Genomic DNA, 576,716 nt, shown 5'->3' on the forward strand with positions numbered 1-576,716 from the left:
GGCCATTCTTCCCTTTCCTACGGATAGAAGCCTGGACCTTTTTACATTGTCTTCTCAGCTCAGTGAGTTGAGTCCATGCCAACACAAAGTTCAGCTCATATCTCTCTGTCCTCCCAAAAAACTGATTATTTCCTACTTCTTCAATCTTCACCCCTCATTTTCTCTAGCCATGGCTACCCCCACAGAAGGCAGGTATAGCAAATAATAACAATATTGATAATGATTCACATCTTCATTCAAGTCTTCATTTGAAATAAATACTCCAAAGGCCCACCTCTGAGGAGAGTGTGTTCTTGCCTAAGACTTAGAAAGATTCATATCAAGTGGCTTTGGTTTGCTTGACATATGATTTAAAGTAGACCCCTCTGCTCTGCACTGACAGTTCAGAAACTGCTTGGGATTCTCTCTCTCCCTCTCTCTCTCTCTGCCCCTCCCTCACTTGTGCTTTCTCTGTCTCTCTCAAAATAAATAAACTTTTAAAATAAATAAATAAATAAGTAACAAAGTAACGCCCTCTGCAAAGTAATTTAGAGTATAAAGAAACCGAGCTTAGCAAAAATGTCATGTCAGGATATATTGTATAAGATTTAAAAATTTGTGAATAAAATCTGAGTCTATTAGGCTGGCCAAAGATTATATTACCCTAGTAATCTGAGAAACAAGCAATAAATAATTATTTGAGATGGGAAAAGATGAGCACCAGGTTTTGCAATGGATCCAGGTTCTTGAACAACATTATTACAGTAGCTACTCTTCCTTTGCACTTGACTCACAATCCTGGTACAAATTACCCATGGCCTCAAAGTAGCTAACAACAACAACAATGCATAGAACCACAGGTATCCAAAGCCATCATAATTCTGCAAAGATACAGCTAATGGCTGCTGAGTCAAACACCAAAGTCCACTATGACCCTGTCCAGTTCTCATTACCATGTTGACCTCACCTGAAAATCCTCCAAAAATATTCATCCCATAGGTACCTCTTCAGAGATTTATAATTACCATGAAACACCGTAATTCATACAATTAATGGTTTATTCCAGACATTCAGCTACTGCTGATTTCCACTGTTTGCCTGGATTAAAGGCTGCCTGTTACCAAGAGACTTCGCAGCAATCCCTCCAGTTAATTAATGTTTTCACGCACTTGTCTAGAAGACAACAACAAAAGTTGCTATGTAATTGCCATTGTTTACCACAAATTTCAAGGTACCATGGTTACTTCATCCTTGTCACTGTGATCACTATTATCATCATCATCATTATCAATATACATTGCAACTGATTTTTACATTTTTTATGTTTATTTATTTTTTGAGAGAAAGAGTGTGAGCAGGGGAGGGGCATAGAGAGAGAGAGAGAGAGAGAGAGAGAGAGACAGAATCTGAAGCAGGATCCAGGCCAGAGCCTGTCAGCACAGAGCCTGGTGCAGGGCTTGAACCCACGAACTATGAGATCATGACCTGAGCCAAAGTTGGATGCTTTACCAACTGAGCCACCCAGGCACCCTTTTTGCAACTGATTTCAACATGGCTGGATCTCTCAGCACAGCAGCCAAGAGACCTGGGTTCTAGGTCTTAGCTGTATGATCTAAAGCAAGTAATTTCTCTTTATTACATCTCAATTTCTTTATTGTAACATGAGAAGCTTGAACAAGAGTCACACTTCAGTTCTAATTACTCTACTGAGGTCTGGTTGAAAGCCCTCCTCAGATTCTGAGGTTAGGAGCTAAATACGGCAATCCTGGGAAAAGCCAAACAAGACTTAGAGCTTCATATCTCTGAAAACAACTTATCTTTCTATTACTTCTTCCAGTAACTGCTCCTACATTGTATAGAAAAGAGAAAACTAGAAACTTCTCAAGCACAAAAGATCTTGCAGTATGCCTGGATTCTATAAGCTAGCTCTTTGGATATTTATTGTTTGCCTAATCTTTCTTCTATTGAAGATTCACCTTTTCCCAATCTATAATAACCTTGTTCAGTCTATGCACTTGCAGTTCAAATGCAAGTAACTACACCCCATAATGGACACATGATATAAGCCTTACACTTGCAGGATTCTTAATTCTCACAGCAGTATTGTGAGAGGGACAGGATAGGTATAACTCTTCTTCCCATTATAAATGTAAGAAAACAAAATTGATTAGGCTTCTTGACTTGATTAAAATTATACATATAGGAACTGCTATGACACAAACCCTAGGGTTTTTTTGCATTTCAAATCTGGTCTTCTTTTCATTTCACCACAAGATTATGAACCTTATGACATTGCCATTATATCCCCTGTACATAAAAAGACAGAGAGCCTACGCAAGATTCTGCGAATAAGATTAATATAACCAACCAATGTAAAAGAATAGAGCAGACATTAGCAGAAGTCATTACAAAGATGCAGAATGTCTACCAGGTTAAAGGTAGGACTGTAACCTAATAATAGTGATTTAAGAGACAGAAATGTCACAAAAGAGGGTTTTTACATAAAAATATTTTAAAGGGTTCAAGAGGAAAAATATGATAATGCTTATCCAATAATGTCTATGTGAAAGAAACATGCAATCAGGGGAACAAAAGAATTTTAGTCAGTAGAAAGATAGTCTATGATGAGGGGCAAGGTTGGCTCATCAAAATTCACGCTAGCCTAATAAAAAATATTTCCCAAGGTCATCCTTTTCACTTTACTCAGTATCTGTGTACTAATCCATGACATTCAATACCTAATCACATTAATTTTTTTAGTTCAACAAATATGTTTTGAGTGTCTTCTGTGTACCAGACATTGTACCAGGAACTGGTAATAAAAAGATGAGTAAGAAATAGTCCCTATATTCAAGAAGACAGGTGAACAAGAGAAAGGAGTTGAAAAAGATCCCTGAGATTCTGACTTGGGCAACTGTATGGATACCATTAACTGGGGAATATAAGAAGAGGAACAGGATGGGAGAGGAGACGAGACAGAAGGAGTTTGTTTGGTTATTTTTTTTAAGTTTATTTATTTTGAGAGAGTGCACAGCAGGGGTGGGGGGTGTACAGAGAGAGAGGCAGAGAGAGAATCCCAAGTAGGCTCTGAGCTGTCAGCACAGAGCCCCACACAGGGCTCAAACTCAGGAACCGTAAGATCAAAATCAAGACCAAAATCAAGAACCTGAGCCAAAATCAAGAGTCAGACGCTTGGCCGACTGAGCCATCCAGGTGCCCCAAGGAGTTTGGTTTGAGATAGCAGGTCAGTTAAGAATGCCTTCGGCTATAAGAAACAACCTCAACCAGCAGAATTTAAGTAATAGACATTTAATTACCACAACATGAAATCTGGAAAAATGCAGTCCAGGCCAGTGCAGTGTTTCAACAATACCATCAAGGATGCAGGCTCATTCCATCTCTTATTCCACCATTCTTGGCATGTGGGCATTTTGTCCTTGTGCTTGTTACCTCCTGTTATTCCAGGATATATGTCAGCTATTTTATTAAAATGTCATTTGTCATCCCTCTTTAATCACTGTAATGAGTCTCCTAAATCTCAGTCTAACAAAAATCAACAATTCTATGAAATGCGTTAATCCAACGAGGAAGGTAAGTACCAAAAATATATAAGGCCATTCTCCCTTCAATCTCCATCCAGCTATTACAGAGGTTAGGAAAAAGAATAAAAATACAGTGTTGATTGCTAGCTGGATGTAAATCATTTCTTAATTCTAGAAAATCAAGCAAACAGTCATTAAACATGTTAAAAAATCTAAAAACTAATTTGTAAATGGCATTTTCTTTAGAAGCCATGGGTGGTCCAGGAAGCAGTAAAGGAATGGCATTCTACAGATTATCTCCACTGTATCTTTCACATCCATTAGAGTCATGGTTCACCTGTTGAATGTAAATTGCTTTATGAACAGCTGGTCCTTCCCCCAAAGTAAACAGGCTAGATATTGAAACAGCCATCTAGTCTGGGGCTTGCTGATATCACAGCATCCTGATTTCCCCAGATGAAAGATATTTTATTTATGCGTATTAAATGTAAGAGAGTGGGGTTTTTCCTAGATAACAAGGTTACCCCTTAAATGTTTCCCACCATCCCCTGTAAATCCAGGAATGAGATTTGAATATTTATTATTAATGATTCATTAACATTCAACCCCCTGAAGAAATTACTATATTAATGTACATAAATGTTCATTGGGATGTGTAAACAAGTTGAGAAACCTGACTCCTCTCATTCCAGGAAGTTATTATTCTCGTTATCAAAGTTAAGAATTTCAAGAGCAGTATTTCTGTTTGAGGTAGGAAGGCAAGAAGCAATAAAATAAAATACATCTTCCATAGGCCAGAATGTTTAGTCCTCTGAAAAGGACACCATACTCCAGAGACAGTAACATGGTTTTTAAACGGCCCTGACTGCATCCCACCATCCTTTTTTGGCACCTGCTTACTCAAAGGGCATGCAAACACACACACGTACATGCACACATGTACACACACACACACATTCCAACATTCTCTGGGCAGCCTTTTTTGGATAAACCCCTGTTCCCAAAAAATCAACTTACTTTCATTTACCATTTCTTCTAAACTCTTAGTGTCCTCAGAATCTGATCTATCCAGAAGCCAGGAAAAAAAGCTAATTATACTATTTACACCTTCCCCAAGGGGTAGTTGCACTTTAAAATTATGCCAGACATATGGAAATCTATTAGTAGACCTTCAGGCAAAATACGCTGTATCGGAGGGCCTTTCTGGTCTCTAATCATAGCTTTCTCTACTTATTAAAAAAAAAAAAAAAAAAAAAAAGAGCTTTGTCAAATGTTTTTACTGTTCTCTAACTAAGGCACTTGACCAAAACAAAAACATTCCACAATGCATCCCGAAAATGTCATAAGCCCAAAACAAAATAGAGATTTTTTTTCCTTAACTGCTGCGCAAAATCAGTTAATGCCTGCATGAACTTTGACAGCTCTCCCTGGTGTGTAACTTTGTAAGGCCTATGCTATGAAAGGATCATAAAACTAAATGGAACTTTCAAATACCCCTAGTAGATCCTCAAAAAGAAAGTGCCTGTGGGTTTGCCCTTTGGAAACAGGACGTACGAAGAAGCTAATTTGGGGAATTCTTGACTAACCCATCCATTAGAGAAGAGCATCAGAGTAGATACATTGAAACTATGAAGCCAGAGGGGCACCTGGGGGACTCAGTCAGTTAAGAGTCTGACTTTGGCTCAGGTCATGATATCAAGGTTCGTGGGTTCAAGCCCCAAGTCAGGCTCTCTGTTGTCAGTGATTCTCTGTCTCCCTCTCTCTCTGCCCCTCCCCCATCACTCTCTCAAAAATAAAGTAAGCATTAAAAAGAAAGAAACTGTGAAGCCAGACATCCGGTTGGTTTAGGAATGAGGTCCCTGTATAGATCTGGTAAAGCTTTCTAAGAAGAGAAGACAACAGTGAATATGCTTCACACTGCGTATGAGTTTGACTTCTCATCAAACTCATACAACAAAAAGAAGATTAATGGACAGACAAGGAAAGAGCAAGATGGAAAGTTATGGGTGAGGAAATAAGAGTGCTAGAAAATAGCCAGAAAATGCAGACTCTACAAGCTGATCACCTAACATCTAGAGTTCTCAGAACCCAACATGCAAAATAATCAGTCAAGATCCTCTTAAGAAACCAGAAACCGCTCTGGATCTTAAAAATACAGGGAACTGAATTTGACTAAAGTTGAAGGAATGAGTAAACAGGTAATTGAAGAGCCCAGAAAGCAAAGAAAATATGGCGAGGCCACAGCAGGAATTCACTGCCACCTGGGGCAGGAGGAATTGGACAAGGAAGTGGCATCATCAGTGTCCAGAAACATAGGACGTTAGAAGAGTTAGGACCAGGGCAGGGGCCCCCATGCAGAAGCTGGGCATTGTGAAGAAATCTGTCTCATGAGAGAGGAGTCTTACCCTAGACAGAGCAAAAGACAAAGAAATACAGATTTCTCCTGCTAGAGCATTCCTACCAAATCTTTCATAAGTCAAATGCTGTAAAGAAGCAATTCCCATCACTTTCTACAGAAAAATTTGTGAGTATTCCCAGACCCGAAAAATAACCTCTCTTGGGCTTTTCTGATACCTTAGGGACACATGTTGCTAATGGATGCACAAAACAAATCCAGTTAAAGCCCAGATGCTCATAGACACAGTTCACAGCTATGGTGGCTGGATGCTGAGAAGGTGAGATGCTTCCCAGAGAAGGAACTTGGCAGGGCCCCTCTCCCTGCTTGGGGTGTTCTGTCTCTATAATAGCTTGCTGCAAAACAAATGTTGAATGCTATTTTCACTTCCTTTTCTTCATAACAGTGAAAATTCTCTTTAGATTTCCTTCAGTTAGCAAAAAAACTTCAGTTAGCTTTCCTTCAGAAAGCAAAAGTTTGCTTTCATAAAAGCAAAGTGGCATAATGCGAAATTTTGAAAAGCAGGTAAATACCTGAACACGACTTCCCCCCTCTTCCTGTCCTGCAATCTTCTGCCAGTGCCTTCCACTGGCCAAACCTGCCTAGAATGCAACTGGTCAAACCTACCTAGAAATATAATTCCCTGTGATATAGAGCAGAGCAAGGGAAGGGTGCAAATTACATCTGAGAGAAAACAGGTAAATGGCGGGCATATAGGTCAACTCTAAGAGGAATAGGAAATTCCCCCTGCCTCCATCTAGTCTAGCCATGCAATTCTCCAGCAAGTTGTGGTTGGTTTGTTTGTTTGTTTGTCTATCTGATTCCATCTGTGTGGACATACGACTCCGGGACACAACCAGAGGGCAGGGTCCCTAACTGTTGTCACTGTGATGGATTTTTCGTAGAAGCTACAAGTCTCTTCTAGAACCAGACATCAACTAATTCTTATTGATGGAGATGATAGTGATTGCAGATTTGGAAGGAAGTCAAACTTCAAAACAAGTCTACCCAACACCCAAACAAATGTTGGGAATTTTCTAAATTCATTAAATGCACCAATTGGTTCTTTTAATCTCATAATATCAAACTAATTTCATTGTTCTTCAGTGACAGCATTATCATCCAGTTAATTTAGCCAGAAACTTGGGAGGGTGGGGGGTCATACTTGACTCTTCTTTCTCTTTTCCTCCAACCAATCCCCCTGATGGCCCAGCCCTCAAAAGATATTCCAAATCCACACATCCTTCATCCAAACTCCTCTCCATCTCCACCCCTAGTCCTACTCACTTTCATCTCTCCCCCAAACCACAACAAATGGCCTCTTAACCCCTGACCTGTTCCCATCCTCCCATCTACCCCTCACTCCCAGCCTCCTCTCCCCACAAGGCTTATATGGCAACTCTTTTTTCTTTTTTATGTTTGTCTATTTTTTAAGTGAGAGAGAAAGAGAGAGAACGAGCGGGGGAGGGGCAGAGAGAGGGAGACAGAATCTGAAGCAGACTCCAGGCTCTGAGCTGTCAGCGCAGAGCCTGACATGGGGCTCGAACTCAAGAACTGTGAGATCATGACCTGAGCCGAACTCCGAGGCTTAACCAACTGAGCCACCCAGGTGCCCCATGGCAGCTCTTTCATTATCTATCTCTCAGTGCCAATGGTGTGTCCTCAGAGAGCCTTTCCTGGCCACCATTGAAAACTAGCTCCTGGGGTGCCTGGATGGCTCAGTCAGTTAAGCATCCACTTTGGCTCAGGTCATGATCTTGCGGTCTGTGAGTTCAAGCCCTGTGTTGGGCTCTGTGCTGGCAGCTCAGAGCCTGGAGCCTGTTTCTGATTCTGTGTCTCCCTCTCTCTCTGACCCTCCCCTGTTCATGCTCTGTCTCTCTCTGTCTCAAAAATAAATAACGTTAAAAAAAAAAAAAAAAACTAGCTCCTACCCCTGCCATGTGACCCAGTTTTACTGTTTTCATGGTATTTGCAGTGCCTGAAATTCCCTTGTTCTTGTCTTTTTCTTCTTACCTTCTCCATTAGGAAGTAAGCTACATGGGGGCAGTGGCTAGTCTGTCCTAGTCACCACTGAAACTCCAGCACTATAAAAAATGCCTAGCATTAAACAGGCACTTGATAAATATTTATCAAATAAATGAAAGAATTCATTCTTCTACTCTCTCCATGAGATTGCTTGACTTGGTCAACAATTTAGACAGCAGAGAGGCTCATTACCTAAAATAAATTTATATTTAGAGTTCTGCATAAGTTTTGAGAGGGTTTTGAAAAGTGAAGGTTACCCTAAGAAATATTTTAAGCCAACTGATCTGTCTTAGTCTGCTTGAGCTACCCTAACAAAATACCATCAGCTATTTGGCTTAAAAAAACAGAAATTTATTTTCTCACAATTCTGGAGGCTGGAAGTCTGAAATCAGGTTACCAACATGGTTGGTTTCTGGCAAGAGCTCTCTCTTCCTGACTTTTGGATGATTGCCTTCTCACTGTATCCTCACACGGAAAAGGACAATGTCCCTCTCTCTCTCTCTTTCTCTCTTCCTTCCCTTTATTATAAGGGCACTAATATCATTATCATGGCTCCACCTTCATGACCTCATCTAATCCTAATTGCATCCCAAAAATCTATTTCCAAATATCATTACATTGGGTCGGGGGTTATGGCTTCAATATATAAATTTTGGGGGGAACACAGCATGACCATTATAATAAAATTCACATACATCAACATGATACTAAGAAAGGGTTGTCCCTCAGCCATGTCCACAATTTTCCCGGATTTCAACCAAACCATACTCTCTAAAAAATGACAAGCTTTTTCCATACCTCTGCCTTTCCAAATTTCCTTCCTTCTGCCTGGAACATTGTTCTCTTTTTGTCTCCCTGATACCCTTCAAGATTCAGCTCAAGAATCCCCTTCTCCTAGAAGTTCCCCTCCCCTCCCCACCCACTCCATCTTAGATGGAGTTAGGCATTTCTCTCCCTCTCCCTCTCTCTTTGGCATTTCTTTTTTTATACTCTTAGGGTATTTTGCCCAGACCTTTACCCTAGGCTTACCTAGATTTGCATACCTCATCACTATTATTAATGCACGTATCTGTCTCTTCAAGTGGATTGTATGCTCTTTAAGGTCAGAAGTCATATTATATTCACCTCTGCATTCCTGGCACCCAGCTTTTAGATGCTTAACCAGTGTTCGGTGAACAAACAAATAAATGAGCCCTAGATTTGGGGCTCTGAATTCTGTGTTCTAATATCCAGAAAGTGGGTATATCAAGACTATGGTGTTTAAAACACCTGGAATCATAAGAGAACATTGTCACGTACACCTCTCAACCCTGAATATCAGTTACAAACCTAAGGAAATTCCTTTTTAAGAAAATTCCCTTTCTTCAGTGCTCTTCTGTGATGGGCTGTTTTTCATCACCATATCCAGCTATACAGATTTTTATTTATTATATGAGGAAGACACTGCAGAATCTTTTTTTTTTTTTTACATAAAACTCTCAAATTGTAGGCCTGTCACCATGCTATGCATTTGCTCTTCTGTTGGCTTTTGTAAGTGGATTCTCTGATGAAATGTCCATGGGGAAAATTTTCTTTGCCTTGGACAGTCAGAGGGAAAGAAAGCAAAAGCAACTTTGTGAGAGTGATGTTTCCCAGGACCCGCATCTCCATCTCCTTCTTAATAAGTCAGTAGCCATGACAACCTCCAGGGAGCCTCAGACAGCTTGGAGGCTACCTGTATGTGCCATCTGCTTTGCTCCATGGGCCTCCACACAGAGGATTCAGGTCTGTATCTGGCTGAGCCACAGGCAAGAATACAAGCGTTTCCTGAAGCCAATCTTTCCTCAACATGGTCACTCTTACTCAGAGACTACCATGGCTGCTACAGATTTGTCTTTGACCCAGGTTTGTCAGGCTTATCGGCTTCTATTTCTTCTTTGGCTTCTGACTATGGCTCCCACTTGCCCTTCATTGTTCTCTGACTTCACACTAAGCCCTTACCCAGAATGCCCTATCCTAGGTTCCCAGGGTCTGCCATGATACTCTTGGTCCTGGCTCCAGCCTACCTCCTCTGACTTATGGCTGCCCAGGCCATTTTGCCCATATCCCTCTCACCCTCAACTCCCTCCATCCCCCATTCATTCCTTGCCTCTGCCAATTACCTACTTCTGCTAGGGCCATGATAATGGGTGAGTGAAGAAGTTCACACCACCCCATGGATGGAATAAGTATGCTGCTGAGATATTTCCCTCAGCTGAGATTAGATTTGGCCAACCTTATCAAGTATGCAAATACATATGTGCTTGGTTCTAGACTTGATTCTAGACTTTTGGAGATAACCCTTGGTAAATGACAATAAAATGTATGACTAAAAAGATGCTTGATCTCATAATTCCTTCAGTGAAGTTTTCTCTGCTTTATTAATGGATGATTATTTAAAGCTTAAGATTTTAAGAAAGACTGATTATCACTCATTTTTGTCTTTCTAAAAATGGCATATTTCCAGGCACACATTGAGCACCAAATATTTTAAGGGAGAGGGGAGGGAAGGAGGAAGGGAGGGAGGGAGGAAGGAAGGAAGGAATGAAGGAAGGAAGGAAGGAGGAATGGGAGAGGAAGGGAAGGAAGGAAGTAGGGAGGGATGGGGGAGGAAGGGAAGGAAGGAAGGAAGGAAGGAAGGAAGGAAGGAAGGAAGGAAGGGGGAGGGAGGAAGGAAGGAAAGGGATGGAGGAAGGGAGATTAGTTCCTACAAAGGCAGATTTTTGGCACATAATAGAATCAGGTGGAGGTAGAGGTAGCACTGTAGAAGTGAAAAATCACTGAACTAGGAGTCAGGAAGCAGGAACTATAAACCTGACTCCACCACCAACTTGCCACATGACTTTAAGACATTCTGGGACACCTGGGTGGCTCAGTTGGTTAAGTGTCCAACTCTTGATTTCAGCTCAGGTCATGATCTCAGTTTGTGAATTTGAGCCCCAGGTCGGGCTCCACACTGATGGTGCACAGCCTGCTTGGGCTTCTCTCTCCCTCTCTCTCTGCACTTCCCCTTTGTTCTCTCTAAATAAATAAATAAATAAATAAATAAATAAATGTTAAAAAAAAAAAAAAAAAGACATTCTGCCCCAAGTCTCTTAGTAGATCTCAAGGTCTGAGAAATGGAATCCAGATTTCATCAGGGTCAGCTGGACCCTCTTGTCTTATGAGTTTTCTAGAGCTTAACTGATTTTAGATAATGGTTTTTTTCTCTCTGGACAGATCTGTGTCGATCAACTCCAGAGTATCCCTGAGATTTGGGGCTTCTACCCAAGCTTTCCTATAGCACCTGTGTCTCAGAAATGTAACCCCAACTTGCCAAAGGCCAGTCAAATCTCCTTGCCAGCTCCTTGCCAAAAGAATCTAGCTCCTTATTCAGATACCCTTCTGTCCCCCTAGTATCCCAGAGGGTTTTGAAAAACAACCCTAGAAACCTCAAAATAGATGGCCTCAGACCTGAATAAAAGGAAATATCAGCTTCTGGGATTTGGGCTCCTATTCTCTAAACTGCCAAAAGATCTATAATTTCCATATATATATATATATATGTGTGTGTGTGTGTGTGTGTATTAATCTATTTTAGAAAGAGAGAGGAAGAGCAAGTATGAGTAGGGGAGAGGGACCGAGGGAGAGAGAGAATCTCAAGTAGGCTCCACAGCCAACATAAAGCTGGCTACAGGGCTTGATCCCAGAACCCTGGTATCATGACCTGAGCAGAAATCAAGAGTCAGATGCTTCATCACCTGAACCACCCAGGCACCCCTATAATTTCCCTTTAAATTTAAACTTCTATTTAGTGTTTTCTCATCTTATGTTAAAATGACCTATTGGTTTTGGGGGTTCTCTCCACAGCTTGATGTAAGTCACAGGCAGCAGGAGGGATAAAAAACTCACTAAGAGTAGCTTGAGCCCATCGCAGTGGCGTGAGGTTGTATTTCAGATATTCACGTTTTCACCTATCCCAGAGCTTTTCATGTTGGGCCTCAGTGGAGGATCTGCTTTTTGAACACATTTTCAAAAGGAAATAATTCATAAACCTTAAGTACAAAGAAAACAATAATTCTTAAGCTTTTGTTTCTCCTCATTCAACCATTTTTGCCATCTCTGGCTATCCTAGGCAATGACCCTCCCAGGCACACAACAGGGTGGGCAGTACTAACTTTTTTACTTAGCAGCAAGCGTTCCCCTTACCCTCAGCCTTGGAAGAAGTCATTGAGTGTGAATGACTTTAGGCTGTAAGATTCTTGGTTGCTCCACAGCACTAGGACCCACAGAGTCCTCAGAAAAATATGAAAAAGAAAAAGTGCCAAAAGACTAAAATCCCAATGGCACAGGCATATATGGTATACAATGAGTGGTGCACATGTTTACTTGAACTATTCAGGATTTTTAAATTAAGTTTTAGGAAGATAAATTACTTTGAATCCTTGTCAAAAGTAGTTCTGAAGCCCATCTTTGATAAGATCCCCATTCTCAATGAGATAGAGAAACAGGGTGCAACAGACCCATGGTATAGGCACCCAAGGCTGTTAACTCACATCGTGTTCAAGATCCCAAGCAAAACTCTAGGGTAAGAAGCTCAACCCCCATCCCTCCAAAGCCATGGTCTTCTCCAGACCCCCTGGGCCCTTGCATCTCCCTCTCTGCCCACAATCAAGACCACAGGACCCCATAAAGCCTTTCTCTTTATATCTCAAAATCTAGCTTCTGCCTCTGTCCCCACTTTCAGACCCTAGTCCAGTCTTGTCTGACTTCAGCTGAAGACCCTTTGCTACAGACTCTGCCCTTGATTCATTGCCAACTCTATTTAGACTCTGAATTCTGGACAGTTCCTGTGGACCTTGGACTGTCCTTCACCCAAGACATGATCTCCATTCCCTTTTGCTCCCCAACTGCTACCATGTATCAGTCCCACTTCACATCCACACCCAGCTCCAGAATACCCATCTGCACCAGAACCCCAGAACTCCCTACCAGCTGCACAGGAATGTTCACACTGGCTATGCCCAGACACCAAATGTGTCATGTTACTTCTCAGGACCTGGAGGCTATTGGACAAATCCTATGGGCTTGGGATTCAAGGAAAACATGCTCTCCAACCCATGGTCAAACTGGAATCCTCAGAACTCCAGGGATGCCAAAATGGTCCCACAGTGGTCACTCCAGACTCAAGGAAGGGTGACAAATAAGATGGGCCCTGGTCCATCTAGCCTCCCTTCACCCAGAGCAGCTCCTATTTGATCTGTCTTGCATGTTTGCTATTCCCATATGATTTTACTTAAAGGAAAGTTTCCATTTTTTTGGTTTCCAATCCACTGCTTAAACTTCTCCATGTAAATAATTACAACCAATTTGAATTCAGTTTTTTTTTAACTCTATGGTTGCTTTTTATTCTTTTTAATAGCTCAAAACTACTACTAAGTGAACTTGGGTGGAATCTTCTTCTACACACCTCGAGTGCAAAACCAGTTGTTTGAAACTATTTCTGAGTAGGATCAGTCACCCCTATTTTCTCCTCATTATGAGAAAAAAAAAGCCCATTTTTCCTCAGCAGGATCTCTTTAGAGTGTCCATATTTATAACAACATAATTATAACCCGTTTGAGAGAAATAAAAATGTTAATGGCTATTTTTCCTGAGAAACTGAAAGTCACTCAATGTTTGTGAATAAAATGCTATGGAAATGATCTAAAAAAATGCATTTAAATTTGGCATTGACCTTTGTAGCAGCCAGCCCTAGCTTTCTCTCATCTGGGAACAGTATGCATAGATATCTACAGCTTTCAACAGCAAATCTGTAAACCTCCTTCATTATGTGCTGCCCCTCAGCTGCCAGTATAATCCTCATAAAAAGAAGCCACCTCCTCCTCCTCGCTAGTTAACACATCTTCACAGAAGCAAGTAATAGAAATGAATGTTCTTTTTTTTTCCCCCTCTACAAACACAATAGACATGCTTCTCTGAAGGAGACTCGGTGGGAAAGAACAGGCCCTGTTTCCCCAGAGTTGACAGCTGGAAGGAAGGCTAAGAAATTCTTCAATCCTCCAGGCTACCTTGCCTCTGTCCCGTGTTTCCCAGACCACACACCTCATCAAGGGCCATTGTGAGGTAAAGGATTACAACTCTACACCATTGCATGTTGGTTCACTTTATGAAGTTCACGGTACATGATACAGAGTGACCTACTTACAAGAAACTAGGACCCCTTTTCATTACATATAAGTCCACAAAAACAAGCTTAGGCCTAGCTTGGCTTTATTCGCTGCAGCTGCCCACAAAGCCTTCCTCAGCATGGGAAGAGTGGCTTCTCTCCTTTCTGCCCAGTGTCCTGGCTGATCTCCTCCCAGTTCTTTTCCAAATCTGCCACCTCTACAAACAGCTGACTCTCTGAGCCCGCTGAGTGTATAGACCCCTTTAGTGGCTGCAGTTCCTTTTGATAAGGCAAAAATAACAAAATTTTCTCATTGTACTTATCTTTACCAAAGCATCAAATGCATATAAGATAATCCTTGCCTTCTAGCCTATGTCCTCCCTCTTCTGGGATTCTTCAAGGGATAGTGTTATAATTCACCTCATCTTCCAGCAACCACAACAAAAGCCCTAATAGTTTTTTCTAGAAGTCATCTTTTTTAATGTCATCTTGGACCATAGGATTATGACTTTATCCTTTAGGTGTTCAAACTATATTTCTCAGAGTCCTAGGATTCTGCAGAGTGGTTGGGTGGGGATATGGCGGTGTCTTCCATTCCCACACCAAAGCAGCCCTACTTTTCTCTGTGTAATGCACTGGGTTTATGTAGCTATGCCCTTATTTACTGGAAGGCAATGAGGTACAACCACTTCTAAATTCCCAAACAGAATCCATACTATTAGATAATCACTCACACACTAAGACTCAGGCTGGGCAAAAACAGCTCTTTAGTTATGCCATGAATCCTAAGCCCACCAAAGGGTGGGTGTCAGAGAACCCAGCCTCTCTGGTCTTCCCCCTTAATCTTCTTCTCCCCTCACTGCCCGCCTCCATCTATCTCTTCAACCCTCTACTTAGAATTGTTCAACTTCCCTCTACTTAGAAGTCTACCTCTTCTTCTCCTCACCTCTGGAGAAATGGGTGGGGGTGTGAAGGGGGCATTGCACATCCAGTCCTTCTGGAGATAGAGCATAGGAAGAGCAAAGCACTCTATGCTTCCAGACTCCAAGTGAAATGTCCACAAGATAAACCTTGTTCTGCAAGAGTTATTCACTTCTATAGCAAAAATAAAGGCAGTATTCTGCCAACAGGGGCTCTAAATCTTTTCACCTTTGGCAAATACCCTTTTCCATTATCCTAACCTGATATAGGCCAATGTTGCAGTATGAAGATCTCAAAAGAAAAGAAGATAAAAGAAGAGAACTGTGCCCTACCACACTTTAGACAAAGAGTTTTATTCCAAAGAGAAAAAAAAAGAGTAAGTTTGAGGTTCTTTTCTCTCTGCCAAAAGAAAGGCTATTCCTTCAGCCTGGAAGCCAGAATGAAGACACTTGAACAGACTCACAGAGCTGCCTTTGACCCAGAGCTGGCATACTGGCACAGCTAGTATGTAGCAAGAACTAGAGATTTGCTGTTGTAACCCACAAGACATGGGGGTTGTTTCCACTGTAGTATAACTTAGAAAAGGCTGACAAATAGATAGGAATGATGAAAAACTTAAACTATGTGGCATTTTCTTTGAGTGGAAAGAAAATATTTTTGAAGTGATATGTGCCACCTCTAAGTAGAAACTATAAAGTCATTGCATGGATTCATCTATCATTGCTTTTTTTCCTCCACCACAAGACCAAGATTGGAGCAGCTCTTCAGCCTAGATTCCAGAACGAGGAAGACACATGGGACCAACCACAGAGCCATGGCCATGACATGGACTGAGGAATGCACATTTGTTGTTTTAGGTACCCCAAAAAAAGTTTGAAATGATACATTTATACATCTTCATATCTGCAGGAGAAAAGGAGGAAGGGAGAGAGAGGAAGAGAGGGCAAGAGGAAAAACATATTCCGAATGTCAAGGACAAGAGAAATTTTAAAAGAAGAAGGATGTTTGGCACATTGTCTGTCACCAATCAGACTCAAACAAGACCTAGATGAAGTGAGAAAATGCAAGAATTTCAATAGAAACAAGCAGCTGCTGCCCCAAGCCCAATTGGTTATAGTTCTGAAGGAGACATCCAGTGAACAAGTGAAAAATCATCACACTTACAAGCCTTTTGTCAGCAATACCCCCAAGCAACCTCTTCCCTCCCCTTGCCACACCACCAAAAGCTCACCCTAATAATCTGTATGTCAGCATAAAGACTCTCTAGAAAACTTGATTCTTTTCCCATAGCATAAATGCATTACGAAAACCTTTCTAAATGTGAAATCCTTGGGAACAGTGGCATTAAAAAGTGTCACGGTACACCAGAAAACCAGAATACCTCTTTGTATATAGCCACGATGATAAATGACAAAGATTTGTACACCATCATCACAATAGGTGTCGGGGTGGGGGGGGGGGGGAGGGGAGCAGAACAAAGCCCAATGAAGGGGATGCATGTAAGATTATTTGTTCAGCCAATAGAGGCCAGTAGCTCTGAGAAACAAGTAGAATTGGACAACCCCAGATGAGAAAAGACAGAAAAGTCATTCTTGATCCTTCTTTCCTGTTAAGGCCTTATATTCAATCAGTTACTAATTTCTACTAATTTAACTCCACAGCATTCATTTCTAATGCCTCTTCATTTCCCTGATGCTACCGAGTATAGCAATAGCTCTATCTGGACCATTGCAATATTTACAAGCCATGTCCCTGCTCCCCCACCCTCGCCCATCCACTCTACACGATGCCAATGGATTAATCTTCCTAAAACACTGCTGTGATATCACTCACCTACTCCCTTATGCAATGGACTAAAGTCCCAAATCCCCACCTTAGCGTTGAGACTCCTCCCCAATCTGGCCCACTGTTCCCTTCAGACACTTAGAACTCTGACCAAAATAAAGGATTCATTCTTTTACACAACTACCATTTCTTCCTTTCTGTACCTTGTTTGAGCTGTTGCCTTCTCCCTTTATTTCCAACGTTTCAATCTTACAAATCCTTCGAATGAGCCTCTTTGCCACGTCCTCCTTGAAGCTCTCCACAACTCTTCCAATGCACAATCATTGCTCCTCACTTTGAACTCACAGGTCCCATTAAGTGAGTCTCCGATACTTACTACTCCCGGTTGGGGTCATTTGTGTGTATGCCTCTCTCCCTCTTACAGCTTACCTCAATGCAAGATTTGTCTTCTTCCTTACACTATGGAAGGAAGGAAGGAGGCGAGCAAGAGAGGGAAAGAAGGAGCTTTGCTAGTAACCTGACCTGACAGCTAAACAGCCCAAATGCCCTGAGTAGTCCTCCCGACAAATTTAGTTCCTGCTTTACTGCCTCCCTAGACTTTCCTCATCTTTCTAAAATGTGGCGCAGTTATGTTCTCTACTTTCTTCTTCTCCCCTGATTAACTACCTAAAAACCTTCCCAGATTAGGTTGCCAGATCCCTGAGCCTTCAGCAGAGGGCCTACAATTTCTTGGTGGCCAGGAAGGGGAAGCCAGGAACAGGGCAGAACATTTAGGAGGAGTCAAGCCAGTCTGGGGAAGGGAGGGGGAAGTCTCACCACAGAGAGTGCTGTGCAGAACTGTGAAGTAGAGGCATCAAATCAATTCACACGGCTGCCTCTGAGCTACGACCTCAAATGCAAAACAACCAGGTGTCCCAACACCTTCTGGGGACAGCAGCACACGGCTCTGAAGCAAAGAGTCATCCCATAACTCGACAGGCATGCTGTCCTAGGAGCATCCATAGGGAATGAAAACAGTTTGCTATGTTCCAGGCCCTCTGCCAAGTGCTGCACATGAATGATTTAATTTAGTCCTCAAAATACCTGCCATTTTATAGGGGAAGAAGCTGGGGCTCTGCTCTGTGGCCCTCTCACAGAGATCCGGTTAGCTGGAGTTGCCCATTCCACTCCTGCAGCTTTGATGTGATGTGTAAACAGCTCAGATGGCAGGAGGGCCCCCTGCCTCCCACCACCACCACCACCACCCCCTTCTCATGTTTCCCTGGGAGGGTCCTCCTGGGAGGTGACTCTGTTTCAGCAAGCCACTTGCATGCAATCTTTTATTCCATCACCTGTTGTGCTCTGCCAACCAGCGCTTCCAAAGCCCCAGAACTGATTGTAAAGCCCCTGTGTGACTTAATACGTTTGATTAGTTTTGAGTGTGGGGACAATAGATGCTGCCTATCTCCCATCAGATGTCATCTTTTCTTCTGGACCCACAACCTTCCTGAAACAGCAGTGGTAACTTCAGTCAGCGAGAATAGTCAGCGAGTTCGGTGCTGGCTTTGGGCAGCCGTCATTCCATGAGGGCTGTCCTTTAAACCAAAGTCTGAGTCCAGCTGGCCACACCATCCCAGAAGAAGTCTTTCTTTCCTCCCAGAGCCAGGGTCTCTCCACTCTCCACTCACTTTTCATCCAGTTCCCAAATGCATCTTACTCGATAACTTTCAGTGGCTCCTCATTGTCTCAATCATTACGGAAAAGGGTTCTTGTCTCACATTTACAGACCTTCTTATTCTGCTCCAAGCAGTTTTCCAGCCTCATCTCCAGCCCTCAAGACCAGCTGAGTCCACTCCTCCAGACCTGAAATGCTGGCAGTGTTTTCCTTCTCCATTTCTGTACACAGAAGTTCCAACACCACCTCAGGACTCAGCTCAAAGGCTGAATCTTTTCAGAACTGCCTTCATGAATTCTCTCCTGATTCCCCATCCTGGACAAGATTTTTCCAATTGCTGTGACTCCATGCACAACAGAGGTTGTGCCTCTGTTACTGCCCTCGTAGCATTCACAGCACTAGAGTCACCTATGCTGTCTTCTGACTTCCTTTATTAACACTCAGTTCAAAGTCAGCTTTTCCTGCATGTTCTTCCCCCCCACCCCCATCCCACCCACCACCCACCACCACCACAACAGCAAGCAGGGCTTCTCACATCCTCTATATTGAGCTACATTATAATGTAGGTAACTGCGTTGACAGAGTCATTGGGCTTACTCCTTTATCCTGGGGTTTTATCTTGAGATTTGTCGCCTTCCTTTTCCTCATTGTTCATGCTATCAAGTGGTGATTGTCCATTTTAATCTGGTAACAACCCAGAAGTTTTCTAAATATCACTTATGAACAAGTGATCTGAATACACTAGGAAATTCTCCATGTTGTGAGGATAAAATGGGAAGGATACTGAGAAATGTTTTGGGTTTTTCCCCCCTGCCGTGTCCCTTCCCAGCCTAGAAGACCTATGCCAAGCACCAGCCTGGGATGATTTTTATCCCACAGTTTGTCCTATAGGTTTTACACTTTTCCTGAGTTAAAAAAAAATGATTAAGTATTTTTTGGTTTAAAAGCTTGACTCTAGACTCCAAGGGTAGAAAAATATACTAAAAAAAGATGAAACCAAGGACATTAAGACCTATTCTGCTTAATTATACCATTAAGAACTGGAAAATACAGGACATCATCAAGTGAAAAGTCAACACACAAAATGGGAGAAAATATTTGCAAATCATATATCTATCTGATAAGGAATGTGTATCCAGAATATATAAAGAATCCTTACAACTCAATAATAAAAAATACAAATATCTCAATTTTTAAATGGACAAGTGGTCTGAATAGACATTTCTCTAAGGAAGAGATACAAATATCCAGTAAGCACATGAAAAAATGCTCAACATCCTAGTCATTAAAAAAAATGCAAATCAAAACCACAGTGAAATACCACTTCATACCTACTAGAATAGCTAGAATCAAAAAAAGTCAGATAACAATGAGTATTGGAAAGCATGTGGAGTAATGAAAACTCATACACTGCAAGATAAGAATGTAAAATGATGCAGCCATTTGGAAAACAATCGGGCTAGCATTTACTCAAATGATTAGATTTAGAATTACCACATGAAGCAGTAATTCCTCTCTAAGGTGCACACCTATGAGAAATGAAAACATATGTCAAGCAAAAACCTGGTAAACAAATATCTATGGCAGCATTATTCATAGTAGCCAAAAGGTGGAAACAACCCAAATATCCATCAACACATGAATGGGCAAATAAAATGTGCTATATCCATACCACAGAATATTATTCAGTTATGAAAAGGAATGAAGTACTGATACACGCTACAACATGGATGAACCTTGAAAATATTTTGCTAAGTGAAAGGAGTGAGTCACAAAAGACCACATACTGTATGGTTCCTTTCATATAAAAGTCCAGAATAAGGAAATCTGTAGACAAAAAGTAGATTAGTAGGTTGCTTAGGGCTGAGGAGGGGAATAAGAGACATGAGCGATGATATGTAAAGAAGTTTCTTTCTGAGGTGATTAAAATGCTCTAAAATTGATTATAGTGATAGTTGCATGTATCTGTGAATACTAAAAATCATTTATACTTTAATAGGTGAATTGTATGGTATATGAATTATAACTCGATAAAGCTATTTTTAAAAGAGAAAAAGACCTCCTTTGCTTCATTCTGCTAATAAAACTGGAAAAAAATATATACCCTTAACTCAGAGTTCTTTCCATTGTGAATTACAGAAACTAAATTCAAATGGCTTAAGACAAAAAAGGGAAAACATTCGTCCACAGAATGAGGAAGAATAGGGTTGGCTCTGGGCCTCAGACTCATCTGGGCCCAGGGATTCAAATGAGATTGTCAAAACTCTCTTCCTTTTCCTTCCCTTCCCATCCCTTCCCTTCCTTTCCCTTCATTTCCCTCCTCTCCCCTGCGAGCCCCCCCCCCCACACACACACACACACTCTATCGATCAAGAGTAAATGCCACGGAGAGTCTTTATCAGTTTGCCAGAGACATTGTTGCCAACACTCTAGACCCTGTGAAGCTCATGGTCCAAGAGCAGAGAGAGAGCATGTGTTCATCAATCCTACTTTCATGGATGAAATTCCTAGTTCCTGGGAAAGACTTTGGTTGGCCTGGCCTAAATACATGTCCATCTTGGACAAACCTCCATGGCCAGAGAATGAAGTGTTATGTGTGGTTGGCCGGACCCGGGTTACATGCCAAGGGGGTGTGGACGCTAAAGGGACTAAAATAGCAAATGTTCATATACTGGACTTAAGGAATGTTAGGGAAATTTTTTTACTCATCAGAAAATGTCATCTAGGTCTGTTCCGTAAACGAGTCAATGCACTTATTTGAACAGAACAGAATTAAGGAGACTGATTTGAGGGGAAATAATGTTAGAAAACTAACAGCATTCCAGGAAAACCAGAGAATAAGGCTCAGAACCAAAGCTGACGTCATGCAATAAAGCCATTGCCAAATGCTGAATACTATAGCTGGTGTTTCTGCACTGGACCCTGAATGTCGCCACTGTTGCCACTGGCACTCTGTGCCCAGAAACTGGATGGCTCAATTGCCAACCCACTAGAAAAAGTCTTCCTGGTGGCCATGTGTTCAGCTGAAAAGTGAGGACTCTACTCCTAAGAATGAGGAAAGAGTGAACTTGGAATAATCTGACTGGTTGGCCTGGAATTCTCCCAGGCGGTGTCCATTGCCCATTAGTTCTTGTGTTCCTAACACTTTAATATTTGGCCTGGATTTTCATTTTCATGAAATTTAATTATCAAATGTATTAAAATAAGCTGGGAAGGGTTTGGTAGACCTGCACTTTTCATTTCTGTGCTATGGACCTGTCTGGTAATGTGTGAGAAACACATGAAGTCTCACATAAACACATCGTAAAACCCAGAAGACAACTAGCAATCATAACACTTCTCTCTTTTCTTCACCTTTCCAGATGCAACAGAGCTAACACCTCTCTGTAAGTGTCTAGATACAGGGAACTCAGTGATAACACACAGTGTGTTCAGACAAAAGCAGCTCTGACAACCAACTCCTCTTGGTCTTGGGTGATGTGGGCAAAATATTTGGTGATGCTGTCCCTGCCAGGCACTTGGTGGATCAACCAGTTGTGTTGTGACCTGTGCCATAGGCCACCAGTCAGTGGAGTCCATAGAAAACGATAGAATGGATGCACATGAAATAAATGTGCAGAAATAGAGGCTGAGCGGTTTTGATGTGGGCTATACCACTTCCTATAGCCGTTTTGTCATTTAATGTCTGGGGTAAATATGCAACTATTGATTTTATCATTTGGTAATGATTTTTTTGTTTTGAATTAATTGTAATTGCACAGGCTAATTGTTTTGAGAATTCCCTTTCACCCTCAGAAGTGTCCCAGCTTAGACTATAAATGATATAGGCCCTGTAACAATGGGAGGAAACTAGCAATATCTGTCAGTCTGCCCTTCACCATCCAAATTTCTAGGAGTACTGAGCACCTCAAAGGAGATAACCACAAAATCTAACTGAGTTATCATCCAGCTCAAACTCCAGGATCTCTGAATGCTATGCAATCTTCTCAATCATATTTAAATGGTCTGGCAACCTCCAAACCAGAAATCAAGTTAGCTACTTCCAACGTGCCCAGTGCACAGTGTTGGAGAATGAGACAGCAATTGTTATCCCTGCCCTGGAGGTGGCGTGATGTCCTTGGTTAGTGTGATGGGTAATTTTACGTCAGCTTGACTGGACTAAGGGATCCCTGGATAACTGGGAAAACATTACTTGTGGATGTGTCCATGAGGGTGTTTCTGGAAGAGATTAGCATTTGAATGGGTAGACTGCATAAAGAAGATCCTTCTTACCAATGCAAGTGGGCATCGCTCTCTCTGATGAGATCCTGAATAGAACAAAAAGATGAAGGAAAGGTGAGTTTACTCTCTGCTTGAGCTGGACATCCATCTTCTCCTGCCCTTAGACAATGGTGCTCCTGATCCTCAAACCTTCGGACTCAGGCTGATTCTTTAAATATCCCTGCTACTGGGTTTTTGGACTTGGACTGGAACTTTGGCCATTGGCTTCCCTAGTTCTCAGGTCTTTGAGTTTGGACTGGAACTGTACCACCAGCTTTCCTGGGCCTCCAGCTTGTAGATGACAAATTGTGGGACTTCTCAGGATCCATAACTCCATGAGCCAATCCTTCAATAATAAATCTCTTTCTATATATCTATATCTATCCTATAGGTTCTGTTTCTCTGGAGAGCCCTGACACCTGACGGTTCATCTAGTCTAGCAGTCCTCTTGCTCTGCTCTCTGAAAATAATGTTCTGGTCTACTGTCCTCAATGCTACTGGCTTTATGTTCTCGGAGAGTTTTCTTTGTCCATGATCGTCCACAGAGACATCTAAGGTGGGTATTAAAAAGTATAAAATAGAACTGCCCGGGTGGCTCAGTCAGTTAAGCATCTGACATTGGCTCAGGTCATGATCTCACAGTTTGTGAGCTCAAGCCCTGTGTCGGGCTCTGTGCTGACAGCTCAAAGCCTGGAGCCTGATTCTGTGTCTCCTCTCTCTCTGCCCCTCCCCCACTCATGCTCTGTCTCTCTCTCTCTCTCTCTCAAAAATAAACATTAAAAAAAATTTTTTAAGTAAAAAATAGGCAGTGAAGTGTGATATAGAAAGGGAAGGCCTGATATGGGCAATTTAAAGTCTCCTGTAATTTCCAGGCAGCCTGGAAGATGTACAGATGATTCCATACGCTCCATGGAGGGTAGCACTGGTGGGTGCCAACTGGCCAGGCTTCCAAAGAGGTTACTATGACAAAGGCAGAGTGATCCTGGCCTGAGGGCTACCGGGCAAATGGTTTGAGCCAGGTACTGGGTAGGACTCATAGCTGGGAGGACCTCTGGTCCCAACAAAGCTGATACCGACAAATGAATGACATCAGAAGCAGAAATTGGCAGGATGCCCAGAGATGGGATAGGGCCCACCAGCCAGAGCACAGCAAGGACCACCCTGAGTCACCAACATGAGGAAATCACCTTAGCTTCCATCTTGGAGAGGAACAGGTAGATGAAGAAAATCTGAAAGCCTGAATCATCCATAGAGACCGAGCTAATTTAAAGAGACTGTTTCTGTTATAAGATCAGCCTGACTGTACCCTATTGACCTAAAATTTTGTTTTCACCCTCTACCCAATAGGGTGGAGAACTGATGAGAGCCATCAGATCAGTTCTTTGTTTACTTTACACACATCTGTAGTGTAAACGAATTTCCAACCACATTACAAGAAAAAGTTTCTATGTTTATAGGCATTTTATCATTATAGTTTCATTTACAGTGAATTTTTAAAAATGCAAACAGCTGTAGCAGTGTTTGCAGGAGTAAAGTTCATCATTATGCCATATCAAAGATACATTCTAGCAGCAGGGAAATGGGAAATTCTGAGAAAGTAAAATCTGGAGTGTCATATAAACTACAAAGTGTGTGTGCATGTGTGATGTGCACACACACACTCACACACATGCACACACACCATTCGTTGAGAAGAGAACTATTGCCAGAAACTACATCTTGTGAGATAGAGAAGATAGCTGGAAGAGAGATCAGGAGCAGGGCAGGGGGATGGGGGGAGCCTGTGAAGTTGTGCTAACCTGTTAGGGCTCCTTGAAGCTGATGCTCCTAGTGCCCATGCATTCCCCGGGGGCCTACCCTGGAGGTTACCTGCACCTTCATGGTGAGTTCCTGAGCACTCTCCTGCTGGCTCCCTTCCTCAAACACCTCCACCTCTCTGCCTGAAGTTTTTCTCTGGAAATGTGCTCAGCATACGTGCTGGGCAGGCAAGAAAGTGGAGAGTTAACACCCCCAGACCCAACTCTTAACAGTGAGTGATGGGAGCTGGTGGATAAACATCTCATCTTCCTCTCTTTCCGGTTCTGAGGCATGCTCTACATGGTCTTAGAGCGCCCCTGTGGGATTAAACCCTGGTTGTCTGCTGTAGCAACCCACTCCTTAACGCGGCTTCCCTCTCATGCCCGCCTCACGTCTCCACCCTCTCACTGCTTCCTGGGGTAACCTCCCAAATAAAATCAAACACAGAGCCATGATGCAGGGTCTGCTTTGGGGGAAACTCAGACAAGTCAGCTAGGCAGTGAGTGGACGGCAACAGGACTGATAAGCTCTAGCAACGAGCACATTATGGAAAAGACAGAAACCTCTATTTATAAGATAACTTATAAAGGTTTGTGTATCTCTAACATATAAACTTGTCAAGTCACTATGCTGTACACTGAAACAAATATAACACTGTGCCAACTAGACTTCAACTTGTTAAAGAAGGTTTATGTATTTCTTTGCTCTTTTAAACCTTTTAATAAGTTCCAGACTACCTTGGCCATGCTGGGGGAAACCAAGGGAAGGAACTTTTGCTTAGGTCTGAATGAGACCCTAAAAGCTGACCCAGAACTGCTGCAGAGACAGGTCTCTGCTGCATGGTGTGACACTGGGAGCCTTTCAGAGGCAGAAAGAGGTTTACTTGATCCAGTCGCCTCCTGACAAGCAAATAATCTATTGGGGGCTAAATCTTAAGCCCCCATATATAAAGGTGGGTTTTACCTTTATAATGGAGACATCTCCCAGATGTTGTTTCCCCTAACCCACAACTTTCCTTCTTCTCGGGCTATCGGAGTCATAAAATGTATACACAACAAGGTTGAGTGCAATTTAGTTTTTGAGTTGACAGAAATGCTTAAAATGATAAGATAGGATACAGCTATAGGATGAAAAATGTTTCTTCTGCTGTGAACATATATTTAATCCAGCTGCTTCTGTATTCTTTAGTACTTTGTTCCAACAGCGTTGGGCACCCACTGAGAATGTTGTGCTAATACAACATTCTTCTGAGACGGTTTACTGTGGCATTAATATTTTAGCTCACTTGTTGCAGCTTTCCTGTTGAGCCAAAATGGGCGTGCAACTGACAGGTTGTGTTGTTATTGTTCACCTTTCTTCAGATAATTATTCACCTTGAGAATGGCCAGCTCTGCTTTCCTGCTGGGTTCAGTCATGTCTAATGCTTTGATCCACTTCTTCCATTGATGTTGCCCTTTCTTAAAACACTCACTAATTGAATTTAGATCAGTGCCTACAGTATCTCTGAAGAAAAGAGCTCAGGGGAAGACTTAAGAAGATAATCATATTTTTCTCCCCACGTGGCATTCATTATGGTGTTCTCAATGACTTGCCAACTTCACAGAGACATTAGCTTGTAAGGCCTGGGTCTGGGTGTAGGGCCTCAGGAGCGCAGCAAGATTTGGTGAGTTGTTTATCCAGAAAACAATGGCCAAAAACAATGTCATTAAGAATACAAAGTAAAAATTGTGATCAAGAAGAAAACTAGAAACCAGAGCTGGACAGGCAGTTGTAAGCCTTAAGTTTTAGGGGAGATACAACTCTGAGGATGTAAATAAGTTAAGAGTCAAAAGTTGAGGCTATCAGAAACAGGTCTACGGGCTCCTGGGTGGCTCAGTTGGTTAAGTGTCCAAATTCAGCTCAGGTCATGATCTCAGGATTCGTGGGTTCAGGTCCCACATCAGGCTATGCGCTGACAGTTCAGAACCTGGAGCCTGCTTCGGATTGTGTCTCCCTCTCACCCTGACCCTTCCCTGCCCTCTCTCTCTCTCTCAAAAATAAATAAACATTAAAAATTAAAAAAAAAAAAACAGGTCTAGAAGCAGATTGTTAGGTTGGGTGAGGTCTTTTGGACTAAGGCCACGAATAATACAAAGGTGAAAGGGACTCATTTCATGATAGACTAGATTCATGGCTATCGTTAATAATTATTTCACCAATTATATGCCGATTACTTCTAGGTTTCCTTATTCCTGGGAATAGTGCTGTATTGGACTTCCTGCCTCTCTTATGGTTGGATAGAGCCATTTTACTGGTTCCGGGCCCTGAGTTTTAAGCAAATGCCATAGTTTCCTTTCCAGGTCAAAGCATTTAATTGCCATTGCAAGACTCACCAGAGCTCTCTTTTTCCTCCGGAATGAGGGTTGGCAACCTTCAAGACGGTGATTGCAACATCAGCCTGGTTCCTCAGGTAAGAAACTATGGAGCATGTTGCAATAGTAATGGGATAGATGGCAGCTACACTTGCAGCGAACATAGCATAATGTATAAGCTTTTCTAATCACAAAGTTGTACACCTGAAACTAATGTAACATTGTGTGTCAACAACATTGAAAAAAGAAAAGGAAGGAAAGGAAAAGAAAGGAAAGGAAAGGAAAAGTGGAGCAAAGCACCTAGATGACCTGTAATAGATATGTAATAGCAAGAAATAAACCTTTATTTTGTAAGGCCATTGAGATTTTGGAGTTATTTGTTATCATAGGGGAATCTTACCTAACCTGTCTAATACAGTGACAAACAGGTAATTCTGCTGGGTTCAAAGAGATGAATTTGCTGAATAGTACCTACATTTACACAAGTATCATGATGTAGTGAAAAGAACACTGGACTAGGACGGTTGGATGTGAGAATAGGTGGATGGATGGATACAAAGATATACAAGATAGGTACTGATGGTCGTAGCACAGAACTAGGGATTCTGGCTTTAATCTGTTCTGTTAGCTGTATGCTCTTGAACACCAGTTCATTTAACCTCTCTCATAGAACATTAGTGTCTCCATCTGTACAACAGAGGAAAGAACATCTCCCCAGCCTTCTCAAGGACTATGTTGACAACTGTGGCCAACAGACTCCAGGTAGCCCATTATGATCCCTACTTCTGGTGCCAAATCCCCTCCCCTTGAGTGTGGGCAGGACAAGTGACTTACTTCTAACCCATAGAATATGGTGAAAGTTACAACTCATTCTATGATTATGTTGTTTTGTGTAAGACTCTATCTTGCTAGTGGACTCTCTCTAGAAACTTTTTGCCAGACTTATTAGAATTCAGTGTGCAAGCTGAGAAAGCCCACATACCAAGAAATAATAGGCAGGCTCCAGGAGCTAATAGTGGCCTCCAGGAGCTGAGTGTCCAGTAGCTGAGGATCCAGCAAAAAACCAGAGTTCTCAGTCGTACAACCACACGAAGTTAATTCTTCCAATAACTTAAATGATCTTGAAAGCAGATTCCCTTCCAGCTGGTCCTCTAGGTGGGAACGCAGCCTAGCTGATGCCTTAATCACAGCCTTGTAAGACTCTAAGCAGAGGACCCAGCTAAACTGTGCCCAGACTTGTGACCCACAGAAACCATGAGAAAATAAATGTGTGCTGTTTAAGCTGTTACATTTGTAGTAATTTATTATGCAGCAATAGAAAGTGAATACAATATGGTGCTTGGGTGGCTCAGTCTTTAAGCATCTGACTTTGGCTCAGGTCATGATCTCATGGTTTGTGAGTTTGAGTTCCACATCAGATGAGCTGGAGCCTGCTTAGGGTGAGCTGGAGCTCTGCATCAGATGAGCTCATGCCCCGCTTCAGGTGAGCCCCGCTTTCTTTCTCTGTCCTTCCTGGGATTCTCTCTCTCCCTGCCCCTCACTCACTTGCACCCTCTTTCTGTCTCAAGAAAGAAAGAAAGAAAGAAAGAGAAGAGAAAGAGAAAAGAAAAGAAAAAGAAAATGAACACAATAATCAACGGAGTTATGTCAAAGCATTTATAATAAACTGACAAGTGCTAACTATCTGTTAGGTAGTAGCCTCAAAGTTCACCAAAAACTTCATGAACACTCTACATGACACAAAAGTTTAAAAAGTTACTCATAGATCAGGAACACGACAGGGATACCCACTCTCACTGCTGTTGTTTAATATAGTGTTGGAAGTTCTAGCATCAGCAATCAGGCAACAAAAGGAAATCAAAGGCATCAAAATTGGCAAAGATGAAGTCAAGCTTTCGCTTTTTGCAGATGACATGATGTTATACATCGAAAATCCGATAGACTCCACCAAAAGTCTGCTAGAACTGATACATGAATTCAGCAAAGTTGCAGGATACAAAATCAATGTACAGAAATCAGTTGCATTCTTATACACTAACAATGAAGCAACAGAAAGACAAATAAAGAAACTGATCCCATTCACAATTGCACCAAGAAGCATAAAATATCTAGGGATAAATCTAACCAAAGATGTAAAAGATCTGTATGCTGAAAACTATAGAAAGCTTAGGAAGGAAATTGAAGAAGATATAAAGAAATGGAAAGACATTCCCTGCTCATGGATTGGAAGAATAAATATTGTCAAAATGTCAATACTACCCAAAGCTATCTACACATTCAATGCAATCCCAATCAAAATTGCACCAGCATTCTTCTCGAAACTAAAACAAGCAATCCTAAAATTCGTATGGAACCACAAAAGGCCCCGAATAGCCAAAGTAATTTTGAAGAAGAAGACCAAAGCAGGAGGCATCACAATCCCAGACTTTAGCCTCTACTACAAAGCTGTCATCATCAAGACAGCATGGTATTGGCACAAAAACAGACACATAGACCAATGGAATAGAATAGAAACCCCAGAACTAGACCCACAAACGTATGGCCAACTCATCTTTGACAAAGCAGGAAAGAACATCCAATGGAAAAAAGACAGTCTCTTTAACAAATGGTGCTGGGAGAACTGGACAGCAACATGCAGAAGGTTGAAACTAGACCACTTTCTCACACCATTCACAAAAATAAACTCAAAATGGAGAAAGGACCTGAATGTGAGACAGGAAACCATCAAAACCCTAGAGGAGAAAGCAGGAAAAGACCTCTCTGACCTCAGCCGTAGCAATCTCTTACTCGACACATCCCCAAAGGCAAGGGAATTAAAAGCAAAAGTGAATTACTGAGACCTTATGAAGATAAAAAGCTTCTGCACAGCAAAGGAAACAACCAACAAAACTAAAAGGCAACCAACGGAATGGGAAAAGATATTTGCAAATGACATATCGGACAAAGGGCTAGTATCCAAAATCTATAAAGAGCTCACCAAACTCCACACCCGAAAAACAAATAACCCAGTGAAGAAATGGGCAGAAAACATGAATAGACACTTCTCTAAAGAAGACATCCAGATGGCCAACAGGCACATAAAAAGATGTTCAACGTCGCTCCTTATCAGGGAAATACAAATCAAAACCACACTCAGATATCACCTCACGCCAGTCAGAGTGGCCAAAATGAACAAATCGGGAGACTATAGATGCTGGAGAGGATGTGGAGAAACGGGAACCCTCTTGCACTGTTGGTGGGAATGCAAATTGGTGCAGCCACTCTGGAAAGCAGTGTGGAGGTTCCTCAGAAAATTAAAAATAGACCTACCCTATGACCCAGCAATAGCACTGCTAAGAATTTACCCAAGGGATACAGGAGTACTGATGCATCGGGGCACTTGTACCCCAATGTTTATAGCAGTACTCTCAACAATAGCCAAATTATGGAAAGAGCCTAAATGTCCATCAACTGATGAATGGATAAAGAAATTGTGGTTTATATACACAATGGAATACTATGTGGCAATGAGAAAAAATGAAATATGGCCTTTTGTAGCAACGTGGATGGAACTGGAGAGTGTGATGCTAAGTGAAATAAGCCATACAGAGAAAGACAGATACCATATGGTTTCACTCTTATGTGGATCCTGAGAAACTTAACAGAAACCCATGGGGGAGGGGAAGGAAAAAAAAAAAAAAAAGAGGTTAGAGTGGGAGAGAGCCAAAGCATAAGAGACTGTTAAAAACTGAGAACAAACTAAGGGTTGATGGGGGGTGGGAGGGAGGGGAGGGTGGGGGATGGGTATTGAGGAGGGCACCTTTTGGGATGAGCACTGGGTGTTGTATGGAAACCAATTTGACAATAAATTTCATATATTGGAAAAAAATAAAAATAAATAAATAAATAAATAAATAAATAAATAAAAAATAAAAAGTTACTCATATGTTTAGGGATGAGGGGGTCCATAGGTCATTTTTTAACCAAGTCTTCACATAAATGTTTCCAATTTTCCTTAAAATTACAGCATCTTTTATTCTGACCTTGAAGTTCTGACAACTGTGTCGCTAATCACTTTCGGTCTGAACTTCTATTACTGTCAATAGTGACAAAATCTGGGATTTAACTGTTCCTCCTCAGAGAACTATGAAAGCCCAGGCTATTTTAACTACGGATCCCATTTAATAGGTATGCATCAGCCCACATTTCAGTGGAATTGCCACTTTCATCATTTTTACTATGACCCTACTTGTTGCCGTGAGTATTAAGAGCATCAAAAGTGCTTATACTTTGTGTCTAAGTTTTCCTTCCGGAGACTTTTAAAATGGATGTTGGGGGGACATTGTCCATGTCGATATGTCAAATTTCATCACAATTACAGGGGTATAAATGATATGCCATCAATCTCTGTTACCAGTAATAACATTCCTTGCCTTCTGTGGCAAATCTCCTTCCAAGAACCCCTGACCCATGTATAAGCAGCTCTGTGGCTCTGGGAGAGGACAACACAGAGCTTTTCCCCCTAATCATTCCAAATCTGCAGTACAATGATTATAATAATGCCCAAGAAGAGTATCCACTGTCAGGCTGTTTGCAAACATCTTATCTAATTCTAAAACGACCCTGCAAAGTAAGTATTTTCATTTCCATTTTATAGATCTGGAAACTCTGACTTAGGAGGAATAATTTCCCAAGCTGAGGTCACAAATCCATAAGTCACTCAACCAAGATTTTAAATCAGGTATGTAAGATTATACCCCACCTCCTTTCCTCCACATCCTAACAACCCCTCTAACACTGAAAATTAAGAACACATCACAGCACTGATTTAAGAGTATTTCCCAGTCTTCTTCCATTCATTCACATTCTTTTAACGTTCTAGCCCTTTTTGCGGTATTTATCTAATCACCAGTTTATAAATAGAATGATGCCTAACTCTGTAAAGGGATCTTATATTAGTTAGAAGTACACTTGGCTGTGAGTGATAAAAAATGTAAAATAACATTTGCTTAAACAAAATATTAGTTTACTTCTCTTTCAGTAGGCCCTGTATGGATTTGGACATGATTAAATCCAGGACCCGGCCCGCAGGAAATTTACAATCTAAAGGAAAAAATAAACAACTGCTGATAATGTGAAACAGAATGCACACTTTGCTATAATAAAAATTGGAGGAAAGGGCTGAGGAGCAAAGAGGAAGTTCGTTCTAATTGGTAAATCCAAGAAGATTCCTTTGAGGAAGTAACATTGAATTAAGCTTTGAAGATGAGAAAATTTTCAGTAGACAACAAAGGAGTCAGGGAAATATTTAAGATGCAAGGGGGAAAAAAGGACATTCTGTACTGAATAAATAACATGAATAAAAGCAAAGGGTCATAAAAGTGCTAGTCCATTTCCCATTTATAGAGAGGGGCTTACGTCTGGAAAAGGCTCCTTTTTTTGTTGTTGTTCCCCCAATATCCATCCTTCCTTTCTTCTATAGAAATAGAACCTTTAGAGGCACCTGGGTGGTTCCATCAGTTAAGTGTCAGACTTTGACTTGGGTTATGATCTTGCAGTTCATGAGTTTGAGCCCCACGTCCGGAGCCTGCTTCGGATTCTGTGTCTCCCTCTCTTTCTGACCCTCTCCCGCTCACACTATGTCTCTCTCTCTCTCTCTCTCTCTCTCTCTCCCAAAAATAAAATAAAAACTACCAAAAAAAATTATTTAACAAAAATAGAATCTTTAGCAAAGGACATGGCCACTCAAAATAAAGACTACATTTCCAGACTCCCATATAGCTAGTCTGACCACATGACTAAATTCTGAATGATGGGATGTATACACATGTATCATGAAATAGCAACTGAGAGGCACCTGGGTGGCTCAGTCAGTTAAGCAACCAACTCTTGGTTCTGGCTCAGGTCATGATCTCATGGTTTGTGGATTCGAGCCCCATGTCAGGGTCTGTGCTGATAGCATGGAGCCTGCTTGGGATTCTCTCTCTCTCTCTCTCTCTCTCTCTCTCTCTCTCTCTCTCTCTCTTCTCTCTGCCCCTCCCCTGCTCACTCTCTCTCTCTCTCTCAAAATAAATAAATAAACTTAAAAATTTTTTTTAAAGAAATAGCAACTGAGAATCATCTTCTTTTTAATTTTTTTAAGTTTATGTATTTATTTTTTAAAGAAAGACAGAATGATCAGAGAAGGGGTGGGAGAGGGGAGGGAGACAGAGGATCCAAAGTGGGCTCCTTGCTGACAGCAGAGAGCCCTTGCAGGGCTTGAACTCATGAACCATGAGGTCATGACCTGAGCCTAAGTCAGAAATCCAACTGAATGAGCCACCCAGGTGCCTTGCAACTGAGAATCATCCTTAAGAAACCAGTCAGAAATGTCCCTGGCCTCTTCCACTTTCCTTTGCTTCCTTCCTGCATGTAGGAACGTGAGGTAGTAGGGAACTCTTGAGCAGCCATCTTGAAATTTGAGATGAGCTTAGGCATCATGTTGGAGGTTCCAACATCCTATAATTTCCATAGAAACTTCTCACTGGTCTAGATTGGCTCCTCAATTGGGAATGGGGTCAGTAGAGAGAATACTATGCCTGCTCCTTGAGATCTGCAATGAGACTGTGCCCTACCGAACGATGTTGAAGAGAGACATGGGCCACCAAACAGACATCAATTCTAGATTAACACATATTCTTAGCTGTGTTTTTTGAATACCTGAAAGGGATGGGTACCTGCTCACAGCAACATGTGTTTAAATCCTCCTTCCCCTCATATCTACTGCCCTCCCTACACTTTTTCTCTCTTTCAATCTCTAAATTTCCCTGAAAATTTCCTTCAAACAGCTCCTCCAGTAACTTTAGCTATGCCATTTCTCCTTGTATCCCTCTGAAGACCCCAGGCACGCAGCAGTATGGCAGGGACACATGCCATCACATGGGAGCTGAGATCCAGACAGGAAAACTTCCATTGCATGAGGAACCCAAACAGCAAGACACATAACTTGTCTCACAAAATATTTTCATCCTTCTGCAGAATCTATTAAAAGGTAATGTTTCCAATGCTAGTCTTTGATTCTAACCCCCAATGTGTCTCTCTTTCAATAAGCAAAACCTCTAAAGAAACAATAGAAAATATGTGCAGATCAGGAAACATTGCTTGCCCTCCCAAAAGCCATTTCCCTTTTGTCCTTACTAATAAACACTTATTTTGTTCAGATTTGAGGAAGCAATGTGCTCAAGGAAGTTTGGACTCTACCCCAGCCCTAGAAGATTAAACATAATTAGCCAAGCCAGCCATGCTGATTCCATTTCCTTTACCAATGATTGGTGTGAGTGTGGGCGTATGACCCACTTCTGTTCAAAAGGGCCTGAGAGGAGCTTACTAGGAACTTCTCGGAATGACTTTTCTCCATGATGAAGAAGGAGAAGGGGGGGATGGGGGATGAGAGGGAGGGGGAGCAGGATGAGAAGGAGAAGGGAGAAGAAGGTGGAGGACGAAGGGGGGAAGAAGGAGAAGCAGCAGCAGCATAAAGGAAGCACTCTCCTTCCTGTTTGAGTTCAGTTATGTGAGGACATGATGCTTGGAGCTATGACAGTCATTTTGTGACCATGAAATGAAAACCAGAAGAATCACAGAGAAGCTGATCCAGAACGCAGATATCAACTGTGCTGCTGAATTAACAAACCTTGGAACCACTTATTTCCAGATTTCTGTTATGTAAACAATAAACTTTTATTTTTAGGCTCTATTCAACATCCCATCTCTTATAGCAAAAAGCATCCTGATAAAATATTCATGAATGACATCCATTTGCTTCCCTTTCATTCAATATTTCAAGGTTATTGAAGTTATTATAAATAAAATTATTGAATATTATTATAAATAGAATCTTCACTTTTAGTTAGGCATAACTATAAATTAGACATAATTCATAATCATATTAATAATATTTGACAGATGTAATCAGACCTTGCAGACACATGAACCTGAATCTTTATGAAGGTCATCACAGCCAGGTCATTTTGCAATGTCTTTACCATCTCATTTTCATGACTTTATCTGACTGGTTGAACCCATTGGCTGCCCAGCCAAAGAGGTTGATAGCCATGGGGTACGCTCATTGTGTATGAACCACACTTTTGGGGCTTGACCTGAGAGTGGGGTTAGAGATGCCCCAAAGCCTCTCAGCAGAATGAAAAGCCAAGTGGTCAAACTGGAAGATCTGCGTGGAGAGCGAAGGTTTTCCTAATACCCTTGTTGAAATGTTTCAACTTGTACCTTGGAAAATTTGTGAGAAACTAACAACGAGTCTGAACTGCTTTTTCCCAGCTAATGTAGAGTTCTTCTGAGTGCCCTAGGACATAGCATATATTTATATGCAGCCTTCTTCACAGTCATTTTTCATTATCATTGGATCTGGAATATCATGTACCCAGCTGTGTAATGTACCTGCCCTAATGTGCAACACATTTATTTTAAAATGCCATTTGTAGATTCTCTCAAGCCTGCAAAGGACATAATGAGATAATGTGGTGGAAAGCACTCAGTAATCGGTGAGGTACTATAAAAATGTTGCTATTTTTATTACAACTCTAGATTTTTTTTTAATTTTAAAATGTTAAAGGGAGCAATGGCTTTATAAAAACTCTCTCTTGATCCCAGATTGCTGCTTTTAAGACACTGGGACACATACCTACAGGTAGATCTGTGCTAATGGTTTCTACCATTTTTCCAGGCTAAAATTCTGTCCAAGAGACAGAAATCGTTCAGGAATCCCACCTTTCTTTGTTTCTTAAAACAAATAGATATGTAGTGAGAACTTCCAATCCTGAACAATTAAAGCCGGTGGGAAAATGTGTGAAGGAAACCTAACTCAAATTAGAGTGGAGACGCCACGAAAGGAGGGCTCTCACACACATACCGCTGCTTGTGGCTCGCATGGTCCAGCAGGAAGAAGGAAGATTTCCTCCCCCAGGGGCAACAGCAAGCTGCCGTCACCTGCAGCCACTGAGAAGCCACCACCTCCAGCTCCTCATTTTTCTCTTGTCACCGGTGAGACCCCCCTGAACTAGGAAAACTCCTAGAAGCCTCTATTAGTTTTGTCTTTTAGAAACAAACCAAAAGGGGTACCTGGGTTAAGCTTCCAACTTCAGCTCAGGTCACGATCTCCCGGTTTCCGAGTTCGAGCCCCCACATCAGGCTCTGTGCTGACAGCTTAGAGCCTGGAGCCTGTTTCAGATTGTATGTCTCCTCTCTCTGCCCCTCCCCTGCTCGTGCTCTGTCTCTCTCTCTCGGAAATAAATAAACATTAAAAAAACTTTAGAAATGAACTGATGAATTGCTGGAACAAGAAAAGACACATCGTGAGTATGGCCTCCGCAGATAAATCATAAATTGTCAACAGTCACTTCAGCTTCATTATAATGTTTCATTAGCACAATTTTCATTAGCATAACATACAGTGTGTACCTAGGAATATTTTCTGAGTGCACATGCACAAGTTTATGCATGCCTATTCAGAGGCCTCCCCCTCTGAATATTCATCTCACACCCTAATAAAAGGAGCCTGCTTACCCCGGTTGGGGGAGTCACGGCTTTGAAAATTATTCCCCAAGATCTCCTTATTTGCACAAATAAAGATCACTCTTGTGGGGTAACTCCACCTGGTATAGTCTCTGTCTATAACTCACCAAGGAGCGGACCCACTTTGGTCCAGTATCACTCCAATGAACTAAGTTCGAAACATCAGCCCCCCAACTTCCTCCTGTCTTCTATAAAAGGACGCTGTCCTCTTTTGTTCTCCAGACTTGCCTGTAGCTCAGATTGTTTGTTTGTCCCAAATTGCAATTCCTCCACTATTCCTGGAAAAAAAAAAAAAAAAAGGATTTTGCCGGCTGAACTGCCTTACCTTTTTCTTTTCGAAGGTTGACACAGGACAGACCCTGAGATCATCTGCAAAGTGGACGCAACAACTTTTCCCTACGTTCTCACTATTCCCTATGTTGAGCACAGTGTCCAGCTCAGCAGGTATCCTATAAATACGTGTTGAACTGAGCTGAATGCATGAAACACTGTGGAACTCTTTCTATTCGAAGTCTAGGCCATAGACTAGCTATGTTGGCATCACAGGGAACAGAAATAAGGAACCTTGGGCCCCACTCCAGACCTACCCACCAAATGAGAATCTTGCTTTGAACAAGACCCTCAGATGTTTGGTGTTCACCTTGAAGTGTGAGAGTTCTGCTATAGTAGACACTATCTCTGCTGCACTCATGTACCATGAGTCCGCTCAGGAGGTGACTTGAGACATTCTTGCGCACACCTTGCCGCACATCTCTCTCTGACGGCACTCTCAGACCCAGGAAACCCGTGGTTAGGCTGGCATGTTTCAGATCAGCCAAAAGTGCTGTGAACTTAACGCCGACATGGGGACAGTGAGTTGGTATATGAGCATCACAGTTTTCCCGACCTCTGATAGGAAAATTCTGAGGCATATTCCACACAGTTTTTCAGAGGGTCCCCAGGGATGTTGAACTCCAGTCACCCGCAATGATAACCCATATTGCCTTTCCTATATTCCACTCTCACGCCCTCACACTCTCAGAATTGCTTCCTGAAATCACCTCCCGAGCAAATCATGTTCACACATCCCTGTCTCGGGGTCTGCTTTTGGAAGAACTCAAACTAATACAAGTTGTCTCTTCCACTCTTTATAGCCTTTGTTTCTATTCCAGCTCTTTGTATTAGTCTGCTGCCATAACAAAAATACCATAGACGGGGTGGCTTAAACAACAGACTTTTATTTTCTTGCAGGTTTAGAGGCTGGAATTGCCAAGACCAGGGTGCCAGCCTTTCTGGTGAGAGTTCTCTCCCTGCTTGCGAACAGCTGCCTTCTTGCCATGTCCTCACAAGTTCAGTAAATACCCAACAGGTCAATGAGATCATGTAGATCAGAGCAAAGAGGAAATTCAGCCAGCTGGCTTCTAATTCTGGTTCTACCAGTAAGCTCTGTTTGTTCAACTGAAGAATCAAGGTGTCAGGCAAGGTGATCACCAAGGTACCGCAAGGCTGAGTCTCTGGCTAGAGAGCAGGTGAAAGAACCATGATTTCCAGACTCCAAGTTCAGGGCTTCTTCAAACACACCAAACTCCTTCTCCTAACAATGTTGTGAGGAGCTCAAAGGGCAAGAAGACCCAACAAGTTATCACATTAAACTAAAATAATGTACCTCACTCTCTGCTTCTCGAGCCTAAATCACTTTGATTACAACCAATTCATGACAATTCACACCAATGAAAGGAAGCGCTTCCATGAATAATTCAGAAACTCACTAATAATTGGTCCAGCTGTAAGACAATCCTGCCAAGAGCAGCATCCCAGGAGGCCTCCCTGGCTGGGTAGGTGGCAGGCCGGCTCCCCATGCATGCAGATGGTCTGTGGTATAGGAACAGCCTGCTGCCAGCTGCAAGATCCGGTTTAGGAAAGCACTTTCAGACCCTCTAGTGGTGGGGATTGAGGAGACCTTTAGTATATGTGGCCAAGAGGCTAAGAGAGCCGCTGTGGGTTTTCAAGAGCTGATATGACACAGAAGTCTGTACAAGGATTCTGTCGGCTTCTTTATTTATTTGTTCCAAGTTTTTATTTAAACTCGAGCTAATGAACATATAGGGTGATATTGGTTTCAGGAGTAGAATTTAGTGATTCATCACTTACGTATAACACCCAGTGCTCATCACAAGTGCCCTTCTCAAGGCCCATCAACCATTTAGCCCATCCTCCCACCACCTTCCCTCCAGCAACCCTGTTTGTTCTCTATATTTAAGAGCCTCTTATGGTTTGCCTCCCTCTCTCTTTTTCCCCTTCCCATCTGTTTTGTTTCTTATATTCCCCATACAAGTGAAATCATATGGTATTTGTCTTTCTCTGACTAACTTATTTCATTTCGCATAATACACTCTAGCTCCACCCCCGTCATTGCAAATGGCAAGAGTTCGTTCTTTTTGATTCTGCTGGCTTCTCCATCAAATTGCATCACTTCTTTGTTCTGGGAGCTCTGTCCACAGCCACCCTCACTCCACATGACCCCTCCTGGCCTTGGATATTGCTGTAGGAACCTGATGGAGCACAGTGGGAAAGATGCCAACAATCCCATGAAACTCCAATGAACCACTGAGTAGTGAACTCACTTCAATATTCTCAAAGGAAAATGGGTTGGTAGTGTTAGAGAATCACCTGTTGACCATCTCCAAGCAACATATATTCTCCCTCTCCGTCCCCTTCCCACTCCCCCCTGCCAAGGCCATGATATTGTGGGGAAGTCTTCCCAAGCAGATCTGATTGAATTCACTCCCATCATTGGAGCCATACATATTTGCTCCCACAACTCATAAATTAAGTCTATTTCCACTTTCCCTGACCCACAGAAGAGTGCCTGTTATGCTACCACAGTCCTCAGAAAACATCAGCAACTACATGGGTCTTACACCAAAAATATATCCACGTATGTGGCACTAGCCAGAAATGTCATTAAGCATTTGTTTAGAAAAAGCACTGGAGGGACGCCTGGGTGGCTCAGTCGGTTGAGTGGCCAACTTTGGCTCGGGTCATGATCTCATAGTTCACTAGTTCGAGCCCCACGTTGGGACTGACAGCTCAGAGCCTGGAGCCTCCTTTGGAGTCTGCATCTCCCTCTCTCTCTGTCCCTCCCCTGTCCACAGTTTGTCTGTCTGTCTGTCTCTCTCTCTCTCTCTCTCAAAAATAAATAAAAACATTATAAAAAAGTCTTAATTAAAAAAAAAAAAAGAAAAAGCGCTGGATATTTGTGCTCAGTATGACCTCAAGTCTGTACCCCAACATCTGTGAATGCTTGATGAGAGGGACTGAAGAGGACTGGAGCACCCCAACCAAACAAGGTCAGTAATGCCCCATATATGGTGAAATTTGAGAGTGACTAATCCAGACTTTAAGAAATGTCCTATTGTGTGACTATTATGTGATGATTTGTTGGAGGCACAGAACAAGATCGTATCTGGATTTTACACCTCTAATGCCCCAGTTTACATCCTCTCAGCCCATGTTTTGATTCATCATTACTGATACAATCAACTGTACTCATATGTAACCTGACCACACATTATGTCAACTGCTGCAAATATACCGCCCAGGCTTCTCTGTCAAACCATGTGAGATACCTGCAGACCAACCATTCCAATCACACAGACAGCTAAAAGTGGGAGGAAGTTAACACCAGGGAGCAACCGTTGGCCAATGGGGGATGAGAAGCAGTAGATATAGTCTCTCCTGTCTGACCCTCACATTTTACACAGCCCCTCAAAGCATCCCTGGGAGCATCAAGCTCTGGTGTCCCATACTGGAGACCATAATGCACCTTGGATTGGCTTTCTCCTCTTCCCACTTTTCATGCTTCCCAATATCAACATCTGGAAAGCAAGACCTTGTCTCAGGCACTGCTTTCAGGAGGAACTGAGGTCAAAATAGCTGTCAGCAAAAGTGTCCCTAGAAAACAGACCCTCTGGATGGGATTCTGGATCTGAGTCCCTTGTGGTCAAAGATAAGGACAACATACGTGTTGGTATTTCAGGAGGTAATGACCCCAGGGTGGAGCGACATCACAAACACCAAGATGTTCCTGTGGTGGACTGTAGAAAGGAGCAAAGGAAAGCGAAGCATTGAAGTATGTGGCACTTGAACAGTATGCCCAGTATGAGAACTATAATGACTGGGAAGCTGTCCACTTCTATTTAATGGATTTAGAAACCTTGACAAAAGACAGGCTCAGGTGGGCTAATTAGCAATTGAAGACACACTGTGAAAGTCATAGTCTCCCTGGCAGAGTTTAAAGAGACCCTTAATCCCGTGGTCTGTGCTGAAAACCAGAGCTAGGGTTGAACTGCAAGTGTAACAGAGCTACAAAGAAAACTGAATGCACAAACTCAACAGGTCTCCTCTCCTGAAGTCAGGGCCCTGATGGGGGGGCGGGGGGGGGGGGGGATGGAGGGGGTGGTCTCCAGGTGTGGTAGAGACTCTGCATGGGGACCTGGCAGGACGTGGTGCAGAAGGACCTGTGGGCCCCTTGCTGTTCCTGAGGACACATGAGACAGCCCCAGGGCACTCAGAACTAGCCTGGGGAGACCATGGCCTTGGCCATGAAGCCAGCAGAGACTCCTATCACTGTAATTCGAGTTATATTTTATAAATATATCATTATCTTCATCATATCCAAAGAAAATTACTCTCAGGCTTTGTTATATACATAAATATATTATATCTCTGTATTTCAATATTTAAAGGATTTACAAAGAAAAGGGGCTGAAGAAGTGGAAAGGGGGCAATTTAGGAGACTAGAAAGAGCAGAGGCTTTCAAACCATATAGATGGGAGTTCAAATACCAGCTATGCTACTTACAAACTGGTAGCCTTGGACATATTGGTCTCTTCATCTGTAAAACGGGACGATCTTGTGAGTTGTTGAATGTTAGACAGTATAAAGTATATTAAGCTCCTCACTCATAGGAAACATTCAATACATGTTATCTAGATTATTTTTTTTCACCAGGTAAACAACCGAGCCGAGTCTTTCAACATAAAATGAGTGCTGGCAATTATCAATATTGTGTGTTTGGTATAAAGCAGGAAAACAATTCAGTTTACTGGTCTAGAGGGACATTTCCTCATTTTGAGGACAAAATAAGCCAATTTCTCATAATACTATAGCAATCCCCACCTGGTTAATTTATATATAATAAGCGAATCAGTTAAACTCATTCTTTAATAACAAAGCTTAGCATAGAAAAATTATATTAGAAACCCTTGACTGAAGGTTTGGCTTAATTTTTGTGGCATTAAACTGCTAGAGAATTTGGACTGTTAACAGTTTTTAATAATTACTGTCAAGGTTTCAAAGCTCCAAAATTGGCAGGGGTGTTATTTTACTCTTGAGCTTTAGTTCCATAGCATTGTATGGAGCAGAGATTTGGCTACTGTTCAGGGAATCTGACCCTATAGACGGCTAAAATAAGCCAAAAACACCCACTTCTGTAGCTAACCCTATGGCAGCAGACTTTGAATTGGCCACTTCATTCTGAATTTTTCTGGGCAATTTTCATGCCCAGGAACATGGCTGAGAAGGCTTAGAGTAGCCAGGTCAGACAGTGAGAGATGGCTGCATAATTCGGTTCAGAAATCTTCACAAGACAGAGATCTACAGGGGACTGCATCAGTATTCTCTAGTTTGGCGGCTCCCTTCAGAGAAACCATTTGTAAAGCATTTCTGTAGAGGTGATCCCTACTGAGAAAAGTCCTTCCAGAGGAAATGTGCAATTCAACTGCCAAGTCTCATCAGTCACGTGAATGAGTTTTGGGTATTTAAAAATCACCTTAAGTGACTATTTTCCCCTTCTAAGAAAGTCCAAAGCACAACTTATTTAAAAAGCTATACCGGTAGGTTAGAAAGGGTCTCGCAACAAGTGCTAATGGATTATAAAAATACAAAACCTTTCTTTTTGTTTGTTTGTGTGGAAAAGGCAATGTTAGCCATTCTTTCGTTCAACACGTGTTTATGGAAAGTGTATCATGCACCAGCATTAGGAAGGTAGAGACAAGCAAAACATACTCCTTGCCTTTCAGAACCTCAGGGTCCACTCTGTCTCAAGTCAAACTGATAAAACATTATAAAACTATATACGTAAACATATATAGGAGTATTGGAGTAGTGGGAAAATAGAACGAAACTATGGAGTCTAATCAAGTTTTATACACAAAAGATGGGAACGGGCCCCTGGGTGGCTCAGTCAGTTAAGCCTTCCACTCTTGATTTAGGCTCAGGTCATGATCTCAAGTTTCATGGGGATCGAGCCCTGCCTTGGGCTCTGTACTGACAGCATGGAGCCTGCTTGGGACTCTCTCTTTCTCTCTCTCTCTCTCTCTCTCTCTGCCCCTCCCCCACTCTCTCTTGCACTCTCTCTCTCTCTAAACAAATAAATAAACATTAAAAATAAAAAAGAGTTGGACACTTAACCAACTGAGCTACCCAGGAGCCCCAACCAGGGTGAGAGATTGGTTACAAATAATCTCTGACTGCAACACATTCCTCCAGCAAGACTGACCTGTAAACTAACCTCAAAATGCCATTGGCGTTTCTAACAAATGTAAATTTCTACTATCCTTTCAGAGTCCCACACTACTCAAGTCTCTTGCACTCAGTAAAGTCTTCTTCCATCACTGTAGCTAACATGCCTCAATACCTTTGAGATGAACTCCTAGGAAATCAAGACTGGAAATGTAGTTTTAAGTTTTACTTCACTCTGCACCATCTCCCAAATGTACCAGTGTGAAGGGTCTTTGAAATCCAATATGCATTATATCGTAATTCCAACTAGCCATATTTCGAGTGCTCAGTCATGACATTTGGCTTGTAGCCATCATATCGGCCAGTGTGGCTCTACAGTTTGAATCCAGGCTCTACCATTTCCCTATTGCGCGACACTGGATAGATTACTTAACCTCCCTAGGATCCGTGAAGTTGTTTTTGCATATTCAGTGATATATTACCTGCAAATTCCTTTAGCAGAGTGTCTGGCACATAGAAATCTCTCAAATTTTAACCACTAATATTATCACAAAATACAAGGGTAAACAGAAGGGATAATCAGAGAAAATGTATACTTTGGTGGCACTCAGTAAAATAATTTAGAATGAAGTATCAAATGAACAAAAATTCTATCTTGACTATTAGAATTTCTGTGTGTATTGTAGGGCTTATGAGCTAGCTTGAGATTCCAATCCTAGCCCTTTCACTTACTAGATGCATGAAATTGGGAAATTTATTTAACCACTTGATTCTACCTTGCCTTCATCTGGAAAATGTGAAGAGTGATGGCATCTACCGCATATCATTATCATCACCATCATTTTTATCATCATCACTATTGCTATTGTCATTCTACCATCCTGGACAGTTAATAAATAGCATTGTAATCACTGCGTCTCTGGTCCTCAGCTTTCACTAAATACATGCTGACTTTTAGTTAACCCCAAATCAAACAATCTGTTGTGCATATAATCACGAATTTTCTCTGTTCAATGTATACAGTCACACAAGGGCAAAAGCATAATTATAACAGACCAGTTAGAAATATCTGGCTTGCAAATATCACAATCCAATTCATAATTACAAGTGGTGTGAAATAAAAGTAGGATGCTGGGGATTGGGCATATAAAATGAACGATAATCTGATATTGTCTACTGGCCCTGCATACTCTTCCATCCCCTTCTCTGTTCTCTTGTATATCACGAGGGCTGAAGGAAGCCTGAGAACTAAATGTTCACCTACCCAATTGCCCGCAGGAAACTGGGTAGGGTTTAATCTAGAACACAGAGATAGACTCATGCAAGACTCTGCTAGCATCAGCAGATAGGTGGGTTTTACAAAAGGGGGATTGATAATAGCTTCCATGTTCCCTTGAAATTCACTTCCTTGGGCTTCAAGGATCTACATAGGCTAGCTGTGGTTTCCTACCAGTTTCTGACCTGTGAGTGGCATCAGAATCTCTCTGCCTCCTTGGATGGACCATGGCTGTTACTGTCCTCTTGACTTTTGCTCCTTCAGTCTTCTCAGTGATTTTTGTAGGTACTTCACTGCCCATATTGAATTTGGTTACCTAGAGTGTTTGAGATACCTAGAGTGATTTCTGTTTTCCTGCTGGAACCCGGACTGATATTGTGGCTTTTCTCTGAAAATTGATTTTGACTCCCAAATCTAGCTGATGCCCCTCAGAAATGCAGGCAGTAAAATGTCAGGAATTAAATTTAGAAATTCTAATTCATTGGCAAATTTTAATTTCAACAAGAGTAACAATAATAACAAAAAGCAAAAGCCATTGCCATTTCTAAATGGCAGAATAAATAACTCTTTACAATAAAACAGACTTCTTTTTTATGACTCTTTTCCTGCCTTAAAATTCAACCTAAAACCACCTGGTATAGATTGAATGTTTGTTCCGCCTCCTCCTAAAAATTCATATAGTGAAGCTCTAGTCCTCAATATGATGATATTTGGATGTGGGACATTTGGGTGGTAATTAGGCTGAGATGAAGTCATGAGGATGTATTCCTCATGATGGGATTTATAAGAAGAGGAAGAGACCAGAGCTCACTCATTCTCTTCCATGTGAGAATATGGCAAGAAGGGACCATCTGCAAACCAAGAAGAGAGCCCTCATCAAACACCACATCTGCCCACACCTTGATCTTGGACTTCCTGGCCTCCAGAACTGTGGGAAATAAATGTTTGTTGTTTACAACCCAGTCTGTAGTATTTTGTTATAGATTCCCTCATGAAGATTAAATGTAATACTAAAGCCCATGCTCTTAACCAGGAAATTGTACCTACTAAATTGCATGTAATTGAGAACCATTGTCACCCTCTAGGGAGTTAACCTTGGGCCACATTAATACTTATGCTCACACTGTAGCATCAGTGGCATCACCATGAGAGATACCCATATCCTATAAAAACTCTATTTAAAATCTTGCTTCCTTGACCGCAGAAGACATTAACCATGAGTTAACATAATCATTCCCATTTCTGGAAACAGAGAGGTAAATGCTGAAAGAATCTACAATTTCTTTTTTTTTTTAATTTTTTAAATCTTTATTTATTTTTGAGAGAGAGAGAGCAGGGGAGGGACACAGAGAGAGGAAGGCACAGAATCTGAAGCAGGCTCCAGGTTCTGAGCTACAGAGCCTGACGTGGGGCTCGAACTCACAAGCTGTGAGATCATGACCTGAGCCAAAGTCTGACGCCCAATTGAGACACCCAGGCGCCCCTGAAAGAATCTAATTTCAAAATAAGTCTGAAACTAAGGTAGACCCACCTGATCTTAATTGTAATAAATATGTAGTAAGTGCAATTCCCAGCAGTCGTTTTGAAAACGATGCAGCACAAGATTTTGTTTCCACCTAATTTAGCAAACCTTACCTAAAAATACCCCAAGATTCCCACTCACCCAGGAAAAAGTCCAGAGGTGCGGCCCTTCTCTAGAGAACTAGATTGAACAGAGATGTGGTCAAAGCCTCTTGTCTTGTTAGGCTCCTTCTCTAATGAGACCCAAAGCAGATGGATAAAGCAGCTGGGATTAGAACAGAGTGTTCTTTGAGGTTTCAGACTCTGTGTTTCCACAGCAACATCATACCTGGAGGGAAGCAGCCTTGTGATGAAGCCCAGCACGTCTGTCTCCATAACGACAAGATCATGGCAACATGGCCATGACTCCTCCCTCTTCCTCCTCAGCAGTGACTACAGTAACTATGCTATACACCCTCAAGTTCCAGATAGGCAACTGAACTTCTTTGATGCATTTCTTAGCCAGCTTTCCCAGATGCAGGCCTTGAGATGAGGATTTGTGTGTAAGTGATTTATTAAAGAAATGCTAGAAAGAAAGAAAGAAAGAAAGAAAGAAAGAAAGAAAGAAAGAAAGAAAGAAAAAAGAAAGAAAGAAAAAGAAAACAGGAAGAAATATCACCATTTTGGAAAACAGTTTGGTGGTTTCTTACAAAACTAAACATCCTCTTACCATGTGATCCAGCAATCACATTCCTTGGTATTTATCCAAAGGAGTTGAAAACATGGCCACAGAACAAGCTGCACACAATTTATGGCAGCATTATTCACTATTGCCAGTATTTGAAAGCAACCAAGATATCCTTCCATAGGTGAATGGATAAACTATGGTACATCCAGACAGTGGAATATTATTTAGTGCTAAAACAGAAATGAGTTATCAAGCCATGAAAAGACATGGAAGAGATTTAAATGTTTATTATAAAGTGAAATAAGCCAACCTGAAAAAATATTATGTGAATCCAGCTATAGGACATTCTGGAAAAAGCAAAACTATGGTAACAGTAAAGAGATCAATGGTTGTCTCGAGTTAAGCGGGGAGGAAGGATGAATAGGTGGAGCACATAATATACCCTTCTGTAATCTAATCATGGGAGGGACCCCATGGAATCATGGAAGGGCAATGACTACTGGCTATTTATCCAAAATATTCAAGTACCAAAAATATTCAGGAACACTAATTCAAAGGGATAATCCTATGATTATAGCAGCGTTGTTTACAGTAGCCAAATTACAGAAGCAGCCCAAGTGTCCATTAATGCATGAATGGATAAAGAAGATGTGGTGTGTGTGTGTGTGTGTGTGTGTGTGTGTGTGTATATATATATATATATATATATATATATATATATGCATATATATATATAATGAAATATTACTCAGCCTTAAAAAGGAATGAAATCTTGCCATTTACAACAACATGATTAGAGCTAGAGAATATAATGCTAAGTGAAATAAGTCAGAGAAAGACAATATCATATAATTTCACTCATATGTGGAATTTAAGAAACAAAACAACGGAGCAAGGGAATTAAAAAAAGAGATAAATCAAGAAAGAGACTCTTAACTATAGAGAACAAACAGAGGGTTACCAGAGGGGAGGAGGTTGGAGGGATAGGTGAAATGGGTGATGGGGATTAAGGAGTACACTTATCATGATGAGCACTGAGTAATGTATACAATTGTTGAATCAATTTATACACCTGAAACCAATATAACGATGTATGTTAACTATATTGGAATTTTTTTTAAACTTAACCAAAAATTAATTATAAATAAATAAAGAAATGAAATGAGTTTGTAGATTTAAAGAAAGAAAGAAAGAAAAGAAAGAGCCACCAGAGTTAGTTCTGTGACCTTATGTGCTGCATAAATGCTGGGAAGAGATGTGACTGTCTCCCGGAGTGGGGAGGGTGTGAAATTTAGGGCAATGAAACTATTCTGTATGATACCACAATTGGAGATACATATCATTATAAATTTGTCTAAACTCATAGAATCTATAGCACATGAATGAACCCTAGTGTAAACTATGGGCTCTAAATGATGATTATGTGTCAATGAAGCTTTATCAATTGTAAAAAGCCTCTGGTGGGAGATGTCAATAATGGGGGAGGCTATGCATATGTGAGGCAGGGGGTATATGAGAAATCTCTGTACCTTCTGTACAATATTTCTATGAACTCAAAACTTCTCTTAAAAATAAAGCCTAATTTTAAATTAATGAAGTCTATTTTTTTTTAATTTTTTAACGTTTTATTTATTTTTGAGACAGAGAGAGAGACAGAGCATGAATGGGGGGGGGGGGGGCAGAGAGAGAGGGAGACACAGAATCGGAAGTAGGCTCCAGGCTCCAAGCCATCTGCCCAGAGCCCGACGCGGGGCTCGAACTCACAGACCCCGAGATCGTGACCTGAGCTGAAGTCGGACGCTTAACCGACAGAGCCACCCAGGCGCCCCATGAAGTCTATTTTTAAAAAAACAAAACAGATGGGTTCACTAGAGAATTCTACCAAATTTTAAAGAAAAAGTAACACCAACTCCATACAATTTCTTCTGGAATATAGAAGAAAGGGCAATACTTCCCAATTCATTTTGGTGTTATGTTAATACCAACACCAGACAAAGACAGAACAAAAAAAGAACACCAGACACTAATTTTGCTCATGAATATAGAGATAAAACTCTTAATAAAATATTAGCGTTTAGAATTAAGAAATATGTAAAAAGAATTATATACCATGGTTAAGTGGATTTTATTCCAGATAATGTGACATTTGTTCAACATTCAAAAATCATTTAATGTAGACCAGCAGACTAACAAGCTAAGGAAGGAAAATCATATGATTAATCATATTGATCCATGCATAAAGGTATTTGACAAAATTCAATACTCATTCATGATTAAAAAAACTCTCAGAAAAACAGAAATAGAGGGAAACTTCCTTAACTTGATAAAAAAATAATAATAACAAACAGAAAACACCTAACAAAACCCACACTAACCTTATATTCAATAGTATCAGATTGAATGCTTTTACCTAAGATTAGAAGCAAGGCAAGAACGTCTATGTATACCACTTTTATTCATCATAGTTATGAAAGTTCTAACCACTGCAATAAGGTAAGAAAAGAAAATCAAAGGCACACAGACTGAAAAAGAGGAAATAAAACTGTCCCCTATTTGAACATGACATAATTGTCTATATAGAAAATCTCAAGGAATCTAGAAAGAAAGAAAGAGAGAAAGAAAGGAAGAAAAAGAAAGAAAGAAAGAAAAATGAAAAAAATCTCTCAGAATTAATAAATTATTTCATCAAGGTCACAGAATACAGAATAAACATACAAAAATCAATTTTATTTCTATAGTCTAACATGAACACACATGGCGACACCAAAATTTAAACATACGATATCACTTACAGTCACTCAATTAAACATTTAGGTATAAATATAGGAAACCATGTCTGGGAATTATATGTTGAAAACTATACAACACTAATGAAAGAAAGCAGAGTAGACACAAAGAAATGTAGAGACATACTGTGTTCATAGATTGGAAGACTCAACATGGTAAACATGTCAATTTTCCACAAATAGATAGTAAAATTGAATACTATTCTTATCAAAATCTCAGAAAGATCTATACACAAGATTATTAAAAAATTATATGTAAAGGTAGAGAAAGTGGAACAGCTGAAGCAATTTGAAAAAGAAGAAGGAGGGGCGCCTGGGTGGCTCAGTTGGTTAAGCCGCCGATTTCGGCTCAGGTCATGATCTCGCGGTCCGTGAGTTCAAGTCCCGCGTCAGGCTCTGTGCTGACAGCTCAGAGCCTGGAGCCTGCTTCGGATTCTGTGTCTCCCTCTCTCACTGCCTCTCCCCCACTCACACTGTATCTCTCTCTCACATTTAAAAAATTAAAATAAAATAATAAAAATAAACACAGTTGCCCGCTTAGTAAGACAGTTGAGTATTGTTTAAGAAACCCATTATAGGGGCACCTGGGTGGCTCAGTCGGTTAAGCGGTAGACTTTGGCTCAGGTCATGATCTCGCGGTCCGTGAGTTCGAGCCCCACGTTGGGCTCTGTGCTGACAGCTCAGAGCCTGGAGCCTGTTTCAGATTCTGTGTCTCCCTCTCTCTGACCCTCCCCCGTTCATGCTCAGTCTCTCTCTGTCTCAAAAATAAATAAACGTTAAAAAAAATTTTTTTAAATAAAAAAAAATAAAAAAAGAAGAAGGAAGTGGGAGAAATCAGTCTACCCAATTTCAAGATTTATTATATAGCTACATTAATCAGGACTATGGTATTAGCAAAGGAATAGGCACATCGATCGATGGAACCGAATACAGAATCCAGCAATAGACTCAAACAAATACATCTCATTGAGTTTTTATAAAGGCAAAAAAAGCAATTTAATATGGTAAGATAGCCTTTTGACCAAATGGCACTGGAGAAATTAGACATTCATAGGCAAAACATAAATCATGACCTACTTTTCGCAACTTACACAAAATTAACCTAAATAGATGAGACATGAAACTTATAAGTTATACTTACAGGAAAAATTAGGAGAAATCCTTGGAATCTAGGATTAGGCAACAAATTCTTAGACCTGACACCAAAAGCACAGTCCATAAAAGAAAAAATTGATAACCTATACTTTATCAAAGTCTAAAATTGTTGCTCTATGAAAGGCCCACCTAAGAAGATAAAAAGATAAGCTACAAACTGGGAGAAAATATTTGAAAATCACATATCTGACAAAAGACAAGTACCTAGGATATACAAAGAAGACACAAAACTCAACAATAAAAAAAACTATCTAGTTGGAACATGGGAAAAAAGACATGAAGAGATATTTTACCAAAGAAGATACACAAATGGCAAATAAACAAATGAAAAGATGTTTAATATAATTAGCCGTTAAGAAAATATAAACTGAGGGGTGCCTGGGTGGCTCAGTCAATTGAGCATCTGACTTTTGGTTTTGGCTCAGGTCATGATCCCAGGGTCATAGGATTGAGCCCCATGTTGGGCTTGCACTGAGTGTGGAGCCTGCTTGAGGTTCTCTCCCTCTCTCCCTTTGCCTTTCTCCCCCACCCCTCTCAATCTCTCTCTTTCTAAAATTAAAAAAAGAAAGAAAATATAAACTAAAAGCGCAATCAGATATCGCTACATACTTACCAAAAAGAGTAAAATTAAAAATAGCAAAAACAGGACACAAAATAGCAACAATAAATTGTAAATAACACTAATTATAACAAAGGTAAATCAAACTCTTGGTTTGGATGATGAAAACAAACAAACAAAAAAAATATCCAACAACTGTTGTTTACAAAAGCCAAACTTAAAATGATGTGGATGATTGAAAATAAAGTGATTATGTGTGCAGCAGAGGTGATAGATAGATAGATAGATAGATAGATAGATAGATAGATAGATATAAAGAGATAAGAACAAAATAAAATTCTCTCGTCAAGTTGAACATTTGCATAGTCTATGCTTTAGCAATTCCACTCTTATGTGTATTCCCAAAGAAACTCTTGCCCATGAGCGCCAGGAAACATACAGGAATGTTCATGGCAGCACTGTTTGTAATAGCAAAAAAGTTAAAATCCTTTGATAGAATGATATATTCAAACGGTGAAATACTTTACAGAGGTAAAAATGAACAAACTGCGAGAACACAGAACATGGATGAATACAAGTAGCATAAGGTTAAGTGATAAAAGCAAGTCCCAAAACACTTAGGCACAGCATGTACACTCTTTTTAAAGTTTAAAAGCAGCCAATGAAAAACAATATTTTGTTTACATATAGTTGAGACATATATGTGTGTGTGTATAGATACAGATATAGATATAGATATAGATATAGATACACAATAAAACAATTTTTTAAAGCAGGGCAATGAAATATACAAAATTTAGGTTAGCTATTACCTTTGAGAAAAACAGGCAAATGGTGGGGGAGGGGTGGCAGAAACAGAAGCACATAGGTTGATGTCATTGTTACTGTTTGAGTTCTTGAGTCAGGCTGTGGGTTAAAAAATATTTTTTTTAATCTATTTTTTAAAGGGATGAAAAAAGACAAAACTAATTAGATATAAACCAGAAGAAATCAGTATAGCCATTTTAAGACTAGACAAAAAAAAGGATATTTAAAATGAAAAACATCATATGGGATAAATAGGACTATTTTATACAGGCATTAGGAAGAGGAAATGAAGAAGATTTGATGATCATGAACATATATATTTAATAATGTAAGCTTTAAAATATATGGAATAACTGACAGGACCATGAAATAAATTAATCTTCTACTTGGAAATGTTTAAGTTACCATTTTCAGAAACTGATAACCTAAGTAGAAAAAGAAAGAGCAAAAGTGTCGCACATTTCATTCCCAAACTCAAACTAAAAAGCATGTTACTAAAAATACGTGCAAAATGTATGTGACCCATTCCAGGCAAAACTCTGGGCTTTTCAGAGCTGCCTCTTTTTCGTTTCATATATTTTAACATTTGGCCTTGAAAACCTAGAGACTGTTCTAACTCTGGTGAAAAGTCTTTGCAAGATAAGAAGCAAATATTTCCACTTCCTCCTGGAGCTGCCAGAAAAGTGCAAAATATTCTGCATCATAAAACTGACCTGACAACGTTAATTCTAACAAAGATTTGTAAGACATCCAGATTTCAGAAACTGTTGTTATATCCTGGGGAAAGAATTCCTCATCTCTAAGAGGCTTATAATGCTGATTGGCTGTTTTACAATGTGTTGCCCTGGTGATAATATTTAAAATGGCATCTTAAAGATATACTTGTTGACTTTCTTTGTTAAGCCAGAAAGAGATCATTGGCACTTAAAATGCCTAGAGAAAACAAGTAAAATGGCTTTTAGATTTCCATTTTAGAGTTTGATTGAAAGTCTCATTGAAATAAATGAATAATGCTTGGGTTAAACAGAAAATCATGAGGGAAATTATAAGCTACTTAGAACTGAATGACAATGAAAGTACTATATATTAAAATCTGTGAGATGTACCTAAATAATACTTAGAGGGAAATTTATATCTTTGAATATATTGAAAGAAGATTAAAACAAGTTAACTATTTCTCTTCTTCCTCTTCCTTTCCCTTCCATTCTTTTTCCTGCCTTCCTCTCCTGAACAATTCAGTCCTAGATGAGCCCACTTCTAAGATATGTAGGCATCTACACCATAGGAAGGGGAGATGGTAAGCCATGGCAGCCAAGAGCTTAGAGTTGTCATCTGAGAAAGGTAATAAAGATGTCCACAAAGGGCAGCGGACCAACATAGCCAAGCCAGGTAAGAGGTCACCTCCACCCAGATGACACAGGGAGTCAGAGCCCGAACAGGGTGAGCACATCATCCCTGTGGGAGGGAGAGCTGGCATGGGAGTTTGAAAGGATGGGCACAGTGAGGAGGGTACCACACAGGGAAGGGTATGGTGGCAGGGATGAGAAACTGATTATACACAGGGGACTAATCGAATAAGTAAATAAAGGGTGTCCCAAAAGTCTTCCTGCAATTTTAAGCTTTAATAACTTCAGAACCATAAATCCTACAAGCATGGCAAATTTTTTTAAGCTTATTTATTTATTTTGAGAGAGAGAGAGAGGGAGAGAGAGCATGCATGTGAGAGGGAGAGGGGCGGAGAGAGAATCCCAAGCAGGCTCCACGCTCTGAGTGCAGAGCCTGTCATGGGGCTGAATCCCACTAACCGTGAGACCATGACCTGAGCCAAAATCAAGAGGTTGCTTAATGGTCTGAGCCACCCAGGTACCACCAAACATAACAAATTAATTTGAATGCTAGATATTTAAATTTCTTCTATACTTACTTAGATGTGAGTGATAAATATTTCATATAAAATTTTGTTTCAGTCTCTCTGATTGAAGGTGGCAAGTGTTGACTGAAACAGGATAAAATGTAAAACGTATTATTGACCCTTCACAAAAATAAACAAGTGTAAAAGGAATTTAAGTAATTAAACTCTCAAATGATGATGGAAAGGGGGGAGAAAACTAGATTATACCTGGGAGGTGAGATTGCAAATGAAGACATTGATGCAAAATCATGGTTTTTAACTTATAAGTTCAGATATTAATAGATGTGTGTGTGTGAGAGAGAGAGAGAGAGAGAGAGCAAAAAATACAAATATTCTGGGGCGCCTGAGTGGCTCAGTCGGTTAAGCGTCCGACTTCGGCCCAGGTCATGATCTTGCGGTCCGTAGGTTCGAGCCCCACATCGGGCTCTGTGCTGACAGCTCAGAGCCTGGAGCCTGCTTCACATTCTGTGTCTCCCTCTCTCTCTGCCCCTTACCTGCTCATGCCGTGTTTCTCTCTGTCTCAAAAATAAATAAACATTAAAAAAAAAAGTTTTTTTTAAATACAAATATTCCCTCTAACAGTGTCCATTAACTAGGCTAGAAGCAGTGGTACCCCCAAATCAATGGGCACACCTAGTACTCAGATGACACCATTCTCCAGTAAAAGAAACTGGGTCTTTTTGGAGAAATGGCTAATTCAGGCTGGGACAAGATAAATATAAAGTTGACCCTAGATCATATTGTTGTACCAGAAAGTAAGTAAGTCCTCAAAAAATGATGGGAATATGTTGAAAGAACACATGTGCTATCTTGAGAGGGCTCCCCCTGGCCACTTGGGCTTGGAACATTGAACTAAACAATGACGGAGAAAATTCTATCTCAACAACTAGGCAACATTACTGCATACAGATTTAAGAGCGTAAATAAGCTGAAAGGTTGATGGAAAATGGAATGTTTGCGTAGCTTCAGTATCTCCAACAGATATTTATCGAATACAATGGGAGGAAGAATAAATTCACAGTGAACAAGTGCGGCAGACACCGGATTAATCTCGCAATCAAAATTCACAAAATGAGTATCACGACAAATATCAGTCATGTGCCACCTGGTAAGATCCAAAGGAGAACACAACGCCAGTGCAGTGGTGTTCCTGCCAAAGGTGCATAACCTGAATGTAATCATGAAGAAACATCATGTAAATCCAAACCGAAGGACGTTCTACAAAAATAACCAAAAAACAACAACAACAAAAACCTGGCCTGTAATCTCAAGAAGTGCCGGGAATATGAAAGTCAAGGAGAAACTAAGGAACTGTTCAAGACTATAGCTGACCCTTGAATGATGCAAATTTAAACTGTGCTGGTCCATTCATACGTGGATTTATTTTTTAATAAAAACAGTATAGTATTGTAAATGTGTTTTCCTTATGATTTTCTCAACAATATTTCTTTTCTCTAGCTGATCTCATTGTAATAATACAGTACATAATACATATAACATGGAAAATACATGTTGGTTGACTATTTTTGTTACCGGTAAAGCTATTAGGAGTTAAGTTTGGGGGGAGTCCAAAGTTATACATGGATTTTCCACTGCACAGGGGTCGGCATGCCTAACCCCTGTTTTATTTAAGGGTCAACTATAAAGAGACAAGACCATTGAATGCAGCACATGATTACACACAGGACCCTTTTATCATAAAAGCATGTTATTGGGACAGTTTGTGAAACTTGAATGGAGTCTGTGGATGGACGGGGTAGTCATATGGCAATGTTATTTTCATGAATTGGATAGCTGTGTTGTGGGTACCTTGGAGAATTTCCTTGTTCTTTGAAAATAAATAGTATGTAAAACTGCTGAGTTCCCTGCATCCCTGTCAGTAATAGGTGTTATTGACTTCACTTTTTATATTTGCAGTATGATAGATATTAAGTGATATCTCGCCGTTACTTTAATTTGCATCTCCTGAGTCCTTGTGAGTTCCACCATCTTTCATAAGATCGTGGCCATTTGAGAAAAACACACACACACACATACACATATACAATATAACTTTTGGATTCCCAGTCCTACTGGAGATATTTTCCATCCCTAGATTATTTTCCTGCAATTCTCTTGCAGAATTTTCATTGCAGTTTCTTTTCTTCATTTACATTATTAAATGCTCTTAAGGTTATATTTGTATGTGGTATAATATGGGGGCCAAATATTCTAGATCTCTTATAGATTTGGTATTTATTAAATACTTCTACCTTCTCCCAACATAGTGAAATATCAGTTTCTTGCATTTTAAATTCTTTTAGATGTCAAAATCTATTTCTGTACTCCCCTTTGACCCATTTGTCCATTTCTCTATTCCTATGCCACTGCCATATTTTTTTTTACTTGAATGGCTTTGTAGTATATTCTAATAACTGATAAGAAAGTCCTTCCTTTGCTAGTCTACGTCTTCAAAGTTTTCTTGACTATTTATTAGTCACCTATTCTTACTCTTAAATAATTATACTCAGTCCCAAAAAGATTTTTTTTAAAGTTCCTATTGTTCTAATCTAAATGTCATCAAATTTATATTAATTCAGGGGAAATTGACATTTTTATTATATTGTCTTCTCGCTTGAAAACATTTTCTTACCATTTGATCAAATCTTGTTTTATGTCATATAGTAAGATTTGTGGTTTTCTTCATATGGTTCTGTGTTTTTGTTTTAAGTTTATTTATTTATTTTGAGAGAGACAGGGATAGTGCGAGTGGGAGAGGGGCAGAGAGAGGAAGAGGGGCAGACAGAGAGGGAGAGAGAGAATCCCAGGCGCCAAGGATCAAACTCACAAAACTGCGAGATCATGACCTGAGCCGAAACCAAGAGTCAAATGCTTAACCAGCTGAGCCATCCAGGCGCCCCTGTGCTTTAATTTATTTTAAAAATTATTTCTAAGTGCTATACTTTATAGCGTTTGTCACCTATGTAAATGCTACTTTTACACAATGTTTATTATTAAAATAGAGGAAATGACTCATTCTTGTACAAGAATCTTGTAAGCAGTCGCGTAACCAAATTTTCTTACTGTAATTTAAAAAAAATGTTTTTAATGTTTATTTATTTTTGAGAAAGAGAGAGAGAGAGAGAGTGAGCAGGGAAAGGGCAGAGAGAGATCGGGAGACACAGACTCTGAAGCAGGCTCCAGGGTCCGAGCTGTCAGCACAGAACTCTATGCCGGGCTCGAACTCACAAACCACAAGATCATGACCTGAACTGAGGTCAGATGCTTAACCAACTGAGCCACCCAGGTGCCCCCCCCAAATTTTCTTACTAATCTTTGTCCATTTTAATTTATTGGTATCTTGGTTTTTCTAAATATAAAATCATATCATCAGCAAAAAGTGACAGTTTTCATTCTTTTCCAATATTTACATTAATTACTGTGTTTTGTTGGTTTACTACATCACTAATACCTCCCAGTCAGTATTAAATAATAATGGTGATAGTGGACATCCCGATTAGTCCCCAATTTTAGGATTTTAGGATAATATTTACTGTCAGGGTTTCATACCTAGCCTTTATTTTAATTAATTTTGTAGTAGAACTGGAAATCACCAACCATACTGAGAATTAGTGTGTAAACAAAGACAGGCCTACGGGGAGGAGTCAGTCATCAGGTTAGCCTGCCTTTATCCCTGTGACCGTTACACAGTTTTCTACTGTCAAGTAAACAACGGTGGTCTCATAACTTCTCGTATCTATCACAGGAATTAGGAGGATGTCATGAGCATTTTGTAACATAAAGGAATTTGGGGATTAATTTAAGGAAAATCTGTCTAGCTAGCTAGTTCTCTGGAAACGTACGAGGTTAGCTGGACAGTTGTTCGCAGTGAGCTGGTTAGAAAGTTCAGAATATTTATATTTTATCACACAGGTAACAAAGTTTACTTTTTAAAATAATGGGACAGGGGTGCCTGGGTGGCTCAGTCAGTTAAGCATCTGACTCCTGATGTCAGCTCAGGTCATGATCTCACGATTCATGAGATTGATCCCCATGTCGGGCTCTGTGCTGACAGGGCAGAATCTGCTTGGGATTCTCTCTCTCCCTCTCTCTCTGCACCCCGCCCCTGCTCACTCATGTACTCTCAAAATAAATAAAAAACATTTAAAACTAATAGGGGCGACTGGGTGGCTCAGTCGGTTGAGCGTCCGATTTCAGCTCAGGTCATGATCTCAAAGTTTGTGAGTTCAAGCCCCACGTGGGGCTCTGTGTTGACAGCTCAGAGCCTGGAGCCTGCTTCGGATTCTGTGTCTCCTTCTCTCTCTCTGCCCCTCCCCTGCCCCTGCTTACACACACTCTCCCTCTTTCTCTCAAAAATAAACATTAAAAAAAATAATAATAAAATAAAATAAATAAAGGGACAAATAACGGTTGTCACATAAAATGTACCACCCCAAAGAATTCCCTTCTGCTATTTTATTTAGAATTTAATTGGGAATGGATGTTAACCTTTATCAAATATTCCTTCACGTCTATTGAAATGATCACATGATTTGCTATATAATAAAGTATGTTACTAGATTTCTTATTATTGATTATCCTTAAATTTCTAAAATAAAAATACTTGATCAAATGTATGATTCTTTTGATTCATTGCCAGATTATTTTTACTGATACTTTATAATTTTTTGCATCTATATTCATAAATGAGATTTGTCTCTATTTTTTCCCTATCTCAGGCTTTAGTATTAAAGTATTATCATTAGTATGATAATCTCATAAACTCATTTGGAGACATAGCTGTGTTTTTACATGGCCTGGAATCCTTTGAAAAACATTAGAATTATTCATTTTTTAAAGATTAGATGATCGTTCTGAACACATCTGTTCCTGGGTGTTTCTAACAGATCTGGCATCACCTTTCCATACTTGTCAATAATTTTCCATGTGTTCTCTGTTCAACTGTGATTATTTATACTTTCCTGGGAAATAAACATTCCCTCTAGCCTTTCAAAATTTTTCACATGCAATCATATGATCATGAGTTAAAGCGAGAGTAAGCCTCAGAAATGAGAGACAAATGAAAGGAAATGGGAAACTAAAGGAGAGCCAGCCTCAGATAACCGGTAGCGCCTTCCATTGTAAGCACTGTTCTTCTCCATCATCCGTGTGAGTTCCCACAGGTTGCTGCCCTGACCTGGTGGGGGAACGGGTCGGGACATAAGCGAGTTTCCACCTACCACTTCCTGGCCATGTGACTCTCTGCTACCACCCCCAATTCAAGCCACTCTAATCTCATCCCTGGCCTGCAACAGCCTCTTAACTGGTCTCCCCGTGTCTTGCCCCATTACAGTTTATCCTTCATGCAACAATGAGAACATTCTTTAAAACTATACACTAGAGGAAGTATCTTACCTGAAACGTTCCAAAGTTTCCCAGAAATATCTGCACTTCTTACCACCGCACTCAGAGCCCTACATGACGTGGCCACCCTTTAAACCCACAGACACATGTCACACTACCCATAGCCCAGCCCCCATGCTCCAACCACTCTGCCCTTTTTCTCTCTGAAGATGCCAGACTTGCTTCTGTCTTGGGCCCTTTGCATCTGCCATTCCTCCTGTTGGCATGCGTTTCCTCCTTCCCGTTTTTCAGTTCTCACCTCAAATGTCGCCACCTAAGAAAGAGTCCTTCACCATACTCTGTTTTTTCTTCATAACACTTATCACTACATACTTCTGTGTTTATTATTTATCTTCCCCACAGAATATAAGCCTCTTAAAAGTAGGGGCCACCTCTGACTACTATGTTCTTAGTGCCTAGAACGGTGCCTGCCCACAGTAAATACCTGATAAATAGGTGTGACCGATTACCTGTCACTTTCTAGGCAAAATTCAAACTTATGCCAACCAAGGAAAATCTTTCTTGACGAGAGCAATGTGACACCACAAGTGTACCGATCAATGTAGAGAAAATACCTGGCCTTCTAACTGTCCTAAGACACTGCTAATTTGCTATGGAAATTTTACACACACATTTTAGTTCTCCAACTAGATTATTGGCTTTCTCCAAAGACAAGAACCACCTGTAGTCCTTTGTTTCATCCCTCCTTCCTTCATTTTTCTGGAGACCCCAATCTGGACTCCATTGGAGTCCTCAATGCCTTGAGTATAGCATTCTGCATGCAGTGGAAAATCAATAAGTGCTTACTGAACAGTTAAAGGAAGAGATGAGTGTCTGGGGTTCATGGGGTTGAAGGGGGTGACAGGTGGGTGGTGGATGGCAAGGAAAGGTTGATGCCTCCTTCTGCAAAATCCAAATATCTCCATAGAGGTAGTCCAAGGACCCATCCAAGGCCAGAGTCAGAATCAAGAATTACACTTTGACCATAGAGGAAGAGGCATGGAAAATCTTTCTTGACAAGAGCAATGTGACTCCACAAGTGTACCCATCGATGTAGAGAAAATACCTGGCCTTCTAACTGGAGCTACTGCATGCTTTCAGCACAGATAGATAATTTGCAAGCACCAGAGCAGAAAACACTTAACATAATGAGGAACTGAGACTCACAATTATCTCCCTCTCCTTGCACTCCACTGCAAGCAGGAAAATGGCTGCCAGGGTCAGCGGTAAGCGTGAGGTGGCACTGAACAGCGGCCGGAGGGAACCTGCCAATTTCAATATATTCTATGGGAATGCATTCCCAGAGCATCTGACAGGTGATGCTAAGTGTCTGGGAACAGCAGGCCGAGGAGGACAGCCCGCCCATCAGCTCCTGGTCTGCTTTAGCGTACGAGCAGCACTTTCCTTTGGGCCTGTCAAGGGCACTTGTGTCTCCATAAATGAAAGGCAAGTGTTTCAAAAGCAAAAGGCCTTTATTCTGTTTTTGTTTTTTTGTTTAAAAGCCAAAAGCATATTCTCAATGTAAAAGTGAGGGGAGGAGAGGGAAGAAAAAATTCTTGCTTTAAAAATGGGGAGGAACTCATTCTGTGATCGACTATGTGCGTTCAGCCAAAAGGGTTTCGCTTGAGTGAAATGGTCCTGTGCCCATGCTCCTAAATCTTTCACTTCACGGAGGTCACCCACCCTCCATCCCTGGTGCCAACTCCAGGTGCTAAATCCATCCCTACAGCACAAGATACGAGAAATATGAAGTGAAGTTGGGTATGAGATGGAATCATCCAAGCTCCAAGACAGCAGTGATGTTACCAAAATGGAATTCCTCGTCAAATAATTAACTCAACGGGTAGCAACTAGCAGTTTTGAAATGAGATAATGAAAAGAATAGAAGACATCTGAGTAAGGCTAACCTATGAAGGGTCTTGTGTCACGAAAACATTTTTTTCAGTCGTATATGCATACTGGATTGTGATGTAAATTGCATTGTGCACTGAGTGGTTGCAAGTCACAAAACTTTAAACGGGATGGTCAGAAGGACAAAGGTGCTTAAATCACCCCAAAGTGACTGCTAACTCCTGGTCCAAAAAACACTGGGGTTTCATCTGAAAGCTTAGAAACTTCCTTTCTACAAACGTAATCGTTCTTTACACAGCAAATAAACATTCACTATGGGTCCTTTCCATAGTGAATTGTTCAGGCCCAAAACATTTTTAAAACACTTTTACAAAGCATTTTTAAAAATTTGTTAATGTTTATTTATTTTTGAGAGAGAGAGAAACAGCGTGTGAGCTGGGGAAGGGGCAGAGAGAGGGAGACACAGAATCTGAAGCAGGCTCCAGGCTCTGAGCCGTCTGCACAGAGCCTGACGTGGGGCTTGAACTCATGAACCATGAGATCATGACCCGAGCTGAAGTCAGACACTTAGCCAACTGAGCCACCCAGGCGCCCCATTTGCAAAGCATTTTAAAATACACGTTTTAGGGGCGCCTGGGTGGCTCAGTCGGTTGAGCGTCCGACCTCGGCTCAGGTCATGATCTCACGGTCTGTGAGCTCGAGCCCCGCATCCGGCTCTGTGCTGATGGCTCAGAGCCTGGAGCCTGCTTCCAATTCTGTGTCTCCCTCTCTCTCTGCCCCTTCCCTGCTCATGCTCCATCTCTCTCTGTCTCAAAAATAAATAAAAACATTAAGAAAAAAAAAATTAAAAAAAAAAATACACGTTTTAAAGTCTCCTGTTCTATCCCTGGGGGAAATCAAAGCATGTCCACGCCTCCCAGAATACCCTTTTTGGGCTGGCTGTTGGATGTGTAGGCTATCCATGCATCTCAGTTAATAAGCATTTGCACAGAAAACAGAACTTGAGGAAGTGTGAGAAACTGCATAAACAGCATCAGGGTCTAGAAAGTGTGCTGCTTTGCCCTGGCAGTAATGCCAAGGTAATAAAGACCATGGATTAAAAACATCAAGTGCAAAAATATCTGCATTTATAGCTGAAGATTTCTCTCTCTGCTCACTAATGCAGTAAGAGGTTCACTGCTGAAAAAAGACAGCCTTCTCATCTGTGAGGGCAAATAAAGAGTCTCTCGCTCTTTCCCTTCCCCCTGCCTTCTTTTTAAACGAAAAGGTGAACACACATAATGCTTACCAAGTATCAGACAGTGTTCTCACCACTTTATGAATATTAACTCATTTAATCCTTGCAACATGCCTATGAAATGGGTGCTTTATGCCTCCACTTTATAGATGAGAAAGCTGAGGTATGAAGAAGTTACATGGCTTGCCCAGGGTCACCCAGCAAAGCCAGGATTCAAAATACGTAGACTGCTTCCAGAAGCCAGGCTGTTCACCAGGCCATTCTGACTCTCATGGTTATGACTTACTAATAACTGCCAGAACCAAAGTTCTTCAAACAAACTAACAAAAAATGCATTGTTAATGTTTATTATGGAAAATATCAGACATATAAAAAATAAGTAGTGTAATGAAACCCCTTGCACCCATATCTCAGCTTCAACAATTATCAAATCATTTCTAATCTTGTTTCATCTGGAACCTTAGCCCAATAATGGATTATTCTGAAGCAAATTCCAGGCATCACATCATTCCATCTGAGTTGAATAATTTCTTGAGTGCAGTGCTAACAGATCTTTTTTTAATAACAGCTTTATTGAGATATAACTCACATATCATAAAGTTTACTCACTTTAAGTATACAATTCATGGGGCGCCTGGATGGCTCAGTCGGTCAAGCGTCCGACTTTGGCTCAGGTCATGATCTCACGGTCTGTGAGTTCAAGCCCCGCATCGGGCTCTGTGCTGACAGCTCAGAGCCTGGAACCTGCTTCGGATTCTGTGTCTCCCTCTCTCTCTGACCCTCCCCCATTCATGCTGTATCTCTCTCTGTCTCAAAAATAAATAAACATTAAAAAAAATAAGTATACAATTCAATGGTTTTTAGAATAATCACACCATTGCACAATTATTACCACAATCAATTCTAGAGCATTTTTATCACTCCGAAAGAAGCCTCATCACCATTAACAATCATTGCCCATCCTCCCTCCCCTTGCCTCCCCCAGCCATCAATCTCTATGGATTTGCCTGCTCTGGATATTTCATATAAATGGAATCACATGATATGTGGTCCTCTGTGACTGGCTTCTTTCACCAGCATAATGTTTTTAAGGTCCATTCGTGTTGTAGCAGATATTAGTACTCCAGTCCTTTCATGGCTGCATAATATTCCATTATGTTCATCCCTTCACCAGTTGACAGACATTTAAGATGTTTTCACTTTGTGGCTAATCTAATAATGATGCTGTGAACGTTCATGTTCAACTTTTTATATGGATCTGTTTCCATTTCTCTTGGGTATTTACCCAAGAGTCAGATTTCTGGATAGCATAGTAACTCTATGCTTAGTCTTTTCAGGAATTGCCACACTGTTTTCCAAAGTGACACCATACATATTCCCACCATCGATGTATATGAGTGTTCTAATATCTTCACATGCTCACCAACACTTGCTATTATCTGTCTTTGGACGGTAGCCATCCTAGTGAGTGCAAAGTGGTACCACATTGTGCTTTTGATTCTCATTTCCCTGGTAGCTAATGATGCTGACCGTCTTTTTTACGTGGCTAGCAGATAGAAACCTGCAGGCTCTGTCACTTGGGGATTCTCTCTGGAACACCTCTTTTAATTCTAAAATGTTTGTTCTCTTTCCTTTTACCAATGAAATGTTCATCCACTTTGGTGCCTTATTTTCTCTTTCACCCCTGTTCCCCATAATTCCAAATTCCAAACTTAGTATCTAGCCAGAGACCCCCCCACAAATAACTACTTTTTCTACGTAGCTGCTCCACGTTTTACAGTCTTTGTAGTACTTCTCACCATCTCTAATAATCTTGCTTACCTCTTTATTGCCTGTCTTCCCATACACACACTAAAATATAAGCCCCATGGGGATAGAGACCCTGTCTATTTGTTTACCACCATATCCCCAGTGCCTAGAAAAGAATCATAGAAGAAATTCAATAAATATTTGGTGACTGAGTGAATAGTTCCTAGATTGTAGAGTTCTTACTTAATTTTGTTATGCTACGTTATGTATGCATTGCACACTAACATTTCATAGCTCTTTAAAACAAAGTGCATTTCCTTACAAATCAAAACTGCAATGAGACATCACTTCACGCCAGTCAGAATGGATAACATTAGCAACTCAGGCAATGACAGGTGTTGGTGAAAATGCGAAGAGGAACCCTTTTGCACTGCTGGTGGGAATGCAAACTGGTGCAGCCACGGTGGAAAACAGTATGGAGGTTCCTCAAAAAATTAAAAACAGAACTACCCTACGACCCAGCAACTGCAGGATAAAGGATAATGTATCCTTTATCCAAAGGATACATTTGTTCTGTTTTGAAGGGGCACATGCACCCCCATGTTTATAGCAGCACTATCAACAATAGCCAAAGTCTGGAAAGAGCCCAAATGTCCATCGACGGATGAAGGATAAAGATGTGGTATATACATACAATGCAGTATTACTCAGCAATCAAAAAGAATGAAATCTTGCCATTTGCAGCTATGTGGATGGACCTAGAGTGTATGATGCTAAGTGAAATTAGTCAGTCAGAGAAAGACAAATATCATGTGACGTCACTCATATGTGGAATTCAAGACACAAAACAGATGAACATATGGGGAGGGAAGCAAAAATAATATAAAAACAGGGCGGGAGGAAAAACATAAGAGACTCGTAAATGTAGAGGACAAATTGAGGGTTGCTGAAGAGGTTGTGGGTGGGGAGATGGGCTAAATGGGCAAGGGGCATTAAGGAGGACACTCGTTTGTTAGGATGAGCACTGGGTGTTATATGTAAGGGATTAAGCACTGGATTCTACTCCTGAAATCATTATTGCACTAGATGCTAGCTAACTTGGATATAGATTTTAAAAATAAATAAATAATAAAAAATTAAATTCAAAATTAAATAGAATAAAATAAGGTGCATTTCCTTCTGAAATACAAAAGAGCCAAATACATCACTCTTCATCATAGTGCATTTATAAATGAAAAGGTATCAGTAACACTAAACCCTTGACATCTATGATTGAAATGTTATGCAAGACAGTTAAATGGTGTTTGCATACAGACCATAGTTTTACAGGGATGTGCTTGCTCTATTATATGAAAAAGAGCAAGACACAATTGTGTGTCTGTTACATCATGGTCACAAATGGGTTTTTTTTTTCTTTTAATATAATTTATTGTCAAGTTAGCTAACATACAGCAAGTGAGCTCTTGGCTTTGGGAGTAGATTCCCATGACTCATCACTTACATACAACACCCAGTGCTCATCCTAACAAGTGTCCTCCTCGATGCCCATCACCCAATTCTCCTCTCCCCTGGCCCCCCCCCATCAACTCTTAGTTTGTTCTCCATATTTAAGAGTCTCTTATGGTTTGCCTCCCTCCCTCTCTGTTTGAAACTATTTTTCCCCCTCTCCTTCCCCCATGGTCTTCTGTTAAGTTTCTCAAGTTCCACATATGAGTGAAAACCTGTGATATCTGTCTGTCTCTGACTGACTTATTTCACTTAGCATAATACCCTCCAGTTCCATCCACATTGTTGCAAATGGCAAGATTTCATTCTTTCTCATTGTCAAGTAGTATCTCATTATGTATATAAACCACATCTTCTTTATCCATTCATCAGTTGATGGACACTTAAGCTCTTTCCATAATTTGGCTATTGTTGAAAGCACTGCTATAAACATTGGGGTACATGTGTCCCTATGAATCAGCACTCCTGTATACTTTGGATAAATTCCTAGTATTACAATTGCCAGGTCATAGGGTAGATCTATTTTTTTAATTTTTTGAGGAACCTCCACACTGTCTTCCAGAGTGGCTGCACCAGTTTGCATTCCCACCAAAAGTGCTAGAGGATTCCCCTTTCTCCACATCTTCACCAACATCTGTTGTTTCCTGAGTCGTTAATTTTAACAAATCTCACTGTGTGAGATGGTATCTCATTGTGGTTTTGATTTGTATTTCCTTGATGATGAGCAATGTTGAGCCTCTTTTCATGTGTCTGTTGGCCATCTGGATGTCTTCTTTGGAAAACCGTCTATTCATGTCTTCTTCCCATTTCTTCACTGGATTATTTGTTTTTCAGGTGTTGAGTTTGGTAAATTCTTTACACATTTTGGATACTAATACTTTATCTGATATGTCAACAAATAGGTTTTTTTTTTCTTTTTAATGCTTAAAGAAGAGATGGGAGGAAATAAATTAAAATGTTTACAGGGTTGTGTTTTGGTGGTACTATTAAGGGCCACTGTTTTTTCTCTCTCCTTCTTTCTAAATGCAAGCCCTTGAATGCAAGCCCTGAAACTATAAAATGTCTAGAGGCAGTAAGCTCTTTGACATCAGTCAGCAATATTTTTTTGCACAAGTCTCCTCCTTTACATCAAACTAAAAAGGCCTTGCATAGCCCAGAAAGCCATCAACAAAACAAAAGGAGATATTTGAATGCCATATAACCAATAAGAGATTAACATCCAAAATATTAACTTACATAATATTAAGAAACCCAATTTTAAAATGGGCAGAGCACTTGAATAGACATTTTTCTAAGGAAGACATACAGATTGGCAATAGCCACTTGAAAAGATGCTCAACATCACTCATCGTCAGGAAGTACAAATCAAAACCACAATGTGATATCACCTCACACTGGTCAGATTGGCTGTTATCAAAAAGACAAAAACATAACAAGTGTTGGTGAGAATGTGGAGGAAAAGGAACCCTTGTGCACTGCTAATGAGACTGTAAATTGGTGCAGCCACTGTGGAAAACAGTCCGGGGGTTTCTCAAAAAATTAAAACTAGAACTACCCTACAATCCAGCAATTCCACTTCTGGGTGTTTATCCAAAGAAAACAAAAGCACCAATTTGCACTCCTATATTTGTTGCAGCATTATTCACAATAGCCAAGATATGGAAGAAACTAAGTGTCCATCAGTAGATGAATGGATAAAGAAAATGTATATATATATGAAACATTACTCAGCCACAAAAAAAAAAAAAAAAAAGAATGAAACCTTGTCGTTCGGGACAACATGGATGGACCTAGGGAGTATTACGCTAAGTGAAATAAGTCAGAAAGAGAAAGGCAAATACCATATGATTTCATTTATATGTGGAATCTAAAAAGCAAAACAAACAAACAAAACAAAACAGAACAGAAACAGACTCAGATACAGGGAACAAAATGTTGGTTACCGGAGAAGGGAGGGGTTGAGGGAAGGGGCGAAATAGGTGAAAGGGATTATGAAGTACAAACTTCCAGTTATAAAATAAGTAAGCCATGGGGATATAATTTATAGCATATGGAATATAGTCAATAATATTGTAAGTTATTACAATGTGCACAGTGACACATGGTAACTAGATTTATCATGGGGATCAGCATATATCGTAATACATAAAAATATCAAATTGCTATCATGTACACCTGAAAGGAATAAGATGTTGTAAGTCAATTATACATCAATAAAAGAAAAATTGAGGTGTGTAAAATATATACCAGATTTCAAATAGTTAATATGAAAAGAATGTAAATATTTAAATATTTTATCCTGATAAATGTTGAAATGATAATGGTAATATTTTTGATATATTAAATAAAACATTAAATCTTTTACTTTTACTTTTTAAATTAGCATTAAAAATCCATACATAGGTTACATTATATTTCTATGATAGTCTGGCATTATTGATATTATTCAGATTCTGATTTAAGCACAAAAGTTATTATATAAATATATAATTGTTCATTGCTCATTGCTTTAGGTGCGATTGTGGCTCTGTTTTTTTTTTTTTTTTTTAATGGTCCTTATTTGTTAGAACTATATCTGAAGTATGTAGGGACAATATGACATTATGACTGGAAATTGCCTCAAAGTAATGTGAAGGGGGAAAACGAGTAAGGGTATAGATATGTAAGGTTGGCCATGAATTGGTCATGTTGAAACTGGGCAATGAATATGGGGTTCAGTGCCTTAGTGTCTCCACTTCTGCATATATTTGACATTTTCCATGATACAAAAAGAAGGGGGCAAGCTCGGGGTGAAGCTACAACTGTGGGCTTACTTTTAAGAAGAGCAAGTTAGTGAGTAGGATGCCATGTCACAGAACCCCAGCTAGTCATGCTTCCTTAGAGACTCCCTTAGTGGCTAACCCATCCTTGATCTTGAATCCTTCTTCGGTGCCCCGACTCCTTTCTGCTATTTAGTTTTTACTCTGGAAATATATCCTTGACTTAACTCTCTTACCACAGATCCTTTTCTTAGTGGACCTTAATTTTGTATTCCAGTTGCCATTGCTGGGTACAAATCACCCCAAAACTTGGTGGGTTGAAACAACAACAATCACTTTCTTATTATCTCTCAGGGATCAACGAAGTTGAGCTGGGAAGTTCTCAGTCTATCCATCTACTTAGGAGATGATTGAAGCTACAGCCATTTGAGATTTCCTCTCTTAGGTCTGGCAATCAAGGTTGACTGCTGGTTGGGATGTCAGCTGAGGCTGTCAGCCAGAACACCTACACGTGGGCTCTCCAAGTCATCTGGGTTTCCTCATAGCATTGTGGCAAGGTTCCGAGAGCCGGCATCCCAATAGTATCCCAGGCAGCAAGTCTATAAACTTTATGACTGAGTGTAGTCGGTCATAAAGTAGTTTGTGACTACTGTGAAGTCACAGCTATAGTCACCAGCCACCCACATTGAAGGGGACAGGAGTAGGTCCCACCTCTTGCTGGAAGCAGCGTCAATGTCACATTAGAAGATGAGCATGTGAGATGGAGATCTTGTCACAGCCGTCTTAGAAAACTCAGTCAGCCCTACTTTAGATCCCCCTATGTACATTTTGTTCCTCTGGTGCTGACCAGCTTCCAATTATCAGCAAGCCAAAGAGCATTTTTCTGCTTAGGACTATCACTCACCTGGTCCCACTTGGTTTGCAAATTCCCCATGGCGCCACCAAAACCAGCATCATTCCAGTATGGGTGCTGCCTGCTCCCAAACTTCTGCCTCTACCCCTGAGCCCTCACCGTTCCTCCATCCACTCAAGCCCATTTCAAAATGTATAAGTACAAAACTGCATATAACACTGCTCACATACTCTAGAAAATACTCCACCTTTACAAACCCCATCCAAGAAATGCAAACAGGCAGATATGAAATATGGTGGTAATAGACATGCTTAATTAAATTTCAAAACTATTCAATGACATGTTTATGTCATTATTATATAATGGACAATAAAAGTCCTCAATGTCAGTAATCCTAAAAAAGCTCTTACTTCTAAGTACCAGGTAGGGGAAAAAAAAAAAAAAAAAAGCATCCTGCACAGAAGATTCCTATCACCAGAAACATTGTGGCACCCTCTGCTGTCAGGAAACAGAGTTTAAAATTACCCTAGGTTCATTTTCCTTGAAGGATTCTCCAGCATCCTTATACCATAGGCTGTCAACCATCTTATCCAGATGTAAAAGCTTAAATCAGAGACTGGGGGAAAGTTAGGGGACTTAATTCAGGCAAGACAGTAAAGAGTGAAAATCTAATCAGTGTGCAAAACTGAATGGTAATAAGCAGGAAAGGAAAAATGGAGCTTGGAAGAGAATCTCAAGAGGTAGCAGATATCAGAGACACCACAGGATAGCTATCTTTGTCTGATTTTACATAACCTTATCTCGGCAAATTACCCATGAAACACAGAAAGGTTAAATAAGTTGCCCAAGGTCACACAGCGAGTGAATGGTAGAGCTAAGATACAAACCCCAGCAATCTGTCTCCAGAGCCTGTGACCTTGATCACTCTTTTCTACTGCTTAATAAACAAGTATGGCTATTAATGGGGAGGGACTTTCTTTAAATGTATCAAGAATTATCATTATCATTATTGCTCTTACCTAAAAGAAAACTGCGAGGAAAATTATTTGCCCCTTGGGGCGCCTGGGTGGCTCAGTCGGTTAAGCGTCCGACTTCGGCTCAGGTCACAATCTCGCGGTCCGTGAGTTCCAGCCCCGCGTCAGGCTCTGGGCTGATGGCTCAGAGCCTGGAGCCTGTTTCCGATTCTGTGTCTCCCTCTCTCTCTGCTCCTCCCCCGTTCATGCTCTGTCTCTCTCTGTCTCAAAAATAAATAAACGTTAAAAAAAAAAAAATTAAAAAAAAAATTATTTGCCCCTTAATAAGAGAAATTAGGAAGTAATCCAAGTCTCCCATTCACAATTAAGCCATTCTAAAGTTTGGAAGATTCTTTTCCCTTCTAAATTTAGGAACAAATTTGTTCTTTTGAGAAAGCAAAATGTATTACAATGACCCCCAAGCTAATGTCCCTCATCACAATCTCATGAAATCTGTCAGCTGGTTTTAGGAAAATGAGGTCCTCCTACAACAAGCTCAAGGCTTATACATCTGGACTGATTCATCCACCAAACAACCAGGCAGCTGAGCAGATCATCACGCAGATACAAAGACTGGTTCACTTGCCAGGTGAAACCTTTGTGGAGGCAGGAGAGAAAAGGCCTTTCCCCATAAAGGACAGAACAATCAATTCCTATCCTCTATCATGAAAAAATAAGTCAAGCAGATCCGGGTCAGGATGAAAAGTATGTCCAAGGGGTTGGAGAGCTCTGGGCTGCGGGCTGAATAAAACAGGACTGCGTTAGAAGAACCTCATAGTTCAGTCAGCCCCCAGATGGTAATGGTAGAGCCTAGACCCTATTCCAGTGTTGGAGACTTGGGGACACTGGTACAATTCACTGGGAGCACAGGCTGTAGATCACCTAAATGCTGCCAACAGGAAGATTATGAGCCTAATGCCTACTGAGGGCTCAGTGTGCACCGGGCACTATCCTTAGTGCTTTATCTTATGTAAACTTCACAACACAAACCTTATGAAACTGCTACTACTATCCTTATTTTACAGAGTAAAAGGTGGTTAAGAGCTGACCCAAGGTCGCACGCCAATATGTGTTAGATTGGAAGAATTTGAACTTCTGTCTCTCTGCTTCCAAAGCCCATGCTATTTCTATTATATCAAGCAGACCATGCAACAAACAATTCATGACATTGAGTAACTCTGAGAATTGTTTATGGCCCTCCCCTGAAATTTTGGACTAGACTAGAAGCCCAAATGTCGGGATCTACAAATACACCTAGATTGTGATACCCAGCTGTGACACTGGGCAGTACATCTTGGAGGAGACACCTCTTCTGTTTACTCCTCCATGTTTTACCTTCTTCTCCCCTAGTCCTCATGTCTCCCTTCCCCCAACCCAGGTCCTCTCTCTTGATCTTTATGTCTTGGATGGGTATTTGTCAAAAGAGACAATCCTATTTATTCCAGCATATATTTAGCCCAACACATATTTAGTGAGTCACAGAGGAGATACTGGTGCAGAAAATCAAGAGAAAGTCTTCCTTTGCAGGCCTCTGTAGAAAGCCTGGGCAAGGAAATTTCAGTTCGCTGGGCTTCAGTTTGTACAAGCAAAACCAGAGTGGGTTGGACTATACAGTCTTCTAGCTCTAAAGTCTGTAATTCCGTTACTTTAAACAAATTTGTTATTCTTCACAAATGAAATGGCCCCAACGAAATACATTAACTTGCAAAGAAAAAGGTCAAAAGAAAGGGATAGATTCATTCTAACAAATTCTGTGCTTTGCCCGGACAACATGATTTGATTTAAAAAAAAAAAAAAAAAAAAACAAAAGAAAGTGCACAGACTTACACCAGCCAGTGCTGCTTCCGTCTCAAAATGACAGAGTGGAAGGTGGGTCTTGCCTGGTGCCACGGTTCACCATCCCTGAAGGTCAGGCCAATTTTAGAGTCTGTACCAGAGATTATTTACCTCATCCTCTGCAAATTACATTCAGCCCACAGGGGCTCACCTGATTCAGATTACCTCCCATCCAAATACCAGGAAATAGGGCTGCCTCGGGGTCTTTGAAGGAGGATTTCTCTATATTCTTGCCTCAGCTAATCAATCCTGCCCCCTTTTAGAAGTACTGGGAAGAAAAACTTCCATCCCTCCTTCCATGGGTTCTCCATTCAACCCACGCCACCAGAGGAGAGTTACAGGATGGTGGTGAGATTTGAGAAAAAGCCACTGCACAGGTGTGGTCTAAGCCCTTTCTAGGGCTCTAGCCTCGCCCCAGGCAGCTGCAGTATTTATAATTCACTGCTCCTCTGCCGAGAACAGAGCCTCCCCTGTAAAAGGGAGGCCTGTAGCCTGTGACCTTATGGGTAAACTCAACTGAGAGCAAGAAAGAACAAACTCAATCTGGCTTTAGGTCCAAGCCACAATCCCCTTTCCAGCTTTAGCAGCAATATTTGACTCCCATATTTACTTCCCAATTGATTTAAAACTTGATTCAGAACTCTGGAGAAATATAATCCTTTAAAACTTTAAGAAAGCGCAGATCATATTAAGTTCAAAGTCACACGCTGTAGTAGTTGCTCTAAAGGAAATTAGAATTTAACAAGGGACATTAACATATGCACAATCTAAGCAAGGCAGACTGGAACAAATGCCAACTAGAGATTTCAAGCAAATGCTGTCATGATGCCAAGTGGGAGGTGGGGAGAAGGGGGTGGTGACAACAGTCCAGGGCATTCAGGGCTGGGTTTCAGAAAATCTTTTGGTGCTGTGACCAGGCCCTGAAAGAAGACCCAGAACCGTCCTTTCCTTTCAGGGTTCTCCAAGCTCCATCAGGCAGGCTTAGTACCTCAGGGTCCCCAAACACATGAGGATTGAGGAGCCAATGCCAAGCCTCACCTAAATCCACTCTACTGGCAATGGCTGGATTTACAGGCGCTTCTAGACAGGCTAAGAAGTCTCTTTACCACACTTAGCTCACTCTGAACTCGGACTCCAGAAAAACAGAATATGTAAGACAAGGAAAAGAACAAAGAGTGAAAATGGGACAGAACAGTTCGTTGGAAGCAAGTTGGTGATTAAGAAAAGTTTTGACTCCAGGGCACCTGGGTGACTGTCCGTGAGGCGTCTGACTCTTGATTTCAGCTCAGGCCATGATCTCACGGTCATGAGATGGAGCCCCATTTTGGACCCCGGACTCCAGGCTCCTGTGCTCCAGGGCATGGAGCCTGCTTAAGATTCTCTCTCTCCCTCTCTCTCTACCCCTCCCACCTGCCTCCCCCTTCCACCCACCCCCACACACAGGCACTTGCTCTCGATCAAAAAAAAAAAAAAAAAAAAAGTTTTGACTCTGAATATATGTTGTTTGTGTCTATGGGCAGGGGGAAGTACAGTCAGTCTGAAGCTTTGATCTTGATCAGAGGTTTACAAGAGTAGATGCTTGGCATTCCTAGGCAACATTATCTGGGCAAAAGCAATCCTTAATGAACTGAGAAATGGCAGGTGCTCCACCAGGGACCCAGTGTATCACGTATCACAGACTGGGCCTCTGTTAATTGACATCCATAGGAATCTAAGCTTAACTTCTTATTCTAAAAGAGAGAGCATACAAGTCACAGGCTTACATATCTCCCAAAGACCATATTTTTGTGGTCCTTGTGTGACAGAACTAAGCCAAAAAGTTGTCCTGAAGAGGCTGTTTCTAAGGACATCTTCCTTATTGAGCCACTTAACACTAAGGTTAGAATTCAGCCAAATTCAGCCAAATTCCTTCAGCACTTTCTGTTGGCCACACACCCACCTCTCCCAGCCAGGAATGATTTGAGGTCACTTACTGTCATACTCACTTTTTTATAACCCAGCTCTACATACTGTGTCTGGCACAAAACCAGTGCAAAGTAAGTATTTGTTAAATGCGATAAATGAATAGATAAACCGAACGACCAGATTCCAGCATGACTTGTCTTCTAGTTTGAGAAAGGTATGATTCCATCATATTTCAATATGTTCTAGTGTTAAACACTTGGGGGGGGGGGGTGTCTTCAACCAATTTTTGTATAGTATGTGTGCACACGCTTCTATCAGATTCTTACATATGATAGAAATTCAACAAATTCTTTTTTTTCATTTATTTTGAGAGATGGAGAGAGCAGGGGACGGGCAGAGAGAGAATCCCAAGCAGGCTTTGCACTGATGCAGGGCTTGAACTCACCAACCATGAAATCATGATCTGAGCCAAAATCAAGAGTCACCCAGGAGCCTCTGAATTCAACAAATTCTTATGAGTAAGATAGGAGATGAAAAGCTCCATCACTGTCCTCAAAATGTCTTAGGCTTTCTCTCACCCTGATCCTGATCAGTTAGTTACCTCCTGTGTTTTGCCTTTCATGAGTCAACTCCTAGAAAGCTTTCAGTAGTTTTAGTCGTACCCCCAACTCAGACACAGCTTTGTCTACAAGAAGCTTTATATACTGTTTGATGTGCAATGTTGAAATGAGGGGAAAAGCAAAAATTGAACTATAATAAATGAAGTGCTAAATCTTTTAAAACTGGTACAAAGTGTTTATAGTTTAGAAGAGGGAGAGGGGCGCGTGGTGGCTCAGTCAGTTAAGCATCTGACTCTTGATGTCATGATCTCGCGGTTTCTGAATTGAAGCCCTGCATCGGGCTCTGCACTGACAGCATGGAGCCTGCTTGGGTTTCTGTCTACGTCACTCTCTGCTCCTCCTCCGCTTGCTCTCTCTCTCACAAAAAAAAAAAAAGGGGGGGGGGGAGAGAGAGAGAGAAATTACAGAATAATTTTGGATATTAATTAGCATCCATGGAAAAGGTAAACTTTAAGCTGGACTATGAGGAAGTGGCATTTTCTAAAAATGATTGTTCCATGAAGGAACCATGTGCACAAAGGAGCAAAAATTCATAGGTAGTGTGTTATAAAAATATATGTGAAAGAAGAACGTAAAATAAAACTGAAAAGATACAATGGGAACAATATTGTAAAGATTTCAAAGTAAGGAATCTGGGCTTAATCGAATAAACATTAGTATACCTGTACATTATTTTGACCAAGACTGCAATGAGTCTAAGCTTAGGAAAAGTAACCTGGCGGGATGGATATAAGGGGAGACAAACTGAAATCACATGTAAGACCATCAGCTAGGTGTAAGATTATTATGAGAATGAAAAGGGATATGTAAAAACAAACAAACAAAAAAGCAGACCTGCCCAAAGGTGGCATTTAATCCAAAGGATTAACTGGACAAGCACAAGGAAAAGTCCACATGAAAATGACAGTAAGGGGGCGCCTGGGTGGCTCAGTCAGTTAAGCGTCCGACTTCAGCTCAGGTCACGATCTCACGGTCCGTGAGTTCGAGCCCCGCATCAGGCTCTGTGCTGACTGCTCAGAGCCTGGAGCCTGTTTCAGATTCTGTGTCTCCCTCTCTCTCTGACCCTCCCCCGTTCATGCTCTGTCTCTGTCTCAAAAATAAATAAATGTTAAAAAAAAATTAAAAAAAATAAAAAAAAATAAAAAAGAAAATGACAGTAAGAAACAACTCCACTTAAAATTCAGTGAATATAAGGCAAACAGCAAAAAACCTTGAAGAGAATTTCAGCAGAGACGATGAAAGAAATGGCATAAAGAATGACATCCCTCACTTCAAATTATGCACTACTGATCACCTATTAAGTGACAAGCACTTATAAAATAGGATCTTGGCTCCATAGTACTCACATTCACTTTGATTCATGACCAAAACTTCAACAAATTAAAAGAAAATTAAACATGTACACATTATAAAAATGTTTAGTGGGGGAAAAAATCTTGGTTTTAAAATCTACGATGCCACAAACATACTACTACTTCGAACACAAGCTAGTTAGTATCCTACAGAGCTCCATTTACTAGTTAAGAAGGCTCTGAAAGCTACATTTAAAAAAAAAAAAAAAAAAACTTCATGCACACTCTTTGATGATAAAACAATGAGTTTCTGTACACCCTGATATTCATAAACATACTGAATTACTGGCTTTTGAAATAAGAACATAATAGATATGAATTCTGTGGCAAGGCAACCTTATTTTAAGGACAATTCTTTCATGGACAATTCTACCATACTTAAAATCAGACTAAGCATTTAACATTTCTCTAAGCTTTCTTAAAGTCTCTGAGCAGAAAAAGAAAAAAAAAAATGTCAAAATGTAAACTATTTACCTCTGGAAGATGAGATTGTTTTTCACCTTTTCTTACATATTTCCTACAATAGATATTTTTGAACATTGAATTCACATGTCATGGACATATCTTTGAAGAAACCCTGGGTGCTACAGCCTAGACTTCAAGAGCATGAGAAAAATGCTTCTAGCACATGACTGCATGTCAACACGTGGTAATACATTCATTCTGCATTATTTTGGACAAATTTGGATCCTCAAAGATCTAAGTAATCAGGTTTTGAATTAAAACATCTAAAAATGGACAGTCTATCAAATCATGAGCTCCTCCATGATAGAGGACTTAGCTATTATGTAGGTAGTTTAGCAAAATAGAAGTTTGAGTCAAAGGCAGTGTGGTGTGGTGTGTTTGGGGTCATAGACCTAATTGAATTCCCAGCTCCCAACATTTAATAGCTATCATTTACTCAAGCATATCATTTAACCTCTGAACCTCAGCTTTCTCATCTATAAAATGAAGACAACACCTACCCTACAGAATTATCATGCCAATCAATGCTAATGCATAAGCCTGGCATGCAGTAGGTGCTCGAAACACAAAGTTTTGTTACTTTTCTATACTCACTCCTACTCAAGATCCAATGATCCTGTGATTAAAAGCAGTATGCTTTTAATTAGCTTAGGGTGACATAACAGAACCAAAAAGTATTACTAACAGAGAGGCATCCGACTCTTGATTTCAGCTCAGGTTGTGATCCCAGGGTCATGGGATGGAGCCCCGCATCAGGTTCCACGCTGAGCATGGAGCCTGCTTAAGATTCTCTCTCTCCCCCTCTGTCCCTCTCCTCCACTCGTGCTCTCTGAAACAAATCTGAGGGGTGTCTGGGTGATGCAGTTGATTAAGTGTCCAACTCTTGATTTCAGCTCAGATCATGGTATCACAGTTCTTGAGTTCGAGCCCTAGGTCCAGCTCTGCACTGTCAGCTTGGGATTCTGTCTCCCTCTCTCTCTGTCCCTCCCCTACCTGCTCTCTAATTATATAAAAAATAAACTTTAAAAAATAAAAAAATTTTTTAATTAAAAACAGAAGTATTACAACTAGAAAATTAGTCTTTCCTTAATCTGTATATTGATTGGCAACACCTGGGAAGATATCTCATTCCTTCCCCAAATCAAGATCAGCACTACTGCTCTGCCTAAGCCAAGGAAACTAACACAGGAAGGGAAAAAGAGCAGAACACAGAAGACAGGAAGGCGGGAGAGAATAAAGATCTGGGCTCAAAACTAGAAATCAATACTTTTGCCTTTATCCAGGTAATGAGATTTCTACAGAATAAATAAATGTACCAGAAATGTTAGGATTTCTAGTTGTAAGCCAACCTTCAACCTTGTTTTTTTGCAGGAGATTCAACTAGCTCAAATTAGAAAAATGGTATTCAATAAATACCCATGAACTAATATGTACACATTTTATTTCCTAACCGAAAGGTTTTTATAAATAGGCTATGTTAGAAACTGGAATACTACTGTATAAGTTGTAGGATCATCAAATAATCTTTTGTGTATTTTGTTCCTGAATTAAGAGGTGTGTTTAATTCCATTACATAACCCAAAAAGGCACTATAAAATCAGATCTTGCCAGGAATATTCCATGCCCCTTCTATTCATTCACACCTACTTTCAAGCACTTCGAGAAGAAACAATCAATTTACAACAAAGACAACCACCTCATGCATTAAAAACAAAAAAAAACAAAAAAACAAAAAAACAAAAAAACAAAAAACAAGGGAAAAGCTAGTCATGAGGCACCACCACAAGGGCAGGGACTTTTGTCTTGCTCACTGTTGTCTCCACAACCATCTAGAACCTTACCCAGCGCATAGTAGTTGGTCACTAACTACTTGCTGACTGAATGGATTAATCACTCTTCGAAGAAATAATTCCGGGAAACCAAAACAAAATTATTTTCAATGTTAATGGTTTTTCTTAAGGCTTGGAAGAGTTCTACTGTTTTATATTTTTTCCAACTACTCTAATGGAAGAGTACTTCAAAAGAAAGAAAAGAGGTTTTCTACAGAAATATATAATACATATATGTGTATGCATATTTGTATTTATAGACATAATTATATATAAGACTATATTGCCCAAACTAAGCCAAAAATAGATAAACCTGGAAAAAACTTTCTATAAAACACTGTTTCAATATAATTTTATTAGCAGTTATTACATCAAAATTCACATTTATAGGATCCAAAGGACTGTCTTAGAAAATTCTAAAGTATATGTAGTAAGATCTCAACAGTAAGATACAACATATTCTCATTATAGCACAGCCCTTAAAAAGTCAAGAATACTGAGAAGTAAGTGCAGTTCTATCAAGAACTAGAAATGAATTCTGCGTGCAGAGTGTCACTTAAAGCGAAGTTCCATGAAAGTATAACATACTTCTATGGATGTGAATTTCAGTGGCAAACATCATTGGCTTCCAAACTGACACTAAAGGAATTTCCAATCAAAACACAAGCACAGTGGCTTTCATCCAATATAGAGCTATGACAATTCTACAAAGAGACCCTGAATCCTTAAGTACTTGTAGTATGATTTTTTGCTGTGACACTAGTACAAAACACATCAACTCTAATGCATAGATTCTGACACATTATGACAACAAAATACTAAAGATAGCCTTTTCCTAGATCAGAAAATGCTGAGTTTTCCAGTGTAATAAACGCTGGTCATTGCTGATCTAGTGAAATTCTACATCCTCCAGCTTGAGCAGTATTGTAAGATTCACAAATATTACATTTCATGCCTAATATATGGAACTGGACAGTAGATCTCCCATTGCAATCATTGCAGAGAATCTGAAAAGTGAAGAGAATTCAAATTAAGTATATTAAACCTTATAGATACAAAGTGGCACTGTCTGCCCAAAACAATTCCTCAAAAATCATACTGAAGAACTGAAACACATATAGATAAGTCTAAATATTTCCCCAAATAGAAATGTCTTTTATTTATTTTCTGAAAATTCTAAGAGGGCTACTAAGGTAGCTTTGAATTTAGAAAATGAAAGTGTAAATTTGAGTCAAGAAGTCTTATTTTAAAACTGTTCCCAAATAGTATATAAATAGTACTGGGCATAAAATTTAACATAGGCATTATCAGATTGACACCTATATTTACAGTTCAAAACAACATGCATGATTTCATTATTCTTCCTTGACACTTGCAAAATTATCTTAGTTAATAAAATCTTTACACACTTATAATATCTTTTTGCTTATTCTTTAGGTTTAATATACTAAGTTGTCAATCTTCTATGCCTCAAAAATAAAGTCCAAAGAAGCAGTTCTTAAAATTTAGTTAAAAAATAAAAGGTTTTGGCTCATCCCTAAAATGACAGTAAGAGGGGCACCCGGGTGGCTCAGTAGGTTGAGCAGCCGACTTTGGCTCAGGTCAAGATCTCACAGCTCGAAGGCTTGTGAGTTCAAGCCCCATATCAGGCTCTGTGCTGACAGCTCAGCGCTTGGAGCCTGCTTCAGATTCTGTGTCTCCCTCTCACTCTGCCCTCCCCTGCTCATGCTCTGTCTCTCTCTCAAAATAAGTAAATAAACAAACAAACAAATAAATGACAGTAAGATATCACTTGAGAATTAATCTCTTCTAACACAAAGATCCAAAAAAATAAAAAAGGTGTTAACCTGAAAACAGATCAACGCATTAGTATGTAAGAAAAGCATTAGCTTTAGAATACTCATACCTGTTTTCTTAAATTCCACATGAGTGAAATCATACAGTATTTGTCTTTCTCTGACTGACCTATTTCACTCAGCATAATACATTCTAGTTCCACCCACATCTTTGCAAATGGCAAGATTGCATTCTTTTTGATGACTGAGTAATATATGTGGAATTTAAGAAACAGAACAGATGAACATATAGGAAGGGGTGGGGGGGATGGAGAAGAAAGGGAAACAAAGCACAAGAGACCCTTAACAACGGAGAACAAACCGAGCGTTGATGGAGGGACATGGGTGGGGGATGGACTAGATGGGTGATAGGTACTAAAAAGGGCACTTGTGGAGAGCATTGGGTGTTGTATTTAAGTGATAAATCACTGAATTCTACTCTTGAAACCATTGCGTGATATGTTTACTAAAATTTAAAAATAAATAAGATTAAAAAAATAGAATAGTCATACCATAGTAAATAGAAAACTTCCAAGTTTGTTCAAAATTATAATTTGGAATACAATCTGAATGTAGAAAGATTAGTGGTTGCCTAGAGCTAGGGGATTGGGGAATGACTGCTAAAGGGTATGGGATTTCTTTGGGGGGCAATATCCTAAAATTGACGGTGGCTGATGTTTGTACGACTCCAAGAATATACTAAAAAGCACTGAATTGCACACTTTAAATGGATAAGTTACATGGCATATAAATTATATCTCAATAAAGCTGTTATTTGAAAAAATGACCTACATGGAACAAAGCACACTGAAGCCTCTAGTAAAACATCACGTAATTACCAGTTAGTATTCCAAAAGCAATCCTTCATTTACCTTACTAACAATTCAATTATCCACATGAATAAAAAGGGTAACGAACATTAAAAAACAAAAAGTAATCTTCTTCAGAAATCAACAAATACGTATGCCTGAAATAAAATTTAAAATAATTAGAAATAAAGCATCATTAAAAACATCAGACCAGTAATTCACCTCCACACCATTACATGACTGACTGGCTCTGACAAGTAATACATAAATAATTCAGAATAAAGTTTCTGCCTGCCATCTAGTGTTGGGAAGAATTGCATAAAGGTATTCTTAGAATTTTTTGGTCTGGTCCTTTGAATTTAAAATTTATATTTTGTCCTTCCCATTAATCATCACATTGGTGTTTCTGCCAAAGCAGTATTTTTTAGACAGATTTGAGCAAAAAGGCAAAAATAAACAAGAACATCAACTAGGAACCTGAAAAGTTTTAGGCATTGATCGTACTCACATCCACAGTCATGTTCTGATATTCTGATGGCATAGGAGTCTGTGCTACCTCATCATCCAGCTGTCTCCAGTACCTAGTCATATCTAAAGCAGAGTGCATACATAATGGACATCTGTAGCCTCTAGAAGAAACAGAGAGGTTATTTTCCAAACATTTAACAAGGAGTATATCAACTCAGGTATACAAGAGGATGCATGCTAATTGGTACATAAACCATCCAAAACAGAGCATTATTCTGAATTTTAAGATGATCGGTGGATCCATGGCATTTTTTAAACCTACTCTTTTTCCTCAGCTCTCTAAAATTAGAAGGAATCAGCCCGTATTCTTTGTAGAATATATTCAATATATTTTAAAAGCCAATTAAGCTACTTTCTAACTAAATGACCTCAATTCCTTAATATATTCAGGCAACTTAGATCATATTATTTTCTCTCTAAACATTCTGAAAAAGTTCCCTTCTATCTGGCTCTTATATTAAATTAAAATTTCTGCTTATGAAAATACATTTACACAGTCTTTTCTATCCTAACTACTCTCATCTCATTGTAACATCCTTTCCCCATAATAAAGTTTCTGCTTTAGATAATCTTGTTACCAGCTTTCTTTGCAGATGATTATCCTGGGCCAATATACTGACCTAACAGGATTCTGAGTGACAATACCTCAGCAATCTTACAATGCTATCGATTGCCTCTGGTAGAGCCCATGCCTCCTGTTAAGCAAGGCCAGAAAATAAGAGTCTCTTGAAATGAGGGATGAGATAAGGCATACTGCAGACATGGGGGAAAAGGTGCAGTCCTACATACACAAGACGCTTTGCCCAGTTTACCACTGTGCATTTACCCTGCCCATCTCAACATAAATATGTCACGCCCGACACAGTGTGAGGAACAGAGCTGACCCACTTCCACATCCCCGAAAAAATAATAAATCAGCATCTTACAATAATTAATTTTTAAAAATCCCATCAAACACTCACTCTTTCAACATTTCTTCATAACACGTTCTGAAAAAAATATATAACATTGTTTCAGTAAAACAAAAACTATCTGCACTATTTTCAATTTTGAGAGAAAAAACACAAAATTCCTTTACCTATGTAAAAGATGTCCACACGGCAAGACATGAGCAACAACACGGGATGTGTGAATGTCCTGTAAAGGAAATAAATGTCAGTGCCTGCATGAAGACAATATAAACATCCACATATCTTAAATTCAACAGGGAATATTTCCAAAGCAAATGATATTTTAAGCTTACCTCCAAACATATTGGACAATTCTGCCGGGAAACATTTTCAATACACTGTTTAAAAGAAAAACTCAAATTACTAAAAACTTAACTAAATGGAAATGACAAACAGATTTACTAATAAAAACAATAAAGGAAACAACACTACTAACTTACTAAAGATAATAATTAAAAATACATGTTTCTTATATGTCAGATAAGAACTGAACAGCTAACTCACATAACTATTTCAGGCTTTGCACATTACCTGAAACAATGAAATTGCTCAGTATATCTTAATTGTTCAAATTATCTTCGTTTTACGCATAAGGAAAATCAGTGAATCAAGATTTACCAAAGATGCAGAGAAAATAACGTTTGGAATCTATTTTATATGTGTTTTGCTCCAAAGTAAACTACTTAATAATATCGATAATGGTAAGAGTTCATATTCTTGAAATTTACTACATGTCATATACTAAGTACATTACCTGTATTAGCTCAGTTAAGTCCCACAACTCTAAATGAAACAGGTACATTACCCCCATTTTACAGATGAGGTATCTGAGGCCTAGAGAAGCTAAATAACTTCCAAAGTCATTTGCCAATAAGAAGTGGAACGGTTTTTGAACTCCAACAGGCAGCCTCCAGTGTCAGAGTTCCTAACTTGACAAGACAGTGTATGATTAAATGGGGGAAGGTAAGGGAAAGCGCCACGCCATGGATGATGCCCAGGTTTTTTAAGTAAGCACCTGAGCACATGATAGGACCATTTACTAAAATACAGACAATAAGAAATAACTGAGAAACAAGACAAAGATACCACAAGAGAAAATGTGTATATAGTTTTTGAAAGATAACACGGCTATCACCCCAACTCAAATCTGTAAAACCAAACTCAATCTTTTATCTCCAGCAAATTTACAATCTATTTATCCAGTACCTTAAAAGCAAGGGCTAAAAACCTTGGGAGTCTTTACTCAGCCCCATTCTTTTTCCCTTATTCACTGTCACCATATCCCAAATGTTCATTATTCATCTCAATTTATCTTAATACTTGACTATTTTAGGCCAGTTATTATCTAGTACCTATTTTTAAAAAACCCTCATTAATGTTAACTATACTGGAATTAAAATTTTTTTAATTTTAAAAATTAGTCTCTCTGTTCTCTGATGTTTATTAGATTTTTTTTCTAAATAATGAAAAATAATCTTAAAGGAACTGGTATCATGATATAATTACTATATCCAAATTAAAAATATTTCTAACTATGAAAGAAAACCCAAAAATATTTTCTGAATTTTCTTGGAATGCTGTTACATTGCTATTTCTTCTGTAATGTGCATTTTCACTTATTCTTAAAACCAGTATCAATGAGAAGAATCCATTACTAACTTACTTAGAAGTTGTCAACAGTATGCTAATAACTGATATAAGTATTCATACACACTATGAAGAAGAAAAAGAACTGTAGATCAGATATTCTGAGGCATAGATCTGAGGACACCTACTTAATACTGCTTAAGAATAAAAACCAACAGAGTTGTACTTGGTAATATCTGAAATTAGCATGCTTCCAAACATATTAGGATTTAAGCTAGTTTTCAAACACAATACAATATTTTTTAAATTACACAAACTTAGTTATATACCTTGTGCTTTCCTTGGAGATTCATAGCTAGACATAAGTTACATTTCAAACAATGGAAAAAATCTTCCTTTGGACCAATCCTAAAAATACATGTGAAAGTCAAAAGATTAGATTCATTTTTACAGAATGGTATCTATCCAAGTCTTTTTTCCTACAAAAATCTACACACACACACACACACACACACCCTTTGGGCTTTATTTTTTACATAAATGGATTCTTTCTCTATTTCCTGTTCTGTGACTTTTTCTTCACTTAACAACATATCCTGAAGATTATTCTATGTCTGTCTATATAGAACCACTTCATTCCTCTTCATAATTACATAGTATTACATAGTATGGATAGACCATATTTTTTAAAGTATCCCCTTATATAATTTACTATCTTTAGTTAATACGATGATATAAAATAACTATCTTTATACAAACATCACTTAGCCTATCTGTTGATAATCTTTTATAAGATTTCTAAAAGTTAAACTATGGGTACTGAGGGTACTGCACCACTGGTTTTGATACTGACAAAACGACCTCCAAAAAGACAATACTAAATTATACCCGCACTAACAATGTATGACAGCACCTGCATTCCCTGCACCCTAGTGAACACTGGTTACCTATATGATAGACAAATACAAGATGTCATTTTAATTTGCGTTTCTCAGATTATGAGACAAGAAATATATTTTAATGTTTATGAACCATGTGGATTTCTACTGTAGATTGCCTGTCCATGTGCTCTTTTCATTCTTCTGCTAGAGTATTTGTCTTTTACCATTTTAAAGCAGCTGTTTATATATCCTGAATATTAACCTTTTTCATTTGTATACTTACAATTTTCTGGTGTGTGACCAAGATTATCTTGATTTACATATTTTGTCATACAGCCATTTTAATTCTATGTATTAAAAAGCCATTGATATTTTCTTTTATGGCTTATGCTTCTATCTCTTATTTAGGAAAGACTTTTGAAACCTCTAGGTCATAAATATATGTATACCTCTAATACTTATGGCTTTTAATTTTTATATTTTTCTTTTATCCATTTGAAATGTAAAGAGATATGATAAAGAGAAATTGCTAGTTGTCCCCAAATTTTTATTTTCCCCTTCTTACACAACAAGAGAACACACAGGCACAGGGCTGTCCTGAATAAAGACTACTTGCAACTTCTCTGGAGGTTGTGAACAGAAGAGATAAATGAAAATTCTGTGTTATGTCCTTAAAAGGAAAGCTCAACAAACCCTAAACACAAGCAACATGAAAAAAAACTCTATCATGGATCATCATAATCAAACTGCTCAAAACCAAAGATAAAATCTTAAAAGCAGCCGGGGGGCGGGGGGGAGACTTTATAGTGGAACAAAAAGAGGATGACACCAGATGTCTCACTGGGAACAATGCAGAATGTATATCCACAAAATACGGCAGAGCAACATTCGGTCAGCCTAGAATTCTATATCCGACAAAAGTATCTTTCAAAAATGAAAGTAAAATGAAGATGTTTCAAACATACAAAAACCAGGAGACTCTGTTTAAACAAAAACAGTCAACTTGGCATCAGTACATAGTCACAGTTAGAGGTGACCTGGTAGACTCTGCAGCAGTGTCTCTCAAACTTCACCTCAACACAAAGTAAGTATTTTTACATCTTGACCCAGTTCTCCCTTCATTTACACATATACACACACACTCAAAATGCTAATGAAAGTTCCACATAACAGTACTTATCCTTACCATGTATTTATCTCTTTTTTATGCTTTTTTTAAAAACGGTGGCGGGGACTAACTAGATTTGCTTCCGTTTAAAATAACTACTCTAAATAATATAACCTCTTCACTTCCATCCTCAACTCCAGTCTCTATCTGTCCCACCCCCTCACTCCATCCTTTCACTGCCTTTTCTTAGGCTTGGCTATTTATTTATTTCTACCCAGACCATTCTGATCTATTCAGCCTCGGCCTATCTCTGTTAAAACTTTACTGAAACATTCCTAAAATTAAGACCACTCCAATCCCTATAATCGGACAAACTCTCTAGCAGTGATTGCTTATTAAGCCCATTCTTCCACAAACAGAATAGAAATTTAAGAACAAGAATCATGCCTTCTATACTCTAGTGCTCTACACATGACAAAGATTGGTCTGATGCTTATTTAATAATTTGCAGAAATGTGAAAACGCACATCCTTCTCTTACAGCATCATCTTATTAGATGTTATATTTCCCCAAATGTAGTTACAAACTTGTATCTTCTTAAACTTTAAAAGTAATCCTCATTGTTTAAAACATATAAAACCCAGAAGAACATGAACCAACAAATATACCAACAAATACCTAAAATCACTCATGATCACAGCACTCATGGATAACTATTGCTAATATTTTGGTATGTATAATATCCTGACAGATAATTTTTATGAATCATTTTCCCAATCCCTAAATATCATTTAAGAATATTACTTTTGATATGGGCTTGCAAATTAACAATCTCCCACACAGGTTGTTTTTCATTTTTCACCATTATACTTATTGGTACAAGACTTATACTACACAGAAATCTTGGTACATATCTCTATTTCCTTGGGATAATCTCCTAAAAATGGAATTATATAGTCAAAGGGATGAAACATTTTTTTAGATCAGAAATCAGAACACCAAAACCACATCTGTTATATCATACTCTCATGGTAAGTATCATGGTGCTTATCTAATAACACTAAGAAATTTTATTGCCCCATTTATTAAAAAAAAAAAAAAAAAAGCTCATTCTAGTACATTTCAGTAAGGATATATGTACCTTCTGCCAAAAAATTCAGTATTGGATGTCTGCCCCTAATTAAAGAAAAACTGAAATCCTATCTTTTTAGGGCATATCACTCTTTAAGAGAATTACCGCCACACTCAAAAGATTACCTAACTATCATGAAGCTATTTTAAAATATAAAATCAGGAATAACATATCACTAACTCTAAGCAGTACTGATTTCCTTACAGTGATTACTACCTAAAGACAATAATCGTCAAGCTCATACCTCCAGACCAGAGCCAAGCCTAGAGGTGCCTTAAGCGCCAAGCACAAGAAATCAGATCACCCTTGCCTTGCAGCTTTGTTTAATAAACTAAAAGCAATAACTAAATTTCATAATATACTGAAGACAAAAAATACTTGTCTTTAATATCCAAAAGAGGACTCACTGTAAAAGATTATCAAAGAAGGTTAGCTACAAAGTGAAAAGATTGATATTTATGCAAATATATAAGAACTCATACATTCAAATGACATGATTTTTTTTAATGTTACCATGAGAGGGTAGAGTTTCCAAAAACACTGCTATTGCAAAAACATTTTTTAACCTGTCTTTTGATATTTTTGTTGTTTAAAAAAATAGTCATTATCTGATGGTCATATGTCATTTCTGACTACACACAGTATATGCCAATCTTATTTAATAGAGTTTGCTCCCAGTATCTTTTAACAATCTGAAAAAAATGAAGATGAACAGCTCTGAAAATCCCCAAGGGGGGGGTTGAATTTTCAGTGTGCCACTGGCACTCTGAAAGAACTGTACAAAGATGTTTCAAAGAGGGGTGGGCGCCTGAGTGGCTCATTCAGTTTAGCCTCAGACTTCAGCTCAGGTCATGATATTGCAGTTTACAAAGTTCAAGCCCTATGTCGGACTCTGTGCTGACAGCTCAGAGACTGGAGCCTGCTTCAGACTGTGTCTCCCTCTCTCTCTCCCCAACTCACACACTCTGTTTCTCTCAAAAATAAATATTTTTTGTTTCAAAGATTTTGAAATGTTTCAAAGATTTTTGAGATTTTTGAGATGTTTCAAAGATTTTTGAGCAATGACAAAAGACATAATGCCACCTAAAATACCTACTTGAAGTGATAACAATCCTTTAAAACACATACCATAGATGAATGGCCTCACTCAAAAAAAATGAACAATGTATTTCAAATGAAAAAAAAAACAAACATGGATTCTTCATCTAGTCATTCAACAAGGACTTCAATTCACAGTATTTTGTTACATGAACCTAAACGATCCCATTTTGCTAAAAAGATGTGTGACAGCGTTCTTCCATCTTTTATTATGTTCGTACACCAAAATTTACTCAGTATGGCTGAGTAAAATGGACAAATGTTGAAGTATGTGCATAAAGCATTTGGAAGAGAATAGACAATGTAAAAATTGAAAAAATTCACAGGACTGACATTCTAGTAGGGATTTATAAATCTAAAAATAAAAAATATTTTGTTATATTGGAACTAAAATGATGGCCACCTTTAAATACAAGGTTTCAAAAACACTGAATTTGGCAATGCATAGACACAAGTAAGGATAAGCCAGAATCTTACTAGTGATGTATCTGAGATCTGGAATCAATATTACATTTTGATGGTACAAGTGCAAGAAGAACCAAAAGTAATTACAAGCTAGAACCTATCAGAACTATATCTAAAACCTAGAATCAGTTATTAACAAGATAGACATGTGCCAGATTCATGACAAGTGACCAGTGAATAGTTACAGTCAAGGGATATTGTCAAATTTAGTACATATCTTTTCAAAACTAGAAAAATATGGAATCAAAATTTGGATTTACAATGCTTAAATTCTTATTAAAATTTCCAATGAAGTTGTTTTTCACCGCCTTTATTCTTACTTCTATCATTCATAATAATATATATAACAAAATATTTATTCTGTTATTTTAAAAGGTTTTAAAAACATACTTAGACGGTAAATGTTGATGACAAATTTTCCTCACATACAGAAAGGAATCATAACACCAAAAACATTCTGCTTAAGATGCACAGCCTACACATTATGAGCACACACTGTGTACATGGTACTCTCAGGTATAAAAATTTAAACTTTTGAAAATACCTTGATCTCATGAAGCTTAATATTACCAGGTATAGGAATTTAAAATTTAAAAATATCTTAACTTCACAAAGCTTAATGTATACAGGGCAGTATGAGATATGTATCCTGCAGTCTCAACAACTTGAGTCAACAAATTAACTATAAAATGTATTGATTCCTTTATTGTAAAGTGGTAATTAAAAGCTGTGTGCAGATCTGACATACAAAGTAACTCTGTACAACAGTGAAAATCAATTGGAGCTCATGAATCAAATAGGAGAAACCCTAGAAACAAGGCTCTATTTCAAAAAAAAAAAAAAAGCCACAGAAAAATAAACACAGCATGAGTTAAAAAAAATAAGCAAAACTAAACATATATTGTAAACTTCCACTCTACAATGGATAAAATAGCTTGTACAGGACCAAAGCTCCCACTGAGAACTACAAAGTCTGGATTCAAAGAAAACAAGCAATTTAAAAGCAGTAAAAAAAAAAAAAAAAAAAAAAAAAAAAATTTAAAAAAAATCAACAAAGGGCTTAAAGGGTCAATATTCCAGACAGAAGGGAAATACACTGAGAAAAATCCAACAGTCCCTGCTTCATCCTCCTTGGGGGACTTGCAGATCCTAAACTATACTGTCAGAAGCAAACAAGCTAAGCAGCAAACAGCAGGTAAGAGGATATGAAACCATGCAAACCCTCTGGCAATTTCTCGACTAGGGAGGCAAAAAACTGGGAGCCCAGATCCCATTACAAGAGTTGCCCTGATAAACTTTAAATCAAGACCCCTGAGGAAACATGTGCTAGGAGCCTGTGTTAGGGAAAACAAAAAAGAACAGGAATATAAATAAAACTTGGCCTCTAATCTTCTCAGTCTTTACTTATTTATTTTTTAATGTTTATTTATTTTTGAGAGAGATAGAGTACAAGCAGGGGAGGGGCAGAGAGGAAGACACAGAATCCAAAGCAGGTTCCAGGCTCTGAGCTGTCAGCACAGGGCCCAATGCGGGGCTCGAATTCACGAACCATGAGATCATGACCTGAGCAAGTCAGGACACTTAACCAACTGAGCCACCCAGGCACCCCATAATCATCTCAATCTTTAACTGGATTAGTAGGATCTGGCTCTACATGAACTGCTTGCCAAAAGAAAATTCTCTTTGGAGAATAATAAATAGCATTCAATTTTGTCCAACAACCAACTAAAAACAATATCAAGCATGCCAAAAGGCAGAACTAAAGAACCAAACACCAAAGGAGGAAAAACAGAAAACAGAACTGACCCACAAATAATCAACATATTGGAGTTATCAGACCCTGCCTTTAAATGACCAGTGATTAATATGTTGAAAGAAGAAAAAAAAATTTTTTTCACCTGAAAAAATTAAAACTACAAAGGATGGGGGGGGGGGGGGTGGGAAATTCAACGTAAATTCTATAATTTTAAGAAAAAAAAACCTAAAATTAAAAACTCAATAGGTTAAATAGCAGATTCAACACAGTATGACAGACACATCAGTAGGAACTAGCCAATTTAAGCATGAGGGGACAAGAGATAAATACAGAAAAAAAGAAAAATGTAAGAGACATATGGGACAGTGAAAAGGTCTACACCTAAAGTCCCAGAAGGGGCCAAGAGCAAGAGGCAGAAACATTATCTGAAGAAACACTGGCCAAGAATATTTCAAAACTAACAGAAGACATCAAGCCATAGATTCAAGAAATTCTACAAACTGCCAGCCAGATAAGTATCTCACACACCTGGACACATCATGGAAAAACTAAAAACCAACAACCTGAGGGGGGCACCTGGGTGGTTCAGTCGGTTGAGCGTCCAACTTCGGCTCAGGTCATGATGTCATCGTTCGTGGGTTTGAGCCCCGCATCAGGCTCTGTGGTGACAGCTCAGAGCCTGAAGCCTGTTTACGATTCTGTATACCTCTTTCTCTGTCCCTCCCCTACTCGTTCACGCAGGCTCTCTCTCTCAAAAATAAATAAACGTTAAAAAAAAAAAACCTGAAAACATTAAGAGGGGGATAAAAGATTGCCCTCAAAGAGGCACTAATAATCCTGACAGGCTATTTCTGAAACAGAAACCATGGCACCAGAATATCTTTAAAGTGCAAAAAGAAATTAATTCTATACTCAGCAAAGACAAAATTTTAAAATGAAAATAAAGACATTTTCAGAGAGACGAAAAACTGACAGAATCTGTCACCAGCAGAGCCTCACTGGAAGTATTAATAAAAAGAATTCCTGAAGCCAAAGGAAAATAATCCTGAAGATGAAAGAAATGCAGAAAGGCAAGAAGAGCAACAGAAATGGTAAATATGTAGGTAAATGTAAGAGAATACTGTTTGAAACAATGTCTTACAGAGTTTAAAATATCGTAGATTAAAAGACATGACAAGTACACGTAAAGCCTCTTAGTTAAGGTTCTTACACTGTCCAGAAATGATAAATGCATTACTCTAGTAAGCCAAGGATGTATAATTTCTAAGATAACTACCAAGAGAATAATGGAAGAATATATCTCTAATAAGTTTATAGAGAACAAAAATGAAACTTAAAACACGGACCAGGGGCGCCTGGGTGGCTCAGTCGGTTAAGCGTCCGACTTCGGCTCAGGTCACGATCTCGCGGTATGTGAGTTTGAGCCCCGCATCGGGCTCTGTGCTGACTGCTCAGAGCCTGGAGCCTGTTTCAGATTCTGTGTCTCCCTCTCTCTGACCCTCCCCCGTTCATGCTCTGTCTCTCTCTGTCTCAAAAATAAATAAATGTTAAAAAAAAATTAAAAAAAAAAAAAAAAAAAAAAAAAAAACACGGACCATCTGGGTGGCTCAGTCGGTTAAGTGGCCAACTCTTGATTTCAGCTCAGGACATGATCTCATGGTTTGAGGGTTCAAGCCCACATCATGCTCTGCACTGACAGTGCAGAGCCTGCTTGGGATATTCTCTCTCTCTCTCTCTCTCTCTCTCTCTTCCTCCCTCCCTCCCTCCCTGCTCTACCCCTGCTCACATTCTCCCTCAAAATAAAATAAACTTTAAAAAATATTTAAAAAATAAAGTAAAATAGAAAAATTGCCGATTAATCCATAAGAAGGCAAGCGAGGAGACGGAAAAAAAGACAGATAAATACTAAGGGGATAGAAAATACTAAACTTGTCGACTGAACTGTAAAATTGTACATTTAAAATTTATATATACAATTATATTAATAAGACTAAATATGCTAATTAAAACACAGCTTTCATTAAACTGAATAAAAAATAAAATTCAACTACATTCTGCATACAAGCTACATGCCTTAAATGTAAGCATACAAAATGTTTGGGATAAAAAAATAAAAAGGGGGGCACCTGAGTGGCTCAGTCAGTTAAGTGTCCAACTTCAGCTCGAGTCATGATCTCCTGGTTTGTGACTCTGATCCCCGCATCGGGCTCTCTGTTGTCTGCAAGAGCCCACTTTGGATCCTGTCTCCCTCTTTCTGCCCCTCCCCCACTCTCCCTTGGTCTCTCAAGAATGAATGAATGAATGAAAAGAGACATACATGCAAAAACTAATCAAAAGAAAGCTGATATAGATACAGCTCTTAAGGCAGAAAATATAACTAAAGATAAAAAGAGACAATGATAAATCAATCACAAAGGAAAACAGAACAATTCTATATAAATACCTAAAATACATAACGCCTTAAAATATATAAAACAAAACACAAAAGAGCATTTACTATAGGATCCCCAAAGCTCAAGAGAGTAGTTACCTTCAGAGGAGTGTATTTATTGACTTGTAGGGGGCATGAGAGAGGCTACTACAGTGCTATGAACATTCCACTTTTTGATCTGGGTAGTGATTAAAAAAATGTTTTCATAAGTAAATTCATAAGATTGTTTATGACTTCTACATCTTTTGGTATGTTTGTTATCCTTCCTTAAAAACAAACTACATAAAAACAAGTGATTTAAAATATTCTAGACAGTAGTTATGGAAAAAGACTGATATGGAACACCTGGAGCTTCTACATTATTGGTAACAGTTTTCTTTTGTTAAGTAGGCTTCTTGCCCAGCACAGAACCCCAATTCGGGGCTTGAACTCACCACGAGATCAAGACCTGAGCTGAGATAAAGAGTCAAGATGCTTAACCAACTGAGCCACCCAAGAGATCAAGACCTGAGCTGAGATAGTCAAGACGCTTAACCAACTGAGCCACCCAGGTGCCCTGGAAACATTCTATTTCTTAAATTGAGTGGCTGAGTTATTGTATTAGTACAGTTTACAACAGGGGTGCCTGGGAGGCTCAGACGGTTAAGGATCTGACTCTTGAGTTCAGCACAGGTCAAGGTCTTATGGTTTGTGGGATCAAGCCCCACATTGGGCCCGGCACTGACGGTGCTGAGCTTGCTTGGGATTCTCTCCCTTTCTCTTTGCCCCTCCCCTGCATATGCACGCTTCTCTCAAAATAAACGTTTTTTTAGAAAGTATAGTTTATAATGTACACAACGTTACATATATGTTTTTGTATGTAATGCTCAAAAATTTTTGGAAAGAAAAAATTCCTATATGACAACATGTCTGTAGTAGCTTGTCAGTGGGAGACTGGACTGTAGCTTATTTTTATTCTTTCTACTTTCTCATATTTTCCAATTTTTATAAAATCATCCTATACTTTCTGATAATGTTTTTAAAAACTAATTGTAAAAAAAAAAAAAGAAAACTCTACCCTAATTTTCTATTTCAGCTGCCCACAAAACACATTATATAAAAACATATTTTACATCCAAAAGTTACAATTTAAATAGCCACACAATAGTTGATGGGCTAATTAAATGATTACTACAAAAGAGGCATGAAAATATTTTTCAGAATAATGGAAATGTTTTTTTATCCTGACTGTATTAGTAACACAGCTATATATATTTGTCAAACTTACTAGACATTTAAATTGAAGGCATTTTAGGGGCGCCTGGGTGGCTCAGTTGGTTAAGCGTCTGACTTCAGCTCGGGTCACGATCTCGCAGTCCGCGAGTTCGAGCCCCGCTTCGGGCTCTGGGCTGATGGCTCAGAGCCTGGATCCTGCTTCCGATTCTGTGTCTCCCTCTCTCTCTGCCCCTCCCCCATTCATGCTCTGTCTCTCTGTCTCAAAAATAAATAAACGGTAAAAAAAATTTTAAAAAAAATTAAAAATAAATTGAAGGCATTTTATTAGATTCAAGTTATATCCCAATAAAGATTTTAAAAACTATTATTGCCCAGGTACATTAGAATAGGAAAAGAACATTTTACATACAGTACCTACAAATTCCACAGTTTTCACAATGATACTGCTTCTTGTCTTTGTCAAAAAGATGGCATATACTGCAATAATATTCTCCAAACAATGTGCTACATTCTTCACAAGTCTGTTGGGCCTAAAACAGATACATGTAATTAAAAGTTGGACTAAATTTATCAAAACATTTTGTATTATCATTTAAATATCCAGTTTGTTACAGTAAATGCAGATTTTTACAAGGTTTTAAACATTTAAATCAAAGATATTGCTTAGAATTAAAGAAGTCACTTGCAATACCAATTTTTTTTAAGCCACCTTAACATTATTTAAAAAGAAAATAGAAATGTGGTAAAATCTTACGTGTTGGATTTTTTCACAGTTTATGCACTGCACTTCCTTTACTTTAAAGCGATCTAGCTGATGATCTTCATTGTTATCATGACACAACCGACAAGTATAAAGTTTGTCACAACAAGGTGCCTAATGCCCAAGGGGGAAAAAAAGTTATAAAAAGAGAAAAACAAGTTTGCAATACAAAAAAAAAAAAAAAAAAAAAAAAAAAAATTTCTTCCTCCTCCTCCTGGAACAAGGTCAAAGAATACAACCAATGGATTCGTTTGTAAACTAATCCTAAACATAACTTTTCACTGTTTCTTAGCATATTTTAATTATTCCCTTCAACATCTATGTCTGTATTAAGTTGAACATAATCTGGTCCTTAAAGATAGAGGAATCATGAAGAATGGAAATCTCTGGACCGAAGCACTAATCTCACAATACCCTAAACTCATTCTCAGCCTTAAAAGCAGGCAGGCAATTTCTTCTTAGACATTTCCAGATAAATTCAATTACCTACTTAACCCCTTAAACATTAAATATCATAAAGATTATATATATATTTTAATTTGCTTGTGTTTATTAATCATCAACTATATGCTTGATGTTTTAGAGGATGCAATAAATGTAAGAGATAGTCGTTGTTTTCAAGAGTGGCAGACTAGCAAAATCTATTCTCTCCTTCCCAGACACAATTGCCCAGCTTTATTACAGTTCCCAGCTTTCTTTGATTTCAGCTGTGGCCAAATGACTAAGTTCTTACCAAAAGAATACAAGCAGAAATCAGTGTCACTCTTGGGCCTGAGTATTATGAAACTGGGCATGCCTCCTCCTCCACACTCCCTTTCTCCTTTCCATCAGATGAAACCTGGACATAGCAGCAACCCACCTGCTGACTGTATGCCCTAAAGCAGGGCAAAATACAGTGGGGAGAACTTGTCCCTGAAGTGATCATGTGGAACAGTCTTATTACCAAACTGGATAATTAACCTTGAAATTGTTAGGTGGGAAGAAATAAATTCTATTCTTTAACCTACATTACTGTTGGGCCTTTTTGTTACCATTAGTAACTTAGCTTTATCCTAAATAGTATAGTACGTCAAAAAAAGTTTCCAAGCCAGTAAGTTCACCCCATAGTTTCCAGTATACTGTGACCTTCCAGATCCACTCATTTCTGAAGATCTTACACCATAATTTACCACAATACAGTTCATTCCTTAAAGATTTTAACACTTAACTGGTACCCTTTCTCTCCCCACTACTCTTGTCCTACATCTTAGTGATCTGCACATCCACCACTATAATCCTTCCAATACCATGAACTCTCAATTCCTTGACTTTCTTACTTCCAATGACCTTATCCTCCAACCCTCCTCAGCCACATATTCTCAAGGTCATACCAAAGAACAGTGGTTCTCAAATGTTTTGGTCTCAGGACCTCTTACACTCTTAAAAATTATTGAGGATCGGGGTGTCTGGGTGGCTCTGTCTGTTAAGCATCTATCTGACTCTTGGTTTCAGCTCAGGTCACGATCTCACGGTTTTGTGAGTTCGAGCACCCTACCACCCCTACTTTGGGTCGCTGATAGTGTGGAGCCTGCTTGGGATTTTCTGTCTCCCTCCCTCTCTGCCACTCCCCCACTCATGCTCAGTCTCTCGAAATAAACTTTAAAAAAATTACTGATGATCTCAAAGAGCTTTTGATTATGTGAATTATATCTGACACCATATTATAAAATTGAAAGGTTTTTTAAATATTCATTACTTCTTTTAAAAATAATAGTAATGAACCCATTACATGTTAACATAAATAACATTATTTTAATGAAATAACTACTTTCTCCCAAAATAACTGAATTCTCATTTCTGCTTCTGTATTCGGTTTAAGTATATGAAGAAACTTTGGCCTTCCACAGATATGTAGTTGGAAAAAGGAGTATTTTAACAGCCTTTGCAAGAATACTCATCTCTGATACTACAACAAAACTCAACAATTCATAAATCATTAGTTGTAACACGGACTCTGAAATTGTATGTGAACTTTTCTCCGTTACATCAAAATCCATTGATCTATCTTGCACTCTGAATGGATCTTCTACGCACGCATTGGTCATTTGGAAAATATCAGTTCACTGAGTTCTATAGCTCTTTCAAATGTTCACAAATTTTCCATGCAAGATAAAAAAAAAAAAAAATTGTGCTTGTTAATATCATTACCGATCTCATCAGAAAAGTCTTTAGGTACTGGGACACTTTCAAGCTTACAGAGAATAATCCAAGTTTTCCAAAATTCTAATTATGGGGCACCTGGGTGGCTCAGTCTGTTAAGTATCCAACTTAGGCTCAGGTAATGATCTTGCGGTCCATTAGTTTGAGCCCCGCGTCGGTCTATGTGCTGACAGCTCAGATCCGGGAGCCTGCTTTGGATTCTGTGTCTCCCTCTCTCTCTCTCTGCCCCTCCCCCCCTCACACTCTGTGTCTCTCTCTCTCAAAACAAACATTTAAAAAAAGTTTTAGGGGCGCCTGGGTGGCTCAGTCGGTTGAGAGTCCAACTTCAGCTCAGGTCATGATCTCGTGGTTTGTGAGTTCAAGCCCCACGTAAGGCTTTGTGCTGACAGCTCAGAGCCTGGAGCCTGCTTCAGATTCTGTGTGTGTGTGTGTCTCTCTCTGTCTGCCCCTCCCCCACTCATACTCTGTCTCTCTCCTTCAAAAATAAATAAACATTAAAAAAATTTTTTTTAATTTTAATTCTAATTTTTACATGACAGCTTGAATTTTATTACTGTCAATGATCTTCCTTGCAATGAGTTTCACTTCTCTCCTTTTCAAAAAAATGTCCACCAAATACTCAAATTTGAAAAGCCAGATTTCAAGTAAGAAATGTTCCACAAGAAAGCTACTAGTTCAGTGCACAATCCAATTGCATAAGAACTTTCCTCACAATGACCATCTTAGTTTGCAGAAGTTCTTGATGAAAACATCCCATTTCATCAAACATGTATAAAACATGTAAAAAGACATGTATTCAAGAGCTGAGATTTTATAGAATTTTATCAATGACATTCTTAAGTGAAACTGGTTTGTTTTTTTTTTTTTTTTAATTATAGGTGTAGCACAGGTCAGTGCCACTGTCTTCATTTTGCTAGGGTGCCAGCAATTTTAATCACCACTTTTGCATACACTGAAAAAGAATACATCTTAGTATTAGAAAGTAGTTTTGACCTAAAAGGGCCTCAGGAATCACAGGGTGGAGGGTCCATTCACCACACTTTGAGAACCACTGCTCTAAACAACTGAATCTTGTTTCTATCTTAATTTCAAGCATGCAATTCTCTAATCACTACTTCCTCTCTTCCCAACTCACTTCAATTCTTCCCTTGCACATACTCTAGTTCCTTCCTTCTCTCTTCCTCTACATACCTAACCAAAACCCCAAGTCTGGTTAAATCCAATTCTCTCCTGTATAGGAACAGCTAGAGACAGCTGAAGAAAAGGGACCACTGGTCTCACTTCTAAGTCAAAATCACTAATAAAATATGAGTTTTTACTATACTTCCCTAGTTGACTCCCTCATTCTTCTACAATCTAGGACCTAAAATCTGGGTGATTATTTCACATCTCTTTCTTTACAGCTTTTCCTCCACCCTTACACTCTGCTGATACCTTGCTTACTTCACTACGAAAATAGAAATAATCAAAAGAAAACATCCTACCACAAACTCTATCAACCAACCTACTTGCAAATGTACCTAATACTCTGTCCTCTGTTCCATGTTTTTACGTAAGGCCAACTCCTCCACTTGTGCACTGGATCCCATCTTTTCTTTGATTACTCAAGGGCAGTAAGTGCTCCTACAGTTTTCTCTTTCCCTCCTGCATTAAAAATGTTCTCACTTTACTGAGTCATTTCCAAGAGTACAAAAACATGCTGCAATACCTCCCATTTTAAAGATTAAAAAAAAAAAAATCTCATGATTCTAAATCTCACAGCAACCAGAGTTGTTGTTTTTGGATTTTGTTTTTTTTTTTTTTTTTTTGGTGGTGGTTTGTTTTTTTGCGCTCTTTCGCAACAAAACTCTAAGAATTGTCTATAAAAACTATTCCCAGGGGCACCTGGGTGGCTCAGTCAGTTGAGCGACCAACTTCGGCTCAGGTCATGATCTCACGGTTTGTGGGTTTGAGCCAGGCATTGGGCTCTGTGCTGACAGCTCGGAGCCTGGAGCCTGCTTCTGATTCTGTCTCCCTCTCTCTCTGCTCCTCCCCCACTCATGCTCTGTCTCTGTCTCAGAAATAAATAAACATTTAAAAAAAATTTAAGATTTCCAGTTTAACTACTCTCTCTCTCTCACCCACTCCAATCAGGCTCTGTCCCAATCTCTCCACTGAAACTTCTCTTGTCAAGATCACCAGGGACCTCCTCATCCAATCTAAAGTTCAATTTTCAGTTCTTATCTTACTTAAACAACAGCATTTGATTTAGTTGATTACTTCCTCCTTAAAACTCTTCACTTGGCTTCTAGTATTTAAGGAAGGAGCAAGAGCGGGCAAAAAGTATTTGATACTCAGGGTCAAGTACGTAAACTCTATGAAACTCAGACATATTTATGTAGTTTCTTGGGGGAAAGGGCCAAAATGTTGAATTCAGTTCTAATCATCAAGTTTCAAACAGTAACAACGTATCAGTGAGTGGAAATGGAATCATAAGGACAGCCTTCAATTTGTTTACACAACACCTGGTGAATGACTTTGAAAAAGCTTCATCCAGTGCTGTGGAGGAACTTCACCAAGCCTGGCCTAAAAGAAGGCTTTAAGTGGTCTTTACAGGCCTCATACTTTTTTATGAAACAGTAACTCTATCAGCCCTACTGTACAAATGGAGCACCTGCTCAAAAGCACTGAGCTATCAAGGGGCAGCGCTATGACTTGTGGGTAGGGCTGTGAGACTCCAAAGCTCACGCTTTCTTAAGTAAAATCTTCAAACTGCTTCTTGCAACAACAAAATCAGGAAACTCTGAGCGGGTGCCAATTTAAAAAGTTCTAGAGTAACCAGCAATTTTCCTCAAAGTAAACGGCAAAAACAAGAATATATGTATAGTAGGCACTTTCCTACACGTAATCTCCTATTTAGTGGCAATCACACGGCTGGCTTTCCATGTCACAAAAGCATTTTCTCCTCGGCAGCCTTAGGTTCACTCCCTGACTCTAAAATGAAGCTGGCGAGCGGTAAAACTGTTACTACAGGAGCTGAAATCGTATTCCGATTCTCCACTCGCTTACTCCTCTTTCATTACTTCATCACACACCTGAAAGTCATCCTGGGGAAAAGCCGGCCCAGGCCCGACGCTGCCTCAGTCTACTTCCAGTAGCAAAAGACTAAACCCATTGACACAGCGACTGATGTGCAAGCCTCGGCTCTTCCCAAGCAAAAAGGACTTTGCATACAAAGTAAGACAAGAGTACGGGTGCGGCCTGTGGTCGCCCTGCCAAAACGTTCTCTACAGCGGGAACCCAGTTCGAGGTGGAGGAGGGATCCTGACAAACAGCTTAGCCTCTAACTTCAGCCCAAGCCTAATCGCCTGGCCCACTCCGCCCCCACCCGACCCGGCGGCAGCCTGTATGGGAAGAGCCCATTGAAGTCATCACCTTCAGGAGACATCCTCTGTCATAGTGTTTGCAGCCCCGCCGCCCTTGCTTTTGGCCGCGGGCGCCATCTTCCCGCGCCGAGGCCGCCATCTCCTCCATCTCCCCTCAAACTCCACGGACCCTTCCCCCAGGATGAAAACCACGCCCAGAGAAGTAGCGTCACTAGCGCACCCCCTCTCGGTCACAGCAGCCAGCCGAGCTGATATGGCGGCTCAGCACGTGACCCGGGGCAGCCGGATTTCCGGTTCCCGGGGCGACGGGGCGGAAGTGAAGGAAAACGCAATCTCTGCTGTCGACGTCAGTTGCTGACTTCGCTGCTAACGGTAATAACTTAGGTTGCCTCTTCTTTCCACCCCCCCAGTCCCCATCGCTACTCGCCCAAGCCCTGGGCGTGGTTCGGGGCGAGATGGACCGCAGCGGCGCGGAGACGCCGGGTGGCCCCTGAGAAAGGGACGCTCTCCGGCCGCATCCGCACTTGTGACAGGGCGGCCCCTCCCTCTCCCGTTGCAGCGGCCTGGTGCCTCGAGAAAGGGGCGGAGCTCCGCCAGGCCTCCGGGCTCAGAGCGGGTACGGGCGCGCTCTGCTTCTGCAGCTGCTGCTTTTAGTCGCTCTTCATTCCTTCAAAATATGCATTGACGTTTCCTGTATGCCAGTCACCAGCTAATCATGGGGACAAAAAGTGAGAAAAAGTACACTCCCCACCATGCCCTCTTGGATCTCACAGACTGGCAAAGGAGGAAGACATTGATCACAGAATGAATCACTGACATAAATTAAGATTACAGCTTTGAGAAGTGCTAGGAAGAAGTGTGTGTTCTATGAGAGTTAATGCTGGAGGGGATCGGATTAATCTGGGTGCCAAGGAAGGTTTCCCTGGGGAAGCAACACGTGAGCTAAAAAGATGAGAAGGAGTTCGTGTGCAAAGGCCTTGTGGCATGGTGCCTGTAAAAAGGCGGAAGGGAAATGTACAAGCCTGCAAGACTGGGTCAGACGCTTCGGGGTCCGCAGTGAAAAAATGATTGGCCTTCTGAAGAGGCAAGCCCCTGGAAAATTTTTAGAGCTGTTAGTGTTGGAAGAAAATATTTGCCTTTGGCTTTCTAGCATGATTTCACGTCACCCAAAACACGCTGGGAAAAGTAAACATGTTCTCCTTAGCTTTGAAATTGCTAACTCTTACCGTTTTAATTTTCTTTCAGTTCTGTTATGAGTTGCTAAAATCATGGTGAAATGTTGCTCGGCCATTGGATGTGCTTCCCGCTGTTTGCCAAATTCCAAGTTAAAAGGACTGACGTTTCACGTGTAAGATTTTGCCATAGTTAAGCCAAGTACTTCTGTTAAAAAAGCCAAAGACAGTTATACTTAATTTTTCAGTTTTGACCTTTAGTTCCCAAAGCTTTTTTTAAATAAATAGCTTTTTAAGTGAATTTGAAGTGATACATTTACGTTTTTATAACTTAGTTTAAAAGTTTAAGATTCCTGTCAAGGTATCAAAGGCTAGTAAACAAAAATATCAAGCTCATTTTTGTTAATATTGTTACTTTGTGTTTTAACATAGCTTCAAAGAAATTGTTTTGTTTATATGGAGTTTACAATCTGAAGGAAGGATCTTTGCCCAAATATATTGTCCTTTCTATTTAGAAATAGATCAAACTTATGCTGTAGAGAAAAAATGTAAATTACAAGTTCAGACCAAGGGTTCTTTAACAGTATTACAGGTAAGTCAAGATGATCTTAATTTTAATAATTATTCATTTGCTAGAAGTTTATTTTGCTGCTTTTGTGCCAGGCACTGTGCTATGTGCTAGAGAAAGATCTGATAAGTACTTTGCTAGGTATGAGGAAATAAAAAATGAGTATGTATACCCCACCTTATTCCAAAAAAAAAAGATTTGAATCAGCTTGGAAAATTACAGAAGATGTGGTTATTGGTTTCCAGATCTCTCAAAACAGTTCTTTTCTCTAGAACCCCAAACTCTGCAGCTGTTGTCTGCCTTCATTCACTAAGCATTTATAGACCTGTTGTGTGTTAAATGCTGTACAAAGCAACTTTCTGATGCTGCCAGAAGAATGAAAGTATGAGGTACTCTGTTCATCTGGGATCAGTTCTGGGTATGGCTTCACATAGGAAAAGTCCCAAATGGTATTATCGTAGATAGATGAAGGAAAACCCCCCAGTTGTGAATCTTAATGTAAGGTTGAAGTATCCCTTGAAACTTTTCTTCTTTATGATATGAGAAAAATTGAAATGAGGGCCGTATGTTTGCAGCGTGACTGGTGGAAAAATCTATTAAAACTGAAAGTTCTGAAAGCTTGATTCATGATGGCTTCCTGAATAGTCCATTTCCCAAGAGTAGTAACAAACTTCTCAGTGAACCAATTTAGTCACAACCTTAGTTCAAGTATATATTGACAGTGCTTAATATTAGGATACTGTTTGTATGTTTTTTTCTAGATTCCCCACAGATGAAAACGTCAAAAGAAAATGGGTATTAGCCATGAAAAGACTTGATGTGAATGCTGCAGGCATCTGGGAGCCTAAAAAAGGAGACGTGTTGTGTTCAAGGCACTTTAAGAAGACAGATTTTGACAGAAGTGCTCCAAATATTAAACTGAAACCTGGAGTCATACCTTCTATCTTTGATCCCTCATCTCACTTACAGGTTTGTATACGAGACACTGCTTAGCATCGTTACTCATTTTTTATGGTACTGCTGAAGAACCGTCACCATTCAGGCTAACATTGTGATTGTTTGCTTATTCGTTTGAAGTCCATTTTTTGAGTTTCTAAATTTGGAAGTGACTGCTTCAGGTTTTATAATATGTAGTAGGAGTATTTTACCAGTATCCACTCAGAAATATTGACATATTACAAATATTTGGTGAAGGGGACTGATTTTAGGAGTTGACATAACTCAGGATTTATATCTAAAAAAGGAGGAAAATAAGAGGGTTGAATTGAAGTTCCAAGTTGCCAGTCCTCTTCACACTGGAGCAAAAGTCAAGAGGAGAGCCAAAGTATAGAGCCAAAGTAATAGGACCAAAGTATACTTTTAGAGCCACATACATTCAAGCTTAAAGCCTAGGTAAAACTAAAAGGAAGAAAAGCAAAAGAGAGGAGAACGGGAGAATGAAAGGAGAGAAGAGGTAAGAAAAAGAAAATAAAAAGATTGTATAAATAAAGTCTAGTTGAATTTTGTGTTTTTTTCTCAGTGATATTAGTGCCACGGGTTGACTGCCTCACCCTCAGTATCTCTCTTGAGTTAAAATATGGCAAAGTGTTTCTAGACACCATAGAGTAACTGATTCCAGTGTAGAAAATTCAGGGAGAACCTTTCAGTTCCCAGAACAATAGTAATGAACCTCCATTGAAAGATATCTCCTTCCTGACAGTTGGAAACAAGGGAAATACAGATGGCCTTTGACTTCTGATTTTTCAACTTTACAACAGTGCGAAAGCAATACACATTCAATAGAAACCATACTTTGAATTTTTAAGTTTCATCTTTTCCTAGGCTAGCGATACGTAATACAGCGCGCATGGGAGTATGCAATACCATATTCCCGTGATGCTGGGCAGTGGGAGTAAGCTGCAGCCACATGGTCACGAGGGTGAACAACTGATACACTGACAATCATTCTGTACCCACACAACCAGTCTGTTTTTCGGTTTCAGAACAGTACTTAATAAATTACATGAGATATCAACACTCCGTTATAAAATAGGCTTTGCGTTAAATGACTTTGCCTAACTATCGGCTAATGTAAGTGTTCTGAGTATGTTTAAGGTAGGGTAGTCTAAACCATTATGTTCAGTTGGTTGGGTGTATCAAATGCCTTTTCAACTTACAATATTCTCAATTTATATAACCGTATCATAAGACAAGGAAGATATGTAATCTGGAAGTGTACCTGCTTCGAGATGGTCTTGGTCATTTTCCAGTGCCTGAGTGAGCAAGTAGAGACTGCCTCACTCTCTCCCATGTTAATAAATTTATAATATCTTGTGCAATTGGTTATAAAGGATTTCTTTCCTTATAGCAAGGTCTCATCCAGCATTAATGTTGAGAACCTTAAGAAATGTGGGCATAATAAAATCAAACCATAAGTTACTAACTTTCAAAAACTCTATCCTATAACAAAAGAAATTTTTCATTATAGGAAATTAGATGACACAAGCAAAAAGAAAATAAAAATTATCAATAATCACATAATCCAGAGATAATACTTTTAACACTTCAATGTGTATTTTTCCAGTCATTTGTATGTGTATGTTTGTATATATATTCACCTATATTTATATATTCTTACAAAATTATAATTACACTGTACATTTGATCCTTGAAAACAGAATTTGAATGCATGGGTCTACTTATATACAGATATTTTTTAATAAATATACAGCACAGTACTTTAAATGTATTTTCTCTTCCTTAGGATTTTAATAATATTTTCTCTAGTTTATTGTAAGAATATGGTATATAATACATGTACAAAATATGTGTTAATCAACTGTGTTAACGGTAAGGCTTCCAATCAACAAACATTAGGCTATTGGCAGTTAAGTTTTGGGAGAGTCAAAAGTTATACACAGATTTTCAACTGTGCAGGGAGGTTGGTGTCCCTAACCCTGCATTGTTCACGGATCACCTGTATATCCTTTTCTTAATTTGCTTCCATCTCATTCCCTTCCACCCTCCCCATTCATTTCATCTCAACATTTATATAGTGTTTACTATGTGCCAGGCACTATTCTGGGCACTTTGCATATAAACTCATTTAATCCTCATAACACCCACGTGAAAAAAATACTATTGTTATTCTCATTTTACTACTTGAGGACACCTAGGTCCAGAGAGCTGGAATATCTTCCTCGTTGTCACACAGCTGTTCAATGGCAGAGGCTGGATTTGAGCCCAGGCATTTTGGCTTCAGAGTCCACTGTTTTTTGTTTTTGTTTTTGTTTTGTTTTTTAGAGAGAGAGTGCATGAGCAAGGGGAGGGACAGAGGGAGAGAGAGAGAATCTTAAGTAGATGCCATGCCCAGCACAGAGCCCGATGTAGGGCTCAATCCCACGACTAGGAGAAGATCACGACCTGAACCAAAATCAAGAGTCAGACTCTTAACTGACTGAAGCCACCCAGGTGCTCCTAGAGTCCACTGTTAACTACTACTTTCCATGATGCTAAATATTTTTCCACAACAATGGCTCTCAAACTTTAGCCTATGTAAGAATTATCCAGGGAGCTTGTTTAAAATGGAGAATCATGTGGCCCAGAGAATTTGACTCACTGAGTTTGTGCTGGAGTCCAGAAACCTGCACTTTTTTTTTAAGTTTATTTATTTTGAGACACAGAGAAAGCACAAGCGGGGAAAGGGCAGAGAGGGAGAGAGACAAGAGAATCCCAAGCAGGTTCCACATTGTCAGTGTGGTACCCAATGCGGGGCTCGAACTCACTAACCACATGATCATACACTGAGCCAAAATCAAGAGTTGGATGCTTAAACAACTGAGCCATCCAGGAGCCCCTAAGAAGGCTGCATTTTTTAACAGGCACCCCACACAATTGTCTTGCAGATCTATGGATCATATTTTTAAGAGAAACCTGTGTAGAACATCAATTTTTTAAACTAAATTTACTGTGGGGCGCCTGGGTGGCTTGGTCGGTTAAGTGTCCGATTTCGGCTCAGGTCATGATCTCACGGTCCGTGAGTTCGAGCCCCACGTCGGGCTCTGTGCTGACAGCTCAGAGCCTGGAGCCTGCTTCCGATTCTGTGTCTCCCTCTCTCTCTGACCCTCCCCCATTCATGGTCTGTCTCTCTCTGTCTCAAAAATAAATAAACGTTAAAAATTTAAAAAATTTAAAAAAATAAACTAAATTTACTGAAATATAGTATCTATATGGAAAAGCGCACACATCGTAAGCGTACTGAGCAATAAGTTGTCATAAAGTGAATATACTCATGTAACTCTCTTCATACCAAGATATAAAATAGTATCAGCACCCAGAAACCTCTTCATACTCTTTGGCAGTCACTACAGCCCCAAAGGTAACCACTATCCTGACTTCTGTCACTATCAGTTATATAAATGAACTCAGACAGTATGTACTCTGAACTTGTTTAGCTCAGCATTTTGTTTGTGTGATTCATCCATGTTGTAGTATGTGATAATAGTCCATTCATTTTCTCTGCAATATAGTATTCTATTGTTTAAATAAACTTTCACCATTCTACTGTTGACAAACATTTAGGTTGTTTTCACTTTGGAGCTATTATGAATGGTGCAACTATGAATGTTTTTGTCCATGTCTTTTGGTGCACTTAGGTTCACATTTCTGCAGAGTATATGTAAAGTTCTCTTAAAAGTGGAACTACTGGGTCCTAGGGATGTGTGTGTTCAGCTTGAGCTGATACTGCTGTAGTTTTTCCAAAGTGGTTTTGCCAATTTGTAGTCTCACCATCTGCATGTAAGTGTTCCTCTGGTTCTATATCCTTGTCAGTACCTGGTGGTATTGGTTTTATGGAACATTTTAGTGACCATGTAGCAATTGATTTTATGTATGAACAGTGGTTTATGTAACCCAATCACTATTGTATATAGGTTATCATCTTTTACTATTTTAAATTAACACTGTGATGAACATAATTCTAGCCAAATCTTTGTACTTAACCTTATTTCCTCAAACCAAATTCCTGGAAATAAAATTGTTAGATCAAAGATTATACACGTTTTTAAAGCCTTTGCTTTTGAATCAGATCCCCAAAGCCCCACCAGAAAGCTTGTACCAATCTTCTTCCCAGTAGCTATGCATGAAAGTGTCCATCCACCCTAATCCTCAGTGTAAGTTGTGTTTTTAAACCTTTGTTAAAATTGATAGGCAAAAGTGGTATTTCATTGTTTTATTTTTGAATATTGGTGAGTCTCCACATTTTTCCATATGTTTATTAGACGTTTGTATTTTTTGTGAGTTACTTATTTGGGTCCTCTGCTATTTTCATCTTTTTTTTTTTTTTTATTTTTTTAACGTTTATTTATTTTTGAGACAGAGAGAGACAGAGCATGAACGGGGGAGGGTCACAGAGAGAGGGAGACACAGAATCTGAAACAGGCTCCAGGCTCTGAGCTGTCAGCTCATAGCCCGACGCAGGGCTCGAACCCACGGACCGTGAGATCATGACCTGAGCTGAAGTCGGACGCTTAACCGACCGAGCCACCCAGGCGCCCCTCATCTTTTTTAAACTACATGTAAAAACACTGTACATTGAAGATACGAATCATTTAACTGCCATCTGTGTTGCAGTTATTTTTTTTTTTATAATTTTATTTATTTTTTAATGTTTGTTTTTGAGAGAGAAAGTGTGTGTGAGCAGGGGAGGGGCAGAGAGAGGGAGACACGAATCCAAAGCAGGCTCCGGGCTCTGAACCATTAGCACAGAGCCTGATGCAGGGCTTGAACTCACGAACCACAAGATCATGACCTGAGCTGGTCAGACACTTAACCGACTGAGCCACCCAGGTGCCCCATGTGTTATAGTTACTTTTTGTCATTTGTCTTTAGTTTAATTATCACATTGGTTTGGTATTTTTTGTTTTGTTTGAAGTTCAGATTTCTTTTTTAAATAGTATGTTGTATATTTTTTATTGAATTGTCTGACTTTAGCCTTCCCCACCTTAAGATTATATAAATATTCCCTGATTTTTTCTAGTTCCTAAGGGTTTTCATTTGTACATAAATTTTCAGTACTAAACTTTCATCATGATTTATTATATATAAAGGATGTAACTATTTTTATTAATTCATTTTTACCTGATTTATAGCCTTTTTCCACTTATTTAGAATGCCATTTTTTATCCTAACACCTTTTATACACTTGATCTATTTACAGATTTTTCTGTCTCATCTTAGGAGAGTAGCACACTATTTTAACTGTTGTTATTGGGTAATATATCTTTAACAAGTGGTAGAACGTATTCTTTCTCAATACCACTCTCTTTTTTTTTTTAGGAAAATTTGTGTTTCTAGATGAACGTCAGAGTTATTTTCAGGAAGTTCCTTTAATCTCAGAGAAATTTAAAATTTACCGAGTTTTTAAAGCAATTTCATGAAATATTAATTCCACTACACAAAGTATAGAAGGAATAAAAATGTAAGAAAGGACAGAAGTATCTACAATGATTTTTATTAACTCTTCTTAACAGGGGAAAAAAGAAAAACTTCATTCTAGAAAAAACTTCACCCTCAAAACCCTTCCAGTCACAAACCACAATCACCAGCTTGTTGGTGCTTCCTCATGTACTGAAGAATTCCAATCTCAGTTCACTTTTGTAAGTAAAATTACTTACTGAACTAATGTTGATATTTTTAAGGTAATACGTCTTCTCAATTAGGATTAAACTAGAGGTTTAGGCGTTTGAGGGTTTTTTTAAGTTTACTTATTTTGAGAGAGAGCCTACCCAAGTGGGCACGTACACGTGCATGAACGGGGGAGGGGCAGAGAGAGGGAGGGAGAGAATCCCAAGCAGATGCCATGCTGTCAGTGTGGAGCTAGAAGTGGGGCTCAGCCCCACAAACCATGAGATCATGACCTAAGCTTAACTAACTATGCCACCCAGGTGCCCTGACATTAATATATATATGTTATATATATATTATATATGTATTATGTTATATATACATAATTATATAGATTATATATTATGTTATATATTACATATACTTAATTATATGTACGTACATGTATATATGTGTATATGTATTTGTGTATATATATGTTATAGAAATATATAAAATGCCCAAAAATAGTGTTTTCCAGGGCCATTATAATTTTTATATATGGGATACTAATATACAGGTAGTTAATCCTTTGGTTGCATATTTAGTTCAAAGAGTGCTTTCATAGAGCTATTTTTTACCAAGAAAATGCAATAATCCCTTTGAGTACTATATTTTCTACATGGAAACATCTAATAAAAAATATAGTCACATCTTTAGGTTTTCTTAAAGAACAGTCATACATACAGAGTTTTCAAGCTTGCATTATTTATTCATCTCATTGCATACTCATATTAGAGCCACACCTAGAATCCAGGTCTGTTTTACTTTCTTGATTACCATCGCTTCATAGTAATACTTGAAATAGGGCAGTGTTTGTCTTCCAACTTTGTTAATTTTCAAAGTTGTTTTGAATATTCTAGATCTTTTGCATTTTCATATGAATTTTTAGAATCTTTTCTTTTTTTAATGTTTATTTATTTTTGAGAAAGACAGAGTGCAAGCAGGGGAGGGGCAGAGAGAGAGAGGCAGACACAGAATCCGAAGCAGGCTCCAGGCTCTGAGCTTTCAGCACAGAGCCCGACACAGGGCTTGAACTCATGAACTGCAAGATCATGACCAGTCATGATCAAGATCAGTCAGCCGCTTAACTGACTGAGCCACCCAGGTGCCCCTAGAATCATTTTGTAACAATTTCTGCAAAAATGCCTACTGGAATTTTAGCTGGGTTGTGTTGTATGTACAGATACATTTGAGAAGAATTGACATCTTAATGAAACTGTTTTAAGTCTTTGAACCTGTGAACTCATTATATCTCTGCATTTATTCAGGTCTTTAACTTCTCTCAACAATGTTTTGTAGTTTTCAGTGTATAGGTCTTTCATTTTGTCAGATTTATCCCTAAGTATTATATGTGTTTGGATGCTATTACAAATGGTGTTGTTTTGTTTGGCTTACTGATAGTATATGGAAGTTGATTTTTGTATGCTGATTTTGTACTTGGCAAACTTGTAAACTCATATATTAATTATGCTTTTTTGTAAAGGCTGTTATATTTTCTACATAATCATGTTGTCTGTTATTAAAGATAGTTTTAATTTTTCCTTTCTAATATGGATGCCTCATTTCTTTCCTGCAATATTTATTGGACTGCTTTGAACCTCCAGGGCTTTGCTGAATAGAGAACACTGAGAGCTGATCTCCATGCTTTGCTCCTGATTTTAGGAAGAAGACATTCAGTCTTTCACCACTGAATATAATGTTAACTGTAGGTTTTTCATAAATGCTTTTATCAGGTTGAGGAAGTGCCTTTCTGTTCCTAGTTTGCTGAAAGTTTTTTATCAGAAATGAATGTTGGTTTTGTCAAACACTTTTTCTGTGTCTATTGAGGTTTTCTATGGTTTTTCTTTTTTAGTTTGGGAAAAATGATTAGTTATATCAATTGATGTTTGAATATTAAACCAACCTCAGAATAAACTCAACTTCTTCATGGTGTGTTATCCTCTTATATATTGTTGAATTGGATTTATTAAAATTTTGTGTAGAATCTTTTCTTGTATGTTCAGTAGGGATATTGACCTGTAGTTTTCTTTCCTTGTAATATTTTTGTCTGGTTTAGAATCAGAATAATGCTGACCTTAATGAAAAAGTTGGAAAATATTGCCTCCTTTTTTGATTTTCTGAAAGAGTTTGTATAGATTTGATGTTATTTCTTCCATAAGTATTTGGTAGAATACTCCAGTTAAACTATCAGGGTGTGTGATTTTGTAGGTAAGGTTTTTTTTTGGTAGCTTGTATCTTCCAAAGGATTTGTCCCATTTTATCTCAGTTGTCAAGTTTAACAGCTTAAAATTGTTCATAATATTGGCTTACTGTCCTTTTTAATATATGTAGAATTTGTAGTGATATCATCTCTCCCATTTCTGATATTGGCAATTTGTTTCTGTTCTTTTTTATTGCTGATCAGTCTACCTAGAGATTTGTCAATTTTATTGATCTTGTTAACTAGCTTCCATTGATTTTCTCACTTTTTTTGTTTTTGTTTTCTACCTCAGTGATTCCATTCATCTTTACTATTTGCTTTTTCTTTTTATTCCAGTAAAATTTGCTCTTTTTCTAGTTTCTTAAAATGAAAGCTAAGGTCATTGACTTGAGACATTCCTTTATAATGTAGGCATTTAGTGGTATTAATTTCTCCCTAGGTATTGCTTTAGCAACACTCCATAAATGTTTTCATTTTCATTTAGTTCAGAAAACTTTCAAATTCCATTGTTATTTGTTCTTTGACCCATGAGTTATTTAGAAGTGTGTGTGTGCCATGTAGTTTCCAAATACTGGGGAATTTTCCAGATGTCTTTCTATTAATGTGTCTAATTTAATTCTGTGGTAGTCAGAGAATATACATTGTATGGCTTGAAATTGCTTGAGATGTTTTTAAATTTATTGAGATTTATAGTCTCTAATATAGCCTGTCTTGCCAAATGTTCTGTGTGCATTTGCAAAGAATGTGCATTCTGCTGATGTTACCTAGAATGTTTTAGAAATATCAAGACTGTTGTTCAAGATTTTATCCTTACTAAATTTCTGTCTACTTGTTCTGTCTGTTATTGAGAGAGGAGTTTAATTTTCTGGTGTAACTATGTATTTGTCTAATTCTCCTTGAAGTTGTCAGTTTTTACTCATTACATTTTGCAGCATTGTGATTGAGTGCTAATATCTAGGATTGTTTTGTCTTGTTAATTTAACCCCTTTATTATTAGGAAATGACCTTCCCTGGTAATGTTCTTTAGTCTGAAATCTATTTTTCTGATAGCAGTATACCCACTCTAGTTTCCTTTTTCTTTAGTGTTATATGGGTGTACAGATGGCCCCCAACTTATGATGATTCAACTCATGATTTTTCAGCTTTCCAATAGTGCAAAATGAATAAGGCATTCAGTAGAAGCCATATTTTAAGTTTCTAATTTTCGTCTTTTCCTGGGCCAGCGATATGGAGTACTATACTCTTTTGTGATGCTGGACAGTAGCAGCAAGCCACAGCTCCCAGTCAGCCATGCAGTCACAAGGGTGAACAACCAACACACTTGCAACCATTCTATGCCCATACAACCATTGTATTTTTCACTTCCAATACAGTATTCAATAAATGACATGAGATATTCAATACTTTATTATAAAATAGGTCTTGTGAGACCCATCATAAGTGGAGGAAGATCTGTATCTTTTTCTACTCTTTTACTTTAAACCTATTTGGGACTTTTTGAAGTACATGTTTTTTTTAGGGAGCTTATACTGTTGGGTCTTGATTTTTTAATCTTATCTGGTCATTTCAGCCTTTTAAATGGGTTATTTAGACCATTTACACTTAGTGTATTGATCCTGTTTGGTTTCCTATGTGTTCCATTTGTTCTTTGTTTTTTAACAATAAATTATCTATTTTTTAACAATAAATTATCTTTTAAAGAGATATAAATAATAAGAAAAAATCTGTATACATTACCTGTGTAGTGGCCATTGCCAGGGTTTTTCATTCCTTTGCATAAGTCCATATTTCCATCTGGCATCATTCTGTCTGAAGCATTTTAACATTTCTTATAAAGCAGCTTTGCTGGGGATGAATTCTTTCAGCTTTTATATTTCTGAAAGAAGTCATTATTTAGTCTTCGTGTTTGAAAGATTTTTTCATTGGGTATCAAATCCTAGATTGATAGTTTTGGAGATTTTTTTATTTGTTTTTAGTTCTTCAGAGATGTTGTTCCACTGTATTCTCATAGGCTGCGTTTCTAATGAAAAATCTGTCATCTATATCCTCTATACATTCTGTATCCTCTAACATGTCTTTTTTTTTTTTTTTTTTGGCTTTTAAGAATTTTTCTTTCCCAGTGGTTTGAATAATTCAATTATGATATATATAGTTCAGTTTTCATATTTCTCATGCTTGGGATTTTTGAGCTTCTTTATCGGTGGGTTTATAGTTTTCATCAAATTTGGAAAGATTTTGAAGACTCATGGAGTCTTCAGATATTTCATTCTACCTCAACTTTTCTTTCCATTGCTTCACGGATCCTGATTACATGTATATTAGGCTAGCTGAGTCATGCTACCACTCACTGATGCTCTGCTAATTTTTTGTTTTTTTCTGGGTTTGTTTTTCAATACTCCCTTTTCTCTCTGTAGTCTGTTCTGGATGGTTCATATTGCTGTATCTTCACTTTCACTAATATGCTATTCCCCCCAATGTATTTTTCACCTCAACACGTTGTAAATTTTACCTCTAGGTGTTCTGTTTGATTCTTTTTTATATCTTTAGTTCTCTCCCTAACTTCTTGAACATATAGAATATTATTTTAATAACCTTAATTCTTTTATCTGGTAATTCCATCTTTTGTATAAATTCTTGATTATTTTCCATTGACTGGTTTATGGTTCATGTTGTCCTACTTCTTTGCATACTAGATGCAAAGTATGGTAGATGTTGTGTGCCACACATTGTGAATTTTACTTTGCTGGATGCTAGATATTTCTGTGTCTTGTATTTTTGAGCTTTATTCTGGGGTACCACAAAATTATTTGGAAACAGTTTGATCATTTCAGGTTTTATTAGGCAGGACTAGGAGAATGTTCAGTTTAGGGCTATTTGTTCTCCACTGCTGGAGCAAGACCCTTTTGTATGCTCTCCTCAATGCCCCATGAATCTTGAAATTTTCTGATTTGGAAGGGGTGGGAAAAGTGGCTATGCCATCTGAGCACAGGGCACTCCTGGTTTTCTCTGGTCATTCTTTCTTCAGCCTTGAGCAGTTTCCTGCCTGTGTGCACTGAATACTAGAAGGGGAACCTCTAAGGATCTTCAGAGTTCTCTCTTGGTCTTCCTGGATGCTTCACACAATCTTCTCAATCTACTAAGCTCTGCCTGGGTTTCCCCTCCATGCACTGAGGCATACACACTCTCCCAAGACAGTAAGCTGGGGCAGTCGGTCATAGGGTTCACCTCTTAGTTTGCATGTCTCCAGGATTGCTGCCTTCCCTGCCTGATCTCTGTTATCTTCATAACGTTTTTTATGTCTTTTGGCCCTATGTCGGTTTTTTTAGAAAGGAATCAATTCAGTTTCTGTCATACTGGCTAGAAGCAAAAGTTCTCTTTACTAATTTTAATAGTGAGTAACAGCTTTTCAAAATTATTTTATAGTGCCTTTTTAAGATCTGTTAGTGTTACTTTCCCTATTTTCAATTGAAAAAAAGTATACCCAACAAACTTAAGCATAACCATAATAAATATTGAAAGAGCTTAAATTCTGTCTCTAAAAACCCAAAACCAAGGTCCTCGCTAAATAAAAACACTCAACCTGAGGACCTGCTCCAGTGCGCCTTTTTTGTCATCACCTTTAAAATGAGATATTTATCAAAATAAAATAAAATTGTTAAAAGTAAGTTTAACAACATAAGATTTTTGGGTAGGTAAAACTTAAACTTAGCAGCACCACGCCTAGGGAACAAAAGCTGGATAGTCATTACAAGTGTCATGTTCATAGCAAATACTTACCCCAATAAGCAGTGCTTCCCATCAATAGATATTGTACCCCTCATGTTATTCCTAGCCTTAGATAAAGGGGGAAGTCTCTGGGCACCCAAAATACTGCTTCCACCCCCATCCTCTTCCTGTGTTCTTTAAACCTCTAAGTATCACCAACTTAAAGATACCTAAGCATCGTAAGAAACAGCTGAGGCCTAGCTAAAAACTTTTATCTAACTACTTGTCTCTCCAGTTTAATAACTTGGTGTTTATGTTTTTAGGAACATAGCTACAGTGTAATGGACAGTCCAAAGAAACTTAAGCATAAATTAGATCATGTGATCAGCGAGCTAGAGGATACCAAGAAAAGTCTGCGGAATGTTTTAGACCGAGAAAAACGTTTCCAAAAATCATTGAGGAAGACAATCAGGGAATTAAAAGATGAATGTCTCATCAGCCAAGAAACAGCAAATAGACTGGAAGCTTTCTGTTGGGAGTGTTGTCAGGAGAGCATAGAAAGAGACTATATTTCATGAAATAATTCCATGTTATATTCTACCTAAAATTAACATTGGTACAGGTTTTTAGAAAATAATTCTTGTTTACCATCATTAAATATCCATCATTTAGAGTGCTTCTTTGGGTCTTCTGTAGCATTATACATTTAGTTGTTATTCAAAGACTTTGTTTTAAAGACTTGCAGAAATTTGTGCTAGTTATCATGTTTTTGTGTGATATGTGACAATTATGTTTTTATAGACCTAAACTAGTGCCAGTTCAGTATTGTAAGATGTTAAAAGCTTAAAAAAATTCCACAGGACTTAGGAAATGAGGTCAAATTAGTCTCATTCAACAATGGTAGTAGGAATTGGACACTGCTTCGACAGCATCAGATTTTTGGCTCAAAGGAGTACCTTTACTTGTGTGTACTTTATGGTAAGTACAATGAATTATACTTTAAATGTACTTTACTATAAAGCAGAATTCATTTATAACACATGTCCACCTTGGATCCAATCCAGGGTGCTTTTGTTATCAATAATAACAAAAGATTACACGGCATCCCATAGTACTGACCCTGAGAATAGCATATGGTACAGATCTGTTGGCTTTTAAAGTTGTTCAGAGCCAAGTTGAGAAGACCTCTGATGAGGTCGCAGTTTTCAGTACGGTACATCATTCCTCCTCCGTCTTCTTGGCTAGGAGCACTTTCATATAAACCAGCAGAGGTTGAAAAAGCAAACCAAAAAAAAAGGGGGGGTCATAAATCTGATTTTTAAATGGTTGGTTGCTGACAGTTGTTCTGAACATTTTGTTTCATTATAAAGGAATCCTTTCAAAACCTAAATGCTAGTACTAGCCGAGTATTTTTAATTTTTTTTTTTCAACGTTTTTCATTTATTTTTTTGGGGACAGAGAGAGACAGACAGAGCATGAACGGGGGAGGGGCAGAGAGAGGGAGACACAGAATTGGAAACAGGCTCCAGGCTCTGAGCCATCAGCCCAGAGCCTGACGCGGGGCTCGAACTCACGGACCGCGAGATCGTGACCTGGCTGAAGTCGGACGCTTAACCGACTGCGCCACCCAGGCGCCCCATAGCCGAGTATTTTTAAAGTTGCTTTGTATTTTACAGAAAGTAATGTTGCCGCATTTCTAAAATACAAAATGTTGGTGAAATCATTACAAAATTGTGACTCTTCCAGTTGTAATAGGAATTGGAGAAAGGGTTAGAATATTTTCCTGTAATTAGGAGAGTAGATTACTGCCCAAAGGCTTTTATTTAAAGAAATAGCTAAGTAAAGCAGCAGCTTTAGAATAGCTTCTTACTGAATATACACAAGAATGACTCTTAGCTATTTTCTGATCAGAAATTTAGTGTCAGAAATTTAGCTTTTTTCCTAATTTCGTATTAAAAACAACTGAAATTTAGAGTCATAAATTGTGAATTAGAATAAAAATTACTAGCTCAAAACCAAACTCTACTTTGAAGCACGTGTACATATTCAAACCACATTCAGATGTGTATGCTCTAGTAGTTAGAATTTGAGTATCGCTTCTTTCCATGTGTTAACTAGAAATGAATCGCAGTTTGTGCTAAAATGTTCATGGAAATTTTATTTGTGTTATATTGTCCGCAAGGATATGGTCACTTGAATTTCCTTTGTATTCAAGAATATTCTATGTGTTGATGTGTATTTTTATGTAGCTTTCCAAACCTTCCTCTGAATTGGAATCTTCCCACATTTGAGAGGTCAGCATTATGCTAAGAAGAAACACTGAGGTCATATCTTTTTACTTCCTAAAAAAAAAATCTCATTAGCTACCCGTTATTTATTTTAGTTATTTAATTTTGAATTCATAATGGACATTCTAATGGAAAGTTTGGGTACAATCTTAGATTTTATGGAGGTACTATGATAGAGATGGAAACTATTTCCGAGTGTAAAAATTAAAGTCAGTGGACAATAGAGAAAAGTAGAATAGATCCAAACACAGTATGTCTACATTCAAGCTCTCTACCGGCTGCTTAGAAGAATTCAAGCCTGGGAGACCTTTCCAAGAATCCAATCCCAATCTGTGCCACAATCACGGTTGTCACGGTCACTTTTGCTCACCGTGAACTCAGCCCTTGTCTTCTTTGTCATTGGTCTTAGTATCACTGAGAGATAAGTAACTGAGAGCAAAATCTTGGTATCATCAAGCACCCGGAGCTACCCATTTGCTCTTTATTCTTACAGAGAAATGATTACCAACAGAAATCTGACATAAGAAATAGGGTTCTCCCCACCTGCCACCCAGAACAAATGCCTGGATGCAGCAAATACCTCAGTCCTCTCTTCCAGATATTCCAGCCTAGCTCAGTGAGAAACTGTCCTGTGCAGAGCAAACCAGTGACCCCATCCAGAGGTTCCTCAAGCAGCTGAGACCAGCCTAAGGGTTTCGCTTTGCTTTAAAGTTTGGAGTAGCCTCTGGATCCTGGAACAAACCAATACCCCAGTTCAACCTCAGCGCCAAATAAGGTACAAAGGACTTAACGTGGCATTTTTCTCCATATCAAGTTTAAATCTCTGAAAATAGACTTTGGTTGCTAAAGATAATCACAATTATACCACAGCCTTTGAGAAAAGATGAAATGTATTAAAATATGTAGTTTTAATAAAAAGGTAAAATATTACAGACATAATTGAGTGTAGAATACATTATACATTTGAAAAATAAAATATTTTCTCCAGTAATGTGCTGTATGTGGTTTTTATACAGTTATCCAATAAAATGAGCAGAGAAAAATGAAGAGTATATATATATATACTGTGGTTTTGCTTTAATCTCTCCTGCATTGTTTTCCCTCCACAATAACTCCAAAATCATAGAGTCTGCTAGGTTAAGTGATCCAAGTGACAGGCCTGCTTTTAGCACAATGTGGATGTTCCATAGAGCCCTTTCCTGCTTGTGCCTCACTCAAAACTGGCAGCTTTTCATGTCACCAAGTATAACAGCTGAGAGCAGTATTTTTAGGTGTGAAATGTGCTCCCTTCGAAATCCAAAACGGCCTGTTAGGCATTGTGCTTCCTTCCTCACAGTGGGAGATGCAAGCCGTAATAATTTGTCTTTTACTTCAGAGGGGATGTCCTAGCATGCCCGTGCTCGCTGGATACTCCTCCCCCCAAATTTTACTGATCTGTCATACACATTGTCAAATTCAGTGCTTCTAGAGGGAAGCTCAAAGGTATAATTGGCTCCTCCATTTGGATCAATGGGAAGGCCATGATAGTCAGTGGGTCTGCTGGAGGCAAGCTGGATGGGGCGTGAGCTGTCTGCACCAGTGACTGCCTTCTCCTTGGGCCACATGGTCTTCCTTTCATATCGCTTCCTCATACCTCACTTCTCCGTGCTTCTAACAATTGTCTCATCTCTCACTGTCCTCTCTGCTGTGCATCTGGTCATAGACCGGGGCCTGATGCAAAGCAGGAGCTGGCCGGGATAAAAAAGGAAGAAAAAAAATATTGGATCAGGACCAGGAAATCCAAGAGCAGAAGAAGATGCACTTTGTGATCTAAGAACCGTGTGGGAGTTAACAGCACAAGGAACAGCCGTTTAAGAACAAGTGCTGAGCACATTCATTAATTCTACACGTTTTTCAAGTACCAGGAACTGTATGCCAGGGCATGTGCCAGGCACTGGGGAAACAGACTCTGTTCCTGTCCTCAAGGAGGTTACAGAGTAGTAACGGGCAGCAAGGAGTGCATCTCAGGAGAATGGGCTGCCCGATGCCTTTCTCCGCACTGCGTTATAGGATTACACACATGCTCAGATTCATATCACACCTTAAAGCTTAAGTGCCTGAGTCTCACTCGGTCTCATTCATCTAATATTTATCTTAGGCACATGAAGAAGTTTACAGACTAACATTCAGTGTAACAACCCATCCATCACGTGTCCTCCTTTTAAAGCCCCATACCCTCTTGTGAGGGATGCAAAAATGAGATGAAGGCATCCACAACCTACAGGGACACAAAGTATCTAACAAATCTGGAGAAGTGGGCGACGACGTAGCAGAACTTAGGCAATTAAAGAAGGTGCCGAGACTGGGAGAGTAATGGAATCTTAAAGTTCCAAAATGGAACTTGCATGTGTCAGTGTGGGCACTTTCCAAGTCCTGTCCCAGGATCTGGATTTCTCTTAGCACCCCCTCGGGTATGAGAGTAGCAGACCAACCCCCCCTGGGAGAGAACCAAACAGACCTAGAGTCAAGGCCCAAGCCGGCCACTTTATCACATGTAGGACCCGGACCAAGTTCCTGAATTTCTCTGAGCATTTACAAAGTAGACAGTAATGCTTTCCTAACCCAGTTGTGGTGAGAGTTGTATTCCATTGTGTGTGAAACATAAAACAATGAGCTTTCCGTATATATTTTCTTTCTTTAAATTCCATGCCAGAAGCATGGAAAAAGGAGAGAAGAACAGGAAGGAGGGCAAAAACAAGAGAGGAAAATGCATTTAGTGGGGAAGGGTAGTGGTACAGGCAATGGTGTGCCTTAAATAACTTCCCTCTCTGTGAGAGCTCAAAAGCAGGTAAAGAACACTGCCCCACTGAGAGAGAAAACAATTCATCCTTCTCTCCATCCTCCCACCTCAACCCTGAAAAGCCATTTAATCCAGATTAGATATGCTTCATTTATTCATTTGTTCGTTCAACTTCATAAAGCATCCTAGTGCTACTTAAAATGTGGTTCACAGACCAGCGGACAGACTAAGGAGTTTGCAAGGAATGCAAATCAACTATGCCACGAAGCACACTGTAGTTTTAATAAAAAGGTAAAATATTACGTAAATAATTGTGGAATGTAGAATCCATTATACGTTTGAAAACTAAAATTTTTTCATGGCGTTTTTTTCACGGCAAGACTTTTTTCTGTGAATGGAACAGTTGTAATGGTTGACATTCTGGAACAACCAGAACGTTGCCGTATCTCATTCTGGACTAGTAAAAAAAAAGTTCACAGGCTCACGACTTTGAGTAACACTGTCTCAGATATCAAGTCACTAAACAGACAGTCTTTGAACTAATCTTAGCTCCTTTGTGGTCGTTGGCAGCAAGGGAGCTCCTGACACATTTGTGTCATGTAATAAATTTCCCAAATCCTTGTGGTAGAGCTTGTGCACTTGAAAGATAATATCACATCTGACTCAGCGGATCTGGCCTCATGCTTTTTAAAATAGAAGTGTCTCATTAAACAAAGATAGTGAAGTATACAGGCTGTGCAGGATGCCAACCACAAATACGGATGACGAGCACCTTGTGGAGACGGGCATTCAGCTATAGACTTGCCAGCAAAGCGCACTCAACAGACCAATTAAATTGAATGGTACTGGTGCTTCTGAAAGAGGTCGATTTTCTAATGGTACAAAGTGTTGCCAGGCTACACACCCGAAGGAAATTACCTGAAATCCTTAGGATTTCAAAAAAGGTTTTGGCTGCCGTTCTCACGATGCCACTTGTAGATGGGTCTTAAGAGTAGAGTGTCTTATTGAGATACACCTTTCACCTTTCTGTGGCCATCACCATTATTTGGCCATATTTTGTTGAAAAGATGGGAAATGGTTTTAACCAACAATAAGATAGGGCTACCCAAAGGTTCACACTCACCAAGGCCCCATAAGGACTGGGAAAGATTCGAGGGAAATGAAAATGTATTCTGTAATATAAATCTCAAAACAGTTTCAGCAAGTTATTTTTAAACGTGCCTTACATGGCAAAGAGGTTCTGCGTGTGCCCAAAGAGGGCTATGAGAATTTTTCAAGGGCGAAAAAATGGAAAGGAAATAAAATTCCATCAAGTGGTGACAAACTATGGTGTACCTACATAATGCAATAAGAAGCAACAATTGAAAAGAAAGAGATCGGTCCATCTATTTCCATGTATTGGCATGGAAAGAAAAGACTCACTTTCAGTGAAAAGAAATAAATGGCAACTCAAAATATTATCCCACTTACGTACAAATTTCGGAGACCCTCCTACAAAACAGTTTCTAAGTGTGTGTAAACATACAGAAAAAGAAATCAAAAGATATATGGCACACTGTTAAAAGTGGTTACTTCTGGAGAGGGGAATATAGACTTCCTGTGAAACACAGAGAGAAAGGAGGAAGAGGAGGGGAAAAAGGAAGGGAAAGAGAATTATAACAACAGCATTCTACAAATGGAAATCAACACCATTTCCTCTCTGAAAACCTAGGGGTTGGTTGTTACCAACCCTCATCGTCTCCTGGAGACATTGGCTAAAGTTGAACCCAAGTCTTGAATTACTACCACTTCCCGTGCTACCTGAGCATTTCAAAGAACTCTCTCGAACCCCTACCAGCTTAACTACTGAGATTTACGGAAACCACTGTCTGGGTAGGTGTGGTTACAAGATTTTAGTTAGCCTGCCTATGACTGGTCCCTAGCAGAACCCTAAAACAAACATACAATGCCTTCATCCCCTGTAAGAAACTTCCAGACAAGCTTTCCAACAGACTCGGTATCTCAGAAAACTAAAACACAAGACTTCAGAGTCCGATATCTGAGAAGTATTGCACACTCTCACAGAGCTTTTCACAATTTTCATAAATCCTCGTATTTTTGCCTTTTCTTTGTCTTGTTTCAGATCTCCAGGTTCTAGAGGAAATGTTTGTCCGAGGCAGAAAATTGTTATTTTGCAGTAATAATGATAGCTAACATAAGGTGCCAATTTCTTTTCAAAGTGCTTAAAAGTCATTAACTTATTTAACCTTACAACAAGCCTATGAGGTAGGTACTATTATTTTCATTTTATTTTATTTACTTTTATTTTAGGGAGAGAGAGAGAAGCGGGGGAGAGAGGGGAGGGAGAGAGAGAGAGAGAGAGAGAGAGAGAGAGAGAGAGAGAGAGAGAGAATCTCAAGCAGGCTCCACGCTCAGCCTGGAGCCCAACCCAGGCCTCAATCCACAACCCTGGGATCATGACCTAAGTTGAGATCAAGAGTCAGTTGCTCAGCCGAATGAGGCACCCAGGTGCCCCTATTCTCACTTTACAGGTGAGGAAATTAAACAGAAAACTTAGATACCTTGCCCAAGCTCTCACAGCTGGTATGATACATATTCTCATCACTATACAAAGATACATATTGTCAACCCTGACCTATAACACCAAGCCCAGAGATTCCGATTCACTGAATGTTGAATTACTGTCGAACATTCACAGCACCTGCAGGCTAGGCTTCAATCATTCTGTTCACAAGCTCCAACTGGGGTATTGAGAGGCTGAAAGATAAAATGTGAACTCATCCTGTGTCTGAAGCTGGGGAAAGCCCAGAGTTACTCATCACCACAATCTGGATATGTCTGATGCTACAGCCAAGCATAAACAAGGCAGCGGAGCACTCAGGGTGAAGTCACCTCATCACACACGTCGGCAAGACATTCAAGCAGCGTTTCACCTGCTCAGGAGTCTGTCTAGTCCCCTGGTTTCTCTCAACTCTCAGGAAGAATGCATAGGATGTTTAATACATTGGTCCTGATCTCTGCCAGTGCCTTACCCAACTACTACAACAGAGAAACTTTTCTACTCTGCGTCTGCATCTATGGTTGGTTAATATCTCTTCTTTCCCAGCAACACTAGGCTTATAAGAGAATCTTTATTCCATATGTGCTTTGCTACTATGAGATTGTGTTGGTTATATTTCAGGATTTTAGCAAACCACATGCAGTATACTGTATGGCCTCAGGTACAGCTGGACCCAGGGGTTCAAAAGATGTTGTCATAATCTGACATCTCTCCACTCTGCTTTATCAAGCAGGCTCTCCCTTCAGGTAGGCGTATCTGTTCCCAACTTCAGGTTCAAGGATGGTGTGTCTTTTCTAGTCACACTCATACAAAAGTCCCAGGATTAGTTTCGACTGGGCCCGGTTGATTTGGCTCGAGTCAAATGCCCATTCCAAAATAAATGCTGTGGCCATAGGAATGCTATACGGTGATTGGCAGGCATAGGTTACAGACAATCCTGGAGACAGAAGAGTAATGGCAGTTCCTCAGAGCGAACTCAGAAGAATTGGGATGATTCTGGGCTGAGCACACAAAACAAGGCAATAGAGCTCAGAACAGAGTATGGGCTCTGAGAGGTGTAGTGGTGGGGACATCCCTTCAGAGTGAAGATTTTTGTGTTAGTAAATCTCTTTGTGGACAGGTGTCCACCAGGACAAATGGGAATGCTGTATAAGTATTTTGGTCCTTATTATGACTGTGGTAGATAAAGCTCCCCTTAAATATACAATTTGGCGAGGCGCCTGGGTGGCTCAGTTAGTTGAGCATCCGACTTCGGCTCGGGTCATGATCTAAGCCCCACGTCGGGCTCTGTGCTCAGAGCTCAGAGCCTGGAGCCTGCTTCGGATTCTGTGTCTTCCTCTCTCTCTGCCCTCTCTCTCTCCCCCCTCTCTCTCAAAAATAAACACTTTTTTAAAATACACAATTTGGCTAAATGGGAAACAAAGAATCATTTTATCATTATATTTGGCCCCGAGATTAGATTCTTTTTTCTGCTCTCGTGACAGAATCATTCTCTTCCTATACACCAGTCATTCACATTCATTCATTCATATGCACATGTATTCATGCGGCCCAGAAGAATCTTCTATCTGCCAGGTGGAAAGGACCCAGGATCACCCTCAAATAAGTGACCCCTTGGAAGGTGAATCCTCTAAGCAGATCCTAATTGTTCTCTCCCTAGGTACTGTCCTTCTTCCCACTAGTCCTGTGAAGTAGGTCCACGGTGCTTTCAACATTTCTGAGAAATACAACAAAAATTTAAACAGGGTGATTTTCTTTAACTTTATAATGGAAAGTGCCAAACAAAAGCAGAGTATAATGAACTCAAATGCATTTGTCATCCAGCTTCCATGATTATTAAACATGGACAATCTTATTCTATTTCCCCACTCACTTCCCAACCTCTCGATTATTTGGAAGCAAATCTCAGACAGCATCTAATCTGTAACTACATCAGCATCTATCTCTACAAGGTAAGGATTCTATTTTTTTGGGAGGGGGAAGGGGGACAAAGTCATTTATCATTATCACACCTTCATTAATCCCTTAATATCATCAAATACGCAGTCCACATTTCCCCAATTGTCTTTTTTTTAATTTGCATATTTGAAACAGGACCCAAATAAAGTCCCAACATTGTAATTGGTTGGTATGTCTCTTAAATCTTTTAACCTGTAGAGTCCCTTCTACCTCTGTTTATTTATTCATTTTGCCTTGAAAAGCAACTGTTTTAACAAACAAGTCTTTGTCCGACACTACACAGGTGAATTTCAAGGATACTGTTACAAAGCTTTCACATCAATAAGTGGACGGCCAGGGTGTCAGAGCACACTTAGCCCAGGGATTAGGACAAGAGCTCTAGGGGCGCCTGGGTGGCTCCGGCGGTTAGGCGTCTGACTTCAGCTCAGGTCATGATCTCACGGTCCGTGGTTTTGAGCCCCGTGTCGGGATCTGTGCGGACAGCTCAGAGCCTGGAGCCTGCTTTGGATTCTGTGTCTGCCTCTCTCTGCCCCACCCCCATTCGTGCTCTGTCTCTCTCTGTCTCTCAAAAATAAATAGACATTAAAAAAAATTGTTTTTAATTAAAAAAAAGAACAAGAGCTCTGGAGCCTGGCTTGCTCTCTTGACTCTGCCCTTATTAGTCACATGACTTAACCTTTCCGTGCCTCGGTTTTCTCATCTTTAAAGTGGGGGTGACGACAGTACCTATCTCACTGGATTGATTTTAGGATTCAATGACTTGAGGTATGTACGATGATTAGAATAGTGATGCTTAGAATACAGTAAATGATAGACAGATGAGGAAATTGAGGGTCACTGAGGCTGAGAGTCCAAGTTCTTGCAACTAAATGGTGGCGGGGCAGGGACTAGAATGCAGGTTTATCCCACTGGTTTAATACTGTTTCAAACCGCTAATAAACAGGGTCTCTGTCACGTAGCGGGCATCACTCTGCCCACTGACCAGGATGTTATTGCCATTCTGTTGTTAAATCACCGGGATGACTTCAGGAAACCTGTCCGGGACTGTCTCCTGCTCTGCAAAATGGAGGAGCTGGAGATATGCCTGAAACCCCTCTCAGGAGCAATCCCAGCAGAAGACCCCCAAGCCAGGTGGGCGGGGGAGCCATGTAGGCCGCCACAGAGGGGCACCTTCACGTCAGTGCCACAGAGCCTTGAGATTCCCCACAGAGCAACTGCCCCGCTCCTGACAGAGAAGCCCGAGCCACCCCAGGCCTCTGGGAGAGAATCCTCACAGCTACTCCCTCAGACGATGTAGGAGGCAGGCCCAGTACCCGCCATGCCTCATGCTCCCTGACACACGTAATCCTGACTGCGCTGCCCTCCTCATGGCTGCTTCCTGGACTACTCACCAGGCTGTGCGAGGGGAAGGCCTCTCCCAGACAGCATCAGCGGTCTCTGCCGTGGGAGACTAGCCTCCCTGCCCATAACAGGAACTTGCCTTTGCTTCTCCAAGTCTGCACGGTAAAACAGGCCCGTTAACACCACAGGACTGCAGAGGCGAGCGAGATCAGATGCCACAGACCCACTCCCCAGGCAGACGTCCTGCTGGATCCTTGAAAAGGTCCTAAGCGCCGCAGATGGTCGACTAGAACAGTCCAGCCTTCTGAACACTGCTGGGTCCAAACTGCTGTTGATGTATTTTTTTTTCCCCTCTCAGAATGCTGGCTTCCATTTCAGTGAATATAGAAGGATGGAAGGATGGTTTATACTGTCTCAATTTGAGCATCTAAAACTGAAAACTGGGGCACCTAGGTGACTCAGTCTGTTAAGCGTATGTCTTTGGCGCAGGTCATGATCTCACGGTTTGTGAGTTCGAGCCCCACATCAGGCTCCGTGCTGACAGCTCAGAGCCTGGAGCCTGCTTACGATTCTATCTCCATCTCTCTGCCCCTCCCCTGCTTCCACAATCTCTCTCTCTCTCTCTCTCTCAAATATAAAATAAAGCATAAAAAAAATTTTAAACCAAAAACCACTTTTGTGGTATCCAAACCCATATCTTCAGAGTTGGAGCTCCTCGAAATTCTAAACACGTTTTTAAACCACCAAAGGAGGGCAAAGGAGACAGTGGAGAGCAAAGCAGGGTGGTCACCACTTTGGGACTCTCCCCCCAAATAGTTTCAGCCCCAGTTAAAAGAAAGGCTGTCCTGAGCCAGGAAGGGGCTGCTCTCCTCATGGGCATCTCTCTGAAGTACCCGAGTTAGAAGCAGTGCGACACTCACAGACCAGCCGCAAGTTCCTAAAGTCATGCCACACATCTCTGCTCAAGGAGCACTTGGCTCGGCCTTTCATTATCCACAAACACCAAGGTTCTTTGTAAGAGCGTTTGATGTCAGTCTCCTCCTGTGGGCTTGGCCCCTCACCCTGACGGGGCAGCATGTATACACATGACAGTGAAAGACAGAGAGAATATGGGTGTGTTTGTATAGAGGGGAAGGTTTCTTTTGAGGAGCTGGCGCACGTAATCATGGAGGCAAGCCCAAATTCTGCAGGGCGGACGGCCAGGCTGACCTAGGGAAAGAGCCGATGCTGCCGTCTAAGTCCCAAGGCCATCTGCTGCAAGACTCCCTCTTGCTCTTGCTCAGGGGCGGTCAGTCTTTTGCGCAGGCCTCCACCGTTTGCGTGAGGCTCATTCACAGCAGCGGGGCAATCTGCTTTACTCAAAATGCATCCATTTAAATGTCAGTGTCATCCACAACCATCCTCACAGAATGGTCGTTATTTGAGCAAACAGCCGGACACCATGTCCTAGCTAGGTTGACACATAAAAGTACCACCACCTCTCAGGGTGCGAGTGGGAGGAAAAAGGAGATTAAATTCCCCTGAGCTCAGATCCAAAAAGCAGGCCATGGCAGACAGCTCGAGACCCTGGACAAAGCCACCCTCCCGCCCTCCCACCCTCCCCCGACAGGGACTTGCCAGACAACAAGGTGCATGAACCCCGGTACACAAGCAGAGGCCCTGCTCCCCAGACGTCTGTCTGTGGTGTATTCCAAAATAGTTTACTGAGTGCTCACTATACACAGGCACTGTGGCTCCGAATGTAATCAAGGCTCAGTTCTTCTGCATACCTAAAAACGGTTAAAATGCTGGAGCACCTGGGTGGCCCAGTCGGGTAAGCCTCCGACTCTTGATTTCAACTCAGGTCATAATCTCACGGTTCATGAGCTCAAGCCCCGCACCATTCTCTGCACTGGGGGTACGGAGCCTGCTTGGAACCCTCTCTTTCTGCCCTTCCCCGGCTTGCTCTCTCTCTCTCTCAAAATGAATAAATACACGTTTTGAAAATGGTTAAGATGGTCATTTTTATGTTGTCTATTTTATCACAATTAAAAAAAAAAAAAAAGACCAAGTTCTTGCCATCAAGGTTCTCAAAGTCCAGAGAAAGACAGAGAGAGAGAGGACAGATACAAAGCACAATTTCAGTGTGGGGGGTTACCCGTGGTAAGACAGGGCAGCCGGAGAAGCCAGACCCCACACAGGAACAGAAATGGCGGCTCGCTCATCTGCCCACCCTGTCCTTTCGCTCCTCCTTGAGCACAGCTGCTTTGGACACACGGCCAGTCAGGCCGCAAGGCAGATCCCTCTTAGTACCCAAACCTGAAGATCTCACTTCTCCAGTCCTGCAGCTTCGAGGTGCCACTCCACACGCTATAACTTGTCTTACGTTAGGTACTCGCTAAAGTACAAACGTGCTTTTTATTCACCTGATTTTTTTCATTATGGAGGAAGCAATATTATAATAACTTTATACAATGCAATTACAGTCTCACCACCTGATCATACCCAACCTCAGCTGTCAAACGCTCAGACCAAAACTAGGGTGTTACCTAGGACTCTGGTGTCTCTCACAACCTCCTTCCAACCCTTCCTCTCCCGACAGGAAATCCTGTCAAGTCCACCTTCAAAACATGTCCAGAATCTCCTTATTTTGTTCGTCTCCACTGCTGCCACCCCAATCTGTGTCACCATCGTCTCCTTCCTACACTTCTGCTAGTTAGCTCTCCATCGCCCCACAATAGTCTCCCCTCCACGCAGTGGCCAGAGCTGTCCTTTCAAATGTAAGTAAGGTCATGTCATACCTCTATGCGCAATCTTCCAGTGACTTCCCATTTCCCTCAGGGAAATGATCTGGCTCCATCACTCCTTGAGCTCATCCCCTAGTCTATCCCAGCTACAACGGCCTCCTTGCGGTTGTATATTACATGCCATGCCTACCTCTGTCTCAGGGCCTTTGCACTGAATTTTGACAGAATTTTGAAGTCAGGAAAGTTCCTGTTCCAAATCTCAACCTTACCACTTGGTATCTTTTGAGTCTTTGAGAAAGAAATGTAACTCCTCTTGAGTCCTACATCACCTCCTCATAAAGTTATAGGAAACAAACAAACAAACAAACAACAAACAAAACCACCTAACACAAACCAGCTACATGGGCCCTTCTCCTTAACTCAGTGTGTTACAGAACCCTGAAATCCGATTCATGTTCCCAAAGCACAGTGAGTCAATCTCTGAATCACCAGGTTTAATTCACAGAAAGCTTTATTATCAGAAGGGCAGCCCAACCAGCAGTCAGGAAATCAGTCCCAAGTCTGCCTTGCCCTGTTAAGCTTAGGAACAGTTTATGTATGATTAGCAAATTATGTGGGGGTTAGGGCAGGAACTGGATGGGCCTCGAAACTTCTCTAGGAGGCTTGAAACTTCTCCAGGTAACACACTGTCCTCGGCGTCCTGGCACCATCCAGGGGTCCTAGTTCCTTACCTGTTGACCTCACATCTGATACCGGTTCAGCAAGACAGACATTATCAACCTGCATCCCATCCCTGGTCCCTGTAATTAACCTCAGGAAAAAGAACAAAAGGACAAGGTTAATAATTCTTACAAGGTGGTGAAGGAATGTACCCACGTGCAGTGTGTGAAGTTACCATGGAGGGAGAAACTAGTAAAGATTTAAGTGAAAAAACATACCTGGGTGCATCAACAAGAGTGACCCAAAGCCATAATAGCTTTCTTGACATTGAGAATGTGGACATCAGAATCTCACTGATTAGCCTTCAACTAAATGAGAAAGTGATCATCTGTGGATTTTTAAAGTATATGACGGCGAAGATTATCACTAAAATTACTGCGTTTGAAATAAGCTTCAGAAATATTTCCTTTTTGGGGGTCCCTGGGTGGCTCAGTCGGCTGAACATCCAACTCTTGATTTCGCCTCAGGTCATGACCTCAGGGTCATGAGATCAAGCCCCAGGTAAGGCTCTGCACTAGACGTGGAGCTTCTTTAAGATTCTCTCTCTCTCTCTCTCTCTCTCTCTCACCCTCTACCCTTCTCCACTCCCTACCCCCTCTAAAAAAAAAAAAAGAAAGAAATATTTCCTTTTTTAAGGTAAATAAAGATTTTTTGCAAGTTAATCTAACCTCACAACAGCTTCACTGATTTTATGTGTTGTTGAACACTTGATTCCCCTCAATATATATATATATCATACAAATAAATAAGATATGGCAAGACAGTAACTCCATACATCACCAATGAAGAAGTAAGGTAGAATTTTCTGTCAAATAAGAATTCAATGAGATTTTTAAAAATTCTGTTCCTTTTGATCTGTCAGCTGTTGGCACTATCAGAGATCTTGTTAAGGTCCTTAATGTGGCCTCCTGACCCGGTAGTTTTAGTCTTTAAGCAACAGGACTGGAGGCTTGCCCCATCCTCCTAGGTCTCCATTAAAGCATGTCTATTTTAGTATTGGGTGCAGAAAAGCTTGAAAAAGTAAACTGGTGAGGAAAGGCAGAGCCCATACCTTTCAACCCTACTTCAGCTACCTGTGTTTTAGGATGACCCATCTTAGTTGTATCAAGCAGAAGGTGTTACCTGGCTTCTTGTGAATATACTCATTTCTAGTTCTCCAATTCGCTTTGACCTACGGGAGAAAATTGGCTTTGCAGCTTGGCAAGAGTGCGACTGATTTTGCAACTGATTTGATCACCCAGTGGGGACAAAAATTCTTCCTCTTAGTACATCTATGTTTCCATTCCAGTGTTCTCTTTATCCCGAAACTTGTTCCTCCTTTTTAGCAAATTCCTAAAGGCTCGAAGAAATGATCAACACACTTCACACGAGGTTGCTCTAAACGTTATTTTTTTTTAACAGCAGCACTATTGGCATTTGGGGCCAGAGATGACTTCACTGTGGGGGACTGTGACAACAAAAAACGTCTCTAAACATTGCCAAATGTCCTCTGGGAGAGGGGGGGAGCAAAATCCCCTCCGGTTGAGAACCACTGACCCCATACAGATATTTGCATTCCTTCCTTCCTTGGAAGAGCAAGACAAAGTTGAGAGTTAGAAGCAGAGAGCTATGCCTGGGGTTGGGATCTAAGCTAGAGATTGATGGGAGATGGAATAAAACCATTGATCAAAACAGATCAGTAATACAATTTTGAATATTCACCTACGGAATTTGGGTTTTGTTTTTTAGGCAATGGAGTATCATCAAAGGATCTTTAGAAAGTGATATAATTAGAGTTTCTTTTTAAGAACATTTTCTTGATCTTAGAATGAGAGGGGATTGAAAAGACAATAGCTGTCACAAAACTCGGACATGATGACTATGTGAGATAAAGCCTACAAGGTGGAAAGGAAGTGCCAGCCCTGCGTGCCGAGCCCACTGGCATGGAGGCTCTAAGGACAGATAATGCTCACTTCCCATGTTTGCTTTCAGCTGATCTTCAGTTTCCGTATCAACATCATCATGTGCGGCTTCCCTTGCAGGTTACTGTCTCAGAATATTTTCACCTTATACATCCCGAGTTTTTTTGGTTTTTAGTCGTATTTGCCACCGGTGCTAGCAGGTACCATTCCCCTTCTTTGCCTGTTTCCTCTACACATGGGTTTACACTTTCAAAGGAACATCAGGGAATCTGATCCGCTACCCCCAGGGCAGACCTATGCGGGGAGCTTAGCCCCATTTGCATGAGTATTTTTTGAGTCTCCCAGAAAAATAATAAAAGAAATTTGGGGTCTGGTGGTTAGGTTCCATGCAGTCAGAATGAATGTCTTCTCGAAGAGAGAGGGGCAGAGTCGAAAGCTTATGTCAACCTCTCCGCAGGGTGTTCCTGGTGGGCAGGAAACCCATCCAAAGGGAAGAGTAGTCTATAGTGTAGAGCACTACCTGAGACACCAGTTGATTGTCTCATAGACAAATTTACATTTTGGCTTCTTCTCTCACACCCCGTCTCTTTCATTTTGTTTTATATCATCAACAGAGCAAAGTTTTGTTTGTTAACATACTTGAAAAAATCGTTTTCCTCCTTTGGAAGCTTCACTCCTTTATTTTATAAATTTCAGGACAATAGATGCAAACAGAAAAAACAATTACACCATTTGGCTTTTGTTATTTATTTCATCAACATTTATTTTTTTTTTAACGTTTATTTTATTTTTGAGACAGAGAGAGACACAGCATGAACGGGGGAGGGTCAGAGAGAGAGGGAGACACAGAATCTGAAACAGGCTCCAGGCTCTGAGCCATCAGCACAGAGCCTGATGCGGGGCTTGAACTCACGGACCGCGAGATCATGACCTGAGCCGAAGTCGGACGCTTAACCGACTGAGCCACCCAGGCGCCCAATTTCATCAACATTTAAACTGAAGGCTTGTCAGAAATCCAATAGAGAAAACAAAGAGGATCAGAAAAAATGATACAAACTTCCATCAACTAAAAGTTTGCTTCAATAATTTACAGTAAATCCACAAAGAGGAACATTGGGCAGTAGAGATTACATGGATCGAATTTTATTGGCATGGTAATGTGTTTTCAATGCAGGGGGCAAAGTAGTATATCATGTGGGGCTGCAACTGAATGGTCAAGAAAGATTTCTTGAGCTGTTTTTGGTGTAAAAATGTACTTTTATTTATTTATGTTTATTATTTATTTAATTTATTTTTAATATAATTTATTGTCAAATTGGCTTCCATACAACACCCAGTGCTCATCCCAGCAGGTGCCCTCCTCAATGCCCATCACCCACTTCCCCTCCCCCACCCCCCATCAACCCTCAGTTTGTTCTCAGTATTTAAGAGTCTCTAATGGTTTGCCTCCCTTCCTCTCTGTAACTCTTTTTCCCCCCTTCCCCTCCCCCATGGTCTACTGTTAAGTTTCTCAGGATCCACATATGAGTGAAAACATATGGTATCTGTCTTTTTCTCACTGACTTATTTCACTTAGCATAATACCCTCCAGTTCCATCCACGTTGCTGCAAATAGCAGGATTTTATTCTTTCTCATCGCTTTCAACAATAGCCAAATTATGGAAAGAGCCAGAAAGGTACTTTTATTACAGCACGGGGATAGGACCCATGGGCCAAAAGTGCTACACTTTCTGCTGCTTAGTGCTCAAGGGGGAGGGGACGTGCAGGGAGTATTAGATCATAAATGTCTTCTTCAAATTTCTACACGTAAAACTACTTTCACAAGATTTCTCTGGTGCTTATCCTTCAACTCGATATTAACTATCAGTGAGATGTACAAGCAGTCATGAGACCCTTTAAGACTGTAGCAAAGGGCATGTATTTGATCCTTATCGGAACAATGCAGGCTGTCAGTCAGCCTTCTGGGCTAAAGGTGAACATTTTTCTGCTTCAGTCTCTCATCAGTATATGTAATACCTCACCCAGTGACATAAAATTACAGATTTCTCTGCCTCCAGTACTCCTCTCTCTTGATACTCAAGACCCTTTATTGTTATTCTTAGTATTTAATGTCCTTGCACGACCATAAGCTCCATGAGAGCAGAACCCTAAGTTTTAGTCCCAGCACCTAGACCAGTGTGTGGCACATGATACATGACCAACAGAGAGCTGCCCAATCAGTGGGTAATGCCTTGTTCTCCATGATCCCTGCTTCCTTTCCAAACTGCTGACAAATTGTCCGTTTAATCATCTGTCCTAGAATTTTGCCTAGGATCCTCATCAGGCCTGTGGAATCTGCCATTTTCTAGTTTGTGAGTATTTGCATTCTTCTTCAGTTTGGTCCTCAGCTTGCATGGTCTCCCCCGATACATTGTTAGCCCTTGGAAGCCAGGGACTGTGCTCTGTTTTGTTCTTTCTGCAATGCCCAGGAAAATGTTCTCAAAGTGGAGGCCTGTGGAGTGACTGAATGAGTAGACAACTATTAGCTCCTAAGAGAACAAGTTAACAACTGGAGTCATTATAATTCACTGACAACCCTAACCACTCCCTTTCATGGGCCAGGCCTTGTGGTTGGGGCTTCAGGTCAGTTACCTCTTCTATATCCATCACCACTCCAAGGGAAATACGACAAGGCCCATTTTACACAAGAGACGCCTCCGAGTCTCAGGGATTCACCTAGACAGGAAGAGAAGGTATCAAGATTGAAGCCAGTTTTCCCAATTCAAGATCCATGCTCTTTTTCATGGTGGGCATCCCCTCCCATCTCTCCTAGACAAACCGAATTCTCTCAGGAAACAAACCAGGCACACCATGTCCATCATAGGGACAATATGATGAATCAGAAGGAGCCCTGGAAACACAACTCACTGAGTTCATCTACCAAATGGCCACGTTTGAGGGCACCTGGGTGGCTCGGTCAGTTAAGCATCCGACTTTGGCTCAGGTCATGATCTCACGGTTTGTGAGTTTGAGCCCGGCGTCAGGCTCTGTGCTGACAGCTCAGAGCCTGGAGCCTGCTTCACATTCTGTGTCTCCCTCTCTCTCTGCCCCTCCCCTGCTCACGCTGTTTCTCTCACACAAAATAAATAAACATTAAATTAAAAAAAAAATAGCCATGTTTGTGTGGACAGCGACCGTGATGGCTACTAGAGAAGATAGTTTTGTGACGCTGCTGCCTTTGGCTCCTGGACAAAAGCAGAGAAGAGAAGAAAAAGCCGTAATCTCTGACCCAAGGCCTGTGAACAGCCTCTTCAAACCACCTGGGTCAGGAAGACTTTGGACAATGCCCTCCCCATCCTGCTTGGCTTTTTAAAGTAAGTCAACCACACAGAGGGAAGCACTGTTGAGTATCCCCTAAACAGATTCTTTCTCTTGCCCAGGGAGACCCATAGAACAAGTAAACAGAGGGCACTACGGGCAGAGAAGATTGGAGGGAATTAAAAGGGTAGTGAGGGTGTGGTTGTCCACAATCTGACTCCAAAGGATAGATGAATGCCGTTTGGCTGTCATTCCAAGAAACTTCTGGTTGATAAACACTGTCTGGTATTTCCTTGCTGATTTCTTACCCTCATACCGCAGGCCCTGATTCCTGTGGTCCACTGAGCAAATGCAAATTACCTGAATCAGGCTGCCGGTGACTCACCGGCTCCCCTTTAAAGCAACTTGGGCTCGGGGCAGTGACTGCTCAGGGTGGAAAGCCATGGCTCACCAACTCCGCTTCGCCTGCCGGCTATTGGTCTGCTGGGTGGTGGTAACCGTGGCAGAAGGTAAGGCTTTGGCTCTTATTCTACTGTGGGTCCCTAATTAATAACTTGTGTGAAAAGACAACTATATGTATCCATGAACCGGACATAATTTTGTCAGCTTCCATCAGCCTGTGTGGTTGAGGAGAAAGAAGCTAAATTTTGTCATCTGAAGACCTTAGTCCTCGTCTCAGCCCTAACTATGTGACTTCAGACATACTTAACCTTTCTCACATCAGTCTCCTCATATGTGAGGTGACAGTATTAATAATTATTATGGGGGTTATAAGGACAAAATGAGCTATCTTGCAAGAAAAGCTCTTCCAGCTCAAAACACTATCCAATACCAGTTGTTATTATTGTAAAGCTAACAGTTTCCACCCTGAATTACGGCAGGGTCCACCTCTTGCTATCCCCAGCAGCACAGTAATTTGCACATGGTGGCTGTTTAATCTCTGTTTGTTAATTGCTTTAATTAATCACATCTAGGCAGCTGCGTCTTGGGGCTACCGAAGTGAACATAGCTTTCTCTAGGATTATATTACATTCTGCTTCTCCACTGCTCCTATTCTCTTTCCTTTCCCCCATCACAAGGTTTCCTGGGTGGCCTGAGCTTTAAAATTGGTTTGCACACCCCTGGAGGAAAGAGAGAAAAGGCTAGGGAAGAGGGGAGAAAGGGAAAGGAGAGAAAGAGATGCTGGGGGATCTGGGTCTAATGTTGTTTCTTTCACAAGTCACCTTCGTTCCAGCACTAGATACTGTTCAGGGAGGTGAGACCCAGGATCAAACCAACTACCCTGGGGTCTCTGCAGGGGCTCAGCCAGACCCTAGTCATCTCCCCTCCCCCAAAGCTCACATACAGAGGAGAGGGGCAGAGACCCGGAGGCTGGGGGCGAGACCACCAGAGGTCACTTTGCCCAACCTCTGCATGAACTCTGGCAATCAGAAGGGGAGGAGATATTACAAATGACACCTGCCCCGTTCCCAAAACCAGACCCCCAAGCACCACCTGCTGAACGTGACATCTAAAACAGACATTGTAAAACACAACCAGCCACCTACCTGACATCTTCTTTCCAGAAAGTGAACCACTCTTCGGGAAACTTTGTAAATACATAGCTGAACAAGCTATAATGAGGTCATAGGTGTATCCACATCTGAAAAAACACCAATTAAAATGTGAGATATGACTTCTGAATTTGGCTCATGCTTCCCCACTGTCCCTCAGGCTGGCATCGAAACTCCTTCAAATGTAGCTTCGCTCTATCCATGCAGCCCTGGTTCCAGCTCGTCACTCGCCTATCTGTGCCGTGTCTGGTCGTGTGTGGGTGTCCAAACTCACCCTGCCCTCCCCTGTTTATTGCAATTCTGCTTCACCTGATGACACTTAAATGCAGCTACAGGATTGCTCCGCAAAGATTTTTTTTAAGGTACATAATTGAAAGGGGCGCCGGGGTGGCTCAATAGGTTAAGTGTCCCACTCTTGGTTTCAGCTCAGGTCATGATCTCCTGGTTCATGAGGTTGAGCCCCATGTCGGGTTCTGTGCGGACAGCGCAGAACCTGCTTGGGATTCTGTCTCTCTGTCTTTCTGTCTTTCCCCCTCCCCTGCTGGCATGCATGTGCGTGCGCGCTCTCTCTCTCTCTCAAAAATAAATACACTTAAAACAAAAGAAACACATAATTTAAAAATTGCTACCTCTCTCTCTGACATCTCGGAATTATAGCAATTTGTACATCATCCGTGACACGTGCCTCTTTCTGCTCTGTAGTACAGATCCATGTATTCGTAGCACTTCCCAAGTGCAGGCCCGTGTCTTTATTATCTCCGAGTTGGCCAGAACACCTAACACAGTAACTGCACACAGTGGAAATGACTGGCTTTATAGCACAGAATTGAAAGAGGCCTTTGGGACACTTTCTGGGCTCCAAATGCTTTCCCTGTAGGCTTAGAGATTTGACCAAAAGAGCCAGTCATTCTGTGAGTCTACAAAATGACCTGAGTTGCAGTTGTCGTGAGTAAATTCATCACAGAACTTCTATTCCTTTCTGGTTCAACTCTGAAAGCACATGAGAATTTTCTATGACTCCATGGGCCTTATAAGGGGAGAACTGCGTACTTAAACATTATGTATGAGTTTACTTCTCTTAAAAATCAGTACAGTTCATTACAAACCAGCTATCGTCTGCCCAAATAACCACAGACTACAGGTAATTGTTCTGTTGGGGTTTTTTTTCTTTTTTTAAAGAAAAGGGACTTCTCATCCTTACTTAAAAAAAAAAAAAGTACTAGTTGTTGATATGCTATGAATTTCATGTCTAGACTATAATAAACCCGCTCAAAATTGATATCCAAACTTCAAGTGATACTTTGGCTTGATTTTTTATTATAGTCTAATTTTAAATGTAAGTTATTGCAAATTTTCTGGGACTGAAATTAAATACTCATGAGCTTCACAAAATCTACAGAGAAAACCCCTCAACATCTGCCTGACCATTCATTCAATTTATTGACTATGTAGTGGACCCCCCTCTAAGCCAGGTATATTGTAGGTGCTAAGGACAGAGCCATGACCAACAGAATCTCTGTTTTCATCAAGGTCCCGTTCTAATAGCATCTGTACCCTTTAGTCCTATCAGTAGCACACATATTTTATACCTAAAGTGGAACCAGATGGGCCCAAGAAAATGGGCCTTTGTGCTGATAGAATCTTTCTTCCACGACATTCAAGATTAATAATAACAGTAGCTAATGCCTACTAAGTGCATACTGTGTATAAGACATGTTCTGGACACTTTACGTGTCTTAATTCAGATAATGCAACAAGCCAACAAGGTAGGTAGTATTTTTTTTTCCATTTTACAAATAAGGAAAAGGAGACTCAGAAAAGTTAAGGAACCTGTCAATGGTCATACAGTTATTAAGTGGCAGAGCTCAGCGATCCTCGTTCTAGAGTCTATGCTTTAAACACTATCGTCTTCTGTCTTATAAATGTTTTTAATCTATATTTATTTTTATAATGTTTATTAATTTATCTTTTAGAGAGAGAGAGAGTGGGGGAGGGACAAAGAGAGAGGGAGACAGAGTATCCCAAGCAGGCTCTGTGCTATCAGCACAGAGCCCCATGCGGGACTTGAACCCAGAACTGTGAGATCATGACCTGAGTCTAAACCTCAGACGCTTAACCGACTGAGCCACCCAGGCACCTCTCAATCTGTATTCAAATATTTGACCTACTTTGGTCTGATTAATGTCACAGAAGGGCTCTCATCTTTGACATTCAGTGCCTTTGGGGGCATATCTGTGTGTTAAATATTGAAAACCATCTATTTATAATGATCACATCATCTCTGAGAGGTGGGGAGATGGTAACTTTGGCAATTATAGAAACAGAGATTTCTCTCAATCAATTCAATTCCACTGCAGGCACTGTGGCAGGGCTAAGGAGATGTGGTCTACAGGGTGGTCATGTGGATGTTCCAGTGGAGAAATACAACCACTGAATAGTAATCACATGACTGATGAGTATTCTGAAAGTGGACTCCCAGAGTGGTATGGAAGCATAGCGCCAAGGGCTTTAAGCCAGCCTCAGGGTAGGAAAGACCTCACTGAGGAAATGAGGCATGAAATATGCATAGGAGTAAGCCAGGCAAAGAGGACAGGAAATGGTGCTTGGGTATCTGGAACCAGTTTGTTAAAAGCCCAGGACCAGTAATGACTTTTGCCAAAGTAGGTTTTCTTGAGTAGAGAAAGCACAGTCAGGTTCCAGTAGATTAAATATGGGGGGGCCATAGGGGGCGCATGTAGATGACTGTGTAGATATCTCTCTGAAGTGAGAGAGACAAGAACCAAAGAAGTTCATGGCAGATCACTGAAGTTTTCTTTCTGAAATATGCAGCTAAGTAGTCTACTTACAAAGGTAGAGAGACTTTTGAAGAAAATTCTTCAAATGAATGACAAAGAATGAGAATTTTGAAGGGGCTTTGAGAAGAGTGTCAAAGATTCAGAAGCCAGTGGGAATGGAGCAGAACAAGGAGAAACAAAAGAATTGGTGAGCAGTGTTAACTCAGCCAAAGTTGGAGACCATGAATGGCATGAATGTCCTCACCCAAATGTGTGGCCTTAACCTGTACAGTTTCCCACATCAATCCCTCTGGTTCCCACATTTTAGAGCCCTTGTGCTAGTCAACCAGTGCCCTGCAATAGTCATCATGTGTCTAGTTTGCTGGAAGAATATGGTTTTACGTGGTCCTGCCCACATTCTTGGGCTGGTTACTAGGACAAGCTTGTATCTTGATATAGAGCTCTTGGAAATCCCCGGGAGAGAGCAGTGAACACTGCTGGACATCCCAGAATCAGAGAAAAGCTACCTAGCAGGCTCTAACACCCCAGAGTCAGCAGGAAGATTTGGTTGAATAGCCTCAGGTTTGAGAAATGAGATGAGCACAGGGGTAGGTGGTTGATTTGTTGTTAATGGCTGGAATACAGTGTACTGAGAGGCAGAGCTCAGGCCTAGCTAAGTCTGATCTAATAACAAAATGTCAAGATGGAGTTTAAGAAGAAAGTTAGTTTCTGGTACCTGGGTGGCTCAGTTGGTTGAGTGTCTGACTCTTGATTTCAGCTCAGGTCATGATCCCAGGGTCATGCTTAAGATTCTGTCTCTCTCTCCCTCTGCCCTTCTCCCTGGCTCACATGCATGCATTCTCTCTCTTTCTCTCTCTCTCTCTCTCTCTCTCTCAAAAATAAAATAAATATTATTTAAAAAATTTTTTTATCTTTATTTTTGAGATAGAGACAGAGCTCAAGCAGAGCAAGGGAAGAGTGAGAGGGAGACACAGAATCTGAAGCAGGCTCCAGGCTCTGACCTGTCAGCACAGAGCCTGATGCAGGGCTCAAGCCCATGAACTGTGAGATCATGAGCTGAGCTGAAGTCAGGGGCTTAACCAACTGAGCCACCCAGGTGCCCCTAAAATAAATTTTTAAAGAAGGAAGAAGGAAGAAGAAGGAGGAGGAGGAGGAGGGAGAAGAGGAGGAGGGGAGGAGGAGGAGGGGGAGGAGAAGAAGGAGAAGGAGAACAAGAAGGAGAAAGAGATGGAGAAGGAGAAGAAAGAAGAAGAAAGCTAGCTTCTCCACACTGACTGGATTCTCTGCAGAAAGCTTTCATGTTACAACAGTTCAGGAACAGACACCCACTCAAGCCAGCTTAAGAAGAGAATAAAGTAGGGGCACCTCAGTGGCTCAGTCGGTTGAGCATCTGCCTCTTGATTTTTGGCTCAGGTCATGAGCTAACCATCATGAGATCAAGCTCTGCTTAGGAATCTCTCTCTCTCTCTCTCTTTCCCTCTCTGCCCCTCCCACAAGCACACACACACACACACACACACGCACACACGCTCTGCCTCCCTCTCTCTCAAAATAAATAAATTTTAAAAAGGAGGCACCTGGGTGGCTCAGTCGGTTGACTTCAACTCAGGTTATGATCTCACACCTGGTGAGTTTGAGTCCCAGGTCGGGCTCTGTACTGACAGCTCAGAGCCTGGAGCCTGCTTCGGGTTCTGTGTCTCCCTCTCCCTCTGCCCCTCCCCTGCTCATGCTTTGCCTCTCTCTCTCAAAAATAAACATTAAAAAAAATTTTTTTAAAGAGTAGGTGGAGTGATTATTATAAGGATATTTCTAAGACCCTTGTGCACAGCCAGGCTTCAGAGGGATCAGCCCTAAAGAGTCAAGAACCAAGGCTACTCTTACCACCACTCTGTTACCACATGGTCGCTTGTCTCTCTTTCTCTGAAAGGCCTTACCATTTTATGGCATCTATGGAAAGACTGGCTTCTCTGCTTACTCATCATTCAACTGGCCAAACAAAACCTAACACTCCAGTCCCTGCCCTACACCTTCCACTAACATCTTCCACTGTGTCTCTTTGTTGAAATCCTTAAATGAGAATCTGATTGGTCACTGACCAACCAATGAATGAGGTGAGTGTCTATCAGCAGGCCAAACAGCCATAGTCAAAGATACGTAGGACTGACCTTTCCAGGGGTTGTGGGTAAAGCAGAATCTCCAGAAGGGGCTATAAACACAAGCAGGAAATAGGTATGTCCTACACAACCAAGAAATCTGAATTCAGTTGTTCTACAGGGGAGGGGAATCCAGTTCTTTCAAGTGCCTCAGTACTTTCAACTTTCTGTGGGGAATTTGTTTTTCCATCATTTACATATAGCATCCCCTTCCAGGCCTGTGTTGGTAAGTTTGTAAAAACGTGAAAGAATAATTTTCTGAAGGGCTTACTTTTTCATAGCCAATTCCATTGGATGATACAGAGAAGAGTGTTCTCTATAGAGAAGACCTTGACACTTGAGCTTGACCCAAATTTCTTCTCAGAAACTAATTTCATCCTGGTTTTTAGTACTTGCTCCCCTCCTGTGTGTAGATGCCCCCCCCACCCCCCACCCCCACTTCCCTCTTTAGGGAATGATTTCAGTGCTAGGGGAAGTGAAGCAGACCCCTTGGATGAATAGCCTTCATAGGGAGGGGCAGTTATTCTTATTTTCTTAACATTAATTCTTTTCCTCCACTGAATTTTCTTTTTTTTTAAATTTTTTTTAGTGTTTATTTTTGAGACAGAGAGACACAGAGCATGAATGGGGGAGGATCAGAGAGAGGGAGACACAGAATCTGAAACAGGCTCCAGGCTCTGAGCTGTCAGCACAGAGCCTGATGTGGGGCTCGAATTCACAGACTGTGAGATCATGACCTGAGCCAAAGTCGGATGCTTAACCAACTGAGCCACCCAGGCGCCCCTGAACTTTCATTATTTGGTTATAACTTATGAACAATAAAATATACAAATCTTAGAGGTACAGACTAATCACATTTTACATATACACATATATGTATGTCTGTATGTATATAAACATGTGTGTACATGTATGTATGTGTAAATATAAATGTGTGTGTGTGTCTCCATACCCATATAACAACCACCTGAAACAAGATCTAAAGAATTCTACCTTAAAAAAAGATAAAAATAAATAAAAAATAAAGAATTCTTTTTCCACAAAATAACACCTACCCTAACCCTAAATTAATTACTTAAGAATTTTTTGTAACCATAGATGGGTTTTCCTTGTTCTTGAACTTTATATAAGTGGAATCTTACAGTATGCACTTTTTTGTGTCTAGCTCCTTTTGCTCAATATAATATCTGTGGGATGCCTCTATGTTGTCATATTAGTAAGTCTTCCTTTGTTTGTTGCCCCCTTTTCATTGTATATACACGGTTTGTTTAACCTTTCTCCTATTGATGGACACTTATACTGTTTCCAAGCTTAAGAGCTAATATGAATAAGGCTTAAGAAGGGTGGGGGCGGGCAGCCAAAAGCCTCAATGGGAAGAGCATCTGACTCTCGATCCCAAAGTCCTGAGTTCAAGCCCCGTGTTGGGCATGGAGCCTACTTAAAAAATAATAATATGAATATGAACAAGGCTGCTATGAACATTCGTGAAGTAGTCTTTTGAAGACATATGCATTCATTTCTCTTGGATAAATTCTCAGAGTAGGACTGCTGGGTCATGAGGTGTGTTCATGTTTCATTCTGTTGGACCTTGGCAGTTTTTTCAAACTTGTTTTGAGACTTCTCTATTTCTCTCTCCCAATCTTTCTGCCCTACTGCCATCTAAAGTATCTCCCTTCTGCTTCTGTTATCAGGCCTTTTTGCTGACTTGCACCTTTCTCCCCGCAGGACAAAAAGCAGTAGCCACCCCTCTTAGAGGCTCACAAGATGATGGAGGCCCTACAGACTGCGAGATCTTTACACTCACCCCTCCACCCACCATAAGGAACCCGGTGACGAGGATTCAGCTCGTCCCAAGGACACCCAAGTGTCCCTTTCATTTTTTTCCACAAGGGCCTAGAGTCCACATTAGGTTTCCAAACAGACCTTTCCTTCCTCGGAAGTGCAATCGTCGTTTTCAGTTTCGTCCGTTCTTTTGGCCACACAGTCGCCTCACTCCTCATTATAGATACTTCCCCAGAAGAAAACTGTGGAGAGGAAGCTCCTCTGAAGAAAGCAGAGAGAAAAGAGAAGCCCCAAACATGCTGATGTGAAAGAGGCCAATACCTCCGAAAAGAGATTAAAAAGATTCCTGCTTTCTTTTTCCAAACTAAAATGATTGGAGTTGAACATGAAGTATCTTAAACACCACAGACTAGAAATTGTTCTTCATGTCTGCATGGACGATATTGGCTTACAGGATATTCATGTTTGCCAGATAGGAGCGATAACTACATTACTCTTATCCCCAACTTTTTAAGATCTCAAGATATTCATGCAAATAAAATCCTAAAATGGGTGGTTCCAAGAATTCCTGTACAGACTGCAATGCCAGGAGACTCAGCTCTCTCTTCTAAATTAAAGTGAAAGCATTTAAACAAATCGATATAAACCAAATGAAGACATTAATGACACCCTGTGTACTCACTGGAAAATTTACAGAGCAAAGCGCATTTACAAAGTGAACTGTAAAGGAAATTATAGAAAACTGAAAGTTTAATGTTATTCTTATTTTATTCTCTGTTTGGCCATGGTGTAGATAGTGGCTACTTATTCATTTATCTTTTACCGAGGTGTAATTGACATGACATTATATTAGTTTCAGATGTACAATGTAATGATTCCATATTTGTATATATTGCAAAAAATCACAATAAGTCCAGTTAATAACCATTACCATATAAGTTACGTTTTTTTTTTTTCTTATGATGAGAACTTTCAGGATCCACTCAGTTTTCTAATGACAACGACAAAAGAATTATAATCATTAAAGCAAAACAAAGTTATGGGGCATCTAAGATAATACCTTGAAGATATCATAAACTAAATTACCTAACTTAAAAAACTATTTTTTAACTGTAATATCTAAAGTTACTTTTATGTTGACTTTTTAAGCAACCAGTGCAAATTAGTTTGATAAGTATCTCACTGTTTCTCACCTTATCATCATATGGATACTAGCTTAGATTGCTTATTATTTATTTCCCCTAGAACTTTCAGTAAGGTTCCAGACTCAAAGTCTGATTAAAAGTTTACATGGATGATTTCACTCATATGTGGAATTTAAGAAACACAGCAGATGAACATAGGGGAAGAGAAGGAAAAATATGATAAAAACAGAGAGGGAGGCAAACCATAAGAGACTCCTAAATACAGAGAACAAACTGAGGGCTGCTGGAGGGGTGTTGGGTGGGGGTATGGGCTACATGAGTGATGGACATTAAGGAGGGCACTTATTGGGATGAACACTGGGTGTTGCATCCAAGAAATGAATCACTAAATTCTCCTGAAACCATTATTACACTATATGTTAACTTGGATTTAAATAAAATTTTTAAAAAAATTTGTTTTAAGTTTACATGGATGTTCTTGTAACTCTAGAGCTCCAAAGACATAAGTTGAGTCAACTATAGGAAGCTGAGCGTGCAACAGGAGTTAACAAATCCCACCGATTGCATTCATTGGGCATTACTGTAGCCATTCTATAAATACTGCCTCCTGTCTGTGCCACTCACCTTGCCTGTAACATAGGAACTTGACTTTTGCATATGTGGTCAAGGGCTTACACCTGTTCCTCCCAAGAAGTGCGTGCAAAAGTTGCTGCTGCTGCCACTGCTTTTACAAAGGAAAAAAAAAAAGAACATAAAGACATGAGGTCGCTGGGAGTGTTGCCTGGGAAAGGAAGAGACAGAGAAAGTCATCATACTGTTCTTCTTTGCTATGTGAAAAGATAAAAAGGAAAAAAAAATTCCTTCACTCACTTCCTAGCAAATTTTCTTATAAGAACAGATATTTGCTTCAAAATTATGAGCTTAAATAAAAACTGTATTTGAAATCCTAAGAAACTCTGTATTTTGTAATAAACTGGCTGTCTCGTTTGCTTTCTTTTTGATTCATGGGGCATAATCAGAAAAGGGCCAAAGTCGGGCAAACCTGAAGACAGGTAAATGTTTGTGTTTGAATCTCACCTCCCTTTCTGGACCCCCTCCGCTATTACAGCACTCTTCCTGCTCCCCACTCCCCACTCCAGAGTCTTCCATGGCTCACAGGAATCCCAAACTCAATTGCTCTGAAATCTAGTCCATGGAGACCTTGCTGGGTGACATACAAACCTCAGAAAAACTAAGACAAACTAAAGCATCACCGCTTCAATGCCTCAGTCACTGCATCTGTTATAGAAAGCAGGCTGTTTCTGCAGTGTTTCATAGTGGGTACCTTTTCCAGAATAACTCTGGGTATAATTGCAACATTCCTCCCCCTTGAACATGCATAGAGTTGCCCATATGAAAAGTAGCCTACACCTGTAATTTAAAACGTATGATTTAAATGATTTTTTAAAAATCATGATTAAAAAAATTTGTATCCTTTTGTCTAATAAATTTTTCTTTAAAAATACAGTGATGCCTAGCAGGTTTGTTGCCTCAGGGAGATAGTTTTCATCACTAACACCTCAAAGTGAATTTATGTATCAAATGTGTTCCTCTTAGCATGTAAGTGGGCTTTGTTGCTTTTAAAGCGATGGAAGGGTGTGATAACTCTTGTGCTTTGTGGCATGAACAACCTATGCATGTCTAAAGTTCTGATTATGCTAGAAAGGCATAGCCTGAATCTAATCATCAGACAAACCCAGACTGAGGGACATTTACAAAACACCTGCTGTGTAATCTTCAAAAATGTAGATGTCGTGGTAGGCAAAGGTTAAAGGAGATCAAAGAGACATGATAATTAAATGTAACATGTGGTCCTGGAGGTGGGAAGGAGAGGGAGAGATTACCAGAAAGAATAGTATTGGGATGACTGGCAAAATTTTAATGTGGCCATGTGTTACATAATAGCCTTATGTCAGTGTTAATTTTTTTGAATTTGATGATTATGTAAGAGAACATCCTTACATAATAAGATGAAGTATTTGAAGGTAAAGGAGTATGATTTCTTCTCAAAACCATTTCATCTCAAACCATGCAGGGGGCAGCCAAACCAGGAGAGGAGGGACATGCAGGCTGCATGGGGTTGGCTACTAAATGATTGGTTTGTGGCCCATTTAAACCCTGGGGTTTGCTACGCCCCTGATTAGACATGAAAAATTAAGAAAGAGCTGACTTATTTTATAGATGTTACCGTATGGCATTTGGAAAATCATTTGAAACCAATCAAATGTTAGTTTGCTGGGACTGCTATAATGAAAATGCCACAGCCTGGGACGCTTAAACAGTGCAAATTCACTTTCTCACAGTTCTGGAAGCTCGAAGTGCAAAGTCAAGGTGTCAAGAGGGTGGGCTTCCTCTGAGGCCTCTCCCCTTGGCTTGCAGATGGCTGCCCTCATGCTGCCTCTTCACGGGGTCTTTCTTCTGTGCACGTGTGTGCCGGTGTCTTTCCTGTGCGTGCAATTTTTCTCTTCTTAATAAGGATATCTGTCAGATTGGATATCTCCAAATATAGTCACTCTCTGACGTATTGGGGATTAGCACTCCAACATACGAATGTCAGGATAAATTCAGCCCATAACACGAGGTATCCAATTTTGAAAGCAATGAACTACAAACTCCTAGAACAGCTGCATAATCTAGAGAAAGCTGGCTTTGATTCTAAAGAACACAGTGGGACAATGCTCAGGTGCTTCCATGGAGGAAGGAAGGAAGGAAGGAAGGAAGGAAGGAAGGAAGGAAGGAAGAGGTTCAGCATTTTCCTTTTTTAAGCACAGAGCATATCTGACTTATTTGTATAATAAAATGTAAGTAACTTTCAAGCTCCTACTGGAACCTCCAGGCTTGTTCTGAACAGCAGAGGAACAAAGGCATCAAGGATGGGAGGTGCAAACGAGTAGGCGCAGCTGAAACCATGCACTGGGGCGGTCAGTTCTATATACCTCAGCACTTCCTAGGGTCAGCACCACATAGAACCACTGAGTCATCATGAAATAGCTCTTACCTGGAAACACAAAGTCCATCAACAGTAGAAAGGATGACTAAATTGTTATTGTGTCGTACAGTGGAATACCACACAGTAAGGCAAAACCGTGGATGACGGCTTCACATCACAGCATAAATGAACCTCACTTCATGTTGAGTGAAAGATGTCAAATACAAAAGAATACATACAATAAGATTTCATGTATATTAAATTCAGGGGCAGGCAAAACTAATCCATGGTGACAGAGGTCAGAATAGTGATGACATTTAAGGGGTGGTTGGCTGAGTAAGGGCAAGAGGGAGACTGCTAGGAGCTAGAAATATTCCATAACTGGGGGCACCTGGGTGGCTCAGTTGGTTAAGTATCTGACTTCGGCTCAGGTCATGATCTCACAGTTCGTGAGCTCCGCATTGGGTTGTCTGCTGTCAACGCAGAGCCTGCTTCAGATCCTCTCTCCCCATCTCTCTCTGCGCCCCCCTCAAAAATAGATGAACATTTAAAAAAAAAAAAGAAAGAATTATTCCATAACTGGATCTGGATGGTGGTCACACAGGTGTGTGAATTTATAAAAATTCATCAAACTATATACTTGAGATTTATGTATCTTACTATATGTAAGTTATCAGTTAAAAATTTTTAATGCTGTAGGGGCGACTGGGTGGCTCAGTCAGCTAAGCATTCGGCTTCAGCTCAGATCATGATCTTGTGGTTCATGGGTTTGAGCCCTGCATCTGGCTCTGTGCTGACAGCTCAGAGCCTGGAGCCTGCTTCAGATTCTATGTCTCCCTCTCTCGCCCCTCCCCAACCCATGCTCTGTCTCTGTCTCTCAAAAATAAACAAACATTAAAATTTTTTTAATATGTTTAATGCTGTAGTATAAAAGAAATCAGTAAATATATGCTAATTATAATTATAGATTTGTTTATCGAACAAGCATTCAAATATTCTATTTTCTGGTAGATACCAAGGTTGTATAAAGTAATACTTCACTGATAATAAATCAGACCAAGAAAGGCAAATACTGTATTATATCACTTATATGTGGAATCTAAAAAAGCCAATCACCGAGACAGGGAGAGCAGAGTGGTGGTCACCAGGGGCTGAGGGGTGGGGAAATGGGGAAATGATGGTCAAAGAGCATAAACTTCCAGTCATAAGATTAACATGTTCTGGGAATCTAACATACAGTGTGGTGATTATAGTTAATAACACTGTATTATAGACTTGAAAATTGCCAAGAGAGTAGACCTTAAATATTCTCACCACAAAAACAGAGATCGTAATCATGTGACAGGATGGAGATGTTAGCTAACACTACTGTGGTAATCATACCGCAATATATGTGTGTCAAATCACCATGTTGTACACCTTAAACTTATACAATGATCAATGTCAATTATCTCTCAATAAATGGCAGGGGAGCAACATTTCACTGGAGAAATATTTCACTGAAACATCACCTCCTGACAGTAAGCAGAAGACTGCATATTTTTTAGTATATGGCAATAAGCATTTGTCTTTCCCAGCGAAGGCAAATTTCAACCGGAGTAGTCTGAACAGCCTTAAATATAACCCTATACTTCATACAGTTGGTTAGCCAAAGAACCACAGAAAGAGATTAACACGCATGCCAAACAGAAAATCTCTCCTACAATTTCAACATGGGAAATTTATGATAAGCCTGAATTGGACAGTAGTGGTTCAATGATTTGTATAGAAGGGACCGTGACAAAGTATGACATCTGAAACCTCCTGACACAGATGTCCAAGTCCTTACGGTGGCCTGCATGACCTGGACTCCCACTCCGGGTCCCCAACCTCTTCCTCTCTGACCTTATCTCCTACCTGTCTCTTCCTTTTTCACTCCACTTGGACACACTACCTGCCTCACTGTTCCTCAAATAAACCAAGCATATACCTGTTAGTGAACTTTTAAACTTCCTGACATTTAACCCTAGATGATTCCAAATCAGCTTCCACATACCAGGGGTAACCTCAGGATTTTAAAATCTTCTCCAGAAAAGGGGCACCTGGGTGGCTCAGTTGGTTAAGCACTCTTGATTTCAGCTCAGGTCATGATCTCATGGTTTGTGAATTGAAGCCCTGACAGGGCGGGGCCTGCTTGAGATTCTCTCTCTTCCTCTCTCTCCGGCCCTCTCCCGCTCATGCATGCACACTCCCTCTCTCTCTCTTTCTCTCAGAAATAAATAAGCATTAAAAAATAAAATAGGGGCACTGGGTGGCTCAGTCCATTGAGCAACTGACTTCAGCTAGGGTCATGATCTCGCAGTTTACGAGTTGGAGCCCGTGCCAAGGTCTGTGCTGACAGCTCAGAGCTTGGAGGCGGCTTTGGATTCTGTGCCACCTTCTCTCTCTGCCCCTCCCCCACTTACATTCTGTCTCTCTCTCTCTCAAAAATAAATATGCACTAAAAATTTTTTAAAAATAAAATAAAATAAAAAATAACACCTTAAATCAAATTAAATTAAATTTCCCCAGAAAAAATAACTTATTGAGGAGATACATACATCCCTCTCAAAAAATAGTTACTGCCACCTATGCATGCTTTCCACCTTCTTTTAGGAATTTTAACGTGAATATCCCTCCGTTTTAGTGCAGGTAAATCTCTCTCTTTTGGGAATTTGTTAGAGAACTGGTCGTAATAGTAACCAGAGATAGAGAATCCGCCAATCATAATCACTCACTCATTTTGTAATTTCGTCAGGCTTTCATTAGCAACATCTATCACTTAAAAAAAAAAAAAAAATCTGAGTCCAGTCCTCTTTGTCAAGTTTTCTTCCAGGCCAAGGGAAGACATACAGGTTTCCTAGGAAGGCTAATCATCTGAGATGCCTCCTCAAACTGTTAGTCTTTAAATATCTGTTCACCAGTCGGGAGAAACTGATTTTCTGACAACAAAATTAATAACACACTTAGGTTCATGTTCTAAACAGAAGGGTTATTACATGTTTAGTACATAGTAAACCTTTTACTTTCTTTAGAAATATCTTTCAAAAATAAAAAAAAATTAATTAAAAAAAAGAAATACATTTCAAAATTTTATTCTCTTGGAGAATTAGATGCCCACCCTTATTCAAAACAGAGGTAGATTTCATACGATCATTGTGATCATTTATGATCATTATACGATCATAAAATTGTGTTTGAAATCTGTTTTAAAGTTCTCCATGTTGGCAAAGCATTTCTCATTTTCTGTAGTCCCTTTTCAGTTTTCCTTGGTGGTGCTTTCCTCAAATCAACATGTTGAGAAGTACATTAAGGACTTACGTTTTAGACACAAAATAGGTCTCTCATTTCCCCTAAACAAGATGTTCTACAGTATTTCAAATTCCGAGTTCTTGTGGACTGACGGCTGACTTACACATACCAGCTGGCTGACATCAAGGTTGGAAGTGTGTCTGGGGCTGTACCAGGCAAACTCCCCATGAGGCATGCCAACAGAACTAGCCAGTGTGGACTCCCCAAATCCCATTCATTGTGAGCATTGGCTTACATTTTGCTGCTTGTACAGAAACCACACTTGAAGACCATGCTTCCAGTGAATCACAAAATGTCCTGAGCCCTCTTTGGATTAGCACTATTGGAAGTGGCCTGGTTGGCCCTCCTTGCCACTCTGCCTTTGCCCTTCTGCTCACATTTCATCGCTGTGAGGCAAATTTACTTTCATAATTCTCCAACTTCTTTTTCTTTTACTCAGGATTTCCAGCAAAGTCCACAGCGCTGCCCTACCACCCCCATACTCCCATCGGCCTAGCCCTCCTCCAGCCACTGCTTCTGCCTTCTGAGCTCTGAGTCACCAGCCACCTGCTGACATCAGGGGAGGGCTGACACTGTCCCAAAGACAGAGGCATATGCATTGGTCTCTTCTCCCATTGTGCTTCATAAACCCCTGGGACTGGACTACTGGAGTGTTTAACTGTCAACGTCCACCAGAGGGCGCCACAACACTGCCGGTACCATGTGATGGCCATGGATCACACCTACCGTTCAAATAGATTAAGAACTCGTCAATATTGGGCCCTTAAAAATGGAAAAAGAAGACCTTTTCTTGCATAGACAAAAGGAATGGATAAATACCCCTCAGGTAACGTTCATCACGGATTTAGCATTTTTGCCCTTGTAAAGGACAGGATAAGACTTACAGTGAGCCTTGAGTACAGTGAGTGGGGCTTTACTGCCACCTCCTGGAACATGGCTTGGCAGCACTGGGCAATCCTGGGCAGAGCCAACGGAGTAGGAAGGGTGTCATCTTAGCAAAATGGATTTAAGGCCAACTGCAAGCAAACCCTGAGCTCAGAACTTTCATAATTACCCTGAAATAATTCGTCTGCCCAAACAGAACCGACTTCTTCAGCCTCTACCCTGGAAGGTAGGAGTGCTTATCTCTTACTTCTCTCAGGACCCAACAGAAGAATGGGAACCTGACAACCTTACTTAAAAAGCCAAGTGATTTTAAAGTACATTTTGCTGGCTGGTACTGCGGAAGACAGTATGGAGGTTTCTCAAAAAATTAAAAATTGATCCAGTAATCCATATGATCCATATGATCCAGTAATTCCACTACTGGGTATTTATCCAAAGAAAACGAAAATCCGCATTTGAAGGGATACGTGCACCCCTATGTGTATTGCAGCATTATTCCAATAGCCAAATTATGGAAGCAACCTAAGTGTCCATTGGAAAATGAATGAAGAAGATATGGTGTGCATATATATGATGGAATATTATTCAGCCACAAAAAAACAAATGAAATCTTGCCATTTGCAACAACATGGGTGGATCTAGAGAGTATAATGCTAAGCAAAATATGCCAGTCAGAGAAACACAAATACCATATGATTTCACTCATGTGGAATTTAAAAAACAAAACAAAGGGGGGAGAAGAGAAAGACAGACCAAAAAACAGACCCTTAAATAGACAACCAACAGAGGGTTACTAGAAGGGTGATGGGTAGGCAAATGGGTGAAATAGATAGATACAGGGGGTTAAGGGTACACTTATCAGGGCGCCTGGGTGGCTTAGTCAGTTAAGCCTCCAACTTCAGCTCAGGTCATGATCGCACCTTTGGTGAGTTTGAGCTCCACATTGGGCTCTGTGCTGACAGCTCAGAGAGTGAAGCCTCCTTCAGATTCTGTGTCTCCCTCTCTCTCAAAAATGAAAAAATGTTTAAAAAAAATTTTTTTAAAAGAGTACACTTATCTTAATGAGCAATGAGTAATACGTGGAATTAATGAATCACTATATTCTACACCTGAAATGAATGTAACACTGTATGTTAACTATACTGGAATTAAAATAAAAGTTTAAAAATAAATAAATAAATTCTACTGGCTGGGTTGCATTTCCCGATACAAAATATTTTTTTTAATGTTTAATTTATTTTTGAGAGAGAGTGTGAGTGGGGTAGGAGCAGAAAGAGAGGGGGACAGGATCCGAAGCCGGCTTTATGCTGACAGCAGCAAGCCCGATGCAGGGCTCAAACTCATGAACCACAAGATCATGACCCGAACAGAAGTCAGACCCTCAACAAACTGAGCCACTCAGGCACCCCTCAGATCAAAATAATTTTGATCTAAAATATACCTTGAGCCAAACTATATGATCTTAATCTGGAATCTGGCTTTGTTTTCAGGAGGTAGGAAAAACATTTACAAAGGAAAATCTCCAAAACTCAAGCTACAATCTACCTTTTTTTAAGACTTTTAAGATCTTTTTAATTTTTTTAACGTTTTATTTATTTTTGAGACAGGGAGAGACAGAGCATGAACAGGGGAGGGTCAGAGAGAAGGACACACAGAATCAGAAACAGGCTCCAGGCTCTGAGCTGTCAGCACAGAGCCCGACGCGGGGCTCGAACTCACAGACGGCGAGATCATGACCTGAGCCGAAGTCGGCCGCTTAACCGACTGAGCCACCCAGGCACCCCATAAGATCTTTAATATCTTTTATTCACAGAAGAAGGAAACCAAATGACTGATAAACATACGAAAAGAATAATTATATAAAAATATGTGTAACCTCAGTAGTAAACAAGAAAATATAAACTAAAGAGATGAGTTCCACCCATCAGACTGGTCAAAATGGAAATTATTAGTAATATCTAATATGCTCTGGGTGTGAGGAAATACTTTCTCATACACTGTTGGTGGGAAACAGTACAGCATTTTTTGGAGTACAGTTTGGCAGAACCAGTCAAAATCTAAAATGAAGCCTACCTTTTGCAGCTCCAAATATCCATCTCTGCTGAGCTTTGTGACTGTTTCTCCAGTATCCATTCTATGTATATTCTCCAAGCTGGGTGGTTCCACAGGTAAACTGACATTGGCCTAAACCAATCAGAAGAATCCTGTTTCCTTTTGCTCCTGTCATTATTAATTCAGATAAAGGAATTTAACAGAGGCTCAAGCCAATAGGTGCATGCCATTCCCCTGGCTACAGTGCTCGATTCACAGTGAGTAATATCCAAATTTGGCTTAGAGTGAAGTGAAGTTTTGTCTGGTGGCTAGAGAAACGCACTTCCTCCTCCATAAGTGAATGACGAAGCATGTGACTCCAGGAGTCTAATCTCCCAAAGTTTATATTATCTAAACAAAAAAGTTTACATTCATTCCAGTTCTAAATAACCATACCCATATATTTATTTCAACAAACACACACTGCTCTACCATTGACTGAGCGGGGCTGAGTAAATTCCTTAAGCCTTTTAAGCCTAGTAACTTGCCTATAAAATACGGCTTATATTCCTTCCTTCATAGGATTATTCCTATTGTCACATGGAAATCACTGTGTGAGATGGTGTGGAACAAAAATAGATAAATAGGATGTTCCCTAATCCTATTCTTTAGAATAGTTCCCATCTTTAGAGACACAGAAAATTTAATGGGGTGATGACCCTGGATTATTGTTCTTGCATATGGACCTCAGAATCAGGCCCTGACTCTTCTGGAGAGTCTAGGAACAACTTAATAAACAACTTTTCTACACACACACACACACACACACACACACACACACAGTATCTTCTATATATCTACTACCTATATATCTACATATCTATATCTACATATCTATATCTATATCTACATATCTATATCTGTATCTATATACCTATATATAAATATAGATATAGATATAAATATCTATATATCTATATATAAATATAGATATATAGAGATATGTAGATATATACATATACATATACATATACATATACATATACATATACATATACATATAGTTGGGGGGAAAGACAGTAGGTATACATGTAAGCAAAAGGAATGATGGGGCTAAAAACAAGTTGGGGAGGAAAGTAGCCACTTGGAACACTGTTGTCATGGGGAGGAGGGATAGTTTTAAATTCTAGCAGCTATGTTAATAGAGATCACTTTCCATATCTAGAAGCAAGGAGATAGCTGAATGGGTATAAACTGACAAAAAAACCCTATTCTCGTGACTGATAGGAGATACTCCCATTGACTAGAGACAGAAATATACTGAATGGAGATATTTTAGTTTCAATTCCCTGATTCTTTCTTATTTTAAATTCATGTTAACCAATGATACATTTTCTAAAATTTTGCTAGAATCTTTCTCACTTCTACAGATGATCCTGCATGCCAAAGTAGAACGAGAAAGGATTGAATAAGGCTATGTAATGGGGAGAAATAAAATTTCACTGAAAACAAAGGAAAATAACATTTTGTGGGTGGATTTTTTTAAGAGAAAATTTCTCAGTGTATAGTACATCCAACATCAGATATCCACAAACATCTATAAACACAAAGCTCTAAATCACAAGTTACTTACAAGTGATGAGAAGTGATGTCAAGGTTTGTGGTAAGGTACTTCTCAGAAGGCCATGTTAAGAAACAAATACACTGTATGTTAATTACAGTTGCAAATTTTCTCATGTCTGAAGTTAAACAGAAAAAATAAGGCCTTATAAAAGCAGTGAATGGAAAACGTAATTTTTCATTCACATAGAGGCATGTTAAGAGTCCATTACCAATGTAAGAACACATCACAAAACAATAAAGAAAAATTCATTTAGTCCAATTCACAAGAACCAGCCTTAAAGCCTTAGGAGCAGTGACCCTTGCTGTTTCTAATTCCCTGCCAGTGGTTCAGTTTTATATAGGAAGGCTTAGAAAACAAGTTAATCACATTTTTCAGTCTAGTCTGACTCAGAGTTTAGTGCAGATCGAAAGTTCTATTGTAGCACAACTCAGATAAAAGAACAAATAATGAGAGAGTCACATAAGGAAACATGACTTCTTTGTTCCCATTTCAATAGGAAGTCAGCTATTCTAACTGAGCAAAGGATTCTCAATCAGGAGACCCAAACTCTAAGCCTCGGTCTGTTACAGCTTTGACCAAGCAGTCTTTACAAGACATGTTACTTTATGACTAGGCAGCTTGTATCATGTGCTGTATAAAAAAACTAACTTGCCAACACCCAAAAAATAAAAAGTCCAATTAAAAATGGGCAGAAGACATGAACAGACATCTCTCCAAAAAAGATATACACGTGGCCAACAGAAACATGAAAAGATTCTCAACCTCACTCACCATCAGGAAAATACAAATCAAAACTACCATGAGATATCACCTCAAACCTGTCAGAATTACCAAAATCAAAAACATAAGAAACAGCAAGTGTTGGCAAGGATGTGGAAGAAAAGGAACCCTCACGCACTGTTGGTGAGAATGCAAACTGGTGCAGCCACTGTGGAAAACAGTATGGAGGTTCCTCACAAAATTAAAATTAGGGCTACCATATGATTCAGTAATGTCCACTACTAGGTATTTACCCAAGAATATGAAAATACTAATTCCAAAGGATATATGCACCCCTATGTTTATTGCAGCATTATTTGCGATAGCCAAATTATGGAAGCAGCCCAGTGTCCATCGATCCATGAATGGATAAAAAATATATATATTCTTTATATATATAAAGAATCTTAATATGGGATATATATATATGTGGAATATTATTCGGCCATAAAAAAAGAATGAAATCTTGTCATTCACAACAACATGGATGGATCCGGAGAGTAGAATGTTAAGCAAAATAGGTCAGGCTGAGGAAGACAAATATCATATGACTGCACTCATACGTGGAATTTAAGAAACAAAACAAAGGAGGCGGGGAGAGACAAACCAAAAAGCAGACCCTTAGAGAACAAACAGAGGGTTACCAGAGGGGAGGTGGGTGGGGGAACGGGTGAAATAGGTGAAGGGGATTATGGGTACACTTATCTAGATGAGCACTGAGTAATGTATAGAATTGCTGAATCACTATATTGTATGCCTGAAACTAATATAACACTATATGTTAACCATACTGGAATTAAAATTTAAAATAATTTAAAAAAGATAACTTGCCACCTCTATATCAAAGTTTCCCCCCAAAAAAATTAACAGATAATTTAAAATTTATCTAAGTACCATACAGTGCTATACACATTATTTGTATTCTCTTCATTAAATAAATGCAAATAAAGCCATCTATGGAGCTCAGTAAGGTATAATATTTATTCATTTTAAAACATACATCCACACAGCAAGCCCATTTCTCCCCACCAATACGTATACATATTTCCTATTAGGCTTAACCATATTCTTCTAAGGAGAGCAAAGTAATCTTAAGCTGAAAGAAAGAATTACTTTGGTTCAGTATCTATAGGCCCAGTTTGCAAAATCTTCTTTTTCAAGTAGTTCTGCCAAGGTTCTAACCAGATATGATCTTTGAATCTCAACTTGCACTTACAGTAAATTATTTTTAGTTCCTTAATTCTAAAGTTCACAAAATGTGTCAATAGGCAAAATACACCAAAAGCAAATACAGAGACAAAAAGGTAATTGATCTTAGATCCTCAGTCATTGAGGTGATATGTTTACACTGATCTTTAAATAAAAATAACATTGAAATAAGCTGGAAAGCCACTTGACTTTGAAATATTGTCTTCTTTCCATACTGTACAGTCTATTGGCAATATTTTTTAAGTAAAAATGAAACAATATCTTAATGTGAAGCCTATTAATGTCTATACATTAACTGTCTTTAGCATATTAGCCATACCAATGTAGTCAAACACCTGGTCAGAGGTTAAAAATAGAGTTTCAAAATCAAGACCAAATTTTAATTGAACCACCTATAGACTTCTACATTGGAATCTCTCATTTTGCCTCCTCCTGAATGTCCTGCTTTTTTGAGGACAAAGTATCTAAGGTCAGAATTTTACTATTAAGCTCCTCAGAGTAATAGAAAAGAGTATTAGTTAAATTCTTGGGCTAAGTTTTAGTCAATGCCTTTTGGAAAAAACAACACATTGTTAACTGGTTAAGGCAAAAAAAACCACACAAATTCTGGTCCCCTTAACAGCCATTCTCTAAAATAAATTCAGAGTGTGACCAGCAACCTAGAAGCCAAAAACCTACAGCCAAATTGGCTTAAACTTCCCACCTGGAAGTCATGGACTGGGGCATGAGAAACGGTGTGTGGACTGTATGTAGGTAGATATTTTTGCATGTTCGTGAAGAGCTTTTGGGAAGGCCTATGTGTTTGAGGAAATGAGAAGACAGGAGCATCTCTGGGTTCTGTCTGATATCACCTTCAAACTATCAGTGGACAGGAGTGAGGTCCATAACAGTGGACACTTCCTCCCCAAAGCCTCTTCAGCTGGGGAGTTCAACAGTAACTGGCCTAGAGAAAAGTAACCAGTCCTAGTCAATCAGTAACACTGCTTCCCATCTCCTGGTTTTGTATGTATATACTTCCCCTTTCAAGGAGAAGCATAGTCCTCAACTCCAAGGTATACCTACAAAATTCTCCTTCACTATTCTCATTCCATAATCATGTTCCCGCACGCAGGAACACTGGCTCCAGAATCTCACAATACAGAGGACTACCCGATGTCAGAGTCATACTAAGTCATGAGAAAGAAAAGGCTTCTTTGAGAAATTTGGATCAGTGTGGTTCATAGAAGATCAGCAGAGAGGCCAGATTCCCATAGTACAATGATCAAACATCAATCACGATAATCACAGAAACCAAAGATATACATCTATCCATAGAGAGCAGTTACATATCTCCTTAAAGCCTAGAAACAAGCAAGCTTTTTAAAAGTATATTAATAGGTAAGTTATGGTAAAGGAAACATTTTCTCTTACTGATCCTAGTTTTTTCATTTCTTCAAATGATCCTAGTTTTTATCACCTACCACCACCAAACCCATTCCTAAGTAAATGTAAACATTTATACAGATAACACAGAGTTCAATGCATAAATAACATAACCATTATAATGTTTCTCTCTCCCTTTTTAAACTCATTTTTAATCTTGGGTAATTTTAAATCACAATCTACTAACAGTAAATACACATTCGTGGAACAAGAACCATATCACTATTCTTCCATTGAATATATCTTGAAATAGCAACAGTGGACTTGAAAGGTGATGGGATAGCAGTTGGGGAGGGGCACTTGTTCAATCTTCCTTCAAAACACTTGGAAGTCTTTGTCTTTTTTCTTCTACAAGGCCTTTCCCAGAAAATGCAGGCAGTTCAAAAGCAAATGACCAAAACCACAAATCTCTCTTTGTAGGATATCAGCACTTTGGTCACAAGAAGATGTCATCTCAAGGGCTAGAGTAGCATCTAAAAGCACAGGGGGATACAGGCAACCAAACAGTTTACATAAAAATCTTTCTAGAAAGTGATTTATATCTTACTTGCTTTCTCACATTGAATATATTTATAATATTGTAAGTATTACACAGTCTAAGAAAACTTAAGACCGTATATAACAAAAACAAGATTTTAAAGAAAACCTTTAGGATAATTATCAACCAAAACTGTCATGTGTAGCACACCATCTCCTTTTATGTAAATAATGATCAGTTTTGACAAAATAGATCCAAGTTTTATAGAGGCTACAGTTTATATAGTACGTATAACGAATGCATTGCAAAGACGTCTCCCAGCGCCTGGAAAGGGCCCTGTACCAATGAGGAATTAAAACTTAAGATTTGTTCACTTCATAGTAAATTCATATTTGATGTCACAGACGTTCAAAATGCTTTGTGGAGAATGAGATACCACCTCACAGCTGTCAGAATGACTAACAGTAACAACTCAGGCAACAACAGATGTTGGCAAGGATGCGGAGAAAGAGGATCTCTTTTGCACTGCTGGTGGGAATGCAAAGTGGTGCAGCCATTCTGGAAAGCAGTATGGAGGTTCCTCAAAAAATTAAAAATAGAACTGCCCTACGACCCGCAATTGCACGACTAGGTATTTATCCAAGGGATACAGGTATGCTGTTTTGAAGGGGCACATGCACCCCAATGTTTATTGCAGCACTATCAACAGTAGCCAAAGTATGGAAAGAGCCCAAATGTCCATCAATGGATGAGTGGATAAAGGAGATATATGTATATATATATGTATATATATATATGTATATGTATATATATATGTATATGTATATGTATATATATATGTATATGTATATATATATGTATACACACACACACAATAGAGTATTACTCGGCAATCAAAAAGAATGAAATATTGCCATTTGCAACTACATGGATAGAACTAGAGGGTATTATGCTAAGTGAAATTAGTCAGAGAAAGACAAAAATCATATGACTTCACCCATATGAGGACTTTAAGAGACAAAACAGATGAACATAAGGGAAGGGAAGCAAAAATAATATAAAAACAGAAGAGACTCTTAAATATGGAGAACAAACAGATGGTTACTGGAGGGGATATGGGAGCGGGGATGGGCTAAATAGGTAAGGGCATTAGGAAATCTACTCCTGAAATCATTGTTGCACTATATGCTAACTAACTTATGTAAATTTAAAAAAAATAAATTAAATTAAATAAATGCTTTGTGGAGGTTAACAGATTAATTCCAACAGTACATTTATGAGAGTGTGGGATTTTATTACCATCATATTTTACAGAGTTAATAAGATATTAAACATTAGGTGACTGGTCTGAGGTCACATACCAAATTGCCACTCAAAAGGTCTGATCTTTGGTTTTCATTTTTTTAGTACTAAACAGTTATATTTAAAAGGAAGGCTATCCTGTTACCATTTAAAATTGACACTTAATTTTTCAAATCACTGTTGGTGCCTAATCAAGTGAGTTTTTAATTTACTCTGTTTTCCTTTTTAAAAAAATTTGTAACATATTTCTCCTGGGGGTAGGTCCCCGGTGGGGTGGGAACGTGTGCCAGTGGGTCCTGTTCTTGCTGTGCAGACACATGGTGCAGGCCTGGAGCTTGTAGCTCCCTTTTTACCGTGGTGGAGTAGCAGGACAATAATAAAGTTCATCAGAAACAAATATAAAAAATAAAATATAAAAATAAAAAGGAAGGCAATCATCTAGAATAGTGCTGATCCCTCTTTATTGGGAAAAAGATTACCAAGCGATCATTTCATCTTTCTTGCTTTACGAGCCCAAAGGGCAAATGACTGATAAGGGAGATAAGTATATATCCTTCCACTGCACTCATCACCCTGAATTCACCTTACTGTATCCAGTAAAACACAGGAGATTAGTTTAAGGGCAAGAGCTGTAAGTTCCATGGAAAGGGATTTCATCCCAAAGACAAATACTACTTTTTTTTTTTTTAAGTGGCACAATTCTTTCTCTACCAGGTGTTCTCACAGAATCAATCACTAGAGAATGCTTAACGGCAGAATTTGGCCTTTAGCAAGCTACAAAATATTTTCCATGGAAGGTTTTCTTTGCATTAAGTATGAGAAACCAGACATACCCAGTTCAGAACCAAAATGACTCTCAGTGCTGGTGTTCCATTCGAGGCAAATCAGCCTCCGAATCATCTAACAGGGGAGATCCTGAGACCTAGAAGTTAATAATCAAGCATTAAAGATTCTCAAAAATTGTAAAAGTCTCACTCCCCCCCTGAAAATCCCAATTCTTGTTGTTCAAGTATCAGGTGTTTATAATTAACCATTCATAGCGCAAGCTGCTTGCACAGAAGACGATGATGAAGTAAGAGGCTGTTATTCTTTGACCTCTTTGGTGATACGTGTGTTAAAAAGATGCTTCTGATGTGCCAAGGTAGTGTAAACCCACTACAACCCATCTCTCCTACTTATTACAAACAAACAAACAAACAAACAAAAAACCCTTTAGGAAAAATATGAAAAACAACTGGAGATTAAGGAGAGGGGTCAAAAGTTGGAAATGTGATCCTTCACATGGGGGGTAGGTTTCCAATTTTGTTTATTTTTTGCTCCTGTGACTTTGCCCAAAAGGCAGGCCCTAGTCTCAGAGTAGTGAAGAAGTACAAAAAGCTAAAAGTCTGAAAGAAACTCCCTTGTTCTCCCAGAGAAACCCTGCAAGCCACAAAGTATGGGGGTGGGTTGGTCCTGGAGCAAACAGAACTAGAGCAAGGGACTCCCTAATTCTGTGTATAGACTGATGGGAGTCTGAGCCCAGCTCCTGACACATGCATGCATGCAGCAGCTCCAAACCCAGAGCAGCAACAGCTTGGCGAACTGAGCTGAGATTTGAACTACCTGCACAAGTCTCCAGCTAACCCCTGAGCCACACAAGCACAGGACAGATGCAAACTACGATATCAAAGACTTAGAGAACTGAGATTTGAAACATTTCTCACAAGAGATAAGGCAGAATTTGCAGTGAGAACAAAACTTCAATGACTGCCTGCTAAAATAAAACGTCCACATTCTCCAGAGGATTATAACAGGACCTGGAGGCTACACAACCTAATACTAACAGTTTCCAAGATACAATCAAAGTTATTGGCCATAAAAAGATCCAGGAATGTGTCATCAATTCTCAATGGAAATGGCAATCAACAGATGCAGAAATATATATGCTATACAGGCATATATAACTTAATTAAGTTTATAAAGTCCCAATATTTGGGTCATCTCGGGATCGATATGAATGAAGAAACAGGAATTCTTAGCAGAGAAATATAAGCCCTAAAAAAGAACCAAGTGGACATTTTAGGACTTAAAAATACAGTATCTGGGGGCGCCTAGGTGGCTCAGTCAGTTAAACATCCAACTCTTGGTTTCAGCTCAGGTCATGATCTCACGGTTTGTGGGATCTAGCCCTGCATTGGGCTCTGTGCTGTCAGGGCAGAGCCTGTTTGGGATTCTCTCTCTCCCCCTCTCTCTGCCCCTCCCCGCTCATATACTCTCTAAATACATACATACATACATACATAAAACAGCATCTGAAATTTAAATATCTCCCTGGATGGGCTTAATAGCAGAAGGGAAACAACAAGGTAAAGAATCGAAGAACTTAAAGATAAATCAATAGGAATTACCTAATGTGAAGAGCCAAGATAAAAAAAGAAAAAAAAAAGATTAAAGAAAGCAGAGTCTCAGGAACTTGTAGAAAATACCAAAAAGTCTAATATCTATGTCACTGGACTCTCAGAAAAAAAAAAGAGAGAGAAATTATGGCAGAAAAAAATTTTTGAAGAAATAATGACCAAAAACTTCCAAATTTGGCAAAAGAAGTAGGTTTTCAAATCAAGAAGTTCAGCAAATGCCAAACAGGATACAAAGAAAACTATGCTTAGACACATCTTATTAAAACTAATGAACACAAAACGATGAGGATAAAATCTTGAAAAGAGCTAGAGAAAAATGAAACATTACATACAGATGAACAATTCAAATGCCTAAGAATGTCCCACATTCTGATAGAAATCAGAGAGATCAGAAGACAGAGGAATGATGTCCTTATAGTCCTGGGAGAAAAAAGTTTTTAAAAACCTACCAACTCATATTCTATATCCATTGAAAATATATTTAAGGGATGAAGGCAAAATAAAGTCATTCTCAAATGAAGGAAAACTAAGAGTTTGTCACCCATCAGACTTGCTCTGGAAGAAATGCTAAAGGAAGTTTTTCAAGCTGAAGAAAAATGATACCAAAGAATAAAAGTATAATCTTTAAGAAAGAAAGGAAGAACAACAGAAACAGCAGGTAGTTAGGTAAATATAGAAGACTATTTATTTCCATAAATTGCTTAAAATATCTATGACTATTTAGAGCAAAATATATGACAATGTAGTGGGGTTTTCAGTGTATGTAAATAAGACAAAGAATTCTAACATAAAGTCCAGGTTGAAGTAAAAGGACATATGCTTACCACTACATTTTACAAGTGGTACAATATTTACTCTAAGTAGACTGTGGAAGGTTAGTTAATATATATTGCAATCCCTAGAGTAATCACTAAAAAAAATAATACCAAGAAATATACCCAAAAGCCAATCCTAAAAATATTCAAATACAAAAGAAGACTAAAAAGGGAAAACAAAGGAATAAACAAACAACAACAAATATATATATATATTTGTTATATATATATGTATTTGTTATATATATGTATATATTTGTTATATACACATACATATAAACATAGAGCTCGATCCAGATATATCAATAATCACATTCAATGTTAATGGCCTAAGTATTTACTAGCAGGCAGAATTCTAAAGATATCAGCTGGTTAGTCAATCAAACTATTGTAGCTACTGCTGTGAAGCAACTTTGCACGTGGAATTAATGTTACTAATCAGGTGACTCTAAGATAGAAAGATTATCCTGGCAGGTGCAATGTAGGCCTGCAAGGCCAATCACATCCCTCTTAAAAGCAGAAGAGGAAGTCAGAGATGAGGCAGAAGGGGAGGTAAGGGAGGGTCAAAGAGTAAGAAGGATTTGATCACTATTACTAGCTTTGTAGATGGCAGAACTAGACCATGAGCCAAGGAATGTGGTCAGCCTCTAGAAGCTGACAGCATCCCCCAGGTGTCAGCCAGAAAAGAAACAGGGACCTCAGTCCCACAACCTCATGAAACTCAATTCTGCTGACAATCTGAGCGGGCCTGGAAATAGATTCTCCCCTAGAGTCTCCAGAAAGAAATGCAGTCCCGCTGACATCTTGATTTGGGGTCTGTGAGACTCAAAGGGAGAAGAAGCTATTCCTAGGCTTCTGACCCATGGAAATTGTGAGACAGTAAATATTTTAAGTTGGTAGAAGTTTACTAGCTGTAATAGGAAACACATTCCAATGAACAGAATTGGAATTGACAGAATGGATACAAAAGAAAGACCCTACTTCTATGAAATGTTGTACATTAAAACAACAACAACAACAACAAGAAACAGATAGTATAAAAGTAAAAAGATAAACCATGGAGACAAATAAGTAGGCTTGAGTGGCTATTTTAATCTCAAATAAAATTGGTTTCATGGCACAGAGCACCACAAGTGATAAAGAGAGGCATTTTCTAATGATAAAAGTGATAATATATCAGGAAGACAAAAACTATTATAAGTGTGTATGTACCTAATAATAGAGATTTAAAATACAGGAAACAAAAATAAACAGATATAAGAGAAAAGTAAATAATTCCACAGTCAGTGAAAGATTTTGACAGCACTCTTTCAAGAACTGATAGAACCAAACAAAAAAATCATTAAGGATATAGAAGATCTGAAGAATACTACCAACCACCTTAATCTAATTTCGCATTTGTAGTAGGCTATGTCTAACGACTGAAGAATATACATTATTTTCAAGGAAACAAGGTTCATTCGCCATGATAGACCATCTGCTGAGCCATAAAACATATCTCAATGAATCTAAAATAATCAAAATCATACACAGTATATTCTCTGACCATATGGAATTAAATTACAAATCAATAATAATAAAATATCTAAGGAAACGCTAAATAACTACTAAACAACATGTTTCTAAATAATTCCTGGGTTAAAGAAGAAATTACAAGGGAACTAAGAAAATGTTTGGACTGAGCAATAATGAAAAACACAACACATCAAAATTTGTGAGATGATGCTTAAACACCACTTAGAGAAAAAATATGTAGATACATACACATAGAAGTATATAATGTGTGTAAGTGTGCAGGAGGTGGACAAGTGGAGACAGAGTCCACGGGTTATGCAATACTTTACTTACAAAAACCTATCTTACGGGTGTTCCAGAAGGTACATAATAGACTTTTATAAATGTGAAAATGTTTGTGTTATGCACGGAAACAAAATGAAGCTCAACGTATTGATCCATACCATAACGTAAGAGTGCAAGGCAAGTCACAGCTTCTGCCAGAAAGCCTTTTGCTTTCAGTCTCTCGCTGTTTCTCTTCCCACTGACATCTTCCACATATAAACTCATGTTATTTTGGTGTTGATTTGTGTTTTTCACTACACCTACTTTCTCCTTTATTGTATTTTAAATACAACTGGGAAATGAACAAATAAACTTAAGAGTAAAAATGCAGAACAAGTTTATAAATATCAAAGGAATAGTTCAAATCAACCAAATAAAAATACTGACGTATGAAGGCTGCCAAAGCCTTTCTTCTATTTCATGAGACAAGATTTGGTTATGTGAACCCTGAAAAGTGGTTTTGAACAATAGTACCCTCACAGACAGCAAGTGAAAAATCCTGCACCTTTAAAATCCACATTAAATTTTAGACATGTACAAGGAATTTATTGAGATACTATAGTTCCTAAAAGTAAAATTTGTGATGGTAATTAATCTTCATGCAACAGGAATTTATTTAGCTTTGATTATATTGCTGCAGAAATTGTTAACAAGAGATAAGGCAAAGTAATAGCAGTCAAAAAACCTTTTTCTCAGGGTCACTGTGTAACTGCCTCTGTAATTTGTTGCCCTCAACAACATAATTTCCCTTGTTGATTGAGTTCTACCAAACTATTTAAGGCGCAGTAGTAGAAAAAAACATCCACATAGATATGGAGGCAATACTTAAATGAGGATGGAGACTTAAATTCCAAAACAAAAGTTGCCTAGCATCAAGGAGAGGTGAGAAATCTGTAAGTACAATGATGCATATCCAAAGTTTATACCCAGTTATGGTTGGCTCAGGGAATTTAAAAGTTTGCGAGTTTTCTTAATGTAAAAATGAGTGATAGGACTGTTATTAAAGCAGCAGAAACATAAATATTCTGTAGAATTAAGAGAGAGAAATTATAGAAAAATAATTATATATAGAATAGCAAGTCTTTAACATGCACAAAGTAGATAGTCTTGGGGAAACGTGTTAAATAGAGGATACATTTTAAAAGGATACAGGCAATTCAAAGAGTGGAAGATAGGTTATAGCTTTGGGGTTAACTCAGTGAAATACTATGAGTTACCACAAAAGTTATATAAAAGCCATAGCTAGGCTACACACACACACACACACACACACACACATAATTTTAATCTATAAAAAACTGATGACGGTAAGCTGGAAAATGTCTATATAAGTATACATGTAATAAAGGTACTAAGTGCAATGAACAGTAAGAAAAACTTTGACAAACAAAATTGTATGGATCCCACCAATAAACCTGCCCAATCCTTAAGAGTGAGCTTTCCCTAAGATACTTTAATAAGGACATGAGACCCAAATTCTATCTAACCTATAAAGTATTTCTGTACCTGATGTAATCCAATACTGGGGGCGTGCAAGTCAATAGTGGCCAGAGAAGGAATTCGAGATTCTGAGAGATTTTTGTTCTCTTTCCTTATTAACCTGGAATTTCGAGCTAGATAAAAATAACCACAAACACATTTAAAAATTAGACATTTGTATTAGTTTTCCACATTCTATAGCTGTCCCTCAGTATATACTTAGTGTACATATTTACATACATAAGTCTGTAAATATTTACATATGGAAATACATAAAGTTACTACAATTTTTTACTTTTAATATTTTTTTAGTTTACTTAACATACATTTTATTTATTTTTTAAGATTTTATTTTTAAGTAATCTCTACACTTAACATAGGACTCAAACTTACAACCCTGAGATCAAGAGTCACATGCTCCACTGACTGAGCCAGCAGGTATTCCAATGTAACATAAATTTTAAATAATATAAACAAAAAGGCTGAAAAGTATTATACATACCTATGCCTTCCAAGGCTCTTAGTTCAGGGAGATGATTATAGTTCAGTTCAGGCAAACGGACATCTGTCTTTGAGTATTCCCTTCTTTTCTTATTTGCCTGAAGTAGGCTCTTTTCACTTGGGACCTAAGATCAGAATGATTAACACAAGTGAATTAGCCTTCAGGTAAGCTGGGCTTGCCTCTTTTGTAACTACTATATTGATATCCTAAAATTTAGGAATTCAAGAATAACACAAAACTTCAGAAGTCCTGTAATGAGATTTTGAGTTTCTTTATTTGGAATTTTCTGCTTGTTCTTTTAATAGAGTAAGTGCTAAGACTCTTGGTTCAAATTAGTTATAAAATAATTAGTTTAAAAAAACCTATCTGCATGTCCAAAAAATAGTAAGTTCAGACCTCAGGTTGGTCTTCAACCTACGTGTTGTAGAAAGTTTAGGCAAAGTTCTGCCTCCAATAATTTTCATTAAGACTCAAGTGTGTCTTCTTCCCATTAATCTCTACCTCTTTTTTTGACGGCCTCTTAAAAATAAGGATAAACAGAAATAAGATCTAAAACTGACAGCCAGTTTTGATTATGCAATGCCTGAAAGAAGGCTGATATCAATTCCAGCAAAGTGCTTTTGAGCCAGCTACTCTGAAAGCCTTGCTGATCAAAGTAATCCTCCAAAGCAGATCAAGAATGTAAAACACAAAAATATCTACAAAGAAATCAGTAGGGTATTAAAAAAAGGAAAGTACTGTGGATACAGAAATCGTGGGCCAAGAATAATTAAAAGAAAAGCAAATGTAATGCCCAAATCATGAGAGACATGAAAAGAAGGCTACTCTTGTTCAGCTCTGAGGATAACGAGAAGGGTAGACAAGGGAAATTTGAGAGAAAAATACTCTTTGGGAATACATCCACACCTCCATTCCCTGGCACAAGAGTTCATTCACCACAATCTGTAAGCATTTTCTATGGTGCTAGACATGTTCTAGGTGTGGGGTAGAGCTGTAAGGAAAACAGAGCACATATTCCTACCTTGGAAATGTACATTCTAGTTCGGGAGACAGACAATATATAAATAAGCAAATATAGAGGCTGGTAGGTGTATGTAATGGAAAAAAATTAAGCCAGGAGAGAGAAAAGAGAGTAATGCGAGACAAAATGAGTTCTAATACTAGGGAAGACCTCATAATAAGGCTTCATGTAAGCCAAGGAGGAGAAGAAGCAAATTCTTTGGATTATCTGGGGGAAGGAATGTTCTAAAGCACAGGAAATAAGTGCAAAAGCCCAAATATAGGAGCATGTCTGGCCAGGTTCAAGGAATATAAGGAAATCAGTGGGTTGCAATAGATTGACCAAGAGTAAGAGAGGCCAGGGGCACCTGGGTGGCTTAGGCAGTTAAGCATCTGACTCTTGATTTCTGCTTGGGTCATGATCTCACATGATCCCAATGTGAGATGGAGTCCCACATTGGGCTCTGCACGAGAGACTGCTTGGGATTATGTCTCTCCCCCCCTCTCTCTCTGCCCCTCCCCTGCTCACGTTCTTACTCTCTCTCTCTCAAAATAAATAAATAAACATTAAAAACAAGTAAAATTTCAAAAAAAAAAAAAAAGAGAGAGAGAGAGAGAGAGAGAGAGTAGCCAGGGGTGGAATAAGAGGGATGGGGACCTGGGTCAATCAGGGACTTATAAGCCCTGTTAGGATTTTGGTCTTGACTCAGAGATGACCAGTCAATGGAAAAGTGATGATGATTTAAGTTAACTTTAAAAAGAAGCATTCTGGCAGTTACGTTAAGCAAAGTAACACTCCTCTGAACCTTCAGAAAACCTCTGAGCCTTGTACATGCTGCCATTCTTATAATCTGACACTGTTTTAATTTGTTGATCTTCTACTAGACCATGAGCTCCTTGAAGAGAGAGATTGATTGATTCATCTCCAGTGTCTCATAATAAGTTATCAATAAATATTTATTAAATGAATAAATAGAATACTTTCTTTTTTTAAAAAAATGTTTATTTATATATTTTGAGAGAGAGATAGAGCATGAGCAAGGGAGGGGCAGAGAGAAAGGGAGGGAGAGAGAGAATCCCAAGCAGGCTCTGACTGTCAGTGCCCAGTGCAGGGCTTGAACCCACAAACCATGAGACCATAACCTGAGCCGAAATCAAGAGTCAGACACTTAACTGACTGAGCCACCCAGGCACCCCTAGAATACTTTCACCAAAAATCTTATGTGAGATACAACAATTTATCTTGTCACCTACTCCAAAAGAGAACTGATCACCAAGTATTAAGTTAAGAAAATTTACTGTTACTAAAAAAATTAAAACATGTCATTTAAATAATATATTTAAACATCTAGACTTACAAAACTTACTTAAACTTTAAGACTTTCACATTTATGATTGTGACAGGTTGGGATGATACACGTACAATTAAGGTTCCACTTTATGATATGTCTCCAAATAAGATTCCCAGTTCTTCACTATTATATTTAACATTAATAGAAGTCTAGAAATGACTAATGCTTGCTCTTCTATCATGGGAGTAAGAGTTCACTTACTGATGTGGTCACATTAATATTATAAATGCCTGATGGAGAATGTTTATGTGGTTTCACAAATGGAATGCAATACTTCTTGGTTTTCTCATCCACTCTGCAACAACAACAACAACAACAACAACAACAACAACAAATTTAAGTTAGAACCAGCAGTAACTATTTTTTTCAAGCACAAAACCAAAACCAAATGACACAAAACTAAGTGACATGCAGTTTAATCAGCATTTAATGCCTATTCATAATCATACAATGCACGTAATTCTGGTGAAACGTTCTGTCCTTTACCACTACCCTCATGCCTCCCACCTCGCTCCCAAGTCCAAACAAATAAATTACTTTTCTTTCAGCAAAATTCCCCAAATGAGCTTCTTTGTACCACCAAATACCCACAGCCATACCATGTAGCAGCAGACGCCCAAAACCAATTATTTCTTTTATTATGATAACCTCCTTTCACATTTTTAGAATAAATAGTTATAGACCCTCTTCACTTTACAGAGTACAATCCACTTTCTTAAGACTCAGGTGAATGTTTTTTTTTTTTTTTTTATCAAATGCTAATAACTTTCATTACATAGGCCAAAAGCATTTTGAAACAGAACGCTTACAAGAATGAAAGGCACCCAGAAGCCCGAAAGTAGAATGTGGCTGAATCGATTAACACTCGCAATTTGCAGACATACCCTGAAACAACATTTTGTTCTTATTTTTCTCATTCATACCTGTGACTCTGAACTCCTGGGATATTCACCATTCCAGAATTAACACCGGGAGCCACCGTGGAAAGATTGTGCGCAAGTGGGGGAATTGCCACGCCTAGATTTCTGGTGTGATCCACGCTTCCGTTGCTGCAATCTCTGAGGCTTGTAGAAGGCACGGTTGTGATGCGGCTCATCCCACTATCAGGGAGACAGCTCGCATTTGAAGCTCGACTGACTTTTTCAACTTTTTCTCCATCCGGTTTTGGCCCTTTTATTTTAAATACTTTAGAATCTTTAATTTTGGGATCAGCATTGGTATCCTGACCATTAATAAAAATGTTAACAACATTAATGATCTGAGGAGAATGAAAAATTACCTCTTCCTGTAAAGAACTCGTCAACTACTGCAGAAATCCATAAATATCACCTTCTCGTGCCCCTGTTTTCTTTATTCTATCTATGGAATTAAAATTACACCCAGGATTCTTGGTCAGACATTTATTTTGAATAGAAATGCAATAACTCTGCTATATATCAGGTGAATATGATACATACATATATCAAATTTATATATATTTCAGTAGAAAAATGTGAAAGAGAAATTAAGTATCACTACTTTTGTTCTTATATATCTAAAGTCAGGAAATACAAAACTGAGAACTGCCTTCTTCTTTTGGTTCATTTGAAAAAATGTGAGTGGATTGTTGATGGATTGGAATTACCTTACCAAGAACAGATTCTAGGTAACCAACATGCAAATGTAAACTTCAAATAATAAATACCCAAATCTCAATTTTAAAGTGCTCTACTTTATACAAAAAAAATGTAAATGATATTTTTCTCTCATATCATTTAAGGGAAAAAATGATACATGCATGTGTTTGTGTCCATGTGTTTATATGTGAGTACATGGGTCTAAATGTTCTTAGATAAGTATGACTTCCTGACAAGACCTACTGCACAGTCTGATACACACTCTGGTACACAGTAGGCACTCAAAACACGATATGTTAAGACAGTTTTTCAAAAGGTAACGTCTATAGAGAAGGTACATTTTTACAACTAAGCTAAAAGTTAACAACTTGCTCACTGCTCAGAAAACCTCTTTTTTTATATTCATTTATTTTCCTCCAAAAATAAAAGGATATATTACATTTAAAATTTAATACACATGAAAACATGGACATTTACCTGTACCACAAGCATTTTTCTATCTTCGCCTAAGGAATCACCTTTTTCCTTTTCCTTCTTTCTGCTTTGAGATTTTTTAGATAAAGAAATATTTCTGGCATCTTTCTGTACTTTTAACTGTAGTTCCTGAGAAAACCTACATAAAAATACATTTGTCAATACAAGAAAATTGTAGGGGCACCTGCAGTGGGTTAAGCCTCCAACTTTGGCTCAGGTCATGATCTCATGGTTCATGAGTTTGAGTCCCTCCCCTGCTTGCACTCACTCTCTCTCTCTCTCTCTCTCTCTCTCAAAAATAAATAAACATTAAAAAAAATTTTTTTAAACACAATAAAATTGTATAAGACAGATAAACCTAGAAAAAATTCATTTTCAAGATTTTTTTTTTGTATTGAGTATTAAACTAGAGTATGTTATTTAAAATGAGAAAAATTATTGGGGCACTTGGGTGGCTCAGTCAGTTAAGTGTCTGACTTTGGCTCAGGTCATGATCTCACGGTTCGTGAGTTTGAGCCCTGGGTAAGGCTCTGTGCTGACAGGCTCTGTGTTGGAGCCTGCTTGGGATTCTGTGTTTCTCTCTGCCCCTCCCCCACTCGAACTCTGTGGCTCTCTCTCTCAAAAATAAACAAACATTAAAAAACATTTTCTTTTCATGAGAAAAAGTATGGCCTAGATTAGCAGTTCTCAAAAGGCAGTCTGTAGAACCCTGGGAATCCCTGAGAACTTTTCAGGAGGTTCACAAGGTCAAAGCTATTCTTTACCTTAATAGGAAGATGACTGCTTTTCCTCTACATTAACACTGGCACTGATGGTGTAAAAAGCAACGGTAGGTGAAACCGCTGGCACCTTACCAAGAATTAAAGCAATGGCACCAAACTGTACTAACAGTTATGGCGTTCTTCATATTCATACGCACATTCTCAGTTTAAAAAAGCAAAGGCAGTTTTGCTTAAGAACGTCCCTTATGAAATAATAAAGAAGTATTAATTTTATTAAATCAAAACCTTTGAACACAAGTCTTTTTTCATATTCTGTGTGAAAGAAGGGAATGTGCATGCAGCACCCCGCTACGAACCGAAGTGCAGTGGCTGTCTTAGGGAAAGGAACTGTGTTATTGTTTGAGATACAAACTAAACTAGCCACTTCTTTCGTGCAACATTTTTTACTTGAAAGAAAGGATGACAGAAAACTACAGTTATTCAGACTTGGAGTATTCTGCAAACATTTACTTTTAAAAAATGAGCAAAGGAAAACAACTGACAGCATTTGTGTTGACGATAAAAACCACATTTTTATGCAAAATTACAATTCTGTTAAACTTGTGTGCACTAGTGTGACTGTAGCCGATTCCCAATACTTAAAAAGACTTTTCTGATGAGAGAGAATGTGACTTTTTGATACTATATAATGAAATGTGTCACCATTTTAAAGATCTGCATTATTTAGCAAAACAGTATTTTCCAAATGACTAATAATGATACCACAAAAACACACATGGCTAAAAGCTCTATTCAAAGTGCAAGAAGATAGATAAATGGATTTTAATGTAACAGGGTACGGAAAGCTCACTGATATGTTTCAGACTCTGCAATGCAACCAACCCTTAAGAACTACTACTGCCAAGTTTTGGCATAGTATCAAAATTTAGGTTATGGACTCAATAAAGAATACCCACAATTATCTAAAAGGGCTATTAAAATACTCTTCCGTTTTCCAACTGCATATATATGTGAGGCCAAGGTTTATTTGTAGATCTCAATCAAAACAACCTAACACAACTAATTGAACGCAGATACAATATGAGAACTGAGGTATCTTTCATTAAGCTAAACACTAAATGGATTGGTAGAAATGTCAAGCGTTGTCATTGCCACTCATCTCACTATTCTTGGTTTTGTTAGCTGCACTGATGCCAGCAGCTGAGACAGCACAAGAGACCGCACTGGCAGCTCTGGCACTCACAAGTTTGGCACATCAAGGTCCCAGCACAGCACTGGCAACAGTGTCACATGACCGGGTGTGATGTGGGTACAGTGGCAACAGGAGATGGTACCTTTGGAAATGCATCAGTACCCAAAACGATGGCAACACGAACTCGTAGCAACACACAAATCAGTGACCTGAGTGGTAGATGTCACCACAGGGAGACAGAAAGAAAAGCAGGATGTAACTGCTTCATGTCAACCTAGACCCCTAATTCAGTGAACGCGGGAGACCACTCCTAGGAACTGCATTATTGCTAAGGCTGAATAGAGGTAGGGTGGTCAATATTTGAGACTCTATACAAGCGGGTGTGTATAGAAATAAGAGAAATACCTTTACTTTAACTCTAGGTTGGGACACCCCAGAAAACACGAGCCAGTACTATACCTCTCAGCAAATCCATCCATATGAAAGAAATCATGGTGCAGGAGCTCAGCACAGAAGGGCCTTTTGTCTGGGTCAATATGTAAGCATTTCTGGAAAACCAAGGAATACATACAGCTCATATCAAACAAAAACTGCCTACATTTAAATTTCTGAATGTAGAAAAATAGAAAATTGCTGTTTATAGTCAATGAACTTTAAAAACATAATAAATGATAAAGAAAGAAATACAAATCTAGACAATGACCACTAGTGGTTGCTAATATCACAAAAAGAAAGACCATCAGACATGTGGTGTCTCTAGATGGAAACATACAAACCTCTTACAACATGGTCTTGCCAAAAATCAACCTGATTCTGATGAGCTCTAGCTCTAGTTTATAAGAAATACAAGACAGAGGAGCATATTAAACTATACTATGTGGATAATTCTAAGGGTCAAACAACCTACTTTCTTTAACAAATAAATGGCAAGGTTTAAACAAAAAAGAAAAGAGATAAAGATGAGCTCGTAAATTAAGATATATCCACCAATTGTGATCTATAGACTTCATGTAGATCCTAGTTCGAACTATAAAAAGAAATTATGAGAAAATCAGTGACACTTTGAGCATTAGTTAGATGTTTTATAATATTAGGGAAATATTTTTTCCCTAATTTTTAAAATTTAAAGCCTTGCACAATAGAAGGGAAAGGGCCTATTCTGTGTATATCACTGTGCTGGATACTTCACATAGATTATTTGATTTTAATGCAGGTCTTGTTCTGACTTATTAGAACCACTTAATGCCAGGAAAAACAGAAAAAACTCAATAAATAGCTTTAAATGAACAAGAAAAATTCTACAAATGATTAAGGTATTTATAAGTGAAGTAGTAGAATATCCGGGATTTGCTTCAAAATGCTACAAAAAACAAAGCTGAGGAGGATGAAGATAGGTAAAAAGAAGACTGTCAAGATGCTGTTAATTGTTGCATCTAGATGATAAATACACAAGGGTTCATTGTACTACTATTCTTTCTACTTCTCTGTTTGGAGTTTTCCAGAATAAAATGTTTAAATGTTATGGGAATTCTATTATAAGGGACATAAATAAACCTGGCCTCCATGAAAAATATTTAAATCTGTTAGAAGATTACATAGAAAAGTAGAAATGTATTCATCTAAGAACTTGTTACAATTGTTTATAAGCTTAATAAACTTTTATTAATGAGTTATTTTAAAAATTTTAAAAGCAAAAAATATCTTGAGTAAATGTGATATGATCTTGGTGTTTTAGATATACTGCACTTATTTTATCACTACTTCAAGAAAGTCCTAATTAATAAGAATTTTTTGATCTAACAACTCCAAAAGGTCTAGTGAGAATTGCCCTAATATCTCCCTCAACTACAAGGCAAAGGTGATGATCATTTGTAAATTAGCTTCAGCAAATCTAGTCGTTAAGCAAAAGCCTCCTTAACACTACAGTACATGTCATGATCCTATGCCCTGTGCTTTAATAATTTGCTAGTTCTTGGGGCACCTGGGTGGCTCAGTCAGTTAAGCTTCCAACTTCAGCTCAGGTCATGATCTCACAGTCCTTGAGTTCAAGCCCCGCATTGGGCTCTGTGCCGATAGCTCAGAGCCTGGAGCCTGCTTTAGATTCTGTGTCTCCCTCTCTCTCTGTTCCTCCTTCTCTCTCTCTCTCTGTCTCTCTGTCTCTCTCTCTCTCTCAAAAATAAAAAATATAAAAAAAAAATAATAATTTGCTAGTTCTTTACCTTTCTTTTTATTTCCTTATCCATTTTTCTTCTCTTTTCCACTTATATAGGCTTGCATTTCAAATGTTAAACATTAAAAAGATACTGTTATGAGGATGTTTTTATACTTAAAACATGCTAGATAACACTAAACAGTTTCTTAAAACAAATAAAATTTTCAGGCCTTGGGGCACCTGGGTGGCTGAGTAGGTTAGGCGTCCAACTCTTGGTTTCAGCTCAGGTCATGATCTTGTAGTTTGTGGGTTTGGGCCCCACATCCGGCTCTGTGCTGACAGTACAGATCCTGCTTGGGATTCTCTCTCTCTCCCTCTCTCTCTGTTCCTCACGACTTGTGCACACTCTCTCTCTCTCTCTCTCTCAAGATAAATAAATAAGCTTAAAAAAATTCCTTTAAAAAATTTTTTTCAGGCCTTTCCGTCCAAAGATCTCCCTGCCAAATTACTTAATTTTTTAAACTCTTTCTTAATGTACAAAAATTACAGCCACCAGGGCCCAAACGCAGGACATTGGCATTGTGGTGTGGAATACCAGCTTTAAATGTGGCTGTAATTGGCATGACATCCCAAGCCAAAATGTCTTATGAGAAGAAATAGAGGTGAACTATAAAGTCATAGCCAGTTTCCTCTCTACTTTGCAATCTAGGAGAAAAAACTTTCACCCAAGGGCAAATCAGGGTTATTCCAATGAACAAATCAAAGCAAACCTGGTGGAAGGTTCAAACACTCCACCACTACAAGCAAGGAGGAGCTTTGCAGAGGACTGATCAGTGGGATAGAGCAGTCAAAACGCAACAACGGAGTGCATGTAACACACTCCAAAAACACTTCCTGAAGTGTCAGGCCCTAGACAGCATATGACCCTTTTTAATATAGTAGTACTCACAGATGCAGGGCACATAACAAGCTATTAAACACATAAAAGACAGAAACCTAGCCAAAATGATGAAATGGAAGAATTCTCCTCAAGAGAAAATCCAGGAAGAAATGACAGATAGAGAATTGTTCAAAACAGATATAAACAATATATCTGAACAAGAATTTAGAATAACAGTCATAAAACTAATAGCTGAGCTTGTAAAACACATAGAAGACAGCAGAGAATCTACTGCTGCAGAGATCAAAGACCTAAGGAATGGTCACAATGAATTAAGAAATGCTATAAATGAGATGCAAAATAAACTAGATACAGTGACAACAAGGATGGAAGAAGCAGAAGAGAGAATAGATGAAATAGAAGATAAAATTATGGAAAATGATGAAGCTGGAAAAAAGAGGGAAAGGAAATTACTAGATCACGAGGGTAGAATTAGAGAGGTAAATGATTCCATGAAATAAAATAATAACCGTATCATAGGAGTTCCAGAAGAGGAAGAGCAAGAGAAAGGGGCAGAAGGTTTATTTGAACAAATTATAGCTGAGAACTTCCCTAATCTGGGGAAGAAAACAGGCATCCAACTCCAAAAGGCACAGAGAATTCCCTTCAAAATCAACAAAAACAGGTCAACTTCATGACATATCACAGTGAAACTGACAAAATACAAAGATAAAGAGAGAATTCTGAAAGCAGCTAGGGACAAAGGGGCCTTAACCTACAAGGGTAGATACATAAGGCAGTAGCAGACCTGTCCACTGAAACTTGGCAGGCCAGAAGGGAGGGGCAGGAAATATTCAATGTGCTGAATAGGAAAAATACGCAGCCAAGAATCCTTTATCCAGCAAGGCTGTCATTAAGAATAGTAGAGAAAGCAACCAACAGAATGGGAGAAGATATTTGCAAATGACATAACAGATAAAGGGTTAGTATCCAAAATCTATAAAGAACTTATCAAACTCAACACCCAAAAAACAAATCATCCAGTGAAGAAATGGGCAAAAGACATGAATACACACTTCTCCAAGGAGGACATCCAGATGGCCAACAGACGCATGAAAAAATGCTCAACATCACTCATCATCAGGGAAATACAAATCAAAACCACAATGAGATATCACCTTACACCTGTCAGAATGGCTAACATTAACAACTCAGGCAATAACAGATGTTGGCAAGGATGCGGAGAAAGAGGATGAGGATCTCTTTTGCATTGTTGGTGGGAATGCAAACTGGTGCAGCCACTCTGGAAAACAGTATGGAGGCTCCTCAAAAAACTAAAAATAGAACTACCCTACGACCTAGCAATTGCACTACTAGGCATTTATCCACGGGATACAGGTGTGCTGTTTTGAAGGGACACATGCACCCCCATGTTTACAGCAGCACTATCAACAATAGCCAAAGTATGGAAAGAACCCAAATGTCCATCGATGGATGAATGGCTAAAGAAGATGTGGGATATATATACAATGGAGTATTACTCGGCAATCAAAAAGAATGAAATCTTGCCATTTACAACTGCGTGGATGGAACTGGAGGGTATTATGCTAAGTGAAATTAGTCAGGCAGAGAAAAACAAAAATCATGTGTCTTCACTCATATGAGGACTTTAAGAGACAAAACAGATGAACATAAGGGAAGGGAAACAAACATAATATAAAAAGAGGGAGGAGGACAAAACAGAAGAGACTCTTAAATATGGAGAACAAACTGAGGGTTACTGGAGGGGTTGCAGGAGGGGGGATGAGCTAAATGGGTAAGGGGCATTAAGGAATCTACTCCTGAAATCATTGTTTCACTATATGCTAACTAATTTGGATGTAAATTTTAAAAAATAAAAAATTAAATTTAAAAAAAAAAAAAAAAAAGAATAGTAGAAAGAAAGGTTTTCCCAGACAAACAAAAACTAAAGGAGTTCATGACCACTAAACCAGCCCTGCAGGAGATCCTAAGGGGGACTCTGTGAGTGGAAAACAGCAAAGACTACAAAGGACCAGAGACATCACCACAAACATGAAACCTACAGATAACACAATGGCACTAAATCCATATCTTTCAATAATCACTCTGAATGTAAATGGACTAAATGCCTCAATGAAAAGACACAGGGTATCATAATGAATAATAAAAATAAGATCTATCTATATGCTGCCTACAAGAGACTCATCTTAGACCTAAGGACACCAGCAGATTGAAAGTGAGAGGATGAAGAACCATCTGTCACGCTACTGGACATCAAAAGAAAGCCAGAGTAGCCATACTTATATCAGACAAACTAGATTTTAAAACAAAGATCGTAACAAGAATTGAAGAAGGGCATTGTATAAATTAAGGGATCTATCCATCAGGAAGAGCTAACAATTGTGGAGGCACTTGGGTGGCTCAGTCAGTTACGCATCCTACTCTTGATTTTGGCTAAGGTCATGATTCCAGGGTCATGGGATCGAGCTCCACATTGGGCTCTGTGCTGACAGTGCAGAGCCTGCTTGGGATTCTCTCTCTCATCCTCTCTCTCTCTCTCAAAACAAATAAATAAACTTTGAAAAGAAAAAAAAAGAAGAGATAACAATTGTAAATGTTTATGCCCCCAATGTGGAAGAGAGCACCCAAATATATAAACCAATTAATCACAAACCTAAACAAATGTATGGATAATAATACTGCAATTGTAGGGGACTTTAATACTCTGCTTACAACAATGGACAGATCATCTAGGCAGAAAATCAATAAAGAAACAATGGCTCTGAATGGACTAACACATTCTTCTCAAGCACACATGGAAAATTGTCCAAAATATATCACATACTGGGTCACAAAACATCCCTCGACAAGTATAAAAAGATTGAGGTCATACCATGCATATTTTCAGATCACAATGCTATGAATCTTGAAACCAACCACAAGAAAAAATCTGGGAAGCCCCCAATTACATGGAGGCTAAAGAACATCCTACTAAAGAATGAATGAGTCAAATTAAAGAAGAAATCTAAAAATATATGGAAGCAAATGAAAATGAAAACTTGACAGTCCAAATCCTTTGGGATGCAGCAAAGGTAGTCTTAAGGGGAAAATTCATTGCAGTTTAGGCCTATCTCAAGAAGCAAGAAAGGTCCCAAATACACAACCTAACCTTACACCTAAAGGAGCTAGAAAGGCAGCAGCAAAGAAAGCCCAAAGCCAACAGAAGAAGAGAAATAATAAATATTAGGGCAGAAATAAACAATATAGAATCCTAAAGAACAGCAGAACAGATCAATGAATCTAAGAGCTGAGTTTTTGAAAGAATAAACAAAATTAATAAACCTCTCGCCGGACTTCTCAAAAAGAAAAGAGAGAGGACCCAAATAGATAAAATCACGAATGAAAGAGGAGAGATCACAACCAACACCACAAAAATACAATTATTAGAGAATACTATGAAAAATTATATGCTAACAAACTAGACAATCTGGAAGAAATGGACAAATTCCTAGACACTCACACACTACCAAAACTCAAACGAGAAGAAATAGAAAGTTTGAACAGACCCATAACCAGTGAAGAAATTGAATCAGTTATCAAAAATCTCCCAACAAATAACAGTCCTGGGCCAGGTGGCTTCCCAGAGGAATCTACAGAAATTTAAAGCAGAGTTAATACCTATTCTTCTCAAACTATTCTAAATATAGAAATGGAAGAAAAACTTCCAGACTTATTCTATGAATCCAGCATTACCTTGATTCCAAAACCAGACAAAGACCCTACTAAAAAGGAGAAATCAGGTCAATACCCCTGATGAACATGGATGCCAAAATTCTCAACAAGATACTGGCAAATTGAATTCAACAGTATGTTGAAAGAATTATTCATCATGATCAAATGGGATTCATTCCTGGGCTACAGGGTTGATTCAATATTCACAAATCAATCAGCATGATACATCACATTAATAGAAAAAAGGATAAGAACCATATGATCCTGTCAATAGAAAAAGCATTTGACAAAATACAGCATCCTTTCTTAATAAAAACTCTCAAGAAAGTCAGGATAGAAGGAACATATCTTAATATGATAAAAGCCATATGTGAAAGGCCCACAGCTAAGATCACCCTCAATGGGGAAAAACTTGAGAGTTTTCCTCCTGAGATCAGGAACACAACAGGGATGTCCACTCTCATTACTGTTGGTTAACTAGTGTTGGAAGTCCTAACTTCAGCGATCGACAACAAAATGAAATAAAAGGCATCCAAACTGGCAAAGAAGTAGTCAAACTTTCCCTCTTCACAGATGACATGATACTCTACATGGAAAACCCTAAAAACTCCATCAAAAAACTGCCAGAGCTGATACAGGAGTTCAGCAAAGTCGCAGGATATAAAATCAATGTACAGAAATCAGTCATGTTTCTATACACCAATAATGAAGCAAGAGAAGGAGGTATCAGGGTATCAATCCCATTTACAATTGCATCAAAAACCATAAAATACCTAGGAATACACCTAACCAAAGAGGTAAGAGATCTGTATGCTGAAAACTATAGAAAGCTTATGAAAGAAATTGAAGAAGACCCAAAGAAATGGAAAAACATTCCATGCTCACGTTGGAAGAACAAATACTGTTAAAATGTCAATACTACCCAAAGCAATGTACACATTCAATGCAATCCCAATCAAAATTGTACCAGCATTCTTCACAGAGCTAAAACAAACAAACCTAAAATTTGTATGGAACCACAAAACATCCTGAATAGCCAAAGTAATGGTAAAAAAGAAAACCAAAGCAGGAGGCATCATAATCCTAGACTTTAGCCTCTACTACAAAGCTATAATCATCAAGACAGTAGCACATAGACAAATGGAATAGAATAGAGAACTCAGAAATGGACCCACAAATATATGGTCAACTAATCTTTGACAAAGCAGGAAAGAATATCCAATGGAAAAAAGACAGTCTCTTTAGCAAATGGTGCTGGGAGAACTGCACAGCAACATGCAGAAGAATGAAACTGGACCACTTTCTTACAGCATACACAAAAGTAAATTCAAGATGGATGAAAGACCTAAATGTGAGACAGGAAACCATCAAAATCTATAAAGAATTTATCAAACTCAACACCCAAAAAAACAAATAATCCAGTGAAGAACTGGGCAGGAGATATGAATAGACACTTTTCCAAAGAAGACATCCAGATGGCAAACAGACACACGAAAGATCCTCAACATCACTCCTCATCAGGGGAATACAAATCAAAACCACAATGAGACACCACCTCACACAAGTCAGATTTATTAAAATGAACAACTCAGGAAACAACAGATGTTGGTGAAGATGTGGAGAAAGGGGAATCCTCTTGCACTTTTGGTGGGAATGAAAACTGGTGCAGCCATTCTGGGGAAACAGTATGGAGGTTCCTCAAATAATTAAAAATGGAATTACCCTATGACCCAGCAACAGCACTACTAGGAATTTATGCAAAGGATACAGAAGTGCTGATTCAAAGGAGCACATGTACCACAACATTTATAGCAGCACTATAAACAATAGTCCAATTATGGAAAGAGTCCAAATGTCCATCAACTGATGCATGAATTAAGAAGATGTGGTATATACATACATATATACATATACACATACATACGTATACAGTATGTGTATATAATATATATTAAATGCACATATATGTATATACACATATACACATACATGTATATATACATGTATACATACATATATAATACACACACACAGTTCCACACAGATGGAACTGAAGAGTATTATGCTAAACGAAATAAGTCGGTCAGAGAAAGACAGATATCACATGACATGATTTCAATCACATGTGTAATTTGAGAAATTTAATAGATGATCATAGGGGAAGGGTAGTAAAAATAAGATAAAAACAGAGAGGGAGGCAAACCATAAGAAATGCTTAAATACAGAGAAACTGAGGGTTGATGGGGTGGGGAAAATGGGTGATAGACATTAAGGAGGGCACTTGTTGGAATGAGCACTGGGTGTTATATGTAAGTGATGAATCACTGGATTCTACTTCTGAAGTCAAGACTACACTGCATGTTAACTAACTTGAGAATAAATTAACTAAAAAAAACAAACTAAAAGCAATATAGGGGCACCTGGCTGGCTCATTCCGTGGAGCATGCGACTCTTGATCTGGAGGTTGTGAGTTTGAGCCCCATGTTAGGCATAGAGCTTACTGGCAAAGAAAGGGTAGGGGCAGGGAGAGAGGCCTGCCTGGCTCAGTCAGTAGAGGATGTGACTCTTGATCTCAGGGTCCCAAGTTTTGAGGCCCACGTTGGGGGTAGAGTTTACTTAAAAAAATAATAACAGTGGTGCCTGGGTGGCTCAGCCAGTTAAGCGGCCAACTTCGGCTCAGGTCATGATCTCACGGTCCATGAGTTCGAGCCCCGCGTCGGGCTCTGTGCTGACAGCTCAGAGCCTGGAGCCTGTTTCAGATTCTGTGTCTCCCTCTCTCTGACCCTCCCCTGTTCATGCTCTGTCTCAAAAATAAATAAAACGTTAAAAAAATTTAAAAAATAATAACAAAATAAAATCAAGAGAGGAAATCGTTGACCTAAAAGATCAACTAGACAAGAAAAAGAGAAAACCATGTCTCCATAATATAAATTCACTGTAAGAAAGTAAAACATATGATTACCTTTGCTAAATCTATCACAACTTCAGAGAGCTTGGGATAGCGTCTTTCAAGAGGTTCTGTTTCCTTGATTTCAGGCAACCTTACTCCAGCAAACACAGGATTTTTATAAAACAGCTCCTGATGTCTTGGAATTAGATTACCTGGAAGTGAGAACAGCACACATCTCTGTCATTATACCTCATGATAGAAATGGCAAAGAGACAGGTGATGTGGCATGGACAAAAGAGTAGAACACAGCTTATGGACCTGGAGTTAGGGCTGTCTCAGCATGCAAAATCACCCAAAAACAGTGTTCTTATGGTGATGGTACCTGGCAGTCTTCAATAGTGGTTTTGATGTAAGTCAACTCAAGAAAATTAACATTCTTATCTCAACCTACTCATTTAGAAAATTCACAAGCCACTATATATAGAACTGAAGTCATGAGGGTGCATAGGAAAAGGATAGGTAAAGAACATTTTCTAATTTTTTAGAAATAAGTACCAACACTTCATTTCTAACAACAAAGCATAAAGTGCTGACCAAAACAATGAAAATATTACTAGTCATATGATCAGAATCTAAATAAGTTCCACCCTTTAAGAATTTAGTTTGAAAATGAAAATAAATTGTTTTAATTATTAAAATTTAAATTTTAAAAAATTAAAATTTTTTTCAAAAATTTAAAAATCTACTGATTTTGTACCTGTGTTTAAAGTCTGATTTGAGCAGTTTTATCTTTTTCTTCAACTTTAGTACCTAATCTAGTATAAAATACATATGAAAATTCTGCTGTAAGAAACTACTGTATTGTTTATTGAATTTCTACCCTGGAAACTTAAAATCCAACAGTTAAATGCCCCCCCCCCCAAGTATTTTCCCATTATTTCCATTTTCCAAGATCCATCTCCCAATATGAAGTTCGTATTTCAACAAATGTAAGACTTTGATAATCTAGCTTTAAAATTCTGTCCAAAACACTAACAACAAAAGTCATATCTGCAACAAGATTAAACTACCTAAGAAGTCTCGGTCTCTCAATTTGAAGATGAGGATAAGGGTAACAGTCAGATTCCACCAAATACTTGCTAACCCCACCCCTCAGAAAAAACCATTTGCATCCTCTACATGTGATTTATTGATGCAAAAGTGCAGAGAAAATGCACAGCCTTTGCTCTTTTGTTTGTGGGGAGTGGGGCAGGAGGGTGGATGAGAGCATGAATAAGACCATTTGCCAGACAAACCAAAGCCAGACTGAGAATGAATTAATATAAATAGATGAGATTTTCCTATTTGCTCCCTACCTCCACTTAAAACACATACCATCTTTAATATACTAACAAGTAGTAAAATCAATACAAACAAAAACATAGGAGAAAAACCTCTAAAATTTAAAATGCAGATGTATAATCTTACCTAAACACGTCATAATATGATATAGCTGATCAATATCAGAATCTCCAGGAAAAAGGGGTTCTCCCATGAGCATTTCAGTTACCAGACAGCCAATGGCCCATACATCAACAGCCCTGAAATAAAAGCAATGTGGTATAAAATCTGGCATCCTACTATGTTTATGTGACTGAATCTGTTCTGCATATTACTATTTGGTATTGAGAATATTAGTAGCAAGCGTTAAATTACTCATAAAAATACATTTCCCTATAAACTTCAAGTACTGATTCCCAATTTTACCTAAGTCAGATTTCCAGAAACCTCAATCACGTGACAAGAAGGAAAAGGCTTCTCAAAACCGTTATTATGTGTACTTTATTCTGGAAATAAGTTTTTTGGGTTTTCATTCAAAGCCTATTCATTCTTTGTTTATACATTATTCTAACCAGGTTGATCAATATATCCCACCATACACTGAAAACAGCAAAACAGCACAGGAGAAGGTTGTTTGGGACACATACAGTAACAAGGGGAACTAGGAGCTAACAGGAAAAATAGAAACATTATCTTAAAAATCAGACCCAAGAACTTAAAGCAGAATATGCTGGTATCATTCACATAGGGACAACTAACTTGAAATTGTTTAAGGTCATAGCTGAATTATAAAATGGTATAAAGGGGTACCTGGGTGGCTCAGTTGATTAAGCATCCAATTTGGCTCAGGTCATGATCTCACAGTTCATGAGTTTGAGCCCCACTTTGGGCTCTGGGCTGACAGCTCAGAGCCTGGAGCTTGCTTTGAAATCTGTGACTCCCCTCTTGTCCCTCCCCTGCTCGTGCTCTGTCTCTCAAAAAATAAACATTAAAAAAAATTTCTAATAAAATAAAAATAAAATTATAGAAAAGTTACAGCATAACAAAATGAGAACTCAGAGTAATCAAGAAAATATTAAATGATGTGTGCACTGAAAACAGAGAAAGTGTAGAAAACATTTTTTAATGTTTATTTATTTATTTTGAGAGAGAGAGAGAGAGAGAGTGTGTGTGTGCATGAACATGTGAGTGGGAGAGAGGAATGGGCAGATAGAGAGGGAGAGAGAATCCCAAGCAGGCTCCACACTCTCACTATGGAGCTGGACACAGGGCTGGATCTGATAAACTGTGAAATTATGACCTGAGCTGAAATACAGTGGGGAGGCCTAACTGACGGAGCCACCCAGGCACCCCTAGAAAACATTTGAGAAAGATTTCTACCAAAAGCTGTGAGTTACCATCCCTTCTTCTTTGAAGAACTCATTTATGCAGATAATTTATATTTTAAAAACGTTCCACTCAATTATGTTTCTCCCCTCATCCTTGTCAATTCCACCTTGCCTCATTCCAAGTGTCAGACTTACCCAATCAGTGTTGTCTTTCTTTACAAGTAATAAATACATCTATTTCCAACCCACTGTAGAGAACAGACCACACACACCAAAAAACCCACTTGCTCATCTTGATTTCTCTACCTTTAAAATAAGTATGCTCACCCCAATTTATTGCAAGCACACAAGCACACGCTCATACACACACACACACACACACACACACACACACACACACACACACAACATTTAAAGGGGAAGCACCAAAAAGAACAAGTCTTAAAGTTCCCTAAATGTAAATTTAAGAAACACAACAGATGAACATAGGGGAAGGGAAGGAAAAATAACATAAAAACAGAGGGAGGCAAACTGTAAGAGACTCTTAAACACAGAGAACGTGCTGGGTGGGGGAATGGGTAAATGGGTGATGGGCATTAAGGAGGGCACTTGTTGGCATGAGCACTGGATGTTACATGGGAGTGATGAATCACGAAATTCTATGCCTGAAATCATTATTACACTGTATGTTAACCAACTTGGATTTAATTTGTTAAATAAATAAAGTTCCCTTAAATGTAAAACTTTCCTTTCAGTGTTAGAGTGATCTTTCATTATATTAGAAACATATTCCATTTTATCAAGAAAAAATGTGTTAAATATGCCCTCTCTGCCCTCCACCCCCTTTCCTGATGTCTTACTTGCCATACTTCACATCGCCGACCAATAGTTCTGGAGCTCTGTACCATCGGGTGGCCACATAATCAGTATAAACTTCCCCAGGGGCTGCCAATGTCCGCGCAAATCCAAAATCACATAACTTGACAACGCCAGATTGGGAGACTAATATATTCTCTGGCTTTATATCTCTGTGTATGATCTAAGACAAAAAGCGAAGTATGACATATATTGGCACATCAAGTTAAGTATGTTATTTTTTGAGCACCTGCCATGTGCAGGGTACTATTTTTGTCCCTATAACAAATACAGATAAAAGCATATAAAATTGTTCCTGGCTTTAAAGAAACTGGGACCTAGCTGAGCAAGAAAGAACATTTATGCTTGAAATTTCACTTAATCAAAGATATTGGATGAAATATATATTACTAAATACCAAATCAATTGTTCTGTTAATGACTACTCTCAAGACTAAGAAAGTAAGACTATCATTGAAGACTAGACTGGTCACGGAAAAATTTTATGAAAGACAGGTCTCTAATACTATGTGTGACCTCAATAAATGTAGAAATGGAAGGACAATCCAAGTTAAGGTAACAAGAAGAGCAAAAAAGCAAAGACAAAAATAGATCAGGAAACTCTGGGGAAGTGTTTTTCCTAGAGTAGAGGTTATATACTAGGGTGGAAGGCTGACTCAACTTCCAGCCTGGGAAGTCTGAGTTGGTGTCAAGGCCATGGGAATCCACAGAAGTGACATAACCGATATGGTATTTATAGATGTTGGCCCATAAACAAACTAAGTCAGAAGAAGGACTAAAGGCCAGGAGAAGAACATTGGGACAACTACGAGAGGATAAAGGCCCAAACAAGGCTGGTATTCAGAGGAATAGAATGGAAAGAGGTACAAGTTAGAAATATCTTCAGTCAAGAATGAACAGAACTTAGGAAGTAATCTCAGATATTTTACTTAAACCTGGGAATCTAAAATAATGGTGGTTCCATCAAAAAAAGAAACGTCTAGGGGCGCCTGGGTGGCTCAGTCGGTTGAGTGTCCGACTTCGGCTCAGGTCATGATCTCACGGTCTGTGAGTTCGAGCCCCGCGTCGGGCTCTGTGCTGACAGCTCAGAGCCTGGAGCCTGCTTCGGATTCTGTGTCTCCCTCTCTCCCTCCCCCTCCCCTGCTCATGCTCCGTCTCTCTCTGTCTCAAAAATAAATAAAAACATTAAAAAAAAAAAAAAAAAGAAACGTCTAGAAAAAGTTTGTTCTGATGGAATAGTAAGTAGTTTAGTTTTAGCCATGTGGGCTTTTAAGTGGATTGTTGAGCACCCAAGTGGAGGCATTCATCAGGCAATCAGAAATGTAAAAAGAGTAAAATAAGGTCAGTTGTTAAGATTTCTAAAGGAGAGACTATGGAAGGAGAAAACAGGACAGTGGGAGAAATACTAAAAACTCTACAGCTAGGCAAAACAAATCATCAGGCTTATTCTCTAATACAAGTAAGCTTCATTTTGAAATTTTAAAAAATATATTTATTTTAAGCCCTTCCAGATGACCAGCATCAATCTGCCATTGCTGAGCATTTTGTAAGGCTACCAACTTCTGTTACATCCTAGACATCAACGGTGAGGTCACAGGGCCAGCCCCACTCTATTAGCATTTGTTACTTGTATAATCATACCAAAAAAATGTCATTTAAAAATATTTTGTAAAACTGGTAGAATCAATGTGCTGAGTTATTCATTTTATAAATGTCGTTTCACCTAGAGGTGCTTTTATATGATATTCAAAGGATATAAAATGATTGTGATAGAAATAGGGTAAGAGCAGGGATTTTCATACATCACAACTAGGCAAGAGAATGTGAACTTAAAATTTGTGCATTTCACTCAGCAAATGCTACCTTAAAAAAACAAAAAAGCAAAAAATCACAGCAAACAAATTTTAAACTCTAGTTTAATATGCATAGCTGAAGTATTTAAAGTTGAAATGTACTGATGTCTGTAACTTACTTTCAAATGCATAAATAAATAAGACAGAGTAATGGGTAGATAAATAGATGACTAGATGAATAAATATGTCATAAAGCAAATACAGCAAAATGTTAACAAGTATAGAGTCCACATGGTGGTTATATGGGTATTCATGTACACTCTTTCAACTTTTCGGTATAGCCTAAAATTGTCATAATAAAATGTTGGAAGAAAGAATACATGTTATTATGAATCATGAAAATTAGCAGTATCAAAGTAACACAGTTTATTTCAATTACTTTACTGGTCCAAACTTTAGGTTAGGCAAGTGTCTCATTAATTAAGTGATAGTATCTGGTGAGTTAATCATTGGCAAAATCATTATTTAACCTAAATACTTACATTGTGACTGTGACAAAATCCAATTCCATTAATAATCTGAAATAAATACTTCTGAACCAGTTGGTAGTCTAGACCATTTGGAAAGAGCTCCAAGTCATCAAGAATTGTATGGTCAACAAATTCAAAGACTAGGTACCATCGTTTTTTTTTCTTACACACTTCCAACAGATTGACCAGATTTTCATGTCTCAGTTGCTGTAGTAAAAAAAAAAAAAAAAAATGCAAAATAATTTTTCCAAGATCAAATTATGTAGCAATTAGTCACAATCTAAAGTCTTAGGATAAGAAAAACAAATAAAATTCATAAACAGTATAAATTGTTAAAAGTATGTTCTGGTTTTTAAATTATAGTCAAAAGACCATACTGCCCCATTCTCCTCTCAGATAATACAATAAAGCCAATGAGAAAGAAATGTAGCTCCACCTTTGATGGAACTAAGCAGGATCTAGACCCCTACCCACTACGAATGAGGTGGGACTGCCAAATCTAGTCAAGGTGAAACAGAAGTTTAGGAAGATACCAAGAGATCACCTGTGGCTAAAAAGCTGGTAGAGCCAAGTAATCCAAAATTGGTGACATACCCTGAAAAAGGAAAAAACAAAAACAAAAAACTCCTTCTTTGCTATAATAGGAACAAGATTCATAGGCTGTCTGTGAAAGCAACCCTAGAACTGAATGGCACCGAGAAATACCAGGGAAGGGAGGCCTGAATAATTACACAGAAACTCATTCGCTGGAAGCAATCTCTTGGTGAGGCCAAATGGAAGGCAAAACAACTCATTATGAACAAATCAGCAAATGCAAGGATAACAGAAGTCAATCCCACAGATCAGGCTTGCATTGTAAGGAACATCATTGTGAATCATGGTGAATTCCTGCTAGCCTGAAACAAGAGCATAGCCTTTCCCCTAAATGAACCTTCTACAGATAGCTAGTCCAGGAAGGGCTCACTTTGTTACAAGATAAGAAACAATCAAAAAGAAACCAATCCAGGATCTATTCAAAGATGCTCTAAGAAAAGAGGAAGAAAGAAGGAAACAAATAAACATTCACCAGAAAATGTTGCCACCATTAAAGGGAAAGAAACCACTAGAATATAGCCCTAAAAACCCTCAAGGAAAGAGTGATCCAGGAACTTTACATCCAACAAAACTGTCGTTCAAGTAAAAGACAACAGTGAAAAATATTGAGAATGGTGAATTCATTAGTGTGGGACTAAGTCTTAATAAAAATGTGCACATCACAATCACAAAACAGAAGGTGACTATTTAAAATTTAACAAGGCACAAACAATATTTCTTTTTTTTTATTTTTAATTTTTTTTTTTAACGTTTATTTATTTTTGAGACAGAGAAACAGAGCATGAACGGGGGAGGGTCAGAGAGAGAGAGGGAGACACAGAATCTGAAACAGGCTCCAGGCTCTGAGCCATCAGCACAGAGCCTGACGCGGGGCTTGAACTCACTGACCGTGAGATCATGACCTGAGCCGAAGTCGGCCGCTTAACCGACTGAGCCACCCAGGCGCCCCGAGGCACAAACAATATTTCTAACAAATTTAGAAGAAAGAAGAAAAGATGCAAACAAGAGTGTACATATGTTGATTTCCTTGTCGATGGGTCAAAATTATATTTTTAACATGAAACTTTAAATTACAAGGCCTAATTATATTTACAGGTTTAATGGTAAACAATAAGATAAATAAGATGTCTTTGAAAATCAGATGAGTTGGGGCACCTGGGTGGCTCAGTTAGTTAATTGTCTGACTCTTGATTTCAGCTCAGGTCACGATCTCAAGGGTCATAGGTTCAAGCCCTGTGTTGGGCTCTGAGCTGAAGTGTAGAGCCTGCTTGGGATTTTCTCTCTCTCTCTTTCTCTCTCTCTTCTCTCTCTTGCTCTCTCCATGCCCCTCCCCAACTTGCTCGCTCTCTCTCTTTCTCAAAATAAATAAATAAACTTAGAAAATCAGATGAGAGAGTGGGAGAGAAAAGGAAATAGAAACATAATAATTACTTTACAAAGGATTAAGTATATCATATAATGCTATAGTTATAAAGGTAACAAATAGTAAAAAATAAAACCTTTCCAAATTATCAAAGGAAACACATTCAATATTTTAAAAATAATTTAGAAATTATATAGAAAAATATTTTTAAAGGTGTACTAAAACAGCATGATATTACAAATAATAATAACTAATACATACTGTTTACTATGTTCTAAACACTATTCTAAGCACAAAAACCCTATGAAACAGGTACCATTATTATTAGTCTGATTTACAGACAAGGAAACTAAAGCACACAGATTTTAAGTAACTCGTCCAAGGTCACACAGCAATAACTGCTAGACACAGGATTCAAAAGGAAGCATGAGTACCTACAAAACCCAGTCACTGTGGCCTGTCTTTTCCTGACAACATTTCATGTTTGCTTAGTTCCTCCTTCATGTCCAGAACGTCTGCTATGTAAGCACACCCAGACATGTAGCTGATTTGAATGAAAAATATTTAGATTTCTTATTCTTAACCACTAAGCCATACTGACTCTTAAGGGGGAAAAAAATTAAAACTAAGATCACACTTACCTGTTACATCATAACTATAAATGGGCTAAACTCACCTATTAAAAGATTCCAGATTGAATCACAAAGAACTTTCCAAATATATCACTGGTTAAGTGAATTAAGGTAAATCCATACAATGAAATAAATTGCAGCAATTTTTTTTAAAGGGGAGTTTTATGTCTACTGATATGCAATAATCACTAAGATACATTAAGTGAAAAAAGCAAGATCAGGTCAGTGAGTAGAGTGTGCTGCCATTTGACATGCACACAACACTGCTCCATATACATCCATATTCTTGTATATGAATAAAGTGCTTCTGGTAGATATAGTTGTTTACAACTAAATTGCCGGCATACAAAGATGGCAGGGAAAATCATTCAAATTTTACAATATATTCGGGGCACCTGGGTGGCTCCGTCGGTTAAGCAGCCGACTTCAGTTCAGATCACAATCTCGAGGTCTGTGAGTTCGAGCCCCACGGCAGGCTCTGTGCTGGCAGCTCAAGAGCCTGGAACCTGCTTCTGATTCTGTGTCTCCCTCTCTCTGCCCCTCCCTTGCTTGTGCTCTCTCTCTCTCTCTCTCTCAAATGGTAAACATAAAAAAAATTTTTATAGCATATTCATGTGTTAAAATAAAATATGCATCAGTGTGTTAAAAGATAAACTGAAGCACATTAAAATTTATGTAAGAATTTTTGAGCAAACATCAATTTGCACAGGGCATCATCAAACTGAAAGAGGTTAGGAGCATTCTCGCAGCAGAAGCTAAGGGAAAGGCTTGTATAGAGCAGATGCAGAAGCAGAGTGAGGAAATTATTTGGTTGGTTATCTTGTAAGTGGTTGCTTTATTTAGGAAAGCCAACTTTGCTGTTTGTGAGTGGTTGTTTTTAAGTTACAGTATCTTAACTTTCAGGCATTTACAGAAATTGACTCTGGCTTAGGTTTCGTTCAGTTTGCTCTAGTGGGTGGCCAAGGCATTCCAGCCACCTCAGTCTAAGGGCTCCTTGTTTGCCCTTTAACAAGCAAAAGGTTTTTATTATAAGCATACACAAACACACACACACACACACATACTCACACACACAGACTTCTGGTAAAATTAAATCTAAAAAGGTATGGAAACTTCTGGTTTCTGATTCTGTGTGTAAAGAGCTTGGAAGTTTCTACTTCATCCTAACAAGTAAAAAGCAGAATACACTATGGGCACCAGGGTGGTTCAGTCAGTAAAGCATCTGGCTTCAGCTCAGGTCATGATCTCATAGTTCGTGGGTTCGAGCCACAAGTTGGGCTCTGTGCTGGCAGCTTAGATTTTGGAGCCTGCTTGGGATTCTTTGTCTCCCTCTCTCTCTGCACCCCACCCCCACTCCTGCTCTCTCTCTCCAAAATAAATAAACATTTTTTAAAAAGCAGAATACACAAAAATCAACAACTCTTGTTAGATCCATAACAGAAGAGAGGATATAGGCAAGCCACTGCCCCCAAGATTGAAGAGATAGGCAGGAAAATATATGGAGTCCTTTTACTGGAGCAGATTTACGGGTGGAAATCTTTGCAGGAACCAGTGCCAAGGCAGGAAAACCTGAACTGTAATTGGCAAATTACTGGAGGCTCACTATGGACAAATCTGAAAGTTAAAAACCCCAGAGGAACCCAGTCACAGAGGGGCCCCCACCATATTGTAAGATTTATCTCCAGGAGCTCAGCCAGATTCCCAGAGTAAATTTTGGAGAAAAGCCTCCTTCTCCTTCCACAGGTAGAGGAGAAAGGAACCATTCTGAAATATGCCAGAGCTCTGTTCTTCTTTTTAAAAATTTTTTAAAATGTTTATTTTTGAGAGAGAAAGAGAGAGAGAGAGAGAGAGAGAGAGAGAGAGAGAGAGAGAATGCAAGTGGGGGAGGGGCAGAGAGAGAGAGAGAGAGAGAGAGAGGGAGACACAGAATCTGAAGCAGTCTCCAGGTTCTGAGCTGTCAGCACAGAGCCCAACGCAAGACTGGAATTCACGAATCCCAAGATCATGACCTGAGCCAAAGTCAGACACTTAACCAACTGAGACACCCAGGTGCCCCAGAGCTCTGTGCTTCTTAACAAAGCCTGCCCTGGGGGTGCCTGGGTAGCTCAGTTGGTTAAGTATCTGACTCTTGGTTTTGGCTCAGGTCATGGTCTCATGGTTCATGAGTTTAAGTCCCTCGTCAGGCTCTGCACTGACAGTGCAGAGACTGCTTGGGATTCTCTCTCTGCCCCTACCCAGTTCTCTGTCTTTGTCTAAATAAATAAATAAATAAATAAACAAACAAACAAACAAATAAACATTTTTTAAAAATTAAAAAAAACAAGGCCTTCCCTCAGCAAAAACTGGTTAAGCAGAGTCTAAGCAGCTGTGGTATTTTCAGAGCCTAAATGGCCTGAGGAAGGGAATGCTCAACTTCATACTACTCTAGCTATCCTGTCCCACCTAAGGAAGGGAGAAAAAACTGAGAAACACTTGCAAAGTTCACCATCCAGAAGTATAAGAACATTAAAAGACTGAGACCTATATGTCCTTTTACAGGACTACAAAACTCTTCCCTTCCCCCCGACCTCCGCATTCCTAAAACCTATTTACAACAGTTCCTTTTACCCAGTATATCATTTCCAGCTATCAAGAAAATAGTACAAGACATACCAAAAGGCAAAAAAACAATGTGAAGAGACAGAACAAGCATTGAAACCACACATGGCAGGGATGCAAGAATTTGAAGCAACTATGACTAATATGCTAAAGGTAAAGTAGACAGCATGCAGTAACAGATGGGCCATGGAAGCAGAGAGATGAAAATCCCAAGAAAGAACCTAAAAGAAATGCTGCAGATAAAAAACAGTAACAAAATGAAGAATGTCTTTGGTGGGTTTATTGGTAGACTAGACACAGCTGAGGAAAGAATCTCTGAGCTAGAAGATATGTCAACAGAATGGTCAAAAACCAAAAAGAAGAGAACAGAGACAAAAAAAAAAAAAAAAGAATATCCAAAGACTACAGGACAACTATAAAAGGTATAACATAGATGTAATGGGAATATGAGGAGAAGAAGGAGAAGAAAAAAAGAAACAAAAGAAGTACTTGAAACAATTATCATTGACAATGTCCTCAAAATTAATGTCAGATACTAAATCACAGATTCAGAAAGTTCAGAGAACACCAAGCAGGATAAATGCCATGGGAAAAAGACAAACAAACAAACAAAAACCTACCCATAGGTCTATCATTTTCAAAACATAGAAAAATCAAAGATGAAGGAAAAAATCCTGAAAGAAGTCAGAGGACAAAAACATCTTATACAGAAACAAAATAAGAACTGCATCCAACTTCTCCTCAGAAACCATGCAAGCGGGCTCCTGGGTGGCTCAGTCAGTTAAGTGTCTGACTTCAGCTCAGGTCATGATCTCACGGTTCATGAGTTCAACCCCCACATCAAGCTCTCTTCTGGCAGCACAGATCCTGCTTCAAAACCTTTGTCCCCATCCCTCTCTGCCCCTCCCCCACTCGTGCATGCTCTCTCAAAAATAAACATTAAAAAAAAACATGTAAGCAAGAAGAGTGGAGTGAAATATTTAATCTCAAGAGAAAAAAAAAACGCCAATCTAGATTTCTGTATCCTGCAAAATAATCCTTCAAAAGTAAAGGAAAAACAGTTTTTCAAACAAACAGAAATTGGGGAAGTGTGTTGGCAGTGGACTTGCATTGCAATAAATGTTAAAAGAAATTATTTTTTAACACTTTTTAATGTTTATTTATTTTTGAGAAAGAGAGACAGAGCACAAGCAGGGGAGGGGCAGAGAAAGAGAGAGAAACACAGACTCCAAAGCAGACTCCAGGTTCTGAGCTGTCAGCACAGAGTCTGACACAGGTTTTGAACTCACAAACCATGAGATCATGACCTGAGCCAAAGTCTGACACTTAAGTGACTGAGCCACCCATGTGCCCCTAAAATAAATTCTTTAGAGAAAAGGAAAATAATATAGGCCAGAAACTCTGATCTACATAAAGAAAAGAAGAGCACCAAAGAAAGAGTAAGTGAAGGTAAAATAAAAACTTTATTTCTCTTATTCTTAATTGATCTAACAGAAAACAGTTTGTTCAAAATAATAATGCAAAAATGTATTTGATTATATAGACTTATGAATATCTTTTATATATATATGCTTATGTATGCTTATTTATAAGTGAGATGAATGGAAGCAATGATACAAGAGACAGGAGAAAGGAATTAGGATTACTTTATTATTATAAGGTACTTATACACCTGTGAAGTGATATAGTGTTTTCTGAAAGTGGATTTGGATTATTTGCAAATGTATGTTGCAAATTGTAGGGTAATCACTAAAAAAAAAAAAAAATTAAAAAGAAGTATAACTGGGGTGCCTGGGGGCTCAGTTGGTTAAGCATCAGACTCTTGATTTCAGCTCAAGTCATGATCTCAGTCTGTGAGATTGAGCACCACATCAGGCTCTGCACTGACAGCATGGAGCCTGCTTGGGATTTTCTCTCTCTCTCTCTCTCTCTCTCTCTCTCTCTCTGCCGCTCTCCTGCTCATGTGTGTTCTCTCTCTCTCTCTCTCTCTCTCTCAAAATCAATAAACAAACTTAAAATAAAAAGAAGTATAGCTGACAGGTTAAGAAAGGACAGAAAAATGGAATCATATTAAATGCTCAATTACACTCACAAAAGGCAGAATAAAAGTGGAAGACAAAAATAGAAACAAAGAACAAGGGAAACAAGTTGAAAACAGTAACAAATATGGTAGATATTAACTCAGCTCTATCCTCACTTCTAAAGTCAATGATCCAAATGTATCAACTAAAAAATGGAGATTGTCAGAATGGCTCAAAACATGCAACCTTACTATACATTATCTACAAGAAATGCACATTAAGTATAAAAATACATATTAATTAAAAGTAAATGGATGGAGGGCCACCTGGCTGGCTCAGTGGGTAGAGGGTGTGACACTTGATCTCAGGGTTGTGAATTTGAGCCCCACGTTGGGTGTAGAGATTACTTTTAAAAATCTTTTTTTAGAATTAATTAAAAAATAAAAGTAAATAGATGGAAAAATATACCACACTGATCAAATGGAAGCATGAGTACCTATTATTAATTTCAGATAGACCAAACTATAAAGAAAAATTATCAAGGATAAAGGAGGGCATTATATACTGAAAAGGGGGTCAATCCTCCAAGGAAACATAACAGTTCTTAACGTGTATGTGCCTAACAACAGAGCTTCAAACTATAGGAGGTAAAAATTGATAGAACTTCGGGGAGAAATAAACAAATCCACTATCATAATTGGAAATGTCAACCATTCCACTCAGAAACAGATACATCCAGCAGGCAGAAAATCAGTAAGGACACACACACACAGTTGAACTCAACAATACCATCAATCAACAGATATAACTGATATCTACAGACTATCCAACAACAGAATTCACATTTTTCTCAAGTTCATATGGAACATTCACCATGACAGACCATACTGTAGGCCACAAAACATACCCTAACAAATTTAACATAATAGATATCACACAATGTCTACTCTTGTACCACAGTGGGATTAAACTATAAATTAATAAAAAAAAAAAAAAAAAGATAACTGGAAAATCCCAAAATATGTGGAGATTAAACAACACACATCTAAAATAAAAACATAGATTATCAGTTCCACCTTTCTCTCTTTCTTTTATTCTTTCTCTGTGCTTTTTTTTTTTTTTTTTTTTTTTTAGAGAGAGAAAGAGAGCACATTAGCAGGGGAGGGGCAAAGGGAGAGGAAGAATCCTTTTTTTTTTTAACGTTTATTTATTTTTTAGAGAGAGAGAGAAACAGAGCATGAGTGGGGGAATGAGTGGGGGAGAGGCAGACAGAGAGGGAGACACAGAATCCAAAGCAGGCTGCAGGCGCTGAGCTGTCAGCACAGAGCCTGATGTGGGGCTTGAACTCATGAACCATGAGATCATGACCTGAGCTGAGGTCGGACGCTTAACTGACAACCACCCAAGTGCCCCTGTGCTTTTATTTTTAAAAGCTGATGACTACCCCATTTGATAGGGGCAGACTAGGTAATTCAGACCAACTCTCCTATTGAGAATTCCTAAAAAGTTGGATAAAATATTTTTAAATCTTAAACATATAAAAGACCCAAGAAGATAGTGAGGAATTACTGGGCCAAAATCAAGAACAGGAGAACTCAGAGTTAATTTCAGTACTCAAATCAAAGCTGGTTTTGCCATCAAGTAACAGAGGTAGACCTGAGCTTGGATATTTGTGGCCTTTTGGGGGCTGAAAAGGAAGGAAAAGTCAAAGTCCAAATGCATTTCAGAGGTGGGTCTCTGAGGCCCAGTTTAAGCTGACACCCTAAGAACTACACTGCCCCAGTAAAAATGGACAGAAATGAACCAGTACCCACTAGACTTCACATCATCTATAACAGTTTAAGAAACCCCAAACCTTGAATTTAGATTAATGTATTGGACTGGGAGCATCCCCATGCACCTGGCAGAAGTAAATGAATATCCTCTCTGGAGGAAGATAATTTTATCTTAGCCTCAAATTATTTCCAAAAAGAAATATCCAAAAACAATATCCAGTACAAAAAGGTAACGAAAAACGCAAGAAAGTAAGACACTATAAAAGCAAAAACCTTGAACTTATTAAGGTGGTCCTGAGCTCGCAGTGTGTGTATACCAGACCAGGGAAAATTTTAATGTAAGTAACTACTAACTAGTAAAGGTAGTTAATTATTAACAGGGATAAAAAGACTCTAAGGTATATTTCAAAATAGCAAATACAGACTAGCTACTACTTTCAGGGCTGAGGGAAAGTGCATAGAAAGTAACCAATACATTAGAAGAGCCTCCAGCCACAACCAAGGCTGAGATTCAGACTTCATTAGAGAGAGCATAACTGCCACAGACTGCCAGTGGTGAAAAAAATTGCTACAGGACACAAGCCAGAGGTGACGGAAGGGTGGGCAGCCAGCCAGGTGATAGAGAAACTTGCCAGAAATTGCAGGCAGGCAGAACTGGTTGTGAAAGATACTGATGTGAGCCTCAAAACCTCCCATAGAGTGATCTCATCCCAGTGCCCAAAAAAAAAAAAAAAAAAAAAAAAAGCAGGCCAGAACCAGGAAGGGAAGCCTCTTCTTAAGGACTATAGTGTCCTTCCATGCCCTCTATTGTCAAAGCTTAATATCAAACTAGCTGGCGAAAGAGAAATGTTTATAGAGTCCAGCTCTACTTCCATGAAGTGGGGCAAAAAGGACTGACTTGAAACTGAAAGGTGGTAAATTGATTACCAGCCCAGGGTCCGTGGATACGGAAGAAGAAAATTAAAATCTTCCCAGGAAGAAAATGTCTTCACTTTAGCCTCAAATTATTCCAAAAAAATAATGTTTAAAATGTAGTGTCCAGCAAAAAAATGAAAGACAACCAGGCATACAAAGAAATATGATAGCACAAGTAAAAACCATCAGAACATAAAGAAGACCAAAGCAGAAGCAGAGTAAGTTCAGATATTGGAATTATCAGATACAGGCTACTATGCTTTAAAAGAAAAAAAAAAAAAAAAAAAAGGGCGCCTGGGTGGCTCAGTCGGTTAAGTGTCAGACTTTGGCTCATGAGTCTGACTTCAGCTTAGGTCATGATCTCACAGTTCATGGGTTTGAGACCCGCGTCAGGCTCTGTGCTGACAGCTTGGAGCCTGGAGCCTGCTTTCGATTCTGTCTCTCTCACTCTCGCTCTCTTTCTGCCTTCCCAAGCTCGTTCTCTCTCTCTCTCTCTCTCTCTCTCTCTCTCTCTCTCTCTCTCTCTCAAAAATAAATAAACACAAAAAAAAGAAATTAAAAAAAAGAAAAAAGTCAACCTCAAAAAATTGAGGAAACTTGGGGTGCCTGGCTGGCTTAGTTGGTAGAATATGTGGCTCTTGATCTCTGGGTCATGAGTTAGAGCACCACACTGAGGGTAGAGTTTAAGTAAGTAAGTTAATTAATTAATTAGTTAAAATTAAAACAAAAAAGCAAAGCTTAAAAACAAACAAACAAACAAACCAGGACACCTGGCTGGCTCAGTGGGCAAAGCATGTTTGATCTCCAGGTTGAGTGTAGAGCTTACTTAAAAAACAACAACAACAAAACTGAAATCATAAAAAGTGATATAGCAGATTTAGAACCAAATACAAATTTTAGAACAGAAAAATATAGTAATTTCTGTTTGCAATAACAGTAGACTAGGTAATTTAGAACAAGTAGAAAAGCTTAAAAAAATATATAAAGCCACTATTTTAAGGGACAAGAGAGATGAGATAATAAAGAATATCTAAACTAGTATCTTGAAGACAGAGACCAGGGAAGTGAGCCAAGCAATTAGAGTTGTTTTTTGTTTGTTTGTTTTGTTTTAGACCCTGGAAACATATCATTTCAGAGAGAAAATTAAGAGTCTGAGTGGCACTTTTGACAGTCTTGTGATCTAAGGTAATAGTGATTGGTGTCCAGGGGCCAGCAAGATGGAAAGAAGGGGGATGGCCCTGATGAAATCCTCTCACTTTGGGTTGGCCCAAAAAGTCCACAAACTATGATAAGGGTGAATCAGGTCTCTCAGGAACTACAACTCAAATTCAAATTATGTAACTTTCTCAGATTGGATTGAGAGGATGGCAGAATGTTAGGTTTCCTGGAGTACCCTCAAGAGCCTCACAGAAGCAAGTGTAACTCCTCTCAGGGAAAAGATAATATCATCCAGAGACTCAAACTATGTATACAATTTTTAAAAATTAATAGAGGCATATCAAAAATAAAAAGATCAAGAGAAAAAAAAAAGCAACCAATAGAAATAAACATATGGGAGATCCAGATAATAGGTATTAGATACAGATTTCAGAAGACTGTAATTTAAACAGTCATGAAAGCACAATAAAGAATTTGGGCAGCAAATTGGAAACTATTTTAAAAATCCAATAGAAATATTCTAATTGAAAAATATATCTCTAATTAAGAAATCAGGAGTGTCTGAGTTGGTTGAGCACCCAACTCTTGATTTCAGCTGAGGTCATGATCCTGTGGTCATGAGATGGAGCCCCACATAGGGCTCTGCACTGACATCAGGAAGCCTGCTTGGGATTCTTTCTCTCTGCCCCTCCCCACTCTCAAAATAAACAGATAAAGATTTTTTAAAAAATCAATGCTTAAGTATAAAAGTAGATTGAAAATAGTTGAAACTGAATTACTGAGTTGGAGGATAGGTCAGAAGAAAATACCTAGAATAAAGTAGGGAAAAACAAAAGGATGAAAAACACAGAAAGAGTATAAGAGACATGGGGGAGGCCTAATATATAAACTGAATTCTTAAATGGAGAAGAGAGAGAATAAGATAGTAGCAATACATGAAGCAATAATAGCTAAGAATTTTCTAAAAGTGACAAATGACATTATTTTACAGATGCAAGACGTATAAAGTCAAAACAAATAAATAAAAAGAAACCCACATCAAGACATATTATTGTAAAATTGCTGAAAATCAAAGTCAAAGAGAAAACCTTAATGCATCCAAAAGAAAAAAGGACATACTAAGAAACACCCGATGATTCAAGAGCAGTGAGAACCAGAGAAACATTGGAATGGTATCTTGAACACACTGAATATAATGAATTGCCAACTTAGAACTCTATATCCTATGGAAATAATCTTTTCAACAAAAAGTAACATAAAGAGTTTTTTTTTTCAGATGAACAAAAATGGACACTGTTTCTTACCAGTGGATCAGCTTTAAAGAAATAATGTAGTTTTTTAAAACTCTTTTAATGTTTATTTATTATTGAGAGAGAGCATGTGCGTGTGAGCGGGGGAGGGGCAAAGAGAAAGGGAGACACAGAATCCAAAGGAGCCTCCAGGCTGTGAGCCATCAGCACAGAGCCCCACACAGGACTCAGCCCCATGAACCGCGAAATCATGACCTAAGCCGAAGTCGGACACTTAACCGACTGAGTCACCCAGGCTTCCCATTAAAGAATGTTTTAAATACAAGGTAAATGACCCTAGATAGGAGCTCAGAAATGTAAGAATGGTTGATGAGTAATGGGAAGGGTAAATATTAGGTATATCCTAATAAATACTGACTGAACAATTTGGGGAAGGATTTAAATATAGGGAGAATTAAAAACACATATCAGGAATATCACATATATCTCTAGTGATTCACTACAGTGAATATGACTATGAGATACTGGCACAAACTTAGACATATAGACCAATGGAACAGAATAAAGAGTAGAAAAGCCATTTCTACATATAAGGACATATAGCAAATGAGGAATTCAGAGAGTGGAGAAAAGTTGGTATTTTCAGTAAATGTTTCTGGGATAACTGGACATCCATAAAGGCAAAATAAGACTTGACTGTGCCATACAACATAGTTAAGATCAATTCTAAGTGTACTGAAATATAAATATGAAAACCAAAGCTATTAAGTTTCTTGATGATAGTATAGAAGGCTACCCTAATCTCTAAGTAGTAAAAGACTTCTTAAGCAGATAAAGGAAAGGAAAATATTAAAGGAACCATAAGGAAAATATTAAAACCATAAAGGAAAATATTAAAAATTTGACTACATTGAAATTAACAACTACTATTGGGTAAAAATAACATTAAGAGAGTGAAAAGAGAGCTTTTTAAGAGAATAATAAACATTAAACTATAGTGGTTAGGAATGCATATTTGGTAAATGTGGGGGAAAAAATCATGGCAGTGATGAACATGCACATCAGGATAGTGTTTACCTTAAAGGAGAGGGAGGGGCTAGTGACCAGGATAGTAAAAGAAAAGAGTTGTTGGCAGTGTTTTATTTCTTGACCTGGTGGTGGTTCTGAATGTTTGCTTCCTAACAATTCATTGAGCTATAATTATATTTTTGTGTATATCAACATATTGGCTAAATTTCAAAATAAAAAGTCACTTAAAATATAATATCCCAAATAAATGGCTCAGTGATGGAGATTAATCATACTGAGGAGAAAATTATTGAATCAAACGATGAACCAGAACGATCTATACAGAACAGTGCATAGAAAGACAGATGAAGAAAAAAAAACAACAGATAATTCAGTGAGAAGATTTATGTTAACTGAAGTCCCAAAAACAGAGGATAAAGGGAATGAGTTGGAATAATAAGTGAGAATTTTCTGGAATTAATGAAAGAAATCATATCATAGATTCATAAAGACTCCAATCCCCAATGAAGCAAAATAAATTAAAAGATATCCAAACTAAGAAAAAAAAAAAAAAGAAAAAAGAAAAAAGATACCCAAACTACATACAATATGGTGAAATTTCAGGAAAACAAGATCAAAGGAAAATTTTTAAGTAGCCAGAAAACAAAACTAACTTATGCTAATTAAAATCAGGATACTTGTGATCTGGATAGAGCAAGAAGGCAGTAGTGTTGGGAGAAGACATAGGGGGGCTTATGGAGTGATTGTAATGTTCTTTTTCTTTATTTACATGGTGGTAATATGGAGTTGTTCAATTTTAAAAAAATAGAGATGATTCTTATGAGATATACACTTTTCTATATTTTATGTCCACTTTATGTTATAAAAGGCTGAAAGGAAAAAAGATCTAGACATAAAAAACCAAACTTATAGGGGCACCTGGTTGGCTCACTTGGAGGAGTGTGTGACTGTTGATCTCAGGGTTGTGAATTCAAACCCCATGTTGAGTATAGGGATTACTTAAAAATAAAATCTAAAAACAAAACAAAACAAAAAACCTTATAAAAGAGCAGCAGTTGGGGAGCAGTTGGACTGACAGCTGACTTCTCAGGAGCCATAATAGATGCCAGAGGACAACACAGTGTTATCTTCATTTTATTGAAAGAAAACACTTGCCAACCTAAAATTCCATACACAGCAAAAATATCTTTCAGGGATGACAGCAAAAAAGACACTTGCATGCAAACTAAAATTGAAATGTTTTGTCCACAGTAGATCCTCACAAAAGGAAATCCTAAATAATACACTACAAAAAGAAAAGAGATCCCAGATAAATGGCCAGGGATTCAGAAGAAAAGGAAGAACAAAGAAAGTTATAGGTAAACATAAACCTAAATGAACTCTAAAAAATAATTATGTCTTGTGACATTTAAAAATATGTGAGAGTTAATATATGACAATATTAGCATGCAAGATGGAAGGGAATAACCAGAGATAAGTATTGTAAGGATTTGTATTACCTGGAAGAAGAATACAAGTATTAGATAATGTTAGACTTCAACAAATATCTAAGATAACCACTAAAAAGTGAGAAACAAGATACAATTTTCAAAACTATTACAGGGAAATAAAGAAATGATGAATGTAATTAATCTAAAGAAAGAAAATAAAAAGAAATGTAAAACCAATAAGACAAATGGCACATATTAAGATGGTAAATTTATACTGAAATATATCAGAAATTACATTACATGTAAATAGACTAAATATTCCAATTAAAAGGCAGGGTTGTCAAACAGGATAAAAAGCAAAATGTGACCATATGATATTTACAAAATACGCATCTAAACAAGAATTAAGATGAGATGCCTGGGTGGCCCAGTTGGTTAAGCATTCAACTTCGGCTCAGGTCATGATCTCATGGCTCCTGAGTTCGAGACCCACCGTCAGTCTCTGTGCTGACAGCTCAGAGCCTGGAGCCTGCTACAGGTTCTGTGTCTCCCTCTCTCTCTGCCCCTCCCCCCACTCACACTGTCTCTCTCTCTCTCTCTCTCTCTGTGTGATGAAAGTGTTTGCACAAATTATTTTTTCTAGGATTTATGTATAGTGGGAAAACCTGGAGAAAAAGAATTTTTAATGCCATTTACCCCCATCCCCTCCCTTCTGAGATGTCTTACCTGGCCTTGAACTTCATGTTATAGTATCGACCAAACTGTTGTACCTCCTAGGACATGTCCCATCACCTTTGCTGTTTCTGTTCCCTCCAACTGGGACAGCTCTTGTCAGCCATTGATATTAATATGAGCCAGGCAGAGTGTGCCTATATAAACATCCCCCAGTAAAAACCCTGGACACAGAGTCTACTGAATCTTCTTGGTAGATGGTATTTTACATGTGTTGTCTCCCATCCAAGTACTAACCAGGCCCGACCCTGCTTATCTTCCGAGATCAGATGAGATCCGGCACGTTCAGGGTGGTATGGCTGTAGACTACATGTGTTGTCAAAGCTCATTTTTGGAAAAAGTAAGTACATCCTGTGTGACTCCACTGAAAGAGGATTTTTGGAAACCTGTGACAAGTTTCCTCTGGAATTCACCCATGTGCATGTGCCTTTTCCTTTGCTGATTTTCCTTTATATCTTTTCACTGTAATAAATCAGAGCCATGAGATAGCCATGAGCTGCTATCTACTTAGTGCTCTGAGTCCTCCAGTTGAATCATGGAACCTGGAGTGGTCTTAGGACCCCAAACACAGATGATAGATAGATAGATAGATAGATAGATAGATAGATAGACAGACAGATACAGAAAGAAGCAGCAAATACTTTAAAAATCATATTTATATTCATGGGATAAATGAATATGCATAAATAACAATTTCATTTGTTTATTGCCAAAAAAGAAGAAACTTATATCTTAAAGTTTAGTATGGAAATGAATATAAAAACTGTAATTTTTTGTAAAAATATAACCCTGATCAAGAGACAACTTTTTTTTTAACTCAATACACATATTTACTCACCTTAAGTAACTTGATTTCTCGCATAGCAATTTTTTTAACCATTTTGTCATCATCGCTTTCTAAGAACTTCTTTATGGCCACGATTCTTCCAGTATCTTTATTCCGACACTTCATCACCATTCCATAGCTCCCTTCTCCAACCAATCCTAGATTCTCATATTTTTCCATTATTAATTCAAAACCAATAGGAATTCTTCCTGCTATGGAAACCAAAACATGGAGTTAATAATGTTGAGTATATTAATTTCTTCCACCTTCCCAGGAAATTAATTCTTCCCCACTTGTTTTCCATATTAGAGGAGTCACTGTGTCAATGGCTGTCCTGTGCTGTCTCACAATTTCTTACTGTTTCCACATCTAAGCTGTTTTCAGAATATTAACATACATTTCATAATAGACAAAGCAAATGGAATTGAAGCCATTAAATTTAAATTATTAGATGCCATGTTAATGAAATTCAATATATTTTTAATTCAGATAAAGCAATACTTGAACCATCATTCAAAACAATTATAGCTTACTTTAGAAAAACAATTCCTTTTCACTCAGAGGTGAAAAAGTACAAGCGAGTTTGGTTTTGTGTTTTTTTTTTAAGATTTTATTTACTATGTAATCTCCATGCCCAATGTGGGGTTTGAACTCACAACTCTGAGATCAAGAGTCACATGACCTACCAACTGAACAAGCCAGGCACTGCAATGAGTTTGCTTGTAGTGAAGATCAAATTTATTTTTTTTACATTAGGCTTAAAAAAGTGAAGTTGAAAATCTTTATGCATTTTCTATTCAATTGGGAAAAATATTTGTTCACAAAATGACCACTTACCAAATTAACACTAAGGAACTTTGATAAACTTTTTTTTTTTTTAACTTTTCTTACCGTAGTAATTAAATTCCCATATTGAACTTACAAAATAACAACAATGGCATCACAGTACATAAGCAGATTGTTTAAAAATTAAATTTTGGTAGTACCACATACAATATCTCAAAAATACTTTTAATGATTACTCACTATAAGTATGATCATTTGAATTTTATGTTTAGAATTCTTTTACATCTCATTATATGACATTTTCTGGTTAATAGCAATCCTAATAATGATTGATGAAGGATCAGCAATTATTCCACTACATATTTTGGTATAGAAAAAAACTTTTCAGTTCAAACTCAGATTTTAATTTACAAGGTTTGATTGCCATGAAATATACAAGCTAAGAAAACAAATATAAAGTTAAATTTATTTTTTAAATCCGATTTTGAAATTAAATTCCAGAAGCAAAGAATAAAAAAGTATTGTTCTTAATCCCAATACGGTTCTAAAAGTTTTAGAAGAAAAAATAATCTTTCAGTAACTATATATTCAAGTGATGATTCATAACTGAATTTTTTTAACTTAATAATACAAAAATACTCATTTATAAAATGTGGAAAGAAAAAAAAAACTCTCACTTATTTCATTAATTGTGTCCTCATGGCCATCTAAAACTAATTTACCCAGAGTGTGAATTGTGATGTTTTATTTGCTTCCCTATTAGTACACTGATAACAAAAAACAAAAAAACACCCTCTTTGTTCTAGCAAACTGTGATAATCCAGTGTATATATTTTCAGCAGTTTACCTTAATAATTTAGGGTTATTATAGATAGATAGATAGATAGATAGATAGATAGATAGATATAAAAAGCGTAGATATACATGGAAAACCAGAAGATTGATCTGCTGGGGAAAAAGATGAAAATAAATTCCAGTCAACACCAACTCCAATTATTTCACTATTTTACTACTAGCTTTGATAGTAGATTCTATAACCTGTTTAGAGAGCAGTGTCCCCAATGCTAACTTTTCACATATTTGACATATTAACTTCCATTTAACATCTATTAACTATTTTGAATATATTTTTAAATAAAACGTGTGTTTGGAAAAAAATTGTCAGTGTAATTCTCTCCCGCCTTGCCTGAATTTTTTTTTTCCTTCCATTAAGACAGCATGCTTTATTAAGGACTAGACTTTAGGTTTATCAAGCCAAGGACAAAAATAGCTGGACTCTATAACCTGGATCTTTTTAAACATTTTGCAGTTGGTGCCCTCAATATTTGAAAATGCAAAGTGAACAAAATTAAAATTACCTTAGGCATGTCTGAGATCTCCTGAAGCATATCACAAGCTAACATTAAGCGAGTTGACTACTCCAAGTTTATTCTGGAAACCAACCACACATTTAGTCACAGCACATTGAACACACCTGCTTTTCAAGCAGCACTGCCTCCAAATACCTTAAAAGTATCAGAGCTTAAAAAGCCTGTTTCCTGAAACAGTTACTCATAAACTATAGCTTTTCATGCCTTCTACGCCTGTGTGTAAGGGTGATACAAACTAAAATGATGCCTGGACAATTGGCAATGCGGTATTGCTGGATATGTGCCATATAAGCGTATGGTTTGAATCTCAACAATTTAGACAATAAAAATAGTGCGAATTATTTTGTTAAAGACAACCAGATTGAAATCTATCACAGATCAAAGAATGTGATAATAGAAGCTTTTAAAAGTACTATACTTACTGTTTCTTTAAAATCCTTTCGCATGGAAAGACCCAAAGGTTTTCAACCTGGAAACAAATTTGAGGTGAAATGCATCTCGCTCGCAGGTCTGAAAGATGCTGACTAGCAAACCAGCAAGTCCGGAGCTGTTATGATTTCTTCTGTGGACACAGTCACGGGTCCTAGGTGAATCAGGCAGGGAGGCAGATTGGCCTCAGCCTGCCGCAGGCTCACACTCAGGAGGACCACGGGCCGCATGCTGTCGTCGTCAAGGCAACGACCTCACTCTGCCCCAACCATAGGCTCAGCCTCCAGAAAGAGATACGGCCCAGGTCGGAATGCGTCCACGGCAGGCACCAATACGCCTGTTAAGGCCAGACTTGTAAGAAATTAGCTGGATGCACCGTCTGCCAGCTCGGAAGGTGCCCAGTCCCTGGAGTATGTGAACCTGCGTGGCTCCGGCAAGCCCTGGGCAAAGGCGTTGGCCACAGAGCTGCAAGGGGGCGGGTTCTCCCCCGCCCGGCCCCGCCTGGAGTGCGCCAAGCCTCCCGTGTTCTGATTGGCTGGGCCCTGTCGTCATGAGCTACGATTGGCTTAGCGCCCACCACTCGCCCCTTCACCTGGGGCTCGGCCCAGGTTCAGTTCACTTAAGCGCAGACGCCAGAATCCACACATGCTTCAATTCTCAAATAGAGGGGGTGCACTTTTCTGCGATCCCGGTGCTCACGGAGAGGATAGAATGGGTGGTGGTTATGTAGAAAACGGAAGGCGGAGACAGGCACAGCTTCGCCGCTGGGGCGGTGAGCGGGCCCCGGGCCCCTGGCGCCCTCACCGGGGAAGGTTCAGGCCTGACCGCGGTTCGATGCTTCCTTTCCGGTCGGGGCAGTGGGACCAGGGTGGGCCAGGTAGGGGGTGAGGGTGACAGCCTAGGAGGTGATGATTAGTAGGTGAGGCAAGGTGACAGCACAACTGACGTTAGGAGGGACCTTGGGAAGGACACCCTGGGCACTGAAAGTGAGGGGATATGCTTTGGAGATAATGGAAAAGGGAGAAGGGACATGAATGAAAGAAGAGGAAAACGGCTCAGGCGGTCGGGGAACTAGAAGAGATGTACAATACTGGCGTGTGGCAGCCAAATAGAGGGCAGTTGGGGGTGAGACGTTTCAGGCACAGGCCGTGCCTTGCTTGAGGCTAGATCCATGACCAGGCAAAATTGGTAAGTCAGAATTACCCACAGGCTTAAGTCACATAAGAAACAGGGCATTCCTCATCTTCAAGTAATTTGGGGTTTAGGCCATACCCCTGCAGTGAAGAGGCCTTAAGCACACAGTTACTTTCATGTTAAATCATCAGAACTAAACATTTTATAATCGTCTTTGTTCTCTAGAACACCTTGATCCAGTGAAGAGAGTGTCCTGGAATAGAAGGTATTTGTACCCATAGTCAATATTGAGGTATGAATCCCTTCTTGTATACTAAGAAATAAATATTCTGATTTATAAATCATCTTTTGTGAGTTTGGGTAGCATGAATTAATCTGCCAGTGCTTGATCACCTTGGGCAAGCTGCTTAAAATCTACTTCTTGAACCTGTAATAATGAGGAGCAGACCTAGGACCTGGGTATGGAAAGAATACAATTCTTAGGTCAATCCAAGATGTCCTAATGTAGCAATTAGCTCTATCCTTAGTTGTGACCAGGTGGGGGGGGAGTCATGTACCGATTTTGTTACCTCTACAGGCTATAACAGAATCTCACGAACTTCTGCTATATAAAGGGCAGACCCCCTTGCATAAAGTGGCAAATCGAAGTTTGTTGGGACTGAAGCTTGAGAACAAGAATACAAAAATATTTTACTTTTCCAACTTTACAAATATATTCAACAACATAAACATATAAAGGCCCCTCTAGGCAAGAGGTCCTGAAGCTTAAAAATAACACATTTATATCCCCAAGGGGATCAAAAGGATAAAAGACTAAAAATACTAGATTTGGTGAATAGACAATGCTTGAGAAAACAGTTTCAAAAAGAACTGAGTTTGAAAGCTAACTGTGAAGGACACATACAGTATTCAACAACTCAACATTTTGGATAAAGCCATCTGCAGGTAGCATTATGTACAAGCAGGGTTGGGTTATTGCTTATTTTTCTTTTTTATTAGGAAATGTCTGTAGGGAAAAAGAATGGAGAGAAGCTTTAAAGAGGCAAAAAAGGAATAATGAAAAGCCAAGAACAGGTGTGAAGAGAAGGTAATAAACTATGAAAAGGTCTTAACCTTGAAGAGACTTAGAGAAAAAAGAAAAAACTGAGAAAAGTGTAGGACAGATACATTAGCTGGCCTAGATCTTCTTAGTAAAAGAACATTTTTGCTGAAAAAGATAATGATTGAGGCTCAAGGATCTGAGAGCAGAAATACCTTGAAATAAGTAGTTACAAAAAAGTCATTTTGATATGACAAGAATACGAAATACTAAAATGTGCCCAGTTGACCCAGTTTCACCCGGGGTGAAACTGACTCTTTTATAGGATTTTGCATCCCAGGGGCAAGAATTAAGAAAATAGGTGGCATACAAGCTAACTCTTAGAGAACTGGTAGTGCAAGGAGAATAAACAAAGGAGTTAAAAAATCAAGTATGATGGAGGGGAGCCTGGCTGGCTCAATCAGAAGAGAATGTGACTCTTGATCTTGGGTCATGAGTTCAAGTCCCATGTTGAGTGCAAAGCTTACTTAAAAATGTTGTTTTTTTAAAAATCAAGTACGATGGAGAACGAACCACTGAAATGGCTTGCCATGGGTCCCAGCTAGATAGGGAGACATATTATGACAGAATTTAGCTAATAAACTGATAATACAAAGGCACCCTAGGAGTGGCGGTCACATAGGCATGAAGTGTAATGGGAGTAAAACAGGAGAAAAAGTGATTATTAAAGCAATTTGTGAATTTAAGACCTTGGAAATGGCACAAGATGATGACAATCAGTTCTGAAGGGTGGGATGTTGGCTGTTCCTTGGGGTAGCTGAAGATTAATGAAAAATGTCGTTGGAATTGAGTTCAATTCCATGAGGTCACAGTATGAAAAATGATGAACTTTTTATGAAAAATCATAACATGAACTACTCAGGTGAGACACTAGAAGAGTTTGAGAAGGACATTTTAATCACTGAAGAAAGTGAAAATATTCTAAAAGAACTAAAGAAAAGAGTGTGGGAGTGCATGAGATTGTCAATGAGAGAGGAGAGCTTGAGATACGGCAAAGAAACAAAGGTTAAAAGAGACTAAGGACCATATGATCCAGCAATTCCATTCCTAGGTATATACCCAAGAAAAATGAAAACATATGTTCACACAAAAACTTTTACACAAATGTTTATAGCAGCGTTGATATTCATAATAGCCAAAAAGTGAAACTCAAATGTCCATCAACTGATGAGTGGATAAACCATGGTATATCCATACAATGGAATATTATTCAGCCATAAAAGGGATGAAGTACTGACACATGCTACAACTTGGATAAATCTTGAAAACATTATGCTAAGTCAAAGAAGCCTGACATGAAAAGCCATGTGTTGATTCCATTTATGTAGTGTCCAGCATAGGCAAATCCATAGAAACAGAAAGTAGATTAGTAGTTACCAGGTACTGTGGGGGGCGGGGGGGGATGGGAATGAGGAGTGATTACTAGTGGGTATGGGTTTCTTTTTAGGGTGATGAGATAGTGGAATTATATAGTGGTCATGGATATACAACCTTGTGAATACACTAAAAACCATTGATCTGTACACTTTAAAATCATGGATTTTATGTATGTGAGTTATATCTCAATACAAAAAATAGACTACAGGACAAGAAATACATGGCCTTCTAAGATATCTTTTTCTATAAATTTATGTATTTTATCTTACAGTAGCCCAACTCTTCCTCACATTAGTGATCATCCCTATTAAGTGATACTTGGCGACAGTCATTCTCTATATATCTTGACATCCCAAAACAATGTGCTTTAGTCAGTTTCTTGCCAAAACAAACAAAATACCTTTCACTTAGGTCCCATGAAATACTGATTTATCATAGGTTTTTGGCATCCCTTCGAATGAGTCACCAAGTGAACAGAAGGGCCATAAAACCTCAGACTACACAAAGTACTCTTTATTTCCAGTATTATTATAGAGCATGCACTTGTGAATACATCCCACCATTCTATGAAGAAAATGGACTGACTTATTTTGAAGTTCTGGTTCTTTGATGGAAGGACACTTGCCATAGAAGAGAAAATTCTGTTCTCAACCTAGTAGTTGATTCAATGACCTCATTACTGCATATAAAACTGATTAAGATGATGATCAGGTTTGAAAACCTAAAGTACAATTACCACTTACTTTGCCAAATTCAACATACATGTATATTACAGCAGTGTGAACCTGGAAATTCATTCCTCCAATGTGAAAAATATACATTGTTTGCACTGGCAACATGCCTCTTACAAAAACTCTCCCTTGATGTTCCATCTCCCTCTAGCCTCTACCCCATTCCTCCCTCTTTAATCTTTATAGCAAAACTACAGAAAAAGTCTATTTGGTTCTCTCTTTCTTGTTTTTTATTTTTAAGCAGGCTTCTCACCCAGCGTGGAGCCCCACTTGGGGCCTGAGATAAAGACCTGAGCTGAGATCAAGAGTCCAACTCTTAACCAACTGAGCCACCCAGGCACCCTGAGTCTATTTGCTTCCTTTTTTTTTTTTTTTTTTTTTAACGTTTATTTATTTTTGAGACAGAGAGAGACAGAGCATGAACGGGGGAGGGTCAGAGAGAGGGAGACACAGAATCTGAAACAGGCTCCAGGCTCTGAGCTGTCAGCACAGAGCCCGATGCGGGGCTCGAACCCATGGACCGCGAGATCATGACCTGAGCCGAAGTCAGCCGCTTAACCAACTGAGCCACCCAGGCGCCCCAGTCTATTTGCTTCTTACCTCTAGTTGTCTCTCGGGCTTTCATCCTTATCATTTCACTGAAATAGGTTTTCCTGAAAGTCACTATGGCCTACATCCTGCCAAGGCCATCTGTGGCAGAGATTACTATTCACAGTAAGCTGGTTCCTTTTCCTGTATGTATTATGGCTTACTTATTTTCTGCCATCTCCGTTGAGGTTGGGGTCATGTGACTTAATTCAAGTCAATGGAATAGGGGATTTCTACCATTCAGTCTTGGTCCATAAAAATCTCCACTCAAGATCCTCCATATTCCTGTTCTCTTTCAGCTGGCTATAACAAAGATGACTACAGTGTGATCTTGAAGCCACACATTAAAGCTAGTAGAGCCTTCATTCACCTGTGTTCCTAAATTTGACTCTGTGGTGGAGAGCCAGACCAGTGGCCTCTTCACCACCACTCTCCTATTTTTTATATGAGGGGCAAAAAAGCTATTGTGTTTGTGCCATTAGACATTTTGGGGGTCTATTTATTAGAGCAGATAGCCCAGTTTAATTAATTCACTATCTTTATTGACCTGTCAGCAGCATTTGCTACAACTGCCTATTCTTTCCTTCTGAGATAAACTCTTGAAACATAGCTTTCCATGACACCAGTTCTTGCCATATTTTGTCTCCCTCAGTTTCCTTTGCAGGCTTCTCTTGTACTGGAACCCTAAATGTTGAGAGTATCTGAGGGCTCACTCCTCAGCCTCTTTTGTACACTCTCTTCCTAGATGATCTCATCTTATCCAATACCTGCAAAGACCTATATTGACCACTCACAGCACTGAGCTCTCCTCAGAATTCCAAAATCAAACCACCTGGCATTTCTTCCTGGATATCCAATTGACATAGGAAACCTAACATGGCTGAGAGAACTGTTGATTTTTCCCTCCACAATCTACTCCTGTTCCTTCCATATCTCAATAGAATACCTCTCTCCACTCAAGTTCCACCAAAATCCCAGGGATCATCCTTGAACATTATTTTTCCCTCACATTCAGAATCCAACCCATAATTAAGTCTTGTAGGTTCTATCTCCACAATACATCTTATTAGCTGATAATTTATCACCATCTTCACAACTGCAGCCCTCATCCAAACCACCATCACCATCACCTGACATCCCTTCCTGACAGGCTACACACTAATTCAGATCACATCCTTCCCTGTTCAGGTCCCTACAATCCCAGTACAAGAGTAAAATCCGAACTACAAAGGCCACCCACAATTTAACTCTTATCTCTTGATATCTGCTGTTATGTCCACGCTGGCCTTATTGCCCCTGAACACACCACGCTCCTTCCAAACACGGGGCCTGTGCATCTGTTCTTCCTTCTATTTGGAATGTCTCCTACCAGATCTTACCAATGTTGTCTTCCTTCATTTGGGGCCTCAAATGTACCTCTTCAGAGAGGCCTTTCATCACCACCCTCAGTAATGATTAAGGAACAGTCCATCTCCTGTCACCATGGCATTCTCCACTAGTTCTACCCTCTGTTAGCCATGTGATCTTGGAAAAATAGCTAACCCCCAGTGCCTGAATTAACTCTTGTGTAAAATAAACAGTACTCCTTCTCGTAGGATTACTGCTGGGACTAAAGGAGTTGTATTGTGCCCAGAACTTATCAGGAATGAAGTTACTTCCTTCCTTCTTTCTTTCTTTCCTTTCTTTCTAATGTTTATTTATCTTTGAGAGAGCGTGCCGCATGAATGCACAAGCAGGGGGAAGGGCAGAGAGAGAGGGAGACATAGAATCTGAAGCAAGAAAGCTCCAGGCTCTGAGCTGTCATCACAGAGCCCAATGTGGGGCTCCAACTCACAAACTGCAAGATCATGACCTGAGCCAAAGTCAAGTCAGACACTTAACTGACTGAGCCACCTAGGCACCCCTGAAATTACTTATTTCTATGTTTGTTGCTGCCCTCCCTCAAAAAATACAAGTTTCCAGAGGGTAGGCTGTACCTGGCTGGATTACTAACCAGCACCTAGGAAGATTTCTGGCACATAGTAAGATTCTGATATTCACTGACTTTTGTGTAAATTCTTCTCACTTCTGTCACACATTTGTTACTGCTTTGAAACATCACTCTAAGTCATTTCTGTTAAGTCATCATGCTTTGAAATGTCACTCACATCTGTTCTCTAAGTCGCTATCCTTATCACCAGTGAGAATTTTTTTTACCTCTACAAGCTTTATAGTTCATCTCTTTAAAAACATTAAAAAAAAAAAAAAAAAAACTAGGGTTATCAGATTTTAAAATATATGTAAAATCATAGGCCCTCAAAAAGTATTCCTTTTTCTCAGCTCAGAGACTCATAGTATTTAACAACGATTTGACTTCCCAATGACTTTTTATTAAGTAAACTCCACCCCCACCCCCTGACACGGGGCTCAAACTCAAGATCCGAGATCAAGTCACATGCTCTACCGACTGAACCAGCGAGGTGCCCCTGCAGATGTTTGACTTCTGTTCCAATTTTCTACTCTGCCTCATTACTTACTGCTGTGCTTCCTGAATGGAGTTCCTGATTAAGGGATCCTTAATTTTAGGATCCAACTAATGCTGGAGGCTGTGATTTTACAATTTGCTAAAATAAAACCAGGATAAAAATGCATTGCATTCAAAGTTTAAATTTCTGGTATTTAAAAACCCATTTTCTAAAATTAAATAACTTATCCTTTAAAGCAGATTGACGCTTGTGGCTAATGCAGTGTTTCAAATCATTTCATACTAGCATGACTGCAATATCCTGAGCTTCAGTCTCCTCGGCTGTAAAATAGTTAACGACATTTAACCTGCCTAAATATTAAATCAGAAACGTGGTTCATAGTATATCTTCAAATATTACAGAAAACTCGTTTTAGAAATAAAAATGGGTGTAAAGATATTTTACCAGTTGCACTATTTTAAAGCGTTAAGTGTCTTGTCTTTCATTAATATCTTCATGCTATCCAGAACTCAAGTCATTCTCAATTCATCAAAATACCTAAATTCAGCTGCCAAAAAATAAGCTAAATCTATTTCCCCTCCTCAGACAGAAGTCTTGAACTACAACAGCACATCAGTTTTCCTTCTTCCATTCTTGTCCTCCACCAATTCTTCACCTGTCATTATTCTATCACTCCCATACTTAATTTTCCTTAATGGCTTGCTGTAGTAATTAAAAAAAAAAAAAATCAAATAAACTCCTTACCCTGGTTTAGGTGATCTAGTCCGTCTCTCTCCTATCCCACCTCTTACCATTCTGCCACCTCTCGACCCTACTTCACCTACCCCAGGCACTTACTACCTTCCATGCTTTTCCAATTTTACAGGCTTTGCATTAGCTGATCCTCTGGCTGGAGTGCTGGAATGGGTGATTGAGGAACACCATCCTAAAGCTGACACCCACTTGCTAATGTATTACCTTATCTTCATGCTTTGCCAAGTATTTACAACTATGTCTTCGCCATTATCAAGTAAATAAGCTCAGGGAGACCAATGGACTTATTGACTCATGTAACTTCAACATCAAGAACAGGGCCTGGGGGTGCCTGGGTGACTCAGGTCACGATCTTGTGATTTTTGAGTTTGAGCCCCGCATCGGGCTCTGTGCTAACAGCTCAGAGCCTGGAACCTGTTTCAGATTCTCTGGTTCCTGCTCTCTGCCCTGACCCCTCTCATGCTCTCTCTCAAAGCCAAGTATTAAAAAAATAAATTAAAAAAAAAAAAAAAAAAAGAACAGGGCCTGGTACACAGAGCTGCTCAGTCAACACTTCATCAAATGTTAAATGGTTTGTCATTAAAACAATAGTATAATGGGGCACCTAGGTGGCTCAGTCGGTTAAGTGTTCCACTCTTGATTTCGGTTCAGGTCATGATATCATGGTGATGAGATTGAGCCCGTCAGGCTCTGTGCCGAGTGTGGAACCCGCTTGGGATTTTCTCCCCTGCACCCCTCAAAGATAAAAGTAAACATCAAACAGAAAGCACACAAAAAAATGGTATAATAGATAGTATAAAGGAAATGTCAAAGTATTTACAAGGACCATCTATGGATTAGACTGTGAGAGTTCATTCCTTTGGATTACATGTATTTTGTATAATGTGCACGTTTGTTTTTTTATATTGCGGTAAATATACATAAAATTGGCCATTTAGAACTTTTGAAATAAAAAGGCACAAGCCAAAATTTTACACAATTCTAGATAGCCTGACCTTTCCAAATCCAAGGTTTCACTAGCACTCCTGCCTCCTTACCCAGAAAGCCTGTTTTTCACTTGTGTTCCACACACCATTTTATTTCTCCAGTTATGCAAGTGAGAAACTTAGAATTCTTCTTGGATACTACCCTTTCTCTCACCAAAACCTGGCCATTTTACCCAAGTCTTTCAAATTCTTTAGATTTCTAACACAGTACTTGAGTACACCTCAGTACAAGCTAGTACTACCAGTCTATTATCATATCTTTTGACTGAAATACTGGCAGTATCCATGACCTGATTTAATCCATTTGCCACAGAACTCCTTCAGTTTGTTTCCTATGTAGCTAGAGATCTTTCAAAATAAAATTATCTGCCCCTACTTGTTAAAATCTTCAACTTCTCATTGCTCTTAGCATTAAGACCAACCAAGGCCCTTTATGGTCCGCCCCCCCCACCCCCCAGCCACCTTCTTAAATATGCACCCACACACTTCTTACAGCCTGAAAAACTGATAGAAGGGAGACAGGGAAAGTTTTGAGAACAGATGAGACTTCAAATATTTCTATGGTAAACAGGTCAAAAAAATGAGATGTTCGTTATTAGAGAGCCAGGTATGCATCAATCATTTAGAGAAAACACATTGTTTTGGATTTTGGAATTTGGAATTTCCTAGGACTTCAATGAGGTACGTGGCAAAAAACGATTTAAAAAATGTGTCTGGGGGTGTGCCTGGGTAGCTCAGTTGGTTAAGTGTCTGACTTTGGCTCAGGTCACGATCTTATGGTTCAAACTGAGTTTGAGCCCTGCATCGGGCTCTGTGCTGACAGCTCAGCCTGGAACCTGCTTCAGATTCTGTCTCCCTCTCTCTCTGCCCCTCCCCCCGCTTACACTGTCTCTCTCTGAAAGATGTAAAAAAAAAAAAAAAAAAAAAGAAAGAAAAAAAATGTGTTTGGAACACAGAATAGGTTGACCGGAGAAATGCAATGAAGTCAAAAGTAGTAATTGCGGGGCACCTGGGTGGCTCAATCAGTTAAGTGTCCAACTCTTCATTTCGGCTTCAGGTCACAATATCATGTTTTGTGAGACCAAGCCCTGCATCAGTGCAGAGCCTACTTGGGATTCGCTCTCTCTGCCCCTCCCGTGCCCTCTCAAAAATAAACAAGTAACAACGAATACTTGCAGAGGACCCATTACACTGTTTTAGATACTTTAAAGACTACCTCACTGAGAATCCTCACAATCACCCACCCTACAAAAGCAGCACAGAACAGTGGAATTCCCAAAGCCCAGCTGTCTCCAAAGCTCTCCTCTTATTTCACTATATAGTAGCTACTAAATGGATAATCAACCGAAGCTGAAGTTGTGCCTGGCCTAAGGGAAACCACCCGAAGTTTTCCAGGAAAGAGAGTAAGTGCACAAGGGATTCAGAGGGGTTGTGAGGTGGTAAGATAAAGCACAGGAAACAAGAGCAGTTAAAGGAATATTATTGTCACAAAAGTGAAAACATTTTGGGTGCCCAGATGGCTCAGCTGGTTGAACGTCCGACTTTAGCTCAGGTCATGACCTCACAGTTCATGAGTTCAAGCCTCATGTTGGGCTTTGTGCTGACAGCTCAGAGCCTAGAGCCTACTTCGGATTCTGTGTCTTCCTCTCTCTTGCCCCACCACCTCTTGCTTTCTCTCTCTCTCAAAAATAAACTTAAAAAAAAAAAAAAGTGAAAGCATTTGAAATAGGCAGCCAACTTTATCAAAACTATTAGAAGGAAAAAAAATCTGAGATCAAGGACAAAGAGATCAATTAATTTGGCAATAGAAGCATAGTAATCTTCCTGTGAACGTTTAATTCTGAATTTGCATTTATAGTATTTTGCCAGGTATTTGCTAATAATAAAAACTCTATTAATTCTGAAGCATATTAAACATATGTATACATACATAAACAGATTTGAAGATTTTAGTCTCTATTTGTCAAAAATACCCAGAAACTTTGTTAGGAATTATTTGGTTTAATGACATAAATTATTTTAAAAAATTACTCTCTGTATGAACCTACTGAAATCTTATCACAAAGGGAAATTTCTTTCTTGATGTAATACTATTCATTTATCCAGTAATTTTAAAATAATTTAGAACTCTGGCATCAAATTAACCAAGGATCTACTTCTAAATAATAGTCTTATGGAGCACAGAGAGAAAAAAAAAAAGGGTCTTATTCTTCTAGTTAAAATATAACGAGTCAGTTGTCCTAATTTAAAGGAAAAATATGAACATCCATCCACTAAGTTTTCTTTCACTTGCCACAGACTATATCATCATATCATAACTGAAATGAAGCATCTTGTGTGGCTAAAATGTTCAAATATTTTCTTCCAATAAATCTTCTGGACCAAATGATAATTTTTTGCCTGAAATGTGGTTGTTTTCAATACAGCGTGGCATATATTTTTATCCCTTCTAAAAAATGTTTTTCCCCAGCTATAAAGTTAGATGAGTTATTACATTATAATTAAAATTTATAAAATCTTAAGTCTTACTTCCTTGAGAGTACTGAAATAATGACTTCGCTCCAGTACAAACTTGTGAAGACTGACTGAAGGAATCTTCATAAACAGTATCAGGAAAAATTCATTTATAACCATCCCTTTTAACAAAAGAAAAGTCTCAAGTTCTAAAATTACATATGCATTAGGACCTCATTTTTCATTTGAAATGTATACTTGTAAATAGGACTAAAATAATTACTTTCCCTTTAATATTCTTCTAGAGCTTGACAAATTTGTTCCAATTTCTGACTTGGGTCTGTCCCTAACTTCAGATAACCTCAATCTTCCCATCCCTCTTTTCCTTTCCTTCTGAAATAGGAGGTAGCAATCCTTTGGAAAACTCAAGTTTTGGTTTTTCTTTATATAAATGTTTAGTAAGTAGTCTGCTTTAGATCGTTCTCACCTTCACTGAATTTAACTTAAATTAATAATTTAATATTCTTTAATTGTACACCAGTTAGCTAAGAGAAATGGGACAGATCTCTAACCATGTTCAAGTCTTACAATGAAATGTTTTACTTTTTTATGCATCAAATTTCACAAACAAGCAGCAGTTGGTTTTAGAACAATTCCTTGGCTGTTTGAAATGCAATAGGGAGAAAATACTTTGGAACACAACTCTACAGATTAAATTAGGGACATAGATAAATGCTGCAGACATCAGTAGTTTATTGTTTGTTTAGTCCAAACACATTCAAAATGGAAACTCAAAGAATACTTTTCCACCTGAAACAATTAAACTAGATTCTACTAGCATATAATGCTTAACACATTACAGCAATAAAGATGGTAATCCATTGTCTTCTATACCTACTAAAGCCAAGATGGTAAAGCCAATTTGGTTGCAATAGTGTCATAAGGATAGAATATTACCATCAAAACAAAACAAAAACAAAAACAAAAAAAATAAATCAAAAACAAAAACCAGCAAATAACAGTAATGGTCAATGAATATTTTTACTCTGGTTCACTGAAAAGGGGACAAAATGTTAAAAGTCCACAGTACTGCAGGTGAACAATCACCATGTAAACTTCTCCATGTGATGTTTTAATGTTTTTTTTTTTTTTTCATGGTATGTAAAGACTGAAGCTGAATGGCTCTTTACTCTAATTTTCTATTACACTTAACATTTGTCATTGCTTTTGGTGCCAGAAAACAGTTTTCATGGGTGGCAGGGCAATATCCTAGATTGGAAATTACATACATATTTAAAAAGGGAAGGAAAAAGAAATAAAAGAATAGAGGGGAAATATGTTATAAAAAAAAAAACCCGAAAACACTGACAATAAACCACTTACTTAAAAGTAGTTTGAATAAAGGCTTCAAAACTCAAAAGTAATTTTCTGGTAAGAACTTCAAGTACTATACATCAGAAAGTGTAAAAGTGTTCAAACAGGAAAAAAATCTTTAAGCACCCCCCCCAATGGAAACTATGAGAAATCTGTGTCCCCCAAATATATGCAATAGTGCAAGACTTTTCCCCAAACATGGAAGACCTCTTTCAAGGGGGAAAAATGGAGAGATTTCACTTATATTGCCCAGTACATGAAAAACAAAATATGTGCATCATTTGCTAGTTTACTAAATAGCAAACAGTTCCACAATCCAGAACCAGTTTGCTACTATGTCAAGTGCATTTTTTGTTTGTTTTTACTAAGAATGGAGAAGTCTTCCATGCTAACAAGCAGCTTTAAGTGGTCACACTTAATTTACCTCACTCCTAGCCTGAAACATCAGGAACTGTAATGTACCAAATGCTCCAAGCATAAAATTGGATATCCTTTGCCATAACTTGCGGTTTACTGGAACTTGCTATAAAGACAGACAATAATCCAGCAGCTACAAACTTTGCTCACAGAATTGTTTAGAGATTCATGTAAAAATAAAAGATGTCGTCCCAGACTTAAATTCAGGGCCACTCGGGTGCTGACATCAGTTCAAGAATTGTGCAAAATGAATGACAGTTCCCTGCCCCCCAAATAGAAAATGCAAACACTTAGGAGCTGCTGTTCTCTTCTCTGAAAATTGCAGTATCCTCACTTTAGGTTTACTTGCCGTTTATGGAATCTGACTGCTTTTAAAATGTCATAAAAAATGTACATCAAATTGATTGACTTTTCCAAGCATCTCTCAAGTGATACGCTTCAACGTTCACATTCATGCTAAGAGAAAAGTCAACAAGAGACTTACTCAAATGACTGACTTCCTCCTTCCCTCTCCCTCCCAAACACACACAAGACTCCCTCCCACAGAGAACACAAAGTTGTTAACTGAAGAACAAGGTAAATAATATGCTAGTCAATTTTACTGATTTTAAAGATACTGCAATTTTTATACACTTCAATGATTTTTCAACATTTTGCAGCTGTTTGGCTTTGCAGCACAGCAATTCATACACTATACTGTACAAAATTACCAGCAAGACTGGAATGATGTATTAATAGAAGGCACCATCATGCTTATTACATTACCAGAGAACAAAAATACGGTAAAGACAATTTTCACTGTACACAGCTTAAAGAAAGGAGAAAGGGGAGGAGGAGGAGTGTGTTCAGCAGCCAGCCATCCCTGTACTGAAGAGGGGCAGGTAGAAAAATCTTAGATATGGAGCTACTAAATCTGGTCTAATATTCAAGACCATAGCATTTAAAGTTCTGATTTCTGTTATTTAGTTCATAACTAAATGATTTCCTTCTGGAATATACTTGTAGTCTTGTTAAGGTTTATGTGTACACACGCTGGTCACAGCAAGCAGATAAAATGCCCTCATCATTTCACAAACTATTCTCTACTGGAAAAAGAGATGAAAGGTTTTTTCCCCTGTTGCCTCCTGTTGCAGATGTCAATGTTAATGAGTTCAGAGTACCCATTAGTGCATTTTGATGAGTGCATAACAAGTTTCTGTTGGGTTGTATTTTTGGGGGGGAGCCAAGAAAAAAGGCAAGATTCTCCAATTGCACAAATTGCACTATTTGTGTTTCCAACATTAACAGGCAGAAACAGTAACACTTAAACAAAATGTGCAGCAGAGGATTTTTTTTTTTTTTTTTTTTTTGACTCAAAGGACCTGAATTCAGTTGGGCATGTCCTTATAAGTTCATTTTGTTGTAGACAGTTTAAGATACGGTCATTTCTCAGTCCTTAATTCTCCAACTCTAGATTTATAAATTAACAATGTGAATCCTGTTGTGAAATTGGGGAAATAATGTCCACCTCAATTTAACTGATAACCAAAAGATGCTTTTCACATCAAAGAAATGATCAAAAAGGCTGTGTCACATTCCAAAGCCAAAAAAAAATTAACAAGAATGCAAACACGATGAATAATGTACCACTGCCAAGACTTTGCCAACAGTGGAGCTTCAGCGACGCTGTCCTGTGAAGCGGCCTTCCATTTGCCCAGTTCCTCTTCCAGAGCCAAGTTTCTGTGCCATGCCACCTCTTGGAGGAGGTCCTCTTCCATCCCGGTCACGCATCATTCCACCGCCCACTATTCCACGTGGACCGCCAGGACCTCGATCATTGCGCCTAATATCCCTGCGATCATCGCCACCACCTCTGGTTTCTCGCTCTCTTGCAGCTCTTGTTTTTTTCTCTTCCACATTTAAACGTACTTCCCCTCGAAACATAATTGGCTTTAAAAGGAGAGAAAATCATTTACATGGGCAGGTTAGAAAACAATACAAATGTATTCCCTTACTTACAGAAGTAAAAAAACCTAGGGGCACCTGGGTGGTCCAGTTGGTTAAGCCTCTGACTTTTGATCCTGGATCAGGTCATGATCTCACTGTCCAGGAGTTCGAGCACCGCATTGGGCTCTGCGCTGATAGCGCTGAGCCTGCTTGGGATTCTCTGTCTCCCTCACTCTTTGCCCCTCCCCTGCTCACACGCATATGCACTCTCTCTCAAAATAAACTTCAAAAAATAAATTAAATGATCCACATCTCAGACTTTAAAGCCACTAACAAATCTTTATTCTTTACATTAATACCATTTCTAATAAACTACTTTTAGCTTTACCATTAAGAAAAGATGTTCTATGGTTTTAAAATGCACCAAGTTAATGTTACATACAATAGGAATAATAAAGTTTTGAACTATGTACGTCCTTTCACTTACTTTTGCAATTAAGATTCTCTGAACTGGTTCAGAGTCATCAAAAACCACAAAACCAAAGTTTGGAAGCTTGCCCCCAACACCCTTGGTATTGATGCGAAGTTCCACAACGTTTCCAAAACCTGTGAAAATATATATTACACCAAGGGGATTAAACATTTTAATAGAATACTTTGTAGCTTTAAGTGTTGAGGAGAAATAACCTTAATCTACTTGAACCATTTCAAATAAGGTGCAAGCTGCTACACCCAGTGACAACTGAAGTACATTCACTCATACACATAAAGATGCTAACAACTAGTCTGACCGCTTGTTACATTACCCTTCTGAATTGGTCCTTTCAAAAGGAAAGTTACCTGCATAGCTTCACAAAGACAAGGACATTTTCTATTTCTGACTTATATTTGCCAAAAGAACCCTATCCCCAAATTTAAGAGCTGAATCAGCTCTTTCTTCTAACCTCTATCACTAGGCCAGTCAACACTCAGTAGTCACAGGGAAACATCTAATATAACCTTCTACTCACTTCTGATCAATTAAAGTGATTGGTACCTAGAGATACACACAGTATATAGAGAGATAAGTTTTTTTTTTTAAAGTTTGAATTATATTATGAAAAAAGCTCTATTCCCCCCTGCTCAATTTTACAATAAAGCAAATAAACTACTCACTCATGAAGAACTCTTTCAGTTCATTTTCATCAATATCATGTGGCAAGTTACCAACAAAAAGTTGATGACTGTCTGGATAGCGAATTATTCTACGGTTGTCAGATTCATTCTGTTCAGTATCTCCTCTGCCTGAGAAAAGGAATAGGACAGACATTAAAGTTTATAATATATAACAACCAGTTCAAAGCAATGAATGTATAAAAGATACTCCTGTTTTAGTTTAATAAGATAGTGAGCTCCTTGAACAGAGGTGGAAGTGCCTATTATTAGTAGGTTAGTTAGAAAACAACATGACACTAAGTATAAAGTGAGGGTATTGACTAGATTGCTAAAATTCCTTCTTCTAGATCTACTGGTCTGATTATATGAAAGTCCAACATTAGTACAAGTATTCCTCCTTAACCAAATTCTTGCCATCATCCAAGAACCAAACAAATTTCAGATAGTGAGATATATTTGTTCTAAGTATTTGTTTAGCATTTTGAAATTTACAAATTAATCTTTGGTTGTATAAAATTATAGCCAAATGAGTAAACTTAATACTAACAATATCTCATTTAAATAGGCTATATACATTTTAACGTGCTCAAATTTATACAAAAAATTTTTATTTGATCCTCTCAATAACACAAAACACAATGAGGCATATAAGAAAGGCATCACACAAGAAAAATTTGTGTAGTAACTAAATGGCATAAGAGAAGCTCATAATTTAAGGCTCTCACCCAAGATCATAAGCTCAAGCAATAGCAAAACTAGGACAAACCCCAGTTCCCATGACTTCTGGTTTATTAACGGATCACTTTATTTTACTTTTGTGGGAAAAATTACATAGGCTATTGACGGATATGATCTCCCACCTCCTCCCAAAAGCAATCTAAACATACTTAAAGAATTCAAATAGAGGTGCTACGTATATTAGCTAACAATGGAAACAAGTCAAAAATCATGGCAACTTACTTAATACCTAAGACAATCAAAATAAGAAGAATCGGGGTGTGCTTATTGTTTATCTGTGAAGAGATAAGAGTGCTAAGTAAGAGAGTAGGTTATTGGCAGCTCGGTTTTGAATTCTTAGAACCAGTGACAATAACCAAATAAAATCTGTCTCAAAATTTTTACACTTTCAAAATACATGTCTCCATCACATGTCAACTACTCCTCCCCTGAAAGTCAGTTGTTCTACCCCAGCCTGTACCTTTAGCAAGTTAAATCTTTTGAGAAATTTGGTATTAAAAGGAACTGCATATAAAACACATTATAGTTCTTTAAGTTCAATCTTTTCCAACTTTCCAAGTGCTAAATGCTGAAGGCCACAGAGGGGCTGACTCACCTGGTCTTGGTCCTCTAGGAGGGAAACCGGGTCGTTCTCGAGGTCGTTGTTCACGCACCCGAGGTGGCTGAGACTGAACTTCTGGTTTAGCTTCAACTCTTGGCTAAAATACAAGGAAAAAAATACATTATAAATAAACTCATTCCACAGGGGATAAAACAACTAAAGCAACTACCAGCAAGTCATCAGCAGACATAATGGTCATTATAAGCTCAGAATAGTTTTAACACAGTGTCCTATGTATGTGAGGAATAAGTTTTTACAAAGATATTCTGTACCAATCTAGGACTGTAGGGTAGGTTTGTTTTCCCATTCAAGGATACAGAACTCAAAATAAGCTGCTTTTACAACCACGTTTTTTTCAATAACTTTACATCCACATTGAGACAGCATTAAAGGTACTGCTACAAAAATCACAAAAATGCAAGATGAGCCACTCCATGTAAATGCATATGCAAAATAAAAAATCAACTTTATTCTAGACAAAATTATGACACACACTTTCTAATTATCTAGTTTGCTGCCCCTCAAATGTTACCAGTGCTTAGCCAATGTTCTAAACTCCACCCACAAACCTTAAAAGTATTTAGATAGTTCAAATTATACAGTTTAGCTTATTCTAAGCAACTAAAAACACTACCTATAAGTTAAAATTAAATAAACAAGACAGAAACATGTGTAAAGCACCTCAGAATCAAGGAGTCCTTCAGCACCCTACTGTTCTTCCATATAGGAAAGGAATGCAAGACCCCAACAATTTTCTTTAACTGCACCCGTGGGAGGGGAGGCTCAGGCAGGGAGTAACAGAACTTTTCAAGTTGCCTTCCAAAAATTTCTGCCAACTGCCAAAAATTACACACATATAATTAAAATAACTATTTTAAAACAAAGGAACATCTGCTATTACCTTTTCCTTAATATAGTGACATTTTCAGTATTCCCAAACTCTTCAGGCCATCCACTGCCCAAATATTTATGGTCCAAGGAAGAGATAAAACATATGCACCTTCAAAGAGTGCCGAAAACACTCAGCAGGATATGAAGAAAATGTCCTCCAAGTCAGAAAACTAGTGATTTCAGTCATGTCTTTATGACTGATCATCTCTGAGGACCCCAGTCCAGCCAGTGTCTCAAATTCTTTCATCATCTATATAACTGATTACTATTATAACTTGCAAGGTCAAATTCTAATACAGAAAGTTATAAAGAGTTACGCTTCTTTCAAAAGTGACGATTTACTGTAAATGACTTCACCCTCTGTAATCAAAAGGTACAACAGTAGTTTTTAACAGATGTGTGTATCTCTTCCCAAACTTTTTTTCCATGAAGACTTCCCATTTCCCTCAAGATGAAGTTGCTCTCCCCAGGGCACCTAAGTGGTTCAGTCGGTTAAGCATCCGACTTGATTTTGGCTCAGGTCATAGCATGGTTTGTGAGTTCAAACCCCATGCTGGGCTCTGTGCTGCTTGAGAATTATCTGTCTCCCTCTCCCCTTCCCAGGCTTGTACTCCCTTTCTCAAAAATAATAACGTTAATTAAAAAAAAAAAAAAAAAAAAAAGATGAAGTTGCTTCCCATGTTCTAGGATTTTGCTAGTTTAAAAATAATTTCAACACTCTTCAGTTTTCTCAATTATTTACATTTATTTATTCCTATAAGGACTGTATCCTAATTCATTTCTACATCACCCAAAACCAAGCACAGCGATGTTAGGCACAGATGTTCAGTAACTATTGCTTCATTTAGAATTAAATTACATTTTTAGTTTTTCAACATGTAGGAGAATGTTCTATGTCTGACAAGGGGACCTATGTTATAGCCCTGAAACCACTGTGATCTGTATTTGCAGTTTAACACTATATGGTAATTTGACCCAAAATGTGATGCCTGAAAAAGGCAGTTATGTAAAGTTTCACTAAAGGGGGCCTAAAAGTGCCAACAATTAAAGAACAGATAAACTCGAACAAAGTTTGATGAAGCTAGTATCCTTGGGAAATTAATAAAAATAGCAAATGTACCTTTCAATTTAAAATTCTCAGAAAAACCTGACTCACTGAATGCAAATGTTATCAAAGAACTTAAGAGGTGCCCTCACTGACCTGATTTACATTCTTTTCCAAATTAATTACCAAAAACAAAAATAACTACACATACCAAAATAGACAAGTTCTTCATTATCCTTTAAGGATTTAAAATTAAAAACAAATTTAAATAATTTACATCTTTTCAATAATTCATAGTGACTCAGCAACGTGTCAGTAGATATTTGATGATGCCAGTGTGAAAAAATATGTAAACCAGTATTCCTTTCAACAATTCATATATGTCAACTAAGCCAGCTGTGAATTCATAATTATTCAGGCTCAATTTCATGATTAAAACGATTTACTCCGAATGAGATAAAATGGCTAACATACCACATACTATACTTTAGAGCCTTAAAATTAATTCCATATAACCAGAATGTGTGCTCAGGTGACAAATCTCACAAATGAAAGTCAAACAGAATATGAAATAAAAATGGAACCATCAAATCAACAACAGCAGGTAAAACCACTACTAAGTCCTTCAACTGAACATAAGCTAGTTAGATAAAGTTAGATAAACTAGTGAATTTCTAGACAAAGCCTTTTTACCATGAAATTAACTTACCTACTTCTAAATTAATTCCTACCAATACTCTACAATTAGATTTAATTCTTTTTATTAAACTGTGTTAAAAGTGATAAGGAAATGGATACTACACCAAAGTAATAAAATAAAATTGAAGGATTTATTAAATCTAGTGGAAAAATCATGAATCCATTCTAAATATAGCCTAAAAAGAGCAGAAAATTATTTTAAATAGAAGTTTAAATTATAACTGTTTAAAAATGTGTTAATAAGGGGATGGGTTGGAAAATACCATCTAGTCTCCTACAACTAAAAAAAAAAAATTTTTTCCCCCTGGCCAAAAAGCTAGGATCTCATGTAATGTAATTCAGACATGCCTTAAATACAATACTCTTCTTTGATGAAAATGGAGATACATTCCCCTCCAATGGGCTAAAGAAACCTATAGGTTTACATGAGTCACAGAGGGACTCTGGTGTCCAACTACATAAATTCAAAGTCCAGCCCTATGCTATTTATACAGCTGTCTGACCTTAGGCTGAGGTACTCTGGGCCTCAATTTACTCATCTGTGAAACAGGAATAGTAACAGTAAGCACCCTTACAGGGTGACTGAGGATTAGGTAAGAATGAATATAAAGTGCTTTGCACAATGCCTGGCACAAACTGAAGACATAATAAGCATTAGCTGTTTTATTTCTTAACTGGAAGTTTAAAATAAATGTAGCCAACACTCAGAAGATGAAGTAACTATCCAAAGGATTTCAAATGCAAATCTGATAAGAAATCAAGAATTTCAAAAGAAAATTCAGAAGTCACTCATCAGGTCTTCAGATGGGTTGAAAAGCACAACCAACACCTGACAAATTAGTTTTCTTCAGTAAGACACAATTCTGGTTTGTAATCTGCCATTATCCAACATTTCCTGAATATGTTAACTGGAAAAAAAAACCAGGTACCTTGAAGCCACGTGCTCTATTATGTAGCTGACTGTGTGTACCAACACCATAAAGGCTGTCTTAGGATTACTAGCTACTTTTTTCAAACCTCAAAGTTTCACTGTTTACAGCAAATAAGAGGTTAACGTACACTAACCGTTTTAAATGTAATTTTCTAGTGGAATGAAGTCTGATGCAAAATGTAGGAAAAAGAATAGAATACCCATTATCTGTACTATAGAATTAACTAAATTCTAATTTAGTTTAAACTGTACCTAATAAACACACCAGGTAGCCAGTGTCTTATTTTCAGTGTTCTGAAAGCTCTGAAATGGGTAAGATGACAAACAGATGAAAAGCAGAATACTGGAATGATCAGTTAAGTGAACACTACAGTCATAAGTTGGTACAGGCTTCAATTAAATGGAGTGAACCACTTACAGACTGAGAGTTTAGGCAGCATAGTTTTTAAAGTTTTCTATTTTTTTAAAACAGTGATTTTTTTTTATAATGCCATACTACTTTGTGCCTTTCCAGATTTCTTCCCTAAAACATTTTCACTAAATAAGATTTAAAACTTTAAAAGGAACATTTTTGTTATTTTAAGAAGCCTTTTAAATGACTCTATCTATCTATCTATCTATCTATCTATCTATCTATCTATCTATCTATCTATCTATATTGGTAAAACCAACTTAGTGTGTATTTCACACCCAAACCCCAAATACTACCTATGCAGATGATGAATGGAGATTTGGCATTTATTTAAAGTGGGTGCACTGACATTTAATACAGTATTTTTGTATATTTAATCCATAATTTCTGATCGACTCATTTAAAGAAGTATAAAAGAGATAAGCAATTGGCAATGTAACAAGGATACAATCCAATGTGTTCACAGATCGGTTACCTGTGAGACTGGTGCTTTAACATGGGGTGGAATTCCAGAGGAAGAAACAGTACCACTAGGAGGCAGGTTTTTACTGGTCACTGAAGCCCAGGAGAAAGCCTGCAGGAAATGCAACAAACCTAGACTACTAATCATGGAAAACCACCAACATTCCTATAGGGAAACTTCCAAATATATACTTTCTTTTCATTTCTAAACTATTGTTCTATATTGGAGGACTCCTCAAAAGAAAGGCACACACACACATGCCAGTCTATGTGCCAGCTTTCAAAATCTCATTATGCAAGATTATCTGTTTTGTCTGAACTACTACATAAATCCACAAGCACGTTCCTATATGCTCTAAGGAGATGAGCAATGGCAAACAAAACCACTAACTACACATACTAGAAAAATAAGAACCTAATAGAACCAATTCCTTCCCCTTTTGGGGAAAGATAAGGTGTGATGGTGTTGAGGGGAAGGATAGGAAAGAAGAGAGTACTCACTGAAAACTTTAACAGACATTCACAAATTGAACAAGGAATCTCCTCCTCTCACTACCCAAATATACTTTAACCTTCTACTTTACAGAAAGATAAAAGATGTTTTAGGTAGGCTTAAATGATACACTATGGGTGTCACTCATCTTTCCAAGATCATTTAATTGGTGGTGTAAGGAAATTGCTCCCATTTAAACCGGAAATAACAGGTACCTCTTCTTTTAATAGGCCAACTTGTTTAAGTTGGGAAATTGCATGACTCCAGTTGCATTCGTGCATAGAGGATTTCTACAGAATGAAGAGCAACTCTCAGTTATATACATGGACTCAAATAATCTCATGTAAGAGACTAAACACTGCACACAGACAAGGATTAATTGTAAGTTTCGCTCTTAGGGATATTTTGAGGGGGGGGTGGAATACAAAGAAATTTCCTCAGGATTACAAAAAACCCCACAGCTTTCATATACATAAAAAAAGCATGGTTTACTATATTAAACAATTTAACATAATAGAACAAAGGTCATGCTTCATTAATGTCACCAAATATAAAAGTGTGATGTCACAGGCCTAAAGAGCTTCTTTGATCTAACCTTTGGTGGTTCCTGTGGCAGAGAAACAGGTTCAGCAGGAGGAGGAGAAGTAGACTTCTCCTCTAATTCTTCTAAGTTCTTCTCCTCCACTTGTGGCTTTAGTTCTTCAGTCTTTGTTTCCGATTCTGGCTCAGGTTCAGGTTCATGAGAGGACTCTTCCAAAGGTTCCTCTATGCCATTACTATAATCAAATAGTTTATTCATTTTTCAGTATGAAGGAAACAATCGGTTTGACTAAAATAAAATGTAGTATTTCTCTAATCTAATGTGCTTAACTAGTAATAAACTGTTTTGAAACAAAAATCCAGTAAGAACTAGAAGGTAGAAGGGAAGGCAGAAGAGAATGACAGTCTTGCACAGCATTTCTTTGATCCTGCTATTTTCAAATGGGAATACTAAATTACTAAAAATGTTTACTTCAATACTAACTATAAATAAACCCTATATTTATAAAAATAAAATGCTCTCTGTGTTGTCCCAAGTACTCTACATCATCAGTAAGTAATCACTGCTTTGGGCAAAACCATGTTCAGTTTTCTATATAAATAAAACAATTTTTCCAAACTTCTTGCATATATATATATATACACTATACTATATATATATGGTACTAAAATCCTGGCTTGACAGGTAGCTTTATCAAGAATTTACTTCTAACAGTAAGTCTAGAACAAAAACCACATTACAACTACATCATAATTTAGACCAAATTTGGCCATGCAAACACTATTCTTACGCCACAGGATGAGCTTCATAGTAACCACTATCAGCATTTTCTTGCACAGGTTCTGGGGATGGTTGCCTTTCTTCTTGTTCCTCTTCTACCTCATCTTCTGATTCTGACAATATATAATACACATCTCTTTTTTAAGAGGCTCAACAAACAATTTTATATACATATTTTTAGTGTTTAAGGAAGTGATATAATGGTTTCAAAAATTGGCCTATTCCTTACTAAGGCATTCAATTGCAGTATTCCCTGTTCTCTTAAAAACCGAAGAGCAAGCAAGATGAAATTTGGTATACATTCTATTTTAAAAAAAGATCTAGGGGCAGGCACCTGGGTGGCTCAATCAGTTAAGTGTCTGACTCTTGATTTCAGCTCAGGTTGTGATCTCACGGCTTCTGAGATCTAGCTCCACACTGGGCTCTGCGATGACAGTGTGAAGCCTACTTGGGATTCTCTCTCTCCCTCTCTCTCTGCCCCAACCCCCGCCATGCTCACTCTCTCTCAAAATAAATAAACATTAAAAAAATAAAATTAATTTTAAAAGATTAGTAAGAAAACGAAAGGTAGAAATAAATGACATTAAAGCCTTAACTGTTTGTTTCCTTTGTCACAGCTAATCAATAGTACAATAATGATAAGAAAAGGAAACAAACCGATACATATAAATGAAGGATCAAAAAAAGAATTGGGATAGCCAAAAAACTGACAGCAAACAAAGACACACTAAGTGGAAAAAAGCAACCTTTGAACCATCGTAACTGCATTTTTATAAAAGAAAGTATTGCTAAGGATAGGATCCAGCAAAATTCTGTAACAGGCACCAAACTCTTGTTTATAGAGAATAAGACTGAATTTTTTTTCACTTTCTATGTCTCATTTTTATATAATGAACATCTATTTCTTTTTAACAAAAAGGAGAAAGGGGGGTTTTGACTCAGTTACAATAGAGGCAAACTTCTGTAAGTTCTGCACTTTTCATGTCCTTGAAGAGCACTGATAGAATCTTTCTATCTTGAAAGTAACCTCACCTTCATCGAGCTCTGGTTCAGAATCACCAAATACTTCATCTTCATAACGAAACATATCATTGTGAACATAAAACTTATTTGGAACAGATCCCTACAGGAAAACAAAATTCAAATATTCCATTAAATACCAATATATTTGGCACTGCATAAAAAGAACAAATTGCAGGGGCGCCTGGGTGGCTCAGTCAGTTAAGCATCCAACTTCAGCTCAGGTCACGATCTCACAGTTCGTGAGTTCGAGCCCTGCATCGGGCTGTGTGCTGACAGCTCAGAGCCTGGAGCCTGCTTCCAATTCTGTGTCTCCCTCTCTCTCTGCCCCCTGCCCTGCTCACACTCTGTCTCTGTCTCTCAAAAAGTGAATAAACATAAAAAAAAAAAAATTAAATAAAAATTACGTGGCATATGTGTTATCTATTTTAACACTACATAATTTTAAAAAAACTATAGAAATATAATATAGACTCAATGTGATTTTCCAAAATTGAACATGCTGTATTAATATAAAGTACACTTATAAAAGACCAAATATTGGAACTCAAGAAATGGCTACTCAATAGAAGAGAACTAGGACTAATTAACAAATGAAACTTTTCCATTTTAACATAACTTCTTAAAACAAGATACTTTTTGTATTATGTATATAATCTTAGTAACCTATTTATACATTTGTGTCAGCATGACTTTTACTTCTAAATAGGCAAAGTGAAAACAATCAAAAAATAAATAGCAAAGTGTATACACACCCACAAAAGCTCAAATTATAGCTAACCCTAAACAACACAAGTTTGAACTGCACTCCAACTTACACATGACTTTTTGATAAACACAGTAATGTACTGTAAATGTATTTTCTCTCATGTAATACCATTTTCTTTTCTCTAGCGTACTTTATTATAAGACTACAGTATAGAATACATATAACATACAAAATATATGTTAATCAACTGTTTATACTATCAGTAAGGCTTCTGGTCAATGACAGGCTATTAGTAGAGTTTTTGAAAAGTCAAAAGTTATGTGTCGATTTTCAGCTGCATGAAACGTTGGTGCCCCTAACCCTGGCATTGCCCATGTTTATCAATGGGTCCAATACCAAGCTCTCCAATTTAGCTACATGCCTATCTAAATCTGTAAGAAACTCGGAACACTTCAAGCAACTAATAACAATCAAAATCATACAAATGAAAATTGAGTGAAATGAAAACTTACTTCAGGAGCCAGAACAAAGGTCTGCATAAACTTCCGCTCTGGCTGTCCACTGTTAGATAGCAAACCCATCACCTGGACAACTACTCCATCACTCAAAGTTGCATGAGCATCCACATGACGAATTTTAGTATGACATTCACTGAAGTTCAGAGATAATACTTTGTGGTGTATATCCTTTAATAGGAGAAAAGACATACAAACTCTTATGATACTGCATTACTTAATACCACAGACTTTCACTGATTTCCTCACAACTCTAGAATATTAACTACTTAATCTTTCTGCCTCATACTTAATACTGCAGACATTCACTGATTTCCTCAGTCAGAACTCTAGAATATTAACTACTTAATCCTTCTGCCTCATTTGAATCCATTCCACCATGACACGCATTACTGCCAGACTGATGCTCCTAAACCACCATTTTCAACAAGTCACAGCTCTCTAGAAGAGATCCCTATGGCTGCCTCCTATTAAGCAGTATTAACAAGTTTTATATAGCTGTCTCCCACTGTTCTGTATTAAGTCTTTAGTCATGCACACAAACTATGTTAACTATTCCTTGACTTCAAAACTGGTTTTACTTTACTGTGTGTTTTCTGGTGCCATTTCTTCTACCTTCAATTTCCTGTTGTCTGGTAAGGCCAAATTCTGTATGTAATTCAGAGTCTAGCTAAAGTCCCACATCATCTACAAGGTCATAAGGTACATTTGGTTCTGTGCATCCCTGTAATAGAAGGCTTAGCCCATATTGTTATAAACTTAATACATTGTTCTCAACTGTTTCATGTATAAAATACATCAAGGATAGATAATAACCTATCTTCTCCTTGGTACCCAACCCAGTGTACTATCTTGTTTCAAACAAAATGGGTATTTATAAGAACTGAAAGCACATTTAAAAACTATTGTAACATACATTCTAGTTACAACTAATGATCACTTTCAAGAAGAAATCCATGGGCACAAAAAATCTAAAATGTGTATGAAATCGATACTTACATTTTGGCCATAAACAGCTTCCTGGGGCTTTCCACTAGCATCTACTCCACCATGAACATAGGAAGAATTCCTTCCATAAAACCTATAAGGCCAGTGATAATTGATTAACATTCAAATCTAAGAGGCAGCAAAGTTCTGGTTTAAAAGAGACATAGCTTGTATGTCTGGCTCCATCCCTCATTAGTTGTATAATCTTGATGAAGTTACTTACGGTCCTTAAGTTCAGTTTCCTTGGTCATCAAAAACAACAGTAACTACTCCATAAGGCTGTTGTAAGGATTAAGTGATTAATGACAGAATTTTTAGTGTTCCTGGCACTCTGAATATACATGCAATCATTTGCTATTCTCATCTAATTCCTATCCAATCTTCTTAAATGAAAGAATGAGATATTCAAAATACGTTCTAAATACTGATGCTGTAGTAAGTAACTGACCCAGTTTTCCCTTCAAATACAGTAACTCAGTTATCTAGGTTTGGGAAATAGATGCTGTTTAACATTCTACTCAAAGTTCCAAATGATTACTAATTCCAAAGGCTTAGATTAAAACAGTTTAGTTAGATTTATAATAATTCAAACAATTCAGAGACCAAATAAGAAAATTTACATTTCATTATCTATTATATCATTAATATTTTATACTGCTCTTAAGTACATGATAAACTAGTGTTTCTACGGCATTACCTAAAGCAATTAGAATATCCTTCTAAATTAAGATTATCAAACACACAATGTTAATTCTTTCATAAAGAGAACTCAGCTCCTATTGTTAATGAAACATGTAAGACTTCCTCTATGCCAAGCAAAGTTCTCTGATTGCCCTCACAACCTCATTAAATAAGCGCTCTTTTGTAAATGAGCAAACTGAGGTTCACAAGAGGTTAAATTAACTCTCTGAAGACTACACAAGTGGGGTAGTAGCTAAGACACGAAATGAACCCAGACAGTCCCGCTCTATAGTCTATGCTTTTAACTACTATCTGTATTTTTAAGTTTACACTATTTTCTTGCAAACATGTAACTTCTGGCAAACTTTCTTGCAAACATGTGAACTTCTATCATTTTTCTGGAGCACAATTTGGCTGTAGAGTGTATGTAAGAAATGTCTTAGAAATGATCATACCTTTGATTTAACAATTCTACGTGTAGGAACTTAGTAACTAGAAAGGTGCACAAAGATACACGTGTAAGGATACTCACCAAAGTCTGTTAAAAAGTAAAAAATTATAAATACTTTTATTTGAAATGATAGAGAGCCTTAATGTCGCTACAAAAAAAGTTCCCTGTTTAATATCTACGTTATATAAACACTAAATTTCAGATAAGGAAAGGCCCTATTAAATCCATTCTCCCCTCCCCACTCTAAACTCCTTTACACACACTGTCAACAAAAATGTCTTTTATTTCTATAATTAGAAAAATGTACAGGTATTTATTTTTGGATTTTTTTTTTTTTTTTGAAGAAGGGTATTAGTTATAGAAACAGGTCTTGAATAATGCAAGGCATATTTCAAAATCTAACTTTAGAATGTCCTTAGAAGAGGACCTAGCTAAAAGAATCCAAGTCCTTTTAATAGCTTTTCCCACATGAAGTGGCAATGATTTATCCTTTAACTCATGTGGCTGGTACAACAAATAATTGCAAAGCCTAATCCACCTGCTAAAATACACAGGAAGAACAAAAATTATAAATACTACTTACAATATAAATCAATTTCATTTCAAATTCTAGAAAAATTCTAGAAAAAATAAGCTTACAGATGTCCAACTCTTGCCAAAATAGTAAACAAGGCTACTGTTGTTGTTGTACCAAGGAACAGTATTTTGCAGATCAGAAGAAATTTTCACCAGTCACTTAAATGATTCATTTTCTAACACTGCTATAAGAAACTTAAAAGACAACTTACATCCATAATTTCAAACTGCAGATTAGAATCCATCAGTTGGTCAAGCCCAAGAAAAACACTCCACATTATACACATGTACATTTTATACAAATTATATGTTGTATTTTATACAAAATACTCAAGAATATAATTGTGTATGTGTGTATGATGTGAAGCGTTTTTCTTACTGCAGATTTCATTTTTAAAAAAATCGGTTTTAGCCATCAGGCAGTTGAAATATTGGATATGGTTTGCAAAGAAACAATCAGAACATGAGACAGGAAAGACGACATATATGTAGTTCTACTCAAGAAAATAATCTAAATAAAAATACCAAATAATCCATTCAGAATTTACCTGTGTAAATATTCTGGAGCTTTATTCAGCAAAGTATAATATTGCCTCACAAACTCCCGCCCTACAAGCAGCGGACTGGGCTTCTCCATAACCATTTCTTTGCTGCACAATGTCAAATGCTAAGGGAGCAAACACAAAAATGATTATTAAAAAGTCATGTTCATAAACTTTCAGGAAGGAAATTTTCTTAGCCATACAAATAGGAATAAAGAAAATTAATGCATTTGTTTAAAAGCAATTTATAACAACAAAATCATAACTTCCCAACAACTACTGGTAAATTCCAACATTCACAGTTCCTTCATCTCTATTCCTCCAGGGAGGGTGGGGGTGGGGAGTGTCATACAGTTCTTTCTCTTATTCCCAAGAGGGTACTATGCTGCCTCACACAATGAACACCATAACCAAGTCTTTCTGTCCACAGTACCCTTCTCCTTTTGGGGACTATAATCTATGTCCTTGGATTCCAATGGTTTATTTTTAAAAGTCAGACAAAGGCACCAGTTAGGACCAGGAGATTACACTTATCATGGGAAACTATAGACTTGTATCTTCTTTGTATTCTCTCTCCTTGGAATTATTTCACTGCCTTCAAAATGATAATGATTACCATAAAAAATAAGCAATAACCTGGTGCACCTGAGTGGCTCAGTCGGTTGGGCTGTCCAACTTTGGCTCAGGTCATGATCTCACAATTTGGGAGTTTGAACCCCAGATTGGGCCTCCTACTGTCAGCCTGTCAGTGCAGAGCCCACTTAGGGTCCTATGTCCTGTCCCTCCCCCACCCCTATCCCACTAATGCTCTCCTAAAAATAAATAAATATATTTTAAAAATTTTTTAAAAATCAGCAGACAATAATATGTTTTACATTTGGCCTACGTCCAGTTATTTCTTTCCATTAACTAAGTAAGCATTTACTACATTGCCAGGTGCTATTAATAAAGGGGATACCTGATGAACAAGATTAAGATAGGGCTAAAGAAGTTTATAATCTACCCAAAAACCAAATAATCCAGTGAAGAAACGGGAAAAAGACATGAATAGACACTTCTCCGAGAAAGACATCCAGATGGCCAACCGAAACACGAAAAAATGCTCAACATCACTCATCATCAGGGAAATACACACCAAAACCACAATGAGATACCACCTCACACCCCTCAGAACAGCTAACATTAACAACTCAGGCAACAACAGATGTTGGTGAGGATTTGGAGAAAGAGGGTCTCTTTTGCATTGCTGGTGGGAATGCAAACTGGTGCAGCCACTCTGGAAGACAGTATAGAGGTTCCTCAAAAAATTAAAAAATAGAACTACCCTACGACCCAGCCATTTATCTACTAGGAATTTATCCACGGGATACAGGTGTGCTGTTTTGAAGGGGCACATGCACCCCAATGTTTACAGCAGCACTATCAACAACAGCCTAAGTATGGAGAGAGCCCAAATGTCCATCGATGGATGAATGGATAAAGATGTGGTGTATATATATACACAATGGAGAATTACGTGGCAATCAAAAAGAATGAAATCTTGCCATTTGGAACTATGTGGATAGAACTAGAGGGTATTATGCTAAGCCAAATAAGTCAGAGAAAGACAAATATCACATGACTTCTCTCATATGAGGACTTTAAGACACAGAACAGATGAACATAAGGGAAGGGAAGCAAAAATAATATAAGAACAGGGAAGGGGACAAAACATAGGAGACTCTTAAATATGGAGAACAAACAGAGGGTTGCTGGAGGGGGGATGGGCTAAATGGGTAAGGGGCACTAAGGAATCTACTCCTGAAATTACTGTTGCACTATATGCTAATTTGGATGCAAATTAAAAAAATAAATAAAAATTTTAAAAATGAAAAAAAAAAGTTTACAATCTGGTGAAATTTATGAAACAAAACAAAGAAGCAAAGGGAAAAAAATAAGAGAGACAAATCAAGAAACAGACTCTTGGGAGTGCCGGTTGGTAGAGCTGGAGACTCTTGATCTCAGGGTTATGAGTTTGAGCCGCACATCAGACATGGAGCCTATTTTAATAAGTAAATAAATAAATAAATGAGGGGCGGGGAGGAAGGGGAAAGAAAACAAACAAACAGACTCTTAATTATAGAGAACTGATGATTACCAGATGGGAAAGGGGTGGGGGGACAGGTACAGGGTGATGTATAGAAGCACTGAATCAGTATATCATACACCTAAAATTAACGTAATAATGTAAAGTTTATAATTTGTCGTGGAATATAAACAAGGACATAGGGAACAGAATGGTTAGGCACTATGATAAAGTACTGTTAAGCTCAAATCTCAAAGGCCAGATCAAGAAAAACAAACACAATCAAAGCAAGGGAGGGAGGGTTTGTGCTGACAGGGAGGGGGCTTAAAAAATTAAAAAGAAAACAAATAGAAAATAAAAATAGAAACACAATCACTTACTTTTTTCATGTTTATTTCTGACAGGGAGAAAGAGAGAGAGGGAGAGAGAAAGGGAGACAGAGATCTGAAGCAGGCTCTGCGCTGAGAGCACAGAGCCCAAGGTAGGACTCAAACTCACAAACCATTAGATGGTGACCTGAGTTGAGCCAAGGTTGAACACTTAACTGACTGAAACACCCAGGTGCCCAGAAATACAATCACTTAAAGTAAATGCCTTACAAGGTGCCTGTGTGGCTCAGTCAGTTGAGCATTTGACTCTTGAACCAGTTCAGGTCATGATCTTGCAGTCTTGAGATTGAACTCCCAGTAGGGCTCTGCGATGAGTGTGGAGACTGCTTGAGATTCTCTCGCTCCCTCTCTCTCTCTGCCCTTCCCTCCCTTCCCCTCCTTCTCGCTCTCAAAATACATGAAACTTAAAAAAAAAATTACTAACATGATTATAGCCCCCAGAACAGTCAAAATTATAACATTAAGAATCAGAAAAGAGAAAAAAAAAGTAAAAAGTTAAATATTACTTGTTTAAATATATATTTATAATTAAACATCCTTTCCTACTACACTTAAAAGTACTGGAAAAAATTCACAGTATCTATGTGTACCTATAGGTCAACTGGGATGAGTTTAAATTCCTGCTTAACAAATAAATCTCAATGTAGGTTTCCTTTAAACAAAAAATTTTACAGCCAAAAATAAGCTGCCATAATCATTACAACTGTGATAAAACATTATTTAAAACTATTTTATTTAAAATTTTATTAAACAAAACATTATTTAAAAACATTTAAATAAAAATCAGGTTATCAACCACAGCAGAGCCTATAGGAAGACTGTAGCTCTGTAGCTCCTGTGTGGCTCGGTCGGTTAAGTGTCTGACTTTGGCTCAGGTCGTGATCTAGCAGTTTGTGGGTTCGAGCCCTGCGTCAAGTTCTGTGCTGACAGCTCAGAGCCTGGAGCCTGCTTCAGATTCTGTGTCTCCCTCTCTCTCTGCCCACCCCACCCCCCACTTGTGCTGTGTCTCTCTCTCTCAAAAATGAAAAAATTAAATAATAAACATTAAAAAAAGTTTTAAAAAATGTAGCTCTATATAATCCCAGTGACTCCCAATTCAGTTTTCACATAATGCTCTCTCCTTTTACAACTGTCTTGAAATAGTAAACAACAAATCTGTTTAAATTTTTAAATAGCATCTTACTTGCTTTCAAAAATAGTGAATCCAAAAAAAGAAAAAAAGTTAATTCACTGCTTCCAGTGGCAGGGTCTAGGGATAGGGCAGTGGCAAGAAGAAGCCCCTGAAGCAGCTAGAAGAGGTAAAGTGAAGGCCATGGGGGAAGGCTCCTCTGGCCACAGGAGGAATGGAGAAATCTAGCAAAAAGTAAGCAGTTTCTTCTGTCTCCATCAGGAGATAGTGATCCTTACTGCTGTTTAAAACATCTGCATTCTCTGCCATAAAATCTGTTGCCACCAAGAGGTAGAAAGAAGTGTTGTGTTGGAGCCTTCTGTACATTCAAGAATAAACTTTGGAAAAAAAAGAAAAAAAGAAACAACATACAGCGGGGGCTCATCTCTTTATTTCTTGTTACTTAGCTATTTCTACCTTACTCTGAGGTCAGAGCAAACCCAACCTAGAATCCTGCCAGTCTGTTCTTCAGTCTTTTGTTCTCCCTTGAATTCTGTACCACTTACAAATAAACCAACTCATAAAAAAAAAAAAAAAAAAAAAAGAGAGAGAGAGAGAGAGAGAGAGAAAAGAAAAAATTCACAAAGCAGAATCAGATACTGTCATTTCAGGTGCCATTAGTTTCCTCCAAAACCTAAAACTTCCAGTAAGGATTAACAAACCCTAATGCATAAAAGAACTCTCATTTGCTATATATTTAAAGTAACAAAGCTAAAGCTACACAGTATTTTTATTTTGAATAAGTGTGAAGTACTTATCTAGTAAAATTAATGTGAAAATTATATATACTTTTTTAATGTTTATTTATTTTGAGAGACAGAGAGAAAGAGAGAGCAAGTGCATGCATGAGCAGGGCGGGGAGGGGGGAGGAGGGAAGAGAGTCCCAAGCAGGCTCCTTGGGCTGTGGTAAAGTTAATCTCACAAACTGAGATCATGACCTGAGCTGATAATCAAGAGTCAGAAATTTAACCCACTGAGCCACCCAGGCACCCCTTAAGTTTGCATTTATAATTCATGCACAGCCAATGTATATCACAATCTAGTCAAGAGGAAAAACAAAAGAACCAAATTACACATTCAGAATAAATGTGATTACAAGAACAACTGTGCAATTCTTATTATTCACAGCAAAGTATTCAACTCATAGGTAAGCAATTTCTGGGATTTGGGTCCTTCCATTTTTTTTTTTTTTTTTAATGATCAAAAAGAAACCTCTGAACATGGGACTAAGAAAGATTTTAACTATCTAAGACCAATGAAAGAGTTAGCTTTTGGGATCTCAATTTTCTAATTTATAAATTGAGATGTGACCTCTGGTCAAACCTACAAGACGATACAGTTCAACAAAGATAGCCGAGATTAAAGGATTCTTCTGTAAAAGGGAATCTTCATGTGGTTGTTAGCCTCTAGCACCTTCAAAGATTAAGAGCAATTATCATCTAACATCTTTTTGGATAAAGTAAAATTCTATGTATTAAACCCCACTTTTTCCTATGAACATTTGAAAATATGGAGATTTGTGTCACACTGGGATGCACAATATAAATTCACTTTTCCATGTCAATTAAAAATAATCAGTCCTATCTATTCATCCAAATACCAACATGATTATATGTGGCCTCCGAGATATAATTTACAGAGCCTCAACTACTTCAGAGATCATCCTACTTTCCAACTTTACCCCACTTAATCCCTGTGTATCTTTATCAACATCCTTTTATTCATTCTTGTTTCTTAAAATGTTTCTTCTCCATTTGCCTAGACTAATTCCTGAAGCATAGCTACTCCAGCTCTCATGGGAAATTGCTCTTTATCAACTGGCACTATCTTTTCTGAATCTCTTAATACCAGTGAGAGAGGAGTGGAGGAAAGAAAATTAACACATATACACAAATAAGAGAAAAGACAGTCACACTGGGCTTCATCTTACAATATACTTCAATTTCAAAGTAAGTTAAAAAAAAAAAATCAAAGGAACTGGTTCCTTTGGCTATTTTGATACCTTTGGTATCAACAAAAGGAACTTTTGGTTCCTTCCTTGATTAAAACTTCAGCTTCTAGTTAAGTACTTAAGATTTGTTTGCTCACTTTTTGGTTAAAGGTTGGGTAAATCACTAACTGGTATAATGGAGCTGCCCCTAAAGCACACAATCTCAGGCTACAATATAATGTCTAAAATGAGCTGACAATTCTATTCTACTTTGTACAAGTACTGGAAAAAGAGTAAATGGACATCACAGGAAGGTAGATTTAGGTTCAACTAATCCAAGAATAACCAGAATAGAGCTACTTCATAAATAGCCAGTCAATGTAGGTATTTATCTCAGAGACACAATTCTGCACAATTTAGCAGAAATCTAGTAAAACAGTCTATGTCTAACAACATTTAGGTTGCTCCAACACTACGATTCTAGAAGTCTACTAAACAAGATTCCTACTCCAATACTCACTCCATCCCTCCCTATCTTTAATGATTGAAACCCCATGCATTTATTTGGGCCCAGGTATTGTCCCCCTGAAAACCTTTCCTGATTCAAAAGACTATAACTGTCTTTCCTCTGGATTCTCAAAGTACTTTTTATTAATCATATTGTTCCCTAAATTAATAACTGTGCATTAGTCTTCCTCATCTCTCCTCCACTCTCAAATATTATAATCTGGGCTCTCCCTTAAATATAATTCTCCAGAAAGTCACAATTCTGAAAACTCCAAAGACCTTCCTCAGTCTTCCTCTTATCTGCATTACCATTGTTGATAGCCTACTCCTAATGCTTTTAGATTTCTATGATAAGGCAACTTTCCTTCTCATCAAAATGCAGAAGTTCTCAAAATTCTGTCTTCTAACCTGGCAGTTTCACAATCTAAGGGCTTTAGCTCTCATATCTACCTAAAAAGGATAGCTGGTCTCTACCATAGACTCAAATTTTACATTTTTAACCCCCTGCTGAATACCCACATGTGACTTCACAGGTTACTCAATATATGCAACCCTCCCCAGATACACAAAAAACTTTATTTCTGTTAATGGCACCATCTTCTTGGCTCAAATGCTCAGTCCTAAATGATTTTCCTTCTTTAAGCTTCAAATGATGAAATCCTAACAACTCAAAAGTCTTCTGCAATTTGTCTCATCCTTTCTGCTCCCACTGAATTCACATTCTTTACATCTTCAAGTCTTCCAAGCTTATCATGTGCAGCATACTTTAAATACAAACATCTGCATTCAGTTTGAAGCATAAGGCATTACACAAAAATCCAGCCTGAAATTCATGGTCCTAACCAACTTTTCAAATTTATCTCCCATCACATTTCTCACCTCTGTAACAAATTCTGTGTTTGAAGAACACTATGCCACTCCCCATCATTCCCTGAACCTGCGATTTTCATTCTTTAGGCCACTGTCTTACCTCATTCAACATATGCTGGGTGAATAGGTGAGACAACACGCATTCTTTCAATGTTTATTGAATGTCCACTCTACATGTGTCAGAAATTATGCAAGGAAAAACAATGGTGAACATGAAGGACTTCATCTGCTGCTCCAAAGAAATTTACAGTCCAGTGGGAGACAGAAGTCCTAAACACAATTATGTGATAAATGCTACAGCCCTACCACAAAGAATATACCACTTGAAAACTGGAACAGGAAGAAACTGGACATGCAGAAAATGAAGTGAATATTCTAAGCCAAAGCTAAAAGAGAAAAGAATTTTTAGGGGATGACTATCTCCTCGAAACCTCATACCACCGAATCTTTCCCCTTTTCATTCTTCAAAAACCTGCTCAAGATCTCATTCCAATCTCCCTCTAGCTTTCTGAGCTAGGTCCATCAGACAGGATTAACCATTTCTTTCCCTTAGTATTATGTATCTCTTCTTTAGCTCTTATTAACGCATTTAATCCTAATAATGTGTGTACATGTGTATAGGCACTCCCCTCTATTTGGAAGACTCCTCTGTGCTAATGCTAAGCATAAGCCTGGCAGTGTCATGCTTCCAGGAGATGCTCAAGAGACGTCTTTGTAGCATCCACCATAACTGTGCTCATAATACTATTAAAGTATCTGTTCTGATACTAAAGACCTCTTAAAAAAAGAGCAGCAACCTACTAAAATACAAAGATATTTCAATAGCTAATGAATAAAACTATAGACAAATGTCAGTGAATAGATGAAACAAAATCATTAAGCATGCAATTTTAAGCTATCTTTAAAGTTAACCAACCACCTATGCTCCTGTGCATATTTATGCGTAAATGTACAGGTGTACACAGTCACCTACATGAACGCATGCTACTCCTATAATAATGAAGTTAGAGTGTTTTGATATTAAAAGGTCAACAATGAAATACAGCATAGCAGTTTGGGCACAAATACTTTTAAGAACTTTTAAACTTTAAAATCAGAACTTAAAGCTCTAATTTTAGAACTTTAAGAAATTTTAGAAATCCCACCCCCCAAAAATTGGCATTACAAGAGACCTACACAATATACTCCTTTCAAAGGTACCAAAGTAATTTTATCTTTTCAACAAAAAGATTTGGGGACAATCTGACATCCACACATTAAAAACAAAAGGGGGGCACTTGGTGGCTCAGTTGGTTAAGGGTTGGACTTCAGCTCAGGTCATGATTTCACAATTTGTGAGACCGAGTCCCTTATCGGGCTCCATGCTAACAGTGTAGAGCCTACTTGGGATTCTCTCTCTGTCCCTTCTCTCTGCCCTTTCATGTGCTCGTGTGCTCTCTCTCAATATAAATAAACTTTAAAAACATAAATGAACAAAAGGAAGTCTGCCTCATACTTTCTCACCTGCATATAAAAATCATCTTGAAATGGACCACAGACCTAAACATAAAACCTAAAACTTTAGGCTTCTAGAAGAAAACTTTTAGGGATGCCTGGGTGGCTCAGTCAGTTGAGTGTCCAACTTCGGCCCAGGTCATGATCTCACAGATCATGAGTTCGAGCCCCCGCATCGGGCTCTCTGCTGTCAGCACAGAGCCTGCTTTGGATCCTCTGTCCCCCCTCTCTGCCCCTCCACTCGCCCCAAACGTGCATGCTCTCTAAAATAATAAACATTTTAAAGTATATACTATTTTTGGGGCACCTGGGTGGCTCAGTCAGTTAGGTGTCTGACTTCGGCTCAGGTCATGATCTCGCAGTCTGTGAGTTCAAGCCCCACATCAGGCTCTGTGCTGACAGCTCAGAGCCTGGAGCCTGTTTCAGATTCTGTGTCTCCCTCTCTCTCTGACCCTCCCCGATTCATACTCTGTCTCAAAAATAAACGTTAAAAAATTAAAAAAATTAAATAAAATAAAAAAATAAAAATATATACTATTTTTAAAAAGAAAACTTTTGTAACCTTAGGTTAAATAAAGTAGGTAAGACACAAAAAGAATTATTAAAAAAACCTGACAAATTGGACCTCCATCAAAATGTAAAACTTCTCATTTAGAATCATCACTTAGAAAATAAAGACAAACCAGTCTGAAATGATAAAGGACTTGTATCTAGAAAAAAACAGATTTCTCATAACTTAAAAAAAAAAAGCATTATTGAAAGCTAAACAAGTTAGTATTACAGAATTCTATTGACAGGACATTCTGCAAAATGCAAAACTACAGGGTTAAACCTATCAGAGACTGAAGATACAAAGGACTATAAAGAAACAGGAGATAACTTCTGGTGAAGGGAATATCTTGGATCTTGACCATGGTAGTGGTTTCATAACTATATGTCTGTCTAAAGTCATTAAACTGCACATGAAGAATAGTCTCTACTGTTGGTAAATTATTCCTCAAATTTTAAATTTGGCAATACAATTATGCTTCATTATGTCAATTATTTCATGAACTTTCATGGAAAATCCCTCAACACAATGTAGGAGAAGCACGATATCCTGAAATTGAGAACATTCCACAGTTCAAAAAAAGGGGCAATTTATTCAAAGTTGGTATCTTCCACCTATAAAATTAACAAAAATGAAAATGATTGGTAATATCCAGTTAAGGGGTGTGGGGAAAATGGGCTCTTACACAGTGTTAGTGAAAATAAACATTTTTACAACCTTTAGGAGATGTAATTTTGCAGTTTTAATCAACTTAATTAAAAATGAACATATATAACCACTAAGCCATTTCTAAGACACATTACAAAGAAATACACAATTGAACAGAGATGTATATTTAACACTGTTCATTGCCACTAAAGAAAATCAAGCAGGCTAGGGGCACCTGGGTGCCTCAGTCAGTTAAGCATCGGGATTTTAGCTCAGGTCATGATCTTGCAGCAGTTCAGGAATTCAAACCTCATATCTGGCTCTGCACTGGCAGAGCAGAGCCTGTTTGATATTCTCTGTCTCCCTCTCTCTCTGCCCCTCCCCCACTCTCATTTTTTTCTTTCTCTCAAAATAAGACTTTTTAAACTTAAAAAAATAAATAAATAAATAAATAAAGCAGTCTAAATTCCATCAAGAGGTAAATGGAGGCACCTAAATGGCTCACTCGGTTAAGCAGCTGACTTCAGCCCAGACCATTCTCACGGTTTGAGAGTTTGAGTCCCTCGTCGAGCTCTGTGCTGACAGCCCAGAGCCTGGATGGAGGCTGCTTCTGATTCTGTGTCTCCCTGTCTCTCTGCCCCTGCCCTGCCCACGCTCTGTCTCTCTCTCAAAAACAAAAAAAAACAATTAAATGGAAAGCTATAAAATACAAAATTATGCACTGATTTAAAGTAAAATAGGAGAAGGATGCCTGGGTGGTCTCTCCCTCTCTCTCTGTCCCTCCCCACTCTCTCTCAAAAATAAATAAGCTTAAAAAAAAAAGTAAAATAGGGGCGGATAGGAAAGTATAAATGTGGGCAAGAAAGACCGTCTGCAAAAGTAATAACCAAATTGTAGAATAATGTTACAAACTCCATCTTTGGAAAAAAGCATGATAAAAACATACATACAAATGGGTTATGGGTCTACAAAAAAAAAAAAAAAAAAAAAAAAAAAGAATGCAAGCTACATACCCATTCTTAACACCACTAGTAAGACATTAAATTAAGACATTAAAATTTTCACTTAGTTTCTGATAACTTTCTAACAGATACATGTTACTGGTTACAAAATAGGACTCTAGGGGTGCCTTGCTGGCTCAGTCAGTAGAGCAAGCAACATCTTAATCTTGGGGTCATAAGTTTGAGCCCCACACTGGGTGTAGAGAGTACTAAAAAAATAAGCTTAAGAAAAAAAATTAAGAAAAAAGAAAACATGGCTCTAGAATAAAGGCCAAAAGTGTGTGAATACACTTACCACTACTAGTAAAACAAAAAGGCAATCTCTGACATTATGCCTACATTAGTGACAATTTATGAAGTTTAAGTGTGCTTAAATATCACCAACTAATTGAAGATAGGCTTCAGTAGATAGAGATGGAAGAAACAGACTAATACCATGTTGGAATTAAAATTGAGCAACTAGGGGTGCCTGGGTGGCTCGGGTCATGATCCCGGGATTCATGGGTTCAAGCCCCGCGTCCGGCTCTGTGCTGTAAGTTTGGAGCCTGGAGACCGCTTTGGATTCTCTGTCTCTCTGTCCCCTTCCCCGTTCGTTCTCTCTCTCTCAAAAATAAACATTAAAACTTAAAAAATAAAATAAAATAAAATAAAATAAAATAAAATAAAATAAAATAGAGCAGCTACATACAGAAAGACTAATAAAGAACTTACTGCCTAGGATCCTAAGCAGCACCCTCCAACATCAAGGTTTCCAAAAGGTGATTTATAAAACATTTGCTATGCTTACCTGATAGAATAAACTGAACCCCAACTATAATATAAAAAACATCAATTCATGTGCAGTCATTAAAATACTTTCAAAGACAATAAAACCACCAAAGAAAACACACTGAACACAATTCAAAACTTACAAGGTATGATTTCAACAATGTAAAGGCTATGCATGCACCTGGACAAGAAAATGAAATTAATTTTTCAGATCTACTATAGCAAAATAGTTATCAGAGCAGATTACAATAGAAAAGACAAGGGAGACACTGTATGGCTCAGTCCTTTAAGTGTCTGACTCTTGATTTAGCCTCAGGTCTCAATCTCACGGTTTATAGGGCTAGGATGGAGCCCCGCTTGGGATTCTCTCCCCCTTTCTTTCTGCTCTTTCCCCACTCACAACTCTCTTAAAATACGTAACTTAAAAAAAAAAAAAAAAAAAAAAGGCCCCAAGCAAAATAATATTGTATTCCAACAGTTCTCTTTAATCTCAGGGATCTCTGAAATGGCATCTCCATTCTTATTAAAGCGACGTCTCCATTATCCACACGGTGATAGATCTACATATAATCATAACATCTAACTATAACTATTAGCTTCAAACACCTGCCAGCAACCACCACAGTATATAAACATCAAAACACACAATCAAAACTTCACTCTTTGAGGAGCCCGGAGTGTCCTGACCACAATTTATAAAAAGTGGTAACTGCCCAAGTTCTGGCGGGGAGATTTCACTCACTGCAAATTACAGACATGAAATTCCAGGTCACATTTGGTGGCTATTTCAATGCTTGGAGAAAAAAATAACGCAAATGAAAACTGCTAAGAAGCTGAGCTATGTCATCTTATTTAAAAAATAAATAATCAGGAAACTCAAAGAAAATGACAATTACAAAAATTTTTTTAACCTACAAAAAATATTTTTTCAGCCTACTGTAAGGTTATATGTACTATATCTTGATTCCTATAAAAATAATAAGATCTCTAGTGACAGGATGCAATTCTTTACCAGAAAGAAACTATGCTACCAAAGGCTATGTCTATGCTAGGACATAGCTAATCTCTACTGGGTACTGAACTACCTTTCCCCAGTAGTCAGGCCTAACCCCTTTGTCACTGAGCCATGGACTATACCCATTCTCAACACTTAATCACGTATTAAAACTGGAACTTCTGAAACTCCAGGTGACTTTACCAAAACAGCAATGAATCTCCTTCTTTTTTTTAAAGATTTTTTTTTTTTTAATTTTTAAGTAATCTCTACATCCAACGTGGGGCTGGAACTCACAACCCTGAAATCAAGAGTGGCATGTTCTAGGGGCGCCTGGGTGGCTCAGTTAGGCATCCAACTCTTGATTGGGCTCAGGTCATGATCGATCTCATGATCTCACTGTTCATGAGTTCGAACCCTGCACCGGGCTCTGCGCTGACAGTGGGGAGCCTGCTTGGGATTTCTCTCTCCTTCCCCAACTCATGCTCTCTCTCTCTCTCAAAAATAAATAAACTTAAAAAAAAAAATTGAAAGAGCGGCAAGTTCTACTGACTGAGCCAGTCAGTCGCCCCAACAATGAACACCTCTTTAGAGCAGAAACCTTCAATTTGTTGTAGCAGACCATAAAATGAAAGCATCACAAACAAGATCAAGTACCAGTGGCAGAAATAAATAAAAGGTAGTTGTAGATTCAGCCTTTCCTCAGGCCCCAAAAGTAAGGAGGCAAAACTTAAAGTTCAGAAACTCTTGAAAGTGACCAAGTATTATGCTGTCTCTGCACCTCCCCCACTCACGCATTGTCTCTCTCTCTCTCTCAAAAATAATAAACACTAAAAACAAATTTAAAAAAAGGCAGGGGGGGGTGCCTGGGTGGCTCAGTCGGTTAAGCATCTGACTCTTGGTTTCAGCTCCAGTCATGATTCTCACGGATTGTGAGATCAAGCCCGGCATCAGACAGAGCAGAGAGCAGAGTCCTCTTAGGATTCTCTCTGTACCTCTCTCCTCAAAAATCAAAAACAAAAACAAAAAAACAATAAAAAACCCGATAAATGAAAAAGAACAGCTAAATGAAAAAGAACAGCTACAAATGCAAAAATATAAAAAAATTCTTTTTAAGTCAAACTGTTAGCTTATTTGGTACTGTTGGAAGGAGCTAAGAAACAGAAGACAGTAATAAAAGACAAAAAACCCAGGAGTCATCCCAAAATACCCACAATGCTATACCAAAATAAGGTAAAATACCTAGAAATTAAAAGATGTGAATAAGCTGAGGCACAGCCATCAAGAAACTGATTCTACTCCTTCTGAAGCCAGTCCAGAGTTCTGGGCGAAGAATCAATTTGTCTTAGCAGCTCTTAATCAAGTGTCCATCACTGCAGAGTAATGTAACCAAGCCATGTTTGCTGATGAAATTCTACTGAATTTAAATTCAGAAGCACCCTCAAGTTGTACCTATCAAACCCAGACTTTAGAAGGGATCACTGGTGCCTGGGTGGCTCAGTCGGTTAAGCATCTGACTTTGGCTCAGGTCATGATCTCACAAGTCCTGAGTTCGAGCCCCACATCAGGCTCTGTGCTGACAGCTCAGAGCCTGGAGCCTGTTTCGGATCCTCTGTCTGTCTGTCTCTCAAAAACAAATAAACATTAAAAAAACAATTTAAAATAAAGGGGGGGGGGGGGTCATTCCCTGCCTCTATATCAACTCAGTGTAAAATGTGGGGGAAAAGTCTTAAAGAAACCTAAGAATGAACTTTCAATCCTTAAAAAAAAGTTTGTATTTTTTTTAAAAACTTTTTTTAATGTTTATTTATTTTGAGAGAGTGTGTGTTTGAGGGGGGAGAGGCAGTGAGAGAGGGAGAGAGAATCCCAAGCAGGCTCCTGCTGTCATGACCTGAGCAGAAATCAGAGTTGGATGTTTAACCAACTGGGCCACTCAGGCGCCCCAGGAATCTTCGATTTTGATAACGGGGAATCAACAGGAATAATTCTTCACAATAAGGAAACTGTTAAGAATCTAAACACACAATTAGTTATTTACAGATTTTCAACAACTGCTATCAAAATTTTCATTTTTGATTTCTCATAAGTAAAATATGGGCAATTATTTCCTGCTACCAACAGTGCCAATATTACTGAAACTCAAGAACTGGCTGCTCAGCTACTACTGAACACTCATTTAGGCTACCAAATTAAGACTTATTTTCTTCTTTCTTCTACTTCTGATCCCTAAGAAACCCACAAGTATTCTGATTCTCTTCACTCTTAACACTTCTTCACCACTAATATTTCAACCCCAAATATTAAAAAACCTGAACCATAACAGTTCTTAACAAGCAATCCATTTGAGGTCCTTATCCTCCCTACAATCCCAATAGCCTTTCAGAATTAAACAGCCTGGAGAGATGGTTATAACATAGGGACACACATGACTAATCCTAAAAATTTAAGAAAGCAGGAGGTACTATCACCAAAGAAACTACACATAATCCCGTTCTAAATTCAAACTAATCATACCATCTATCTTTTAAGACCAAGAATTTTGGATATCAAAATAACATTGGATACTAAAAGGGCTAAATGTTTACTTAGAAACTTTGTTCACATCTCTAAGGCTATATTAACTGCCAAATATGGAGCTAGACAAGGAATTCTCATCTTCTTTCCCTCTAACATATAGGGTTCCCTAATTGCGGTTTATGGTTCAGAGATCCAGGTACAGGAAATGCTCACATTTGGAGGACTAACACGGTGTGTGGAGCCTTGAACCTAAAAACCAGTATTTTAACCCAATTTGAAACCATAACAATTATATTGGGGGGGGGGGGGGGTCAACTTTACTATCGTTCCAGCTTCCGTGCACGAGTTTTGTTGTTTTTTTAAAGGGATCAAAAGCACCTACCGTCGGGGAAAAAAAAAAAATCTGTTAAGAAATTAGGTATGCGGGGGGGGGGGGGGGAATTGATCTATGCGGAAAACTGTAGATGCAAATCTATATTCGCTCCAAATCGGCATAGAGCCATCTTAAGAAATCCGCTTTTTAAAGACGCAGATAAAATTCAATCAGATTCAAATAACAAAAATCAACACAATATAGGGAAGCTTATGTTTCTCTCCTAGACTATCCTTCCCGCCCCCAGCCCAAAAGTGGGGGAAGAGGAAGAAACCCATTCCTCAAAGCACTCAAACACCTTTTCTACTCCTGGATCAATAAAGGATTGTCTGCATAAAAAGAGTAGGAAGAAGATGCACGTTACATACATACATACATACATACACACACACACACATACATAAACCGGGTTTCTGAACACGTTGGGGATAAACCCAAGGTGCGGGGTGAGGGGAGAGTCAAAGACCGCGGAACACTAGATACTGGGTAAGCAAAGCGGCGGCTGCTTTCAAACCCGGATTCTGTTTCGGTGCACAGAAATGGTGCCCGCAGGCCGCTACTTTCGCATCTGCGTCGCTTCTGCCTCCGCCGACACAGCCTCTTTTCCCCTCCCCCACGGGCGGGGCGGCGACGGCCTCCCCGCTCCCCTGAAACCGGGAATAAGAGACGCAAACGACTCGAAGACAAGGCTGGTGGGCTCCCCACCCTAAACCATCCTCTCCAGAAAGCCCACTCCTCCACGTCCCGAACTGAGCCTCCACCAGCGCGCCTTTGGGAGCTGCTGCGTCCCCTTTCCCAGCTCGCCACCTCATCTCCAACAAATCCGGGCCCCACCTGTGCCCGCGGAGCCCTCCGTCCACACAACGCACGCCAGTCACCTCCCTTCTCACGCGGCCTCCTATCCCTCACCTGCGAGGAAAGGCTCGGCTTCTTCCACGCACACACGGCAGCGTAGGCAGCCAGCAAGAACAATGTCTCTCTCTGCCCCGACACCTCCGACACTGGGGCTCACGCACAGGACGGTTGCCTCGAGCCGCGGCCAGCGAAGGGAATGTCCCCTTCCGACCACCACACCAACCTCCCTTCCCGGCCCCCGTACACACCTCCAACCAACAGCGGCGGCGGGTACGTCGCGCGGAGGTCAACAGGAGAGTCGCCGAGGACCGGCTGCAGTGGCTTCTTCTCGCTCGCCACCCCCTCCCTCCGACAAACCTGAAGCCTCGGAAGCCGGAGAGTCGCGAGCTCGCTTCCCTTACAACCACCTCTTCCCGGGCGCCAGGCGCTGCGGCGAGCGACAAGGAACACGGACGTCCCGCCCCCTTTGCCGCCGCCCCCTCTTATTGTTTTACCCCTGCCGAAAGGGCTGGGGAACCCCCCAGCACGACTTCAGCCAATCACGCATCTCCTTCGCGAGCAGGACCCAACCTTCTCGCGTTTCTCTGCGGAGCACGCGCAGAACGCCGCCGCGCTCACGTATTCTCGCGCCCAGAAAGCCGGGGAACCGGAACCGGCCTGAAGCCGGGGCGAGAGTCCGCTGATTTGACGTCACAAGGAGGCTGCCTTTCTACTGCCCTAAGGCTCTGGCCTCGCCGCCCTTCTGAATCGCACCAGAACACGAACCCGGTTGGCTGCTGCGCTGTGTCTTTTGCGCCGTTTTTTGGAGACCGATATTTCTAGTCCCTTTTGATTATTGTTAAAAGAGAAGGGATTTAGTAATTTTCTCTTTTAACTAGGTGTCTGCAGGTTGCTGCTCTAGACAAACATAAAATGCAGCCAGTGGTTTCAGCTATTTGTACCCTAAATTCACCTACATTATTAACCCATCCTAGGAAATGGAGATTTAAAACTCCACCGAGAAGGTCAAATTCAGCCTAACAACCCAAAGCAAAATACGTTCCGGGGCCTGGTAGGTGTTAGGCCCAGGGATATAGAAAAATATGCTGTGGCCTGCACAGAGGGGAAAATAATCTATTTCTTTGTGTGCCTGTTATGTATTTAGGTGTTGCTAAATACATAATAAGGGTGTTACATACTAAGGCCTCTAAAAAGGCTGAAATCTCAGGAGATAGCAGGATTACAGCCCTGTCCTAGATCTAGGCCCAGACTTGGCCCCAGGGCGTAGCTGGGACAACACTAGACACTGACTCTAGTGACCTTGATTCATGGGGAAAGCCAAATCTCCTTATAGTCAAGGAAGCCACTTTGCACCTAGGTTCTGGCGATGTTTCTCAAAGACTGTGGAGACAGCAGAAGAATTTTGGAAGGAAGAGCTGAGGAAATGGCAAAAGAAATGAAATGGCAAATAGAAAAGCAAAGAATACATTTATTACGCGCCCATGTACCAAACGTAAGCGGGCATAGACCTTTCATTAGTTTTCTTAATCCTTTAAGAGCAATTTTAAAGTATTTTCCACATGTGCAAACTGAGGTTTCCAGAGGCAGTACCAACATCTGAATCTCCAAAAACTACATTGTTTTTACCTTAGTTTGCCTAATCATTTTGTTACATGAAAAATATTTGAGCAGATTGTAACTTTTGTGAAATGAACTTTTACTTTTTTTTTGTTCCTTTAAAGCATAATATATTACATGCAGATTACCCTTTAATACTTCTGTACCAAGCACTCTTCAAATTCCTTTTTGTAATTGTTTAGGCGTAACAATAACCCTATAGAGTAGTTATTATTTTTATGCCCATTTTACAAATGAGGAAGCTGAAGTTTAGAGAGATCAAATTAAGGTCACACAGCTACTGTTGGAGCTGGGATTCAAACACAGTCTGCCATCACACTCCAAGCCCTTAATCACAAGCTATGGAATACGCTCACTGTATTAACTGCCATGATTTACACTTATCTCCTGTACTGCTGATTGACATTTTGATTGTTTCCAGTTTGGGGTTCTTATGCATAACCACTATTACTCTTCAAGATAATGTATCCTGATGCACAGGTACAAAGGTTTCCCTAGGGGAATGGTTCTCAAAAATTAACATACATCAGAATCACCTGGAGAGCTTGTTAAAACAAAGATTGCTGAGCCCCCAAGCCCAGGATTTTTGATTCAACAAGTTTGTGTTGAGGCCTGAGAATTTACGTTTCTAACAAGCTCCCAGGTGATGCTGTTGCTGTGTAGTAACCACACTTTAAAAACCACTGAACTGGGGCGCCTGGGTGGCTCAGTCGGCTGAGCATCCGGCTTCGGCTCAGGTCATGATCTCACGGTTTGGGAGTTCGAGCCCCGCGTCGGGCTCTGTGCTGACAGCTCGGAGCCTGGAGCCTGTTTCGGATTCTGTGTCTTTCTGCTCTTCCCCTGCTCATTCTCTGTCTCTCAAAATAAATAAACATTAAAAAAAAAAACTAATAAACTGTATACTTTAAAAAAATGAATAAAAATAAAAACCACTGAACTAAAGCACGGGCTGGGAAACTTACACTGTAAAGGGCCAGATAGTAAATATTTTAAATTTGGGGGCCAAAAATGGTCTGTTACATATCCCACCCCACCCCCTTTTTTAATCCTTTAAATATGTAAGAAACTTGCTGAGCTCTAGGGCTATCCAAAAACAGGCCCCAGGCACCCCCTGCTCTAGGGTAAATATTCAGCTATCTTTAATTTTAGTAAAAAAAAAACCCTAGGGGCGCCTGGGTGGCTCAGTCAGTTAAGCGGCTGACTTCGGCTCAGGTCATGATCTCACGGTCTGTGAGTTCAAGCCCCGCGTCGGGCTCTGTGCTGACAGCTCAGAGCCTGGAGCCTGTTTCAGATTCTGTGTCTCCCTCTCTCTCTGACCCTCCCCTGCTCATGCTCTGTCTCTCTCTGTCTCAAAAATAAATAAACGTTAAAAAAAAAACCCAAAAAAAAACCCCTAAACTGTTTCCTAAATGGTGATTTTAACTTCTAAGGATCTCTCAAGTCTGTGCCCTTTGAATGCCTCTCCATACTTATAGCCTCTGCTCGGGTTCAGGCCCCTTTCACCTTTCCAGAATGACTGCAGTAGCCTCCTAATGTCCCTGCCCTTTAAATACAACCTCCATGAAACACCCCCTCCCTGAATAGACTATAAGGCAGGGAGACCAGTATGAATTGCATTCATTCAGTGGCTCCGACCAAAAATGTTTGTCACCCTTGACTCTCTCACACCACACAGCCAATCATCAATAAACTTATTCCCTCTACCTTCAATATTTAATCTGGATTAAACACTTCTCATCCCTATTACTGCTATTATAGTCCAGGCCACTACTGCCTACTGAAACAGCCTTCCAACTTGGTCTTGGTGCTTCCATTCTTATCCTACTACAGTCTAGTCTCACAGGCACAACAACCAGATCCTTTATAGCTGTCAATCAGATGACATTTTCAAAATTTTCCTTCCAAAGGCAACCCAATAAAATTTCACGTCCTGTCTGGCCTACAAGGTCTACCTGATTTAGTCCTTATGTTACTTCTGCCTCTTTTCTTGCCACTTTTTCTCTTACACACTCTACTCTTCCTTTGACACATCAGCCATATATCCTGTCACAGGGTGGACCTTGGATTCGAACCTTTATCAAGTTTGTGAAAGGGGTGCCTGGGTGGCTCACTTGGTTAAGTATCTGACTCTTGGATCTCAGCTCAGGTCTTGATCTCAAGGTCATGAGTTCAAGCCCTCTGTTGGGCTCCGCACTGGGTGGGAAGCCTACTTAAAAACAAAAAACATCTGTGAAAAAGCAAAGTAAATTGCATCTACTGATTTCTCCTAAAGTACTCTTACTGAAATAACTCACTTAAGCATCCTAAAGGTGAGTTAGGTAGGATTTTCCCTTACACAAACTATCCTTAGAATTTCAATTAACCTAACACCCGCTTAAACAGTCTACAAGTTTATCTCAGCTGTGTTCTATTGTTATTTTGTATACTTTATATATTCTATAGTTCCTACATTCTCTAGATTTATTTTTTTTAATAAATAGAAATACAATGGTAATCTACAGGTTGTCCTGCAGGAGTCCACCCTTTAAGACTCCTGGGATTCATTCATTCAGCAGCCACCATTGATTGTCAATGTATCAAGCAGAGCACTAGGCTCACAATGAGGCAAAAATAATTGAAACATAGTGTCTTCAGGGAACTGGGAGAGAGGAAGAGAGGAAGAGAGGGAAAGAAAAGACAGAGAACAAGAAGAGGAAAGAAAAATAGAAAAAGGGAGAGAGACAGTAAAAAAGGGAGACAGAAAGGCAGTAGGGAGAAAATGACAGTAGAGGGTACTGTTAAGTGATGCTGCACAGGGATACTGAACAGCATTTTGCACTTCTTCACAACACTGAATATTTCAATTTATAATTCAATATCTGATATTTCCCCTCTTGTATACATGCACCCTGTAAGTTCCATGGGGGAAGAACTCATGTTTGCCTGTCTAATCCAGCACCTGGCACTGGCTGAGTAAAAGTGCCCCCGTAAGAGCTTCCATGAATTGACTAAGTGACCATTTGAGAGAAGAGGGAGGACACAACAGTCTTTCTCCTGGACTCCTAGTATTTGTGGTGGTTTTGCCTTTTTTAAAAATGTTTTCATTTATTTTTGAGAGAGCGCGTGCGCACACACGCACACGGGGGAGGGGCAGAAAGAGAGGCAGGCTCTGTGCTGACAGCAGAGAGCCAGATGTAGGGCTTGAACTCACCAACCAGGAAATCATGACCTGAGCCGAAGTCGGACACTCGACCAGCTGAGCCACCCAGGTGCCCCCTTAAAAAAATCTTTAAAGAAAAATAGAGGGAGAGAAAGATGGAGAGAAATGGGATCATAATTAAACACTGTTTTGCAGGACACTACTTTTTATCTTGATAGTATAACTTAGGCATCCTTTTATGTTAGTACATGGGTCTGCTTCATGTTTTGTTTTCCAGTGATTACATAGGTGAGGAATGACCTTTTAAGCTTAGAGGCAATAGAATCAATTATAAAGAAAATTATGAGAATATAACCAAAATAAATACAAGCTATGTACCTGCACACTTCTGTCACAAATTTGAGTCAAAGGACTAACAAACTTGGTGAGAAATCAACATGAAAACCTAATCAACAAAAATGCAAAGGATGTCCAATTTATAGAAAAAAAGTACATAGTGTTAAGCACATATAAAGAGCTGTTGAAATAAAACAATGGCAAATCATAAATAAGTGTAAATATTTGTAAGTGAAAACACCTAATACGCAAAACCAAGCCCCTTTGTATATTTTTGTTGCAAGTAAATATTAATTCAACCTTTTAAAAAAGCAATTTGGCAAGACATATCAAAACCTTTAAAATGTTTGCACTTTTTAAGCCAATAATTCCATTTCTATGTATTTATCCCTCTTAGGATATGCACCAAGAAGTTCATAGTCGGGGCACCTGGCTGGCTCAGTTGGTGATGCACGCAACTCTTGATGTCGAGGTTATGAGTTCAAGACCTACACTGTGTGTAGGTAGAGATTACTTAAAAATAAAATCTTGAAAAATATCATTGTGATATTATTTGTTTTCATCATTTAAAAACTGGAGGCATCTTAAAAATAAATTTAAAAAATAAATTAAGAAAAAAGAGGCATCTTAAATATCCAGAAGTGAATGGTTAAATAATTCACATATTCCTGACAAATCTATGTCTAAACTGTAAGTTTCAGTACTCAAAAATGTATTTTTATGTTACATATTTATGTTTCAATCTTAAGCCAAACATTTGTGATGCAATCTTAAATAAAAAATATGGTACTCAATTTGCTATTAAGTAGGAACATGTTTCATGCTTTTGGTCAGCTTAATGTTTTTCTGTACCTCCTACTCTTCTATAGTCATATGTTAATTTCACAATAAAAAAAACATTAGTAAACAGTGAAGGCATTGCCTTAGTACCTACGGGATGGTATTAATTTTTCATCCTCTCGGCTCTCCCTTCCCTCTCATAACATATCCATAAATAATTTATATCATCTGAGCAGAAATACAGGTGGCATAACAAAAGATGTAGATGGTAAAACAAAAGAAATGAATAAAGAAGAAATTAGGGGCACTTGGGTGACTCAAGTCTGTTGAGCCTCCCATCTCTTGATTTCGGCTCAGGTCATCATCCCAAGGTTGTGGCATTTAGCCCTGTGTCAGGCTCTGCACTGATTATGAGGCCTGCTTGAGATTCTCTCCCTCTCTCTCTCTCTCTCTCTCTCTCCCTCCCTCCCTCCCTCCCTCCCTCTGCTCCTCCCCCACTCATGCTCTCTCTCATTCTCTCTAAAAAATAAAAAGAAGAAATCAGACAAATCAGACAAAAATCTACCAATTGACGTTGGTGAAGAAAAGATGCTGCCAGACATATGGGATGACTCTGATACCTTTTTTCCTATCCAAAAAAAAAAAAAAGCAGGGGGACAACTGGCTGGCGCAGTAGGTTGAGCCTGAGATTCTTGATCTCAGGATTACAAATTTGGGCTCCACGTTGGGTGCACAGATTATTTTAAAATATAATCTTTAAAAAAAAAAAGAAGGAAAGGAAAGAGAATCAGATCCAATCATTATTAGCAGGTGAATTTCTAAAAAAAGTAAAATTACTAGAATTAGAGTAACTGATTCTTGTTTTTATTACAGACTTCAGCATAAAATACTTGGCTGTCATTTTAATTTACCATGCTTTTCCTTTGAACCTTCTTATGTGACCATTTTCAACCTAACTGGATCTTAAAAGACCAACCAACCCCATTATCACCATTTTGCTGATGAAGTAGGTGTGTAAGGGATGACTTTTCATGCATGTTTAAAGGCTACACATCCCCACAGAGGTAGGGTTTACGTAGGACCCCAAAATACGAAGACTAGGCATTAGGGGTCAAATCCAAATCCTGAAAGGATACTTGTTTTTCTTGGAAAGTATTGTTACTCATCACGATTTTAGCCTTCCAACACTTACATAACATTTAACCTTTTGAGCATACCAAATGTCTTGGACTGGCTACCAATTCAGTAAGGATCATGCTGCCAGCAACGTGGTCTGGGCTTTGCAACCAGGCTGCCTGGATTTGTGTGCTCACTTCACCTCATCACTTATTAGGTATATTACCTACGTATATTACTTTAGGCAGGATGCTTCACTTTTCTGTGCTTCAGGGTTTCTCATCTGTAAAATGGGAACAATAATATTTATTTACCTTATTAGAGCACTGTGAAGATTAGATGGGCTAATTAGATGGGTGCCGTGCCTGGCACATGGGTAAATGCTCAATAAACATGGGCACTTAATGTTTGGTGCTTAAAATAGCATATACACCCATTGCTCTCAATTGATCCTTTCTTCACCGACTGCTCCTTGATTTGCTTGGAAGTAAAACTTACATTTGCGTAGCATTTTACAGTTTTCAAAACACTTTCAAACACAATTCATTTCAGTTCCACAAGCAATCCAGAGTAGGCAAGCTGCACAAGGGCAGAAGTGGCCAATTTAGAAAGAGACCCCAGAATCCCCCAGGGTTCCTGACACTATACCTCATCCTACTTCTATGAACCTCCGCAGCCTTGGAGCAAGCCTTCCTGATTGAAAACATGTTACGCAGGAATTTCAGGGTTCTCTTGGTGCAGCTGGCTCCCTTGCAAAGCTTTTTGATGCAAAGAGAAACCTGCTCCCCAGAGTAGGATGAATCTATTCCTTTTAGAGCAGAAAAGGAGAAAGGCTATTATGGCCTGAAGAAAGAATCAAATGTTAATTTCCCCTGAAATCTTTCCATCCATTATCTTTGTAAACCTGGGACAGGTTAAGGTCTAAAGAAATAGTCTTCCTCTCCATTTGATCATTGTGTTAAAATACCTCACATATCCAGAAAAGTGCATAACACATTTGGTGGCTTGCCCATTTAACTATAAAATGTAACGACACGACTTCCTGCTATATGTGTGGGTGTTAGCTACCTAACTGGTTTTGATCATATCTATTAGTCTTCAAGCAGAGGAGATTCTAAATGCTACCAGAGATTGGGAGAATAAAGGCTGCAAACCTGAAGCATGTCACTTCTTCAGAATGTAGAGACAAAAACCTCATCAAAAATCAACCCAAAGAGGGGTGCCTGGCCAGCTCAGTTGGAAAAGAGTGGGGCTCTTGATCTCAAGGTCGTGGGTTCGAGCCTCTCATTGGGTGTAGAGATTCCAAAAATAAATAAATAACCTTAAAAAAAAAAATCAACCCAAAGAATTAGGTTTATGGGATTACAAAAGTAAACCATCTGAATAATGGTTTGTAAATTCTAATGGATTCTCTATCCAATGCTTCTGAAGTTACGATGACAGCTAAAATCACCTCAGGCTGAGTGATCTAAGAGACACAGTAATCCTGGGAAGTACAACAACTAAAGATAATGTCAATAAAAAGAGGAGTCATCTGCCCTGAGTTGCCTGGAGTCCAGAAAATGATGATTTTCGAAAGGGGCAAAATTTCACCAGAGTTGATCTCTTACTGCTCAGGGTAGATTATGTTTGGCAGCCACAAATATTCTTGTCACTAATTGGCTACAAAGTGTGCTTTATTGTCTGGATGTGAGATGCCTTGAGGTCATCCAATTCTCTCCTCTTGGACTGAATGCTCACCAAGCACTCTAAACCCAGAGGAGGGGCCCTGGTCAGCAGATAACCTATTAATTGAAAAGGCATATCTCCCTTTGTGAAATAGTATTCTGGTGGGTCGTTAATCAGTCTCCAATGGGTTAACTTGGTGTCAACCAGTGTCCCTGAGCCAGACTTCCTTGTGTGGGAGAGAAGGGAAGTCGTACTGGGAGAAGCCAAAGCAGGGGAACAATTCTCCACTTAAACATAGGAGTAGGAAAAAAGGGATGAAATCCTATTTTCCTCACTGATTAGCTTTTGGTTTTTTTTTTTAAAGTAATCTTTACACCCAATGTGGGGCTTGAACTCACAGCCCGGAGATCAAGAGTCACATGCTTCTTCGACTGAGCCAGTCAGGTGCCCCTTCACTAACTAGTTTTTTGACACTGGTCAGGTTAGTTCACTTCTTTGCCCTTTAATTTCTTCATGGATAAACAGCCAACTTTAGGGTTGTTGGGAGGGTTAGTGACAGTGTCTGGCACAGTTTCTGGCATAGAGGGTATATAGGTCTGGTTCCTGTTACGAAACGGAGACAGACCTTCAGTATCTGGGGACTGAAATACAATGCTACATAAAGTTATAAATAGACATTAGCCTAGGTCTACCACCTTCCATCCTTTCGCTCTCCATTCTCCTCTTGGGTCAAGTATGGTTTGATAGTACAGAGAAACCATGGCCTGAGTCTTTGTCTTAAATAGACAGTCAAATCCAGGAGCGGGAAAAGCATATGGTACCTTTAAAAGCAAATTTGTTTCACTCTAGTAAAACACTCAAGTCTCTTCTTGTAACCAGGCCATAAAATTATTCCAAGTAGTGGGGTGCCTGTCTGGCTCAGTCGGTGGAGCATGTGACTCTTGACCTCGGGGTTGTTAAGTCTGAGCCCCACCTTGGGTGTAGAGATTATTTCATGTATTTATTTGTTTATTTATTTTAAATATTTTAAAAATGTTTATTTATTTTTGAGAAAGAGAGCACGAGAGGAGAAGGGATAGAGAGAGAAGGGAACAGAGGACTGATGCGGGTTCCATTCTACCAGCAGAGAGCCTGATGTGGGGCTTGAACTCACAAACCGTGAGATCATGACCTGAGCCAAAGTCAGACACTCAAGCGACTGAGCCACCCAGACGCTCCTAGAGATTAGTTAAAAACAAATAAAATCTAAAGACAAAAAAAAAAAAGAAACTATTCCAGCTAGTAAAAAACCCAACTGTATACAAAATACAAGCATTCATCAGCAGACCAAAAACTTAAAAGATAGGAGAGCAGTTGTGAAACTTCTTCCAACTGGGGAAAGATCGTCATAAGAAATTATACAGCTGATACACGGTAAAAGCATTTTGGCTTTCTTCTACCTTGACCAGTTGAGTGCAACACACAAAGGATCAGTCCCAGCCCTTATTTTCTACCCACATGTTTCCAGGTATAACCACTTAGGCTACCTAATTCTCTGGATTCTGGCTATGGCAGTGGAATACTTCTCTAAACCTTCCCTCAGCTTCTGAGGTTTATGACTAAGGCAAGACTCCTCCTCAGAATCAACATCTGTCCTATCCTTCTGGTCAGGCCAGAAGCCTGGTTTTTAAAAACATCTCTACCTTCCTTCTTTCAGATTGCCACTCTGACCTATGCCTTGTTGACTCAGACTCGCTGAGTGAGCCCTTGCAGCGGAACAGGCCTGATCACTAGCACCAGAGCCATGGCCCCCAATTACCCAAGTTCTTGTGGTGACCTGAAAAGGGAAAGACAACTGAAAGTTAGTGACCAAAGACCTTTTGTGCACAAGAAAGCAGTCCCTGATAAAGTGTGTTCATAGGGGCAATAATGTTGGAAGGAGAGGTTTTTTCCCTAAGCAACCAAGGCTATAGAAAACCCAAGGAACTTTCAGCTCCTTAAGTAAAAGAGTTGTAAGAGGCCCTGAGGGCTTTTCTATAAGCAGAGCTGGGAAAAGATACAAAAGCATTCATAAGAATTCTTAAAAAGAGTTTCCAGATCTATTTAAGTAACTGTATTTCCTTGAATGTTTTAAACCAGTTTTTAACCCTGAGTTCTCTGCACATTTTTTAGGGGTGGAGATAGAGGATGTTCGTGAAACCATAAACATTTTGTATGTATTTGTGTAGAGTTGCCCCTTGAACAACATGGGGATTGGGGTGCTGACCCACGTGTAGTCAAAAATCTGCATAAATGGGGCGCCTGGTTGGCACAGTCGGTTAAGCGCCCAACTCTTGGTTTTGGCTCAGGGCATAATTTCACGGTTCATGAGTTGAGCCCCACATGGGGCTCTGTGCTCTCAGCAGGGAGCCTGCGTCAGATCTGTCCCCCCCCCCCCAACTCTCTGCCCCTCTCTGCTTGCACTCTCTCTGTCTCTCAAAAATAAATAAAAACATTTTTAAAAATCTGTATATAGGGGCGCCTGGGTGGCTCAGTCGGTTAAGCGGCCGACTTCGGCTCAGGTCATGATCTCACGGTTCGTGGGTTCGAGCCCCGCATCGGGCTCTGTGCTGACTGCTCAGAGCCTGAAGCCTGTTTCAGATTCTGTGTCTCCCTCTCTCTCTGACCCTCTCCCGTTCATGCTCTGTCTCTCTCTGTCTCAAAAATAAATAAACGTTAAAAAAAAATTTTTTTTTAATGAAAAAAAAAATCTGTATATAACTTTTGACTCCCTGAAAACTTAACTACTAATAGCCTACTGTTGACTGGAAGCCTTACCAATAATATGCACAGTAGATTAACATGGATGTTATATGTCATATGAATTCTGTACTATATTCTTACAATCGACTAAACCAGGGAAAATAAAATGTTATTAAAAAATCATAAGGAAGAGGAAATACTTTTATGGTATTGTACTGTATTTTAAAAAAATATTTATTTATTTTGGGGGCATCTGGGTGGCTCAGTTGGTTAAGCTTCTGACTCTTGATTTCTTTGGCTCAGGTCATGATTCCACAGTTTGTGGGTTTGAGCCCTGTGTGGAGCTCTGCACTGGCAGCGTGGATCCTGCTTGGGATTCTCTCTCTCCCTCTCTCTCTCTCTCTCTGCCCCTCCCCTGCTCACGCTCTCTCTCAAAAATATATAAACAAACATTAAAAAACATTTTTTAAAGCATAAATTCTGCCGTCTGGTAGTGTCTGGTTTTTAATCTCAGCTCTACAATTAAAACTTGTATGATGCTGAGCAAGTTATAAAGCCTTCTGAGTCTGTTTCCTCTTCTGTGAAAAAGCACCATTGTCGTTCCAATCTCATAGAACATAAAGCCATCATGGTTACAGTTAGGCCACGTGGTCATGGCCCAGACATTGCCCTTCTCTGGGTGCCAGGTACATGGCCTTCAGACGTGTTTCTGAAAGGGGAAATAAACTCTTTTAGAGGTAGTCTTGGAAGCCCACATCTATAAAGTGACAGTGAACATCGTAAACAAGGACCTGTTCTTTGGAAATAAGGAAGAAAATCTAGTGTAGCAGTGAATAAAGGGTTAATAGAGGAGTTAAGGGACGGACACACACACACACACACACACACACACACACACATACACACACACACAGAAAAAGAAGGGAATGAGACATTTTTTTAAAAAATGGGTATTCCGGTCCATATTTGGTCAGCATCAACAGCACCCTTAAAGTTAGAATGTTCATCTAAACGGTTTCTATTTAATACTAGACAAAATAATGATAACGTGCATTTCACAAAGCAGCATGTTTCCCATAAGGATTATTTAACTAAACCTAAAGTTTGGAAATGAGCTAATATTATGATTTTTTGAAAGAAAACTAGAAGAAAGGTCATACAATTTATCACTTTTATTAATAACTTGCCTTCGAGGAATGTAGCGTGGGAGAGATGCATGCAAAGAATGTTAATGTCACTGTAACAGAGTAAGGTTTAAGACAGAGATCTGCACAGGGTGAAGTGAGAACAGAGAGAAGGGGCAATGAAGTCAGACCAGAGGTTCGAATCCTACAGGACATGACACCTGAGCAGAGTCTGGAAGGCCAAGTGAGAAAGAGTCACGGAAGAAAGTGCAATGGCTGACAAGAGCTGTCCCAGGAGGAGGAAACAGCAACAGCGAAGGTGATGGGACATGTCCTAGGAGGTACAACAGTTTGGTATATATAACTACAACATGAAGTTCAAGGCCAGGCAAGACATCTTAGAAGGGAAGGGGTGGGGGCAAATGGCATTTAATTTTTTTTCCTTTAGGTTTTCCACTGTATATAAATCCTAGAAAAAATAATTGTGCAAACTTTCAGCATAGGATGTGTATTTCTGTGATGAGCAAAGATAGTAAGACATAACATCTCGGAAAAGCTGGCCTTAATTTCCATGAACCAACTCCATATTTCCTCTTTTTCTCTGCAAACTGAGAAAACTGTACAGTTTTTAAGCATTTAAAAGCAGTCTTTTTTTTTTGTTGTTCCCCCTGGGGACTGTCAGGGGTCTGATGACCTTTCTTGTTAAATGTGGGAGCTTAAGGGAATCACTAAGGAAGCTGGAGTTAACGCTTAGGTCATAGAAACCTGCAGAAGTAATTGATTGCTGCCTGACAATTTGCTTAGGGATATATTTTTCAAGCAAATCATTTTTGGAGGTTTCTGATCTAAGGCCTAAACATCATTGCTATTTTAGGGGCACGAGGAAGTAGTATCTAGTGAAGTGAGCACATTTATTTATTGGTTATTACATTTGTTGTGTGTATTTTAAATGTCACAGAACCTCTGTTATCAATGCTTCTGATCTGGTTGGCCTCAAGCCAGGATACTGACCTCATATCCTAGTTACTCATTGAGGCTTATTTTGGGGAAGAGAGCACAGCATAAAACCTGCAGCTTTCCTTCCCCACTTTCAGAGACTCCCCAAGAGACCTGAACATTCAAATGTATTAGGGAAGGCCTGATCTTCACAAAGATCTTCCTTGTGCTTTTATTGTGAAGGGCAAACCTTGTTGGCCCATAAAAAGAAATTCCACAGAGAACAAATTTCTGTGCAAAGTACTTTGCCATGTTTAGCAAGCATTCCACTAGCTTCTTTGAATGTGCAAGGAGAGAAGAAATTGCCAAGGAAACTAGGAGTAAATTATATGGCACTTTCCAACACTTGTAGGTATCTCCTTAGTAGATGTTTGGTCTTACACTGAGACATTCTTAGGTGAAGAAGGAGGTTGTTCTATAGTACTGATTATTAGATGTGAAAGAGAAAAATAAGTTTAAATAGGAGGAAAAATCATAAGCAGTTCCCCAAATAAAAATAAAAAGATCCCAGAAAAAAAATCCCAGAAAGACAGACCTAGATAAGGAAGTCAATCTCTTATGCTTGTTCAATGTTATTAAATATTCAAATTTATTCAGTTCAGGGGCACCTGGCTGGCTCAGTCAGTAGAGCATGCTACTCTTGATCTCAGGATTGTGAGTTCAAGTCCCAAGTTGGATACAGAGATGACTTAAAAATAAAACCTTTAAAAAATTTTTTTCTTTTTTTTTTATTCAGTTCAAATTTAATGACTTGGCCAACTAGCTCTGCAATACCGAGATGCTATCATTTGCCATCAACAATGTCAGTCTTCTGAATGAAAATTCCCAAACAAATCCTTCAGATACAGATTATTTTCATACTGACCTAAGGGAGGTGGCTTGTTCAATAAATCATGTGAAGAATATTTTGAAGTCTCAATGAACCTTTCCAGGTAATTTGTTCTGAAGGAAATTATGTGAATTTAACATCAAAAGATTGTCATGGCTACATGCAATAATATGGGTGACTCTCACATACATAATGTTGAGTAGAAGAAGGCAGACACAAAAAGGGATGGACATATTCTGTAAATCCACTGGTACAAATTTTAAGAAAGGCGAAACTAATCTGTGGTTGTAGAAGGCAGAAGAAGAGTGGTTACCCCCCTGAAGGAGGGAGGCATACAGGAAGGTTCCAATCTTTTTTTTTTTTTAATTAAAAAATTTTTTTTTAATATTTATTCATTTTTGAGACAGAGAGAAAGAAAGACAGAGCATGGGCAGGGGATGGGTCAGAGAGAGGGAGACACAGAATCGGAAGCAGGCTCCAGGCTCCGAGCTGTCAGCACAGAGCCTGACTGGGGGTTGAACTCACAAGCTGTGAAACTCTGAAAAATTTTATTGAGCTGTATACTTATGGTTTATGCTTTTTTTCCTATACGTAAGTAAAAAAATAAATAAAAATAACAAAGATCATCATGGGTCCTGCATCAATGAAGCACCTGGGTTAAAAACCAACACTTGAGGGGCATCTGGGTGGCTCAGTCAGTAAAGCATTCGACTCTTGATTTCAACTCAGGTCATGATCTCACAGTTATGAGACTGAGTCCCACATCTCTCTCTCTCTCCCCCTCTCCCAGGCTCATGTGCACTTCCGCTCTCTCTCTCCGGAAAAAAAAAAAAAAGAAAAGAAAAGAAAAAAGGAACAACAACCCCAAAACCTCAACATTTGAATCCAGGACAGAAAAATCTTTAGAAAAGGAAAGTAGATTAGTGGTTGCTTAGGGCTGGCAGTTAATGGCTAAAGGGGACAGAGTTTCTTTTTGAGGTGATGAAAACATTCTAAAAATGACTGTGGTGATGGTAGCACAACTCTGTGAATATAGTAAAAAGCACTGAATTGTACATTTTTAAAAAACAATAACAAAACCAATATTTGGAGAACTCTTACTAGTTTTTTAAAGATTTTAAGTAACCTCTATACCCAACGTAGGACTTGAACTCACACCCCTGAGCTCGAGTCCATGCTCCACCAACTGAGCCAGCCAGGCATCCTGAAGAACTGTATTTTATACTCTTCATTGCTTTGTTCCACTGACAGCTCCCTATGTATTCCTAGACTTCCAGACTGGGCTATCTGGTTGTGGAATGAGTACAAATATATATTTCCACTTTAAGAAACAGCTAATTAAAATAACACTACTTGAGTTCCACTGGCCTCCCTGACATCTACCTGTTTATTATTCACTGCTTCCCTTCCCTCTGTGAGCAATGCTCAACAGGGGTCAATATTATAGGAAAGACTCAGTGGTTCTCAACCTTGGCTGCACATCACTATCACCTGAGTCCCATCCCAAGAGATTGTATTTAAGTGGTGCAGGGTGCCACCAGGCATCTGAATTTTATTTAACGTTTTATTTATTTTTGAGAGAGAGAGAGAGAGAGAGAGAATGAGCGGGGGAGGAGCAGAGAAAGAGGGAAACAGAGGACCCGAAGCAGGCTCTGCACTGATAGCAGTGGGCCTGATGTGGGGCTCAAACTCACAAACCTTGAGATCATGAAATGAGCTGAAGTCAATGCTCACCAGACTGAACCACCCAAGTGCCCCAGCATCTGAATTCTTTTAAAGCTTTCCTGGGATCAAAATCTGGACACACTGATACATTGCCTACTAAACATCCACCCATGTGTGAGCATGCACACGCGCGCACACACACACACACACACACACACACACACACACGCACAAACACTTCCTCCCCAGGGGATTCTAATATACAGCCAATATTGAATTGAAAACCACCAGTTTAGTGGTTTCCACAAAGAATGGAAAATCCAAATTCTCACTGTGCCATTTATTAACTATATGACACGAATGAACTATCTGATCTCTCCAAACTTCAGGTATGACTTCGGGACATACCCACCTAGCACACAGTAGGTTTTCAAAAAATGGTAGTTGCAGGGGGCCTGGCTGTTTCAGTGTGTGGAGGACGTCTCTTGATCTCAGGGTCAGTGAGTTCAAGCCCCATGTTGGGCGCAGAGCTTACTTTAAAAATGTTAGTTGCCTTTACCTTTTTTTTTTTTTTTTTTTTTTTTTAGTAAACTCTATGCCCAACATGGGGCTTGAACTCACTGACCTCGAGAGCAAGAGTTGTGTGCTCCACCAACTCAACCAGCCAGGTGCCTCTGTCCTTCCTTTTTTTTTTTTCTTTCCCTTCAAAAACTAGAGAATTCTAGTAAAAAACAGAATTTTTAAAAAAGAAATGGAGAAAAAAAAAGCAAAAAAAACTAAAGAAGTCTATTGAAAAAAAATGTGTGACTATTATCAACTTCTATGCGATGTTCCGTGTCCTATGCCTAGTACTTGCTCAGGGTCCTTAACCCAAGTTACTGAACCTCTTGTCCTCTGGCTCCCTGTTAGATGGACTTGTGGATTGGGAACCTGATCCTTGCCTTGGCTGGCCTGGCAGGATTTGGTATCTAGACCACCTGTCAACCCTGTTTCTGATTTTGGCTTCCCCTGTTTGCTCTGTCTTTATTGCCGCTGAAAAGCCAAGCATGCCACATAGCAATCTTTGAGTTTGATCTTAAGGATCAGGCAAGAGTTAGGATTTGGATCAATGGAGAGAATGGGGTTGGGCAGTCCAGATAATGCAACATGAAGAACAAAAAGAAGAGCCATGAAGGCGCAAAGTATCAGGGAACACGGAAGGGCTTTGAGGGGTTTCTGGAGAGCAGAGATTGCAAACAGGGAGACTGCAGGCCAAATCCGGCTCGCAGTTGTTCTGCTTAGCCCTCACAGTGTTTAAAAGGTTTTTTAATTGATTGCTCACATTTAAAGTCGGAAGATTTCACATCAAAATTCAGATGTCCAGCGTCTCTTGAAAAAGACGATGATTCGGGGTGCCTGGGTGGCTCAGTAGGTTGAGCGTCTGACTTCAGCTCAGGTCACGATCTCACGGTTCTGGGTTCAAGCCCGGCGTCGGGCTCTGTGCTGACAGCTCAGAGCCTGGAGCCTGCTTCGGATCCTGTGTCTCCCTCTCTCTCTGCCCCTCCCCCACTCACACTGTCTCTCTCTCTCTCTCTCTCTCCCCTTCAAAAATAAATAAACATTTAAAAAAATTTTTTTTAAAAAGAAAAAGATGATGATTGGACAGCACTGGACACACGATCCACATGTGGACAGCGGGAAGATCAGTAGCTGCCACTCCCTCGGTGTGGGGCCTCCTCTCTCCAGTTTTCTGCAGCCTTCACCACAACCTGCTTCACCCTTCACTTAGGGCCTGCCTCTCTTAAGTGTTCAATAATTAATTAATCAATTCGAATGGGAGAGAGAAAGAGGAAGAAGAGAAAGAAAGAGAGTCCCCCTATTCGTACTGAAGAGTTACATCAAATTCTCACACTGTACACCTGAAGCTTACACAACGTTATGTGTCTATTATATCTCAATAAATCTGGGGTGGGGAGAGAAAAAATAATAATAATAAAGACAGTAACTGGGGAAGACTCAAAGAGCACGCCAATTTAAGTGTGGACTACGGCCTGGGGTGAAAGTTACCTGAAGGCATTTTCCCACGCGGCAACATGATCAAGGTGAGTGCTTGAAACTATCTTACATACAACTTTAGCTAGCACATATGTCAAAGGAGTGCCTGCCTGAATTTATGGGACGCTAGTAAAATCAGGCCCTCCAACCTTACACATGATACACAGTTGAAATTAAATAATGAAAAGAATGCTAATAATTATTGATTTAAAAAATCTACTTCCGGGGCATCTGCTAGTCGGTTCAGCGCCTGACTTCAGCTCGGGTCATGATATGCGGTTCATGAGTTCGAGCCCCCACGTCCAGCTCTGCGCTGACAGCTCAAAGCCTGGAGCCTGCTTAGGATTCTGTGTCTCCCTCTCTCTCTGCCCCTCCCCCGCTCATGCTCTGTCTCTCTCTCTCTCTCTCAAAAATAAATAAACATTAAAAAAAATTTTTTTAATCTACTTCCAAGTATGTATGTATGTATATATATATATATATATATATACACACACACACGTATGTATATATACAGATATATACACATATATACATACGTGTATAATACATACGTGTATATATACACATAGGTGTATATACATACAGATATACACACATATACACACACACACACATATATACACATACATACACATGTACACATATATGTGTATATATATATAAATGTTTTATTTATTTTTATGAGAGAGCACAAGCAGGAGAGGGGCAGACAGCAAGGGAGACTGAATCCTAAGTAGGCTCGAGGCTCTGAACTGTTAGCACAGGGCTCGACACAGGGCTCAAATTCATAAACTATGAGATCATGACCTGAGCCAAAGTCAGACACTCAACCAACTGAGCCACCCAGGTGCCCTCCGAGGTAAGTATATTTTTATATTTCACCAAGTTCCAGGAAGGATTTAAGACGGCACTAGAAGGCAGGAGGCTCCACCTCCAGAAACAACAGTTGGGGGTATTTTCAGTAATTTTGAGCATGAAGTAATTAAGGCATGAAGGAAATGGGGGCAGGAGGACACAGAAGGGGTAATGGTCAAGGCCTAGTGAATGTCCAGGAAAATGGCCCTGTGACTCAAGGCCCAACAGTTCCTAGAAGAGTCTGACAGTGAAGGTGGGGAACACAGCACTAGTGGGACTGGGGAAAAATAAAACAAAACAGGATATGATTATTTGGGAAGGGACCTGGTGAAACTAATAAACACTTCGGGGCCTCCGCAAAACAGGTCTCACACTACAGGGAGTACAAAGTTCTTGGTTGGGCAAGACAAGCATCATTCAGGTCGCCAAGAGGGAAGGTTGTATGACCACAGCCCCTCACAGGGGGCCACCGGCTCCATTCAGGCTCACCTGATATATACAGCAATGAGACTCAATTCCAAGTTCGCCAAATTGTGATCCTTTAGTTCCTGCCATGGTGTCTCCTGAACTGGGTGGGTCTGAGCCTAAAGGAATGGGTACCAGTGTTGCACCCCTATAGTTCAAGGCAGGACTAAGATGTCTCGGACATCCCCAGAAATTAGCCAGAAATGTGTGTCAGGAGTTCAGGAAAGAAGGCTGGAAATAGAGATTTGGGGGCAAGAGAAGTCAGTGCTAAGAGAGAAGCACATCAGCCTAAAAAGCATCCACATCTAAGGGATGAAGGGATAGGAAGCAACCACCATAGGAGTCAAAGATTCACACAGAAATACCTGCATAGAACAGAATCATTTAGCATCACAAGCTAAGAGAGCAAGGAGTTTAAAAACAGGGGGGCTGTTAACAGTCACTTCCTAAAGAAAGGACACACAGGACAGAGACTGAAATAATGTCCAGGTTCTCACTGGCCAACCTTCGAAAGAAGAGTTTCCACAGAAATGGGTGGAAACTGGGTTGCAAGGGGTTAAGAGTAGGAAATTAGTGGGTGCCAACCAATCCGTTGGTATTTATGGCAGTAAGGTCTGAGCTGTGTTTGTTTTGGCTGTGGAGTTGCTAGGCTATGACAAGTGCACACTGCACTCCAGCCAGGCCACCCCCTTTTCTGTCTGGAAAGAAAGAAGAAATCACGTAGATCATCTATGCTTACTGAGTCCTGTACTTGTTATATTTCTTCTTTTTCAAAATGGAAGCCAACAGCTCTCCAGTTACATCTGTGGTTGCCAACAGTCCATTACAGTCTGGGCTGTGTTAAACGAAAGACCATGGAGCTCATCTCTCTGGGAACATGGAGGGGTCACGCAGCAAACGGACTATGACGGAGGGAATATGTTCTTCCCTTTGTTTTGCATATTTGTCTTTACTTCCACACAGTGCCCCGTGGCCTTGGCAAAACAAAAACAAAAACATTTAAACGTGTAAATGATGCAAGCACAACAGACAATTGCCAACAGTTGTTCCCAATCATCAGTGTCGTCACGGAAAGAAGACTAAATCAGGAGTGCAGACATCAGTGGGCAGCCTGCTAATTTTATAATTGTAATCCTTTTTATACAGTTCCCTGTTCACATGCATGCAAGGGTAACAAAATTAAATTCACAGCATTTTCCACATGGTAGGTGCTCAAATACACTTGTTTAAACAGCCAGAAAATAGTCATTGCTAATAAGAACAATTTAAAGGAAATATAACTTCCTCAAAAGGCACAAAAACTTGGGGCGCCTGGGTGGCTCAGTTGGTTGAGCGTCTGACTTTGGCTCAGGTCATGATCTCACAGTCTATGAGTTCGAGCCCCAGGTCGGGTTCTGTGCTGATACCTCGGAGCCTAGAGCCTGCTTCGGATTCTGTGTCTCCCTCTCTCTCTGCCCCTCCCCTGCTCATGCTCTGTCTCTCTCTCTCTGTCAAAAATAAACATTAAAAAAAATTTTTTTTTTCTAAAATTTTTTTTAAAAAAGGCACCAAAACTTATATTCAGAGTTTATTTTCCACCCCCTCTAAAAAGACAAGTGAATTGGGCTTTCTTCTACATGGCACCAAAACCAGAAAACTTAGAGAAAATAATTTAGGAAAATTTAAATCATGAAATTAATGGATTTTGCTGATATATTTATGGATGAGATATATGATGTCTGGGATTAGTCTCAAAATGATAAATAATTTAGGGGATGTGGGTAAGGGTACATATAGGTAAAATAAGAATAGCCTTAAATCAATATTTAAACTTGGTGATGAATATGTAGAGATTTAATACAGTGTTCTCTCCATTTTGTTTGACATTTTCCACAATATAAAGTTTTAAAATGGTACTGTATTTTTGTAAATTGGATAGTATCTTGTAAACAAAATTGAAAGGCAAGCAATAAACAAGGAAATATGCAAAATGTTGTATTATTAGGATTTATATCCTTAAGTGATAAAGAGTTCTTACAAATGGATTAGAAGACTAATAGCTAATAGAAAAAAAAATGTCAAGAATGAAAAATTCACAAAAGAAATACAAAAAGCTAATAATCATATGAAAACATATTCAACTTTACTAATTATGGGAGACAGAATAATGGTCCCCCCCAAGGATGCCCATGTCCTAATCTGCAGACCTGTGAATGTTACTTTACATGGCAAAAAGGGACTTTGCAGATGTTGATTAAGGATCTGGGGATGGGGAGATTATCCTGGATTATCCCAATAGGCCCAAAGTAATCACATAGGTCCTTCTGAGAAGGCAAGAGGCTCAAAGTTGGAGAGAAGGTGACCTGAGGAAAGAACCAGAATGTGTGAAGGAGACTGATAGACGCCAAGTTGCTGGCTTTGAAGATGTAGGAGGGACCATGAGCCAGGAAGTGCAGGTGGCCTCTAGAAACTGGCAAAGGCAAGGAAACCGATTCTCCCCTGGAGCTTCCAGAAGGAAACAGCCCTGCTGACACCTTGTCTTTAGCCCAGTCACTGTGCCTGGAGGAAAACACACAAGGCTGCCTTCTGGTCTCACTTCAAATTCTTGCCTACAGACTTCCAGTAGCCCTACGTCTGCCACCACTGCAATGGCGCAATACTTCTTATCAATTTACTCTCCTAGGTAACTGTGTCACAGCTTTTCTGCTCTCCTCAAGTTTCCAGACAACTTCTCCCCATTTACCCTCTCAACGTGTCTCCTTTGTCCGTGCATTTTGCTGGAGCGAAGGGCTTAATCACGTGCCCACAACACAGCGCGGCAATCAGGGCACCTTCACGTGTTCTCTGCGTCTGCACCCATCATTCTTCCGTCCTACCTGTTGCTTTCCCTATGCTGTGCTCCTATAGGTCAAGCCTCCCCTGCCACCTACTCAGGAACATCCCTCCTGCACTTATCCATCATCACCAGTTTTTCCCTCTCCACTGGATCATTCCCATCAGCATATAAACATGCTTTAAAATAGCCCAGCTGAAAAACAGTAACAAACTTCCCCTCCCATATTCCCCACTAGCTACACCCCACTTCTCTGCGTTTCCTCAGAGTAAAACTCGAGAGTTGTCTATACTTGCTGTCTCTAATTTTTCTTCTATCCTTTTTGAACCCACTCCAATTGGCTGTTAATCCATCCTCAGCAAAGATCAGCACAGTGGGAATCATTATTTTCCATTTACAGAAGAGGAAATGGAGTCTCAGACAAGTGGGGCAAATTGTTCAAAACACCAGTAGGCAGCTGACTCTAACTAGTCACTGCTTCAGCCTGGCTTGCCAACTTTCTTATTTTCTCCTGTAAATTGGACCACCCGGCAGCCTCCTGTAACACTGGCTGTGTTTACGTCTTATAGAGCATTTATAAGACGTGATTCTAATTAGTTTATGTACTACAACCTAATATGTAATATTTCAGATTTTATGTCTGTGTCATGGCTTCTAGTGAGATGTTTTCTCTTGCAGTTATTGCTTTTAGGAAAGATCTCATGAATATTTCCTTAAGCTAAGAGGCTACATTAGTATAATCTATACTGTATCATTTTATTCATGTTTATCATTTTAACTAATATATGCTCAGTACGGAAATGTAGAAAACGGGAAGAAAAATAGATGTGCCGCAATTACATGACCAAATACAAACACTGTGAGCACTTTTATTTCCTTCTAAATTTCCTTGTGTTTTTTTTTTCTAGTTATAATCATAGCAAATGTGGAAGAACAATCTTGTGTTATCTATTAAAATATGCAAAGAATTCAACATAAATAACAACACATATACTTAAGAATATGAAATGAATGTTTAATTTAGCATAGAATAAAACAGGAAATAAATGTTCAATAAATAGCAGTTATACAATTTGTTTCCTCCTCTGTAAAGTTGACATTATACCAGTTACTTTGTTGCAGTGTTAGAAGAATTAAATTAGATAATATATGGAAAGCATATAGTGTATAAATAAGAGATAACTGCTCAGAGAACATGTTATTTTTACCCCAGCTTATCTCCTCAACCCTGTATTCTCTACATTTAGCTGTTTCTAGCTCAGGTCAAAGTTTTCCAACCTGGCCTCACAATTCCAGAAAGTCTCATTACTCTTTCAGTGTTTTGGCTCCAACAAGATGAGGTTATTCTGCCAAATCCAACAGATACTGAGGAAACTTCCTCCTCTGTTCCATTTCTCACAAAGATAGGTTCTGCTGCACTGTTGTAGGGATTCAGTAGGTCTCTTTGCTGGACCTAAATCCAACTTCTGCCACAAATGACCAACTCTAAGGAATTAGGGTTGCTTGGCCTACACACCTAGTTTTGCCCTGTCTCTTTTGATGGCTAGTTGGTAAGAGTTTTCATTCACTTATTCTCCCTTGGGATAGTAAGCACTCTGTCTTTTTAATCCTGTATTTATCTTTCTTACCCATTTTTGGTATATCACAAAATCAGGCCTAAAATAAAACTCCTAGCAAATAAAATGGTGCTGGTACAGTAAGCATTTTTTGAATGAATGAATGATTTTTTTCTAAGTAATCTCTATACCTAACGTGGGCCTTGAACTCATGACTCCGAGATAAGGAGTTGGATACTCTCAGCCAGGTGCCCCAAGATTATTTCTTTTTATTGTCAAAATAAAAAAAAAAAAAAAAGCATGCTGACAATATGCTATTAGAGTTTATCAAATACCACCCTTAAAAAGGGGGGGAAAGATTAAATAAAATTGGGACTAATAATTTTAAACCATTTGGTTTGAATAAAATATTTTTCTTATGCCTCACCCCTTTTAAAAAATATTTATTTTGAGAGAGAGAGAGAGATCGAATATGAGCCAAAGCTGGGGGAGGGACACAGAGAGAGAGACAGGGAGAGAGAATCCGAAGCAGGCTCTGTGCTGACAGCACAAAGCCGGACGCGGGGCTGGATCTCATGAACTGTGAGATCATGACCTGAGCCGAAAACCGATATTTGGACACTTAACCGACTTAGCCACTCAGGTTTTTCTTATGCCTCTTAATTTGCTAAATCTTGTTGAGTAAGCAATATTTTAAACTTGCACAACAGTATCATCTGGATCCAGTAAATAATATCTAGTCATTGTATTTGTTTATATTTCTTTTATATTCTAGCCAGTTAGACAGTTTTTTGGGGGTTCAAATTCAAATTCTGATATAATTTTGGAAAACAATTTTATCCAATTATCTTCTACCCACTAAAATACTCCAGAGGAAAAAAAAATAGACCATGAAGGGGTCCAGAATATGCCACTGTGGCATAAAAATTATTTGAGCAGAAGCTATTTGAGTTCCTGAAATCCTTTATATGCCTAAAAGCAGAGCTTCCCAAAAGAACTCAAAAGAACCGAAATTGTCATAGATCAACCAGGTTAGACTGATTCTTATCATCAGAGACTTTGAGAAGTCTCCAAACCACACCTAAAACTACCCTTTCTCCCATCTGCACTCCTGGGAGCCCATTAACTTTCCAAAAATTTCATGCATTTTCCCATAATGTCTTTTCTCCCCATCTCCTTCCCTCATTAAGAAGTATTTTGTTTTAGGGGCGCCTGAGTGGCTCAGTTGGTTAAGCGTCAGACTTTGGCTGAGGTCATGATCTAGAGGTTCATTAGTTGTTAAGTTTGAGCCACAAGCTCTGCGCTGACAGCTGGAGCCTGGAGCCTGCTTCAGATTCTGTGTTTCCCTCTCTCTAAGCCCCTCCCCTGCTTGCGGCTCTGTCTCTGTCTCTCTCTCTCTGAAAAATAAACATTAAAAAAAAAAAAGGAAGTCTTTTGTTTTCCAGTAAGTGCCCTTCCCCCTATATTCTTTCCCCATTAAGATGGTATAGTACAACCCCCAAATTCTAATTGCCCCTCTGAGACACATTAATAAAAACATGATTAAATTTTGTCTTTTTCTTGACAATTTGTCTCTTGTTAGTTTTTTTTTTAAGATTTCTTTAAGTGTACTTAAGCAATCTTTTATACCCAACATGAGGCTCGAACTAACGACCCCAAGAATAAGAGCCACATGCTCTACTGACTGAGTCAGCCAAACACCCCTGTCTTTTGTTAGTTTAACTCAAAGGCTCCCAACAACCAAACCTTAGTAGAAAATTTTTTTCTCCCTGACAACCTTATGATTTATCATTTCCAGTATTTCTTTGCAAATGCTGAATTTTATGTATTCTTTTAAATTTATTCATTTACTTTTGAGAGAGAGACAGAGAGAGTAATCCCAAGCAGGCTTGGAGCCCGATGTGGGGTCGGAACTCATGAACTGTGAGACCATGACCTGAGTCGAAATCAAGAGTCAGCTGCTTAACTGACTGAGTCACCGAGACACCCCCTGACAAATGCTGAATTTTAAATCTTCCTATGTGCTATATCATAAGAGAAAGCATTATGTACGGACTCATTAGCAGGACTATGTATAGAAGCTGCAGCAAGGTAATTATGGCCCTGGATGTCCCTGCACACCCGCCCACCCTGGAATTTGGAAGTGAGATTCACATCAGACAGAGCAGAGATAAAGCAAATGATCTGGAAGAGACTTCCAAATTATTCCACGGGATCAACCTGGACCATAACCAGAATGAATATACAAAACTGATCTACAGATGAAGGAGTAGGTGAAAAGGGTGGTTGGTCATCCCTAAAATCACTCACATTCTTTTGTTCCAATAGAAGTGGAAGGAAGTAAGGAAGAGAGGAAGGGAGTAAGGGAGGAAGGTCCCACATGCAATGGCTGATTTTAATACGGATTCCCTGTAGCTTCCTATAGGGTGAGAAATTGTTGGCAGGGAGTCTCTTCCTCCTGACAGTTAGTATTTCTTCTTACACATTAACAAATGAGCAAACCTGAGGGCGGTGCAAGGTTCGGTTGGCAGAAGTCAGTTTCCCAGCGTTTCAAGCAATTTGCGGATCAGTTATGAGGGCCAGGCTCTGACAGCAGTTAGGTGTGAGGAAACAGCCAGCAGCCCACCAGACTCCATCTCTCAGCCCTCCATCTACAGCACTTCCCAGTTAGGCAACTGCCACCAGTTTCCTCTGCCCCCAATCCTTTCATTCAACATCTACTTACTAAATGTCCAGAAGGGCCAAACACTGAACTGTGTGTAGACCCGTGAAACAGACAAAACAGGGTTCTTGGCCTCATGAAGACAGAGTCCTCTTGAAGTCTGCTTAACTGGGTGTAGCAAACAAGGTGTCACGCCCTGGGGGTAAGATCTAGGGAAGCACCAGATTCAGTGGGTGGGGGAGGTGTCTTCTAAATTGAAAACTGAAGGACATGTAGGAGCCAATTTTGTGGATGGGAAGTGGTCCCGCAGGAGGGTAAGCACAGGGAGACTTCGGGAGGTAAGAACATTTAGGAAGTGAAAGCTCTTTAGTCTACAAACTGGAGTTTACAAGGGGCATTGGAGAGGAGCAGAGGACTGGAGGTGGGGAGGGACAAGGCAACTTTTGAAGGCTGAGGGGCCATAATAAATCAAACATTCTGGATTTTATCCTGAGCACAATGCAGGGGGGCAGGGGGAGTGGGAACTGAGTTGTGTTAGCCCAGAGAGAAACCAGATGAAGAGTCTTCTTAAATGTATCACAGGCCAGGGGCGCCTGAATGGCTCAAATTGGTTAAGCATCTGGACTTAAGCTCAGATCATGATCTCACAGCTCCTGAGTTCGAGCCCCTCATCGGGCTCACTGATGTCAACGCAGAGCCCACTTTGGATCCTCTGTCCCCCTCTCTTTCTGCCCCTTCCCCACTCACGCTTTCTCTCAAAAATGAATAAACATTTTAAAAAATATATCACAGGCCACAGCAAGAAGAAAGGAGGGGTCAGGAGGAAGACAGAAGGCAGGGAGACCCTTTAACGACTAGCTGGCATAGTATCTTACCTTTAATTCAAAATTTCTTCCCCTCTTCTGCTATTCATTGGATTCATAAGATGTTCTCAAGGTCATTTCATTTTCTTCTGAGTTTTAAAGATAATTTTCACCTAAATATAACTTCATTTGTTGGCAACATCTCTCATCCATCTCAGAGTAAATGTTTCTTTTAATAAATTGTGGATCTTGGGCAAAATGCATACACCTCCATAATTTAACAACTATTTTGCTTATTTATTTTAATCTCTAGCCCTACATTGAGATCTCCTAAACTCTGCAAAACTGGAAGAGGAAGTGCCCAGAGGGGTTAATCCTCAGGGAGGGCCGGGTTTTGAGTAGTACATTTAAATGCCTGATGACCCCACTTGGAGTTCTTCTGAGATGCAAATTGCCCACTTGGGAAACAACACCCCCGAAATCCTGTGCTGCACCTTCAGGCTACCTGGGAGGTAGAGGCCCACCCAGAGAAAGCCAGAAGCTAAAGCCTGATATAAATCTTTCTATTCTCCCAGGGAAAACAGAAAGACAGAGCTCCACAGGTATTCTATGGCCTGGGGGAGAGGGGTCCCGAGAAGAGTGGAGGGCACGAAAGGCTGGCTGGGAAGAAGGAGTGTGAGCACGGGGGAGGCCCCAGACTAAGGACCCGAAAGCCCCTAGAAAGTTTCTTCTACCACCACTTAGGGGAGCTCCTAAATGAGCACTGGCAGGGTCCTTAAAAAGGAAGTGGATGAGCCCTGTGGAAGAGGGCTATGAAGAGGGGATGAGTGTAAAGGCTTCTCCACATCTACAGATCATTAGATGTCAGGAAGTTCTGCTGTCCTTAAAACTCATGGATAATAGCAGTAATAGCTATCATTTATCAAGCACAGGAATGGTGCTTAAAATAATGAACAGGCACTGTGTAGGGTGCACATGAGTGTACACATGTAAGAAAACACAGAAATTTATCATATACACATATACCCTTACATACACATAATAGAAACACATCTCACCCCTTGAATCTTCACAGCAGTCCTATCAGGCCAGTTCCATTATTTCCATTTTACGGATAAGGAAATGGTCTCCAAGAGGTTATATATGCAGCAAAATATAATTCACAGGTGAGTACTTTGGAAATTCTATGAAGATCCTACTTACTCTTAAGCTGTTCTAATAAACCTGGATATTGAGGCAGTATTGTATATTCTATAGTGTTATAAGCTCTGGAGCTGGACTGGTTTGAATCCCAAGCTCTGCCTCTTGGTAGTTGTAGGACTTTGGACAAATGGTCACAGAATAGGAATAATAATAGTGCTTTCTCTATAGAGTGCTTATGAGGATTATATTGGCTAATATGCACAAAGTTCTGGGAACAATGCCTGGAACACAGTAAGTGCTCAATAAAAGTTGCTCATGGCTAACAGTCTATATTAGATCACAAGTAGCAAATTAAGAGTGGAAGGACTATTACACATAGTAGTGGAAACCGAAAGCTAATAAATAACCTTAACAGCCACAGGGAAATGTGAAAACAAATACCCAAGTACATAAGTGGAATTGTTTGATGGGAGAAGAGTATAATAAAAGACAGGTGTGTATACAACAAATGACCCTCTGGTTCCCAGATAAAATTACACATTCATAATCAGGTTAGGGTGAAGGAATGGACCTCAGACAATAATATTTGAAAATATATCCAGAACATTTAGGACAATTACCAGATTGATAAATGAGGATGCATTATTTCTTAAATAAAGCATCATTATTGGTTAGCTTAATTCCTTTTTTTTTTTTTAATGTTTATTTATTTTTGAGAGAGAGAGACAAGAGTGGGAGCAGGAGAGGAGCAGAGAAAGAGATGGAGACAGAATCTGAAGCAGGCTCCAGGCTCCGCGCTGTCAGCACAGATCCAACGTGGGGCTCGAACCACAAGATCGTGACCTGAGCTAAGTCGACACTCAATGCACTGAGCCACCCAAAAACCCCGGTTAGCTTAATTCTAATCCTATGGTTTAACAAATCAATATAGAAAAAACATTGATTGGACCTTAGTCTTGTCAAATATAAATTTTATAAAATTAAAATCAACTTCTATTTTTCAAGCTTTATGGCATTTGTTTAGCGTGGAATTGGATTTTATGAAGGTAGACTCTATTATTTAATACTAAATATTGAAACTTGGGAACAAATCTTGAGAACAAAAATGTAGACATAATCCTAAATGAATGAATTTGCTAATTGGTTTTCTTAGCTACAGTTACTATTAATAGCTGCTTTCTGGCCAAGGTGTACCTAAAATAGAAATTATCTCATAGTGAAGGCAAAGTATATGTAACAAACGGGACCCTCTATTATTGAGAAAGGGTAGCGACAATTAAGTTAGGTCTATGCCACGTGCTAGGTGTTGTCTGAAGAGAAGTATACTTAATTCCAAACCAAAAAATTAGGCACTGTGAGGGTGAGTCTAAGGAAGGCCGTCAGGACTTCTCCCATGCTCAGGCTTGGTATTGAGGACTTTAGGGGACTATCCCTCTTTCCCACTAAGCTTGGCTCTGAGAAGGGACCTTGCAATTTTGTTCAGCCTTAGCTCCTAGCACCAAGCCCAATAAAGGATTCCTGGATATTGGGAGTAAGGAACACCAACAGTCCAAAAGCCAGGAATTCAGGACCCCCAGTGAGCTGTGAGCTGAGGATCAATCAACTCTCCTAATAACCAGTTTACTTTGATTGGCATTACTCTACTCCATCTGTTTCCCTGTGGCAGCTTCTAGCAGACAGAACCCAGCTGTAGTTAGGTTCTGCTGTATACTTGATTCACAGCCGCTGGCCCCCGACCTTGGAGGGGAAACAGTGCCTCCTAGAGGCCAACATGTTGGTGGCAGCAGTAATGTGAAAGGGACCTAACATACATCTTGGGGAACCGAATGATTATGGTCCAGCTGATTGATCCCCTCCATTGTGATCTTTAAAGTTTTTTATTTAAAAAGTGTCTTAAAAAACATTTTGCGGGGGGGGGGGGGGGAGAGGCGCTGCCTGGTGGCTCAGTCAGTTCAGTGTCCCAACTTCAGCTGAGGTCATGATCTCAGCTGAGTTGGAGCCCAGGTGAGTTCCTGAGTTTGAGCCCAGCCTGTTTCAGATCATCTATCTCCCTCCCTCTCTGTCCCTCCCCCCTCTGTCTCAAAAATAAACATTAATTTTTTTTTTTAACAGAATCATCTACTCCAAAGGTTGCTAGCCTATAATCATGATTCCCTTCACTAACTAACTTGGTGCTAAAGTCTCAGTATTTGTGTCATAAATATTCATATATTGAAATCCTAACTTCCAATGTGATTCTATAGATGAGGCCTTTGGGAGGTTATCAGGCCATGAGGTCTCCAAGTGGGATTAGTATCCTTACCAAGGAGTCCCAAGAAAGCTCCTTTGTTCCTTCTGCCATGTGAGGACACAGTAAGAAGCCAGCCATCAATGAACCAGGAAGTGAGTGGGTCCTTACCAGTCATGAATCTGCCAGCACTTTGATCTTGGACTTCCAAGTCTCCAGGACTGTAAGAAATAAATTTCTGTTGGTTTTAAACCACCCCATCTATGGTATTCTGTTATAGCCACTCAAATGGAAAAAGACACCAACTCTGATGACCCTTGGCTTCAATTTTATGAGAAGATATAATCTAAAGTTGGCTGGTTCAGTTTACTGGCAGGAAGAACACTTACTGGTCATCCATCCCACCATATACCAGGTACTGTGCCAGGGCTAAGCCCTGAAAGTATTATTGAACATTAGCAACAGCTTATATAAATGACAAAGTGTAGTGTCCATTTGGAGGGCTGCTAGAGTTGGTGGATGGCTCCACATGAGAAACAGAGCAGTCTCACCTGGTCTCCATATGTTCCGGCAAGAGCAGTGCTTTGTCACAGACTGGAAATAACTAGGAAACAATGTTACTGGATGGACTTCTGTAACCCACTGATTAGTGTACCCCTTCTCACAAATTATCTACTTCCCCAGAGTGAGACAGAGTAGTCTGGGGAAATAAGTACCAGGGTTAAGCTATGGCAATTGCCAAGAACAACCAATGAAGTGATTAGAGATTGATGTGGGAGAGCAGGAGAGGACTCAGCCTCCGCAGTAGGAAATCTCAGATCAAATCCCAGTCACTGGGCTACTTTAGCTCCCTCCTTCAAGTGTCCTCTTGCATAAAGGGGATGAAAGTAGTGATATTAAGACAGTTAATGGAGACAGTATACACAGTGGTTACCGCAAGGACTTGTTGGTACTAACTGTTGTTGTCAGGAAATAATACCAACTACTATCACACTCGGGTAACCGAAGATCAATGGTTCTTAACAGGATATACTAAATCTTCCATCCTCCCACCCCACCTATACTCTGTAAGCCAAGATAAAGGGAAACACAGGTAATAATAATGAAACATTTCTTAAACAAGGGTCCTACTTGGGCCAGGAAAAAGCCAGGGTTGGGGCCATGGCATTCATGCAAGCCTAACATAATGGAAGCAGATGGGTCATGAATCAGCAGAGAAAGCAAGTCTCAGAAAGAAGGGAGTAGAACAGATTCACAGAAAAAAAGCACAGAAAGGAGACTATCAAGCTTGACTGACATGCACCACACACACACACACACACACACACACACACACACTCTCCACACATAGTACCTGTATGTTGACTCTAGTTCTCATGGGGGCTGGGCTGTACTTCCTGAATATTTCCTTTTAGATTCCCCTATATCCTTACATCTTCTTTGACCTGAATTATTTTACAAGACTTTCTGTTTCTTTAAACAGGAGGGGCCCTAGGCTGTGACAGAACCCAGAACCTCTTTACAACTTTACAATGTACAATTTCAGAATAATAGGAATAGAGGGAACACTGTGGAAGAGGTGAAGGGTGAACCGGAGGGAGGATATAGAGATGCAAGTATAAATGACAGCAGAATGTTGGCATCTACATATTTTAAATTTTATTAGTGAACTTTCATTTAAAAATGTGAGCAAGAGGCAAGCTACTAATAAGCACAAGGCTGGTATTTGTACCTCAGTGGGACTGTTATTCTATTTTTTTTTTTTTTTTGAACTTTACTTATTTTGAGAGAGAGAGCAAGCAGGGGAGGGGCAGAGAGAGAGGGAGAGAGAGACCCACAAGCAGGCTCTGCACTAACAACAGAGCCTGAGGCGGGGCTCAAACTCACAAACCTGTGAGATGACCTGAGCCAAGACCAATAGTCAGAAGCTTAACCAACTGAGCCACCCAGGGGCCACTTTTTATTATTTTTTTGAGTTCATTTATTTTGAGAAAGGGAGAGAGAGTATGGGGAAGGAGTAGAGAGAGGGAGAGAGAGAATCCCAAGCAAGCTCTGCACTGTCATCGCAGAGCCCAATGTAGGGCTCAATCTTATGAACCATAGGATCATGACCTGAGCCTAAATCAAGTGTCAGAGGCTTAACCTACTAAGCCACCCAAGCGCCCCACTTTTTATTTATTTAGACTTTATACATTTTGTGGGGGAGATGGTACACTCTAGTAGGAGTATTTGAGAATGAGAAGGATTTGGGAAGGCCACAGATATATCTCTCTATATTCTGGAATCTGGAATCTCCAGGTTATAAGGCACTCTCAATAAGACTTGGCTGCAAAGAGAAGGAAGATGGGTAGTACCTAAATATGGGAAGCCTTTTAGATCTTCCCCCAAACAAACTAATGTGTGAAGAGTAAAATTTGTTCCCAGAATCCTAACATTGTTCTTTAATCCTCTTTCTTGCCCTTCCTAAGTCACCTGTTGCCAGAGGACATTCTTACTGCCTAGTCTGAAACCCACTCAATATTCCTGAATGTTATCCAACGGTCCTCTCTTCAATTAAAATGTTTATTCTTGCAAAGCATGGCTCTCATTTAGCATTTAAGATATATGATAGAATTAATTTATGCTAATATATAAAGAACAGTGTAGCCTAATGATGATATACTCTTTCCACAGACATCTGCACTTAAATTTTTTTTTTTATGTTTATTCATTTTTGAAAGACAGAGAGAGACAGAGCACAAGCAGGGGTGGGGTGGAGAGAGAGGGGGACACAGAATCTGAAGCAGGCTCCAGGCTCTGAGCTGTCAGCACAGAGCCCGACGTGGGGCTCAAACTCACGAACTGCGAGATCATGACCTGAGCCGAAGTCAGACACTCAACTGACTGAGCCACCCAGGCGCCCCTGGACATCTGCACTTTAAAAGAAGAGATTTGTTGATCCAAAAAGCTAAGTCCTTCATACCATACTTTACACATTGTAATCATCAGCTTGGGCAGATATTTTTTGATCCAGGGGTCTTTCCAGGGCCTCTTAACTGACATAGTCTTCCCCTAGTAGAATATACATTGCACAAAGACAGACATTTTTTTTAACTTTGTTTTTAAAGTTTATTTATTTTGAAAGAGAGAGAGAGAGACAGAGAGAGAGAGATCAGAGCAGGAGCAATGAGAGAGGGAGAGAATCCCAAGCAGGCTCTGTGCTGTCAGCACAGAGCCTGACATGGGGCTTGATCTCACAAACCGTGTGATCAGGACCTGAGCTGACACCAAGAGTTGGACGCTTAACTGACTGAGCCACCCAGGCACCCCATTTTTGTTTGTTTTTAATCATTGGTGAATCCTCGGTGCCTAAGATAGTAGGCGACACAGTAGCTGCTCAAATAATGTTTGTTGAACAAATAAATGGTGATGTCAGGATTCAAATCCAAATCTGTCTGGTTTTAAGGTATACTGTTCATTCTACTATATAAAATTGGTCTTCTTATAATTAATCTTTTAACCTACCGTATATAAAGAGGAAAAGAGATGAGAAATAAAGGAAAAGAAAAATGGAAGGGAAGAGAAGGGATGGTATCAAAGTAGATGAAATAAAATTCAGGCTCAGGCATCAGCTGCAACATGGGGGCCCTTGGGCTTCTTCTCCCAAGCAAACTAATAGTGTTTTCAGGGTTCCAGATGTTTCTCTTCCAAAACTATTTCTATTTAGTATCTTTTCTAAGTTACTTATAATTTGTGATTATTTTTTAAAAGCATCCTTGTTTAAAAAAAAGTATCCATTGGAAATTATGGAACAGGTGAAAGAAGAAAGCATTATCTAGGATCTTCCCACTAAAATATAACCTCTCTAAATTCACACCTTACTGCATTTCCTTCTAGGCTTCTTCCTATGTTTACATTTTAAACTTAGCTATGATCATTCAGTATATATAATTTGTACCTTGATGTATTACTTTTCTACCATCATTTTTTATTTTTGACCTGTACTGATATTATAATTCCCTCATGTTCAGTGTAAAATTCTCAGTTAAATGAAGTGAGACTCTGCAGCCAATTGGTATTAAATTTTCATGATCTTACATACTGATTCTGTGACAAGGGAATTTTAAAATTCCAATTCTTTTCACAGGCAGAAGCGGAAAGAGTTTTACAGTTCCCTCTCTCTGTTAAATATTTTAAAAACTGCAAAGAATCAATAAAACATACAGTTGTGTTTATTTATAAGGCTGAGAAAATGCCACTATTCTCTAACCATTTTCCCTGCCCAGGTCTTTCCAAAGTATGATCCCTGGGGGGAATAAATAGCCATTTGCCCCAAAAAAGAACAAATGTCTTAGACTATAAGGAGGTGAACATGCTGAAATATAAATAAATTTGAATCAAGTTCTTATATAATACCCATGTAATGCTGTCTTAGTAAAAGGTCCTAGAACCAACCATTCTGCAAGCAGTTGTGTAGATTAACACAGCATAGAGGTAGTTTTAGTTGTATAGCTGAAGAGATGCCAAAAGATTTAAGAAAATATAGAATTTCTAAACATAAAAGGAAACTAAGGTGCAGTGACTATCATCTGTTCTGTTTACTGCCTCTGTGACTACAGTGATTAAATAAATAAATAAATACCTGTGCCCACAAATTGGACAGGGGTAGTTTTTTAATTAATTAATTAATTTTGATGGGGAGGGGGGGCAGACTAGGGCATGAGAGAGAGAGAATCCCAAGCAGGCTCTGCACCTTCAGCACAGAGCCTGATGTAGGGCTTGATCCCATGAACTGTGAGATCATGACCTGAGTTGAAACCAAGAGCCAGACACCCAACTGACTGGGCTACCCAGGCACACCAAGGGAGGGGTATTTTTTTTATTTTTATTTTTTTTTTTAACGTTTATTTATTCTTGAGACAGAGGGAGACAGAGCATGAACAGGGGAGGGGCAGAGAGAGAGGGAAACACAGAATCCGAAACAGGCTCCAGGCTCTGAGCTGTCAGCACAGCGCCTGACGCGGGGCTCGAACCCACGGGCTGTGAGATCATGACCTGAGCCGAAGTCAGACGCCCAACCGACCGAGCCACCCAGGCGCCCCGGGAGGGGTATTTTTCAGAATCAACCGCTTCTTGGTAAATGTTTTCCGAACATTATTTAATTTGATCTTTACAATGATGCTACTAGGTTAGCAAATTTCTCACTTAGTGTTTATTCTCTCTTCTTTAAGAATCTTTTCTCTTTTTTTGGCCATTCACCCTTGCCCTTCTTCCTTTCAGAATAAGGATGCAATGCTGGAGATGAAGCAGCTAGCTTGTAGCCACAAGGATAAAAGCCTCAAGCCAAGGATGGCTGAGCAGAAAGATTCTAGCTTAGATCCCAGATGACATCTTAGAGCCTCTGTGTCAGTCCTGTACTTCCTACCTCCTAATTTAAGATACTCTTTGATTTCCTGTCGTTGCAGCACATGGTCATTGCAACTGATACAGCAAAGGAATTTGCCCAAGGCTACGCTGTCCGAAACTGGCAAGACTAGAATGAAAACTGAGGTCCGTCTAGTTTGGCAAACAAAAACTTGCCTTTCTGGTCTATGCCATGCTGAAGCCCAGGCTTCTTTCTTTGTGAAACAGGAGTAAGGATTTCTCGCATTCCAGAGTGATATACACACAGGAGAGTACCTAGAGCAGGGCCTGTCTCTGAGGACAGAGGCTCAAATGTTTGCTGAATCAGTAGTTCAAGAAACCAAGCACAACTGTTTTCAGCATTCTGCTATACCGAGCTATTTTAAGTACTGAGAAACAACAACAACAACAACAACAACAACAACAACAACAACAGTATTTATGTGGGTGTAATACTCTAGCTGCAGATAATTAGTCAGCAGTTTCATTCAGTTTCTCAATTCTCTTGCCACTCTATTGCCTTCCTCTTCTTTGCCCCCTGTCTCCTTCATAGAAGCCCTTCTAATCATCCCTTCCCTTCCTCAGGTCCTGCAACCCCACCTCCACACCCCATTCCACCCCCCAAAAAAGAGGGAGGGGGCATATGGATTCCAAAAGAAAGGTTCTATGAGCAAAGTGGCTTATTCTGCTGGGGAAGATAGGAGTTGGCCCACAGAAAGGACCATCCTTCCTGGACTGGCAGGGAAAAAGCAAATATGGGGAGCCCTAGACTCTGGTTAGAGCTGAGCAGCAATCCAGAGGACCAGATTCTAAAAGCTCCAGGCAGAAGAGCTAAAGCTCAAGACATGCAAAGACACAGCTGAGCTCGGAATCACTAATTTCTGTGAAAATGAAATGTGTTAAATACGTAGTTTCATTGATTTGTTTTAAAAGGCATGAATCATGAACTTTTAAAGAACAAAGATCCTAAAACTTACTATACCATGAAATAAATACCACAATACTAGTATAGCCATTTTGCTCTGACCCAGATACTAGAACCAGACCTAGATAGCAGGGCCCTCACAGGAAGGAGACTGGTTGCGGCAATGACCTATTGGGACCTCGGACTCTGAGCTATTTAGGAGTCACTATTCACATAGCTGGGAGAGAGGGAACAGTTTTAGGACTTGAGTCTGGGTCGCTTAGGTCTCACAGGCTGTGGTCCTGCCCTGGAAAAGCCATGTGTGTGGGGGAGTATTGGAGGTAGGGAGCAGACAGTGGAGACGGCAAAGTCAGTTCTCCCAGCTCTTCATACTACCTCCAACTAATGTGGTGTTTAGGAGGCCCCAGTAAGGCAGCATCAGGAAATGGGCAGGCCAAAGAGAAGACTTCTCTTTTTTCCCCTCTCTGTGCTCATGACCTTCTAATCTTCCATTTCTCTACAGTGGACACCTGACCTGCTGGCAGAGAATTACATCCCCACGCAACTCCTTCTTTTCTCAAACCATCTGCCTATTCCAATTCTGAACCCTTCACCTAATTATCTGCAAGTTACTGAGCCCACCCCAATTATCTGTGTATTTACTGACCACAGGACATTGGTACCTTATAGTCAACTTCATTAAAGGGCTGAAATTGGGGAGAGATGGACTTTAGAGGTATAGACTGGCTTTGAAAAGTGGTCTAGGTCAGCTAACTATCCTGCTGTCCTGGAGGCCCGATCTACCTTGTCAGACTGTATTCTAATCTCAAGAAGATCTACAGAGTCCCCTGACACCCCATCCCCCCACACTTGGGCCAGAGACTCAGGCAAATGAAATAGATCAGCTGCAACTTGCTCTAGGGTCATGGATTCCTGCTAGAGGTAGCAGTGACTCCATAATAAACCATCTTAAACTTCCATGGAATCTTGGTATCAGCCAGTAATGTGAACTTCAAAAGATTTAGTCTAACTATGGAATGGGACAATAAAAACTTCATCCTGGCTATTCAAGACCTGCTTGTTCAGCTAGCTAGAAGAAAGGGGGAAGATCGTGGGTATGGTGGAGAGCTGACTGCAAATTCTCCACAGCAGGCAAGAGTGCCAGGGCCTGGATCTGATAAATCTGTCCCTCAATAGATAGTTTTATAAAAAGCCCTTTGGAACTGAAAATGGGAGTTCCCAATTTAGATGTTTCATAAGTAAGCAACTCTGTTTACTGTATTTTCTTAAATATGAACACACACCAGGACCATAGTTTTTTTAAAAAAAGAGTAAAGATACAGCTGTGCTTGTAAACATAAACACAATGCAATGTGAAATTACTTTTATTACATAATGCAGCATGATCTTTTGAACCTTTTGCAGAACAACAGAACTGAGGCTAGCAATATGTTAGTGGCACTGCTGAAAAAATATTTTCCAAAAACAACTGGCAAGTGGTCAAGTCCATTAGGGCATACAGTGAGCACCTATTGTTTTTTCTATCCTGATAAACTTTTCCCTGGCACGTATTCTAGATTTCCTGTGAAGAAAGTCCCTGCTCCCCTATTCTTATGCTTTATGCTTTCAGATGAGCTGAGGACTCTGACTGCTGGCTTTAGAGGTGGTCACGTGAATCAAGGCCAATTAGTTCATTTCACACTTTGGACTACAGGGTTTGGCCCAACGCATGGGCACATGACTCAACCAGATACAGTGAATCATGAGGAGAGGTTACGAGTCTTCCTTGATGAACTTAGACCTGGGAGATTGTAGGGACTGACAGCCATCTTGCCCCTGAGTGGAGCCAGAGAAAAAAACCAATAAAAAGAGCAGAGTTCAGAAACAGTGAAAGTCCAGAACCTGGGGACATTGTCTTGAAATCCTAGATCAAGCCCTATCTGAAGTAACAGACTTTTCAGTAACATGAGCCAATAAAGTTTCAGTTAAGTACGATTATAGGGTAATATCTTTAAATGTTAAGTTTTTAAGAAATTCATAATACATACCAAGGCGATATGGGTCTCCACTCTAACCTTTATGGAGTACTTACTATGTCTCAGATATTAACGTATTAAGCATGTTAAAGATAATATCTAATAAAATCCTAACACCTTTATTTCCTTTCTAAACAGGTAGAGTAGGAATTTGAACCCTGAACTCTAGAGCACGTGAGACTACTTCACTATTGCAAGTCCATACCTTGCTCAGGTTTCACACTAAGAGAGGTGGCTGTCCAAAATTCTAGCTTCTTAATCTTTTTGTTCAAATTAAATAGGCAATGTAAATAAATGAAATCAATTGAATGGAACAGGATGGGGGCCCAGAACCTTCTTTCTTGCACTCTCCTCTCCTAAGGAATTCCTAGGACTTTATTCTTTTTTTTAATGTTTTTTAATTTTATTTTTGAGAGACAGAGAGACAGGGAGGGGCAGAGAGAGAGAGGGAGACAGAGGATCCGAAGCAGGATCCACGGTGTCAGCACAGAGCCTGATGAAGGGCTCAAACTCACCTAAGCCGAAACCAAGAGTCAGACGCTTAACCAAATGAGTCACCCAGGTACCCCAGGAATTCCTAGGACTTTAAAAAAATATGTTGAAAAGTACTTCATGGGACACAATAAGAAAGGATGAATAAGATATATACACCCTCTACATACTCATATGGAACCATCTCCAAGGTATACTAAATGTAAAAAGGTATAGAACAGTATGTACAATGTGCTACATTTATTTGTGTTATTTTAAAAAAAGAGAGAGAAAGACAGAGGGATTAAATATACACATTTGTATATCTGGAAGGATAAACAAGAATTGTTTGATTGCCTTGGGGGCCAAGGAATATATAGTAGGGGAACTTTTTATCCCTTCGCACTTTTTATTTTAACCATGTGAATGTATTACCTGTTTTAGAACAAGAAGGAGGAGGAAAGAAAAAGAGGAGGAGGAGGAGGAAAAGAAGAGAGAGGAGAAGATGAAAACCATTTTATCAGTGTGAATCCTCAAGCAAGGTAAGCTGGCCACTGGGAGGTTGAGATGGTTCTCCCAGTGGCCTGAGATCTAGTCCTAAAAATATAAATTCTTTCTCCAACAAAACATTTATATTTACATATGACTAAACGTTAATTATTAAGTTAGTCATTAAAGGCCAACAAAATATTCGAAAACTAAAATTAGCAGGTTAATGAAATTTTCTGAGAACCCCAATGCAGACTCTATTGAGGAGGTTAGGCTGCCATGCAATGCTTAGCAACGCTGCAGAATTTCTACTCCCAAGCACACAGGCTGAAAGCAGGAATTTCCTCATCTGAGGATTTCATTCATCCATTAGAGTTACCAAGTGTCAGATTGGTACACTTACTATGTGTCAGATACTGTGCTAAGCACTGAGGATAGAACATTTCACAAAGGGACTAAAATCACTGCCTTTATGGGCTCACATTCTGCTGGTCATGAGGATACACAGACAATAAACAAGATAAAGATGTAAAATATTTACTATATTCCCTTAGTCCCACAATGAACATTTTTTTTCACATTTTATGAAACCTAAAATTGAGATGCATCTTTTGGTAGATGCATCTGACAACTGGCAGGGTTTAATTTTCTTCTTTCTCTGAAGGACACTTAACAGTGTCTTAGATCTGATGAAATACCGGAAAAGAATATATATGGGGAAATAATGTATCAGATTGACAAGAGCTACAGAGAGAAATAAGCAGAGGAGAGGGAGGATTATGGGGAAATTGCAACTTAGAATAGCCAGGAGAGACCTAGTAACTATTTATGTATGTATGTATGTATGTATGTATGTATGTATTTACTTATTTATTTATGAAAAGCAAGAGAGAGAGAATCCCAAGCAGGCTCCCCACCACCTGCAGAGCCTGACGCAGGGCTTGAACTTGTGAACCACAAGATTATGACCAGAGCCAAAGTCAGGTGCTTAACAGATGCTTAACAGACTGAGCCACCCAAGCGCCCCAACCTTTGAGCAGACTAATTAAAAACAGGAAGGAGTAAGCCATTCCTCTATATAGGTGAAGTAGCAATCATCCCCAATACAGGAAAAGAACAAGGGAACAGAGGAGAGAGGGGAGAGTAAGCCAGAAACATACGATGCCAGCGTAGCTGGAGTAGAGGGAATGTAGTGGGAGGGATAACAGAAGGGCCAGATTATATAAGGACTTGCAAGCCATATTTCTACCTAGTGCATAATCCTTGCCTTGAGTGTAGAAGAGGCTGTATAACATAGTACCTAAGAGCACAGGCTTTGGAGCCAGATCCCAGGTTTATGTCCCAGGTTTAGGTCACTTCCTAGCTGTATGACATCAGGCAAATCACTCTCTGCCTGTTTTGCCATCTGTAAAATAGGGCTACTAACACTACCCACCTCATAAGGTTGTTGTGAGGATTAAGTAAATTATTTTATGTAAAGCACTCTGAATACACAGAGCCCCACAAATAAGGAACACCACCTATGTGTTTGATATTGTTAATATTGATTGGTTATGAATTTCAATTGCTGCTTCATCATTAGTAATTTATTTTTCTGATGTTGTTTGATTAATGGATAGTATTACATAATTGTATCAACGATATTTTTGGGGGGGCACCTGGCTGGCTTAGTCGGTAGAGCATGCGACTCTTGAGTTTGAACCCCATGTTGTGCATAGGCTTTACTTAAAAAAAAAAACAAAAAAACAAAAAAAACCCAAAACAATATTTTTGGACACTGATTTTTCAGTAATTAGTCTTTAAAGACCTGTCTATGGTATATTTCAACTACAAATTAGCATCTCATCCTTCTGAGCAGGTATAGACAATACTCCACCACAACACCATCACTCCTACCAGAAAACAATCCTGTGCAATTATATTTCATTGTTTTGCTGAATTTGCCACTAGAAAGAAAGGAAGGATGGGAAAGGGGGCCACTGAAGAGAGGCTGAAGTAGGGGATCATTAGGAAGCAATTTAAAAAATGAATTTCAAACCAATTAATTTGTTAGTTACTTTGTTATCAGCTTTGGTTTAAATATTTATTTATTTTTTTTTAGAGAGAGAGTGTGAGCACGGGAGGGGCAGAGAGAGAGGGGATCAGAGGATCTGAAGCGGGCTCTACGTTGACAGCGAGCCCCATGCGGGCTTAAATCCACGAACTGAGAGATCATGACCTGAGCCAAAATCGGACACTCAACTGACTGAGCCACCAAGGCGCCCCCTGGTTTGGTTTAAAGAAAAATCACTTCTTTCACCCAAGTTAAAATTTTTGATTATGTGTATTTTAATGATTTGGAGCATACTTCTCCCAAATGTTTAGATTTATGAAAGTCAGAAATATAATGGCATAAGTCAGGCATCACAATTTTTCATGTTTTCGCTTCCTTTATTTAAGAAACAGTTCTTGAACATCTATCATATTAAAGGAATTATGCTAAGTGATTAAAGGGTACAAATAGAAACAGACATTGTCCTTGGCTTTTCTCTATAAAATTAGTGGAAGTACATTCACATGTAACCCCCTTTCTCTTGTATAAGGAGTCCATTTCATGGCTGCTCCGTAGTCATGATGGCTCTGCTCCCCTTTCCGACCCCAAGTGGGGGACAAACTAGCCATTGTATCCTCTCTGCCTCCTCTTGAGACTGGAAGTGGTGAGCAGCTCCACCCTTTTCCAGACACCAGGACAGAGGCAAGACTGCGAGGTCAAGGGGGAGAATGAGGGCTCCACCCTCACGTCCTCTGGACCCCACTGTCCATCCCTCCTGCCCTCAGTCTTTTCTGCTCAGGGGATGCTGTCAGGGAAGAAAACAGGTCAACTGGAGGGAAAACTCATAGTACGAGGTTACTGACCTACTATACTCACCAGTTTAAAACAAACCAGGGCACTTTGACAAGGTTGGTGCCTTAAAAGAACTTAGCTAAAATGTCAAGGCACTGTTTTTGTTTTTTTTTTTTAACTGCAAAAGAATACACATAGTAGATACCCATGAGTCCCACTCCAGAAGATGGAGTAGAGGGAGGCACCGGAAGAAGGCGAAGAGTGGTTCAGGGAGGGGTGGGGCTTAGAGACTGGGTAAGGTTCTTTGCACACATTACTTGGTAGTAACAATGCTGAGTATTTATTGGTCACTTTTTTTAGGCTGCAACAAAATTCCCCTATGGAAAATGTCTGAAGCAAATGTCAAGCATCTAGTTTTAAAGCGCAGGACAATGCTGAATGCATCCTATTTTGTGCAGTATGAGTCCAACCGTTCTCCAAGTCACCCAAGCTTAAAACCTTGGCACTAGGAAAAGAAACTTTCACCATAGCCTTTGCAATATGTGTTATCTACCATTTTACCTCGCCCTCCTCCTCAGCATAATATTCATTTATCCATAATGTCTTCTTCATTTATCCATTAATATCACCTTTTATGACAATGCTAACCTATGGAGATACAAAAGTGAAGAACATAGTCCCACCCTTAACAGTTTGGCTTCACAAGCATTTATTGAGTGCTTTCCACATATTAACAACTGCAAACTGCTAGCATATACATATGTATCTGGGTATCAGGGAAAGCTTTCAGAGGATGCCAGAGTTAAGTCTTAAGGAACTAGTAGGAGTTTCCTTGATGAGGAAGTGGGAGGGGAAGAGCATATCCAGGCATAATTCCAGAGTATGTGGGGGAGGCAGGAGCTGGAGAGATAGGAGCCAGAACATAACAGGCTTGTATACCAAGCTACAGACACTGGATTTTATTATGGAGCAGATGGACAACCACCGGCAGATCTTAAGAAGAGGACCAACATGGACAGATGTTTTCTTGTTGTTAGGCTCACCCAAAGGTGGAGCGGAGACTGGACTGGATGGAAGCCAGGGCTTGAATGCAGACAAACTAGTTAGGAAGCTACTGCTATAATCTTGGTGAGAAATGATGAGAACATAAACTATGTCAGAGGCAGAGAAGATGAAGAGCAGAGGACCTGTCTGAGAAATAGTCTATAAATAGAAATGAAAGGACTTGAATATTGGACGCGTGGAGGTAAAATCCAGAATATAAGATTCTACCCAGCATCCTTCTTCTGGCTTAGGCAATTATTTGGCTAGTGGTACTGTTGCGCGTGGCAGGGCACAAAGAAGCATACTGATTTTCTTTTCCCCTTTAATGGAGGCTGGGGAAGATGATGAGTTCAATTTTAAATGCTGAATTTGAGACCTGTGGGGCATCCAAGCAGAGAGGTGTATGAATCAGTAAGCTAACTAGACCCTGTGCTTTTTAGCCTCAAGAAATTTACAAGACTACTCCAGAAGCATGTGTACCTACCTGGGCAATTTCATTTCAAAAGGGTCAGGGCATACCATTTTGAAAAAAATGACATTTTTCATGTTTAAAAAAAAAACCGCTGAAAATGCAGACCCTGAGTTAGTAACAAAATGTTATGCTACTAGCTGCCAAACTGACACTACAGACCAATGTATTTTGTCTAACAAGCTAAATGCAGGGTTCAATCGGTTTGCACCTCACACTACTTGAAAATAGCGGCGTACCTGGTGTTAAGATCTAGGAATTCCATTTAGAACAGGTTTGAAGAGCAAGAACTGAGAAATGCGCCCTCCAGTGGCAGTGGAATGAGGGGGCTCTACTACCCTTTTTACCACTAAACAAAGCCCTGTAAAGAAATGCAATTGGCGAGGATCAGAAGGCCACACGGCTCGTACTGCTAAAACACAAAACCAAACGAACCCTCCCAGGGGCCGGGACCCCTTACCTGTCACGTCGGCCGAAGTAAAATTTCACTTTCGACTCAACAAAATACGACCCCAGATTCGATAGCTTGCAGTAAGTCCCCCTCGGCGACAACTAAACACCCGCAAGCCAAAACACGTACACTACTGGTGTCCTCTCCAGCCGGCAGGGCCGGGCTTCTACCACGTGGGTGGTTGGGGCCAGCAGTAGCGACCCGAGAAGGGCGGGAGTAGGAGGCGTGTCCCTGCCGTGGGAGGTGGGACCTGCGCAGTGGGCGGGGCTTGGGCGGATCCGAGCTACCGGCCTCCTTTTTCCTACTTTTCCCCTTTGCCTTCGCCCTTGGAGCCGCCACGTAATGCCACGTCCCCGCGCATGCGCATCTTGACTGGTGGCGGCGGCTGTTTCCGGGCTTAGCGGGGGCTGGAGCGGCCGCCGAGTAGGAGGCGGTGGTGGCAGTGGCCACAGAGTGCAGAGTGCGGGCTTGGGGGCCAGGCCCTGCCGAGGGCAGGGAAAGTTACCTCTTCTTTCCCGAAGGTGCCGATAGAGCCGGTGGCTGAGCGACAAGATGAATTTCCTCCGCGGGGTAATGGGGGGTCAGAGTGCCGGACCCCAGCACACAGAAGCGGAGACGGTGAGAGGAGCGCGACGGGTCCGGGACTTGGGAAGGGTTCGGGCAGGAACGGGACGGAGGACTCGGGGGCCTGGAGGTGACTTCCCGCGCGCCACCGTGGGCCGGGGGTCCACATGCCGCCTCTCCCTTAGCTTCCCTTTCTCTCCTGAAACCCCCGAGTTATTCCCTTACGCCCCAGCGCAGCCCCCACCGCGGCGCTTCGGCCCGGCTGACAGCAGCCGCGCCCCGAAGCTCCGCAGGCCTGGCGTGAAGGGTGGTCCTCGTGTGATGCTGCCCCGTCAGGGCTCGATCCTGGGCACAAGGGCCCCGACTTGTCTTGTACACCCCTCGGGGCCGTGGGCCCTTGACTCCTTTCCCCGGACCGAGAGGAACCTGAAGTCCTGCTTCCTCCGGCGCAGCCTGGAATGGGGCATGGGGGAAAACTGCAAGAAGGTTTAAAACCCAGCTGTTGACGAGATCAAGTGGCTAAGAATAAAACGATAGTTTGGGGGCACAAAGCCACCTGCTCCTGTCCCTTCAACTGGAGGAAGGTCGTTCTGCCAGGTGTTATTAGTTCAGACCTCGTTTTTCGGGTTCCTCCAACTATATGCCATTTGGGAAATACTCGATTGGACGTACAGGGATGTTTCGCGCTCAAACCGCTTTGGGATACATACCCCGGCTTTCCCTTACACTCTCCCCATTCAGAAGTCTGAACCTTGGTAACACGATTTGCAGCGTCACTTTACAAAATTGTTAGACACTGAAAACAGCATTTGCTAGTTGGTTAAGTTTAGGATCAACTTACTTTGAAGTTTGGTTGGTGTTATTAGAAGTGAGTGTGTGTGACACTTTTAAAATAAACTATGTGAGGGTAATTTTAGATCTGCAGAAAAGTGACAGAGGATGACATTTTAAAGGAAAACTTTGGATAGTAGTCATGAACATAACTGGAATATCTATGAACGTAGGTCCTATGTTCTGTGTTACTGGGATCTTGAAAGATAATAATAGCTTTCATTTGTCAAGCTCTTACCTTGAGGTAGAGGCTTACCTTGAGGCTGAGCTCTTTATAGTCCATATTCTCCTTTACTCTAACCACGCTGCAAGATAGATGATAGTATTTTCACTTTACAAATGAAGAAATGAGGTTTAGAGAGGTAAAGTAACTTGACCAAGGTCGCACGGCTGGTAGTAGTAGAGCCAGGATTCAACCATAGTTTGCGTTAGTTCCTAGCCTAGGTTTTCTTGCTGATGCCCATATTTTATTTTTTTTTTTTATTTTTTTAAGTTTATTTATTTTGAGAGAGAGAAAGAGCATGAGCAGGGGAGAGGGAGAGAGAATCCAAGCAGGCTGTGAGGTGTCAGTCCAGAGCTGGGTGTTGGGCTTGATCTCACCAACAGTGAGACCATGACCTGAGCCCAAATCAAGAGTCCAAGGCTTAACCAGCTGAGCCACCCAGGTGCCCATGCATATTTTAATACTTTCTTGGGAATTTTGGAAATTTATGTAATATTATTGAAATCAACCTCATAGATCTGGATTAGAGCTGTTTGAAGCAGAAGTTGAAAGCTAGTGAGTCTGTTTTTTTTTTTCATTTGAAAATCAGGAGATTTTGTACAATATTAGTGTGCACACACACATCCCTGATTTTGGCTTCTTTGTCTGCTCGCATGGCTACAAGGTCCCCAAGCTGCCCCGTTTATAAGACCATGCTCCCTCCAGATTACCAAAGTCGCAGCCTACCTGTTGAGCTTTTGTTCATTTATTTTATGTCTGACATTTTTTGTTTGAGGCACCAAGTATGGCTTATTAGAGCTTGCTTTGGCATCAGACCTTGATTTGAATCCTTGCCTTCCACCCCTAATTTTATTGGACCAGGCAAGAGTTGGAGGATACCCTGCATAACGGAAGGGAACCACCTGCTCTTATTGGTGTAAATGAGGATTAAATGAAATAGGAAATACAGCCTGGCACTTAGTATAGATTTTATTGCATGTTTTTTTTTTTTTAACATTTATTTATTATTGAAAGAGACAGAGCATGAGCGGGGGGAGGGGCAGAGAGAGAGAGGGAGACACAGAATCCGAAGCAGGCTCCAGGCTCTGAGCTGTCAGCACAGAGCCTGACTCGGGACTTGAACTCATGAACCGTGAGATCATGGCCTGAACCAAAGTCGGACGCTTAACCGACTGAGCCACCCAGGTGCCCCAATTGCATGTTTTTTTTTAGAGGAAGACTGTTTTTTCTTTTTCTTTTTCTTTTTTTTTTTAATAGTTGGCCTTGTCACAATAACTTCTGTAGAAAAGGTAGTGTACAATTGAGTATAGAATTTTAAAGCTGGAAGGCCCTTTGCGGATCATCCAGCTTAAACACCCTCATTTTACAAGTTAGGAAACTGAAGCACAGAGCATTAAAGCAAGTTGTACAGTATGAGACTAGAACTCTGATCTTGCCAGTGAATGGAACAATATAATTTTTACATCATGATTTCAAATGAAGCTTGAGTATCACTTGTGTATGTTGTTTATGTAAACTGAAAGGAAAGTGAGAGCCCTTGTTCTTGCCTAACTTTTTAACTCTCGCGGTCCGTGAGTTCGAGCCCCGCATCGGGCTCTGTGCTGACAGCTCAGAGCCTGGAGCCTGTTTCCGATTCTGTGTCTCCCTCTCTCTGACCCTCCCCCATTCATGCTCTGTCTCTCTCTGTCTCAAAAATAAATAAACATTAAAAAAAAAATTAAAAAAAAATATGCATACTCAAAAAAAAATGCATACTCAAAATTGGATAAGTAATTTATCTTATGAAGAGAATTAATAGCTTACTCCAAGTTACACAGTGAATAAAATTTGTTTCACCATCTCATTCAACAGATAAAGGGGGTCATGGGTCACTAGTTTTGAAGGTGTTTGTAGGGGCTCCTGGGTGGCTCAGTCTGTTAAGCGTCCAACTTTGGCTCAGGTCATGATCTCGTGGTTTGTGGGTTCAAGCCCTGTGTCCGGCTCTATGCTGACAGCTCAGAGCCTGGAGCCTGCTTCGGGTTCTGTCTCCCTCTCTCTCCTCTCCTGCTCGTGCTCTTTCAAAAATAATAAATGTTAAAAAATTAAAAAAAAAAACGTATTTGTAGAGCATCATAGAGTGGTACAATATTAAATATTTTAATTGGCAATTTGATCTGGCCTGGATATTTTAGTTGCCAGAGTTGGGAACCTCTAACTTCTACATAATTGTTTAATATTTTGTAATTTTTTCCATTTCTCTAAAATTAAGTTGTTTTCATTGTGGTTTTCCATCTTTTGTGCTTTTCTCCTCTTTTTCCCAGCAGAAAGCCTCTTTTCTTTGTCTCAAGTCTACCTGTCCTTTATTTTAATTAATTTTATTATCTTGTTTTTTTTAATTTTTTAATTTATTTTTAAAGAAGATTTAAACAGATTTTAATCTCTGCACCCAACGTGGGGCTCAGACTTACAACCCTGAGATCAAGAGTTGCATGCTCTACCAACGAAGCCAGTTAGACACCCCTAAAGTCTACCTGTCCTTTAAATCCACCCCTTTTCCCCCACCAAGCTGCAAATAATCTCTTTCCCCTCTGAACAATCTTCATATTTTAACTAGATTGTGCATTTCTTATGCTTTCTACCTTTCCCTACCATTTGTATATGTTTCACTCTTCTGGACTCTTAAAAATCTTTCGGTCAGAGTTCATACGTATTTTAATCTTTGTTTTTTCATAGTAGTAGATACTCGGTAAGTATTTGTTAAATGAATGAATTATAGTGTTACATGAAAGAAATCCCAGATCTATAATCATAGCAGCTTATGAATTGCTAGGTGGTAAAACAATACTTTTTAAAGACTGCTGGAATCAAAGTTCTGGAATGATTGATGTTGATTTTGTCAAACTTTTTACTTAAGGGATTTTTCAAATTTACTGTGCCTTTAGTGCTTTCCTGCTTTCTTTTACTGACCTTAAATATCTTCTAAATGTGTTAGAGTTACATTATTGATTTTAAAAAAATTTTTTTAAGGTTTGTTTATTTATTTTGAGAGAGAGAGAAAGTACAAGCAGGGGAAGGCCAGAGAAAGAGGGAGACAGAGAATCCCAAGCAGGCTCCCCACTGACGGCGTGGAGCCAAATGCCGGGCTCGAACTCACACCTGATCTGAGACCAAGAGCCAGATGCTTAACCAACTGAGCCACCTGGGCACCCCATATTATTGATTTTTTTTAAGATTTTATTTTTAGGTAATCTCTACACCCAACATGGGGCTTAAACTTACAACCCCAAGATCAAAAGTCGCATGCTTTATGACTGAGCCAGCCAGATGCCCCATTACTGATTTATAATACCTAATTCTTCATCCTCTCAGTTAAGAGTAACTTTTTTTTTTAAATAATCCCCAAGATATTATCCCAACTTTTCAAAGGGACTTTTTTTTTAAATTTTTATTTACTTATTTATTTGGACAGAGGTGGGGGAAGGGACAGAGAGAGAAGGAGGGAGATTATCCCAAGCAGGCTCTGCTGTCAGCACAGAGCCCGATTGCAAGGCTCCATCTCACAGACTGAGATCATGAACTGCGCTGAAATCAAGAGCCCGTAGCCCAACCCACTGAGCCACCCAAGTGCCCCAAGAGTAACTTTTGATTGGTGTTAAGGATGCTTTCTAGAGACATAGTGTTATATCATAGGATAGTCAATAATTCTATAAAATTCTAAAAAATATTTTAAGTGTAGAATTCCATCCACATTAAACCTTTCATATTTTAGAGTCAAATACTTTTAAATTTGATTTCTCTTTTTTTTTTTTTTTTAAACTTTAGAGACAGGCACTGATTTCTGGTGATTGAAGCCTCCTTAGTCTTGACATACTTTGCAGGGTACAAATAAACACTAATTATAGTAAAAGTCCTACTTATTTTTTTTTGAATGCTAACACATTTAATTTTCCATCTACTTTTCATGTAATAGCTTTTTTGTTTTAAAGCTAGTTTCTTGAAAATCCCAAGAGAAATATTAACTGCATTTGATGATAGATCATAGGGGATTTTCTTTTCTCAAGTTGTATCCCAAGGCATAAAGGTTGCTTAAGTCCAGAAGAAGTATGTGGAATTACTGTACTGATAAAGTCATCTCTTTTTGTTTTTAATGTTTATTTATTTTGAGGGATGGGGGGAGGGTCAGAGACACAGGGAGAGAGAGAGAGAGAGAATCCCAAGCCAGGCTTCATGCTGTCAGCCTGAGCCTGACACAAGGTTTGATCTCACCAACTATGAGATCATGACCTGAGCCGGAATCAAGAGTTGTGTGCTCAACTGACTGAACCACCTATGTGCCCCAGGTCATCTCCTTTTAGATCAGATGTTGATCAGCTGGCTTAAAAGGCAAAAGGGCTAACAATATAGAGACAGCTGTAGTTTCTTGTAATAAAAATTGTTGTTACGGAATGTGTGTTTAAATTTAGACATAGTTTTGGTTTGGTCAAACATGTTTTATACCTCGTTACTATAAATGTATAGTCTAAAACTCCTGTTTGGGTTCAAGTTTCATATTAATAACAAGGTCAGTGTCATCACTGATACGTGTTTTCTCTCTTGGTTCTCTTGCAATAGCAATGTCAAAGAAAACCATAATAATGATTTGTGTTTTGATCACTTCTATCCAACCAAAGATGTCTCATATTCTTTTTAAGTAGTGTCTGTTGAAAACTATATGGATTTTTTTTAAAGGTTATTATGTAGATTATTAAGGGAAATTAAAAAAAAAAACTAGAATTGTTTAAATATTACACACCCTACCAGTAGCAAGGTATGTTTCAAAAAACATGAGTAGATGTACTTAAATTTGTTATCAAGAAGTATGTTGGGTGATGATCAGAAACAAAACAAAAAGCCTAATATTTATGCAAGGTTTATTAATAAGCAGTTTTCAAATATATTCAACATGTAGATATAAAGTAAGTTGTGTTTATGAATTTTATTAGACCAGATCCTTTTTTCCTCTGGAAACCTTATAGATCTGAGTGTTCTGAAGAACATACTTTGGGAAAACTTGTCCTAGAGGATATATTTTTAAAAAGATACTGCATTTTAAGGGGTGCCTAGGTGGCTCAGTCGGTTAAGTATCTGACTTCGGCTCAGGTCATGATCTCACGGTTCATGGGTTCGAGCCCTGCGTTGGACTGTGTGCTGACAGCTCAGAGCCTGGAGCCTGCTTCAGATTCTGTCTCCCTCCCTCTCTGCCCCTCCCCCACTCACACTCTGTCCCTCTCTCTGAAAAGTAAACATTAACCAAAAAAAATTTTTTTTAAGTCTTTTACTATTGTCAGTTTTATGCAGCTCATGAAGTGTTGCCAATTTAAATACCTAAAAGATTGGGGTGCCTGGGTAGCTTAGTCAGTTAAAGCATCGGACTTTGGCTCAGGTCATGATCTCATGATTCATGGGTTCGAGCCCCACGTTGGCTCTGTGCTGACAGCTGAGAACCTGGATCCTGCTTCAGATTCTGTGTCTCCCTCTCTCTCTCTGCCCCTTCCCGGCTCATGCTATCTCTCTCTCTCTCTTTCTCTCTCAAAAATAAACAGACATTAATAAGTAAATAAAAGATAAAATAAGTCCTGGTGCTTTGTGGTTTGAGAACTAATTGTAATCACTCTTGAATCTGATTATCGTTTAGGAGAGAATTTAAAATTTTCTTATGTAAATTTGCTGATAGCAAATACCATTTTGCTCTCTTTATGTATTCACATTTTATTTATACTGCATTGGTTTTTTTTTTGTCTGTTGTGGATATCCTAAAAAAGCCCTGCTTATATTTTTATACCTCAGGCAGAAATGCTATAAACATTTTTGTATAAAAAATTACCTTTAATTTGAAAGCTGGTGGTGTTAAGACTTTGAGATGCTAACATTTGTGATAGGTTAATTGGTAGACAAGTTTCATAATGATGCATTGCTTGGAAAAAATGTTCTTTTGGAAAGCATTGTTCTTTTCTTAGAGAAAACATGGAGAATAAATGAAGGAGTATATTAGCTTGGCTGACTTACTGGTAATTGTAATGGAAATTGATTGTATTAGATTCATTGGATTTATTTGCGAAGAGACTGGTGTTTGACTTTGTAATGTTCCCACATCTTTTTTTAGATCATAATAATTTAGGTCATCTGAAGATAGGACTGACCTTTGCTTTTTTTTTTTTTTTTTTTTCCTTCGTAAAACCTCTTAGTTGTAGAGTTCAATTTAAAATAAATTTCTGGTTCTTGGGGCACTTGGGTGGTTCAGTCGGTTGAGCATCCAACTTCGGCTCAGGTCATGATCTCATGGTTTGTGAGTTCGAGGCCTGCATTGGGCTCTGTGCTGACAGCTCAGAGCCTGAAGCCTGCTTCGGATTCTGTGTCTCCTCCTGCTCTCTCTGTCCCTCCCTTGCTTACACTCTTTCTCTTTCTCCCTCTCTGTCTCTCTCTCCAAAAATAAATAAACAATAAAAAATATTTAAAATAAATTTCTGATTCTTTTTGTGTTCTGAAACACTAATTTTTTTTTTTAATTTTTAAAATTCTTTATTTTTGAGAGAGAGAGACACACAGAGTGTGAGAGGGGGAGGGTCAGAGAGAGGGAGACACAGAATCCGAAGCAGGCTCCAGGCTCTAAGCTGTCAGCACAGAGCCCAACACTGGGCTTGAACTTGTGAACCACGAGATCATGACCTGAGCTGAAGTAGGACGCTTAACCAACTGAGCCAGCCGGGTGCCCCGAAACACTAGTATTTTTTTTTGTTTGTTTGATTAAAACACTGTAAATGAATTGATTATTGGTTAACATGAATTATTTTAGTCCTGCAGTAAATAGTCATGGTTAGGGAAGTTCTCTCCAGGGAAGCTATAACTATGTTTTAAACTTCTTGGAGGCAGTTATATGATCAAATAAGTTGGTAATAGATATTTGATAAATATTTATTGAATAACTGGTTGAATGAGATTTTTTATTTTATTATTATTTTTTTAATTTTTTTAATGTTTATTTATTTTTGAGACAGAGAGAGACAGAGCATGAACGGGGGAGGGTCAGAGAGAGGGAGACACAGAATCTGAAACAGGCTCCAGGCTCTGAGCTGTCAGCACAGAGCCCGACGCGGGGCTCAAACTCACGGACCGCGAGATCGTGACCTGAGCCGAAGTCGGCCGCTCAACCGACTGAGCCACCCAGGCGCCCCTATTATTATTTTTTTTAATGTTTATTTTTGAGAGAGAGAGAGCACAAGCTGGGGATGGGCAGAAAGAGAGGGGACAGAGGATCCAAAGGGGGCTCCGCACTGACAGCAGCGAGCCTGACGCGCAGCCAGAACCACAGCCAGAACCATGAGATCATGACCTGAGGCAAAGTCAGACACTTAACTGACTGAGCTATTTGTGCTTCCCTGAATTAGATTTTTTAAATTGGCATTCCTGTCCTTCATATTTGTATGTCAGTTAAATAGTTACTGAATACTAAAAAAATATATGGGTTTCTCCTAGGAATTGTCAGAAAATACTGCAAACTGCATTATGTCAGTGTCTTTAAATTATACTTTCAGCATGCTGGTTTTTTTTTTTTTCCAAGTTTATTTATTTTGAGAGAGAGCATACTACACACCATTGTGCACAAGTTGGGGAGGGGCAGAGAGAAAGAGGGAGAGAGAGAATCCTAATCAGGCTTGAGCTATCAGTACAGAGCCCAACAGGGGGCTCCATCTCGTGAAATGTGAGATCATGACCTGAGCTGAAATCAGGAGTCAGATGCTTATCCGTCTGAGCCATCCAGGCACCCCAGCATGCTAGTTTTATGCCACTTGCCTTTTTCCCCTTTTACTTTTCAGTGGCTTTTCATTTTCACATTTCTCATCTCACTTTCTTCTTTCCTAGTCACTCCCATCACATTGCTTCTTTTTTGGTCTCCTTTGTTTATCTCTGAATAAAAGTAAATGGCACTATTGGTTAGCAACGTAAACAAATATTAAATTCAGATTATTAGGTTATCATTCTGATTATGCTCAATTTACCAATTGTTAGTGGGATTATTTGCCCTTTTCAGTTTTGTCTTGGTAAGTGGAATTGTGAATCTCAGTTGATAATTACTAAAAATGATGAAGAGTTCTGATACATAATCACCTGCGTGAATTACATTATCTTACGCATACTATCTTTTTCATTAGCTTTTTAATTTTTTATTACACAAAATGGCAAACAATACTAGTAAAGTTTAAGGCCTGCTTGACTACCATCTCCAATTTCCGTACTCTTTCCAGAAATAACCATGATTCTTAATGTGATATAAATCCTTCCAGAGTTTTATGAATAGTTATACATTTATACAATATAGAATTATATATTGGATGATCATATTTATCCTTTTTTTCATAAATGATATACCATTTATAGTGTTTTGCAGCTTACATTTTTAATTGGTTGATAGGCCTTAGAGATCTTTGCATGTTAAAACATAAAGCTACTTTATTAGAATTATTTAAAATACCAGATTTCCAGTTACTTTGTTAACTACACTATACTGAGGCTATAAAAGCATCTTGATAACAGGATACATCTTCATTTATTTTGAGAGAGAGAGAAAGGGAGAGCGCATGCAAGCAGGGACAGGACAGAGAGAGGGAGAGAGAATCTCAATAAAGCTCTGTGCTGTCAGTGCAAAGCCTGACTTGGGGCTCCGTCTTGCGAGCCATGAGATCATGAAAGCCAAGAGTCAGATGTTTAACCAATTGAGCCACCCAGGCGCCAGGATACATGTCTAGTTCATCACTGTATTTATTGTTCAGAGCACCTAATACTTAGCATAATATAAATTAGTTGAAGAACTTTTGTCTTTTGAGTTTTTCCTTATTACCCCTTTCCGGTCTTTCTAAATAAAACTAACTCTGGGTTAAATTTTATCCATATATATATATATATATATATATATACACACACACACACACACACACACATATCTATACATATACACATATATATATGTGTATGTATATATGTATATACATGTATATATGTATGTATACATATATACATATATAAACATATATCTATACATATATATATGTGTATATGTACATATATACGTGTATATATATGTACATATACATATATACATATATAAACATATATCTATACGTGCATATATGTACATATATGCACGTATAGATATATGTTTTTTTTTTTTTTAGAACTGTTTTTTGTTAATATATAGTATTCTGTTGTTTAATGCAAGAGTCACAAACTCAAATCCTAATAGTGTCAGTTGGGTAACATCACTGTTCATTCCAGCAGGTCAGGTTAAAGGAGAGCAGAGGTCTGGCTGAAACTGGAGCCTGTGTATCCTGACTTGAGAGCATAGATAGTGCTCAACCCCAGCCAGTTGGTGCCTCCAGAAATGCAGGCTCAGAGAGCCAATTTAATGTAACGGTTAAGCACTCAAACTGCTTCACTTTGAATCCCGTCCAACTCCTTACTAGTTTTCTCAACTTGGATTTACCCACCGTACCTCAGTTTCTTCATCTCTAAAGTGTGGATAATAATAGTGCCTATTGTATAGCGTTTTTATGTAGATTAAATGAATTTTAAATACATAATCTTTAGCAAAGACTGGCACATACTAAATGCTGTACATTGCCATATTATAACAATTCTGAGATGCACATTAGCATGTAAACATCTCTGAAATCACCTTGTATCATGTAATTATAATTGGCAATATTTCTCTTTGCTTGGTGTTACATTAAAAAATGGTGGATCTTGTGGCCCAGTTGCTAGAATATGCAACTCTTGATCTGGGGGGTCATGAGTTTGAGCCCCACATTGAGCATAGAGATTACTTTCAAAACTGGTGGATCTTATAATTGATGGCTTCTTAGATTGTGTGAAATACAGTATTAGCTATCATTAGCTATCAGGCTGATTTTCCTCCAGAAAAGGTGGAAATATGGATTTCTATATAAAATCTTTCAATTTTTAGATACTGGCTTAAAACTCACCTTAAATACTGTGTAGGCCAAATAGATCTTTCAGATAGTATACAAAACAAATACGTTATTACTTACTATGAAAGGTTAAGTATTTTTAACTTTTTTATTTTTATTTTTTTCAATGTTTCTTTTTATTTTTGAGAGAGAGACACAGAGTGCGAGCAGGAGAGGGGCAGAGAGAGAGGGAAATACAGAATCTGAAGCAGGCTCTAGGCTCTGAGCAGTCAGCACAGAGCCTGACGCAGGGCTCGAACTCACAAACAGTAAGCTCATGACTCGAGCCAAAGTCAGACGCTTAACCAACCTGAGTCACCCAGGCGCCCTGAGTATTTTTAACTTATTCTAAGTGTTGAGTATTAAGTAGCCTTAGAGTTTATCCTTTATTCTTCCATCTTGCAGATGATGAACCTGACTTAGATTATATTTAAGGTATAGTCAATCCTTGTTATTCATCTATTCCATATTTGCAAATTCATCTATGCTAAAATTTCTTTGTAATTCCAAAATCAGCACATCTAGTCCTTGCAGGTTGTTTGTGGACATGTGCAGGGTAGTGAAAAATTTGAGTCACCTGATCTGTGTGTCCCCAGTTAAGGTCAAACAAGGAGATACTCTGCCTTCTTGTTTCAACTCTCATATTAAACCAGTGTCCTTTTCACAGCCTATTTAGTGTCATGTTTTTTGCATTTTTGTGCTTCTTGTTGGTGATTTTGCTCTTAAAAATGACCCCACATGTAGTGCTAAAGTGCTGTCTAGTGTTCCTAAAGCACAAAAAGGCTGTGGTGTTTTCACAGAGAAAATATGTGTGTTATAAAAGCTTCCTTCAGGCATGAGTAATGGTGCCGGTGACTGTGAGTTCAGTGTTAATGAATCAAGGACATGTATTGAAAAAGATATCTTTAAAGAAATACACATAAAACAAGGTTATGTATTGGATTGATTGGGGAAAATGTGACCACAGGCTCACAGGAACCTAGCACTGTATTTCTCTTAGATGCAAAGGTTCAGTATCTGCTAATTCATTGTCTGTGGTCACTTACAGAACATAACTACTGTGGCTAACAAGAATCAACTGTATTCAGAAAATAGATAAACAGTGAGTCAGTCAGGTGCTATGTTAGAGCACATAAGAGAATAAAAGCAAGGTCTAATAAATTCTGGAAATTTCTTTAAATTTTTCTGGTTAGTTATTGAAGCAATAGTGAAAACATGCTTATTGTAAATAATTCATATCACTATGTAGTCTAAAATTTCCCCTTTCTTCTTCCTGTCACAATCTCATTTCCCATTGCCAAGGGTAATTGCTAATGAAGTTTGGCATACATCCTTCCAGAATATTTTCTTTGCAGTTACCAATATGTTTATGATACAAATGAGGTTTTTTTTATAAGAGTGGCATATGGGGCACCTGGTGACTCAGTTAAGCATCTGGCTCTTGACTTCAACTCAGGTCATGATCTCATGGTTCGTGAGTTCGAACCCTGCATTAGGCTTGTGCTGACAGTGCAGAGCCTGCTTGGGATTCTCTCTCTCTCCCTCTCTCTCTTCCCCTCCATTGTCACAGCTTTCTTTCTCAAAATAAATAAACCAAAAAAAAAAAAAAAAGAAGAGTGGCAGAGTTAATTAAAAATTTAATAGTAGATGAGGCACCTGGGTGGCTCAGTTGGTTGGGCATCCAAATTTGAGTCAGGTCATGATCTCGTGGTTCGTGAGTTTGAGCCCCACATCAGGCTCATTGCTGTCAGCACAGAACCCATTTTGGATCCTCTGTACCCCCCTCTCTCTGCCCCTCTGCCACTTGCACTCTCTCAGAAATAAACATTAAAAATATATATGTTAGAAAATTTAATAGTAGGTACTAGAATTTTCCTATTAACTAATCAGTAAACATAGATTCCCATAGAGTTTAAAAAATATTTACAGGGGCGCCTGGGTGGCTCACTCAGTTAAGCGGCCGACTTCAGCTCAGGTCATGATCTCACAGTTCATGAGTTCGAGCCTTGTGTTGGGCTCTGTGCTGACAGCTCAGAGCCTGGAGCCTGCTTCTGATTCTGTGTCTCCCTCTCTCTCTGTTCTTCCCCCGCTCACAGTCTGTCTCTCTCTCAAAAATAAATTAAGATGAAAAAAAAGTAAAAAATAAATAAAATAAAAAATATTTACAAATTTCTTTGTTTCAAGCAAATAGGCTGAAGTATCTTCTTTTGTTGTTACCAGTTTTCCGTTCTGTAACCTTACATGTCTTGTCTGTATTTATATTTCTCTTTATTCAGGTAGTGAAATTCTGGGAAGGTTACTTGTTTCAAGGGTACAGAATGGTTATCTGAAATGTTGTGCTTTATAGTCTACTGAGATAATGACTATTTTGGTAAAAAGTCTAGGTATAAACATTTCTGACTTTTTAACAAAGTAGACTTGATTACCTTCTTCTGTATTAGATCAATAATGGCAGCAAAATGTTAATTAAGGAGAAAATGGTATTAAAATATGTGGGATTTAAACCTTTCACTCCCTTTCCAACTCTCCCATCATGTCGATGAGAGTGTTGAAGATTCAGACAAGAGTTTGTGACTTTAAATACCCAGTATAATTATGAATTTTGCTTTAAAATTTTTTTAGGTTTATTTTGAGACAGAGAGAGAGAGAGAGAGAGAGAGAGAGAGAGAGAGAGAGACAGCACGCAGTGTTGGGGCAGAGAGAGAGAGAGAGAGAGAGAGAGAAAGAATCCCAAGCAGGCTCTGCACTGTCTGCACTGAGCCTGGTGTGGGGTTTGAACTCAACGTACTGTGAGATCATGACCTGAGCTGAAACCAAGAGTTGGACGCTCAACCAACTGAGCCACCCAGGCACCCCTTATGACTTTTGCTTTAAACAAGTTGGCTTCCTTGTTTGGTTTCTGAGATAGTGAGTGAGTTGCTAGTAACAAAGTCTCTCACCTCAGGATCCCATTTGGGACACTGAATACATTTATCCTTTAAAACACTGCCTTTTTCCTTATGGTAATATGCTCATTCACTCTGCTTCCCTACTTTTCCACTTGCTTTGTTGTTGTTACTCATTACCCACACTTCTGGCTATGTCCAAACCAGTGCTTAACTTGGGGCCCTCTGACCAACTAGGCTATGTAAAGTCTCCACCTAATCACTATCTCATTTCCCTAATTATTCCCCCTTGTCATACTTATCACTTTCTCTCTTTATCTTAATTATTTTTAATTTGTGGTCTCCTTGCCATTATCATTTCATTAGAATAGGTACCTTCTACAGTGGCTCACTGCTATTCCCCCAGAATAAAATTTTGCAGTGCTTTGCAAAATGTTAAGCACTTTACTAGTATTTCTCTAACTGTCTGTGGTGAAAGACCAGTTGCTTTAGTTTTATTTTTTTAATTTCCAGTTAATCACAGATCAATACCTCTATAAAATACAATAAAAATGAGTTGCTGGGAAGATGGAGTGACAGTACACATAGACACACTCATGTGCGTAAAAATGTTAAGCCCTATTTTTTTTTATATAGCCATACAGTTATCCAGTTGTAGAAGTTTCTAAATGTGTGGTCCCAGTTTCATAACTTACCTTGTCACAGACCACTGCTTTCTGGTTGCACTGATCACAGCCCCCATGGGGGTAGCAGCACTCTGATATTTGTTGAATGAATGGATGAACCACCACTTAGGATTATGGTACTGAATTCTTCAGATATATTGCTCCTTTGACCTTTATCCTTGCCAAAACCCAGAGTGTTTGCTGAGATATAGAAGAATGATTGCTGGTTCATGATTTCAAACTTCAGCTAGCTTTAATCACTGCTGCTTTTTTGATTTTTTAATTGTATCTTTTAAAAAACAATATTTGACCATATGTTTGTTTAAGGAAAAGCTGTAGAAGTTGAATCCCAAACAGTGGTTGTCCCAGACGTTTTATTCTTTAGAGCCCCCAGCCTCTTAAATTCAGTTCTTTCAATTATTCTTTTGCTTTGTTTATCCCTTCAGCCCTTTGCCCATTACCACCACCCTAATACGTTTTTTTCTTAACCTTATTCCTTGTCTATTATAATGAGCTGACATATTTTTTTCTCTTTCTCTCTTTTTCCACTCCAGTTTGTCCTTATCTCAGCCAGGTTAATTCTGAAAGAGTGAGTATATTAATTTTTGTAGTTTTTCTGAAGTACTTATACGGTACTGATTTTTTTTTTTTTAACTTGGTAGCTGCTGCCTTCCGCCCCCCCCCCCCCCCCATAGCTTCTGATTATAGCTTTCCCAAAGTAAAGAGTAAAGCTCAAACTCCCTTAGAACAAGGGACAACCCTGGCTGACCAGTTAAGTCGAAGGCTTCTCAGGGTCCTTTAGTGAGCTATAGTGCAAGTAAAACCTATTCATAGAAACTGTATTTCAGTCTCCCCCTATAAAGTCCTGCAGTCCATGTAGTTTGCAACAGTAACTCAGATTCACATTTTTCTGCATAGGATGCAATATAAGCTATGAGAGGGTGGGCTTTGGAGTGAGACATCTACAGCTTGGGTAGAAAGAATCTGGACTGTGCCACCAAACTGCCAGTGTATTTTGAGATGTATTGTTTTGTTTCTGAGCCTTAGTTTCTTCTGTAAAATAAGTACTAAGAATGCATGGGCCAGAATATAGTCACTGTCTATGCCTGGATGCAAGGAAGACTTAGAAAGTAGTTTATGTAGATAGACATATATGTGCCCAGCTAAAACACAGAGGATTCTAATAACTGAAAGGAGGAAATGGAAAGAGAGGCAGTTACGCTGCATTGGATTGGTTTTTCAAGTAAGGAATAAATGGCATAATGGTCTGTGAGATCTACAATTTCTGAATATAACTTAAACATCCTTGTGGTACAAAATTTTTGCTTCGTAACTATCAACTGAAAAATATAGACAGTGTTTGGCCTAAAACATGGCTAAATCTTTGTAAGGTTTAGAACACATATATTTTCCTTTCATTTGGTTTCAGTGGTCGGTAAAGAGTAGCAATGTAGCGCTTTATTACAGAGAGATCACTTATTCAGAAACTTCAACCATCTGGAATATTATCAGGAGGTAATAGGCTTTCCTATAGCAAAAGTAGAAGTTGCAAGTTCCGTGTTCTCGATCTTAAGCCTGAATGATTTTTTGTTATAGAAAAATTGTATTTGGGCACCTGAGTGGCTTAATCGGTTAAGTGTCCGACTTTGACTCAGGTCATGATCTCCTGGTTGGTGGGTTCGAGCCCCACATCAGGCTCTGTGCTGGCAGCTCAGAGCCTGCAGCTTGCTTTGGATTCTGTGTCTCCCCCTCTTTCTGCCCCCCCCCCCAATTGGCTCTCTGTCTCTCTCAAAAATAAATAAACATATAAAAATTTTTTTAAGAAAAATTGTATTAGTATCTAACTTAATTATCAAATTTCTCACTTAGTTGCAAAATTGAAAAAAATCTGCAAAATTGAATGGTCTGTTAAAAACATATATGATGGAAGTGACAGCCAAAAGCCTGATAGGATAGACGAATACAAAAAAGTCATAAGCTTGGTAACAATAAAGTTTGTTAATAATATTTATTGAATATTTGTAGGTGCCAGGTACTAGGCAAAACCTTTTATGTTCATTACTTTATTTAAAACCTAAGACGTTGGTCTTATGTATATCTTGGAGAGGACTTAGGTTTAAGTGCTAAGAAAGCTTATAATTATGTGTGTTGTTTAAGAAGACAGAGAAGCTGGTAATTAATTTTAGATTACTATCAGAAAAAGCTAAAATGAAAAGACCAGTTTGGTCCCTGACAGAAGGTATCGGAAATAACTCAGTCTAATGCTTCTAAATAAGTTGTTCTTATATTCACTTTGATTCTCATTGGCTTGCACTATGGTTGACTGCTTTGAGTTCATCTTTAAGTTGCTAGAGAGAAAGTTCTGATTAAAATCCCCAATTTGGGGGCGCCTGGGTGGCTTGGTTGGTTAAGTGTCCCGACTTCGGCTCAGGTCATGATCTCACGGTCCATGAGTTCGAGCCCCACGTCGGGCTCTGTGCTGACAGCTCAGAGCTGGGAGCCTTTTTCAGATTCTGTGTCTCCCTCTCTCTCTGACCCTCCCCCGTTCATGCTCTGTCTCTGTCTCAAAAAAAAATAAACGTTAAAAAAAAGAATTAATAAAATCCCCAATTTGGAAGAATATGTACTTGCTGTAAAAATCCAGGTTTAATCAGTCAGAAGCATGCTTATATTGTTAAAAATAGTCTTAATAGAGGGGCGCCTGGGTGGCTCAGTCGGTTAAGTGTCTGACTTCATCTCAGGTCATGATCTCGCAGTTCGTGAGTTTGAGCCCTGTGTTGGGCTCTGAGCTGACAGCTCGGAGCCTGGAGCCTACTTCAGACTGTGTCTCCCTCTCTGTCTCTCTCTGCCCCTCCCCTGCTCACACTCTGTCTCTCTTTCTCTCAAAAATAAACAAACATTAAAAAAAAAAAGTCTTGATAGATTATTTACCCAAACTCAAGAAAGAATGGATTTTATTTCTATAAGTATAATAGTGATTAATTTTAATATTCGAAAAGGTACTTTTTTCAACTAAAAATAGTGATTTGCTCATTAATCAGTTTATTGAAGCAGATACTTTGAACTTACTAGAAAAGAAATATGTTTTTAGCTAACATTTTAATCTTATATATTCTTATTTTTCCCATGTTATTTTAGATCAGCCATCATTCCCAGAGATACAACTTATTGTAAAAGGGGAAATTTTCTAATTTTAGAAAGTCTCCTTTGGTGTATTATTTTACTAGAACAAGTGTGTGTGTGTGTGTGTGTGTGTGTGAGAGAGAGAGAGAGAGAGAGAGAGAAAGAGAGAGAGAGAGATATGAAAATTACGTTTTTTGGTTCATAGATGTATACAATTTAAAAACTCAAATTAGACCAATTTTGGGGGGTGTTTTTATTATACAATGGGGACAGGACCCATGGGCAGAAAGAACTGCCTAGACCAATTTTATTGTGAATATGAAATGCTCTTTTATACATTAAAATATGTGCAAACAATTACAAGGAAATAATTTTCAGTGCCTGAAATTCCTTCATATTGTCTGATGAACTACTTATCCTTTTTTTTTTTTGTAATGTTTATTTGGGGGGTAGAGGGGCAAGTGGGGGAGGGGCACAGAGAGAGGGAGACACAGAATCCACAGCAGGCTCCAGGCCATCAGTGCAGAGCCTGTCATGGGGCCTGACCCCATGAACCTCAAGATCATGACCTGAGCTGAAGTCAGATGTTCAACCAACTGAGCCACGCAGGCACCCCTGAACTACTTACTTATCCTTTAATTCTTGACTCAAGAATGGCATCCTTAATTATACCATTCTTTTTTTTTTCTATTAAGATTTTTATTTTATTTTATTTTTATTTTATTTTTTTAATTTACGTCCAAGGTAGTTAGCATACTAACTACACTGTACTGAGGCTATAAAAGCATCTTGATAACAGGATACATGTTCATTTATTTTGAGAGAAAGAGAGAAAGGGAGAGCACTTGCAAGCAGGGACGGGACAGAGAGAGGGAGAGAGAATCTCAATCAAGCTCTGTGCTGTCAGTGCAAAGCCTGACTTGGGGCTCCGTCTCGCGAGCCATGAGATCATGACCTGAGCAAAGCCAAGAGTCAGATGCTTAACCAATTGAGCCACCCAGGCGCCTCTAAGGGGTAGATTCCTTAGTGCCCCTTACCCATTTAGCCTATCTCCCCTCCCACAACCCCTCTAGTAACCCTCAGTTTGTTCTCCATATTTATGAGTCTTCTGTTTTGTCCCCCTCCCTGTTTTTATATTATTTTCATTTCCCTTCCCTTATGTTCATCTGTTTTGTCTCTTAAAGTCCTCATATGAGTGAAGTCATATGATTTTTCACGTAGCATAATACCCTCCGGTTCCATCCACGTAGTTGCAACAGGCAAGATTTCATTCTTTTTGATTGGAGTAATTGGAGTAATACTCCATTGTATATGTATACACCACATCTTCTTTATCCATTCATCCATCGATGGACATGTGGGCTCTTTCCGTACTTTGGCTATTGTTGATAGTATTGCTATAAACATGGGGGTGCATGTGTCCCTTCAAAACAGCACACTTGTATCCCATGGATAAATGTCTAGTAGTGCAATTGCTAGGTCATAGGGTGGTTCTATTTTTAGTTTTTTGAGGAACCTCCATACTGTTTTCCAGAGTGGCTGCACCAGCTTGCTTTCCCAGAGTAATACTCCGTTGTGTGTGTGTGTATGTGTGTGTGTGTGTATGTGTGTGTGTGTGTATGTGTGTATATATATATATATATATATATATATATATACACTTAGATATATATGTATATATATATATCCCACATCTTCTTTATCCATTCATCCATCGATGGACATTTGGGTTCTTTCCATACTTTGGCTATTGTTGATAGTGCTGCTATAAACATTGGGGTGCATGTGTCCCTTTGAAACAGCATACCTGTATCCCTTGGATAAATACCTAGTAGTGCAGTTGCTAGGTCGTAGGGTAGTTCTAGTTTTAATTTTTTGAGGAACCTCCATACTGCTTTCCAGAGTGGCTGCACCAGTTTGCATTCCCACCAACAGTGCAAAAGAGATCCTCTTTCTCTGCATCTTTGCCAACATCTGGTGTTGCCTGAGTTAAATATACCATTCTTAAACAGTATCTGTCTTAATCTATTTGGGCTGCTACAACAGATATATAATCTGGGTGTGGCTTAAACAACACGCATTTATTTCTCGCAGTTCTGGAATGTGGGAGGTCCAAAATCAAGGCACTGGTAGATTCTGTGTCTGCTGAGGGCCTGCATTCTGGTTCCTCCATATATCTACTCACTGTGTCCTACTTGGCAGGAAGGGAGACGGAGCTTTCTGGAGTCTCTTTTATAAGGGCACTAATTCCATTCATGAGGACTCTATCTTCATTCCCTAATCACTTCCCCAAAGCCCCATCTCCTCATACCATCACATTAGGGGTTAGGATTTCTAAATTTGCATTGGGGGTGGCGGCCCGGGGAGGGGTGGGGGGAGGACATAAACATTCAGTCTGTACAGTTTCACTTTCACATAGAATTGACTGTTTTCTTTTGTGCCCCAGCTTTACTCAGCACATACTTATATACCTTTAACTTGTTATTATTCTGTATTTATGTGACTGTCTTCCTGTGCAAGTTCCTTGTGGTTAGAGACCATATCTTATTTTGGTTAGTACAAGAACAAATACATGTGTCCTCAGTGTGTGTATATTAACTGAGCAATGACTGCATTCTAGTTAAAAAAATTTGGACTTGATAAGCAACAGGGGGCCAATTGAGGATATTTTTATTATGGTAGTTTATTTTTTATCAATTAAGAGCTTATTTCATACTATTAATTTTTTAAGTCTATTAGGGAGGACATGAGCAGGGGAGGGGCAGGGAGAGAGAGAGAATCCCAAGCAGGCTCCACAGTCAGCGCTGAGCCCAGTGCAGGGGCTTGATCTCACGACCACAAGATCATGACCTGAGCTGAAATCAAGAGGCAGATGCTTTACCAACTGAGCCACTCAGGCACCTCTGATTTCATATTATTTTGATCAGAGTGAAGATAGCATTTGAAAAGATGTGTTCAGTCAGTCATGAAAATATCTTAGAAATTCCAATAAAACATAAACCATTTTGCTTTACTCCATTATTGCTCTTTTTTGTTTATAAAGGTAATTCCTATTTTATCAAAATTCAAACATGAGAAATAATGTAAAAAATGAACATTTCCAGCAACCTACCAAATGGCAATATGGTACATTGTCTTAATATTTTCTATACATATTCACATTGTTTATTAATAGTATCATATTAAACCAAAATGAACTAATGCCAAACATACTGCTTATAATTTTTGTCCACTTTTTTTCTATTAAAAAAAATGGCTCTGATTCATTCATTTGATCAACTGCATAGTTTCTGAGTACCATATGTTAATTACTCTCTGATTGATAGATGAACCTTTAGATTCCCCTCCACCTTTTTTTTTTTTTTTTTTTTTTTTTTCCAATTAACAGAAATTTATTGCTCAAAGTTGTGAAGGCTGGAAGTCTGAGTTCTGGAGTGCCAGTTGCAGACTTCTTATTATATTCTTATGTGGCGGGAACTGGATTTCCTTTTTAGCTATTAAAAGTATTGCTACAAAAAACATCCTAGTATAAAACGTTATGTAACTGTGGGGGTGTTTTTAAAGAGTAAATTCCTAGAAGTAGGAATGCCTGGCTAAAAAAAGGGTATGAATATTTTAGGTTGTAATTGTTTTTGCCAAATTGCCACTTTTTTAGGTTAGTTTCCCTTTGGTAGAATATAAGCAAGTTAATTAATATATCTTTGCCTATCCTAGATATTTCTATTTTAAAAAATTTATTGGGGTGCCTGGTGAACTTGGTAGAGTGTGCAACTCTTGATCTCAGGGTTGTGAGTTCGAACCCCATGTTGGGTGTGGAGATTGCTTAAAAATAAAATATTTTAAAAATAATTAAAAATAACTTTATTAAATGTATTAAAGTATGTAGAAAAGTATGCATGTCAAATATGTAAACCTCACAACCTGAACACACCTATGTAACCAGCACCCAGATCAAGGAACAGAACATTATCAAGACCCAAAAAGTCCCCTTTGTATTCCCAGTCACTGCCTCTCTCCATGAGTAACCACCATCCTGACTTCTGCTAACACAGATTAATGTTACTTTTTTTTTTAATTTTATAGAACTGATATCATAGAATATTTGGTACAATTTTAATCTTAGTGAGTCTGATAGGTAAAAATAACCTCATTGCTATTTTAGGTTGTATTTATCTTCATAACAACTGAGATTATCTTTGTGTATATCTCAAAGCTTTGTAAAAAAAAATTGACAACACTCAAATATTAGCATATTTAGAGCACAAAATAAAAGACTGAAAATAAAAACAAAGCAAACCCCCAAACTCTAGGATTATGATCATCTCACTCCAAAATTCCTAAAGCCGAGTTTCTCCTTCAGTATCAAGTAGCCTTCAAGTGTTCACATTCAACAAATAATTGAAGAGTTTCTAGACATGGAAGGTCATATTTTGACACAGGGCTTTCTATATACTAACCATAGAGGAGTCTGAGGCTGAAGCTTGAGTTCAAGCCCTGCATGGTACTAGAACTCAGTACTCCATGAGAGTTGGGAATCCGAGGTCTAGGACTGGTGCTAAGGTCTAGGGCTCGTAAAAAGCAGAAAATGCCTATAAATGATTTCAATTCCTAGTATCAGTTATAAATGACCTAGAAAAAATTAAAAGATGTACAAGACCCAAGTAAAGGAAATTATAGTCATACTTAGGAAAACTATTTTTGGACTATGAAATTCTTTAAGCTGAAAGAAAGTAGCAAGCTTCATGTTTTCAAGAGATAGTTATGTAGTTTTTCTAATGGTAAAAAACAAATTGTGGTAGAAAAAGTCAACCAGTTATTTAATAAAGAGAAAGTTGTATTATTTGTGTTTTGGAAAGTCAATGTAATTATTACAAAAGTAAATATAGTTTAAGGTAGAAATAATTCTTAAATGTGAGCAGTTAGAATGAATAAAATCAAAGAGTAAGGCTATGCTTGGTTATCATACTCTGTCCGCAGTATGAAGAAATGCAAATCAGCATAGTAAAGACTTTTAGAAATCCTGCAGTGCAGAAACCTATTTAATTTTGTATAACCTTGTGTTTCCTGCTGGTTCTGCGATCATAAGAAATCTATTAATATCTTCTGGGATGCTAGAAGTCTGCAGAACATAATTTGGAAAACAGTGTATGTATTTAAACACCACTAATTCAGATACATAGGATACAAAAGTGTGAGTGATATGCCATAATATTTATAGGATCTTAGTAACAGTCATTAAAATAGTAACTGTTAGAACTTAACAGGAGCCAAGTATCATGGTTTTAAGAACTATTCTTTATCAGATATTTTCAAATATTTTCATTCAGTTGGTGGTTTATCTTTTCATTCTCTTGAGAGTGTCTTTTGAAGAACAGAAGTGATGAGGTCCAGTTTATTTAGTTTTTCTTTATGGATTGTGCTCTTAGTATGTATGAGAAGTTTTTGCCTTATTAAAGGCTACTAGGATTTTCTCTTATGCTCTCTTCTAGAAGTTTTATAGTTTTAAGTTTCCAATTTTTTTTAATGCAATTTTACATGCACAGTTTAGTACTTTTGCTTCAGTGGGCTCATAATTTACATGTAGTTTTACAACTTGCTTTTCTTTTTTCCCCACTGTTTATTAAATCATTGTATTTTCATATCAGTACAGTTAATTGTTTTGAGTAGCTGCATAATATTCTATCTACCAAAGAATGTATAATTTATTTTCTTCTTTAAAAATTTTTTTTAATGTTATATTTATTTTTGAGACAGAGAGAGACAGAACATGAGCAGGGGAGGGGCAGAGAGAGAGGGAGACACAGAATCCGAAGCAGGCTGCAGGCTCTGAGCTGTCAGCACAGAGCCCGACGTGGGGCTCGAACTCATGAACCGCAAGATCATGACCTGAGTGGAAGTCAGATGCTCAACTGACTGAGCCACCCAGGCGCTCCTAGTTTTTCTTCTCTTGAGGGACAGCTGTCTCCAGTTTTTTTCCCATTGTAAATTAAATGCCCAAAGGTTTTGTTTTATTTTATTTTTATTTTAGTTCAGTTTATTTTAGTTTATTTATTTTGAGAAGAGTCCACAAGCAGGGGAGGGGCAGAGAGAGAGAGGGAGAGAGAGAATCCCAAGCAGGCTCTGCAGTCTTAGTGATATCAAGAACCGTAAGATCATGACCCAAGCCGAAATCAAGAGTTGGATGCTTAACCAGCTGAACCACCCTGGCTACCCCTGGAAGGTTTATTTTAAAATGCAACTTGAACTGTAATACCTGCAAATTTATTAAAAATTTTAATAATAGAAATATTTCATCTCTATAGACTTTGAGGCACAGTTAAAACTTAAAATTTTAAGTTTTTATTTATTTATTTATTTAAGTAATCTCTACACCCAACGTGGGGCTCAAACTCCTGACCCTGAGATGAACAGTTGCATTCTCTTCTGACTGAGCCAGCCAGGCACCCAAAAACTTAATATTTTTGGTATATAATTCCATCTTTTCTTCTTCAAATACTTAGTAGAAATATTAGGGTGAAGTTATAAACAATTATTATTTCAAAAACATTTTTAAATAAGTTCCCGTCTTCTACCATAACCCTGCTTTCCTCTTGGCTCAAACAGTTGTAAGCTGCATGTTTACAAAGTTCTGATTATACTAATGATTTCTCTTAATTCCTCAACTTATATGACTTATTTCATTTAACTTTTCTTTCACCACTTCTGTTTTTCAAGTCTCTGTGAGAAATCTGTCTGTAATGAGATTATAAAAGCACCTAATTTCTTTTTTTTTTTTTTTTTTTTAAAGCACCTAATTTCCATGACATCCCATTTGTTGATTTTTGTTTTCGAAAGTAAATGGTGTAAATTTAGGGGGGAACTTCATGTTTCTTTTTTGCTTTTTTAAGTTCTGTTTATGCTATTTCATTTTTTCATGACAGATTCAAAAGCTTTGTGACAGAGTTGCTTCATCTACTTTGCTGGATGACCGAAGAAATGCTGTTCGTGCTCTCAAATCATTATCTAAGGTTTGTAATGCTTTATCACCTACTAATTTTATTAAGTTGGATATTAGTTATTTTAACAGCATTTTTCCTTTGTGCAGAAATACCGCTTGGAAGTAGGTATACAAGCTATGGAACATCTTATCCATGTTTTACAAACAGATCGGTAAGTCTGTTTTTAATGATTTTTCTCCCTAATTTTCTTGCAATTTTAATTCCTTTGTTTTAGAGTCACTATTTTAGAAATGAAATGATTAGCTTATTAAGGTTATTAAGTTTTTATTTTCAGTTGTTTCAATAAATACTAATTGGATACTAGTTGCAAACCACTGTGCTAACCATTAAGACAGATAGAATCTCAGGGGTTGATATCTTTCCATTATGTGAAAATGGAATGACATGACTTCTCATTAAAAGCTGAAGATTTGTGGTTTGAATTGGTCAGTTGGATGTTTTGATATTTAATTAGATATACTGTAATATACTGTTCTATAACATAAAATACATATTATGGTATATCACTTATCTAGATTTGTCTTTATGGAGAAAGAAACTGGACTAATAGAGTGAAGTGTTAAATCTGAGCATGTCCTAAGAGAAAGATCACTAGCCTATTTTTATCACTTCCAATTTCTCTTTAAGAGATTTTATTTGCATCTTTGGTTTTAATTAACAACTATGCATGAATAGCTTTCAAAAATCTTATATCTAGTTAAATATATATTACCTTTAACTGCTCAGTGTACATTTCTACCATATCAAGATCTCTCATCGGTGTCTCAAGTTCAGAATGTTCAAGAGTTAATTTATCTACTCCTAATTGTGGCCTTCCACCATCTCCTTCAACTGCCTTTGACCCAGGTCAACCTAGGTGGTAATACTGTTCCAACAAGCAAGAAACTGTAGGATTCATGCTGAACTCATCCCTCTCCTTAACCCATTATGCTCCTGCAGACCAAAATCCATACATTTCTTTCTATTTCCTTTGTTGATTTTTAGTTCTAGCTCAGTATCAATCAACGAATCAATTTTCAGAGCCTCTGTGTGTGTGTGTATTTTTTTGTTTGTTTTTAATGTTTATTTATTTTGAGAGACAGAGATTGGGAGAGAGAGAATCTCAAGTAGGCTCCGCACTGTGAGCACAGAGCCTGACGTGGGGCTCAGTCTCACAAACTGGGAGGTCATGACCTGAGCCAAAATCAAGAGTCCGGATGCTCAACTGACTAAGCCACCCAGGCACCCTTGTATTAGTTATCTTTATTATTATTATTACTTTTGCTGTATAACAAATTACCTCAAAACTTAGTGGCTCAAAATAATAAGTATTTATTATCTCACACTTTCTGTGGATGAGAAATTCAGAAGTGTCTTAGCTAAGTGGTTCTGTTCTGGCTCAGGGTCTCTCATGAGGTTGCAACCAAGATGTCAGCCAGGATGTTAGTCATCTGAAGGCTTGATTGGGAAGATGTGATTCCAAAATGGCTCACTTACTTTGCTGATGGCAGGAGGCTTCACTACCTCACCATGTTGCTCTCTCTATAGGACTGCTTGAGCATTTTTATGGTATGGTAACTGGCTTCTCCCAGAACAAGCACTTTTAGAGAGAAAGCAAAGAGAAAGCTAAAATGCCTTTTGGGACCTAGTCTCAGAAGTTGCATACCATCAATTCTACCGCTCTCTGTTTGTTAGAAGCAAGTTAATAAATACAGCATACACTTAAGAGGAGGAAGATTAGGTTCCATCTTTTGAAGGGATCTGAACCAAGGAATTTTTGGACATAGTTTTAAACAACTACTACCTCCAGACTGTATTCTTTGCCTCTGATCTTTTTGTCCCTCCATTCAGTCTGTGCATTATAAGAATTACCTATCTGATGTATAAATCTTTTTTCACTTCATGCATTTCACCAGCTCAGTGCAATGTGAAGTCTAAGTTCTTTCTTCTTTTTAATATTTATTTTTGAGAGAGAGAGAGAGACAGAGAGAGCGAGCGCAAGTGCAAGCATGAGTTGGGGAGGTGCAGAGAGAGGGAGGACAGAGGATCTGAAACGAGCTCTGCACTGACAGAATTCAAAATCATGAACCGTGGGATCATGACCTGAGTCGAAGTCAGACACTTAACTGAGCCACCCAGGCGCCCCTAATCTAAGTTCTTAAACAAGCAAAGCATATAAACTTTTTGAAGGTTTTGGTATTGCCTGTCTAACCTCATAGCCTCTTATTTCAGTTATATTTTAGCAATGCCTAGCTGCTTATTCATACCAGTTAGATTCTTTCCTCCTGTCAGATGGTACAACCCACATTGGCTATCTTTTCAAAACCAACTAATTCTAATGCATTTGAATAAATACACTGGATATGTCAGGACTATCTGGCCTTTGTTTTTTTGTTTGTTTTAAGTTTTATTCTGAGAGAGACAGAGACAGCACAAGCGGGATAGGGGCAGAAAGAGGGGAAAGAGAATCCCAAGCAGGCTCCATGTTGCCAGCACAAAGCCCAATGTGGGGCATTAACTCATGAAACTGTGAGATCATGACCTGAGCTGAAACCAAGAGTCGGATGCTTAACCAACCGAGCCACCCAGGCACCCCAGGACTGTTTTTTTGTTTGTTTGTTCTTAAGTAGGCTCCACGTCCAGTGTGGAACCCAGTGTGGGACCCAGTGTGGGGCTTGAACTCAACACCCTGAGATCAAGACCTGAGCTGGAATTAAGAGTCGGACACTTAACCGACTGAGCCACCCAGGTGTTCCTGGACTGTTCTATTAACAGCATAATGAGTAACTATAGTAGACAGAATAATAGACGCCCCTAAGGATGTTCACATCCTAATTACCACCACCTCTGGATGTTACCTTATACGGCCGAAGGGACTTTGCAGATGTGATTAAATTAAGGACTTTGAGATGGGGAGATTATCCTAGGTTATCCTGGTGGGCCCAGTGTAATCCCAACGTTTCTTAAAAGTGGAACAGGAACGCAAAAGAGAAGGTCAGAATGAGGTGATAGGATAAGATCTTGATGTGTGGTTGCTGGCTTCAAAGGTAGAGGAACTGGGCCTCTAGAACTGCAAAAGGCACGGAAACAGATTTTCCCTTAGAGCCTATAGAAGGGAAGGCAGCCCTGCTGAGACCTTGATTTTGGCCCATTGAGACCCATTTCAGACTTCTGAACAGTGAGGTGATATATTTGTATTGCTTAAGTTTGTGGTAACTTGTTATAGCGTTAGTGGAAAACTATAAATAAAGTAATCTAAAGTTAGTTACCTGCTTTAAATAATATTCCAAGTTAGAGAAAATGGAGCCTAGATCAAAAAAACTTTAGTGTGATGACTACGCATACATACAATCTGTAATTTTTCTTTTATATTATTCCATGTGTCTTTATTCCATGTGCACATTTTCTCATTGAGTCTTACAAAGTTAGTAATGAATGACTAACATCTCAGTATGGAAAATAGAATGTTACCTCTTATGTAAAGTGGCTTTTATTGTCATTTTAAGCACACAGCAGAAAATAAATGTGTAGATATTAGAAATTCTTGATATAAAGGTTAAGAAGTTGAGTTTTTAAAACATTTACTGCACATTTACTATGTGCCAGGTACCATGCTTAGAAGAAGGGTGTACCATTAGCCTGTGAATGTATGAACTCATAATTGTATCATGTTAGAGACTGCTTGTTTTATTCTGCCTTTTAGACAGAAACAAAGCTAAATTTCTATGAGCCTTCTTGTGTTTCACTCCCTTTCTTGTGTCAAAATAAATTCCCTTTCCATTTGCCTCTGATACCCGTCAATTGCCTTCTGTTTCCAAAGTGTTTTGGGTTATTATTTTTTTTAAACGTTTATTTATTATTGAGAAACAGAGAGAGACAGAGCATGAACATGGAAGGGCCAGAGAGAAGGGGAGACACAGAATCCAAAGCAGGCCCCAGGCTCCGAGCCGTCAGCACAGAGCCCGACACGGGGCTCGAACTCACAAACTGCGAGATCATGACCTGAGTGGAAGTTGGATGCTCAACCGACTGAGCCACCCAGGCGCCCCTTGGGTTATTTTTTTTAACTTCATGGAAAGAAAAGGCCATCTCTTTCCACATCTCATCTTCATTACTGTTGTTTTTTGTGGGGTTTGTTCATTTGTTTGTTTTTTTAAGTAAACTCTACACCCAACTTGGGGCTTGAACTCACAACCCTTGAGATCAAATGAGTCATGCATGCTCTATGGACTGAAGCAGCCATGCATCCCTCTTCATTACTATTTTATGCTTCTTCTCCTGGCCTTTCCAACTAACACTCTGAAAATTCTTCCCCTGAATCCTCTTCATCCTTGGCTGCATCACAGAGAGCTCTGTTCCCTTTCTTGATGTGGCTTGAAACTCTGCATCTGTCTGTGGTTCTGCTTCTCTTAACAACCATATTGAGGAGAGACTGCTCATTCTCCAAAGTCCTACACTCAGAGCCTGAAAGTTTTCTAATTTCTCACTGTTTCCAAACCATGATGCCTAGATAGTAATTTTAAAAATTGAGATACAATTTTTTTTACCATAAAGTTCACCTTTTTGAAGTATACATTTCAGTGGGTTTAGTATATTCACAGAGTTGTGTGACCATCACCACTGTCTAAATCCATAACATTTTCTTTTTTTTTTTTTTTTTTGGTAAAGATTTTACTTTTAAGTAATCACTACACCCAACATGAAGCTCAAACTCACAACCCGAGATAAGAATTGCACGTTCCACTGACTCAGCCATCCAGGCACCTCAAAATCCAGAACATTTTCATCACATCAGAAGAAATCCTGTATCCATTAGCCATCATTCCCCATACCCTCCTCCTCCCAGTGCCTGGCCACTAATCTTTCTGTGTCTATAGATTTGACTGTTTGGGACATTTCATATAAATGGAATCATACAATATGTTACTTTCGTGTCTGACTTCTTTCACTTAGCATATTTCAAGGATCATTCATGTTGTAACATATATTAGTATTTTATTCCCTTTTTACAGCTGCATACTAGTCCATTGTAGGGATATATCTCATTTTGTTTACCCAATTTGTCAGTTGATGGATGTTTGGGCTATTTTCATTTATTAGCTGTTATGAATAATGCTGCTGTGAATTTTTATTTGCTAGATTTTGTGTGAACATGTGTTTCATACATAAGCATGCAAATGTCAGGGCATGTGGTTAACTCTGAGGAATTGCCAAACTCTTCTATATTTCCACCAGCAGTACATGAAGGTTTAGTTGTTCCTCGCCAACAAATTTGTTGTTGTCCTTTTTTTTTTTTTCCCTTCTTAACAGCCATTCTTGTGAGTGCAACTTAGTATCTCATTTTGGTTTTGATTTGCATTTCCTTAATGACTAATTATTTTGAACATCTTTTCATGTGCTTATTGACCATTTAAATGCTTTTTTTTGGAGAAATGTGTATTCAAATCTTTGCCTGTTTTTAATTGAGTTACTTGTCTTTTTATTGTTGGATTGTATATATATTCTGGTTATAAGTCCCTTATCAGATACTTGATTTGGATATACTTTCTCACATTCTTTGGGTTGTCTTTTTACTCTTTTTTTTAAATTTTTTTTTTTATTTTTTAATGTTTATTTTTGAGAGAGAGAGTGACAGAGACAGAGTACGAGAAGGGGAGGGGCAGAGAGAGAGGGAGACACAATCTGAAGCAGGCTCCAGGCTCTGAGCTGTCAGCTCAGCCCAACGTGGGCCTCGAACCCACAAACTGTGAGATCATGACCTGAGCTGAAGTCAGACGCTTAACTGACTGAGCCACCCAGGTACCCCTTTACTTTCTTGATAGTGTCCTTTGAAGCACAGAAGTTTTTAATTTTGACAAAGTCCAATTTATCTGTTTTGTCTTTCCTTGCTTATGCTTTTGGTGTCATATCTAAGTAACCATTGCCTAATCCAAAGTTTTGAGGATTTATACCTATGATTCTTCTAAGGGTTTTATAACTTTAGCTCTTACATTTAGGTCTTTGATCCCTTTTGAGCTGATTTTTGTATATCATATGAAGTAGGGGTCCAACTTCATTCTTTTGCATGTGAATACTTACCTGTCTTAGCACAAATTGTTGAAGAAATTGTTCTTTTCCCATTGAATGCTCTTTTCATTCTTGCCAAAAATCAGTTAAAATGAATGTTAGGCTTTACTTCTAGACTCTTTATTCTGTTGATCTATATGTCTATCTTTTTTTTTAAATTTTTTTTTCATGTTTATTTAAGACAGAGAGAGACAGAGCATGAACAGGGGAGGGGCAGAGAGGGAGACACAGAATCTGAAACAGGCTCCGAGCCGTCAGCACAGAGCTCGACGCGGGGCTCGAACTCACGGACCGTGAGATCATGACCTGAGCCGAAGTCGGACGCTTAACCGACCAAGCCACCCAGGCGCCCCGTCTATATGTCTATCTTTTATGCCAGCGCCACAGTCTTATTTACTGCCATTTGTGATATGTATTAAAATCAGGAAATAAGAGTTCTTCCACTTTGCTCTTCTTTTTGAAGATAGGTTTAGGTATATTCTGGATCCTGTACATTCCCATACAGATTTTATGATCAGCTTGTCCATTTCTGCAAAGATGGCAGCTAGCATTTTTATAGTGATTGTGTGAATCTATAAATCAAGTTGGGATATATTACCATCTTAATAATATTCCTTTTCTATCCATGAACACAGAATGTCTTTTCAAGTATTTGGGTCTTGGGTAATTTCTTTCAATAATGTGTTATAGTTTCCAGTGTACAATTCTTGTACAATTTTAGTAAAATGTATTCCAAAGTATTTTAATCTTCTTTTTGTTACTTGAATTGAATTGTTTTCTTAATTTCTAATTATGTTTACTCATTGTTCATTGCTGGTATATAGAAATGCCATTTCTATAAATTGATTTTTTTATATTGAGCTTGTATTCTTCAATTTTGCTGAATTCATTAGTTCTGATACTTTTTTTTAAAATTTACATCCAAGTTAGTTAACATATAGTGTAATAATGATTTCAGGAATAGAATTTAGTGATTCATCCCCTACGTATAACATCCAGTGCTTATCCCAGCAAGTGTCCTCCTTAATGCTCCTTACCCATTTAGTCCATCCCCCCACCCAACACCCCTCCAGCAACCCTCACTCAGTTTGTTCTCTGTATTTAAGAATCTCATGGTTTGTCTGCCTCCCTGTTTTTATATTATTTTTGCTTACCTTTCCCTGTGTTCATCTGTTTTGTATCTTAAAATCCACATATGAGTGAAGTCATATGACACTTATCTTTCTCTGATTGACTTATTTGGCTTAGTATTATACACTGTAGTTGCATCCACGTTGTTGCAAATGGTCAAGATTTCATTCTTTTTGATTGCCGAGTAAAATTCATTGTGTATGTATATACTGCATCTTCTTTATCCAGTCATAGTTCTGATACTTTTTAGTGGATTCCTTAAGATTGTATACAAGATCATGTCATCCTTGAATATGTGTAGTTTTACTTCTTCCTTTCCAAATCTGTATACCTTTCATTTCCTTTTCTTGCTCATTTGCTCTAGCTAGAACTTCCATTTCAGTGTTGGATAGAGGTGGCTAGAGGGAACATCATGATCTTGTTCCTGATCTTAGGTTGAAAGCATTCAGTTTTATACCATTACATATGATGATCTGGGAGTTTCATAGATTCTCTTTTATTATCTTGAGGAAATTTCTTTCTGTTCTCAGTTCCTTAATACTCTCTTAAAAGATGCTCCTCAAGATTTCTCAAAAGCAAAATGGTGAATAATAATTTTTTTATAAATAATAATTTTTAAAACTTCATTTGAAATTTACATCCTCTGGTTGTGATCCCCTTTGTCCCTCATCTTAGCTTTCACTTATCATTCGTAATTCTTCATATTTATTGAATCTTTGTGACCTGTATTTCACTCTTGCTTTCCACACTAAATGCCATCATCGTCCATCATGTTTTCAAAATTTGTCTATCAACAACTATAATCTTATACTCCCTGATTTTATAAATAGTATTACGTTTACCATAAGACTTTTGTTTTGTTTTGTGTGCTTGTTTTTAGGTAATAAAGTATAGAGCAGTGAAACAAACTCTAGTAGTACAACTAAGGATCACACTGTTAAATATATATATCATGAAACATATATATAAACATAAACACATACCCATAAAATTACCTGGTTTGTATTAATTTTTCTAGTTTTAAAGTGTAATTTTGTAAAACAAATTTACTTGTAAGCTGTTTTAAAAAAAATACATATAGACACACACAGGAATGTGTATGTATCTTTTGCTAAATGGGATCATTCAGTACATTAATTTTATATTTAATTTTTTTTCTACTGACATTATATCAAAGGTGTTTTTTTTAAATTTTTTTTTATGTTTAATTATTTTAAGAGAGAGAGAGTATGTATGCATGCATGCAAGTTGGGGAAGGCCAGAGAGAGGAGAGTGAATCCCAAGCTGGCTCTAAGCTGTCACCATGGAGCCCAAGGTGGGGCTCAAATTCACCCACTGTGAGATCATGACCTGAGCAGAAATCAAGAGTCAGACGCTTAACCGACTGAACCATGCAGGCACCCCTATCAAGGGTGTTTTAATTGCCATGTCATTAAACATTCTTTAAAAATACTTTTTTTGGGGCATCTGGGTGGCTCAGTCGGTTGAGCGTCTGACTTCAGCTCAGGTCATGATCTCGTGGTCCGTGAGTTCGAGCCCCGCATAGGGCTCTGTGCTGACAGCTCAGAACCTGGAGCCTGTTTCGGATTCTGTGTCTCCCTCTCTCTCTGACCCTTCCCCGTTCATGCTCTGTCTCTCTCTGTCTCAAAAATAAATAAATATTAAACAAAAAAATTAAAAAAAAATAAAAATACTTTTTTTGCTTTAAAAATACTTTTATTGCTGCTGTATGTGTCTATTTTTTATTATTATACATTTAGGTTGCTTCTATCTTCCACTATTACAAATAAACCTTTATACATTCTTTACGCTTGCACTCTGATATTTTCTTAGGGTAGCTTTTTTAATTTTACTTTTTTGTTATTTATTTATTTTGAGAGAGAGCGAGTATGATGGTGGTAGGGACAGAGAGAGAGGGAGAGAGAGAGAACCCCAAGCAGTCCACACCACCCAGGGCTGACACAGGGCTCAGCCTCATGATTGTCAGATCATGACCTGAGCTGAAACCAAGAGTAGGATGCTTAACCAACTGAGCCACCCAGGCACCCCTCTTAGGGTAGTTTTAGATTAATGTTTTACACAGTCTTGCTAAATAACTGTCTAAAAATGATCATTAACAGTTTATACTCTAGCAGTGTATAAGTGTAATAATTTCTTTTTTCCAGTTCGGATTCTGAAATAATAGGTTATGCTTTGGACACACTGTATAATATAATATCTAATGATGAAGAAGAAGAAGTAGGTAAGTTTCTTTTATTGTGTTTTCTCTACGTAAAATAACATATGCTATATATCCTGGAGTTGTGCCAATTTTTCTGGTTTTGAAGGTGAATTTATAAATTTATTTATAAGGGTTTGTTTTCTTTTTTAACTAATAAAGGAAAGACATAAGCTTAGTCCCAGAAAAGTGTCTTTAAAATGATTACTTTGTATGTTATTTGGAGATGAAATTAGATTCTTCTTTTTTATAAATTTTGCCCTCCTTTTGTATTTGTTTTAGTTAAGTAGTATGAATATTAGCAGTTTCTGGATTAAACATCATTTTTGGCTATTGAAAAAAGCTATTTCATTTATATGTTATTATCTGGTGAGCAATATGAAATTACGGAGTTTTTCCTTTTAACATGGGACTTTTGTTAATTTATAAGGAGCAACATCTTACTGAATTTAGAATTTCCTTTATATTGTCTGTCTGGTGTGAAATGATACGAATCAGTTCAAAATTCACACACTTTTTTGGTACATCTTTCCTTTATCTTTTGTTTCAAATTACTTGCATATTTAAAATAAGGTAGTCTGTCATTTTACTTCATTTTATTGTCAGTATGCGAAATACTTAAAGAGAAATCCATACACATTTTGTTCTGTGTATTGTAAAAAATGTGCATTGAGTAACATGTGACTGTGCTGTTGAATGCATTCTTCACATCAGATTACCTGTTGCAGGAGGACAGTCGGTGTTTCATTATTCTAGACAGCCAGAAGGGTGGACATATTTGTGCATTTTAGAAGTCTAATTTAGATTAAAATTATAGGATCTCTTGAAATTCTGTAGACAAATGATAAAGAAATGTAGATAATTATAAGTTTGTACATATTTTATTATGATAATAACAGAGTGGAAATATAGATATTAACTTCACAGAATACCAGTACTAGAAACATTTGAGATTGGGTTGTGTTGAATGGTCACAATTTCTGGACTTAAATACTCTTTTTCTTAAATTTTTATTTCTCTGTGATATCTAGCTTAAAACTTCACTTTGTTAATTTGTCAGGGGTGAAAAAATCTTTAGAAAACATGATTTGGTACCCATGGAATAAGAGGCTGTCAGTCACAGGACAACACTTAAATACAATACACGTAAGAACACACTTTGAAGAAAAAGATACTTATTTTCCTATTTATTTCTCAGATGAGAAAATTAGGTACAATACACTTGTTAGAACACTTTATGATAAAAGACATTTTCTTTTTTTGTTCTCTTAGTTTCAGATTAGAAATTTAGCTCTTTTTGTAGTTTACAGCAGATAATTTTTCTGTTTTAAAAAATCATGTACAGCAATATTTTTAGTTAGGTAGTTTTTCTTTCTTATAAATTTATAATATAATCATGTTTAGAGTCAGTTTTTGTCTATGTGTGTTTGGGCTCATTTTTAATTCAGCATCCAAAAATGATTATTTGAATAAAACAACATAAACAGTTCTTCAGAGAAACAGTAGTAGAATCACTTTTTCTAGGGAAGATTAAAATAGGAACTTAAACTTTGTTCTGGAAATTAACTTATCCTGAAAGGGCCAATTAAAAATCTGGATTGGGAAATATGCCCTTTAGTTTTATTATTGATACTTTCTACTGCTTCATCAAAAGGTGATTCTTAGCTGACATAACGAACTCCATTTTAGAGTTCTTTATTTTGGGGATAGTTTAGAATCCTTAATTGATAAATCTGTCTCATAATCCTCAATATATAGCATATGCTATATCTCTTTTAGGCTATCTCAGATATCTAATAAAGTGAATGAGTCTCTCTTTCCAAGGGATTATATTGCTCATTTGACATTTTTAAGCTCTTATTTATTTTATTGTGGATACTGCTACATAGAAACTGTTTTCTTCACCACCCACTTTTTATTTATTTTTGTCTACCTTTTCAGATGATGTTGAAGGTAAAAGATTGCATTTACATATGCATGATGCTTTTAGGCATAATTTCTGGTAATATGAAAAGGACACTGTCAAGTGATGTTTCTTCTGGCTGGTAAACAACATTGAGATTTGTTTCACTATATAAGAATCCTTAATTAAAGGGAAATATTTGATAATCTTATATAGCTATTTTTTCTATGGTTATTAAACCTATTTATTGTCTAGAACACAAAATATTCTAGTGCACCTTTTAACAACATTATAGCTTTTTCTCTGGCAGGACAGTCTATTCAAATTACTTTTTGGGTATTTCTTGGAGAAAATTTTTGAGGCAGTTTATTTAAAAATAAAAATATTTGAGTGTGTATACATACATATGTATACGTATTAATTTTGCATGTATTCAACAAGAACTGGAAAGTATTTCAGTTTAGAGAATACTTACATGTTGATATTGTCCCTTTAAAATAATGCATGCACAATAATGTCTGGTTAGTGACATTTTTTATGTTAATTCACAGAATTCACTGATACTGTCTTTTTCTTGTAGTCTGCTTCAAGTTCCATTTACTTTTAACATTAATATTTCTTTTCCTCATAATTAAAGTAAGCAAGTTTTATTTTATTATTTTGCTACTTTTCCTGAGATCCTTAACTTTTTTAAATGAGGAGGGGACTATCCTTATCTAAAGTAGGCTTAAAATGGTACATGACAAAGTTAACTATACTTAACAAAAACTAACAAACTAACTTGTTAAAGTGCATAGCCTTCCCTTTGTGACATTTGAACCGCTTGTTTGGAAGCAGAAAATATCAAAACATTATGCCTTTACTCTTGTGACAATAAGCTGGTTTCCTTGCTGGGTAGTAGAAATTAGTAGTTGTTTCTATTATTGTTTCATCAGTTTGTATCATTTTTGTCTTATTTGAGCCTAATAGCAGCCTGTGGGGTAGGTGGTATTTTTCTCTTTTCTGAAGATGAGAAAATAAAAGCCCAGAGATCATGTAACTTACATAGTAGGATCTAGTAAGTAGCATAACGGTATTTTTTTAAACATTTTTTTTAAGTTTATTTATCTTGAGAGAGAGCACAAGCTGGGGAGGGGCAGAGAGAAAGAGACACAGTCTCAAGCAGGCTCCATGTCATCAGTGCAGAGTCTGATATGGGGCTCAGACTCGCAGACTGTGAGATCATGACCCCAGCTGAGGTCAAGAGTCAGACGCTTAACCGACTGTGCCACCCAGGCACCCCAAGCAGTATTTTTTATATACTTTTTTTTTGTTCATTTCCCTGTTAGTGGGCATTTTCGTTGTTTCTGGATTTTAGCTGCTACATATAAAGCTTTTGTAAACATATATGTCTTTGTGTGGATATACGTTTTCATTTCTTTTGAGTAAATGCCTAGGAATAGAATGGCTAAGTGATATAATTGGTGTATGTTTAACTTTATAAGAAACTGCCAAAACTGTTTTTTTTTTTTCAAAGTAGTTGTACCATTTTACATTCCCAGTGGAATGTGTATGAGAGTGAGTTCCAGTTCCTCCACATCCTTTCCAGTACTTGATATGGTCAATCTTTTAAAATTTGAGCCATTCTAATAGGTATGAAATAATATCTCATGGCAATTTTTATTTGTATTTTCATAATAATAAGCTTTTCATGTGATTTTTTTTGTCATCCATATAACTTTCATCTTTGAAGTGTTTATTCAGATCTTTTGTTCATTTTTATTGTTTTTTTTCCTTATCTTGAGTTGTAAGAATTTTTTATATATTTTAGGTGTAAGTCCTTTGCAGTGTTAATATCTTCTTCTAGTCTGCGATTTTCCTAACAATGTGTTTTGAAGAACAAAGTTTTAAGTTTTGATTAAGTTCAGTTTATTGATTTTTTTTTTCTTTTATAATTTAGGCTGTTTCCTATTTGTGAAATCTTTGCCAAATCTGAAATCACTAAGATGTCCTCCTATGTTCTCTTTTAAAACGTCTGTAGTTTTAATTCCTATGATCAGGTCTATGGTTTCTAGTTTTACACTTAGGTCTGTGATTCATTTTGAGCTATTTCTGGACCTTATCCTTTTCCTTACATGGTAAGGTACATGGTAAGCACACTTATCCTTTTCCTTACATGGTAGTGTCTTGATTACTATAGCCTTATAATAGTCGTGAAATTATGAAGTGTTAAGTCCTCCAACTTTGTTCTTTTTCAAAATTCTCGGCTTTTTTAGGTTTTTTGCATTCCCATATCAGTCTAGAATCAGTTTGTCAATTTCTACTAAAAAAAGACTGGCTGAGATTTTGATTTGGATTCTGTTGAATCTGTTGATTGATTTGGGGAACACTGACATCTTAACATTTTTGCACCTTCTAAAATTTTTTTTAAATGTTTTTATTATTGAGAGAGAGAGAGCGAGCATGAGCAGGGGAGGGGCAGAGCGAGGGAGGGACACAAAATCCGAAACAGGCTCCAGGCTCTGAGCTGTCAATACAGAGCCTGACACGGGGCTTGAACTCACAAGTTGTGAGATCGTGACCTGAGCCGAAGTCGGACACTCAACCAACTGAGCCATCCAGGCTCCCCAACACTTTTGCACCTTCTTTGTTTTTTATTTAATGTTTATTTATTTTTGAGAGAGGGAGACACAGAATCCGAACGAAGCAGGCTCCAGGCTCTGAGCTGTCAGCGCAGAGCCTGACACAGGGCTCGAACACACAAACTGTGAGATCATGACCTGAGCCAAAGTTGGACACTTAACCAACTGAGCCACCCAGGCGCCCACTTTTGCACCTTCTTATATAAGAACATAGTATATATGTTTATACAGGTCTTCCTTTAATTTCTTTCAGTACCATTTTGGAGTTTTCACAGCACAGTTCTTATAGGTCTCATCAAATTTATTCCTAAATCTTTAATAATTTTTGGTGCTGTTTTAGGTGGTATTGTTTTTTAAATTTCAATTTCTAATTGTTCATTGCCTATATATAGAAATGCAGTTAAGTAGGTATATTGACCTTTTATCCCATAACTTTGCTAACCTCTCTTATTAGTTCTAATAGATTTTATAGATTTTTTATAGATTTTTATAAATTAACATAAATTTATAATCTGTAAATAGAGACAGTTGTATTTCTTCCTTTTCAGTCTGTATGCCTTGTATGTTTATTTTTCTGCCTTATGGCACTAAGATCTCCAGTATAATGTTGACTAGAAGCGGTGAAAAAGGGTACTCTTTGCCTCTTTACTGATCTTAAGTGGAAACCATTCAATCTTTTACCATTAAGCATGATGTGAGCTGGTTTTTTGGTGTGTGTGTGCGTGTGTGTGTATGTTTTAAGATTTTGTTTTTAAGTAATTTCTGCACTCAACGTGGTGCTTGAACTCACAACCCCGAGATCAGGAGTTGCATGGTCTACTGACTGAGCCTGCCAGGCACCCCAGCTGGAAGTTTTTGTTTTTTGTTTTTTTTTTTTTGATGCTCTTTATCATTCAGTTTTGTGACTCTAAGTATCATTTATATATGTTTACCACTCTAATGTATATGTCCAACCCAAACTTCTCCACTGACATCTGTGCTTATGTTTATCCAATTGCTTGCCTTGATATCACCACTCTAATCTTTATCATGTGTCTCACACTTGACACATCCAAAATGGAACGTCTCTATATACTCTTAGCTTACTTCTCCACAGTGATTTTCATCTCAGTAAATGGTAAATTTTGTAAAAAACTGTTACCACTAAGGTCTAAGCCATCTTTACTGCTTTCCTTGGTTGCTTCCTGTCTCCCTATTTCTCTTGTTCTCAGCACCGCCGCCAAAGCAATCCTTTTAAAACAGAAGTATTTTGTAAGTAATGTAGTTTGAGGGTTCAGAAACATTTAATTCTTTTACTGACACAAGAGCTGATGTATCAGAGAAATATTTCCTAGAGTTTTTGAAGGGTGAACCCAGCGTATTTGGGTACTTAATCATAAGTATTGAAAACACTTTTACTTTTGCTCTCTTCCTTTTCCTACAAATAATTAGATGTGATCATCACTGTCACTGTTGAGTGGCTTTGTTTTTCCTTTCATCTGCTGGTTTCTTTCCATTTTAAAGTATATTAACATTAAAATCTCACATTAGAAAAGAACTATTTGAGGGATCTTGACTGTCAGTTCCATTGGTTTTTAGTCACTGCCTGAAGCAATATGTAGAAAAGGATTAGTTGTGTCTGGCATGGTTGAGGGAACAGGGAGGAGTATATTTACCATGTCTAAATTGCCTGGATAGCATAGGCAGATTTTAAATGATCATTTGCTTTGGCAATTACTGCTTCAGTTTTTAGAGATCTTTTACATTTTTTTGACATTGAAACAATACATAGTTTAATCTAAAGATTATTAAGTCTTAAGGACAATTATAGAGTCTTTTAAAGAATAAATGTAGGGGAAGATGGCGGCGTAGGAGGACACTGGGATCACTGCATCCTGCTGATCACTTAGACTCCACCTACACCTGCTTAAATAACCCAGAAAACCATCAGAAGCCTAGCAGAACGGATTCTCCAGAGCCAAGTGCAGACGAGAGGCCCACGGAAGAGGCTAGGAAGGGCAGAGAGGCGGTGCGTGCTACATGGACTGGCGGGAGGGAGCCCGGGGCGGAGGGGCGGCCCGCCGGCAAAGCAGAGCCCCCGACTCTGGCTTGCAAAAGCGGAGGGGCTGGACAGAGTGTGTTCGGAGAGCAAGCGGGACTTAACATCTGGAAGCTTATAAGCTAACAGCCCTGCTCCGAGAGTGGGAGGGCTGGAGGACAACAGGAGGGAGAGTTGTTGAGCCCTGACGACAGAGCTCAGCTTGGCGGGGCATAAAGGCACTCGCCAGCGCCATCTCCCTTGCCCATCCCCCAGCCAAAATCCCAAAGGGAACCAGATCCTGCCAGGGAACTTGCTTGCACCTCACAAACACCCAACACTGTGCTTCTGTGGATCCATCCCTCCGGCGTCGGGTCTGTCTCCCCCCGGTGCCGCAGGGCCCCTCCCGAAGCAGATCACCTAAAGATAAGCGAACTGAGCCTGCCCCTCCCGCCCCCGTGCACCTTGCTGATCCACCCCAGCTAATATGCCAGATCCCCAGCACCACAAGCCTGGCAGTGTGCAAGTAGCACAGACGGGCCATGCCACCCCGCAGTGAATCCTGCCCCTAGGAGAGGGGAAGAGAAGGTGCACACCAGTCTGACTGTAGATCCAGTGGTGGGCTGGGGGCAGACATCAGGTCTGACTGTGGCCCCGCCCACCAATGCAAGTTATTCAAGACAGCACAGGGGAAGTGCCCCGCAGTTCTGCACCACTCCAGGGACTATCCAAAATGACCAAACGGAAGAATTCCCCTCAAAAAAACCTCCAGGAAATAACGACAGCTAATGAACTGATCAAAAAGGATTTAAATAATATAACAGAAAGTGAATTTAGAATAATAGTCATAAAATTAATCGCTGGGCTTGAAAACAGTATAAAGGACAGCAGAGAATCTCTTGCTACAGAGATCAAGGGACTAAGCAACAGCCAGGAGGAGCTAAAAAATGCTATTAATGAGCTGCAAAATAAAATGGAGACGACCACAGCTCGGATTGAAGAGGCAGAGGAGAGAATAGGTGAACTAGAAGATAAAATTATGGAAAAAGGAGAAGCTGAGAAAAAGAGAGATAAAAAAATCCAGGAGTATGAGCGAAAATTAGAGAACTAAGTGATGCACTAAAGAGAAATAATCTATGCATAAGTGGTATTCCAGAGGAGGAAGAGAGAGGGAAAGGTGCTGAAGGTGTACTTGAAGAAATAATAGCTGAGAACTTCCCTGATCTGGGGAAGAAAAAAGGCATTGAAATCCAAGAGGCACAGAGAACTCCCTTCAGACATAACTTGAATCGATCTTCTGCACGACATATCATAGCAAAACTGGCAAAATACAAGGATAAAGAGAAAATTCTGAAAGCAGCTAGGGATAAACACGCTCTAACATATAAAGGGAAACCAATAAGACTAGTGGCAGACCTACTGAAATTTGGCAGGCCAGAAAGGAATGGCAGAAAATCTTCAATGTGATGAACAGAAAAAATATGCAGCTGAGAATCCTCTATCCAGCAAATCTGTCATTTAGAATAGAAGGAGAGATAAAGGTCTTCCCAAACAAACAAAAACTGAAGGAATTCGTCACCACTAAACCAGCCCTACAAGAGATCCTAAGGGGGATCCTATGAGACAAAGTACCAGAGACATTGCTACAAGCATAAAACATACAGAATCACAATGACTCTAAACCCATATCTTTCTATAATAACACTGAATGTAAATGAACTAAATGCGCCAACCAAAAGACATAGGGTATCAGAATGGATAAAAAAACAAGACCCATCTATTTGCTGTCTACAAGAGATTCATTTTAGACCTGAGGACACTATCAGATTGAAAGTGAGGGGATGGAGAACTATTTATCATGCTACTGGAAGTCAAAAGAAAGCTGGAGTAGCCATACTTATATCAGACAAACTAGACTTTAAATTAAAGGCTGTAACAAGAAATAAACAAGGGCATTATATAATAATTACAGGATCTATCCATCAAGAAGAACTAACAATTATAAATGTCTATGCGCCGAATACGGGAGCCCCCAAATATATAAAACAATTACAAACATAAGCAACCTTATTGACAAGAATGTGGTAATTGCAGGGAACTTTAATACCCCACTTACAGCAATGGATAGATCATCTAGACACATCAATAAAGAAACAAGGGCCCTGAATGATACATTGGATCAGATGGACTTAACAGATATATTTAGAACTCTGCATCCCAAAGCAACAGAATATACTTTTTTCTCGAGTGCTCATGGAACATTCTCCAAGATGGATCACATACTGGGTCACAAAACAGCCCTTCATAAGTATACAAGAATTGAGATCATACCATGCATACTTTCGGACCACAATGCGATGGAGCTTGAAATCAACCACAGGAAAAAGTCTGGAAAACCTCCAAAAGCATGGAGGTTAAAGAGCACTCTACTAAATGAATGGGTCAACCAGGCAATTAGAGAAGAAATTAAAAAATATATGGAAACAAATGAAAATGAAAATACAACAATCCAAACGCTTTGGGATGCAGCGAAGGGAGTCCTGAGAGGAAAATACATTGCAATCCAGGCCTATCTCCAGAAACAAGAAAAATCCCAAATACAAAATCTAACAGCACACCTAAAAGAAATAGAAGCAGAGCAGCAAAGACACCCTAAACCCAGCAGAAGAAGAGAAATAATAAAGATCAGAGCAGAAATAAACAATATAGAATCTAAAAAAACTATAGAGCAGATCAACGAAACCAAGAGTTGGTTTTTTGAAAAAATAAACAAAATTGATAAACCTCTAGCCAGCTTCTCACAAAGAAAAGGGAGATGACCCAAATAGATAAAATCATGAATGAAAATGGAATGATTACAACCAATCCCTTAGAAATACAAGCAATTATCAGGGAATACTATGAAAAATTATATGCCAACAAATTGCACAACCTGGAAGAAATGGACAAATTCCTAAACACCCACACGCTTCCAGACTCAATCAGGAGGAAATAGAAAGCTTGAACAGACCCATAACCAGCGAAGAAATTGAATCAGTCATCAAAAATCTCCCAACAAATAAGAGTCCAGGACCAGATGGCTTCCCAGGGGAGTTCTACCAGACGTTTAAAGCAGAGATAATACCTATCCTTCTCAAGCTATTCCAAGAAATAGGGAAGGAAAACTTCCAGACTCATTCTATGAAGCCAGTATTACTCTGATTCCTAAACCAGACAGAGACCCAGTAAAAAAAGAGAACTACAGGCCAATATCCCTGATGAATATGGATGCAAAAATTCTCAATAAGATACTAGCAAATCGAATTCAACGGCTTATAAAAAGAATTATTCACCATGATCAAGTGGGATTCATTCCTGGGATGCAGGGCTGGTTCAACATTTGCAAATCAATCAACGTGATACATCACAATACTAAAAGAAAAGATAAGAACCATATGATCCTGTCAATCGATGCAGAAAAAGCATTTGACAAAATTCAGCAACCTTTCTTAATAAAAACCCTCGAGAAAGTTGGGATAGAAGGAACATACTTAAACATCATAAAAGCCATTTATGAAAAGCCCACAGCTAATATCCTCAACGGGGAAAAACTGAGAGCTTTCCCCCTGAGATCAGGAACACGACAGGGATGTCCACTCTCACTGCTGTTGTTTAACATAATGTTGGAAGTTCTAGCATCAGCAATCAGACAACAAAAGGAAATCAAAGGCATCAAAATTGGCAAAGATGAAGTCAAGCTTTCGCTTTTTGCAGATGACATGATATTATACTTGGAGAACCCACCAAAAGTCTCCACCAAAAGTCTGCTAGAACTGATACATGAATTCAGCAAAGTTGCAGGATACAAAATCAATGTACAGAAATCAGTTGCATTCTTATACACTAATAATGAAGCAACAGAAAGACAAATAAACTGATCCCATTGACAATTGCACCAAGAATCATAAAATACATAGGAATAAATCTAACCAAAGATGTACAAGATCTGTATGGTGAAAACTATAGAAAGCTTTGAAGGAAATTGAAGAAGATATAAAGAAATGGAAAAGCATTCTGTGCTCATGGGTTGGAAGAATAAATATTGTCAAAATGTCAATACTACGCAAAGCTATCTACACATTCAATGCAATCCCAATCAAAATTGCACCAGCATTCTTGAAGCTAGAACAAGTAATCCTAAAATTCATATGGAACCACAAAAGGCCCCGAATAGCCAAAGTAATTTTGAAGAAAAAGACCAAAGCAGGAGGCATCACAATCCCAGACTTTAGCCTCTACTACAAAGCTGTAATCATCAAGACAGCATGGTATTGGCACAAAAACAGACACATAGACCAATGGATAGAAACCCCAGAACTAGACCCACAAAAGTATGGCCAACTCATCTTTGACAAAGCAGGAAAGAATATCCAATGGAAAAAAGACAGTCTCTTTAACAAATGGTGCTGGGAGAACTGGACAGCAGCATGCAGAAGAATGAAACTAGACCATTTTCTTACACCATTCACAAAAATAAACTCAAAATGGATAAAGGACCTGAATGTGAGACAGGAAACCATCAAAACCCTAGAGGAGAAAACAGGAAAAGACCTCTCTGACCTCAGCCGCAGCAATTTCTTACTTGACACATCCCCAAAGGCAAGGGAATTAAAAGCAAAAATGAACCATTGGGACCTCATGAAGATAAAAAGCTTCTGCACAGCAAAGGAAACAATCAACAAAACTAAAAGGCAACCAACTGAATGGGAAAAGATAACTTGCAGATGACATATCGGACAAAGGGCTAGTATCCAAAATCTGTAAAGAGCTCACCAAACTCCACACCCAAAAAACAAATAATCCAGTGAAGAAATGGGCTGAAAACATGAATAGACACTTCTCTAAAGAAGACATCCGGATGGCCAACAGGCACATGAAAAGATGCTCAACATCTCTCCTGATCAGGGAAATACAAATCAAAACCACACTCAGATATCACCTCACACCAGTCAGAGTCGCCAAAATGAACAAATCAGGAGACTAAAGATGCTGGAGAGGATGTGGAGAAACGGGAACCCTCTTGTACTGTTGGTGGGAACGCAAACTGGTGCCGCCGCTCTGGAAAACAGTGTGGAGGTTCCTCAAAAAATTAAAAATAGATCTACCCTATGACCCAGTAATAGCACTGCTAGGAATTTACCCAAGGGATATAGGAGTGCTGATGCATAGGGGCACTTGTACCCCAATGTTTATAGCAGCACTCTCAACAATAGCCAAATTGTGGGAAAAGCCTAAATGTCCATCAACTGAGGAATGGATAAAGAAATTGTGGTTTATATACACAATGAAATACTACGTGGCAATGAGAAAGAATGAAATATGGCCCTTTGTAGCAACGTGGATGGAACTGGAGAGTGTGATGCTAAGTGAAATAAGCCATACAGAGAAAGACAGATACCATATGTTTTCACTCTTATGTGGATCCTGAGAAACTTAACAGAAACCCATGGGGGAGGGGAAGGAAAAAAAAAATGAGGTTAGAGTGGGAAAGAGCCAAAGCATAAGAGACTCTTAAAAACTGAGAACAAAGTGAAGGTTGATGGGGGGTGGGAGGGAGGGAAGGGTAGGTGATGGGCATTGAAGAGGGCATCTTTTGGGATGAGCACTGGGTGTTGTATGGAAACCAATTTGCCAATAAATTTCATATATTAAAAAAAATAAAGAATAAATGTAAATCTGGATGTCACATTCTGATTTTATTGCCAAATAACTTTCTTGTGTGTATTAAATATACAGGTGATTGGTTTAATTTTATAATTAAATTATTTAACACAGTAACACTAACAGTCAACAAGGACTGTATGTTCAATAATGTTTTGGGGAGAGAGGGGTTTTTAGGTATAATTTATACACAGTAAAATTTACTCTTTGTGGTTGTGTAGTCCTGTGTGTTTTGGCAAATGTATATAATAGTGTAGTCACTATCATATTTGAGATAGAATATTTCTACCACCCTACTAAGCTCCCTGTATCCTAATTAAAAGTTTAATCTAAAAATATCTTTGAAAAGATATGAAATTTTAGATATCTTTTCTTTGAATATCATATTTAAACATTTAAAAAGTAACATTCATTTAAATGACATTGAAAGTTATTTTAAAGATAATCTTTCCAGCATAATTGTGATATCACTACCAGCCACATTGTTCCAAGAAAAGTCATTTCTGCTTAGCTCCCTCAACAAAAAGGATACTTTAAAATAACATAACATCATATTGAAGTACTTTATCTTTGAATATTACAGAAGAAAATTCCACAAGACAGAGTGAAGATTTGGGAAGCCAGTTTACAGAAATTTTCATTAAGCAGCAGGAAAATGTTACTCTCCTATTATCTTTATTGGAGGTAAATAAAGAATCTTGCTATTTTTGTCATCTTAATAAGTTTTGGGGGGTTTTTTTTGGGGTTTTTTTTTTTTTGCCTTTTTGGGTATTATTGATGAAGCAACGTATATATACCTTTTCAAGGTTGTGAAATTTGTTGTATCATTGCAAGAGATTAATGTGCATTGTTTTAAGGACTATATAATCTATTAAAATATTGTCTGCTTATTTCTATTTTTATTTTACTGAGTCGGGAACAGTTTAATCAATTTATATTAACTATTTTCTTTTTATTGCTTTTTATTTCTTACATTGCTTTTTTAAAGTTTGCTAAACTATGTTTGTTTTTGGTACCACTGTTAGTTGAAAAAAATGTTTTTCTTGAAAATGTGAATTACATATGTTAAATATTTTAAATTCTTAAATTGCAGGAGTTTGATTTCCATGTCCGCTGGCCTGGTGTGAAGCTTCTTACTTCTCTTTTAAAACAGCTAGGGCCTCAGGTGCAGCAAATCATTTTAGTCAGTCCCATGGGTAAGTGACTCCTCTTCCTTACATAATTTTGATTTAAAAGTGAGGATCATTCCTATAGAGGGAGACTGAAATGATGTGTTAATAAATGGTTTATAATTTCAATCACTATTTGTATTTTTGATCTGCCCGTATTTTTCACATGATTATATGTTCTAGGTGTTTCGAGATTGATGGACTTATTAGCAGATTCCAGGGAAGTTATACGTAATGACGTAAGTTAAATTCAAAAAAGAAGTCTAAGAATATGCAGCTTGTTTTCTTTTCTTTGCAAGTGAAATCTTTGTTGATCCTCTTTTAGAGTCGTAAGTTAGATTTGGAAAATTGGGGTATTGGCCAATCTTTTAGACCTTTTTAAGTTGTATACAAGACCACATTATTTCTTTGTTTCCTGCCTATCCAGTATTTTGACTTAGATGATTTTGGTATGCAAATTTATGTGTTCCACAAGTTTAGGATTTCTTTCATCCTCTTCTCAAAGGTTATATTGACACCAAACTCTGCCTCCAGAAAGAGTAAGGGAAACCTCCCTAGACATTTAACTGTGTAAATTTAAAGCCTTGTGTTTGGAATCCTCACCCTCATTTGACTGAATATACATTTCAAAGGATTTTCCTTGTAATCATCATTTAACTATAGAGCATGATTTGCTCTGGAGTTATTTTCAATTCTGATTTATTTATTTGCATATATGTTTGAATATTTTGTATTGATGCAGTGTTTTTTTGTTGTTGCTGTTGCTTAAACATTTTTCAGTGGTTGTTATCTATAACTTGGTCAAGACTGTAATACTTTTTTTTTTTCAAGTTTATCCATTCTCTTCTTGAGAGGGACAAAGAGAGCACAAGCGGGGGAGGAGCAGAGAGAGAGAGAGAGGGAGAGAGAAAATCCCAGGGAGGCTCAGCACAGTCAGCACAGAGCCCAACGTGGGGCTTAAGCCCTGAAACTGTGAGATGATGACCCGAGTCAAAATCAAGAGTCGGATACTCAACTGACTGAGCCACCTAGATGCCCTTACTTTTTTTTTTTTTTTTTTTTTTAAAGACTGTAAGTAATCTCCACACCCAACATGGGGCTCACACTTACAATCCTGAGATCAGGAGCCTCATGCTCTACTGACTAAGCGAGCCAGGCACCCCTAAGCTATAATACTTTAGACAGCAATTGGAAAAATCTTTTAAAATTAAAGTCTAGAGCTAGGAGAGCATATCAATCTAATTCAGTCACCATATTGACACTGAGAAGCCCAAGACTCATGGAAACCAAATGATTTGTTATTTGTTAATAATGTCTGTTCATCTGTGTATTAGTGGTACCTGGTCTGTGCCTTTCTCATCCTAAGTGCTAGCAAATAAATACCATTTGGATTGCTCTTAGCTTCACAACCGGTTAGTGGCAAAGCAGAGACAAAAGTGCTGTTGACTTCTAGTCCATATACACAGTGTTTTTAGCTTTGTATTTAACATTTTGCGTTATGTATGTCAACGCAGTATTATAAGGGCTGAAATTATGTAACTCATGGAAGGAACATTTTTAAATCTCTATTACTCTTTCAAGAATTGTCTTATTTAAATCTATACCCATCTACTTAGGAATTTGAAATGTCTTTCTTTCACTAAAATATTACTTTTTATTATCTTAAACTTGATGTTATTGTTGTAGTCTTCTCTTGGCCCTCAGTATAAATATGATGATTCCATAGAAACCTTTTTAAATTTTTTTTAACGTTTATTTATTTTTAAGAGACAGAGCATGAGTAGGGGAGAGGCAGAGAGAGAAAGAGACACAGAATCTGAAACAGGCTTCAGGCTCTGAGCTGTCAGCACAGAGCCTGATGCGGGGCTCAAACCCACGAACTGTGAGATCATGACCTGAGCTGAAGTCAGACACTTAACCAACTGAGCCACTCAGGCCCCTCCTCCCTGCCCCTTTTTTAAAAAATATTTTGGTTTTATGTAATCTCTAGACCCAACATGGGGCTCGAACTTACAATTCCGAGATCAAGAGTCACATGCTCCACTGACTGAGCCAGTCAGGCACCCCATCATATAAACCATTTAATAGAAATCCTCTCTTCGTGGATCACTATTAATATCATTACCATTTATTTTCATTTTCAGATAGAATTTGTGTGTATGTGTATAACTGCATTAGCTTGGTCCTTAAATATAAGATTTCCTTTAATTCCCTACTCTTTTTTCCTGCTTTTAGCTTTATTCTTAGTTGTTATTTATTGATTTTTAAAATTTTTTCAATGTTTATTTATTTTTGAGCAGGGGGTGGGGGTGGTGGTGGTGAGGAACAGAGAGAGGGAGACACAGAATCTGAAGCAGACTCCAGGCTCTGAGCTGTCAGCACAGAGCCTGATGCAGGGCTTGAACTCACAAACCGTGAGATCATGACCTGAGCCGAAGTCAGATGCTTAACTGACTGAGCCACCCAGGCACCCCGGTTTTTATTTGAAACAGATAAAATTCTCTGTTTATGTTGTTTTTCATTAATTTTACGATTAGGGATTAAGTTACATTTTTGTTGTAACATCTAGATTCTTGTTTATTAAAGTTTATTTTATTCTGAGAAAGAGAACCAGTGGGGGAGGGGCAGAGAGAGAGGAGGACAGAGGATCCAAAGCAGGCTCTGCACTGACAGCACAGAGCCTGATGCAGGGCTCAAATCACTAGTCGTGAGATGAAGACCTGGGCAGAAGTCAGATGCTTAACCAACTGGAGCCACTCAGGCGCCCCTGTAAATTTATATTCTTGAATTCACAATTTCATATCGTTACTATTGTGAAGCACATACAGAGATATCCCTGTGACATATAATCAAGCTCAGTTTTCTTATGCCACAGTGAAAGCTAAGTAAAGATGGATGACTGTGTAAGAATTGTATATTTATATTGTGCAGTGAAAAGAATTGGGAATTGGTAGACATAGATTCCAGTCTAGGCTCGGTCTCTTTGAGATCTATAATCTTAGGGAGGTATCTTGCTCACCTCTGTCCTTGTTTTCCCTATCTATAAAGTGAAAGAGTTGGACTTGTGAAATTCCTGCACTTCTAAAATTCTGTGGTTTTTACATGTCTTAAAAAGATTGTTCTCTACTTAACATGTTATCTTTTTTCTCCATAAGGGTGTGTTACTACTACAGGCACTAACAAGAAGCAATGGAGCCATCCAGAAAATTGTTGCTTTTGAAAATGCTTTTGAGAGACTACTGGACATTATTACAGAGGAGGGGAACAGTGATGGAGGTATAGTATGAGGAGATTGATTTAAAGAGATTCCTTTTGTGCTCACAAAATTGTTAACTTCTAGGGAATGCAATTAGAGGGAAAAATGAGAACTCATACTTTATATTCTTTCTTTCATTATGGTTTGTTGAGTATAGATTTCTTCCTATTTCTATTTGATATTTGTTAGGCTTCTGGAATCTAGGTGATATCTTTCATCATTTCAAATTTCAGCTATCTCTCTCTTCAAATACTGCTTTATTTTCTCCTATCTTTCTAAACTCAGAATCAATTCTCTGTCATCTGATTTGGCTTTCACTTTATCTGTCTTACTTTCTCTTTTGTGTTTTCCATCTTTTTGTCTTTCCAATCTTTATTCTGTATTATTTCTTCTTTAAAAAAAATTTTTTTTAATGTCTATTTATTTTTGAAAGAGAGAGAAACAGAACACAAGTGGGGGAAGGGCAGAGAGAGAGGGAGACACAGAATCTGAAGCAGATTCCAGGCCCTGCACTGTCAGCATGAGCCCAACATGGGGCTTGAACCCCCAAACTGTGAGATCATGACCTGAGCTGAAGTCAGATGCTTAACCAACTGAGCCACCCAGGCGCCCCCCCCAGATTATTTCTTCTGACCTGTTTTCTGTTTCATCAATTCTCTCTTCACCTATATTTATTTATTTTTAAGTTTTTATTTAAATTCTAGTTAATGTACAGTTGAATATTAGTTTCAGGTGTACAGTTCAGTGATTCAAACACTTCCATACAACACCTGGTGCTTATCACAAGTGCACTCCTTCATCCCCATCACCTGTTTCACCCACTCCCTCCACCCACCTTCCTTCTGGTGACCAGTTTGTTCTCTATAGTTAAGAGTCCATTTCATGGTTTGCCTCTCTGTTTTTTTCCTGTGCTCATTTGTTTTGTTTCTTAAATTCCACAATTGAGTGTAGTCCTATGATATTTGTCTTTCTGTAACTTATTGCGGTTAGCATAATACTGTCTACCTCCATCCGCATTGTTGCAAATGGCAAGATTCCATTCTTTTTTGATGGCTTAGTAATACTCCATCGTGCACGTATATATGTGTGTGTATACACACACACACACACACACACACACACACATATATATACATACATGTATACATGCATACCATATCTCCTTTATCCATTCATCAGTTGATAGACACTTTGGCTGTTTCTGTAGTTTCACTGTTGTAGATGAAGCTGCTGTAAACTTTGGTGGGGGGGGTGTCCTTTTGAATTAGTATTTTTGTATTCTTTGGGTAAATACCTAGGAGTGCAATTGCTGGGTTGTGAGATAGTTCTGTTTTTAACTTTTTTGAGGAACTTCCGTATTATTTTCCAGAGAGTCTGCACCACTATGCATTCCCACCAACAGTGTAGGAGGATTCCCCTTTCCCTGTATCCTCACCAACACCTATTGTTTCTTGTGTTGTTTTTAGCTATTCTGACAGGTGTGAGTTAATATCTCATTGTAGTTTTAATTTGTATTTCCTTGATGGTGAATGATGTTGAGCATCTTTTCATGTGTCTGTTAGCCATCTGTATGTCTTTGGAAAAATGCCTATTCCTGTCTTCTCTTTTTTTAATTGGATTATTCATTTTTTTGGGTATTGAGTTTTATAAGTTCTTTATTTTGGATACTGACCCCTTATCGGATATGTCATTTGCAAATATCTTCTCCCATTCAGTAGGTTGCCTTTTAGTTTTGTTGATTGTTTCTTTCACTATGCAGAAGCTTTTTATTTTGATGACAAAAGCAAAAATAAACAATTGGGACTTTTATCTTTACTTGTATTTAATCTGCTGTTAAACATGTCTATTGAGAGATTTTCCCTCCCATTTTTATTGAAACATAGTTACCTACAACACTGTTATCAGTTTAAGGTGTACAACATGATTTGACTTAACATACTGTGAAATAATAAGATTAGTTAATATCCATCCATTGAATTTTTTTAAGATTTTATTATTTTTTTTAAGTAATCTCTACACTCAACATGGGGCTCAAACTCAACTCCAAAAGCAATAGTCACATGCTTTTGCAACAGAACCAGCCAGGCTGTTGAATTTTTAATTTCTTTTTTCTAGAGGTTCTGTTTCGTTCTTTAGCAAACTTGCTGTGTAATTTTTTTTTATAATTTCCTTTTCTTTGCAGATATTTTCAACTTACCTTTTATTTCTTTGAATGTAGGAAACCATTATTTTATAGTCTCTGATAATCCCAATATTTTTAAGTCTTTGTGGATTTGGAACTTTTGCTCTGTTTTGCTTTGGTTCTTATGCATTGTATAATATTTACTGGGTCCATGATTATCTTTGATTATGTGTTGTGTTTTACTTAACAGAATTAATTCATAATAATTTGAAGCCTAGGATGGAGGTAATTTCTTTCAGAGAAAACATGCTTATTTCTGCCAGGCCCTGGGAGTGCAATTTATCTGGGATCACCTTAATCGAGGTTTAAGGTCTGAGAGTTCCTAGACCACTCAGGCAATTCAAACCCAGGATACAAGATCTATCTTGACTAGTTAACTTTTGGTTGTTCTCACCCTGAGGATATAGCCATTTAAAGTCTCACCTTATTAGTGGAGAGTTTTATATTAGATTTCTTTCCCACTTTGTATATGCTCTTCGCTTTGATTTATTTTCCCTCTGCCCTGTAAGTTTGTCACAATGAAAGTTTTATATTTTCTAAGGTCGAGAAATGTACTCCCAGTCAAAAGGTATTTATACTTGCTTACCTCACTAAGATATTCATTTTCTTATCAATGTTAGCCTGCTAAACTGTAAACTCTTCATTGCTCCTGAGGCTTTTTTTGTTTTTAATTCAGCATTTTTAGTTGTTTTTAAGGAGAGGTTGATCCAAAAACCTAGCACTAGGGTTGGAGGAGAAAATTAGTTTATTTGCATTGACTGGACTGGGATCAGCAAGTAGAGTGGTAGTGTAGTTGACAGTTGGCTATATTACCCTGGAGGGGAGGGCCAGCCTGGATATAAAGATTTGAGTGTCTAGGGGCACCTGGGGGGCCCAGCTGGTTGAGTGTCCAACTTCTCATGGTTCATGGGTTCAAGCCCCACATTGGGCTCTGTGCTGACAGCCCAGAGCCTGGAGCCTGCTTCGGATTCTGTGTCTCCCTCTCTCTCTACCTCTCCCCTGCTCATACCCTGACTCTCTCTGTCTCTCAAAAATAAAAAACGTTAAAAAATTTAAAAAAGATTTGAGTGTCTAGAACATGAATGATAGATGAAGCAAAGATAAATGAGATAAAAGATGAGATGAGTCAGTCAGGGTAAGGAGTGAGAAGGGAAGTGCTAAACCAAAACCTAAGTTATACTAATAGTGAAGGGATGGCAGAGGAACAGGTATTGGCAAAAGAGACTGAGAAGAAACAGGCTGAGAAACAAGAGGAAACCCGCTGTAGAGAGGGTCTAGGGAGTGGGTAGCATTGTTAGAAGCTGCTGGGTTGTCAAACAAGATAAGGGCAGAAATGTACCTTTGAGATGTAGAACATGGACATCATTGATGACCTTGGGGAGAGCAGCTGTGTATAGTGGTTGCCTCAGAATCCATATTGCAGTGTCAGAATTAGAATTAGAATTAGATGTGGGAAGATAGAATAGTAGAGAAAACTCATGTAAAGAATTTGGAGAAGTCAGGGGAGAGAGGTGAAAAGGAATTGGAGGTTGACAAGGAATGTTTTTTATCCTCTTAAATTTTTTCTTGACATATGAAATATTTCAAAAATACAGGAAACAGTAAGAGATAGTGTAACAAACACTTGTACACATGTCATCCAATTCTATTAAATGTTTACATTTTGCTATACATGCTTTAGGTAATTTTTTTAAAGAAATAAAACACAAGAGATAGTTAAGTCCTTTGTATAACCATTATTACTCTGCCTTCCTTCTCTAAGATAACAGTATTCTGATTTTGTTTTTCCATCCAGTGTGTTTTTATACTTTTAACATGTGTTTGTGTGAGTCTATACACATGCACATCGTATGTTAATATATAGCATTATTTTGCATGTTCTCAAACTAGATAAAAAGTATCCTTCTGAGTATAATTTTACAACTGGCTGCTTTTATCCAACATGTTTTGAGATTTATCCATGTTGATACATGTTACTCTAGTTTATTCATTTTAAGTGCTATATATTATTCAGTAGTATAAATATTCTGTGATCTATTTTTTTAATTGAGTTGACAGATTGTATCTATCTTTGCTAATATAAACTGTTGTCACGAATGGTCTTTTGTGTCTACTTATGTATGGATTCACATTCTTGTCAATCCTTGCTTGCCAGTTTGATAGGTGTGAGATGGTATCTCACTCAGATTTTCACTTTTCATTTTGTAAACTAATGAGATTAAGCATATTTTCATGGTGTATTCACCATCCATTTTTGTTGATTTGTCTTTTACCCGTCTCAATTACCTGCTTACCCATGTTAGTGTAAGATCATTTTTCCTTTTCCAGTTGATTACTGAGAGTTCTTTATGTATTCTGGATACTAGTCCTTTGTTAATTATACATGTTTCAGTTATCTTCTTCTAGTCTATTTATACTATTTCTATTAAAGTTTAAATTTTTACTCACATATATTGGCTTTTTTAAAAAATGTTATTTTGGTAACCATGAGCCAGGTACTTTACATATGTTAGCTTATTTAATCTTTTTCTTTAATGTTTCTGAGAGAGAGAGAGAGAGAGAGAGAGAGAACACAAGTAGGGGAGGAGCAGAGAAAGAGAGAGACACACAGAATCCAAAGCAGACTCCAGGCTCTGAGCTGTCAGCACGAGCCCCACATGGGGCTCAAGCCCACAAACTGTGAGTTCATGACCTGAACCAAAGTTGGATGCTCAACCAGCTGAGCCAACCAGGCACCCCTAGCTTATTTAATCTTATACCACTTTGTGATGTATTATTATCATCTCTGATTTGTAGTTGAGGAAATGAAGTCTCTCACATATGGAGTCAGAATTTGATTCCACATAGGTCTGACCCCAAAGCAAGTGATCTGTGTCTTCTTATTATCTGATCAGAATTTAATAAAACCTATTTGAATAACATTTATGAGAAGCCACCAAGGTTCATCTGATTTACTTTCTGGATCTAGGATTACTTTCTCCTCTTTTTTATGTAATCTATAACTTGCCTACATTTGATCCCTTTTAGTTGTCCAAAATGTAAGTAACACATTTAAACTAGAGTGCCCTGTTATAATAAATAAATAAATAAATAAAAATATAAATATATAAATATATATAAATAAGTAAATTTATATATAAATAAATATATATTTATTTATTTATTTTTGAGAGAGAGGGAGAGGGGCAGAGAGAGATGGAAAGAGAGAATCCCAAGCAGGTTCCACACCCAGTGCACAGCCCGACATGGGGCTTAGTCTCACAAACCATGAGATTATGATCTGAGCCAAAATCAAGAGTTGGACACTTTACCAACTGAACCGCCCAGGTGCCCCATATAGGCTTTTAAAAATAGTTTATGCTTTTGTGTCTTGTTTAAAATTTTTCTCTCTACCTCAAGGTTGTAAAGAGCGTTTTCAACATTTTCTTCTACTAAAGGCTTTGCAATTTTATCTTTTGCATTTAATTAATATGGATTTTGCATTTGAAAGATGGTATGAGATTTGTAATCAAATACCTATATGTGTGAAGGTCTGCTTCTGAGTTCTCTGTTCTGTTCCATTTGTCTTTTTGTCTCACTCTATACTAAAACCACACTTTCTTAATTACTAAACCTCATAATAATCTCTTATCTATTAGAATATAGGAAAAACCTTTTATTTTGGCTCTCCTAAGCTTCCCAGATCCAATCCCAGTGTTAGATACCAGCAGAGTATTTGAGAATTCAACTCAATTCTGACACTGTCTACCCAGAGATAGTATCAGATTCTACCCAGAGATAGCATCGGATTCCATAGGTTTAGGCTTTAGTCCTACAAGGCTGCCCTCCACATCTCCCTTCAGATGCCAATCATAAGCCTTAGGCTGTTTTCCTGTGCTTCCGACCCACCTCACAGAATGCAGGGAAACACTTATGTTTACTGGTTTATTTTATCTTATTTTTTTTTATGTTTACTGGTTTGTTAAAGGATATAAATCAACAACCATATGAAGAAATATATAGAGGGAGGTCCCAAAGAAAGGAGCTTCTGTTCTTACAAAGCTTGGAGCCCAGCTCAGTGACGCATAGAAGCAATTTGTTTTCCCAAGTGTGGAGGCTCTCTGAAAAGAAGTGAAAAAACTGTGCTCTCGGATTTTTATGGAGTCTTCATTACGAATTCATAATTGACTAAGTCATTGGCCATTAGCTGATTCAACCTCCAGCCTCTCTCCCTTCCCTGGAGGTGGGGGAGTTGCCAGAGGGGGGTAGTGTACTGAAAATTCCAACCCTCTAGTCACATGGTTGTTCTTCCTGGCAACTAGTCCCTACCCTTGGGTGACATCCTCAAATCACCTTCATTAATAGCAAGATACCCATTTCACCTTTATGACCCTGAGGAGGTTTCAGGAACTGTGGCTGAAGACCAGATATATCTGAGAAATATATTTTGGTCATCTGAATGAATTCTGAATTCTCAGAATTAGCACGCCTTTTCCTTTTGTTCTTTTATTTGAATGAAACTTGTTTGCTAGTCCAGATCTATGAAAATCCCTGTTGGAAATTTTTTCCCCTAAAGTAATCTCTATACCCAGTGTGGGGGTTGAACTCACAACCCCAAGATCAAGAGTCACATGCTCTACCAACTGAGCCATTCAGGTGCCCTCTGTCAGGCACTTCCAATTTTGATTGGAAGTATATTGGACTTAGAGATTAAGGAGAATTTTCATCTCTACTGAATTGACTTTTCCCATTCATGAACCCAGGTCTATCTCTTAATTTGTAAAGATCTTCTTTTATGTCTTTGAGTCATGTTTTATAATTTTGAGCAAAAGGATGTTACACCTTTTCTTTTTTTGTTTTTTTAGATTCATTTCTAGGCATCTTACTTACAGTTTTTCTTAACCATATGCATGGGATGTTTTTCTACTACATTCTCAAACTGATCACTACTTGATTTTTCTTTGTTGATCTTGTGTCTAACCACCTTATTAAGCCAGTAGTTGTAATTGGGCTTTCTGTTTAGATGATCCTATTTTCTACTAATAACAGTAATTGTTTTTCTTCCTTTTCAGTTCTTGCACTACCTTTCTTTTTTGTCTTGCACTAGTTAGAATCTTTAGTACAGTTGAATGTTGCTGACTTTAATGAGAATGCTGATGTCTCACCATTAAGTTTGACTTTTGCTAAGAGTTTTTTTAATCATGAATGAATCTTAAACTGTAGTGAATTTTTTTTATATCTATGGAGATTATCATATTATTCTTCTTTAATCTATGAGGGTGTTTTCTTGAAAAAGAGAGGCTACAACCAACATAAGCAAGTAGAAAAAAGGGAGGATACAGGAGAGAGGGAGGATGATCAGTGGTACACAATACCAAAAAAAAAGAAGAAGAAGAAGAAGAAGGAATGGAATCCAGAGCAAGGGCAGGAATTGGCTTTTAAGATAGGAGAAGTACATCTTCCATCATAATGGGGAAGGCACAGGTGGAGATATAGCTCCTTTTTCAGACTTGAAGAAGTAAAGATGGGGAGGGGGGTAGGGTGTTGAGTTGAAGACAGAGTAATATGCTAAGAGTGAAAGAGGAGGACACAGTTGAGAATTATGGAGAAGGTTAAAAAGTCTTTTGGAAAATAGAGGAGAGCTAGTTGACTGTTGAAATTAGGAAGATTTCCAGTCAGGGATAAAGGTGCCATTAAGGATTTTCACTGGGATTTTCTAGCACTGCAGTCTGCTTGATTATGTGATTGCATCCCCCCACTCCCTTCCAGTACTCAGCTGCCGAGCTGCAAGATAGAGAAAAAGCCAAGCAGTTAGTTTTTCACAGGGTTGTGTCTTTTCCAGGAAGGTACCATGAAAAGATAGTAAGGCAAGAGAACTTAGTATATTACCTATAGAGTGTAAGAAAGGAAGATCTATATAATCTAAGCTAGATAGGGAAGGAAGTAAAGATGGGGTTTCTAAAATGGGAGTTTCAAAAACTTATTGATGGGTTGAAAGTCTCAGGGAAGTCATAGAACAGATATGTTGAGAATATTGAGCTGGAAAGATGGGAGGTTTTAGTAATGGAATGAGAATTCTCTCTGAAGATGAGGACAAGGAACTTAGAAGTCCAGGTATTAGATGGATTGTCTTTGGAATCAAGAGTGACAGCAGTAAGTAGAGAAAGAAGATTTGGAGCAAGATGCTGGCGATGTTTTCAGTGAACAAAGAGTAGTGACCACGTTTTTTTACTTAAATGCAATTAGGAATGGTAAGAGATGGATGGTATAGGCAGGTGGCCTGATCCTCAAAGGAACAGGAGATTTTGTGAGAGGGTAGAGGAACTTTGGTCTCTGGAAAGTACACTGGGCCAGTAGGATCACAGAATCCATATCCTGACTCTGAGGTACATGGGATTGAGAGCATGATCTGCTTTCACTTCAGAATGTTACAAGGTAAGGTAGCTTCTTTAAAGAAAAAAGCATTTCATGAAGTGATTGAGGGTTTTGTTAACTAATATTTGGGAGTTGGAGGTAACATATAAAAGAGTTTGAAAGGAGATTAAGTAGAGGAAAAAAAAGTATTTTAAAATGAGAACATAAAAGAGCATAGGTGATTAGCAAGGTGCATATTTTCAGAGATGACCAAGGAAAACAGGGATTTTAAGGCAACATAGAATTAGCTTGTCTTTAGGATTGCTAAGATAAGTCCCAGTGGCTCCTTGTAACTGATGGTGGCCTTCACACAGTGGAGGGAAGGCTGCCAGTTATAGTGAGGGCTTTGACATTCTGTTTCCTCCAGAGCGTTCAGATGCTTCTGGTGGCAGATCTTATTTAATGGAGATTTATGGTCCTTCGTAAGGGATATAGTGGTTCCTCTTCAGGAGGTGAGGATCCACATGGTTCAGCAGTATGAGGTGAGGAAGCCTCTAATTTGGAGAGATCAGGATTGGTTAAATCAGAGATTTTTTTTTTTTAATTTTTTTTTTTTTAACGTTTATTTATTTTTGAGACAGAGAGAGACAGAGCATGAACAGGGGAGGGGCAGAGAGAGAGGGAGACAGAGAATCCGAAACAGGCTCCAGGCTCTGAGCTGTCAGCACAGAGCCCGACGCGGGGCTCGAACTCACAGACCGCGAGATCATGACCTGAGCCAAAGTCGGACACTTAACCGACCGAGCCACCCAGGCGCCCCTAAATCAGAGATTTTTAAAAGGACTTAAAATATGCACGTTAAAGATTTTATTTCAAGTTCAATGTAATACATTTTTTTCTAACGTGCATTGCTATACTGATCTTTTGAGTTAGGGCCAAAACCTTTTCTTTGAATATGGGTCCACTCATTGGAGTTTTTCCATCTTTCTGCATGTTTCATATATCATATCTATAATACATCATGTAGGATTTGCTTTTTTATTTCTTTACAGTGGAATGCAAGATCTTTCTGGGTTTTTACAGTTACTTTTCTTGTTTTTTAGACTTGTATTGCCCATATATAACAACAGCTGTTCTTAATGACTTGCTTTCATTAAGTTTTGCCAAAGACTTAAACTTAGTTTTTATAAAAATAGCTGTGTTATTATATAGTCCCCTCGTATGTATGGGGAATACATTCCAGGACGCCCAGTGGATGCCTGAAACCGCAGATAGTGCCAAATCCTATGTATATTATGTTTTCTGCTGTGCATACATACCTATGATAATGTTTAATTTATAAATCAGGTACAATAAGAGATCAACAACAACTAATAATAAAATAGGACAATTGTAACAATATGCTGTAATTAAAGTTACGTGAATAATAGTTAATAACTAGTGCAAATAGCATGGTGGATTTGTAAATTACGAAAGTAATTTACTTTTAGATACAATACCAAAGGCATGATCCATGAAAGAGAAAATTGATAAGTGGGGCTTCATTAATGTTGAAAATTTCTCTACAAGACACTGTTAAGAGAATGAAAAGAATAAACCAAAGGCTGGAAGAAAATATTGGCATATTATATCTCAGAAGGAAGTTGTATCCCAAATACTCAAAGGACTCTTAAAATTCAACAATAAACAATGGGAAAAAATAACACCAAAGAAGATATATAGATGGCAGATAGCATATGAAAAGATGCTCAACATCATATGTCATTAGGGAAATGCAAACTAAAACAGGGACTACAGATGCTTTCATTCGTTGCTGGTGGGATGCAAAATGACACTTTGGAAGGCAGTTTGGCACTTTGTTACCAGACTAAACATACTCTTACCATATGAGCCAACAATCACACTCCTTGGTATTTCTCCAAATGAGTGGAAAAATTATATCCATACAAAATCTTGCCCTCGAATGTTTATAGTGGCTCTATTTATAATTGTTAAAACTTAAAAGCAATCAAAATGTCCTTCAGTAGGTGTATGGGTAAACTGTGGTACATCCAGACGATCCAATATTATTCAACAATAAAACAGCATCAAGCCATGAAAAGACATGGAGGAACCTTAAATGCGTATTGCTCAGTGAAATAAGCCAGCCTGAAAGACTATATACTCTGTGATTCCAACTGTATAATATCTGGAAAAGACAAAACTATATACACACAGCAAAAAGATGAATGATTGCCAGGCATTTGGGGTGGGAGAAAAGAGAAATGAGTAGGTGTAACAGAGGATTTTAGAGCAGTGAAGTTATCCTATCCTGTAATGGTAGATAAATGATATTATATGTGTGTCAAAACTAATATGCTAAACCCCACACAACACAGAGTAAACCCTAATGTAAACCATGGGCTTTAATAATGTATCAGTTTTCATTCATCAGTCTAACAAATGTACCACACTAATGCTAGCTACTAATAAAAGGGGAAACGGAGGGAGAGAGTATATGGGGATTCCTTTTATTTGTTGCTCATTTTTTCTGTAAACCTAAAGCTGCTCTAAGATATAAAGTGGGTTTTTTTTAAGTTTTTAATTTTATTCTGAGAGAGAAAGAATCCCAAGCAGACTCCATGCTGTCAGCACAGAGCCCAATGCAGGCCTCAAACCCATGAACTGTGAGATCATGACCTAAGTCAAAATTAAGAGTCAGACAGACGCCCAGCCGACTCAGCCACCCAGGCATCCCTAAAGTTTTATTTAATCTCTACACTCATTGTAGGGCTCAAACTCAAACAACCCCAACTGAGATCAAGGGTCATGTGCTCTTCTGACTGAGCCAGCCAGGTGCCCCAAAAATAAAGTCTATTTAAAAAAGAAACTGGGGCTCCTGGGTGGCTCAGTCAGTTAAGCATCCGACTTCAGCTCGGGTCATGATCTCGCGGTTTGTGAGTTCAAGCCCCACATTGGGCTCTGTGCTGACAGCTCAGAGCCTGGAGTCTGCTTCGGATTCTGTGTCTCCCTCTCTCTCTGCCCTTCCCCTGCTCATGCTCTGTCTCTCTCTGTCTCAAAAATAAAACATTAAAAAAATTTAAAAAACTGATTTTTATAAACACAGACCTCAACTACTAGGAGTAAATGTGTGAGTGTACCTTGCAGAGGAACTTACTAGCTGTGAACATCTAACATTAGTCATATTCTTTTTTTTTTGTTTGTTTTAATGTTTATCTTTATTTTTGAGACAGAGACAGAGCATGAGTGGGGGAGAGGCAGAGAGAGAGGGAGACACAGAATCGGAAGCAGGCTCCAGGCTCTGAGCTATCAGTACAGAGCCCAACGCAGAGCTCGAACTCGTCAACTGCGAGATCATGACCTGAGCTGAAGTCAGATGCTCAACCGACTGAGCCACCCAGGCACCCCAACATTAGTCATATTCTTAACAGAGGAGACAGATCCTTGGTTAGACTAACACATGATAGAGATCAGTTGATGAGCTTTAAGCCGTGATGATAGTATATGCTGTAGTGTGGATGGAACTACCCTATAGAATAGTATGTTGTAAGCAAAGATAGAAGTAAATGGAGAAGAGGAACCAGGAAAGATAGGAAGCGTGAGGAGTGGCCAGAGATCTGTAAGGAAAATCATGAGAGAGTAGTTATTAGAAACCAAGGGAAGAGGAAGTTTCAAGGAAGAGACTCAAGACAACAATGTCCAGTGCTTCTTAGTGACTAAATAAGATATGATTTATTCATTCAACAAATATTTAATAGTGAGCTGATATGTATAGACCTGATATCTTGTTTCTGTCTGTGGTGAGGATATAGAGTAGGTCACTGTATCCTAGTAGGACATTCACATTCCTGTCTTTATGAATTATAATCTAGTAGAGAAGACAGATACTACATAATAATAAAAGGAGCAGTTTCTTGTGAAAGCATGTGGCTGGTGATGCCAACCTAGTCATCAGGTCTTGATATTTAATCTGGGATCTGAAGAAAAAATCTGAGTTATTGAGGTGAGGGGTAGTTGAACAGAGAGGTCAAGAGATCACTGGAAACCTAAGAAAGAGCACGCAGATTGTGGCCTGTGACCATCAGGAGTCAGAACAGGCTTTTTGCCTTGCTGTACTGAAGAAATGCTGAGTTTGAAGTTTTGTCTTATTTAAGTGTTTGGGGAGTGAATTTTCCTTCAGGTTTTATCAGCCTTAACACTTCCATTTTACATTCTTTTCTCAGGCATAGTAGTGGAAGATTGTCTGATTTTGCTCCAAAACTTGTTAAAAAACAACAATTCCAATCAAAATTTTTTTAAAGAAGGCTCATATATTCAACGTATGAAACCTTGGTTTGATGTTGGCGATGAAAATTCTGGCTGGTCTGCACAGAAAGTGACTAATCTGCACGTAATGCTACAGGTACACTATAGTTAGACATAAATGTGACAAGAATTTTGACAACATTCCTTTCAAAGAAAAGAAAATTGCTTGTATTTGATAAATCTAGGATATTGAGTTGGTTTCAGATGGGCCTAAAAGAAAACCTTTTAATATGAAGATTTGCAGTTATGCTCAGAGATAGAGATCCACTGCCATTAACTGCTCCCTCCAACCCCCAGTACATATGCCCATGACTCAACTTCAATAATTATTAACATGTGGCAATTTTGTTTCATCTTTTATTCCCTTCTCTTGCCCTGCTGGATTATTTGTATTTTATTTTATTTTATTATTTTATTTTATTTATTTTTAAGGTTTATTTATTTTGAGAGAGAGAGAGAGTGAGCAGGGGAGGGTGGGGCGGGGGGAAGAGAGAGAATCCCAAGTAGTCTGTGCTACAGAGCCTGACTCAGGGCTCGAACTCAGGAACCGTGAAGTCCTGACCTGAGCCAAATCCAAGAGTCAGATGCCTAACTGATTGAGCCACTCAGGCACCCTGCCCTGCTGGATTATTTTAAAGCAAATCCAAACGTATAGTTTCCTGATGGGTTTTGCACCCAGAGAATAATAGGTTAGATTGTTGATTTGAATTTTTTAAATCTACTTTCTTCAGTTAAGGTTCTAATGTAAATTTTAATGTACGGAATACTGCGTTCGGCAAATAAATTCACTCAGTAGACATTTACTGAGAGCTAGGCAGTGACTGCTAGGAAATGAATGATAATGTCCTTGCCTCCAAAGATTAATAATCTGTTTTAAGTCTGATATAAGTTAAAATGACAAGTCACCTGCAATTTTATTTTAGCTTACTGTTGATGAATGGTAAAAGTGAAGACAATAGGATCCCAAATGATTTCTGCATCAGAGAAAATATGAAGTTCTTTGAAGTATTTTACTTACTTATTCCTTTTATTATTCCCTCTCCAAACCCTTAAGTTTATAAACTAGCTTCCCAGCTTACTGGCTCTCTGGTGATTCTTGTGGGTCTTTGAATATCTCTGAATTGTTCCTACATCTCTGAAATTGTTTTCCTCAAAACTAGATGGATAGTTTCTCTAGTAATTAGAGTCTGAATATCGTTGCATGCCCTGGGAGTTGCCTGTGTAGGGTTAATTGGTAATTAAGGTGACCAGATGCCCCATTTTGCCAGGCTAATAATCGTTTTGTAATTACGAACAGTGTCCTCTTTCACTTCTAAAGTGTCCCAATTTAGATAATAAATTATAGTTACCTTATATAGAATATGCCTCAAACCTGTCAGGAAAATATTTTACAGAACATGGGTAGAATATTTCTATTTTATACTCCCCACTTCATCCTTTCTACTTTCACATGTCAATATTACACATTTCAAGACTTAGTTTTTCAACATGTTTTTTGCACCTTAGAAATAGCATTCCAAGTATAAGCTTGATATTTTGCCCAACACCACTTTCTTAATAAAAGAAATTCCTGTAGAAAAATACCTTTCAAAACATGATTAGACAGAGCGAAGGGATCTGGTGATGTGCAAAAGCTTATATATATCCTACCAAGCAGGGAAAATTTAAACTGCTAGAGGAGTCCACTCATGTTTTATGGCTTAGAGTACTAAGCAAAGAATCATTTTTGAAGAAAGCCGCTGTTTAAAAAGTACTACTTTACCAAAAGAAAAAAAAAATTAGACTAGGGTGCTGCATATAAACAAAAAAATACATTATTTTTACATATGTAGTAAATTGGTTAAGTTTTTTTTACTTTTAAAAAGTAAATAAAATCTTAAAGAATGTAAACTTCAAAATAAACTGAATTTAATTCACTTCAATATATTCTCCATCTCAAAGATTGAGTAGTTAATGCATTCATGACTTCGCAGGCCACAGGTTATCTTCTGCTTTTCAGCCTATTACTGTGCTGTTTCCTTATAGCTTTATTTAGGGTTGCTTGTATTTCCAGTTCTCTGTTATGCACCAAATGAAAATGCATCAAAAATGAGGATAAACAGTCCTATTTGGACAGATAACTTCCTAACTGGAATTATTCATCATTGTGTTGAAATCATGATTGATTTTAAAAATTCTATAAATTGAAATCGATGTGTTTGAGGGTATTCATTCAAATTTTACAGATTAAATTTTGGGGAAGCATCTTTTTGAAAAGTTTTTTAGTCCTAAAACACTTGAATTTTTCTTGGAATGATAGTGTTATGACTAGTTCTGCCTCCTATTCCTATAGGAATATACCCTTATATATCATTTTTTGGACAGATACTGCCAGCAGTTCCCAGAAAGCTCATTACCTTATGAGAGAATCCTTTTCATTGTTGGGTAATTCTAGCTCTTAAAAACTTCATATAATGAGTCAAAATCTGCCTTCTACAAACTTCCCCCTGTTTTGCTCTCAGGGAAAATATAAGTCCATTCCTTACGGTATTTTACGTATTTGAATGTTGTTACTAAGTCTTCCCTTATGTTGTTATCCTTATAATAAATATTCCCTCTTTCTTCAATCACCTTTTCCTATTTCTCTGTCATCTAGAAGATTGATAATTACTTTTTCTTTATTTACCTCATCAATAAAGATACCCAACTGCTATTAGATGATACTAAGGAATTATTGTTGATTTTGTTAGCTACAGTAATGGCATGATGATCATGTTTTTTAAAATTCTTTTTAGTTAGAGGCATATGTAGAAATATTTATGGGAGAAGTGACAAATAGCTTGGTATTGCTTTAAATATATATATATATATATTTCAATTAGGGATAAGAGGAGAATAAAACAAAAACCAAAACAAAAAGCCATGGAGGTCTAACCAGAAAGGTCTAAAGATTTGAGCCATTATGTAATTCTAAAGCTTCTCTCTAGTGACATCAATGTATTAATCAACCCTCTTAATAAAAATATTATAAAATCCCATTTGATCTTAATATACAAGGTTTTGTACACACATAGACTGGTAAGTCTAGTTTTAAAATACAAGCTATATGTGAAATTATTTTGAAGACGTAACTGCTGAACATTTGTTTGGGATGACATTTTTTATGTTTCTCAGACTTCATGTTCAAGTTCAGACTAATCATAGAACCGTAAAGGTTTCATTAGCATTAACAATCAATGAGGCCAGCCCCTTGCCTAACGCATAAATCTTCTACCATGTCTTCAGGGGTTAGTTTTGGTCTCTCTTTAAGTATCTCCAGTTTAGGGGGACTTTATTTCACCCCAAGCCATTCTATTTTCAGACCTTCTCCATAATTAGGTAGTTCATCTTTACTTTGGTAAGAAATATACCACCCTGTTACTTATTCATTCATTTATTGACTATACACTATGTTATAAATACTGGGCCTTTTCTTTGGAATACAAAAATGACTGAGGCAGTTTCTACTCTGGGAGTTCACAATCACCTGAAGGAGACAAACTGGCGTAATGTGCTATGTACTATAACAGAACTATTGCCATGAGAGCGTGAAGGAAAGAGCATCTAGATCTGGCTGAATAGGTGAGGGGAATCCTTTATATAGACGTTCTTGTTCATACAGATAATTTGCCTCAAGACTTTTCACATCTTTAAAAGACCACTTTTGCTTTCTCTTTCTTTCACAGCTGGTTCGTGTGCTGGTATCTCCCACCAACCCTCCGGGTGCTACCAGTAGCTGCCAGAAAGCTATGTTCCAGTGTGGCTTACTGCAGCAACTTTGCACTATCCTAATGGCCACTGGAGTGCCTGCTGATATCCTGACTGAGGTAAACCAAATGGAGGCAGAGGCTACTCTTGCGGAAGTTGAAATCAGGAATCCTAAGAAGAATTAGATGTCAGCTGAAGGCAAAACAGTAATAGTTAACCATTTTTATATGTTAAATTCCTTATTGATCCTACTAAAATATAATTTGCATAATGATGACAGTATTAATTCCAAAAGGTGTACTCATCCCTCAAGTTTAATAATATATAAATACTGTTCAAGCTTACAGGACTTTCATTAATTTTATTGTATTCAACAGGAGTGCACAGTATGATTTAAGTTTTTAATGTTGAGAACAGTATGACTTAGTCAAATAAGACTTGAGACTTAAGTAGTCTTACAGAGTCCTAGAACAGTAAATTCTTTTTCCCTGATGTTTGGCGTTTCTTGTTTCCTACCTATTAAGAAAAAGAGGTTAGTTTGAAGAAAAGAAAGGTTTAGTTTATTTAAACTTTCATAAAATCTTTCTCAAATTAACACATGCACATTAAAAGAATAGGTAATAATAAAAGTTTTGTAACAAAAGCAGCTAGCTATCTGCAGCCTCACTCCTCCCTTGCCTTAAGTCTTGCTTCCCCTCTGCATAACCCTCTCACTTTACTTCCTCCTGTCACCCCAGTAATTTGCATTTAAATCAGTAATCAGGGTTTATAATTTAATGACTGTACAAATACTGTTCCCTGCCAAGCCAAAGCCCTGTATCATTTTTAAATATCTCTCTTTCCTAAGTTGTAATAGTATTCTCTTTTCATCTTACTGTTTTTCTGTGTATCTGCATATTAATACTATCAATATGATTAACATGCCATTTCCCATCCCAGACATTTTTTTCCTAGACATTTTTTCTTCTTTTCTAGAAGCCCCTTCCATCCTCCTGCTCCAATATAGGCTGGTCTACTTCTGTGCACATCTCTAGCCCCAGGACTTTCACCATCCTCCTAGGATCTCCCTTTACTCCTCTCTGGAGTTAAATCCCTTAGTTACCAGGATTCCATGTCTTTACTCCCCACCTTTTGACTCATTATCTTAGTTTACTTCACTTCCTAAAAAAAGTAAATGGCAAGAGAACTTGTTTTTATCTTTTACATGTCATTCCTTTATTTTCAGAGTTACTCTAATGTTTGGCTAGGTATAGATTCAGGGTTAGAAATCATAACACTCAACTTTCTGAACATTATTTCAGAGCTGCTGTTAAGAAATCTGAAGCCATTTTTAATCTTAATCCTTTTCATGTAACTTTTTTCTCTAGAAACTTTTGGGATCTTCTCTTCCTTTCTGGTTTCCTGAAATATACTGATAATGTGCAGTACTACAGACTTTCTTTTTTTTTTAACCCTCCCCAATTATTGTTGACACCCACTGGACCCTTTCAAGCTGTAGACCTGTGTCCTTCAGTCCTGAGAATGTTTTTTATCTTTCTTGATAATTATTTTTATGTTCTATTTCTGCAACTCCACTAATAGATTTGTTAGACTTTCTGTGTATCTAGTTTGCCTTTTTATTCTATTTTCTTGGAGGTATTTTCAACTTCATCCTTAAATTGAAGTTTTAATTTTGTTATATTTTAAATGTGTTTGCTGATTTTAGTTTGAAGCACCCTTGTTTTGTAGAAATAGATTCTGTATTTTAGAGGATACTATTGATTTTAATTTTTTGAGACTTTTAAATCCTTATGGTCAAGTGTTATTTGTAATTAGAGCCCTATGCTTAATGTTTTAAAGCGTTATTTTGAAAAAGTGTTAACAGGATTATAATGCTGTCACTCCTTTTTTTTGGTATCTGAATCTTAGCATTTAAAAGCAAACCACAGAAGGATATAACATTTTGTTTTGAAAACAGGTTTTCTTCCTTGACTTACTCTCTCTCAATTTTTATTTTTCCCCCTAAATAGACCATTAATACTGTGTCAGAAGTTATTCGAGGCTACCAAGTAAACCAAGACTACTTTGCTTCTGTAAATGCACCTTCAAACCCACCAAGGTAGGAAAAGGGAAATACTGCTATTTCTCTGAGGAAGTCAGAATTTACTTTGGGTTTTTAGTATGTCTCATGTACACATCTTTTAAGAAGTTCACCCGTATGTTTGAAACTAGAAATTATCTGACAAGATAAACATGTTGGTGTTTTAAAAGAGTCTGTGGTCCTTGGAGCTTCGGTATTTGGGCTCAGCTATCACCCTCGCACTTCTCCGTGCCTTACGCAGACCCGATCGCTTGCTTGTCCGAGCGGCAGTTGTCTGTCCTGTGCAATGGAGGTGGAATACTTACCTCGCTGGTGTTCTGCTTATGGTGTTTCAGTCAGCAGAAGCGACTAGTTACTGATCTGTGTCCTTGGGTTGCAATTTTTCTTTTGCTCTTTTCTTTCTGAATGCAACAGACCGGCAATCGTGGTACTTCTCATGTCCATGGTTAACGAAAGGCAGCCGTTTGTATTGCGCTGTGCCGTTCTCTACTGTTTCCAATGTTTCTTATATAAAAACCAAAAAGGACAAGGAGAAATTGTGTCAACGCTTCTACCTTCCACTATTGATGGTAAATAATTTAGTTCTAATTTCTGTTCTGAGAAGTACATAGTCTTTCCAGCTTTTAATGATAAGTTATATTGTAAATGATAAAAGACCCTGGATGTAGTGGAATATTTAAAATATGGCATTTCCTTGGATTTGCTTTAGAAATGCAGTTTTTAATTACGACAGTAATTTTCTGGAATATTATCTCATCGATTTGATGCCTGAAATGTAATTATTTCTTTGTTCTGCTACTCTTCTTCCAGGGTCATTTTGTCATCTTTCATTTTTGTCTTGAAAAGCAGACTTTTAAAAATGTAACTTAATACCCCTAATTAACAGATTTTAAAATCGTATTTCATACTATTTTTGTGTGTGTGTAAAACAACAATTAATTTTTTATCATCATCTGCCTGCCATCTTTGTAGCAACAGGTAATTCAGTCTCAGCTGGTCAGTTATTATGCGGAGGTTTATTTTCTACTGATTCACTTTCAAACTGGTGTGCTGCTGTGGCCCTTGCCCATGCTTTGCAAGAAAATGCTACCCAGAAAGAACAGTTGCTCAGGGTTCAACTTGCTACAAGTATCGGCAACCCTCCAGTTTCTTTATTGCAACAGTGCACCAACATCCTTTCACAGGTAAAGTGGCTGGCGAGTGGAACTGCTCTAAGGGGGAAAAAATCTCAGCTATACGTTTTTGTGTCAGTGATACAAAGATTTAAGGGTATCCTTCGTAGATGCAGATGAAAAAGGAAAGAGGCATGGACTTACCTGCTCATTAACTCATTGTAACCTGAAACAGGGTGTGGAGAGAAAGAAATACATACTCTTACAAGAATGGTTTTGCCAAATATTAAGATCTGCTTCATGAAACACATCTTCTGGACAGAAAGGTGTTTTGTTTCTCTTTCTGTTTCCTTTTTCTATCATCCAGTGTTCTTGCATGTCCTTTTCTCTTTCTGCTCAGTAGCCGAATTTGGGTCTGTTTATGAGAGAGAATAGAATAAAGTGGTTCATAGCTATGTACCTCCCTCTTTCTCTTCCCAGACCAGTTGATTTTCCTTTCAGAAAACAATACCAGTCCATCGCTTACTAAACATTGTACTCCTTGATGTTTGAGAGCTCTCCAACCCTCAAAACCCCAAGGCATATAATTTGTCTAGTAATACAGACAAAAATGGAACTGTTTGCATTCCTCTAGACACCTAATGAGAACAACAAAGCTTCACTGAAGTGTGGATGATAAGGTCTTTACGAAGGTCACTTACAGTTGGATGATTTGTCCACATGGACTTCTGTTGCTGTTGAACAGTTCAGGTTCACTGTTTAGCAAAACTATAGTCATTAACATTCAGAGTCACTTAGAGTAAAAATATACTTAAGTCTAAAATTGTGCTGTCCCCTAGAATTTTCCTCTCTCCCTCCCGGTGATAATGTGTTGTGTCCTTCTTAATTTTTAATTTTGACACACTCATTGAATTGTTTTATTGTGAGCTTTTAAAGAGACATCAATGCCATCATCCATAGGAAGTTATAAATTACGGTTAAAAATTAACTAGTGAAAAGGGGATCAGACATTCTCTTTATTGTTTAAAATCTGTTTATTTAAATTGAAAGCTTGTTGCATCTTTATCATTTATTTCTTAGTGATTTGAAAAAACTACCCCTAAATATTCATATCCATGTGTGTTTAATACTTCTCATTCTCATGTTGCTGTTTGTTGAAAATAGCTTTTCTTAAGCCAAACAGCAGTTAACGGACCACCACCACCAGAGACTTCGCTCTAACATTGTAGTCACAATTAATGCATTATGAGAAATTCTCAAGATAGTGGTGTCTTCCCCCTCACAGCACAGTGCTGTAAAATGATCCTTTCTCCTCCAAAATGCATATTAATAATATGCATAATATTATGTTACATAATAAAATACATAATAAAATATGTTACATAATATATATGTTACATAATAAATATTACATAATAAAATATTAGAACTATCCTGTTACAATAAAATATTAGATAATTACATAATGTTACATAATAAAATATTAGAACTATCCTGTCCCAAATTATTGGTGTGGGTTTGTAGAGAGACCATCTGTGAGGGATTTTTCTGGATTTAAATTTTTCTACAGCAGTAATATAAATAATTTTTAATGTGTAATTTACAGGGTGATAAGATCGACAGACGGGTATGTATCGCTTGTTTAAGCTTAGGCATTTCCCTCTTACAGCAAGGCTTTCCTTTGTCTTGGGTTTTGCTGATGGTTTTTTTAACTGCTTGTTTGAAGTTACATTCTACTCACACTTTCATGTGTCAGCAAGTTTATCTCTATCATAAGTGGCTCTCCAATTTTTCTCCATGGGGCATTTTCTCCATGTAGTGGTGTTACTAAGAGCTGTGGGAATGAAAGTCTGAAGCTGTACCTGTGCTTCCTCCGGGTATGCTTGCACTTTCTGGAATAGCTTGGTTTGGGTTTTTTTGGTTGGTTTTGTGTGTCTCCTCACCTAAGCTTGCTTCTCTATCCCCCCTGAAACTATTTCAAAGCTAGTAAAATTTAGGGTTAAGAAGTTTGTCTTTAGTCAGTATATGAAAGAATGTGATGACTTTTTTATTACTTAGATTATTGAAAATGTACAATAGTAAGTATAATTTTGTAATTTGAAAAATTTTTTAATTGGATATTGTGGGTTATTCTGGATATAACCCATATGGTACAATTACCATTGGGGGTTAGTTTTTGATGTGTGTGGGGAGTGTGATTTGTATTGGTTTTGATTTTTTTTTGTGCAGTCTTTTGCAAAAAGGGAGTGTACCTTAATATTTACGTTCATATGTTCAATTGTGCAGTATTGCTAGTAATAACTGAGGTGCTGTTAGGAGTTATATCTTTGTGTATGAGTATGATATGACACATGTTAATAACACAGATATATTCATCAGTTTTAGCTTCCAGAATTTTTGATACTAGATATTTTAAAAGTATACATGTCAGTCATTTAAAAAGGAGTTTTTGGAGGCACCTGAGAGTAATGCATTACCGCACTAATTTTATACACAGTAAAATTCACAGACTTTAAATGTTCGATTTGATGATTTTTGATGGGTTAATATACTTCTGTAATCACCACCCAAATACAAGATATAAAACATATTTGTAATCTCAGAAAGTTCCATCGTGCCCCTTTCTTATTAAATCTCTATTGCCAGAGGCCACTGCTTGAAAGTGAGTCTAATCATAACACTCTAGAACCTCATTTCAGTACTTGGAAGAGTAGAAATTTAAAATGTTAGCTTGTCATATTTCTATACACAGTGTAAAATACTACACTTGAAATCCACAAAGTAGGAACAAGAGGAACTATTTAGATAGAAAATAATAAGGAAAACATAATAGTCTATCTTAAAGGTAATTCAGCTTCATTTATTTTGTTTGTGGTTCCATTGCAGCCTGTAAAATCTGTGATTTCTAGTAACTAAACCCTCAGAGTGCTCTGAAATTACAATTTCAGCATCCATTTGTTTCTCCACATCTCAGTGGTTCATATGCTCTGGAGTGCTAAAGAGATACATACTTTTTCTTGACTTGAACCTATAAACAATCATAAACACACATAAACATATAAACAAAATGAAGAGTTCTATGAAACTATTCTATGAAGTGGAGTGTGGACTTTTTTTTTTTTTTTTTTTTTTTTTTTAGCTATTCTTGGTGTTTTATCTTCTAAAGAATCCATCAGAAGATCAGAGTGCAATGACATAGAATGTTTTGATAGCCTTTAAGGTCTAATCTCTAATTTTATTTTTTGGATGATAGAGCAGCTTCATCAGGATTTTGTTGGGTTGATCTTAGTAACATTTTGTGATTGTACGCTGGACAAACACTATAGCATTTTTACACTCATTAATTGTTGAGTTTCTTTTCATTTTGGAAAGTTTAGAAAAATAAAAAAGTAGAAAGTGGGACTTCTACCCAAAAGTAACTATTGGTTAAATTTCAGTCTTTTTTCTTCTATACTATTTACTTACATAGGGGTGATCATACATTAGATTCCATTGAGTATGCTGCCTCTTTCCTTACAGATATCTTCCATGTTCTTAAACACTAAATAAATATAACTTTATATGGTTGCATAATATTTCACCAAATAAATATACCATTGGTTAGTTAACCATCTCCTTATTTTTGTATACTTAATTATCTTCCATTTTCTTTATTATAAATCATGGTTTGATGAACATCATAATAATACAGTCTGCACAAAAAAAGTATTATTACACAGTCCTCACTGTGCATGTTTCCAATATTCATAGGTTTCTATTAACCTAGCAAAAAAGTAAGGACCACCTGTATTTCATTGAGGTTTAAAAAAAAGTTTATCCTAGCAATTTTACTGTTTTTTCCTTTTCCTAGTTCAAACTTTGTTGTGCCATCTACTTTATTTAAAAAAATTTTTTTTAAATCTTTATTTTTGAGAGAGAGAGAATATGAGCAGGGGAGGGGCAGAGAGAGAGAGAGGGAGACATAGAATCCTAAGCAGGCTCCAGGCTCCGAGCTGGTAGCACAGAGCCCAACGTGGGGCTTGAACCCACGAACCGTGAGATCATGACCTGAGCCACAGTCAGACGCTCAACTGACTGAGCCACCCAGGCGCCCCTGTGCCATCTATTTTAAATTTGGTGCATTATTCTACTTTTAATACAGTAGTAGGTAGCATAGAATTGTATAACTAGAAGGGATGGTTCATAGTTTACAGCACTCATGAAACACTTATTATTATGTACCATGTGCTGTTCTAAGTTCTTAATGTGTATTAACCCATTTAATCCACTCCACAACTCTATGAAATGGGTATTAATTATTACTGCTATTGAAGGATAGTGATAAAGTTTCAGGATGTTGAGTTTTAGAACCAAGATACAAATCCTGGTATTCAGAGCCTATCCTTTTAACTTCTGTGTTTGAGATTATTTAGTCCAAAGGCCTTGGTTCACTAAATGAGGAAATTGGGGTCCACATAGCATGTTGAACTTCCACAAGGTAGGACAATAGAAGATTTGATTCTTCTGATTCTCAACCAAATGTTTTCACTGACACCACACTGCCACTATTAGAATTAAATTTAGTCCTTTAAAAGTGTGTGTGTGTGTATGTGTGTGTGTACACACACTTTAAAATACATATATACGTATATACATGATTTAGAAATCAAATGTTATAAAAAGTATACAATAAGAAGTCATGGCCTCACCCCTGTCCTGGGTCCCTGCCTCTTATTTCTTCTGGTGTCTTTAGGTGTTTTTTATGCATATTCACTGTTCTGTTCCTTGTTTTTTCCCTACCTAATCCCATTTTGAACCACTAGCAAAGTGCAAAATAAGATTGCAGTGAGCTATATTCCCCACAGCCTCACCAACAGTGTATTAACAGATTTGTATTTTTGCCAGTCGGTTGAGAGGTGAAAAATATTATCTTAGTGAGTTTTAATTTGCATTTCTGATTATAAAAGGTTGAATAGCTTTCTGTATATTTATACACCACTTAAAGTTTTCCCATGAATTCTCATTTTTTATATTTCATATCATCTGCCCATTTTTGTATTGGGTTAAATAATTTCTAATTTTATAGGAACTCATTTTTTATTAAGGAATTCAACCCTTATCTGTGATAAGTTACAAATACATTTTTCCTGGTCTTTTGACTTGGTGTTTTGTTTTGGATTTTTAAAAAAATTTTTTTTTAATGTTTGTTTATTTTTGAGACAGAGGGAGACAGAGCATGACTGGGGGAGGGGCAGAGAGAGAGGGAGACACAGAATCCAAAGCAGGCTCCAGGCTCTGAGCTGTCAGCACAGAGCCCGATGCAGGGCTCAAACCCACGAACCGTGAGATCATGACCTGAGCCGAAGTCAGACGCTTAACTGACTGAGCCACCCAGGCGCCCCTGTTTTGGATTTTTTTAATGAGACCTTTATCACTTCTACATTTTATATCATACTTTTTAGAAAGGCCTTCCCCACTTCAAGATTTTAACAGACTTACCCATATTTTCATCTCACAGTTTCTGGTTTCATTTTTTGCATTTAAATTTTTGTTCCATTTTTCTTGATGAACAGTATGAGTTATAGATCCTTTGATCTTTTTTTTTAGATAGCTGCCTAGTTGTCCCAACATTTTGTAAGTCCTCCTGTATCCCACTAATGCTTATATGCTATCTTTTTCATAAACTAATTCCCAATTGTAGATGGATCATCTCCGGACTTTTCATTCTGTCTATCCTTTGATTCCTGTCTGTTTATGACCTAGTATCTCCTTGTTGCTCTTTTTCATTTTTTTTTTTTTTTTTTTTAATTTACAGGGTCTCTAGTCATTCTTGCTTGTTTATTTTCTCCATATGAACTTGAGAACCAGATTTTTTTAGTTCTGTGGAGAGAAAAATCTTCTGGTATTTTTGTTTGGATTACATTAATGTAATAAATTTTATTTAAAAAAAAATTTTTTTTTCAACGTTTTTGATTTATTTTTGGGACAGAGAGAGACAGAGCATGAACGGGGGAGGGGCAGAGAGAGAGGGAGACACAGAATCGGAAACAGGCTCCAGGCTCCGAGCCATCAGCCCAGAGCCTGATGCGGGGCTCGAACTCACGGACCGCGAGATCGTGACCTGGCTGAAGTCGGACGCTTAACCGACTGCGCCACCCAGGCGCCCCATAATGTAATAAATTTTAAATAGCGTTAGTGTCTTTATGATCTTGGGTTTTTCTGTCTAAACACATGGTGTCTTTCTATTGATTTGGATCTACTTTTGTGCTCTTTAGAAGTGCTTTTAAATTTTCCTCCTTTAGGTTTTGTAGTTTTGGTTAGGCTCATTCCTGAATACTTTATCTTCTTTTGTTGCCATAGTTTAAGTGGGATGTTCCATCTGATTCTAACTAGTTTTATTTAACTTTGCTGTTCTTATGCTTCAGTTAGACCCCAAAAGGTATATACGTTTAGAAGAGCCACATTTGAATCTGGCTCCATTTTTGCTTATTCATATATGAGCCAGTGATTTGATAGGATGCCCTTATATATACAACGTAGGTATATTTGGTACGTGCAAATGGTATTCCAAATAATAATAAATCTTTTATATATACTTAGGGGCAGTCAATGAAGTATTTTCATTTATTTACTTGAGTAATTAAAGTTCTCTGTGGCACATAGTCGATTGAGATTAACTATATTTTTTAACTTTTAAATTTACTTGGGTAACATGAAGATACATCATGAGCATGGTAATGACATAGAGCAAGGAAAGCGTAAGAATAATGCATCATGTAAAAGCCAGATTCATGCTAATTAATGCTTCTTTGGTGGCAAATCACTTTGAAGAAGTCTATTTTGAATTTGTTTAATTAAATATTAAATATACTTGAAAATAGATTATAAAAAGGCCAGGGTACTGACATCAAGGTTCATGAAATTGGAATAGTCTGAATGGTTTTTCAAAACATAATGATGGTTACTTTAAATCCATTCTTTGCCTAGCTTTGAATAATTATATTTTGGATATTTTCTGAGACTATCTCAAAGTAATGCATTACTGTGCTAATTTCCACTTGTTTCAAACAAGTTTTGTTTTCTTAAACAAAAATATAGGTTATATAATGTAATATGGGCAGTGGCAACATTATAAGCTAAGAGACTGTCCCACATAGGAGATACAAATGTGTTGCATAAAAATTTAGGAAACTGTAATTTTGATGGATGTGCTAGTTTTCAATATTGTCTAACTGTAGTTGGCAGCAGTATAATTAGTGGTTTGGGGCAGTTAGCTAATTTAAATAAATCTTTTTCTTCTTCGTTATGTTTGTGATTCTCATTATTTGGCATGTTGTCAGTGAGTTTGCAACGTGGTTTATTATTCTAATGGAATTTGACTAAATAATTCAGGAGATGATTTCTTTTTATTTTTCCTAATATTTTTGAAGAAGGTAGAAATTGTCCTCTCATCAGAAACTTGTTTCTAAAATTCTAATTGGAACATCATAAATTTGCCTGGCAAGTTTATGTTATTATAAAGTGTTTCAGACTGATAAATTTTTTCAAACATTCACATCATGCATCTTCCTTAGCAGATCAGGTTTTTCCACTGATAGTATTTTGGATAACCTGGTATATGTTTATGAACCTGAATCAATTCTAATTTCTGCCTTCTGTTCATTTTGGGAAATATGACCCATAAAGGACAAAAGAATGAATTCTCTTGTTCAGGTTTTTTTTTTTTTTTATGTCTAAATTCTTAATACATCTTTTATAAGATGTTAAAGATCTTTTAATGCAAGTGGAGGGGGTCTTAGGGCAACATTAAGTTTAAAAGAAGTAAATGAGATTTCTGCCAACTTGTCTATTGCAGGGAAGCAAAATACAGACAAGAGTTGGGTTACTAATGTTGCTTTGTACCTGGTTAAGCAACTGCCCCATTGCTGTAACGCATTTTCTTCACAATTCAGCCAATGTTCCATTTGTATCCTTTATATTTTAGTAAGATACATGTAAGTATGCTTATTTCTTCCTCTGCATTAGAGGTAGCTCTGTGTTCTAAATATTTGAATTCTCTTCAGCTGTGTTGCAGCTTTTCAAACTGTTATGGTGGTAATGATGCTTGCTTATGCTGTGTGTCTGTGTGTCTGTGTGTGTGTGTGTGTGTGTGTGTGTGTGTGTGTACCATTGTTTGTTTTATGCTTGCCTAGACTATACATAGAATTTTTGTAGAAATTCTTACATGAAATGTATGTCAAATTCAAACTGTAAAATAAAATACGCTAGATATTATGAACCATTAGTTTCCTTAACAAAAATTTCAGCTTACGGGACAAATTGCAGAAAATCTTGGCGAGGAAGAGCAGTTGGTACAAGGCTTATGTGCCCTTCTGTTGGGCATTTCGATTTACTTCAATGATAACTCACTTGAGAGCTACATGAAGTAAGTGGGGGGAAGATGCTAGGGGAAAATGACTGCTAATGCATCAAGTGATAATGATACATTTTTTTCTGCCAAAACATAATGTAGACCAAGCTTTTGTGTTTTGTTAAGACTTTTTAAAAAATGTTTATTTATTTATTTATTTTGAGAGAGAGAGAGAGTGTGTGTGTGTGTGCACAGGTGTGCAAGGGAGAGGCAGAGAGAGAATCCTGAGCCACATGGGGCTCAGTCTCATAAACCGTGAGATCATGACCTGAGCTGAAATCAAGAGTCGGATGCTATACTGACTGAGCCACTCAGGCGCCCCTTGTTATGACCTTTTTGAAAAGCATCTCAATGTCCTTGTCTCTGTAGAGAGAAACTAAAACAACTAATAGAGAAGAGGATTGGCAAAGAAAACTTCATAGAGAAACTAGGATTTATTAGCAAACATGAGTTGTATTCCAGAGCATCTCAGAAACCGCAGCCAAACTTCCCCAGTCCAGAATACATGATATTTGATCATGAGTTTACGAAGCTGGTAAAAGAACTTGAAGGTAAGACAAAGTTTATATTGATTTTCATTAGAAAGTGCCTATGATTATTTTGTATACGTATATTCTGGACACATGTAGATTACATGGTAAGCCTAAAAGTAGGGGCTTCCTCCTAGCTCTTGGTCTATAGTTCATTGAAGGACTTTTGGCATTCAGTAAGATTGGAAAGACTATATCTTCTCTGTCATGCATTTAGGCCATATGTTTTTACTGATTAAGTCTTAATAAAATAACATTTTAAATTTTTAAAATATTTTTTTAATAAGCTTTCTTTTATAGGTGTGATAACTAAGGCTATTTATAAGTCCAGTGAAGAGGATAAAAAAGAAGAAGAAGTGAAGAAAACATTAGAACAGCATGACAGTATTGTGACTCACTACAAAAACATGATTCGAGAGCAAGTATGTATTGACAGATTGTAAACACTTTCTAGGGCACTGATACTTTTCTACTTTGAGGAAGAGTTTTTCCTGGCATTTCATATACAAGAAGATACAGAAAGTAGAGCTCATTATTTTCCTAAATAATCTAGAACTACCTGAGTATTCAACAAATTGAGAGCTCATGTTAAGATTGTGCAGGATGTTGTGGATGAAGGCATGAATCAGGCACGTTCCCCTATCACAGTCCCCTATCACAGAGGGGCAGGACGTGTTATTATATGTACTTGGGACACTTAGTGGCTGCACCAAGTAGAAACTTGAAAGGCAAAGTTGGAGAGAGGGAGGTGGTATGGCAGGCATTGGGGAGGATATTGGGTCATTGATGGTGCCAGTGATGATAATGGCTGCTGTTTTTTGTTTATTGTGTTTTGGGTGCTCACAAAGCACATTTTAAACACTGTTTTGCTTAATTTTCATGTCGTCCCTACAACATAATTAATACCTTCATATAAAAATCAATGAGGAATCTAACACTTACAGAATTTAAACTTCTCCAGAGTCACTCAGTGATTGGTGGAACAGAATTCAAAAACATGTGTGTTACTGGGACCCTAAAACTCATGCTATGTAGTGTAGAGGGGGCAGATCTGAGAAATGTGGTGACCAAAGCAGATGAAACTGGCAGGACCTGGTACTGACTGGATGTATGTGTAGGGAGCATAAAGGGTCGGATACAATCCTTAGAGCTCTGCCTTTCACATCTGAATAGATGATGCTGAGAATAGCAGAAGGAGTTGATTGAGAGTGGAGAGTGATGATGAAAGTCAAAACTGCGTTCTCAGAATCATCAGCTGACATTTTCTCTTCAGAACACCAGAGAATTCCACTCTTGCATTATCTTGAGCACCTTAAACTTTCTATTACATTTCTTCAGAGTGTATTTCTTGTTTCTTTCTCTCATTTAATTCCTCATCATGGTATATACCTTGACTGGAATCCTAAACAGTGCTGCAGTATTACCTGGAAGATGACAGTACTGATGTTATTAAAATGCCAGTGTCATTTAGAAACAATATACTGGTGACAGTCCAGTGAAGCAGGTTGTGCCCTCTGCCCTGCACTGCCCTCCACCCCCTGCTGATTGTACACAGTTTGAGGCCCGTGTGGCAAGTGCAAGCTTGGGTAGAGCCCTCTAAACGAGAACCGCTGTGTGTTCTTCCCCACAGTCTATATTGTTGAGATTGGAATTCTGAGAAAGAATAAAAATATAGTGGTATATTTAGCACTCAGTCTGAGCTTTTCAGTTTATAAGCAATCAGTAAATTAGAATCTTCTTTGGATGATTCAAACTTAAATCATTAACCCACCCATGGTTATTAGGGTTTCTCATCTATATTTTAGTACAAATATGGAGTCACTTCCAGATGGTAAGATGTAATATCTTTAGAGCAATGGAAAATAAATACTTGGAATGTGATGTTACAGCCTACACTTGGGGCTGATAAATATGGTTAATTTGGAAGAAGAAAAGAGTGATTTGACACAATTACTATAATGACTGTGCTTTAGAAATGTTAATTTTAAATATTCTCATCATTTAAAATGCCATTTGACAATTAGGCAATAAGCATTAAGAGCTATAAAATATTTATATAAACTGAATGACATTTGAGAATCCATCCTAAGGAAATTCTTCAGAATACAGGGAAATGAAAATATGACTATGATATTTATTGTAATGATAATTATTATCTAGAAAAATGGAAAGCATCCTCGGTGTTGCTTTTGAATATAAATTATATTGCATCTACTGATATTCAGTAAACATTAAAAGTTATGATTGCAAAAAACTAGTAATATGGGGACTTACAATTGAATAGTAAGTAAAGGCTACAGAATGACATATGGACTGAGTGTGACAAGTTTAAAACACTTGGATTGGAAAAAAATTAGAAGAAAGTAAAGAAACAGATCATATCCAACTAGTTACATTAGGGTGGTGAGAGTTGGAAGTTCTTTTTTTTTTTTTGGTTTTCTAAATGTTCTATTCTAGAAATTATCTTTTACGTTAAAAGTAATATAGATGCATGTATACATATACTGAGTTTCTTAAATAGTTTGGTATGAATTTCTTAAATGGTTTGATGGACCATAGAATGGAGTTTTTAAAACTGACCATTCCCCACTCCAGTAATTGCAGTGAGATTGCAGGCTGTGCTATTGTGCTTATTATTAACGGGGCCTTACTGGAAATTTTATGGTTCTGCTACATGTTAGTTGACCTTTGTGCATACATTAATGTATTATTAATGGTTGAGTGATTCTGGAATTGTTGAGTACTTTAACATCATGACCCAGAATGATCTCTGATTTTTAGTTTGCTCATCTTCTTAATGCTAATTAGTATAAATTTAAACACTTGAATTATGTTTTGTTTTACAGGATCTGCAGCTTGAGGAATTAAAGCAGCAAATTTCTACGTTAAAATGTCAAAATGAACAGCTCCAGACAGCAGTCACACAGCAAGTATCTCAGATTCAGCAACACAAAGATCAGTATAATCTTCTTAAAGTACAGCTAGGTAGGTATAACTGGTTGTAACTGTTGTGTCCTCAAAAGCTGGACTGAATCTAACAGGTTATTCTTGCGGACTAGTCTTTCTCTAACCTTAATCACTATAACAAATGTGTAAATCAGAGTTTATAGCACAGGTTTCTTGCTACCTATTTCAGTATCTTTTCCGTTGATTCTCAGCCTTGGCTGCACATTAGAATATCCTGAGATATTTTTTTTCTTTTTTTAATACCATCAATACTGAGACCCCACTCAAATGTTTGATTTTAATTAGTTGGGTTGGAGCCAAGCATTAATAATTATTACAAGCTTCCTGGGTGATTCTGATGTATCGCCAACTGAGCATGACTGCTCTAATCTTTCTGTTTCCTCATCTGCGCAATGTAACTGAGAATAGCATCTGTGTCATCTGAGAATCAGATGAATTAATATATAGAATTCTAGTTCAGTGCCTGGCACAGGTAAGTCAAATGCTTATAAAATAGCATCATCCTGTAGTGCTTATGATTGGAATGCTAGCTATTTAGAAATACGGTTTGTTTTATTTATATGAAGGTGACTAAAATTTTCAGAAAAAATTACCTCTTTTACTTCCTTTATTTATAACAATAATCTGTCAGTTATTGTAGTCCACATAGAATACTATTCCTTTGCGAAGATTTTAAAAGGGATTTTGTTTTCTTATATTAATTGACCAAATTGGAATTGAAACTACTGTAATTCTTAATTGTAGATCACCAAACCATGCAGTTTAGTCTTAATAAGACTATGCTGTGTTTCTCCCCAAAAACCTGAAAATATCATCACTTTACTATTTTTATCAGTACACTGTTCTGCAAAAATGAAATGTGCTTATTACAAAAGTGCCACCAAAGTAATTGAATTAAGGAAATTTTATATTTTTATATTTAAATCTTCTCATTCAAGAAATGAAAAACCTAAGTTTCATGCTGGCTTTTCAAACTTTATTCCTGTTTTAATAGGAAAAGATAATCCGCATCAAGGTTCTTACAGTGACGCGACTCAGATGAATGGCATTCAGCCAGAAGAAGTTGGGAGGTTACGAGAAGAGATAGAAGAATTAAAAAGTAATCAGGAGCTTTTACAAAGCCAGCTGGCTGAAAAGGACTCTCTGATTGAAAATTTGGTGAGTAAATGTTAAAAAAATTTTAAGAGGTCAAGAGCAATTCTCATTATCCTGTTTGTTTATTTTTCTGGATCCTTTAAGCCAAAATATCATCATAAGGCTTTAGAATATGAGCTTTGGGAGGGTTCCTGGCTGGCTCAGTTCGTAGAACATGCTCTCAGAGCCATGAGTTTGAGCCCCACATTCAGCATAGAGTTTACGTTTAAAAAATTAGATTATGAGCTTTGGTGTCAAACTGCCTAAAGCTTCAACACTCCCCAGCTCGTTGAATTTAAGCAACTTAGTTAACCTCTTTAAACTTTTTTACTGATCTGTAAATTGGTAGTGGTCATATCTGTTTTGGTGTTGAGAGGATTAAATGAGCTACTGTGTATAAAACTCTTTTAATACATGGAAATCACTTAATAAATACTTGGGTTTATGCTCTTTCTCCATATAACTTCAGATAAGTGCTTAGATTTAATAAATACTTGGTATAAGTATAAATTTATTAGCTATTGTAGACAGCGTGTGCTATGTTGAAATTTTATCTTGGATATAAAAACTAAAATGTTGATGTGAAATTTTTGGTAAGCCTCTGTAAGGCATAGCTTATACGTGTATAGTTCTGTTTTGTTTCCTATCTCTTTAGACTAAATTTATTTCATAGTTTATTTCTATGATATTTGTAGAAATCTTCCCAAGCATCACCTGGCACAAATGAACAGTCTTCAGCAACAGCTTCTGCTCAAGATTCTGAACAAATTGCAGAATTAAAACAGGTAATTTTCTGGCTTGATCCAAGTTCTATTTTGTGTTGTTTTAATTATAATAGAGTAACAGCTCTGTAGTTTCACTAATCTGGAACTACTTTTGCTAATGTAAGCAAAATTTTTTTTTTTTTAACGTTTATTTATTTTTGAGACAGAGAGAGACAGAGCATGAACGGGGGAGGGGCAGAGAGAGAGGGAGACACAGAATCGGAAACAGGCTCCAGGCTCTGAGCCATCAGCCCAGAGCCTGACGCAGGGCTCGAACTCACGGACTGTGAGATCGTGACCTGAGCCGAGGTCGGACGCTTAACCGACTGAGCCACCCAGGCGCCCCAAGCAAAATTTGATAGTGAAGATAGTTATTTGAAAGTCCAAGAGCTTTTTAAATTATATGGTAATTGGGGGCACCTGGGTGGCTCAGTCAAGCATCTAAGTCTTAATTTCAGCTTGATTTCTCACGGTTCGTGAGATCATGAGATCAAGCTCCGTGTCAGGCTCTGCACTGATAGCATGGAGCCTGCTTAGGATTCTCTGTCTCCCTCTCTCTCTGCCCCTCCCCAGCTCTTTCTGTCTCAAAATAAATAAATAAAGGTAAAAAACATTGTATGGTAATGGTATTTTGCTTTTTGTTAAGTATTTTTATTTTTTAATTGTGTTCTTTTTAACAGATCTGAATATCTCACCCCGGTTATTTGTAGATGATCAGTGAACTAACAATTAAGGAAAATTTAAGTATATTTATAAGCTGCAAATATGAAGATATAAAATCTTATGCCCAATTTTCATTTACTATTGACCATGACAATTGCATACTTGAATGTATTCAGTGTTTAGACCATTTTCTCCAGAAAAATGTTGGTTTTTAGAGTCGGAAAGGGAATAAACTTGTGTATATCTCAGATGACTAGCTAAAAAAAGAAAAACAAAAATTTTCTGCTAGAGTAATTTATAATATCTAGAAAAGCAAATTAAACTTTTTCCTACTTGGTTATCATAATATTTATAATTCTAGTGTAGGGGCGCCTGGGTGGCTCAGTTGGTTAAGCATCTAATTCTTGATTTTGGCTTAGGTCCTGATCTCATGGTTCGTGAGATCGAGCCTCTTTTTGGGCTCCAGCCAGGAGCCTGCTAGGGATTCTCTCTCTCCCTCTTTCTCTGCCCCTCCCCTACTTGTGCACACACACTCTCTCTCAAAATAAATAAACTTAAAAAAAAAAATGAAAGTAGGTATGCAGATCTAACTTTATTAATAGAATATAGAATATTAAATGTATTTAATAAGAACTAGAAAAGGGAGAAAGGAATTACTTATGTATAGAATTAAATATTGGAAGAAAAGTCTAGAAAAGTATCAGATTGCTCCTTAGTATACTATCCCTAAACAAGTTGAGTTTTTTCCTTTTAAATTTTTCTTTCTTTCCTCTTTTTTATTCTATCCTACCCTTCTTCCTTCCTTTCTTATAAAAAGAATGTATGTTTGTTTCTTTTAAAAAACAAAAAGTAATACTAAAGGAAGAAGTCAACGGCCCAGACAACCTAAATTCACTTCCTTCTCCTCTTCTAGTCATCTGGTCCTAGCCCACTGACATGGCTGATCCAAGAGAGGAGTGACCGTACACAGAGAAACTGTGTCATATTTTGATAAAATCCATGTACCCCAGAGTAGATTCTACAGTCAGGCTTTAAAAATAATAATAATAATTTGTCATTAAGGATTTACAATATTTACAATATTTGTCCACAGTGTTTTATTCTTGTGAGGAAAATTAATATACTGTTTGGGTTTTATTAAGTCTACCTACACTAGAGCTATATTAAAATTAAAGGGAATTAGTTATTAATAAATGATCTTAGTTTATAAATCCCAAGTAAAAATTTTTACTCTTTGTGTTTCCCAGTGAAACTTTAGCTAGATATTTCTGTGCGTTGTTGGCACAGAGCCTGACGTGGGGTTCAATTTCACGAACCATGAGACCATGACCTGAGCCAAAATCAAGAGTTGGACACTTAACCGACTGAGCCACCCAGGCACCCCCTTTCTGCAATTTATTTTCTTTTTCAATTTTACATTGTTAAAAAGGATACATATTTTTAAAAGATATATTTTAAATTATAGTTTTGTTTCTTTTTTTGACAGTTTTGTTTCTTACATAGTAAAATACTGTATAAAAAGAAAACTAAAATTGTCCATAATCTTAGTGTCTATGTAACTCATTTAACTGAAAAAAAAAAAAAATCCAAGGAAAGCCACATATGTACATGATAGAAAGGTTTAAGAGAATAAATTAGCTTTTTACATGACAGCATCCCACCACTTACCCAACGTCTACAGGTGTTGCCAAATATTGTGAGGGGGATTCCCTTCATTGAGAACCATGGTTATAATCGCCTTTCTTTCCCTGTGCATTTCTGGTGGGGAGAGGGCAAGAAAGTTGGGAATTTCATTATTAATGACATGTAAACTTTGAATTAATTCCCTCCTTTTCACTACAGTACTGACTTCTTTCATCTATCTTTTGTGGTCTGGGGTCTAAAAATATCCTATTTTCCCTTTGCAAATAATAAACCCCAGTCTTTGGCCAAGAGAAGAACAGTTGCTTGATACATGAGATTGGGACAGGGATCTGGTGGTCTTCCTAAGCAGACTTTGAACCAGTCCTGCTGTTTGGTTTTTTGTTTTTTGTTTTGTTTTTAATGTCTATTCATTTTTTGAGAGAGAGAGAGAGCACAGGGGAAGGGCAGAGAGAGAGGGAGACACTGAATCCAAAGCAGGCTTCAGGCTCCAAGCTGTCAGCACAGAACCCGACGCGGGGCTCAAACTCGAGAACCTCTATGTCACGACCGGAGCCAAAGTTGGACACTCAACCAAAGTGAGCCACCCAGGCACGCCTCGACCAGCCCTGCTGGTTTTGACCCCATTTTTACCCACACTTTCAGAGATATCTGATGGTACCAGTTCCCAAGCCTTTAACAGTTGTGCCTTGTAAGTCAGGTAGCAGCTGGGCTTTCTCAAGTGTCAGTTAAGTTGTCTTTCTCAGGTGTGCTGTCTCAGTTACCGCTGTCATTTGTTTACTGAAATTCCTCAATTTTATTGCTCTTTTTTCTTTCATTCTCTTTCACCTTGTGGGTTTCTCCCTCCCTCTCTCTCTTCCTTTTATCCATCCTTCCTTCCTCCCTCCCTTCCTTCCTCTTTCCCTTCATCCCCTACTTTGTGATTTTTTACATGGACTCTCAGGAGAAGTCAGAGGTGAATATGTATCACAAACTTGCTTAATTCTCTAGCTTGACGCCAAAGTTCAGGAATGGTTTTTTAGAATTAGATTTTCAAACTTGGAAGTTGTGATTTTAGAAAGGTCAAGAAAGGAAATAATTTTAAATTTCTTCCTGTAACTAGATATTTCCTTGATGCAATTAATGCTATTTAATGTTACAACTCAACTATTTTTGTCTCTTAGGAACTGGCAACATTAAAGTCTCAGTTAAACTCACAATCTGTGGAGATCACCAAACTGCAGACAGAAAAGCAGGAGCTGTTACAGAAAACAGAAACGTTTGTGAGTTAATTATTACTTTTTTTTCCCTGAAAAATAGTTAACACAAGGTTAGGATGTTATTTCTCAGCCACTATGTAAAAGAAGCAAATGTGTCAGACTGCACCTTCCCTTTTAGGTTGCTTACTAGCCAGAGTTCTGGTCACATAAGCTTCTTGGCCATGGTGACAGCCATATTAGAGTCAGACTCACCATATCAGTATAATCCATTATTTGATGGTTCATTTTGCTGGTATTTTATATTTTATCCCATCTGTGTCCCCTTCAGTCCAAGCTGACAGGTTTTCTGCTGGTATAAAATTCTTAAAAACCCCATGCAATACACAGGGATCCAAGCCATTGGATAAGAAGGCCCTCTGGATCTTTCCTAGATAATCGCATCTCTATTTCAGCTTCTGCTCAAATGGTTGATTGCGTCCATGAGTCACAAAAGTAACTTCTTTACAAATGGGAGTCCAGCCACATCCTTGATATTTCAGCACAACACACTTTGTCATTTATTACAATAGGGATAGGCTATTTTCTAAATCTTCATGTTCTGATCCCTTTTGCTTAACAGTTCCTTCTGAAATGTATCTCTCTCAGGGAGCCTGGGTGGCTTAGTCAATTGACTCTTGATTTGGGCTCAGACCATGATCCCAGAATTGTGGGATCAAGCCCCATGTCAGGCTCGTTCTCTCTCTCTCTCTCTCTCTCTCTCTCTCTCCCTCTCTCCCCCCCCTCCCTCTCCCTCTCCCTCTCTCCCCCCCCCGCCCCACCCCACTGCCCCTCTCCCCTGCTTGCATATTCTCTAAGATTAAAAAAAAAAATGTATCTCCTGTCACATTTTATTGTAAGCAGCAAGGAGAAACCAGGCCATGCCTTTCTTTAACACTTTGCTTAGAAATCTCCATGAAATATCCAAGTTCATCACTTACAAATTCTACTTTCTACAAAGCACTAAAACATAATTCAGCCAGTTTCTTTGACACTTTATAACAAGGATCTCTTTCTTCTACTTTCCAGTAACATGTTCTTCATTTCCATCTCAGGCAAACAACCTTTCCATCCGTATTTCTACCAATATTCTCTTCACGATGATGTTTTCTCCAAGGCCATAGAAGCTTTCTCTCTAGCTCCCTTTTCTTTCTGAGCCCTCACCAGAATTGCCCTTAATGTCCATATTTCTAGTGACAGTCTCTTTGGGGCAGTTTAGGCTTTGTCTGACATGCATCTCAAAACTCTTCTAGCTGCTACCAGTTCTGAAGACCCTTCCACATTTTTCAGGTATTTGTTACATCAGCACCTTCCTTCCCAGTACTTAAAAAAAAAAAAAAAAAAAAAAAAAGGTGGCGAAAGATTAGAAAACTATCATTTAATGGGGCGCCTGGGTAGCTCAGTTGGTTAAGCATCCGACTCTTGATTTAGGCTCAGGTCGTGAGTCATGATCTCATGGTTCATGGGTGACAGCCCCACAGCACAGAGCCTGCTTGGGATTCTCTCTCTGCCCCGACCCCTGCTCTACCTCTCAAAAATAAATAAATAAACACTAAAAAAAAAAACATTATGATTTAAGAACACTTCCTATTAGCACTTAAGAAAATATTAGCATTTTATCAATTTATGTCATTTAGCTCTCTTTCCTCACCTGTCTCTCTGAGAAGATAATGTGGACTTAAGTTCTAGAAATTTCCTGAGGAAAGGGCTTTGAAAATTTTTCTCTGCCTATTAAATGCTATGTTATAGCTGTAGTCTGACCTTGAGGCTGCTTAACCCAGCTCTCCTCATGCTCCATGGAGGTCCAATGCTGCACCCGATCCTGACCCAGCCTCCTGCTCTGCTGTAGGGACTGCCCGTCTTTCCGGGGAGAGCGCTTCAGTGCGTGTCAGTATACATAAGGAATTCTACAGTTTTGCAGTACAGGAATTGTATTTCTGCTATTGGGCATAGTTTCCAAATAGTGAGAAAATTCAATAACCTTTGGAATTGCCTGTTGCCTGTAACTTTAAAGGAACTCCCTCCACCCCCCCCCCCCCCCCCCCCCCCGCCAATTTCTACCTTCAGGCAAAACCAGCCCCTGTACCAGGAGAGAGTGAAGCTGTAGCAGCTGCAAAGACGACGGACGTGGAAGGAAGACTATCAGCATTATTACAGGAAACGAAAGAATTAAAGGTTGCTTTTTGGTGAAACTCTTGCTTGTTGCGTATTCTAGGAAATGACTCCAGGAAATTTGATTGTATTTCATTTAACGTCCCCAATTCTTCGATTTATGAGGAAAGCTAATGGGGTATAATTTTATCTCACAGCATGGCCATTGCTATTTGGATGAGTAAAGATGGCACAAGTGAAGCCTTTTTAAATGCCATTTCAAATGATGACATCATATATATAAAGTAAGACTGTATATGATGTACTTTGAAAGTGGAAATCATTTAAAGTTTAGTTTTCTTGTCAATGTCTAGTCACAATAAGAAATAAAGAGCACAGCTTGGGCTAAAACCCAAGCCACATGTGGGCTTCTCTTCAAGCTAAGGACACGGGCACATTAAATCCTGCCAGCCTATTTAGTGTGACAGAGAAATCAGAATAAATAACATAAAGAGAGGAATGAGGTAGAAATAATAAAACTAAAAGGGAATTTTTTATTCATATAAAAAAATGCAAAAGGGAAGGTAATGTGTGATTGTGCCTTTTGGATAGTGATCAAATTACTTTATCTTTAAGCTGTAGATTGTATGCATGAAGTTGGTTATCTGAAATGGTATTATCTCTTAGGATTTTTGAAAAATAGCTCATTAAAACTAGTTTTTGGATATTAAACTGTATCTTTTCATAATAACCATCTTTGATGTATATAGCCTAACATAAATTCTCTTGTTACTGGATGAGTGTGTGTGTGTGTGTTCTATTCCTAAAACCTCCACCGCCAAACTCCTCAGATCATCACAGAAAGAATGAACCTAAAAAAAGAAAAAGAATGAGCCTATTTGTTAAAAATCCTGTGAGAATGAATGCTAATCTTAGATCAGTTGATTTTCACCTTTCTTTTCCCAGAATGAAATTAAAGCTTTGTCTGAGGAAAGAGCTGCTATTAAAGAGCAGCTGGATGCATCTAACAGCACCATTGCCATTTTACAAAATGAGAAAAACAAACTTGAGGTGGATGTTACAGATTCTAAAAAAGAGCAAGATGATCTGTTGGTGCTGTTGGCTGATCAGGATCAGAAAATATTTTCATTAAAGAATAAACTCAAGGAACTTGGTCACCCGGTAAGATTGAAATCTTTCCAAAAATTATATCTGTACATACATATGTATATATGTATGTGTTTTTTTAAGTTTATTCTGAGAGAGAGAGAGAGACCATGTACAAGCAGGGGAAGGGCAGAGAGGAGAGACAGAATCCCCAAGCAGGCGCCACACTATCAGCACAGAGCCTGATGCAGGGCTTGAACTCACAAACTGTGAGATCATGACCTGAGCCGAAATCAATAGTCGGATGCTTAACTGACTGTGCCACCTAGGTGCCCCTATATTTTTAAAAATTGTACTGTAGCATGGAAGTGTTGTGCCTAGATATCCATTATTACAGGCGTAAATATGTAGGTACACGAATGAGGTATCATGTGCATTGCTTTCATGGTGTTCAGTGAATTGATGTAAACCATACAGGCACAGTTTCCAGTATTTGTTAACTGGCTCTCTTTTGGGCTTTGAGCCTAGTAATGAATTGATTTGGTCCTGTGGTCATAAGACTCTCATTATCCAGATGTGCCATTCTCTTTTGTCATGTTTGGTCCAGATTTGTGTGTAGACAGGTATGACCTGTTAAGCTGTATATCTCCTCTCATATTATCATCATCAAGGAAATCAGATGGCTTGTAATCTGCTACAGTTACTGGAATAAAGAATTTATCAAGTGGTACGTGTCATTACATGTTGAAAATGAAGTGAACAAATCTTAACAGTGTTCAAATGTACATATTCCCTTTAGGTTGAAGAAGAGGATGAACTTGAATCCGGAGACCAGGATGATGAGGAAGACGAAGATGAAGATAATGGCAAGGACCAGGGTCCTATCTAGCTTTAAATCTCTAGGAATGGTAGAGACTATATTGTAACTTTGAAGATGGAGTCTTAAGACAGTGCTTTGGTTTGCCTCCACAGAAAATAAAGATTTAGAAACCCAAATGGCAAATACTCACTAATAAGACTATTGATGTATTTTTTAATGATGCCACCCATGTTGAACACCCTAAAACTAACTTCCTGCAGAACACACATCTTTTATTGAAATTCATCTGAATTGTTCCGAATGATAATTTGCGAAGAGCTTCAGACACTAAAAATACACCATTTTAAAGCATATGGTGGCAGTGCTATTTGCCTTAGTTTATTGGTTGTTTACCTATGTTCTGTATTAGTCTATTATTTTCACTTTTCAGAATACGTGACTTTAAGTACTAACACATTTGATTTAATGTGTATTGGAATCATTGTTTCTAAATTCAGCATTGGGCTTCTTAGCTAATGATTTCCCTTTAAAGAAATGGATTTACTGAAAGGCAAGATAGCATGGGCTGGGGCATAATATAGATCGTCAGCCCTCCATCCAGTGTGACTCCTAAGATGGGCAGGATAGGACCGTTTAGAATGAGTGCCTTGACACCTGATATGGCTGCACTCTGTATTGTTTTTCAGGGAAGACACCGAAGGACACTCACAGTTGAGGAGGGTGTTTCTCAGAACGTTTTGCAACAGTGTATTAGCATGCCATTGGGTTGGGTTGGGTTTTATTTTAAGCTAAACTTTAAAACATTACAAAATACCAGCTCATACAACTCAGATTTAGTATTATTGTCTGATTATGATAAAACATAGTATGGTCCTAGTTTTAAAAAGACCCAAACTATGATTTATATAATTTATTGGCATTTTTGCTGAATAGGTTTAAGTCAGATAATAGATTTTTAAAAAGCAAATGAAGCAATGTGTCAAAATTTAATGTTTCATAATAAAAATAGATACTATGTTCACTTAATCCCTGGTCATGGTTCCCTTTTTTAGATTTTGAGGAAAGTATTTTATTCTTAATAAAAGTTGAAGCAGGTGGAAGTGGTAAGAGGAATTCTCTTACTAAAAGTACGTTATAATGGAGGAGTCTTACTGTTCAGAACTAATGAGGATTCTGTAAAACTGGAGGTACTAATTGAAGCAGAAGCAGAAGAGGTTGGAGAAGGGTTTGGATATTTCTAAATTGATCACTGGAGTTCTTTGCAATGATTTCCATTTAAAGAAGGAGGTTTACTTAAAGGCAAGACGGCAAGAGTTGGGGGATAACGTGATTCATCTGCCTCCTGACCTCAGGAATAGTTTGAGCAGTACACTGAGGGGCACAGACTTTTGAAAGAGGAGAAGTGTCTTCCTGTGTCCTGAAAAGGGAGATGGCTGTGTGATACAGAGCACCTGAGAGGGCCCCACTGTGCTTCTTACCCCTTGCCATCCGAGAACCACATGACTATTACTGGACCATAAAATCTTCCTAAAGTTGACACCACGAAATGAACAAATGGTTAATGACTGTATTTTACGCTTTTGTTACAAGGATAAAGAAAAATAGGTCAGGAGTATGAATAAGACTCCTATAGATAACAATACCAAAGATCTTCAGAAAGAAACCTCTGCAAAATCAGTGATCGTTTACCAAAATTCAGTCATTCAGGCAGGCCCGGAGTAGAGAAGATGCGTGGAGGCTTCGTAGCAGTTTAGACTGGAGCCCAAAGGGATATCTTCCTAACTGTAGCCACAGGTTTTTTTTGCCTGGATTCCTTCTAGAGCCTCCTAAAGTGTCTGCCTCCAGGCTGGTTGTTGCCTCTCTACCCCTCGCTCCCACCATCCTCTCTTTTACACTTTCCAAAATGGAGAAAAGACCACAGTTGTCTACTGTCACAGCCCTTAGCCAGGTGGATAAGCCCCTCTGTACTCTGCTGCTCACTAAATTTCCCTTTGAGTATATTTTACAATCACACAAAGATATTTGCTGCTTTTTCATTTCTAACTGTGCTTTTGCACATGTTCTCTCCCCCGCCCATGTGCGAGCCCACTCAGTAAAGACAGTTTCCATGTACAGAGAGCTACAGTAGTGGAGCATTTGTCATAAAGTGCAACACACATTTGTCCTGATGGCTTGAAATTTTATTCAAGTGTGGCGTATACCTCTAGCGCCTCTGAAAGAAAAGAATAATCACCCAAAGTTACTATAAGAGCTAAAGTAACTACTCACATTTGACAGGTTTAAGTTACTAGTCTGAAATTCTGCTGATAGAATATCAAAGCCTTAAGTTTCAAAGTTTTGTTGCGGCCAGGTAAGGGCCGCATAATGCTCATTAAAACCAAAAATCTGTACCATTAGAGCAAAATTCATTGACTCATTCAGTGAATTTGAGTGTGTAACGTGCTGGGTACCTCTGCAGGCACTGGGGATATAGCAGTGAATAAGGCGAAGTCCCTTTCCCATATAACTTACATCATGGAGGAGTCAACGGCAGTAAACAAGTACCTAAGACAGTGTCAAGTGCTGTGTGGCTTCCGGAAAGGAGTTTGCATTTTCTTCTGAGTTTGATGGGAAGCCAGAGGAGTGATCAGGTCTGACTTCTGGTTCGTAGATTACGTTCTGTCGCAAACTGCCTGTGGGAGGAGACCGTTGCCCCTGTCTAAGCAAGAGCAGATGTAGTTCAGGCTACATGGTAGGAGTGGAGGTATCTAAAGCGGTAGGATTGGGCATATGTTTTACAGGTCGGGCTGAGAGGACTTGTTGAATTGCATGTGTGGGGAGCAGGGGCGTAAGAGAAGTCAAGAGTAACCCCCAGAGAAAGGTGGTGGCTCTTGCTGAGCTCAAGAACACTGGAGGAGCCGGTTCCGAGTGCTGATCCAGAATTGTGTTCTGAGGCTTGCTAAATCTGAGACACACAAGTAGATAGATTTACACAAGTAGAAGGGTTGTATCAGATGGATAGAGAAATTTGGAGTTTATTAGGACTGCAAAAATAGCATATGGATGGTATTTAAGTCCATCCAGCAGGATAAGTTCTTGCAGGGGATGAGTGTAGAGAGAAGGCAGCCAAGAGCTGAGGCTTTGGGCAACTCAGTCTTTAGTGGTAAGGAAGGAATCTTTAATGTTCAGTGCACTGTGTGGTAATCTTAACCCAGAGCAAATTTGAGCCTTGGAACTAAAGGGAAAACTGAGAAACCTGTGAGCTTTAAATCGATTTCCTACTGTCTTTTGGAAAATAAAAACTTAATTCATTTCAGAACTGCTTTAATGAGACATTCTGTTGATGCAGAAATCTGCCCTGCTAACCAAATAGAAGATAAGTATCTGAAAATATTCTTTAATTGCATGATATCATTTGAAAGGTGTGTGTTTTTTAATGCACGTTATTTTATCAGATTGCCCCCTTAGTGGATTATTGACTTGCCTCTCTACCAGAAACCCTGAAGAGAAGTGATGGTTCCAATTTTTCTGTCTACAACTCAGAAACTTTAGGATTTTCTGTAATCTTTCAAAATGCAAATTAAGCCAGAGGGAAAACATTAAGGTGTGACACATATATCTATCTTAAGATGTGGTTTCCCTTCCTGCAAATTAACTAATTTTGTCTAGACAGAGGTTTTCTCCATACACACCATAAGCAATTGTGACCAGTTGTTTTAGCTTGAAAAAACTTTTACACACTGACCTTGGTACAATTACATACTACTTTTGATTTCACTCACTGCAACACAAGACCACTCTATAATTACATTTTTCCACCTATGAGGGTGTAAACACATGAATTTCTAATATCGGGTTTACTTCTCATTTTCCAGTTCTGGCTTTTAATTCTAGATTTACTCAAATAAATAAATAAGTACATACATATACAAATTTATTCTCTAAATCTAGAGAAATATGTATAGTGGTGAAACTTGCCATTTTGTGGCTCCTCACTTAAAGTTTTTTCACTTTCTCTGTGACATTTCATGCTTCTCCGGCCCCTGTCAAACAGCTTGTTTCCTCATCACAGAGACGGTGAGACAGATGCCAGTTAGTTGCTGTGGTGGCCTTCGGGTGCACTTTCTGTCAGCATGTTTAAAAGTAGGATGCGCTGAATAAAAGCTTAAGTATTACTTAGGTTTCTGTACCACATTACAAATTACCACAAATTTAGCAACTTAAAAACTACACACATCATCTCACAGTCTTTGGGTCAGGAGTCTGGACACAGCTTAACAGGGTCCTCTGCTCTGGATCACAAGGCTGCGAGCAGGGTTCTGCCAGGCTGTGTTCTCATCTGCAGGCTCCTCTGGGGGGCGGGGGGGGAGGGGGGAGAACCGGCTTCCAAAGCTCATTCACATTGATGGTGGAATTCATGTCTTTATAGCTTTAGAACTGATGGCTTCAGTTTCTTGCTGGGCAGTTGGCTAGAGTCTTCCCTCAGCAACTAATGGTCACTCGTAGTTCCTTGCCTCATGGGATCCTTCAGCATGCTCACTTAACTTTATCAGACCAGCAAGGGGAATCTGTAGCTCCAGTCAGGTGGCCAGGCTGAGTCTCAATACAAAATACTGTAATCACAGAGCAGCATCCATTACTTTGGCATATTCTATTGGCTAAAGGCAAGTCAGGTCCTGCCCGTGTGTGGGAAGGAATTAAACAAAGGAATGAATGGGAGGTGGAGCTTATGGGATGCCACATACTTTTACCTTCTTGAACCTTAATTCTTTGTCAAATATTCTCAGAATAAGGTGGGAGGGGCGCTACCTTTGGAAGGGGGTAGTAAATTTGATAGCAGATGTTTGTATGAAACCCTATCTTACTTAATTCCAGGCTGGGATCTTTGCAAATGGACAAAATAGATCAGAGTAACGATCACATTGGTCAATGATATAACAGTATGAAGCTACCAACCACAGTTCAGATGTTTGTATCACGTATGTGTGTCTTCAGGCCAATTCTCTTCTCTGGGCTTTACTGTCTTTGACTGGTATTACAAGAACACCTCAAACCCAACATATTAAAAACCAAATCCACGTTCCTCCTTTCCCCAAATCTGGTCCTCTTGTAGGCTCATCCCAGGTGAACAGCACCATCCTTTGACCTGATTGTACAAATGAAATTTCAGACTCATCCTTAATACCTGCCTCTCAACTTTGGTTTTAATGCCTAAGAAGTTCTCATTTCTGTCCATTTTCTTCCATTTTGCCATTATTCAGTCCTTGGCTCTTCTCAAGTGTTTGCTCTATTCAAGTTTGGATGTGTTTGTTTAATCCGTTTAATCATATTTGCAGTTTATTCCATCCATTGCTATTTCAATGGATTTCTCATTGAAGGACTCTTCTCTCCCAATTTAATAATCTTGAGTCATAGTAACTACCATTATTCAATGGAAAAATAATTTACTGAGTGTATGAAGTTATAATATTTAAGGTGGCTTGGGTTACAAGTAATAGGAAACTCAATTAGAAAAGACTAGAAGAGTTGGAGACAACAGACCTAGAAAACTCTTGGGAAGTATTGATAACAATGGGCAGTAGAGAAATGGGCCATAGCTGCACTAGGGTTTAGGATCAAGTGAGGGAGACTTTTTAAAATAGAAAATACTAAAGGCTGTATGCTGATGGAAGTAACCAGGGAATGGGAGGGTTTACAGTTGCTACAGTGATGTCCTTGAATGGATGAGTGGGGACAGAGTCTGAAGCATAAGTGGAGGGGGTGGCCTTGCAGTGGAGTGTGGACAATATTTCCATTGTAAGAAGAGGGGAGGTGGACGATGGGTGGGTAAAAAAAAAAGTAATGTTTGGTAGGTGCTGGGGATGTGTAAAAGCTCTCTTCTGATTGCTTCTGTCTTCTCAGCTAAATAGGAAGCAAGAAATCAATTGGAAATAACAGTGGAAGAGGTTTGAGTAAAGTGGAGGAATTGGGAAAAGAGATGTCTTAGAGTGGAGCTTGGGAAACTAAATGGACCAGGAAAATGTAGTTCTGAGCATCAACTTCAGACACAAAAATGCCCAGAGGAATAAGACTTTATCTTCTTCTGCGTCTCTTAATAGCCTGGAAACCTTTCCTTTGAAGCCTCCATGCAATGTCCTGTAAGGGTCTGGGTCTCAGAACTGATTTAAGCCTACCTGGGAGAGTGACCTTGGATCTGCCTTCTCACAGCACTATTTCCTTCACAACTACCAAGTTAAGCTAGAGAGCAATGCTCTGTGCTGACTGCTGGCTGCCTTGTTTGCTGTGAAATCCCAGTCTGCAGAACTGTACCTGCACAGGACGAGTGGTAAATTGGGACCCAGATAATCAGTCAAGTGAACCTATGCACCTTGAACTTCCTTAGCAGTTGTATATGAGTAGCTGAACACTTGGATAGTCCCTGAGCCTTACTGTGCAGTTGTCTTCCTGTTTGTATCCCTCTGTAAAGTCAAAAAATGAAGTATTAGAATAAAGCCTAAGGTAACTTATGAGTTTGACAGTCGAAACCTATGACAATGACTGATGTGGAGCAGAATGGCATTTAAAGCAGAATTGGTATTCAGATCCTTAACTCAGTTTGTATCTTCCTGTCTCATGGCCAGAATTGGCTGGCAGACCCATTTACTGGCAAACCAGTTAGCATCAAAGGGAAAAAGGCCACAGAGATTGTCTTAGCTAATCGCGATTTGCCCCTAGGGTATGGTGAGTGACTGGGTAGCACCTCTTAGAGCACACAGCTTTGTGGGGGCACACAATACTTAGACAAAATTAAAGTTATGAGTTAAGAAGGAAGGCTCGGGGCCGGGACTAGCAGTGAAAGGATATTGGGTAGGTAACCAGTTGTATCTTCTGTGTGCATATGCACAGGATAAAATAGAATCTTCTCTCAGGTCTCAGTAGCTGTTTGCTGAAACAGGGATTGATATCAGAAAGTCCTACTTAGAAGTTGACTTTCATGTTAGATATGAATTATATCACCAGATATGTAACCAAGCACTAAACTCAACTTTCATTTTTCTAATTTTCATACTTCTATGAAATTGTTTAATTTAAAATTTTTTTAAATTTTTATTTATTTTTGAGAGAGAGAGAGAGAGAGAGAGAGCATGAGCAGGGGAGGGGCAGAGAGAGAGAGAGAGAGACAGAATCTGAAGCAGGCTCCAGGCTCTCAGCCGTCAGCACGGAGCCTGACACAGGGCTCGAACCCACGAGCTGTGAGATCGTGACCTGAGCCAAAGTCAGGCGATCAACCAACTGAGCCATCCAGGCACCCCAAAATAATTTTTGTTTAATATATTTTTGGTGATTACCTACCATGTGTAAAGCACTGTAACAGTACCAATGTCTGAAGATTGGTAAAAAACTCATTACATCAGTGTCTTCCTAAACAACTTACTTTTTATTTATTGGTTCTTTCTTAACAAGCATTTGTTCACCTGCAGACTGAGCTCATTAGAAACATTGTGTTCCCCAGCTGGTGATGTTAAGTTGTTCTCCCATTTACCCTATACATTTAATATAGATACTTGTAGTAGAAAGGATAGGCAGACCTAAATCCAAACCCTTGCTCCTACACTATTTAATTTCAGCACGTTTTAATCAGCTCAGGCTACCATAACAATACCAGAGACTAAATGGCTTAAGCAATAGAATTTAATTTCTCATTTCTGGAAACAGGGAAATCAGACAAAGTTGCAGGAGAGGTAGGTTTCCTTCTGAGGCCTCCTCTTGGCTTCTAGAAAGCTGCCATCTTGCTGTGTGCTCATGGCCTCTTCTGCACCTGGAGGGGGAGAGAGAGAAGCTCTCTGGTGTCTCTTTTAAGAACATTCATTCCATCAGTGGGTCCCCCCATCGTGACTGCATCCAACACTAATTACCTCCCAGAGTCTAGATTTTGGAGACAGACTGCCTGAGTTTGAATCCGGACTCTGCCACTTTCCAGTTCTGTGGCCCTGGGGAAGTTATTTATCCTCTCTGTGCCTCCATTTCTTCTACTGTAAAATGGGAATAATAACAGCATCTAGGCCATAGAGCTGTGGATTACACTCCTTAATGTATGTAACTTGTTTAGAACAGTGCATGGCACATCATAAGTCCTCCATAACTGTTTAACTTATTGCTGCTGCTGTTGTTATTGAAAGAAACCTGGCTTGAAGTCAAAAGACACGTGAAGTGCTCATTTTGGAAGCATTTATTTATTTTTAATGTTTATTTCTGAGACAGAGAGCATGAGTCAGGGAGGGGCAGAGAGAGAGGGAGACACAGAATCCGAAGCAGGCTCCAGGCTCTGAGCTGTCAGCACAGAGCCCGACGCAGGGCTCGAACTCACAGACGGTGAGATCATGACCTGAGCCGAAGTCGGACACTCAACCGACTGAGCCACCCAGGCACCCCTGGAAGCATTGATTTAAAATCTCCACTCATTCTATTAGTAACATTGAGAAAGTCACTTAATTTTTCAGTATTATTTCTTCATCTGTAAAATTGGAATAACACTTATTTCTAGAGAATCTGTGTAAGACAGTGATTAAAAGAATAGACTCCAGGGGTGCATGGCTGGCTCAGTCAGTAGAGCATGCAACTCTTGAGCTTGGCGTCATGAGTTCAAGCCCCATGTTGGGTGTAGAGATTACTTAAAAAAAAAAAAAAAACAGCATAGATTCTGGAGTTAACTGGGATCAGATTCTAACGGCACCACATTCAAGCTATGTGATCTGGTGCAAATTACTTAACCTTGTGTGCCTCAGCTTCATTACCTATAAAATAGGGATAATAACTGTACCTTATGTTCATAGGAATGTTGCAGGAATTAAATTAATTCCTAGTTAATATATGTGAAGGTGTCAGAACAGTGTCTGACACTTAGTACATACATGCTGAATAATTGCATGGCACATATAGGAAGTGCCTAATAAGTTTTAGCTAACATTCTTTTCTCGCAGGGTTTTGAGGATTGGCTGTATGAGTAGGCATGAAACCGCTTTATAGAAATTACTGGTTGGGGCGCCCGGGTGGCTCAGTCAGTTAATCGCCCGACTTCAGCTCAGGTCATGATCTCACCCGACTTTGGCTCAGGTCATGTGATCTCACGATGCATGGGCTCAAGCCCCACATCGGGCTCTGTGCTAACAGCTGGGAGGCTGGAGCCTGCTTCAGATTCTGTGTCTCCCTCTCTCTCTGCCCCTTCCCCCGCTCATGGTCTGCCTCTTCAAAATGAATAAACATTTAAAAAAAAAATTTTTTTTTAAAGAAATTACTGGTCAAATGTGAAGACCCAGGAGTCTGCAGTGTAGATTCCTACGGCTATGTAATTAGGCTTAACCAGGATTGGCATGTTCAGGCAGCAGTGACCATTTTCTTTTGGAATTTGGTCCAGTTCAGAGCAACCCACTTAACTGCCTCCTTTAGGTGGGGATGGGTCCTGTTACTATGTTTGTAGCTTGTGAATTGTAGAAGCAAAAGCAGAAGCCGAAGCTGCTTCCAGTATTACTGAGCACTTCACGTATGAAATTCAGGACAAAGCTTTGCACCCTGAGATAAACCAAAAGGATTGGAGTCACCCTCACTCGCTCTGATCTCCGAAATAATAAAGCCTTGAAGATTTCCTGTAAACCTGGACTTCCTAGCCAAAATAACATTCTCTCTGTTTATGCTGGTATCTAAAGACATATCATGACCTTTGAGAAAATTATAATCATGTGGAAAAGTCACTGTTTCCTCACCATGAGCAGACTAATATAATTGTCATAACCTTGGTAATTTGAGGGTTTTTTTTTTTCCTTTAAATACTTGTGTGGGATTTTTGTTTGTTTGTTTTTGTTTTAATTTGGGAAGTCTGTTCTGAAGCCTGTTCTCTTGCACTCTTTGTAAATAAACTTTATCTTTCCTTTTCTAAATGTTTCTGTCTTGGCTTTAGTTGATTGGACTAGAGGTTGCAACCCTGACCCAAGATGGGCCAAATTCTCCCATCCAGGAAGTTGTGTTTATATTCTTTTTCAGCTTCTTAAAGCAGGAAGGTGTGAACTAAAGGACTGTGGAGCAGGGACCTTCACCAGATAGGCATCAGGGAAGTGAAGTTCATCTGCAGAGTAGAATGAGGAAGAGGCAGGGGTGGGGGTGGAGGGAGAGTGGGAACATGGCAGGGATTGGAGGGCAGCCCTGACATCCATCACCTTGACAGCCTCCAGCCTATCAGGCTGTTTTATTCACCTCCCAACACTAACCATTGTCTACACATGTGTGCTGCTGACTTTATAAGAATCAGTGTTAAGCGCCATGAAGACAAGAAAATGGTCTTCATCATTGAGTCCCAACGCCTAGATCAATGCTTGGCATATAGTGGGTACTCCATAAATACTGACTGTATAAGTGAATTCTGTTTACTTGTTCATAATCAAATTACAATTTGGAGAATTTGTGTGCCATTGTTTCAAAGATCTTGTTGTCTGCTTTGTGTTAGTACAAATGAAATTGACCAAATAATCTCATGTGATTAACTTTAAAGCCTGAGACTTTAAAATGATAAGAGCCTCCGTTCATTCCATGGAATGAGTTGCATTATAACGTCACTTTGAGAGGGCAAAGCATCATGGATCATCATGTAGAGGGATCTGGGATGATTCCTCTCAGCCATCCTGAGGTTACAACGATAACCCTTACGAAAAGGAGAAGGGGCAGCCATCTCGTGGTCCTGTTCACTGTGAGAACCTAGAACGTATAATTGCTTGGTTCTATGTGTGACTTACGTGGAACATTAATTATCCAAAGGAAGTTTGCTTAAAATTGCCATTTTCTTCTAAAATGTTCAAAGGAATGTCCTTCATAAGTAGCTTATTAACATGGTTATTATTAGTACAAACTAAAATTTTTCCCACTATCCACAAAACGCTTGTTCATAATAATGAATGGTTTGGCCATAATGAGTATTTTTCTCATTGGGTATTTAATCTATGTTAATACGGATCTGAAAACCTTCCTGTCTCAGTTAAGGAGTAATATGGATCTGTATGGTTCATTTTTGTTTGCTGTCCACGGACTTTGTTGACCTTCCTGAATCAAAATTTTTTCTGTGTGTTGAAATGCCATTTCATAAGCTTAAGTACTCCTTGAATTTTTAAAAATTAAGGTATTTATGATGTCCATCTGTTCCCGGAGTTTCCTTCTTTTTGGGTTTTTAAGTTTCCTCTCCAGCGTGTGCAGGTGTGTGTGATCAGATAAAGCCAGTTGGGAAGGAGCTATTGTTTTTTTAGAGAAGTCACTTTCAAATGATGTGGCAGGATCTTTGACAAGGTTTTGTAAGCTTTTCTTATTACATTTAGATTTCCAGAGGATTTATTTATAATGATGGCACAGAGCATAGGGTAACTGCGGCTTGTTCCCGTCTTCATTGCAAAACCAAAGATCTGTGGTCTAACTGCTCCATGTTATGTTTATTTGGGCAAAGAAACATTCCTTTTAAGTCCCACCTGTATGACCACTTGGCTGAATTGTGCTCTCGGAACATTTTCTTCATTCTTTCTGATTCTCATCTGCTTTATGTTATGCGATAATGCCTATAATCCTGTGATAATTTCACGTTTTCTTTTTCTTGTCTTCTTTAAGAAAGAAGGCAACTTTTGTTCAAACTGACTCTTTTTTTTTAAGAAGGCTTCATACCCAACGTGGGTCTTGAACTCAAGACCCTGAGATCAAGAGTCCCACATTCCACCCAAGTGAGCCAGCCAGGTACCCTCTGTTCACATTGAATTGAAAGCATTCTTAGGGGTGATTTGCAGGACCTTGGATGAAAATGGACCCATAGTCACTGTCTTTGACAGTATACTACTATCTGTCACTTAACAATTGAGTTCTCATGCAACTAACCTGATTCTGCATCATTCTCTACATTTTAAACAATCTGCAAAGTTCTGGGCTTTGGTCTCTAGTTTCTATCCTTCTTACTCTGTATAATGGAAATAGCCTGAACTGATTAAGTTAAATATAATCAAATTGTAAGGGAAGACTAAGTGAGCATGAATAACAAGTTGTACACCTCGTCAAAAGGATATTCAAATAGAGAATGACCTTGGAAGACTGTTGTGTCACTCAGAACTCTATCCCTGTTACTAAGGAATTACCGGGACGGTTCATCTATTCAGCATTTGTCACTGCAGCAGCCTCTCCAGTTGTCTCTTGACTATGTCTAAATGATGGTAATTTTTCTAAAGTCTTGAAATGTAAATGATTCCTATCGGGCACAAGCCCAGAGACTGAGCCTACTGTTAATGGCCTGCTCATCCAATTGCCTTTAATGGAGATACAATAGCCACTAAGATCTTTACCAAGCCCCTGGGTATTAGAGGACAGTTTTGGCAATTAGTGCAGCAGCAGCTATTGGTTTTGAACTCTCTGCAGCCATGAGTCTGACTTTAAGCAGGTGATTATTTCCTCCAGTGGTAGACAAGTGGACTTTTGTGTGTTCCTTTTATAGCCACATGAAACTTTTTGTTGTTTTTATTTTTTTTGGCAATCTTCATTTTTTTTTAATGTTTTTATTTATTTTTGAGACAGAGAGAGGCAGAGCATGAGCAGGGGAGGGGCAGAGAGAGAGGGAGACACAGAATCCGAAGCAGGCTCCAGGCTCCAAGCTGTCAGCACAGAGCCCGATGCGGGGCTCGAACCCACGGACTGTGAGATCACGACCTGAGCCGAAGCCGGACGCTTAACCGACTGAGCCACCCAGGCGCCCCTACAATCTTCATTTATTAAAGGTCTTTTTGATGACCTGACTTAGCCACGAGTGGCTACTAGGTTGCACCATATATGACAGTTGCTGTACCCAGTTGAGGTCATGACACCACATTTTGCTCAGTGGGACATTATTCTCTTCAATTAGTCATGTGGCAGCACAAAAAAAGAATGGATATGTTCGGTATTTTTTAAATTCTTTTTTTTTTTTTTTTTTTTTTTTTTTTTTTTAATTCTTTTAAAATTTTAATTCCAGTTCAGTTAAAATAGAGTACCATATTAGTTTCAGGTGTACAAGATAGTGATTCAACAATTCTACACATTACTCTGTGCTCATCATGAGAAGTGTTCTCTTTAATCCCTCCCCTTCACCTGTATCACCTCCCCTCTTACCCACCTCCCCTCTGGTAACCATCAGTTTGTTCTCTATAGTTAAGAGTCTGTTTCTTGGTTTGTCTCTTGTTTTTCCTTTGTTCATTTGTTTTATTTCTTAAATTCCACATATGAATGAAATCATATGGTATTTTTCTTTGACTCATTTCACTTAGCATTATACTCTCTGGATCCATCCATGTTGTTGTAAATGGCAAGATTTCAATTCTTTGTTATGGTTGAATAATATTCCATTTTACATATGTACCACATCTTCCTTTTCCATTCATCAATCAATGGACACTTGGGCTGCTTCCATGATTTGGCTGTTGTAAATCACGCTGCAATAAACACAGGGGTGCATATATTCTTTCAAATTAGTGTTTTTGTATTCATTGGGTAAATACTAGTAGAATTACGGGATCATATGGTAATTCTATTTTTTTAAGTTTATTTATTTATTTTGAGAGAGAGACAGAGACAGAGACAGAGAGAGAATCCTACACAGGCTTCGTGTTGTCACTGCAGAGCCCGACTCAGGGCTCAGTCTCACGAATGGTGAGATCATGACCTGAGTGGGAATCAAGAGTCAGATACTTAATCTACTGAGCTGCACAGGTACCTATGGTAATTCTATTTTTAATTTTTTGAGGAACCTCCATACTGTTTTCCATAGTGGCTGTACAAGTTTGCATTCCCATACACGGTGCATGGGAGTTCCTTTTTCTCCACATCCTTGCCAACACTGTTGTTTCTTGTGTTTTTTATTTTACCCATTCTGACAGTTGTGAGGTGATATCTCATGGTGGTTTTGATTCACAAGAATGGATATTTTTGATGGGCTATGCATCTGCCACCATGTAGGAACAGTAAAATCTTTAGGCAAGCTTTGAAAGCCACTAAGATACTTTCTTATGTCCAGTAAGAACACTTTCCCTCTACCCTTTTAGGTTTAATGAATGGGATCCTGTGAATTTAACAAAAGACAGATGAACAGAAAAGGAATACAAATTTATTTTTTTAAGTGTATAGGAGTTGAAAGAAAAGTGAAACTAGAAAGGGCTCGACTTGGGGTTGGATTTGGGGTTCACAGACAATAAATTATGGGGAACTAGGAAGTAGAGGGACTAATGGAAGATAGGGTTATTTAAGTTTGTTGATGCAAACTCATGTCAGTGTTGACTCTCCGTCTCTGATGATAAGAATGCTCTTCTCTTCCTGGTACAGTTGGGGGGCACACCTTCACAAAGGGAGATTTATGCCCTTCTTTCAGGCAGATAAGGAAAAGGTAGGGAGCTACTCCTGGAGCTGTTAATTCTCAATTGCTTTCAGCTCAAAATTAACCTATACCAAAATGGCATATTTGGGGTGACATATCCTAATCCCCTTCAAATGCTAACCCATTTTTCAGAGTAGAAGATTGCAGTGTAAGAAAAAATTGAAAGAAATTTGTGTCCCCAACTCCTTTTCCTATGATGTTGAAAATGCTTTCTTCTGTCACATTTCCCTTCAAAGTCAACAGGTCTATAACGCAAGAGAGTAAACTTATATTTCTAAATTTAATTCCTTGCTACAAGAGCTTTTGTGATGTCTAAGACTCTGAAGTACAGAGATTATTCCAAACCAGAGAAGGACCACATTAAGTCTCTCAGGCTGCTCTGTTTTTGCCCAACTGCATGGTTTTCTTCCTTTTCTCCTATTTCTTCATCTCACGCTAGCACATGCTGTGGCAACAATAGCCCCATCTGTTCAAGTATTTCCTTCTCCTTTCTTCTGGATTCTTTATTAATGCACACATTTTCCCACATGGAGTACAATGTAAAAAAGTCCCAGTGGTACCATACAATTGTTATCACTAGGATTTCGATTTCTCTTTCCATTTTACAACTTAATGTTTCTGTGTTACGTCTAGGAATATAAGATACTATATAAATATGAGAGAACTGTAAGATACTCATTCTGATACTGCAAGATTCCCTTGGGTCTGCTTCTTTTTACCTTCTGATTTCATCTTCATGACTAGTGGTGAGCTGGAACTGTTTGTTAAATCTTTAGGGATTTTGTGAGCTGCTTTTTACACATGGCCCTTATTAATATTGAATTATAGGGGCGTGTGGGGGCTCAGTCAGTTAAGCGTCTGAGTTTCTTTAAATTTTTTTAATGTTTATTTATTTTTGACAGAGACAGAGCATGAATGGGGGAGGGGCAGAGAGAGAGAGAGAGAGGGAGACACAGAATCCAAAATTAGGCTCCAGGCTCTAAGCTGTCAGCACAGAGCCCAATGCGGGGCTCAAACTCAGGGACCGCGAGATCATGATCTGAACCAAAATCGGACACAACCGACTGAGCCACCCAGGTGCCCCATGCGTCTGAGTCTTGATCTCAGCTCAGGTCATGATCTCAGGGTTCGTGGGATCAAGCCCCACATTGGGCTCTGTGAGGTCAGCATGGAGCCTGCTTGGGATTCTCTCTTCACTCTCTGCTCCTCACCCCGCCCCCTGCCCATGCTCTGTGTCTCTCAAAAAAAATTTTTTTTAAGTTTGAATTATGTACATATATGATTAAATAAACTATATTAAAAACAAAAGTAATAAGTACTCTAAACTCATCAGTCCCTAATTATTTACTATATGTTATCATATTATTGTCTATGCTCTTGAGGCTATTCATGCCATCATATCACCCTGTATGGAGGAAACACTGCACACAGTCCTCACAATTCCATTAGTGCCACATGGCCAAACGCTACACGTCAGCTCTTCATCCCCCCAGACAGCCAGTTGTTAATCATGTGCCAGCACACCCCTGCTCTAAGCCCACAAAATGTTGCTTGTACGAAGCTTTCACAACTGAATCCTCACTTTCGTATCATTCTTTTTCCTTCCAATTTCAAGATTCACGTAGCCGGTTCATAGAAATGTTCCTATCAAGCCACATGTTCTGTCCTTTCAGCCATGTCTAAATAGGATGGCTTCAGCTTTAAGATTAGCTGAATTTGTCTGTCAAATCCGTTAGCTTCTTCCTTTTGAGCCAGCTCTAAGTTCCTGGTTTCATGTGCTGCACACAGGACGCCACTAACAGCTCTGAGTGAATCTCTGTCAGGTGCGCCACCATCAGATCGGGTGGTTGTGAAGCTGTTCGGTAACAGTCGCCTGCCTGGTTGGCTGTGGTATTAGTTTCTCGTGTGTGCCCAGTGTTCCGTTATCATCCCCACCAACTCACTCTCTGAAGACATTTTGTCAGTGCAGCCAGTGTGCCAGTGGAGGAGAATCTGATTTAACTGAGAAGAAAACTGGCGTATTTTAAAAAATCTCCTGCTAGAACAGTTCCTTTCTGAGCCTTTTCCTTTAAGAATTATCCAATGAGATGGGGTGCCTGGGTGGCTCAGTTGGTTAAGCGTCCGACTTAGGCTCAGGTCATGATCTCACAGTCCGTGAGTTCGAGCCCTGTGTCGGGCTCTGTGCTGACAACTCAGAGCTTGGAGCCCACCTCAGATTCTGTGTCTGCCCCTCCCCTGCTCATGCTCTGTCTCTCTCTGTCTCAAAAATAAACAAAAAAACATTCAAAAATTTTTTTTCAAAGAAAAAATTATCCAATAAGAATTATTCTATTTGTTACAATCTAGGGTATCTCACTCTGGAGGCCACAGCTCAAGTATTGGAAACCAATGACATCAGGATTATTTCAATAGTCTAAAGAGTACTGTAGGAATTAAAAGTGTAAATGACCAACCTTAGAATCTTTCCAGATTTGGTAGGAATAATTTGAGAACAGGAGATTGTAAATTCCTAGGGCAGGAAGAAAAAAAAAAAAAGGGCAGGGAACAGGTGGCAAATTACTATGGCTTCCCAATTTTGCCTGAAATTGTTTTTTTCATAAAAATCCTAAACCGTTCAGAAATGATTTAGGAGTTGCACCATTTGATTTTTTTTTTTTTAATTTTTTTTTTTTAACGTTTATTTATTTTTGAGACAGAGAGAGACAGAGCATGAAAGGGAGAGGATCAGAGAGAGAGGGAGACACAGAATCTGAAACAGGCTCCAGGTTCTGAGCCATCAGCACAGAGCCCGATGCGGGGCTGGAACTCACGGACCGTGAGATCATGACCTGAGCCGAAGTCAGACGCCCAACCGACTGAGCCACCCAGGCGCCCCACCATTTGATTTTTTGGTAAGAGTGAGGAATTGTCTCAGAGTCACACAGCACGTGACAAAATCACTTTCTCGGGGACCGTGAAGCTTCCTTCTTGAGGAATTTCACTTCTAGAGGAGTTGGTGATTGAGGTGAATCCCGTAAAAGAGCCGGGTTCCCAGGATACGTCACAGGGGTGATTGCCTGGGCCCCCAGAGCGTGAACACTTCTCCCGAACGTTGCTCTCCGCACCCAGACAGCAACACAGACAGACGTGGGTCCCCTGCCAAGAGAAGGGGGCACTGCCACATCGGCTTACATATCTCCTCGAGGCTCCTTAGTTGTGGGAGAGGTGGGGACACTGGTGCCGTGAAGGGCTCCGTTTGTGGGGAGACCCACAGTCGTCAGAACTCGGGGTGTTGGAGGAAACCTGGCTGACACAGCGAAGTGGGTCCCCCGGTTTCTAGGTACAGAGGCCAGTCCCTTTGTCTGTGGTATCCTGGCCTGGGTGAAAGGTGTGGGGACAGGGCCTCTCAGAGCTGGGCTCCCCAACCAGCGAGGAGCCACCGTGGATGGATTTTGTCTAGGGGTGACGGGCACTGGCCGAAGCCGGACACTTGCCACGGTGCTGACGGCTGGTCTAATTACATCTCTTGCTCCCAAAACACTGGAAGGCCACAGAGCTGGTGGGTCAGCTGCCTTCCTGTCAAAGGCATTCTCTGGTCTCCCCTTCAAGTTTTGAATTGGCTGTAAATAGAAGCACAGAGAGGCCAAGTTAGAGAAGGCACTTCCTGACTGGAATACACATGGCTCCATGTGAATCGACAGCTTTGGCCTGAAAGCTCTGAGGGTGGGGATAGGGGCAGTGCACATGTGACGCCTGCAGCAGGCAAAATAAAGGGGGAAGCTGAGGCTGGGGTGACATATGACAGGTAGCTGTGGTTGAAGCTGAGTTAAACCGGGCAACTGGTTGGGCTTTGGCCTGATTTGCCTCCATTTTGAATGTCCTCTCAGATACAAGCTTAGAGCATGGGGAGACAAGTCATGGGGGTGGGTCCGTATCAGTGTAGCCAGGTCCTAAAGTATCCTGAGAGCCCTGCTCTGTCCTGGTCACTACCACCTACCACCTGAGTAGTTCCCATGCTGGTGCTTGGACTGAACAGTTAAGACGGGCTAGATATCTTCTGTCCTGTCCTTTCATTTATTGTTTTCCTTTATTGTCAGTGTGACACAATACTAGGACATTTGCAATCAAGATATGTCTTTGGCCCAACTGTGCTGTATTACACATACCCCCAGGCCCATCAATGTCCTTTCATTCGTCCTAGTGGTTTTTTTTTTTTTTTTTTAATGTTTATTTATTTTTGAGGGAGATAGAGAGAGAGAGAGAGAGAGAGAGAGGCAGACACGGAATCCGAAGCAGGCTCCAGGCTCTGAGCTGTCCTCACAGAGCCCAAGGTAGGGCTCAAACTCACGAACCGAGAGATCATGATCTGAGCCGAAGTCAGACGCTTAACTGACTGAGGCACTCAGGAGCCCCTGGTCTAGTGTTTTTGTATGTCCTTCTTGTCTCGACCTATTTCTTATCATAGGTCACATACCTGCCACACACAAATATACATAAAAGTGCCACACACAAATATACATAAAAATTTTTCTTGAGCCGATGTTCCTTTCGGTGTTGTTTCAAATTTTTATTTAAATTCTAGTTAATTAACATATAGTGTAATATTGGTTTCACGAGTAGAAGTTAGTGAATTTAGCTCTTCACAAGTGCCCTCCTTAATGCCCGTCGCCCAATTAGCCCATCCTCCTCCCCTCCCCTCCAGCAACCCTCAGTTTGTTCTCTGTATTTAAGATTCTCTTATGGTTTGCTTTTCTCTCTCTTTTTTTTCCTTCCCATATGTTCATCTGTTTTGTTTCTTAAATTCCACATATGAATGAAATCATATGGTGTTTGTCTTTCTCTGATTGACTTTGAGCCCAAGTTCTGTTGGCTGTGCTAAGGAAGTCAGTGAGCTTTTTAGGCAGGAATTAGATCCTACAAACATCCTAGTCATTATGCCCTAAGTGACTAATCTTTTTGTGGTGGTGGGTGTTATTTTAGTCTTAGGATTTCCTTCAGGAGGATATTGGATAAAGTTTCAACTTTATATCTTTACACTTGGCCTAATTCTGAATTCTTCTAGTATGACAGAGGTATTTTACATGAAAAAAAAAAATCTGTTTTTACTGAATCCAAAACATTTCTATTTGGGTTCAATATACAAGAGGTTCGAAGAATCCAGACAGAGTCAAATTTTGCCAGCCCCTCAAAATATTACCACTGAATTAAGTTTCTGAAATTCAAATATGGACTTCTCTTATAAATTATCTGAAGCAAGTGTTTTAAACAGGAGCAATTTTGCCCTGCAGGGCACATTTGGCAACATCTGGAGACATTGTTGGTTGTCACATGTGGGGAGGCCAGGGATGCTACTAGACATCCTCTAGGGCACAGGACAGTGCAACAATGGTGAAGCATCTGGCCCCAAAGTCAATAGTGTCGCTGTTGACAAATCCCGATCCAAAGTAACTTAATTCGCTTTTTTAAGGAAAGGGAATATGCTATTGACTTACCAGCATCTGAAATATATAGTAGCTTTTCTTGTATCCACGACTGCTGTCACTGCTCTCCTCCGACAAACCAAGCACCCCTTTCTAGAAACAGAAGAATGCAGTCGTCTTAGAACCTCTTCTTCCTTTCTGTCTGTTGCTTCCTTTCCAAATGGGTGCATATTGCTCAAAACTTGGAGAAAAGCTACTCAAAGTAACAACACTAAGTTAGTGGCTCTGCCAAGGTGTTCAATGTTTTGGATAAAATGGAAACACCCCCAAATAGACTTGGGGCAAATCAAAGGTCAGAGGCTGTTTCTGTCAGCACCCCTCCTTTCACTATGGCCACAGGCACCTCAGTCTTCTCATCCCGGCTCCCTTCTCTTTGGGGACCTCAGAGATAGTCCCAGGTGGTCTATAAGCCTATGTGCAAAATAACCCTAGATCCTCCCCAACACACACATACATGTGCACACACACACACACACACACACACACCCTGAGGAGCAGCCATGTTTTGATTTGGATTTTTATCTTCTCCCCCCTCAACACAAGCATCTTTTCACCTGTGTATGCATATTGCCTAAAATTTCCTTTTTTGAACTTAATGGATTTCCAATTAAATCTTCAAATTGGAGCCCTTTGTGACATCTTGTAACATTCTACATGTTTTCAGTCCTTTAGATGAATTTAAGTGGATAATGATGCCAAAAGTATCTCATGAAAACAAACCAATTTATTTATAAATAAAAAGCATTGCTCTGAGTGCACCATTATCGAAGTCAGTGATTAAAACAATATTTCATATCAGAAATATCTCATTTCTGATAGCAACCCTAAAAAGGTGTATAGGAAGCCCAGATGTCCTTTGTTACTCAAGCCATAACTGAGCTGCTGTGAACTGAGTATTTGCGTCCCTCTAAAATTCATATGTTGAAACCCTAATCCCTAGTGTGATAGTATTTGGAAGTGGCACCTTCAGTAGGTAATTAGGTCATGAAGGTGGCGCCCTCGTGAATACAACTGATGCCCTCATAGGAAGAGACACACGGACGCTTGCTTTCTCTCTCTCTCTCTCTCTCTCTCTCTCTCTTGTCTGCCATGTGAGGATACAACAAGAAGATTGTCTACAAATCAGGAAGACATTGGCAGGCACCTTGATCTTGGACTTCCCAGGCTCCAGAACTGTTATGAGAAATAAATTCTTGTTTATTAAGCCACTCAGTCTATGGTATTTTGTTATAGCAGCCAGTGCAGACTAATACATGGGCTCAGCAGGAAGAAGCCCCAAGATCACCTAGCAATGTCTATCCTGATCACATAAATGGGCAATAATGGAATGTATGTTCATATTTGCCATTAATCCTAGATATATAGTAGACATGTACCTATACCTCTACCTATCATCTGTTTGGGAAGAGCAAGAATGTTTGTGGGTCGTTTTGGGGTTCTTTGGATCATTATTATGTCCTCATACCATTGATTAGCAAATATACATTGAGTAAATCACTTGTACAAATTCTAAATGTCACACACGCCCCTGTATTTTATCACATCTGCCCCAGAAGTGGGGAGAACCAGAGAACAATGGTGCTGAGCCCAGATGACTAAGCTGGGTGGTCATCCAGACTGACTAGGTCAGTAATTTGTTTCCACAAAGCAGACTACAGCAACACATGACTGAAATTTCTACCTTGACAAAATAATAAATTATATATTATAGCCCTCTAGGTTGCCTGTAAGTAATAGGCAAATCATGGAAACTGTGATGGTAAGTCCCAAACTTGTGCTCTGAAGCTCCTCATCAGCAAAAGAGTGAATGCTATCCTTCTAGAGGCCTAGCAAGAAACACATTGCCTAGCTCAAAAATATGCTGGAGTCTCACGTTTCATCTTAAAAATTCATGTGAATTTTGTATTTGTGCCACAATAGATTTGTTGTAATGTTAACATGTTCTAAATTACCAGTTAAATTTTTCCTCAAAAAGACATCTAGAAAACTGTCTTAGAAGATGTACCATGTTTCTCTTGTGGCTTGGCCCACCTCTGAGCCAGCACCCAGTCCTCTGCACACATTATGATACATGAGAAGGGTGAGTTGGTTGAACTGGGGTCCCTAAAAAGATACGTGCAAGTTCTAACCCTCGGTATATGTGAATGTAACCTTATTTGGAAATAGGGTCTTTGCAGATATAACTGAGCTGAGGATCCTGAGTTGAGTTCATCATATATTTAATCCAATGAGGTTTTCAGACACAGAGAAACATGGAGAAGGCCATGTGAAGATGGAGGCAGAGATGGGGACATGTTGGCACAAGCAGCCAAGGGACTGTGGGAGCCACCAGTAGCTGGAAAGGAGCAAGGAAGGATTTTCCCTGAAGCCTTAGCAGAGAGCATAGCCCTGCTGATGCCTTCATTTCTCACTCCTGGCCTCTGAGAGAATAAATCTTTATTGTTTTAAGTCACCATCTTTGTAATTTGTTACAGCAGTCCTAGCAAAGTGATACACTCAGGACCTACAAAAATCACAATTCCACAGATAATACCACCAATATTTGAACCTGCTTTGGCCACAGGGTCAGAAGTTAACTTTACTGTTCTCTCACAAAGAGGCAAAGCTGCAATGAATCCTAAATCCAATGTCTGAACAGTTCTGCTAACTACCCTCCCACATACTTTGCAAAGTAGACCTTAATCTTGAGAACATCAGAGATGTTTTTTTTTTTTTTTTAATTTTTTTTTTTTAAACGTTTATTTATTTTTGAGACAGAGAGAGACAGAGCATGAACGGGGGAGGGGCAGAGAGAGAGGGAGACACAGAATCGGAAACAGGCTCCAGGCTCTGAGCCATCAACCCAGAGCCCGACGCGGGGCTCGAACTCACGGACCGCGAGATCGTGACCTGAGCCGAAGTCGGACGCTTAACCGACTGAGCCACCCAGGCGCCCCATCAGAGATGTTTTTGACCACAGGCAGGCCATACAAGAGTGTACAAATTTGAATGGATACCAAGAAAAATATTCTTGCCTATAAAAATTGGATAATTTGTGCTTCAGAGTACTTGGGTGTGATTTCATAACTGACCTCAGCTGAATATTCAGCCTTGATGCTCACCTACTGTCTATTGCCACTTTGTAAAAGCATCTAGTAGTTTGTTTTAACAGTCATGGAGATTGCCAAATGATGTATTTTCATATATTTTAAAGTAGTTTAAAATAACTTAAAGGCATAACTCATCTGGTATTGGCAAATGTGACTTGGAAAATCAGTTCAGCATATTTTTAGACCATACTAGTAGACAATTAGGTCACAACCATATGTGTAATTAGAAAAGCAGGAAAATGGGACATTTGCTAGCAGTATATGTTAAAAACTTTGAAAAGTTTTCCACAAAATGCTAGAAAAGGAAAGAACATTTTATACACGGCTGGTGAGAGAGACCTGATTGGAAAACAAAACCAAAATAAGCAAGAGTTTACGATGCTGAAGGTGATATTACCGTTCTGACTTTATGAACATTGAAAACATAATATTGGACGCCTGGGTGGCTCAGTCACTTAAGCATCTAACTCTTGATTTTGACTCAGGTCATGATTTCATGGTTCATGAAATCAAGCCCTGCATTGGGTTCTGTTGTGGATCCTGCCTGGGATTCTCTCTCTCTCCCTCTCTGTCTCTCCCGCGCCACCCCCCCCCCCCGCCCAAAATAAATAAATAAACTTCAAAAAAGAAAGAAAACATAATGACAATGTCACGGAATGGATTCAGAGGCCAGTTTCCTAGTGAATTTCAGTTAGGTAATCTTTCAAGTTTGGTCAAACAGTGTGTGTGTGTGAGAGTAAGTAAATCTTCCTTTGAACGGGAGAAGAATGCCATGTGCCTGAAACTATCCCTCTTTCTAAAATTGCCCCAATTAAATCCTTTTTTTTTTTTTTTAACTTCACTGTCTTTCAGGTATCCTCTGCTATAGTTCCTGTAAAGGTGCTGTCTAAGTAGAAGGAATGAGAATTAAAAGTGGCTCCACCAAGCTGGCACTTCTCAAATCACAATGTGTCTCCTACTTCAGAATATTATTTCAAAGTGGGGAAGAACTTTCACTCTGGTTATTTCTGCACTCTTGCTACACTGTTCTTCAAGCAAAAACTGTGAATTGGTGGCGACAGCCCTTGAATCATTTCATTAGCCCGATGATTTAAATGTACTGAGTGAATAAAATAGAATTGAAGTGATTTGTTCTTGTGATATCCCACGCAACTTCCTAAAGTGCTAGCCCTCAGAGCAGCGCTCGGTGGCTATAGTTTCAGATTAAAATTATATTGCTACAGCCGGGCACCGCTACAAGACTTGCAGAGCAGGGAGCAGATTCAGTTTACTTAATGATAAAGCTAGAAGCAGCTAAGAATGTGTTCTTCACTGCAGAAGGAAGATTAGGAAACATTAGGAAAGTTGATGCCATCACCCCCTTTGTTTTCACCAGGCTGTTCTTGAGTGACAAGCGTCTACTAAAATAACTTTAGTGGTGATTTTGGCCTCTAATCATTAAATACAATTACAGTAGTCCCCCGTATCCACAGCTTTGCCTGCCACAGTTTTCATTACCTGCGGTCAGCCGTGGTCAGGAAGCAGATGATCCTTCTGAGGAACGGTCAGGGGTCAACAGCCCAACCCTACATGACTCACCTCACTTCGTCTCATCACGTAGACATTTTATCATCTCATCACGTAGACGTGTCATCACAAGAAGAAAGGTGAGTGATGTACAGTAAGATATTTTGAGAGACAGAGGAGGCCACATTCACATAACTTTTATTACATATATTGTTATAATTGTCCTCTTTTATTAGGACCCTATATATAGGATTCAGTACCGTTCACAGTTTCAGGCATCCATTGGGGGGGTCTTGAAAAGAACACCCCACAGACAAGATGGGGGGAGACTACCTCAGGGTTAAAAAATAGGTTATTTAGGGGCACCTGGGTGGCTCAGTTGGTTAAGCGTCCGTCTTTGGCTCAGGCCATGATCTCATAGTTCATGAGTTTGAGCCCCAAGTAGGGCTCTGTGCTGACAGCTCGGAGCCTGGAGCCTGCTTTGGATTCTGTGTCTTCCTCTCTCTCTGCCCCTCCCCTGCTCACACTCTGTCTCTTTCTGTCTCTCAAAAAATAAATAAAAATGTATAAAAAAATTAAAAAATAAGTTAATTGTTAATAATTAAACTATTAAAAAGTTATGAAGTAAAATCACCCAACTACTCTTCTGGCATGCTTGCAGACATAGGATACTGTGGAAGGATCTCTGAGAGAGAGATTTTAAGGATACATGTCAGAATTTAATTTAAATCACAATATTATTTTTTGTTTTCTGAAGAAACACACCACTAGGAGGTAACAAAAATGCATAGATAAAAGTCTGGATGGAAGTGTCCCAACGTATGGTGATATGGATAGTTTTTATCTTCTTTAGACTTTTTTATTTCTGATTTTTCTTTTCTTTAATGTTTATTTTTAAGAGAGAGAATGAGAGAGAAAGACAGTGTGAGGGGGGAGGGGCAGAGAGAGAGGGAGACAGAGGATCTGAAGAGGGAGCAGAGGATCTGGGCTCGAACTCACAAACTGAACCGTGAGATCATGACCTGAGTTGAAGTTGGATGCTTAACCGACTGAGCCACCCAGGCATCCTTATTTCTGATTTTTCTGCCGTAAGTATGTAGAACGTTTATAATCAGGAAAAGTTATTTTTTATTTTATTTTATTATTTTTAGAAAAAATCACCTCTTAAAAGATTTTAACTTTAAACACTTTCCTTCTTCCTCTCATTCAATAGGTCAGGGAACAGGTCACATGCACAGATATATATCATGGATATGTATATATACATATTTATACATATAATTAAATTGTTTAGTAAAGCATCACTACAGTGTGGAAGAAAGTTAATAATTAGTCCCTCTATAAGCCAATTTTAAGGAAAAAAATGAATTTAATGATAGGTGGGGAAGGGGAAGGATTTATAGAGAAAGTAAGTCTCCTTCTCACCCCTTCCCCCAGAACTCTAGTTTTCCAGCAAATCTGTTTTTATTTCTGCTTTGTATACATATATATGTATACATATGTACATGTACATATATACATAATATATATGTACATAATATATATGTAGTATATATGTATACGTACATATGTACATATATTTATATAAATTTCAAACCATTCTTTGTCCTTACTCCTACAGTCTAAGATATAATCTTTATTAACATTTTGCTACATATCATTTCAATCTGTTTCTGTATCCATACTATAGATCATAGCGTTTTTGGTTTTTTTTTTTTTTTTAACACAAATGAGGTTATACTGTAGATATTGTTCTGCCACTTACCTTTTCTCGTTTGGCGATGTATCACAGACAGTTTTCCCTGGCGGTATCTACTGTGTGACATTCCACTGTATGCTTGAATCAAAATGTATTGAGATTTCCCTGTTGGTGGATATTTAGACTGTTTTTTGCCATAATAAGTAATTCTCTAGTGAATATCATAACCGTTATTTTAAAAATAGAAAAATAAACATAAGATGTTTGGGGTAGCCTGGGTGGCTCAGTCAGTTGAGCATCTGATTTCGGCTCAGCTCATGACCCCACGGTTCACGAGTTCCAGCCCCACATTGGGCTTGCTGCTGTCCCCCTCCTTTCTGCCCCACCCCTGCTCACACTCTCTCTCTCAAAAATAAACATTTTTTTTAAAAAAGCACCTATCTCTGCACTTAGGAAATGAAGCAATCATAAATGACTTATCTAGATTACAGATTCTTTTTCTAAAAATTTATTTATTTAGGTAATCACTACACCCAGTGTGGGGCTCAAACTCACAACCACGAGATCAAGAGTCACAGGCTCTCCTGACTGAGCCAGCTGAGTGCCCCCAGTTTATAGGCTCTTATAAGCACCAATATTTAGATTTTTTTAATGTGTTTGGAATTGTCTGTAAGGGAGGCACACTTCCAGGCTATCTTAACTAGAGTATATTAAGCACAATTCGCATTTTATTGATAACTTAGGGCCTCTGTAAATACCATCCATATACTGCAATCTTGTGATGGCCCCACGAGGGGGTTCAGGGTTGGGTCCATGTTCCCCTGCCCTCAGTGACATAAAGATGAAATTCAAAGTCAAACAACGTGTTGGTTTGTGATAGTAGAGGAAGGTGGGGAGAGGGGTTGTCACTGTGCATCACATTCTGTGTTTTGCGTTTCTTTGGTCTCCTGTGAGTCAGCAGCTCTGGTGAATGATTGACCCAGAAATTTATGGGACATAATTGATGAACCCCCTAAGGCAAGTCCCAGTGTCCAAAGGGAAAACGTCCACGAAGGGGTTACTTAAGAAGAGTGAAGAAAATGAATATTGGATTTGACAGGCTGTTGGCAGACAGGATTCTTAAAACATCAAAGCTCTGGGAGACAGACAGTTGGTTATAGCTAAAAGGCCAAAAAAGCAGTTGCTGGTAGCAGAAAGATGGGAAATATAATTTCCAAGCTCCTTTTGGACTCTAATATTCTATGAGGCTATGATTGCATTTTCACTGAGGGGTCCCAGTTGTGAGCACAGGCAATCAAGACCCCAAAGCTGTTTTTTCTAGGAACGTAGTGGTGGCTAGAAGCAATTTAAAAGCAGCAAAGAAGGTGCCTGTGTATTGAGGGGAGAAGAAAATGAAGCAAAAGTACAAACCAGGAGAAAGCACGTAATTACAATAGCTCTTTTTCTCAGAGGAAATCATGCAACTCGATACTACAAATGCTTCATATTCGGTGCCACAGATTAAAGCAGAATAGGATGCCATTCCAAATAGTTATGAGTTTTAAAAAGGAAAGGAAACAGTACAAGGACATATACAATACATACCAATAATTTATCTTTTACTTCATAAATATAAAAGGCCCATTAGATATAAATGGCAAAAGAATATAGATATTGCAGGCAGTTTGTGTGAAGAACAAGAAAGTGGGAAGACATTTCAACGGAGAACGACATCATTGAAATCTGCTCTTTCTGCGAAGGCCACAATATTTAATATATTGTCATTACCCTGATGTCTAGCCATCAGGAAAGCCATCAGCAGTGGAGGCTCCATCCCCCCCCCCACCCCCACTGCTGCTTCTCGTTTCTCTCTCCCTCAATTCCTTTCTTTCTCCCTTGCTTCCTTTCTCCTTCCTCTTCCTCACAAGTCAGAATGAGAGAAATCTCATGCAGAAACTCCATCTGCCAGGCTGCTCTAAGATACTCCACTTTTGACATTTAAAGAGAGTGAGGAAGCCAATTTTGTGATGCTTTGTGATGCTACCCAGAATGTTAGCTGGAGGCCAGGAAACCAGCACTTGATCTGTCAGCTGAGACAGTGAGAGGGGTATTGAGATGAACATTTCTGTATGTTTCACATGTAGGGAAGTGGACAGCAGCTGGCTTTGCATAGGGCAGCAGTCCTGAATCCCAGAGGTCCGTGGATTTCTAGGGGGTCTGCTTGAGGTTTTATGCAAAATGTACATGTGGGGGGTTTTACAGATTCCCAAAGGGGTACAATGACCAAAAGAGGTAAAGACTGTGGCATGGAGTGTGTCAGATAGCCCTGGTGCTTCACCGCATCCTTAGACCCTATGTGGTGTCCCCAAAGCACTTCCTGTTGACTCTTCTGGTATGACTAGAATGAAGTGCCAGGTTCAGCCTTGATAATAATAAGGGTTTAGTGAGTGAATCCATGAAACAGGAAACACTGAGCTATCCGTTCCAACTTTCCCGCTATTTAACTCTTGTATCTTCATGTATCAGAAACAGGAGAGGGATCTGTGTTTATTATACTATATACCATATATATTTTTTAAAAGTTTATTTATTTATTTTGAAAGAGAGAGAATCCATATGAGCAAGTGGGGGAAGGGCAGAGAGAGAGGGAGAGAGAGAATCCCAAGCAGACCCCATGCTCTCAGTGCAAAGCCTGACTCCGGGACTCAATCCCAAGAACCGGAAATCATGACCTGAGCTGAAATCAAGAGTCAGATTTTTACATGACTGAGCCACTCAGGCACCCCTGTCATATTTCTAAAAAAGAGAATATAATCATGTTTTTTTTTTTGTACAAACATGGAAGGAACAAGTGTAAAGAATTATATTTAACTCATTAATTAATATGGGAACTGGAAAGATATTACAACAGTTTAAGAAGTCAACACAGGGGCGCCTGGGTGGCTCAGTCGGTTAAGCGTCCGACTTCAGCTCAGGTCACCATCTCAAGGTCTGTGAGTTCGAGCCCCACGTCGGGCTCTGGGCTGATGGCTCAGAGCCTGGAGCCTGTTTCCGATTCTGTGTCTCCCTCTCTCTCTGCCCCTCCCCTGTTCATGCTTTGTCTCTCTCTGTCCCAAAAATAAATAAACGTTAAAAAAAAAAAAAAAGAAGTCAACACAAAGGACCCAACATCTATACTCAGAAATGGAATGTGGAAATGAATTTACGAATAGTGCAAAACTGGCAAAACTGGTCAATTTCCACCAGGTGATAACCAGTTGCATCTCACCAGACAAGTAGCACTCAAAAAAAATTTTTTTTATGTTTATTTATTTATTTTGTGAGAGAGTTAGAGAGCAAGCAGGGGGAGGCAGAGAGAGAGAGTTAGAGAAATCCCAAGCTCTGACAGTGTGGAGCCCAATGTGGAGCTCAAACCCACGAACCGCGAGATCATGACCTGAGCTGAAACCAAGAGTCAGACACTCAACCGACTGAGCCACCCAGGCACTCCTGCATTTCTATACATGGGATTTAATTACATTACTATCAGTTTTGTACAAGTTAGCTTCTGTTTCTCCAGAGTACTCAAATAGTCAAAGACAAAGGTAGAGACTACCACGTCAATGCACTAAGTACCCAGAGAACTCCCAGACTGCAAAGTCTTTCACAATTTTTCTTTATGGTGGCTTTGTTCTTAGGATGTTTTCTTTGAGATGAGCTTTATGTGCTAATGGCTACCAATTCAGTGTGATGTGGGGGCACTGAGAAGACCCTTTTTAATCACCCAATTCTTAGCCTACCTGCATGCAAGTTACCTGAAATTCCACCCTGGGAGCTTTGGTGTTTGAATGGGCCTTGATTTATGCTACTCAGAATCCCCACAGAGAGCAATATTTATCAGGGGCCCTGGAAATGCATTAGAGCACTTTCATGGGTCTTAACATGTTTGACTCTCATAACAACCATTTTATAAGTGATGAGACTTGGAGGCTTATTCAAGGTGACATAGACCTAGTGCGTGATGAGTGACACTTGGGGACTTGCACTCAGTTCTTCTGGTTTCAGAAAATGTCCAATCCTGCTGTGATAATGGGCCTTAAATGGCCAGTGCTTCTGGGAGTGGATCTACTGAGGGCAGACAGAGGCACTGGAAGAGGATTCATAACTTGCTCACAAAGTCCTTGGACACAACCATTTAAAATGGAAAGTTCAGTCAGCATTCACGCCTCCCATATTTGCTGAGCACCTACCTTGTGTCAGGCACTGGGGTCATAGCACTGAACAAGGCAAATAGAGTCCCTGTGCTTGGGGAATTAAGCTCTAGTAGGGAAGACAAACATCAAACAGCCAAATGCACTATGAATTATTCAGTCAGGGCTTCCACAAAGACCTGCAGGAAGTGGCCTGGGCATATCCGGATGCTGTGACTTTAGGTGAGCTTGGGGAAGGAGGGGCAGGGAAGGCTTATTTAAATTCTGATGTCAGGAATGACTAGCAATTAAGGGGGGCGGTCCTCTATGGCAGAGAGGAAAAAAATATTTCAGGCAGAGGGAACAACATGTTGAAGACTCTAAATCGGAGTCTCCCTCTGTGTCTATGGTCTTTCTCCTCTGCATCTTAACACAAAAATTTAAACTTAAATATCTTCCTAGGTAGAATGTACCATGGAGACATTCTTGAACAGAAGGGCTTTTTTCCCTCATCCAATTTAGACTCCCTCTCTCCCCACCTTAAGAGGAAGTTAGTAACTTCAACATCATTTCTGAAAATATACTGATTCCTAAGTTATATTTAGTCACCCTCACTTTACCAAAAACAAATGTAGATCCTTTCTTGAAAGAGGAAATGGATGTTGTCAATGCAAAATGAATAAACCCTTTTAGAATCTCTAAAAGTTAAGAAAGAGACTTTTTTTCGAGTGTGGGGAACACCCCCTTCACAAGGAAGTGTTCCAGAGAATGAACGTTTTTTACAGAGGTAACTTTTTTACATCTTGTCGAAGCTCAAAAGATTATAGATTAGCATGTAGGCAGGAATCACAAATTTTATCATAAAGGAATGCAGAGATAGGAGCACTGATCAATATCTCAAGGACGAAATGGTTTCCTTTAGGCTACTCATTCACAAAGCAGATGTATAATGCATGTGTGGTGGGCCATCAGTCAGGCTTTTGTTTGAACAACTTGATATACAGTCATGTTGACTTAGAAAGAAATCTAAAATGGCTTCCTTGTATATCAGATCTTTAGAGAGTTTTTCTCTCATCAATATAAAAAGGCATAAGAATGGGGAAAACCATTGCCAAGGTTAATTTTATGTCCAGAGTATCAGCATCTGGGTGCCATGTAGACCTAGCCATGCATGACTTTGGATTCCTGTTGGTAAATTTAGAAGCCCTGGAAAGGGAAGAAATGGGAAAACCACAGTGGCTACTCACTGTCTGAAATGCAAGCACTCCATGGAGAAAGACCAGAAGATTCACACACTGGGCCATGGTGAGGTGCTGAAACGCAAGAGGAACTTTTACTCATACAGATAAACACGGGTATGTGCCTACATCGATGATGTCTCACCAGTCTTTATTGAACATCAGCTGTGTACCATGGAAGCAGTAAAGCAAACAGGTCACAGAGCAGGCTGAGTTTCAAATCCGACTTTGACACTTGCTAGCTGTGTGACGTAGGCAAATTATTTGACCTCTTGGTACATTTCCCAGAAAATGGGGGTAACGTTAAAAGCTATTTCAAGACTGGTTATGAGGGACACCTGGGTGGCTCAGTCAGTTGAGTGTCCGACTTCCGCTCAGGTCATGATCTCGCTGTCCGTGCGTTCAAGCTCCGCGTCGGGCTCTGTGCTGACAGCTCAGAGCCTGGAGCCTGCTTCGGATTCTGTGTCTCCCTCTCTCTCTCTGCCCCTCCCCCACTCATGCTCTGTCTGTCTCTCTGTCAAAAATAAATAAGCATTTAAAAAATTTTAAAAAAAGAGTGGTTATGAAAGGTGAATGAGTATATACGAAGCACTTAAAATAGTTCATGGAATACTGGTGGCCCTCTATGTTTTTAGCTTTTACTGTCACCACCACGCTATGAGCTGGGCACCAAATAGATACAGAGATAGGTAAAATGAAGGCCTGGCTGCCAAGGAATTCATAGTCTATTAAGGAGATTAAATAAAAAGAATAGATTTCTGCTTCCACTGCTTACTGACTTATTCCTTACTCAGTGGTTACTCATTAAATATTTGCTGAGAGAGGGGTGCCTGAGTGATTAAGTGTCCATCTTTAGCTCAGGTCATGATCTCAGGGTTCATGAGTTTGAGCCCTGCATCGAGGTCTCTGCTGTGAGCACAGAGCCTGCTTCAGATATTCTGTCCCCCTCTCTCTCTGCCCATCCCCTGGCCCCGCCCATGTGTGCACACTCTTTTTCAAAAATAAATCCCTTAAAAATTATATATATATATATATATATATATATATATATATGCTGAGAGAATCCATAAACTGGATACAACTCAGAATGAATTTGATTCGAACAGTGCCTTGCACAATTGTCTAGGTCAGAAGATGGAACTTTCAAAAGCAAAAATATACCTAAAGCAGAAATACCTAATGTTTGTGTGGGTCCTAGAAAATCAGGTGCTGGTTAACTTGACACCACCAAGATCCTGCCTCCTTCTTGACCCGCACCACCCCAGCCCCACCACAGGCAGGAAGCACATTTCATTTGCCACCCACAGAGGCCCTTCAGGTATTTCCCAGGGATCCTGATTCAGCGGGGTGGTAGGTGACTTTACAGCCTCCCACAGGAACCGCTGGAGACCCACTGAGCCCTGTGAGTCAGCGAGCCTGGTTCCCAGAAGGGGAAGAAAAGGGAGGACAGCTCCCCAGCTGGATTTGTCCTTTTCCTGGGCTTATTTCCTGGTGTGGGGAAGACACTGCGCATCGTTCCTTCGGAAGCGAGAACCATCTGAAGAGCTTTCATGTGCATATTCGCTGACTATTGAAGGGTACCAAAATATGCCTCCCCAAAATATGCTTCTATGGCATCTGAATTATTTTGAGCTAAGGCCATTCATTGAGAACGAGCAGATGCAAGAAAAATTCTAAAACAGGGCGTAAGTTTTCCTTCCGTAAAGGAAATTTCCATTGGTGAAAGAGGTCTCCCTCTCCAGGAAAAGGAGAATTCTTAACAACTTTTACTGACTAGAAGGCACTGACTTGAATCTGCATAATAAATCTTACTAAACAACGCTTATTACCATACTTTCCCTGGTCACCTTCCCATAATTTGCCTCCCCTGGCGAAGCCTCAAAACCCTTTTCCTTTGTTTTAGCCTGAGATACTATACGAGCCCAAATTCTAACCACCTCTTAGTTTGGCTCATTGCCGGGGACTCCCCTATGTGCACGCACAATGCACGTTAATAAACTTGTGTTTGTTCTTCTCTCGCTAATCTCTCTTTGCCAGTCTAATTTATAGGACCTCATCCCTGCACTATTTCTTGCCTACCCATCTCTCCAAATCCTTTATTGAGAGGTCTCTATACTCCAGGCCCTGTGTAGAGTGCTCTCTACACATCATTCCATTTGATCCTCACGGTTACTGTATCTGGTGGGTATTTCATGCCTATTTTATAGATGAGGAAATCGAGGGTTAGAAAGGTTAATCATTTCCTCAGGGTCATACCAAGGTAGGTGGTAGAGCCAGGGTTTGAAGTCTGACTCCATTTGATTCTTTTACAGATATAACTATAATTTTATTTTGCTTATTTATTTTTCTTTTAGAGAAAGCGAGCGAGCACATGAGTGGGAAGCGGGGGAGGGAGAAGGAAAGTGAGAGAATCTTAAGGAGTCTCCGCACCCAGGGCAGAGCTTGACGCAGGGCTCGATCTTCAACCCTGAGATCATGACCTGAGCTGAAATCAAGAGTCAGACACTTAACCAGCTAAGCCACCCAGGCACCCCATCCACTTGATTCTTTCTGAGTGACACAGGTCTCCCGGCATCTGTTTCTAACTCAGTTCTTTGGAGTCAGAAAAGGTAATGGGTATGTGTAAATAATTTACCATTTACATGGTGCTTTCTTGAAATAGCCTGAGCAGTGGTTCTCAGGTACAGCCAGGCCAAATTCGACTTTGATTTATTTGGAACTTTCCCAGGAGTTGCCCACCATTTTGGACCATCACATCACCAATGGTCGCACTTCCCGTCATTTGCATTTGTGCCTGTTGTATTCATGGTGATCTGCCTGGAAGCACAAGGAGCTGACAAATACTTTGTCTTCTAACAGAGTCATGCCTGAGCATCTACAAATTGAGATGTCTATTATTTCATAATACCTCACCCTCTCTATTGTTCTGCTTTATAGTATAGTCAGAGCATTAAATTAGTTTTTTGAAGGTAAGCATATGGACAGATGGTTTTTATTTATGCATTTCATTACTGGAGACTCACCTGAGCATTATAAAATATTTGTGCTTAAAAGGAGCATAGGATCTGATAAGCCTGGAAGAAAAAGGGAAACCAAGCTAAAGAGAATCTGGGAGCTAAAAAGACTGCAGTGCTGTCTGGACTTTCTGCTCTGGAGGTGGATCTTTCTCCTAAGCATCTCCTCCTCCAGGGGCATCTCTGCTGATTCCCACTTTAGAGACCGAAGCAGAGGAAGAACCAGGATGGGTATTAGCCCTGTGACAGCAGCTAGTCCTGGGCAAGTGGGCATATTCCCTGAGGAGGGAATATGGCTCTTTGGCCACCAAAGAACGAGAAGGGAGAAAATGAGGAGCAAAGAGACGTGCTGAGAAAAGGCAGCAGTTGAGAGAGGCAGGAAATACCTGGTAGGCCCAGGGGGGCAGAGGAAGCCTAATGCTCTGTACAGGGGACTGGATATAATGGGGGCAGAAACACACATAGGCACCTAGGCTGGTTCCAGGTCATTTGCTGCCAAGTCTGAGGCCACTGGTGAATGTTGTCCTGGTTAAGGTCAGTGTGGATCCAAGTGCAGAGCTTGGCTTCCATGAAATAAAGTATCTGTTTGCTCCCAACTCCCTGGTAATGATAGCTAATAAGGGGCACCTGGGTGGCTTAGTCAGTTGAGCGTCAGTTGGTTTCCGTTCAGGTCATGATCTCACAGTTGTGAGTCTGAGCCCCACATCAGGTTCTGCCCTGACAGTGCAGAGCCTGCTTGGGATTCTCTTTCTCCCTCTCTCTGCCCCTCCCCTGTCCGCTCTTATTCTGTCTCTCAAAATAAATAAACTTGAGAAAAATAATAAAAGTAGCTAATACTAAAAATAACGTACACTGTATCTCACACTTGCCATGCTGCAGACACTGTTCCAAGTTCTTTAACTGTATTTGTTCCCTCTTCACAGCAGCGCCCGGAGGTAGGAACTATTTCCATTTCTATTTTACAGATGAGGAAACTGAGGCACAGCGAAGTTAAATAATTTGGCCAAAGTCCTAGCTGTGAAATGAAGATCAGGATTCCCACCCACTTAGGCTTCTGTGGACTGTGTTGTGCTCCCCCAAAATTCATATGTTGAAGCCTTACCCCTCCATGTGATAATATTTACAGGTGGGTCTTTGGGAGATCATTTGATTTTGATGAGGTCTTAAGGGTGGGGTCCTCATGATAAGATTAATGCTTTATAAGAAGAGACTGGAGAGCTTGCTTGCTCTTGCTTTCTCTCTGCCATGTGAAGATACAAGGAGGAGGCACCCTGGTCTCAAATTTCCCAGCCTCCAGACCCGTGAGATAAAAAGCTGCTGTTTAATTTTTTTTAATGTTTCTTTCATTTTATTTTATTTTATTTTTTTGAGAGAGGGCGGGGGTAGCGGCTGAGAGAGAGAGAGAGGGAGACACAGAATCCGAAGCAGGCTCAGGGCTCCGAGCTGTCAGCACAGAGCCGGATGCGGGGCTTAAACTCACAAATGGAAAGATGATGTTCTGAGCCGCAGTCAGGCGCTTAACGGACTGAACCACCCAGGCGCCCCTAAATGGCTGTTGTTTAATCCACCCAGCCAATGGTATTGTGCTATAGGAGCCCATGCTAAGACACAGGACCTCCATCCTGCTCCCAAGGCTCCCTGAAGGCCCCTTGGTTCTGTGTGTGACACACAGTTCCAGGTGTTGGGACACCTCCACACTTGGGAGCCAGTGTTCTGTCATGGACAATGACACTGACTACTTTCACTTTCTTATGAGGTCAAGGTTCTTCCTCTTGCACACTCCTGACCAGCACTCCCCATATTGGGCCATTCCCCACCCACCATTCAGTCACCTGTATTGAGGAGGGATAGCTGGACTGACTCTTTATAAACAGATTAAACTACTACTCTGTAGTACTGTCTCAGAAATATTAACCTCCAAAGATTACCTCTCCATCTCTCCCTATTATACAGTGTCTGATATTCCACCTTTTCAGAGTCATTCCTTTGGCTTAAATTACTGCCTCTCCTAATCAATTCAATTCAATAACCATTCATTGAGCACTGTGCAAGATGGCCAGGACAAACAGATGAAAAATATTATCTTTTATAGTGAACGCTTATCAGGCCTGCCGATTATACTGGTCCCTCTGAAGAAAAAGCAGCCTGGCTGGTATGGCCACATTATAAGGGACCAGCTCAGAATGCTCTGTATCAGGGGAGAATTAAGCACTCATGTTTGGTCAGGGACAACAGGAAGTGAAACTAGGTCTGCTTGGAGAGACAACAGAGAGAATATATTCCCTGGGTCCCCAAATCTAGAGAACTACCAGAATTCTAGAGATTTCCCCCAGAAATCTAGAGAACCACCTAGTTAGGCTAAGTGAGGAGGTATGTCATGATAATACAATTTTTAAAAAATAATAAAATAATAACAATGAAACAAATCCTTACTAAACTCATTACAGACGAAGCAGTGCACTGTCTCATTTGATCCATGCAACAGTGTTACAAAATAGGTTTTAAAAGCCAGTAAATGTTTAAATAAGTAACTGGTAAATGTTTAAATTACCTGTCTTAATTTTTTTAAAAAAGCTTGGCTGGGATGACTTTAGCAACGCTACAGTAAACAATCTAAGATCTCCTTTCCATCCAATAGATCCTAATTTTTAAAACAGATCTTACAGGTATATGACTGTTTTTGTTTTCTTCAGCTCTCCCATTAAACTACACGTTCTTCTCGAGTCCAACAAAGGGAAAAACATACATTATGACTACAGTCTTATCATTTCAAGTTTCAGACAACAAAGAAACCTAAGGAAAAATCTTTCCTAGCTATAAACATTGCTGATTCTGTCTCTGCTTTTTCCCTTCAGCAAAACTGCTTAGGGGTAGACCATTAGGGAGAAAGCACTAGAAGCCTAGCAGGAATTCATTAAGAGTTGTTTACCTCAGGTCTCTGGTGATTGTTTGTTTGTTTTCCCATACGCATAATGTATAAAAAAAAGTTTTGGGGCACCTGGGTGGCTCAGTTGGTTAAGCGTCCGACTTTGGCTCAGGTCATGATCTCGCGGTTTGTGAGTTCAACCCCCACGTCCGGCTCTGTGCTGACAGCTAGGAGCCTGGAGCCTGCTTCGGATTCGGTGTCTCCTTCTCTCTCTGCCCTTCCCCAACTTGTGCTCTGTCTCTCTTTGTCCCTCAAAAAATAAATAAGTGTAAAAAAAATTTAAAAAAGTTTTTAGCATGTCCCATAGATGCATATATAAATAACATTTATTTATCATTTAATTATTTATCATTTGTAAGCATGCTCTGCTGCATTATACTATGGACATTCTAGGACTCACTAAAAACAAGTTTTAAAGTATGGGATTTAAAATGTAAAACTCCTGAAATCTTGTTCTGTTCTAACGGGCTTGTTGTCCACTCCCAGGATGCTAACACCACTTTACCCTAGTGAGCATTTCATGCCACACCCACCAGCAATAGCTTCAGCTGCATCTAATGCCTGAGGGTTCACGATACCCAGAACGAATCAATAAATCAGAGGGTGGACGCTTCCCTGCAGACCCTTCAGCGCTTACCTGCTGCCACCGGAGTGTTCTAAGACAAGCAGAAGATTCGCTCAGGAGGCGATACCTACGAGGAATGCCCTTAACCCCACGGAATGCTCCTGGTAAGGAATTCTGTGGTTATGTGTGCTTTCTGTGCAGGAGGCCTTATAAAACATGTCAGAGAGGGCGCAACAGTCTGTTTTCAGGATGTGTTTGTGAGAGAATTGCTTACCCCTGGCTTTGCAGCCAACCGCATTGCCCTTCGTGGCACATAATTACACAGAGGCTGGAGGGGAGTGTGTACTTCTGGAGCCGGGCGGGGCCAGGGCCTGTGGCATACATATCGGGGGGCAAATTTCTGACTACCAGAGAACCCCTGAAACAACCAGAACCAATCCTGTAGACGAGACAACATTTGAAACGCTGTGTGTGTCGGTTTTAGTTTTTTCAATCGACTGATTGAAAACTTGTGATTGTTGTCACAGAAAAATATAAGGCAGATGTCTAGTTCTAATTAAGAACCTAAGTGATACCACATCTTCTGTGCTGGCCTTTGTCTCAGACATTATTTTGTTATTCCGAGATTTAAAATCTGGATGGTGTTAATTGTAACAATTCTCCCATTTCAGGAAGTAAACAACACTTGCTCCTCACTTCCTATGTTGCTGCCAACAAATGCCAGAAAACACAAAATGTTATGCTTGGTGGGCACCCAGAAATGCACCAGGAAGTGTACACATATCCCTCCTGCAAAGGAAGCTCATACGCCAGAGGCCAGAGCTTTCTAGAGAGCAAATTTGGATCCTGCACGACTATGCAGAAGTACTCTGATTGCTAGCAGAGGAAGCTGGGGAAACTTCTAGCCAGTCTTGCTTTAGCAGATTTTCCAGCACACTCTCACACACCGTCAAGCCACAACAGACTGTGCCAGTCAGGGGGTCCTGCAGTCACTGTCCCCACCTCCCCCTCCCACAGCTGGAGACCCCCTCCACCCAGCGGGAGACCCCCTCCACCCAGCTGTGCTCTGCAGGGTCTCCCGGCTAAGCCAGCCTCTGCAGGAGCAGTGAGAAGAGGCACACAGCTATGCTCCTGAGAACCCACAGAGAGCAGTGGTTCTCAAACCTTGCTGCACGTTAGAGCCATCCCAGGCATTTTAAAAATACTGATATCATGGTTCCTCCCACAGCCAAAATGTCCAACTCAGTTGGTCTAGGACAAGATTTTCATATATGTTTCTAAAGGTCCTCAGATAATTTCATATATTTTTTTTAAAGGTCCCCCGATAATTCTAAGGTGGAGGTGGGGCTGGAAAGTTCTGGGTAGACATTTCCCTCCAGGAACCAGCTGTGGAGATAAATGTAACTGTATCCTTTTTTTTTTTTTTTTCTTATCAGAGCACTTTTTATTCCAGCATATACTATTACTTTGCCCTTCTATTTTTCTATACTTCACATGAGGAATATTTTCAATTCCTTTAATCCGTGTTGCTTCATTATAAGTCAGTATACGAGTCTAGTAGTTTCTTTCTTTTTTAATTTAAATCCAAGTTAGTTAACATACAGTGTATTGATTTCAGGAATAGAATTTAGTGACTCATCCCCTACATATAACACCCAGTGCTCATCCCAACAAGTGTCCTCCTTAATGCCCCTTGTCCATTTAGCCCATCCCCCCACCCCAAACCCCTCCAGCATCCCTCAGTTTGTTCTCTGTATTTAAGAGCCTCTTATAGTTTATCTTCCTCTCTGTTTTTATGTCGTTTTTGCTTCCCTTCCCCTATGTTAATCTGTTTTGTATCGTAAATTCCACATATGAGTGAAATCATATGATATTTGTCTTTCTCTGAGTGACTTATCTCGCTTAGCATAATACACTCTAGCTCCATCCATGTCGTTGCATATGACAAGATTTCATTCTTTTTGATTGCTGAGTAATAGTCCATTGTATATATTTTTTTTTCATGAAATTTATTGTCAAATTGGTTTCCATACAACACCCAGTGCTCATCCCAAAAGGTGCCCTCCTCAATACCCATCACCCACCCTCCCCTCCCTCCCTCCCCCCATCAACCCTCAGTTTGTTCTCAGTTTTTAAGAGTCTCTTATGCTTTGGCTCTCTCCTACTCTAACCTCTTTTTTTTTTTTTTTTTCCTTCCCCTCCCCCATGGGTTTCTGTTACGTTTCTCAGGATCCATATAAGAGTGAAACCATATGGTATCTGTCTTTCTCTGTATGGCTTATTTCACTTAGCATCACACTCTCCAGTTCCATCCACATTGCTACAAAAGGCCATATTTCATTTTTTCTCATTGCCACGTAGTATTCCATTGTGTATATAAACCACAATTTCTTTATCCATTCATCAGTTGATGGACATTTAGGCTCTTTCCATAATTTGGCTATTGTTGAGAGTGCTGCTATAAACATTGGGGTGCAAGTGCCCCTATGCATCAGTACTCCTGTATCCCTTGGATAAATTCCTAGCAGTGCTATTGCTGGGTCATAGGGTAGGTCTATTTTTAATTTTCTGAGGAACCTCCACACTGCTTTCCAGAGCGGCTGCACCAATTTGCATTCCCACCAACAGTGCAAGAGGGTTCCTGTTTCTCCACATCCTCTCCAGCATCTATAGTCTCCTGATTTCTTCATTTTGGCCACTCTGACTGGCGTGAGGTGATATCTGAGTGTGGTTTTGATTTGTATTTCCCTGATGAGGAGCGATGTTGAGCATCTTTTTATGTGCCTGTTGGCCATCCGGATGTCTTCTTTAGAGAAGTGTCTATTCATGTTTTCTGCCCATTTCTTCACTGGGTTATTTGTTTTTCGGGTGTGGAGTTTGGTGAGCTCTTTATAGATTTTGGGTACTAGCCCTTTGTCCGATATGTCATTTGCAAATATCTTTTCCCATTCCGTTGGTTGCCTTTTAGTTTTGTTGGTTGTTTCCTTTGCTGTGCAGAAGCTTTTTATCTTCATAAGGTCCCAGTAATTCACTTTTGCTTTTAATTCCCTTGCCTTTGGGGATGTGCCGAGTAAGAGATTGCTACGGCTGAGGTCAGAGAGGTCTTTTCCTGCTTTCTCCTCTAAGGTTTTGATGGTTTCCTGTCTCACATTCAGGTCCTTTATCCATTTTGAGTTTATTTTTGTGAATGGTGTGAGAAAGTGGTCTAGTTTCAACCTTCTGCATGTTGCTGTCCAGTTCTCCCAGGACCCTTTGTTAAAGAGACTGTCTTTTTTCCATTGGATGTTCTTTCCTGCTTTGTCAAAGATGAGTTGGCCATACGTTTGTGGGTCTAGTTCTGGGGTTTCTATTCTATTCCATTGGTCTATGTGTCTGTTTTTGTGCCAATACCATGCTGTCTTGATGATGACAGCTTTGTAGTAGAGGCTAAAGTCTGGGATTGTGATGCCTCCTGCTTTGGTCTTCTTCTTCAAAATTACTTTGGCTATTCGGGGCCTTTTGTGGTTCCATATGAATTTTAGGATTGCTTGTTCTAGTTTCGAGAAGAATGCTGGTGCAATTTTGATTGGGATTGCATTGAATGTGTAGATAGCTTTGGGTAGTATTGACATTTTGACAATATTTATTCTTCCAATCCATGAGCAGGGAATGTCTTTCCATTTCTTTAAATCTTCTTCAATTACCTTCCTAAGCTTTCTATAGTTTTCAGCATACAGATCTTTTACATCTTTGGTTAGATTTATCCCTAGGTATTTTATGCTTCTTGGTGCAATTGTGAATGGGATCAGTTTCTTTATTTGTCTTTCTGTTGCTTCATTGTTAGTGTATAAGAATGCAACTGATTTCTGTACATTGATTTTGTATCCTGCAACTTTGCTGAATTCATGTATCAGTTCTAGCAGACTTTTGGTGGAGTCTGTCGGATTTTCCATGTATAATATCATGTCATCTGCAAAAAGCGAAAGCTTGACTTCATCTTTGCCAATTTTGATGCCTTTGATTTCCTTTTGTTGTCTGATTGCTGAGGCTAGAACTTCCAGCACTATGTTAAACAACAGCGGTGAGAGTGGGCATCCCTGTCGTGTTCCTGATCTCAGGGAAAAAGCTCTCAGTTTTTCCCCGTTGAGGATGATGTTAGCTGTGGGCTTTTCATAAATGGCCTTTATGATCTTTAAGTATGTTCCTTCTATCCCGACTTTCTCAAGGGTTTTTATTAAGAAAGGGTGCTGGATTTTGTCAAAGGCCTTATCTGCATCGATTGACAGGATCATATGGTTCTTCTCTTTTTTTTTGTTAATGTGATGTATCACGTTGATCGATTTGCGAATGTTGAACCAGCCCTGCATCCCAGGAATGAATCCCACTTGATCATGGTGAATAATTCTTTTTATATGCCGTTGAATTCGATTTGCTAGTATCTTATTGAGAATTTTTGCATCCATATTCATCAGGGATATTGGCCTGTAGTTCTCTTTTTTTACTGGGTCTCTGTCTGGTTTAGGAATCAAAGTAATACTGGCTTCATAGAATGAGTCTGGAAGTTTTCCTTCCCTTTCTATTTCTTGGAATAGCTTGAGAAGGATAGGTATTATCTCTGCTTTAAACGTCTGGTAGAACTCCCCTGGGAAGCCATCTGGTCCTGGACTCTTATTTGTTGGGAGATTTTTGATAACCGATTCAATTTCTTCGCTGGTTATGGGTCTGTTCAAGCTTTCTATTTCCTCCGAATTGAGTTTTGGAAGAGTGTGGGTGTTTAGGAATTTGTCCATTTCTTCCAGGTTGTCCAATTTGTTTGGCATATAATTTTTCATAGTATTCCCTGATAATTGTTTGTATCTCTGAGGGATTGGTTGTAATCATTCCATTTTCATTCATGATTTTATCTATTTGGGTCATCTCCCTTTTCTTTGTGAGAAGCCTGGCTAGAGGTTTGTCAATTTTGTTTATTTTTTCAAAAAACCAACTCTTGGTTTCGTTGATCTGCTCTACCGTTTTTTTAGATTCTATATTGTTTATTTCTGCTCTGATCTTTATTATTTCTCTTCTTCTGCTGGGTTTAGGCTGCCTTTGCTGTTCTGCTTCTATTTCCTTTAGGTGTGCTGTTAGATTTTGTATTTGGGATTTTTCTTGTTTCTTGAGATAGGCCTGGATTGCAATGTATTTTCCTCTCAGGACTGCCTTCACTGCGTCCCAAAGCGTTTGGATTGTTGTATTTTCATTTTCGTTTGTTTCCATATATTTTTTAATTTCTTCTCTAATTGCCTGGTTGACCCACTCATTCATTTGTAGGGTGTTCTTTAACCTCCATGCTTTTGGAGGTTTTCCAGACTTTTTCCTGTGGTTGATTTCAAGCTTCATAGCATTGTGGTCTGAAAGTATGCATGGTATAATTTCAATTCTTGTAAACTTATGAAGGGCTGATTTGTGACCCAGTATATGATCTATCTTGGAGAATGTTCCATGTGCACTTGAGAAGAAAGTATATTCTGTTGCTTTGGGATGCAGAGTTCTAAATATATCTATCAAGTCCATCTGATCCAATGTATCATTCAGGGCGCTTGTTTCTTTATTGACTGTGTGTCTAGATGATCTATCCATTTCTGTAAGTGGGGTGTTAAAGTCCCCTGCAATGACCACATTCTTATCAATAAGGTTGCTTATGTTTATGAGTAATTGTTTTATATATCTGGGGGCTCCGGTATTCGGTGCATAGACATTTATAATTGTTAGCTCTTCCTGATGGATAGACCCTGTAATTATTATAGAATGCCCTTCTTCATCTCTTGTTACAGCCTTTAATTTAAAGTCTAGTTTGTCTGATATAAGTATGGCTACTCCAGCTTTCTTTTGGCTTCCAGGAGCATGATAGATAGTTCTCCATCCCCTCACTCTCAATCTAAAGGTGTCCTCAGATCTAAAATGAGTCTCTTGTAGACAGCAAATAGATGGGTCTTGTTTTTTTATCCATTCTGATACTCTGTGTCTTTTAGTTGGCGCATTTAATCCATTTACATTCAGTGTTATTATAGAAAGATACGGGTTTAGAGTCATTGTGATGTCTGTATGTTTTATGCTTGTAGTGATGTCTCTGGTAGTTTGTCTCACAGGATCCCCCTTAGGATCTCTTGTAGGGCTGGTTTAGTGGTGACAAATTCCTTCAGTTTTTGTTTGTTTGGGAAGACCTTTATCTTTCCTTCTATTCTAAATGACAGACTTGCTGGATAAAGGATTCTTGGCTGCATATTTTTTCTGTTTAGCACACTGAAGATATCGTGCCAAGCCTTTCTGGCCTGCCAAGTTTCAAAAGAGAGATCAGTCACGAGTCTTATAGGTCTCCCTTTATATGTGAGGGCACGTTTATCCCTTGCCGCTTTCAGAATTTTCTCTTTATCCTTGTATTTTGCCAGTTTCACTATGATATGTCGTGCAGAAGATCGATTCAAGTTACGTCTGAAGGGAGTTCTCTGTGCCTCTTGGATTTCAATGCCTTTTTCCTTCCCCAGTTCAGGGAAGTTCTCAGCTATAATTTCTTCAAGTACCCCTTCAGCACCTTTCCCTCTCTCTTCCTCCTCTGGGATACCAATTATGCGTATATTATTTGTTTTTAGTGTATCACTTAGTTCTCTAATTTTCCCCTCATATTCCTGGATTTTTTTTCTCTCTCTTTCTCTCAGCTTCCTCTTTTTCCATAACTTTATCTTCTAGTTCACCTATTCTCTCCTCTGCCTCTTCAATCCGAGCTGTCGTCGTTTCCATTTTGTTTTGCATTTCGTTTAAAGCGCTTTTCAGCTCCTCGTGACTGTTCCTTAGTCCCTTGATCTCTGTAGCAAGAGATTCTCTGCCGTCCTCTATACTGTTTTCAAGCCCAGCGGTTAATTTTATGACTATTATTCTAAATTCATTTTCTGTTATATTATTTAAATCCTTTTTGATCAGCTCATTGGCTGTTGTTATTTCCTGGAGATTCTTCTGAGGGGAATTCTTCCGTTTGGTCATTTTGGATAGTCCCTGGAGTGGTGAGGACCTGCAGGGCACTTCCCCTGTGCTGTGGTGTATAACTGGAGTTGGTGGGCGGGGCTGCAGTCCGACCTGATGTCTGCCCCCAGCCCACCACTGGGGCCACAGTCAGACTGGTGTGTGCCTTCTCTTCCCCTCTCCTAGGGGCGGGATTCACTGTGGGGTGGCGTGGCCCGTCTGGGCTACTTGCACACTGCCAGGCTTGTGGTGCTGGGGATCTGGCGTATTAGCTGGGGTGGGTAGGCAAGGTGCATGGGGGCAGGAGGGGCAGGCTTAGCTCACTTCTCCTTAGGTGATCCACTTCAGGAGGGGCCCTGTGGCAGCGGGAGGGAGTCAGACCCGCTGCCGGAGGTTTGGCTCCGCAGAAGCACAGAGTTGGGTGTTTGCGCGGAGCGAGCAAGTTCCCTGGCAGGAACTGGTTCTCTTTGGGATTTTGGCTGGGGGATGGGCGGGGGAGATGGCGCTGGCGAGCGCCTTTGTTCCCCGCCAAGCTGAGCTCTGCCCTCCGGGGGCTCAGCAGCTCTTCCTCCCTTTGTCCTCCAGCCTTCCCACTTTCTGAGCAGAGCTGTTAACTTATGACCTCCCAGACGCTAAGTCGTGCTTGCTGTCGGAACACAGACCGTCCGGCCCCTCCGCTTTTGCCAGCCAGACTCGGGGGCTCTGCTTGGCCGGCGAGCCGCCCCTCTGCCCCGGCTCCCTCCCGCCAGTCCGTGGAGCGCGCACCGCCTCGCCGCCCTTCCTACCCTCTTCCGTGGGCCTCTTGTCTGCGCTTGGCTCTGGAGACTCCGTTCTGCTAATCCTCTGGTGGTTTTCTGGGTTATTTAGGCAGGTGTAGGTGGAATCTAAGTGATCAGCAGGACGCGCGGTGAGCCCAGTGTCCTCCTACGCCGCCATCTTTCCTCCGGCTCCTCCATTGTATATATTTTTATATACCACATCATCTTTCTCCATTCATCAAATGTAACTGTATCTTTAATTAGCCATGTAAATATTTGTTTTATTAAGTACTTTATTTGTTCTCAGTACTTTGGTCATGAAACTGTAATTCATAGCCTTTAAGGTACCTGCTATACATCCAAATGTATTTTGTTGTTTCTAATAGCACCCTCCTAGGTATAGCAAATACTGCTTCGTCAAAGCAGTGAGATCCCATGAGGACAGAGGCCCAAGCTTCTTCTGTTTCCCCAGGGCCTAGAACCCAAGGAGAAACTCAAAACTTATTTGTTGGAGGGGTAGATGAATGAACAGACAAAGCTGAGACCATATATTGGACAACTAAAGTCAAATATACTGAATGATAGAATCTGGTTGAAACCTATCTTTACGTATGAGATGAGATTCGATGTGAGTCTAATCAGATAAGTGATAACAAAGGTACATGTCAGGTCCCGTTCTTCAGCCCAAGGGCACAGGTACGGAAGACACCAAACATGTTTTCAGAAATGCATGAAAGGAACTTAGTGGTTACTCCAAAAGGTAGTTCCAGTCCCAGATCATATTAATAGATGTGGGGTCTAGAATGTTGGAGGCCATCATTCCATTTTTGTCATTTTCCACATCACATCTGCGGTGTTATGTGAATTTCTGAAATCCAACATCGAGTGTGGGAACAATGTGAAAACTAGAGTATATTTGGAAAAGACTCCTGGGATATGGGGAGAAACTGAACCATGTCATAAGGAGAATGGCTGGAGAACTGGTGAATTTTTGCTTGGAGAAACTTGGGACTATGAGACTTACCTGTTTAAATGAAGAGTTATCATTGGGAAGACAGGCTAGATTTATTGAATGTGACCCCCAAAGAATTGGGCTAGGACCAAATTTTAGCCCCATACAAAGAATAACTTTTCCCAGATCAAAGCTACCCCAAAAAGGATTATGGAGTGGGCTCTCTTCCTCTGTTGCTGGAAGTATTCTGGCACATGTCTCTATGTCAGTGGTGTTGTGGAGGGCTGCTGAGGGTCTTGTTTAAATGCCGATACTGGTTCAGTTCACCTGGAGTGGAGACTGCTCTCTTCTGCATTTCTAGCAAGCTCCCAGGTAGTGTTGACTCAATGGCTTTCAAGGTCATTTCTAAGCCTGAGACTCTTGTTTTTGTAAAATAGACACATGTTCTCTCCTACATGAACTCCATTTCCCTTGACTTCTAGGTGTGGTCCTGTTGCAACCACTTGTGAAGATAGGCCTTTGGGAAACCTCCCTAATGAAGCCAAAGTCCCCTGGGAATGCCATATAATGATTTTTTTCCACATGGAGGAACAGAAGGGAATAAAAGTCATTGTTCTTAATTAAGAGCTACGAAGGTTACTGTTCTCTTTCCTGAAAAACGAACTACATGTTTGCACAGATGGAGAATATGAGTAACCTCTGTAAAATCTTTCTTGTTCCTTTTTGCTCTATATATCTTTATAGACAGATCAGGGAGAAACTTGTAACTTTGCCTCCCAAATAAGGCAAAAGGAAATTTTAAATGCATTTCACCCTGGCTTCATCGATTTCTGTCCTAATTAAAAGGGTCAGAACACACTCTCTTTTTGCTGGAAACATACCAGTAGCCTCTTCAAGGGCTTGGGCAAAAGCTGAGGACAGAATCCTTCTGTCACCCACCACCTCCCCACGTCTGGCAGACACAGCAGCCGGCATGCCCCTCCCCAATATTGTTTTTCCTTGTCCCCCTTGTTACGGAGCCTCTGATTCTTAGCTAGGCACGTGACTTCCCAGAGGAAAAAAGATCCTAGTGCCTAAATTCCTTTACTTTTTTTCCTGACCCCTTTTTCAAATGCCAATAATGACAGAAGATAACGTTCCACTTGAGAACTACAGAGTGATATAAACATCTTTAATGAAGCATTACCATTTTATCCAGGATATTAAAAAGAGTACACTGTGGTACAAGGAACAGCGAGATAGTGCTCTTTGTTCTTCAGCTGTGGTATCAAAGGACTGGGGGAAGAAGAAGCTGTGTTTGCCCCTGGAATTCCTGCAGAAGTTCATGATCATGAATCTCCCCGTCTATCAGGGGTATAAGGGTTGGGATTCAAAGGAGTGATTGGTGGAAATGGTATCATGGGGACTGGAGTAGTTTGTCTGCTCATTGGTGGCTTCCTCTGATAAAGCAAAAATCAAGACAAAAATGTGTTTATAAGAACTCAATATATTAACATAACATAGCTGTTACCTATGTAACAAAAAATATCTTAAAATTTATATAGGTAAGGAGGGAAGAATTTTCAACTAACACCAACGGGTTTTTTCAGTTCCATTAACTTATTACCAACTTCCTTTACTTCTCCGTGTGTGCGGAATTTAAAATGTTTTTATTTAAAAAAAATTTTTTTTAACGTTTATTTATTTTTGAGACAGAGAGAGACAGAGCATGAACAGGGGAGGGACAGAGAGAGAGGGAGACACAGAATCTGAAACAGGCTCCAGGCTCTGAGCTGTCAACACAGAGCCCGACGCGGGGCTCGAACTCACGGACCGTGAGATCATGACCTGAGCCGAAATCGGACGCTTAACCGACCAAGCCACCCAGGCGCCCCTAAAATGTTTTTAAATCGGTGGAATTTAAAATGTTTTTATTTAACCTTTTTTTAAAAAAAATATTTATTTTTGAGAGAATGCAAGCAGGAAAGGGGCAGAGAGAGGGGACAGAGGATCCGCAGTGGGCTTTGCACTGACAGCAGAGAGCCTGATGCTGGGCTTGAACTCACAAACTGTGAGATCATGACCTGAGTTGAAGTTGGATGCTCAAATGACTGAGCCACCCAGGCGCCCCTTTATTTGATTGTTAAAAAGAAAATCAAGTATTCTCTTTCCAACCGGGTTGTTCCAGCTAATCCCCCCAAGGAGAACAACTAGAAATTGTACTAAGCATTTCTGAAGCTTGCCGATTTCTAAGGAAGGGAAGTTTCATGGACTCAAGATTGGCAAGAATCTCAAGAAGGCATTTTCTCTACTCTTCTCAAGGCAATCGACAATGCCAAAAGTAGTGATAAAAGGCTGAGAAGCTGAGCAGAACTTTTGACAGGGATGGGTGATAAAAGTTAAAGTTCAGGAGCTGCCAGAGAAAAGGCAACTTAGTAAGCAACGAAGTTTGTGGTTGGAACCCCAGGGACCTCACCCTGGGGGTAAAAGTGAACTAGGGGGACTTGATCTAGTTATCTTAGTCTCCCATTGGAATGAGCTGGTCTGTGAGGGTCATGCCCATAGCTACATGCCCAAGAGAAACAAAAGTAAATCCTCTCTGGAGAAAGACAACTTCATCCAGAACCTCAAGTTGTCTCTACAACTTTTACAAACAATGTTTACTGCTGAATCAAAAATAACCAGGCTTAAAAAAAAAAAAAAAGGATCCAAAGTCAGTGTTGTGGGGCAACAAGACTCAACTGACAAGGAAAACAAAAAAGTAGATAATAGAAACACCCCCTCAGGAGATCCAAAAAAAGTGAAGTTACTGGACACTGAGCCTGGGTGGCTCAGTGCATTAAGCTTCCAACCCTTGATTTTGGCTCAGATCATGATCTCATGGTTCGTGGGTTTGAGTCCCAGGTTGGGCTCTGTGCTGGTAGCACAGAGCTTGCTTAGGATTCTCTCCCTCCCTCTGTCTCTGCCCCTCCCCCCATTTGCAATCTCTTTCTGGTAAATAAATAAATATTAAAAAAAATAACTATGATTAAAGTACTCAAGGAATTAAAAGTTAAGATGGTGACTTTGGCATCAAATGGACATTTTAGAACTGAAAAATATATAATAGCTGAAATTAAGAATTAAATTGAGGGGCTCCTGGATGGCTCAGTTGATTGAGCATTCCACTCTTGATTTCAGCTCAGGCCATGATGCCAGGGTTGTGGTATCGAGCCCTGCATCGGGCTTCATGCTGAACATGGAGCCTGCTTAAGATTGTCTCTTTCTTTCCCTCTGCTCCTCTCTCTCACTTGCACTCTCTCTAAAAAAAAAAAAAAAAAAAAAAAAATAATAATAATAATAATAATAAAATTTTTAAAAAGAATTCAATTAATATTTTAATATCCATTTAAATACAATTGAAGAACAGAATTAGCGAACAGAAGATAGATTAGAAGAAAATATTCATACTAAGCAAAAGAAAGGGATGGAAAATATAGAAAATAGCATAAGAGACGTATGAGAGCCAAGGAAAGGCTGGATGTGTATCTGGAGTTTGAGTACAAAGAGAATAGTACAGATGGAAACTTTGATCAGATAATGGCTAATAATTTTGAAAAAATGTTGAAAGATTCAATAAGCACCAAGGAAGGTAAACACAAACAACTACACATCACAGTAAGACTTCTGAAAACCAGAAATGAAAAACAGAGTTTTAGAGATATTTTAAAAATCAAAGCTATGTGGATTTTAAATGAATGTTTTCTTTCTTAAAACAATTTCTTTCTCAAATATTTTTAGGAGGAAACATGCAATGGCAGGTTGAGAGAACTGTTAGCTTATTATCTTCAACATTTTCAAGAAATTATAACACATTTCAAACGGATTCACAAGTTTTAGTTCTTTCATTAATTAGCAATTCTGTTAGTATTTCTGTAACATTCTTAGTTCCCAAATGATTTAAAGTTTTATTAAAAATAAGATATAAGTGGGAAATTAGCCAGTAGTGTGATGACAAAACTCTCAAATACATTCACATTTCCTAGTTTTTCCCCTTATTTTCCTGAACCTTCACCTTCAGTCTCCTTTCAAGTTTCGATAATGACACAAAAGTCACGAATGAAAACTTACACAGATATTCAAGAGTTCATATAAGCTCTGAAGGTACTGCAAGAGAAAACAAAGTTACATGGCATTTCACTGTTAGGCAATTTTGTTTCAGTTCAAATATATTTTTGAAAGTTCTGGGAAAAAATGAGACACTTCTAAGAAGAAATCACAAAATTGCTTGATGGTCTGTGAATAATTAATAAAGAAGCTTGTTATAATGTAAACTGGACAATCACACAGAAGAGAAGTCAATTAGGAGTTAGCTGAGATGAATAATGGTACAGAAATGTTCCAGATTTTAACTCTGCTGAAAATACGACCGGAGGCCCTAGAGACACCGTGATTTATCTCTGCCTTTCTAGTCAGACTACAAAGGAAAGGGAGGTTGAAAGCCAAAGTGGGGAGCAGAGAGCTGTGTGCTTTGGCAGTTCTCTCTGAGCAAACGCCTGAGCTTTCAAAGATACTCCATGCATCTTTAGGAAGCAAGCAATATACCAAGAGGCCACAATCTATAGACCCAAACCTATGCTAAAGACAATTACTGAAAATAAGTATAAGTTTATCTCTGAACTTGCTTGGCCAAAGAAGTAGAAATTTGTCAGTTGAGATAAAGTCCTCTAAAGGGAATTAATACATATAACTTTTTATGAGGAGTTTTGAATATTATAATGATGTATTTAAATTAGTTGACAGAAGGAAGCAGTAATAGTCTATATAGGATAATTCTCGATGGATCCTCTGAAAAGTAAAGATATGATGTTAAGTTGCAAAACAAGATATCCTGGCAGTTTCTGGGTTCTAATTAATCCTATTTTAACCGGATTGTGCTAAACTTGAAAACGTTTCACGATTTATGTTATCCCCTAATTTGCAAAAGAATTTAAACAAGTCGTATATTGAGAAGGGTGTTGTTCACCTGGACAAGAGATGGCTCTTGGCTCATGCTGCTAACTTCCACAGACCTGGAGAGGGTCTATTTCTCTGGAGATGACTCTCCCAGCTGGTAGGGACTGTTTACAGACTGCCTACTCCCAGCTATGACAGTCAGGCTCTTTCCTATGCTTTCCCTTAGGTTTTTAGTTTTTACCTTGGAGAAAAATCTTACAATCATACTTTAAGTTCCTGAAAACGTTACTTCTTGAAAATATCAAATATTTTCTCCCTATTCATATCTTTGTGGAGACATCAAACATTCCTAATTCATGTGGTTTTGTTTTGTTCTGTTTTGTTTTTTAAAGAGCAATTACCTTCCAGTTTAAGACATGATGATAGGGAATTCCAGAATGAAATTCTCGTACCTGTGAAAATGGAGAGGCAGAGTGTGGAGACTAAAGAAATAGTTACGAGAGCAACAGTAACAAATCAGGACGGTTAGACTCTGAGTTCCCTAAAGGCAGGGACTGCGTTCTGTCATTTATGGCATAGTTGCCCTGTTTTGTGGATATTCAGGAAAATTTTGTTTTTAGACTGAGTGAATGAATCTTGCATATGTTAACATCAGTCACTGATCCTTTTCAATACCAGGAATTTTATCTTAGATCATCCTCTCAGCCCGCTGACGTCTTTGTTTACAATAACAACATGAGCTGTAGTCTTGCTTAACTGCTTAACTGGCTCGGGGTGGTCTCAGTTTATCAAGGGCTTCTCCAGAGCAACCACAGCTGGATACTGCCCCCAGTGCACTCCGTTGAGCCTTGCTTCCCAAACTTGGCAGCCCGGGGAAATAATCACCTGGGAAGTTTATAATAATCCTGATGCCTGGGTCATGCCCCTGGCCAATTAAGTCAGGTTTTGGGGGGTGGGACCCAGATATCAGGACTTTTTAAAGTTTCCCAAGCCATTCCAAAGTGCAGCCACCATTGAGAATGACTGCTCTCCTTTGGGGCCAGGAGAGCTTGCCCATTATGCTTGACTGAAGTCTCTTGCTTTTCTAACAGGGTCTCTTAAAATAGGTTGGGGGCGCCAGGGTGGCTCAGTCAGTTAAGCATCCGACTTCGGCTCAGGTCGTGATCTCAAGGTTCGTGAGTTTGAATCCCATGTCGGGCTCTGTGCTGACAGCTCAGAGCCTGCAGACTGGTTCGGATTCTGTGTCCCCCTCTCTCTGCTCCTCCCCTGTTTGCGCTCTCTCTCTCAAAAATAAATAAACATTGAAAAAAAATTTTTTTAATAGGTTAAAAGACCTGCTTTCAGCTCCAAAAAAACTTGAAATGGTGATCGTAGCTTTGACTCCACTGATAGGTTTTTGTTTCGTTGTTTGTTTTTGTTTTAGGATTGAGTATAACCAAAAGTTCAGGATGCCTAAACCAAGGCTGATTTGCAGAATAGACATTAAAAAGTTACTTACTGGTCTACAGTGAGCTGTGGCCAAAAAGAAAGCGATCAGAAACACCACCTTCATCTTTCAGTTCTATCTACAAGTAAAACAAGAGAATTATTTATTTTCTTTTTTTTTAAAGTTTATTTATTTATATTGAGAGAGAACATGCACAGAAGTGCAGGGGAAGGGCAGAGAGAGAGAGAGAGAGAGAGAGAAGAGAATCCCAAGCAGGCTCCACACTGTCAGCATGGAGCCTGATGTGGGGCTCGAACTCACAGACTGTGAAATCATGACCTGAGCCGAAGCTGGATGCTAAACCAACAGAGCTACCCAGCGCCCTGAGAATTATTTCTTACCTAGAAAATAGGAAGCCCTTTCCTGCTCAGCTAGCATGACACTGGATCAGGAAAGGATACACAGATTAGAGACTCTGGAGAATATTAAACAATTGGAATACAGATTATGATTTAAGCATCTTAAGAATGGTGTGTGCCCCAATTCAGGATCTATATCAGACACAAACACATATCCACAGACACGCATGCATGCAAGTACAGTATATAACATTTAATGCTTAGTAGGAATATTTTCCCATTAAGTTTAAAATAACATTGGTTTATTCTAATAACTGCTTATGAAAGCAGGTTTTTTTTTTTAATTTTAGTGGTTAGTCTAGGTTTTTTTTTTAAGTTTATTTATTTATTTTGAGAGAGAGAGAGAGAGAGCACAGGGGAGGGGCAGAGAGAGAGGAAGAGAGAGATCCCAAGCAGGCTTCTCACTGTCAGCACAGAGCCCCATGGGGGCTTGAACTCTAACAGTGAGATCATGACATGAGTGGATTGCGTAACCAATTCAATCACGCAGGCTCATTCTTACAATGACATTTCCTTCTTACAAGGACTTTGATAAGTAGATATCGTTAGTGTGATACCCATTTTGAAGTGGGTATTTGTCCTGTTTACACCCATATATCACGATGTAGATTGTTCACTTGATATGTTAGTAAATTCCCATAGTAAGTTCTGTTTTCTCCTGTATCATGGCAACTTTTATTTCAATCATTTTCATTTTTTATGAAAACAAGAAAAATTCCAAAGTGTTAATAATACACCTTTTGGGGCACCTGGATGGCTCAGTCAGTGGAGCGTCCAGCTCTTGATTTCGGCTCAGGTCATGATTCCAGGGTTGTGGGATCAAGCTTCGTGTCAGACTCCATGCTGAGCTTGGAGCCTGCTTAAGATTCTCTCCCTCTGCTCCTCTCCCTTCCCCTCCCTCCCGCCACTCATGCTCTCTCTCTCTCTCTAAAATGAAAAAAAAAAAAAACAAAAAAAAAACCCAAAAAACCAATAATAGGACTTTCAAAAGCAATACAAAATACCTTCTTTTTATTGTTCTGAGGGAAGAGAAGAGAGATCAGGGATTCAGAAGAGAAATATAATTGCTATATCTGTCCATAAGCAGAACACTATAATTTTCATCAAGAATATATTAAGCGACGGGGTGCCTGGGTTGCTCAGTCGGTTGAGCGTCCAACTTTGGCTCAGGTCATGATCTCACAGTTTATGAGTTCTAGCCCTGCGTTGGGCTCTGTGCTGACAGCTCAGAACCTGGAGCCTGCTTCAGATTCTGTGTCTCCCTCTCTCTCTGCCCCTCCCCCGCTCATGCTCTGTTGCTCTCTCTCTCAAAAATAAATAAACATTAAAAAAAAGTTAAAAAAAAAAGAAATGTCATTCTTGGTAAATTCTTATTATAAAAATTCTGTCATTTGAAATTCTTTTTACAAAGAAGGCTATAAATGTAATTTGAAAACAAATCAAGACAGAAAATAACCACACCTACCAATAATCTTAGATCAGCAAAATATCATAAGAGAATATACCTTGAACAAAACTGCCAACAGTTGACTAAAAATTCCATCTTCAACATTAAACAGCATTTGAAATGGGAACAGAGCCTTCAAGAGGATGATATGAGGACTAAGTTTATGTAAATATTATTGCCTACTAGGAAGACTTGCATCCTTCATGCTCCCCTCTTTTTTTTTTTAATTTTTTTTTTAACGTTTATTTATTTTTGAGACAGAGAGAGACAGAGCATGAACGGGGGAGGGTCAGAGAGAGAGGGAGACACAGAATCGGAAACAGGCTCCAGGTTCTGAGCCATCAGCCCAACGCCAGATGCGGGGCTCCAACTCACGGACCGCGAGATCGTGACCTGAGCTGAAGTCAGATGCTTAACCGACTGAGCCACCCAGGCGCCCCCATGCTCCCCTCTTAAAACTGTTCCCATTTTTCCTTATATACATTGCAAAAAATACTGCAAATGCACATTTGCAAAATGACTTTAAAAAGTTCACTTATGCAGAATTTGTGTCACTGTTATTTTTCTGCAATGTGTTTTCAGTCACTATTTTAAAATCCTAATATAACCCAGAACAAACATCAGAGTAACATATTTCAAGTAAATATACCACGTGATTATATAAGACAATATTTACAGAATCAAATAAAAACATACACCATGACTATAGAAGGGAATTAAAATGTTATTGTCAATACATTAAACTGAATTCTTAATTCTCAAATTTTCCAGTCATCCGTAGCTTTTAGAATATAATATAGTTTATAATTAAAAGGGTATTATAGTTTATAATTAAAAGGGTATTACCTTGTACACCAGAAAAAACTGAAATGTCCAATATCACTAAGATGACCTTGAAGCCTTGCTTTCACATGATCTGGGTAATCAGAAGATATTTATATATGTAGATATTAATGACGTGTAATTAATGACGTGAGCACATTAAGAAAGCGAGTTCTGATGATCCTCATTTACATAGGGATAGGACAGGTATTTCCCTTGGAAACCAATACCTCATTCTTTATGGGGCTAAGACCCTTGTTTCCGATCATAATATATCCTTGTGGTTATTCATGACACATGAAGAATTCTTTCAGGAGAATCTAGGGTTTTGTTGATGAGCAATGAGGATGAATAATCGCAATGACTAGTAAAGTACCATCATGTATTAGTAGTTTGGTTAGGAGATACACCTTGACGATATCTCCTTAAAAGATTTAAAATAAATCCACTGAAATCCGTATGCATCATGCGTTTGCAGAGGAAGTCTTGTTCCACCATCTCATTCACTGGGGAGACAGAGGCTTTTGACCTGGGTAACCCCTGGGTCGTTGTTGTGTTTTCTGTCTGTGTTTTCTGAGTGGATCTAGACCGGTATTATAAACCACTGGATGCTAAGGCTGGCACACAGGTAAGTTTTCCTGAGCTTAGGAGACATGACGAAGTCAAGAAGCTGTTTTGTAAAAAATGTTATTAAAAAAAAAAGAAGCTGTTCTGCATTGCTAATCTATGTTTTCTTCAAAATAAAAAGATAAAGGTGTACTTAGTTTCTGAACAAAATTCATTTCATCTCATAAAAACAATGTAGGCCCCTCCGAAAATTTGGACTACCTAGAAAAGAGCTCAAATTCAGCAATTTCACTCCTATGTATATTCAAGAGAATTAAAAATTACACATCTATATAAAAACTGGTAAGCAAAGGTTCACAGCAGCATTATTCATAATAACCAAAAAAGCGGAAACAACCCAAATGCCCATCAACTGATGAATAGGTAAACAATTTGTGGTATAGCCCCAAAATGGAGTATTATTTGGCAAGAAGAAGGAATGGCACAATATAGTCAAAAGGCTGAAAGAAAAACACTTCCAACCAAGAATACTCTACCTGGCAAAGTGATTCAGAACTGAAGGAGAGATAAAGAGGTTTTCAGAGAAGCAAAAGCTAAAAGAGTTTATCACCACAAAATGAGCCTTATGAGAAATGTTTATCCCAAGGTGAAGAGAATTTGCTGAGTAATATTCAGGAGACCACTTTAGAGTAAAGACCATTCTGATGCTGATATTCCAAGGATGACTTTGGATCATGAAATATCCTCCTTCTCTCCACTTCCAAGGTGAATGATGCCAAATTACTCCATTTTCTGCTCTTCAATTCCAGATCTCTCATTGCCTTATTATTTATTTATTATTATTATTTATATTCTATTATTATTATTTTAATATAAATAATATATTGATATATAATGTAATATATAATATAACATATAATATATAAATATTATTACATTTATATTTATATTATATTATTATTATATATTATATATTTATTATTTATTATTTATCTTTATAAGAAATCCCCACCCCCAACAGCTTACTTGAGTTAATGAGATAGTCCCTTTCAACCAAAAGACCCCGGGCAAAAAGGCTATTTTAAAAATTTGGTAATTCAATTTATTTAAGTTCTTTTTTAAAAAATGTTTATTTATTTGTTTATTTACTTATTTTGTTAGTTACAGGTTTAGAGCGTGAGCAGGGGAGGGGCAGAGAGAGAGAGGGAGAGAGAGAATCCCAAGCAGTTTCTGCACTGTCAGTGGCCCAACACAGGGCTCGAACCCACAAACCATGAGATCATGACCTGAGCCAAAATCAAGAGTTGGATGCTTCACCGAGTCACCCAGGCGCCCAGCTTATTTAAATTCTTAAACATCCAGACTACTGATATGTTTTCCGACAGAGACTATAGCGAATAAATATACTATTGTATTAACTAATCCCCAGATGGATTATATCTAAAGAGACATTTATTGATTAGGAAGGGCTCATAACTAAATTATTCTCCGGGTAAAATTGGGAAAGTGAAACATAGAGACAATGCACATTTCTGAGAGAATAAACTCAAATCACCTGGAGGTCTTGGTCTCCACTGAGGTGGAGGGTGGAGGTAGGGATGACAATGCACATAGGGGAAAACCATGAGGATTTCAGTAGGACATTGAGGCTGAGACCAAGATGTGGGATATGGAGAGAGACTTTGACATCCAACAGTTGTTCCCAAGTGATAGTCCAAGGACAAGCTGCCTCAGATTTATCTGGGAAGCTTTCACTAGCTGTCGAGGGGGGGCAGAATTATGGTTCGCCCCAAAAATCTCCAGACCCTAATCCCTTGAACATGGGAATATGTTTCCTTATGTGGCAAAAGGGAGTTTGCAGCTGTGATTTAGTTGAGGACTTGAGATGTTGAGGTTATCCTGCAGTATCCAGATGGGCTAAATGTCATCATAAAGTGGAGGAGGGAGGCAGAAGAGGAGGTCAGAGTGAAGTGGTGTCAGGAGGGCTCCTCCTGCCATTGCTGCCTCTGCAGCTGAGGAAGGGGCTGTGAGCCAAGGAATGTGAACAGCAAAAGGCATGGAAACCAATTCTCCCCTAGCCTCTAGAAAGGAAGGCAGCTCAGCAGAGACCTTGATTTTAGCCCCAGTGATACTCAGGTTGGATTTCTGACCTACAGAACGGGAAGGTAATAAATTCGTGTTGTGTTAAGCCACTGAGTGTGGTAGTTTGTTAGGGCCGCAATAGGAAATGAACACACCATCTACATCCCATCCTCGGTGATTCTGATTCAGCATTTCTTACAAGACTGATACTTGTCCAGGTTTGGAGGGTCTTGCCTCTAAGCTTTAAATATGTCTTTAAATCCACTTAGGAGAATGGATTTAGGGAATGCAACTGGTGTGCTTTGACCTCTTATCTTTTGAGATCTCATTTTTCTAAAGCATGTCCAAACAGTCTTCCTGATGGAGGAGAGTTTGAGCGTGGCAAAGGGACCCGGAAATCCAGAAATCAAGTTCTGTGTATTCTCATTTTAAGTGAATTTGGCAAATGCGTTATTGCTTCACGGAGTTCTGTCATATTTGCTTTCTACTTCATGCTATGGTTAATTACAAACTTACCTCTCGTCTAGGGTGAAGAGATTAAGTTTTGAAGTTCTCTTTTCCAGTTAAGACCCTTTTTATTTCACCAGTGTCTGGGTGGCCCAGTCGGTTAAGCGTCCAACTTCAGCTCAGGCCATGATCTCGTGGTTTGTGGGTTCAAGTCCCGCATCGGGCTCTCTGCTGTCAGTGGAGAGCCCGCTTCCAAACTTCTCTCTCTCTGCTCTTCCCTTGTTCGTTCACGTGTGTGCTCTCTCTCTCAAAAATAAAAATAAACATTAAAAGAACAAAAAACCCTTTTTATTTCAAAATTCGATGTGTGCCGCCAGTATTTGGTAAGCATTTCCTGTGAGCGAGGCCTACCAAACCCTCCTTCCCTCCAGGTCCTTCCCCTCAGGGACAGGTCAGCAATCCAGGGGTTCCCAAGGTGGCAGTTGGCCCTTGATTCTGTGCTCTTACCTCAGAGCAAATCATCCTCACTATGGGGGTAAACACACTTACAACGTAATTAGTGGTTAAACCTGCTGCTTAGCTCAGACACAAGTGCTCATGTTTTATCATTAAAAAATCTTGGAGTCTTATGTTTTGATGATTATAGTTCCAGCCTCTTTGTCTTCAACTACAATCTTTGCTCTGATTAAAGTAAAAATAAAACAGAAACCCTCTAAGGTAGAGGTTGTCAACGTGACCACACATTAGACTTACTTTCTTTTTTAATAATTAAAAAAAATGTTTATTTATTTATGAGAGAGAAAGACAGAGTGCGAACAGAGGAGGGGCAGAGAGAGAGGAAGACTCAGAATCCACAGAAGGCTCCAGGCTCTGAGCTGTCAGCACAAAGTCTGACGTGGGGCTCGAACCGATGAACCGTGAGATCATGACCTGAGCCAAAGTCAGATGCTCAATGGACTGAGCCACCCAGGCACCCCTAGACTTACTTTTTAAAATAATTATTGATGCCCAGGTTCTACCCCCACACATTCTGATTCAGGTGATCTGGGATGGGGCCCAGGCATCAATATGTTGATTTTTCTTTTGCACTCTTCCCTTCACAGATGATTTTAATGTGGAGAACCTCTGTTTTCTTTTTTTTTCTTTTTTTTTTTTTAATTTTTTTTTAACGTTTTATTTATTTTTGAGACAGAGAGAGACAGAGCATGAACGGGGGAGGGGCAGAGAGAGAGGGAGACACAGAATCGGAAGCAGGCTCCAGGCTCTGAGCCGTCAGCCCAGAGCCAAATGCGGGGCTTGAACTCACGGACCGCGAGATCGTGACCCGAGCTGAAGTTGGACGCTTAACCGACTGAGCCACCCAGGCACCCCAGAACCTCTGTTTTCTAAGGGACTTGAACCCTGGGGTGCTTGTCCTGCCTCCTTTCTTTTGAGATTTGAACACCCCTGAGAATTCCTGCTGCTGGTGGTTGTAATAAGGCATCTTATTATTGGAGGAGCCAGCAGCAGGCCCCTTGGGCTCAGCAACATGGTTCCTTCTAGGATTGAGAAAGCTGACGGGCAGCTTCCTCTTTTAAATGGAGTTGAGGATTGCTCAGTGATCATGCACTTGTTCCCAGCGGCTCAGGAAATGGTTACATTACTGCAGGTTCCTCCAAGGAAAGATGTACAATAATGGCGGCCCAAAGTTTCAATTTGCATGAACTTCTGGCACAGGAAACAGCTGTTAGCTCATGCACTCATTAGGGCCGTATTTGTAGCTCTCCCGAGAAGAAGAATCTCCAGCTAGCTTAAGTCGGACACACTTGGAGACCTGATGTTTTGGGGGTGACACTGATGGTTCAGCTCGCACAGCGTAGCCGGGAGATCCCAGCTCTGGCTTCACTTGCAGATAGGCAGCAGCGACGACTAAACAGAGACAAGAATTCCAGCAAATGCTGTCATGTTCCACATCGACAGATACGACGAAGCTGTTTCCCATGTGTCTTATCGGTAAAATGGTAAATACAGAGAAAATGTTTGAAATGCTTCCTACCAGACCGGGAGAAAGGCAGGCACCCAGTGGGTGAAGCCGATGTTCCCTATTTGGGCTGCAGGGCCCATCAGTCTGAAGCACAAACAGAAATGGGGAAGACAAGGCCTAAGTTGATGTGGGAAGCGTTTGCTTGGGAGATTTGGCCTAAAAAAGGCGGCAAAGCAGGAAAAAGTGAAGAGGCCCTCCGGTCAGATCCTGTCTGCCTGTATAGAGAGAAGCCCTGATTTGCTATAGAACTACTACCAAGATCAAGGTGCTGTCTGCAGATGAGGAAGAATTGCATTTGTTCTGTCTATGGTACCATGTGCTGTTACTGTGGGAATCACAGAGGCAAGTGATATAGAAATGCCTTATGTAAACTGTAAAGTGCAGTATGAATCTGATGGCAGTGGTTTATTACCTAGAGGATGTTTGCTACTCAAAGTGTGGACTTCAAACCAGATCAGCAGCCTAGGAGCTCGCTAGAAATGCCACTGAATGTGCGTGTGTGTGTGTGTGTGTGTGTTTCTTTTTTTAAGTTCTTAAATACTGTCAATGCCAGTAACAAAATTTGCCATGCCATCCCATGTTTAAACGCACAGTTCAGTGGCATTAGAGACATTCACATGGTTGTGCAACCTTACCACTCCATTCCAGAACTTTTCCAGCTTCCCAAACTGAAACTTTATAACCTGAATATGCTTTTAAACAAGGTCTCCAGGCGATTCATATGCACATAGAAATATAAGAAGCAGTGGTCTAGGGGACTTCTGGCAGTAGATCCTGTGATATGCTTAATTATAGTTTACTATTCAGTGGACACTATGCTAAGCCTCCTTTATCTCATTTACATTGCATCTCTAATCTTCCAGCAACCTTATGAAGTAGGTAGTATCATAAACCCCACTTTACAGATAGGAAAATATTTAAGCATCTTACTCAAGTTTGCACAGCAGGTAAGGGTTGGAGTTGGGATATCACTTAGCATCTGTGATTCCAGAGTGTATATTTTTTTCCCTCTGGGCTTCCTCTGTGCACAGAAAGATCCCTTCTGGGTGCTTGCATTCAAGAATGTGTGTTGAGAAAAAAGGTGCCTGGACAAGTAGAGAAAAGAAATAAAATAAGATGTCACGCAAGTAAATCTTTATTTCCACGGTTTCACACAATTCTACATCTACTACAGAGATTTGGAGGATCTGGGACTCTGCTTTTGCAACATTATTTTATCTTGTCTCTCCAGAAAGCTTACATTCTTAACCAATATTTTCTTCCCTTTCTGAGGCATTTCAACTGATTCTGTTTGTCTCTTCTCAGAACCTTCTGGACGAAACAGGAAGTTGCTGCCGGGGAATTCTGTACTGGGTAGAATGGCATGGCCGGACTCACTGCTCTCCTACCTTAAGCCCCACAGTTTCAGGGCTCAGCATGACTCAGGGGTGTAAACTCTGGAAGGTCTGACCTGACATGTGACTCAGGAATTCTGATCAGTCTCCCTTGCTCATATCTGAAACTGAGAAGCTTACAAAACCCAAAAGCTTTTATAATCAGAAAAGATAAATTCCCTATAAGGAAGACAAAGACCATGGAAAATTCCACGGGAAATATCTGAAATTGTCTTACTCTTTGTCAGCAATAAGGAGGTCAGATGTGGCCAGATAGACCCCATGGCTGTATAGCTGGACAAAGCCTGTCCCTCCAGGAAGTGAACACTCAGAGGATGCCTCTGGTCATTAAAAGTTGTTTGAGAACCACATAAACTAAGACCCAGTCTTCTTCTTCTTCTTCTTTTTTTTTTTTAGTGTTTATTTATTTCTGAGACAGAGAGAGACAGAGCATGGGTGAGGGAGGGGCAGAGAGAGAGGGAGACACAAAATCCGAAGCAGGCTCCAGGTTCTGAGCTGTCAGCACAGAGCCTGATGTGGGGCTTGAACTCACAAACCGTGAGATCATGACCTGAGCCAAAGTCGGTCGCTCAACTGACTGAGCCACCCAGGTGCCCCAAGACCCAGTCTTCTTAATGATTGTTCATCACTGTTCTAATTGATCACAGATCAATTAGACAAGTGGTTCTCAACCCTGGATGCACAGTAGAATCAATCACTTGTGAAGTTCAAAAAAATTAAAAAACCCTACACCAGGACCCACACCTAGAGATTCTGACTCAATGGCCTGGGGTAATGTGTATCTAGGCTTGAGAAATATTGAATTAGACAAAGCAGAGCTAATGTTCTATCATCTTTTTTTAAAGTTTATTTATTTTGAGAGAGAGAGAGCGGGGGAGAGGCCGAAAGAGAGAGAAGGAGAGAGAGAATCCCAAGAAGGCTTTGTGCTGTCAGTGCAGAGCCCAACTCTGGGCTCGATCCCACGACCCTGGGATCATGACCTGAGCCAAAACCAAGAGTCAGATTCTTAACCGACTGAGCCACTCAGGTGTCCCTGTGCTATCATCTTTGTATCTGTAGTGCCTAACACAGCATCTGGTACCCCATAAATGTTTACAGAACATGTGCATGAATAAAGGAACTAGTGTTATCACATAAATGACTATTAGTACTTGGTTTAGTATTTTATGGGTTTCAAAACACTCTTTTATATGTGTCTCTTATTTAAGTCTCATGACTCCCTGGAAAATATTGTAGAATGCCCCTTTTATAGATGAGGAAAGTGAGGCTTAATGAGATGAGGTGACTCCCCTTCCCCCAATTCCACAAAACTAATAAATTATGTTTATTTAACTCTTGTCCACTCAGATGTTTAATGACTATGATGGTTCTTCTCTAGCTCCAATTGTGCCCTAGAAATTCTGCCTGATTGTTTGCTTTGGCAAGTATGTAATCTGTTCCTTCTACCTTAACACTGATGTCTAATTTTAAACAATGCTTCTTAGAGAAAAATTCAAACAAAGTAAGTAAAGAGAACAGTGTAATTAACTCTCATGTAATCATCAACCAGCCTCAATAATGATCAACTCAGGACCGGTGTGATTTCATCCATACTCTCACCCACTGCTTCCTATTTTGAGGCATATCCCCGTAAATATTTCAGAATGTTTCCCTAAGGATTTGAAAACAAAATAATCTCAAAATCGTCATCAATCCTAAAAAATTAATAGTAATCCCTTAATATCATCACATATCTGGTCAGTATTCACACATCTCAGAGTGTCTCTTTTTATTTATTTTTTTTACAGTTTCTTTGATTAGAGATCCAAATAAATTCTATTCATTGCAATTGCTTGATATGGCTCTTAATCCTCTTTTAATCTGAGGGTTTCCCTTTCATCTCTTTTTGTTTTGTCTCCTTGTGATTTATTTGTTGAAGAAACCATGTCATTTGTCCTACAGGGTCCCCATCCTGGATTTTGCTTGACTACAAACTCCTGTCATTTAACACATTCCTCTGGGCCATATAGTTCCTGTAATTAAAAAAAAATTTTTTTAATGTTTATTTTTATTTTTGAGAGAGAGAGAGAGAGAGAGAGAGAGAGAGATTGTGAGTGGGGGAGGGGCAGAGCGAGAGGGAGACACAGAATCTGAAGCAGGTTCCAGGCTCTGAGCTGTCAGCACAGAGCCCAATGTGGGGCTTCATCCTATGACCCATGGATCATAATCTGAGCTGAAATCAAGAGTCCAGGGCTCCACCAACTGAGCCACCCAAGTGCCCCTAGGGCTTGGAGCTTCTGTAATTTAGTAGGTACCAGAAGTTTGATCAAATTCAGGTTGGATTTTTTGTTTTCTCAAAACTCCTTTCTAGGTTCTGGAAGGGTTTTGCCTGAAAGTAAAACCAACTGTCAAGGCTGGGCAGCCAACACACATAAATTCATGGCTCCAAATTATCTGCAGGATGGCGGCCACGGTGGTGTGGGTTCAGGTTTAGCCCAGTCTCCCCCCACCCCATGTCCTGACTTCACCTATCTGCATTCCTGTCTTTCCCTTCTACTTGGCGCCAGGGGTTCTATGGGAGGCTTCCCTTCCTGGAAGTCAGCGTCTTCCTGAGACCAGATTACAGTGCTATTTCTAGCTGGTTGGTGATGAAGGATCAACATTTTCTAGCAGCGACTCAGAGCACTTGCTCAGAGTGACATCTAGTGGCTTTAAAAGTATAATTTATTGAGGTATAGGGGCTCTTTTTTGAAGGGACATTAAACTGTAGGTTAGTTTTTAAATACGTATTTTTATTGTATTTCTTCCCGTTCCAAAAGTATCTTATGAGGATAAGAAAACCTCAAAGGATACTGTAATAATAGCCTTGGGATAAGATTTGTTTCCAAAATTTTACTCACAACTTTCCTGGTGCACTATGTGAATAGAAAGTGAAAGTCCCACATGAACACACACCCCAGGAGTGCCACAGCTAATGGTAAATGGTATTCTCTTTAATGGTTGCATGGTATTTAGTAGAACTGGGTGAGGAGGTGCATAATTTATTTATCCCATCCGTCATTAATAGACTTTGGGGTAGATTTAAGGTTTGGGGTTTTTTTTTATTCTTTTTTTTTTATGTTCATTTATTTATTTTTGAGAGAGAGAGTGTGAATGGTGAGAGAGGGCAGAGAGAGGGAGAGAATCCTAAGCAGGCTCTGCACTGTCAGGGCAGAGCCTGACGTGGGTTTGATCCCACATATCATGAGATCGTGACCTAAGCCGAAATCAAGAGTCTGACGGAAGTGACTGAGCCACCCAGGCGCCCCTTTTTTTTCTATTATAAGCAATGTTGCCACCAACATTTCTTCTACTCTTAAGGGTGTTTCTGAAGATAGTCATCTAGAAGTGGAATTATTAGGTCAAAGAGAATGAGCGTTTTTTCACCAACTTATACCTTTACCAACAGTGTCTGAAGGTGCCTGTTTTCCTACGTGCTCACAACACCACCATGATATCATTTAAGTAAAATTCTATGTGTAGCTTGTTTCTTAACTCTTTTCGCTTAAAAAAAAAAGACTTTTTGTTGCCATGACTAGGTTGGGTTCAGTGTGACCCAGGTTTCTCTGATCTTCCTAGGGACATTTCATGTTGAATTTGTAACCTGATGTGGATTCCAACTTCAAAACAAGGATAGTTTTGGCCCTTATTAATATTCACTAACTCAAATGGTATTTATGGAGTGCCTAGTGTGTGCCTGGCCGTTTGCCAGAGACACAATGGTGACTAGGACATGAAATCTGCTTTGTATTATTGAGGAGCCAATGAAGGCTGGCATGTAAGCCAATCACTGCTGTGAGTGCTTGATTCAGACTCTTCTGTAAGGAACCCAGATTTGAGACTTCAGAGGTGGGCACAGGCTAGATCATAGAGTTTGGACTGATGTTTCTCAAGGCTGATGTTTCTCAAACTCTGGACACTAATTTTTTTAAAAGAAATCATTATCAGGGCACCTGGGTGGCTCAGTCAGTTAAGCATCCGACTTCGACTCAGGTCATGATCTCACGGTTTGTGAGTTTGAGCCCCACATCGGGTTCTGTGCTGACAGCTCAGAGCCTGGAGCCTGCTTCAGACCCTGTGTCTCCCTCTCTCTCTGCCCCTCCCCTGCTCATGCTCTGTCTCTCTCTCAAAAGTAAGTAAACATTAAAAAATAAATAAATAAATAAAATAAATCATTACCTCAGTACTCTACTGTAATTGAAAAACCAAAATCATTTGCCATGAATATAAGATACCAGAGAAACAATTTTTTTTTTTAATTTTTTTTTCAACTTTTTTATTTATTTTTGGGACAGAGAGAGACAGAGCATGAACGGGGGAGGGGCAGAGAGAGAGGGAGACACAGAATCGGAAACAGGCTCCAGGCTCCGAGCCATCAGCCCAGAGCCTGACGCGGGGCTCGAACTCACAGACCGCGAGATTGTGACCTGGCTGAAGTCGGACGCTTAACCGACTGCGCCACCCAGGCGCCCCCAGAGAAACAAATTTAGTAAAAAGGAAACAAAATCCAAATGAGTACATTTGAACTGTGTAAACATTTTTTTAAAAATAAAATACAATAATCTGTTTGCAAAAAAAAATGCATGCCTAAGATTATCTGCCTTGGGGAAAAAAATAAAATGGTTTATAATCAGTAAGTAATAAAAAGATTCAGCTCTGTATCCTTTATTTTAAGACTAAGATGATAGTTATGTGAAGATAATTCTGCTCCTGTTTTTGTGCTAATTCACCACCAAAATCTCAGCACACTCTGTAGGTATTTAGGGCTACTCCCTGTCTCCTAAAGAGCAGGATCATGAGGAGCTCAGATGACCTCCCAGGCCCACAGCCAAGAGCTGAAATCCAAATCTTCTGACTCCAGATTCTCAGACTAGGCTGTTTGACGCAAGGGAAAACTTCCTAGCACATACATCTCTCCAAAAACGGAAGCAGACAGCCTCTAGGAGTGAGGACTATCTCCCCGGAACATTCCAGCAGACACCGGCCATGAAGTGTTTTTGAGGTTGTACTCAGCATCTGAAGTCCCTTATAATTCACAAGAGTCTCTGAGTCTATAACTGGGAAACAGTCCAAAACAATAACCCAGAGATTGAGGACTTTAGCCTTTATTTTGATCATTAAAATACAGATAAAAGAAGGTTTTGAGTCCTGTGGAAATAAACACTCAAATTTAAAGCAATGATTGTTAAAGATTTATGGAACATTAAATGCATGTGTGTTCTATGTCCAGCAACAGTAGTATTTAAAAAACAACAAACCCCCAAAAGACTTATTTATGAACTGAAGACACATCGAAAATCTCAAAATAGAAAAAGACTTTCCTATTAGTATATTCTTAGAAAACAATGTTTGGGGGAAGTGTGAGCATTTTCTAAAATTATCCTTCCATATTTTGATTAACATGATGAAATTTTAATTCTTTGGATAGTCAATGTGTTGGGTAATTTGTTGGGTTATTTATTGCAATTATCCCAAAAGTTAGTGGTTTTAAACCACAATAACTATTTATTGTATTTCACAATTCTGGGGGTTAACAGTGCTCAGCAGGGTGATTCTTCTGCTCCATCTGTTATCAGCTGAGGCTGCCATTGGCTGGGCTGGAATATCCAGCAAACCTAACTTTGTTGAGTTATGGGTGTGTCCCTAGTGGTCTTTGGCTATGGTATTGACAGCACAAAACGTTTTTGGATTTGGTTTAAATGACTCATTTCTGCTAACGTTTAAGAACTACCATTTGTCAAGGTGTCTGAGTGGCCCAGTCAGTTAAGAGTCTGGCTTCAGTTCAGCTCGTGATCTCGTGGTTTGTGAGTTCAAGTCTCGCATTGGACTCTGTGCTGACAGCTCAGAGCCTGGAGCCTGTTTTGGATTCTGTGTCTCCCTCTCTTTCTGCTCCCCTCCTCCTCATGTTCTCACTCTCAAAAATAAATAAACATCAAAAAAATTCTTTTTAAAGAACTATCATTTGTCAAATTTTGGTGCAGTATCAAAGAAGATTGTTTGATTACACACAATTATCTGAAAGGGCTATTAAAATACTCCATCCTTTTTCAGTTACATATCTATAGGAGGCTAGATTTTTCTTGTATACTTCAACCAACAAAACACATCACAGCAGATTGCAGAAGCAGGTATGATAATCCAACTGTCTTCTATTAAGCATACATTGAAAAGATTCTCAAATATGTAAAACAATGCCACTCTTCTCACTATTTTTTTGTTTTGTGATAGTTAATCTTCTTTAAAATGTTATTTCTTATCAATTTATTGGTTTTGATAACTCAGTATAGTTAAGTAAGATTAGAAAGCTGGATGATAGGAACATAGGATCTCTCTGCATTATTTAACTTCTTATAGTTTATAATTAGTTCAAAATAAAAAGTTTAAAAATATGTTACTTAACATTTAATAGATATATTGTTATTTTTAATAAGTATCTTATTTTTCAGTTTCAGTTTTTAATACAGTAAATGTCAACAGATGTAACCCACATAAGGAAAAGCTCTTTGGGATCTTCAATAATTTTTAACAGTGTAAAAGGACCCTGTGATCAACAACTTTGATAATCACTGCAATATAGGTAACAGAGAAGGCGAGGAGACTGGCAAGAAATAATATCGCTTAGACTAGGAAGATAGCCATGGAGGAGTAAGAGAAGGTTCAATTCTGGATGTGTTTTGAAGGCGGAGTCAACAAGATTTGCTGATGGACTGGATGTGGGAAATAAGAAAAAGAAATCAAGTTTTTGTTTTTGTTGCTTTTTGCGTAAGGAAATTGGTAGGATGAAACTGACACGTAATCAGATCACAAAGATCATATAAGAGGAACAGATTTTGGGGGTAATATAAAGAGCTTGTTTTGTAAATGTTAAGTGTTGAATGCCCATTAAACCTCCAAGTGAATTATCTGTTTGGTCTGTCTCCATCAGACTGTGAACACTACGTGGGGATATTTGCAATTTCCTCATCTTAGATCTAAATTGTTAGGTTTCTGAATTGGCCTCTCATACCTACAGTTAATGTAAAAAGCAGGTAAAGTCTTACCAAGTAATCACCCTTCACTATTGCAGGATAAACCAGTTAGTTCAGCAGGACTCAAGCCTGGCTGCAGGTAGAATCACCTGGGGGAACATTTATAACATACCCATAGCATGGCCTCTTAACCCAGAGATTTTGATTTAATCCATCTGGAGCAGGGCCACAGGAATCCTTTGTTTTAAAAGCTCCCTAAATTATTTTAATTAGCAGTTAAGGCCACATCACTGGATAAGAGGCATGATTTTGCTATTTCTTCCTAGCACAATTTAAAAATTCCTTTTAAATTGAAACTCCCTTGAAACCAACTCCCTATTAATCCACTATGCTAATCAAGAAAGGAAATTTTTAGCAGCAATATCAACAATAGCCAAAGTATGGAAAGAGCCCAAATGTCCATTGATGGATGAATGGATAAAGAAGATGTGGTATATATATACAATGGAGTATTACTCAGCAACCAAAAAGAATGAAATCTTGCCATTTGCAACTAGGTGGATGGAACTGGAGGGTATTATGCTAAGTGAAATTAGTCAGAGAAAGACAAAAATCATATGACTTCACTCATATGAGGACTTTAAGAGACAAAACAGATGAACATAAGGGAAGGGAAACAAAAATATAAAAACAGGGAGGGGGACAAAACATAAGAGACTCTTAAATATGGAGAACAAACAGAGGGTTGCTGGAGGGGCTGGGGGAGGGGAGGATGGGCTAAATGGGTAAGGGGCATTAAGGAATCTACTCCTGAGATCGTTGTTGCACTATATGCTAACTTGGATGTAAATTAAAAAAAACCAAAAAACAGTCGTATCTTAAACTCACTAAGTTGTGCACATTAAATATGTACAGCTTTTTGTATGTCAATCATTCAATAAAGTGGTTTAAAAAAAAAAGAAAGGAAATTTTTTTCTGAGCCTTGAGAGTGCACATAAGACTTGCCCACTGAGGGACAGTGCACCAGAAGGGTGTAAGGCAGCAAATAGTGAGCACCCCTGAAGAAGGAGCCAGGGCAACTGCTTCCCAGAAAACTGGTTAGAATGAGAATAGCCTGATAGGACTCTGTGACTGCTATCTATACTCAAGAAAGGACTTTCGGGTTTAGCAATCAACCCATTTTGGATCAACAAGCCAAGGACTTGTCTAAACTGACCCATCACTTGTGAAACTTTTTGGCTTTTGCCTTCATAAGCCCCTTTGTTTGGAGAGTGATCATCTCCATGGGCCATTCTCTGGCATATATCCCTATATACGAGCAAATCCCCAAAGCTCTATTTCATTGTCGCTGAGTTAGTCTTTGCTTCTTTTCTGAGATATTCTCTTGAAGCCTCAGAATATTTGAAGTGGGGGATGTCATGAAATGACACGAAGATAGCAAACCCTTGATTTGTTGATTCCAACTGTTTGCACAAACGTGTCAGACAGATATAAACATGAATTCACTAGTATGCTGGATCTCTTAGTTACTAATTCACACAAGATAAATAAATGGGTCGTATGTATTCACTAAACTATGTTAACTTTTCTCTGGACTGGACTCACTAATGGAAATGCAGACTTTTCTAGAGTAGTGGAATAAGAAAATACAAAGTTTTCCAAGAAGCAAATTATGTTAATTTTCTATGGTGTGCAGCAAATGACCATAAACTTAATGGCTTAAAACAACACACACGTATTATATAATGGTTTTCGTGGGCCAGGAGTCTGGGCGTGGCCTCACTGCATCCTTAACTCAAGGTCTCACATGCGTGCCACCAAGGTGTTGGCCAGCTGCATTTCCATCTGGAGGGTCAATTACATTTGGAAGAATCTCCTCCCAAGCTAAAATTTGTTTCCTTAGAGCTCCATGTTTGAATACCCTGGCTTTTTGTAGTCACTGGTCGGAAGCCACCTGTAGGTCCTATAAGCCACGCGTAGTTCCTCACCATGCGGGTTCCTTCAATATAGCCAGTTACTTCATCAGGCCAGCAAGGAGAATCTTTTGTTCCAGTCTACTAACAAAAAGTTTTATAGAATGTACTGTAATCACAGGATTAACCCTCATCATATTTGCCATATTCTCTTGGTTAGAAGCAAGTCACAGGTCCTGCCTGCATTCACTGGGAAGCACTACACAAAGGCATGAACACTAGGAGGCAGGAAATCATTGAGGGCAGGGATCACTGTAGACAGTTTGCTACACACAAAAAAGGACAGGAGAACCAGGACTTGCTTACAGTCAAACCAAACAGACGATATGGTCCTGGGAAAACTGGAAAGAATGCTGGATGGAGCAGGGATCATGGGTTCTAGTCCTGGCTGTGTCATTAACTAGATCATTTATCCAGCTAATCTTTTGGACTCAGTTTCCTTACTTTAAAAATAAAATGAGGTGGGGGAGATACTATATAAGAAATGTAGATTAAAATAGCATTGAAATACCATCATTCACCTTTAGCGAAAATTACAAATGATCACACTCAAAGCTCGTGAGTTTATGGGTATGCTCAGTCCTAAAAAGCAAGATGCCATTAAAATGTTCACATCTGGGGATGCCTGGGTGGCTCAACCGGTTAAGCATCTGACTCTTGATTTTGGCTCAGGTCAAGGATCTCACAGTTCGTGATCCAAGCTGAGCCTGCTCAGGATTCTCTCTCTCCCTCTCTCTCTGCCCCTTCCCTGCTCTCATTCTCTCTCAAAATAAATAAATAAAACTTAAAAAAAAATGTTCACACCTGTGTCAGCATGGGGCAACCAGCTATTTGTTTAAACGTTATTTCTCAGTATATCTGACAAGGTTAACATTTGAATTGGTAGACTGAGTAAAGCAGATTGCCCCCCCTAATGTGGGTGGACCTCATCTTTCTCATTGTAGGCCTGGATAGAATAAAAGGCTGAATGAAAGAGAATTCTCTCTGCTTGACTTTTTTTTAAGCTGAGACTTCTTTCCTCTCCTGCCTTTGGATTCAGACTCAGACTGTTACTTAAATCATTGGCCCTCCTGGTACTGAGGCCTTTGGACTTGGGCTGGAACCGCACCATCAGCTCCCCTGCATCTCCAGCTTGCCGACTGCAGGTCTTGGGATTTGTCAGCCTCCATAATCATGTGAGCCAACTCCTTAGGGTAAATCTAAGACTAATACAATGCCCTTTGACAAAGTAATCCATTCCTGGGATTTTATCTTAAGAAAATGTAGAATTCAAAAGACTTTTGTAAAACAAGCTATACGCAGAAAGTTATTTTATTAACCATGGTATTATTTATAATAATGGAAAACTAAAAACAATGCACGTGATTAACAGTTGGAAAATGGCTATAGTTCACCCATCTGGAAGAAAATTATGCAGCCATTAAACTAATAATCATGAGTACTATGTAGCAACACAGGTAAGTATTTACAATTTGGTATGAATTTATTTTTTAAAAAAGCAAAACATTAAATTATATAAAAACTATAGTTACAACAAGAAAAAGTAATAATGAAAACAATCCATATGTTTCAGTCATGGGATTGCATAAACAATTTTTCATAATTTTCCTTTATCAATGAGACATTTTTCGGTGGCCTGAGTGGCTCAATCAGTTAAGCGTCCAACTCTTGGCTCAGGTAGTGATCATGGTCCCCAGGTTCAGGCCCCACATAGGGTTTCGTGCTGACAGTGCAGAGCCTGCTTAGGATTCTCTCTCCCTTTCTCTCTGCCCCTCTCCCACTCATACTCACTCTCTTTCTCAAAATAAGTAAATAAGCATTTAATTAAAAAAAAATAAGGGGTACCTGGGTGCCTCAGTCAGTTAAGCATCTGACTTCAGCTCAGGTCATGATTTCCTGGTTCATGAGTTCAGCCCTGCATCAGGCTCTCTGCTGTCAGCATGGAGCCTGCTTGGGGTCCTCTGTCCCCATCACTCCCTGCCCCTCCCCCACTCTCCCTCTCTCAAAAATAAATAAACATTAAAAAAAATGACTTCTTCTTCTTCTTCTTCTTCTTCTTCTTCTTCTTCTTCTCCTCCTCCTCCTCCTCCTTCTCCTTCTTCTTTAAAGTAGGCTTCATGCCCAGCGCATTGCCCAATATGGGACTTGAACTCATGACCCTGAGTTGCTTAACTGAGCCACCGGGGTGTCCCTCAATACAACATTTTAAAAACAATAAGTTAAAGGTATAAAATGAAAACAATGAGGGGGTTGAATTATCAGTGGTTCTTAACTGGGGTAGACTTCAGAATTTAAAAATATTTATACTTGGGTCTTACCTTGTGAAACTTCTGAGACAAGGATGGGTTACCTATATATTTAAACACACACACACACCCCACACACACCCAAATAGGTGATTCTGATGCACACTGGTAGGCAAATTCTCAGCATAAAATTCCACATATCTATGGAGAATAAAGGAGCTATTCCAGCGACAAGTGCAGTATTGGTTATGAGGCACCGTGGGCAATGAACACCAGGCTGCTCTTAGTGTGTGCCTGGTTTGCTGCAGCCATTGTCATTAGTGTTTGTGGTTTGTGGGCAATCTGAGGCATTGCCCTCTGAGCAGGATTGCTCCACAAGACGGAAGGCCTCCAGGAATTCATTGATGTCGATGTGGCCATCCTTGTTGAAGTCAATGCTCCGTGCAAGGTCACAGATGCAGTCATCTGTGATGTTGATGTTCATATGAGAGCTGAACAGCTTCCAAGTGTGCCTGAATTCGTCCAGTGAGATGAACCCTTACCAAAGAGAGGAAGTCACTTCAGTGAGTCAGTCTAGTTTTCTTTTTTTTTCTATTTTTTTTTAAAGTTTATTTATTTTTGGGACACAGAGACAGAGCATGGGTGGGGGAGGGGCAGAGAGAGAGGGAGACACAGAATCCAAAGCAGGCTCCAGGTTCTGAGCTGTTAGCACAGAGGGCGATGCGGGGCTCGAACTCACAAATCATGAGATCGTGACCTGAGCTGAAGTCAGAAGTTTAACTGACTGAGCCACTCAGGTGCCTTGCATGAGTCAATTTAGTTTTCAATATTCATTTCCTCTGACATTCTTACAAGGAAACCTGCTCCTTACTGTTAAACAGGCAAAGATACCCAAGGCCTTGTATCTAGTTTAAATTCCCAAGGGAGTGGCATAAAACCAATTGATCACCCCTGAGAGCAATTTTGTTTCCCTTCCTCTGGAAACATTTTTGATTTGGTATCTAGTAGGTAAATGCCAGGGATGCTGGTAAATATCCTACAGTAGTCATGATGGACCCCAAAACAATTACTTGGGTTAACATGTCAGTAGTGCCACTGCTGAGAAACCATGCATTAAATCATCCCAAACATATAATTTATTTTGCTTATAAAAAGCTTTTGGACCCATACACCTATGGTCAATTGACTTTTTTTTACAAGGGTTCCAAGATCATTCAGTGGAGAAAGAATTGTTTTTTCAATATCCTCATGTAAAGGAATGAAGCTAGACCCCCTATCTCGCACTACCAGCGAGAATTAACTCAAAAAAGGGGCGGCTGGGTGGCTCAGTTGGTTAAACATCCTACTTTGGCTCAGGTCATGATCTCATGGTTCGTGAGTTCGAGCCCCATGTTGGGCTCTGTGCTGACAGCTCAGAGCCTGGAGCCTGCTTCGGATTCTGTGTCTCCCTCTCTCTGCCCCCCCCCCCCCCACACACACACACTCTGTCTCTCTCTTAAAAATAAATGAATAAAAAAAATTTTCTTTAAATTAACTCAAAATGGATAAAAGACTTAACTGGAAGAGCTAAAACTTTAAAACTCTTAGAAAAAACCATAGGTGTAAATCTTTGTGACCTTGGATTACATAATGGTTTCTTAGATATGACACCAAAAGCACAAACAACAACAACAAATAAATTTGACTTTTTTTTAATGAAAACATTTTGTGCATCAAAGGGAACTACCAAAAAAGTGAAAGGACAACCTATAAAGTTGGAGAAAATATTTGCAAACCATAGATATGATAATGGCATATATATACATACATATACATATATATATACATATACATATATATACATATATATATACATATACATATATATATACATATACATATATGTATATGTATATATATATGTATATGTATATATATATCCCAACAACAAAAAGATGAATAATTAAAAAAAATAGGCAAAGTATTTGAGCAGACATTTCTCCAGAGAATATATACAATTTTCCAATAAGCACATGAAAAGATGCTCAATGTCATGGGTAATTGAGGAAATGCAGATCAAAACCATGAGATACTGCACACTCAGTAGTATGGCTATAAAAAAGGGTGGGAAGTAACAAGTCCTGGTGAGGATGTGGAGAAATTGGAACCCTCAAACATTAGCAGGAATGTAAAATGCTTTAGTCACTGTAGAAAACGGTTTGGCAGTTCCCCAAAAAGTAAAACATAGTTTTATGATATGATTCAGCAATTGTACTCTTAGGAACATATTCAAGGGAGTATAAAACCATATGTTCACATAAAAAGTTGTACATAAATGTTCACAGTACCATCATGCATAACAGCCCAAAAGTGGAAACAATCTAAATGTCTATCAACTGTTAAATGGATAAACAAAATGTGGCATATCCATACAATGGAATATGGTCCAGCTATAAAGAAGAACGAAGAACTTATATATGCTACAACATGGATGAACCTTGAAAACATTATGCAAAGTGAAAGAAGCCAGACACCAAAGGCCACATATACTGTGTCATTCCATTTATACAAAATGTCCAGACGAGGCAAATCCTTAGAGACAAAAAGTGGATTAATGGTTGCCAGGGCTGGTGTAGAAGGGACAGGGATGGAGAGTGACTGATAATGGGTATGGGTTTCTTTTTAGGGTGATGAAAGGCTTTATAGTTAGATAGTGATGATGGTTACACAACCTTATAAACATACCAAGAATCAGTGAACTGAATATTTTAAATGGGCACATTATATGGTTTGTGAATTACATCAAAAAACAGGTGGAGAAAGAGTAATGACAATGAAAAAAGCCTTTGGACCACTGGGGAGAAAAGGTGAGGGTATATAAGGCCTTCCTATACATTTTTTCATAATTTCTTGTGAATCTGTAATTACCAAAATCAGAAATTTAAAAAGAATATGTTGGGAGTGAGATTGTAAAAAGCCTTCCTGCTCTAGACACTTTTCATTACTTCATGACTATCTTTGATGTGACTATAGGGATATTACATCTTCTAACCACTCTTTTTCCTGAGAAGTTCTCATTCAGTTTGTCTTCATTCTTTTCTGCCCTACCCCTCTTCTATATGGATTGCTCGTATTGTTCAAACACTTTTCTAGTTTCTGCCATTTATAAGCATAATAATTATTTACTTTGTTCCCAAAGTGCTTGAGGAGAGAGCTAAATAGCCAGAAAGGAGACTGAGGCTGGGAGGTAAAGATTTGCTATGGGTCAGAAGTGATAGGATAATACATGCCTTTACCTGAATGATCACTGTCTATGATCCTAAAAATGGTCTCCAGGTTGGATCGGTTTCGATACAGTGTTTCCAGCAAACTTGACTGTATGTTCTACAAAAGAAAAGATATTTTTCTTTCTATATCTTATTGTTTAGGCTTGTCCTAATATATAAGGAACACACAATCAACCCTGACAATAAGATACGGTTGAAAAAACTGAAGATATTTTATCCCCAACCCTTTCAGACTACCAAATAGCCCATGGGTTTAAGAAGTACCTAGACCATGATGAAACTGTTCTAATATTGACCATGGGGATGGTTGCACATACCAGTGAATATACAAAAAACAAACAAACAATGAATTATACACTTTGAATGGATGAATTATATGGTATGTGACTTATACTGAAATAAAGCCATTTAAAAAAGTACTTAGCCCAAGGCCTCACGTACATTAAACATTCAATATGGATTTATTGAATAAATCCTTCTCTTTATTTTAGTGGGAGAAGCAGCATAATACCAAGGAAGTCAGCAGACCTGGGTCTGAGTCCCAGTTCTACAATTTAGAAGCTTCATGAGAGCTGTTCTCATAGGTATAATGGTACTGATAATACTAGCCTCACGGGGTAGGTATTTTGAGGATAAACTGAGGCAGCATATGTAAGTTGCTTAACACAAAATGTGACATATAGAAACCCAACAAATAGTTCCTTTTTCTCATCCATCTTCTTTTTTGGGCTCTCAATATTTGACTATTTCTGATTCAAAGCTCTCCATAAGGAGACTCATGGCCCACAGTGTGCCTTCATCCACCATTTTCACACCATTACCTCACGGTTCAGTTGTTCTTTGGCCAAATCCTCCAGCCAGGACTTGTACTCTAATGTGTTATCCGTTGGGCTGTTCACCAGCTGTGGCCTCAGCATCCGCCATGGCAGTCCTAGATGCAACACAGACTCCACGGCTTCTGCCCAGTCACTAAAGGTAATTAAACCTACAGGAAAGAGCTAATTTGTTGACTTGTCACTTATAAGTCTAGTGTCCTGCCCAGAGTGCATGCCTTTCTATCCTGACATACTTCTTGCTGTCTGTAGGTAATAGAAATAATGGGCACTCTATTTTTGTTGGTCAAGGTCGAGTACACTGGAAACTAGGGTTGCAAGATAAAGTACAGAATGCTCAATTAAATATGAATTTCAGACAGACCACAAAGTATATGGCTCAAATATTGCACGGGACATTATTAGACCTTAAAATTGTTTGTTGCCTATCTATAATTTAAATTTAATTAGTTACCCTGTTTTTATTTGCTAACTCTGGGAAAACAATTGAAAAGTCACACAACACTCCCATAAATAATATCCTAAACTTTACACACACACACACATAGCATTGGTTTTTGTTATGTATATGAATAGATATTATACATATATACGTATATATGTATATACATATACAGATATTATACATGATTATATATATGAACAGATATATACATTATATATACACATTATATATATATATACAGCATTCGTTGTTGATATGTATATGAACACATATTGCTATGTAGTTATGACTGTTACTAATTTTCTAATAAGGCTATGTGTGGTCAATGTATATTAGACATTCCATTAAGTTGAGCAAAGACAAAATTTCTAGCTTTAATAACAGAGCACAGAACAGATACGTACACACTAAATAACAAGAAGCCAAATCACTAACCTTTTGCAAATCTTGGATATGTTCTTCTAACCTTCCAAACCTATTGCTTTTTGCTTAGTTCTGGCCTTGTCACCCTCCCCTTGACTCCATTTATTTTTACCATCTCTATCTATATTTAGCTACATTCACATTCTGTTAAAAGCTTGGAATTATAAAATTTAGAAAAGATAACTGGAACATTAAGTTGAATAAAATGAAGAAAGTAGTCAAAGAATGTCCTTTGCTTATCTTAGTTCATTATTATTTAATTTTTTTAATGTTTATTTGTTTCTTAGAGAGAGAAGGACAGAGTATGAGTGGAGGAGGGGCAGAGACAGAGAGGGAAACACCGAATCCAAAGCAGGCTCCAGCTGTGAGCTCTCAGCACAGAGCCCGATGAGGGGCTCGAACTCACAAATCAAGAGATCATGACCTAAGCCAAAGTCAGGGCTTAACCAACTAAGCCACCCAGGTGCCCCAATTAGTTACCACTAATTCAACAAATATTGATTTGATAACTTCTGCAAGACAGATTTGTTGTTGTTGTTGTTGTTGTTGTTGTTGTTGTTGTTGAGCTTCCTTCTTCTATGAATAGTTTATTTTCTGAGTCTTACCAGTTTTATCTGCATCATGCTTCTTAAATTCACCAAGAAGATCTGAGGAATGAGCAAATAACTTTTCCCGCAGAGCTCTCAGAGCTGACTCCTCTACTCTGCTAATCCTGGGACAGGAGATGAAAAGAAACATTTTAAAAAGTTAACATAGAGGAAATAGTGAGGGGTTTTGTTTTGTTTTTACCACATTCCTCCTCTCTCTTTCTTAATGTCTCAACCTTCCTAGAACTCAGTTTCGGGGAGAAGAGCTCAGTTTTTGAACAAAGAGTTTCATCTCTTATTTCTCCCCACTGCCCTCCCACTCCTCCTTGCCATGGACAAATAGGACCTGCTGTGTCCTACCCAGTGCAGAAGAGTGGTTACAGCAAAACTTCTGGAAAAAGACCACCTTTGTGGTAAAGTTAGCTACCTGCACTGCACCTCAGTTTCCTCAAGGGAAAAATAGGGATAAAAATGGTACCTACCTCGGGCCACCTGGGTGGCTCAGTTGGTTAAGCGTCCAACTCTTGATTTCTGCTCAGGTCATGATCTCACTGTTTGTGAGTTTGAGCCCCGCATTGGGCTCTGTGCTGACAGCATGGAGCCTGCTTGGGATTCTCTCTCTCCTTCTCTCTCTGCCCCTCCCCTGCTCTCTCTTTCTCTCTCTCAAAATAAATGAATAAACATTTCTTAAAAATGTACCTACCTCACAGGATTATTGTGAAGATTAAAAAAGTAAATTCATATAAAGCACTTAGAAGAAAGCCCAGCACATTGAAAGCACTCAGTAAATGGTATCTTCTAATATAATCATATGCTTTCCTTATAATTTATTATTATGTTAAATAGGCACAAGGCCAGATTTTGAATAACAAAATAACATTAATTTAGTTTTCTCATTCTTATTGGATCAAAAGGGTAATTCTGGGCATAGCACTTTGCCCAAGTAAGTGTTCAATAAATATCTGTAGTTGAATCAATAAAAAGATACAAAGAGATAAAGGTAAATATATACTTTGTCATGCCTCATTTATAGCCATTCTATAAATTATGACCGGATATCCTGTCTTTTCAACGGCTAAAAGTTACACACACACATGTGAGCACATACACGTGCACACACACACACAGAGTTTTAATCATGCTTGATGAAAATTTTCCTTGCAGTTTAAGGTGGTTATTGTAATAGACCTTAAGTGGACTCCACCAGACCCCTAGTAGAGTGTGAAGTGCCCAAAACTCATCCCAAATCGTATGGGTACGTGAATTTATTTGTTTTTTTTCTGGAGGGAGTTCACTGTTTCATGAAAGGTTAAAAGCAGTATGGGACTCCCTTCTCTCCAAAAGTTAACAAACCACTGGTCTGGCAAAGCATTTAAACTATCTTCTACTAACTTGCAGTCATCAATCATTATCATGCAGGGATGTAGTATAGTGATGCTCTTGGGAGCTGTCTAGATGTATAAGGCTCTTGGTTTCTACATCAAGCCAGAAACATTGAACACTAACTAAGTGCAGAGATCTGCATGGTTATCTTAATCCTCCAACACCCACTGAAGTAGGTCTGATTATTATCCCATTACAAAGTCAGTAATCCAAGGTCACATAGCTGATACAGGGTAGGACCAGGAATCAATCTTGACCTATTATTGTGAGACATGGGTGTAAACCCAAAGTAAATGGATTCTGAATGAGGGCTCTTCTAAGAAAAAGACATGATCTTGAGTTTATGGACATTGAGACATCAATCATAGATGGTCAGAGACATCTAACGTGTCCACTGCACTCCAGGGAGTTGAAGTTGACGGACAAGTGACTTCTGGGTAAATTGGATGATGTTTACTTGCTTTAATATAATCAATGAATATTTCAAAGAGCTCTTTTTTTTTAAATTTTTTAAAATGTTTATTTTAAACATTTAAAACATTTAAACATTTTAATGTTTAAACATTTTAAACATTTAAACATCTGTCTCTGAGAGAGACAGAGAGACAGAGCACAAGCAGGTGAGAGGCAGAGAGACAGGGAGACACAGAATCCGAAGCAGGCTCCAGGCTCTGAGCTGTCAGCACAGAGCCCAACACGGCTTGAACCCACAACCATGAGATCATGACTTGAGTTGAAGCTAGATGCTTAAATGACAGACACTCGGGTGCCCCTCAAAGAGCTCTTTGATTACATTACTAAAACATACTCTCTATAGGATTCCCTACAGTGACTTCATTTGTAGTGATTCCATATGTACCTAAACCATATGGAATTGTGGTGTTCCAGTTGCCTGGGGCCCACCCCTGGAGATTCCAATTTGGTGGGGCTGCGGAGGCTAGGGCGGCTGATTTTTTTGTAAAGCTCCACAGATGATTCTGCTGCACAGGGGGTTTGACTATCACTTAATGAGTTTAAATTTTCATATAAAACTTCTTGAGTGAGGCTGGCCTTGATTTTTTTAAATAACTTAAGTGTTTAATAACTCTTCATATTTAGTAACTCAAGAGTGATTTAAAATAATGCACTTTTATAGCACTCACACAAGGCAGATGGTAAATATTAGTATGTTCTCTTTCCAGGGTTTATGTCAAACTTGTTTTGATTTCTAATTAGTTCCTCTGATAATTAGAGAAGCTTGCTCAGTAGCACTAAAACTGTATCTGTTGGCAGCTTATATACTCTGGGGCCATCTTCCTGGTAGGAGGCAATCCTGCGTGTCTGTTAAGTATGTGATTTCTGAAATAAGACTGCCTGTATCAAGGCTTGCCTTCACTGTGTTATTAGCTGTGTGACCATGGGCTAGCTGATTTCATCTGTGTTCTTTAACGATCTCTTCTATAAAACTGAAATTAGTATGAATTTCGTAAGTCCATTGTTAGATACTACATATAACTTCTTTATAATAGCACTTAGTGTGTGGTAAGCTCACAACTAAGGTTAGAATTCAGAAGCATCTCAACAGAAGCCATTTAAGAAATATTATATGCTTCCTTCCCAGGGAGAAAAGGGCATTGCTAACAAATGTGTGAACTGAAACCCATCTGTCAAATCCCTTGAAAGCAAAGAACCTTCGGCTCTGGCTTAGGGAGTAACACAAACCCTTTAAAGATGAGAGAAAACAGAAGAGTGGTCCTGGAAAGACTTAGTGGCCTGGTACATGGACTTTACCCAAGATGTGCCCATTGAGAATAACTCCTGCAGGAAACAAATTTGTTACTCCCATTCATGACGGGTCAGTACAGATCTTCAAGTGTATGGAGGAGAAGGAAGAGGCCCCTGCTAGAATGTCTATTGTAGACCTTACTACTAACAGAGCTACATTTTGAATTTTCACTTAGAATGTGGATAAATGTAATGATGTTTGACATTTCAAAAGCTCCACAACCACCGTCATTCTGGTTTTCGGAAAATCATTCATTAAAAAGTCTTGCCTTTGCCTCATGGTCAGCATGTGGGTCACCTTGTTAGCTTGATACTGCACGATGTACGGGGTCAGGGCTGGCCCCAGTTTGACATAGGCCCCTCTGTTACTGCCAACTTCATAGTAGTTGGAGGCAGAAAAGATGGTTAACACCTAAATCAAAACAGAGAGAGAAAGGCGTTCAGGTTCGCTGAAGAACTCTTGACTCTCAATCTGATAGGGCCCAACCCAACTTCAGGAGCTGCTCTTCTTTCTTGACCTCGCCTACAGATCTTTTAAATTTTTTTTAAAGTCATCAATGCTGGTAGGGCAGGAGTGGTGGCTCCAGTAATAGCAACTTGGATTCTGATAGGACATCCACAACATGTTTTCTTCACATTTTTATCCCAAGTACAATAGCAGGGGTAACAGAAAACACTTCATTTGGTTCAACTTAGAGGCAAGCTGGAACCGATAAATTAGGAAGGGTCATTACAATTGGCAAGCCAGTTATCAAAGCTGGTGTGAGGCCTCAAAGTAGAGTTTCCTACAGAGTACTGTGCCTCCTGAGATGCTCTGTGGAAAAAGTTTCCATTGTCAATACATTGGGAAATGGTAGACAGTGTATCTCTTCTTGGAGATTTACAAGGAATATAGGAAACTAATGGTTCTCAGAAGTCCTGCAGTAGAGAAACTTGTATAACTGTTTAACCAAACATTTCTCAGATTAGTTGATCTTTTTTTTCCCCCACATGGAAAGCTGTTATTCTCCTGTAGAGTTAGTTTTTGTGGGAATACTCTCATCCTAGTGGCATTGGGCTAGGCTAACATTGTAGGATTAAGATGTCCAAAGATCAGACAGGACGTTAACTACACTCCTGAGAAGACAAACAATCCTGAATCCCTGCCTGGGGCACAGTGCAGAAATCCTGCTACCCTGTACTGTTGTTTGAAATATGTGCCAGTGAGCAGCGTGACTTACAGAATAGAGATATGCCTGGGAAAGCACCAGGCCATATTTCTAGCCACAAGATGGGACAATATCTGCCCCTTTTTCTCCTCTCAGGGTATTGGTGAGTGGTGGTAGCAATCGAATTTTGAGGTTTAAAGAGGCGATGAGAGCCAAGGATAAATAACAGTAAAGGACCTAGTCGCTTTGAGCAAGTGACTAACAAATACAAGACACAGTGGATTGTGGGAAAGCAGGAGCCTGAGCTCATCCAGGCCTGGGAGGAGCAATATGGACTACTCGTGGGCTTCTGCAGATGGCCCACCCACCTTGCGGCTGTGGCAGAACTCATAGCCTTCAGGTTTGCACTCGTGTGAGCGGATCAGGAATTGCAGGTTGTATTTCTGTAGCAACCGTTCTGTCACATTGGGTCCAAAATAACAGCCTCCTCCTCGAACAGTGTTGGCCTTACAGCCCTCCTGAGCCATGGGATCACTCCACAGTATATCTACCACCTGGAGAGACCAAGAGATGGTTTCTTTCCTAAAATCTAGACAGAGATTCAGAGTCATTCCTATGAGAAGAGGAGGGGGAAGAGGAAGAGAAGGAAAAGGAGTAACAGGAGGAGGAAGAAAGGAAGAGGATACAGATATTTGAATAAAAATAAGGGAATAATTTTTTGCATAATCAATGTTTGACATATGTTTATATTTTGAATCCCTGAGGTTTCAGAATCTTTTTATTATTCATGGAATGAGCGTGGGTATGTGCATATTGTTTGACAAGCTTGTACCCACTTTCTTGGAAGTAAGTCTCACGTGAAAGCTCAACACGTAAAACAGATTAAAAGGGAACTGCTCTGGTAGATGCTTTGATCAGAGCCAGTTGTCTTCAGTGAGCCCCAGTGCTCCAGGCTCCTGGACATTTGCCCCAAAGAGAAGGCAGACATCTGGGCCTGGCAATACAATCTCTCCTCCAGCATTCACAGGTATCAGGTGTGGTCCTGAGAATGTGCAATCAAATGCTTCATTTCTTAAAGTAATGTCAGCATTAAAAAAAAAATTTTGTTTGATGTTTATTTATTTTTGAGAGAAAGAGAACACAAGTGGGGGAGAGGCAGAGAGAGAGGGAGACACAGAATCCGAAGCAGGCTCCAGCCTCTGAACTGTCAGCACAGGGCCCAACGCGGGGCTCGAACTCACGGACCAGGAGATCATGGCCTGAGCGGAAGTCGGACACTCAACCAACTGAACCACCCAGGCGCCCCTCAGCATTTGCAAATAAAAAATTAAAAAAATTATTTATTTATTTATTTATTTATTTATTTATTTATTTATTTATAAATTTCCATTCTAAGTTGATGTTGAAGCCCAGATCGATAGTGCAGGGAGAACGTAGCCTAAACTCACCATCTCTCTCTCTGAGGTTTCCAGCCTCAGAGTCAGCTGTGACTCCTCTTTCTCGCCACCCTCCATCTGGTCAATCAGCCCGTTCTGCTAATTTCAGCTCTAAAATAATTCTGAATTCCTTTTCTTTACTGGATGAACCATTAAAAAAAAAAAAAAAAACCTGCCATTTTTATAGGTCAAAAATGGTCGAACACCAGCAAGTTCACATCGTTCTGCTAACACTACTACACAAACTCACCACATGGATTACAAGCTTCCCTGCCACAGTCTTGCCCCAGTGAAATGTGCCCTGCATTTGGCTGCCAGAGTCATAGTTAGGCAAACACCATGAGTGCCTACTCTGTATTTGTTTTCCTTCTTCTTCCTTGTTAACAGAACTCTGATGAGGTGTTTGAGGTGGCACTGTGCCTAGCAAAATATGTGCTTTCCCAGCGTCCCTTGCAGCGAGGGGTGGCCATAGGACACATCTCTGGAGATCTTAGAAAAGCCTTTATTTGCCTGATAACAGAGAAGGACAGAAGTTGCTGACCTAACCCTTTTGGCCTTGAGCTACAATGGCCATCTTTCTGACACACGCAACACAAAACATCATAAAATAGCACCCAGTAAATCATGGCTTACCTTCCTACCCCAACGATGCTAGGTCACTAAACCAAATTTGCTCAGGCAATAGAGTCCATCGGCCACATCACCCTGTGCTCTTTCAAACTCTAAAACATATGAGCCATTAAGCAAATACTAATGTTCTTCTGGGGGTGTTCTAACCACAGGGGGAGAGTGAAGGAGGTGGGAAAAAATACCCCGAATTTACATGGAGGGAAGAGGCTTGTTCTGTTTTTTAAAAGCCCCTCCGGAAGACGGCCACATTCCAGGGGGCAGCACCCGGTCACAACCCACCTGCCTCCACTCCTCCTGCGTGGGCTCCAGCGGCTCCTCTGCTCCTGAATCCGCTTCTGGCGTGCACGGCGAGGCCTCCTCTTTCCCCCAGCTCACCGGGAAGCCTGCTTGCTGCCGGCACCTGTCCAGCTCCAGGTCAACGGAGCGCCGCACCTGCCGGGCTAGCTCCTTCGCGTCCCGGGGGGCGCCACAGGGAATGCTGGATGAGCGGCCGGCTCTGTGCGCCTGGAGGGAGCCCAGGCGAAGGGGCGAAGCGGGGAGAGAGCGGCTCTGGGGGAGAAACCACGGGGTGGGTCTCCCTGCGGAGCTCTTCTGGTTGGCTTCCTCCTTCTTCACCTGTTTCCCGTTCTCCTTTCTCGTTTTGTGCCTCATGGTGGAAACAATCTAAAAATGTCCAGAGAAGACAAAGATGTTGAGTTGTTCTTGGGGCAAGAACAGGGAAGGACACTCAGAGAGGGTCAGCAGAACCTGAATGATATTTCGACAGGCATCGAGATTGAGTAGAACGGAACAGAGGTGTTCTCTAACTTTGGATAAGCACTGGATGACTTCCCAGGCAGCCCCAGCCCCTGGCCATAGAGAGTGAAAGGCCACCAAATGTAAACAGAGTCATAACCCCCTCTCCTTCTCATCGTGTTGCAACTCATAGTGAGGGCCAGACCGTCAGTCCCCTTTTGACCCCCAGATAACTTTATTTCAAGGAAGTTATTAATCTATCCCCCAGAGGCATCCCTAACTTTGATTATTAAGGAGAATAATCGTATTACTATGTATCGGGCCCTTGGTAAATAGGTGCTATCCTGGGTACTTATCATGAATTCACTGATTAGCTCTCAGGTCGCCACCATGAGATTGCATCCTCATTTTTAGTTTTACGTGAATTAACCGATTAGCCTTCACACTCCTTTGAGACAGCATCCTCATTTATAGTACAGATAAGAAAACTGAGGTGCAGAGATACTAAAACATTACCAGGACTGAACCCAGAAATCTGACTCCAGAGCTCCTACTTTGTGTTTTCCTCCCAAGTGGTTCCTGGACTTGGTACAAATGGCCTCGTCACCCCTCCCCAGAGCTTTGCAAACTACTGGGAAGTCAGCTTTTTGCTAAGCTCCAGAAAGCAAACTGTTCTTTAGCATTCTTTCCCCAAACTTCCTACTTCTCCTGTTTACATAATTAAATGTGATTCTTCCCATGAGATCATCTGCTTTATCGTGACTTGCTGTCTCTACCTCCATACATAGACATAGACGCAGCAGAACAGAATATTTGAATTAAAAAAAAAAAAAAATAAGGTGCCAGACATCACGCAGACTAAGAGCTGGTTTTAGGTCCCTTGGGCACCTTCTCTTCCACAAAGAACACGAAAGGGTTGAGATTATGGAGAAGCAGAAAGGGGATTTTTTTTTTTTTTCAGAAAAAAATCATTAATCATTTTATTTAGATGCAGTTAAAACAGTGACAATAATCTCTCATGAGGGCTCAGATAGATAACCTATAAAATACCTTAATATAATTTTTAGTTGGTTTTTATTTATTTATTTATTTATTTATTTATTTTTAATTTTTTATTTTTATTTTTATTTTTTTTTTTATTTTTTAATATATGAAATTTACTGTCAAATTGGTTTCCATACAACACCCAGTGCTCATCCCAAAAGGTTCCCTCCTCAATACCCATCACCCACCCTGCCCTCCCTCCCACCCCCCATCAACCCTCAGTTTGTTCTCAGTTTTTAACAGTCTCTTATGCTTTGGCTCTCTCCCACTCTAACCTCTTTTTTTTTTTTTTTTTTCCCTTCCCCTCCCCCATGGGTTTCTGTTATGTTTCTCAGGATCCACATAAGAGTGAAACCATATGGTATCTGTCTTTCTCTGTATGGCTTATTTCACTTAGCATCACACTCTCCAGTTCCATCGATGTTGCTACAAAAGGCCATATTTCATTTTTTCTCATTGCCACGTAGTATTCCATTGTGTATATAAACCACAATTTCTTTATCCATTCATCAGTTGATGGACATTTAGGCTCTTTCCATAATTTGGCTATTGTTGAGAGTGCCGCTATAAACATTGGGGTACAGGTGCCCCTATGCATCAGTACTCCTGTATCCCTTGGATAAATTCCTAGCAGTGCTATTGCTGGGTCATAGGGTAGGTCTATTTTTAATTTTCTGAGGAACCTCCACACTGCTTTCCAGAGCGGCTGCACCAATTTGCATTCCCACCAACAGTGCAAGAGGGTTCCTGTTTCTCCACATCCTCTCCAGCATCTATAGTCTCCTGATTTCTTCATTTTGGCCACTCTGACTGGCGTGAGGTGGTATCTGAGTGTGGTTTTGATTTGTATTTCCCTGATAAGGAGCGACGTTGAACATCTTTTCATGTGCCTGTTGGCCATCCGGATGTCTTCTTTAGAGAAGTGTCTATTCATGTTTTCTGCCCATTTCTTCACTGGGTTATTTGTTTTTCGGGTGTGGAGTTTGATGAGCTCTTTATAGATTTTGGATACTAGCCAGAAAGGGGATTTATAATGAAGGTTTTGGAGGAAGCTGTTGAAAACGTTGCAGGCGTCCCCTCCCCCACCTCTTCCAAGGAGTTATCCTTTCCCCCTTCCAACACTGAGTTTTTGGGTGCAGGGACACAGAACTCATCTTTTAGTCACCAGACCCCAAAGGGCCATAGGCAGACCTTGACAAATAGGACTTGAATCCAGAAACCTTGGGCTTTGAACTGGATGCAATCATTGGATGAGACCTGAGTGTAGACTCCATTGGGGAGGGGATGAGCGGGGTGTGCATGAAAATGTGGGGAGCAACAGGGGCAGACTAAGGTAGTGTGTGGCTACCCTACCATCTGTCTACTCTTCTTCCTTAGCAATAGAAACCCAGATTCTTACAGATACCACCTAGAATGAGGACTACACTTGCCAACCTGCCTTTCAGCTAGATGTTAACATATGACAAAATTCTGAACAGAAATATGAACAAAAATTCTGTATACAACTGAATGTCCTTAGAGGGAAGAAACATGCCTTTCTTCTACTTTCTAAATTATGCTGCTAGAATATGGTTGTGATGGCTGGAGCTCAAGTAGCCACGTTGGGCCATGATGTAGCATGGTAGAGCAACAAGAGAGCAGAACACTGGGTCTCTAGTGACTTTGTGGTATTACTACCAGCCCTGGACTGCTTGCTTCCAGTGTTTATTTACAGAAGGAAGAAATAATCACAAGGCATTGTTGTTTGAAGTTTTCTGTCACTTCAGCCAAATGTAGTTAATACTATTTCCACTTATTGAGTATAAATTTTGTAAGGCACATGCACATATATTTTCATTTAATCCTCACAACATCTATGATACAATCATTCACTCTCCTATTGTATAGATTCAGAAACTGAGGTTACAGTAGGTTAAATAACTTTTTCAAGGAATTATAACTATAAGTAGCAGGAAAAGAATTTTTATCCATTTCTAGCCTATCCAACCACTCACCATACCTACTCAAGGAAAAAAGAACACAGTTCCATACTTCAGTATCTGTGTGTCAGAGACTACCATTCTCCCCCATCTCTTTTCCCCTTCTTTGTCATAGGAATGGAAACCCTAGCTTTTGTGCTAGGCATGTGGCCAGCCAGCCAGAAGACTGCATTTCCAGCCTCCCTTCCAGCAAGGAGTAGTCATGTAACTACTTTCTGAACAATGGGATGAGAGCAGAAGAGATGTATACAACTTCTTTCCTGTGTCTTTAAAAGGGCAGGGATATTCTTCCCCTCTTCCTCCCTCTATCCTATTGCTTGGAATACAGATGTGGTGGCAGGCCATCTTGGCCTATAAGATGAGGGCTCAGGAAAGACACGCTAAGGACCGCAGAATAACAAGACATAAGGAGGCTTGGTTCTTGGATAACCTAGTAAAACACAGCTGCCATATCAGCCAAGTGCTGCATGTTCCCAGATTCAAATCCAGTCTGTCTGATTCCAAAGCCATGCTCTTTCATTTATGTCTCATATCACAAAGACTTGTATATTAATTAGAGTTGCCCAGAGCACACTAGCTTGTGTAGTAATTGCTTAGGCAAATGTTGTCAAAGATGTCGTAGTAGGGATTCCTGTGTTTTGGAAAGGGCAGCTGGGAGTTCATAAGCCATAAGACACCATTCAATTGTTAAAAATCTATGATTAAAAGAAAATAGAATTCTTGTTTTCTAAATTTTTACTTCCAAAGTGAAACAGAAAATAGAGACGTATTAATATGGGAGTATAATGCATTCTGTCTCTCACTCCCTCCTCCTGCTGGTTATTGTAAATTTCTTTAGGGCAGGCACCATCTCTGGTTATCTTTGTATCACCCCTACCACTTCCTTTGCACATAGTAAGCACTTTAACCATAGTTGTTGAGTTTAATTCGAAATTGATCATCGTTTTTCTGTCTGCCAATAGCATCCTCCCTGAATGAAGTATGCACTTAAAACATTTGTTGAGTTTAACTGAGTTATTTGAGAGGTAGAGGCTCTTCAGGTACACTGAATGGGGGTGTTTATTAGAACTGTCTAGGTCAGGGATAGCAAATAGATGGCTCTAGCTGCCACTCCCCACTATCATGTCCATAGAAACATCACTAATGGATCGTAGCACACTTGCTCCTTGAGCCCAGATGTATATTCCTTGTTTGTTTAATCTTTTAATGTTTATTGATTTTTTAGAGAGAAAGAGAGAGAGAGACTGAGCGCAAGTGGGAGAGGGGCAGAGAGAGAGGGAGAACAGAATTTGAAGCTGGCTTCAGGCTCTGAGCTGTCAGCACAGAGCTCAAACCTACGAACCTTGAGATCATGACCAGAGCTGAAGTCAGACACTTAACCAACTGAGCCACTGAGGCGCCCCTCATGGCTTCCTTAACAGCCCTTATTAAGTCACCTGGAGTCAGCATGCAAAATGACATTGACTTTATGTAGGCAGTGACTGGGTTAAATTATTATGAACTGGGTTGTTATTATTATGAACTGGGTTAAATTATGGTGAAATATGCACTATTTCATTACTTGGCCAGTACCTTGTGCCTGTCTAGTTTAGCCAAGAGCTCCAGGTCGGTCATGTCTGACACTCCGCCATGAAGAATCAGGACCTTCTCATCAACCAGAGTGGCCAGAGGAAGCCAACAGAAAACATCTTTCAGTATTTTTAGTATTTTCTTGCCATGTGTCTGAAAAATGATATTAAGAAGATAATAATTTTCAAGTGATACACTTAACTTATCTGAACTAAGAAAAACTTGCTTTTAAAGGCAGCATACCTTATATTTATGCATCACTTCCTTGGTAAAGCCGTATCTAGATTTAGAAGCAAAACTAGATATTAAATTTAATGACAACACTTATGGTATAATTGAATTTTTATAAGAATTCATATACTATATACATATACTCAAATATATAGAAAAGAGACTGAGGAATAATTGCTAAATGTTTACAATTATAGCATTAACTCTGGGTCAAGAAATTAGGGGATATTTTAACGTTCTTCCTTTTGTTTATCTGTATTTCTTAGTTTTTCTACAGTGAGTTTTATTGTTCATATGATAAAGAGTACGGATATGTGGAAAAACGTTTAATGGTTTTATTATAAGTAGGATAATATGTAGGTTTGTAAGAAATATTTTAATGTTACATATTGTGTATTCCTTTAAAAAATTGGAAAACTACTTGAAAAGTTACCTAACAAATAAGAAGTTCTAACAAAGTAACTTTTCAATCACAAGTAAACATCAAATACCCAAGTGTGTTTGAGTTTGTTACCGTAAGTTCACCAAATGGTCCTCATGGTTTCCTCGATTAAGATGGAACTCTTTTGGGTAAACCAACATGAAGGCAAAAAGAACCATCAGGATCTCTACTGAATCCTTGCCTCGATCAACGAAGTCACCATTGAAGACGTAGGCCCTCTCTGGTGACGGGAGGCCATTCTTCCCAAAAAGAAGACAAGTCCAAGAAGTGGCAACAAAGGAAGGGAATAGGAAATCAGGTCAAGCCAATGGACATTTGACAGTTACGTCAGATCGAACACCAATTCTGTGCTTTCTGGCTCTTCTCCAAATGTGAATTGTCAATAAAAGATGGAAGTATTTTTTTATTGGTCTTATATTTTCTTTCTAGCGTGTTCATCAAAATAAGTGCTTTATACAAAGCCAGAGTTTTGCCATATGGTATGTGCAAAGGACACCAAGCTTGTGATCCAAAAGCCAGTTTTAAATTCTGGCCACAATATCTTTAGTAATAATAACAATAGCTGTCAGTTTCCTCAGGATTAAAGGATACAATAAGTGGGAAAATGCTTTGGGAAGCACAGTATATATGTAAAGTAATATTACATTAATAGGACATTCATGTATGCTGTTACACGTTCTACATTTTATAACTAAAAATGGATAGGAAAATAGCTTTCAGTTGCTTTAATAATCAATAATTTTCTTTATTTGGAAAAAAAATCAATCACTAAGTAAGGATTCTTTCTCTTTGTTAACCTCAGACTTTTAAAACAGTTTACAAAAATATACTAAAATATAATATAGTACTGACTTTTATATTATATATTTGCTACTATGTATTATTTTTTAATGACTTAAAGTAATATTTTTGAGCGCCTGGGTGGCTCAGTTGGTTAAGCATCCGACTTCGGCTCAGGTCATGATCTCACGGTTCGTGGGTTTGAGCCCCACATCGGGCTCTGTGCTAACAGCTCAGAGCCTGGAGCCTACTTCAGATTCTGCATCTCCCTCTCTCTCTGCCTCTCCTCTACTCACACTCTGTCTCTCTCTCTCTCAAAAATAAATAAACATAAAAGAAAATGTTTTAAAAATAAAAAGATAAAGTAATATTTAAAAAATCCAAGCAATACTTAAGCATTTTGTTAATAGATACTTCCAAAATAAGCCTCAGAGCAAGACAGGATCTTAAACATTCATACCTTATGAAATATAAATATTAAGTCATCCAACTGGCCATGTAAATCTCCTAACAAAGACAGAAAAAGAATATCAGTTTTTACTGGTCCTTACCACTGTGTCTCATTTTTACTATAAAAAGGAAAATACCCAGAAAAATCTGACAAAGTTATGGTTACTTTTTTCCATATGTAAGACAGGGATAAATATTAACTTCCCTTGTTGCAGGGATAGCTAATATTGAAAGAAGAAAACACAGTATCTTTTCTCTATATGATTATCATAAATAAACAGTAAATGAAGCAAAAATAGGACAGAACAGTGCAGGGATGCAAACTCAGGTGAGAACTGGAGAGATTTTGTCCCATCTGAAGTAGGAAGCCGCTATTTATGGGCCAGTGTTAGGAGATTTTTCAAGAGGTGTTGGAAATGTCAATTTTAATATGAATTCTCCAATTTTCAAATGTTGGAAATTTATTAAAAAAATATTTTTCTGGGGCTCCTGGGTGGCTCAGTTGTTTAAGCATCCAACTTCAGCTCAGGTCATGATCTCATGGTTCATGGGTTCGAGCCCCACATCAGGCTCTGTGCTAACAGCTCAGAGCCTAGAGCCTGCTTCAGATTCTGTGTCTCCCTCTGTCTCTATCCCTCCCCTGCTTGCGCACACATGTGCGCTCTCTCTCTCTCTGTCTCTCAAAAATAAAAAAACATTTAAAAAATTTTTTTTAATTTTTTTCTGTCAGAATGGCTAGAATTAACAACTCGAGAAAACAACAGATGTTGGTGAGGATGCGGAAAAAGAGGAACCCTCTTTTGCACTGCTGGTGGGAATGCAAACTGGTGCAACCACTCTGGAAAACAGTATGGAAGTTCCTCAAAAAATTAAAAATAGAACTACCCTACGAGCCAGCAATTGCACTACTAGGCATCTAGCCAAAGAATACAAAAATACTGTTTTGAAGGGGCACATGCACCCCAATGTTTATAGCAGCACTATCAACAATAGCCAAATTATGGAAAGAGCCCAAATGTCTATTGACTGATGAACGGATAAAGAAGAGGTGGTATACACACACACACACACACACACACACGCACGCACGCACGCACACACACACACACACGCATACAATGGAATACTACCTGGTGATGAAAAAGAATGAAATCTTGCCATTTGCAGCAATGTGGATAGAACTAGAGTGTATAATGGTAAGCAAAATAAGTCAGTCAGAGAAAGATAGCATATGATTTAAATCGTATGTGTAATTTGAGAAACACAACAGATGAACATAGGAGAACGGAAGCAAAAATAAGATAAAAACAGGGAGGGAGGCAAATCATAAGAGACTCTTAAATACAAAGAACAAACTGAGGGTTGCTGGAGGGGGGTGGGGCGATGGGCTGAATGGGTGATGGGTATTAAGGAGGGCACTTTTTGGGATGACCACTGGGTGTCATAGGTAAGAGATAAATCACTGGGTTCTACTCCTGAAGCCAAGACTACACTGTATGTTAACTGACTTGAATTTTTTAAAAAAAGATTTTAATTAAAAAATAATAATAATTTTAAAAATTTAAGGGGCACCTTGGTGGCTCAGTTGGTTAAGCATCTGACTCTTAATTTTGGCTCAGGTCGTGATCTCATGGTTTGTGAGATTGAGCCCCATGACAGGGTCTGGGCTGATGGCTTGGAGCCTGCTTGGAACTCTCTCTCTCTCTCTCTAAATAAGTAAATAAACTTTCAAAAATAATTAAAAAATAAAATAAATAAAAATTTAAGAATATTTCAGGGCAAACAAGACCTAGCTGCAGGTTGCATGTGGCCCTCGAGGTGCCAGTTTACAATCCCGGCTGTGCGACAGTCTGCACCCCCTAAGTGAAGATGTGGGACCTCAGTCTGTAACAGATGTCTATTTTTTTTAAATTAAATTTAATTAATTTATTTTGAAAGAGAGAGAGAGCAGGGGAGAGGCAGAGAGAGAAAGAGAGAGAAAGAGAGAGAGAGAGAGAGAGACAATCCCAAGCAGGCTCCGCGCTGTCAGCACAGAGCCTGATGCAAGGCTCGAATTCACAAACCATGAGATCATGACGTGAACTGATCTCACGTCATCAATCAAGAGTCAGACGCTTAACTGACTGAGCCACCCAGGTGCCCCTATAACAGGTGTTTAAACTTTACCGAAAACATAAGGATATGGAAAGAATCATCATGGACAGTATTTCTCTCTGGAAGAAGAATACATGTAGACAGAAGGAATAATTTGCTAGGCATTAGGGCCTGCTGCTCAAGGCACAAGAAATAAACTGTCTTCTGACAAGGGAGGATCTGGCTATTTGCAGGGATTGTGTTCTGAGTGAAAGCATGAGTTTGGAGTCAAATCTGAATTGTTTGGGGAAATAAAGCAGAGTCTGGGCCCTCTTGTCCCATAATCCTTCACTGCACTGCCTCTACTCCAGTAAGCATGGAGCGAATAAGCAAGCTCTCAGCGAGAATCACATCTCCCGCCAGCCGCGCCCTTCCTCTTTCCCATCACAAGCGTTTTCTTGTTTGCGTCCAGCGTGGGAAGCCATTTCTGACTGACTCTCACCGCACACTGTGATCTCCTCGCTGTAACAGGTGGAGACCCGGTTGATGTTTGGCAGTTGTATCAGGTGTTTCCTGGTTTCATGCAAAAGATTCAAGACATAGCGAGCATGGAGCTGCTACTAGGAGGAAGAGGGGAGAGGGAACAAAACAACACTGATATTCATGCAGCAAAATGAGCCTCGCCTTTACTGCCTAATGATCCTAGTCACCCAAGACCCCAAGACCCTGGTAAAGTGCCCCTGCGACCCTATGCATGGATCCTTTCTTTTTCACCCATCTTCTGCCCTTGTTTCTGCTTTTCAACATCCCCCAATATTGAACTAATTTCCTCTTTCCTTCCTTGCCTTCCGCTTGGGAGAAATGCATGCTTGTCTCAGAGAGGTGTGAAGAAGTGCACGCATGTCAATGGTACTAAGTTATCCTGACATCCTGGGGGAAACCACCCCAACGTCTCCTGTGGTGAATTATCTTCTTATGAAAGAGACGAAGAGCTGGAGTCTGGCAGAGAACCAGAATGTGACCACTTCTTACCGCCTCTGCCTCTACCACCAGGGTTTGGAGCCACTCTCATGTTTTGCCTGGACTGTTGCAGGACCTTAACTGATCATCCTGCTTCAGCCCTTGCTCCCTATGTTCCATTCAGAAAACGGAATGATTATTTTAAAAAGCAAGCCAGATTATATCATTCCTATGCCCAATGTCTCCCCATCTCTTTGAGAAGAATAAAAGTCTACCCACCCTCCTCTCTGCCTCCATCCCCTAACACTCTTCCCCGACCTCCTCCTCACCAGCCACAATGGCCTTCCTGAGGTCCCTGAGCCATCCAGGCAAGGTCCTGCCTCCTGGCCTTTCCATTTGTTCCCTCTGCCTGGAACATTTTTCTGGAGGCATCCACATGGTGCGTTTCTTCACCATCTTCAACCTTTGCTCAGAAATCACCTTATCCATGGTGCTTTCTAAGACTACTCCATAAATTGCCATCTCTCCTACCCAGAACTTAGTTTATTCTCTTACATAGCTCTTATTCTCCTTCTAATATACTGCAGAATCTGCTTATTTGTTGTTATTTATTTATCTACTGTCTGTCTCTCCTCTAGAATGTTAGCCCTGTGAGAGCAGGAATTGGTGTCTGTCTTGCTCATTGCTATATCCCCAGTGCCCAGAACAGTGTCTGTACATAGCAGTGCTCAGTAATTATCAGTGGGATGAATGAACAAAGAAATATTACATGATGAGGAGGAGAAGTTTTCAGTGCATAAAAACTGGCTTATTGACTACAAGGTCCTGGCTAAGCAAAGGGGGCATGGAATCTCTCTAGTGGATCCATGACACTAACACCCTAAATCCAGGGCTATTCCTTCTGTGTTGGGTCTGGTCTCCCTCTCCATATTCCACAAAGTTGGTCATGACCCAGGTTTCCCAGGGTGAGCTTACCTGTTTCAGTCTGAAAGCTTCTACCAGGGCAGTTGCGTGATCAGGAAGGAGTGGGAAGGAGAGGCGTGGTCCCGTGTAATTGTCAGGGACTTCTATAGATTCATAGTCACCGAATTTCTCCATCTCAGAGTCCTGGGGGAATCTGTCCTCGGTGAACATGCGGTCCAGGAAGTCCCCTGGTTAGGACAGAAAGGGTAGGACAGCTTATGTTCAGATGTGCAGTCCATGGGCAATACAAAACAGTCTTTCCCTGGACCATACTTTTTTGAGAGAGAGAGAGAGAGAGAGAGAGAGAGAGAGAGAGAGAGAGAGAGAAAGAGAGAATTCTAAGCAGGCTCCACCCTGTCAGCACAGAGCCTGATTCAGGGCTTGAACTCATGAATTGTGAGATCAAGACCTGAGCTGAGATCAAGAGTCAGATGCTTAACTGACTGAGCCACCCAGGTGCCCCAATTTTACTTTTATTTTAAAAGACCGAGGTTTGGGGCGCCTGGGTGGCTCAGTCTGTTAAGCGACTGACTTCGGCTCAGGTCATGATCTCACAGTCCGTGAGTTTGAGCCCCGCGTCGGGCTCTGTGCTGACAGCTCAGAGCCTGGAGCCTGCTTCGGATTCTGCGTCTCCCTCTCTCTTTGCCCCTCCCCTGCTCGTGCTCTCTCCCTCTGTCTCTCAAAAAATAAATAAATGTTAAAAAAATGTTAAAAGGCTGAGATTTGTCAGACTTAGAACAGAAATTTAGCAGCTGAGGCTTGTAAGCAGAAGGAAAGGGAAAAACCTTAGTGAAACAAAAAAGCTCACAGGTATTTCTGGTGCTGTCAGTCAGTGTGCCAGAAGCCATCAGACCTTTCAAGGTCCTTCAGGCAAGGGCCAACCATCAGCCTCTGCATCTCTGGCCTGGGAGCTTTCTTCCTGGGTCCACAGAGGGCCCTGCTTGGCAGGCCAGAAATGCTGTGGAATTAACGATGCTTCCTATCCATCCCTCCCAGCAGCCTTCAACTAATGAGTCTCAGGAGTTGACACAGGAAGACTCTAGTTCTCTCTGCCTTCAGGTGGGATCATTCCAAGGCAAGTGTTCTGCACTATTTCCCAGGCACCTTTTGTTGCTGGCTTAGTAGCCCCCACCCCTGCCTCTGCCTCTTTATAAGCTGCCTTCCCTTCCCTGAATTCCTTCCCCAGTCCCTCCCCACCGCCCGACTGTTTTCCTGTATTTAACAAACAAACTCCTTGCACTCAAATTCTTGTCTCCAGGTGTGATTCTGGGAGAACCCAGAAGCTGCCATTTATCTGTCAGCCTCCTCACTCATTCCCTGGCCGTCACGGGATCTATGCCCCCTGTGTCTCCCCCGCTCAGTCTGATATCTACAACCCTGAGGCCCTCCTGTATGGCAGCTCATACTCACTCTCATGGTTGCTGCTGGGGGTGAAGTGATCCACAAGGTAGCTGAAGAAATCATGGAGCTGCAGAAGAGTCGAAGACTTGGCTTTAGAGATGGGCGCAAAGAGAACCAGGAGGGGTCCGGGTCAGCTGCACCCTCTGGGCACCTGGCCCTTGCTGCCCATGTGCTGGAAGGCAGAGCTCGAGTGACTGGGGCCCACATCCCGCCGCACCTTGACCTGGTCTTGCTGTCCCGCGTACTCTATAGACTGGAAGATGCGCCAGGTGCAGTGCCGCCTCATCTCCAGGCGCGCCGTGTAGCGTCGGTACCATCTCTGGATTAGGGCTGCCGCCTTGAAGGCTGTGACACAGATGGAGAAGACAGCCTGTGAGCTGGGACTCCGTGGGCCAGGGCGGAGGTGAAGGGCACCGCTCCTGTTGTCATCTGGGGACAGGATGGTGGGGAAAGCACTACCCATTGCCCCTGGGAGGAAGGATTTGCCTCACCGCTGGCTGGGGTGCTCTCTTCCCCACTCCCTCCCCCACCCCACCTTCATTCTCACCTAGTGGTTATACTAATATCACTGTAGGTTTACTGGAACTCCTACTGTCTGCTGAAAACTCTTATGTGTGAGAGGTGGAAAGGTTGGATTGCCAGGATCATTGAGAGATCTAAACTGGACAGGTTGCAAGCATGAGGCATACTTGAAGGGTGGGATAATACAGGGGTAGAGGGTGGGGAGGACATTTTGACATTCTAACAACAGACTGGATATCAAAAGATCTGGGTTCTAGGCCTGGAAATGCCCTGACCAGCTATGTGGCCTCGGGAGAATTACCTTCCTGGGACTCAGTGTCCTCATCTGAAAAGGGAATGGGCTCCCTATGACTGGGGAAAACAAAAAATGGGCAAACACACAAATTACTACCTACAATGTCAGGTGGCAGTAAGTGCTTGCTGGGTTCTATGCTTGCGATCTCACCCCCCTCACCCACTATCAAATCTGCAGGCTGCCTTTGGGCTTCTCTTTTTGCCAGGGCCTGTGCTAGGTGACCGTGTTTCACAGGGTGGCATGAGTAGGTTTACTTCCTCCTAAGAGCTTTAGGACCCACGGTCAAGTCCTACTGCCAGAGAACAGCTGTTCACATAAATAACTAGATTCTTCTTAAGCTCCTGGGCCTGAATGTGCCACTGGTGATGAATGGAGTATTCATGGATAAAGCAGGATTAAAAAGGAAACCCTGCAGGTTAATTCAGGTCAACCTCGTGAACAGTAGACAGATTGATTTAATATATTTAGCTTGCATTAGAGAGCTAGTAGAATTCTGGCTGATTTCCTTACAAGGAAGGTTGATGGTAGAGTGAGAAAAGAGAACCAGAGGGAAACTTAAGCAAAGCTGAATTTGATTTCCTCTGATAAAAAATGTCAAACTGTAGCTACTTCTCAAAGGCCCTTACCAAATGCTAAGGCTGAAGCTCTACCGATTGAATTCTGTAAATCCATGCTCAGAACCGTGAATGAAATGTCTGGAGTAAGAGCTACAGACCCTCCAGGAACTAATGGGAAGCACAGATACGTGGGCCTCGCTCACCCTAAACCTACAGCATTAGAATTTCTACAGGGATCTTCAGGTTTAACCAGCCCCACATGTGGTTCTTACATGCAGTGAAGTGTAAGCAATACTGAGGGGTATCGTGGCCACCAAGGTTCTGTGAAAATGTTGTTTGCTAACACGTTGCTTCAACATTTAAAGGCAAAGGCTGCCAACTAGACATACTTCTATCCTCAGTCTTGCTTGGCTCCTTAGGGCAGGGAGGACACCCGATGGCTCTTTCTCACTCTTTTTTTCTCCCTCTCAGTCCTGGCAGGGATCTGGGGTAACTGAGATAGGGGCTGAGAGGTGCAGGATAGTCTAAGTCCCTCTGCCCTCTCCTTTCCAACAGCACAATACAACACGCTTGGGCTCCTCTTACTCCAGCTTTGTGTAGACTAGATCTGAGGGTACAAGACACCTACCTGTTAAAACCCCCTATTAACAACAAGGCAACTACATGAAGAGAGACAGAGGTCAAAGGCCACCAAGGCACCAGTGAGTGAATCAAAAGCTAACTTAGAAGTAGAACCTCCTTGGGGCACCTGGGTGGCTTAGTCAGTTAAGCATCTGGATCTTGATCTCAGCTCAGGTCACCATCTCGTGGTTTGTGAGCTAGAGCCCTGCATCAGTCTCTGTGCTGAACGTGTGGAGCCTGCTTGGGATCCTCTCTCTCCCTCTTTCTCTGCCCCTCCACTGCTCTCTCTCTCTCTCTCTCTCTCTTCCCAAATAAATACGTTGACAAAGAAAGTAAGAAAGAAAGAAAGAAAGAAAGATAGATAGGAAGGGAAAGATAGAACCATCGGGTGTCTGGCTGGCTCAGTCAGTACAGCATGCACAGTACAGCATGCAACTTTTGATCTTGGGGTTGTGAGTTCAAGCCCTACATTGGGTGTAGTGACTACTTTAAAAATAAAATTTTGAAAAAAATTCAAAAAGAAGTAGAGCCTCCAGCTCCAGCTTCCCACAGAATCATGGGCAAACCACCCAACTGGGCCCTCTGCAAATTCCTGACCCACAAGATTATGAGCAGATAAAATGATTGTCTCCAGCCACCAAGTTCTCCGATAGTTTGTTATGCTGCAACAGATAATTGGGACAGGAATCGTATAAATGCTTTTCAAAGTTATAAAACAAATTTAAAACAAAATGAAAACAAAATGAAAAAAAATGAAACAAAAGAAAAAAAAGAAAAAAAATGAAAAAAATAAATACATAAAATAAAACAAAATGAAAAATCAATCTCCAAAGATTAAAAGCAAAAGTTAAACAAGTGAATCTAACCTTATATAAGTTAGAAACACAGAAAGGAGTTACTTCAAATGACTTAAGAATTCAGTAATTTGTATGTCCCTAGTGGATATATATCCAAAGGACAAAATGAACTACAAAGAAATCTTAAGAAATGTTCAGGGGCACCTGGGTGGATCAGTCATTTGAGCATCTGACTTCGGCTCAGCTCATGACCTCATGGTTCACGAGTTCCAGCCCCACACTGGGCCTGCTGCTGTCAGCACAGAGTGGAAGATCCTCTGTCTCCCTCCTCTCTGACCCACCCCTGCTCACACTCTCTCTCAAAAATAGATAAATATTAAAAAAAAGAATTTTTAGTAATCACATTGTTTATACTAGTATTGTTATTATTCGGAAACTATTATTTATACATGGTAGGATAAAGTAAATAATACTATTTTAATGCTGTTAGGGAAAAAAGATTAAAAAAAAATTTTTTTTAATGTTTATTTTGAGAGAGAGAGGCGGGGGGTGGGGTGAGGAGGGGCAGAGAAAGAGGGAGACACAGAACCTGAAGCAGGCTCCAGGCTCTGGACTCTCAGCACAGAGCCCAATGTGGGGATCAAACTCAGAAACCATGAGATCATGACCTGAGCCGAAGTCGGACTTAGTCAGTCTTAACTGACTGAGCTACCCGGACACCCCATGGACAAAAGATTTTTAATAAAGAGCTATATATAAATAATAACATCAAGGTTGTTAAGTAAAAATACTGTGTTCCTAAATATAAATTAGTCATGCTGGGGTTTTTTCTAAATAATACATATTTCTGTATCTGTTCATTGAAAAATTATAGAAAGATATAGGCCAACTGGAAGCAAGGGGACACCCCACACCCTAAAGAAGAAGTTACTCCAGGGCCAAAAATGTTCAAGATGAGCCTGGGACATATTGCCAAACTAGAAAGTAAGGAAGCCACGAGCTTACAGACATGCGTCAGCCCATATAAACAAAGTGTTGTCATGATTTCCTTTGCTTTCCTCCTACGTCTTTGGCTGCCTGTCTTCAGTCTCCTTTGCTGACTTATCCTCTTCCACCTGGTGCTTAGGCCCTGGAGTCCTTCATGGCTCTGTCCGAGGCCCAGGTCTCTGATCCATCTTTACTCTCCCTCTAGGCTACTTCAGAGACCCCCATGGCCTCAACCACCATGCAACACTCTGATGTTTTCCAATGTTTATCTCTCCAGCCCAACCTCACCTCCAAAATCCAGATGTGATTTTGGAGCTGCCTACTCAGTCCTTCCACCTGCATATCTCACGGCCACTGCCTACTCAGTCCTTCCACCTGCATATCTCACGGCCTACTCAGCTGCCTACTCAGTCCTTCCACCTGCATATCTCACGGCCACCTCAACCCCAGCATAAACTCACCATCTTCTCTCTAGTCAAAGTTGCTTCTCCTCCCACTATCTTTACGTCAGGAATTGGCATTATTGACTGCCCAGTTTTGCTGGCCGGAAAACTGGAAGTCATTTTTGATCCACCCTTCTCCCTCACTCCATACGTCTACTCAGTTGGGCCCTGTCAGTTCCACCTCCTAACTATTGTTAGAATTCACCTTCTCTCCATCTCTGCTGCCAATAACTCGGGACTAAGGCAGCAGCATCTCTTGCTTAGATGACTTTAGTAGCTTTCAGACTGTTCCTTCTTCTACTTTTACTCTCTCCCTTCCTTCTTCACAGAAGCCAGAGGTCTTTTGATACATAAATCTTAATATGAACTCCGTATTTTGAATTCATCAATGGTTCTTCATGCCCTTAAGATAAGATTTAAAATCCTATAGACCCTGAGTGATCTGGGCTTTGCCTGCCTCGGCAGCCTCATGTTATGCTGTTCTCCATCTTGTTCACTTCAGACAATTCAGTTCCTCAAACATGCCTCACTTCTTTCTAGCTCATGATCTTTGTACATACTGAACCCTCTACCTGAAATGCTCTTTCATCTACTTTTTGCCCAACTTTATTTCAATCACTTGTACATGTATAATTTGGGATAAACCCTTGTGGACTACACTCATTTCTTCAGGTCAAATATAGTTCACCAACTCCTAAGATATTCAGCTGACATTCTGGTGATCTTGTCACAAGGAGGAGAAGCTGATTTTCAAGGGTTGCCTGAGGAGAAATAAAATGGTTTCCTTATTCTATTCTGAGAAACCCCTCCCCATGCAATGTAGATTTGGGGATACTCACAGCTAGTTTGGAAGGTGGGAAACACATACCTTTCTCTGCATTCTGGAAAGCAAAATGATGTTGGGTTGAGGTACCACTTCCCATAGTGTATGTACAAGGTTTCTGCAGGACACAGACAGCAGGTCTGAGGGAGCAATTGTTTGCTGACAAAAGGAAGAGGGAGTCTGAAATAAGGGAATTCAGGCAGAGTATTAGTTCAGATAGACCAAGTAATCTATGGACCTCATCTCCCACATCATAAAAAATGTGGGACTATCATAGGACAGCACCCTCCCCACCTCGGTGATGTCAGCGCATGAGATGTTCCCCCCTGCAAATTCCCTCCATGTGTCATCTCACATCTCTCCCATGTTCCCAGCCTTTCTACCAGCTTTTTCCTTTTCAATTTAGAAGCGTACTGAAGTCTCTTTTCTTATAATCACAAAGCACTTCACCACCACAACCACCACCACCATCATTATCATCATTATCATTATCCTTTGACTCCTATATCCCTCTAGCTATAAGCCAGCCTCCCTTTTCTTCTCATTCATATTTCTCTTAAGTAGACTACATATTTTCTGCCTAATCCCTCTTAAAACCAGTTTTTACATCTTCTCTATTGATCAAAACTTTTCATGCTGGTGTCTCTAATGCCTTTGTCTTTTTAGTCCTTACTTTGCCCAAATAGCAAAGCCATGTGCCTCCACAAGTCCCACCTTGATCAAAATTCTACTCCTTGAGTTTCCACGATGCCAGATTCCCTCGCGTTTGCTCCTTCCTCTCTGACTACTCTTCCTCCTTCTTGAGCTGACTTTCCACTGTCAATCCTTTAAATATCAATTTTTATTTGTATTCTAGTCTCAAACGTTAGGTCTTCTCACTTGGAACATACTTCCTGGATGATTGAATGAATATTCACACATTCAACTATTACCTCCTACTGCTCAAATCTATATCTCCATCACGGATCATGCATATACCTCAGCCCCATATATTCAGCTTCCTGCTAACCTTTCACTGGGGTGCCTCAGACTCCATGTACCACAAACAGAACTCATCTTCCCAAAAGCCTACTCCTCAAGCCTCATCTCTCTTCTCTGCTTTCCTCAAACTGCTCTTTGACCACCATGACCTATGTGTTTTTGTTCTGACCTGGAATGTTCTTCCTCTCCCATTCCTCTTGGCTAACTTGGCTAACTTTACTCATTCCTTAAGGCTCATTTTGGGCATCACTTTAGGGAAGCCAGTTTGACAGGCCCCTCCTGTGAGTTCTTGAATAACCTATTCACATCTCCATTACTGCGGTAAGATATTATACTTCCCTATTTTGTGTCTCTCTACCATCAAACTACCAGTTGCTTGAGAGCAAAGGCTGTGTGTGAGCAAATTCATCATTATATATCTAGAAATTAGCGTGGGCTTGGCATGTGGCAGAGATTCAATAGATATTAATTGAATAAATTTATTTATTTTTACCATTTATTTATTTATTGGCACATTCATTTTTACACAATAAAGATCAATCTTTTCCTAGCTCTTCTTCAGGAAGCAATCTGAGATGTACTGACTTAATGTTGAGAGTGGATTCCACTTTTTTTTTTTTACTGTTTATTTTTGAGAGAGATAGAATGAGTGGGAGAGAGGCAGAGAGAGAGGGACATAGAGAATCCCACACAGGCTCTACACTACCAGCTCAGAGACCGACACAGGGCTCAAACTCACAAACCATGAGATGATGACCTGAGCCAAAGTCAGACGCTTAACTGACTGAGCCACCCAGGTGCCTATGGATTCCATTTCTATATTTTTCCCCCTAACCTCACATCTACCCTACTCTACTTCCTCTATTTTTAAAGGTTATTGTCTTGGGGATTGTCAAAAAGTTATCTTTTCCCTTGCAAATCAAAGAAAAGTCTCACCTTGCTTGTGTTGGTTAGCTTACTTTGACTAAATGATCAAAGACAAAAAGACTATGATCTCTTTTGTGTGTGTGTGCAAAATGATTCCCAGATGTAAGAGATACCATAAAACCAGAACCTGAGTATGGGTCAAACCGAATAGCCATCATGACCAAATCAACCCAACTTTCTCCAGATAACTTGCACAGTTTTAGAGCTAAAGGGGGTAACAGTAATGACTGAGTCCACCAGTGACTCACTTACAACTTGTTTTGATCATTGGTAACTTGCCTGTAGAGCCATGTTGTGTCCTAAAGTGTTTCTGTTTTGGAAGCATACAGGTGCAGGTGAGAATTTCAGATCAGCTTCTCACTAGACCTTGGTCGCTTAACCTCTCATAGACTCAGTTTTCTCCTCTGTATATATGAGAGTAATAAATAATGTATTTAAAGTGTTCTCAGTATATGGTAGAATCTCAATACATGTTGATAGATTGGATCTGATATATTTATTTTACAATATCAATAACCAAAAACATGCCCCTGGCTCAGATTTAGGAAGCAGAAAAAGACATACTATCTCAATACAGCATTGTTATAAACTGTATGTGTCCCCCATAAATTCACAAATTGACTTTCTAACTCCCAGTGTGATGTTATTTGGAGGTGGAGCTTTTGGGAGGTTATTAGGTTTAGGTGAGGTCATGAGAGTGGTAACCACATGATGGGATTAGTGTCCTTATAAAAAAAAAAAAAGAGGAAGAAAGATTAGATCGATCTGTGTGTGTGTGTGTGTGTGTGTGTGTGTGTGTGTGTGTGTGTCATGTGAGCAAGGTGGTGGCCATCTGCAAGCCAAGAAGAGAGCACACAACACAAATCAAATCTGCTGACATCTTGATCCTGGACTACTCAGCCTCCAGAACTGTGATAAATAAATGTATGTTGTTTAAGCCACTCACCTGTGGTATTTTGTTCCAGCACCCCTAGCTGACCAAGACAAGCAGAAACCAATAGGATGGATACTGATTATTTCTGGGTCAAAGATGGTTATTATTAAATTATCCCTCTTTTGCCCTTCAGGCACCTTGTTTCTTATGAGTTTATAAATTCAAAAATGGTGGCAGAATAAGACAACTTTGTCTATCACCTACCCTATAAAAAAAAGCCATTGAGATAGAAGTATGATGTTGCCATGGAGTGAGAGAGGAATAACTATCAGGGACCAATAAACTATTTGAAATAACCTGCAGGGGTGAAAGAAATGAAGGCTCTCCTCAGGCAGCACATCCAGTTATAATTAATTCTGGTCATCAAGGACAAAAAGGATGTGCCTTCATATATCGTGGAAGGGGACAGGGAGCACCCAGATATCAGGACGGGACTCCGTGATCTCATCTGTTTCTTGTCTGTGAATTGGTGGTAGTAACTCCATTACATGGTTATGACAAGGGGAAGATGAGGTTTTATGTGAAGAGAACTTTGCAAATGTTTGTCATTGCCATTAAAAACCATAGATGAGGAACCTTTTTAAACGACACTCTCGGAATCTCTTAAAATATCTCTCTCCCCAAAATAATAAGCACCTTAAATATTTTATCAGCACAGAATTAACAAAATACATCATGGGACATTAAAAGGGGAATGGAATAGCATTCAGCCATGACAAAGAACACAGCAAATCAGTATGTAATGGCATGAAAATATCCCCAAGATACATCAATGCATGAAGAAAAGCAAATTGCAGAATAGCATGCCTAATATGATCTCATCTATATAAAAAAAGTATCAGTAAGTATACAATCAAATAGCATACACCAAATTGTTAATAGTGATTATCTCTGCAGAATGGGCTTGTGTGACAAACTTTCATTTTTAACTTACTCTATTATAACTTTGATAATTAAAAATCAAGAAATCATATTTTTCAAAAAAATGTCCATATAAGAAAGAAATTAAAAAGTGGTTCTGACTAAATAGGTATTACCTATGGCTGTCTTAAGAGAAGAAACTGATATCATTTACAGACCTGTAAAGGACATTCTAAAAGTAAGGAGTAGAAAGGAGAACTAAAATAATTCTCAAGGGAAAAAAGGAAAGCTTCATAAAACCAAACATGAAAAATGAGCTTGATGTAGACTCAGACTGTTGAACTGACACACCTTTTGGTAATGACTAATTACTTTTCCTGCTGGTGATCACTCCGGTGAGCCATCTTCTCAGGTAAATAGCACATGTACATCATATGGGTGAGACCCCTGTCCTTCTAGGATTTGCCTTAGCACCTCCATATTTGACATTATCATTTAAAAAAAAAAATGTTGGTAATTGTTTATCTTCCCCCAAATGAACCTCAAAATACACATAGCAAATACCCTCCCTGGGTGAGTTGATAATAGGGGCTTTCTCTTACCTCTATCCTCAAATCAAACCTGTATTATTTCCCGTGTAAGAACATACATTTGTTGCCCTCCTTTCTGTGCTTTAGGTGAGAAAGAAAGCTCTTACCTTCTTTGGTATTCTTTACTACAACACACAAGGAGGCAGAAACCTCTTTAACACACAGGTGTGACCCCCCATCCTGTCTTCTGAGTTGGCTGAGGGATCCCTGGCTGATGTAGTTTCTTCCAGGTCTGTAAGTGTGATAAGGCCCACGCCCAGCCTGGCATACCTTGTCTCAGAAAGGCAGCGGTGACATCCACAGCCGTGGCCAAGCCTTCAGGGCTCCTCACCTCACATCAGTAGGCACCTCTTGACCTCCATCAGATCAGGCCTGTGAGGAGGATGTGAAGGGAGAGATGGCATAGTCAGGGTGACTCCCTCACACGTAGGCCCCACTCCTGAAGACAGTCTCTCCTCTGCTTTCTCCCGCCCTGGCCCCACGTCTAAGCCTTCTTACTCCCCTGGATTAGGAGGCTGTGTTTCTCAAGCCGCATCTGCGTAGCCTGAGCTCCTTAACCCAGAAACAGAGGAGTTCTGACAGCACGGGGCCTGGGGCTCAGAGCAGGTCTGGCACACAGGGGTCTCTGCTGTCCCACGGGAGTCCCACAGGAGACTAGGCACTCTTTCTCATGGCTGGCTTTCCTCTGTTCACAAAACATGATAGAAACACCTTGCCTTTTCCTGTTTACTTCTCCTACTCTTGCTGACTTTCCTTAGGATGTAACATAAACTATTAATATACTGAAATATTAATCACTATTCCCAGGCAACTTACGTTTTCAATTAATCTAAGATGCTTATGTGTATGCTGGTAGGTACTAACTATGCCATTGGAATCTGCAAAGAAATTTACATTTTGTTTATCTGCATCCATTTTGTAGGCCAAGCTTGTTGTTATGCTATTCAAATCCTCTTTATCCTTATGGATTCTTCCCGATCTGCTCATCTTTGAAAAAAATGTTTCGAAGATTTCTGTGATAAGTACAGAGTTAGCAATTTATCCTTGTATTTCTGAATCTTTGCATTATAGTTTTTGTAGCTCTGTAGTAAAATATATATTGAATCATATAAAATTGCCATTATATATTTATATAATTATAATACATGAAGGCATATGGATGTTTTATTTTCTTGCTATAGGGTGGTTTATCAAAATAAAATATCACTCTGCCAAAATCCATTTTGGCTTGAATTCTCTTTTGTCTGATACTGGTATTTTCACATTGACTCACTTTTGTTAGGGATTGACTGCTAACATTTTTTTCCCCCAAATTCGCTAAAAGTCAAAAGACTGATAAAATCCTAGGGGTGCCTGAGTGGCTTATTCAGTTAAGTGTCTGGCTCTTGATTTTGGCTCTGATCATGATCCCACAGTTCATAGGATGGAGCCCTGCACTGGGCTCTGTGCTGACAGCACGGAGCCTGCTTGGGATTCTCTCTCTCCCTCTCTGCCCCTCCCCCACTATCTCTCTCTCTCTCAAAATAAATAATTTAAAAAATAAAGGTAAAATTAAAAAAACTTAAAAAAAGATTGATAAAATCCTGTATTATTGACAGTATGAGAAAAGGAGCCTCTCCATACACTACTGATGGGAATGTAAATTCACTTTGTTGTAGTTAAGCTAGATTGAATTTTAATTGTGATTTATTAAAGTATGAATTTAAATAATTTATTTTTAGCTGAAAATAGTACATTCTTTTAAAAATATTTTTTGGGGCGCCTGGGTGGCTCAGTCGGTTGAGCGTCCGACTTCGGCTCAGGTCACGATCTTGCGGTCCATGAGTTCGAGCCCGCGTCGGGCTCTGGGCTGATGGCCCAGAGCCTGGAGCCTGCTTCCGATTCTGTGTCTCCCTCTCTCTCTGCCCCTCCCCCGTTCATGCTCTGTCTCTCTCTGTCTCAAAAATAAATAAATGTTAAAAAAAAAAAAATTAAAAAAAAATATTTTTTATCTGAATACCGTTGACAAACAATGTTAAATTAGTTTTAGGTGTGCAACATAGTGATTCAACTTCTCTGTACGTTGTGCTCACCACAAGTGCTGCTACCATCTGTCCCCATACAACACTATTACAATACCGTTGACTATATTCCCTATATTGTGCCTCCTCCTTTCATGACTCATTCATTCCATAACTAGAAACCTGCATCTCTTACTCCCGTTTACCCATTTTGCCCATCTTCCACACCTTTCCTCTCTGGCAACCATCAGTTTGTTCTCAATATTTATAGTCTGATTCTGATTTTTGTTTATTTGTTTTGTTTTTTTATATATGATGGAAATCATATGGTATTTGTCTTTCTCAATATGACTTATTCCACTTAGTCCAATACCTTTGGTTCATCTATGTTGTTTCAAATGGCACAATCTCATTCTTTTTTTATGGCTCTGTAATATTCTGTCATATATATATATATATATACATATATGTGTATATATATATATATATATATATATATATATATATACACACACACTTATCTTCCTTGCCCGTTCGTCTATCCATAGACACTTAGGTTGCTCCCACATCTTGTTTATTGTCAATAATATTGCAATAAATACAGGGGTAAATATATCTTTACAAATTAGTGTTTTCATTTTCTTTTGGGTAAATACCCAACAGTGGAATTATTGGATTATATGGTATTTCTATTTTTTTATTTTTTTAGGGACCTCCACAATGTTTTCCACCATGGCTGTACCAATTTACATTCCCAACAACAGGGTACAGGGGCTCCTTTTTCTCTACATTCTCACCAATGCTTGTTATTTCTTCTTTTTGATTTTAGACATTCTGATAGATGTGAGGTCATGTCTCATTATGGTTTTGATTTGCAGTTCTCTGATTATTAGTGATGCTGAGCATCATTTCATGTGTCTGTTGCCCATCTGGATGTCCTTTTTGGAAAAATGTCTATTCAGGTCTTCTGCCCATTTTTTTTTAATGGGGGGGGGGGTGAGGAGGAGAGTAAATGCAAGTGGGGGATGGGGCAGAGGTAGAGAGAGAATCTCAAGTAGGGTCCACACCCATCATGGAGCTGGCCACAGGGCTCAATCCCACAACGGTGAGATCATGACCTGAGCCAAAATCAAGAGTCAGACGCTTAACTGAGCTACCTAGGTCCCCCAGGTCTTCTGCCCATTTTTTAATTGGATTGTTTTTTTGGTGTTGAGTTGTAGAAGTTATTTTTATATTTTGGATGTTAACCCCTTATCAGATATATCATTTGAAAATATCTTCTCCTATTCAGTGAGTTGTTTTTTGTTTTGTTGATCGTTTCCTTTGCTGTGCAGATTTTTATTTTGATGTGGTCCCGATAATTTATTTTTGTTTTTGTTTCCCTTGCTTTGAGAGAGAGATCTAGAGAAAAAAAGTTGCTATGGCCAATGTCAAAGCAGTTACTGCCAACGTTGTCTTCCAGGATCTTTATAGTTTCAGGTCTCACATTAAGGTCTTTAAATCCATTTCGAATTTATTTTTGTGTATGGTGTAAAAAAAGTGGGCCAGTTTCATTCTTTTGCATGTAGCTGTCCAGTTTTCCCAGCACCATTTATGGAAGAGAATGTCTTTTCCCTGTAAGTATATTCTTTTTTTTTTTTTAAGTTTTACTATTTTGAGAGAGAAAGAGACAGTGTGAGCAAGGGAGGGGTAGAGAGAGAGGGAGAGAGAGAGAATTCCAAGCAGACTCTGCACTGTCAGCACAAAGCTTGACACGGGGCTTAAACCCATGAAACCGTGAGATCATGACCTGAGCCGAAACTGAGTCAGACACTTCTGAGTCACCCAGGCGCCCCACCCATTAGTATATTAGTATATTCTTACCTCCTTTGTCATAGATTAATTGACCAAATAAGTGTGTATCTATTTCTGGGCTCTCTATTCTGTGCCATTGATCTATGTGTCTATTTTTGTGCCAGCACCATACTGTTTTGTTAACTGCAGGTTTGTAGTACATCTTGAAATCTGCAATTGTGATACCTCCAGCTTTGTTCTTCTTTCTCAAGATCACTGTGGCTGTTTGGGGTCTTCTGTGATTCTATAAAAATCCTAGTATTATTTGTTCTAGTTCTGTGAAAAATGCTGTTTTCAATTCATTTACAAATGAATATGTAATGAAATGCTGTTTTCAATTCATTACAAATGTAATATGTAAACCCTTTGATCCAGAAATTCCACTTTTAAGTATTCTATAGAAATATACACCCACACACCTGTTGGGATGAGCACTGGGTGTTGTATGGAAACCAATTTGACAATAAATTTCATATTAAAACAAATACACCCACATAAAAAAGTATATAAGGACTTTCATTACCATATTGTTTATGATCATGAAAAACTGGAAACTGGAAAAACTGGAAATTTATGGAAAATCCATAAATTGAAGAATGGGTAAACAAGTTTTTGTATATTCTTTTTTTTCTTTTTTTTTTCACCTTTTTTTTTTTTTTTTTTTTTTTTTTTGGGACAGAGAGAGACAGAGCATGAACGGGGGAGGGGCAGAGAGAGAGGGAGACACAGAATCGGAAACAGGCTCCAGGCTCCGAGCCATCAGCCCAGAGCCTGACACGGGGCTCGAACTCACGGACCGCGAGATCGTGACCTGGCTGAAGTCGGACGCTTAACCGACTGCGCCACCCAGGCGCCCCAAGTTTTTGTATATTCTTACAGGGGAATCCTATGTAGTCATTTAAAAAAATATAGCTCAGTATCCTCTGTCATGAAAAGATGTTCATATGTTTTGTTATGTGAACATGGCAAGTTGCTGAAATATATCATCTAACCTCATTTTGAAAAAAAATTTGTTTTGTGAATCATGTTTTCTAGTTTCTGGATTGACTTTGACATCTTGGGACCTTGCTGTCCCAAGCAAGGCAATGCCCTTCCCAGGGTCAGCTGATTCTGGCCTACGGCAAAGGACTGTGAACTAGCTTTTCATATGCAGTCCACCCATAACAGAGTCCACATCCCCCAACCATGGCCTTTAAGAGATTTTACACCCAGGAACACTATTCCCCTGCTCTCAATACCCAGAGCCACTACCCAGACAACTTAGGGTAGTTCCTATACCCTAGAGCTGATGAAATTATTCAAAATGGCCAATCCTAGACCTGTCTAACCTGCTCACCCTGTGTGAACACACATTCCTTCCCTCAAAACCCACAAAAAGGCTCTTACTTACACAGTTTCTCCATTCTCTCTGCCTGTGACCAATCTTGGTATTCTTTCCTGTGGCCCTGTAGGCACCTGCTGTGTTCTCTTCTTCTTGGGAACTGTAAGTAACATACTATCTAGTAGCAAATCATCCCCTGATCTGTTAGCCTCCCCAGACATGAATAAAATCTACATTTAAAAATATATATGCATTGGGGCGCCTGGGTGGTTCAATCAGTTAAGCGACCGAGTCTTGATTTCAGCCCAGGTCATGATCTCACAGTTCATGAGTTCGAGCCCTGGTTCTTTCTGTCCCTCTCTCTCTGCCTCTCCCCCGCTCATGCTCTCTCAAAAACAAATAAACATTAAAAAAATTAAAATTAAAACTATATATACATTGAGATTGCGATCAAGATGGCAGAGCAACATGGGAATCTTCAGCTTGTCTCGTCCCTAAAACGCAACTAGATTAGCACCAAACCATTTTGCACACCTCAGAAATTGATCTGAGGATTAACACAACAATCTGCATAACTTGAGCCACAGAACTCAGAAGGCACATGGTGTGGAGAGGTGAACAGGGAAAGAGAAAAACCGTGGAGGGTAGGGGGCTATTTCCACAGAGAAAGGACAGAGAAAGGGGGAGAGTGCGCTCATCAAGAGAGTGCAGGGAAACACTCCCCCAAAAGTTGCTGGAGAGAAAGAGAAAGTGAAAACACTTTCAGGGAACTGAACAAGAAATCTGTTCCCCCAAAACACTGATGGGAAGAAAGGAGAGGGTTTCAATACCACCAGGATTCTATAAACAGTGGAGCACAGAGTCTGAAGTTCCAGAGCCCAGTGCCTGGCAGTGCTCTGATGAGAAAGGAGGGTGAATCCCCAGGAGCAGGCAGCAGGTTCTAATGGGTCCATGTGCCACACAGGGAGATACGGTTCCCCTGCTTGGAGTGCATTTGGTGCAGGTCATATGGCCTCCCCACGGGCAAAAGTCCGAGTGGACCCCAGAGCGCAGCCACATTTGCTGGTATTAGGACAAAGACACCAGAGGGTGGTGAAACTTAGTGCTGGCTGTGTGTTGTGATTTGCCATAATCTCTGAATCTCTGCTGCTGTGCTATCACACGAACATTTTCTGGGGCAAGCCAGCACCAGGCCATTGCTCAGTGAGATCCTCCCCCAGAGTTGGTGTGGGTCGAAGCCACATTGGTCTCTGAAGTATGGGGATTTGAAACACAACCCCATCTGAGATGCAACTCTGGAGGGAGGTGTTGCCTGGCAGGTGACAGCTTGTACTTGGACAAGACAGAGGCGGGGAGTGGACGGAGGCCTGAGACAAATGAGGAGTGCTTGACTGCAGGTTGGTGACAGCACAAAGTTCCTGTGCCAGAGACTAGGGAGCTGGATGAGGCCATTTCCACCTCTCACGTTCATGTGCGCTACACTGATCCACCCCAGTAAGCTAAGCAGAGCCCCCTAGTGGAGAATGGAGCCATTACACCAAGCCCTGCCCAACTGCGCCCTCCAAGCACATCCCCTATTAGACCAGCACAAGTCCCTCCACCTGCTTAGTGTACAGACTCTCGAGTGCTTCATAGTTTCAATTATGGGGGAAACTGGATATAACTTCATTTGGGTTTTATTGTTTGCTGGTTCATTTATTAGTTCATTTTTTTTTTGCTTCTCTTTTTGTTTAAATTGAAAAGATAAAGTTATTAATAGTAGAAAAAAATAAGGTCATATTTGTTCTATCTAAACTAACACTGAAATAATTCTGTTGCACTTTCACCATGTAACAGGATGCTAAATGAGATTTTTCCCATCTCACTTTTGGCTAGGTTCCTTAGACAACAGGTACCAACTACTCCCAAGGTCCAAGGTGGTGGTATGGTGAAAATACACATATTTGATTTTGTCCCAGGTTCCTGACACAGAGCTTCAAAAACCCTTGGATTTCCTAAGTCTCTGTTTGTCATGCAAGTCCCTTTGGACCATAGCAGAGTTTATACTAGCAAATTTTCTCATGGGGGTGGGAGGGGGGCTGGGCAGTGCAGCTAGATAGCTTCACGACAGAAAGTCTGGCTGCCAGAGAAATGAACCCCATGACTGGAAGTTAGAATTTTCAGTCCCACTCTCCACAACCTGTAGGGAGGAGAAGGGGACTAGAGATTAAGTTCAATGATGTGGCCAATGAGCTACTCCAGCATGCCTATGGAAAAAAACAAAAACCAAAAACCTTAGATAATAACTCTCAACAGTGAGGCTTGGAGATCTTACCAGTTAATGAACATACTGATATGCTGGGTAAGTGGCATGCCTGGAGAGGGCATGGAAGCTCTGGGCTCAGGACTCCTCCAGACTCTGCCATCCTAAGTATCAGTCTATTTGACTGTTCATTTGTATCCTAATAAAACTGTCACTGTAAATAAAATAAAGTAAAAAGTAAATTAAAACAAAAAAGTAATAAAAAATAAATTACAAAAACAAATAAAATAAATTTAAAAATTATACATATATATGTATGTAATTATACATCTATGTATAATTTTTAATTTATTTTATTTCTATTTTATTATATATTTTATATAATATACTCATATATTATATATTAATGTTTATATTTATTATATATTTATAAATTTTATAAATATTTATATACTATATATTTATAAATAGTATAGATTTATATTTATATTATAATATTTATATATTATATATTTTATATATTATATATATTTTTTATTATATATATAGAGAGAGAGAGTGAGGGAGAGAGACAGAGAACAGAGAGGGAGATAGGGAGAGTTATCTCTAGGGAATGCTACTGAGAAGAGCGCAATCTATAACTGGGGAAGACAGGTACAGGATTATACTTTGTACTGTTTGATTAATTTTTATAGGAGGTATATGTTACTCGTATACTTAAAATATTTTCAAAATCAACTCTCTCCACCTCCTATGCAACCACTGCAGGCCAAGCCATGTCAATTTTCTAAAAACACTTTTTATTAAAATGTTTTTCAGCATTTTAAAAAATTTATTGTGACAAGAACACTTAATATGAGCTCAACCCTCTTAACAAATTTTTAGGTGTAAAATACAGTATCATTAAGTTACCATAATATAGTATATAGGCACAATGGTGTACATTGGGTCTCTAGAACTTACTCAAATTGCAGAACTTCCCCCTAGCCTTGGCTTCTTTGAGTCTATTTTTTTAATCTATCTATCTATCTATCTATCTATCTATCTATCTATCTATCTAATCTATGTATCTATCATCTAACATCTTTATTTTTTTAATTTAAATCTAAACTAGTTAACATATAATGTAATAATGATTTCAGAAATAGAACTTAGTGATTCGTCACTTACACATAACACCAAGTGCTCATCCCAACAAGTGTCTTCCTTAATGCCCATCACCCATTTAGCACATCACCCATCCAACACCCCGCCAGCAACCCTGTTTGTTCTCTGTATTTAAGTGTCTCTTATGGTTTGTCTCCCTCTCTATTTTTATATTATTTTTGCTTCCCTTCCCCTATGTTCATCTGTTTTGTTTCTTAAATTCCACATGTGAGTGAAATCATGATATTTCTCTTTCTCTGAGTGACTTATTTAGCTTAGCATAATACTCTATTCCATCCATGTTGTTGCAAATGGCAAGATTTCATTCTTTTTGATGGCCAAGTAATATTCCATTGTATATGTATACCACGTCTTCTTTATCCATTCATTTGTCGATGGACATTTGGGCTCTTTCCATACCTTAGCTACTGTCAGTAGTGCTGCTATAAACATTGGAGTTCATGTGCCCCTTTGAATCAGCATTTTTGTATCCTTTGGATAAATACCCAGTGGTGCAATTGCTGGATTATAGGGTAGTTCTATTTTTAATTGTTTGAGGAACCTCCATATTGTTTTCCAGATGGCTGCACCAGTTTGCATTCCCACCAGCAGTGCAAAAGTGTTCCTCTTTCTCTGCATCCACGCCAACATCTGTCATTGCCTGAGTTGTTAATGTTAGCCATTCTGATAGGTGTGAGGTGGTATCTCACTGCGGTTTTCATTTGTATTTCCCTGATGATGAGTGATGTTGAGCATCTTTTTATGTGTCTGTTAGCCATCTGGATGTCTTCTTTGGAAAAGTGTCTATTCATGTTTTTTGCCCATTTCTTCACTGGATTATTTGGGGATTTTTGGTGTTGAGTTTGCTAAGTTCTTTATAGATTTTGGATACTATCCCTTCATCTGATATGTCATTTGTAAATATCTTCTCCCATTCTGTCATTGCCTTTCAGTTTTGTTGTTTCCTTTACGGTGCGGAAGCTTTTTATCTTGATGAGGTTCCAACAGTTCATCTTTGCTTTTGTTTCCCTTGACTCTGGAGACATGTCAAGTAAGAAGTTGCTGTGACTGAGGTCAAAGAGGTTGTTGCCTGTTTTCTCCTCTAGGAGATTGTTAATTCTTTCAAGGAACCAGCTCCTGGTTTCATTGATCTGTTCTGTTCTGTTTGTTTGTTTGTTGTTTTAAATATCATTGATTTCTGCTCTAATCTTTATTATTTCCCTTCTGCTGGTTTTGGGCTTTATTTGATGTTATTTTTCCAGCTCTTCTAGGTGTAAGGTTAGGTTGTGTATTTAAGGCCTCTCTTCCTTCTTTAGGAAAGCCTGGATTGCTATATACTTCCCTCTTATGACTGCCTTGCCGCATCCCAGAGGTTTTGGGATGTCGTGTTTTCATTTTCATTGCCTTCCATGTACTTTTTAATTTCCTCTTTAATTTCTTGGTTAACCCAATCATTCTTTAGTAGGGTGTTCTTATCTCCAAGTATTCATGGTCTTTCCAAACTTTTTCTTGTGGTTGATTTTGAGTTTCATAGCATTGTGTTCTGAAAATATGCTAAGTATGATCTCAATCTTTTTGTACTTGTTGAGGGCTGATTTGTGACCCAGTATGTGATCTATTCTGGAAAATGTTCCATGTGCACTCAAGAAGAATGTGTATTCTGCTGCTGTAGGATGAAATGTTCTGAATGTATCTGTTAAGTCCATCTGGTCTAGTGTGTCATTCAAAGCCACTGTTTCCTTGCTGATTTTATGCTTAGATATTCTGTCCATTGCTGTTAGTGGGGCGTTGAAATCCCCCACTATTGTGGTATTATTATCAATGACTTTCTTTATGTTTGTTATTAGTTGATTTATATATTTGGGCATTTCCACATTGGGGGCATAAATACTTACAATTGTTAGATCTTCTTGGTGGATAGACCCCCTTAATTATGATATAATGCCCTTCTTCATCATTTGTTACAGTATTTATTTTAAAATCTAGTTTGTCTGATATAAATATGGCTGCTCCAGCTTTCTTTTGACAACCATTAGCATGATAGATGGTTCTCTATTACCTTACTTTCAACCTGCAGGAGTGTTTAGGTCTAAAATGGGTCTCTTGTAAACAGTATATCCGTTCTGATACACTATGTCTTTTGATTGGAGCATTTAGTCCACTGACATTTAGAGTGAGTAATGAAAGATATTAATTTATTGCCATTGTGTGGCCTATAGAGTTGGTGTTGTTCTCTGGCCCTTTCTAGTATTTGTTGCTTTTGGTCTTTTGTTTTGTTTCATTTTCTCTCCACTCAAAGCGACCCCCTTAAAATTTATTGCAGGGCTGGTTTAATGGTCCCAAACTCCTTTAGTTTTTGTTTGTCTGGGAAACTCTTTATCTCTCCTTCTATTTTGCATGACAGCCTTGCCGGATAAAGAATTCTTGGCTGCATATTTTTCTCATTCAGCACATTGAATATATCCTGCCACTCCTTTCTGGCCTGCCAAGTTTCTGTGGATAGGCCTGCTGTGAATCTGATCTATCTTCCCTTACAGGTTAAGGACTTTTTTTCCCCTTGATGCTTTCATAATTCTTACCTTGTCTGTGTATTTTGTGAATTTGACTATGATATGCCTTGTTGATGGTTGGTTTTTGTTGAATCTAATGGGAGTTCTCTGTGCTTCTTGGAGTTTGATGTCTGTGTCCTTTCCCAGATTAGGGAAGTTTTCTACTATAATTTGCTCACATAAACCTTCTGCCTCTTTTTCTCTATAAGTATATTTTAGATCTCTTATAGAGGGGCGCATGGGTGGTTCAGTCAGTTGAACATCCAACTCTTGGTTTTGGCTCAGGTCATGATCTCATGGTTCAAGAGTTCAAGCCCTGCATCGGGCTCTGTGCAGACAGTGTGGAGCCTGCTTGGGACTCTCTCTCTTCCCCTCTCTCTCTCAAAATAAATAAATAAACTTAAGAAAGAAGGGTAACTTTGGGCACCTGAGTGGCTCAGTTGGTTAAGTGTCCAACTCCTGATTTCAGCTCAGATCATGATCTCCCAGTTCATGAGTTTGAGCCCTGCTTCAGGCTCTGCACTGACAGGGGAAAGTCTGCTTGGGATTCTCTGTCTCCCTCTCTCTGCCCCTCCCCTGCTTATGTTGTCTCCTTCTCTGAAAAATAAATAAACTTAAAAATATATATATCTTATAGAGGAGGAAAAACGTTCTTTTCCTACCCTCTTAGGATCCCTGGGTCTGACAATTAAACTGAGAAAGACAAATTAACAGGAGATAACCATATAAATTTGTTCAATATAATTTCACACGACACGGGAGCTTTCATAAGGAAATGAAGACCCAAAAAGATGGATCTGTGCATTTTTATGGGAGGTTTGATGAAGAGTAGGCAGATGTGGCAGAATATGATAATTCCTTCAAATTAAAATATCCAATATGCCAACATGCCATATTTTGGGGTAGTGTGTCCTGAAACCCATCAACCTCAGATAAGTGGGATATACAATATTTGTCCTTCTGTGACTAGCTTATTTCACTTAGTGTAATGTCCTTAAGGTTGATCCATCTGTCACAGATGGTAGGATTTCCCTCTTTTTTGAAGGCTGAATAATATTCCATTGTATGTACATATCACATTTTCTTTATCCATTCATCTGTCCATGAACATTAAGGTTGTTTCCACATCTTGCAATCCATCTTAATTTCTTAACTGTTCTAATAAAATGTCAAGCTAACTGATATTCACCTTTCCATTATCAGCCTCCATCAATGCACTTTCCATAACTACACAGAATGAACTTAAAAAAAAAACTGCTCATCAACTCTTTGATTTCTAGATTCTTTGGAGGGATAAATATCCTGAAAAAACATTCCCACTACAAAACTAAAAATGATAAACAAGCATCTTTCTTAAATGCTGAATACTTAGGTGAGCTAGCAAGTAAGGAGGTAAAATCAGAGGGGATAAAGGGCATATCTAGAGAATGGGAAATAATGAGGAAAATTGCAGGGGGAAAGCAGGCACATTAGTCATGGTGGCCCTCAGGACAGTTTCTGGTCCCAGGAACTTAGAACCTCAGGTTCTTTGACAATTGCCTTGGAAGGTGGGGGATAAAGAACACGGACTTGGGGGCACCTGGGTGGCTCAGTCGGTTGAGCGTCCGACTTCAGCTCAGGTCATGATCTCGCGGTCCGTGAGTTCGAGCCCCATGTCAGGCTCTGTGCTGACAGCTCAGAGCCTGGAGCCTGTTTCAGATTCTGTGTCTCCCTCTCTCTCTGACCCTCCCCCGTTCATGCTCTGTCTCTCTCTGTCTCAAAAATAAATAAACGTTAAAAAAAAATTTTAAAAAAAAAAAGAACACGGACTTGGATACACACAAGGTACAGTTAGAGTATCAACCTGCACAGGGGCCAGGCTCTCCTGTGTGAATGTGTAACCACAGGCCTGTCTTCATACAATATAAATTGAGCCTTCAATTTATACTGAGTGTTCTAAGAAACCACATGTTGAGAAATTAGCACATCCTCTGTGGGTGGTGCACCATCAACCCTGGCCTTCAGTATTTCCAGAGGAACACAATCCAAAACTAGAGAACACCACAAAAACTTCCATGAGAGACAGTCAGTGAAAACAAACAGTGAAGCTGGACATCTGAGGACTTGATGATGGAACTGAGAAGCAGAATATAAAATAAGTATGGATTAAGAAGTTTTAAAAAAAAAGACCAAAGCAAAGAACAGATACTACTATCCAATAAAGATCCGAGCAGGTTTAAAAAAGTAGCAAATAGCCCATCTAAAATACAAGTATTATCCTTAAGGGGCACCTGGCTAGCTCAGTCAGTAAAGCATGAGACTCTTGATCTCGGGGTTGTGAGTTTGAGCCCCACGCTGGGCCTAGAGATTACTAAAAAATAAAATATTTTTAAAGTAAATATATTATCCTTGATATTAAAAGCAACAGATCCACTAAAAAATATTTCTGATTTTACAGAAAAAAATAAAAACATTACCTGGACTATGTCATCAAGAGAGAAATCTGCCACCTCACTCTTCTTCCTTCCCCCCCACCCCCCACCAAAATACCAGAGGGATGAGACAGAGGGTAGAAGCCATGATAATACACACACTTGGGACTTAAGGAGAGGAGAGAAGATGCAAAACAATGTAGGAGAGCAACAGAGAGCTGGTAACTGAGCACTTTCCAAAACTGAATAAATTTGAAATTTGAAGAGCATAACAAATCCCAAGTAGGCAAAATAAGAAGAAATCTATATCTAGACACATTGTAGTGAAACCACACGGCACAAGGAACACAGGTCTTAACACGAACCAGACATTTGGATTACTTAAAACACTTTAATGCTGAAAAGTCCTCTCTGCCTCCATGTTGCCTGGTTAACATTAGGGTATTCGTCAAATTTCCATCCAAAGATCAGAGTCTACAGTTGAGAAAACAAGAACAGAAGTGACTGAGTAGAAATTTGTAGTCTCAATCACAACTTGACATGTCTGGCAAGAAAACTACCCTTGATGTTTGGTTTTAAAAAGGGCACTGGATGATGGAAATTTAACAACAGTGATGCAACTCTGGCCAAGAAGATACATAAATATTGTGTGCTGCTAACGAGGTGGGCAGTATGGTGATGCAGCGGTGACCCAAGCCTGGCTAACACTTCCCTGCAGCCATTCCATTTTCCTTCATTCCTGCTGGAACACTAAACAGGAACATCCAACTGATTCATTGTTCATGCATTTTAACCTTTTCTGACTTCATCCTCAGAGAAGTTTCTTTCTTATACATACGAAAAAAAAAAAAAAGTCAAATTCTACAACACAGCTACGCACCCCTCTCAGTCCTCGCGCTTAAATAACATCTCCCAGAGCTGCTTCCTCAGGACAGCTGTCCAGAACCACACAACGTGAGGGGTAAGAATGTAGAGAGAACACAATATTCAGTATCTTGGAAGACAATTTTATTCTTCTTGCTGACATCCCTTGCAACATTTTATTAACTAGTGAAAAGTGACAATCAGACATAATTTTGTTTTCAAACTGCTTTCAAAAAGCAGTAAGAAAGTAGCTATTTAGAAAAAGGAGGCCCATCCATCTGCTTAAAGAAACAGACAAATTATGAAAAGTGAGAATCCCATCACATTGGAAATACATGATCAAAGCTCAGGCTTACGAACATTCAAACAGGCTCTCTTCAAACCACATTTCTCCATTTCTTTTCGAATAATCTTTTTTTCTCAGACTCTTCCAGAAGCACTTCATAATAAGCAAAGATGTCTTGCCAGCTCATTTCTTCATAAGCTGAGGTATGACAACATTGCCACATGTTGTGCTAAGAAGCTGGAACTAAAGCCCAAGGATAGGGCTTGACCTCTGAGACCAACTATCTTTGAGACAAAGCTTAGAGAGAGTCAAGGCAAATGATGAAGGGAAGTGAATGCAAGCCTATTACCCACTTTACCAAAACCAGCTCCAGAGGGGCCTTCCTGCCCCCCACTTCACAAGATTGAAAAGTTTAATGAGGAAAGAACCTGTATTGTTCCTAAAATAATACAATCCTTTTACTTTGTTTTTTAACGTACAGCTCTTCGAGAATTTCGTTTTTAAGAAATCATCTGTAAGGGAAGAAGAATACATGTACTTAATTCAAACACTGGTTTTTAACACCCCCATGATAAGCAAATGACTAAAACATCAGGCCAGGTTTACAAGCTCCAGACAACCCTTGCATTAGGGAAAATTGGGTTTGGTTTCAGGGACAGCAGAAAGGACTCCTGCTTTCTCATGTCCCTCCCCTCACCTATGGGCTCACCATTGCCTGAAATAAACTCTGCAGGTGTCCTTTGCCTTCATTATCTGTCTTCTCAGGTTGAAAATGTGCTGGGCCTGCCTCACTATCACTCTTTCCAGACACTGTGTAAGTGAAGAGATAACACTTTGCCCTGAGAATAGGTTTTAATAAGGGACAAAGGACACGGGGCAAGAGTAGATTAGCTCTCATACAAACAATTCAAAATAAATACCTAAGAGTGACGCGAGTCTGACACAAATGACAATCATTTGCCGGATGTCTGTCAGAACATATTCCGTACGTACAAATGTTAAAGATGTCACCATGTTCTGTGAGAAATACCAGCACACACCCACAGACGTCGCCAACAACAAACTAGCAAAACTTTCACAGCATGGTGGAATCCACTCTTCTGCTTACTTACTTTTAACCCAGGTTTCTGATCCTCGTCGTGTATTTCTCTGGGTTAGCAGCACTCATTACTGTAGTATAAATTGTATAGCTGAAAATGATGAGAGGAATTTTTATATACATATAATTTCCTCTAATATTCCAAAGAGGAAAAAAAAAACACCAAGCCCTTCCCTAATTGTCCCCATTGTCCTCAGGACCCAAGACAATAATACAAATAGAAGCCCATATATGTCAGAATATTTAAAATTTATAACGCAAGTGATCACACAGTGTCCTTCCTATTTTGACAATACTATGGAAGGCCAAGTTCAAATTTAAAATGCTCAGACTCCTCAGAGTTCCACACTGTGGCAGTGAGGGATGCCAGCTCTTGTGGCCCTCACCCCTTGCTCTGCCCGATCCCACAAGTGGCACGTATGTGGACACCTTAGCCTTTGCATTCAGGCTTCAAGCATGACCCCAGGGAAAAGCCATCCCTTGGCCACCCACCAAGCACAGATATCCACAGTGGCTGCACACTGCCATCAGGAGAACACCACCCAGGACAGTGGACCACACAGGCCTGGAGCTCTTTGGGCTGAGAATTCCAGGGTACTAGGTAGTTGGGCCAGACTAGCTGGGCAAATGCTCCTGGCCCAGTGGACTCCTTACATCAAGCGACGGTCAGAGGAAGGCCAGAGCGGAGCCTCTAAATCTCAGGGATCACATCTTACCCAGATCTAAGGATGCAAAGTGCAATGTCATTTACTCAACATACTGCACAGCAAGAGACCTGAACAACATGAGCACACATGCATGCATGCACACACACAATAGGACCCCTTTCCCTGACTCCCTTCATCATCTACCTCTTGTCCCAATCACCAGCTGAGATGCATGCTCAAAGCATTTGGAGCTGGGTTGTTGCAGAACTATTGGCCCTGGGGCCCACAGATAAATTGTACACCTGGCTGAAGACAGCACTATGAGTGCATGCAGAGCTAGTCCAAGGGAATTCAGCAGCTTATTTGCTTTGGCCATAATTCTATTCTCCATCACTACTTTATTTATTTATTTATTTATTTATTTATTTATTTATAAGTTTATTTATTTGTTTTGAGAGAGACAGAGACAACACAAGTGGGAGAGGGGCAGAGAGGGAGACAGAGAATCCCAAGCAGGCTCTGCACTGTCAGCACAGAGCCTGACGTGGGGCTCGAACTCATGGAACCGTGAGATCGTGACATGAGCTGAAACCAGGAGTCAGATGCTTAACCGGCTGAGCCACCCAGGAGCCCCTCCTTCACTACTTTAATATTTTCTCTGCTTACAGCCACCTCAGAGGATGGAGATCGATTGCAAGTGAGTGTGATTTTGTAGCACAGCACAAGGTGGCAGCATAGAGCTAACGGCTTCTGTTCAGACTTCTTTCTGTTAACTTTACACAGGGAAGAGCTTCCATTGCCAGGAATCATTCTAAGCAAAGGGCCTGAGAGTCAGTGATCTGTGTTAATTCTGGCTCAATGGTGGTTATTCTTTAAATGCAGGTCCTCTCGGGTTTTCAGTTATACAACAGAGAAAAATGTTCCTTGGTTAACTGTTTACAATTTCTAATTCTATTTTGACAAAATATTTCCTAAGCCATTTAAACATTGATAGCCTTTAACTCAGTAACTCTACTCTGAATTCTGGGAATTCAACCAGGGAAAAGAATCCAAAGGTGGGGCGGTGGGGAAGGGGGATGTACAAATACATGTATTTCATAATTTTAATAGGGGAAAAACTAACAACTAGAGAATGCTTAACTCAACTACACTATATTCAGTTGGCTATGGGGCACATGTTTAAAATGACCAGGGCTGTTCATGGCATGAGCAATGTTTTTTTAAAAATAAATATAATTTTATTTTTATTTTATTTTATTATAATAGTAATTTTTATTATATTTTATTATCATAATAGTATTTTATTATAATAGTAATTTTTTAAAGATATAGTTATCATTTATATAATTATTTTTAAAACCATAAGAACACCCAAAAAAGAATACCCTATTTTACAAACAAATATTAGAAGGGCAAAACTGTGCCCTACTGGAAGGGATACAGTCAGCTGTAGGTTGGAGCTGGCTCCTACAGGCTGGTGAGGGCCAATTGTTAAACATGTAGGACGTTCAGGAGCCCATCATAAGCTTGAAATACGCTATGTGGGAGTATTGACACCAGGAAGTCAATTAATGCTACAATTCATGGGGGTCTTTGGTTTGTTTTTTGGCCACCCCAAACCCGCTCCCACCCAAAAGCTAGTTTACTAGCATAACCCTGGGTATCACCTATTACCCAAATGGTTCATTTACTGGAGTGGTAAATTACTGGCTAATTTGTTTTTCTGTATTGGCTGTTAGAATATTGCTGACAGAATAAATTTTTTAGTGTTAATCTTTTTATCAGGCCCTACTTACAGAAAAAACTTCCAAGGGACAATTTGAAGATATATTCCTATTATGATACAAAATGAACCACCAGTTTTAAAAATATCATCACAGCTAAGGAATCTTAAAAGTACCTGTATACAAAAGTTATTCTAGAGGCCATCAGGAAAAGTATTTTGTATTCGTGTAAAGGAGGATCATTTCAAAGAAAAAAAAAAAATCAATTGGGTATTTGAAACTAAAAATCACTTTATAGGTTTTGCCTGTATTAGGCTATTTCCTGAAGAGGACCATTTTGATATTCTTGCCTTGGAGAAAGCAAATAAAATAACGATGGGAGGGTAGGAAATGCTGGGTTTGGGAATTTATTGAAGTAAAAGGAGATAAAACTGTTTTGACTTGCAGATGCTTCCTCTTTCATTTCATTAAATTAAGCCCCACCTCACTAAGCAAAAAAAAAAGTGTCTGCACCCCCATGAGCTAGTCCTGGGTGAGGGTAAGACAATAAAGCATCACCTTGAATGGTGATAAAAAGTAGGCTGTTGACCTAGCCAGCTTTGCTGTGATGGAGACAGTGGACCTTCAGAGTTTCCTGTGTAAGTCTTGTGGCTGCCTCTCAGATTTAATGAAGAGCTTCCTGTGACAGTGGCAGCTACGGCCCAGAGTTTCACTTCAGAAGACTATGTGGGTAAAACCCTGGGTTGTTAGACCCAAGAAGCCAGTGCTCACAGGATGCTACTATCAAGGGCACAGGCTAACAACGAAACAATAGCATAGATGCTAATTTATCTGTGGACTGAGCCATGGTGGTAACAGAAAGTTTTAGGAAGTTAAAGGGAAGCCAACAGCGTCTACAGTTTAGTTTAGTTTAGTTTTTTTTTTTTTTTAACTTTTAGTTTATTTATTTTGAGAGAGAGAGAATCCCAAGTAAGCTCCATGCTGTCAGCGCAGAGTCCAAAGCAGGGTTCAATCCCATGAACCATGAGATCATGATCTGAGCAGAGATCAAGAGTCAGATGCTTAACTGACTGACACACCCAGGTGCCCCTAAAGTTTAGTTTTAACAGAGTGAAATTATGGCGCTCATAACCAGTGAAGGCAGTCCCAACTACCAGACTGACTCAGGATGAACACATCTCTGCCCTCTTCCTTCCGGATCCCGCTATCCTCTTTACCTTTGTTTTTCTTTATGGACTTCTCACCTGACTTATGATATATTTGTTTACCTCCCCCTCCCCACCTCCTCCCTACTTCCCCCCAGTAAAATGCTAGTTCCATGAGAGCAGACAACTTGTTTGATTCACTGGTGTGTCCACAGCACCTAGAAAGCCTGACTTGTAGAGGCCCCCAGAACCCCCATTCTGGGGTGACGTATGAACAGATGTGTTTAAGTGTCACTTACTTGTTACAAACCGGAAACACTGACAAAACCTGCATAGGAAACAATCATATTACAAAGACTATTAAAAAGGTAGAAGAAATACATGTAGAATATCTCTAGGAAGAATAAAAGCACTTAGCACTCTAGCATGTCTTGGGGTCTACAGAGTTAGACTTTTGAATCCTTTCTCCCTTTAAACAGTGAACATATATACAACTGTGTCTTTTTTTAATTTTTATTATTACTTTTTTAATTTTTTTATTACTTTAAAAAATTTTTTAACGTTTATTTATTATTGAGAGACAGAGAGAGACAGAGCGTGAGCAGGGGAAGCGCAGAGGGAGAGGGAGACACAGAATCTGAAGCAGGTTCCAGGCTCTGAGCTGTCAGCACAGAGCCCAATGAGGGGCTTGAACTCACAAGCTGTGAGATCATGACCTGAGCTGAAGTCGGAGGCTCATCAGACTAAGCCACCCAGGCACCCCCAACTGTGCCTTTTTTTAACATGCAGAAACACTTGGGTGAAGATGAATACTTTTTAGCCTATACTGACGCAAGTTCACAAAATGTCATCTTTTTTTTTTTTTTAATTCATCTGGCTTTTAAAAAATGTTTTCAACCAGGTGAAACTGACTCCAACACTTTAATCACTATTAACAAAGACAACAAACATCCAGGGTAAAAGCTGGACATCACGCCCCCTGGAAATTACCTGGAAGAGGGTCTCCAGGCTGAGGTTTTCCTGGCCTGTGGCATTAAGCGCTTTCATGGCAGGCGTCCTGTAAGGAGAATGTTCAGAGGTTACTGGGCACCTCAGGTAACCCTGAATCCCACCAGCTCTCATACCAGGAGGCTCAAGATAAGACCTGACTGCATGATCTCCTTTCACCAAAAAAAGGTTCCAGCCCTCAAACATGCTTCCTGCCTAATCTCAGACCACCATGGCAAAATTAATTCAACAGCCAGGCCTACTGGTACCATCTGCTCAAGGAAGCTGGGATGGTGAAAATGTGTTGCATAAATAGTTGTCCCAAACACGTGGGGCGGTAAAGCCAGGGGGAAATACATAACTACCTGCTCTTTGGGGATGCAATGACTTACAAAACTTTCTAAATGAGAAGGGCCAAAGAAAGCCCCTAACTGGTTTATTTATTTCATTAAGGGACATGTTTTCCTTCCAAAAAAGGCTTACATAGAAAAACCACGAACCTTGTTCTGTCCTTTCCTTTTACACATGAGTAGAGAGAGTCTCAAGAGGCAACCCAGTGAGTCATTAACAGAGCTGGTGATGGAACACAGGCCTCCTGACCCTGAGGCCAGGGCAAGTCTTACCCTCCAACACCCAACCAACCGCTAAGACCCTCCACTACACATTACACTCTCCCATCCTGGCCAAGACACTGGTGAGGGGGCCCAGGTACACGTTCTGGGAGGGGACAGCACCTGCAGTCCTCTCCAGTTCTTGTCATAAAAATGGCACATCTGGGGTGCATGGGTGGCTCAGTCAGTTAAACATCCCACTTCGGCTCAGGTCATGATCTCATGGTTCGTGAGTTCAAACCCCACATTGGGATCTCTGCTGTCAGCAGGGAGTCTGCTGTCCCCCCCACTCCCCACCTCTACCCCTTTCCTGCTCTCTCTCTCAAAAATAATAAACTTTTTTTTTTAAAGGACACATTCCGTTAAAAAAAAATTAAAAAAAAAGGGGGGAGCTTGGGTTGCTCAGTCGGCTAAGCGTCCAACTTCCTCTCAGGTCATGATCTCGCAGTCTGTGTGTTCGAGCCCTGCGTCGGGCTCTGTGCTGACAGCTCAGAGCCTGGAGCCTGTTTCAGATTCTGTGTCTCCCTTTCTCTCTGACCCTCCCCTATTCATGCTCTGTCTCTCTCTGTCTCAAAAATAAATAAATGTTAAAAAAAAAAAAAAAAAAAAAAAAAAAAAAGGACACATTCTCCTGACCCCAAGAAAGCACTGTAAAGCAGAAAGTGTATAGATGCCTACCTTCGGTCATCTTTCTCAGGTGCTGGCTTCCAGTGGTCATAATTTGTCTCAACTCGGAACCACCTACAACAAAGCACAGCATCTTGTCTTACCCAAGGTCATCTGGCACACAGCTGAAGAAGAAATATATGAAAACAAAAACAATACCTCTAGTTTCATCAATTGAAAAAATTCTTGATACAAAATGAGTTCTCATTCTACTCACGCTCCATTTAAAGGATCTAGAGGCCAAATGTCTGCGGGGCCATTTCTGTTCCTCGTGATGACCATTCCTTCCCGAGGGGACGCACCACCAACAATATAATAAGCACAAGCAATAAGGGGTGTGTTGGCCAATTTATAAACAGCTGCGTCAAAGTTTTCCGACTCACTCAGGGTCTGAACAAAGAGACAAACCCACATTAGCATTACCACACACGGCAGTTATCTGCCACACCAACTGATGGACAAATGGGCCAAAGCACATTCTCCTGATATATTAAGCCATGGCTACCATCTTAACCCGCTCTGACCTCCTCCTCCTCCTGTCATCAGGGCTCCTGCGAGGTCATCAGTGGGCAGCCAACAGCAGCAGGATTTTTTCTCACAACTGGAAAGACCTGCTGACAAGTTCTAGGCCTGGCTCACCAAACACGGGCTGTGTGCTTTCTAGGCAGGTCACCTTCACAAAGTCTCCCCATGTTTCCTCACCCACTTGTTCTTTCAACAGGTACTTCTGAATACCTACTATGTGCTAGGCACAGTGCTGGTGTGGGGAACAGAGCAGTGAATATGACTGACCAAACCTTGTTCACTCCAAACTTCCAAGGATGACAGGAAAGTCAATGGGCAGTGCTGACACAAGGTAAGAAGTGTCAACATAGGAGAAGGAGTTGCTACAAAAGCCATAGCAGGGGACCCAGCCTCACCCAGGGCATCAAGGAAGTATTCCAGGGAGGTATTGCACAATCTGAGGCCAAAGGGACAAATGGAAGTCAGGCTGGCAGAAAGTCATAGTTGTGGGGTTGGGCAGCTCTAGCTTGATGGAAGAGTTGGCAAAGTCTTGGAGATGAAAGATAGCATGCTGCATCAGAGCAGGGTGTGCTGATACTCCTACCCCCGGGGGTTCGTGAAGACTTCCAAAGGTCTGTGGCATGGACCATTAAGGGGATCACTTTCCATATCTTCAGCTTCCATAGGTGCTCCTTGCTTAAGCCAATCTGCTCAAGAACGGTCCTGTGGTATGGGGCCTGCCCTTCCCACCTGCATCTTCAAAATCACTCTGTACCATTTTTGGAAAGTACGTTTTCTGCTCACCCATCCCGAATATGGCCAAGGCACTGTGTCAGGGGTGGGGGTGGGGGTAAAGTCAAACAAAAGAACTATTCAAAATATTAGTGTCTGCAAAGGTGCCATCATTCAGCACCATAAACCATCAAGTCACGGCAGGGTTTTGTGGACTTTCCCCTGCCGTACACACATTCCTGCTAGGGTGAGGTATTTAGGCTTGAACTGGTTTGTTCTGAACTCAGCAAAATTCTAGCGAGGCAGTGATGGAACATTGTTTTATGTTGCCTATACCATCCCACGATTACTATCAAGTAATTCGTTGCCTCTAACAGAGTCCTACGAGAAAAAAAGCAAAGAACGTCAGTAAGAAACGCCGGTGGCAGTGGTGACTTACTTCATTCAGGTGGCAAAAGTCAGGATGAAACATGTACCTCATCTGTTTGGTTCAGGAAATGAAGGAAATGGTCACTGACTGCTAAAGGGTAATGAAAATGTTCTAAAATTGATTGTAGAGATGGTTGCACAACTCTGAATGTACTAAAAACCAGGAAGTTGTATACTTCAAGTAGATGAATTATACAGCAGGTGAATCGTACGGCATTGCATCTCAATTAAATACATCTACCTTACGACCCAGCAGTTCTACTCTTAAGTACTTACTCAACTGAAATGGACATACATGTTTACAAAAAGACTTGTACAAGATTTTCTACAGCAGGCTTACTCATAGTAGCCCAATACTGGAAACAGCCCAATGCCCATCAACTGGAAAATGAATAAATTGTGTCATATTCACACAACTGAATGATCTTCAGCAATAGAAAGAAATGAGCTAGTGATACAAACAACATGGATGAATTTGAAAAACATTAGGCTGAGTGAAAGAAAGAGTCCGTACTCCAGGATTTCATTTCTATGCGTTCTAGAACAGGCAAACTTGTCTGTGGTGATAGAGGTCAGTGTGGTTTCATTGAGGGAGGGTGTCAGAGGAGGTTAGGAATTGGCTAGAATGGAGCAGGAGGGAAGTTTCCAGGGACTGGGGGATGTTCTGTACCTTGTTTTGTTGGTACTTACATGGATGGATAAACGAGTATGTACAGCTGTCAAAACACATTGAACCAAACCCTTAAGATCTGTGCATTTCACTGTATGTAAATTACATCTAAAACATTTAAAAATCATTTTGGTGTTTGGATTTCACCAGGTGGATGTAAATTCCAGTTTTATTTTTAAATGGCAACATTTACAATACACTGGATTTTTTGCAGCTTTTTAATCTTATGATGAAAAGTTTTAGAGGCCATCTTAAAAATGTGTGAAGGATGCATAGTTCGTCACCATTTTCAGGAAGTATCCAGGTAAGAAGTTGAGAAGCACTGCAAGTCCGGAGGGGCTAAGGTTATTTAAAGCAAGGGGAAGAAGGGCCAAAAAAGCTAAAGCTGGGCAGGACCAGATCTGTGCACCAGAGATGAGCTCCTGAAAATGTGTTTACTGTAGTGAAATTAACAATTTATATGTGACCTGGAACTTTGCTGCTTAATAGGTCTTGTCAACCAGACTTTCTTTCTGTTGTATGCAGAACTACTTTCTTAACGCCTTTCTTTGCTTTGCTAATTCTGATATTTGCCCTCTAAAAGGAGGGCACATTGTTATCAGCAGAAAAGCATAATGTCATCTCTTATCTCAATCAGCTATTTAGATAAAACTACAGGCTAAAACTGTGGCCTACAACAAAGATTCTCTCCTTGACCAAACTAGCTAGGATCCTCTGAGCCCCCTTCTTGATAAGGCCTTAACCTTGGCCTATAAGGACTGAACAAACACTAACATAGTTTCTTTTATTTTTTTTCATGGTATTATTCTTGGCTTTATTTTATATTTTTATTATTATGTTTTAAAAATATAATTTATTGTCATATATATATATATATATATACATATATATATATATATACACATACACATATATATATGTATATAATTTATTGTCAAGTCAGCTAACATACAGTGTATACAGGGTGCTCTTGGTTTTGGGGGTAGATTCCTGTGATTCATCACTTACATACAACACCCAGTGCTCATCCCAACAAGTGCCCTCCTCAATGCCCATCACCCATTTTCCCCTCTCCCCTGCCCCCCCACCAACCCTCAGTTTGTTCTCTGTATTTAAGAGTCTCCTATAGCTTGCATCTCTGTGTGTTTATAACTGTTTTTTTTCCCCTTCCCTTCCCCCATAGTCTTCTGTTCAGTTTCTCAAATTCTACATATGAGTGAAGACATGTGATAACTGTCTTTCTCTGACTGACTTATTTCACTTAGCATAATACCCTCCAGTTCCATCCACATTGTTGCAAATGGCAAGATTTCATTACTCTTCATTGCTGAGTTGTATATATCCCGTTGTATATATACACTACATCTTATTTATCCACTCATCAGAAAATTAACATAGTTTCTAACAGCTCAAGGCTACATCCCTAAGGTGACCCTAGCCCCTCTTATAGCGCTGCCTGAGAAAATAAGGCTGCCCAAAGAATTTACTATTTGTTCCAGACAACACTTAAAACTAGGGCCCCTGTTGTCCAGTCTCTGCAGGAGGGTAGGAAGCTAACTTTGAAAAGCATCAGTTAGGAATCTCAGATAGGCTTCTCTTGGACAACCCCTCTCTTCCACTTTTTGTGTAAAGTTTCACTTCTCTGACTCTACTGAGCCCCTGTTGACACCCCTCTCAGTTTCCTCATTTTCCCTTTAAAACACCCAGTCACCTCTGTATAAGTCAAAGTTGAGTTCAGTTCACATTGGACACTTTTCCCTACTGCAACAGTATAGTATACTACTGATTAAAATCTATCTTGATCACTTATTTATGTCTTTAACTGACATATAACATTATTTTTTTTTAATGTTTATTCATTTTTTGAGAGAGAGAGAGAGAGAGAGAGAGAGACACAGAGCACAAGTGGGAGATGGGCAGAGGGAGAGGGAGACACGGAACCCAAAGAAGGCTCCAGGCTCGGAGCTGTCAGCACAGACATATAACATTGTATTTGGTTTCAGGCATACAATGTAATAATTCAATATTTGCATATATTGCAAAATGATCACCACAATAACTAACATCTGTCACTATACATAGTTACCAAATTTTTTTTCCCTTGTATGAGGACTTTTAAGATCTACCCTTAACAACTTTCAACTATTCAATACAGTATTATTAACTATAGTGGCCATGCTGCAGGTTGCATGCCCATGATTTATTTTATAATTGGAAATTTATAATTCATAACTACTCCTTTAATTAGTGTCCAGCCCTGTTTATCTTTGATACTTATTATCACAAAGTTTGATATGATTTTGTAATCCTTTTTATTTGCAAACCTTGATTATTCTTTTTAGGAGCTTTCTACATGAAAAATAATATTGTGAAATGACACAGAGCATTACAACACGCACACAGAGGATGAAGTTAGGGTGTGGTGGGCTCAACAGGGGAAGTACTCACAGTGCGGATAAGCCAGCTGACCAGGGAGTGTCTCTGAAAAAGGGCAGCGATCACATTCTCCCACCACCAGCCTTCATCTGCCGAGTTGAAGAAGGAACAATAAGTATATATATGAATTGTTGCCCATGTGCCACATTTTAAAGTTCCTTAAATCTTATTTCTTCCCCATAGTACAAGCTGATGAGAGAGAAAAGTTAGTGGATGAGAGTAATTTTATTGGTATGCAGTTTTCAAAGATAAAGCCCAAATTTCATGACACACATAAAAATATGTAATATATATGTTACATATTACACATATTACAAATTTCCAGGGATTTGGAAATGTTCTGTGTGTATGTACATGCATACATGAAATTCTGTATATATATACTTTATATATATATATATATATATATAATCTTTCATGCCTAGAAACAATGATAATTGTGTTAAAGGAACTAATTCTACTAACTATCCCAAGCAAAACAGAATTACGTAGCTATCAAGAGAAGTGGCTCAATAAGGGATTAGAATATATATCTTTCAGAACTTTAAGTTTGATTTGGGCTCACATTTTAAAAAGTATACAAATTTACAATCATTCTCCAAAATTATTTTTTTAACATCTTAAAAAATCATTGAGGATTTATTTCCTAAGAGAACTCTTCATTCAAGACATAAGCACTGATCATTTGCTATGTGCCATATTGTGATCTAGTCCAGATCCCTGGAATTTAACAGTGAAATTAGTGTGCTGTTAAGCAAACAAGATTTTGATAACTATTATAAAAGAAATAAAACAGAATAATATAATCATGAGTGATGAGGGAGGATTCTTTGAGGAATGTTAAAGATAGCCTCTCTGTGTTGTAGACATTTGCTCTAAGACGGACAGAACATTCCAGATAGAAGGCTTGGTTGGCTGTCAGGGCCCTAAGGTGAGGACAAGCTTGGGAGATACCAGAAAAAGAAAAATGCTGGTGCCGTGAGGGAGAAGGAGACAGGCACAAAATAAGGTGTAGCAGGTGGCCACATAGAGTTTTGAGGGTAAGAGTCGGGACTCTGGATTTGTTATAAGTGAAATGGAAATTCATTACGGGTTTTGAACAGGGGAACAACCTGATCATGCCCTCTGTTGGGAAGAGAAAGAATTATAGGACAGTGAGAAGCAGTGAGACCACACGAACCTCGACTACAGCAGTTCAGGTGTGAACCTGAATGGCTAGCCGAGCAGTGGAGGTGGAGAAAATGGCCAGGGACAATCTAGTTTTGTTGGTAGAGCTGACAAGACCCAGAGAGTGAGGGATCAAAAAATCCTCCCGGTACAATCAGTGCAGTACAATTGCCATATCCTGAAGCATGGAAAACCAGGGGAGGAACAGATCTGGGTAGAGCCAGAGTGAGAGCAAGAAAAGGGGAAAAGAAAAAACAAGAGATTGGCTTAGCAAGTCAAGTGTGAGACACCTCGCACCTTGCCGAGAAGGCATCTCCAGTCTGGGGCTCAGAGGTCAGACCCAGAGATGTGACAATGACAACAAATGCATCCATGGCCCTTACTTTGTGCCAAGCATCGCTCTGGGTGCTTCACGTACATGAATCATTTCATCCTCACAGCAGCCACCATCATCCCTGGCTTTCCAGGGGAGGAAACTAAAGCACAGACAGGTTAAGCACCTTGGTTGTGGTCACCAAGCTAGCAAGGGACCGCACCAAGACAAACTGGGCAGGCTGGCTCTGGAGTCAGATCTTAACTGCCAGGTGGTTTGTTAAGCCTCCCCAAACTCTATTCCATTTGTTAGCCCCCCTCCTATCCATACCTTTTCCCATTATGGCACTCTCCATAATGTCCAGAAACCTGAGTATCTCACTTCTATTAACCAAGAGATGTTATCTTATTGTTCAGGAATTTTAACTCAATCTTAGCAGATTAAAATATAACTACTTTTCACTAAAATGATAAAATAAGTTTTGAAAAAGCAGTTTGACAGTATTTAGTTAAACTTACGTGTCACAAGAATAACTCAGTTATTTTTAAACTACTTGTACATTAGGTTCTACCAATCAGTTTGTTAAACAATTTGAGTCACAAGATGATGGAAACAAAGCCCAGCTTTTAAATAAATATACACTTGTTTACAGCCATTTTTACTAAGGTTTTACTAAGGTAGAACCTTAGTAACTGTCATGCTGTGGTTTGAGTACCACTGATTGAGAACCTGTCTCACTCATAAAAGACTTTTGGGAAAATGCTGAAGAAACCCATTAGGATAAAGAACTAACTACTGAGCATTGATAGACTCAACCAGCATCTTCCTGTTAGAGACTTATGTAAAAAGGTAAGAACAGACCTAACTAAAGGAAACAACAACGTGAAGTCAATCAGGGTTTCATCAGATGACCAACACTAAACTTTCTTTCTTCTTAGCTCAGCTGCAAGTTCCTGAGGACGGAGACATGAGTTTGTTGAACTGTGGGTTTCCCAGAGAACTGAATGAGATCCCCTGAGCCTTGGGGAACGGCAGTACAGTCATATAACAAACAGCAACTGGGCAGGACCCACGCGATCAGTTTGAGAAGCACCTCTCCTGCTTACCAGCTGTCACTTCACATCACAGCCTGTTTCTTCCTCCGCATAATGAATGGGGCTAAAAATATCAGCCCTGCCTATCTAACAGGACGGTTGTGAGGTCTACTGAGAAAACGTACAAGAAAATGCACAGTGAACTACAGAGTGCTTTATAGACGTTGCCTGTACAACAGCAACACATACCCTCTGGATTACCATGACAGCTTCCTAACAGTCTTCTGCTTCCACGTTAACCCAACACAATCCAGCTTCTAGATATCTAGCAGCCAAAGTGATAGTTGGAAATATAAATCAGATCTGTTCACGTCCTGGCCTAAAATTCTCCTCGGGCTTCCATTACACTTAAAATCCAAGCTCTTCGTCGTGACCCTCACCACGGCCTCAGCCTTCATCTCCACCTCCAATGTCAGTCCCCCATGCTGTAACTACACTACCCTCTCTTGTTTCTAGAATCCGCCAGGGATGTTTTGTTTCTAGAATTTCCCCAGCTTCTGCAGACCTGGCTCCTGGATTCCATTACCTGTAATAACGGCCCAACCCCCTCCCTTGTTATCTATTACATTTTCTAGTTTTCCTTGCTTTGTAGCACTTAACACTACCTGAAATCATCTTCACTGCTTTTATGCACACTGTCTCTTTCCCCCAACTAGAATGGAAGTACCGGTTAGGTAGTGTAGTAGGTGTTTGTCCATACTTTCAGGTGGGGGAGCAAATGAAGCATACTTGGATAGAATTGACCAGGACTATGGCTGAAAACGCTCAGGGATTTGTTTTGATTACCTCGTTCATTGCCAGAAATTGTAAACTTGTGTGGACTCTGACCGGTCCATAATCCTACATAGCCAATAAACGTGGTTCCCGTGAATGCAACCTGAAATCAAGAGGTAAGGCATCACTTTGCCAATCCAGCCAAATACACACTGAAATCATCTGTTTTGTCTCACGCATGGATTTTTTTCTTGTAAGTTCCAACATAATAAAATCTCTCAAAGAGCCTTTCGGAAGGTATAACCTTGGGATTCCATGAATAGAAGTCAATGGATCTGTGATCTTGAAAAGGGGAAAAAAAGGTGCAGCTTTATTTTCACCCATTCCTGAGATTTCCCTCCCTCAGTAAGGGATGCATGCCAACAAATCATGAGGTCATAGCAGTGCCTAGGATTCTGCCACCTGTAGACACTGCAGATATTTTCACATATATAATATAATAGTGTCATACCTATCTTGATATAATTACATATCCTGAAATACCACTCATACCTCTCACTACCCTGAAATTATGGTAGTTATTAGACACACTGCTAACATTTACTAATTAATGTGTTGAGAAAAATGTTTAAATGGCTTAAAAAATTTGTTTTAATGTTAAAATGGCTACATTTTAATGTAACTGGTTTTTTTTGTAATCCATGCATTTTATTTTATGTACTATAAGACATTCTGAGAAGGGATCACAGGCTTCACCAAAGGGGATCATACCCCAAAAAGACTGAGAAACTCCAACCCTGAAATGGCAAATGGGTTCTGATTAAAAACTTGTATTGATTTGATTATAAGAGATAAATATCATGCATCTTGTAAGCTCTGTGAGGTAAGGGGAAGTGAAACTGTTTGTAATAATCATATTTAAATTTTAAATATTAAAAAATTTATTTTATATGTATCTCTCATTTAATCCTCATGATTATCCCATGAATTATAGGGATCACTCCCACTTTAAATTTAGGTAGTGAGTTCCAATGAGAAACAAACAGGCCTAGGTTAATATTTTTCCTTAGAAAGCTAAATCTTAAGGGGTGCCCAGTGGATCATTTGACTCTTGATCTCAGGATTGTAAGGTCAATCCCCACATTGGGCATGGAGCCTACTTTAAAAAAAAAAAAAAAGAAAAGAAAGAAAGCTGAATCTTAAGTCTGTAATTTTTAAAATTTCTTATTTCTATCTCATCTGGTTGGGGTTTTTTGGTTTTGTTTTTATTTTTTAATTATTTTTTAATATTTTATTTTATTTTTGAAACAGAGAGAGACAGAGCATGAACGGGGGAGGGTCAGAGAGAGAGGGAGACACAGAATCTGAAGCAGGCTCCAGGTTCTGAGCTGTCAGCACAGAGCCCGACGTGGGGCTCGAACTCAAGGACTGTGAGATCATGACCTGAGCCGAAGTAGGAAGTTCAACCTACTGAGTCACCCAGGCACCCCTATTTTTAAATTTTTTTTAACATTTATTCATTTTTGAGAGACAGAGCGTGAGCGGGGGAGGGGCAGAGAGAGCAAGGGAGAGACAGAATCCAAGGCAGCTCTAGGCTCTGAGCTGTCAGCACGGGGGCCCCGGGGGAGGGGGGGGGAGGGGGCTCGAACTCACTGACTGACCTGACCTGAGCCGAAGTCTGACGCTTAACCAACTGAGTCATCCAGGTGCCCCATCTACCTCATCTGGTTGTAAAATTAATTTATGATGGCTAAATTGCAAGGGAGAAATGCACTGGCCTTATAAATGACCTTTTCCAGACTCATTGAAGGTTTTCCATGAATTCTCCCCATTTCCATTCATGGCAGTAAAAGGGGAATAATCCTACCTCGCCACTAAAAGCCTTTACAAAACATAATTATATGAAGAAGAAAAGTAATTATATTTTCACTTCATTCACATGATACACTGACTCTCACATTAGTGTCACTCTTGAAGGGCTAAGCAAATTAAAGTTTGAAAATTAAAATCACATTGTAGTTTCCAAGGTATTTGATAATACATGATACACTCATGTAATTAAATGTAATACATTTTCCACTCATCTGGAAAATGAGGATGAAAATGTTGACTGTGGCTGCTCACAGGGCTGTGGTGAGGATCTAATGAGAAACGGTATGTGAAAATGATTTAAAAATTATGGCTTGGTTGATTAAGTGTCCCATTTCCACTCAGGTCATGATCTCACAGTGCATGAGTTCGAGCCCTGTATCAGGCTCTCCGCTGTCAGCACAGAGCCTGCTTCAGATCCTCTGTCCTCCCACCTCTCTCTCTGCCCTTCTCCCACTCTCTCTCTCTCAAAAATAAATAAACATTTTTAAAAATTATGAACAGACAAGAATAAGAGATTAATTATTTTGTGGATAACCTGTTCTTAATTTAGCAAAACAATTTCTTGGCCATGAGCCCCTAGCAGAAAGACAACGCTCAAGTGTAAACTGTTTGACTTGGTAATCACAACTTGAGCACTAAGAGTCGAGCCACACCTGCAGGCTTGGTTCTCATGGGAGCTCCAGGATACATAGGAACAAACAAAGCAGTAACAGGGTGAATTCTAGAGGGAGCAATTGGAATAATCTATTTTTGCTGCATTTATTCCTTTGTCTAACTAGAATTTTTGCTCACTGTAAATAATGGAGAGAAGCAGAAAGTAGTCAATGAAAAGAATTATGGTCCCATCATCCAGTAATAACTGCTAACATTTTAGGGGCACTCGTTGGATCAATCGGTTAAGCATCCAACTCTTGATTTTGGCTCAGGTCATGATCTCAAGGTTCATGAATTCAAGTCCCGCATCAGGCTCTGCACTGATAGTGCAGAGCCTGCTTGGGATTCTCTCTCTCCCTCTCTCTCTCTCTGCACCTCTCCTGCTCTCTCTCTCTCTCTCTCTCTCTCAAAATAAATAAATAAACCTTAGAAAACATTTTAGTAGATTTGGAATTCAGTATGCATGTATATTGTCATTGTTACAACTTAAAAACATTTTTGAAGTAATTCTTCAGCTATAAATCAAATTGTTAACAGTGGTGAAGGAATGAAATGAAAAAATGAGAAACTTTCACTTGAAGTATTTCTGCATTTTTTTTTTTGCCTTTTTTTCAGTTTATTCATTTATTCTGAGAGAGAGCACATGTACGTGCATGTACACGCAAGCAGGGAAGGGGCAGAGAGAGAGGGAGACACAGAATCCGAAGCAGGCTCCAGGCTCTGAGCTGTCAGCACAGAGCCTGATGTGGGGCTTGAACTCACAGACAGTGAGATCATGACCTGAGCCGAAGTCAGTCGCTTAACAGACTGAGCCACCCAGGCACCCTGATCCAAGTATAACTTTTAAAGATCATACTTAAGAGAGTGCTGTGGGAGTCTTGTAGAGTGAAGGGCCATTTATTATTTGGCCACTATTTATCAATCATTTTCACATGCTTTGCAGACATTACTTCATGTAACCTTTATAACTACCTCCACAAAGTAATCATTAACCTCTCTGAGCTGTGTCTGCAAAATGGGTCTAAATAATTTCCTGTGTTCTCAAAGGAAGAAGCAGAATTCAAACCAGATTCAGATTCAAATTCAGACTTCAAAGTTGGCTGTTTCTAGGCATTACATCACAGAGCCCCTCCCTATTCCAGAAGCAGTATGAACAAAGAAAGAGCTGACTCAGCAGGGTAAGTGGACGAGGGATCATACCCCAATAGAGATTTCCCTAAGGAAAACTGGTTGACCTCTTTAAGTAGATGCTCAATAATCATAAATGACCCTTCTTCCTAGGAACATAATTGACACAGACCTCTTGCGGTTTTGTTTTTCCAGGAGTTTGATGTCTTTTGTATCTTTGTCTTTTCTTCTTCTTCTTTTTTTTAACATTTATTCATGTTTTTGAGAGCGAGAGAAAGACAGGGCGCAAGCGGGGGGATGCAGAGAGAGACACACACAGAATCTGAAGCAGGCTCCAGGCTCTGAGCTGTCACCACAGAGCCTGATGCGGAGGCTCTCATGAGGCTCTCATGAACTCATGAGCAGCGAGATCATGACCCAAGGTGAAGTCGGACAGTTAACAGACAGCCACCCAGATGCCCCTGATGTCTTTTGTGTCTTACACGTTAACCAGCAGGCCATCCTAATGATTGCTGACTTTGGTTAGCAAGTCTCTCTGACTTCTGAATCTGAATCTTATACTGTACGAACTATACCTGCCCATTCTTTAAGAACTGCACATCCACGGTCAACTTGCGTAAGAAATTTCCAAAAGGATAATCTAGATTCCGGCCATGGTAAATGTGGCCATTGGAGTCTTGAGCCACAATACTGGTGCAGAATCTGAAAAAATAGAAAAGTACAGTATGAATGAAGGAGAAAAATAAGACAAAGGAAAATGAATTTTTCATTAAAAAGATAGATCCTTAAAGTAAAACAATTTTTCTCCTTGTAATAGATACACATGATATATGATCCTAATAGAAGAATATGGATCCAGAATTCAAGATGAAAAGCACAACTGGCACAATTCATCAGTGTTCATTTGGTGTTACTAGACCTTTGCCTTCAGCACAAATGGCATTGAAAACATACTGAAGGAGAATTTCATCCTAAATCTAAATTTGAAACTGACCCATTCTGGGCTCAGCTGGACCCCTGAACTTCGCTTATTCCTCTGCTTGGCAGTGTGTGGTCTATTTAACATACCATTCAAAGCTAATTCAAACTTACTTCTCTTCTATGAATTTCTCAGAGCAAGTACAATGGTCCTTAAACCATTCTGTGCTTGGTCTTTTCTCTGTCCCCTCGGGGCTCCCAGCACAGAGCTAATAAGAGAAAAGGATCCTTTAAGAACCCCCAGCCAGAGAGAAGTATTCTGAGGAAAAGAGGAAGAGCTTTGTTAAGATATCTAAATGTCCAATTCCTCTAAGAATATATAATGTAACTTAAATTACATACAGTGGAAAATACTTACACAGCATGCCCAATTCTGGGAAAAGATACGTATATCCACACAAACAAAACTGAGAGGAAGTACTCTGAAGGGCTTTTGGTCATTTCTAAGTAACAGGATTGTAGTTAATTTTCTTTATACTTTTCTGTATGTACTAATTTTCTATATTGATTACATATTACTTTTATAATAGGAGAAAATAAATGTTACTTAATTTTTTTGTTTGTTTAAAAAAGGAAGTTTGGGGGGGCGCCTAGATGGCTCAGTCAGTTAAGTGTCCAATTTTGGCTCAGGTCGTGATCCCGCGGTTCATGGGTTCAAGCCCCATGTCCAGCTCTGTGCTGACAGCTCAGAGCCTGGAGCCTGCTTTGGATTCTGTGTCTCCCTCTGTCTTTGCTTCTCCCTGCTCAGCCTCTGTCTCTGTCTCTGTCTCTCTCTCAAAAATAAACATTAAAAAAAATTATGGGGTGCCTGAGGGCTCAGTTGGCTGAGCGTCAGACTCGGGCCCAGGTCATGATCTCATGGTTCACAAGTTCAAGCCCCAAATTGCACTCTGTACTGACGGTTCAGAGCCTGGAAGCTGCTTCAGATTCTGTGTCTCCCTCTCTCTCTCTGTCCCTCCTCAGCTCACACTCTGTCTCTCACTCTCTCTCAAATATTAAAAAACAAAAGCAAAAAAGTGTGTGTCTCATCTGTGTGTTTCCTTAAAGAGGGAGACACTCAGTGCTTCTTAACCTAACCTGCCTAGGTGTTCAGGGAAGATGCCAGAGGGCGGTAAAGCTTGGTTATCCCAAGAATACACTCCTCCCCACCCCACCCCATCATCGTATGGCAGTCAGAAGCCATTAAGTATGTTGCTAGATAAGGCTGGTCTGGTGGCAAAACAGTAAATCCTGAAGACAGAAACCAGGTCAATTCCAGGACCTCCTACTAAGCCAGGAAAGACTTAAGACTCTCCCTGAACTTGGTCTGGGATCAACCACACACTCTTAAGTGCTTTCACTTCTGTGTGCCATTTTATCATGCCCACCCTGTGAACCAAATACTGGATCTCACTATTAGCCAGAACAGTGTTCCCTGTGACCCTGACCCTGGAGGGTCCAGCCTCTGACAGAGGAGTCAGGATCTCTAACCATGACCAACACGGAGGGATAAATGCAGAGGGACAAATAAGGACTGGGATGACCCCCTGCATTATAAGGCTGCGGGGTCGCTTGGTTAGACAGTCTGGATGAGAGTGGGGTTAGTTGTAAAAACTTCCTGTTATAGTACCTGTTGAGCAGAGTTTGTAAAGTGGACTAATACCGGTTTGGTGGGGGTAGGAAACAGGGGCTTCAGTTCGAGGAAAAGTTCAATGCTGATTCAGAGAAGCGGCCTTCCTTCTCGAAGCCCATGATCTGCTGCTCAGATTTATCCAGAGGCAAAGAGGAAGCACTGGAGGTTTCAGGACAGCCCAGTCACCACCCTGTTTTTATCGCACTGGAAGTATGTCTCCTCCCGCCCAGATGTGACAGGAGTCCCCGGTGAATCCCAGTTAACCCACGCTAGCGCGGGACACTCACGCGGTGGTCTCGTAAACCAGGTTGAGAAGCAGGCAGTCGGCCAGGTCGCAGTTCAGGACTTCGCACATGCCCCGGATCTCATCTGCGAAGGGCTGGGGCAGGAAGGCAGCCAGCTCCCCGACCACCTTTCCAATCAACGCGTGGACCCACTTGGGGACCCTATTCCTAAAAACGAAGAACCGCAAGGGTGTTTGACCTGCTCAGGGGCCGAAGGGGTGTCAGTGTGTGTGTATCGGTGGTGGGGTGTTTCCTAAAGCTCTTATCGTTAGGGGTGAATGCTAGGTTCCTCCCTTTCCCAGAGGGGCCGACGGCCCAGGGTGCACATCACCCAACCCGCAGCATCCCGGAGGGAAAAAGAAAACTCGGAAAGGGAGGTAGGGCGAGAGAGCGTGGTCCCCAAAGGGGCGGACTTGGGGGGCGAGCGAGCGTGGTCCCCAAAGGAGCGGACTTGGGGGGCTCGCGAGGCTTGCAAGGAAGGTGTGGGCTGAGCTCTCTACTCTGAGTTGAGCAAGCGGGTGACAACCTGAGCACCACCCTGATCCAGAATGGCTGGAGGAAGGGCGTACCACTGGTGACACCAAACTTGAAAGTCAAACCAGCCGCCTCGATCGTCCTCAAGCCTCCTCAAGCCCGACGCCTCCCAGAACAGCAGCAAATGCCAGTTCTCGTCCCCGCTGCCCTTGCACCCTGCTGAGGCCAGTGAGGAGGTTGGGGTGGAGGGCAAGACCGTCACGGAGGGGAGGGGTAAAGCGGCTCGGTTTACAGCCTGGTGGGCAGAGCGCGTGTGGGCTTGCGCACGCGGACCGGTGTCCCGAGGGTCCCCCCTGCGCCCGCGCTCACCCGAGAATGTGTGCCATCGCGGCGCGCACGAAGTCCAGGTCAAAGTGCCGCAGCACCGGCAGCCAGCGCAGCTCGGGCGACACGTCCAGGCTCACGTTGAAGAGCGGCAGGGCTGGGGGCGAAGCAGCCGTCAACACCCCGACCCCGGCCAAAAGTAGAGGCAGCGCCAGCCCCGGGAGCGCACACAGGCCCGCGGCTCGCATGGCTCAGGCTCCGGCGGCCGCCACTAGGACCGCTGCGGCCGGCGTGCCAGGCGCGCCGGGGTAAGAGCTGACGGAGGAGGGGCCGGGGCGGTGCCGAGAGCGCTGGAGGCGGAGTCCGCGCGCGGCCTGGCGGGCCTGGTCCCTCCCGACCGCGAACCGCAAAAGAGCTGTGGGCACCCCCTAGCATCCGCGCTTCCGGCCCCCCATTCCTCCAGCCGCGGCCCGAGTCCCGCCGGGCCGGGCGCCAAACGCTGCAGGCTGCCGGCTTCTCACCCCTCTCCCCCGCCGCATCCCACCCACGTGGGCCCAGGGAGTGTAAACTCCGGCCTGGAGGGGCTGTAACATGATTTTCAGTAGTGAAGAGTTAGCGGGAAATCCTACGGTTGTAAAAAGGGATCTATCCCTCCCTCTCCGCCTTGCTTGCTTATATTTACATTCTTCAAAAGTTTATCTGGATTTAATAAGGGCTAGGAGAATTATTTTATGTTCAACACTCCCACGTCTTTTCAGTTAAAAATTTTTAAAAAGCTTAAAGTCAGTTAACATTTACGTGCCAAATGTTTTTGCTGACTCTGTCTGATTTAACCATAACAACAAGCCAGTGATAGGTTCTACTAACTCATCCCCATTTTCCTGATGAGGAATATGAGGCTTGGAGAGGTTAAGTAATTTTTCTGGATGTCACAGCATTGGTGGGCCTCCACTCCAAGCCAAGGTGTCAGAGTCCAAACTCCTTACCTTCATAATCATTAATCTCACCTCTCCGTTCCCAATATCTGAGAGACAGAAACCTTGTCTTAGGAAAATCACCTGATTCAGCAAGGCTGGGACATCATTATTATTAAAATTTTTTTTTATTTTAATGTTTTTATTTATTTTTGAGGAGAGACAGAGTGCCAGCAGAGGAGGGGCAGAGAGAGAGGGAGACACGGAATCTGAAGCAGGCTCCAGGCTCTGAGCTGTCAGCACAGAGCCCCACCAGGGGCTCAAACTCATGAACCGTGAGATCGTGACCTGAGCTGAAGTCAGATGTTTAACCCACTGAGCCACCCAGGGACCCCTCAACTTCATGTCACTTTAAGGCTGATATTAAAAAGATAAAAATTAAAAAATACAAGACTTGTAGGGATGCCTGGGTGGCTCAGTCGGTTAAGCAGGACTCTTGATTTCTGCCCAGGGTCATGGGATCCAGTCCCGAGTCTGGCTCTGCTCTGAGTGTGGGACCTGCTTGAGATTCTCTCTCTCTCTCTCTCTCTCTCTCTCTCTCTCTCTCTCTCTTCCTCTCTCTCTCTCTCTCTCTCTCTCCCTCTCCCTCTCTCTCTCTCTAAATAAACATATTAACCCTCTTTCTGCTGCTTCTGTACTGTGCAGATTCCAGAGATGGTACACACTGATTTCATGGTTTATCTATGGATCAGAACCTACAGTTTAAAAAATACTTCTGTAGAGAATGAATGAAGGTAAATGATTATATCAGAAACATGAAGTATGATGTCTTTTTATAGCTGGTATCTCATTTCAGTTTAAAAGCAGTGTGGTAGTTTTCAAAAATAGCCACTTATTCTTCAGTACTCCTCCCTTCTAATGGTGGAGCCTATTTTCCCTCCTGGACTATGGGCTATACTTAATGACTTGCTTCTAATGAATACAGTACAGCTTTAGTGATGGTGTCGGACTCCAAAACTAGATCACAAAACACACTGCTACTCCTCCTTGCACTGTTAGATTGCTCATTTTGCAGGAAGCCAGCTATCACGCCCTGAGAACACTAAAGCAACGCTGTAAAAGGTTCCTATCTTGAGGAACTGAGACCTTTACCAAGAGCCAGAGAGGAACTGAGTCTTCTTACTAATAACTATGAAAGTGCTATCTTAGAAGTGGATCCTCTAGCCCCCAGCTAAGCCACCCCCACACTCCTAATCCACGGAAACTATGGAACAATGTTCCTTGCTTTAGCTATTAAGTTTTGTGACAAATCGTTATGCAGCAGTAGATAACTAATACAGAGTTGGGTAACACAAGCAGAATGCCACCACCCTAACAACACCTTAAGATGTAGGCATGGCTTTGGGAGTGAGCAGTAGGTGGAAGCTGGAAGGACTGTGAGCAGTGTTAGCGAAAGCCTAAAGTTCCTGCAGTAGGCTATTAGAAGTCTGATGGCCTTGGAGGAGACTGCCAGTAGTAGCTTCAGGGCAAGTGAGGAACATGTTACTGGCAACCAGAGAAAAGTGGTTGTTATACAGTGGCAGAACATTTAACAACACTGTCACCTACAGTGATGTGCAAGGTAGAACATGTAACTAAAGAACTGAGTAACCTAGCTAGATTTCTGGTCGGAATGTTGAAGTTGCCACCTACCTTCTTCTTGCTGGTTATAGGAAAATGCGAGAGGAGAGATGCCAGAAGGACTGTTACAGAGGATCCGGCAAAATGGTGCAGCCACTTTGGCAGTTTCTTACAAAACTAAACATACTCCTACCATATGACCCAGCGATTGTTCTCCTTGGTATTTATCCAAAGGAGCTGAAAACATGTCCATACAAAAACATGCATATAGATGTTTATAGCAGCTTTATTCATAATTGCCTAAACCTAGAAGCAATAAAGATGTCCTTCAGTAGGTAAATGGATAAACTCCCAGAAGATGGAATATTATTTAGCACTAAAAAGAAATGAACTATTGAAACCATGAAAAAACATGGAGGAAACATAAATACATATTACGAAATGAAAGAGGCCAATCTGAAAAAGGTATATACTGTTATGACTCCAGCTCTGTGATGTTCTGGAAAAGGCACACTCTAGTAAAAAAATCAGTGGTTGCCAGGGTTAGGAGGAAGAAGGGGATGAATAGGCAGAGATGATTTGGGAGGCAGTGAAACTACCCTCTATAGTACTGTAATGGTGGATAAATGTCATTATACATTTGTCCAAACCCACAGAATATATAAAACTAAGAGCGAACCCTAATGCAAGCTATGACTTGTGGGGATAATGATGCAGGTTCATTAACTGTAACGAACGTATAACTCTGGTGTACTCAGTTTTGTTGTGAACCTAAAACTGCTCTTAAAAATAGCCTATTTTTAAAAAAGGATCCAGGGGGTGCCTGGGTGGCTCAGTGAGTTAAGCATCGGAATTTAGCTCAGGTCATGATCTCACTGTTTGTGAGTTCAAGCCCCACATCAGGTGAGCTTAAGGACTCACTGCTTCTCTCTCTCCCTCTCTGCCCCCTCGCTCACTTGTGCCCTCTCTCAAAGAAAAAAAAAATGGTGCTGGAACAACTAGATAATCACATGCAAAAAGAAAAAAATAGAAAAAAGAAAAGAGGATCCACGACTGGTTTTGAAAATTCCCAGACCCAAGGTATATATGGGAACTTAGTTTATCACAAAGATGGCACTGCCTATCTGTGGAGATATGTGTAGCATAAGTAACTGACAAAGAATTGATATCCAGAATATATAAAGATCTCCTGCAAATCAATAATAAAAAACCCAAAAAGTGGGACACCTGGGTGGCTCAGTTGGTTAAGTGTCTGACTTCGGCTCAGGTCATGATCTCATGGTTCATGGGTTCAAGCCCCGTGTAGGGCTCTATGCTGACAGCTCGGAGCCTGGAGCCTGCTTTGGATTCTGTGTCTCCCTCTCTCTGCTCCTCCCCTGCTTGCTCTCTCTCTCTCTCTCAAAAACAAATAAACATTAATAATAATAATAAAAAAACCCAAAAAGCTATAAAAAGAAAGAACCAAATAGCAAAAATCTACGTGAAGCAATCTCAACCTCTCTGGTAATCACTGAAATCTAAATTAAAAGAATACCGTTTTATAAACAAGAGTATTTCCTCTTGGGCTTTTATTATTCATTTTCTTACATGTGTAGTTTGATTATGCTGTAAATACTTTTGTATTTTGTTCTTTGCATTTATAACAAGCGTTTTCCTATTATAAACATTTTTATAGCTTCAAAATATTTCATCATGTGGATAAATCAGTTTAACCATTTCTACACTGAGATTGGATTGACAAAACAACGAAAGCCAAATTTGCAGGGTAAGATTACCATATAAGTAGTGTCTTATACAAATGTATGGTATTTAAATAGTACAGAATTAGATGTGCCCTGTTCTTATCTACATTTTTTACTTTTAAACTTTATTTCTTTAGAGAGAGACAGAGCACAAGCAGGAGAGGGGCAGAGAGAGAGGAGACAGAGGATCCAAAGCAGGCTCTGCGCTGACAGCAGAGACTGATGTGGGGCTTGAACTCATGAATGGTGAGATAATGACCTGAGCTGAAGTCTGACACTCAATTGACTGATCCCCCCAGGCACCCCATCTACATTTTTATTATTTTTTTTAAATTAAAAAAAAAAATTTTTTTTTAACGTTTATTTATTTTTGAAACAGAGAAAGACAGAGCATGAACGGGGGAGGGTCAGAGAGAGGGAGACACAGAATCTGAAACAGGCTCCAGGCTCTGAGCTGTCAGCACAGAGCCCGACGCGGGGCTCGAACTCACGGACCGTGAGATCATGACCTGAGCCGAAGTCGGCCGCTTAACGGACTGAGCCACCCAGGCGCCCCCCCATCTACATTTTTAAATAAGTACTGACCAAAGACTGTACTAGGAGAGAAAACTTTATTTCCTTATAAAAGAGAAAAGGCTCCATGTCAGTGCCTTACTTTTCTATTCATTTTCAAGATCTTTAAAAAAAATCTCATAAAATACATTCTAAAAAAAAAAAAAAAAAAAGAATTTTTATTTTTATTTTTATACAGTGAAAGAATGTCACTTGGTAGAACTTTATTATCCTTGGTAACACAGTTTAAATATGCTTATCTAAAATAGTTTGAAGAACAGAATATTCTAATTAAATATTCTGATTAATTCTGAGTCACCATGTGACACTTTAAGTAGATTATAAATTCTCAAAGAATTAGAATATGAGGTAATGAAAACAAAGTTTATGTTAACTATAACCTTCAAGAAATTATATACCACTTTTTTTTAATCTTTAGTTTTGAGAGAGAGAGAGATACAGAGTGCGAGTGGGGGAGGGGCAGAGAGAGAGGGAGACACAGAATCCGAAGCAAGCTCCAGGCTCTGAGCTGTCAGCACAGAGCCCAGACGCGGGGCTCAAACTCACGGACCGTGAGATCATGACCTGAGCCGAAGTCGGCCGCTTAACCAACTGCACCACCCAGGCGCCCCTATACCACCTTTTAAACTGTAACTTTTCCTTTATGATTCAGTAATTTATTTCTTATTGCTTTCCTGTTCATCATAAGCATCAGTTTGTTAGCAAATAGCCTTTCACCCTCCTGCCACCTGAACTTCCCCCTTTTTAGGATGCCCTCAGCCCTATGCTGTGCCTTTTTTGATAGTTGCATAAGCAGCTTGCATTAGATAGTCATTTTGTAAGCCTATTTCCTTAATCGGATCAAAGGTTTCTACATGGCACAAACATTGTGTTTGCCACCCATACCTCATGCATTTTACATTTCAAACAAACTCTCCCCAAAATGGATGAATGGTAAAATAAACATTTATAGCAACTGTAATTGTTGTTTCATTTCAAGATTAAGCCAAAAATAAAAATAAAAACTTAATATCTTTGATGAGAAATTTACCAAATGCTTATTTTGTGGCAAATATGCTAAGTGCTTGTAACATTCTCAAAATTGTCAAAACAATGAGGTGGGTGGTATTATACTTAGAGAAAACTGACAGGGAATAAATCATGTATTCAAATATTTGCTTGAGCACCTAACATACTGTGCACTGAACCAGCACTGGGATATGGCAGAGAACAGATTCTGCCTTTCGTGTAACTTGCTGAGATCACATGCAAAATATATCAGTATTCTAGATTTATACATCACTTTATATACATAGTATGAGCTTGGAAATGGGAGTTCATCCCTGAAATGGATCCATTCTTAGTACTGACAAAAAACTGACATTGAAAAGTTGAGGCTCAGACTCTGATGACCTCTTCAAGGTCAAAATGACTCTGGAAGGTCACTCTGCCTTCATGGACAGCATTGAACCTTGTAAGAATCTGATCTTCAGGTTCACAGAAAATATTCTCAAGGTAAAATTTACAAAATAAAAGGAATCAGATAGAATTAAGATACTTTGGGATTAAAGAAATAAGACTTTCACCTTTTTTTTTTTTTAATGTTTATTTATTTTTGAGAGAGACATTTTTTTAAATGTTTATTTATTTTGAGAGAGGCTCTGTGGCACAGAGCCCAACGCGGGGCTCAAACCCACAAACCATGAGATCATGACCTGAGCCGAAGTTGTACGCTTAACTGACTGAGCCACCCAGGCGCCCCAAGACTTGCACCTTTTTAAACCAGGTATTTTTCTGTCTTGCATATAAACCTCAGTTAAGAGCAGGGTGAAGACACAATAGATAAGAAGTCAGAGCACAGAATGGATGTTTTGGCCTCCCGGCCTCTACGTTGGGTAGGAAAATCCAGAAGGATGAAACTTCCAGGCACAATCACAAGTCATGCAGCAAAGCTGTGAACCCTAACTGCTATGACAGTTTGAATTTTTTTTTTAAGTTTATTTATTTGAGAGAGACAGAGAGAGAGAGAATCTCTGCTGACAGTGCAGAGCCTGGGAGGGGCTCAAACTCACAAACCACGAGGCCACGACCTGAGCTGACATCTAGAGTCAGACACTTAACTGACTAAGCCACCCAGGTGACCCAGCCATTTTGAATTTTATTTACCTCTCTGGAGCTAGACACATGAGGAGACACCCAGTTCAAAAGTGCAAAGAAAAAGAAAGAAGGAAGGAAGGAAGGAAGGAAGGAAGGAAGGAAGGAAGGATGGAAGGGAGGGAGGAAGGAAGGAAAGGAGGAAGGAAGGAGAGTTAGAGATAGAAAAAAAGATAAAGAAAGAAAGAGAAAGAGAAAAAGAAAGTGAGAAAGAGAGCAGTTTCAGGTCTGATATATTCAAATTTGGACTGGACACTTCCTGTCAAACACTGAAGCTGCCAAAGTTGACTCTGAGAGCCCCTCTCACCAGGCCAGTACAATTTGATCATTAAACTTCAAGATTTTCACAACTATCTCCAGTGACCTGGGGCATCTTTGGGGAAGGTCACGGAATTTCTTCCAAATAAAACCAAAAGTGAACTCAGAAAGTGAACAAGAGAAGTGGTTTTAGAAGCTACTTTCTAATTCTGGGTGGGCAGAAAATTGTCTTTTATTCTAAAGTAACATAGAACAATTTTCTCATCTACCACATCTTCCTATCTAAGAAATCTGAGGCAAAGGCACCAAACTATTTCCAAATGCAACAACTTGCAGAGAGAGACTGACCAGGGCTCTGTGTCCCCTGCAATCTACTCAAACATGCCCAGGGAAGGGAGACCAACACAGCACTCAACACACACAACGGAACCTATCTGACATTAGGAACCTTTTGCTGAGACAAAGCACAGTAGGCTGAAAATATTACAGCATGATGGCAGGCTAAAGAAACCAATCTGATTTCTTTTTCCTCTGTGGCGGCTCAAATGACAAACTAAAAAAACACTCCAAGATTACTATTTAGACTTAAGGCAATTTAAAAAGCGAGGTCTTAACCAAAAAGCCTATACCTGGCATTCAAAAAAATACTTACAGTTTTTTGGATGGACTAAAAGAGCTAAATTGTCTACATAAAATCTGTACAGCAAGGACCTGTTTTCAGCAGGTAAGCCTATATACAAGTAAGAATCTCTTACTCTTGTAACATTGTCCTGTTTTAAGAGAAAATGTAACTCCCATGCCCTGCAGAGTCCTCTATGACCCCAGAGAAGCAGGGACCTATCTCTACTAGAGAACTATTTACACTGCGCTATAAATACACATACAACACACATCGGCCCCCTGCTATGTCCCAAATAGGCTGTGAATGCCTTCTGTGAGGGGTTATGGCTCATTCATTTTTATATCTACAATGACAATTAGTAGGCACAAAACATTTTTTTTTTTGCATGAATGCCAAATGGAAATGAGTTTACACCACCACCACTACTGTTTACATTTCAAACATTCCCACCATTCCCCATCTCCAAAACAATAATGCCAAGTTGCTACCAAGTTTACTGTGTTTTTCACAATACAGTACTTTGGGACTTTTTAATGTAAACAATCATTCTTGACTAATTTTCAAAATAACGATACAAATGTAGCATTTTTCTTGGAATGGAAAACTTGCTTGGAGGTTACTTCATTCTTTTTCTCTTTTTCAAAAGTGCATCTCGTAATGCCAGCTGTAACATAAGAAAAAATATCTAAACATGGGAACTCTTGGGTACCCCATTATACTAATTTGGTTATATGGAGATGTACAACAATGGACTCCGGTCAACAAATCCTCCTGAGATGATTAAGTGTGTGTGTGTCTTGGGTGTGTGATACATACTATTTCACGAACTCTCAAGCACTATTCTTTGGTTCCTAGAAATTTTTAAGATGTCTTTTGAATTTCAACAAGGTATGTGTTTTTGTTTGTTTGCTTTATTAAAGCATGTTTGGGGGGTGGAAGTTACTCTACATCTTAAATGTTCAAGCTTTTTGGATTTTATGATTTTAAGGTATTGACTCCTTGCCTTTATTTATATCTGGGTCTTGGAATGTCTTTGTAGATAGAAGAGATCGAGGACAGATACTGAAGGTAGAAAAATTAACAAGTTCATTTTAGCCTAACTTTCATGGCTGAGGAGGTATTTCTCAGACTCATCTGTCTTATAGTCTCATCTGTAAAATATAAAATATAAGATCACAGTACCTGCTCATATTGTTGCACACTGAGTAACAGAGTTAAAAAATGGAAAGCTCTACAGTAAGAACTGTACATTAGCTAATGATGTTGTTGTAACCCAAGGTTACACGGAATTAATTCTGCTCATTAAACTTCGTAATAAAGCACAGGCTACTCGCTATTCTCACACGTATCTCAGTTTCCTTCTCCCTTCAAATGCCATCATTTGAAAAGTATATTCTCCCTCCTCTTCCTTTACCTTTCCTAAGGCTTCACTGGAAGATCCATCCTCCCCTCTTTCTCTGCCATGTGTTTCACCTGCCTTTTCTATTCTCACCTCTTTTTTACATATTCTATGAGAATATTCTAAAAATTTACAGGAAGACCTCATGTACACTTTCAAGCCATGTAAGATCCCTTTATTTAGAATAAAATATCACCAAGGGACAGAGGGGTATGAAATGTGATGCTCCGTTCCCAGAGGAAGCTTGAGTGTGTAAGATAATAGAATATACATATTGGTCTCTGCCCCTCGTTCCTGGCATAGAGCTCCTCAAACTTTGGTAATTTCCTAAGTGATAAGAGCATCTCGTTTTAATATTTGTTTTTGACCCTCTCCCTGACACACAGCTCCCCAAACCCCTGTAAATTCCTAAGTGATAAGAGCCCTAGGAGCATCTTTTGTTCTAATGAGGCAACTAGGTGGGCTCCTGGATGGGGGCTGGTCCAAGAAAGACCAAGCCATGATTAGAAACTTGGAATTTTCAGGGCTCCTGGGTGGCTCAGTCAGGTAAGCAGCCAACTGCAGCTTGGGTCATGGTCTTGTAGTTTCGTGAGTTCGAGTCCCGCATCGGGCTCTGTGCTGACAGCTCAGAGCCTGGAGCCTCCTTGGATTCTGTGTCTCCCTCTCTCTCTGCCCCTTTCCCAGTAATGCTCTGTCTTCTTTCAAAAATAAATAAACATTAAAAAAAAAAAAATACCTTGGCATTTTCAGCAATCCCTGCTCCCCCAACATACAAACTTCTCCAGAGAAGAGAAAGAGGCTAGGTACAGAATGAATAATCGATCATACCTATGTGGTGAAGCCTTCAAAAAAAAACCCTGTAGTGTGAGGTTCTGACAGCTTCCAGGCTGGCGAACACATTCACACCAGGAGGGAGATGTACCCCAACTCCACAGGGACAGAAGCTTCTGCATTTGGGGCCCTCCCAGACCCTGCCCTATGTATCTCTTCATCTGGCTATTCATCTGTATCCTTTATCATATACTTTAATAAACTGGTAAACTTAAGTAACGGTTTTCCTGAGTCCTGAAAGCAGCTGTAGCAAATTAATCAAACCCAAGGAGGAGGTGACTAGTCAGAAACACTGGGCTTGAGACTGGTTTCTGAAGTGTGTGCATGTATGCATGTATGCATGCACGAGGTGGGGGAGGAACACTTGGGGAGGTGGTGAGTATAGTCTCATGGGGCTGAGCCCTTAACCTGTGGGATCTGACACTATTTCTAGGAAAACAATGTCAGAATTGAGTTAAATTGTAGGAAACTAGCCAGTACTGCAGAGAACTGCTTGTGTGGGGGAAAAAAAATCACCACATATTTGGTGACCATAAATGTCAGAAGTGTTCTGTGTGAGTAGAAAAAAAACACACACAAAAGGTAAACTGAACTGAGCTTTTCTATTTTAGGGTCACAGGTCAGTTTTGGAGATGCTCTGAAGTTGCACTGCCCAATACAGTAACCCCTAACTGCATGTGGCTTTTGGACATTTGAAAAATAGCCAGTCCAAACTGAGATGTGCCACAAGTGTAAGACACACACTGGATATCAATTAGTTCAAAAACAAGAAGGTATAGTATCTCACTCATAATTTTTATATTGATTACATACTGAAATGATACTATTTCAGATATATTAGGTTAAATAAGATCTATTACTAAAATTAATTTCACCTTTTTCTTTTTACTTTTTTATTTTAAAATTATACATGTGGTCTGTATTGAGTTTCTATTGGGCAGTGCTGGTCTAGACTGAAGGAGAGAATAAGAAAATTAGGAACCTAGAGTTAAGTTTTATAACAGAGAGACCTTGAAAAAAATATAGAGCAGGGACACATAAACAGAAATTCAGATTAATTTTCGGTTCCAAATGGCAAGAAAATGGGAGAACAAGGAAAAAACATTCTTGAACCAACAAGTGCATATGTCCAATGAACTCTTAAATAAAAAATTCTTTAGTCTTTGAAAGAGGAGCTTCATGACTCAAGAGGTGCTGGCAAGGAACAAAACAAGGCTTCCAAATCAAGGTTTCCAAATCATGCCAAAAAAGGCTCAGTAAAACAACAGAGGAAGTAAGAAGCAGGGGAACACTGTCACAAAATGTAGCAAGGTCACAAAAACTGATAATGAAAGACGGAACAAACCATGGTGCAACTCAGTGATTCTATTTCCTCGGCCCTCAAATCTTACAAAGGTCTGCTGAAGGATAAGCTAATGGACTGAATCAATTCAACCATGAATTTAAATTGAACTGGCAAAATTCAGGTATTTATAATCTGAAACTGCACCTTTCTTTTCACCTTGATTTCAACAACCTCTATTCAAAATGCTGGCACTTTGTTATTTACATGATGTTGTTGGACATAGTTTAGAACTAGAAAGATTAAATAAGCAGATAGGTAGATTTTAAATGGCACCTTAATTCAGTTGCTACTGCCTGGGTGGCCGCACAAATGAAACACTGCCCTGGAAAGCTGCCCATTAACATGTCGGTCTGGCATGCTCATCTTTGGCTAGCAACTTAGGAACACTTGTTTCGTCCTAACTTGATTTCCTGGTGATCCTTCAGAATATATTTTAAATATACTCTGGTACACCCTCCGTAGAGAAAGAGACGAAAACATGAATTTGTTTTATTATAGCAAATAAAATAAGCAAGGCAACTGAGTCACACAGGACTACATATAAAAGACCACAAATGGATAAAATGAAATCCCCAAAACCTGTAAACAAAAGTTTTGCAAAAGGGCACATTAGGAAGGATCTTGATATTATGTTTCACAGATGCAATGTCAAGAATTTTAGCATAGGGATGATCTTATGGGCCATCTAGCTTCCACTCCTGCAGTTACAGAGGAGGAAAACAGACTCTCCTTTGGTCACACAGCTGAATCTCAGCCAAGTGAGGTGTAGGATTTACATGCCCTGACCACTTGTCACCTCTCCATGTTCTCTAATAATGCTCCCCATTAATCCTAACACAAGGTCCTAAAAGGCACAATTCTGTTTTGAGTAAAGAATTGTTAAAATGACAACAGTATTCTAACCAATCAAGCTTCAAGTTGAACTCACCTGCTTTTCTCGGAAGGAACGCTTGTTCTTTGACCGGACATTATGGCTATATCGCATCATCATGAAGTTCTTCTGTTTTTTCTTCTCTTTATTTGTGGAACTAGAAAATGGGTTCATTTTGGTTTTCTTCCTCACAAATTCTTTTCGGTCTGTCTTCCCAGCCTATTAGCATACACAAAAAAACACTTCAAGAGTTATCTAATCCCCATATGTGTCTCCTCCGTGCCAGGCACTCTCCTGGGTGCCAAGGACAAAAAAGATTGATGTAACTCAGTCCTTGCTCTCCAGTGACTCAGTCCAGGGGAGAAATGACCATCATATATTGTAATGGGGCAAGGGAAGCTCAGTAGAAGAAAAGGTCATAATTCAGCTGGTCAGGTCAGAGAAGCTTCCTAGAAAGGGAGACGGGTAAACTATTATAGGATCAAGGCATTCATGGTGGGAGAAAGGAGGGGAAGGGTAGAGCATTTCAGGAAGGAGGGATAGAATACGAAAAGGTGGGGAAGAAAGAACATGGATTTTTTTTTTTTTTTTCAGTTAAAAAGTTGTATTTTGTTTTTTTATAAATAACATTTAAAAAATATTTTTTAATGTTTATTTTTTTTCCAATATATGAAATTTATTGTCAAATTGGTTTCCATACAACACCCAGTGCTCATCCCAAAAGGTGCCCTCCTCAATACCCATCACCCACCCTCCCCTCCCTCCCACCCCCCCATCAACCCTCAGTTTGTTCTCAGTTTTTAACAGTCTCTTTCTTATGCTTTGGCTCTCTCCCACTCTAACCTCTTTTTTTTTTTTCTTCCCCTCCCCCATGGGTTTCTGTTAAGTTTCTCAGGATCCACATAAGAGTGAAAACATAAGGTATCTGTCTTTCTCTGTATGGCTTACTTCACTTAGCATCACACTCTCCAATTCCATCCACGTTGCTACAAAGGGCCATATTTCATTCTTTCTCATTGCCATGTAGTACTCCATTGTGTATATAAACCACAATTTCTTTATCCATTCATCAGTTGGTGGACATTTAGGCTCTTTCCATAATTTGGCTATTGCTGAGAGTGCTGCTATAAACACTGGAGTACAAGTGCCCCTATGCATCAGTACTCCTGTATCCCTTGGGTAAATTCCTAGCAGTGCTATTGCTGGGTCATAGGGTAGGTCGATTTTTAATTTTCTGAGGAACCTCCACACTGTTTTCCAGAGTGGCTGCACTAATTTGCATTCCCCACCAACAGTGCAATAGGGTTCCCGTTTCTCCACATCCTCTCCAGCATCTATAGTCTCCTGATTTGTTCATTTTGGCCACTCTGACTAGTGTGAGGTGATATCTGAGTGTGGTTTTGATTTGTATTTCCCTGATAAGGAGCGACGTTGAGCATCTTTTCATGTGCCTGTTGGCCATCCGGATGTCTTCTTTAGAGAAGTGTCTATTCAGAACATGCATTTTTAAACTTATCTAATCAGGTTTCAGTACAAATGGGATGAATGCACAGGGTGACGTGGAACCAGTATGGGATGGTGCCTAAAACAAATGTATAGAAAAGAAAGTGGAAATAGTAGGCAGTAGGAAATGTTGGAAATGTGCCATCATAGCCACAGCACTTGCCGGAGGCTTTTCATTAGTGACTATTAAACATTCCCCTGCTTTCCTAATAGCTTGGATGCCTCCCAGATACCAGAACACGTACTATTGCCTTTCTGTATTCTACATCTTGTTTTTGATGGTGGTTACATGGTTATCTAGTTGTTAAAACTCATCTAACAGAACACCAAATATCTGTGCATTTTATTCTACGTTAATTATACCTTTATTTAAAACACCAAAATAAAACACTGCCGTTCTGTGGCTATTCACTTTATTTAATTTTTCAGCTTATTTGCTTTTTGTTTGAAGGGAATGATATGCCTCACTTACCATTGCCGTTGCTAGTCTTGTCTCCTTGTCAGACTTTGGTTTTTTATGAAGGCGTTCAATGTCCCGAAGAGAAAGTAACTCACCCCTGAGGTGAAGAACAAATACAATATGAAACAAGGGTGGAACTCCTTTCCCTAACACTTTCATCGTCACATGAGCTGACTGAAGAAGACTTGGTGTATGTGTCGTTTTACCTGGGCTCCTCATCACTATCTATTTCAATGTGTTTCCTCTTTTGGGCCTTCCCTGGTGCAGCGTCAAGTTCTTTCCTCATTTGGGCCATGCGGATTTTCTGGAAGTCTTCCTGAGTTAAAACTCGGCTAGTGCTAACGGCCGCAGCTTTGGCTCTCCGCTCATCCATGGGCATGCTGTTGAGCTTCTTGGACTTGAAAACACACAACAAAGGTTTAAAGAGCTACTAGCTCAAGTGAGAGCTTAGAACCCCAACAAGGCCCACCATGAATCAGGTGTTAATAAACATCCAAGTGATGTACTTGCCCAAGGTAATTTTAGGACTTACGATTTCTTGCTGTTCTTCATCAGAAGAGTGGTGCACATCAACCCACTCACCATCGGCATCTGCCTCCTCACTGAGACTGGTGGTCTCCCACCCATCTGTGTGAGAAGCAGCACACTGTTAGTACTCAGGGGGAGTTGAAATAAATCAAGCAAAAGTAAGGTAATCAAAGTCAGTGGAGTTCTACTGACCAAGAATCAAGCAATATTTATTGTTAAATAAGCCACATCAATTTAATTACTTTATGGAATGCATAATAAACATTGACCATGATCTACCATGAGCTAAAATCTTATAATCATTTACCTCTCACAACTCAACAGAAGAGGAACAGACCATACAAGTTACCTGCCCCGAGCCACACTGCTAGAAAACACAGTCTACGATGAAATGAAAATCATGTCTAACTGTAGAGTCCATGATCTTTCCACCAACCCATGTCCATCAAAATTGCACCTGTACATTTATCTTGGCCACACAGCAAGTATCTGACAACTCATCTAAGCATATTTATACATGTTTTTAGAAACTAGTGAGCAACAATCATTCAGACAACTGAAGTCATAGACTCTGGATGTGAAGGAACCTGGTAGATACCTCAATGAAGAGATATTAGTTCTTAATGGAGTCACAGTAAGCTTTCAAAATCACAGACACTTGCAATTTTTCAGTTGTTCCCCATTAGAGTGTCTCAGCTCTTTGGTATAGCATATATACAACCACACCCGATAAGACCCCAATTCTATGTCTAGTCTGGTATCTTGCTATATCCCACCCTGTATCCTACATTAATAACAGTTTCCTAAATACTTCAGGGCTTTGCTCATGCAGAGCTATTTATGAAAAGCCTTCAAGAGCAGGAACCATATCATTCTTCTTCATATTGACAGTGGCTAGCTCCCAAGTAACGCTTTAAAAAGTTTTGTTAATGTAACAAATGAACTAACAGGAAGAAGATGGAACTCTAGCAACCAAGGTAATAAACACTAACTCTGGAAATTAAGTATTCTTCAAAAAGTTCACCAAGCGTTCTTTACCAAGGAGTCTTGGAGGACTGTTTATGACTAACCTTCATTATTTTTTTCTAGGCAAAAACCCAAAAGCCATTATCGTTCCCAAGTGCCCTGCATGATCTTGATAAGGAGCAGCTTCCCTGGAGGATATGAACAGACATCTACACTATAATGTAAGTTTCCTAAGTGCAGGAACGATGGATGCCCTTTGATCCCCAATGCTTGTAACAGTGCTTAGCACATAGTCCTTGCTCAATAAATATCTGCTGAATGAGTGTTCAATCAACATAAAGATTTCAAGGTCAATACAGTACAGGAGTGATTTTATCCTGGAAAATGGTAAAATGAAAATGAACCTTCATCGTTTTCAGCATTCTCTTCTTTTTCAACTTCTAGAACTTCTGCTCCTGGAATGTAATCTTTAGCATCTAATTCTCCATATTCTTGCACTCTTGCTTCTATGGAGGCCTCTGTAGGCTTACCCTAAAGGAAAGGAAATTGTTTTTAATAAGGTTCTTAGAAGGGCACTCAGGTGGCTTAATCATTTAAGTGTCTCTTAATTTCCGCTCAGGTCATGATCTCACGGTTGTCAGATTGGGTTCCAAGTTGGGTTCTGCACTGACTGCACAGGGCCTGCTTGGGCTTCTCTCTCTCTCTCTCTCTCTCTGCCCTTCTACACATACACGGTCTCTCTCAAAATAAATAAATAAACTTATAAATATATATTTAAAAAAAGAGTCAGCATCAAAGAGCACATACCAACTACAAAATATTTAAGACAATGGTATTCAATCAATTGTATTCTGAGCTTAAAGAATACAATTAACCAATACTCATAGCCGAAGCATCACAAACACTAAAACTCATCCTGTAGGAAATTATTCTCCCCTTCTAAGACCCTGACCTTTAGATCGACATATGCATATTTCACCTACCCGGAATTTCTTTTGCAACATCTGAGGATTCAGTGTTCGGAAGAGCTGAATCAAAGTTCTAGCAGACATCATCACATCTGTAAAATAACACCTTTAATTAGAAACTCCAGAGCGCAGTGGCTCAGTCGGTTAAGCATCCGACTCTTGATTTCAGCTTAGGTCATGATCTCGTGACTCACAGATTGAGTCCTATGTCAGTGCAGAGCCTGCTTGAGATTCTCTCTCCCTCTCTCTACCCTCCCCCACTCACATGTAAGAGCATGTGCTCTCTCAAAAATAAATAATCATTTTTTAAAAAAGAAAACTCCAGAGCAAAGAGGCTACTGAGAAAAAAGAGTCACTCGATATTTGATCTACAGAGAATAACATGCAACTTACTCTTATCTTTGTGTGTTTTATACTGAGCCAGGTCTTGGAGAAGTTCTTCAGTCATGGCTAGAGGACATCGAGCTGTTATCTCTTTTATAGCATTGATTCTAGAAAAGGAAAATGAATTTAAAAAACCCAAACAGCAATCACAGATGGGTCAGTCTAAGGTTTCCTAAAAAAGACCAAATCAAAGGTACAGAAGTTGGGTTTTATAGGGTTTCTAGGGCCAACCGTACATTGAAAACATACCCACTTCCTGCAGGCACGTTCTACATACCCTACTGTCATGACCTCCCCAGAGTTCTTGTCGGTGACAAAATTGTTGGCCACAGTCATGAGCAATGACTGAATGATCTGAATTGGGAAAAAAAGGAAAGATGAGAGCTGATAAAATGTCTCCACCAACTCAAACACTTGAGGATTAAGGGACAACAGACGATTCACAGTGAAAAACCAGTCTTCCATCTTCATTTTGGGAGTAGGAAGGAATCAAGACTGAGGAAGACAGATAAAAGTACGTTGGGTTTCAGGCTTCTTGGTTATCCTCAGATTAAATTTTGCTCCCCTTCAATATTATTTTCCAATATGGATTTAAAAAATTGTTTTGACCCAGGACAATTCAATGCTATTTTTATCAAAGAAAGGAATGATCAGCTTTGAAAAATATTCACTATAAATTTATTGGTAACTCTTGATCTCCCAAGATTTGGCAATTAAAGTCAGAATTCTCAACAACTTCTCTAAAACAAACTTTGCTCTTCTATAGTAAAAATTTTTTTTCAGTTTCTATAACTAAACTTCTGTATTTATCTCCTTAAGAGTTAGTGTCTCTTCTTCTCACTTTGAAGAAAAGTGACACAGGGGAGCAGTAATCTCTGTGGGAATAGCCACCATGATATACTTAATAGTGGCACTGCTATGCAGACAGAAATAAGGTTTAAGAGTTCTCACCTCTGGGGGTACTAAGTGATGAGATGCTTGGGCAGCAAACAGAAGAATCTTTGTTACCTCTAAAAATGTAAGAGATCAGAAAGATCATAGTCAGTTTATTGCTCTGCCTCTCAGGACTAAGAGCAAACATGGGAAGCATATTCTGGCCCTTAATGCTACTGCTAAGTCTAGCTGGAACGCCCAACCCTCAGGTGTCTGCATGGCTTACTCTTTCACTTCCGTCAGGTCCTTGCCCAACTGCTGCCTTATCAAAATGTCTTTCCAGACATAATCTAATTAGAATCTACCCCAGTGCTCCCTATTATCTTAACTCTGCTTTCTTTTTACTCAAAAGACTTATCTTCACTTGGACACTGGACACATAGTACTCTCTGGATCTCCCTCCAGAATGCAAGCTCTACAAAGGTGAGGGCACTCTTTCATGCTCACTGTGAAATTCTGAGTGTCTAACTCAGTGCCCAGATTAGAAATCACTAAATGAATGAATGACTACGAACATAAATACATACACACACTCTCTTTGAAAGGGGCAGGCAGTATAAATTAGGCAAAAGAAAGAAGTGAGATGAATCCTAATTTGCCATGTATTTGCCTGGTCTTTTTTATTTCTATACCTTGCAGGATTGAAGTGAGGATCTGATGAGATGCTGTATGTAAAGCACTTTGCACAGTGCGTAGCACGGCACTGAGCTTGGCTCAGGTTAGATGTTCAACAAATGCTGGCTTCCTTCTTATCTTGGTTTAAGTTTAAAGGCAAAACAACCATCTCTTCTTTCCTGCTCTTATGTTGTTTTTATGTGCAAATATAGGAGGGCAATGATAACAATAAGATAAAATCCTGATATCTGTTACAAAGTTACAGTAAAAGGTCAGATTTCTTTTCTCACAATTTTCTACCTGAGTATTCATGGTATTACAAAAAGACTTGCTTTAAGAATCCAGTTTTTTGTTTTCCAAAAATAACTTTATTAAGTTGATGAGAACAATGAACCCACAGCAGATTGTGGGAAAGAAAACATAGGGGTTTCTCTCTCCTTCTCTGAAACACACTCCTAATTCTTTAATAATTCCAGAACAAAAGACTGGGATGGCTACTCTAACCCAAGGCCACCAAAGGAAAATGGCAAGTGGGAGGCTTACCTCTTTGGTGGGGCTGCAGAAATCTTTGCACAAATGGATAGAAGTTGAAGAGAAAAAGCTGCAGAAAGAATGCACTGACTTTAATATTTACGTAACTGCAGCTGTAGAGTTTCATTTCTCCCTAACACAATTTTATCATCACGTTCAACTAACTGGGGATCATTTTTTACTTTTGATTTTTCTCAACAAGCATTCATGCCCCAAGACGATTTGACGTGCTGTATTACCCAAGGAAAGGGAGCCTATGCTGCTATCCTCATTATATCAAGAAAGAAGAAAGTATATGCAGAATAAACCAGAGGAGGGGAAAAGTCAACCCAATGTAACATTCTTCTACTTTTAAAACTGGTGTGGCTGCAGAACGAATTTTTTTTAAGTCTTCAAAGATAAAGAGGATTACCAGAAGGAAAAGCAATGATATTAAGGCTTCAAAGTAAGGGATAAAATAGTAATTCAAATCTGAATAGCGCCTGGTATAATTTCATCACCCAAACCCTACAGTTCTCATTTTATTACCGGACACCAGTCCAATAACACTGGAGGAATTACTCTGAGATCTATATTTTAGGGAGAAAGCACTAGCACTCTGGAGTCTACCTAAATAAAAGTGACAGGATCTAGTTATTAAAGCAACTGTATTCTTTTTTTAAAAAACAGCAGTACAGTTCACAAGCAATATTATATTAGTTTCAGGTGTACAACATAGTGATTTGATATTTAAATATATGAAAAAATGTTCACCAAACCAGCTGTAATCTTGAACTTCAGGAAGAGAAACTATGGAGATGGACTGCTCTTTCTCAAAGTTCATCATATCAGAATAAATTAATTAATTTTTTCTATTTAGCCACAGAGCAAAACCAAGACTGGACAAGTAAAGGGGAAGATTTACGTTCAATATAAAAATGGACGCTCAATTACAGTCAGTTGTGAAACTCTAGTTATCATTTCTATCAAACCATGCTTAAGTTACACATCACTTCTGCTTTCCGATCAAGCTCAAATTCAGGTCTGACAGGAAATTTCTGCACAAACATAACATAAATTGACCTGGTAATCCTGCTGTTGGACTATAGCTCATGGAGAAAAAGCATTCTATTCACTAAAATGTTAAGTCTTAGGAAAAGGGAACAAGTGCTTTCATTCATGGGTACTTTCATCTTTAACAATGTATGTCAACACTGCTAGATTTTCAGTAAACCTGTTTTACTTTTTTTTCCTTAAAAAAAAAAAAAACTTTTTGAAGAAAGTAACACATCCCATGATGTAGAGAGCAGTACATCTCAAGAGCAAAATGATAGGCAACAACCTCAATGGCCATTTCTTCAGTGGTCTAACTTTTTGGAAATCTCTCCTTTTCTACAACAGCAGTCTATGAGTATGTGTGAAGTTTCCATGTGTATACCATATGTATGTATGTGTGTATGTGTGTGTGTGTGTGTGTGTGTGTGTGTGTGTGTATATAAAATGTGTGTGTGTACACATATATGTGTGCATATGTATAAATGTGTGTATGTGTGTGTGTATAGATCTATACACACAATATATATGTGTATGTGTGTGTGTATGTATGTGTGTGTGTGTGTGTGTATAGATCCACACACACAATACCACCAAGGAGCTCCTGTAATTTAATTCAGTATGAAATAAATGACAAGAGAATTCAACTCTGCAAACATGACAACCTCCTTACCAGAGTGGTCTGAAAGTCAGGAAAGCTATAAAGAAGTAAACAAACTGCTAAATGTAGTAATAATCAATAAAAATATCCAGTTTACGTTGGCTCAGAAAAATGTATATGCAAAACAAATAGTAGAAACACAGAACACAAAACAGTCTGTCCATAAACTGAATATATGTACAATTTAACATCCGTACTTACTGATAAGAAAACAAAATGATAAAAACAGCTACTTTCAGAGTGAAAGATTTTATTCTTCTGTAAATTATATGGGTTTAAGTGGTTTTAAGAGATAAAAGTAAGCCACAGTTCTACCTTAATGGCTTTCCTTTTACCATGAATGATTCTACTTCTAATATTCACCAAAATGAGAAACATAATGGAATGCAAACCTCGTGAATTCCCACCAATCTGGAGATGAGGTTCATGAGCATCATTTTCACCTCAAACCTCTCCTTAGAGCTCTCTAGCTGCTTTAGTAGTTTTTCTGCAAAATCTGGAAAGGAGAGTGTCAGAGAAGTCCACTGTAAGTCCACAGTCTATACAACATTGTCTAACAGGTGTAGAGAAAGGTAGCGGTTAGATCAGTGACTGGTACAGTTGAACCTGAGAACACTCTGCTAAACCAGGATGGTAAGAACAGCAGTATGACAGAAGGTGAAGAGATTCACACACAGGTGAATATACTGTCAATGGTGCTCAAAGTCAAGTCTTAAGTCCCCCAAATTTTAGCATCAACATCTTGAATGACTGTTTGGAGCTCCACTTAACAGTTCGCTAGAGCGTGCCTCCCAAAGTGTGGTCTGCAGACCAGCAGTAGTGGGTCCACCTGGTAGCTTGCTAGAAACACAGAATCTCAGGCCCCACCCTAGACCTACTAAATCAGAATCTGCACCAACAAAAGACTATCAATTTTTCATTTAGTCAAGTACAATGTCCTAGCACTATGTTGTTGTTAAAGACATGAAGCAAAGAGCTATTCTTCCACATTGGCTATATCCAACCAGTAACAACTAAACAATTACTGATTGTCTAGTAAGTGCCAGGGATCTTATATTCCCTGGTAACAGGCAGAGATAAGGCCAAAAAGGAACTTGGGAAGTCATAATTATAATACCTTGGGGATCATGAATCAAATGAATAGCTGAAAAGTTAAACACCTCTGGTTTTTTCTTCTTTTTTTGTTTCTGCAATAAAGTGAGAGGAAAAACATTTACATTACATCAGACTATTGGGGGCGGGGAACCCACAACAAATCTGTTCCAAAAACCTTTCTTTCAACTAGAACAAAAGGTGGTTTTTATCTTTTAACATTAAACCTCAGGAATGTTCCAGCAAATAGCACCTGTTAAGACTTAAAGGAATTTAGAAATATAAACAAAAAAACACAGAAGGGCCAAATTAATGAGTTTTCAGAATAACCAAATATAACAAAATTTAAAATGTATTTTATTTGTGTACTCTCCTGAGAGGGTAAGTTTAGCAAAAATACCCTAATATAGGTCATCTTGCTTAGGACAAGTGAAAAGTGAATTTAAGCAAATTAATTTATTCAAGGTATAGATTTTGCTAGAGTTGAAAACATTTAGTCACCTAAAAAACTAGTACTTAAAAATTCATCACACATTTCTAAGTCTTTCAGAAATGCTATTTCTTCGTTTCAAATTCTTAACAGCTTCCATTAAAAACCCCATATTCTAGGGGCGCCTGGGTGGCGCAGTCGGTTAAGCGTCCGACTTCAGCCAGGTCACGATCTTGCGGTCCGTGAGTTCGAGCCCCGCGTCAGGCTCTGGGCTGATGGCTCGGAGCCTGGAGCCTGTTTCCGATTCTGTGTCTCCCTCTCTCTCTGCCCCTCCCCCATTCATGCTCTGTCTCTCTCTGTCCCAAAAATAAATTAAAAACGTTGAAAAAAAAAAAAATTAAAAAAAAAAAACCCCATATTCTATAGTCTAATCACTCCTACCACATTTTCCAGGTATGAGTCTCACCTTGAGCACTTTCATAGCCTTTTCCAACCTTTTCTTGTTTTTGGAACTTTTTTTCCCTGTGGCATATTGCACTAGCAGGTCTCTTGCTGTTGGTCCTTCATCCTGAAGAAGAGACTACTTTGTAAACAAGGAAAATCTGCACAGAAGCAAATGGTAAACCTTTCAAAGACTTCTGTGTACTTATGCTCTGCAACCACTATAAAAAATGAGCATGACTTAAAATTCAATAAAAAGTATCTGCTCATGTGTACAAACAGGTACATACAAAGATTTTCACTGCAACACTTATTTTTGCTTTTATATTTTGCTTTCAATTTTATCAAAGTATAGAATACAACTTTGTTTTTAATTGAAAGAAATTGGAAATAATATCATGAGGAAAATGCTTAAGCTATAATACATTCATATTCTGAAATATGTGAAGGTTAAAACAATGAGGTAGATCTGTATGTACTTAGAAGATCTAAATGCATCAGTATATCTATATATATGACACAAAGAAAGCAGTTGCAGAGTAATATATATGTTATTTATGTATATTTCAAAGACCTAATATATACATAAGACAATACACACACATCCGTATATAAATACACAGGAAACAGGATGGTTATCTGTGAAGATGGAACTAGGAAGTGGAAATAAGACAAGATTAAGAAAACTTTTATTGTATCTAGAATATCTGAAATCTTTTACAATAAGAATATATTGTTCATACATTACTTAATAAAATAATTAAATGAATTAAAAGATCTTATTATAAATTCCAGTATTCTTATTACCAAAATGCTAAAATGGGAAAGGGTATTTTTTCTTAGAATTTCTCCTTTTTGATTTTAATAAAAAAATATTAAGTTTATTTATTCATTTTGAGAGAGCGAGTGAGTGCACAACCAAGTGAGGGAGGGACAGAGAGGGAGAGAGAGAATCTTAAGCAGCCTCCACTCTGTTAATGCAGAGCCCAATGTGGGGCTGGAACTCACGAACCGTGAGATCACGATCTGAGCAAAAATCAAGAGTTGGACACTTAACCGACTGCACCACTCAGGCACCCCTAAAAAATATTTTTTAATAAAAAAATTTCACGACATCATAAATCTTGATTTTGCCTTTTAAAGATGCCATGATATTATTCCTCTCCTTCTCTGAATTCTCTATAATGTTGACATAATCTCAAAAAATATGCTGGCAGCAATTTCCATTCTAAGTTTATATAGTGAGATAAAGGTTAGCTTTGGAACTAAGAACAAGGCTGAATGAGTCTAACTTTTATTAGTTCTTTAGCCAATCTTAGTGAATGTAAGTGACAAATTCTAAACGATAAAATCTCAGCATGGCAGAACACAATAAAAGATAAAGGCGACATGTAAGTTTCTTTCTAACTTGAGCAGTCATGGATTTTACAATCTGTACTGAAAGCAAAAATGAAATCTGATAGACTGTAAACCTAAGAAAGCATCTACTGTTGAACGTATAACCTCAGACTCTGAGTCGCTGTCCTGTTTCTCCTCTTCATCTTTCCCAAGGAAAAATGTCAAAGCAGCAACTAATATCTAAAGACCAATCAGAGCAAAAGTCAGTGACTCACCCCAGCTTACAACAAAGAATAAATACTTTTGTTTACACATTATTCATGCACAGAACTAGGATCTGAAGGAACAAAATCAGACTGGTGGGATATGGGCTCATTTTTCTCAATTAAAACAATGTTTTAATAATGCTATTTGTCCTAAAAATATATATAATTTAAAAAAATCTTTAGATAAAAACATCCAGGCTCTACATAGTTGTTATCTTTCAAGTAGATTGCCAAGAATTTATTTCTATATCCAGCCACCAACCCACCCCCCACCACCAAAAAAGTGACATTGTAGCCCTTCTAACAGAAAGTCTAACATATTCTTAAATTTCTTTCAGCTGTGCTTTGGCCCAACAAAAGAACAGTCAAGAATTATAGGATGAAACAAAATAAACACTAAGGCATCATTTAGTACAAAGCATTTAAAGAACTCCTAACTTTATTTGCCGCCTCTAAAGGACAGATGAACCAGGGAAGCAGCCCAAGCACAAAGAGAGCATTACTAAGCACGAACTGCATGCTCTACGCTACCTCTTCCCCACACAGCCATCTCCTCCACTTTCCATCTGGAAATGACTACAGACACATACCTTAGTGACCTTAGAGAAACACGCGGTTGTTATCACATTGACAGTTTTGGCATCATTCCTGGGGTAAGACAAATGAAGGTTTTCAAAGTGAATTTTCATTCTACTGCATTTCATAGCATTGACAATGGCACAAAATAAACAATATATATTTCTTTCTTTTGTTTTTGAGAGAGAGATAGATCATGTGTGCAAATGCACGTAAGTGGGACAGGGACAGAGGGGAAGAGAGGGAGAATCTTAAGCCAGGGTCCACGCTCAACCCAGAGAATGATGGGTTCAATCCCGTGACCCTGGGATCGTGACCTGGACAAAATTAAGAGCTGGATGCATAACTGAGCCACTCAGGTGCCCCTAAACAATAAAATATATTTCTGACAGGTTAGAATCCACAGTTTAAATAGTCATGGGTTACAAAGGAAGAAAAAAAAAAGTCATAGATTGCTAAATGCTAAATAGTCAACCACAGGTGAACATTTAAACTTTAGCCCAGTCTTCTGTCAGAAAATTATGCAGCCATTTTTAAGATAGATTTTTTTTTTGAAGAATTTTTAATGACATAGGAACCTATTTAAGATAAGTGAAATTAAAAAATGAATACAGGGGCGCTTTGGTGGCTCAGTCGGTTAAGTGTCCAACTTCGGCTCAGGTCATGATCTCATGGTTCATAAGTTCGAGCCCCACGTCAGGCTCTGTGCTGACAGCTCAGAGCCTGGAGCCTGCTTCAGATTCTGTGTCTTTCCCGCTCTCTGCCTCTCCCCTGCTTGCACTCTAAGAAATAGAATGAAAACATTTAAAAAAATTAAAAAAAAAAAATGAATAGAAACTTATTAGTGTAGCAAAATTCCAACCATATTTAAAAATTCACATTAAAGAAAAGACAGGAGACAGTATCATAAACTGTTAACGGTGATCATCTCTGGGTGGTGAAACTATCAAAAAATTTAAAAAAAAAAACCTTTCTAGCTTCTCCAATTTTTTTTTGTTGCAATGAATATTACTTTTATAGTAAAATAAAAATTAGCAAATAAGAAAAGCAAAAAACATGAATCAGGAGCAATGTATCAATAAACCAAAGTTTACGGAACATGGTATTTCATACAGAGGATAAAGTGACTTAAAAATTTTCAGGGGCGCCTGGGTGGCGCAGTCGGTTAAGCGTCCGACTTCAGCCAGGTCACGATCTCGCGGTCCGTGAGTTCGAGCCCCGCGTCAGGCTCTGGGCTGATGGCTCGGAGCCTGGAGCCTGTTTCCGATTCTGTGTCTCCCTCTCTCTCTGCCCCTCCCCCGTTCATGCTCTGTCTCTCTCTGTCCCAAAAATAAAAAAAATAAAAAAAAAAAAAAAAAAAAAAAAAAAATTTTCAGAGTGGCGGGGCGCCTGGGTGGCGCAGTCGGTTAAGCGTCCGACTTCAGCCAGGTCACGATCTCGCGGTCCGTGAGTTCGAGCCCCGCGTCAGGCTCTGGGCTGATGGCTCGGAGCCTGGAGCCTGTTTCCGATTCTGTGTCTCCCTCTCTCTCTGCCCCTCCCCCGTTCATGCTCTGTCTCTCTCTGTCCCAAAAATAAATAAAAAAAAAAAAAAAGTTGAAAAAAAAATTAAAAAAAAAAAAAAAAATTTTCAGAGTGGCAGAGTAGAAATAGCACAGATTTGAGAGTCTGACATCCAAGTTTTTTTTTTTTTTAATGTTTATTTATTTTGTGTGAGAGAGAGCAAGTGAGTGAGTAGGGGGAAGGGGCAGAGAGAGGGAGAGCGAGAATCCCAAGCAGGCTCTGTGCTGTCAGTGCAGGGCCCAACATGGGGTTTGATCTCACAAACCATGAGATCATGACCTGAGCAGAAATCAAAAGTCAGACACTTAACTGAGCCACCCAGGTACCCCCGATATCCAGGTTTTAATTTCAGCTCTGTCCTTGGCTAGCTACTAAGCTTAAACTCTATGAACTTTAGTTTTGTTACCTATAAAATGGGGATAATTCCAGATAAGCTGAATTATGTTATTCTAAAGGTTGAACAAGGTAACATGAGATATAGGTGCTCAAGAAATGGCAGCCAATGTTACTAGTTATTTGGATTGCTCTATATTTTTATTTCCAACTTAATTTATGACAGATATATTAAAGAGCTCAAGATCAAGAAAAATATTTGTGTATGTGCTCTGTAGTAATTCTAAATGAATATGAGTCTATTTCTCAAGAGACAATTACGTATATATTACCAGATGTTTCTTCTGTAGAGTTCAATCATCACATCCAAAGATATCTTGGCTGCAGTTGCATTGCTATCTCTTAACATGGTATACATGAAATTCTGCAACACCTAAAGAAAATGAGGAGAAGGAAGACTCAATACACTGCTGGTACAATGCTGCAAACATGGGAAACAAAAGGGTACTTACTATGTTCACTTTATTGTTCTTGTGTTTTGCATTTATATTCTTGATATCAGTGACAATATGTGTGTATAAAGTCTGAGGAAAAGAAACAAAAACACATACACGTTAACCAACGTTTCTAGTCTTGCCCATGAGTAATTCGGAAAAAAGTACAAATGTAGGGGAAAGTTTAATTTTATTCACTTTTCATTCTCTAACAAGACACCATAAACAAAACAAAAAGCAACAGCTAAAATGTAAAAGAAAGTTGCCCTGAAAAGTAAACATGGAGTTACCATATAACCCAACAATTACACTCCTAGTTACATATCCAAGAAAAAATGAAAATATATTTCCACACCTATGTCCACACAAATACTCACAGCAGCAGCATCCACAATAACCAAAAAGTGGAAACAACCCAATAGTCCATTAACTGATGAATGGACAAACAGAATGTGGTATACTCACATAATGGAATAAATTTGGTAACAAAAAGGAATGAAGTACCGATAAATGCAACAGCACAGATGAACCTTGAAAGCATTATGCTGAGTGAAAGAAGCCATACACATACACTACAATATTGTGTGATTCCATTCATATGAAATACCCGGAGTAGGTAAATCTGTAGAGACCGAAAGTAGACTGGTGGCTGCCTAGGCCTGACAGAGATGAGGAAATGGGAAGCTACTGCTAATGGGAGGAGTGTTTCTTTTTGAGGGGGGATAAAAATATTCTAAAATTGATTGTGTGATGGTTGCAAACTCTGCCAATATACTAAAAATCATTGAACTGTACACTTTCAATAGATGAATCGTATGTGAATTATATCACAATAAAATTGTTACTTAAAAAAAGGAAAGTTGCTCCACTTACTTAGCCCCTAATGCATGCAAGATGATACTGGCAATACAAATATCACCGACACTTGGAAAAAATTTATTTATTTGAGAGAGCAAACAGCACAACCAGGAGAGAGGGGCAGAGGTAGAGACAGAATCTTAAGCAGGCTCCAAGCCCAGTGCAGAGTGCGCCACAGGGCTCAGCGTGCGCCTGGGATCGTGACCTGAGCCGAAATCAAGAGTCATTTGCTCGACCTACTGAGTCACCTAAGGGGCCCTCCAGTTAATAAAATGTAAACTTAAATTTTTCTTTCGTAAATTTCTTTCACAAACCTTCAGCTTCTAGGCTGGCTTATACAAGCAAACACTAGTCATGGGGAAATATTTATAACAAAAAAAAGTAGTGTTTTGGGAGATCCGTTGGGGGTTGTTACAGCTATGAGTGTCCAGTCCATGCTCTGATTTAGTTAGTCAGTATAGTACAGTGGGAAAAGGCTTGGGTTCTGGAGCCATATTGCCTGGGTTTATACTCCTGCTTCCCCACTAACATGTCCCATGATTCTAGGATGTTACTCTCTCTTTGTGCGTTAGCCTTTTCATCTGTAAAATAACAGTAATAATGAACCTTCTCTCATTTTGTAAGTAAACAAATATATAAGAAGCTCTGAATGGTAGCTGGCAAAAAGCAAGCACTCATTAAATGTTAGCTATTACCACCATATTGTATGCAAACAAGCATCAATTTTTTTCCTATTAAAATTATTAACTATACCAAGAATTCACTCTACAAGTTTAATGTTACGGCAAGGGAAAATGTGGAGATATAAGGCGGGGGAAGCAATTTTGCCCTTTAAATGTGGAGATATAAGGCGGGGGGAAGCAATTTTGCCCTTTACCTTTCGCAGAAGCTTATCATGGCAACGCAGAAGTTCAAAGAAGAGTTCTAGCAAACTTGATGGATTGATGAGATTCTTGTTTCTCAGCAAGATTAAAGCTTTGCAAAATGTCTAAGTAAGGAAAAGAAAACATACTATAAAATAATGATGATGAAATTAAAATGAGAAAATGGAGTACATATATCCCAAGAAAGTGTGATATCTTCTACTAACTAGGCACCATTTTGGGCATCAGAATAGTACAGTCAATAGTACAGTCTTTGCCCTCGTGCACCTTACACTGGGAGTGGGACAGACAAGCAAGGAAGCACCTAAACAGTTGTATCTCAGATAATGATACGTGTCATGAAGAAAGTAAAACAGGGTAATATAACTGATACACAGTGACTGACGGAGGGCTACTTAAGGAAGTGTCAAGATATGACAAACCCCTACGTGATCAATGAATGCACAGAAGTAAGAAAGGTGTGGTAACAAGAACAGAATAATCTGGAATCATCAACCTGGTTTGTGACCTTACAAGGCGTTCCTTGGAAGTATCATTAGTACCAAGAATTGCCCAACAGTACCTGCAGCACGGCTGCTTACCACCGACTTTCACGAGTACCCTTATCGCCCAAGGTTTGGTTTCTACCAACTGTTCTCCATTAATGGAACGAGTAATCCTTGGAGAATTGTTGATTCCAAGTCTTGGGGCAGGAAAAGCAGTAAAAAGGGGTTTGGAACTATTTCTGCCAGAATGTAAGGATGCTTTCAAAAATATCAGGGGCTTTGGTAAAAGGACTGAGAAGCTCCCACTGGCCAGGTGATAACAATTTGGACTAAAAATAATTAAGGCTTAAAAAAAGAAATGAACAAAAGGCATAAAAAGGTTACAGTGTCAAAGAAAGATAAAAAAATCATTTTACTGATTTTATTAAGTGAAAGTTAATATACATAGATATTTTGTTTCTTCCATTAAGAAACACAGTCAGTTCTAGCTGTGTAAGCAGGAAAGAGTGAACAAAAACTTGGGAATGACTCAAAAAGTCCTGGGGAAGAAACAAACACACTAGGTAGTAAGTCCAGTAATTGATAAGGACTGGTGGTTATCACCATCACCAATTAAAATGAGGATCCACCAGTTTGTTCCAAATGATTCCTTTAAAGAGGAATGCTAATTACACAGACTCAATCCTTTGTGTCTTAGCAAAGGAAATCTCTATTATTTTTTAAGCCTATTAATCATCATAAGAAATGACAAAGAAACATGCACACATTACTTATTTAACAACGCCTGCAGACCAGTTTAGTTGGTACTGTTAGACACACAAAACTTAAAGAAAATCTAATTATAGTACTTGGAAAGACACTAGGTCTCTATACTCAAAATCTCAAATCTGTATGATCTATAGGGACTCGAAAAGTTTCATGACATAAGTAAAAGTCTTTTGACTAATAGTTTGAGTTTGAAGTCTCTTGGGCTGTGCTGCCAGGTCCCACATCCCAAGTGAGAGTCATTCAGTTTGCAACCCAGAGCCTGAAACCTTGACTTGTCTGAGATGGTATTCTTTTTCTGTTGGGCCTAATCAAATTAATAAAATCCTAAAGAATTATAAAAATGGTAGAATTAGAAAAATCCTGGGAAAATGTAAGAGTAAGAAACAAAGCTGAATCTCTAGACTTAGCATTGTACAAGTTTTGGCAAAGGATATTAATATGTTTTGTGATCATAATATTTGTGTTAAGTTCTACCTGCTGTAGAGGTATCTGAAAAGCAGATGTATGAAATCTGAAAATGCCTTAGGCTGAGTTCCCTAGCAGCAGAGCCAGATTCATTGCAGTGATTTGTCCAGGCTATGCTCTCTTCTAGAAGGGAAGTAAAGGAAGCAGGACAGGGCAGAGAAAAGAAAAGCTGAGGAAGGATATGTCCTTGGCTGGAGACCAGCTTTAGTCCAATCACAGAGAAGTCCTGGAGCACAAATTGCAACATGAAGTTGGACCCACGTTGAGGGAAGAGCCAGGCTTTTGTATCTCTGGGTTAGTCAGGTACAACCTGTAGGCTGGGAGGGCAACATCCCAGGTGCTAGGGCTCTCATTTAGCTGAAGACAAGACACCAGAGAGAGGGCAGCTGGGGGCCATCAGCAGCCAACATTCACCACCAGTGATGGAAATGGGAGCACTAGGCTGGTAAGGGGGATCTCAGCCAGGACACAATAACAACCACTACAGTGACAATGGGTTGAATGCTCCAACTGGCCAGTTAATGAATAAATTTATTAAATTCAGCATTACGGGAGTGCTCCTAATCAATTCCAGCTTGGCATTGCCCAGTTGGAACTGAATTTTACTCAAACTCTTCAAATTAAAAAATAAGTGAATCAAAACCGTAAGCTAAATTAGGGCTCTTAATGCATTTGAGATTTGAATGACTAGAAGGAATGAACCACATATTCAGAAGAGGTAAAAGAGCTTCCTGGCAGGGTTAGCATGCTGGAAGAACAGAAAGATCACAGAGAGGAGAGCAGCATTCTGCTACAGGAGACGAGGTCAAAAACACTGGCAAGAAGCAGATCATGTAGGGACTTATAGGCCATGTTAATAAGTTTGAGTTTTACTCTAAGTATAAATGAGAAGCCACAGAAAGATTTTAAGGAATTTGTGACACATTCTGATTTATGTTTTAAGATGTTTAGCTGAGGCTGTTCTCATTTAAACACATAATACATGCACATATAAACAACACAATTTATCAAATCCAAATACTAGACCCACCATTCGAAGATCTGGATCCAAGACAGTGTGATTGTAGGAAAGAAGATCTTTCAGCTCTTGAGGAAAGTTACTTAAATGTTCTGGATAGCAGTGACCAATCTGTAACAAAGCAAAGGCTCTTCTGAAGTTTCTTTTTCTCTCCTACAATTCATATGCACATATTTATGATGTTCTGAAAAAGGAGAGTAAAAGGCTATGTTTCATAGAAGTAGCTAGTTCCAAATCATTTCTTTTTTATTCTACATGCTAATCTCTCTGACCTCTTTCATTGTTCTTGCAGTATTAGTAAAATATGTGTGATGTTGTTTAAAATCTGCTCTTATGATGAATTTGAAAAAAAAAAAAAACAGTCTGAAAGTTTTGCTTTGGTTGGTTCTGCAAAAAGCTCTAGTGAAATCTTCTAATTCAACTCAGGAAGAAAATAACATTTGTAAGAAACGGAAACAAAAAAATATTTTTTTACATTAAGTTTCCATTCCTGAATGGAATAAGGTTGGGTACTACTGGAAAGATATTCTGCAAACTGTGAAACAACTGGTCTTTGTTCTAGAAATTGTTTGTTTTCAGAATTATTATTATTTGTTTTCAGAAATTATTATCTTACCTGTGCCATAAACATCACCAGCTCTGCCAGTTCTTTGCTGGGTTTATTTGGTTGTAATTTGAAAATCTCCACATTGGATTTGTAGTGATTATACTGCTGTAGAAACTAGGAAAATAAGATATAAGTTAGTCACCTCCTATTATATGACTTTTTCAGTAAAAAATGAGAAATTACTTAGTACTAAGACATCTCTGATAGTGGCACGGAGAAAAAGACATGGCAAAGGTGTCCAGAAACATCTTTTCCTTATCTGCACTCTTCAAAATAAGATTCCAAAAAAACTGATACATCAAATTTTTCTAAAGACCCTTTCCCTTATCATTAGAAATTTAGGTGGTATGGTGTAAAGAACATTAAAGCAAGAGTCAAAAACTCAGATTCTGGATCTATTCTGCCATTTATTATCCAAATGACCCTTACTACATTTTCTGTGCATATGAGCACTCGCAGCAGCAGAAAAATATTGGGTCAGAAAGTGTAAATTATATCACAACTATACAACTCTGCCGTCAAAATTACCATCTTCTTTTAAGGCACAAAAATAATGATAATAGCTTCCACTTACTCAGCAATTGTAATATGCCAAAGTCATTATGTGCATCTTCTCATTTAATTATGTTTAATTCTAACAACAACACAATCTAATGTTGGAACTTACCAGGCCTCAGTTCCATGCCCTACATCTACTCATCATTCCTAGACCATAGCTTTAAATTGTGAGTGTATGAGAGCGACACTATGAATATTTCTTTATATTAGCAGTCCTTACTGGTCCAGTGAACTCCAAATCCATAACTCCAACTGCCTGACATCTGTTGTCTCGATCTCTAATAGACATCTTAAACCTAGCATGGTCAAAAAACATAACTCTTGATTTCCCCAAACAAAACTCTTAGGTCCCCAGCTTTCTCCAAGAGCAGGGATCAAGAAAAGGAACTACCGCCCCTCCATGCTTCAGATAAGACCCTACTCTCTTGACTCCATACCGCCGTTGTGACAGGAGTATGGAAAGAGCCCCAGAACTCGGTGTGCTGCTGCTAAGATCTTTATCTCACTTCTCCCCCCTTCCTACCCGTGGCTCAGCCACTAATATATGCCTTAAGATGATGAGAACTAATATCATTACACCCTTTATGTTCATCAGTCACCACAATTATACAAGGCTCCCAGGACATCCCTTATTCCCCTCTAGTCCCCAGACCAAGAACTCTTCGGTGGGGTCAGGGCATTATATTTTTTAAAGTAGCCCAGTCATTCTGATGCTCTATTGAAACCTGTTTCTCTCCTAACACACTGCTACCTCGTTTTCTTCCGCCCAGCATTGCTGAGCCAGTAGGTGTCCTCTCTGCTCCTCGGTGCTACTTCCAGAGCACTGGCATCCCTCCAGACCAGTACCCTTTTCTGCACTTAACTGTCCCCACTGCCAGCTTTGAATCCTATGTCTGGAGGTCCATTTCCGGCTCTCAGAAACAGATGTTCGACCCAAGGCATTCTAACATACAATTCATCAAGTGTTACAGACTTCCTCAATTTAGGGGTTTCTGAAAGGAAAGGCTGATAAATCTGCATGGAAGTTGGAGGTTGGGGGGCGGGGCTATCTGTCTCTCCACCTCTGTGAGGTTGGGAGATAAACCCCTTTTCTTTCCTCCCGAGGGACTCCTGTACCTAGCAGGAGAACTTTGGGCGAACCAGGATCCCAGCTCCACTCCACTCCTTCCCCCTGCTACTGTCTAAACCAGTCACACCCCGGTCTGTAGCGGCGCCGCGTCGCACTCCCACCTCCTCGATGTAGGCCGGCGGATCCCGCTTGATCAGATTCTGTAACTGCGGCAAGTTGCTGGGCAGCTTGTTATTGTTTCTGTTAGACATGCTGGCTACTGACTGGATCCGCCAGGAGCAGTGTTAAGAAACCTCACACCGCCTGCCACCACCAACTGAATCAGCTACAGGTGGGAATCCTGCTTCCGAGTACGACCGGAAATAGCACATGGGACACTCAGTAGGCAGCGCCATCTTGGTTCTTAAAAAAAAAAAAAAAAAAAAGCCAGACTACGGGAGCCTCCGAGTGTCAAATTTACTCCCAGTCCCGAAATGCGCTGCAGTGGTTTACGCGAGGTTTTTGGGGGGCGTGGAGGGGGGGCTGGAGGGGACGTTTTCTACCCTTGGCCAAACACTCCTACTTAACGTTTTGAAATAATATGAAATGCAAAGATTCTTTTTTTTTTTACCACACATATTAGTTTATCTCGTCATTCAGACACTCCTATGAGATTGACACATGAGGATTAATCGTTTTTTAAATCCCACAGCCTAAAAAGCTTTTTCCTTTGGGAGTAGATAGCACTATCCTATTTTAGAGTTGCGGGGGTGGTGGGAAGGAGGGATGAGGAGAGACGCCTGGGTGGCTCAGTCGGTTGAGCCTCCGACTTTGGCTCAAGTCATGATCCAAAGGCCGGTGAGTTACAGCCCCGCGTGGGGCTTTGTGCTGACAGCTCGGAGCCTGAAGCCTGCTTGGGATTTTGTCTCCCTCTCTTTGCCCCTCCCCTGCGCGCGCTCTCCCTCTCTCTCTCCAAATAAACATAAAAGAAGATTAAAAAAAAAAAAAAAAAGAGCAATGAGGAGCGTAAGTTATTTTTTTGGTATAACTTTAAATACTGTTTTTGTTTTGCTTTTGGTTGTTTCAACTCCCCCCTGACCTACACAAGGTAAAAGGGCAAGACCTGGATTAATTGTAACATGTTGATTGATTTTAAAATGCAAATTAATTTGTATTTAAAGGACCACCTTTATAATCTTTATAAGTACTCTTCAGTCAGAGTTTTAAATTCAAATGCTGGTAATTCGAAGAGAATACATTTCTACAATTTCACTGTGTGCAAAGACAAAAAATGTGGTGAATGAATGAACAAGCTAGGCTGTTAATACAAATATACATGTGATCACTCACTCTGTGCCAGGCACTGTTCCAAGCACTTCACTTGCATTACTCATTTAATCCTCAGAAAATCCCTCTAAATTAGATAATATAATTATCTGCACTTTACAGAGGAGGAAATTGGCTCAGACAAATTGCCCAAATACATAGCTGGTGTGGGAGCTGGGGATTTCAGTCCAGGCAGTTTTGACTGTAACTAGTTGAGAAAGGAAAAAGGAGCTTCACAGTTGTCACCTAGTAAATGGTATGGCATTAATTGAGGGGCAGCGATATTCTTCTGCTTAATATAAACAATTTCACAGAACATCAACTTTCAGTCCAAGTCATCACAGAACTCTGTGGAATGAGCCAAAAACCAGATAATTGTGTGATCACACCTGAGCACAAGCAAAATCAAGACCGCTGTGCAAATTACCATTAATTTTTCAGCTATGTTTGGAAAATGACTATTCTATTTATTAATCATTGTGTCAGATACTTGTGAAGTTATTAAGAAGAAAATGTAAGCAATAAATATTTTTTTAAAAATCCATTCATAGGGTCATCAGCTGGCTTAGCCTATGGAGCATGAGATTCTTGATCTCAGAGTTGTGAGTTTGAGCCCCATATTGGGTGTAGAGATTACTTAAATGCGTAAATAAACTTAAAAAATTCATAGATTTAAATTTTAAAAAAATCGGTTAGGTTGTATTAGGAAAAAAATATTCTCAAAATGAAATATATTGAATTTTTGAAATTATTTAATATAATTCAAACTCATAAGCTTATATACTATGAATATTTATCTTTAAAAACAAAAATATGACACGAATGAAACACTTAGGCCATGTCACAAACTTTTCTTTGCAATCTACATGTCAGGAACTAGGGTAGGTGCTAGGAATACAAAAATAAATGAGGCATAGACATTTGCCCTTAGGAATCTCATAGACTAAAAAGGGAGACAAAGAGACAAACACATTTAAAATGAATAAAAATGGGGGCAACTGGGTGGCTTAGTCAGTTAAGCATCCAACTTTGGCTCAGGTCATGATCTCACGGTTCATAGCTTCAAGTCCCGTGTCCGGCTCTGTGCTGACAGCTTAGAGCCTCGAGCCTACTTCAGATTCTGTGTCTCCCTCTCTCTCTGCCCTTCCCCACCCTCAAAAATAAACATTAAAAAATAATAAAATGAATAAAAATGTCCCTTTAGTAGAGCAGTGGAAGCAATGGGAAGGACAACCCAGCCTAGAGGAACCAGAATGTTTCGGTTATGGTACTACTTGATTGAAATCCTGAAAGATGAGTTTCCATGGAGGAGGGAAAGAAAGGCTTTCTATATAAAGAAAATAACCTGTATAAAGGAATAAAGGCTTGAAAGAGTCTGGTGGATTTAAGGATGGCCAGAATTTTGGTGTAACTCAATGTTGGGAGGGGAGTGTGCAGCAGGGAAGCAGCTGAGAAAAATGAGTTGGCTGAGATTATGCAGTCCTAATGATGCTAGACTTTCTGTGCTCTTCTAAGGAGGACATATAGCTTTGTTCATTTTACCCCCAAACATGCTAAAAGCAGGATTTTTTTTTTTTTATCCATGAGAAAACTAAGGCTGAGAGTGGCTGAATATGTATTTTTAAATATATTAAACAATATATTATGTGTAACATAATCTACATATATTTAATGTATATTAGCCAGATCAATGACAAGAAAACTCCATGTTCATTTCTATATTTAGTCTTGAATTGGCAAAAGAACTTTCCATCTTTTTCTGATCCCCAAATAATTTTTAACTGGAAGAGAATTATTCTAAAAATCTCCTTTATACCATTGCAAAAGAGATGCTATAATAATTATAAAATGGACCATATCATCTAGATTCAAATGGAGTAAAAATTTCTTTAAAAACATTTTTTTACATGCACCCCCATGTTTATAGCAGCACTATCAACAATAGTCAAAGTATGGAAAGAACCCAAATGTCCATCGATGGATGAATGGATAAAGAAAATGTGGTATATATATACATATATATATACACACACATATGTATATATGTATGTATATGTATACACACACACAATGGAGTATTACTCAGCAATCAAAAAGAATGAAATCTTGCCATTTGGATGGAACTGGAGGGTATTATGCTAAGTGAAATTAGTCAGAGAAAGACAAAAATCATATGACTTCACTCATATGAGGACTTTAAGAGACAAAACAGATGAACATAAGGGAAGGGAAACAAAAATAATATAAAAACAGGGAGGGGGACAAAACAAAAGAGACTCATAAATATGGAGAACAAACTGAGGGTTGCTGGAGGGGTTGTGGGAGGGGGGATTGGCTAAATGGGTAAGGGGCATTAAGGAATCTACTCCTGAAATCATTGCTTCACTATATACTAATTTGGATGCAAATTTTAAAAAATAAAAAATAAAGTTAAATTACAAAAAAACCCCATATTTTTTAATGTTTATTTTTGAGAGACAGAGAGACAAACAGACAGAGCACGAGTGGGGGAGGGGCAGAAAGAGGAGACAAGTCAAAGCAGGCTCCAAGCCCTGAGCTGTTGGGCTCAAGCCCAATGAGGGGCTTGAACACACAAACCATGAGATCATGACCTGAGCCAAAGTCAGACGCTTAACTGAATGAACCACCCAGGTGCCCCTAAAACTCTCTTGATTAAAGGGGCCTAGACTAGAGGCTATTTTAAATCTTGATTGCATAAGATGCACACTCTTATATCTTTATTTGGGGTGCCTTTTGTGTGGAGAAGGGTATGATAGTCCAGACAGCAGCTGAAGCACCAGTCTGGAGCTATTAAGTATTAGAAGCAGTAGGAAGAAGGGAAGTGGGGAAGGGCAAAGGGTGCACCTTCTGCCTGAATTAGCCTTACAAAAAAGTTCCAAACAGTGTAATACTAATGTATTTATCTCCTTGGTTAGAACTTGGTGAGATGGATAGTTTTGGCTGGGTACAATGAAGCTTTGGATAAAGGGAGGAGAAATTATGTTTGTTTTGAGGAATAAGGAAATGTTTCATGAAGATGGATGTACCTGAGAAAGGTCTTGAAAGCTGTGTAAAGTTTTGACATGCGGGTTGGGGGGGGGATACATAGAGGACAAAGAAACAATAACTCAGTTGAGACAGGTAGTAACCTCCATGAGGGTTTATTAGTATCATTTATGTAACAGAACTTTGTGGCATTCCTTAGGGAATATTTCCTTCTTTGTAAAATGAGAGTGTTGAACAAAGCCAATGCCAACCTCATGACTATTACACTGCCATATCGTATGATCCACATGATGATCAACTGAAATTTTCCATTAAATTGATGCTAAATATAGCAATAATAGATGGGAATGATGGGTTTGATGTGCTCGTGATATTTTTTGAGCCTATCTAACGCCAACACCCCTGCTTCCATGTGAGATCCCATCGTTTATTTTCTAATAATCATGTATTTATTTTACAAATTTATTAAGATGTAATTAATGTATGAGAAATTGGCCATAAAGTGTACAATTTGATGAGTTTTGATATGTGTATGCACTCATGAAAGCATCATCACCATGAAGATAATGAATATATCCATTATTCCCAACTTCCCTTGTGCTCCACTGTCCCCAGACAAACGTACAGTTTCTTTCTGTCAACATAAGATTTCATTTGCAGAAATGTTATGTAAGTGGAATAGTACATTAGTCTTTTGTTTCAGACTTCTTTCATTTAGCATAATAATTTTGAGATGCATCCATGTTGTGTATATCAATAGTTTATTCCTTTTATTCTTGAGTAGTATTCCATTGTATGGATATAATGTATTTTGTTTATCCATTTACCTATTGTTAACTATTTGAATTGTTCCCATTTTTGACTATCGATATTTGTGTTCAAGTCTTTATGTAGACATATGTTTTCATTTCTCTTGGTGAATGCCTAGATCAAATGATAAGTTTTATTTACATTTTAAGAAACTTGCCAACCAGTCCTTTGCTTCCACCATTCCACTAAAACTGTTTTTATCAAGGTCACCCACTGCTGTGATGTTGCTAAGTCCAATGTTCAGTTTTCATTCTTTATCTTATCTGCAGCATTGGATACAGTTGGTCTCTCCCTCCTTCTGGAAACATATTCAGTAACTGGCCTTTAACTGGTCTCTCTGCTTCTTCCCTTGCCATCCCTCCCCCACTTATGTTTGTTATTTTTTTTTAAGTTTATTTATTTATTTTGAAGGGGGAGGAGGGACAGGGAGAGACAGAATGAGAATTCCAAGCAGGTTCTGCCCTGTCAGCGAGGAGCCCTATGTGGGGCTCAAACTCAGGAACCATGAGATCATGACCTGAGCTGAAATGAAGAGTCAGACGTTTAACCAACTGAACCACCCAGGTGCCCCATGTATGTTCTTATAGTGGTAACCAGAAGGACCCTTAAATGACTCAGGTTATTCCTCCAACCTCCCTTCTCACTCAGATTTAAAGCTAATATCCTTCAGTGGCATAGAAGGCCATACATAATCTGACGCCACACTACCTCTCTCCTCTCCAATCACATTCGCTTTCCCCACTCTGCCCCAGGCAAAATAGCCTTCTGCCTTCAATGCATCAAGCCTCAGGGCCTTCATACTTGCTGTTTTCCTCTGATGCTCAAGTGACATCTTATTGGGGAGGCCTTCTGTGACTTCCTGCCTCTCCTCCACACTCCCTTCTGCTTTATTTTTCTCCACAGTTCTTATAAGCCTCTGGCCTACTATGTATATACTAGCTTAATTGTTTATTGTCTGTCTTTCTTCCAATAAAATATGAATTTCATGAGGACTTTGTTTTGTTCATTGCTCAATCCTCCACACATGGCACATACTAGGTAATCAGTATTTGTCGAATGAATAAACACACAATCTCTAGTGTCTTCTGCTTCTTCAATTGTGTGATTTGATTTATTGAAGTAACAACTTAAAATATCTTAGACATCGACAGGCAAAATTTACCTCAAGATCAGTAAGTGACTAACATGTGGATTCTAGTTATTGTCTCTCTTGTTAGAAACCCAGTAATATTGACTATGTTCAGAAAAGCCAGGTATATTTTAGTCCTTTTCTAGTTAAAACAGCTTGTTTTTAAAAACTGTTAGATTAGCCACTGGAGGGAGCTCGTGCTTTTTTTTAAACAAGAAAATTCTATCATTTGACAAAATGACCACATACAAACTCAACAGCAAAGTTCTTTTTAAGGCTAATTTAATTTTTTGTTGTTCTTTATCCCCCTCCCTCCCCCCCCCCCCGGGCTTTATTGTTAGTTTTGCCCAGAATTCCATTCATCCTTTCCTCCTTGTGGACAATGAGAACTGTTGGCTCTGCCCTTGGACAAATCAATCAATCCTAGGTTCAACAGGGACTAGTTCCACCATCATTCTCTGCTATTTTTTTTTTTTCTCTGAAACCACCACAGCCAAGTTCTTATGTCAAAATGTTTTTCAAGAACCATCTGATGGTTTTTACTTTTTATGTCTTTATACTTAACATTTCAAAGGGTTTATACTTTTTATGTCTTTATACTTTAAACTTCAAAGGGTGATAACATTTTAGTTGGCTTTGAAAGATCTTCAGTGATTTTATGATAGTGGGAAAGTAGCTCCTTTGAAGATAGGCCACTGCACATTTTATCAATATTTATCTCATAAGGGGTAAAGAAATAAAGGCTTGCTCTTATCCTTTTCCCAGATTTCTTGGGTATGCCAGATGAACCCAATGCAGTTCATTGCCTTATTCTGTAAGATCTGCTTTACTTGCTGGATTAATTTAGACAATGTAAAGACGATTAATGTGGTTTAGTTTGGGTATTCCTGATTTTCATTGTCATGGGAACCCATTAGGAAAATTTCCATTTGGGGGCCCAAGATGTTCTCATACCACTATATAATTTTTCCACCTCATGAGAAATATGATAAACTGGGGCTAGTTTTTTGTTTTTGTTTTGTTTTAGCAAGGTATATAAGGATTTTGGGGTCCCTTTTTTAAAAATTTTTTTTTTTTAATGTTTATTTATTTTTGAGACAGAGAGAGACAGAGCATGAGCAGGGAAGGGGCAGAGAGAGAGGGAGACACAGAATGTGAAGCAGGCTCCAGGCTCTGAGCTGTCAGCACAGAGCCCGACGCGGGGCTCGAACTCACAAACTGTGAGATCATGACCTGAGCCGAAGTCAGACGCTTAACCAACTGAGCCACCCAGGCGCCCCTGGGGTCCCTTTTAAGAAGACAAGTTACAGGGCACCTGGGTAGCTCAGTCAGTTGAGCATTCGGATCTTGATTTTCAGCTCAGATTGTGATTTCGCGGTTTGTGAGTTTGAGTCCTGTATCAGGCTCTGTGCTGACAGCTCAGAGCCTGCTTGGGATTCTCTCTCCCTCTCTCTCTGTCCCTCTGCTCATGTGCGTGCTCTCTCAAAATAAATAAATAAACATAAGAAAAAAGAATACAAGTTACAATAGGGGGAGAGAACATGTAATGTGTATAAATTACCCATTTATTTGCTGATAAATCATCCTTGCTTTTTTTTTTCTTTCTATAAATATTAGGAAGAAACATGTTTCTCTGTGGCCCAAATGATATGAAGGTTATGGTGAGATATCCTCAAGCATCCACAACCTCAAGGATCTTATTTATTTCAGGAAATAAATAATATTGAGGAGAAGATTTTTCTCTTTTCCTATTGAGGAGGGTCATTGAAAGATGAAACTGCCAGTGAACCTGTGAGCTGGACCTGGGGGATGGGATGCTCCTCCCCCCTCCCCCGTTCTTGAAATATGGGTGCCACTTGCCTTTCTGGATCCCAGAGGCTGCTGCAAGGACATAGTCTTGAGATAATGATGTGATGTTGGGAACACCTGCACGGTGTATGTGACTGAACTCTGTTAATGCCTCTTGATAAACTTTTAGGATTTGGCAGGTGGGTGCGGGATCCATTCATTTTGTGCCACACAGCACAAGCCTGGGTGTAAGTTCCATTGGCTATTATTAAAACTACCACCTTACCAACCTGGAGTGGCCTGCCTCTATCTTTGGTCTCTCCCTGACCTCTGCGTGAAGTGGCCAGTTTCAGATTATACCAGGGATGCTCCAGGGAGAGTTGAGAACCTACACCTCCCCCAGAATGTTCTTCTC

At 39.3% G+C, this 576,716-nt stretch overlaps 10 protein-coding genes across 29 annotated transcripts; 3 read left to right on the forward strand and 7 right to left on the reverse strand.

Annotated features, from left to right (window-relative positions):
• Positions 1-78,300: 78,300 nt before the first annotated feature.
• RCHY1 (ring finger and CHY zinc finger domain containing 1) lies at positions 78,301-100,446 on the reverse strand. Of its 3 annotated transcripts, XR_013555240.2 has the most exons (10): positions 100,134-100,446; positions 94,515-94,634; positions 94,175-94,290; positions 84,004-84,082; positions 82,381-82,425; positions 82,216-82,274; positions 82,100-82,126; positions 81,118-81,238; positions 80,673-80,767; positions 78,860-78,972 (listed from the first exon to the last, which is right to left on the reverse strand). XR_013555240.2 is itself a non-coding variant. In XM_078446033.2 (9 exons), exons 1-9 carry the CDS (start codon positions 100,230-100,232, stop codon positions 78,844-78,846), a joined length of 795 nt encoding a protein of 264 aa, XP_078302159.1. In that variant the 5' UTR covers positions 100,233-100,441; the 3' UTR covers positions 78,301-78,843. The 3 variants fall into 3 exon arrangements, 2 of the variants coding, with proteins under 2 accessions (XP_078302159.1, XP_078302160.1); XM_078446033.2 differs by lacking the exon at positions 80,673-80,767 and having other exon boundaries at positions 78,301-78,972; positions 100,134-100,441; XM_078446034.2 differs by lacking the exons at positions 80,673-80,767; positions 94,175-94,290; positions 94,515-94,634 and having other exon boundaries at positions 78,301-78,972; positions 100,134-100,445.
• THAP6 (THAP domain containing 6) lies at positions 100,347-115,793 on the forward strand. 2 transcript variants are annotated; one of them, XM_078446035.2, is made up of 5 exons: positions 100,347-100,456; positions 101,330-101,432; positions 102,586-102,793; positions 108,334-108,459; positions 114,698-115,793. In XM_078446035.2, exons 2-5 carry the CDS (start codon positions 101,353-101,355, stop codon positions 114,950-114,952), a joined length of 669 nt encoding a protein of 222 aa, XP_078302161.1. In that variant the 5' UTR covers positions 100,347-100,456; positions 101,330-101,352; the 3' UTR covers positions 114,953-115,793. The 2 variants fall into 2 exon arrangements, with proteins under 2 accessions (XP_078302161.1, XP_078302162.1); XM_078446036.2 differs by lacking the exon at positions 100,347-100,456 and adding an exon at positions 100,475-100,812.
• An 18,594-nt stretch (positions 115,794-134,387) lies between these two features.
• Positions 134,388-142,712, forward strand: ODAPH (odontogenesis associated phosphoprotein). Of its 2 annotated transcripts, XM_078445124.2 has the most exons (3): positions 134,388-134,454; positions 142,172-142,310; positions 142,452-142,712. In XM_078445124.2, exons 1-3 carry the CDS (start codon positions 134,388-134,390, stop codon positions 142,534-142,536), a joined length of 291 nt encoding a protein of 96 aa, XP_078301250.1. In that variant the 3' UTR covers positions 142,537-142,712. The 2 variants fall into 2 exon arrangements, with proteins under 2 accessions (XP_078301250.1, XP_060511948.1); XM_060655965.3 differs by having other exon boundaries at positions 142,172-142,712.
• A 13,215-nt stretch (positions 142,713-155,927) lies between these two features.
• On the reverse strand, positions 155,928-207,682 carry CDKL2 (cyclin dependent kinase like 2). Its single transcript, XM_060654854.2, has 14 exons — positions 207,190-207,682; positions 204,624-204,823; positions 188,301-188,495; positions 185,951-186,129; positions 183,910-184,022; positions 182,515-182,654; positions 173,227-173,315; positions 170,857-170,992; positions 169,687-169,985; positions 168,965-169,058; positions 166,413-166,536; positions 165,938-166,044; positions 160,215-160,303; positions 155,928-158,074 (listed from the first exon to the last, which is right to left on the reverse strand). The coding sequence occupies exons 2-13, from the start codon at positions 204,789-204,791 to the stop codon at positions 160,238-160,240; spliced, it is 1,710 nt and encodes a 569-aa protein (XP_060510837.1). The 5' UTR covers positions 204,792-204,823; positions 207,190-207,682; the 3' UTR covers positions 155,928-158,074; positions 160,215-160,237.
• An 11,830-nt stretch (positions 207,683-219,512) lies between these two features.
• Positions 219,513-297,660, reverse strand: G3BP2 (G3BP stress granule assembly factor 2). 5 transcript variants are annotated; one of them, XM_060654848.3, is made up of 12 exons: positions 297,489-297,660; positions 236,736-236,854; positions 234,492-234,573; positions 233,490-233,663; positions 232,281-232,371; positions 231,259-231,361; positions 230,523-230,703; positions 229,448-229,546; positions 224,989-225,091; positions 223,656-223,784; positions 222,988-223,106; positions 219,513-222,503 (listed from the first exon to the last, which is right to left on the reverse strand). In XM_060654848.3, the coding sequence occupies exons 2-12, from the start codon at positions 236,828-236,830 to the stop codon at positions 222,231-222,233; spliced, it is 1,449 nt and encodes a 482-aa protein (XP_060510831.1). In that variant the 5' UTR covers positions 236,831-236,854; positions 297,489-297,660; the 3' UTR covers positions 219,513-222,230. The 5 variants fall into 5 exon arrangements, with proteins under 5 accessions (XP_060510831.1, XP_060510834.1, XP_060510830.1 ...); XM_060654851.3 differs by lacking the exon at positions 297,489-297,660 and adding an exon at positions 253,353-253,462; XM_060654847.3 differs by lacking the exon at positions 297,489-297,660 and adding an exon at positions 253,107-253,215.
• A 178-nt stretch (positions 297,661-297,838) lies between these two features.
• Positions 297,839-390,913, forward strand: USO1 (USO1 vesicle transport factor). 3 transcript variants are annotated; one of them, XM_060654846.3, is made up of 26 exons: positions 297,839-298,097; positions 313,182-313,216; positions 322,671-322,757; positions 322,835-322,899; positions 332,090-332,166; positions 344,967-345,067; positions 345,477-345,579; positions 345,736-345,791; positions 348,708-348,828; positions 361,547-361,725; positions 365,333-365,473; positions 367,364-367,452; positions 367,849-368,003; positions 368,407-368,618; positions 370,153-370,173; positions 376,381-376,491; positions 376,832-376,950; positions 377,305-377,486; positions 377,766-377,887; positions 380,312-380,450; positions 381,427-381,590; positions 382,262-382,351; positions 385,798-385,896; positions 387,937-388,044; positions 388,927-389,142; positions 389,867-390,913. In XM_060654846.3, the coding sequence occupies exons 4-26, from the start codon at positions 322,865-322,867 to the stop codon at positions 389,954-389,956; spliced, it is 2,730 nt and encodes a 909-aa protein (XP_060510829.1). In that variant the 5' UTR covers positions 297,839-298,097; positions 313,182-313,216; positions 322,671-322,757; positions 322,835-322,864; the 3' UTR covers positions 389,957-390,913. The 3 variants fall into 3 exon arrangements, with proteins under 3 accessions (XP_060510829.1, XP_060510827.1, XP_060510828.1); XM_060654844.3 differs by lacking the exon at positions 313,182-313,216; XM_060654845.3 differs by lacking the exons at positions 313,182-313,216; positions 370,153-370,173.
• Positions 390,914-397,465: 6,552 nt separating this feature from the next.
• On the reverse strand, positions 397,466-428,163 carry LOC144616172 (uncharacterized). 7 transcript variants are annotated; one of them, XM_081795530.1, is made up of 6 exons: positions 427,978-428,163; positions 421,410-421,475; positions 409,733-409,813; positions 407,735-407,860; positions 406,715-406,770; positions 397,466-397,664 (listed from the first exon to the last, which is right to left on the reverse strand). In XM_081795530.1, the coding sequence occupies exons 2-6, from the start codon at positions 421,464-421,466 to the stop codon at positions 397,538-397,540; spliced, it is 447 nt and encodes a 148-aa protein (XP_081651656.1). In that variant the 5' UTR covers positions 421,467-421,475; positions 427,978-428,163; the 3' UTR covers positions 397,466-397,537. The 7 variants fall into 7 exon arrangements, with proteins under 7 accessions (XP_081651656.1, XP_078302157.1, XP_078302158.1 ...); XM_078446031.2 differs by lacking the exon at positions 397,466-397,664 and adding an exon at positions 403,248-403,323 and having other exon boundaries at positions 427,978-428,158; XM_078446032.2 differs by lacking the exons at positions 397,466-397,664; positions 406,715-406,770 and adding an exon at positions 403,258-403,323 and having other exon boundaries at positions 427,978-428,154.
• Positions 428,164-462,552: 34,389 nt separating this feature from the next.
• PPEF2 (protein phosphatase with EF-hand domain 2) lies at positions 462,553-504,827 on the reverse strand. Of its 3 annotated transcripts, XM_078446025.2 has the most exons (18): positions 504,685-504,827; positions 497,487-497,588; positions 492,969-493,103; positions 488,096-488,223; positions 487,888-487,945; positions 486,490-486,665; positions 485,057-485,171; positions 482,492-482,538; positions 481,324-481,490; positions 480,822-480,858; positions 480,582-480,731; positions 475,531-475,914; positions 473,554-473,739; positions 472,307-472,449; positions 468,909-469,015; positions 467,424-467,587; positions 466,612-466,699; positions 462,553-463,873 (listed from the first exon to the last, which is right to left on the reverse strand). In XM_078446025.2, the coding sequence occupies exons 3-18, from the start codon at positions 493,021-493,023 to the stop codon at positions 463,620-463,622; spliced, it is 2,259 nt and encodes a 752-aa protein (XP_078302151.1). In that variant the 5' UTR covers positions 493,024-493,103; positions 497,487-497,588; positions 504,685-504,827; the 3' UTR covers positions 462,553-463,619. The 3 variants fall into 3 exon arrangements, with proteins under 3 accessions (XP_078302151.1, XP_060510825.1, XP_078302152.1); XM_060654842.3 differs by lacking the exon at positions 504,685-504,827 and having other exon boundaries at positions 497,487-498,318; XM_078446026.2 differs by lacking the exons at positions 473,554-473,739; positions 504,685-504,827 and having other exon boundaries at positions 497,487-498,321.
• A 6,884-nt stretch (positions 504,828-511,711) lies between these two features.
• Positions 511,712-534,468, reverse strand: NAAA (N-acylethanolamine acid amidase). Of its 2 annotated transcripts, XM_060654839.3 has the most exons (11): positions 534,178-534,467; positions 533,338-533,502; positions 531,036-531,162; positions 526,879-526,969; positions 523,531-523,607; positions 518,965-519,137; positions 518,760-518,822; positions 517,474-517,540; positions 516,783-516,811; positions 512,981-513,058; positions 511,712-512,380 (listed from the first exon to the last, which is right to left on the reverse strand). In XM_060654839.3, the coding sequence occupies exons 1-10, from the start codon at positions 534,378-534,380 to the stop codon at positions 512,983-512,985; spliced, it is 1,071 nt and encodes a 356-aa protein (XP_060510822.1). In that variant the 5' UTR covers positions 534,381-534,467; the 3' UTR covers positions 511,712-512,380; positions 512,981-512,982. The 2 variants fall into 2 exon arrangements, with proteins under 2 accessions (XP_060510822.1, XP_078302150.1); XM_078446024.2 differs by lacking the exons at positions 511,712-512,380; positions 512,981-513,058 and adding an exon at positions 513,102-513,689 and having other exon boundaries at positions 534,178-534,468.
• Positions 534,469-539,005: 4,537 nt separating this feature from the next.
• SDAD1 (SDA1 domain containing 1) lies at positions 539,006-568,667 on the reverse strand. Its single transcript, XM_078446022.2, has 22 exons — positions 568,425-568,667; positions 566,646-566,750; positions 566,042-566,140; positions 563,287-563,397; positions 561,570-561,641; positions 561,390-561,490; positions 559,179-559,236; positions 558,488-558,562; positions 557,010-557,111; positions 556,139-556,208; positions 555,414-555,517; positions 553,341-553,398; positions 552,201-552,259; positions 551,527-551,603; positions 551,259-551,356; positions 550,881-550,957; positions 550,302-550,428; positions 548,936-549,030; positions 548,610-548,800; positions 548,416-548,500; positions 546,498-546,659; positions 539,006-542,658 (listed from the first exon to the last, which is right to left on the reverse strand). The coding sequence occupies exons 1-22, from the start codon at positions 568,512-568,514 to the stop codon at positions 542,611-542,613; spliced, it is 2,064 nt and encodes a 687-aa protein (XP_078302148.1). The 5' UTR covers positions 568,515-568,667; the 3' UTR covers positions 539,006-542,610.
• Positions 568,668-576,716: the final 8,049 nt, after the last annotated feature.

Source organism: Panthera onca, chromosome B1 (genome assembly GCF_046562875.1).
Source record: "Panthera onca isolate mPanOnc1 chromosome B1, mPanOnc1 haplotype 2, whole genome shotgun sequence".
Lineage (NCBI taxonomy): Eukaryota > Metazoa > Chordata > Mammalia > Carnivora > Felidae > Panthera > Panthera onca.

What these genes read in the sequence shown, in the direction of transcription:
- RCHY1 (XM_078446033.2), bottom strand. Translation starts at nt 100,232, where the DNA reads ATGGAGGAGATGGCGGCCTCGGCGCGGGAAGATGGCGCCCGCGGCCAA. An exon ending in TATGAAGAAATGTTGAAAGA is followed by an intron (nt 81,239 to 82,099) that starts GTGAGTGTTTGA and finishes TGTTTCTTCTAG; the next exon opens with AGGCTACAGATGTCCATTAT. An exon ending in ATCAGAACATGACTGTGGAT is followed by an intron (nt 78,973 to 81,117) that starts GTGAGTACGATC and finishes TTCACTTTTCAG; the next exon opens with ATTCTCTGCAATGATTGCAA.
- THAP6 (XM_078446035.2), top strand. Translation starts at nt 101,353, where the DNA reads ATGGTGAAATGTTGCTCGGCCATTGGATGTGCTTCCCGCTGTTTGCCA. An exon ending in ATCCCTCATCTCACTTACAG is followed by an intron (nt 102,794 to 108,333) that starts GTTTGTATACGA and finishes TCTTCTTAACAG; the next exon opens with GGGAAAAAAGAAAAACTTCA. An exon ending in TCCAATCTCAGTTCACTTTT is followed by an intron (nt 108,460 to 114,697) that starts GTAAGTAAAATT and finishes TTATGTTTTTAG; the next exon opens with GAACATAGCTACAGTGTAAT.
- ODAPH (XM_060655965.3), top strand. Translation starts at nt 134,388, where the DNA reads ATGGCTCACCAACTCCGCTTCGCCTGCCGGCTATTGGTCTGCTGGGTG. An exon ending in GGTGGTAACCGTGGCAGAAG is followed by an intron (nt 134,455 to 142,171) that starts GTAAGGCTTTGG and finishes TTCTCCCCGCAG; the next exon opens with GACAAAAAGCAGTAGCCACC.
- CDKL2 (XM_060654854.2), bottom strand. Translation starts at nt 204,791, where the DNA reads ATGGAAAAATATGAGAATCTAGGATTGGTTGGAGAAGGGAGCTATGGA. An exon ending in GATTTTGTCACAGTCACAAT is followed by an intron (nt 186,130 to 188,300) that starts GTAAGTATTTAG and finishes TTTTTGTCTTAG; the next exon opens with ATCATACACAGAGATATAAA. An exon ending in CCAGGAGTTCAGAGTCACAG is followed by an intron (nt 169,059 to 169,686) that starts GTATGAATGAGA and finishes TTGTTGTTGCAG; the next exon opens with AGTGGATGAGAAAACCAAGA.
- G3BP2 (XM_060654848.3), bottom strand. Translation starts at nt 236,830, where the DNA reads ATGGTTATGGAGAAGCCCAGTCCGCTGCTTGTAGGGCGGGAGTTTGTG. An exon ending in AAGCTGTTTATGGCCAAAAT is followed by an intron (nt 233,664 to 234,491) that starts GTAAGTATCGAT and finishes CTCCTATTAAAG; the next exon opens with GATATACACCACAAAGTATT. An exon ending in TGCCACAGGAACCACCAAAG is followed by an intron (nt 229,547 to 230,522) that starts GTTAGATCAAAG and finishes CATTTCCTGCAG; the next exon opens with GCTTTCTCCTGGGCTTCAGT.
- USO1 (XM_060654844.3), top strand. Translation starts at nt 298,032, where the DNA reads ATGAATTTCCTCCGCGGGGTAATGGGGGGTCAGAGTGCCGGACCCCAG. An exon ending in GCTGGTAAAAGAACTTGAAG is followed by an intron (nt 377,487 to 377,765) that starts GTAAGACAAAGT and finishes TTTCTTTTATAG; the next exon opens with GTGTGATAACTAAGGCTATT. An exon ending in TCAAGGAACTTGGTCACCCG is followed by an intron (nt 389,143 to 389,866) that starts GTAAGATTGAAA and finishes TATTCCCTTTAG; the next exon opens with GTTGAAGAAGAGGATGAACT.
- LOC144616172 (XM_078446027.2), bottom strand. Translation starts at nt 421,466, where the DNA reads ATGGCCCAGTGTGTGAATCTTCTGGTCTTTCTCCATGGAGTGCTTGCA. An exon ending in GAGTGCTTGCATTTCAGACA is followed by an intron (nt 409,814 to 421,409) that starts GTGAGTAGCCAC and finishes TTCTGTTTCTAG; the next exon opens with AAAGGGGTGCTTGGTTTGTC. An exon ending in ACTATATATTTCAGATGCTG is followed by an intron (nt 407,861 to 409,732) that starts GTAAGTCAATAG and finishes TTCTATTTACAG; the next exon opens with CCAATTCAAAACTTGAAGGG.
- PPEF2 (XM_078446025.2), bottom strand. Translation starts at nt 493,023, where the DNA reads ATGGGAAGTGGTACCTCAACCCAACATCATTTTGCTTTCCAGAATGCA. An exon ending in CGAGGAGATCACAGTGTGCG is followed by an intron (nt 482,539 to 485,056) that starts GTGAGAGTCAGT and finishes TGTCTTTGTTAG; the next exon opens with GAGATTTACATGGCCAGTTG. An exon ending in ATGCTGACCATGAGGCAAAG is followed by an intron (nt 469,016 to 472,306) that starts GCAAGACTTTTT and finishes CTCCTGTCCCAG; the next exon opens with GATTAGCAGAGTAGAGGAGT.
- NAAA (XM_060654839.3), bottom strand. Translation starts at nt 534,380, where the DNA reads ATGCGAGCCGCGGGCCTGTGTGCGCTCCCGGGGCTGGCGCTGCCTCTA. An exon ending in CTAGATCCTTTAAATGGAGC is followed by an intron (nt 518,823 to 518,964) that starts GTGAGTAGAATG and finishes GCTTTGTTGTAG; the next exon opens with GTGGTTCCGAGTTGAGACAA. An exon ending in CCTGAGAAAGATGACCGAAG is followed by an intron (nt 517,541 to 518,759) that starts GTAGGCATCTAT and finishes TTCTCCTTACAG; the next exon opens with GACGCCTGCCATGAAAGCGC.
- SDAD1 (XM_078446022.2), bottom strand. Translation starts at nt 568,514, where the DNA reads ATGTCTAACAGAAACAATAACAAGCTGCCCAGCAACTTGCCGCAGTTA. An exon ending in GGGGAGGTCATGACAGTAGG is followed by an intron (nt 551,357 to 551,526) that starts GTATGTAGAACG and finishes TTCCTTTTCTAG; the next exon opens with AATCAATGCTATAAAAGAGA. An exon ending in TAAAACACACAAAGATAAGA is followed by an intron (nt 550,958 to 551,258) that starts GTAAGTTGCATG and finishes GTTATTTTACAG; the next exon opens with ATGTGATGATGTCTGCTAGA.